Below are 576,716 nucleotides of genomic sequence, written 5' to 3'. Positions count from 1 at the left end.
ACTTGGAATATATCTTCCCACTCTCTCCTAACCTATAGGGTTTCTGATGAGAAGTCTGCTGTGAGTCTAACTGGAGATTTTCTGAAAATAATCTGGTGTTTCTTTCATGCACATATTAGAATCCTTTCTTTATGTTTTACTGTGGAGAGTTTGACTACAATGTGTCATGGTGAAGTTCTTTTCTGGTCATGTTTAGTAGGAGTTCTGTGTGCTTTCTGTACTTGGACGTCCCTTTCATTCACCAAATTAGGGACATCTTCAGTAATTATTTCACCAAAGAGGTCTTCTAATCCACTCTCTTTCCACGCCTTCAGTAACTCTAAGACCCATATGTTGGATCCTTTGATAGCATCCCATAGATCTCCAATACGGGTTTTTAGTTTTCTAATTTCTTGTTCTTTTTTTTTTTGATGTGACTGCAAAATTTCCAGAGATTTGTCTTTTTTTGGCCCCCCCAAAGGAATTTAAGGAATAAGAACTTCATGCATTTCATAAGTGTAGCTTTAGGAATATAGTGATTCTTCCCACCATACCTGCACTCCCACCCTCCTTCCTACCCATACTCTCACCCCTCCCCCTTCTCCCTCTCCCATTCCCACAAGATCCATTTTTAATTAACTTTATTATATGCAGAAGACCAATTCTATACTTAGTAAAGGGTTCAACAATTTGCACCAAAAAATAAAACAACAAAAAAGAAACTGTTTCTCAACCATCCAGACAAGAGCTGTTCATAGTCATTGCATCTCAAAGTTAATTTCACTTCTTTATTTTGAGAACTTAATAAAGAAGTATCCGGGGCCAGCGCTGTGGTGCAGTGGATTAAAGCCCTCGCCTGAAGCACCAGCATCCCATATGGGAGCCAGTTCTAGTCCCGGTTGATCCTCCTCCGATCCAGTTCTCTGCTATGGCCTGGGATAGCAGTAGAGGATGGTGCAAGTCTTGGGACCCTGCACCCATATGGGAGACCCAGAAAAAGCTCCTGGCTCCAGACTTCAGATTGGCACAGCTCTGGCCATTGTGGCCATCTGAGGAGTGAACCAGCGGATGGAAGACCTCTCTGTCTCTGCCTCTCTCTTTAACTCTTTCAAATAAATAAAATAAATCTTTAAAAAAAAGAAGCATCCAAGAATGATATATCTTTTGTGAGCATTTAGATGTAACTTATGAGAAATAAGAATATCCTCCATTTAATACATTATAAGTAAGTCCTTGTGAACACTTTTATCATTAATTAAGGAAGCCCCTAAGAAAACAAGCAAAGGAGTTGGACTCTTAGGCATAACTAAAACTAATGAGACATAAGAATATCCTCCACTTAATACATAAAATGAAATAAATATTTCAGAACAAATTTTACTGTTAACTCATAATACAAGTCTTTGAGGACAGAGGTCTTGCATGGGAAGTTAGTGCACTGGGACTCCTGTTGTTAATTTAACAATTAACTCTCTTATGTATGACATCAGTGATCACCTGAGGCTCTTGACATGAGCTGCTAGGCTATGCAAGCCTTTTGAATCCACAAACTCTGGCAGGATTTAGATAAGACCATAGCAAAGTACAAGTTCTCTTCTCCCTTTAGAGAAAAATATCTCCTTTTTTAATGACCACTTCTTTCCACTGGGGTCTCATCCAAAGTGCTCCTTCACGTAGGGTACTTTTTGCCACAGTGTCTTGGCTTTCCATGCCTGAAATGCTCTTGTGGGCTTTTTAGCCAGACCAGAATGCTTTAAGGGCTGATATTGAGGTCAGAGTACTACTTAAAGCTGATTGTCATTCTATGAGTCTGCTGTATAGACTACTTTCCATGTTGGAATATTCACTCCTTTTTAATTCTATTATTATTACCAGATAGTTAATCCTGTTTATATGATGACTTTAACAAGTGAGATTTGTCTTCCTCACTGATTCTGTTGTTAAGGCTTTCCACCGCATTTTTACTTGTTTTATTGAATTCTTCATTTCCAATATTTTGTTTTGACTTCTCTTTAAAATCTCAATTTCATGGGCAAAGTTTTCATCATGTCCTGTACGGATTTCTTTAGTTCATATATTTGCTTCTGATTACTTGCAAGTAATCCTAAGATAAATTTTTTGAATTCAGTTTCTTACATTTCATCAATCTCTTCATTTTCACCTTCTATTATTGAAGTGTTGCTGTATTATTTTGGGGGCATCATGTTGTCTTCCTTATTGTTTCTTGAAGTGCTGCATTTATTTTTAGGCATTTGTGGATATACTTGTCAGTTTTTTCTTCCTGTGATGTCTCTTATCTTTGGACTATGCCTCTGTGGCTTAGTGGAGTGTCTGTCTTTCAATGAATACCTAGAGGCATGTGCTGGTGTCATTAGGGTGCTCTGTTCAGTGCCCCAGGGTAAGGGGAGTATCCAAGGTGACACACAAGTTGGACATGGTAAATCTCTCTCTCTCTTTTTTTTAATCATGGGTGATATTTGTTCAGCTATGTTGGTGTAATCTCATGCTCACCTGCTCTCCTCCAAGGAGATCAATGCCTGGGCACTAGCTCCGTTGACTATAGTATTAGTTCTGGCTGCCACAAGAACCACACAAAGGATCAATGCAGTCCTTGGTGTGAACACAGATCCTATAGCAATGACCCTTACCAAGGAATTGGGGAGCTCCGATCATGTGGAGCTGCCTACAATGACTGATCAGAGACCCAGCCCTCCCACATACCCACAGTGTTTTCACAAACTGAGCACACAAGGCTCCCATAATCATGAACACCCAGCCCTCTGTCAATTCTCCCAGCCAGACTCAGGCTTCTCTCAGTTGGTTGCTAGGCACGCTGACACAAACTGGTGCAGTTTTTTTCCAAAATGGCACTTGCCTTCTCTTGGCTAGTTACAGGCTGCTGGTGCTAGTGGTTGAGGAAAAAGAAGTGTGCCCCCCTTTTCCCCTGTAGTTTGCCAGGTATACTGCTACCACAGGGTTCTGAGTTAGGCTCTTCCCCCAGCTTTGTTGCCAGTGGCTTGGGCTGCTGCAATCTGGTTTAGCCTCTCTCTCCGAAGCTGGTGCTAAGGCTCTTGGTTGCTGAGTGCCTGAGTTGTGCATGGCCACACCCTCCCTTTAGGTCTACCGTGTCCCTCTGCCATTTTTTTCCTGACTTTCGCCTGAGGTTGTAATCTCACCACCTTTTTTTTTTTTAAACTATCTTCCCCTCTACTGTGATGTTTTAATGTATGTACATACTATGAAAAAATTCACTCAAGCTAATTAGCATGATTATTACCTCATCAATCTTATTTTTGTAGTTGGAATATTAAAAATGCCTTCTAGCACTCTTGAAATAAACAATGAAATAGTATTGACTCTGTTGTCCATGCAGTACAAAAGATCAGTAAATCTTACTCCTCCAAGGGTGGTCATTGTGATACAGTGGGTAAAACTCTTTCTTGTAATACCTGTATCCCACATCAGAGTACCTGAATCAAGTCTCACCTCTGTTTCCTATCCAGCTTCCTTTTAAAGTGCACCCTGGGAGGCAATAGATGATGGCTGAAATAGTTGGGTCCCAGTCACCCTCATGGGAGACCTGCATTGAATTCTGGGCTCCTAACCTAGGTCTGGGTCAGCCCTGGCTATTGTGGGCATTTAGAGCGTGAACCAACAGATAGAAGCTTCCTGTCATCCATACATCTATCTATTATCTGTCTATCTATTCATACATCCATCCATCTCTATCATTTATCTCTATCTATGTTTCACTACTGGTCACTCTGCCTTTTAAATAAATAAATAAAGTAAACATAAAAAAACCCTTATTCCTCTACAACTAAAACTTGGTGCGCATGGATCTTCTCAACAAGGATTTTATGCACAGGTACAAGGTGGTTTCATTGTCAAAGTAAGGAGTGGTTTTAATGAGTTCTTGATTCTGCTTGGACAAAGCCATAAATCAACCATTCTAAAAGCAAAGTTTGCGCTTTGATAGCTGTCCTCAGATTTTACCTGACTGTAGATGTTGTTTCTCATCAATTTTATCCCACCCCATGCCCTCTTTATTCACTTAGTATCAGTCTTCTTTCTGTTCCACAAAATTCCAAAAGCTTTGCTTCTTCTGAGATTTTATACATTACTCCCTCCTTTTTGTCTTTGCCTTCTCATTTAAATATCACCTCCTAAGTGATGCATCACTATCAAATGCATTATCTTGTTATATTTTATGATGAACTTTTCCCTGAATCTCACACTTACTGCAATTTGTCAATTTGATTTTCAACATTCTTGCTTTTGTCTGACATCTTAGAATGTAAATTTCATGAGGCTGAGACTGTGTTTGAATTGTTTTTTTTTTACTGAATCTTTGTCACTTGGATTCAGGTCTGCACATAGTAACTGCTTGACTAATAAATGTGAGTAAATATACAATGGTCTTCATAACAAGACTCATTTAAGTGCTTGCTGTACATTTTTATAGCATAATTATTGTGATTAATAAGTGCATTGCGAATTGTCTTAAACCTCAGGCTAAATTTTCAGGATTTCTGTTCAGTTGAGTAGAACTTTAAAAATAAGTTTTCCAATTCTCTGTTTTAGTGTATAGTTAAATCATTTTATATAAATGCCAGCAATTTTAATATAGATGTCATTCTAATGGTATTAGACATTTACCATAAAGAAACCAGAAGTATGTGAAGAAGCTATAAAGCTACTGACCATTAATTAAAGATAAACTGTTACTTTCCAGGTTTTAGTGTAGATAATAAATATATACACATAATTCATTAAGAAATGAAAGCCTATTAGGCTCTTACATTACGTACTTTTTAAAACTTCCTTCTTTTGCATTGTAAGAAAAAGGGGCACAGAACAGAGAGGAGACAGAATATGAACTTGCAGACAGACTGAATTTATTAAAAAAAAATAAATCTGAAGAGTTGGGTGACCAGCTGCCAGTGTGCACACAGACTGACACATGGCAGAGGGCTCAGACCCCAGCGGCTGGGCTTTTATATATCTTAGGTGGACTACAGGTTGGGGGCAGTAGGCCAAGGTGAATTCCTCCATATAGGTCTTACAAGTTTGGCTTCAGAACCTGGGGAAAAATGCAGGGTGGGGGTGGGGTCAATAGGCTGTAAGACTAAATTGAGATTCAGGAACAAGGGATAAATTCTGATTTTATCTCTCTTTTGGGTAATGAGCTAGAATGACTGAGGCTTATGTCCTTTTTCTATCATGCATTTGTCATGAGCAATTTTGATGACGCGGAATTGCTCAAAAGTATCATGAGTGGCTATATAGAAGTCAGTTCTACAGATATTCCATAATTTATCCACTAATTATTATCCTAGGCCTTGTGACTGGTTGTCAGTTGGAAACTTGACTCATCAACACCAAACAGAATCTTCTTCTAGGAAATTTATGACTATTGCTGAGAGCTAAGAACTCCCTTTTCTTTGGAGTTGGAGTATCTGCTCTAGGAGTTCAGATCCTTGTCTCTTGGACAAAGACAATAAAAGAATGAAAATAATAAGTAAAGAAATGCAGAGCAGGGGGCCAGCGCCCTGGCTCACTTGGTTAATCCTCCACCTGCAGTGCCTGCATCCCATATGGGCACTGGGCTCTAGTCCCGGCTGCTCCTCTTCCAGTCCAGCTCTCTGCTGTGGCCCGGGAAGGCAGTGGAGGATGGCCCAAGTGCTTGGGCCCCTGCACCGGTGTGGGAGACCAGGAGGAGGCACCTGGCTCCTGGCTTCAGATCGGTGCAGCACCAGCCGTAGCAGCCTTGTGGGGAGTGAACCAATGGAAGGAAGACCTTTCTCTCTGTCTCTCTCTCTCACTGTCTATAACTCTACCTGTCAAATAAAAAAAAAAAAAGAAATGCAGGTCAAAGAGATTGAGATGAAGGGAATCGAAGATACACTAATTCTTAGATTCATTTGTACTTGAGGACAATTTACTATTCTTCTAGTTTAAGTGAACTGATAAATTCCCTCTTTGAACTTAATAGGTTGGAGTTGGGTTTCAGTGCCTTGTAACTAAAAGTATCTGGAACAATGTAAATGCCAAGGACTTTGACCTATAGCTTTTTTTAATTATTATTATTTTTATTCTTCCATTGGTTCACTCCCCTAATGGCCGTTATGGCCAGCGCTGCCCCGATCCGAAGCCAGGAGCCGGGTACTTCCACCCGGTTTCCCATGCGGGTGCAGGGACCCAAGCATTTGGGCCATCCTCTACTGCCCTGCTGGGCCACAGCAGAGAGCTGGACTGGAAGAGAAGCAACTGGGACTAGAACCCGGCGCCCAAACCGGGATTAGAACCCAGGGTGCCGGCGCTGCAGGCAGAGGATTAGCCAAGTGAGCCACGGCACTGGCCCTGACCTATAGCTTTGTGATAACTGAAAATCTTGGTTACTAAAAGTGGATAGCATAAAAAATTTGTAGCCCATGTCCTCCTTTAAATAATCTTACTTTTTCCCTTAAGTTCACTAACAGGACAAAGTGATATAATCTTGGATTATTTTACATTGGTCTTTTTTATAATCTAAACTTTGGCATGATATCAGTTCTTAAACTGAGAAATTTTAAGAAAGAGCTTATGGGTAAGTGTTTAGACAAGCAGTTAAGACATATCTCATATTGGAGCACCTACATTCAGTTTCCTATCTAGCTACTGATTCCAGTTTTCTGTTGATGCAGGCAGGTAGATAGGATAAAATTGATTAGATTTGTAAGCTGGAGCACATGTCCCTGCATAATCTCATGTCCCTACCTGATCTCACCTGGACACCCACCTGCCAATCATACTACGGAACCACTCCCTTTCGAGAATAGATAAAAGTCCTGGAGCACAGCGGGCCCCTTCGTTTTTTTGTTGTGCACCCTTGTTGCGCCCTGGTTGCACCATACCTCCATGTGCAAAGCCTTATGGCCTCCACCCTGCCTGTTTCTTTCTAGACTCCCCCCCCCACCCACCCATTAAAGGCTTCATTATCCTGTGCATTTCTCTCACTGAAAAAGCCTTGAAAACGTACCATGTTGTCTGGTCTATTTGAGCCGGTATTCAGAATTCTTCTCTGAATAGATGGCATGAACCCACAGGATTGGTATTGAAAATTATTAATAACGCTGGACGGTACCACTCTGAGTGATGACCTGGGAGGCAGCAGGTGATGTCTCAATCAGTGGGAACCCTACCCATGCGAGAGACCTGGACTGAGTTCTTGGCTCCTGGCTTCAGCCTGGCCCACTCTTGGCCATTGTGAGAATTTGGAAAGTGAACCAGTAGATCAGAGCTCTGTGCATCTCTCTCTACCTCTTGAAGTAATAATACATAAAAAGAAAATAAAAAGAGAGCTACAGAATGCACTGTTGTGTGTGATGAAAATGATAATGACGATAGTGTCTGTTTCATTGCCTAGACTTTAGTAGGTGGAAGCCAAATGGAAATTCTTGTCTTGTCTTAATATAAAGCAGCTGTAGTAGAGGACAGTCAAATATTCCATGTTTTCTGTGTATATGTGAAGATAATTTAACTTGTAAATAGAAACATCTATGATGTTCTCTCATGTTTATTACCTTGAACAGTTTATAATTCATTTTTATGAATTAAGAAAATTATCTGAAGAACTACATTGTTTCAAATTTTATGCGAAAAATGGCAGTTTGCTACTAGTCTTATATCATGCTATTTTAAAGGAAATCACACTCTGCTAAGAGCTTCTCCTGGGAAGTTGTTCTGTTTGTGTCCTGTGAATGCCATGGATCATGTAATTGATCAAGTTTCCCTATTTTTGTTGATAGCTAAGAATAATAGAGATAAATTTATGTCTTTCTTATAGAAAATACATAATTAAAAATGTACCTTCAAATAATGTAACATCATTCCTGTTTCATAATTAATCTCATTTTTTTTAACTTTTATTTAATGAATATAAATTTCCAAAGTACGATTTATGGATTACAATGGCTTCCCCCCCATAACGTCCCTCCCACTCACAACCCTCCCCTTTCCCACTCCCTCTCCCCTTCCATTCACATCAAGATTCATTTTCGCTTCTCTTTATATACAGAAGATTAGTTTAGCATACATTAAGTAAAGATTTCAACAGTTTGCTCCCACACAGAAACATAAAGTGAAAAATACTGTTTGAGTACTAGTTATAGCATTAAATCTCAATGTACAGCACACTATAATCTCATTCTTGGAACTAATCTATGTCCCTCCTTATCTTTGTAGTTACCCACTTGTTATCTGTTTTATCTTTGTTTGGCTCATGAAACTTATAAGTCATTCTAGAATCTTACTGGAAAAAATGGAAAATTAGAATATAAGATATTTTAGGGGTTGCCTCTTTTAAAAAGGCTCTTCTTTGCCTGCTCCTCCCATTAATTTACATGACCTCCGCAGTCTGCGCCGCACGGCTCACTAGACTAATCCTCCGCCTGCAGTGCCGGCACCCAGGGTTCTAGTCCCGGTTGGGGCGCCGGATTCTGTCCCTGTTGTTCCTCTTCCAGTCCAGCTCCCTGCTGTGGCCCTGGAAGGAAGTGGAGGATGGCCCAAGTGCTTGTGTCCCTGCACCCACATGGGAGACCAGGAGGAAGCACCCGGCTCCTGGCTTTGTATCGGCGCAGCACACCAGCTGTGGCAGCCATTTTGGGGGTGAATGAACGGAAGGAAGACCTTTCTCTCTGCTTCTCTCTCTCACTGTCTAACTGCCTGTCAAACAAAAACAAAAACAACAAAAAAATTAATTTACATGACTTGTTAGATGAAAATGAAGTTATTAGTCTGTTTCCCCCTCTCCAAATTCTTTACTTTGGCAAGAGTATATTCCATTGTCAAATAAATGTGGTGACTTAGCCAGCAGTTGCATTTTTCTCCCAAACATTCAATGTAGGCTTTTGTTTTGTCCTCATTTTTTTGGGAAACATCTTCTGAAATCTATTATTGATAAGTGCATTAATTTCTATTTTATAAGTAAGTCTAGTCTTTGACTCTTCTTTGCATAATTCTCTTCTGAGTCTTTTAAAAAAGATTTTAAAAATTTAGTTGGAAAGCAGAGTTACGAGAGAGAGAGAGAGAAATATGTTCTATCCACTGATTCACTCCCCAAGTGGCTGCAGTGGCTGGGGCTGGGTTGGGCCAATGCCAGATGACTGGAACCCTAGCCAGGTCTCCCACATAGGTGGCAAGGTCCCTCATATTTGGGCCATCTTCTGCTGCTTTTCCAGGCTCATTAGCAGGTTCCAGCTCTAGAATCAGCACCCACACGAGATACTGGCATCACAGATAGTGTCTTCATCTACCGCGCCACACCACTGGCCCCCTGAGTTTTTTTAAGGGCCTCAAATTTTGTCTCAGCATTCGAGCAATTTTTATTTATTTATGATGACTCTTTGCTTTTAGCATAAGCATTATCGGATTAAAATCACATGTGTGGCCTTATAAAGATGACACATAAGTGTCCCGAGTCCAAGGCATGCTAGTGTTGCAGGACGTTATGGGGGGGAAGCCATTGTAATCCATAAGCTGTACTTTGGAAATTTATATTCATTAAATAAAAGTTAAAAAAATAATGAGAATCACAATTGGCATTAGAAAGTTTTTGGTCTTTAATTTCACCAAGTAGAATCATTTTACAAATGAAGACCCACAGTTAGCATGGCAGCAGAAGCAGAAAAAATAACTGTCTTATTACTATTACATGGATTTTATTGCATCATATGAGATTGTTTTGAATGTATTTTACTGACCAGCATTACCACTAAAGGTTTTGTTTGTGATATTTGTGTATACTTTAAAACTATTTTGTTTTAGCCTTCTCGTTTTGATGTTTCCATTTATTAAATGCAGTAGTGATCTTTAGGATGCTGTTTAGTTCATAACAAGTTAATTTTTCTGAGAATCATTCCCATCATAGGCATGGCTGTTTGCAGACAATTTTGTGTTGTGTGATTCTGCCCTTTTCCCAAACACCTGATCTCACCATCTAGTCATATTTTCTCCCTGTGAGTCAGCCTGTGTGGGAGCCTTGAAATGAGTTGAAGTCCACTCAGGAAGTTGTAGGGCAGCTGTCATCCACCCACTGTTTTTGCAGGGAAAAGAAAGCGAATGTGAAGAGAGAAGGCAGGATAGAAAAAAAGCATAGCTGGTTTTCTTGGTAACTATTTACTCCTTTTTTTCTTTTCTCTCTCTCTCTTTTTAAAGATTTATTTATTTGTTTGAAAGAGTTACAGAGACAGAGGCATCTTCCATCTGCTGATTCACTCCCCAGATGGTTACAATGGCCACGGCTGAGCCTAGCAGAAGCCGGGGCTTCATCCAGGTCTCTCCCATGGTAGCAGGGCCCCAGACACTTGGGCCATTACCCACTGCTTTTCCCAAGGCATGAGGGAGCTGGATGAGAAGAGCAGCATCCGGGACATGAACTGGTGCCAGTAAGGGATGCCTGGGGTTGCAGTTGGTGGTTTTACCTGCTACATCACAAACACCCGCTCCTATTTACTCTTCCTAATGCCTGCTGAGTCTGGCTATCCTTGGAATCAGTGCATTACTCCATATCCTCTTACTAAGTTTTTGTTTTCCTTTCTTAAGCCAACTTGAATAGCTTTCTGTTACCATTAGGAAAGCAGAGACTAAACCATGTTGTTAACAAGTGAAGAACCTCGGCCGGCGCCGTGGCTCACTAGGCTAATCCTCCGCCTTGCGGTGCCGACACAATGGGTTCTAGTCCCAGTTGCTCCTCTTCCAGGCCAGCTGTTTGCTGTGGCCCGGAGGGCAGTGGAGGATGGCCCAAGTACTTGGGGCCTGCACCCCATGGGAGACCAGGAGAAGTACCTGGCTCCTGCCATCGGATCAGCGCAGTGCGCAGGCTGCAGCGCGCCAGCCGTGGCGGCCGTTGGAGGGTGAACCAACGGCAAAGGAAGACCTTTCTTTCTGTCTCTCTCTCTCACTGTCCACTCTGCCTGTCCAAAAAAAAAAAAAAAAAAAAAAAAAAAAGTGAAGAACCTCCAGTGTAATCTCTCGGGAGCAGTAAATACCCTCTTCATGTTTCATCTTATTTCTGTCACAAAAATTTCATTAGTGTTTTCTTCTGTCAGAGCCCCGTGGACAACATATTGTGTCCCCTGAGTTCCTTTGCTGTTTGGGTTATGTATTCCTGTTTGGAATTGTTTTTCACAAGGTCAGATGATTATTACTCCATCAACACTCCTCTGAGCACTCCTCTCTTGGTGTCTTGCTGTATTTTCCTCCCTTAGGTCCCTTGGACTTGGACTTTTCCCTCTCATTGGCTCTCATTGGCTTTGATCTCCCTGAATTTTCTCCTCTGCATCTCATCTCCCCTTGTCCTTTCTTTCTCCCTGGGTTTTTGAGAAGCTGCACTTACTAATGTGAGAGTGTGTGTTTTTGTTTTCTTCTGCAAGAATAATTCTTTTCCTACAGTTTTCTCCTGGTGTAGGTATCATTCTAGAGTCTTCCTCTTTTCATTTTATCCATTTACCACTCTGGACATCAAATTTCTTTTTATATACATCCAGCATGCCTGGAGCCTTATTTCACACTGCTGCATGAATTTTCCCCACAAACATTCGGGATAAGAGTGAGATTCCTGCTTTTCCAGGTGATGTAGCTAGCCTCCCTTAACGTTGGAGAGTTCCTAGAAAATTTGTGTGATTCTGACCTTTGTAGGCATGGGAGTTAAAAATGAAAAGAACATTTTAATCTGGGTTGTCCAGAGAAACAGAACAAATAGGATCTATATATTTTCATATTAATTTACATAAAACACATGTAAATAATCTCTCTATATATTTCTATTGATTTTATTTTTGCTCTTCTATTAAATATATTCAATATTTTATATGAATTATTATATATATAATTGCACATTTCCCAAAGCTATTAGATATATATGAATATATATTTACATATATTTCTACATGAAAAGAGGACGAAGGGAGAGAGAAAGAGAGAGAGAAAGAGATCATTATAAGAAAGTGGCTCATTGATTATCGAAGCTGATAAGCCCAAGGTCTGTGGTTGCAAGCGGAAGAAGACTCAGGAGAACCAGGAGAGCTGATGGTGTGAGATCCAGTACTAGTCTGAGTCCAAAGGCAGGAGAAGGCAGATGCCCCAGCTTGAGAACAGTCACATTCAGTCAACCCTCTTACTCATTCTACTTGTTCCGGTCAGGCATTTAATAGATTAGATGAGGCCCACTCACTTAGGAAGTACCATCTGCTTACTCAGTCTGTTTGCTCAACTGTTAATCTTATCCAGCAATACACACTTACATGATGCTTTACTAAACATCTGGGTATCTGTGGCCCAGTCAAGATGAAAGATAAAATCCAATGGAGAGTAATAGGAAATTATTCAAGTGCTCATCCACGTCTTGTAGGTGCCCTAGTCCTGATGGATTCCCTCAGGGCTCACCTTCCCTTGGTCTCTTGGGAGCATGAGTTGCTATTCTCAGTAGACTGCTTACCTCCTTGGCACATTTCTCATGGCTTTTCTTTCTCTTTGCTCCTCAGTTTGATCAATGGGGCAATGAATTTGAATTCACAGTGTCTGGCTACACGTGGCATTTGAGGGCAGTATGTACAGAAGCGTTGAGGAAACAGTGCCATCATTTAGGATCATGTAGTAGGCACTTCTACTCATAGAAGATATATCCACAGTCACTCTACCACTGAGCTTTACCTTTGGTTACCTTTCCCCCACCATATGGCTCAGCCATCTGTGTTCACTCTCCTTCTTCCTCTGTCTCCTTTCCCTCCTAAAGCTCCCAATTATTGTGTATTTCATATGGTCAGCAGTTTACCTAGTTCTTTGTTGCAGTGCATCCTTCCAAACTGTAAATTTACAAACTCATTTTTCCTACCTGAAGACAGTTGTCTCCTGAAAAGCTATTAAAATTATAGTTTATTCACTCTGCTCTGCTTATTCATGCAAGTAACCATTCATTCATTAAACTTTAACTAACACTACTTAGCATCTGTTAAATATGAAGATGCAAAAGAGAAGCAAAAGATGCATTGTAACAGTAGTTGAAGTAATACTATTAAGATGTCATGCCATAATTTAGTACTTATGGTGTAAAGAGAGAAGATTTAGAATAAGAAAGAAATGCATTGTCTCTTAGTTTTAGAAATTCCAGCTAGTATAACAGCTGAAAAGGTAAACAAAGTATGAATGATAAAACAAATAACTCAAAAATTTGTGGAAGTTACTACAACATTCTATGCCTAATAGAGTTCTTATACTACTAGAGGAGAGATAAGCCAAGAGGAAATTGTGGGGAGCAATCCGGACTAGACTGAGTTACTGGAATTAAGACTTATTCTATGCATCTGCTCTCCCACAATATGGCGCTGGGAGAGAAGTAAACAGCTTCCGCACAGCTGCCTCCAGTTCAACTAATAAACTGTAGGACTTGCTATTGATTGGAGGAGAGCAGCGTACTCGGCGTGTGGGCAGCTGAGTTAGGATTGGCGGAGGAGGACTATAAAGGAGGAGAGAGACGGCATTCACCAGGAGCATCTATGGGGAACATCTAAGGGAACCCGTGCAGCCCCCGAGAAAGCCGGCCGGCGGTGTGCCGCTCCCCTGCGGAAGTGGGGAATGTGGCCAGGGGGAACTGCCCTTCCACGGAGGTGGAAGGGATAGTAGCCAACCCGGGAAGAACCAGCAGCAAACCCGGGGAGGGCCGAGCAGACGAAAGAACGGCGCAGGGCTTAGTGTCGTTCCTCCACGAAGAGGGGGAGCGACATAATGGTGCCGTGACTCGGATATGAAGCCTAGGCAGGGTTTAGTGTCGTTCCTCCACGAAGAGGGGGAGCGACATAATGGTGCCGTGACTCGGATATGAAGCCTAGGCAGGGTTTAGTGTCGTTCCTCCACGAAGAGGGGGAGCGACATAATGGTGCCGTGACTCGGATAGCAAATTTAGGAGGGAAGAAACGGGAAGAACTGGGAAAATATCGGAGAGAGAGACTAGCAAACAGCCTACGGAAAATATCGGAGAGAGAGACTAGCAAACAGCCTAGGGAAAAGCCGGATAGCAAATTTAGGAGGGAAGAAACGGGAAGAACTGGGAAAATATCGGAGAGAGAGACTAGCAAACAGCCTACGGAAAATATCGGAGAGAGAGACTAGCAAACAGCCTAGGGAAAAGCCGGACGAAAAAGGTGCCGGAAGAAGCTATTGAAAGCCTAGGCATAGACTCAGATACGGACTACGGGGGGAAGCTGGGAGAAGTCTCTAAGGTCGAAAGTGAAAGTGAACGCTAGAACAAACAGACTCGGACGCGGACTGTGGGGAGAGGCCAGGAGAAATGAGGGAGGAGTATTGTTGGAGGAAAGCTTGGGGAAACATACCGGGTAGAGAAAAATGTTAGGGAAATTGAAGCCGCGGGGATAAGAATGAGAGCGGGAAGCTGCGGGGATAAGAGAAACAGAAGTTTAGAAGTAAAAGAGAAATAGGAATGCTGGAAGATAGAAGTAAAATGGGAGAAATAGGAATGCCCGGGGATAGAGAAATAGAGAAATAGAAAGGCCTCCCTACAACACTGCAATGTGAGAGCTTGGATTCGGTCTGCCTGATTAAGTGAGGCGATGAGCACGATGAGCACCTGGGCGGCTAGCAGCTTATGCGCCGCAGGTCACCGAAGACAGGCACGAATTAACATCAGTAAGGCCTCCCCACAAAAAGGCAATGAGAAGGCTTGGATTCGGTTTGCCTGATAGAGCTTGTAAGCCCCTGCAGGCAGAGCAGAGCATGCGCTGCGGGGCACCGAACACAGGCACGCATCAGCGCCTAAAAACCTCCTCATAACATGGCGAAGAGAGGACCCGGATTCGGTTTGCCTGATTGTAAGAACCTGTGGCAACTCTAGCAAGTAGAGCAGAGTGTGTGCTGCGGGACACCGAAGACAGGCGCGTATCAACGCCAAAAATAAAAAGAAAGGGGGATCTGTGGGGAGCAATCCGGACTAGACTGAGTTACTGGAATTAAGACTTATTCTATGCATCTGCTCTCCCACAATATGGCGCTGGGAGAGAAGTAAACAGCTTCCGCACAGCTGCCTCCAGTTCAACTAATAAACTGTAGGACTTGCTATTGATTGGAGGAGAGCAGCGTACTCGGCGTGTGGGCAGCCGAGTTAGGATTGGCGGAGGAGGACTATAAAGGAGGAGAGAGACGGCATTCACCAGGAACATCTATGGGGAACATCTAAGGGAACCCGTGCAGCCCCCGAGAAAGCCGGCCGGCGGTGTGCCGCTCCCCTGCGGAAGTGGGGAATGTGGCCAGGGGGAACTGCCCTTCCACGGAGGTGGAAGGGATAGTAGCCAACCCGGGAAGAACCAGCAGCAAACCCGGGGAGGGCCGAGCAGACGAAAGAACAGCGCAGGGCTTAGTGTCGTTCCTCCATGAAGAGGGGGAGCGACAGAAATTTCAGTACAGTGTGATGCAATATCTCTATCTCATAAAGGTAAATATGGGATGGCATGGATGGGCCGTGGTCACAGTAGAAATGGTGCCACTTAAGGTGTGTCTTAGGGGTTCAGAAGACGTAGATAGGCAATGAAGCATTTGTGTGTGCTTGTGTATTGCAGGGTGGAAGTGGATCAAGATGTTGGAAAAGATTCCACACCTCCATGGGACTGTCTCTCTGAGCTTAACACATTTTAAATGCAGCTCTTCTCTCTTTCCTCTAGTTTTGCCTTTCCACCAGTATTCCCTTATGAGTAGATAACATAAACATTCACCAAGTTGCTCAGACCCAAAGCTGAGCAGCAGTTTTTGTACCTCCTCTTCCTGTATGACAGAGACTTCCAATTGGTTACCAGTTCTGGCCATCACTGCTAGTCGTTCTGAACAACTTTCAGATCCCTAAATATATCAAGTATTCTTTTACTTCTGAACATTTATTACTTATTATTATTTGCCCTGTCTGGAACGTGGTCCCTCTCCTATCTATCACCCACCTTTGCCTGGCTAACTTTTACTCATTCTGCTTTTCCAAGTTTATTTATTTTATTATGATTTATTTTAAAAGAAAGAAGGAAGGGGAGAGGGAGAGGGAGAAAGAGAAGGAGGGAGGGAGGCAGAAAGAGAAAGATGTCTTCCATCTGCTGGTTCACTCCCCAAATACCTCCAATAGCCAGAGCTGGGCCTGACTGAAACCAGGAACCAGGAATTCTACCCAGGTTTCCCACATGGATTGTGGGGACCCAAGTACTTGGACTATCACGTGGTGCCTCCCAAGATGCAGTAGCAGGACGCTATACTGGAAGTAGAGTAGCTGGGATTCTAACATGCCAATATGGAGTGCAAGCATCCCAAATGCAGGCTTAACTCACTATACCACAACACTGGCCCTCCTCCTCAGCCTTAAATCCTCAGTTTAGATGCCAATTGCAACAGGGAGGCTTGCATGACAACCTACATCATAATTAGTTGCTCTTCCTTTGGGGTCCCCAGCATATGCCACAAAACATTTATAACTCTCCATTCTAATTGCCAGTGTGTCTTTTTCCCTCTACTGGTTCATAAGTACCACAACAGAAGGTGCTTTTTTTGTCTGCTTCAATTATATTTTCTTGTGAAATGGCTAGCACAGTGATTGAAAGTAGGTATTCAACAGGTGTTTATGAAATGAGTAAGTAATGAGTAAATGGCACAGGTCTGAGATCCTATTTATGGTAGAAGCCATGGTAGAAAAATAGAACCATGTGGCAATACAGATGTGGAGCTGGAAGCATCAGAAGTGAGAAAGGTGAGAACCTGTCTGCCTTGCATGTGTTGCAAGGAAGCGATGTTGTTCAGGGTGAGAGTCAATCATGAGGAGGATACAGTACCATACACTACAAGTCAGGGTCTCCTGTGATCGTGGTAAACAGAGCAGGAAGTCAACAGCTCATCAGTGAGAAAGAGCACCAGGCACAACCGTCTGGCAGCATCCAAGGAGGAAGGAAGTTCACACAAACGTACTTTTTACAAAAGAAACCTTTTCCCTTGTCCATGCAGAGGTCTTGGATTTCCTGCAAGCACCATCTCTAGCATGTATCTACTGTCCTCAATGCCACTTTAATCTTGAACTCTCAAGTTGACAGTGTCTGGTGACTATTTCCCGTGTTTCCTTTCCATTTTCCATTCCCAGGTTCACATACCAAGTCTGTCACCCCTGTTACTGAGACTGCCAGTCCATCATTATACCCTTTCAAACAGTCACGTTGCCTCCTGCAGCAAGTGTTTATTCCCTGGAGAGGGAAAATTTGCTTTTAACCTTAGCTTTCAAATAATGGTCTCTCATTAGCTCTTTCTTTTTAATACGCTCTGCCAACCCATGTTTTTCTCTTACTCTCTGTCTCACACGGTATGACTTATTTCCAGGCATTTGAATTACAGCAACCAGATCGCCTGAGTCCCTCCCAAGGGAGTCAGTCACCAGCATCCCTTTCATGGAATATCTGGCCGGTATTGCGTATCGCTTTTTATTTAGGTCATCACAGAAAAGCTTTACATCATGGTGCCCTTCTTCTACCCTCCTCTGCCACAATCTTCCTTTCATTCTTCTCTCTCCCTTCCCTCCTCTTCCTCTCCCCTCCCTCGCTTACTTCTCAGCTTCCGGTGGCTGGTAGAAAGCACAAAGGGAAAAGCAGCCGTGTTTGCTTCTTTTGCTCTCATCTTTCTCATTTTGGTCTCTACTTCTCATCTACCTTCTGCCATTCCAATTCTTACTTTTCCTTGCTGGTTACTCTTTTAAAGGTTTCATGTGTGCCTGGGAACTCTCAGGGCCTCTCAAGACACCGTCTCAGTCTGAATGAGACATGGGCCCACACTGAAGGACTTAGAGTGCAGCCCTTGACCCTGACCCCATCGTCAGGGCTGCCTCCCACCTTGCCCTTCCTCACAGCTTCAGCACAGCTTGTGCTCCGTTTATACTCTGCTTTCCCATTTCTGTTCTCCCCTGGGGTCCACTGCGTGTCTGCTGAAGAGCACACATTTCCAGCCCAGAAGCCCATGATTGGAGTCAGATCCCTGAAATTGTTCAGAAGTTAAGGGAAGTAAGCCCCTAAGGATAGCCCTTAGGTATGGTGGAATGAGAAGGCCATGCCAAGGTGGCTGCTGGCAAGCGAGCATCAGTTACTCAGGAATGGCTTTGAAACCCAACTGGCAATGGAGCCTGCCTGACAACGGGCTGTGATTGGATGGATTTGAAACCCACATGGCGAATGGAGCCTACTTGGCAACAGGCTGTGATTGGTTGGGGCATAGACCGCGCCTTGACCAGATTGGCTGGTCTTAGCTATATAAGATGTTGTACCAACTGAAATAAATGAGTTTGTGGGCTGCTTGCCTCAAGCCCGCTTTCACCCGACTCCCGGGGTCTGTGTGGTGACTCCGTACCTCTTGCCCCCCACCACGCTCCTCCTCTCAGAAACGAATCCACTGCAACATTGTTGAGAAATCAACTCCAACACTTAGGAAGCTATTTTCACCGACTTGAGGCCGACTAGCAGAAAATAATGAATAAAATGACATCGTTTCAATTGATGACATGAGTACAGTACAGCATTGATAGATAAGCCATCTTCACATTTTCTTCCTTGACCTAGAAGGCAGCATCACTGGAAAGCATGAGATAGGAGAAAGGAACTAAATTAGCCCACATGACCTATGTAGCCCCTGGGCAACAGATGTCGCAGATGGACCTCACTTACAATCTGAGTAGAATTTCTCCTCACAAAATCAAATGGGAACAGTGATAATATAAATCTTGACCTGCTGCCTGCTGTTTCCTGTAGGCGTTGAAGAAAGGGTCAAGTTGAGAAGAATATACAGAAATCCAGGCGTGGGGGGATTCCTGTGCTGACAGTTCTACCCTGTTACTTAGGCACTCCAGTTTCTGGCTTTTATGTTTTTGTGGTACAGGCCTCTGAAGACCCCCACATTCCCCTTCTCAACCATGCCTCTCTGCGAAACTCTTCTGCAAGAAACATGGAGTTAGATTCCAGATCGTTGTTTGCTGGCTCTCATGCTTTGTGATATGGGAGGAAAGAATCATATGAATAGCTTCTCCAGCTCATGACAAATTCCTGTAGAGCATGCAACAAATCGATGGCCATCATGGGCTCTGGGATGAGGATGTGGGCATCTGCAGCCTGCTTGTGGTCTCAAAATGTGGTGTTCTCTTTATCTACGGTTTTTAAAAACCATGAAGTGGAAAGAGGAACCACCACTAGGAAATCATTTTATTTTACTTTATGGTTTTTGTCTTTAGGTTCTATTTATTTAGTAGCAAGGCAGAATTAGAGAGGGAATGGATTTCCAATCCATTGGTTCCCTCTCTAAGTGGTCACAACATCCAGAGCTGCGCCAGCCTGAAGCCAGGAGCCGGAGCCAGCACTCCAAGTCTTCCGTGTGGGTGGCAGGGGCCCACATACTTAGGCCATCCTCCACTGCTTTCCCAGGCACATTGGTAGGGAATGTTTATGGGCCATCTTGGACTTGAACAGTTGCTCATATGGGATGCCAGCATAACTACCTACACCAAAGTGCCAGCTTCTGTATTTTTTTTTAATTTTCATTTTATTTAAAAGGAAGTGAGACACAGAAACAGAGTGCTCTTCCAGCTACTGGTTCACTCCCCAAATGTTCAGGACAGTTAAGGCTGGGCTAGGACAAAGCCAGAAGCTGGGAACTCAATCTAGTTCTTCCATGTGGGTGGTAGGGACTCCTAAACTTGAACTATAATCTGCTGCCTCATAGGGTGCGCATTAGCAGGGGTTTTCAACTGAAAGTAGGGTAGCTGAGACTTCCACCAGGCACTCCAAGGTGGGATCAGACATCCCAAGAGGTGTCTTAACGTCTGTGCTAACAGCCCTTCCACTAGACCAGTTTTGAAATGAAGACATGGAAGCAAGGCATATTATGTGTCTAACTAGCTATTAGTGAGCTTCTGACAATTTGTCCAGCTTCTTGATGTTGGTGTAAGATACCTCTCCCAAGCATTTATTCTTGGTCAGAAGTCGTATTATTCAGTTGAAAAAAGAAGCTACATTTAAAAAAAAAAAATCCAAGCATGTTTGTCCTTCAGTGTCTGCGTTGATACATTTATCTAATGTGTGCGCACAGAGCTCTGACTTTAATGTGTTTTGCTAGAATCACATTTTAGTGCTTTGTGGTTGATGTTGTGCAATGGCACTTTGCCAGTTTGTGCTCTGCCAATTTTTGTAGCAGGCTTAATTATGCAATACATGTGATAATAGATTATTTCTTTCAGTCATGCCCAATTATTTATTTTTATGCATGGTCCTACTGACTTAGATTGAGCTTAGTAACAGCTCATCTCATATCTAGCAAGGATACATAGGGGAAGACAATTCTGATTCAGATCAACTGCTCTGGGGGCATCACGATGGTTCAGGGAGTTCCATTTGAGGGAAGTTCAAGCATTTCTAGGGGAAATGCAGCCTTTGTCCCCAGACTTAGGGTCCCTTTCACAAGACAGGAAGAGCCATGGCACTTAGAGGATGATAAGACATTGCTTACAATGATGGGTGGGAGGTGGATGGAAAAGAAACCTCTTTGGTTACTTCTATGGACTCCTAACCTGAATTTTTCTGTTTGTGCTACTCCTAGCTTTAGGGGTAATAAAACATGGCTGGGATGGAAAGCAGTAGCGACAAATGGAAAGAGATATGCTCGACTGTTTTTGCCCTTCTTAGAAGAAATAAAACGGAAATCATGCTGTAGTACAGAAATAGAGAGGCCGGCTGTCTTTAACACTTTCTGTTTTCCCACATGTGCCATGATTTTAGTGCCACTAGGTCTTTGTGTATTCTAACTGGATTCCTCTCTGGACTCATCCCATGGCTGTCAATCTAAATATGATTTCTCCCCAAAACTCTTCCATTCCTCTCCATCCTCACTTGGACTTGGGGAGGTTCCTTTGTGTGTCACCTCTTAGAATCAGGTACTTTACTTATGTCATTCATTTCACTTTATGGAATTCCTTGTTCAATTTGTGACTTTTCATCTATGAAAGGGAGACTGCGTCTATGCTGTTCACTGATGCGTGCTAGAATCGAACTCAGGGGGCTTCCATAGCCTTGGCAGCTCATGACAAGAGCCTAAGGTGATTACTGATGCCATAAACAAGAGTGTCAATTTGTTAAGTCAACAACAGGAGTCACTGTGCACTTACTCCTCATGTAGGATCTTTGTCCTTAGTGTGCTGTATGTACATTGAGATTTAATGCTATAACTAGTACTCAAACAGTATTTTTCACTTTATGTTTCTGTGTGGGAGCAAACTGTTGAAATCTTTACTTAATGTATGCTAAACTGATCTTCTGTATATAAAGAGAATTGAAAATGAATCTTGATGTGAATGGAAGGGGAGAGGGAGTGGATAAGGGGAGGGTTGTGGGTTGGAGGGACGTTATGGGGGGGAAGCCATTGTAATCCATATTCTGTACTTTGGAAATTTATATTCATTAAATAAAAGTTAAAAAAAAAGGATGTGATTTAAAAAAAAGAATCTAACTCAGTGCTGGGGAGATGGTGACTGATGAATAAAAGAAAAAAAATAAATGAATGATAGAAAGTTGCGATGGAGGCTCAGTCTTTCCTTTGTTATTTAGTGTCTTACTAAAACACCAAAACAGTAAATGCTCACTTAACTATTATATACTGCTTCTCTCTCTCTCTCTTTCTCTCTCTCTATTTTTTTTTAAAGATTTACTTATTCATTTGAAAGGTAGAGTGCAGGGAGAGATGGAGAGACAGAGGGAGATCTTTCATCTGTTTACTCTCCAAATGGCCACAATGGCCAGGCTGGGCCAGGCTGAGCCAGGAGCTCCTTACAGGTCTACAATGAGCTTGCTTGGCACCAAAAGCACTTGGGCCGTCTGCTGCTGCTTTCCCAGGTGCATTAGCAGGGGGGACATTGTGTGCTCCTCATAAATTTTATATTGGTTATGTTGGGATGGTTAAATTTATGATTTGGCAAGATCATGAGAGAATGTGGGATTAGACATAGCACATGATGTGATTTAGGTTGTCCATTTGGGAAGGGAGGATGTGTTTTCTGTTGTAGATGAGAAGGATGCTGACATTCTCGTAAGCGATCATTTTTAAATTTAGGGCTGGGAAGAACAATCCCTGGTGTGTGCTAGGAAGTCAGGGTGTGGAGCAGAGAGCACTATGGTGGCTACTGTGCTGTCTGTAGAGTTGTGGTAGCATGCTGCTTCCACCCATTTCCCCACTACTTCCCTACCAGGCAGGGGGTTGATCTTGTTACTCACAAGTGTCCAAAATTCTTCACGGGGATTGGGAAAACTCTGGGAATGAGAGTCTTTACTTTCTATTGACTGCACCTGAATAGGAGGATGTGAATCTGAAGATGTCCAGACTCGAGATGGAAAAGAAGGTTGTATTTCCCAGGTTTGAACCCCCTTCTCTGAGGCTCCGGGGCCCTGACCCTGTAGTTGTTTACTCAGTTCCAAGGCCACTCCAGTGTCCTATGCACTTCTTTGGCTCAAGAAAGCCTCTTTCCTGCTTCCTGCAGTTTGATGTGGATTTTTACCACTTTCAACCAAAGGAGTTATGAGCTCGGCTATTGGAGATTCATTTGGTCACTAATTCAGTGCCCTTGCGGCTAGTTGCCATAGGCCAGCTTATTCTCATGGTATATACCACCTATTATTCTCTAAAATGATCTTTTTATGACAATTATCTGAAGTCTTGCTTCATTCTCTCCTAGCTTGCTCCTACAATGTAAGCTCTGTGAGGTAAGAAATTTCATCCATTTCGTCAACTAATTTCCTCAATACCAAGAACAGAACTTAACATGCAGTAGATGCTTTTTAATATCATTAATCGAATCCACCATTAACATTGGTTTAAAAGCTAAGAAGTGCCAAACAAAGGGGTGCTTGACAGAAGAGGTACCCACCTATTTATCTATCCTGATTCTCCTTTTTTTCCTGTTACTCCATGAACTAATGTTACATATTTTTCCCATTTTCATTTGCATCCCCAGTTCTTTCCTTTTCCTAGAGTAACCTCACTACTCCATTTATACCTTTACATTTCATCACGCACCTCTACCCCTTTGCTGCTTCACTGTCCAAAACACCAACCTCAGTCCACACTCAGTGTCATACACGACGTGATTCAGTTAGGAAAAATGCTGCATTCTTTTTGGCTCTCTGCCTGAGGAGCCTACCTCACAAGAGTTATTTAGTTATTTTCTTAACTATGTACAGCACATTATCGTTTTAGAGCATCTTTGAACAAGTTTGTTAATCTCAGTTTTGTTTTTGTTTTTGTTTTTGTTTTTGTTTTTTCCGACAGGCAGAGTTAGACAGTGAGAGAGAGAAAGAGAGAGACAAAGGTCTTCCTTCCATTCATCACCCCCCAAATGGCTGCTATGGCTGGCGCGCTGCGCCGATCTGAAGCCAGGAGCCAGGTGCTTCCTCTCGGTCTCCCATGCAGGTACAGGGCCCAAGGACCTGGGCCAGCCGGGACAGAACTGGCGCCCCAGCCGGGACTAGAACCCTGCATGCTGTTGCTGCAGGCGGAGGATTAGCCTAGTGAGCCACAGCGCCAGCCAATTCAGTTGTTCTATACCACATCCCTTATAAGGTCAACTGAGGTAGGAACTGGCTAAAAAAAAAAAAAAAAAAACTCAGAGGTGAGAAAACCAAGTGAAGAAAAGCAGATGATTCTTCCATGGGTGGTAAAGCTAGAGCCATGATTTGAATCTAGTTTTGGCTTCTGTGTAACATATGAGACTCTGTACAGATTACTGCCTATTGGGATGAGAAGCAGTTGCGATTGTAGTTTATTAGATTCTGTCTCCCTACCCCTCAATGTAGAGAGTCAATTCTGTATCACTAGTCATAGTTTTGATATTAAACAAAGAACTGAAAGCTATCATTTGGATTTTTTTATGGTCCTGTCTAGCAAATCCCAGCCACAAAAGGAGAAAAAATATAATTTTGAATAATTCGCATTTCCCTGTTTTAAGACAAATGCAATACATCATAAGTCCAAGGACATGTTAAGAATTTTAAGCCTGTAATGGCTGTCATGATGTGAATCATTCCAACAGAGGCCACTGTCTTGAGCCATGAGTCAGAGTAAACAGCTTAAAGAGAAAAAAATAATTATTCCCTCTACATGGAGCCATCATTCAAATGAAGTAAACCCACCAAAGCCTTGAATGCTTTGCAGAAGCCTGGCAGCTCCCACTGAGGCCTCAGAAGCAGCATACACTTTAGGAAAGCCCACCTGCACGAGTGGAGGGACTTCTGAGGGCCAATTCCTTTTCCACCACCAATGAGAAGGATAACCCCAGGCAAGTCTTTGCAGTTTTCCTTGCTTCAGTCTCTTCATTAGTAAAATGAGAAAATTAAGTACATGGGGTGAGAGGTTCCAAAATTGTTGATTTGGGTTCATTTTGCTTCTGTGCTGAGGTTGTTACTGACGATTGGATTTTCTTGCCCATTGAGAGAAGGAATGGCACCAAATGAGGACATTACAGAGGACGGCAATGCAAGTGATGAGGGGTAGTATGTGGCTCAGCTACCATTGTGGACAAGAGAGGCAGAAGAACAGAGTTATCAGCAGGTGGCAAGGACTTTAATTTGCACCAGGATTTTTGCATGTCTTAGAGGAAATCACTAGGTTCTTATTTAGCTAGTGTCTTACCAGGAAACAGCTTTTGTAATGGCAAAGGGCAGCACAATAACTGACAGTGCAGATGCATTCTTGTGGTCCCTATTCCTGGATACCTTGTACTTCCCCTATACTAAGACAGGAAAGAGGAGAAATGGAGGTGTGAGAGAGGATATGGTTGTTTTAACTGAGGCAGGGATGTAAGGTTAGCCGCTGGTCTGAGGGGTGAACTTGATCTCTAACTGGTCCTGGTCTGGATGGTTGCAGAGAATTTTCCTGTAGATCCAAGTGCTTAATACCAGTTACTCAAGATATCATTGAAGGGATGTTTTGTTTAGGCCAACGTGTCTCCTTGATGGAGGCTTTTGTTCATTAATGTATAACTTTTTCCATAGGATGAGGTGTTTCTGGGGATGGAGGTTTGGAGGCTTGAGGGGTATACAGAGAGAACAATTTCTTACTGTTTCAAATTCCCATTTTTTCAAGCAATAACATCCATGTGCTTTAAAGGTTTAAATTATTCCATGTGTGCAAATGCTTATACCTTAATTCTTTTATAAGCTAATTAAACACATTAAACTTGAATTGCATCACAATTCTTGCTAATATCCAATTGAAGCCTCCTATCTCCATCTCTTGGGCAGCATCATGGAATTTCCTGTCGGGAATACACCTGTCCTTCTGGGGATTTGCCAGGGCTTCCTGGCAGGCAACTCCAGAGATTCTCAGGTGCCATCAGTGCCTTGGGATTGGATGAGCAAAGGCTAATAGAATCATGCTTTGTACGAGTAAGTGTGTGTCAGAGTCAGGGGTGAGTCTTGCAGTTTCTAGTGCTGTGCTTTTAAATAAATACATAGCAAAATAAGCATAACATGAAGCTTAGCAGTTGATCACTTTAATTTGTGCAAATTTATAGCACTCTGACCTTTCAAAAAAGTTGGAAACAATTACTACCTTCCAATTTCAAACCTTTTTTATTACCCCAAACAGAGCCTCTGTACCATTTAATGCTGACTCCTCACCCCCATCACCTCAGCTGCTGGTGTGCTCTATTCTACTTTGTTCTCATGAATTTTTCTGCTCTAGGTGCATAATAGAACTGGAACTGGCAATGTTTGTCCTCAGTATTATGTTGTTAAGGTCCATCCTTGTGGCAGCACGAATCCAAATTTCATTCCTTGTTTTGACTGAATGATATTGCACTGTAAATATACCAGGGTCTTCAAAAAGTTCAAAGAAATGTGCATACTGAAAATATCATGCATTATTTTTAATTTTAGTTTAATAAACTTTCATTATTAAACTTTGAGTCCATGCTTTCAATTTTTTCAGGTGTATTTCAATACTTTTGGAAGTTGGATTGCCGGACATATGATAATACTATATTTAGCTTTTTGATAGACAATAAAACTCTTTTCTGCAGCACCGTGCCATGTTACATTCCCATTACCCACGCACAAGGGTTCTGCTTTCTCCACATCTTTGCTAACTCTTGCTATTTTCTGTTTTTCTTCTATTTTTTGTCATAGTAACCATCCTAACGGCATCTCATTTTAGTATGCTATATGTTTAGCATAGTAGGGAAAGCATGGCATAGGAAAAAATACACATTTAGAAATTATGACCATTAGCTATACACTAGAAGACAGGTTTTGTGGTATGGTTCTGAGCGCCATTAAGCAAGTTATTTAACTCCTGATTGACTGCTCCTCCTTACTATGTGAGATCATGAAGGTCAAATTAAATAAATCAATAAATCACCCAAGAAATACTGCGTACACTTGCCTAAGTTGTTCAGAACACATGCTCAATGGTGGGCCATGTTTCTTACAAACTTATTTGACTTGAAAATATTAAATAGGTATGGCACAATCTGGTTAGGCATAGAGAATAACATATTCCATTTTAAAAAACGTATATTAAAATCCTTAACTGAAAGCTGTTAGTTAAAAGATATTACATTCACAAGATAGGTCAGTTTGTTTCTTGACCAAGTATAAGCCAACATTTCTAAAGATAGTATATTGTTTTAAATTATTTATGTATTTATTTTATTGTACACAAAAAGAGACAGAGATTTCCCCTCCACTGGTTCAATACCAAAATCAATGGCTAGAACTGGGCCAAGCCAATGTCAGGAACCTGAAACTCAACCTAGACCTCCCATGAAGGTGGTGCTTAGCCATTGCTGTTACATAGATACTCTTTGTTCATAAACCTAAAGTCAGGAATAAGATAAAATTATTGTTTTATTCATTTTCCATTTGATTTGTGAGCAAAAAACTCAATCAATTTGAAATACCTTCCTTTCCCTTCTTCTCAACTCTCAGCTATAATGCCTATATATGCATAAACCATAATACTCCACAAAACTCATAATGAGTAGGCATGACATTTAATCAAATAGGTAAACTTTGCCACTGAGACAAAGCATGTTGGTGTCCCCACTTCTTTCATTTTATAATTAGGTCCTTATCACTTGGTGACACATTGGGATGAATATTCTTTTATATGAAGTTGTTATGTTTTCATGATATCATGTCATAGAATATTCATAATATTCATAATATCATGATATAGAAGAGATCTTAGTGGACAAATTTATATGCCAGCTAATTACTGCAGAAGAGAAACACTATAGATTGAGTAAACTAAAAATAAAAACAATTTTTTACTAAACAATTAATTTTTTAATTCTTATTTAATAATTTCACACAGCAAGCTGGCTCACTCAGTGAAGTTGACACCTGTTTTTCATGAAGGAATAGCAACAAATAGCATATCTCAAAATTAGACATTCTGTGAATGATAATACAGTGAAAAAGTCATTTGCATTCATTTGACTATGAAATATTCTGGGTTAAAGCAAGTTTGGCCAAGCTATTTGGATCCTTTTGGAATATGGAATGCCTTTTTATCCTTTAGGAGTAGGGGATCGAGAAGCAGTTATGAAGATGAATGAGGGTAGATGCATTTGGTCTACTAGTTAAAAAACTAGTTAGGATGTCTGCCTTCCGTATCAGAGTACCTGGGTGAAATCCACAGCTCTGGCTCCTGCTTCCAGCTTCCTGATCATGTGTATTCTGGGAGGCTGCAATGATGGCTCAAATAATTGGGTCTTTGCCACCACTATGGGGGACCTGGATTGAGTTTCCGGCTCCTGGCATCACTGTCAGCACTTGGGTGGGTGAACCAGTATATAGGAGTGCTAAAATTCTTTCTCTTTCCGTCTCTCTCTCTCTGCCTCTAAAATAAATAAACAATTTAAAAAGAGGTGAATGGTAGTTTAGCTTTTTTCATACAGGCTGCCTGAATCCTTCTTTAGAATGGAGGCAAGATACAGATCCGTTAGTCTTCTCCTACTTCACAAAAAGATATCAACTGATCTCCCAGCTCAGCTGCCAGTGAAGACACAGCATTTGAAATTTAAGAGCAAAAGAAAGTGCCTCAAGCCAGGTAATTGTCTGGGGTTACAAATCTGAATTCTCTTATGCTCTATTTAAACTTTTAGTCAAAAAAGAAATTTTTATAGAGAAGTCTATTATGTCTTTCAGATAAGTGCTTCTAAATTTCTCTTAACCAGGAAGATAATAAATTAGTATTTTAAGAATAAAAATCATTTCAGAATTAAAAGTGGCTGCAAACAACCATATTGGTCCTGCCTTTGACAATGAGATTCTTTTCCACACCACAAAATCAGTGTGGAGTACCTCATTCACTGTACTCCATAATGATAATTACACTTTTAGCTTTTGTTGTCAGGTACAGAACCACCATAAATCTTGTATCAAATTTAAAGTACATGTGTTTTATAAGCACAACAGCTGGTTCATGTATTTGAGCACTTTTCATACATTAGTCAGTGAGGTAATTATTTATAGAAAGACTTATGGGCAGTACTTCTAGATCTTTTGCAAAAATTTCAAGTATGTTCATGGACTTATTGTTCACTGTTTAGGAATTGTAGGGATAATCTAAGTCAATCATAGAGTCCAATCACCAGATGAAAATTGCTGTGACTTGAATAAGATTTGGCTTTTAAACCCACACAGACTTTAAATCTCAGTAATTAATTAGTGGTACTAAGAGGAGAAACTTGATCCAGTTGTGATGTTTAGGTGAGCTTGGTAGGGATGTGCTCTGGGAAGGTGGATTTCCTGAGAAAGGAGATTATAAAAGCCGGGCCCAGGCATTCTCTCTGCTTCCTGGTTCACCATGTGATCTCACCTCCTTGCACACTCTACCACCTTTATCAGAGGTCAGAGGTCAAGATCAGAGGCTGCCTGATCTTGACTGTGAACCTCTCTATGAAGTTAGCTTCTCTCTAGTATTTCACTGTAGTAATGAAAAGCTGACTAATACAAACATCAAAAAATATCTCTTGGAAGATGTTGAGGTCCTGATTCATTACATCACAGTATGCTAGGCACCTAACTGAAACTTTTGCCTTTATCAAGACAGTCTGTAATTTTTTTTTCTGGGTACATAGTTTGATCTGAAGGAAAGCTGAAGGAAATGTGCAAACGTGCCACTTTCCTATGCAAACAAATGATCTTCATGAAGCATATTGCCTACAGCCTCATTTCTAGGTTGACTATATTTCCTTATTATTCTGATGCTGCTTCTTACATTTACCCAATACTTCTAATGTTATGTTAATGCATTTTATGCACCCATGAAAGGGAATATAACTGGATATCAATAAATAATATTATATGATTGATGTCAACAGGTTGACAAGCCAACATAAGCAAAAAGAAAGATGTATGTATTTCTTGGTTTCATGTGTAAAATATGTGGCAGTTTGAATATTGCGTCAGGATTTCTCTGAAAATCCTGTAAGGTCCTGATTCACATCAAGGTTGAAAGGAGGTCTTGTGTAGCTGGGAGACTCACTGGCAGCAGAGGAAACCCTGGGCTAAGTTCAGCTTTGTTAGTAACCAGCTGCATTCCCTTGGTCCACACTTTTTTGCATTGGCTTCCTTATTTTAATTATCAAGATTTGCTCCGTTCATCAAGCACTCAGTGCCTTTGGGGACCTGAAGAACCCTGCCGAGAAGTAAGTGGAGGAAGTGCTGGGTGTTAAGACAAAGGCAAGCTAGACATTGGGGTAAAGGAGAGCACCTGCCCCAGCCAAGGCTTCCATCCTCGCCAGTGCTCAGCGCCAGCCGGGAAAGTGGGTCAAACTTTCCTGCGGGCTGCCGGGCTTCACTTTCTCCTGTTTCTCTTTTCTTTGGATTTTAACCCCTAGTCCTGGTGATGCCGCAGGATCCTGATTGCTGTGACAGCCCGAGGCGATAACACCATTGTTCAGTGCACCTCCTCTTCTTTCAGACCCGGCAAGTGTGAAGAATGAAATGACAGCCGGAGCATGAGCTCAAGTGAGGGCATTGCAAGCAAGGAGACGGGGAAACCTTTTAAGAATTCATGGGCAGCTTCCAGCACCGGTGGGGCGCAGCTGCAGACGGCTAGGGAGCAGCAGGGGCTAACAGGCCAACTCAGGAGGCTGCTATCTGAGGTCTAACACTGGCTGACTATGAAGCCAAGATGCAGAATCACTAAGAGGGAGAGGCAATAATAACTAAAGCTTTGTTTCTTGGCTTCCCTCTCTTCCTTTCCCCGGACCCCTAGGCATTCGGCCTACTTTCTGCTCCTTTTACAGCAGCTTTCTCATTATATTCTACCTGTCACTCAAGTGCACTTCCAATGCCAGTTGTTTCTTGAAGCCCTACGCTCTGCTTGGTCGGAGTTCTCTGCGCTCCGTCAGTGTTTGGTGTGGAGTTCCCTGAAAGCCGGCTGCATCTTACCAGGTGCCAGGGTGGTGATGTACAGGTCTGGGTCTCCCTACTGGGAGATAAGCTACTTGAGAGGAGGGGCCACGTATTTGCTTTCTCTTCTCTCTCAGTGCCATGTCCAAAACAGCTGTCAGGAAGTGGTGAAAAGGTAGGGAAGCCTAGCATATATCTTCTGCAGTTAGGAACAGAGGCTCAACCCTGGCAGGTGACTTGGGGCAGATTTTCAGTATCTCTAAGTCTCAGTGTTTAGCCTTTAAGGCTTTTTTTTTTTAAGTTATATGATAAAATCGTGCATGTTCCCAGCACTGAATGAATGGTACCAATGTTGCTTGTATTGAATTATATGCACACTGTAGCCACATCCCTTTCTTCCCTCTGTGAAAAAGAGTTCATGGATATTGCTGCTGAAGAGAACTTTGTGGGTAATGACTATATGATGACAACAAGTGGAAAACAAGGATTCTCTTCCTAGACTTAGAGGGGTATGGGGAGAAGGTGACTGATGTTGGAAACTAGCAATAGCAACAAAATTATGAAGAGAAGGTCTGAAGTAAACAGAACAAATTGAATTAAAAAGAGCAGTTGTAGTGGCTGTCTAGAGTGACATGATTTTTTGAAGGGAAGAGAGAAGACAGAGTGAGTGAGTGCTCTCATATACACTGATCCATTTCTTAAATATCTGTAAGAGCTTAGACTGGGCCAGGCTGAAGTGGGAGCTGGGAACTGAGTCCAGGTCTTCTCGGGGGACAGAAACCCACGTTCCTGAGCCATCCACTGCTGTCTCTCATGCTGTGCATTAGCAGGAAGTGAGAAATCAGAATGGAGCTGAGACTTAAGCACTGGCCCTCTGATATGGGACGTGAGTATCCTAACTGCTGCACTGAACACCTTGCCCATGGTGTTTTGTTTAGTTTTGAGAGGCAGGGAGGGGAGTAGGGGTGGGAGAGATATTAAGCGAAAAGTGACATCAATTCAAAGAGAATCTTTTAAGAGATTTGCTCCAGATTGGTAGGGTGGAGAAGGACCAGGCTGTTCCTATGTGCAGATGCTTGAGGGTTAAGCACCTTCTTAGAGGCATGGGACAGGGGATTTGACAGCAGATCTCATAGGAAGGCCTAGGTCCTCAAAACTAGGGAAGATGGATCCTTAATTCTCTGGGAATGAGAAAACCCCAAACTGTAAATACAGTTCTGTCAAAATATGTCACAAATCAGTTGGTGGCTGAGCTGTGGATAAGAAATGCCCCCTCTTAGGCCGGCATCGCGGCTCAATAGGCTAATCCTCCGCCTGCGGTGCTGGCACACCGGGTTCTAGTCCTGGTCGGGGCACCGGATTCTGTCCTGGTTGCTCCTCTTCCAGGCCAACTCTCTGCTGTCTGGCCCGGGAGTGCAGTGGAAGATGGCCCAAGTGCTTGGGCCCTGCACCCCATGGGAGACCCGGAGAAGTACCTGGCTCCTGCCATCGGATCAGCGCAGTGTGCAGGCCGCAGCACACATGCCGTGGCGGCCATTGGAGAGTGAACCAATGGCAAAGGAAGACCTTTCTCTCTGTCTCTCTCTCTCACTGTCCACTCTGCCTGTCAAAAAAAAAAAAAAAAAAAGAAAATGCCCCCTCTTTATTTATAGCTAGAACTTTTTCTTATGGTTTTGAAAGTTGTTCCTGAATTTTAAAGCACTCATAAAGAATGAATTCATATTGCATTGATGGAAGGATTTGGGAGTAGATGAAGCTTCATATGAAGCCAAATAATTAGCAAATTGCTTTCTAAGCATGAGACTAAATGACCATATTTTTTGCCTACTTTTACATTTTATCACATTTGAAATTATAGCAAATGTTAGACAATTGTGTATTAAAATTGCTGTTGGCCAGATGACAGTTGACACATAGCTTATAAAGGTTTGCATGTACATGAAATCAAAAGCACCCTCATCAAAGCTTGCAAATGAGTCAGCACCTTGGGACAAAATCCCAGAGACAAATGTAGATCACTCTTTTAAGAATCGTAAACTATCCATGGTTGTGATGGCACAGGGGGATGGACTCCAAGTCACAGAATAACTTGGAATAACCAAATTTGTACTGTAAAACTATCTTAGAAATAATTTTTATTTAACTTATTTTTTTATTCATATCACAATTTTATTTAATTTTTTTATTTAATGAATATAAATTTCCAAAGTACAGCTTATGGATTACAATGGCTTCCCCCCCATAATGTCCCTCCCACCCGCAACCCTCCCCCTTCCCACTCCCTCTCCCCTTCCATTCACATCAAGATTCATTTTCGTAGGATCTTTGTCCTTAGTGTGCTGTACACTGAGATTTAATGCTATAACTAGTACTCAAACAGTATTTTTCACTTTATGTTTCTGTGTGGGAGCAAACTGTTGAAATCTTTACTTAATGTATGCTAAACCAATCTTCTGTATATAAAGAGAAACGAAAATGAATCTTAATGTGAATGGAAGGGGAGAGGGAGTGGGAAGGGGGAGGGTTGCGGGTGGGAGGGACATTATGGGGGGGAAGCAATTGTAATCCATAAGCTGTACTTTGGAAATTTATATTCATTAAATAAAAGTTAAAAAAAAAAACAAAAAAACATTCAATTTTGATTCTCTTTATATACAGAAGATCAGTTTAGCATACATTAAGTAGAGATTTCAACAGTTTGCTCCCACACAGAAACATAAAGTGAAAAATACTGTTTGAGTACTAGTTATAGCATTAAATCTCAATGTACAGCACACTAAGGACAGAGATCCTACATGAGGAGTAAGTGCACAGTGACTCCTGTTGTTGACTTAACAAATTGACACTCTTGTTTATGGCATCAGTAATCACCCTAGGCTCTTGTCATGAACTGCCAAGGCTATGGAAGCCCCCTGAGTTCACCGACTCTGATCATATTTAGACAAGGCCATGGTCAAAGTGGAAGTTCTCTCCTCCCTTCAGAGAAAGGTACCTCCTTCTTTGATGACCCGTTCTTTCCACCGGGATCTCACTCACAGAGATCTTTCATTTAATTTTATTTATTTATTTTTTTTCCCCAGAGTGTCTTGGCTTTCCATGCCTGAAATACTCTCATGGGCTTTTCAGCCAGATCCACATGCCTTAAGGGCTGATTCTGAGGCCAGAGTGCTATTTAGGACATCTGCCATTCTATGGGTCTGCTGTGTATCTCACTTCCCATGTTGGATCGTTCTCTCCCTTTTTGATTCTATCAGTTAGTATTAGCAGACACCAGTCTTGTTTATGTGATCCCTTTGGTTCTTAGTCCTATCATTACGATCAATTGTGAACAGAAATTGATCACTGGGACTAGTGAGATGGCGTTGGTACATGCCACCTTGATGGGATTGAATTGGAATCCCCTGGTATGTTTCTAACTCTACCATTTGAGGTAAGTCAGCTTGAGCATGTCCCGAATTGCACATCTCTTCCCTCTCTTATTCCCACTCTTATATTTAACAGCGATCACTTTTCAGTTAAGTTTCAGCACTTAAGAAGAATTGTGTATTGATTACAGTATTCAACCAAAAGTATTAAGTAGAACAAACAAAAAAAATACTAAGAGGGATAACATATTAAGTTGCTCATCAACAGTCAGGGTGAGGACTGATCAAGTCACCATTTCTCAAAGTGTTCATTTCACTTTAACAGGTTTCCTTTTTGGTGCTCAGTTAGTTGTCACCTCTCAGGGAGAACAAGTGGTATTTGTCCCTTTGGGATTGGCTTATTTCACTCAGCATAATGTTTTCCAAATTCCTAACAGGGATCACTTTTCAGTTAAAATTTAAACACCTAAGAATAATTGTGTGTTAATTACAGAGTTCAACCAATGGTACTTGAACAAAAAAAATACTAAAATGGATAAAGTATTACATTGTACATCAACCATCAGGACAAGAGCTGATCAAGTCACTGTTACTACAAGGACTTGTAATCCAGCAAACAGGGAAACCATTCAGAAATGGATAGATTCCTGGACACATGCAACCTACCTAAATTGAACCAGGAAGACATAGAATACCTAAACAGACCCATAACTGAGACAGAAATTGAAACAGTAATAAAGGCCCCCCCAACAAAGAAAAGCCCAGGACCAGATGGATTCACTGCTGAATTCCACCAGACATTTAAAGAAGAACTGACTCCAATTTTTCTCAAACTATTCAGAACAATCGAAAAAGAGGGAGTCCTCCCAAATTCTTTCTATGAAGCCAGCATCACCTTAATTCCTAAGCTGGAAAAAGATGCAGCACTGAAAGAGAATTACGGAACAATATCCATGATGAACATAGATGCAAAAATCCTCAATAAAATTCTCACCAATAGAATGCAACAACACATCAGAAAGATCATCCACCCAGACCAAGTGGGATTTATCCCTGGTATGCAGGGATGATTTAATGTGCGCAAAACAATCAATGTGATACACCACATTAACAGACTGCAGAAGAAAAACCATATGATTATCTCAATAGATGCTGAGAAAGCATTTGATAAAATACAACACCCGTTCATGATGAAAACCCTAAGCAAACTGGGTTTGGAAGGAACATTCCTCAATACAATCAAAGCAATCTATGAAAAACCCACGGCCAACATCCTATTGAATGGGGAAAAGTTGGAAGCATTTCCACTGAGATCTGCTACCAGACAGGGATGCCCACTCTCACCACTGCTATTCTATATGGTTCTGGAAGTTCTAGCCAGAGCTATTAGGCAATAAAAAGAAATTAAAGGGATACAAATTGGGAAGGAAGAACTCAAACTATCCCTCTTTGCAGATGATATGATTCTTTATTTAGGGGACCCAAAGAACTCTACTAAGAGACTATTGCAACTCATAGAAGATTTTGGCAAAGTAGCAGCGTATAAAATCAATGCACAAAAATCAACAGCCTTTGTATCCACAGACAGTGCCATGGCTGAGGAAGAACTTCTAAGATCAATCCCATTTACAATAGCTACAAAAATAATCAAATACCTTGGAATAAATTTAACCAAGGACGTTAAAGATCTCTACGATGAAAATTAGAAAACCTTAAAGAAAGAAATAGAAGAGGATACCAAAAAATGGACAAATCTTCCATGCTCATGGATTGGAAGAATCAATATCATCAAAATGTCCATTCTCCCAAAAGCAATTTATAGATTCAATGCAATACCAATCAAGATACCGAAGACCTTCTTCTCAGATCTGGAAAAAATGATGCTGAAATTCATGTGGAGACACAGGAGACCTCGAATAGCTAAAGGAATATTGTACAACAAAACTAACGCCGGAGGCATCACAATACCAGATTTCAGGACATACTACAGGGCAGTTGTAATCAAAACAGCATGGTACTGGTGCAGAAACAGATGGATAGACCAATGGAACAGAATAGAAACACCAGAAATCAACCCAAACATCTACAGCCAACTCATATTTGATTAAGGATCCAAAACCAATCCCTGGAGTAAGGACAGTCTATTCAATAAATGGTGCTGGGAAAACTGGATTTCCACGTGCAGAATCTTGAAGCAAGACCCCTACCTTTCACCTTACACAAATATTCACTCAACATGGATTCAAGACTTAAATCTACGACTTGACACCATCAAATTATTAGAGAGCATTGGAAAAACCCTGCAAGATATAGGTACCGGCAATGACTTCTTGGAAAACACCCCAGAAGCACAGGCAGTCAAAGCCAAAATTAACATTTGGGATTGCATCAAATTGAGAAGTTTCTGTATTGCAAAAGAAACAGTCAGGAAAGTGAAGAGGCAACCAACAGAATGGGAAAATATATTTGCAAACTATGCAACTGATAAAGGATTGATAACCAGAATCTACAAATAAATCAAGAAACTCCACAAAAACAAAACAAACAACCCACTTAAGAGATGGGCCAAGGACCTCAATAGACATTTTTCAAAAGAGGAAATCCAAATGGCCAACAGACACATGAAAAAATGTTCAAGATCACTAGCCATCAGGGAAATGCAAATCAAAACCACAATGAGGTTTCACCTCACCCCGGTTAGAATGGCTCACATTCAGAAATCTACCAACAATAGATGCTGGAGAGGATGTGGGGAAAAGGGACACTAACTCACTGTTGGTGGGAATGCAAACTGGTTAAGCCATTATGGAAGTCAGTCTGGAGATTCCTCAGAAACCTGAATATAACCCTACCATACAACCCAGCCATCCCACTCCTTGGAATTTACCCAAAGGAAATGAAATTGGCAAACAAAAAAGCTATCTGCACGTTAATGTTTATTGCAGTTCAATTCACAATACCTAAAACCTGGAACCAACCCAAATGCCCATCAACAATAGTCTGGATAAAGAAATTATGGGACATGTACTCTATAGAATACTATAAAGCAGTCAAAAACAACGAAACCCGGTCATTTGCAACAAGATGGAGGAATTTGGAAAACATCATGCTGAGTGAAATAAGCCAGTCCCAAAGGGACAAATATCATAGTTTTTTTATACTATGCTTTTTATGAACTTTTAAGGGACCATTCCTATCTTGATGAAAAGAGCTATATATTTTATTTTATTTTTTTTTTTACTTTTTTAATTTATTTTTTTTTTACTTTTATTTAATGCATATAGATTTCCAATGTACAGCTTATGGACTACATTGGCTTCCCCCACCCCCACCCCCGATTACTTCCCTCCCACACGCAACCCTCCCCTTTCCCCGCTCTCTCTCCCCTTCTATTCATATCAAGATTCATTTTCAATTTTCTATATATACAGAAGATCAGTTTAGTATACATTAAGTAAAGATTTCAACAGTTTGCACCCACATAGAAACACAAAGTGAAATATACTGTTTGAGTACTAGTTATAGCATTAAATCTCAATGTACAGCACATTAAGGACAGAGATTCTACATGAGGAGTAAGTGCACAGTGACTCCTGTTGTTGACTTTACAAATTGACACTCCTTTTTATGGCGTCAGTTATCTCCCTATGCTCCAGTAATGAGTTTCCAAGGCTATGGAAGCCTTTTGAGTTCTCCGACTCTTATCTTAGTTAGACACGGTCATAGTCAAAGTGGAATTTCTCTCCTCCCTTCAGAGAAAGGTACCTCCTTCTTTGATGACCTGTTCTTTCCACTGGGATCTCACTCACAGAGAGCTTTCATTTAGGTCTTTTTTTTTTTTTTTTTTTTTTTTTTTTTTTTTTTTTTTGCCAGAGTGTCTTGGCTTTCCATGCCTGAAATAAGGAGCTATATATTTTAAAAAATAGCAAGTAAACAGCACTGTTTTATCTGTTCACAATTACTTTAATATTTGGCTTCATTGAAAACAACTATGCTCAGATTGTCTTTTTAATTAAAAATTTGGTAAAAAATTGCTTTAGTTGAAGTCTACAAATGAAGTCAAACCTTTTACAGGTACTTATTTAGAGAAGTAAAGAATGTTTTAAATTGCTTTTCAAAGATTCATGTGTATTCTTCTTTTAAAATGCACCAAATACCAGCAAGTACTTTCTTTTTTATTTTAATATATTATCATAAATAATTGTACACATTAATGGGCTACATTATGATTTAATAAACTATTTGCTCAGTTTGCAAATAGTTCCTTTAAAGTTAATGCTATGTGGAATTTGAAATAGTATTGATGCATTTTTTTTCACTTGGTTACATGAAAAGCATTTGGTCCTTCTTGTATGATAAATGTACTCTTAATGTGTTCATCATTTGGAAAGTGTTGGTTTAATGAAGTATGCATATGTTTCAACACATGTGACAATATAAAAAATGACATTTGTTTACTGAATTTTTCAGAAAGTCTAACACATGCTTGAAAACTCAAATTTTATCATTGGCAATAAATGCTGTTATCCTAGAATTTATAGGCACACTTGTGCATTTCTCAGAAAATACCTTCCAAACATAATATTTATGATAGTGTATCTGTTCATCTTCCTTGCAAATAGTGTTCATAAGAAAACTGAGTAGTTCAGTTGCATCTGTTTTTTTATTTAAATTTTTTATTTATATAAATGGAACACATTTCATGTATCTCATACATGCATTTTTAAGAACATAATGACACTTCTCACCCCATCTAGCCTCCTTCCCTCACTCCCCCTCTTCCTCCTGCTTCCTTTCTTATTTTTCTATTAATTTTTGCAATAATGTACTTTTTTTCCCTTTGAGAACAGGTTTTATCATGAATTGAAGAAGCACCTAAGAAAACAGGCAATGGAGTTTCCCACTTAGGCTTATCTCAAGCTTATGAGACATAAGAATATCCTCCAGTTAATCCACTAAAATGAAGTAAATCTTTGAGAATAAGTTTTACTATTAACTCTCATAATACAACTCTTTGAGGACAGAGATCCTGCAAGGGAAGTTAGTGCATAGTGACTTCTGTTGTTAATTTAACAATTTTTTTATTTTTAAAAATTTTTAAAAGATTTATTTTGCTTGAAAGTCACAGTTACACAGAGAGAGAAGGAATGGCAGAGAGAGAGAGAGAGAGAGAGGTCTTCCATCCACCGGTTCACTCCCCAGATGGCCACAATTGCTGGAGCTGCGCCAATCCAAAGCCAAGAGCCAGGAGCTTGGAGCTTCTTCCATGTCTCCCAGGCCATAGGAGAGAGCTAGATCAGAAGTAGAGCAGCCAGGTCTTGAATTGGTGCCCATATGGGATGCCAGCACTGCAGGTGGCAGCCGCGGCGCCGGCAATGCTGGCCCCTATTTTAACAATGAACAGCCAGCACCACGGCTCACTAGGCTAATCCTCCGCCTTGCGGCACTGGCACACTGGGTTCTAGTTCTGGTCGGGGTGCCAGATTCTGTCCCGGTTGCCTCTCTTCCAGGCCAGCTCTCTGCTGTGGCCAGGGAGTGCAGTGGAGGATGGCACAAGTCCTTGGGCCCTGCACCCCATGGGAGACCAGGAGAAGTACCTGGCTCCTGCCATCCGATCAGCGCGGTGTGCCGGCCGCAGCACGCAGGCCGCGGCAGTCGTTGGAGGGTGAACCAACAGCAAAAGGAAGAGCTTTCTCTCTGTCTCTCTCTCTCTCACTGTCTACTCTGCCTGTCAAAAAAAAAAAAAAAAAACACTCTTAGGGTTTCATGTCAGTGATCACCTGAGGCTATTTTTTAAATATTGATTTTATTTATCTGAAAGAGTTACAGAGAGAGGTATAGACAGAGAGAGAAGTCTTCTATCTGCTGGTTCACTCCCCAGATGGCTGCAACGGCTGGAGCTGCGACGATCTGAAGCCAGGAGCTTCCTTCAGGTATTCCATGCGGGTGCGGGGGCCCAAGGACTTGGGCCATCTTCTACTGCTTTCCCAGGCCATAGCAGAGAGCTGGATCAGAAGAGGAGCAGCTGGGATCAGAACCAGTACCTATATGGGATGTCGGTGCTTCAGGACAGGGCATTAACCCGCTGTGCCACAGCGCCGGCCCCCACCTGAGGCTCTTGACATGAGCTGCCTAGCCTATGGAAGCCTTTGAATACACAAACTCCTTCAATATTTAGACAGTTCATAAGAAAAGTGGAAGTTCTCTCTTCCCGCATCCTTCTTTGAAGAACACTTCTTTCCACTGGGTCTCACCCACAGAGGTCCTTCATGTAGGATACTTTTTGACATAGTGTCTTGGCTTACCATGACTGAAATGCTCTCCTAGGCCTATCAGCCAGATCAGAATGCCTTAAAGGATGATTCTGAGGTCAGAGTGATACTTTAAGTGATTGTTTTTCTGTGAGTCTCATGTATGGAATGCTTACCATGTTGGAGCATTCACTCCTTTTTAATTGTATTTATTATTACTACCAAACACTTAATCCTATTTGTATGATCCCTTTAACATTTAATCCTATCTATACGATCACTTTAATGTTTAATCCTATCCCTATGATCACCTTAACACTTAAAATGCATTTTGTTTTACCACCCCACTTATGAGGTTTTGGTGTCTGATAGCAAGTTTTTAAAACTGTACACTTAGAAGTAAGTCTGTAGGAATATGTGCAGAGCTATACAGCTTTACAATTGCAAACTTCATACATTTCATAATTACTACTTTAGGAGCATGGTGATTCTTTTTCACAATGTCCCCCCCACCCATAACCCCACCCCCCTTCCTGCTACCTCTCTTATTCCCACTCTTATTTTTTCACTAAGATCTGTTTTCAATTAACTTTATACAAATTTGATTAACTCTATGTTAAGTAAAGAGTTTGACGAATAGCATGAGGAAAAAAAAACCTGTTCCTCAACAGTCAAGACAGGGGCTGTTCAAAGTCATTGCTTCTCAAAGTGAGACTGACACCTTGACAAGCAGCCATTTTTTGTTTTTGTTTTTTGTTTTCTGACACAGGCATCATACTTTCCTCTTTGGCAGAAGTGTTTTATGCATATTCCCAAATCCTTGCAAGAATGTGAGAAAGTCATGGCGTCAGGCAAATGTTTGGTGCAGTAGTTAAGATGCTGCTTGCAATGTCCTTATTCTATATTATAGTGCTTGGGATCAAGTCCCAGCTCTGGTCCTAATTCCAGCTTCTCGCTTTCCACACCCAGGGAGGCAGCAGTGATGACTCAAATAGTTAGGTCCCTGACACCCTCTGGGCTACCTGGACTAAATTCCTGGCTCTGGGCTTCAGTATGACCTAGCCACAGCTGTTGTAGGCATTTTGGGAGTGGCCTAGTGTATGGGAGATTTCTGTCTATCTGTCTGTCTCTGCCACTCTGCCTTTGAATAAATGAAATATATATATATATATTTTAAAACAGACACACACAGAAAGACTGGCTTCAAAGGTTGAGATTGAATTCAACTGAGAGTGCTTAGCAGGTGAACACAATGACTACTCATAGTTTGGTGGCATTGACTTGCGTTCTAAGGTGACAGCAGTGTCACCATTCTTTACTTTTGCATCATCAGTGCAAATGCCAACATGTTGAAAAATAACGATAATGTCTTATCATAAAAATGGTTTTGACCTTGTGTGCCTCCTGGAAATGTCTCGTGGAGGCTCAAGTGTCTGTGGTTCACACTTTAAGAACTGCTGAGGCAGCTTGTCCAGTCAGTGTTCAGAGACTGAAAATGGTATGGAGAGAAGTGGGAGTAGATATTACAGAGATAATGGATGAAAGGAAGATATGCAAAAAAAAGTTCAAACCACTGCTTTATTTTAATATTTTAAACATCTGTATCATTAGAAGAATATATTGTACTGTATTTACAGCTTGTGTGTTTGCCTTTAATGTGCATCTTTGAATGAACTCAGGTTTTAGGCTGTATGGTCAGAAGAGAAAATCAAAAGAGTCATACATTGGAGTGGGTCTGATGTGGCTCTTTGCATGATAGAGTGGAATTGCCACTGGGACCAGACAGGCCAGGGTCTTTGACAGAGTTCCTATTGCCTGGGTAGAATACTGTGAATAAAAACTCCCTACCTCAAGCAAGAACTTGGTTTTGTACACTTTCATTGCTAATGAAGCTCCACTTTGATAGATGAATTTTATCTTTTAAACTTAAAAATGCACAAAGGTATGGATGAAGGAATAAATATTAATAACCTAGAAGCCATTGTGCCTCCTTCAAGGGAGTTTGCCTATTCACTCTGGTGGGATGATTATTCCATTTTAATATTCATAGGGCAGTTTTACCTTCTTTGTCTGCAAATTCCAGGGTCACTTCACTATCACCCTTGTACTCTTTGCCTTGTATGTTTACAGACTTAATGAGGGAATCAAACTGATCTTTATACCCCAGTGACTTGAGACACTCATCCACCTGTGCCCCACCAGCTTTTTTCTATAGTTGTCACTCAAGAGGGAAGGTTAGTGCCATTAGCAAACTGCAATCAGCTGGGTTTATGCCTCCAAAGGGAATAACCCAGAAGCTATGTTTCACTTGGAGGAGATTAGAGCTTCAGCTGATATTGGACTGTCTTATTTGTTTCTATACATTTTTAACAGCCTGAAATGGCATTAAACTCTGTGAACAGCACAATATAATGCCACTAATCCTGTTGATCTTACATTGCATTACAGAGGCAAGAATAGCAATACATCCTTTTATGTGTAGATCAGGAGAGATGTAAGCCATTTCTCTGCAAGGATGTATCTTATTACTAGAGTTGGATGAACTAAGTTAGAGTTCAAGTATTAAATGTGAAATGTTTTTGTTTTTCTCTCTGCTAGTCCATTGTTCCTATTCCTCCTTCCCTGCCTCTGCCCAAATATTCTTTCTGAAATAATAGCCCACTCTCTCCTCCCCTCCCTCCTTCCCTCCCTCTCTCCTTCCCTCCCCTCCCTCCTTCCTTCCTTCCTCCCTTCCCTCCCTCCTTCCCTCCCTCTCTCCTTCCCTCCCCTCCCTCATTCCTTCCCCTCCCTCCTTCCTTCCTTCCTCCCCTCCCTCCTTCCCTCCTTCCCTCCCCTCCCTCCTTCCTTCCTTCCTTCCCTCCCTCCCCCCTCCTTCCTTCCTTCTCTCTCTCTCTCTCTCTCTCAACATTTGTTTTATTTATTTGAGAGGCAGAGAGAGAGAGAGCAAGAGAGAATCCATCCACGGGTTCATTCCTCAGATGGCCACAATGGCTATGGCTGGGCCAGGCAAAAGTAAGGAGCTGGGATCTTCTTCCCAGTGTCCCACATGAGTTCAGGGGCCTGAGCACTTATGCCATATTCTGCTGCTTTCCCAAGCACATTAGCAGGGATCTGGATTGGAAGTGGAGCAGCTGGGACTTGAACCAGTGCCCATATGTGAATCCAGTGCTATAGGTGGCACCTTTACCCACTTCACCACAATGTTGGCTTCCTTTCTCCCTCCCTCCCTTCTTCCTTCCTTCCTTCCTTCCTTCCTTCCTTCCTTCCTTCCTTCCTTCTTTCCTTCCTCTTTTTCATCTATCTGCTAATCCTCAGTGTCTGGCCATCCTGTTATTTTCAGTTATGGCAGAAAATTGTGACAGATACTTTTGAGGGAATAAAGTCAGACTTGATCTTCAGTTCCCAAGACCTTGCTGCAATATTGCCAAAGGAATGGCTCTGGGGAATGTATGGCAGAAACTTAAGACTGGATTTGATGGGCTTGTGGCTAAAAAACAGGCTCAGCAGTTACTTTGGATTCTATGCTATTTTGTACCACTTATCACCCATACATTCTCAAGTGAATATCTTGGCCTTTCTTTATCTTGGGTTCTTAATTGGTAATACAAATAAATGATGTAGATTTGTTGTGGTGATTCAATGAAGTATACAGTAGTTATCACAATATTATTTTTGCCATAATTAATATTATAATATGATATAAGAATATGATATAAGAGCTATATAAACATTGATCAAATTGACCCTTAAATTAATGTTGACACTAGATTTACCCCACTGCCAACAAAACATAACAGGATTGGTCTTCCTATGTATATACATTAGGATAGCCTGCTTTCAGATATCAGGTATTTGTTATTTCTAAAGAATCCACTCTGTATAATGATACAGAATAAGATGACACAATAAGACACACGAGACACAGTTATGCACACATTGCAGACAGACATACAAACATATGCATGATAGCTCAGCATATGATGAGTTGCAATAAAAAATGTGAATGCCTGCTGTTCTGTACCTCTCAGTTCTAATCAGATCTCTGATTTATCTCCAAGTCCACATTTCATGGGTCATCATCATCTGTAAGAGATTCTGTTCTATCATTTGGAAAATCAATGTAATAGCTATTTCAAAGGTTTTTTTATAGGGTGGTAGGTAACAATTAAAGGAGAAAAATCATGGAGATAAATAGTTCAGTGACTATATATTTATGGTTTTATCTGTTACCCAAACTCATTGTGAGTTGAGCAATGAAGTCCCCCTTTTTCCCTCTTGATCTAGAAGCAAATTAAGGTTCATAGAGTCTGAATCACCTACTGAAGAAGAGAGAATGTCCGGTTTAGTACTATAAAAGTGCACAGAGGATCCCATGTTAATTTCCCAAATTGAAAACTTACCTTTTCTCAGTGGGTAAAGTTTTTTTTTTTTTTTTTTTGACAGGCAGAGTGGATAGTGAGAGAGAGACAGAGAGAAAGGTCTTCCTTTTTGCCGTTGGTTTACCCTCCAATGGCCGCCACGGCTGGTGTGCTGCGGCCGGCGCACCACACTAATCCGAAGGCAGAAGCCAGGTGCTTCTCCTGGTCTCCCATGGGGTGCAGGGCCCAAGCACTTGGGCCATCCTCCACTGCACTCCGGGGCCACAGCAGAGAGCTGGCCTGGAAGAGAGGCAACCAGGACAGAATCCGGCGCCCTGACCGGGACTAGAACCCGGTGTGCCGGCGCTGCTAGGTGGAGGATTAGCCTATTGAGTCACAGTGCCGGCCTCAGTGGGTAAAGTTTTAATCTTCTTAAACAATTGAGTTTTGCCAGAATTAACTAGTCATCAATGTTTTCATCTCCTAATCTGTAACATGTACTGTAGAAAAGATAATTCATGATGATGTCAGTTCCTTGGTGGGTAATGTTCACCTGCCGTCACCAAGGGTGCTGATTAGCAGGAAACTGCATAGAGGAACTAGCACTCAAAGCAGGCATTAAGATACGGAATGTGGTTTTCCCAACAAGGGTCTTAACTACTGCACCAATGCACTTAGATACTTAATCTGAAATATTTATAAAATTACAGTTTAATTTGGTAGAAACTCTCTTGAAGAACAACTCTAAGTTGAAATTGGGGACTGTTATATTTTGAAAATAAATAACTCTTTTGGGCAAAAAGAAAATACTTGAAATATTTTTATGGTTTGGGCATTTGTTTGATGAACGACTCAAGAACTCCGGGACTCCTTAATCCACCTATCTCCTAATCAACTTTTCTCCATGTCTTTCCCTCATCCCGCTTCAGCCTCTGGTAACCACGATACAGCACCGGTCCTTCATATTCACATTCTAATACTGAAGCGTTATTGTGTTCCTTTAAGGGGCTCATGTTGCCTTCCTTATTCTTATTTGTTAAATTTCATCATTTATCTTTAGGCATTTGTGGAAATACTTTTTGATTTTTTTGTCTGATGGCTTTTGGCTTTGGACTCTGCCTCTGTGCCTTAGTGGAGTGTCGGCTCTTTATGCATACCCAGAAGCGTGTTCTGGGTGTGGCCCGGGAGCTCTGGTCAGTGCTCCATAGTGAGCTAGTATCTAGTGACACCCAAGTTGGGGGTGGTAGATCTCTTTTATGAGCAGGGAGTGTTTGGTTACCTCTTTTGGCATAATCATACCATCACCTCCTCTATTCCAAGTTGACCAATGCCTGGGCTTTAGCCCACAGTGGCTGCAGTACTCATCCACGCCGCTGTTAAGAACCACACAAAGGATCTGTGCAGTCCTCAGTGTAGGCACGGATCCTGTTGCAATGACCCACTGCAGTCACTCAGGGAGCTCTGAGCATATGGAACTGCTCACAGTGATTGCCCAGCTACACCCTGTGCTTCTCTTGTAGTCGCTAAGTTCCCACTGTCTCTGCATACAAGGCTCCCACACTCAGGGCTGCAGAGGATCCACTCCCACTAGACTGTCCCATTCACAGAGGCCAAGATGTTCCCAGAGCCAACTTCCTGTGGGTGCCCTGCCACGTTGATTTGAGCCCCAGAGCCTGTGAAATGTTTAGAGTCTGGGGGCACCTCACAGTCTTACGTGTGTGCCCAGCCCCCTGGCAATCCCCGCAGCCAGACTGAAAGTCAGTGGGGCATGCAGATTTTTCTTCATGATAAAATTCCTGGCCACAGCCCTTCCTCATTTCACAATGGTTCTTTTCCCCTACCAGTTGCTGAGTGCATGCACCTGACGCAGCCACAGCTACTGACAATATGGTGTCTTGTCTTGGCCAGTTGCTCTACATATACATAAGAGTTGGCACAGCTGTTACATATGTTCAAAATGGTGCCCACCCTCTCTCAACCAGTTTCTAGGTGCTGTTATGGGGGTGGCGTGGGCAGAGAGAAACATGCCCCTTCCCCCTTGTTTAGGCTCCAGACTGGATTCACATCAGGCTCTCTCTCCCACTACATTGCCAGTGGCATGGGCTGCTTCATTCTGATCTCACCTTATTCTCCAAAGCTGGCACTTTCTCAGGCTGTCAGCTACTGGGGTCATGCGTTGTGTCCATGCTCACGCTCTGTGTTTGCACCCTTCATGTAGATCCATGGTGTCCCTCTTCCTTCTGTAGAATTTCCACTGCAGTTTTCTCTGTAACTCTCCCCTGAGTATGCACTCTCACCCCCAACATTTTATTTATTTATTTTATTTTTTCTGTCTTCTCCTAGCCTAGAGCAGTACACACCCTCCCTATTCCACCATCTTGGAATCCTCTGTATATATTTGTTTTAAAAAGTTATGAAAAACAGAACTGTGGCTGGTCATTCAAAAGACCAAGTTGAAATTAAGTTGACTGGGGGTCAGCATTGTAGAGCAGTGGGTTAAGCTGCTGCCTGTAGCACCAGCATTCATATGGGTGCAGATTCAAGTACTAGCTGCTCCACTTCCAATTCAGCTTCCTAATGCTCTTAAGCAATGCAGTGGAAGATGGCCCAAGTGCTTGGTGTCTGTACCCATGTGGGAGACCCAGATGAAGCTCCTGGTTCCCAGCTTTGGTCTGGTGCATACCCGGCCATTAAGACCATATGAGGAGTGAACCAGAAGATAGGAGATCTCCCTAGTCCCCTACCCCTCCTCCACCCCAAGTGCCTTTCTCTCTGTAACTCTGCCTTTCAGATAAAATAAATCTTAAAAAGAACTTATCAGTGTGCTCAGTACACCTTGGCCTGCTAAAAATGTTAAATTGACTTGCCACATAAGGTTGTGTAGTTTCTTCTGTTCATCTTAGTCCTGGCTCATGTTAGCTGTATCTTTAGGTTGGAATGTAGTTAGGTGAACAACTGCCTCACTGAACAGCCAAGATGGTAGAATCTGTACACCCAGGGTTCAGACACCAAATCTGATCATAACTGAAAGATCATTAAGCCAAAGGAGAGGTGACAAAAATCTCCACCTACAAAATTCACCTCAATTACTTCAAGGCACTTCTATGAGGAAGTGCAACTTGTAAAGCTCATGTTTAAAAATGCGCTGCCATCTCCTGTGTTAGTAGATTCCAAAGAGAACTTGTCCTTATTTGTGCCTGCGGAATGAGATTTTCTTTGGGAGCTTTCCATGGTGTCCTGTTCATGCTTCAAGGTAAAATCCTCTCTTCTTTAATCATTTCCTTTTCTCAGACAGAATTGCCTCCTGTAATTTATCTCTTTTTTTCTGTCAAAAAAAAAATGAAAAAGCAAAAAGAATCCAGTTGGAGACTTCAGCTCAGGTTTTCAGAAGACAATGACTATAATTGGTTGTTAAAAATGGTCCAGCTGTCACCTCCTAGAGAGACTGAAACTTGACTTTTCCTCTCAACATTTTCCTATGTGGCTGGTGAAATTAGCAAATTAATTGATTTTAATGAAATGACCATTTAAACTTGCTCCATTACTGGCCTTGAAGCATCTTTCTCCTGAACCAAATTTTTGCAAATTCTGAGTGGTGTGGTGTGTTAGTGCTGGAAAGACTAAGTTATTCAAACTCTGTTCTCAATATAATTCTTCTCATCAAGAAATCTTCCACATGATGCAGCTTAAATTGTAGCCTCATCTGAGGATGATCAGTAAGTGAAGTGTTCTCATTGTGTTAAACTGACTGGGGCGACCCGAAACAGACTACATGACATCCATAATTCAGGCATGCTATTGAGCTTTTGACCATCCAATAATCTGTCATTACTGATTGGAATATTGTAACAATATAAGTAACATAGTTAGGTTGAGAAAATAGTGTCTGTGAATACAAATAACTACCATACAAAAATGAGCAGTCTCATACTTTGCCGATAGCATACTTCTGTAAGGAAATTTAGCAAAATCTGCAAAGTGTTCCTATTATTTAGCCTTTCAATTCCTTCTAAAAACCTGTCATAATGAAATGTAGAATGTGTGCAAAGATTCACCTACAAGCACATTTGTTGTGGAATTATTTGTGGTAGAGTATAAAGGGAAGAAATCTAAATATACAGCAATAGCTTACTAGTTAAATAAATCATAGTACAAATTCTTATATTGCCACATCATTCAATTTGAAATATAATATTTAGTGAATGGATTCAAATGACTAAAGTAATATATATATATATATATATATTGCAATTAAGGCATATGGAAACATCTAGGAAATACATTTTAGAAATTACTAATGGTTGTCTAATAGGTCATGAGATTACAGCTGTTTTCTTTTTTGTCTTTTTGTTTCTTGACATTCTCTACTTTTTCTACAAGGAACATGTTTGCTTTGTGTAATAAAATAATCAATTGGTCCATACCCCTGAACTTTGGAATGACTCAGGATCCCTAGTGGGCCCTAAAGTGTAAAGCCAGTGCAATATCTTGGCATGGCCAGTGTTAAGAGAGCCTCTTAACACTCTTATTCTAAAATATTTCCTTATCTATCATTTAGACATGTACTTCCTCAAAGCACTATATGATATTTGGTAATTTTTTAGTTAAAAATTTTTATTTAAAATTTATGTATCTCTTGTGATAACCATTTAGATACTTTGGAGCATCCAGAGCTTGAGATCCCTTCTTCATAAAGTAGAATTATTTTACTATCCACTTCATGGATTTTAGCATGATTTTAGCATGGATTTTGAGTAGTGTCCCATAGAATTCTTCTCAATAGACTAGAATTAAGAACCGAATTAGAATCAGAAAAGAAAATCAAGAGACCTTAGTATGGGAAGAGTTCCTCCACCTTCATTCCTATACTTGTATTCCCAATAACTCCAAACTGTCCTTGTGGTCTGTGAATGGGGCCAGTGAACTCTCCCTATCTCTACTTTAATCTAATCATAATATTCCAGATCAAAGAGCAAACAGCTATATCATCCATCATTTAGGTGTGTTTTAAAATAATTTTTCAAAGAGCTTTGTTCTCCAGCATTCTATGCCTGATGCTCCAAGTTGTATACAGATTTCTCTGACATTACTTACTAATGCTTAGCAACTTTAGCCCCATCAGGTTTCACATTCTTGTTACTAAGCCTTCATTATTTTTTGGCTAGACCTTTAGAGGGGAATAAATCTGTAATTACGGTGATGGAGGTATGGAGAAACAGTTTCTAAAGCACTTGGAACAAAGTCTCATCCTTTAGAGTGAACTGAATTAGTAATTTATTTGGTTTGTTTTTATTTTTTTTTTCAGGTTGTGGGTGTTGCTCGTGATAACAAGTACAATCCAGATCTTAATTTCATGCAGAATTATTTAGATTTTGCATTCAGCAATCAACTCGTCTGATTTATTATTTGAATGGATTTTATAAGACCCCAAAATGAGAGTGCATCCAAAATTCCCAATGCAGTAGAGGCAGTTTTTCTGTGCCATCCTGCTCACTATGCCCAGCCCTCTCAATTCTCTATCTCTCCACCCAGGCAAATTGGGCTTTATTCTGCCATGATACCACATAACCTTGTAAAACCTTTATCATGGCACTCATATATGATATGCTAACTATTTATTTTGTTTGTTTTCCATTAGTAGACTTTGAGATTATCAAAGTCCAAAGCTTTTATTTGTTTTATTTGTTCATTTCCATTTCTAATGTCTCCCAGAACATGACAATCAGTGTGCACATGGAATGAATGGAGAAAACTGTAAGACCTCAATATTCTTCCCATGAAGAAGTGCTATAGGATTTATAAGTTCACTGTCAAGAATAACCTTATACCTGGACTGGTAATGATAAAAAGCAAGAAAGGAAAGCAATACTATTTTATAGTGGCCATTTAATGATATATAAGGCTAGAAGCAAAGTAGGAATTTTCTTTCTGTATTGTGAAAGTCAATTTGATAAAGTGGATACTTTACAGCTCTTTGATTGCTGAGGCATTTTTATGCATTTGCAGTTACTGTTCAGTCTTTCCAGATAACTTTTTTTCCAATAAAACTGCAGCTAACTTCTGCAAAAAGCTGATATCATTCTGCCACTCAGAAATCTTGCACTGTATCAGAGTTGCTGTAGCAAATACCAGCCAGCACACTCAAGCTTGTCTGGGGCAGTGAGCAGTCAGTACAGCAGCAGACTCCATTTCAGAACTGCAAGGTAATTGAATAAGCTTTTACTTTCTCAGGTGCTAGATAAAGCACCGCTGCAATGTCTCACCACTAAGAAAAGTGGAGTCTTTTCTGTGTCCCTCCCCCGATTCTTCTCTATCCATATCTGTTTATTTCTACAATCTATGCTCTAGCCAGCACATGATTTAGGAGAAAAATGTCTTAGAATGACAAAATCAGGGAAATTCTGGAAATAGTCTGTGGTTCGAATGCTAAAGCATATTGAGTTAAAATCTTGTATTTTGATCTGCAGCTTAGAGGGTGTAAGCTAGGCACTTCCCCATTCTTACAGCTCAGTGAGATAGTGAAAATAGGGGATGTAGAAATTAAGTGTTGAAACTGTGCTGCATCAGTACCTGCCAACAGACTACAGTTGACATGTCTGGGTTTTGAAGCTGGTCACGTGGCTCACCTGATTACACATTCCTGGGTCCTTCATGTCAGGCTTCCGCTGTCTCTTCATGGACCATCAGTGCAACCCAGTCACAGGATTCTGTGGGCAAGCTACTGAATTCCTCTTCCAGATAAGGACTTGGTTTATTGTTTCAATAGGTCCAAAGATTTATTGTAGGTGTTATGGACACCAAGGAGGCACCTAGTTCTCCTTCTCTAATTGCCATGTTGTGGGGGAAGTAGAGAAAATCAGGTCCAAGGGGATGTAAATTAAATTAAGAAAATGATTTATTTATTCAATAAGAGTTGGTTTATTCAGCACCTTCAGGTGTCCGAATGTGCTGGGATTTGGAAATGCAGAGATATTATCATGTGATTGACAGTCAATTATCATGTGATTGACATGAAACCAAGCAGGTACATTGCAGTGTCATGTGAGCAAAGCAGAGAGACTTTGAGGAACAGAGAAAGGACCAGCACAGTAGGAGAAATATCCACAAAATAGGTAACATTCCATTTGGGTCTTAAAGACAGATACTTCTTTAAGGAGTAAGAGCAGTCTGTCCAAGGCATTTCATTGGGAAAGAAGGCAGCGTGCCTGCATAAAGACTTTAGTGTAGGAAAGAGTGAACAAGACAGTGTGGGGAGCAGCGCTTGTCTCCCGCAACATGGCGGGGCACCCGGGAGACAAATAAGTACTAAGACTGTGGACAAATAAATACTGAGGACAAATACTGAGATTACCGAGACTAGACTAAACTACTGGAACTGCTAAGACTAACTGTATGCATCTGATCTTCCACCATATGGCGCTGAGAGGGAATAAACAACTTCCACACAGCTGCCTCACCAATTCGACTAACAAGCTGCAGGAGCTGATCCTGCCCCTGATTGGAGGAGAGCAGCGTGCTCAGCACGTGGGGAGAGAACGCCAGCAGAGTTGGGATTGGTGGAAGAGGACTATAAAGGAGGAGAGAGACAACATGCAGGAGGAACATCTGAGGAACCCCTGAGAGAGCTGGCCGGCGGTGTGCCACTCCTCTGTGGAAGCGGAGGAAGCAGCGGGGGTGCCGCCCCTCCGCGGAGGTGGAGGGGGGGGCGGCAGCTAATCCAGGGAGGGCTGGGGAAAGAGAACAGCGCAGGGTCTGGTGTCGTTCCTCCGCGAGTCGGGGAGCGACAGACAGGGTCAAGGGATTGCCAGTTTCTGCCTGAGATGTAAGTTGGTGATTCTCCTGCCTGCCCATGTTCTGTATTTCTCTCCTCTTGGTGAAAAAGAATCTCCACTTCTACTCTTCTTGCCAGGGGCCAGAATGTTAATGACTCATTACACTTAAAAAGTTAAATTCAGGCATGTTTTGGGCAAAATCTTCACCTTTTATTTTTATTCTGAACATGGATGTTAAATTGTATTAACTGGTACCCAATGGATCTAGAAGAATTGATACAATTTTTTGAAATTGAAATTTATCTATCAGTTCATATTTTAAAGAGTGATTGAAATATTTGGTGAATCTGAGAGCTAGTTTAATTACCAGATAAGACACAGCGCCCCAGGCTGTATGCACCTACTCTAATAATGTATTTCCCATCCATAAAAATGTCTCAACAGCTTACAACCATTAACAAGACACTTCACATTCTTAAATGGAAATATTTAAGTGATGAGTAAGATGATTCCACTATAAGCATTCATACTTTCATAGTTGGATTATCTCTGAATTAAGATGAACAAATTGACAGCTAATGAACTAAAACAGTGGTTTGTGGGGAGCAACTCGGACTATACTGTTACTGGAATTAAGACTTATTCTATGCATCTGCTCTCCCACAATGTGGCGCTGGGAGAGGAGCATACAGCTTCTACCCAGCTGCCTCTTACCAACTTGATAAGCTGCAAGAGCCGCTCCTGATTGGAGGAGAGCGGCGCGCTCGGCGTGTGGGTAGCAGAGCACGGATTGGTGGAGAGGACTATATAGGAGGAGAGAGATGGCATGGTGGTGTGGGTTGGTTGGAGAGTGCGTTGGAGAGTTCGCGGGGAAGTTCGTTACTTCGTTCTTTCTCACTTCTCTCTACTCATTCTTGCTTTGGGAGTTTGCTGTTTACTTATTCTTACTTTACTATAGAAAGGACTTGTAAAAAAAGGGAACAACAAGCGTCCGGTCCGGTGCGGCTCCTCCGTGTGCGGAGGAGCAGCAGTGGTTCTCAAGCCTCAATTTACATTAGCATTGTCCATGGAACTTGTTAAAATAAAGAAGTGATGAATCTGGAAATTAAAGTTAAAAAAAATTCTACAGATGATTGTGCACAGCAAGCTTGCAAATTTCAGGATTTAACGATTTCTCTGGATACATCCAGTCTTAATGTCTATAAGGCAATTTTCCAAGTAAATAGCTAAATGGTATAATATAATGTACCTATTCAAGATTGGGAATGGGGTATGAAAAGGATTTTTTGGAATAGAATGTACAGTGTTCTTTCTGAATTACAAAGGATTGTTTTGAAAACCACGTGTTGGAAAGTAACCGCTTTATTAACCATTATAATAGAACATGAATCAAGATTTTATCTATTATTCTTTTCCTCTATATGTTAAAAAATAGAAATTATATATTTATGGTTTACAGTGTGATATTTTGATATTTGTATACATCATGAAATGATTTAATCAAATCATTAGTTATCTCTCATCCCTCTTAGTGCCACCTCTGTTGTGTCTGGCTGCTAATTCACAAGTGTCTTCCACCTTAAGCCAATAAAATCTTTTAAAGCTTATGGAAAATAAAAATTAATGAAAGATATAAAATGAAATAAAATACAAACAAGAAGTGAAAGCCTTAGAGGCAGACAGTGCTTTTGGTCTATAATCAGAGACTAATGTAAGACATGAAGATTGAGGCCACTTAAATGGAAAGGGTCACAACCACTGCTAATTGCAAAGCTGAAAGCTATCCTCCTGGACTTTGAAGGCTCCTTTCTGAAATCAAGAAGTGTGAAGGGGGACTCCTCAGGCTTTCAAAAGACCTAGAAATCACCCTGCTTCCTCTCCATTCTTGGATAGCAACTTTAATACAAAGATTCCCAAGGAAGAATGTGGAAGAAACAGGAAACTGAAAATTGACAGTGACACTAGATTTGAACTTGAAAGTGAGGGAAATGGAAAGACATTACAGGTACTGATAATAATACTATTGCTTTGATGCACCTGGAGTTCCATGAGAATAAAATTTTCATTAAAATTATCATGGAGAGAGGTGGACACTATGGGAAATGGTGGCTTGATCAGCATAGCCCTGACTGTTAATGAACAACTAAATACATTATCCCTCTTAGTAGTTTTTTTTATCTGTTCTACTTAATATGACTGGTTTAGATCTGTAATTGATGCACAGTTATTCTTAAGTGTTGAAAATTAACTGAAATGTGATCCCTGTTGAACATGGTGATGGGAATGGGAGAGGGAAGAGATGTATAATTTGGGACATGCTCAGGCTGACTTGCCCCAAGTGGTGGAGTTGGAAGCATACCAGGGGATTCCAATTCAATCCCATCGAGGTGGCATGTACCAATGCCATCTCACTGTTCCAGGTGATCAGTTTCAGTTCACAGTTGGTCATGGTGAAGGGACTGGGAGTCAAAGGGAGCACATAGACAAGTCTAGTACCTGCTAACGCTAACTGATGGAGTAAATAAAGGGGAGAGTGATCCAACATGGGAAGTGAGAATCTCAGCAGACTCATAGAATGGCAGATGTCCTAAATAGCACTCTGGCCTCAGAATCAGCCCTAAAGGCATTCGGAGCTGGCTGAAAAGCTCATGAGAGTATTTCAGGCATGGAAAGCCAAGACACTCTGGCAAAAGATCTCTGCGAGTGAGATCCCAGTGGAAAGAACAGGCCATCAAAGAAGGAGGTACCTTTCTCTGAAGGGAGGAGAGAACCTCCACTTTGACTATGAGCTTGTCTAAACGAGATAAGAATCGGAGAACTCAGAGGGCTTCCATAGCCTTGGAAACTCATGACTGGAGCATAGGGAGATTACTGATGCCATAGACAGGAGTGTCAATTGGTAAAGTCAACAACAGGAGTCACTGTGCACTTACTCCTCATGTAGGATCTCTATCCTTAATGTGCTGTACATTGAGATTTAATGCTATAACGAGTACTCAAACAATATATTTCACTTTGTGTTTCTATGGGGGTGCAAACTGTTGAAATCCTTACTTAATGCATACTAAACTGATCCTCTGTAAAAAAAAAAAAAAGAAAAAAAAAAAAGAAAAGAAATTATCAATTCCCAACTTGACTCTCACTGGGATTAAACATGACAATAGGTCTGCTCTGATTTCATCATCATTTTAAAAAATCATCTATTATTTTTCACTTTATGTTTCTGTGTGGGAGCAAACTGTTGAAATCCATACTTAATGTATACTAAGCTGATCTTCTGTATATTAAGATAATCGAAAATGAATCTTGATGTGAATGGAAGGGGAGAGGGAGTGGGAAAGGGGAGGGTTGTGGGTGGGAGGGACGGTATGGGGGGAAAGCCATTGTAATCCATAAGTCGTACTTTGGAAATTTATATGCATTAAATAAAATTTAAAAAAAAAATTATCATGGAGATTTTAAAGAATCTGTGACGAGAAGGAAATAGCTGTACTTGAATATTCAGTAATTTTGTGAGATCAACCTTTTTTAAAAAAAAAGATAATAGAAGCTGTGAATGTTTTCAGATTCAAACTGGAGTCACCTGTGTCAAATGCTAGCTAGAGAAACTAGGGGAAGGCTGGGAAGAGAGGACTGTCACATGTTTGACTTGCCTGATAATGGGAACAACCACAGAAATTTTTTCAAAACCAGACCTTACTACATAGGTTACACAGCTTGCAAGCAAAGGAAAGCTAGCTGCTTCTACACTCACACAAGATCACTTGTATAATACGTTGTCTTGGAAGCTCAATCCGACCAAATAGCCTTCATGACTTTAAGATTAGTTCCACAGAATAACAGCTCTACCTGGCAGTCAGAATTCACCAGCCTTCAAGATACACTGTTTACCAGTGACCTTCTTTTCAAAACACTTTATTTAGTAGCTTTTGTCTTTTGCCAATCAAATCCCAACCTTTCCATTGTTCTTCAGTCTTACCAAAGGCTGTCCTGGCCTGTGTGTGTTTGTTCAGATTAATCAAGACAGGTTAGGCCATGCTATATTAACAAACAACCCCTAAATATTCTCAATTTAGCCTAAAGTTTTCATTTCTTCTTTTGTTACATGTTCTATTCATCTTGGTCACTCAGAACCCAGGTTGATAGAGAATTTATTTCAATGTGAGCGTCCATGTTTTAGGGCTTTATGAAGGTCCACGTCACTTTCAGTACTAACTTCTGGATTAGTCATGGTAGGCAAAGTTAGGGGTGAGCAGGTGGCACATTTGAGACATTGGTCAGTTGAAATAATTGCATCCTATATCGGAATGTCTGGGCTTGAGTTCTGGCTTTGCCACCAATTCCAGCTTTCTGTTAATGTGCACCCCGGGAGGCAACAAGGGATGGCTGAAGTAGTTATGTCCTTCCTAACCACATAGGAGCTCCAGATTTAGTCCTTAGCTCCTGACTCTGTCTTCTCTCAGCCTTGTCTGTTGAGGTCCTTTGGTGAGTGAACCAATGGATCAGAGCATTCTCTCTCCCCCACTCTCCCTTTCCCTCCGTGAACTCTGGCTTTCAAATAAAGAAATATTTAAAGAAAATAAAGTCAACAAGGCAAGGTTTATTGCTCTGTTTCCAGGCTGAACATGTCTCTATGTTACAGTGATTCAAAGGGACCCTTAGCCAAAGTCATGGACTTCGGAGGTTCAGCTGAAAAAACCCACAGGGAAAAAGTACAGAGAGGAAAACTGCCCTTATGGAGTGGTACATATCGGTTCCCAGTAAGTTAGCTCCACAGAGAAAACTAAGTGAAAATTTGGCTCAAGCTGACAGCAGATCTTTGTCTTCATGTAAGTCGGGGCATGTTTAATGTGACATATTATAAATATTACAGGACGGACCCCAAAGGCCATTTGAGACAGTCCTGTCAGAACATGTGAGAACTCCAGCACAAAGGAGTCAAATGGCCTGTCTGGTAAAACTAGGTAAGATGCTTACCATCCTGTGTATTCTAGGAGTGTGCAGGACTCAGGCTCAGTATTGAAATCTTAGACATGGCTCTGTGGTTTCTATCTGAATGCCTGTGAGACAGACATTTCTTTTCTGCTTGTACTGATGTTGACTAGAGTAATACTACCCTCCCCACTTTTGCTGTTAAGATGAAGTGAAACAATATGTGTAGACCTGATTTTTAAACTACTATATACTATATAGTTAGAAGGGATTATAATTATTATTTTATCTACACCAGCTTGCCTTATTCTTAGCTTTACCCTGTATTTTAAAGTTCCTTTTTCTCTAACTTCCTTACAGTCCCATTATCTGACTTGTCTCTATTTGGGCTGAACCAAGACTTCTATAGTTTTGTTTTTTTTCCCCCAGAAACCTTGTATTTAAGGAACACAAACTTCATGCATTCCATAAATACAACTTAAGGAACATAGTGATTCTTCCCACCATACCTGCCCTCCCACACGTACTCCCACCCTACTTCCTCCTCCCTCTCCTATGGCCATTCCTATTTTTTTTTTTACTATGATCTATTTTCAATTAACTTTATTCTCATAGAATTAGCTCTATACTATGAGTTCAATAAATAATATTAAGAAAAAAACATGTTCCTCAACAGTCAAGAAAAGGGCTGTTCAAAGTCACTGCATCTCAAAGTGTCAATTTCACTTCTATAGATTACCTTTTAGATACTCTATTAATTATCACAGATCAGGGAGAACATATGGTATTTGTCCTTTTGAGATTGGCTTATTTCACCAAGTATCATGTTTTTTAGTTTCATCCATTTTGTTGCAAATGATAGGATTTCATTTTTTTACTGCTGTGTGGTATTCCATGGTGTACATATCCCATAATTTCTTTATCCAGTCTTCAGTTGACAGGCATTTTGGTTGATTCCATATCTTAGCTATTGTGAATTGAGCTGCAATAAACATGAGGGTACAGATAACTCTTTCAAATACTGATTGAATTTCCCTTGATTAAGTTCCCAGGGGTGGAATAACTGGGTCATATTGTTCGTTTATATTCAGATTTCTGAGATATCTCCATACTACCTTCCACAGTAGCTCTATCAGTTTACATTCCCACCAGCAGTGGTTTAGGGTACCTTTTTCCCCACATCCTTGCCAGCATTTATTGTCTGTTGATTTCTGTATGATAGCCATTCTAATGGTGGATGAGGTGAAACTTCATCGTGGTTTTGATTTGCATTTCCCTGATGGCTAGTGATCCTGAGCATTTTTTTCATGTGTCGACCATTTGGATTTCTACTTTTGAAAAATGCCTGTTTAAGTCCTTTGCTCATCTCCTAACTGGGTTGTTTGTTTTTTGTTGTTGCATTTCTTTATCTCTTTATAGATTCTAATTATTAATCCTTTATCAGCTGCATAGTTTGCAAATAATTTCTCCAATTCTTTCAGTTGTTTCTTCACTTTGCTGAATGTTTCTTTTGCAGCCCAGATGCTTCTCAATTTCACATAATCCCATTTGTCAATTTTGGCTTTGATTGCTTGTATCTCTGGGTTTATTTCCCAAAATTCTTGGCCTATGCCAATGTCTTGCTGGGTTTCCCTGATGTTCTTTAATAGTTAGATTATATTGGGTAATAGATTTAGGATTTAATCCATTTGAGCAGATTTTTGTGTAAAGTGTAAGGTAAGGGTTGTGCTTCAAACTTCTGCATGTGGAGATCCTATTTTCTTGGCACCATTTGTTGAAGAGATTGTCTTTGTTCTAGGGATTGATTTTAGCTCCTTTGTCAGAGATAAGTTGGTTGAAGATATGTGGGTTGATTTCTGGCATTTTTGTTCTGTTCCATTGCTCTACCCATCTATTTTGGAATGAGCACCAGACTGTTTAGATTATACTTGTCCTGTAGTGTGTCTTGAAATCTGGTAAGGTGATGCTTCTGGCTTTGTTTTTATTATATGAGGTTGCTTTAGCTCTTTGGGATCTCCTCTGTTTCTATATGAATTTCAGCATCATTTTTTTCTATATTTGTGACAAATGGCCTTGGTATTTTGATTGGTATCACACTGAATCTGTAAATTGTTTTCAGTAGTATGGATATTTTGTTCATATTCATTTTTCCAATCCATGAATATGGATATTTTTTTCTTTCTATTTTTGTGTCATCTCTTTCCTTCATGTTTTGTGTTTCTCATCATACAGATATTTGAAATCTTTCGTTAAATATATTCCAAGGTATTTGATATTTTTGTAGCTATTGTGAATTTGATTGATCTTAGAAGTTCTTTCTCAGCCATGGCTTTGTCTGTGTACACAGAGGCTATTGATTTCTGTGTATTGATTTTATGTACTGCCACTTTACAAAACTCTTCTATGAGTTCCAATAGTCTTAGTGGAGTCTTTTGGATTTCCTATATATAGAATCATGTCTTCTGCAAATAGGGATAGTTTGGCTTCCTTCTTCTCAATTTCTATCTCTTTAATTCCCTTTTCTTGCCTGATGGCTCTGGCTAGAACTTCCAGGACTATATTAAATAGCAGTTGTTCCAGATCTAAGTGTGAATGCTTCCAACTTTTCTCAATTCAGTAGGACACTGACCATGGGTTTGTCATAAATTGCCTTGATTGTGTTGAGGAATATTTCTTCATAACCAATTTCCTTAAAGTTTTAATTATGAAAGGGTGCTGTATTTTATGAAATGCTTTCTCTGCATATATTGAGATAATCATATGGTTTTTGTTTTTCGGTTTGTTAATGGGATGTTTCACGTTGATTTGTGAATGTTGACTCATCCCTGTATATGTGTGTTAAATCCCACTTGGTCCAAATGAATGATCTTTCCGACATGTTGTTGGATTAATTGGATAGTATTTTGTTGAGGATTTTTGCATCTATGTTTATCAGGGAAATTGGTCTATAGTTCTCTTTCTCTGTTTTATCTTTTTCAGGTTTAGGAATTAAGATGATGCTGGCTTCATCAAAGGAGTATGGGTGGATCCCCTCTCTTTCAATTGTTCTGAATAGCTAGAGCAGAATTGGAGTTACTTCTTCCTTAAATGTCTCGTACAATTCAGCAGTGAAGCCATCAGACCCTGTGCTTTGCTTTGTTGGGAGGATCTTTATTACTGATTCGATTTTCTTCTTGGTCACTGGACTGTTTAAGTTTTCTATACCTTAATGGCTCAATTTAGATAAGTTGTATGTTTCTAGCAATCTATCCATTTCTTCTAGGTTTTTCAATTTGTTGGCATATAGCTTTTGTGGTAATTTCTGATGATTCTTTTTATTGCTGTTGTGTCTGTTGTTACATTTTTTCTTCATCTCTAGTTTTATTGATTTGGGTCTTCTGCTTTTTTTTTTTTTGGGTTAGTTGTGCCAGTGCTGTGTCAATTTTGTTTATTTTTTCAATAAAGCAGCTCTTTGTTTCGCTGATCCTTTGTAATTTTTTTGTTTCAATTCTGTTTATTCTTTAATTTTAATTATTTCTTTTTTCCTACTAGTTTTCAGTTTGGTTTGCTGCTGTTTCTCTAGGTCCTTGACATGCATTGTTTTATCATTTATTTGGTATCTTTCCAATTTTTTGATGTGTGCACCAATTGCTATAAGCTTTTTTCTTAACATGGCTTTTGCTGTATTAAATAAGTTTTGATATGTTGTATTGTCATCTTCATTCATTTCCAGAAATTTTGTGATTTCTCTTTTGATATCTTCAATGACCTACCTTTCATTCAGGAGCATGTTGTTCAGTCTCCATGTGTTTGCACGTATTCTAGAGATTCTTGAGTTTTGGAGTTCCAGCTTCATTCCTTCATGGTCAGAGAAAGTGTATGGTATGATTTTGATTTTTTTTTAATCTGCTGAGACTTGCCTTATGGCCTAGAATGTGGTGTGTCCCAGAGAAAGTTCCATGTGCTGATGAGAAGAATGTGTATTCTGCAACTGTAGGATGAATAGTTCTGTGGGTATCTGTTTGGTCTATTTGTTCTATAGTGTCAGTTAATTCTGTTTCTTCCTTCCTGATTTTCTGTCTTCTTGATCTGTCCATTGCTGAACATAGGATATTGAAGTTCCTATTACTATTGTATTGGAGTCTATGTCTCCCTTTAGATCTGTTAACATTTCTTTTAGTCAGGTACCTCTAATTAGATACATATATATTTATAATAGTCACATTTTCATGTTGAATTGATCCCTTAATCATTACCTAGTGCCCTTCTTTGTCTCTTTTAACATTTTTGTGTTAAAATCTATGTTGTCTGATATTAGGATGGCTACACCAGCTCTTTTTTTGGTTCTGTTAGTGTGGGGTATCTTGTTCCATCCTTTCAGTCTGCCTGTATCTTTGTTGATGAGATGTGTTTCTTGTAGGCAGCAAATAGATGGGCTTTATTTTTAATCCATTCAGCCAGTCTGTATCTTTTAAAGGAGAGTTGAGGCCATTTATGTTCAAGGTGATGATTGATAAGTATGACTTGGCCCTGTTGTTTTTCCATAAATATTGTTTACTTTGGATTCCCTTTGTACTCTTTGTGGGAGATTTTATGCCTTCACCTTCTTTCATAGTGCTGACCATGTTTCTGTATTTCTGTGTGTATCACATCCTGAAGCATCTTTTGTAAGGCAGATGAGTGGTGAAAAATTCTTTCAATTTCTATTTGTTATGTTATGGAGGGTCTTTACTTCACTTTCATTCATAAATGAGAGCTTTGCAGGATACAGCATTCAGCATTGACAGTTTTTTTTCTTAAAATTTGGAATGTATCTTGCCATTCTCTCCTACCCTGTAGGGTTTCTTATGAGAATTCTGCATTAGTCTAATTGGAGATCTTCTGAAAGTAATCTGGCATTTCTCTCATGTACATTTTAAAATCTTTTCTTTATGTTTTACTGCATTGAGTTTGACTACTATGTGTTGTGGTGAAGGTCTTTTCTGATCATGTCTATTAAGAGCTGTATGTGCTTCTTGTACTTGGATATCCATTTCTTTCTCCAAATTAGGGAAGTTTTCTGTAATTATTTCACTAAAAAGGCCTTCTAATCCATTCTCTCTTTCCTTTAGGGATTCCTAAGACCCGTATATTGGGTCATTTGACTGTATCTCATAAATCTCCAGTACTGCTTTTTAGTTTTCTAATTTCTTCTTTATTTTTTTGGTCTGACTGTAAAATTTCCAGAGATTTGTCTTCTGATTCAGATATTCTTTCTTCCTCATTGAGTCTGTTGTTTATGCTTTCTATTGCATTTTTATTGTTCTGTTGAATTTCTCATTTCCTCTATTTTGTTTTGATTTCTTTTTATAATCTCAATTCCATGGGTAAAATTTACATTCATGTCTTATATGATTTCATTAATTCCTGGTTTTTTCTCCGATAACTTCTACATAATCCTATGATCAATTTTTGCATTCCACTTCCAGCATTTCTTCAATATCTTCATCTTAACATTCCAGTATTGAAGTGTTGTTGTGTCCTTTTGGGGGCATCATGTTATCTTCCTTATTCTTGTTTCTTGAATTCTCATGTTTATTTTTAGACATTTGTGGAGATACTTGCTGGATTATTTTTCTTACCCCTGTGATAGCTTTATCTTTGGAATATGATTCTGTGCCTAGTGCAGTGTCTGCTTTTACATTGGGTACCCAGAGGTGTGTGCTGGGTGTGGCCAGGGATCTCTGTTCAGTGCTATAGGATGAGGGGGTTGTCCTAGGTGGCACTCATATTGGGTGTGGTAAATCTATTTTTTAATCAAGGGGAGGTTTGATCAACTCTGTTGGCATAGTCTCATTCTCACCTCCTCTCCTCCAAGGAGACCAATGCTTAGTTGCTAGCCCCAGTGAGTACAATATTTGTCTTTGTTTCCACAAGAACTACACAAAGATTATTTGCAGTTCTCAGTGTGAGCATGGATCCCATAGCAATGACCCTCACCAGGGATTCAGGGAGTGCTGAGCATGTAGATCCATCCCCAGTGACTGCCCAGAGACCCAGCCACACCCTGTGCCCTCCCATGCAGGCACAGTGTTTTCACAGTCCCAGCACACAAGGCTCTCGCAGTCATGAGGACCCAGCCCCCTATCAATATCAATTCTCCCATCCAGGATCAGGCATCTCCTCTTGGCTAGTTGCTGGACATGCAGACATGAGCTAGCTCAGATGTTACATAGGTCCAATATGGCGCCTACCTGCTCTCGGCTAGTTATAGGATGCCAGTGCCAGGTGGTTGGTGGTGAGGGAGAGAGAAATGTGCCCCCTGTTTCCCCTCTTTGTTGGCAGATACACTGTCCTCCACAGGTATCCAAGCTGTACTCACACCAGTCTCTTCCTTTAGCTTTATATCCAGTGGCTTGGGCTGCTGCAACCTGGTCTCACCTCACTCTCCAAAGCTGGTGCTGAGGCTCTTGGCTGCTGGAGTTCTGCATTGTGCATGTCCACAACACTCCCCTCCCCTTTTTTTGCTTTTTAAAAATATTGATGTGAATGGAAGGGGAGAGGGAGTGGGAAAGGGGAGGGTTGCGGGTGGGAGGGATGTTATTGGGGGGAAGCCATTGTAATCCATAAGCTGTACTTTGGAAATTTATATTCACTAAATAAAAGTTTGAAAGCAAAAAAAAATTTTTTTATTTGATAAATGTAAATTTACAAAGTGCAACTTTTGCATTGTTGTGGCTCCCCCCGCAACCTCCCTCCCTCCCACAGCTATCCCATCTCCCACTCCCTCTCCCATCTCATTCTTCATCAAGTTTCATTTTCAATTATCTTTATATATAGAAGATCAACTTAGTATATACTAAGCAAAGATTTCAACAGACTGCACCCACACAACCTCACAAGATATAGAGTACTGTTCGACTAGTAGTGTTATTGTTAACTCACATAGAGATTGATCTTAGAAGTTCTTCCTCAGCCATGGCATTATCTGTGTATACAAAGGCTGTTGATTTCTGAGCATTGACTTTGTATCATCTTACTTTACCGAACTCTTTTATGTGTTCCAATAGTCTCTTAAAGGAGTTTATCGGGTCCCCTATATATAGGATCATGTCATATGAAAATAGGGATAGTTTAACTTCCTCCTTTCCCATTTGTATCCCTTTAATTTTTTTTTCTTGCCTGATAGCTCTGGCTAACACTTCTAGGACTATATTGAATAGGAATGGTGTGAGTGGGCATCCCTGTCTGGTGCCAGTTTTCAATGGAAATGCCTCCAACTTTTCCCTCATTCAATATGATGCTGGCCATTGATTTATCATAAATTGCCTTAATTGTGTTGAGGAAAGTTCCTTCTAACCCCAATTTGCTTAGGGTTTTCATCATGAAAGGGTGTTGTATTTTGTCAAATGCTTTCTCTGCATCTATTGAGATAATCATATCATTTTTGTTTCTCAATTTGTTAATGTAATGTATCACATTGATTGACTTTTGAATATTAAACCATCCCTGCATACCAGGGATAAATCCCACTTGGCCCTGGCAAATGATCTTTCTGATGTGCAGTTGGTTTTGGTTTGCCAGAACTTTGTTGAGTTTTTTTGCATCTATGTTCATCAGGGAAATAGGTCTGTAGTTTTCTTTCTCTGTTGTGTCTTTTCCGGGCTTAGGAATTAAGGTGATATTGGCTTCATAGAAAGAATTTTGGAGGATTCCCTCCCTTTTAATTGTTTTGAATAATTTGAGAAGAACTGGAGTTAGTTGTTCTTTAAATATCTGGTAGAATTCAGTGGTGAAGCCATCCAGTCCTGGGCTCTTCTTTTTTGGTAGTGCGTTTATTGCTGATTCAATTTCTTTCATGGTTATGGGTCTGTTTAGGTTTTCTATATCTTCACGGCTCAGTTTAGGAAAGTTGTATGTGTCCAGGAATCTATCCATTTCTTCCAGGTTCCCCAATTTGTTACCATACATCTCTTTGTAGTGGTTTCTGATGATTCTTTTTATTTCTGTTGTGTCTGTTGTTACATTTCCATTACTATTTTTGATTTTACAGATTTGGGTCTTCTCTCTCCTTTTATTGATTAGTTGGGCCAATGTTGTGTCTATTTTGTTTATTTTTTCAAAGAACCAGCTCTTGGTTTTGTTGATCTTTTGTATTGTTTTTTTTTTTTTTTTTGGTTTCAATTCTGTTTATTTCTTCTCTAATCTTTAGTATTTCTTCCCTTCTTCTGGGTTTGGGCTTGATTTGCTGCTGTTTTTCTAAGTCCTTGAGGTGCATGAAGAGGTCATTTGTTTGGTTCCTTTTCAGTTTCTTGATATAGGCACTAATTGCTATAAACTTTCCTCTTAGCACTGCTTTTGATGTATCCCACAGGTTTTGGTAAGTTGTGTTATCATTTTCATTTGTTTCTAGAAATCTTTTGATTTCTCTGTTGATTTCTTCTATGACCCACTGTTCATTCAGAATCATGTTGTCCATTCTCCCAGTGTTTGCATATGGTGTAGAGATTCTTGGGTTGTTGATTTTGAGTTTCACTGTGCTATGGTCTGAGAAGTTGCATGGTATGGTTTCAATTTTTTTGAATTTGTTGAGGCTCCCTTTATGGCCTAGCATATGGTCAATCCTAGAGTATGTTCCATGTACTGAGGAGAAATATGTGAACTCTTTGGCTGTGGGGTGGAAGGTTCTGAAGATATCTACTAGGTCTATTTGGTCTATAGTGTCAATTAGCTCTGTTGTTTCCTTGTTGATTTTCTGTCTGGTTGATCTGTCCATTGGTGAGAGTTGGGTGTTGAAGTCCCCTGTTACTATTGCATTTGAATCTATATCTCCCTTTAAATCCTTTAGTAATTCTTTCAAGTAGCCAGGCGCCCTGTAATTAGGTGCATATACTTTTATAATAGTAATATCTTCATGTTGGATAGATCCTTTAATCATTATATAATGCTCTTCTTTGTCCCTTTTAATTTTTTTTTGTTAAAGTCTATTTTTTTCTGATATTAGGATGGCCACACCAGCTCTTTTTTGATTTCTGTTAGCTTGGAGTATCTTTTTTCATCCTTTCACTTCCAGTCTGTGTGCATCTTTGCTGATAAGATGTGTTTCCTGAAGGCAGCATATAGATGGATTCTCTTTTTTGATCCAATCAGCTACTCTGTGCCTTTTGGTAGTAGAGTTAAGGCCATTCACATTCAATGCGACTACTGTTAAGTACTGTCTTTTCCCAGTCATGTTTAATGAAACGAGCTGTTTATGTATTTTGAGATTTGTTTGTAGCTTTTTCTGCATTCGCTATTTTTTGTAGTGAAGTTCTTGTTTTTGTATTTCTGTGTGCAGCACGTCTTTGAGCCAGTGTTGTAGGGTTGGATGTGAGGATACAAATTCTTTCAGTTTCTGTTTGTCTTGGAAGATCTTTATTTCCCCTTCATTCATAAATGATAGCTTGACAGGGTATAGTATTCTAGGTTGGCATTGTTTGTCTTTTAAAACTTGGAATATATCATGCCATTGTCTCCTTGCCTGTAGTGTTTGTGATGAGAAGTCTGGGGTGAGTCTGATTAACTTACTCCTGAATGTGATTTGTTGTTTCTCTCTGGCACATTTTAGGATTTGTTCTTTGTGTTTCACTGAGCTGAGTGTTGCCACAATGTGTTGTGGTAAATTTCTCTTCTGGTCTGACCTGATGGGGCTCCTGGCTATTTGTTGAATTTGTTTGTTATTATTCATTTGCCTCTGTTGGAAGTTTTCTGATATTATTTATTTTAAAACGCCTTCCAATCCACTCTCTCTTTCCATGCCCTCAGGGACTCCTATTATCTAAACGTTACAATGCTTGATTGAATCTTGTAGGTTTCCAACTGTATTTTTTAATTTTCTAATTTCTTCTTCCTGTGTTTGAAATGAATATTATTTTTGGAAGTTTGTCTTTGAATTCTGATATTCATTCTTCTATTTCATCCGTTCAATTTCTGAGGGATTGCAGGGTGTTTTTTATATGGTCAATTGAGTTTTTCATTTCCAGTATTTCATTCTGGCTTCTCTTTAGGATCTCTAATTCTTGGGCTTGCTTTTTGTTCAGATCTTGAATCTGTTTCCCATTATTTCTAAGTAATCTGATTATTAATTTTCTGAATTCTTTTTCTGGCATGGTTCAAATTCCTCTGCAGCCTCTATTATGGATGGTTTAGCCTGTTCCATTGGTGAGTTCATAGGTTCTTCTGTGTTCTTATTCTGGATTTTTCCTTTGTTCTTTGGCATTTCTGTTTGGCTTAATTTTCAGGTTGATTTCCCTCTGCTATGGGCTGCTGTAGGTCTGTACCAATAGCCAGTGTAAGCAGACAGCTCTACCTTCTAGAGTTTGTTTATTTATTTGTTTGTTTTTTATTTTTATTTTTTTGGTAACTTGAGTGGGATTGAGGTGCCAAGCTCTGCCCCTTGGGGCCGGTTTCCCTGTTCCTTTGTTCACCCGATCGTGCCTGTGCCTGGGCCTCATTGGTCAGCCGCCCTCCCTCACTGCGCCCCCTGCATGAGAAGTGAGGGGTAGCTCCAAACCACCTTTGGTCTCCGCCCCTGAAGTTTCCTCCTTCGGTGTATGAAAGCAGAAGCTGTTCTCCTTTACACCCCAATGTAAACAAACAAGATGGCAGCTTTCTGCCAGCTACAGCTCTGACTGGGGCGGGGGGGGGGGGGGGGGCGGAGACACCAAATGATCCTGGCATGTTCAATCCCTCAGTTCGTCCCCCTGGATCATGCCCTCTTCCCATGGGAACTATTCACTTTGTTTTGATTTCGATTTCCTCCTGTACTCCTGCGTGTCTCATCTGCCTGTCCTAGGGTGGGTTGGGGGCAGTGGTGGCGGCGGCTGCAGTGGCAGTGGTGGTTGCCTTGTCTCACCTCCCTTTCCAGCACTGATGCATAGACTCGGCGGCTGGGGTCCCGAGCCATGGGCACCCGTGCCCTCCTTGCAGGTCCACCGTGTCCTCCCACTAGTTCCGGAAGAGTTTCCTCTGCAGTTTTTTCCCCCTAACTTTTCCCCCAAACTATAAAATCTTCACTTTTATTAAGCTATCTTTTCCCGGACTATCAGTGTGCTCCCTCCATATTCCACGATCTTGGAGCCCCTCTTCATAAAAAAATCCACAATCTCCCTTTAGGTTCATGGTGTCCCCCTAATTTGTGTGGAGTTTCCTCTGCAGTTTTCTCCAAAATCTTCCCTGATATTGCACTCTCTCCACTTTTTTTAAACTCTATCATTTTGATTCGCTCACTGACCTTTCCTTATCTTACCCTCTCCTGGACATCAGCCTGGATTGAAAGAGTCCGCAAAGTGTTAAACTACGCAGTTAAGGATATGTGACCCTGTATGTTTAAATGAGAGAAAATTGTCAATTCTGAGTCCTCACAGCATTCTTCCCTGTCTTTTCAACAAATTGATCATTTTTATCACAGTAGGATGTCAACAGCTTTGTGAGAAGGTTGCAGAACAAGGTTGACTGGTTGTTTCTGTGTACATGAGCATATGCAGTTCAACACATGTATCTCTACACTTAGAGTTGCTATGCACCCCTGTGCACATGATGATCAAGTTTACTACTGTTACAAGTTAAAATTATATGCTTTGACTTAGAGCATTTTAGGAGAGCTGAAAGCTCTGAGAATGAACAGTTTGTTACATTCAGCAAACTATTTGGTTTTTCTGAGGCAGAGTTTCCTTATTTGGAACATGGATACACTATTGTTAGAAACCCTGGTAGGATTTTTGTGAGAATGATGTACTTATGAATGTATACGAAGAGAATATGGTAGTTTTTTATTACATACTTGAAAACTCTGATATTTATTCTTGTCCTTCAAGACATGGAGTATATGCCGCTTCCTCTTGAACTTAGATGGGAATTTCTGGCTTCTTTGATGGACAGATAGTGACACAGTGCTACCACATGGATTCTGAGTCTAGCATCAAAAAGGCCATGTAGCTTCTGCTTGTTTCTTCTGAGACACCCATCTGGGAACCTTCCATTTCCAAGTAAGAAGATTCTTGGAGACATTTTGCAACAGTCGCCACATTAGTAACTTCCCCGTTGTCTCACAAGTCACAAAGACAAAGCTAGAATCTGAACTCAGGCACAGGGCTCTGGGAATACTTGTCACTGCCTTGCCATACTATCTCTGAGTATATGACAGCCATTCTTATCTTTTGGTGAAAAGCACTTTAAAAGACAGGCTGACTTCTACCTATGTTGAAGAACCAAAGACTTGCCCTGTATTTTGGGGCAGATAGTTTGATTCTTGCTTAACTACTTACTAGATATTTGCTCTTGAGAAAATTACTTGAATTCTTTGAATCTCAACTTCCTAATATGAAATATGCCCTTGTAAAAATTAAATAAGATAAATAAGTACATTCACTTTTGCAGTGACATAACAGGTATTTTAAAAAATGAACATGCTCATCAAAATTATACAATTAAAACCATAAGTCCTATGGGGAAAATGAATTCAGAACCACAGCACTATACACTAAAATATCAAAAATGCACATTCAAAAGGGGACGTGTCTGTAATACAAAGGGAAGTGCTGATTTGCACATGTTAAATAGTTAGAAAATACAGAAATACTATGATAACTATGATACTTTCTGTCAAGAATGTCCCAGAGTTAGCTTGTGGATCTGAATGCCAGAAGGGTTGCAGCATTGAAAGTAATCACTGAGTGGTAGATACAGGCTCATCTGAAATTGGCTAAAATGCTGTTGCACTGGATATGGAGGAATGTGGCTCATAACGTATGTGGTGAGCTGAGGCAGCCGGTGGTTCTTTGAAGTATGTACTTCACACTTGTTTATTCATCAGTTTGTTTCAGTTGAGTACAGTTTTCTGCAATTGCTTGGTGTTTCTTGCAGAAAAAAAAGTTGTGCATAAGTAAATATAATTGGCAATACATTCGAATTATTCCTTAATATGTCAATTAATTTGGAACAAGCATTATGGTAGATTTGGTATGGTAGTATGCTTCTATCTCTCATTACTACTCAATCGATATTTGCCCATTACTATTAATAATGAGTCTCTATTGGAAAATAAAGGTGTATTTTATTCAGTGGCATAAATGGATGCATCTGGCAGGGGTTTTAGTAAAAGGAAGGCCAGTGAGCAAGGATTGTTGGTGTGTTCTCAGCGATGGACAGTGAATTCAAGTGCCCCGCCTTCCTGGCAAGTAAATCTCAATGTGGAGATCATTGTGTTAGGCGGAATGATACTGGTTATTATGGTTATTCAACTTCCTCTTCCTGATCCAAGTCCATGTTCACCCAGCAACCTTCTGCTTATGATTTACCTCTTTGTGTCATTACAAGGCTACATCACCTGCTGATAGAAGCATTCTGGATGTCTTGGCAGTTATATTTCTTCATGTAAATTGCTCAATTGGCACACTGCTTTGTACATCAGTCTCTTGTAAATTCCTAGGGATTAATCAACTACAAGCACACTGACACATTCCATTTTGGGGATCTGCAAAGCTGAGCGGCAGATGCTGGAATGCTGTGACCTGCAAAGTGTCTGCGCCCTGCCAGGCCTGGCAGCTGCCGCCCCAGATGTCAGATTTACCCGCTGTCTAACTTTAAGTGCTGGCTCATAACTGCATCAACTTTGGACACACATATTTGATAGTGACAGTGGTGATGGTAGTGTTGTGTGTGTGAGTGTAGGGGGAGGTAAATTCCTTCAGAAGAATTTCTTCCTTCATCAGTAAATGGATTCAATATCTGGATCTGAAGTTCAAGCATAACATCTTCACTTATAACAACGTGGATTTTGGATGGTTGACTCTGGATAGATTTGCACCTGCAAATGCCATTTTTTCTCTTTCTTTAGGGAGTAAATTACCTTAGAAAGAACAAGATTATGACATTCAGCTGAGTTCTATGTTTCCTATTCATCTTGAACCAAGTCTGGACTAACAAAAGCATATATGATTAATGACGCCAAAGAAATAACTTGGAGAGAATTAGATTTTTTTCTTACTTGCTTTATTGCAACACTGTCAGACATCTAATGGCACAGCAAGTCTGAAATGTATCACTTTTGAAAATATTAGCTGTGCAATCTTTTGTCTTACCCTCTGAATGAATATGTAGGCTTTACCTACGGATGCATGCATACCAGCATAAACAAACCAAAGACAATTGAAAATGTAGTTTGAAGGCTAAAAATAATTACTAGTTAGGTAAATTGAAACTGTAAATATAATCTGAAATCTTTCAAAAGGTATGAAGTTCAATATATCATTATCTATTATCTCATAAAATACATTCATGTATAAATTAATTATAGCTCACATATTTCTAAGAAGAAATATCATTTCTTTATGGTTGCATGACTTTTCATTGTCTTTTTTTTAAACTTTTATTTAATAAAAATGAATTTCCAAAGTACAGCTTTTGGATTACAGTGGCTTTTTCCTCCGCATAAATTCCCTCCCACCCACAACCCTCCCATCTCCCACTCCCTCTCCTATTCCATTCATATCAAGATTCATTTTCAATTATCTTTATACACAGAAGATCAATTTAGTATATATTAAGTAAAGATTTCAACAGCTTGCACCCACACAGAAACACAAAGTGTAAAGTACTGTTTGAGTACTAGTTATAACATTAATTCACATAGTACAACACAATAAAGACAGAAATTATACATGGGGAGTAAGTGCACAGTGACTCCTGTTGTTGATTTAACAATTGCCACTCTTGTTTATGGCATCAATAATCACCCTAGGCTCTTGTCATGAGTTGCCAAGGCTTTGGAAGCCTTTTGAGTTTGCCAGTTCCAATCTTATTTAGACAAGGTCATAGTCAAAGTAGAAGTTCTCTCCTCCCTTAAGAAAAAGGTACCTCCTTCTTTGATGGCCTGTTCAAATGGGATCTCACTCACAGAGATCTTTCATTAGGGTCTCTCTCTCTCTCTCTCTTTTTTTTTTTTTTTTTGCCAGAGTGTCTTGGCTTTCTATGCCTAAAATACTTTCATGGGCTCTTCAGCCAGATCCACATGCTTTAAGGGCTGATTCTGAGGCCAGAGTGCTGTTTAGGACATCTGCCATTCTATGAGTCTGCTGTGTATCCCCCTTCCCATGTTGGATCATTCTCTCCTTTTTAATTCTATCAGTTAGTATTAGCAGACACTAGTCTTGTTTATGTGATCCATTTGACTCTTAATCCTATCATTATGATTGATTGTGAACTGAAAGTGATCACTTTGACTAGTGAGATGGCATTGGTACATGCCACCTTTTTGGGATTGAATTGGAACCCCTGGCACATTTCTGATTCTACCATTTGGGACAAGTCCAATTGAGCATGTGCCAAACTGTACATCTCCTCCCTCTTTTATTCTCACTCTTATATTTAAGAGGGATCACTTTTCAGTTAAATTTAAACACCTAAGAATAATTGTGTGTTAATTAAATTATTTCAACCAATAGTATTAAGTAGAACAAAAAAATACTAAAATGGATAAAGTATTAAGTTGTTCCTCGACAGTCAGGACAAGGCTTATCAAGTCACTGTTTCTCACAGTGTCCATTTTACTTCCACAAGTTTCCTTTTAGGTGCTCGGTTAGTTGTCACTGATCAGGGAGAACACATGATATTTGTCCCTTTGGGACTGGCTTATTTCACTCAGCATGATGTTTTCCAGATTCCTCCATTTCATTGCAAATGACGGGATTTCAATGTTTTTGCCTGTTGTATAGTATTCTATAGAGTACCCATAATTTCTTTATCCAGTCTACTGTTGATGGGCATTTTGGTTGATTCCATGTCTTAGCTATTGTGAATTGAGCTGCAATAAACATTAATGTGCAGACAGCTTTTTTGTTTGCCAATTTAATTTCCTCTGGGTAAATCCCAAGGAGTGGGATGGCTGGGTTGTATGGTAGGGTTATATTCAGGTTTCTGAGGAATCTCCAGACTGACTTCCATAATGGCTTTACCAGGTTGCATTCCCACCAACAGTGGGTTAGTGTCCCTTTTTTCTCCACATCCTCTCCAGCATCTGTTGTTGGTAGATTTCTGTATGTGAGCCATTCTAACCGGGGTGAGGTGAAACCTCATTGTGGTTTTGATTTACATTTATGGTTGCATGACTTTTCATTGTCTTTTAAGTATTCACTCAACAACACTCTTCCTAAGAGTCTATTATCTGTTCAACAAACATTAAAAATATAGTAACTGAAGGTTAGACACTGTATTTTGCACTAAGTATAAAAAATTGTATGATTCTTGGTGTCTCAGTGATTGAAGTCTGGTTGAAGCAAAACATGAATAAATGAATACTCATTATAAAGTTATAATTCATTTATTCAAAAAACTGATATGGGCAATCTAAGTTCTAGGAATTATTATAGACTTTAGGAATACAGCTGTGAACCTGAGAGACAAGGTCCTTGCTCTGGTGAACAAAAATAGTGAACAAATAAGTAAACAAATAAATGAGATAATTTCAAATGTTCATGAGTACTATGAATAAAATAAAGCAGATGGACTGACACAGCGTAAGTAATGGGAATAGTCCTAAGCTACTGGTCAGTATTGAAGCTGGGATTTTTAGGGACAGCTTCTGTAAGTAGGTGATATCTGTGCTGAGATCTGAATATCAGAAAATGTCCAGATGTGATGAATTTTGTGTTGAGCAAAACAGAAATTACAGAAACCCTGAGGGAAGGCCAAATTTAGTATATGTGAAGCATCTAAGGTGACCTAAGTGGCTAGAGTAGGAATGTGTAGGACATGGGGTCAAAGACACAGACAAGAGCCTAAAGATAATGATTAAAACATTTGAATCTTATCTTAAATGTGATAGGGGTTTGTAAGCATGGTGTGGAACATTGCAATGACCTGATTCATGTTTCTAGAAGATTTCTCTGGGAGTTCGTACATGGAACTAGGGAGAAATGGTTGACAAAATGGCTTCAAGTATAATTCAGAAAAGAGAGAGGATATATATCTGCAAGTGCACAAAGTATATATCTGAGTAGGATTAATTTCACTGTGAAAAGTTGAAAGTTTGTTACGAGGGGCATGTGGGTTGCTATTTGTGGAACTACAGCAGAGACTGAACAATTTCTTCTGTAACAGCCCAAGAATAAATCTTTCAGTCTCTGAGAGATAGATGGTATCTGTCACAATGATTCAACTCTGTTGCTATAGCTTAAAAGCAGCCATAGCCATTGCACACAGAAATAAGTGTGGCTCTGTTCCAATTAACCTTAACTGGCAGAATCAATCAGTTGGGAGATTTGGCCTGCTGGCCATGGGCTGGGAACCCCTGTGGTTGAAAGATAGCCATTTTAAGCACAAAATTTTCTTCTCCTTATCCCTGTGTCTTATGCCATTTCTCTTCATCCTTCCTCTTGATTTTATCTATGTTAACTTTGAGAACCCAGATATTTTTGTGCCACTATCATTACTTAAATAATTTATAGTCACATCAGCTATAATGTTTCAAAACAAAGAAACAAACAAACTCAATGAGCTCAGAGTTTTGGGCTGAGAACCTGTGGTAGATGTGATATGAATCTTGCTCAAGACTCACACCAATTTCTCAGTGAAGATCCTCCAGCTGCCTTCATTTCTTACTTGTTTCCTGAATTGATTTTCTAGAACTGAAAGTGATTAATTATAGAGATATTGGAGTCATATTTTATTCTTGTCATTACTTCCATATACAGTTAAACAGTTGGTTCTACTGACCCTCCCTAATGTATGTCTTTATCCACTTGTTCCCCTACACATACGTCAGGATCCAATCTGAAAGCAAAATACAGTGAATTGGTGTCACCAGACATGAAGTTAAACAGCAATGTAGGGAGGAGTAAGACCCATCAGAGATTAGCAACAGCAAAAAACTTTTGCTAATCCTAAACAGGGGTTGTTTTGGGACAAAGGAAAAAGTTGAGATTACTGTAGATCAGAGATTAAGCCTCAGTCAAAAAATGGAAGCCTTCTGGGCAGTAGAAGGAACTTTAAAAGATGCAAGGCTATGAGATAGAACCTTGTAGTAGTAGTGGAGTGTAGCAGTATAAGAAAGGAAAATAGAACTTGGGCTTTTTCTTTCTCCCACCCTACAATATCCTTACAGAAGCCAGTGACGCAAGAGCTGTGAGTAAAGAAAAACAGAGTAGCACAGAGGAAGGACAAGAAGTGGATCTGAGGGAAGCAGACCTAGGACCAGTTCATCTTCTTTTCATTTTGCCACCAACCTTGTTCTTTACACATAATTGGCTGTGATATCATCTGCTTATGTTCCTCAATTTCCCAGCCTAATTCATTCTTCAAGTTGTACTTTTCCTTGTGAATCCATTTCAGTCAAATCATTAGCCAACTTGTATGGCTCTACTCAAGGCCCACTTCTCTTCAGAGATGTTGGTCATCCCCCCGCAAACCCAAAGTGAGCTCGAATTGTTTTGAATCCTTACTTCAGGCATTATTTCTAATAAACCCTGAACTCTTACTAGAGTATTTCCTTATATTTGTTCTAATCACTTCCTTCAAATAGAATGTATGTTTCTCAAGTGCAGAGACCATACCTTCTAACTTTCTATTCCTTGGTATCACATATGGGGTCCACCACATGTTTGGGTATAAGTAGGTGTCAAACAAATACTTATTTACTGAGTAGATATTAAAATGATCAATTTTAAGGACAAAAGATGAACCTAGAGATTCTCCAAAAGTTAGGAGTAATTGGATAAAATAGAGAAATATTTTCAGAGAGGTCAAAGCGGGAAAGGGAATTTGAAATATTATCCTAGAAGAAAAGTGAGTGGAAACACATACACACACACTAACACACACTCGACACATTCATAGACTCCCATGGGGTAGGCAGAGCCTACACTTGGATGGTACAGATACAGTGTAAAATGTACCTTTCACACACAGAACAACAAAAAGGTATAGCAGTTGGCTTTACAAATGTTAAGTATTTTCAAATGTTCATAGAGGGATGTTACTGGACAAATCTCTTGTAATCCCTTTAAGGGACCCACGACTGCCCTGAGTTTTCTACTGCTCCTTGGACGGAGGCCTGCCTTAGAGTTAGCTTCCCCAGGCTTGCAGTGTCCTTCTGTGATGTGAATTCATTGGAGGGAAGGAGTTTGGGTTTTATCCAACTGAACACCAGGAACACTGCTTCAGAGGCAGAGGTGATCCAAAACTTCCTTGTCATTCACAGCTGACTGCACAGCCTCAGCTGAACTCATTCTGGATGGACTGGGATATCCTCCTTCAGAGATTCAGTTTCTATACAAATCAGCAGCTTCAGCTTTCACACTATGCAACTTTGTGTAAATATTTCTCTGACACCTCCTGGGAAAGTAACAGGGTGAGGTAACATGTGCTATGCAGGCATTTTCATTCCATAGTGTCCATCAATAGCCCTTCCACAATCTGTGTGGATGTCTCTTACAGTAATGCCAGCAACATATTCTTGCTGGTTTCTTACAGTGATTAATATCCTTTACAACCAGCATCCAGCCCTCTAAGCTCTGGTGTACTTGTGGCATGTGGTCAGAAGGGAGCTGTACACTTCTGGAAGGAGCTCTCAGTAAAATCTCACTGCTCCTCTGACGGAAGCACTCCCAAGGCACTAAGTTGTGTTTCTCCTTACCAGACACAGAGAATAAGCATGTAGTGACATGACAGAGGTCAGCAAGAACGCCAGGTGACACTGGGAATGTGCCAGGAGCATTTGTGGTAATTTGATTTATATGTGTGATAGCCCTGACTCCTCTATGTTGATGACCTGAGGGCATCTAAAGGGAAACTGAACTTATTTAATACCCACAGCTTCTGGGACCTGGGAAATGTTTAGACTATAGGTGTAAGTACTTTGCAGAATTCTCAGAAATATATTGGGAAGGTCGACCTTCCTCTCTATGAGTATTTCCAACTGAGGAGCAATGGGGAGTCTTCAGAGAAGTTTTATGGGATTAATGTAATGGCAGGCACACTCTCAACTGCCTAGAGCACTGGGTTCCATGAAGCAAGGATTCCTAACAGCAAGGAAAGTCTAAACCAGGGACTGTCATTGGTGAAGTGAGTTCTTGGGTGTGTAAATCCTGGACCTGCCTAGTGAAGAAGGATTATTGAGGGGATTTGGGTTTCATTCTCCAGGTGGCTGACATAACACTTGAAGTCCCTTCTCTTCCTTAGAAATCTTTGTAGAACATTCTTATGGGGCAGCCACCTGAATTTTTTCATATCTGTCTTTTTGGTTTGTTTACTATATCAATGGGAAGCTGTGTGCCTGTGTCATGTCAACCTAAGTTCTTATTTTCTTAGACAAGAATATAAGGGACACAAGGACAGAACAAGAAACAGCCTTTGAAAAAGAATCTTCTGTGGGCTTATAGATATTATGGAAATTGAGTTGTACAGTTGCTTCTAGGATGCTGGATGGTTGCCTAAAATCTGTGTAGTAGGATGTGAAGAATTTCAAGTGCAAAGTTATGCTCTCTGTCCTTCCCACTTAACCGTATGGCTACAACTGAGTTATACAACTGAAAAGGATCTTTTATATTCTGTCTTAGAAAGATAACACATTGATCACTGGTGGATTTATTGAGGAAAATGATCAAGTACTCTGTTAATCCTTCCTTACTGGTATGCTGACCTCATTACAAACTGGTTTGAATACCTTGACATGACAGTTCAGAGTGTCAACAGTTCATGATTTGGTGGAGCACATTAAACAGGGAAGAAATTACATTACCCTTGAAATGAGTTGATGAGGTTGAAATATGTAAAGAGCAGTAGCTTTTTCCTTAGAAAAGGCCCACTTTAACATTTGAGTCATTATATAGTGGACTCCTAGATCAGAGAGATTAATGATAATATAGTTGAGCAAAATTAGTCTTTCAGTAAAATGAAAAAATTAGGTCAATTTTATGGATGTAGTTAAGTTAAACATCTCCTGCTTTGCACTATTTGGTGCCTGGGGAAAATGACATTTTGCAAAAGCAAACACATAATCCAAACCAATAACCAATTCAAGATTAATGTGCCACTGGAAAACTGCATTTTTTAAAAAAGATTTATTTATTGATTTGAGAGGCAGAATTACAGACTGAGAGAGGGAGAGACAGAGAGAGAGGGAGATCTTCCATTCACTGGTTCACTGCCCAAATGGCCACAACAGCTGGAGCTGGGCTCATCTGAGCTCTATAAAGATTAGTAGTTACCAAGTATTGTGCTAAACAATATTGTTATCATCTCATCATCTTCCAAGTTTAGGAAAGTTATAAATGTGAAAGCACAGGGCATAGTTAGGATCTGTTTATTACATATCTAAAAAATGTGTACTCAGGACTTGATAATGGAGAAGCTCTTTATTTTCCATAGTGATAATTCAAAGTCCATCCAATAGCCATTGACATCATGGCCATTTCTTCTCACTTCCTTCAGAATAGTGATAATTGCTTTCCTAAGTGGCCTCAGATTCCAGAGAGCTCCTTAAAGATACAAGGCCCTTCTGCCTTGTCCATATTTTGCATCCTGACTCTGTATGATGTTGCCAGCCTTTATAACATCACTCAGCCCTGCTATTTACAAGAGTTGTAAAAGAGTAAGGCTAAGATGGTAAGTTTGGGATGGGTAGAATTTAGGTCATGCCAGGCTATTTCTGACCTGATGTGCAGATTTGAAAATTTGCCTGGAGGGTAGAAAATGATTGAATCAAGACACCCCATTAATTCTGTGTTGTGTGCAAGATTGCGATAAAACAAAAATAATGCCAATTCGCACTTATGATGATTTCTTTTGTGTTCTCTCACTGAAGGCAAAATCACTGAGCCATGCAATTTGGCCTCACAATAATTTTTTTTTTTTGAAATATACATTTTTTCAAAGAGAAACATTATTCCTTTTGTATTAAATATATATGTATATATATATATTTGACAGGCAGAGTTAGACAGTGAGAGAGAGAGACAGAGAGAAAGGTCTTCTTTCCATTGGTTCACCCCCCAAATGGCAGCTACGGCCAGCACGCTGCCCCAGTCCAAAGCCAGTAGCCAGGTGCTTTCTCCTGGTCTCCCATGTGGGTGCAGGGCCCAGGCACTTCGGCCATCCTCCACTGCCTTCCCAGGCCACAGCAGAAAGCTGGACTGGAAGAGGAGAAACCGGGACAGAATCTGGTGCCCCAACCGGGACTAGAACCCGTGGTGCCAGAGCCACAGGCGGAGGATTAGCCAAGTGAGCTGTGGCACCGGCCCCTTTTGTATTAAATATTATCCTGTTTGCATAGACGTTCAAATGAAAGTTTATGCTCATAAACCTTTTTTTCTTTTTTCATGTAGTTTGTCAACAACTGAAAGTAAATAAAAATTACATTTGAACACTGGATACTAAAAAAATTCATAAAGAGGATAGTGTTTATAATAGGCAAAGAAAATCCCACATAATCAAAAAACCTATATTCAAACACATTTTTATTTCAAGGACTGTGACATTTGAAAATTGTTAGGATAAACTGATTGAAATTATATGACATGTGGATATTAGATAATTACTTCTTTGATATTGTCCCTAGCTATTCAAGGAATAAAGGGAAAGACACTTATGCAAATGAGCCTGGGTGACTTGCTAGAGGGTCACAAATCATTGAGTGTTGCTCAGGTGCCCATAATGGATGTGTTTCCTCAAAGAGTAGGACATGGATCTTTTTCCCCACAGAAGGTTCACAGAGTATTTTTCAGCTCTCAGACCTCCAAATTCAGAACACAAGACAAACTGGAACAGAGGAAGGAGTTTTTATTGTTGTGTTTGTTTGCCTGTTTCTTTTTGTTTTGCCATTTTCCATATCAACGGGGAAAGCCAGTGACAGAGTGTCAAGAACTGTATTATTTATTTTTTAAAAATATTTTCTAGCAAACATCATCTGCCTTTCCAGACACATTAGCAGGAAGCTGGATGGTAAGTGGGGCTCATTCTCTGTAATAGTTGTGCATCAGAAACATCCCTTGCTAACTTATGGCTGTGAGATGTGGACTTACAGAGGTGCTCTGTTCACGCAAAATTCAGAGCACACCTTTGCACATCTGTTTGCATTATTACGAGGGCTGAGGGTTGTAGTCACATTTGTGGATCAGTTCTCAGAATATCTGCCCATATAAAGGAAGGAAGTAGAGACATTTATTCATTTTTAAAAATAGATATATTTATTTATTTGAAAGGCAGAGTTAAGAGAGAAGAGGAGACAGGGAGGGAAGGAAAGAGGGAAGGAGGGAGAGAGAGGGAAAGAGAGAAGGAAAGAGAGAGGGAGGGAGAAACAGAAGGAGGCAGAGAGACAGAGGGAGAAAGAGAGAGGAGGAGAGAGAAAGAAGAGAGAGAGAGAGAACACATGTGCAAGAGAGATCTTCCATCTCCTGAATCACTCCACACATGATTGCAACAGCTAGGACTGGGTCAGCTGAAACTTTGAGGCTAGAACTGCATGCAGGTCTCCCACATGGGTGCCAGGGGCCTAAGTACTTGGGCCATCTTCCACCGCTTTTCCCAGGTGCGTTCCCTAGTAGGGAACTAGAACAGAAATGGAGCTGCTGGGACTTGAATTGGCACTCATATGACATGCAGTTGTCATAGGTAGTGGGTTAACCTACTGTGCCACAATGCTACCCTCAAATGATTTTTTTGATAATCAGTACCATTGAAATATGACTTGTGACTTACCACTAATCAAACATGAGGAATCTAAAGTTTCTGTGATTCCAGAAGTGCTTAAGCCTAATTTGCCATCAGTTTCAGAAAAGTAAGAGACATTCCATAGATCAAATACAAGACAACCAAACAAGGATACATTAACATCACACTTAGTCATATTTTTAAAATCATATGTAGTGGCTGGCACCGCAGCTTACTTGGCTAATCCTCTGCCTGTGGTGCCGGCACCCCGAGTTCTAGTCCCATGTGGGGAGCCAGATTCTGTCCCAGTTGCTCCTCTTCCAGTCCACCTCTCTGCTGTGGCCCGGGAAGGCAGTGGAGGATGGCCCAAGTGCTTGGGCCCTGCCCCGCATGGGAGACCAGGAGGAAGTACCTGGCTCCTGACTTCAGATCGGCACAGCCAGCCGGCTGTAGCGGCCATTGAGGGGTGAACCAATGGAAGGAAGACTTTCTCTCTGACTCTCTCTGTCTAATTCTGCCTGTCAAAAAAAAAATCATATGTAGCAATTAATTGCAATAGATTAGTTTGTGGAGAGAAGCTAAGAAATGCTAGATATCTGAAAAGATATTCATCATCACAAATGCAATTTTCTATCAAATAACCATTATAGAACTTACTTGACAAGGGGAAGAAATCTTTCATAAGCATTTTTTAAAAGTTCTAAAATTTTATAAACCTCTTTCTACCTTCAACTGGATAGAGAACTCAATTCTTATTCTTATTTTAAAATCCTTTATTACTCTCCTGTAGATATCACTTCCCATTTGTTGGAATATAGGCCAATTCCACAGGCTTTTCCCCAGGCTATTTTAATGCTTTAAGCCACAAGGCTTTCACAGAAGATTTAGGTATACTGTATTAAATAAGTCACAGAGGCAGAGTCCCTTAGTATAGAGATAATTTGTAATTCAGAAGTATTTTCCTAAAAAGCATGAAAAAGAATGACAATGGTAACATCACATTGTATTATTTTAATATAGCCTTTGAAATGACTTAATTTGAATTTTGGCAAAAGTGGCCTCCATGAAAGACATACTCAACAACCATTTTTTTAAAGATAATATTGAGCAGTTGTTGGCTAAAAGGGATAAAAGAAGTGATCATTATCATCCATCCGGAATATAGACATGATGAGAAATGAACTAGAGCCCAGTAAATCTAGACTTTTCTATGGCCAAGTCATCTCTTCATGCTCTTATTGATCGCTCAAACTTTAGATGAATTTCTGGTCATTTTCACACTTTGAATTTCTAGAACCAACTAGAATATCTGAACTTCAGTCTCTCTCTTAGACTAGCATAATCTCCCCAAATGTATGCTACTATCTTGACTCACTGAGGGCACATATATCAAACATTTCAGATATGTGAAAGGAATGAGTATAGTGAGCTTCTGAAAGGATTTGGAAATAACTCTGAGTCTTATTGGATAAAGAATGAAAAATTATACTCAATGTGCTTTGTTTAAAATGTATTATTAGTTGGGGCCAGCACTATGGCGTAGTGGGTAAAGCGGCCACTTGCAGTGCCGGCATCCCATATGAACACCAGTTCGAGTCTCAGCTGCTCCAATTCTGATCCAGCTCTCTGTTGTGGCTTGGAAAGCAGTATAAAATGGCCCACATCCTTGGGCCTCTGCACCCTCATGGGAGACCCAGAAGAAGCTCCTGGATCCTGGCTTCAGATCGCACAGCTCCAGTAGTTGTGGCCATCTGGGGAGTGAATCAACAGATGGAAGATTTCTCTCTCTCTCTGCGTCTGCCTCTGCCTCTGCCTCTCTGTAACTCTGCCTTTCAAATAAATAAATAAACCTTAAAGAATGCATTAGTGGAGTAGGTACATTAGTTATAACTTATTGTAATCATTGATACCTAAACATAAGAATATTTGTTATTGCTAGATTATCCAATCTGTTTCTAAGCAAAACAGGATAGCTAATTTAAAAAAAGCCTCAATTCCTTCACTGAGTCTTGGGTGTCATGAAGGCAATGAGAAGTCACCCCTTCTCCTATTGTACAGATGTCCAAATAATCCAAGCAGCAGCGCTGGTTTTGATGGGCATGCAGGTTGATAGAGAAAGGCCTGGTGGGGTGCACTGAACCTCGGTTAGGAGTGAGATGCACATAGCGGTTTTTCATGTTTGCACAGATAGTTGAGTTCTCATGTTACTGAGATTAGTTTGTTCTAATATACGTTTGTGGATAGAATTCCATCAGTTGTCTCTAAATTTTAATATGTAGGTAGATCAATATTTTTTTTATCAGTCTACCTACCTACCAATTAACTATTTAGCTTTCTTCTGTAAAGAGAAAGTCAAGACCTTGGAATGGGCAGAAGAGATTACTGCATAGTCCTCAGTAGAATGCTCTGAAGTGGAGTCTCCAGGGATTGTCTGTCCTTCAGGGATGTGTACTTCTGTCTTTGACTAGGCTTTGGAAAAACTCTGCAGAGAAAGACATTAACTTGTAGAATTGATGATAATGAGAACACTTCCTCTTCTTAGCTATGCAAATGAATCCAGCTAAGTATCAAATATAAATCTTTGTAAATTAAATTCTCATCAAAATCTGTTCTAATATCTTATTTGTTCCTTCATTAGCATGCCAATTTTGGGGACCCATTTTATTTTATATCTATATGAGTCATACTTTATATTTTTTTTAAAAAAACTATCTTTTAACAACATTTAGTAGGAGTGTTTTTCCCTTTTTAGAGTTAAAATGATGTGGAGAGTAGAAACTATTCCAGTAGGAGCATAATTATTTGGTACAGGTTGAGAACCCCTAATCTGAAAATCTGAACTCCAAAGTACTCCAAAATCTGAAACTTTTTGAGTACCAACAGGATGCCACAAGTGAAAGATTTCATACCATAAAACTTGGTTAATGCACACAATTATTAAAAATATGTGTATACCGGCCAGCACCGCGGCTCACTAGGCTAATCCTCCACCTTGCGGTGCCGGCACATGGGTTCTAGTCCCGGTCAGGGCGCCAGATTCTGTCCCGGTTGCCCCTCTTCCAGGCCAGCTCTCTGTTGTGGCCTGGGAGGGCAGTGGAGGATGGCCCAAGTCCTTGGACCCTGCACCCCATGGGAGACCAGGAGAAGTACCTGGCTCCTGCCATCTGATCAGCGCAGTGCGCCAGCCACAACACACCAGCCGCAGCGGCCATTGGAGGGTGAACCAACGGCAAAGGAAGACCTTTCTCTCTGTCTCTCTCTCTCTCACTGTCCACTCTGCCTGTCAAAAAAAATATGTGTATACCATTATGTTCAGTCCATGTGCATGTGTTTTACATGGACAAACAAGTAAATTTCATGTCTAAACTTGAGTATCGTCCCTCAATATATCTCATTATGTATATCCAAGTATTTCAACACCTTAATCTAAAATCCAAAAAATTTCCATACCAATCATTTCAGAGAAGGGATATTCATCATACACCACCTGCGTAATTCTTTTTGTAGAATGTGAGAAATGGTTTGTGAGAAGGGATGTGGCAGGACTGAATGTATTGTGACATTGGGAATAAAGAGCCAGTTTGTGTTATATAAATGTTTTCAGGGGACACCACACAAATGCCTTTATGGAGGCAAAATAGAGAAAGAGACAGGAGAAACATATATTCCTAAAATTTTCCACTTACTGTTTATTGTGTTTGCTTCTTGACTAATGTTTGTTGTATATATCATTATTTGTTTTCTTTTTTTCCTAGGAGGCATTTCATAGAATGCCTATGGTTTGTACAGCAGACATTTATTTTAGCATGCTTTCAGTTTCCTTTCTTTCAAAAGAAGAACTTCAAAATTCTTTGTTAGTTAAAATTTTAAAAATCTGGCTTTCTATAATTAAATTATTTTGTGTGCCTGTTCAGAGGTGCCTGTAGTGGCACCCACTATAGCTTTGTCCATTTATTTATTTTCATTTTATTTGTAAGGTAGAGAGAGACAGACACAAAGACAAAGAGAGAATCCGTCTACTGATGCACTCCCTAAATGTCAGTAATAGTGAGAGCAAGGTCAAGCCAAATCCAGGAGCCTAGAACTCCATCCAGGTCACCCCATGGGTGTCAGAAACCCAAGTACTTGAGCCATCACCTGCTGTCTGTCACGATGCATGTTAGCACAGACTCAATGCAGGCATTGCCTTATTCACCCACACCCTACAACTGGACCAAAACATCAACTGATTCTTGAAATTTTTCACTAAATAGTATACCACTTTTCCACAAATCATCAGGATAGATCCTGGGAAGACCTGTGAGTTGCTGATATAGGTGCTACCTATGCTTAGGTGGCAAGGGCAGAAGTTCACCTGAAAGTTCTGGGTATAAGCGATGGAGACCTGCTGGGTGGTACCTGGGTAGCAGACAATGTATACTTAAGACTAGGAGAGGGAACAGGTGCACAGAAAATAGAGTGCGTGTTGAATTAGCCTAGTCAGCTCAACCTATTTAGTTTCCTTCTCTGGAAGACACATTAATTGGTGCTGCATCTGCACAAAAGACCATGAACCTGGTCCAAGCAAGGCCATGGCAAGAGAAATTCATACATTTTTTTTCCTATGGACACAAGAGCCACATGGTTTCATAGGCATCTCCAGAAGACTTGTTGCAAATGTAAAATGTTCAGGAAAAGGGAGTGGTACTTTTCTAGTGAAAGTTCATTTCTACTTTGCTCTTGCCTTAGGCGGAAGGAGAATTCACCTGTGAATGCCTAAGGCTACTCTCAGACCAAGCTGCAAACACAAAGCTTGTAATATTAAAGGAAACCAGGAGAGAGGATCCTCTCTCCTTAGAAGGGAGCCTTCTGTTCTCAGAGGGGGACTCCATGCCTCTGCTTAATTTTCCTATCTTTTTAAACTTTCTGTTCAGATCATTGTGGAATTCTGCTGCACTTGATGGTTCTCTCATTGCTTGTTCTGTAACTCGTGCAGAATTCTTTGACTTGTTATTGTGAAAATCAAGTGGATGCCCGTTTATTTCAGCCACACACACTCAGGGAGGGTGGTTGAGGATGAAAGAAGTATCACATTTGACAGTACAAAAGAGAGTGCAAGAATTAGTATGAGAAAATCAGGTTTAATGTAAAATTGCTCATCTATGGCTAGGATTTTTAAAAATTATTTATTTGAGAGGGAGGGAGAGAGAGAAAAAGAGAAAGATAAAGAGAATGAGGGAGAGAAAGTGAGTTCCCATCTGCGAGTTCACTCCACAATGCCTGCAAGGACCTGGACTGGAAGAGTCCTAAGTGGGGAGCAAGAAATGCAATGCAGGTCTCCCATATCAGGTGGCAGGGCCCTTATTACTTAAGCTATCACTCCTAGGGTTTGCATTGGCAGGAAGTTGCAGTCAGGAGCTGGAGGCACAAATCAAATCCACATTCTTTGATATTGAATGTAGGATTCTTGAGCACTAGGCTAATTGCCCATTCTCTGACAAGAGTTTTTAAAATGCTTTTGATTTAAAAAATTTCAAATACACAGTAAAACGGAATATGCATATATAAGTATATATACATATGTATACATTTGCTGAATCATTTGGCAGATTGTTGAAGTGTTGTAGATGTCACCTGTCATAACTTTTCACTCCTAGAAATCAGAATATCCTTTTACAGAATTGTAATATAACAATCAAACTGAGAAATTTAATATTGATACGGTATTATTCTCAAGTATACTGTCCATATTGAAGTTTTACTTGTCCCAATAATGACCTTTATAACAAGTTGGTTTTTAATTTTTATTGTTAAAATTTTTAATTCTTACACAAAATCACACACATTGAGAGGGAGCCATGTGATGTTTCAAAACATACATGTATTGTGTAGTGTTCAAACCAAGGTAGATATATCTAACCCCTCAGACTTCCCAAAGATTCAGCTACACCCTGTGCCCTCCCACCCAGAAACAGTGTTTTCCCAGTCCCAGCAGACAATGTTCCCACAGTCACAAATGAGCTCCCAGCTCCATGTCAATTCTCCCAGCCAGACTTTGGCATTTCCTCTTGGCTCTTTGCTGGGCATGCAGACATGAGCTTGCACAGCTCTTATGTATGTCCAAAATATCACCCAAACACTCTCTGCTAGTTACAGGACACTGCTGCTGGGTGGTCAGGGAGAGAGAGAAATGTCTCTTTTTTTTTCCCCTGTATGTTGGCAAGTATCCTTGTCACCCACAGAACTCCAAGCTGGACTCATGCCAGGCTCTTCCCATAGTTTTATCACCTGTGGCTTGGGCTGCTGCAGTCTGGTCTCATATCACCTTACTCTCCAAAGGTGGTGCTGAGGCTCTTGGCTGCTGAGGTCCTGAGTGGTGTGCATCCACACCCTCCACGTAGATCCACAGTGTCTCCCTAATTTTCATGAAGTTTCCTCTGCCATTTCATTTTCTCTCTAACTATTCCCTGAGATTGCACTCTCTCTACTTTTTTTTTTAACTATCTTCCTCTAGACTAAAGCAGTAAACTCCCTCCCTATTCTGCCATCTTGTGCCTCTCAAAAGTACCAGGTAGAAATTCTACATTAGTAATTATCTTGAGAGCATCACACCTGGAAGTTCGTGATAATACTTTGTTACATTATTGGTAAATTAAACTTTGATTACATAATTAAAAATAAAAGCAGTGCAGGATCTGGCAGTAGACAAAGAAAGGTAGTACAAAATGTTTGTTTCACTTTAGTAAGCTTCTTATTTTATCTGATAGAAATATGTAAGGAGATACTCTCAGACTATGGGAGTATCTTATTCCCTAGCCAACACTTTAACCAATTGTTTTATTATCCACAGTGATCCTTTCTTGAATCTGTTAATAGTATTGTGGTTAAAAGTGAAGATTTTCTAATCATCTTTCATATATGTTATTTAGAGCTATGCTGTCAAGAAAAGATTTTCTTTGTCTTTTCAAAAAAGATTCATGTATTTTATTTGAAAGGCAGAGTTAGAGAGAAAGAGAGAGGGAGGGAAGGAGGGAGGGAGGGAAAGAGGAAGGAAGGAAGTGAAAGGGAAAGGGAAAGGGAAAGGGAGGGAGGGAGGGAGAGAGAGAGAGAGAGAGAGAGAGAGAATGAATGAATGAGAATATCTTCCATCCACTGGTTGATTCCTCAAACGGTTGCCTCAGCTACAGCTGGGCCAGAGGAAACCAAGAGCTTCTTCTGGGTTTCCCACATAGGTCCAGAAGTTCAAGCACTTGGGCCATTTTCTGCTGTCTTCCCAGGCACATTATCAGAAAGCTGAATCTGAAATGGAGCGACCAGGAATTGAACGAGTACCCATGTGGGATGCTGGCTCTGCAGGCAGTGGCTTTACTCGCTAGGCCTCAGCATTGGCCCCCCAAAATTTTCTTTTCTTCTTGTTTTAAAGATTTGTTTATTTATTTGAAAGGCAGATTTAGAGAGAGAGAGAGAGAGAGAGAGAGGATGCCTTCCATCCAGTGGTTCACTCCCTAGATGACTGCAATGGCCAGAGCTGCACTGATCCAAAGCCAGGAGCCAGGAGCTTCTTCCAGGTCTCCCATGCAGGTGCTGGGACCCAAGGGCTTGGGCTATCTTCCACTGCTTTCCCAGGCCACAGCAGAGAACTGGATCAGAAGTGGAGCAGTCAGGACTTGAATAGGCACCCATATGGGATGCTGGCCTGCAGGCAGTGGCTTTTCCCACTATGCCACAGTGCTGGCCCCCCAAAGATTTTCTTTTCCTTTTCTCCTTCTCTTCCATCATCCTACCCTTCCTCCTGCCTTTGATTGTACACTATCTATATGTGCTACACTATCCTATAAATTTTCACTATGGATTCTTTTAAATGCAATGTATTTTATACAATTACAAGCATTAATTATGTTAATATTCATGTTTGTGTCTAGTTTGGTTAGTAGAGGCAACTTAAGGCTGATTCTCGGGTCCTTTTGACTTGATCTCATTATTTTTGTAAGCAGTTTCTTTAGACATAACATAACATTTCAGCCTTACTTTGTACTTTTCACATCTCCTCCCTATTTCTTCAATGATCCATGGACCCATCGTGTTGGAAATGATATTAACAAATCAGACTGCAAGCATTAGGTATGCTCAGGGCTCAGAAATGACATTTTTTCTAGTCTCTTTCAATAGATAAAACTTGGCTATATATATAAGTTACTTTGTAAATAATGAGTTCATATTAATGACTAATTCTGATCTAGCAAGTCTACATAGTCAAATTCATATGTATTTTGGTCTAAGTATTCATTTTCTCTCTCCCTCTTTCTCAAGCATCAATGTCTCTTTATTTCATTTTCTTCCCTGACCAAAAAGGATATATAAAGAAACATTCAGTAACCAGGCTTTATTAAATGGGGAAAGCTTGATATCCAAGTGTACATATCTGGTTAAGCTGAGTTATAGAACATGGTCTACTCTCAGGTCCAACCTGGAAGCTTCTACCACTTATCTCAAATCTAGAATACTATGCCCTACTTAGAGGAAGAGCTCTGGTAAAATAATTATCCACAGTCATCCCTATTATCTAGTGGAAACTTTGGAGCTCAGAAAGAAATGAATCACTTGATGTCCTATTAATGGAATTTTCTATACCCTTAGGAGCACTACTATTGATTAAATTCTGGCTTATCTTTATAGATTAACATATATATTCAAGCAAATCACTATTGGAGTGGCCATCAGGAACCATGTTAACTTACCTATCAACATCATGAGAAACTTAAGTCTAAGAGTAGAAGATAAGTTCCTAAAAATCTTTTATTTGGGAAAAGAAAATGAAAGCAATACCCTGTGCTCTGATGTGTGGAGTTACCTAGAGAAAAAGGAAAATGATTGAGAATCAGATAGTTGTGACTCAACATCTTTAGTACTGATATATGTTATGGATTGAATTGTGTCTTACTAAAAGATATGTTGATACCCAAACCCCCAGTATCACAGAATATAACCTTATTTTGTAATAGGGTCATTGCTGATGTATTTGTTAAGATGAGGTCATACTGGAGTAACATAGGCTCTTAATTCAGTATGACTCATGTCCTTATATGAGAGGGTAATGCCATATGAAGACACAGTCACACAAAAAGGAAGATGGCTGTGTGAAGATGTGGGCAAGGATTGAAGATATGTATTTTTTTTAATTTTTATTTGTTTTTAACAGATACAATGTTATTTGTAAATACAATTTTAAGAACTTATAATATTCCCTTCGTCCCTCTCTCCCTCCCACTCCCTTCTCTTCTTTTTTTTAGTTTTTGAGATAACATATTTTAAAATTCCATTGTAGTCAAAACACTTATTATGTCACAAATTAAGAAGTTTCAGAAATAAAAAGCAAAAAGACCCTACATTAATTGGAATATAGACAATGCTATAAACAGTTGATTAGAATAATGACCATTTAACCCATATACAGTAAATTTTAAAATAATCACAATAGTCACAAGTCATTAAAACTATAGCAGTGTAACATTTTTTGTAACATGATTTATTTTCAGCATACTTAATGATCATATAGTTAACTCTACTTTAAGTAATGGAACTCAACAAGTAGTATGAAGGAAAAAAAAAACAAACCTGAACACTGTTCCTCCATGGAACAGACAAGGGCTATAAACAGTCATCAAATCTCAAGGTGTCTGTTTCAGTCAAGAACATTACATTTCAGATATTAGTTACATTGGATCAGGGGAACATATGATATCATATGATATCTGTCTATTTGGAATTGGCTTATTTCACTAAGTATAACAGATTCCAGTTGTGACCATCTTGTTGTGAAAGACAGGATTACTTTTTTCTTTCTTTTTTTTAACAGCTGAATAGTACTCCATAGTGTATGAATACCATAATTTCTTCATCTAATCAACAGCTGATGAATTCTGGGTTGGTTCCATATCTTTAAAATTGTAGCTCGTGCTGCAGTGAACGTGGGGTTACATGATAACTCTTTCACATGCTGATTTCTTTTGGTATGGATAAATTCCCAGGATCATATGGTAACTCTATATTCAGATTTCTGAGGTGTCTCTATACTGTCTTCCACAGGGGTTGCACCAGTTTACATTCCTACCAGCAGTGGATCAGGGTACCTTTTCCTCCACACCCTCACCAGTATTTGTCATTCGATGATTTCTGTATGTGAGCCATTCTAACTGGAGTGAAGTGAAATCTTGATGTAGTTTTGATTTGCATTTGCAGTATGGATAGTGATCCTGAGCATTTTCGCAAGTAGCTGTACACCATTTGAATTTCCTCTCTTGAAAAATGCCTCTTTCAGTCTTTTTTTTTTTACCCCCATTTCTTCACTGGGTTGTTTTGTTGTTAGTGAATTTTTTGAGCTCTTTATATATTCTGGATGTTAAGTCTTTTTCAACTGCATAGTTTACAAATAATTTATCCCATTCTGTTGGTTGCCTCTTCACTTTGCTGAGTGTTACTTTTGCAGTGCAGAAGCTTCTCAGCTTGATGTCGTCCCATTTGTCAATTTTGGCTTTGATTGCCTGTGCTTCTGGGGTCTTATCCAAGAAGGCTTTGCCTAAGACAATTGCTTGTAGAGTTTCCCCCATGTTTTATAATGATTTTGTGGTATTGGGTCATAGATTTAGCACTTTGATCTATTTTGAATGGATTTTTATGTAAAGTGTGAGGTAGGGGTCTAGTTTCATACTTCTGCATGTGGAAATCTAGTTCCCTAGTTCATTTATTAAAGACACTGTCCTTGCTCCATGGGTTAATTTTAGCTACTTAATCAAAAATAAGTTGGCTATAGATGAATGGATTAATATCTGGAATTTCTGTTCTGTTCCCTTGGTCTACAAGTCTGTTTTTGTGCTGGTACCAGGCTTTTTTGATTATAACTGCTTTGTAATATGTCTTGAAATCAGGTATTTTGATGCCTTCTGGCTTTGTTTTTGTTTTATGAAATTGATTTACCTCTTCAGGCTCTCCTTTGTTTTCATATGAATTTCAGCATCATTTTTTATATTTGAGAAGAATGTAGTTGGTATTTTGACTAGGATTGCATTGAACCTGAAAATCGCTTTTGGCAGTATAGACATTTTGGTGATCTTGATTCTTCCAAATCATAAACATGGTCGATTTTTCAATTTTGTAGTGTCTTCTTCCATTTCTTTGTTTAGTGTTTTGTATTTTTCATCATAGAGATCTTTGACATCTTTGCTTAAATTTTTTTCCAAGCTGTTTGATTCTTTTTGGAGCTATTGTGAATGGAACTCATCTTAGAAGCTCTTTCTCAGCCATGACATTGTGTATACAAAGGCTATTGATTTTTCTGTGTTGATTTTGTATCCTGCCACTTTACCAAACTCTTTTTTGAGCTCCAATAGTCTCTCAGTGAAGTCTTTTGGATCCCCTATATAAAGGATCATGTCATCTGCAAATAGTGATGTTTGATTTGATTTTTTTCACTGTTTATCCTTAGCTCAGTGAAGCATGTTGCTCCCTAATCCATCACCTTTCTTTCCCTTCGTTCTAAGAAAAAAAATGAAATTATGTATTTATAAGCTAAGAAACTCTAAGGATTGCCAGTAAAAACCAGAATCTAGAAGAAGGATTCTACAACCTAGTAAACAACAGAATCTAGAAGAAGGATTCTACACCCTCTCAGAGGGATCTTGACCTTACCTACAAACTGATTTTTGAATTTCTAGTTTTCAGAATTGTAATATAATTAATTTATGTTTTCTTAAATGCCTAAGTTTGTGGTACTTCATTTGTTGACTAGAACACTAATGGAACATGTAACTTCAAATCAGAAATTGCATCAAATCTTTGTGAAATGAGAATAAGCCACCCAATAATCAATTCACTATTGATATCTAAGCATTTATAGTACCTTACTTTCAGAATTCTTATTACTTATTTCTCTATTGTGTTATCTCCCTCCTCCATTTATTTATTATTAAATTTTTACCCTATATCTGTACTATAGATTCCATGCACAAAATTCTTTGATAGTTCTTTACTTATTACATATGAAATGATATTTTTCACTCCATTGTTTAAGATGGTGATATCCACCAAATAAATTGATTTCACACTCATTACTGAGTAATAATCCATGGTTTTTCTCTATGGTATACATTTTGCCCAAAGTATTTGAACTGTTAGCCTGCAGAGAAGTTTCCACCAAGTTCTACATCATACTTCCCTATTCTCCTATCCACAATATTCATAAATATCACAGTTGTATATGATGCAGCATAAATATGACTGCAAATATAATGGTAAACATTCCTTGAAATTACAACAAATCAAATATGGCCTCTCAAATTGGGATGAAGTGTTTGCCTTATAAAATCAGTTTTCTGTTTTAGCTTTTTTTTTTTGACAGGCAGAGACAGTGAGAGAGAGAGAGACAGAGAGAAAGGTCTTCCTTCCGTTGGTTCACCCCTCAATGGCCGCTATGGCTGGCGTGCTGTACCGATCCAAAGCCAGGAGCCAGGTACTTCCTCCTGGTCTCCCATGCGGGTGCAGGGCCCAAGCACTTGGGCCATCTTCCACTGCCTTCCTGGGCCACAGCAGAAAGCTGGACTGGAAGAGGAGCAACCGGGACAGAATCCGGCACCCCAACCAGGACTGTAACCCAGGGTGCTGGCACTGCAGGTGGAGGATTAGCCAAGTGAGCAGCAGCACCAGCCTGTTTTAGCTTTCTTTAAAAAGATGTATTTATTTATTTATTTTGAAAGGCAGAACTACAAAGAGAGAGACACAAACAGGCAGAGATTCTCCATCTGCTGGTTCACTCCCCAGATGGCCACAACAGCTAGAATTGGGCCATCTGAAGCCTGCAGCCAGGAGCTTCTTCTGGATCTCCCACATGGCTTCAGGGGACCAAGAACTTGGGATATCTTCTGCTGGTTTCCCAGATGCATTAGCAGGGAGTTGGATTAGAAACAGAGCATCTGAGCGCCAGCCGCGGCGGCCATTGGAGGGTGAACCAACGGCAAAAGGAAGACCTTTCTCTCTGTCTCTCTCTCTCACTGCCCACTCTGCCTGTAAAAAAAAAAAAAAAAGAAAAGAAAAGAAATAGAGCATCTGAGACTCAAACTGGAGCCCATTATGGGATGCTGGAGTCTCAGACGGAGGCTTTATCAGCATTGCCACAACACCAGCCCGTATTTTATTTTAAAAGAAATTTCCCTACTATTTTCCGTAGTGGCAACCATTTACAAGCAGGGTTGTAGCTACATTAAATCATTGTTTCCTGGTATTTGCAACAATGAGGCAGTTTTTATTCATACAGCTATTAAATAAGGAGGCCATTTGCAAGGAGGACATCTAGATTATTCATTACCACTTTGTGTCCTAGTCATTTTAAGCAATTATTCATTCCTCTGAGCTTGTTGACTGCTTTTCTTTCTTTCCTGAAATAATTCATTTTTGGAGTGATTTGACCACATAATAGCTTGTGTTCTGGGGACAGTATAAGTACATGCAGACCTGACAGCTGATCTAGAGGAACCCATTTGTTCTGGGTGAATCTTAATGTGGTCTTAAGTAAAACACCTATCAGAAACCATTCCCTGACAGATCAGCTACTGATTTTGAGGAATTTAAGGCAGTTATAATTCAGATATCAATTTTAGTTGTTTCTTATTAATATGAAACCACTGGGGATGTTGCAAACAAATATTCCCATGATGTTGAAAAGTAATATTTGGGGGCCAGTGCTATGCACAGTGGGTTAAAGCATTGGCCTGACATGCTGGCATCCCATATGTTGCCGGTTCTAGTCCCGGCTGCTCTTCTTCTGATCCAGCTCTCTGCTATGGCCAGGGAAAGCAGTGGAGGATGGCCCAAGGACTTGGGCCCCTGCACCCATGTGGGAGACCCGGAAGAAGCTTCTGGCTCCTGGCTTCGGATAGGTACAGCTCCGGCCGTTGCAGCCATCTGGGGAGTGAATCAGTGGATGGAAGATCTCTCTCTCTCTCTCTATGCCTCACCTCTCTCTCTCTGTAACTCTGACTTTCAAATAAATAAAATAAATCTTAAAAAAAGTAATATTTGATTTCAACAAACAAATCCAATCTATTATCTAAAGAAGTTCAACAGAAAGAATCCCTTAGGATCAATTACTGAATTCTGAAATAATCTGTTTGTCATACCCATAAGGTATCATTGAATTACACTAGCAAACTCTCTGTGGCTGATCCACTTGTTATATTTCACAATGCAATTATCCTGGAGTACTTACTAGAGAATATATTCCTCTAAATTAGATAGTTTATGTATCCATCACTAAGCCTTTTCTATGGCAGATCTACAGGAGAATGGTCATTCTCATTTTAAAATTGTTTGGGCTATAATCATCATTGTGACTTTACCCTGTGGCTTGGAGCTGTGAGCCTTACATAGTCATTTATTTTCTCTTGGTGCGAACTTAAGGCTCTGAGTTAGATAACGTTCCTGTCTGAATAACTCCTACCAATCTTGGAAGGTGGAGTGGTATTGACACAAATGGAAGCTGTAGTTGAGTGCCTTGATTTTCAGAAGGTTAGAACCTGCTTCTTTTTATTGTTAAGTGATTTTTTAAACCAAAGGAACTGCCCAGAATTGGCAATACAGCTTACACATACTCTGAACATATTTTATAAGAATAACTTGATTTTATCTAAGGCTCATGTTCTTATCCAAAACCCAGTTATACAAAATTCGTGGAAGATCTCCTGTTCTGTAGTCAATTTATTCTTCAGTTTGTTCTGACTTATATTTGAAAGGTTTTACAAAAAGCATAAAAAGAAATTTATAAAAATTTATAAAACACATTCAAAATAAATCATAATCCATTTCTTTTCTGAAATGTTTTCTTCTTTCTATTTATGAGAGAGAGGCAGAGAGAGAGGGAGGGAGGGAGGGAGGGAGGGAGGGAGGGAGGGAGAGATCTTCACTCCCCAAAAGTCTGCAATAGCAGCCTAGGAAAGCAGCTGATGATGACCCAAATCTTTGGGCCTTCACACCCATGTGGGTGATCTGGAAGAAGCTCTTGGCTCCTGGCTTTGGATGAGGCTTAGGTCTGGCCATTGCAGCCATTTGAGGAGTGAACCAGCAGACCTCTCTCTCTCTGTCTCTACCTTTCCCTGTAACTCTTTCAAATAAATCTTTTTAGAAAAGAATAACTTGTTGCATGAGTAACACTCAACTAGCAAAACCATTTTCCTTAAATACATTCATAAATATCTAGTATACTTTTCTCATTTGAAACTGTAAAATACCATACCATACAATGCAGGCCAGGGGCATTATTTCTTTAAACTTTCCTTTTTTTAAAGACTGAACTAGAGCAGCAGTTTGAATTTGAAAATCAGACATCCTAAAACAGCTAGAAAATTGCATCCCACAAAGTCAGCCATCTCTCCTTGACCTGATTGGTGAATTGTGCAGAAATGATCAAGATCAATTTAAGGATGCGTGAATTTCATCTTCTTCAGCTTCTGAATGTTGTACTAGGCCTGTAATTCTGTCTGCAAGATGAAGTTTTTGGAGAATGAACAAAAAAAGCAATTTGTATTGTATTCTTATCCTAGGAATGAATTTGGCTCATTACCTTCTTCAAAGTACAGTTGAGTGAATATTGATTTCTCCTGCATTGATGTAAATGTGTGTGTGTATATATATATATATATATATGAAAAGCTAAAATTAATGGCATGAAAATGGCCTTTAACTTGCAAAATCATTTTCTTCAAGCTACTAAATGAGGCCAAACTTGAGCAGAGGACTTCAAGCATAAAACAGACTCAACCTTGCTGCTAACTTGGGGTCCAAGAATATAAAGTAAACAAAAACAAATGATAGTGTTAATCTTTCTACCTATGCACATGACTAAGGGAGATTAGTCTGATATCACATCCCTTAAGTTCTTGATATTCAAATTGTGTACTTTGATATTTGGAAAGTGCTAATTTAACTAGGTGGATTGCAAAGTCTCAGTAGCATATGAATCCATCTAAAATATTAGCCAGGTCCACCTACCATGCGTTTTGCATAATCTTCAGGTATACATTTGTGAAATTGGTCTACAGAGCCTGTTCTATTAATGGGTAGGAGAAAATGTTAGTTTGTTTTAACTAGCAAAAATTTTCCTCTCACCCCTCCCCCATGATAAATATTCTTGTTGATTGAACAATGTTATTACAATGTAAATCTATTTTATATAATTCATTTGCAAATGGTTGCCTAACAATAGTTTCACTTCATGAATTGTATTAATTGTATGCATTCTACTCAGCTCACACACACAATGAACTCTCAGGCACAATAGTTAAAGAATTGATCATTCTGGTTAACTAAGAATTAACATTATATCCTTCTGTTTAAAAAGCAATTTAACTTTTTCTTTTGCAGACATGGATAATTTCAGAATCCAGTTGGTCACTGAGCACCAAGCCAAAATTTATCTTTGGAATATATGTGAAATAAGTCCACTTCTCTCCATCTTTAATGCCATTATAGTGGTTCAATTAACATTGTGTTTTGACTCAATTAATTCTACCCATATACCAGACTTGCCTGTTTCTACATCATTCTTGCTTCTGAAATCTGGGTGACTTTCCTCTATTTAAAATACATCAGTGGCTCTCTACAAAGGTATTCCAAAAAGTATATGGAAAATTGAATTAAAAGATAAGTTTATTTTAGCATAAATTTTTTGAAATCTATACATATGAAAAGTCTTCAAAAAACTCTTGGCAAATGTATTATGAAAAGAATATAGACAAATTTCAAATCTTTTTAGTACAAATTTACTTTTTAGAAATTACAAGAAGTTTTTACTTATTGAGAAAGTTAGAGAGAAAGAGAGAGACCAAAGGGCCAAGGCTGGATCCAGGAACCAGGAACACAATTCACGTCTCCTATGTGGGAGGTGGGAGCCCAATTACAAGAGCCATCAGCACTGCCTCCCAGGGTTTGCCTTGGTTGGAAGCTGGAGTCAGGACTCAGGAGCCCAAGTAGAGGAAAGAATCTAAGCACTTGGAAGCGGGATGTGGGAGTCTTAACTGCTCTGCGAAACAGCTGCTCCTAAATTTATCTTATTTTTGTTTTTATTTATTTGAAAGAGTTATGGAGAGGGAGAAAGAGAGAAATCTCCCATCTACTTATTCATTCTGTAGAAGGCAGCAATGGCTAGGACTGGGTGGGCTTCATCCAGGAGCCAGGAGCTTCATTTGGGTCTCCCAGATGGGTGGCAGGGGCCCAGACACTAGGGCTATCCTCTGCTGATTTTTCCCAGGCCATTAGCTGGGAGCTAGATCAGAAACAGAACAGCTGGGACTTGAACCAGCGCCTGTATGGGATGCCAGCGTCCCAGGTGTCACTACTGTCCCTCCTGAATGTATATTTTAATTCAGTTTTTTTCCAGAAACTTTTTGGACTAAAGTTTCTTGCAGGATCAATTTTTAAATCCTCAATATGGTCCAGTCACATTTAGTTTTGACTGTCATACATCATCAGTCTTCTACTTCCCAATTCCACTATCCACCCACACATCTCTACCCCTTCTGTCTATTCCACAATAAAAAATCATGCTATCCAGATCCCAGATCTAGAAGCATGCTTGCCTTCAGGTCTCTGAACCTGCTGCCCCTTTGTCCAGAGCCTTGTCTTGCTGTTGGACATTTCCCATCCCATCACACGACTAATTCGTAGCTATCCTTCAGGTCATAGCACTGCCATGGATTCAAACAGGATCCTGTCTTCTTTCACACCTCTCCAGGCTCCAGCACAGTTGAGCACATCTCCTCTGAGATTCCAAAGCAGCACACACATTCTTTGTCCTAGAACTTACAAGTTAGTCTCTAATTCGTTGCTCACCTAACTCTACTTCCAAGTCTCTAAGGGTCTCATGGTGGTGAGTATGTCTTTCTTATCATTAAATAATATTCTTAATGTATGTACTTAGCAGATCTGTGACATGAACTCAATGTGGGCATAGAAGCCACTCTATACATTTTATTAACTAAATGGATGTACTGTTTTCTTTGACACTAGAAAGTATTAAAACTAATTAGTTTTAACTATCAGTTTATTCTATAGCTGCTAAAAAAGATAGCAAGTAAACTGCTTACACTGGGTTTTTAGTTCTATGAGTTTGTGCCCTGAGGGATACTTTCTATAACTGACATGCAAAATGAACATGTTTCCTGTTCACCTATCGACTTTTGGTAAAATTGTAGTACAGGTTACATAAATGCAGAGCTGGCTATGCCAAAGTTCCTTGGCTGTCCTAAATGAAAATGGATATAAGATTTTTCTTATTTGCATATTTTGACAATTGCAAGAGAAGTTGGATTATAGAAAATATCCTCAGAATTCAGATTTCTAAAATGACAATAGCAGAAAATATGAACAAGGCACAGTGCAGGACACTTAAATAACTTCACAAGGTTTGAAAAATTACAAACTAAATATAGTAACTCATGATAAAACTGAGAATTTAATCAAGCAATTACATAGAGGAAAAGTGTTTAATTGCGAAGTAATCAACAGGATTTCAGATTTGTTAAGGAATAATCACACTTGGCTGATGTCATCATCTTCCATGAAAACATTCTCATAAAGAATTGGCAATGAATTGTTGATTCATAAACTCCAGGATATTGCCCAAGGTGTAAATGCCTGAGAAAGAGCTATCAGCTGGGGCAAAAAGTGAAGCGATTTTCTGGGAGGACTAAGGGCTCCAAAGTCTTAGTGGTTTCCAGGCATAAAAGGCTGTTTCTCGTGCACATTTCATGGTCATTATTGGCCAACCAAAGCTCTGCTTCAACAAGTCTTTACTTGAAGATGGAGACCGCAGGAGAAGGCCTTATCTGAAACAGAATGTCCTCATGGAAAATGATACCGTACCAGAAGCAGTATTTAAACACAAAACTGCTCTTCAGGATTCTCTTCCTATGTCACAACTCCTTGCACATTGTCAGCCGTGGCCAATCGTGTTAAGCTGTACTTAACTGAGGAAGTGTCTCCTATCAACGCAGAAGCTCCACAAGCTTGAACTGGGTAAATGGAGTTGGAAGAGTCAAAATCAGGGACTTAGCAGTGATCTGGAGTTTGTTTGAAAGTGAAATCCTTTTGTGGGATAAGATTTCTGAAACCCGTATCCAGTTCATCAGCTCAAGTAGCTGAAAGTGAGGGACCCACTAGTTTCCTAGTGCAGTCTTTTGGTTCCCCTACATATGGGTCTTGTCATCTGTAACAGAATAATTTGACTTCCTCCTTTCCAATTTGTATTCATTCGATTTCTTTTTCTTACCTATTGACTGTGGCTAAAACTTCCAGAACTATATTGAATAGCAATAGTGAAAATGGGCATCTTTGTCTGGTTCCAGATCTTAGTGAAAATGCTTCCAGCTTTTGCTTGTTCACTATGATGCTAGCTGTAGGTTTGTCATATGTTACCTTGATTGTGTTGAGTTATGTTCCTTCTATACCTGATTTGCTTAAAGTTTTTATCATGAAAGGATGTTGTATTTTATCTAATGTTTTCTCTGCATCTACTGATATAATCATGTGGCTTATATTCACAGTTTGTTAATGTGATTTGTCACACTTATTGATTTGCATATGAACCATTCCTGAAACCTTGGGGTAAAACCCACTTGGTCCAGGTAGATGATCTTTTTAATGTATTGTTGATTCGTGGAACTAGTATCTTGAAGATTCTTGCATCAGTGTTCATCAGGAATATCAGCCTATAGTTCTCTTTCTTTGATGTGTCTTTTCCTTGTTTTAGAGCTATGGTGATGCTGGCCTGGTAGATGGTATCTGAGAGGATTTGCTCCCATTCAATTGTTTTGACTAGCCTGAGAAAAATTTGAATTTGTTCTTTTTTAAAAGTTTGGTAGAATTCAGCCAGAGTTTCTGGTTGTGTTGTGCTCCTTGCTGCATGCCTGCACTGTCCCTCATGCTCCATGGCATCTCAGTAGGTCGGTTCCCTTTTCTGCTATCTTGGCTCCTCCCTGTCTGATCCTTTATCATAGGAGCAGAGTCAGTCTTGAGAGGAATGAGTAAATGTGATATCCTTGAACCATGATTTTGATCTGAGTAGTCATAGCCCAGCTACTAATATAGCTGTCTCCATACACAAAAGTGTGACCAGCTGATGGCCAACTGTCTCAGTATCAGTAGGAATTTTTCTTGCTGAAGAAAAGAGAATAAGACAAAGAGCACTTAGGGGCTAGAAAAACAACATATACTGTCTTGACTTTACATTGAGCTCATGTTTATTTTTCAGTGATTTTAGTACAGCAAGAGATAGAGCGTTAAACATTAGTTGGTTTCTTTCCAATTAAAATAGCAATGTAGTTTACTATAAAAAGAAGCACAAAAATTTGAACAGAAAGAAAAACATACATGGTTTTAATTCAACAAGTAACAACTAATTTTTGTACATTTACATTGTTTATTTTTCTGAGTGTATGTTTTGGATTTTTCACACTGTTAAATTTTCTATTGTTATAATCATATAATAAATTCTGTTATCTGGCACTGTACTTAATTAGGTGACTATCTCAGTTCATATAACCATTCACTTTAACTTGAGACATTAGTTTTTTGTTGTTATAAAAAATGCCCCTACTAGTTTCTCTGTATGATATTTTTTCCAAGTTTTGATTCATTTAGTTAAGACAGATTCATAACATTGGACTCACTGCTTTAATAAAAAAATAATATATTGCCAAACTATCACTTTTGGCAAAAGATGAGAATATTGGTTTATTATTATTATTTTAGTATTTGTTTGAGAGGCAGAGACAAAGACAGATGGAGATCTTCTATCTGCGATTCACTCCCCAAATGTCTGTAACAGCCCCGCTGGGCCAGACTTCAGCTAGGAGGTGAGAACTTAATCTGCATCTCCCACATGGATGTCAGGGACCCAGTCACGTGATGCTGCCCATGATGCCTCCTGTGGTCTATGTTTTTGGGAAATTGGAATCAAGAGCTGATGCCAGGAATTGAATCTAAACACTCCAACATGTGACATGGGTGTCTTAATTATTAGGCCAAATGTCCATCCTCATATCATGTGGCATTTAATTAAAATACTTCCTAAATGTTTAGAAATATCTTCTAATATAAGATATCTATGTATCTATATATAAATATATAAATATATTTAGTTATTTTGTATTTTTAAATGATACAGCTTAATGATGTTTTAGTTTTTTTCTAAAGAATTATTTTATTTATTTGAAAGACAGAGTTACAGAGAGAGGTAGAGCCAAAGAGAGAGGGGTCTTCCATTCCACTGGTTCACTCCCCAAATGACCACAAGGGCCAGAGCTGATCTGATCTGAAGCCAGGAGCTTCTTAGGGATCTCCCACATGGGTGCAGGGCCCAAAGAGTTGGGCCATCTTACACTGTTTTCCCAGGCCATAGCAGAGCTGGATCGGAAAAAGAGCAGCCAGGACTCAAACCAGTGCATGTTATGCCAGCACTGCAGGCTAGGGCTTTATCCCACTGTGCCACGGTGCCGGCCCCTAATTTTTTAGTTTATCATAGGGTGATATATGTGAGTTATCTCTGTGACATTTGTCAGTTTATCTAATATTTTGTTACTCTTTTACATGAATTTTTTACATGAAAGATATTAGACATATTGTGTTATTAACATATTTCATTATCATCAGGAGAAGAAATAAGCTGTCTGTTATGCTCTTCTTAACTCACTTTGAACTACATAGATGATAATCTTTTTAACCTCTTAGATATTCTCATAATTAAACTTCCCATTGACCATAATGAGAATCTCCTTTCTGGGTTGACTCTCAAGCTTAATAGAATTCTTCTTGCCATGACTTTTAGCAAATATGCTTCCTATCTGTTAGTCTCCCAAAATTATGTAGTCTCAAATGCTATTTAAGTATTTCAATCTGTATGTAAAATGTTCCTTCCCAAAAAACTTGGAAACCATCAGAGGGTTACTGAACTGTGGTTGAGTTTCTGTATAAACTGAACCATAGAAATACAGTATCCTTGAAGATGCTCATGACTTACATGCAATGTTATGGTACTCTGACATGATGTACATCATCCCCCTGGTGCTTTAAATCATCTATAGATTACCTATAGTGCCTAATCCAACATAAATACTATGCAAATAGTTGTTATACCATATTGTTTAGGAAATAATGACAAGAAAAAAAGTCTGTGTATGTTGATGTAATTTCCTCAAAATCTTTTATCTGCAGTTGGTTGACTCCTTGAACATGAAAATCATGGATATATGGAAAGCTGACTAGAATTGTCCTGTTCATAAAAATTTGCACGTAGAACCGCAGCTCACATTGCTGTGTATACTTCAAGTATTTTGTAGCACCTCTTCTAAGAACTGGGAATGTTTTCTCAGAATCCTTGGGGGTGCTGATTTCCATGATTGCTATCCTGGGATAAAGCATGGGGAAAACGGCAGACCTTGTAGTCCGAGCTCTCCGTTTCTGTGCATGATTTCTGCGCAGTCTGTTTGTCTTGATGCAGCCAAGTTTCTAAATGCCACAGTGTTATACAGCTAGCATCAAGGCTAGATGTCGGTTTTACTCAATGTAGATTCTTTTTGGACCTCTGTCTTCCTCAATCCCCCACCCCTTCTCATGTTTAGGAGAAAGAATTCCAAAGATACTGGTTGTCGGGATTTCAAAAGCACAAAGATACATGCTGTGTAACACCACAATTGGGTACTACCACAACTGATGTCATCTGGGTCATTGATATTTATTGATTGCCAGGGAAGTAATTATGCCTACACTTGAATTTCAGCTCATCTATTCAACAGCTGTGTGAAATACAATAAGTCAGTTTGTATTTGTCAGTTTTTCTCATTTGAATTATCTTATTTCTGCTGTGATGACTATAACGTAGGCATTTTGCTAGACACAAAGCATATCTTAGTGAATAAAACAAGCACAAACTTTTCATGGGGTTTAGCCATAAGCATGGGACAGTCCTTGGGCTTTTGGGGAAGACAGTAGAGGCTACCAAAATTTGTATTCATCTATCTATTTAGCAAAAATGCATATACTCATAGAATACAAGGAAAGAAATAAAATCTCCCAGAGTTTGAAGTTACATTTTCAGTAGGAAAGACAATGTCAGAAACTTTAGTTTACATGGAAGTAGAAGAACATGTCTAAGACAGCAGAGTCTACTCAGGAATGTCAAGAGCCTGGAAGGAACATGGACTTAAACAGAGGGGTGTAGAATCGAGTGCAGTGTGATATGGATTTCATCAAAGTCCATCTCCTAAGGAACTAGGTCTCACCCTAAATGGAGATATATACATTTTAGTTTCAGAAATCTAGCATAGGGAGATGACTGGCTATTGGGGTATCTGAAGAAAGAGGCTTAGAAAGTGAACAGATCCAAAAATAATGATATGGAGACATGAGACCTAATAAAATATTATTATAAATTATTTTATATGAGACAATGGAATGTGGTAATGTCCTTAAAAAGATGCATGAAGTGCTGTCACATTACTGGTGGATGGGAAAACATGATCTGTCCACTGTAGAAAAGTACAACACAGTTTCTTAGAAATGTTAAAGCACATATTTTTGTTTGTTTGTTTGTTTGTTTTTTAACTTTTATTTAATGAATATAAATTTCCAAAGTACGGCTTATGGATTACAATGGCTTCCCCCCCATAACGTCCCTCCCACCCGCAACCCTCCCCTCTCCCACTCCCTCTCCCCTTCCATTCACATCAAGATTCATTTTTGATTCTCTTTATATACAGAAGATCAGTTTAGCATACATTAAGTAAAGATTTCAACAGTTTGCTCCCACACAGAAACATAAAGTGAAAAATAATAGATGATTTTTTAAATGATGATGAAATCAGATCAGACCTATTGTCATGTTTAATCCCAGTGAGAGTCAAGTTGGGAATTGATAATTTCTTTTTTTTTTTTTTTTTTTTTTTACAGAAGATCAGTTTAGTATACATTAAGTAAAGATTTCAATAGTTTGCACCCCCGTAAAAACACAAAGTGAAATATACTGTTTGAGTACTCGTTATAGCATTAAATCTCAATGTACAGCACATTAAGGACAGAGATCCTACATGAGGAGTAAGTGCACAGTGACTCCTGTTGTTGACTTTACAAATTGACACTCCTGTTTATGGCATCAGTAATCTCCCTATGCTCCAGTCATGAGTTTCCAAGGCTATGGAAGCCTTTTGAGTTCTCCGACTCTTATCTTGTTTAGACAATAAAGCACATATTTTCATAGGTTCTGTCAGTGTTGCTCTTTGCTATTTACCAAGAATCAATGAAAATCATTTTTACACAAAAATATTGGATACAAATATCAATAATGGCTTTCAAAATTTTTCTTGGTAATCACCAAAAACTGGAAAAAATCCAGTCTTACAGCTGGTGAATAGATAAATTGTAAAGCATCCATAAAATGACACCATTCATCAATTCCAAAGAAAAAAAATCATGTGTCCATGAATGGTACTGGGAGAATGGGTGAATGTCACAAGCATTATACTAGGTGAAGCAGCCAGACTCAGAAGTGTACAGTTCTGTTTACATGCAAAATTATAGGAATAGGAAGCTGTTCAGAGGTACTGGAGTAGGAAGAAGATTGGCTCCAAAGACACAGGTTTTGGAAGAGATAAAAATACTCTGTGTCTTAATTTCAATGATGTTTTCATGACTGTATAAACAGAATAAATGTGCAACCATGTATTAAAAAAGGGTGAACTTGGCCGGCGCCGCGGCTCACTAGGCTAATCCTCCGCCTAGCGGCGCCAGCACACCGGGTTCTAGTCCCTGTTGGGGCGCCGGATTCTGTCCCGGTTGCCCCTCTTCCAGGCCAGCTCTCTGCTGTGGCCAGGGAGTGCAGTGGAGGATGGCCCAGGTGCTTGGGCCCTGCACCCCATGGGAGACCAGGAAAAGCACCTGGCTCCTGGCTCCTGGCTCCTGCCATCGGATCAGCGCGGTGCGCCGGCCGCAGCGCGCCGGCCGCGGCGGCCATTGGAGGGTGAACAACGGCAAAGGAAGACCTTTCTCTCTGTCTCTCTCTCTCACTGTCCACTCTGCCTGTCAAAAAATAAAAATAAAAAAAATAAAAAAAATTAAAAAAAAGGGTGAACGCTACTGCATGTGAATTATACCTCAATAAATCTGACGAAGGTTTTAGAAATTCCTACTGAAACTTTTACAGATTAAAATTATAATCTCTAATATTTTCTTCAAAGAAATCTGTTGGTTTGGAGAGAAGAAAATAGTTACATCAAATTAGAGTTGTAATTGTTGAGACTATTATTATTATACTGTATACTGAACTATTCTGTATAGTTGACATTTCTTATAATGGTTTAAATGTACATAGTTATATATAATTGAAAATTAGTCAACAGGGAATTAAAATTCGATCTTACATATCCTTAAGGCAAAGAAGCAAATTTTGGTCTGTTTTGCAGGCAGCTGTTATGTTACCATCACTGGAAAAGGCTACTTTGGAATGCTTGAGTTTGCAAGTTAATTTAGGATTTTATAAAATAGGTCTGTTCTATAGGAATTCCATATTAAAACAAAAGTATAAACAGTAATTACTTTGAGTAGTGCTTTTCCCAAATTTGTTTGCAATGAGAAGCCTCTGTTCTCAAAGAATTTGTTGAAATAGTATTGCACAGAGCCTATGTAGAATTCCATACAATTTGTGAGACTGATAATACACTTAGGGTAGCTTAGGTTGTCCCCCCAAGTCCCTGTATTAGGGGTTTGGTGTCTTTTTTAAAAAAAGATTTTATTTGTTTATTTGAGAGGGATAAAGAGAGGGGAAAAAATAAAGGAAGAAATAGAGAGAAAGGTCTTCCATTGTTGGTTGAACCCCTAAATGGGTGCAACAGCTGGAGCCAGGCCGATCTGAATCTAGGAGCCAGAAGACAATATGGATAAGGAGCCCAAGGACCTGGGGCGTTTTCAGCTGCTTTCCCAGGCCATAGGCAGAGAGCTGGATAGGAAGAGGAGCAGCCGAGACACCAATTAGCGCCCCTGTGGGATGCTGGTGCCACAGGTGGAGGAATAGCCTACTATACCACAGCCCTGAGTTTGGTGCCTAAAAGTCTTATGTTCATGGCTAATGGGCAGGCTGGCACCACGGTTCACTTGGCTAATCCTCTTCCTGCGGCGCCAGCACCCTGGGTTCTAGTCCCAGTTGGGGAGCTGGATTCTGTGCCGGTTGCTCCTCTTCCAGTCCAGCTCTCTGCTGTGGCCTGGGAGGGCAGTGGAGGATGGCCCAAGTGCTTGGGCCCTGCACCCACATGGGAGACCAGGAGGAAGCACCTGGCTCCTGGCTTCAGATCAGCACAGCGCGCAGGCCGTAGCAGCCATTTAGGGGGTGAACCAATGGGGAAAAAAAAGGAAGACCTTTCTCTGTCTCACTCACTGTCTAACTCTGTCAAAAAAAAAAAAAAAAAAGGCTAATGGGTTAAAGGTGGATATCTGATTTAATCATGACATCTGTAAGGTGGGCACAGTGGGAGGTCTTTTGTCATGAGATATACCCTCAGAAGGTAATTCCTTTGAAAGGATTGGTCATAAGAGCTAATTGGTTTATCATGTAATCCTCTCTCCACAGGTGTTCCACATCCATGCCCCTCATCAGATGGCAAGCTAATAGTACCATCAGATCTTGGACTGTGAACCTCCAAGAACGTGAGTGAAAATAAAACTTTTCCTTTATAAATTACTTTCTTTCAGGTATTTTAGTTAAGGTAACAAAAAGCTGAACTAATCTTAAGTGGTAAGAGGCAATTTAACCCTAGGTGGAGAACTTATGCTTCTTATACTAGAGTAAACCTGTTAGAACACATAATTCCCAGGAGTAAAATGGTTTAACACAATATGATTGATTTTTCTCTCACACACATGTCCAGTGAAAGTATTTTAGGTGGGAGATGGCTTTCACTTCTGCTAGTGTTTTAGGAATTGGAGCTTGCTATGGTTTGAATTTATTCATTCAAAAATTCAAGTGTATCTAATGTGAAAGTATTGAAAGGGGGTCCTTGAAGAAATGACTAGTTCATGCAGACTTCTCTTTCTTGAAGGTATTGTGTCATTAGAAAATGTCTTGATCGAGGAACCTCATCGCTCTTGCCCTTCCAACATCTGTGGTGCAAGGGCACAATTTGTCCCCTCTTGAGGATGGAGCGAGACATCTTCCAGCAGTTACTAAATGCCAGTGCTTTGCTCTTGGACTTCCCCTCCTCTAAGACTGCTTTTTATAAAGTACATAGGCTGTTACAGTAGCACAAATGAACTAAGACAGAACTCTCAGCATCTTGTCCCTTGTCCTGAAAGGTTTAGATGTTCCTCATCCAGGCATCCTGGAGGAGGAGTGTGGGGAGATGGCGCACTCTCACTCTCATCATCTTTGCACAAAGTGGCACGCATCATTCCTGCTCCCATTCCATTGATGATGATTAGTCACTTTCGACAGGCTCTGATGAATACAGTTCTTATCTGGGCAGCTGTTTTGAATGAAAGAGAAGTGAGAATTTCTATGGGCAGTTAGTTTGCTCTGCTGTGGGCCACTGGAGTTTTGAATACTGCATAAACATATGTAGGGTATTGAATGAACTCATTGTTTCTATCAGAGGTTATGATTACATGATGTGAAATAGGGCCCTGGAAGCAATATCTTAAAAGCTCACAGATAATTATATTGTTCAGTTTGAGAACCACTGATATAATATAGAAGTTCTGTATTGCCTGTCATGAGCTATTTTTCTGCAGATTTGTTTTTCAGAGAGATTAAGCATCTTGCCTTATAGAAGACAGAGTTCTTCAGGAAGCAGAATGTTAGATGGTTCTTAGTGTGCAGCATTTACTAAGGAGAATCAGCCTTGATGAAAGGAAGTGGGGCGGTAGAAGCAGGATTGATTGAGCAGAGGGAGAGGCTGAGCTGCAGTGCAGGCCCTTCATCAGGCTGTAGAGCAAAAAGAGCTCCTCAGAGCTTTCCTGCTTGAGAAAGAAATGGCTGGGCCTTTGCAGTGCTGCATATTCAGTCACCCAAGTGGATTTACCTGAGCAGGGCAAACCTTTGAGTGGAGTAGTTACTTTAGCCAGTGCAATCCCTGAAAGGCTGATATTGAGGGCTACTTGCCAATAGCATTCCCAGAAACAGAGTATCAGTTCTAGGACATTTTTCAAGGTGGAACTGAGTTGCACATTCCCATGCCTATCAAAAGTTTATTCACCAGTGGGTAGGAGAACTGACTGTAAATTAGAGCAGGTGAGCTGTTGACTCTATTCATTAGGTTGTGATTTTCAGAAAATTATTTAACTCCCACAAACCTCATCTTCCCATCTAAAAAATGGAATATTATCTTTTAGGCAACATCACAATAATTAAAGGTAAGACATATGCAATGCATACATTGATTATTCTTATTCCTTGGTCCAGGTTATTTTTTTTGTTCATGGCATGAAAAGGAAGAACATGTTAGCAGCCTCTGAAACAAGCACTTTCCAATCACATTTGTTCTCTCCTGAGCATTTAAATCATATAAGGTAGGTTTGAATAACTTTTCAGCATGCTAATAGTAATTTTCTCAGAGCTCCAAAATATTCTGCTCGTTGGACTATTGTCCTGAAATTTTGAGACATTTGAGACATTAACGGATCAGATGAAAAAATAAGAGATACTGTTTCCAGGAAACCTGGATGAAATATTCATGTGAAAGCCTGGGACAGCTCTCCAATTCCCTCCCTCTGAAGGCTCAGTGTAGATCAGTTTGTTACATTAATTAGCTAACATTGTAGATTTAGAGCAGCTAAACCGCATGGTAGGAGATTTGCAATGATTGGTGGCAACATAATAATTTAAAATTCTAAATGGATATGTGGCTGCCAGAGGTACTGAGAATAGGCTTCTGTACTACAAGTGGAGAAGATCAGAAGCCAAAGAGAAAGAGGACCACATTTAAGTGAAAACACTAAAGGCACAATAGTTCTAATCATCATCTTTTAGTAAACACTAAAATTTGTTGGTTGTATACATTTATGGAATGGAATGTGACTTTTGTTTTTTTAAAAAAGCATTTATGGGAAGGCAGAATTAGACACACACACTCACACACACTCAGAGAGAGAGAGAGAGAGAGAGAGAGAGAGAATGAACTTTATTAGTTTCCTCCCCAAATACCTACAACAGCTGAGGCTGGGTCACACAGAAACTGAGAGCTGGAATTCAGTCCAAAAGTCTCCAACACTGGTATCAGAAACCCAACCACTTGAGTCTGCAGGTCTGTAAGAAGATGGGATTGGGAACTAGTTCTAGGACTCAAACCCAGGTACTCTGATATGAGACAGGCATGTTCACTGGTCTTAACCTCTAGACCAAATATGTGTGCCTGTAATACATTTTTGACAGTTTGACAATAAATGTAATGGTGAGAATCTTTTCTTGTTATGCCTGTTTGGGGTCTTCTATACCTGAATGTCCATATTTTTCCCAGACTAGGGAATTTTTAACCTTTTATTACATTGGACAGATTTTCTGTACTTTTCCCCTTTTCTGTGCCTAGGGACCTGCATTTTTCAAATATTTGTTCCTTTAATGATGTACCAAAAATCTCAGAGTTTATCTTCAGTCTTTTGTGGTTTTTTTTCTGACTGAAATGTTTCATAAGGTCTATCTTAAAGTTCAGATATTCTTTGTTTTTCTTAATCTAGTCTGTCATTGAAGCTTTCAACCGTATTTTTTAATTTGACTTACTGAGTTCTTCATTTCCAAGCATCTGTTGGGTTTTCTCTTAAGATTTGTATTTATTTGATGAACTTGTCATCTCTATCATGAATTATTTTCCTGATTTCCTTTAACTTTGTGTGTTCCCTTTTATCTTGTTGAGTTTCCCTGTAATTATTCCTTCGAGTGCTTTATCAGATATTTGGTCAATCTCTTTACTTAAAGTCTGTTTCCATAGAGTTATTCAGTTCCATAGGAAACACCATGTGATTTTTTTTTTATTTCTTGTATCCCTACATTGAGATTTGCACATTTGGTGGATCAATTTCCTATAACATTTTTGTAAGAAAGCTCTCATAATAAATTGCTTTCCCTTGAAAATGTGTCTTAAGATATTGGTTTGGTGGCCAACAATGGCTTTAATTCCAGCTGAGTGCTTCAGTGTAGTTTCTTACACCTTCTTTTGATTTAATTAATGGTTTTGACACAGTATGCATGATACCTGGGTCAAGAGTCCTTCTGATTCATGAAGCCATGCTGAGAAGGTGTACTCTAGCAGCCTAGGCACTCTGGAAATGGGATCGATGGCACCAGAAATGTGCAGTAAGGGTGTCAAATGTGGTCTGTGTCTGCTCTCTCCGAGCAGTGGCATGAGCTGTGGGTGAACTGGAAGTTGTGAGGAGGAAGGTAGCATAGAATGCCTGTTCTTTGGCCCAGAAACACCTCAGAGTGACCATGGGTTGGCTGCAGTGGTGGTGTTTGTGTTGGGTGTGGAATGTGGAATGCTTGTCCCTGGTCCTGGCAGTGGGGCAGGCTGACTGCTGCTGTTACTCAGGGGCAGCTCATGACAACCCCTGAGTCGGCCACAGTAGTGGTAGCAGTGCCTGTGTAGCATAGAATGCTGCCTGTTGGCTTATCAGCAGCTGAAGTCAACTCTAGGCTGGTTATGACTGTGCCTGTGGGAGTATGGAGTACAAACCCAACAGTGGCTTGGCTTGCCTCCAAGTTAGCACAATGGCCATTGTAAAGATGGAAAGCAGCTCAGAATGAATGCCCTCAGGTTCCGCATACCTTAGGCCCTGTGACTCTGTCAACAGTGGTTGCAGTTTAAGGTGGCCTGTAGCTTGAGACTTTTGCTCTCCCGCCCAGTAGCAGCATAGGTAATTATTGGCAGGTTGACAACACGGATCTAAACCCAACATGTCAGCATGCTGCAGCAGTCTGAGCTCTGGAGCCTGACTGTAGACAACGCATAAAACTTCTGTGAACCAAAGCTACTTTGCAGACTCCCATTAATACCCCTAGTTGGGCTCCACATCTGTATCATCTGTGGAACTCTCCTGTCAATAATGTTGCTGGCATCCATGCATCCCACTGGAACTTTCCCAGTCACTCTTTTCCCTGCAATGGGAAGTTTTCCCACCAAGAAAAGAAGGATTAGGATCATTGGTTGTGCTTTATTTCACTCTGTACATCTTATAGGGCTTCTGTCTCTCCTATGCTGTGCCCAGTGCCACTCATGTCAAAATGAAATTACATATGTGTTCTTTTTTTTTTTAATTTATTTGACAGGTAGAGTTAGACAGTGAGAGAGAGAGACAGAGAGAAAGATCTTCGTTCCATTGGTTCACTCCCCAAATGGCTGCACAGATCTGAAGCCAAGAGCCAGGTGCTTCTTCCTGGTCTCCCATGCAGGTGCAGGGGCCCAGGCACTTGGGCCATCCTCCACTGCCCTCCCAGTCCACAGCAGAGAGGTGGACTGAAAGAGGAGCAACCAGGACTAGAACCCAGAGCCCACATGGGTTGCCGGCACCACGTGTGAGTTAACCAAGTGAGCCAGGGCGCCTGCCCCCTTATGTGTTCTTTTGATTCTTCATTGTGGAGGAGGTGGTGAGCACTGGGCACTTCTATGCAGCCATATTGTCAATTTCACTTAACCTAATTTAAAATGGAAAGCCTCACCCTCAAATCTGTGAGCATTTTCATTGGATATTTGCAACATGTGACAAACTACAATGCTCTCTATATAAAGATGATAGAATGTTTGAGCTAGTTAAAACTTGAGAAATTGCCTGACCAAGGTCTGTCCCCTTCACTCCCCACATGTCCTACTTGGATTTTGAAAAGAAAGAAGATAATGACATGATGGAATATTTTTCTTCACAGTTTTTTTTTCCACCTTAACTATTTTTTTTGTAAAGGATGACTACATTATTTCAATAATGTATACTTACATTCTTTAAAGATAAAATAATTATGAGTTGGCTCTAAAAGGATTAATTGGGAAAAAATATACTTGACTGGATTGTTTCTGACTCCGTAGACAGTCACAGAAGTGTTCTGGAGTCAGGAGGAACAGGGGATTTATCCTTTCCTGATCTAGAAAGGGTCCCAGGCACACCTGACAAACTTCGCCAATGACACCTGGATGACCTTGGGCAGCTATCCCAGAATAATAGATTTTGTTTTCTTCCCTCCAAAAAATAGAAAATGCATTTTCATCCTGAATACTCCTGTAATATAAATCATCCAGATATCTGTAACTCACTTTTTGATGACATGACAAATCACTGAGTATTAGATCCTTGAAGAGGTGCTATTTTTCAGAAGTTGCCTTAAAACATCACTCACTCTGTCATAACAGATCCACATTTTATAGCCCTACAGCTAGTTTTCTAAATTGACAAAGTCAACATTGAGTAAGATGTACACCAAAAATGATTGAAATACTTTCTTTTTCTAAAAGTAGATTTGAAGTCATTTATTTCATTTATTTTAATGAATTGCTTTAGACAGATTTTAATATGTCACACAAATGTTTACAATTAGTATTTTTCTGCCATGTATCCATGAATTTTCTTTTCTGTTCTTTATGAAGGGATTCATTTTGTTTTAGCAACACAGGTCAAGAGCATCCTTCTCCATTTGTATTTGTGAGTCAGTGTATTTATGTTGCTTTCAATATAGAACATTTTGTTCCCCCAGAACTGAGTCAAGCATAGAAAAATGGATTTTATCTTATAATTTTATTCTTGCTCCTCAACATAATCAACTGATTTCTATGCTCGTCAATTTGGTTTTGTTAGTCACCATATTGGTCAACTACTAAATAAAAATTGATCACCAAGTAGCCTAATACTGTTACCGAAGTAACCCTGCATATTCTCTAGTTATTTTAATCAATTAAATGACTATATTAGATTAGCCAGTTGCCATTTGGTCAGTAACACAGTCACCAGTATGACTACTTAATCTTATTATGCACTTAGGTAAATTCTCAGGGAGAAATATTATTTAACTATCTATGTAGCAAAAATCTAAATATTTACAAATCTAAAGTTTTATATTATAGCTTTTTAAATTTTTCTCATAAAGTGAGAAAAATTCTGGTGTAAAAGTCACTGAAAGTGATACCATATGATTTTTTTCATTCAACACACTTTCAAGAATAAAGTAAGTTCTATGTATTTGATGCTGGAGATATAATGATATATCATTTATAGTCCCTGCCCACAAATAAATCATGAGCTCCTGACAGAGGTATATTGGTAAGGAAATAACTTCAATACAGGTGATAAGTGTGAAAACTGTAAGGCGAATTAAAGGAAAAGTGAATTATTTCTTTGTTATGGTTTGGATATCAGTTTGGGTATCTCCCAGTTACCTATATGTTGGAGGCTCCCAAAGTCTTGTATTAATGATTAATAGATTAATATTAATGACTTAGGGGGAAAGGCTTGACTCAGTTATGCTATTTAAGGAGTGGGCCCAGTGAGAAGTCATTGATGCATACCCTGGGAAGGTCATTCTCATTAGAGAGTTGGTTATATAAGTCAAGTTCAGCCTAGTTTCTCTCTCGGCTTCTGGGCTTGCTATATGATCATTCTTCTGCACATTTACTATATATAGTTATATAATATATAATGTTTTATCTGTTCCATTATAGAAATGCCATAGAAAAATTCTGATTTGTCCATTTGTGAACAAATATCCAATCTCTGAACTAAGCTGATGAGCTAGAAATGATAATTTGCCCAGCCTATGTCATGTGTGAATTTGACAAATAGTGTGAGATTTGTCTCTAAAAGAAAAGGGATAAGGATGTAAGCCAAACTGGAACAGTAGCTAGCAGTCTGCTTCGGCTTGTCGAATGAACTCTGAGAGGTTTACTACAGTGGGAGCATAAATGAGCTCAATGCAAACTTGTATGAATAATTAGGTCAAATTATTAGGTTATAACTCTGTGTACTTTGATTTATTACCCGAGTTCCAACTTTCCAAAATATATATTTATGAGATTTCTGTCAAAAGATGGATGTCATGAAAGATGAGTTCTATTTGCATTGATTTCACTATCTTGTTCTCAGTTTAGGAAATTCAGGAACTGGTCAGTTGTGAGCAAAATCAATTTAGGGAGGCCACAGCCATGAAACTGAATACCACCAAGAAGTGGCTGTGCTTGATTGAGACTCAACTGCAGGTAACAGCCAACTCCATTCAGGAATTCTCAGGCTATCAAAGTAGTGTGAAATTTGGCCATAAAATGTGGATACAAGCCTAAGCTACACTATTTTTAAAATTTAGTTATTTTATCCTGTTCACTTATCACTGTAAGTTGATTTTTCATCATTTGAAATCTATATATTAATTATACAACCCATCCCAGGTAAAAACTGCCATTTTTGAGAGCTTATATGTAAGAAATACCTCATTAGCTTCCAGGAAACCAGTTGCAGAGTGGAAGTCACTGCCTTTGGGATACAAAGTGAAAGTCTAAAATAAGGGAAGCCATAGCAGTCCTGGTGATGTAATACAGACACAAAATCAAGATGAAACCTGCAGTGAGGTGAACTCAATGTAGTGGCATTTAAGTTAGTTAAGGCTCTTGATGTTTTCTTCTGCCAGCAGATGTGATAGGTTGCTGAACCTGTGGGAGCTAGGGAGTCTGGGTATATAGATAGTCTTCAGGTGGAGGTAGTCAGAGAGAGAGAGAGAGAGAGGGAGAGAGAGAGAGAGAGGGAGAGAAGGGAGAGGGGAAGGAGAAGGGAAGGGAAGGGAGGGGAGGGGACAAAGACTGAAATGTCCTTACAAGTATGCTCCCAGTTCTGTCTCTGTAATTCACTATCTCAAATTTCCAATAAATGAGCCTGTGGTAATCTTATTTATTCAGTAGTTCCTTAAAGAAATGGGTTCAAATGAGCTTAGGAATGAAACGTCCAATTAAGATTATCCTTATAATAGCCTCAATTGGCATCTGTTTCCAAAATCTTAGGCTTAGGTCATTGCTGAGCCATAGACCCACACCCATTCCGCAGTGTCTTATCCAATGACGTACCATGTTATTACCAAGAGTCTTTCCAGCCCATCAGTGCTGATTTCCCAGGGCTTCTACAACCACATGTTGTAGACTGGATGGCTTTGAAAAGCAAATTTATTGCCTCATATTTCTGGAGACTACAAGTTTGAGATAAGGTGTTGGCAGGACTGTGCTCACTCTGAAATCTGAAAGGGAATTCTTTCTTGTCAATTTCTAGCCTTGGATGTTGCCAGATGGCTTGCATTTGTGTGACTCTAGTCTCAGCTTTCATCCTCAAATGGCATTCTGCCTGAGTGTCTATGTCTTCAGATGTCTACTTTTTTTTTTTTTTTTTTAATTTGAGAGGTAGAGTTACAGAGAGAGGGAGAGACAGAGAGAAAGGTCTTCTATCTGCTGGTTCACTCCAAGATGGCTGAGACAGCCAGACCTGAGCCAATCAAAGCTAGAGGCCAGGAGCTTTTTCTGGGTCTCCCATGTGGGTGCAGGGCCCAAGCACTTGGGCCATCTTCAACTGCTTTCCTAGACCATAGCAGAGAGCTGGATTGGAAGAAGAGAAGCTGGGATATGAACCAGTGCCCATATGGTCTGCACAGCAGTAGAAAATTTAACATCTAGAGTCCTTAAATTCTTTGCCTGCCCTTTCTGGCAGGCAAAGAACCTGTGTTGCCATATGAATTTCAGCATCATTTTTTCTACATCTGAGAAGAATGTCCTTGGTATTTTTATTGGTATCACATTGAATCGGTAAGTTGGTTTTGGTAGTATGGGCTTTTTGATGATATTAATTCTTTCAATCCATGAACATGGAAGACTTTTCCATGTTCTTGTATATTCTTTTATTTCTTTCTTTAATATTTTGTAATTCTGATCTTAGAGATTGTTGACCTCCTTGGTTAAATTTATTCCAAAGTATTTGATTTGGTCATTTGTAAAATAAAATATATGAATCTAGAAAACAACATACTTAGTGAAATAATCCAATTCCAAGGGACAAATACTATATGTTCTTCCTGACCTGTGATGACTAAAAGGCAATCTGTAGAAGTGAAATTGACTCTTTGATAAGTAATGACTTGAACAGCCCGTCTTTTCTGTTGAGGAACAATTATTTTTAATATACTATTTGTTGAATAGTCTTTGCTTAACATAGAGTTAAACATATGTATATAAAGTTAACTGAAAATAGATCTTGGGAGAAAAATAGAGTGGGAATAAGAGAGGGAGGAGGAAGAGGTGTGGGAGTGTGGGTAGGAGGGTGAGCACAGTGGGAAGAACCACCATGTTCCTAAAGTTGTAATTATGAAGAGTATGAAATTTGTAACTATAAAGCTATATAGTTCTGCATGCATTCCTATGGACTTACTTCTATGGGTACAGTTTAAAAAGTTGCCATGGGATTCCAAATTCCCTTAAGGTGGGTGGTAAAAATACCATCTTAAGTGTTAAAATGATCATATGGATAGGGTTAAGTAATAAGAGTAGATAAAATTAGTAAGGAGTGAATTCTCCAACACTGGAAGCAGTCCACACAGTAGACTCAAAGAATGACAATTGCTTTAAGTAACATTTTGACCTAAGAAGCAGCACTTAAGGCATTCTGGTCTGGCTGAAAAGCCTAAGAGAGCGTTTCAGGTATGGAAAGCCAAGACACTGTGGCAAAAAGTGTCCTCCATGAAGGATCTCAGTGAGATGCCAGTGGAAAAAAGTGGTCATGAAAGAAGGAGGTAGTTTTCTGTGAAGAGAAAAGAGAACTTCCACTTTGCATATGGCTTTGTCTAAATACTGACAGAGTTTGTGGATTCAAAAGGCTTCTGTAGCCTAGGCAGCTTGTGGCAAGAAACTTGGGTGATCACTGACATCATACATAGGAGTGTTAATTGTTAAATTTACAACACACTGTGCACTAACTTCTCATGCAGGACCTCTGTCCTCAAAGAGCTGTATTATAATTAGGGCAAATGCTTGCAAATGATGTATCATTCTTGGGTGCATCTTTACAATTAATTAAGCGTCTAAGAAAAAGAAGAAGAATTGAAATTAACTTCAAGACGCAATGACTTTGAACAGCCCTCATCTTGATTGTTGAGGAAGGTATCTTTTTCGTGCAAATTTTTGAGCTCTTTACTTAGTATAGAGTTGGTCTTCTGTGTATAAAATTAATTGATCTTAGTGGAGAATGAAACTGGGACTGGGAGAGGGATGTGGAGGAGGAGTGGGAGTGTGGGTGGAAAGGTGGGTATGGTGGGAAGAATCACTATATTCCTAAAGTTCTACTGAAATGCATGCAGTTTGTATTTCTTAAATAAAAGATTTCTTTGGGGGAAAAATATTCATTCTACCCTGTCAGAGCAGGTGGTTAGAAATCTTGGTGGTCCTACACCACCAAGAGCATAACTTATTTTGGTTTTCCAGGCCACAGCTCTTAGTGCTTGAGTCCTTCCATCCCAGCAAAACTGTTCCACTGAGGTGCTAGCCACAATGAGCGCTATATTGGAAGTGGCTCAGGCACCTGACTCTGGAGATCTGAAAGCCCACTTCAGTTTTCCTCTTTAGGGAACCAGCTCACAAGGATGGGGCATCTCATCTTGTTTAGACCCTCAAATACCAATAATTCTTAGCACGTGATCTGGACAACAGGAGAACCTTTAATGTTTAGAGAGTTCTAAAATTCCAGTCCATTTTGGCAGGCAAAGAATCCTTGTGTTCCAATGAGAAAAATCACTCCTCAGGATGATAATGCAGAGATATTCTAAGCCCTCTCTCAATCAAGCAGAGAAGAAAGAAAACATATTAAAATTATGTTAAGTGCCCAGTAGGGTCATGCCGCAACATGCATCTGACATAGTGACATAAAGTTGCTTTGTTTTCGAGAAAGCTGCTCACTTGGAATTGTTTAATTTACATCAGAATTTCAGTTCTGCCATGTGTTTTATTTTTTTAAAGGCTTACTTATTTATGTATTTGACAGGTAGAGTCACAGTCAGTGAGAGTGAAAGAGACAGAGAGAAAGATCTTCCTTCCGTTGGTTCACTCCCCAAATGGCCGCCACGTCCAGCGCTGAGCTGATCCGAAGCCAGGAGCCAGGTGCTTCTTCCTGGTCTCCCATGCAGGTGCAGGTACCCAAGCACTTGGGCCATCCTCCAGTGCCCTCCAGGGCCACAGCAGAGAGCTGGACTGGAAGAGGAACAACTGGGAGTAGAACCCAGCACCCATATCTGAATCCTCCGCCACAAGTGAGCCACAGTGCTGGCCTCCTCCATGTATTTTATTTTGACAACTCAGAAAATCAATACAGTTTTCCAATCTTATAGACTACTCCATGTTTTTTAATGTTAGCTACTTTTGTCGAAGTCTAATTTCATCAACACATCATTATCTTTAGATGGAAATAACAATCTATCCTTATGTTCTCAAACCTATCATTAAAAAAAAAAAAAAACTCCCCAGAGAAAATCATATTATTGTTGTAAGGTAATATCTCTTTATCTCCTAGTGTTGTTTCCTTTAACAAAAATAATTATTCTTATAATGTAATTTTAATAAGCATTATACTATCTAGGTAACATCAATCAACAATAATGACTTAAAGCAAAACAGGTAGTATTGATACATATATGAAATTCCAATCAGAACTTTATTCTACCACCTCCTTTTCCTCTTTGTCTCTTACTACCCTGCTCAAGTACACCTTTCAGTATCAAATCATTGCCTTCTGCACAGATGCTTTGAGAGCATTTTGGGTAGTTCTCTCTTTTTTTCACTTGCTACCTTAGTCCATTGCACAGTGACTGAGGTCTCTTCTACAAGGGATTGTGCTAGTACTGTGAAAAGGAGAACATTCTAGCATTCAAGTGAGACTTTCTCACTTAAATATGCTTTTTAATGTGTTAGTAGAGAGTGAGTCTGAGACTAGGTTTTTTTTTTTCTCTGAGTACATAAAGAAGTTGTGATTCCCTGGGGCATCAGTTTGTAGGGGTGGCTTGGTGAAGGACCAAGGAGGAATGATGGGTAAATGGGTATAAGATAAAGAGGTGAAAATTGGGCCGGTGCCATGGCTCACTAGGCTAATCCTCCACCTAGCAGCGCCAGCACACCGGGTTCTAGTCCCGGTTGGGGCGCCGGATTCTGTCCTGGTTGCCCCTCTTCCAGGCCAGCTCTCTGCTGTGGCCAGGGAGTGCAGTGGAGGATGGCCCAGGTGCTTGGGCCCTGCACCCCATGGGAGACCAGGAGAAGCACCTGGCTCCTGGCTCCTGCCATCGGATCAGCGCGGTGCGCCGGCCGCAGTGTGCCGGCCGTGGCGGCCATTGGAGGGTGAACCAACAGCAAAGGAAGACCTTTCTCTCTGTCTCTCTCTCACTGTCCACTCTGCCTGTCAAAAAAAAAAAAAAAAAAAAAAAGAGGTGAAAACTCACTTCTTTTGTAGTTTTGTTTCGGCCTCTCCTAGACTTTAAGTCTGCTTACAACATCACTTAGAATCTTTTATGTAGAAAAAGTCAATTATCTAGGTTTCTTTGAAATTAACTTAAGCAAAATAATGTCTACTCTATTTCTTAGTCCTGACCCATATTCTCCTGTTTATTATTATTATTATTATTATTATTATTATTCAAGACTATTCTTTTAAGACCTTTTATTTATTTGAAAGTCTAAAGTATATATATATATATATGTATATATATATATATAGAGAGAGAGCGGTTTTCTCACCACTGTTTCATTCCTAGATGGCTGCAGTGGTGGGGATGGGATAGGCAGAAGCCAGAAGCCAGGACTTTCTTCAGGGTCTCCCACATAGGTGGCAGGGGCCCAAGCACTTGGGCCACCTTCTGCTGCTTTTTCAGACCATTAGCAGGGAGCTGGATTGGAAGTAAAACAGTTGGGACAGGACCTGGCTTTACCCACTATGCTACAACACCATCCCCAAGACTTTGTTCTTCAAAGTGTCTTAGTCTCATATAAAAATAGAGAGGAAGGGACAGAGATGTCCCATATACTTCCAGCCCAAACGCACACCTACCCTCTTCCATGATGACCACCCCACCAGAATGGCATGTTTGTTACAACTGATGAACCTAAAGGGATGTGACGCTGGAGTTACCTTGCTCCAGACTTTACATTTGGGTTCTCTCTGGGTGATGTGCACTCTGTGGGTGTGGACAAACGTACATCCACCATTATAGTACACAGTAGGTTCATGGCCCTAAAGATCCTCCATGCTCTGCCTTTATCCCTTGTTATCCTGTTCTGGCTGCTTCAAGGCACTTTGAGCTAATTTAGATGTGTGATACGTATGCATACTGTCTCTGCTGACACTGATCTCATCACTTGGAATGTTATTTTTCAGTCCTGGTAAAATCCAATTGTGGTGCTAAGAAAACACCTTGTTCTGATGCTTTCAACTCTATTTCTGTTCATGGATAGCATTTATTTGCTGCTTCTCTTTTCAATCAGGCACATTACAAAGAAAACTAATTGGATAAACACAACACTACTTTGGTGCTCTTCACTGAGTCCAGCGATAATTGAATGCCTATTCTCGGACAAAGACTATTTGACAGAAATCATGACCATGAATCCCAAGTACTAGATGTTTCTTAAACTACATGCATGCATATTTTTCCAAGTAGCAGAACGTTCAGCTATTCCCTTTTGCTGCTATAGCATGTTCTGATAATTAAAAATTTCTGTACCTGGAGAATCCTTCCTATAAAAACAATCCTTATTTAACTTGTATTATTAAAGAATTGAAATTAAACTATCTCTTCATTAAACACCAGCACTAATGAATTTTCATCTCAAGGCAAGATATTCAATGAACAGAATAATAGAAATATTTCCTTTTTTTGACATTTTATGTTACTTTCAATTTTATGACTTCATTGGCATTTCAGTGCTTGACAAGTACAATATTCTAATATATCTTTGGAATAATGCATTCAGGGACATCGATATTTCATGCAATAGAGACATGATTAGAAGAATTACTGGACTCATTGTCAGGGTTAATAAATTCAAAAATAATTTGCTTCAATCTGTGCTGTACATTGGTGTGGGAGCTTGTGGAAGAAGTTTGAAGCAGTTTTAGGAAATACTTTAGGTGATGCCTTTTTATTTGACTATAGCCAGGAATCCACAAACATTTCAGTAGAACACTAGACAGCTTTTTATAATGCTCTCAGAATTGTGGGCATTGTAGTCTCATGAGTTTGGGAAACATCCATGCTTTCTTTCACTCCTAGAAAATAATAATGAACAAAGTGTGTTATGGGCTCTAGGAACCTCATAGATGCAAGGTTTCTAAAGGGTGATAGTTGTGTTTTGGTCTGAATATGTCTCTCAAAATTCATTTGTTAGGGGACTTTCCTTGAAATGTTTATATCATAAGGGCTCCCCCTTTATGAATGGATTATGCTGTTATCAAAAGTGTTTGTGGCAGTGAGTGCACTGTCCCTTGCCCTTCCGCATGCTGTCACATGAGGACGCAGCAAGAGGACCCTCATCAGTTGCCAACAACCTTGATCTTGAACTTCCCAGCTTCCACTCTTTATAAATGAATCAGTTTGGGGCATAATCTCTTAGCAGCACAGTATGAACTAAGACACACTTTGGTAAGTGAAGCACCTTACAACACATTTTGACCAATTATGCGCTTCTTTTACCAACAAAGTGCGAAATCCTGGCCTACTCCTCACAGCAAGGTGAACCTAGCTCATGTACAGCTACTCCAGTCTGCATAACCTTGCTTCAGCCCTCAGATCCAAGAGGTTCAATGTCTCCCCCAGAGCAAATGTTTTGTTATAAAATAACTAGAACTCAGTGTTATAGTCAACAGATTGTAATAGCAGAGCAAATTCTAAACTGATGACACAGAAGAAATTGTTCCGTGTCATTCTATTGCTTCTCGTTTCATTATTTTCCTCTGATTTGTTGTTGATTATTGCTTGATCCAAACAGTGTACTTTTTGAGAAGGATTTGTTAACAGTGAATTCTCCCTTCATACTCATAAGAATATATATTTAAACAAATGCTTCCCATTTGACATTCCTGGCTAAGTACAATTTTAAATCTTCATGGTAGACTTTCCTTCACTATGACTTGCAGAATTTCTGCTAAATATTGTGTAATGTTTTTCTAACATATTGAGAAATTCTTCGGGAATGTTTGCATATCTCTCTAGTACCACTTACAGTAGAAAGTGGAAGTTACTATGACAACTACCTTTAAAATTAAAAACAGAAATTCAAAGTTTTGCATGACTGGGAGGACAGTCTGACACAACATTGTAAATGGTAGGATTTTGACATAAGCTATGTTTACCTGGAGTATGTTCTTATCAAGACATGAATTTAGAGATTACTGGAAGTATTATTCCATTTAGTTTTCTTTCAATGTCAGCAATGCTAAATCAATGACAGAAAACTTTAACAAAAGTTTCTCCAGTCTGCACATTTTATATAGTTTACTTGGTTCACAAATTTATTCTCTGAGCACTAACTACAACATGAGTGATCATTAAGTGCTATGCACTCCACCAGGTAGTTTATAGATGTGTATTGCATATAGGTACAATTTTGTAGGACTACAGTGAGATGGAAACCTAATTGGCTAATTGTGTATGTAAAATATAACAAACAAAAAAAAAGAAAAAGGAAAAAAAAAGAACTTAATACTTTACCCTTTTAGTATTTTTTATGTTCTACTTAAAACTATTGGTTGAACGCTGTAATTAATACACAGTTACTCTTAGGTGTTTAATTAATGCTGTAACTAGTACTCAAATAGTATTTTACACTTTGTGTTTCTGTGTGGGTGCAAACTGTTGAAATCTTTACTTAATATATGCTAAATTGATCTTCTGTATATAAAGATAATTGAAAATTAATCTTGATGTGAATGGAAGGGGACAGGGAGTGGGAGAGGGGAGTGTTGTGGGTGGGAGGGAAGTTTTGGGGGGGGGAAGCTATTGTAATCCATAAGCTGTACTTTGGAAATTTATGTTCATTAAATAAAATAAAATAAAAAAGAAACCTAATTGGCTAATTGTGTATGTAAAATTGTGTAATTTTGTGTTCACAGTTGAATTTCCTTCTCACAGCAATCTTACAAATTCCTATTTTATACAGGAAGAAATGAAGGCTCAGAGAGATTAGATCACTTCTTTCAGGTCCTGAAGCTAGTGGGTGCCAGAGCCAGCATTTAAATCCAAGTTCTTTACTCCAAAATTTGTGCTCCTGGTAATGACATGGTTTTTTCAAAGTTTTTTGGAGTTTATTTTTAAATTTCCCATTCCCTGAAGCGCAGTTGTAAGGGTTGAGATAGTGATAGGGCAGGAGTGATGGGGGGGGACACATCATAAGGTAAAGACTTCTCACATCTCTGGTTTGACCCAGACCCATGCTCCTTTAATGACTTTCTTAGTATAACCAACAATATCTATTTTGGAAGAAGGTAAGCAGGGCCCAGGTCTTCTTGGCTTGCAGATGAGTTTTGGCAAGATGGAACATGGAGGACAACAAAAGAATAAAGTTTTGCTTTTCTCTGCAACTTAACTCGAATTGCACTGTCTAATATGGTGGCTTCTAACCACACGGGGTGTTGGAGTACTCTAATGTGGTTAATTCAGATTAAGATAAATTAAGAGGATAAACCACATACCACCATATTTCATTAAGAATTAACACAGAAACAAAAAAGGGAAGCTCAAATATCTCATTAATGTTTTCAATGACTACATGTTGAAGTATTTTATATAGTAGATTAAATAAAATGTATTTACAAAATTAATTGCTCCTGCTTCTTTTAATTTTTTTAATGTAGGTACTAGAACATGTTAAATTATGTATGCATTCTGCATTTTTTCATTAGATTTCTATTGGATTACCTTTTCCTTTAGGGCAAAGGGAAAAAGGAAAAAGAGAAACAATGATCATAATTTCCCCAATCTCGGGTCCTAAACTTTGAAGACAAATAGTATTAAGCTCCTTCTACTTTCCTGGAACAGACTAAACATATCTAACTATTTGTCATTTCTGGAATATTAAAAAAAATGGCTCACTGACAATTTATTGTGTTTTCAAAACAGCTTTTCTATCCATACCGTATGCAGCCCTGAACAGAGTTCATGTGGTTCGTAGACTATATTTTTGATTACTGGCACCGCTGTGCCTAACTTTATGTTAGGTCCATTCTGTTATATTGTGGAAATTCAAGAGAAGAACTGAGTCTTCACCTGCCTTTGTAATTTCCTAGACAGTGTTCAGCTCTTAGTGGGTTTTCAGGGAACACATCTACCTGAACAGTCATTCAGCCTGCACCCACCAGGAAGGCTTCACACATCTTCACCGTCTACTTATTTGTGTCTTCATATTTATAACCATTTCCTTATATACAGTACATGATTGGGTCTTGACATTTTCTCATTTCATTGATAATTACCACCTCTAAATTGGTGGTAATTATTAATTTCGTTCGTTAAAATGTAATGAATTATTAGTATGATACAATGTGTGCCTTCTTTTTCCTTAAAATATCTTTCTTTACCTTCAGTCTTGCAGGGTGGTTTGGGTGGATATTGAATTGTATGCTCACAGTGCTTTCTGCATTTTAAAGTTATTGCCTCATTATCTTCTGACCTTTGTGATTTCTGATGAGAAATCCATGGTAATTCTAATAGTTGTTCCCCTATATGTAATGTCTTTTTTATTTGGCTGCTCTCAACATTTTATCTTTGCTTTTTAGCAGTTTCACGATAATGAGCCCAGAAGTGGTTTTCTCCATATTCGCTCTGCTATGCCAGTAATTACGTTATTGCTTCTCAGTTACAAATCCTTCTTTGTCTTATTTTGTGATATTAAAGCCAGGCTCTCCAGACAGCTCTCCTTTGCCAGCTAGCATGGTTAAACTTTGCCAGGGAAGGTTCTAAGGGATTCTACAAGGGCCACAACAGAAGGAAGGAGCTCTCCTCCCATCACGGGTTGTGCTGCTTTCCATGCAGCAACAAGCGGGTCAGCACATGGGGTCTGGTAGCATTAAGAGAAGTGGCCCCTGCAGGCCAGCACAGGCCCATCTCTTCCCAGAAGCTGCTCTGGCAGCATAGCAGCAACTTCCAGTTCTTGGTGGCTTTGTCCTGCTGACAGCTTCTCCACCTCCCGGTGTGTTCCACTGTAACCTCCGGAAAGTTCCTCCATCGTCGCCATGGCGGCCTTCATCATCTAACTGAGCCCTGCACCCTCTACCAATTTTCTTACTACACCATTCTGATGAGCTCAAGTTCCCTAGCAAGCGTCTTTGCTCCTGGCAAGCTGCATATTTTTGCAAGAGGCACACCCTCCTCTCAGAGGACTGAATGGCAGCCTTTGGGTGGCCCTCTACCTATTTCCTTTATTCTTTAATAGCTGCTTCCTATATTTGCCCCTTCTATATCTTACAATCCCTTTGCATTCATTTTATATTTAACCCACTTCTTTCAACTCAATAATTCTTCATATTAAGTTTTCTCTGTTAAAATTACTGGTGTTATTTCTATCTCCTGACTAGATCCTAACCGATAAATTTGCATTTGTTGACCTTCCTATATCTGGAACTTTTTATTTTTTCTCCAAATTTGGGAAACTATTTGTCATTACTAAATTCTTCCAATAAACTTTGCCTGACCCGTTCTCTCTTTCCTGCTGTTTCTGAAATACCAGTTTCTTGCAAAGTAGATCTTTGGTATTGTCTCCTTGGTCCCTTTGGCTTTGTTTATTGTATTTTGTTGCTTTCTGTTCTTTATATTAGGTAATTGGTATGGTCAATCCTCAAATTTACTGACTTCATTTTCAGTCAACTCTTTTTTGCTGTTATGCCCTCCCAATGAAATTTTTATTTTTGATGTCAAAATTTCAGCTCTAAAATTCCCATTTGGCTATGTTTTAAATAGTTTACACATCCTTGGTAATATTTCTGATCTTTCCATTCATTATAATTATAATTTCCTTTATGATTGTGCTTAATTTTAAAAGCTACTTCAAAACTTATTTTCATTTTATTTTTGTTTGAAATAGAAAGGGAGACAGGAGAGGGAGAGAACACCCCCATCTGCTGGCTCGTTCCCCAGATGCCTGCATTATCCTGGGCTGGTCCAGACCAAAGCCAAGTCAAGAACTCAACCCAGGTCTTCCACATGGATAGCAGTGACCCAGTCACTTGAGCCTTCGCTCTGTCTCCCCAGGATCTGCATCAACAAGAAGCTGGAGTCAGGAGCTGGAACCAGACATTGAGCCAGGCCTTCCAGTGTGTGGTACAGGAGCTCCAACTGGCATCATAGCTACTAAGCGAAATATTGCCCACTAAAATTCTTACCTGTTTTTTTTTTTTTTTTTTTTTTTTTTTTTTTTTTTTTGACAGGCAGAGTTAGACAGAGAGAGACAGAGAGAAAGAGAGAAAGGTTTTTCTTTTTCAGTTGGTTCACCACCCCCAATGGCCACTCCGCTGGCGCGCTGCTGCCGGCGCACCGCGTTGATCCGAAGCCAGGAGCCAGGTGCTTCTCCTGGTCTCCCATGCAGGTGCAGGGCCCAAGAACTTGGGCCATCCTCCATTGCACGCCCGGGCCACAGCAGAGAGCTGGACTGGAAGAGGAGCAACCAGGACAGAACCTGGAACCCCAACCGGGACTAGAACCCGGTGTGCTGGCGCCGCAGGCGGAGGATTAGCTTAGTGAGCCGTGGCGCCAGCCAAATTCTTACCTGTTAATTCCATCCTTCGTGTTATATAAGGAATGCAAATAGAAGAATGATGGATTCTGTCTGTCTTCTTATGCCATTACACCAATCTTCTTCTGGCCTTTGGTGTCAGAGCTCCCTCATCCCACAGGCCTTTTGCCCTGGACTGGGAGCTTACACCATCCGCTCTCTTGTTTCTAATGATTTTGGGTTCTGACTGAATTATAAAACTGGTTTTGCTAGTTTTTCATCTTGCCAAGGACATACAGAATATTATGGGACTTCTTGGCCGCCATAACTTTGTGAGCCAATTCCCATAATCAGTCAATCTGTGTATCAAATGTCTATTCTATCTGAAGAATCCTAATGAGAAACTAACTCTATCTCTAGTATATTAACTCAAATTTCAGTTAAGATATTTGAAATTAAATCAGGCTTCTTGAAATCTCTCTAGGTATGTGCAACAGAGATCAAATAAAGATATTGATAGAGGTTATACAGAATTTGCGTGTCCTATAGATGAGAAATGACTGAAGCTGCCCTGCCAATAAGCTCTGATTCATTCTGATGGGTACCAACTGTGCTATGTGTAACTCTTGTGAGCCTGAGTGTTTAGTTGAACTTAAGAGAACCCTTTGATAGGTATTATACATTGTTCATCTCTCTTTATTCTTCTAAAAGTTTAGATATTACTAACATAAGGGGCATTTGGGAAGTTTAGTCTTTCTAAATTTCCAAATATCGAATTATTTCAGAGGCAAATTTTTCACAAAGTGCATTTTGCTTTTTAATAGGCTTTGGCTGCACACTTAGGAATAACAGATCTTGGGGGTGTGCTGAGTGTTGGTAGACTTCATAATGTCCTATGTGTGACTGGTTGCTTCATACACAAAACAACAAAACCTAAAATGCACATGCACTACATTTTTATAGTTCCACCTCCTTGTTTTTTAGATAATGACACCAACTGGCTTACTATCGGTCAATATATTTTTGAAGGAAGAGGAAAAATGGTGATGAAAATTCTTAAAACTGGAAAATAATGCTATTTCTATAGGAAGATAAATTCTTTGGTTAATACTGCTGTGTTAGAATTGGAATTGTGGGCATTCCAAGTAGCAGGTGAATCTACTGAACGATATCTGCCCCTCATTTTGCATGATTTTTAATTATATGCTACCTTGATTCACCAAGCACAAATTTGACCACATAACCTTGGTCTTAACAAATCATTGAGGTCTATCCTCCTAGCCACAGAGATTGGTTCATATGTAAGTATATGACTCAAGCCATACCAATCTAAGTTATTCATTGATAGGAAGAGGAAGAGAGAACCTTTCATTTCCTTTTGGGTTATTAATATAAATTGATATAAATTTGGATTGTCTGTTTTCATGTCCCAGTCATATGACTCAGACCTCAATGACAGAGTCCTAAGCCATTTGAGACTCTGATCCAATTGCAATTAGCAATCTTAAGTGGTGGAATCCAATAAATCTCTCTCTCTGTCTTTGTTTTAGCTAGTCAAATTACATAAAATTAATAATATTCAATAACTTGGGTCTATAAATACAGAATTTCATTTGGTTAAATCTAATAGCTTAATTGGATTTCTATTGTTACAGTAAAAATTTTCCAAATGTAATCAAAACAGTGTGGTATTGGAACAAAGATATACATAAACCCTAATGGAATTAAATTAAGAGATCAAAAATAAACCTAACTATCTATGACCAATTAATTAAACAAGGGTGAAGTTCACTCAGTGGGAGAAAAGTTAGTCTCTTTAGCAGGTAGTCCCTAATAGATTATAATCAGTTATAGTCTCTTGACTCTTATTGCACCATTAGTTCTGTATTACCTGGTAGGAAAAAAAACCCAGAAAGATAGAAATCCCATTGTGTAAATAATTATATATCTCTTCATTAAGAACTGGCACTAGATTATATAAAGGCCAAGGTTGTCTCTAAGACTTTTGAAATTGCATGGTATGTGTTGCATTAGGCCAATTCATAACTTAGGTGGTTGATCCTGTACCAGACTATGAAAAAATTGGGAAATCTGAGATAGCTTAACATGACTCAGGTGACCCAGCATACACCATAAGTTTTCTGGAGAGGTGGTGGGACTGGTTTTTCTGTTCTCGGTTGAGGCAGAGTTGGGGAAAGGTATTAGAGTACCTCTTATCATGACTGTTGAGTGCATAAGGTCAGAGGTTCTAGTTTCACACCCTGTGATAAGATGAGGAGAGAAAGGTGAGGTCAGGGTAATAAATGCAATGCAAATATTCAAGGTACCAGGCTATGAAATAGAAACTGAGAGTAAAAGTCTGAAGCAAAATAGATGAAAGAAATAGGTGAGCATGAAAATCGGGCTTAGCCAGCAGAACAGGAACTGTGTAGACTAATTTCAGAGGCAGAGTTTTTGCCTATGCGTATGCTAAGCAGGTTCCTGTAAGGAGGTTTGTGTAAGACATGCTGTGGTGCAGCTGTCTTCCTGCCTTGGTTTTGCTTGTTTGGCTCTGCCATCCGAAACTAACTGGATTCCCTTCACCAGGGCTCTGTGTGTTTCAGCCTGGCACATGGTTACAAGTGTGCTGTCTTGGGAACTTTAGAGGGAGGTTGTAAATATCACAGTGATGCTCAGGTACAACCATGGCTCTGAATTAGAAGAAACCAAAGATGCGTTTATGAGTCACCCTCTCCATCTGCTAGTGGAATTTGATTTGAATTATAGACGATCCCCAACTGATGATGGCTCAACTTAGAAATTTTTTTTTATTTTTTATTTTATTAAACTTTTATTTAATGAATATAAATTTCCAAGGTACGACTTATGGATTACAATGGCTTCCCCCCCATACCGTCCTTCCCACCCACAACCCTCCCCTTTCCCACTCCCTCTCCCCTTCCATTCACATCAAGATTCATTTTCGATTATCTTAATATACAGAAGATCAGCTTAGTATACATCAAGTATGGATTTCAACAGTTTGCTCCCACACAGAAACATAAAGTGAAAAATAATAGATGATTTTTTTTAAATGATGATGAAATCAGATCAGACCTATTGTCATGTTTAATCCCAGTGAGAGTCAAGTTGGGAATTGATAATTTCTTTTTTTTTTTTTTACAGAGGATCAGTTTAGTATGCATTAAGTAAGGATTTCAACAGTTTGCACCCCCATAGAAACACAAAGTGAAATATATTGTTTGAGTACTCGTTATAGCATTAAATCTCAATGTACAGCACATTAAGGATAGAGATCCTACACGAGGAGTAAGTGCACAGTGACTCCTGTTGTTGACTTTACCAATTGACACTCCTGTCTATGGCATCAGTAATCTCCCTATGCTCCAGTCATGAGTTTCCAAGGCTATGGAAGCCCTCTGAGTTCTCCGACTCTTATCTTGTTTAGACAAGGTCATAGTCAAAGTGGAGGTTCTCTCCTCCCTTCAGAGAAAGGTGCCTCCTTCTTTGATGACCTGTTCTTTCCACTGGGATCTCACTCGCAGAGATCTTTTGCCAGAGTGTCTTGGCTTTCCATGCCTGAAATACTCTCATGAGCTTTTCAGCCAGATCCGAATGCCTTTAGGGCTGATTCTGAGGCCAGAGTGCTATTTAGGACATCTGCCATTCTATGAGTCTGCTGAGTATCTCATTTCCCATGTTGGATCACTCTCTCCTTTATTTACTCCATTGGTTAGTGTTAGCAGGTACTAGACTTGTCTATGTGCTCCCTTTGACTCCCAGTCCCTCCACCATGACCAACTGTGAACTGAAACTGATCACCTGGAACAGTGAGATGGCATTGGTACATGCCACCTCGATGGGATTGAATTGGAATCCCCTGGTATGCTTCCAACTCCACCACTTGGGGCAAGTCAGCCTGAGCATGTCCCAAATTATACATCTCTTCCCTCTCCCATTCCCACTCCCATGTTCAACAGGGATCACATTTCAGTTAATTTTCAACACTTAAGAATAACTGTGCATCAATTACAGAACTAAACCAGTCATATTAAGTAGAACAGATAAAAAAACTACTAAGAGGGATAATGTATTAAGTTGTTCATTAACAGGGCTATGCTGATCAAGCCACCGTTTCCCATAGTGTCCACCTCACTCCAACAAGTTTCCCTCTTGGTGTTCAGTCAGTCGTCACCGATCAGGGAAACATATGGTATTTGTCCCTTTGGGACTGGCTTATTTCACTCAGCATGATGTGTTCCAGATTCCTCCATTTTGTTGCAAATGACTGGATTTCGTTGTTTCTTACTGCGGTACTACAGGGCAGTTGTAATCAAAACAGCATGGTATTGGTACAGAAACAGATGGATAGACCAATGGAACAGAATTGAAACACCAGAAATCAACCCAAACATCTACAGCCAACTTATATTTGATCAAGGATCTAAAACTAATTCCTGGAGCAAGGACAGTCTATTCAATAAATGGTGCTGGGAAAATTGGATTTCCACGTGCAGAATCATGAAGCAAGACCCCTACCTTACACCTTACACAAAAATCCACTCAACATGGATTAAAGACCTAAATCTACGACCCGACACCATCAAGTTACTAGAGAACATTGGAGAAACCCTTCAAGATATTGGCACAGGCAAAGAATTTCTGGAAAAGACCCGGGAGGCACAGGCAGTCAAAGCCAAAATCAACTATTGGGATTGCATCAAATTGAGAAGTTTCTGTACTGCAAAAGAAACAGTCAGGAGAGTGAAGAGACAACCAACAGAATGGGAAAAGATATTTGCAAACTATGCAACAGATAAAGGGTTAATAACCAGAATCTACAAAGAGATCAAGAAACTCCACAAAAACAAAACCAACAACCCACTTAAGAGATGGGCCAAGGACCTCAATAGACATTTTGCAAAAGAGGAAATCCAAATGGCCAACAGGCACATGAAAAAATGTTCAAGGTCATTAGCAATCAGGGAAATGCAAATCAAAAGCACAATGAGGTTTCACCTCACCCCGGTTAGAATGGCTCACATGCAGAAATCTACCAACAACAGATGCTGGCGAGGATGTGGGGAAAAAGGGACACTAACCCACTGTTGGTGGGAATGCAAACTGGTCAAGCCACTATGGAAGTCAGTCTGGAGATTCCTCAGAAACCTGAAGATAACCCTACCGCTCGACCCAGCCATCCCACTCCTTGGAATTTACCCAAAGGAATTTAAATTGGCAAACAAAAAAGAGGTCTGCATGCTAATGTTTATTGCAGCTCAATTCACAATAGCTAAGACCTGGAACCAACCTAAATGCTCATCAACAATAGACTGGATAAAGAAATTATGGGATATGTACTCTCAACTTAGAAATTTTGACTTTACAGTGGTGTGAAAGCCACACATATTCATTAAAAACCTTACTTTGATTTTGACCCTTTCTCAGGCTAGTGATGTGTGATATGATATCCATCCTGGCGGCTGGGGGGAGGTGGGCGGGGAATGGGCAGAGGCAGTGAGCTGCAGTTTCCAGTCAGCCAGGCAGTCAGGAGGGTAAGTCCACAACACTCTGCTATGTATTTACATGGACTATGCTGCCAGAACTCTTGGCTTATAAATTACATGTAATATGCAACATTTTACTGCAACATAGGCTTTGTGTTCAACAGATTTCTCCAACTGTAGGCTAATGACATGTTGTGAGCGTAATTAAAGTAGTCTAGACCAAGGGATGTTTGATCAGGTATATGTGCTAAATGCAGTTTCAACTTAAGATATGTTTCACTTAGTAAGGGTTTACTAGAACACAGCCGATTGTCAGTCAAGGAGCACCTGTACTTTTGTTCTTTCTCTCTCAATGATCCATCTAGTTTATCATGGGCCAGGTATTTCAGAAGCATAACCAAAGTTCCTCTAATTCATAGAACTATGTAATTAGAAACGTATTATCCTGAAAATCTTTAACCAGATCAAAGCTGCTTATCAATTTATACATGAGCACCAACAGTCCTTGGAATGTCATTGAAGTGGCTATGCTTTAACATTGACAAATGCTTGAAAGTTTAAACTGCAGCTACACATGCTGCTTGCAATTTCATGTTCTTTGCAAATCGTCATCATGTATGTTTTAGAAATCTGAGGGATCTCAGTTTAGAAGCTCTTTTTTCTTTCTTTCATCTTGCTTTTTTATTCCAAACTTATTCTAAAATAGACTCTATCTTCTAAAGAAAAGATGAAAAGAGATCACACAGATTCAATTTTTTTCCTTTTGGCTACTTCAGAGTGTAAGATTGTATTGCCTTTTAAGTAAGGGTACTGCTCTTTCTAAATTATCTGGGGTTTTGGGAGTAAAAAACAAACAAACAAACAAACAAACAAAAATCCTCTGATCAAAGAATTTGAAAACTGGTTTTTTTCTGTCACTTCAGCTTGGGCAAGTTATTACCTGTCTGAATTTCAGTTGTAATTGATAAAATGGGAATAATATCCTTGCTTGACTCAGATTTCTGGCTTGTTGAAATCATTAAATGAGGTTATTGCATTTTAGTAAGGCTAAGTAAAGAACAAAGCACAACTCTGAGAGTGAATAATACAAATAGCAGCGAGGAGTCCTAGAAACTTAGTTGTCTGGTAAACTGCATTTTCAAACCAAGACCAAGTTGGACTCCTTTTGAGGTGGTGTTTATCCTAACCACTAACTCTCTTATTGAGCAAGCCGGATGTGAGTCATGTGCCTGGGAAGGATGCTGTCTTTGAAGATTAGCAGCTCTGAAAGAAGCCTGAAAGAGGTTGTAGTAACACTCCATCTCAAAACAGAAGAAAGGGACTACAGCAAGGAAGGATGGGGTAGCCGCATCCAAAGGAGAAGTACTTTATTCCAGAATTCATTCCAAGAAAATTAAAAGGATCCCAAACATTTCTGTGTGGTCAGCACTTGCTTTCCTATGAACAAAGCCAAACTTTCTGTCAATTTATACAAATTCCGTCCCATACAATCCTTTTCTTATTTTTATTTTTTTAAATTTGGTTTAAAGTATACAAATTTCATGTATTTCCTATATACAGATTCAGGAACACAGTGATGCTTTCCACCCTGCCCTTTCTCCCACCCATTTCCCCTCCCTCCTCCTCTTCCCTCTCCTATTCCCACTCTTAATTTTTACAAAGATCTATTTTCAGTTTACTTTATACTCAAAAGATTCACCCTACACTAAGTAAAGTGTTCAAAAAATAGTAGGAAGAAAAACAGCACTGTTCCTCAACAGTTGAGACAAGGGCTATAAACAATCATCAAACCATACAGTCCTCATGGGGATGGACAACTACTAGGGAAAAGGATCTACTCAAACACTGAGGAAATCCGCATAGTCTTCTATTCAACTAGTTGCTAAAAGAACTAATGTGCATAAACTAGAAGACTCAGTCACCAGATATTTGAAAGGGGGAAAACAGGATAAAAGGGAGAGGATTTTGTTTAATTAATGGAACTGATACCAGCAGAATACAGATAATTTAGAAATAGAAAGGAATTTAAAAATAATTGTGCTATTTCTCACAGTGAAAATATGTTGTGGCCCTAGTATAAAACTGTAATGTCATGCACAATAAGCTATTGAAGACCTATGTAGCAGTTTCAGAAATTAGAAATAGAGAATTACTGAAGAAGGAATATAAAAGAATTGCATGGGTAGAAGGCTGTGGTCAAAAACTCAGTTCCTACAAGTGAGTAAATTAGGAGATTTTTATGGGGCGTTGACAGGTCTTGTATTGTTAACATTAGCGTGGCTGCTTGTGCAGATGCCAATGAATGGAATGACCCCGAAGTTAGATTCTGCATTGGCAGCTCAGTTACCCAGTATGGTGCCTCAACAGGAGGTAGAACTAAATTCTAAACCAGATGACAGGAACCTCAAAAATTGGAACATGTAAGCAGGAAAGAAACAGATAAAAAGAACAAGGTTCTGTTGTTGCATGATCTTAGAATATGGATATCATAGGCTAATGGCCACTCCCCTAAACATATCTACATCTTAATCCCTGAAACCTGCAAATAGGTGACCTCCCATGGTGAAAGGAACTCTGTTGATATGATAATAATTAAGTTAATTAGTTTGAGATAGAGAAATTTGGATCGTTCTCTTGGGCCCTGGGTTTAATTTGAAGGGTCTGAGGAAGAGGAGGCTGAAAAAAGTCATAGAGACAAAGGGTCGTGACAGAAGTGGAGATCAAAGTGATATGGCATCACGAGACAAGGTAAGTGGGCGGACTCTAAAAGATGGAAAAGGCAAAGAAACAGATTCTCTGATATAACCACCAGAGAGAAAACCATCTTGCTGACACCTGAAATTTAGGACTTCTGACCTCTAAAATTTCAAGATAATAAATCTGTGGGGTGTTTCAAAAAATAATTTTTTATTGATTTGAAAGTCATAGTTACACAGAAAAGGGAGAGAAAGAGAGATCTTCTATCTGCTGGTTTAGTCCCCAGATGACCACACCACAAATGCCAGGGCTGGGCCATGCTGAAGCCAGGAGCCAGGAATTCGTCCAGGCCTCCCATGTGGGTTACAGGGGCCTATGTACTTGGATCATCTTCCACTGCTTTTCACAGGCCATTAGCAAGGAGCTAGACCAGAAGTGGAGCAGTCAGGACACAAACCTGTACCCATATGGGATGGCTGATGTCGTGTCACAGGTGGTGACTTTACCCACTACCCCACAGTGCTGGCTCCATTGTGTTTTAAATCACTGATTTTGTTTTTGTGGTAGCAGTCATAGAAAACTAATAGTATTGACGTTGTTCAACCTCTCACAGGGAATCATGAAAAAAACCTATGCAGGAACCATTGTCACATCCACAGGGTTTAACATGCACGTCAAGATGCTGAAGGGGACACTTCATGGGTGAAGAAACCTATGGGAAGGGGAATTGACTTTGGTCCCCAGCTGAGTATGGCGCATGAGGCTTCCTTGAGTGTAAGACAATCATCTTATGTGACTATTTCAGCTCCAACTTTTGTCTCGATGCTCCAACAATCCCTCTTATGGTGGCTTCTTATAGTCAGCTCTTTATTCAGTTTTCGTGGCCTGTTTAGGTCTGATTTTTCTCTGAGGATCTCCCCTCACTCCAGAAATGCTTGTAATTCTGTACTGAAATGTTCTCTTGGAGACATCTGAATGAATTAGGGTTTTTAGATACCAAAACCAGGAAAACATTTTTTTCTTTTTCTTCCGGACTACTTTTATCACCAGATGCATTGATTATAAAGCTTAGAAGCTTAGAATATGGTTAAATGGGAAATAAGCACAAAAATGTGTTAAGAACCTTGCAATAATAGGTTCAAGAAATCAAGAAATGATTCTGGGCAGAAAGGTGATAGAAACTCAAGACAGGGCATCTGGTTATCAACAGAAAGGTCCATGTAACAGCTATAGGGTATCAAGGGGAGAAGGAGAGAAGGCAGCTTGCTATTTATTGCATTCTGAATTGCCCTGTGTAGGGCACGCACACTGGTCCCATAATGTGAAGCCTGAGTTCAAAGCTTGTGGCAATTGGGTAAATATGATTGTAGTGGGTGGGAGAAAATGGAATCAAGGAACAAGACAGTTTTGACAAGATAATACTTCTCTACATTCCAGCTGATTGAGGCTTAGAGTCATACAAAATTAAGGCTAAAAAAGTCCTTAGAAACATGGAATACTAATAGTGATTCAGCATGATGTGTTAAGTGTTAAGGTTCTGTGTGGAGTGCTTCATATTTGTGTAATCCTAGTAACTATGCCATAAGGAAGGATGACATGAATATGCTCATATGGAAGATAGGAAATCCGAAGCTTAGAGGATTTAAGTGACCTGTCCACAGGCATTCTGATCAAAGATATTCAGTAAATATTTGAGACATAATTTGAACCCCCACATGAAATCCCAAATCCAAAATGCATGCCCTTTTGATTTCTGCTGTATTACTTCCCAGTAGTCGCAGTATGGGTTTCCTATTACTATATAGTACCCGCAACCACCAAAAAGTTCTCATGTATTTTTGTTGTTAGGCTAAGGTGAGAAGCTCATGCAGTATCACAGTTTTAACATTCATTACATTTCTGGGTGATATACACTGATATTTTGTCTTAGAACAATGGCTAAATCTTTTGCCACCTGGAAAAATGTGTCTATAATTTCTGAATTCTGATTATTTCTCCAGCAAGGCACAACCCACATCATGCTGCTTCAGTTTCTAATTTAATGGAACATTAAGCATCCATTTCTGGTACCTAAGTTACACAGTCTCTGTTATTTATAGAGCTTACATGCACACTGTTTAACTGGAAAAAATGGAAATAAAAATAGGAAGTGGAAGGGTACCAGGTATTGAACCTTCTGATTGATCCCTTAATATTATTAAGTCCAGTAGGTAATGAGTGTAAAACCATTGTAGAAATTTTAAAATAAAGACCTAATTACTTCCTTCAGCTTCCAGTTTTTCTTTTGTGCTCTAAGCATGTGCTTTTGGAAGTAGTTAGCTCAGTCACACTCTGTAGAAAAACATTCAGACATCTCTTCTTCTTGATGGTATTATGATAAGACTCCTCCCTCCCTCCCTCCCTCCCTCCCTCCCTCCTTTCCTCACTTCTCAATGAATCAATTCTGCAATGAACCACCAGAAGGGAATTCTAATAGTGGACATGCTTAGTAGGGCAGAATATTGGGAGCCTGTTGAATAATTTTCAATCATAAAGGGAAATAACACATAAACTGAATGTTGCCTTTACTGTGGACATTCTAAATAGATACTTGCTTTGTCTTATCAATTTATAAACATGCTGAAAGCAAAATCTGTCCTCCTGACAGATTCAGAAAACAAACAGGCATTGGGAAGCTTTTGGGTACCTAGGATGTGAAATCTCAAGGTAGGGGAAATAGTCCAGCATTTCACTTCACTAATTATCAAGAAGCATTTGGGAGTGACAGACTCTCTGTCTCCCTTTCCACACTTCATATTGGGTCAGGTGACATCCCATGAGTCCCTGATTCTCCTTTTCCTTGCAACAGCAGCGCTGTGTGTATCCCATGCAGGCAGGCTCTTTTCTCTATCAGGCTATCCTACTGGATTCCATACACGTTCTGTAAATTTACAAGTACCACATGACTTTCTGGAAGTTTGCGGGCATCGAATGATTTATATAACAGGATGCAAATGGTTGGAAGGAATTTTAAGCACTTGGAGTTCTTTCATTCTTCCCACTGCAGATTTCTTAGCCTGGGCTAAGGGGTAGGCTCATGGCTCACTGCCATTTTCATTGGCTTCCCTCTTTTCCTAATCTTCTCTCCCCATATAATCTCCTCATACACTCAGGATAACCAAGCTTAAAAACCTTCATTGTTTATTATATGAAGAAATTCAGTTTCTTTTTCACTCTCTGCCCATCCCTACCACGCCATGAACATTTTCCGCCTATAATCAAAAATTATTTCACTAAAAAAATAAAAAACAAAAACAAAAAAATCCTCTCAAATTCTGCAACCAAAATTATCTATATATTAGAATAAACATTTTCTTCCTTCAAGACACATGTTTCTGATAGAATTTCACCACATATATTCTCTATGAGTTATACAGCATTTAATAACATCTCCACGGTATGGACAAAAATACCCAAATCAGTGTGAGAAACTTGTGGCTGCAGAATGACAGATCTAGAGCTAAAATGCAGACTTTCTTATTCCAGATTGACTGTGTGTATCCTGCACCATATATTGTCACATTTTTAGCAGATATATGGGCCAGCTGGATGCAGGTAAAGCAACATATTGAGATGAGCACAACACAATCACTACTGAGTTTGTGTCTAAGGGACACAACGCATTGCCTAAGCTGTCTCATAATGAACAAAATGTTCTCATAATGGACAAAATGTGGACACTTGGTATGAAAAGAAAAAAGCCAAAAGGATGAAGAAAGTCACACCTTACTAACACTCACAGGTCTGGGAATCAGACAGGTTTGAATATCAACCTTGCTGTGCCACTAACCACTTACAGTCCAGACTGGTCTACCTGTCATATTCCAGCAGGGGACAGGTAGAAAGAGAACATTCCAGGAATAGATTATTTACAAAGCTATAGGAGAATACAAGAAAACTAACAAGGGATATAAACATCCTAGTAACCCAGGGAAGCTGCTACTACCCATAGAGTAATGAGAGACAACAACTTCATGAGCTCTGATAAGAAGTCAGAGGAGCAAATAGTCTAGTTTCTCTTTCCTATGTCTCCGGTCCTTTTCAGGGTTTCTCTTGAACTAAACTCAAAGGCGAGTAAGAAGGTCCAGGAGCCAATTGAGGCAGTCCCTGGATAAAAGCTTCCCAAAGCATGGAACAGAGTGGAGTGGGGTGCAGAGTAGGTCTGGAGGGACAAACAAGAAAATTTTTCACAACTGTTAATAATTGCAATCTCCTGGTAAGAGAGAATAAAATGTCTAACTCTCTTTTATAATATAATTGAATGAGAGATTATGACTGCAAAGGGCTAAAGTAACCTTTACATTTTATTTGTAAAGCAGTGCCCTAAAAAGAGTATTGGCACTACTATGAAGATTGCTTTTATCCATATGGCAGCATTATTTATTTTATTATTTATTTATAATTTTATTATTTATGAGTGCAGTAATGTACCCATTACTGCATAAGCTTTGTGAGTTAAGGTTAAGGAGCTTGGGCTCAGCCACCAACAGGTACCTAGAATGGCTGCAGGGGAGGGGAAGGGAAAGCCCTTCATTATGTGACAGTTATGAGCCCTAGAGGATGGTGAAGTGTTCACTTAGTACCAATGACTATGGCTTATAGGAAAGTTTAAGACTTTATCAGGACCTCTAAAGTCAACTAAATGATTTTGTAATCCAAGCAAGAACAAGACACTTACACCATATAATAGTAATTGAGAAGCCATGGTCCTGTTCCGTGCCTTACCAGGCTGTGAGAACCAGTATCAAAGGGACTCACACATGATTTTATAGCTGGAATGGGGATGCTTTTCATTTTCACACAGACAGAGCCGTATTTTCAGTGAAAAAGAAAGAATTCTCTAAGGTTTGAATTTCATTCCTTTGGATTTGTGGTGATAGAAATTCTGTGACAGGCTTTTAACCAAAGGTCTGAGGAACATTTAAAATAACTCTCATCTAACTCCATGAGTTGCATATTAAAGCTTCCAGTTCACATGATTGATATGGTTACTGTCTCCATTTAAGGGTGCAGGGGAACTGGAAGGGACAGAAGAAAGAGTGCTGGATAGTGTGGAAATATGACAAGAACACTTTTGATAGAAATCTAGAATTGATGCTTCCACATTTAAATGTTCACATGGGAAGAAGAAGCAGAGTGATTAAGGCCAGTCCAAGAAAATATCTAACAAAATACTAACTTTGGGCAACATTGCTTGTTAATCTGCTTTGGTTTGAAAAATCTGTGCCCCTTTAAAAATTCATGTGGAAACTTAATGCCCAATGCAACAGTATAAAGAAGAAGGTCTTTTAGGAAATGACCCTGTGGATGTTTTGTAACTGGGCTGGAGGGAACTAACTCGTCTTCTTTTGCCCTTCTACCTTTTGCCATGTGAGGATACGGTATTCACTATCTTCCAGAACTTTGAGAAATAAATTTCTATTGTCCATGAAGTATAACCGGGTCTATTTTATAGCAGCACAAATGATCTAAGACACTATTCATTCACTAACTCATTCATTCAACATTTACTGTGCAATTACTAAGCGTTCAGGCACTGCTCTAGGTTCTAGTTGCCATGAAGACTTGCATAAGACATTCATATTTTAATCTGTATTTTAATTCATATTTTAATATATAGATCAGATCACATCAATCTATAAATTGTAGAGTGCCCTAACTAAATGTATTTTAAGAAAAGGAAGATATATTTTTCTCACATAATAAATTCCAAAAGTAGGGTAGCTCAAGAAATGGTTATTTCAGAACCTCAATTATGTTCCAAAGACCTAGGTATTGAATATACCCATTTTCTCACCATTAGTGTGTTTTTATTTGCGTGGTTGCAACATGCCTACTTAAATTATATTCTTCAAACTTCAGACTTAAAAATTTCAGAAAATTTTGGAGACAGAATTTGTTGAAAGTAGACATAATGGCAGCAACTGAAATAATCCAAATATAAATGGCTTACAGAGATAGAATTTTTTTTCTGTAGATAGAGGAGTAGAATTAATGTCTATGGTTGTTACAGTGTTTCCTTGAGGTTATCAAGAGGTTTCTTTCAACTCTACCCTGTCATTCCTAGGATGAGAAGCTCATCCTCAAAGATGGGTATGACTGTGTGATATTCTGGTGTTTTATGCACACTTTAAGCAAAAAATAGGCTCAACCCTGTCCTGCAAGGAAAGTTCCAAGAAATACTGAAAATTTCTACTTCCATGTCCTTGGGTAGAGCTACTTGCAGTGCCACATGTGAAACCAATGGAGTCTGTGCTGTGTGGCCTTACAGCAGCACATCAATATATCCAGTGAACAGGTAGGGCTCCCTTAGCAGGGAATAAGGGGAAAATGAATGTTGGAGAGAAACAGGAATCCTTTGCTTTTCCTTAAGCAAGATGCCTTACCTCTCTGGGGTTCAGTTTGCTAGTCTACAAAAAAGGGATTCAAAGTTCATAAGGTTTGGGGGAGTATTAAATAAAATTATGTATTACAACAAACGATGATAGTATTCATTAAAAGGAAGGGGCTAAATTTCACTATTTCTATGATCCTCGTAATTAACATAGTCTTGTCTTTTACTTGCTGATCCTGGTTAGACTTTGTTCGCAGAGGGACATTTGACGCGCCAGATCCTCTTAGGCTATGTGTGCTGGTATTCAAAGTTGCTGTACTTGGATCCTCTTTTCTGTGCCAGTCATTGGTTTTGTCATTGTCACTTTCCATCAAGGACTCTAGGACATTTTAGAATTGTCTTAAATTGAGAACTCACCTGCAAAATGCAAACTTCAAAACATATGGTTTGGAATACAACTAATGCTACAGTTGTAAAAAGAAGATGAAAATCCTAAAGAACTAAAAATGCTTTTTTGAAGCAACCTTTTTCAATGCAGCTGCTTCTTTGTTAAACCAGCTGTTACTAACCCCCAGAGAGGATTTCTCACATGGGGATGCATTTGTTTGTTTGTTTGTGATTTAATTCTTAAAGCCCAAACTGACTTGTGTTTTAAATGTTTTTACATTTCTACCACTGGTAGAAAAAAAAAATAAAAGGCTGAAAGAAGACTGATGAAGAGTTGTATGTATCCAAGCCAACATTTGGATGGGAAAGAGTCAAAGTAGATAACCAAGAAATGAGGATGTGAAAAGTAAGTATATGTCTGATAGAGAACAGCTGCAAATCTGGCAAATTAAGATGTACTCAAACTGCAGAGTATTAAGTAATTTATGTACCATATTGACCAAAACATGGGAAGTATTTGAGTGTGGTAATTAAGATTGGGAGCTCTGGCCAGTGCCGTGGCTCACTTGGCTCATCCTTCACCTGCAGTGCCAGTACCCCGGGTTCTAGTCCCAGTTGCTCCTCTTCCAGTCCAGCTCTGCTGTGGCCTGGGAAGGCAGTGGAGGATGGCCCAAGTGCTTGGGCCCTGCACCTGCATGGGAGACCAGGAGGAAGCACCTGGCTCCTGGCTTGGGATCGGCGCAGCGCACTGGCCGTAGTGGCCATTTGGGGGATGAACCAACAGAAGAAAACCTTTCTCTCTCTCTCTCTCTCTCACTGTCTAACTCTGCCTGTCCAAAAAAAAAAAAAAAAAAAAAAAAAAAAGATTGGGAGCTCTGGAGCACAGTAGATTGCAAGACTTTCAGACTCCCCACTTATTAACTGTGGGATCTTGGCTTCAAGAAAATTATTTAATATGTTAGAACCCCAGTATTCTCATTTCTAAAACTGAACTAATGATAGTAATGCCTATCACATTGTGTGATTATGAGAGTTAATTGGGAGCAATGTGCATTAAGCATTTGGGGCATTTCCTGCACATGTTGAACCTATGATCAATTTAAAATTTACCATTTCTCATGAGAAGTTCAGAAGAAAACCACACAAGCACACACGTGTGCATGCATACATATAAGACAAAAACAGAAAAGAAAAATTTTCTCCTTTCAGCATGGGTATGGTAAAAAAAAAATTTTGTAGTAGTAAGCCTGTCCTCAAATGGGTTAGCATTCTTTTCGTTACTCCAAACTAGTATTGTTCAGCCTTTAAAATATAGGAAACCCTGTCATATTCTAAAAGATAGATGCAAGTGAAGGATGCCAGGCAATGTGAAATAAGCCAGTATCACATATAAACACAAAATTAATGCATGATTCCATTTCTATGAGGCACCCTAAGTAAATAAAGTCTTAAGAACAATAGAATGGTGGTCATTAGGAGTTCAGGAGAAGGGGAAACAAAGTGTTCAACGTGTTCTTCACACATAATGAAAAACTTCTAGAGGTCTGTTGTACAATAATGTGGAATAAATTTCAATATGTAATACAGGTAACAATGCTATAAGGGTCACTTAAAATAATTAAGAAGATAAATTCATGTTTTATATTTTTTGCCATAAGGAAAAAGAAGGAAATTCTCATGCCCATGACAAAGTGAGTGAATTTGAAGACATATGCTAAGTTAAACATGCTAGTCACAAAACTGGTTCCACTTACACAAGGTACCCAGCTTAGAAAAGTTTATAAAGACACAAAGTTGAATGGTGGTTACTGAAGCTTGGTATCAAAGAATGCAGCATTACAGTTTAATGAGTATGCAGTTTCAGTTTGAAAGATGAAACAGTTCTGCAGAAGAATGGTGATGATAATTGCAAAGTAATGTGAATGTACTTGATGTCATTGGACTGGATACTTAAAATAGTTGTAAATTTCTTGTCATTTAACTGCTACATAGTAATTAAAATGACCTTTTCTGTGATGGAATATACTAGTATATCTTCATAATGGAACCAGACTGATAGCAGAATAACCAAGTGCTTAACAGGTACTGTATTCAAGTGTTCATGGAAGAAAAGACCAGGTTCCATGCCTATGCAATGTGTGCAACACTTACTGTGAGAGAAACACGCTTTGTTAAGTCAGAATCTTCTAAAGAGGGTGCCTTGCCTGATACAAAAGCAAAAGAATTAAGGATATCTAATGGGGATTCTGAAACTTGAAGCAAATGGCACAATGATTTCTTAAACATTTTCTTGGACTATAACCAGTTTGTAACTTCACAACAAGGATAAATTCTCAGAAATGCATTATTAAATGATTTTGTCAGTTTGCAAACATCCAAAATGAACCTAGATGATACAGCTTACTACACATTTAGGATTTATGGCATATATGTGGTATAGTCTATCGTATCCATAGTCAAGATGAGCAGAACACCTGTGATTAAGTCAAACATAAGAGAAAATGATGCAACTAAGTGATGTGGTAAACATTAGTGAACATATGACATATTCACATGTGTAACAGAACATGTATGGATTTTTATATAGAGAGTTAGGAGTACACTCTAAAATAAGAATAAAATCATACATAGTAAATACTAAACCAGTAATATGGTTGTTAAATATCGCTACCAATTTTATGTTCTATACATAATAGTATTCTTGTACTTTTATATGACTGGCAGGGCGGCAGGTTTGTTTACACCACCATCACCACAAACACATGAGTACTGTATTGTGCTACGATTTTATAATGGCTCTGACATCGCTGAATGATGGGCTTTTTTTCAGCTCCACTATAATCCTGTAGGACCCTCATTGTGTCTGAGGCCCATATTGACTGAAACATGATGATGCAGCGCATGGCTATAGACAGGGTATATTTTAAAGAATGTACTTGTGGTGCTAACGCTAATTCATATTCTGCCCCAGTAAAGAACTCCGGTCAGTCCTTCAGCAGAGGGGCAAAGGAAATGCTTCTAATCTTGACTTCATTTATCCTCTCCATGCTCCGTGCCATTGTGCTCTGTCCCAGGAAATCTCTTTAGAGGCATTGCTTCTTGCTTCACGGCTATAATCTGTGACTTCTTGGACTTATGTAGGTGCTTGATTAGGATCACCTTTTTCTGAGCCTTTATGAACTAAAGTGTATAGAAGGCTTTGCTTCCTTCAAACACCAGGCTGCCTGTACAAATTTTTCATACCTAGACTTTCATTTCTGTAATCACCAACTATTTCACCATATAAATGGGAAGTGAGGTTTAAACCAATTTTATCAAAAAGGGTCACTTCCTGCTCATATCAAAAGCTTCAAAGAAGTACTCAAGCACACCAACATTCCATCACACACGACAGCAATAATTCAGAGCACTATGGTTTAATAATTTTATGTGTAATGTCATTATTATAAATTTATAATGTGAACGTCTTTTGAAATGGAAGTTCCTGAAAAGGGTTTTTTTTTTTTTTTTTTAAGTACTTGTTTTACACTTAAGTAAATGGAAAGAATGTTCAGGGACTTTTTTCCTCATGCTCTCTCAATTGGCATTTTGATTTATTGAAATTTTATTTGAACATATATTAAGGGTATATAATTTAAGGTATTTAAAGAATAGCCACAGGCAATAAGAGAAAGTGATGGAGATGTTGTATTTTGTATCCTGCTGTTTAGTATGTGTATGTGTATGTTCTAGTGTATCCTAATTTTTCATTTCAGTCAAAGAAAATGTAAATCTGATTTTCCCTATTCTAGGTCAGTTTTAAACTTTAAAGACTTTAATAACATTTTGTTGAGGGCTAAACGTGTGATTAAGGTAGAGATTGATATTATTTTAATTCTAAATGAAAAAATAATGTAAATAATGAACACGGATCTGATTTGAATAAATATTTTAAAATAGTAAAAATAAGTAAATAAATAGAAGCACTTGTATATGAGACAATTAAAATGAACAGCTTAAAAAACTGAATAGCACCAAGAAATGGTAAGAATCATAAATATATCTTAAATTCAAAAGTGAGCTCTCTCAAGAAAGTAAGGGAAATGCCCAGGAGCTTCAAAGTGAGACAAAGATGCACAGTAGAATGTTCACCTAATGTTCATGCTTTGCCTGCCTTATAATTAGCTGGTATTTGTAATCTCTGCAATTAGAGTCTTGGGTTTCAGCATTGATAGGAGATTAGGAGTTGGGCTGCAGTAAAGTAGAAGAATTGTTATTGAGACAGTGGAATAAAATTGAGACCCTAGAAGTACTAAACCACTTGTGAAAATGAGGGGGGAAACCTATACATTAAAAGGCAAAGAACATAAAACTTTTCTATTTCAGCATGAGACTTGCTAGAATTATGTTTTTTGTGCAACCACAGGAAATGGGGATTAAATTTTGTTTTCTCTGTGATCAAAAATACTTTAACTGAAAGTGTCCAGGGTTGATAGCAACCCAAGGACCTTGAAAAAATAAAATGTAAACCATATCAGGTGAGATTTGTCTTCTCAACACAGGTCATGCACAATTCCTGCCAAAAACACTGATTGAGTATAAGGATAAAATTCATAAATAAAAATAGTACAATGTAGGACAAACAGCCATGAATGAGGGACAACAAAAACAAACAACATGGTTAATCTTGGAAGCATATCACATAGATTAAGTTTTGCTTAAAATACAAAAGTGAAATCAAGGTGGGCATTGTGGCACATCGGGCTAAGCTACCGCATGCTACATATCCCATATCACAGCATATCCCATATCACATACCACAGCATATATCCCATATCACAATGCTTGCTCGAATCCCAGCTACTCTGCGTTCAATACCATTTCCTGCTAATGTACCTGGGAAGGTGGCAGACAATGGCTCAGGTAGTTGGGTTCCTGCCACTCACATGGGAGTCCTAGATGGAGTTCCTGGCTCCTGGCTTCAGCCTGGTCCAGCCCTGGCCGTTGCAGTCATTTGCAAAGTAAACCAGCAAAATAAAGATCTCTCTCTCTCTCTCTCTCTCTCTGTCTCTCCTTTTCTATGTCACTTTGTCCTCCAAATAAGTAAGTAAATCTTCTTAAAAATGAATTAAAGATACAGAGATTTCATGTCCAATAATGGCACACTTGTTAGGGTCAGATCAATCATCCTACAGATAATAGCTATAAACTGGACAGAATACCAAAAAAAAAAAAAACCAAACCTGAAGGTACTGAATAATTTCATGAAACAGGCATAAATTAGAAAGGATTCAACCCTTGGAAGATGGGAACAAAATGGTTGGAAGTTTTTATGACACCAAAACTCAAGGTAGATAACAGGAGTCCCTCTTCCCTTTCAATCTTATATTCATCTTTGAAACCATTTCCCTTAGAAATGGATATCAAAAGCTCAAAGCAGATTGAAGTCTTTTGGGTGGAGCATACTCCCAATCACAGGCTCTCCATCGTATTTAAAAGCTCAGTCTGCATTTTAGACATCTTTGTTCTAATCATATTTGTGACCTATCGATACACACATAGAAACGCTAGAAATGCACGTAGATTTTGGAGATTGAACTGTGCACAAGAGGAGCCTTTTATCGCAGGGTGAACACATTTTCTAGTTTCAGAGGACCTATGTTTGATCATGGCTTTTCTGATAATTTCCTGTGCAAATGTGGAAATTTTATCTTAACTCCCTTTGAAACTCAGTTTCCAATTTCATACAAGCGGGAGCTGGATGTTCTCATTTCTAAGGCCCCCTCCAGTTCTAACATTTACAGAGGGTGATTGAAAGGTGCTGTCCTTGAAGGCTCTGAGTGAGTTCACAGCTGAAGTGCAGCTTAAGGAGGTAAGTCTTTGCAAATGAAAATGGGAGAAGGGGCAGGTGGAAGCCCTTTGCTGGATACACTTTGTGACCCAAATGTTCCTGGAGCTAACCTTTCTGGGGTGCAGATGCTGTTGTGGGCCGCTTGCATTTTAACACCAAAGAGTCTTAGCAAGATTTATTGAAAAGCAACTGTGTTCTGAAAGCTAGCTAAAATGTGGCTGAGTGTCCAAATCAATATTTTCTAAATAATCCCACCATCTAAAAATTTGATTTGATTTTTAAGGTAAAATTAAAAGAACAGGAGTAATAGTATGTATCACAAAAGGATATGCTCTTGTTGCATAATTTCTTTTTAGCAATTCCAATAACAACCAAAAATGATTTGCCTCTCAGAAGTTCCATATATAATTGTATATAATTTATAAACGATGAATAAAATTTAACCTCCTGTCTGTGGTGAGTACTGAAGTGTGGCCGTGTCTCTAAGGCACACTGTTTTCGTGACATGCAAAGTTTATGTTAGAATGGTTGAATGCAGTCTGGGGTGATGCTGGGATTCCAGGCTGGGAGGTAGACTCTCCACAGGGCAGAAAATCATTTGTGTTAGAAGAAACCTGACCATATATTTTCTGGGGGTGGGGGATTTTTTATGGTGAATTTATATCTTTCTGTAGGGCACTGGAGCTTCAGGAAAGCTCGTATATATCTGTGTAGGCATCTTGGAGGTCAGTAGACTTGATTTGCAATGGAGGACTTGCTAACTGTCCCACAAAAATTTCAAATTCAGTGCTGTAGTTCTGATGCACCGATCAACCTTAAATGTTAGAATTTAAAAAGCTTAACAGCTTGATTTTCCAATCTATCCTAGATTGGCTGCTGAGAGGAAGAATTTGGGGACTATTAGATGTAAATTTCTATCAGTTTCCAAATGGTTATAACGGTAGAATATTTTCTTTTCCCTGGTGCCTGAATTAAAGACATGGTCTAGCTGAATGTCTCAATCAGTTCAAAATATGCAGAAACGGGTTAAAGCCTGAGTCCCCTCCCTCACCACTTCCTTCGAGAATGGTTGCTGTTTTCTTAAGCTGCTATTTTGTGATTTATTCTCAAGGGTGTATGATGGACAGGTCATAGGGGCTTTCAGGTGGCAAGAGGTAAAAGACTCCTTTTCCAGACTAAAGGGTTAGCCCATTATTGGATACGGAGAGATAGTCACTTTTTTTTTTTTTTTTAACAGGCAGAGTGGACAGTGAGAGAGAGAGACAGAGAGAAAGGTCTTCCTTTTTGCCATTGGTTCACCCTCCAATGGCCACCACGGCTGGCGCGCTGCTGGGACTAGAACCCAGTGTGCCGGCTCCACAGGGCAAAGGATTAGCCCATTGAGCCATGGCGCCAGCCTAAAATAGTCACTCTTGTTGGAGGCCAATGAGGAGCACAAGGAAGACTAGAGCACCTTTAAGTGATGAGTGTTTCCCCTAAATCTTACCTCAGATACAACGTTTCTTAAAGTTACATATTCGTGTTTGTCTACCTTTTAACAAAGAATGCAATTTACTTTAGCCTTTTCCTGTGCCTTCAGGCTGGGCATACATATGAAAATGCCTTCTGTACAAATTGTTTCTGCCTGTTATCCTTTCTCTTTATCCTTCTTTCATTTCGTGTTGATAGATGTCATTTACTCTGCTATCAGTTTTTCTCTCTTTAAATTGTTTCCTCCACTGGTTTTCTGCCGGTTTGTTCTTTCTAGTATAACATTAAAAAATAAACCAACTCAGGAATTATCATTGCATTGTGGAAAGATTAAAGGGTGAACTTTTAAAAAATATATATTCTTATTAATGTTTGTATCTGGATGGAAATACATTTAAATGTAGACAGTAGAAATCTATGGATTGTGAGAGTAATTTTCATTTATTCATTTTTTTAGCTATTAATATGTTCCATGCAGTTCAAAGATACGGTTCTGAAAATATAATGAGAGTAATATTCATTTTATTTATTTGACAGAGAAGTGGGGGGGAGAGAGAGAGAGAAGCGAGAGAGAGAGCATTTTCATCTGCTGATTCCACCAAATGCCCACAACTGTCAGGGCTGGGCCAGGCTGAAGTTAGGAACCTGGGATTCAACCTGAGTCTCCCATGTGAGTGGCAGGAGCTCATTGTACTTGGGCCATCATCTGCTGCCTGCCAGGGCATGCATTAGTAGGAGGCTGGATCAAAAGCGGATCACATAGCCCTACCCAGGCACTCCAGTATGGAATGTGGCTGTTCCAGTCAGTGCCTTGTGCCATATGTCCACTCCAGGGCTGTGAAACTCATTTTATTTTCTTCTGTTCAGTATTTTCCCAAAACTTTCTGCAATGATCATGTGCTTGTTTTCTAATAAAAAATCAAACATTTTGACTTAATATTGCATTTTGTTATTTTTGAATATGAGCTACACCAGTATAAGCTACATGTTACCTTGGTTAAATTCCTGCAAATGACCAGTTTTCTCACTTGTAAAATATTTCCTTCCTATAACTAGGAGAATTAAATGAAATAAACTAAGCAGAATGTTAGACATAAAAAGGAAGATTGAAAAATATCAGTTCCCCTTGTGGGAATTTTAAGAAACTAAAATGCCAAGATTTTAAAAAGAAATCTTGTAAAACTGACAGTTATTTTGGTATTTGTTACTAGCCTCTTGGGGTTTATGTTTCATATTAAGTATCACAAAGCTTAACTTATGAATATAAGGAGTCCCATTGAGTTGTTATCTTTTAGAGCTGGGCCGGGATTTCAGAGGCCACTGAGCCTGAAACATCTGTTTTGTACTGAAAATAGCTGGAGGAAGATTCATTGTTGCATAGTTTGTTTCCAACATGCTCTCTAAGAATGGATCATCACTGAACTTTTAGCACTTGATTGGAGATTATTTTCTATTACCTTAATAGGATTCCTGGACCCCTAGCTGCAGGCTAGTGGTGGAAATGGAGAGGAAACAGCTGGGGAGAAGAGAGAGTGCTGGGGGAAGCCTAGGTTAAGGCATCAACCCAGCAGCAAGTCCACCACCATAACATTTATCTTCAGTGATGGCTAAAAATATGCTTAGAGAAGGAAAGGCTCTGCCATGCAACTTTATAAACTGTGGGACGAAGCAGTGGGAGTTAGCTCCTCACTGGCAGGCTTCAGGTTCCTTAATTCAGAAGAATTTTGCATACCTTGTGTCAGGTCACTGATGATTGTAACTTAGCAGAACTCTTGGGGTAGGCATGGAAAAGAGGCTGTGTTCGAAGAAGAGCAGCTGTTTAGCATGAACCTTTGGGTTGTACCCTTAGGTTACGGTGCTACAGGTAGAGAAGCGTGGTAGTGAGAAAAATGAAGTATCCCTATGCAGTCTTTTGTTCTTCACAAACAGCTTTCTTATTTTGTTTGAGTGTTAGAGCTCATAGACATATTTGTATTTTTTAGACAAATATCAGACTTTTCCCCCATGGCTAACCACTCTCACAAGTGAGTTAATTTTGGGGAGGGGAGTGTGTGCAAGTTCTTTTCCAGCTTAAAAAGCAGTGTTAATTATTCTTTTGACAAGACTCTAACTCTTGGGAACAGCTCTCCCTTTGATGGAACTGCTGCTGTTATCTGAAAGCAGTCACCTGCTTGTCCCCTGGTTGGAAGGGGAAGAGTTTAATTAAGTTTCCTTAATACTAATTTAATTTTGAAAGCCTTCAAAAATACAAACAATATAATTGAGCCTATGATCTACCTGTCTCACTCTCCCACATCCCATATCATTTCCCTCTGCTTCCATATTTTTTGCTAGGTTTCCATGCTTTGGGATTTACCTTGACATTTTTCTACACCTAAAATTGTCCTATAACAGGTACATACAAATTATGGGGAACTATACAATTGTAAAGGTCCTGACACCAGAGGCTCAGTGTGGACAAGTAAACCAGTAATAAGAAAATTACACATTAAAACAGACAACATTTTTGAAGACAAACAGGTAGAAGGAGGGATGGTTCATTCATTAACTTGGGCATTTATTTGTGCCCTCTTTAATATTTGCAAGTCTCCTATAGCCAAGAATCATGCTAACAAGCATTGACAGAATGGCCACAGATACATTCTCTTGCTTTTCCAGATTATCATTGAGCACAGAGAACATTAGAGAGAATTTTTAGGTTTGAACCCTAGGCATGGGTAATGGCTACTCTTCTCCATAGTGGTGTGACCTTGGAATGGTTAGTTGGTCTCTGTGTGCCACAGTGTTTTCATCCCTGAAACAAAGGGACTGGGTGTGACCTTGAAAAATCTTACTTAAGTGTGGTTCAATGTCTAGGCACAGAGAGTTCAGTTCTGGTAAGCTTTATGTATGTATAGAATAAACATAGTGTCTATAGGGTTCTGTGATACCTGTATTTTATGGCACCCATTGGGGGTCTAGGAATGTGTCCGCTCTTATTAAGTGAGGATTACTAAATTAAAAGGTCAGTACACAAACATTTCACACTCATCAATTTCCAGACGTGATGTAACATGAACCTTTTTCTTTTCCCTCAGTACTTATCAACATGCATCCCTGTGCCTGTGCACTGCAGCCAGGCTGGCCCTCCGTGTGGGTGCTCTCCTCACCCTTCTCGGGCTGCAGTTCTGCAGGCCAGCACCTCCGCCTACACAGACACCCTCTGCATCCTCTTACCTGGGCACCAGTATCCTTCTCTGTGTCCCCAGCTCCCCAAGAGCAGAGCACAGACCTCATTAATGGCTTCAGGAAGCAATAGTAAAGAGGCTGAGGAAAGTGGATTTTTGTTTTTGTCATCAGTAGAGACTTTCTACAGTAGTAATTTCCTTTTCTATACAGACAGTGGTTGATTTTTTTCCAATCATAAATGCCCTATATGAATGAGGTTATTACACTTTCAGGTTATTGAATGTCTGCTATGTGTTAGTCATTGCCTATTATTACTCCTTCTTAGCACCAGTCTATAAAATAGATATTACAACTGTTTTATAGGTGAGGAGAGTGTTGAAATGCTTTTCTAAAAATGAGTAAGTAAAGTACAGAGTTTGAATCCAAGTCTACCAGTTTCTTTTGACCCCACTTGTCGTCCCTACACCTCAAACCATTAACATGGCTAAATCTGTGTGAGTTCATGATCAAGAATCTTTTAGAGAGTTGATAGAACTCTTCAGACCCACACTAAAACACTTCAGAAAACACAATCCATAAACTTTGGAGTTTTTTTTAAACTTTTATTTAGTAAATATAATTTTCCAAAGTACAGTTTATGGATTACAATGGCTTTCTCCCCCCATAACTTCCCTGCCACCTGCACCCCTCCCATCTCCCGCTCCCTCTCCCATTCCATTCACATCAAGATTCATTTTCAATTATCTTATATACAGAAGATCAATTTAGTATATATTAAGTAAAGATTTCAACAGTTTGCACCCACACAGAATATAAAGTGTAAAATACTGTGTGAGTACTAGTTATAGCATTAATTCACATTGGACAACACATTAAGGACAGAGATCTCACATGAGGAGTAAGTACACAGTGACTCCTGTTATTGACTTAACAATTTGATACTCTTGTTTATGGTGTCAGAAATCTCCCTAGGCTCTAGTCATGAGTTTCCAAGGCTATGGAAGCCTCTTGAGTTCACTGACTTGGATCTTATTTAGACAAGGTTATAGTCAAAGTGGAAGTTCTCTCCTCCTTTCAGAGAAAGGTACCTCCGTACCTCCTTCTTTGATGGCCTTGTTCTTTCTACTGGAATTTCACTCTCAGAGACCTTTCATTTAGGTGTTTTTTTTTTTTTTTTTTTTTTTTTTTTTTTTTTTTTTTTTTTTTTTTTTTTTTTTTTTTTCGCCAGAGTGTCTTGGCTTTCCATGCCTAAAATACTCTCATGGGCTCTTCAGCCAGATCCGCATGCCCAAAGGCTGATTCTGAGGCCAGAGTGCTGTTTAGGACATCTGCCATTCTATGAGTCTGCTGTGTATCCCACTTCCCATGTTGGATCGTTCTCTCCCTTTTTGATTCTGTCAGTATTAGCAGACACTAGTCTTGTTTGTGTGATCCCTTTGACTCTTAGACCTATCAGTGTGATCAATTGTGAATTGAAATGGATCACTTGGACTAGTGAGATGGCATTGGTACATGCAATCTTGATGGGATTGTATTGGAATCCCCTGGCACATTTCTAACTCCACCATTTGGGGCAAGTCAGCTTGAGCATGTCTCAAATTGTACATCACCTCCCTCTCTTATTCCCATTCTTATATTAACTAAGATAAGGAGAAGAATATCTTCTTTCATGTTTCCTGGAAGCTGTTCCTCGGATATTATGAAATAGCCACTCATATCTTGCATTAACGTTGTTAGTCTATTGAGGTCAGTGAGGCGTATTTCTTTTCTGCAGTTGGAAATGCCTACAATGACTAGATACTAATAGAGGGCCTTTTAAAGAAGAGAGGTCATTTCTGCCACAGGAGTGAAATACGTGTCTACAGAGTAGACACTGGTCACCCATCCCCTGCTGTCCAGGCAGTGCCAATTATCAGCTCCAAGGCATTTAGGCCTCCTAGTGGAAGAAAAATAAATGGGGATTTTTCATACATCCATTGGGGTCTGCTTAAATTTTAACTTTTCACCCCCTCAAAATGTGAGTCCTTCCTCCCCTAAAATGTTATGCACTTTTGGCAGTTAGTATTTAGCTTTTATTCCAGTGGAAGTGAATAAATTGACCCCCTTTGCTTGTTTTTTCAAAGTTTCTAAAGCTAAAACACTCTTAGGTGTGATTTTCTCAGGAATGGAACCCTTCATGATTTCATCTTCTCATTTATACTGTTTCTGTGTTTTCAAAATTTTCTGAAATGAACATTTACTGTTATTTTAATTAGAAAAATGGTTTGCATGTGTGTCATACAATAAAAAAGAATCTCAGACTTGATAGGTAATTCAAACATGAGAGGAAACGCCTTCCTAATGGCTCAAGTACACAAGCTGTGGATATTGAAAATACTTATTAAATCAAACCTGACATTTGGATTCCCTTTTAAGCTTTTTAAAAAGGATGCATTTATTTATTTGAAAGTTACAGAGAGGGAGGAAGAGACATGGAAAGAGAGCCTGTATCTCCTGGTTCACTCCCCAAGTGGCTGCAATGGTCAGTGGGGAGCCAGGTTTGAAGCCAGGACCTAGGAGCTTTTTACTGCTCTCCTATGTGAGTTGCAGGAGCCCAAACACTTGCCTATGTTCTGTTGCTTTCCTGGGCACTTTAGCAGGGAGCTGGATTGGAAGTGGAGCAGTCGGTACCTGAATTGGCACCCATTGGGATACTGGCATTGCAGGTGGTGGTTTTGCCCACAATGCCATGGTGCTGACCCCTGAATTACTTTGAAATTTCTCCTTCAAAGGCAAGTGGTGGAAGCCTTTGTAGTGGCCTGACCCTGCTGACATACCATATTTAAAAGTAACAAAGTGGGATGTTTAATTAAGACTCAGTATGGAGCCATTTCCACCTAGAAGTGGATCCATTGCCTTGGTTTAGCATCACTTCCAGCAGTGATCCCACTTTACCACAGGCAGCCCCATTGCCTTGGTTTGCCATCTTTCTCAAATTGCAGTTTAGCCCACACAGAAGTGGAAATGGGCCGATATTTAATGACCTTGCCCAATGTGGAAATCCAGAGCCAATCAATCCGTGCAAATGAGCTACCCTAGGATGAGATTGTGTGGTTCATCGGATCTCTCTCACTAGAACCTAGATCAGGGCTGTCCAAGTTATAAAGTGTGCATGTGAAAGACCACGCAACATGCCCGGGTAGTCTGGCACTCACTGAATTAACACACCTTTCACACTGAGGCAGGTGGCTTCTCTCCTGAAATGCTAGTTTTTAACCACATTCGAATGACCACAAGCAAGGAACGCTGCTTTCCTGTCCTAGTCAGGCCCTTACCTTTGAGGACTCCTAGCCCATCATTGTCTTTGCCACTGTATGACACTAAACTGGGAAATCAAACTAATCCTTTCTTTTGCTACTAGATTCCCAAGAACTGTATCTGAGAAAGTGCAACTAATAATACCCTGACATTCTGCTCTCTACAAATGGCAAAATAAATCACAAAACTGCCTTTGAATGCTACCTGATAATGGGAAAAGGACTTTGAGGGATTTTAATAGAAGCAGTGACTTCATCCATATGTGAGCCATTCCAAGGAAATGTATTTGAAGCAGGCAACAGCCCATATGCCCTGAGAGGGCTGCTTTATTTAGACACCACATGCCACTTTTCAAGATGGAAAGACACTTACCTCTGGAAAGTCTTCTTGGATAAATACAAAAACTAAATATCATTTGAGTCTTTCTCTTGTGTATACACACTTCTTTGTTATACTACATTGATTGATTAATTGTATTTGTTAGCATTGCTTCTCTCCTACACTATCAGCTCCTTGAGGGCTAGAAGACTTAATCATCTTCATTTGTGGAATAACATTGTTCAGAAAGAATTAGGTTTTCAAACGTGCCTTCAAAAGTACAATACTAGCCATGATTTACTGTGATCTTGTACCATTTAGTATGTCCTAAGGAAAATCTCCTCTAACCTCTATTAGATAGACAATATTGCTGCACAATTTGTACCAGCGGAAACAGAGGATTTAGAATGGTTACACGTGCCATGTCATGTGCTGGCATATAGCAGGACGCGTAGCCCACACACAAGTGGGCTGCCACCGAGACCATCTTCATCACTATGACCTCTTGTACTTACGTGAAAAACAAAGAAAAATCTTGTCTACAACCTAGATTTTTGTGGGGGAGAGTGGTACATTTGCTGCAGTAAAATTTCAGCAGCAGAAATTCCTTACAGATACTTCATTTGAGAAGTCACATAAACAGACCAGGGAATCAACTGAGCCTAAGGTTGAATTCCGGAATGGTCATTCACAAGCTACAAAGTTTAGCTCCTCTAAGCCTCGGCATTGTTAGTGTTCAAAGGGATAATAAATATTTTGCAAGATTATTAAGACTGTTAGAATTGATTGGCTGGTGCTGCAGCTCACAGGGCTAATCCTCCACCTGCGGCGCCAGCACCCCAGGTTCTACTCCTGGTTGGGGCGCCGGATTCTGTCCCGGTTGCTCCTCTTCCAGTCCAGCTCTCTGCTGTGGCCCGGGAAGACAGTGGAGGATGGCCCAAGTGCTTGGGCCCTGTACCCGCATGGGAGACTGGGAGGAAGCACCTGGCTCCTGGCTTCGGATCAGTGTGGTGCGCCAGCCGCAGCGCGCCGCCGGAGTGGCCACTGGGGAGTGAACCAACGGAAGGAAGACCTTTCTCTCTGTCTCTCTCTCTCACTGTCTAACTCTGCCTGTCAAAAAAATAAATAAATTAAAATAAAGTAAAAGAATTGGTTTATGGCATTCTTAGCACAAAACACATGTTCAATAAATGTACCTTTTACTTTTTTTTGGAAAGTCAGACTATAATGACAAAACTTTCATATTTCAGTTTTTCTAGAAGTGGAAACATTTCTAAAATGATACTCGTGTGTTTTTGTCTTTCTGACTAGACCACGAAGCAGATACTATACATTTTTCTTGATGGACTCAATCAATACTTAGGACTTCATTAATGCAATGATGCCTTCAGGCCCTAATTAAATTCTCAGTTGTTTATCTCTTATACTAAATAATCCCAAATTGCTCTATTTTGACGACTCATGTATTTGCTTTTTCCAAGTTTTTTTAAATGTAACTCTTATTTTCATTCTCTCTGCTCATTCTTTGTGCAGGATACTTGCTTAAGGAAGTCCATTTACACTATTCAAATTTGGTATGTTTTAGGCCAGGACAGCAACAACTTTGCAAATTGTATGCAGGGGCCAGCATTGTGGCATAGCTGGTAAAGCCGCTGCTGTGCCAGCATCCCTTATCGGTGCCCGTTCAAGTCCCAGGAGCTCCACTTCCAATCCAGCTCTCCGCTATGGCCTGAGAATGCAGTATATGGCCCAAGTCATTGGGCCCCTGCACCTGCATGGGAGATCCAGAAGAAGTTCCTGGCTTCAGATCAGCACAGCTCTGTCCATTGCAGCCATCTGGGGAGTAAACCAGCGAACGGAAAACTCTATCTGCCTCTGATTCTCTATAACTCTGCCTTTCAAATAAATAAATAAATCTTAAAAAAAGTTACGTGTAAAAAATGAGATGATAGACCCAAAGCTCTTATGAGCAAAATAAATGTCTTAATAAATTTTAAAAAGTGTTATATATTTTTATGTATTTGAAAGGCAGAGAGACAGAATGGCCCACCAAATGCCTGCAACAGCCAGGACTGGGCTAGGTTGAAGCCAGGAGCCAGGGATTCAATCTGGGTCTCCCACAAGGGGGTAGTGCCCTCCCCTGCTGCCTCTCAGGGTACATAGCCCAGGCAGCTAGAATCAGAAGTGGTGCAGGGACTTGGACCCAGACACTCTGATACGGGGTGTGGGCATTTAACTGCCACGCCACTTGCCCCTTAACAAGAGAGCTTTCTCAGATTCCATTTGGACTTTAAGGGGCTCTCCCCTACACCATTCTTCACTGAGTTCTGGCTGCATTCTCATTCCCTGCTTTTGTCAGCTACCTGGCAGCCTAGCCCCTTCTCGGCTGACTCACAGTCAGTCGGTAAGGCCTCCACGTTTTCCATTTCCAGGGTGTTACCTCCCCTAGTTCTGTTTTTCATAATCTAAATCCAGCATTCCGAGTTAGCACTGAATGAACCTTTTATTTTTCACTGCTTTCTTATCAGCTGTTGAAAAAGTAAATGGGAAATGATCGGTCAGTTGCCAAAAACAGCATTAGGCCTGGAAATGCGAGAAGTGACTAGGCCATCTCTCTGAGCTACCGCGTCTGAGAAATCATTCTGGAGACAGAAACTCACTGCATTCAGCATAGGGCCTATGAAAACCATCTGTCGATCTTAATTTCTGTTCCCTCCCACGTGAAGCACGGGAGAGTTAACACCGTTCCATTCATCAGGGAGATAAGAAGACGGCTTCATCATACAGTGGTACAGGGAACACTTCAAAGCTCTGATTAAGGAACAGGCCACAGTTCTACGTCATTCAAAGTGCAGATTTGCTCCTCTGGAGGCTTCGCTGTGGAGGCAGGGTGAGTAATTTATGCACCACTGCCGCCTTCCACTCTCAAGATTACAGTGAGGCCACCAAGCAATCAGCTAGAAACACCCTGTGTCCTGTGTCTGAGCCTCCGGCATGGTCCACAGTCATCAGTCAGTCTCAACATTCCACATCCGGACAGCCAGGATGAAATACAAAATGAGCCCTTTCTCGTTCATCATATTACATTTTATCTCTGAAAATTAAATATCTCAATTATAAGCGTACTTCATGCATCTGTGCATTTGTATCCAAATTTTACAGAAAGTATCTAATAAAGGCTCTATTTTCTTCCCACAGCAGTACCCCTAGCTCTCTTGGAATGTAGCATCTGTTAGCAGTTTCTTGTGTCTGCTTCCAAAAATATTCTCTACCCACACAAGCATATATATTTTTAATTGTACAAATAATATACTGCTTCTCCAGGGGTACTGGTGTCAAAAATGAGTTGGGAAGTATCCATTTTTCTATTTTCTGCAAGATTTGGTGCATGATTGCTCTATTTCTTCACAAGGATGTTTTCTTTCATAAGAGATTGAGTTTCTTTAATAGCTAGGGGACTATTCAATTATTATGTTTCTTTGTCTTCATTTTATCCACATTTTCAAATTATGAGAAGCTGCCTGAGTACTTATCTTTGCAATGATTTTACAACTGGTCGTGATGGTCTCTTAATCTAAATATTTACATCTCCCCTTTTTGTTCTTGCTCAACTTTGCCTTGAGTTGATTAATTTTATGAGCCTAAAGAGGCACCTTCAGCTTTACTCATCTTTTACATTGTATATTTATTTTCTATTTCTTTAATTCCTTTTCTTAATCTTCATTTTGTACTTGCTCTTTCTCGGATTTTGGGATTTTTGTCTACTATCTTTTGTTAGCTATTTTAGAGTTCACGCTTCTATAGTCAGAGCATATCTGACCAAAAACCTGTGTAATTTCAGCATGTGTGACTTTACATCATTTGAATCCTTTGAAATTTATTGAGACTTGCTTTATGCCCTAACAAGTGTGCAGTCTTGGAAGTAGTCTAATTTGTGTGATCTGAGGTTATATGTTAATCAAATCAACTTTTCAGTAATCTACTAAATATCTTTACAGTGCTTCTTAATCTGATTATGTTACCATTTACTGGGAACAGTTTTAAAAGCTATCTCATATTTTCCATTTGTCTATTTTTTCTTTCCTGTCAGTTTTTGTTTCATAGATATTAAGGTCAAATTATTTGGTACAAAAATGTTGATATTGTTTCATTTTCCAGCTTTTTGTCCTTTCATTACTAAACACAACATTCACCTCTAATGCTTCAAAAGGCCTCCAAAAAGTTCATTTCATTTTTGAAGTTGTGCTTTAAATAAATTTATCATATCAGTATAGCTACAGCAACTTCTCTTTGATTAACTTTTGCACACTTTTTCCTTCATGTTGAGCCTTAGTGTATTTTTTAACATTATTTTATTTATTTCAATTACAGAGAGAGAGAGAGAGGGAGAGATATAGCAAGATCCTCCATCCACTGGTTCACTCCCTAAATGGCTGCAGTGGCCAGAGCTGGACCAAGCCAAGGCCAGGATCCAGGAGCTTCATCCTGGTCTCCCACATGAGGGTAGGAGCCCAAGTGCCTGAGCCATTCCCCACTGCCTTCCCAGGTGCATTAGCAGGGAGCTGGGTTAGAAGTGAAGCATCTGGGACATGCACCAGTCCCCTTATGGGATGCTGGCATTGCAGGTTGTGGCTTAACCTGTCATGACACAAAGCTACCCCCCTTAGTGTATTTTTACAATTAAAAAAAATTATTTTTTATGAGAGCTACTAGGCTCCAAACCCCCCCAAAAATAAAGAGAAACAAAGACTGTTGCCTGGTATGGCTGATTGAAGCAATGCAACATTGCATTGTATCCCTTAATATTGTGCATGGGGCCGGCACCATGGCTCTCTTGGTTAATCCTCCACCTGCAGTGCCGGCATCCCATATGGGTACCTGGCTCTAGTTCCAGTTGCTCTTCTTCCAGTCCAGCTCTCTGCTGTGGTCCAGGAGGGCAGTGGAGGATGGCCCGAGTGCTTGGGCCCCTGCACCCACAATGGAGACCAAGAGGAAGCACCTGGCTCCTGGCTTCAGACTGGCATAGCTCTGGCCATAGTGGCCATTTTGGGGGTGAACCAACGGAAGGAAGATCTAATTCTGTCAAAAAATAAAAATAAATAAAATAAGAAATTTTGTGCAAGTGGTACATGTTAATATAAAATTTAAAATAATAATAAAGCATATGTTTGCTTCCTTTGATTCAACTTGAAAGTCATTTTTCAGGAGTATTTATTCCATTTTTGTTGTGATTGGGCTTAAATCTATTACCTTAATATTACTTTGCTGTCTTATATTTTGTCTTTTTTTTTTGGTGTTTTGTTTCCCTAGTGCTCCATTTCTTATAAAATCTTTTACTATTATTTTAGTGACAACCATGGAAACTCTGATGTATGTCCTTGATTAAATAAGATTGAATAAAATTAGCAATTTTATCATCTTCCAGCTGATTTCCATCAGGATAATCCTACTATTGCATGCAATTTAATTGTATCTCACAAGGTGCTTTACTACTCTCATTTTATATAGTCAATATTCATTTTATCTTGCCTGCCTCTTTACCATTTCATTGTTCTCTACCCCTTCTTGCATAACTGCTTAAATTGGAGATAATTTTTCTTAAATTTGAAGAACATTTGAATATTTTCTTCAGTGTTGTATTGTTTATTTAAAAAATCCGAGTTTCCATTTGACTGGAAATTTATTCACATAATTCACTTTGCAAGGATATATTTGCCAATATAGAATTCTAGGTTGGCAGGTGTCGTCATTGTCAGTTTTGAAGACATTCTTTGTCGTCTGGCTCCCATTGTTTCTGTTGATGTCATCGTTCAACTTACTGTTGCTCTTTTGTAGACAATGCATTCCTGACTGCCTTTAAGCGATATTGTATGTCTTTACTCTTCAGCAGGTTCCCTATAATATAGGCAGATATGCACTTTCACATTATTTTCTTACTGGAAAATCTTCTTTGGGTTCATAGCACTTACTAAACCTGCTGATTGCCATTCCTGGCAGTTTTAAAAAGTCATTAGTCAACACTGCTTCAAACAGCTGTTCTGCCTTATAGGCTACTACATGCCTAGGCTCTCTAGTGTATATTTATGGCAGAGTCTGTTGATCTTAAAGCCATGATGAGCATAATAACATGAGATGAAATCAACCACAAGAGAAAATGATGCAATAAAGAGATATGGCAAACAGGAACAAGATATATGATGCTGATTCTGGCAAAATATGGCATTCTGCTTCGGAGTTACTTTTTAAAGTAAGAGAAGTACACTAAAAATGGTGCAAGTGCAGTATAGTTAATACATAAACCAGTAACATTTATTATCATTATCAAATATTGGCACATAATTGTACTTTGTGTACTTTTATGCAATTGGCAGTGCAGTTGTTTGTTTAAAGCAGTCTTATCTCAAACACATGATTAATCACATGACTACAGTGTCACTAGGTGATGGGGATTTTTCAGTTCCAATATAATCCTGAAAGACCACAACAGTATATATATATATGGACCAGCATTGAATGAAAGGTTGTTATACGGCAAAGGGCTGTACTTTCTTTTATCATCTGAGACTTATCTTTTTTCTTATGATATCATGGTACTAGGATGTATCTGTTATTGTGACCAACCGTAATGTAATTAAACTCTTTATTTGTCTATATGCTATTATCTATTTTCCTTTCCATGGATATTTGTGGGGGTTATCAATTCTTTTTAATATACACAGATGGTTGTGGATATTTCTGTACTGATCTTATATTTTTAATAGTCAAGAGACTCTAATATATAAGGTTAGGAGTGGGATGTTTCTGTAATAGAATAGGTACTTTTAAGAACTTTTCTTGATAATATATGGTGGTTTTTCTTAGTTTATATATTAATTTGAGCACTCACAAACGATTGCTCATGAGTTCCCTTTTATTTGTTCACTGATATTCGAAATTAACAGACTTATAAATTTGTACCAATATATTGTATGCAAAATTGTAATATTTTGGTCTTAACTTACATTCCTTGATTACTAATGAGTTCTTTACCTGTACATTGACTAACCATTCTTTCTTCCTTCTTTGTGAAATAAATGTTCTAATTTTTGTCCCATTTTACTCTAAATAATTGGTTTCTTCTATATATCATATGTATACACATATATCCATACATATACAAATATGTATGGATATATGTATATATATGGATATATATATCTATATATATATCTATATATATCCATATATATATGGATATATGTATATATACATATACAAATATGTATGTATATATGTGTGTGTGTATATATATATATATATATATATGGATAGCCAAATAATTGCTAAGGAAGAATTCTCTTTATTGAAGAAACCAAGGAATACATGAAGGCTGAGGTGAAATTTCTAAAAATTACCTTTGTAACCCATATTGAAGTAAAGGATTTAGGTAGCAATCATCAGTGGCTACCAAAATATTTAAGCAAAATGTTATTTGGGAACTGCATAAGGAATGGATCAATAGAAATAACTTGAACCCACAAAGTAATTACCCTGTCACTTAATGTGGAACAACCAGACTCTAGATACCCCTGATATAATGCAATACACATATGGTGAGCACAGCACATCACCTGCAAAGTGAAGTTATTTTTGTCAAGATAAAATTGTACCTGAATACAATTAAGTGTCTAGATCGAACTAACAATCTAAGGGGGGAAAAACTGTGGAGAGGAAAATATGTTTAAAAAATTATGAAGGTGCAGTCAGCCAATGCAAAACATATGTGACATTACAGAACAGATGAACTGGTGCTATTCAACAAAAATATGGCATGGAATAAAGGGGGGCATTATAGATTAAAGGTTAACTAAGAGACATATGCAGTGTGTGAACCTTGTTTGGATATCTGCTTAAATGAAATAGTTGTAAAAAGATATTTTTGACAAAAAGTAGGAAATTTAAAAGTAGGTTGAATATTGAATGATGTAAGAGAAGCACTGCTATTTTTATTAGGTGTATAGTGGCATTATAAATTATTTAAAAATGTGTGTCATTTCTGCTACTAATACTTGTTAAATATTTATAGTAAACCAAGATGATGTGTGTGTGTTTTCTTTTAAAATACTTCATGATTGAGGTAGGGGAGAGAGCAAGTGGGAGATGGACTAAGAAGGATAGCTTTGACAATTGCTGAAAGTAGATGAAGGGTTCATTGGAATTTATTATAATATTCTACTTAGTTCTGAGTATGTTTAAAAATGTCTCTGGTAATAAATTAAACCACAAGAAATAGCCAATAATGCAGTGAGTTGAGAAAGGTAATGTAGTGCTTTAGACAAGGGATGACGGTAGATTGGACTATGGTGGAAGTATCTGAGATAGAAAGAGGGGATAGATTCTGAGTATATGTAAAAGATAAATGAAGGATTTTGCTGTTGGGTTAAATTGGAGTGGAAAGAAATTAAGGATAGCATGTGTGCTTTTAAATTTTATTTTCACCTTTGCTTGAAAGGAAGGCAGGGATGGAGGAAGGGAGGGAGACAGAGAGAGAGATCTTCCATCCATTGGTTCAATCTTGAAATGCCCATAACAGTCAAGGCTGAGACAGTCCAAACTTAGGAGCTGGGAACTTCATCTGAGTCTTCCACAATGGCAGAAATCCAAGTACTTGAACCACCATCTGATACCTCCCAGTTTGCTCATTAGCAGGAAGATGGGTCAGAAGCACAGTAGCTAGGACTTAAACCAGGCACTCTGATATGGTATATAGGCAGCAGTTTAACCGCTATGGTAACAACCTGCCCCAGCACGTGAATTTTTTTTAAGTAAAATCAAACCAAAATGGTGATGGTGATAGTGATATTGTTCCGAATTGGGGAAAGTGAAAAGAGAAGCAGGTTGGAGTCCATGTCCAGAGTTCTGATCATGTCATGTTTGAGATGCCTATAGACATCCAGCAAAACTGTAAGGAGATAATTGGCTGTTCCAATCTGACTGCAGTATTATACTACAACTAGAGGTAAGAATTTTTGAAAGTTTGGGCATAGTTGGTATCTTAACATGATGGATATGCTTAAGACTGTGCAAGGAGACAGATCTAAAAGACAGGGATTCCAGAAGTGGTTTTGGAAAATGCTAACATTCAAGATTTAAGTAGATGTGCTGAGTTACCCAAGAAGTCTAACAAAAAAGTCCTGGAGAGAGTGCATCACCGACTCCAAGAGAAGACACTTCAGAAAGCAGACAGTGACAGAGGACATCAGCTGCTCTTTATGCTGGGAAATATGGCAGTCATTATTAGACTGTGTCAATTGTTCCTTCGATTGGGTAATATTGTAGTCATTCTTAGATAGGAGCAATAAGACAGACACTGGAGGTGATAGGGCAGCCCAAGCATATATGGGAGAGATGCAGGACACACACTCAAGATTCCTTGAGCATTAGGTCATAGTCACTAGCTTTGCTTTAATGGAAATAAGAGCTGTCAAATCTTTAATCAGAGCTTTTAGCCCAGATACTGAATTTTAGAAAGCACAAAAATGGAGAAGATGAGTTGAAAACCAGAGAGGCTGAAAGTATAAGTTCCCATTTTTGTATGAAGGGACTTTTCCCTCATTTCCTTACTATATGCCCATTACATTTACATATCTACTACCTTCATTGCTTGGAAGATGAGGTTTGTAATGGCTATTTGCAAAATTGCTGGTTTGGCTCTAGGACCAAATTGGTTTAAACAGTCTTCTACCATCACATTGTCTTGGTGCAGTTCAATTATGTGACTTACAGAGGCAGCGCTTGACTGCAGGATACCCAGATCAAACATACTTGTAGCTGTTATATTCCTTCAATAACTGGAAACATAAACTTCCAATAAGAAATCAATACCTTTCATAAATGTGTTCATTACAAACACTAGTAAAATAGTTCCATAAACATTTTTCCTGTTAGCCTAAAAAATTGAGGTAAGACATTCAACCATAAGAAAATAGCTTTCATGGCCTTATTAAGAGTTGTAGAAAACTTAAATCTATGACCCAAGGGATGTAAACTAAACATATCATTTAGGGAAGTTAATACTTCGGAAATGTGTGAAGCAAGTTATTCAGTACATTTTTTTGAACAATTCAAAGTAGTGGCTGGTGCTGTGGCTCAGTGTGTAAAGCCGCCTCTTGCAGCATTGGAATTCAACATGGGCAATGGTTCGAATTCTCCCTTCTCCACCTGATCCAGTTCCCTGCTAATGTGCCTGGGAAGGCAGTAGATGATGGCCCAAGTGCTTAGGCCCCGCACCCACATGGCAGGCCTGGATGGAGGTCCTGGCTCCTGGCTTTCGCCTGGCCCAGCCTTGGCCATTGCAGCCATTTGGGGAGTGAACCAGAGAATGAAATATCTCATTTATATTCTCTCTCTCTCTCTCTCCCTGCTTCTCCTCTCTCCATGGCTCTTTCAAATAAATGAATTTTTTTTAAAAGTTGATAACAGCTTTAAAAAATTCAAAATAACAATTTTAAAAGAGACACAAGGAATTGCTATTGACTACAGTTTTTCCCAAGAGTGCTACTAGAGACCAATGGCTAGAGGAACTAGATCACATGTCATTCTTGAAATATCCTAAATCTCATAAAGTCTAACTATGTTCAGTTTTTCCAAAATGAAATAATCAACAAACTAACATCTCAGTTCTCATAAAAAGCTTATAATTGGAGCATGAATTCCCCTCCATGTGATTTTCTATAAATAAAAAGAAAATATTAATGGGTTAAGGAGTGGGAAAAACAAAGCGAGTACCTCAAATAAGAAATTATTGAAAACATTTTGTGCTAGGGTTAACTCTTTGTAGCAAATTAAAAGCTGACTCTTTGCATCAGTTCCCATCAAAAGGTGGAGCTATTTCCCTATCCCTCGGTTCTGGCTTACTTTGTAACTTCTTTTGGCCAATAGAAATGTGATGGAGGTTTTGTGATTTGTTTCAAATTTGATCTTGAAGTCTTTCTCTTGAAAGAAGCCATAAGCCTAGGTAGTCACTCTTGAGGAGAGCTCCTTCTAAGGAAAGTTTTATTTGGGTGTATGTGTCAGGTGAGTGACAGTGAAAAAATGAAATCAAAATGCATGAGACAGAAGAAATTTATTAATCACAGCTCCCAGAGAGCTTAAGAGTGCCTGTGGGAGGCTGACAGAGGATCTGGAGGCAGCAGGGACAACGATCAGGCAGGAGTTGGGGGTGTGTGTTGAGCAGGGGATAGATAGGAGACAGAGATGGGGAAGGGGTAATGGGAGAGAGAGATACTGTGGGGTGATGCCCTTATTAAGATTCATGGCTGCTGAGCCTAGCTTTCCTGAGGTGGGTGTGGATAGACTACAGCAATCACATATGATGGGGATAGCTTGTTTACATGACTGATGTGCACCATTAGGTTTTGTTGTGGTCAGAGGCTGTGTGGTGTACTGGGTCTGGGGTCAGTGGGATGAAGAACCACTAGGCTACATCATAAACAGCCACACAAGGAACAGATGTTTCAAGGAAGCCAAAGGTGTCAGGATACTACTGGTTCACACAATTTATGTTAAGCTAAAAATGAATGCCAAGGTAGCAATTTCATTTACCAAATGTATAAAGAAGTGAGAAAATCACACTGTGGATATTTGGAACCTTGGACAATACTTGGACAAAGCATAGTGTGTGTTGGAAGCCTTGAAGCTTCCATTTTCATTCTCTTGGAATACTGCTGTTACATGAACTGTTCCAAGCTAGGCTGATAGAGAAGTCGTGTAAGGAAGCACTGAGGTGTCCTACAGAGTCTAAATACTGCAAGACTTGTTGAGTGAGACCATTTTAGATGCTGAGACAATACTAAATGTGCCCTATGGGTGAGCCCAGGCAAAACAAAGGTGATCCAGATACTATGAAACAACAAATAATTATTGGTTGACATCACTATATATTGGAGTGATTTGCTACTTGGCAAAGTTTAGCTAATACAGCTGTTTTAATGTTGCCCTGTGCTATTAATCTCTTATTGACAGATGCTACAACTCTCCAATCAGGAAAAAAATCTAGTTCTCATTTTAAGATGTTTCACTTAAATGCTAGAGTTATCATTATTTTTAAACCATCATCAGGCATCAATGGTGGGCAGGTCTCAATCTAAAAATAACCCATTTCTTGTTTCTTTTTTCCAAGATTTTTTATTGTATTTGGAATGTAGTTACAGAGAGAAAGGAAGAGATAGAGGAAGATCTTCTATCTGCTGCTTCAGTCTCTAAATGGCTGAAATGGTCAGGGTTAGGCCTGGTTGAAGCCAGGAGCTTCTGAGTCTCTCACATGGGTGGCAGGAGCCCAAGCACTTGGACCATCTTCCACTGCTTTCCCAGGTGCATTAGCAGGAAGCTGGATCAGAAGTGGAGCAGCTGGGGCTCAAATCAGTGCCCATAAGGGAAGCTGGTATCTATCACAGGTGGTGGCTTAACCCTTTACTGCACAACACCAGCCCCAATAAACCATTTCTATTCATATTCTCTCTCACTCTCTCTCGCTCGCTCTCTCTCCCTCACACACACACACACACACACACACACACACACACACTTTTTTCATTCTTATTTGGAGTGTTGCATGAGAAACTTTGTTAGCAACTTTTATAGGTTGAGAACTTTTGTGAAACCAGAGTAAAACCATCCTTGAGGGTCAGGTGACCCAACACAATTGAGTTTGATTTGTCCTGTTCTTCTCCATAGCTTCCTTCCTGTCAAGAACTGATTTTATTCCTCTTCTCTTTAGTAAGTTGCCTAAAAATTTCACTGATAGATGTCTTTGAATTAACAAGCTTTCTCTTCCAAAAATGCAAATTTATGGAAGTGTGTAAAAGATCAACCATTCAAATCTTTCTGTGAACCGGTTAATCAGCTGCTTTCCGTGGAACTGTTGAATGAACTCAGGTGTACAGAAGACACATGAGTGGGAGTGGGGGTGGGAGTGGGAGTGGGGAGTTAGCACTTTGTGGGTGTCTGAGAATTCAGGCAGACTGGGTTGGGTTATGATTTTGCAGTATCTTAGGACACCAGGAGGGCACAGATTGCTGGAAAATTCAAGGAAAAGGGCTATTACAAGGTAGGAAAAATATGTGAGAGAAAAGCAAGAGGGCATGTAAAGTAGATTTCCTTGCTAAAATTATGTCCTAGGGACAGCCCTTCCCTCTGGAATCAAGAAGACTCTTTACTTGATCATTTCTCTTTTGATAGTTTGATTCTGGGGTTCTGAATTTTAATTAATACTATTTGTGTCATTTTTTCCACCGGCCATATTAAGGTTGTACAAACTTTTGTGGCTTAAAAACAAGGAATGTGTATGGTTTTCCTGACACCCTAACTGCTACAGGGTCAAGAAAAAAGATGCCAGGAGGCAGCCTCCAGGTCATGGCACAGTCCCCATTAATGCAGAGCTTTATGTGGAACCCCTAAATGTGAGTAGCCTTGACTCCAGACTCTCAGATTGAAGCCCTTGATCTGGTGACTTGATTCCTCTTGCCAAAGCCTAGGACACAAGCAGGTCCGGTGGACTCCTCCTGTGCCCTTTGTTGACACCCTAATCTGGGCCCCTAATGTCTAACTGTAGTTCTGTATGAAGAAATGTCCATTTCCCTTTAAATACTAGAGAAGAACTAACATGGATCCGACATACAGTAAAGTTGTTCTGGAGAACAACTGATGTGTTCACTCACTGGTGGCAGAAGAGGAAAACATGCATGAAAGGACCAAGAATATAAGACCACAGATCATGGAGAAGCAGCCAAAAGCAAATAGTCCCAAATAGGATACTTTGCAAAGACAGTCACATTTAGCCATTCGTAGTGCTTTGAGGTTTGCCTGGAACACGCCTACTTTGCATCTCATCTGATTTAGCACTGATTCTGGATTTTTCATTCTTTTGTTTCTTTGTTTTATGACCTTGGCACGCTAAGTTAATAACCACCCCTTACAGCTGCACAGCATTGTTTACATAGGGTAGGTATTATTGTTAGCTTCTGATGAAAAAAACAAGACTCAGAGGTAGAGTCAGATGCCTAAATGTCACCTGAAACCCAATTCCTTCTGCCTTGTATTATGCTGCAATACAGAACTAACATTCTCTCTATTCTTGGAGGGTCAACAAGACCTGTTTTCAAGTTTTGTGCAATCATTTCTAATATGTTATTAAAAATAAACTAAACAAAAACCTGCTTCTTATTTGTGAGTCATTTTCCTTTGGTACAATGCTATTCTCAGACTTAGCAAACCCAAGCTTAAGATAGAAGTCACTTGTGTTTTCAGTTTTGAGGGTCTTTGGAGAAATTCAAATTGTAACTTAACTATTATGTCCATTTGTTCCAGTAAATTCTATAAAAGTTAAAACTAAAATTTACTTAAACATAATTGGTCTGCTTATATTTTTAAAGCTTTATAATCTTTCCCAAAAGATGTTTACATGTGGTTCCTTTGCAAGCATTTAGCAGCAACCATATTTCTAAGTATAGACCATGTAACTGCAAGTCTCATCAGAACAATTTAGTTTTGCTTTTGGCCTTGTAGAAGAGGAATAGCCAAGAAGGTTATCAATAAGAGAGCTTAAGCATAAACGATCAAAGTATATATGTATAAGTTAGAAAGTAAGAAAATATGTCCCACATCAATTTTGCACAGAGACAAGGGCATATTCTAAGGGAATATGTGATGTCTTCTGCATTAAATTTAAAAATACAAAATTTGGGGGGTGGCATTTTGATGCAGTGTTGTAAGTTGCTGCCTGTGTCTCTGGCACCCCACAAGAACTCTGCTTCAAATACCAGCTTATTCTCTTCTAATCCAGCTTCCTGCTAACGTGCCTGAGAAAGCAGTACTTGGGCCCTTGCCACCCATGTGGGAGACCAGGATAGAGTTCCTGGCTCCTGGCTCAGAAATGGCTCAGCCTTTTTGGTTGCAGTGAGTGAACCAGAGGATAGAAAATCAATCAAATTCTTCCTCTCTCTCTCTCTCTCTCTCTCTCTCTCTAACTCTGTCATTCAACTAACTAAATAAATCTTTTGGCCAGCACCATGGCTCACTAGGCTAATTCTCCACCTGTGGCGCCGGTAACCCGGGTTCTAGTCCCGGTTGGGGCACCGGATTCTGTCCCGGTTGCTCCTCTTCCAGTCCAGCTCTCTGCTGTGGCCCAGGAGTGCAGTGGAGGATGGCCCAAGTGCTTGGGCCCTGCACCCGCATGGGAGACCGGGAGGAAGCACCTGGCTCTTGGCTTCGGCTATAGGTGCAGCACGCCGGCCGGCGGCAGCCATTTGGGGGATGAACCAATGGAAGGAAGACCTCTCTGTCTAACTCTGCCTGTCAAAAAAAAATCTTTTAAAAAATACAAAATTGAGTATTGGGTAAGATTGTCTACTTTGAAAAAAGAGTACAGCTAAGTGTATCTGACCTCTAATTATCTGTCCAATATAGCACTAAGTTCTACAGATATAAAAATGTTAAAATCAAAAGTAGCTGGTAACAGAAGGAAAAGAAAGAATAATTTTTAAAAAAAACTTCTACATATAAACAAAAAAAAGCATATGCGGAAAATTAGGCAGATAGCATGGTTTTTTTTTATACATAGAACTATTATGTACCTTTATTGTAGTTTGCGTTATATATAGCCTACCACAAAAGTTTATTCATTTTTAGGAAGTTTTATTTAGTAAATAAAAATTTCATAGGTATAGCTTTTGGATTATAGCAGTTCTTTCCCCCATACCCATCCTCTCACCCCTAAACTGTCCCACTTCCTACTCCCTCTCCCATCCCATTCTTCATTAAGGTTCATTTTTAATCATCTTTATATATAGAAGATCATCTCTATACTAAGTAAAGATTTCAACAGTTTATAGCATGTTTTTAAAACCAATAAAAGGCCACTGGGATGTGTTCTCAGGAAGGGTTTGCCTTTTAATTCCTGTTTGTCTTTCACACTTAAGAGGACTAAGAAGTATCTTGAGCATATCGAGAGAAACAGAAACCAAACAGCTGAAAAGTGGGACTGAGGAAGGAGAATTAGGAAGTGAGTATCCTGGAAAGACAAACAGGCAATGTTAAACACTCAAAAGAGATTTAGGAGTGGGTACTTAGTGGGTAAGACACCTGCGTCCATGTGAGTGTCTGCATTCAATTCCTGGCTCTGCTCCCAATTCCAGTTTCCTGGTAATGCAGACCCTGGGAGGCAGTGGTGATAGTCCAAGTAATTGGATTCCTGCCACCCATGTGGGAGACCTGAACTGTGATCCTGTTCCTGGCTCTAGGTTTGCTCCAGTCCTAGCCATTGGGAACACAAGGGAGTTAACCAGTGAAAGGGAGCTCTGTGTCTGCCTCTCAAATAAACAAATGACAAGTTTTAAAAAAGAGATTTGGAGTCTCTGTAAATAAGACAGTCCAATAAAATATCCCTAAATTGAGAGATGGGTTAAAAAATGTGATGATAAAATGACTGCTTACTTGGCAAAATAAGAGACTGTTTAAATGATGTTAAAATTGTACTGTTAAATATTAGTCATGACCAATGAAACTTATTATTTTTGCTCTTAATTCCAGTAATTTAAACTGGTGAGAGTGTTGCTATTATAAATACATTTTTATTTTTATTAACATGTAATACTTGTACATTTAAATGAGGTATTTACATTGTTAACAATGCACCCTGTGAGTATCCACAGGTTTCCATCCAGTACACTGGGCTCAGTACCAGCTCTTTTCTCTCCCATTACTAGAGGTATTGCAGGCAGGACATGCTCAGATACCTCTAGCTGGGATAGCTGACTCCTTCCAGTACTGTGAGTGGGTGAGAGATGAGGGCTGCAGACTTCCTTGCAGGCCAATTATGATGTTGACATGTGCCAGAGTTGAGAAATGCAAAGGTAGCAGGCCACAGTTGACAAGGTCAATAGGGCACAGAGGAAACACCCTGAGAAGTGTTCGTAGAGTAGTCTGACGTTGCTGTCACCGTTGGTCACTTATTGGATGGTATAAATCTATACCTATTTAATTTTGGCTCACTTATTTTACAATAAACTCATTTTGCAACTAAGTGCCAAGTGAAAATGAGATATCTGCATATGTATATGTAGACATACATTTGATAAAACATTAAGAACTGAGCCTTGTTTTTTTATCCAGAAAGATGGAAATGGTAATATACAATAATTTGTTGATATTCACCCAACGCCATGTGGCCATGTAACTCACTAAGCTAATAAAGATCACGTTTGTGTGTGCAGAAGCTTTAATTTACTTTAATTGTTGGCAGGCATTTTAAGGAGACTGTGCCTAAAGATGGAGATTTCTTTTTTATTTATTTATTTATTTATTTATTTATTTATTTTTGACAGGCAGAGTGGACAGTGAGAGAGAGAGACAGAGAGAAAGGTCTTCCTTTTACCGTTGGTTCACCCTCCAATGGCTGCCGCGGCCAGCGCGCTGCGGCCGGCGCACTGCACTGATCCGATGGCAGGAGCCAGGTGCTTCTCCTGGTCTCCCATGGGGTGCAGGGCCCAAGCACTTGGGCCATCCTCCACTGCACTCCCGGGCCACAGCAGAGAGCTGGCCTGGAAGAGGGGTAACCGAGACAGAATCCGGCTCCCCGACCGGGACTAGAACCCAGTGTGCCGGCGCCGCAAGGCGGAGGATTAGCCTGTTGAGCCATGGCGCCGGCCTAAGATGGAGATTTCTCACTAGTAGATGTCTGCTATGAAACATGATTTTTCACTGAGATTAACTTTTCTTTTAAGCTAATTTTTTAAATGTGATATTTTTTAAGCATTCAATAACATTAAAGGAGTAGTAGATATTACATTGCCTATTTTAGGAGAAAAATTATTTTCTGAATAGTAAAATGGTATCAGTGTTAAATCAGTAGCATCCCACACTCCAAATAAAAAATTTACTTTCTATAAATGTTATACCAGTTTGAATTTTATACCAGTTCTTCAAAATATTTAATTTATTTGAAAGGCAGAAATGTGGAGATAGGGAGAGAAAGAGAGATCTCTCATCTGCTGAGGCAGTTCTCAAATGTCAGTAACAGCCAGGAAAACATGGCGATTTGTAATCCCCAAAGAAAGAGAAGAACCAAACTTTCTAAAAATGAGGACCAAGTGATGCATAAGACTTAATTTCCAGGCATTTTACTTTTGATAACTCATTTCATAGCTTTGCAGCAAGACTATTTTAACGGAGTTTCTATGAAAATAGATAAATTTGTGAATTTTTTTTATTTTGAACTGAAATGTAATTGAGAAAGCATCTAAGTTGGGAAATATCCTCAAGAATTATAAATGAAGATGACTTAGGTAATGAGAATTTTCTTTTAAAAAGTGCCCTGGGAAGAGATAGAAAGTACTGTTACAGCTACAATATTGGGGAGAAAACATTTTCATTCTTCAATAATAAAATACAGAATTAATAGTATTCCTAATTTAGGAGAATGTAGTCTGGGTGTAACAGGTATTATAACCTGCAGAAAGAATATTTTCCCAATTATAAATGTTACAGTTTATTGAGAAAAGTACATTGGCTGTGTGAATAGTTTTAATTTATCAACCATAAAATGTGACTTTAAAGAAAATTACTAGCAATTGACAAAAATGTAAAATAAGAAGATCATGTTAAAAATATTCCTCAGAAAAGCAACCAGTGAAAAGGAATTAGAGAGAGAGAGCTAAGAAATTGATTAAAAATCATGAGTAGGTATCAAGGACAATTATTTTGTTTGTGTTAATTTTTTCATGTTAATTAATCAACATGATAAAGGGGCTTTTGTTGACTTTGATACTGATCTTTAGGGAAATTTTTATTTTTGAAAATACATTTTGAATAGAACTGCTTTTAAAGTTTACCAATCCAATAAGATCAATTAGTCAATAAATATTTCAAAATTTACATGATTTACATTATTTTTGCACCTTCTTTCACTCCTAGAAGTGGGTCTGTTGGGATGACAAAGTATATGGTTACTCCAGCTTTTGATTGTGGGACAAGTCTTTCAACCATGGCTAAACATGACTGAGTCCCAGTAATTTTGAAGATTGGAGTAAAAGTCTGAAATGTTGCGCTCTACTTAGAAGTGTGTGTCACTGACATTTACCTCCTTGTTTTTATGTCGAGATGGAACTGGACACTCCTGGGACTTGTTCCAGGAGTGTGAACAGAAGACAACTCTGCAGAGCAGAGATAGCATTAGATTAAATTTTGATGTAATTAAATCATAGCTCCTTCTACTTGTATCCACTATGTACTAGGCACCCACATGGTGATTTGCATGATTTATTTCAATCCTGAAACTTAGCTATTCTCGTTTTTGTAACTGACAGGAGTGAGGACCCTCAAAGAGGTTACGTCATTGTCTAAGATTTTAAACTGGAAGGTGAATGAGCTAGGCTTAAGAGAAGATCTGTCCTGGCCTGTGCCTGTGGCACAGGCACCCCAGGTTCTAGTCCCGGTCAGGGCACCGGATTCTGTCCCGGTTGCCCCTCTTCCAGGCCAGCTCTCTGCTGTGGCCCGGGAGTGCAGTGGAGGATGGCCCAAGTGCTTGGGCCCTGCACCTGCATGGGAGACCAGGAGAAGCACCTGGCTTCGGATCAGCGCGGTGCGCCAGCCACAGGGCGCAGGCTGCAGCAGCCATTAGGGGGTGAACCAGCAGAAAAGGAAGACCTTTCTCTCTGTTTCTCTCTCACTGTCCACTCTGCCTGTCCAAAAAAAAAAAAAAAAAAAAAGAGAGAGAGAGAGAGAGATGATCTGTCCTGTTTCTCTCTTCTCTCACAGACTTTTTCTCTACTATGAAGGACTTTGAGAGAGCAGTTAGAAATGTCTACATGGAATATGAGTCCCACTATCTGTTTTTTAAAGATTTATTTACTTTATTTGAAAGGCAGAATTATAGAGAAGCAGAGGCAGAGAAAGACAGAGGTCTTCTATCCACTGGCTCACTCCCTAAATGACCAAAATGGCCAGAGCTGCGCCAATCCAAAGCCAGGAACCTGGTGCTTCCTTCAGGTCTCCCACATGAGTGTAGGGGCCCAAGGAATTGGGCCATCTTCTACTGGTTTCCCAGGCCATAGCAGAGAGCTGTACTGGAAGTGGAGCAACTGGGACTTGAACCAGCACCCATATTGGATGCTGGCATCGCAAGTGGTGGCTTTACCCACTAAGTCACAGGGACAGCTCCCCCACTTAATATTTTTAAGTAATACTGAAAGTTCTTTTTATATCAAGTAGGCTGGTAGCACTGCTGAACATGTAAAACAGCTTATAGTTCCCCGAAGCTCCAGGTGCCAGAGGCATGGGACCAAAGGCCATTGCAAATTACAGACTCCTGCATGCCTCAGAGCAGAACACAACAGAGGAAGGAGTACAGAATCCCATCCACGGCTGTGCTCTGCCTGACCTTTTTGTCTGAACCAGCTGTCAGAATTCTCTCCATGTCTTGCCTTAGGTTTTCAGGTAGAGTTGATCCTAGTGCCTGAACCACATGTGGCTCCCTGGATATTATCTGGTTCATTTATGCCATACTCATGGCCAACTTAGATAATTATTATTGTAGAAACATTACCCTAACTTACATCCATGTTTTTCCTACATAGATCAAATAAATGATATGGGTTGAGATCTTTTTATGTGTAATAGAAATTCAGCATCAGATCAGAAACTCAGATCAGATCATTAGCTTCTTTCTCTCGGTAGTAAGTATTATATATGAAGAAAATAAGTAGGTGAATTAAAAATTATTCAGACAGAACTGGTGCTGATTTCTGCAAGCCACAACTCTAGTGTTTAACTGAAGGATTTGAGGCATCAATAGGATTTGCAAATATGATACCTCTGCTAACAACTGTTCTTCCAGGTGTTCACCTAGGATAAACATCACTAGCTGATTAAAGCACTTTTTTTCCCTGCTGTGCTGAGATGTAACCTGAGAAATGAGTTCTTCTCAGATTCTTAACTTAGAATTATCTATATGAATAATTTCTTGAAATGTACATCTTTGTTCAATTTCTAAAGATAATTGATCTAAAGGCCAAATTAGCCTTTCAATATTGTCCATATCTGATCTCAACTCACAAATCTGCCCCCAATTCCCAGAATTTTCTGATGTGGATTCTAATTGCATGTCAGCTAAATGTATTTGCAGTTGTGTTGACATTTATGTTCATTTATATTTTTGAAGATATGGTTTATTTAATTGATTTACAATAAAAATGTCTTATTAATATAAGAGAACAGATTTCATAGGTACAATTCTAAGATAACCATACTTCCTTTTCTCTCTTTTTCCCTTCCTCAATCCCCCTCCATCCTTCCTTTTTTTTAAATTGTTGCAAAAATATAATTTCAGTCCCCTGTATAATCAGTCTACTCTATAATCTTAAACACTAACTATAACATTAAATAAGTAAAAAGTAGAAAGACCACAGTTATAGCATGAAACAGACATCTTGTGATTTGATTATATTGTTTTTAGCTTTTATTTATACTCCTGTAGAACCATGGTCTTTCTACAAATGTTTTTTGACCATGTACCCATATTAAAAGGAAATTTTTGAACAGGTACCCCCAATATATGTGTACCTCTTTACTTATTGATATCATACAAGTACTAGTCTGTGTTAGTATTCTAGAGATATTATAAAATAGTAGAATTTAAAAGAATTAGGTTAAAAATAGAAATAGAAATTCTAATATTTCCACCATGCCACTTTGGAGACTAGTATCCTAAGCATGAATTCATAGTCTCAATGGGAGTTATATTCTAAAGACATAAGTTGAACATCACAGATAGCTGACTTACACTTAGAAAACACTTGAGACACTGGGAGACTGATAATAAATCTCTCCAGTTGATAAATATACAAGTCCAACATAGCTAGTTTATATTTTGGTTTTTTTTTTTAGCTTTTTATCATAATGACTTTAAAAATTTTATTTATGGTATATAAATTTCATATATACAGATTCAGGAATATAGTGATACTTCCCACCCTACCCTCCCTCCCACACCTACTCCTGCCCTTCCACCTCCTTCTTTTATTCTCACTCTTAATTTTTGAAACAACTATTTTCAGTTTACATTCTACTCATAAGAGTTCAACAAATAATATAAAACAAACCAAAACAAAAACACTGTTCCTCAAAAGTTGAGACAAGGGCTGTAAATAGTCATCGAATCTCAAAATGTAGATTTCACTCCTATACATTATCTTTCAGCTACTCTGTTAGTTGCCACAGATCAGGGAAAACATACGGCTTATTTCACTAAGTACAATGATTTCCCGTTTCCTCCACTTTGTTGACAACAATATCATTACATTTTTTTAACTGCTGAGTACTATTCCATGGTGTATACAATAATTTTGGAAAATAGTGTATACCATAATTTCTTTATCCAGTCATCAGTTGATGGACACCTGAGTTGATTCTGTATCTTAGCTTTTGTGAGTTGAGCTGCAATATACACAGTGGTACAGATCACTCTTTCACATGCTGATTTCATTTCATTTTGGAAAATTCCCAGGAGTGGTAGGTCTATATTCATATTCCTGAGTTATCTCCATACTAATTCAACAACAGAAGTACCAGTTTACATTCCCACCAAGGGTGGATCGGAGTGCCTTTTCCCCACATCCATTTGTTATTTGTTGATTTCTGTATGAGAGCCATTCTAACTGGGGTGAGGTGAGGTGAAACCTCATTGTGGTTTTGATTTGCATTTCCCTTTTGACTAAGTGATCCTGAGTATTTTTTCATATGTCTGTTGGCCATTTGAATTTCCTTCCTGAAAAATGTCTGTTCAAGTCCTTTGCCCATTTCTTAACTGGATTGTTTGTTTTGCTGGTATTAAATTTCTTAAACTCTTTGCAGATTCTGAAAATTAATCCTTTATCAGTTTCATAGTTTGCAAATATATTCTCCTGTTCTGTTGTTTGCCTCTTCACATTGCTGAGTGTTTCTTTGCAGTACAGAAGCTTCTCAGCTTGATATAATTCCATTTTTCAATTTTGGCTTTGATTGCCTGTGCTTATGGTTTTTTTTTTTTTTCAAAGAAGTCTTTGCCTATGCCAATGTCTTACAGTTTCCCAAAAGTTCTCTAGTAATTTGATGGTATTGGTTATATATTTAGATCCTTGATCCATTTTGAGTGGATTTTTGTATATGGTGTAAGATATGGGTATTGTTTTATACTTCTGTATGCTGAAATCCAGTTTTCTAAGCACTGTTTATTGAAGAACTGTCCTTTCTCCAAGGATTGATTTTAGCTCCTTTGTCAAAGATAAGTTAGTTGTAGATGCATGCATTGATTTCTGGAGTTTCTGTTCTATTGCATTGGTCTGCATGTTTAATTTTGTGCCAGTCCCAGGCTGTTTTTATTATTACGGCCTTGTAGTATGTCTTGAAGTCTGGTATTGTGATGCCTCTGGCACTATTTTTGTTGTGTAAGATTGCTTTAGATATTTAGGGTCTCTGTGTTTCCATATGAATTTCAACCACATTTTTTCAAGATCTGAGAATTTGGGGTTTCAAAAATGAGTGAGACAACATGGATAGCTTCACCTGAAGAGTGCTCCACAGATTGTTCTGGCCAGCACTTTTTATTCGAGGGTGCCAGCAAATCTACAAGCTAGCAAGCACATAGGCGCAGTTGATGTACAACTTTAGGTGGGAAAGGAATCTGGTCTGGTGATCCATGACAGAGAAGAGAACAGTGGTGTAAATCTTCAAAGACAGGTCCATTCAAATGCTCCTGCAAGTTTACAGATTTCTGAAAACACCCCAGGTACCAATTAATGTCCATTAGACCCTGATACTTCTGCCACCACATTCTTATGGGAGGGTGTGCCCTCATCTAGCATGAATAGGCAGATGCACTACTGTGGCCATGCCTCTTAATTTCGGGCGGTGGCGGGGGGTGTTCTGCCCTGAGAGACACTTAAGCTGCATCACTACAAGAGAATGATATTGGTGTTTTGATTGGGATTGCATTTTTTAATCTGTTAATTGCTTTTGGTAGTATGGACATTTTGATGATATTAATTCTTCCAGTCTACGAACATGGAAGATTTTTATTGTACCTTCTATTTCTTTATTTTACGTTTTGCAATTTTCATTGTAAAGATCTTTAAAATTCTTTGTTAAATTTATTCCAAAGTATTTAATTTTTTGAAGCTATTGTGAATGGAATTGGTCTTAGAAGTTCTTTCTCCAGCATGGCATTGTCTGTATATAAAAAGGGTATTGATTTTTTATGTTAGTTTCATATTATGCTACTTTATAAAACTATTTTATGATTTCAAATATTCTCTGAGTTAAGTCTTTTGGTTTCCCTACTTATAGAATCATGTCATCTGCAAATATGGACAGTTTGACTTTCTCCTTTCCAATTTGCTTGACTTCAATTTCTTTTTCTTGCCTATTGGCTTTGGCTAAATCATCCAGGACTATATTAAATAGCAGTGGTGAGAGTAGGCATCCTTGTCTGATTCCAGATCTCAGTGAGAATGCTTCTAACTTTCCTTTATTCAATAGGATGCTGGCCAAGGGTTTGTCATAAACTGCCTTGATTTTGTTGAAATATGTTCCTTCTATACCCAATCTGCTTAAGGGTTCTTGATTAAGGGGAGGATCTTTATTATTGATTCAATCTCTGTCTTGATTATTGGTCTGTTTAAATTTTCTATGTATTCGTGACTCAATTTTGGATGAATATATGTCCAAGAATCTATCTGTGTCTTCTAGATTTTGCAATGTATCAGCATGTATGTCTTTGTAGTGATTCCTGATGATTCTTTTTATTCTCGGGTATCTGCTATTTCATTTCCTTTTCATCTCTGATTTTATTGATTTAGGTCTTCTGCCTCTTTTTTTAGATTAGTTGTGCCAGTGGTGTATCAATTTTGTTCATTTTTATCAAAAAATAGCTCTTCAGTTCACTGATACTTTTTTTTACTTTCATATTTACTTTATTTTTTTTTCTTATGACATTTTTATTTTTTTTTTACTTTTATTTAATGAATATAAATTTCCAAAGTACAGCTTATGGATTACAATGGCTTCCCCCCCATAACGTCCCTCCCACCCGCAACCCTCCCCTTTCCCACTCCCTCTCCCCTTCCATTCACATCAAGATTCATTTTTGATTATCTTAATATACAGAAGATCAGTTTAGCATACATTAAGTAAAGATTTCAACAGTTTGCTCCCACACAGAAACATAAAGTGAAAAATACTGTTTGAGTACTAGTTATAGCATTAAATCTCAATGTACAGCACACTAAGGACAAAAATCTTACATGAGGAGTAAGTGCACAGTGACTCCTGTTGTTGACTTAACAAATTGACACTCTTGTTTATGGCCTCAGTAATCACCCTAGGCTCTTGTCATGAGCTGCCAAGGCTATGGAAGCCCCCTGAGTTCACTGACTCTGATTATATTTAGACAAGGCCATGGTCAAAGTGGAAGTTCTCTCCTCCTTTCAGAGAAGGGTACCTCCTTCTTTGATGACCCGTTCTTTCCACTGGGATCTCACTCGTGGAGATCTTTCATTTAGGTTCTTTTTTTTTCCCCAGAGTGTCATGGCTTTCCATGCCTGAAATACTCTCATGGGCATTTCAGCCGGATCCACATGCCTTAAGGGCTGATTTTGAGGCCAGAGTGCTGTTTAGGACATCTGCCATGCTATGGGTCTGCTGTGTATCTCACTTCCCATGTTGGATCATTCTCTCCCTTTTTGATTCTATCAGCTAGTATTTGCAGACACTATTCTTGTTTATGTGATCCCTTTGGTTCTTAGTCCTATCATTATGATCAATTGTGAACAGAAATTGATCACTGGGACTAGTGAGATGGCATTGGTACATGCCACCTTGTTGGGATTGAATTGGAATCCCCTGGTATGTTTCTAACTCTACCATTTGAGGTAAGTCAGCTTGAGCATGTCCCGAATTGCACATCTCTTCCCTCTCTTATTCCCACTCTTATATTTAACAGTGATCACTTTTCAGTTAAGTTTCAGCACTTAAGAAGAATTGTGTATTGATTACAGTATTCAACCAAAAGTATTAAGTAGAACAAACAAAAAAATACTAAGAGGAATGACATTAAGTTGCTCATCAACAGTCAGGGTGAGGGCTGATCAAGTCACAGTTTCTCATAGTGTTCATTTCACTTTAACAGGTTTCCTTTTTGGTGCTCAGTTAGTTGTCACCTACCAGGGAGAACAAGTGGTATTTGTCCCTTTGGGATTGGCTTATTTCACTCAGCATAATGTTTCCAAAATTCCTAACAGGGATCACTTTTCAGTTAAAATTTAAACACCTAAGAATAATTGTGTGTTAATTACAGAGTTCAACCAATGGTACTAGAAAAAAAAAATACTAAAATGGATAAAGTATTACATTGTACATCAACCATTAGGACAAGAGCTGATCAAGTCACTGTTTCTCATAGTGTCCATTTCACTTCAACAGGTTTCCCCTTTGGTGCTCAGTTAGTAGTGGCCAATCAGGGAGAACATATGATATTTGTCCCTTTAGGGCTGGCTTAATTCACTCAGCATGATGTTTTCCAAATTCCTCCATCTTGTTGCAAATGACCGGGTTTCGTTGTTTTTGACTGCTGTATAGTATTCGATAGAGTACATGTCCCATAATTTCTTTATCCAGTCCACTGTTGATGGGCATTTGCATTGGTTCCAGGTCTTAGCTATTGTGAATTGAGCTGCAATAAACATTAATGTGCAGACAGCATGTTTGTTTGCCAATTTCATTTCCTTTGGGTAAATTCCAAGGAGTGGGATGGCTGGGTTGAATGGTAGGGTTATCCTCAGGTTTCTGAGGAATCTCCAGACTAACTTCCATAGTGGCTTAACCAATTTGCATTCCCACCAACAGTGGGTTAGTGTCCCTTTTTCCCCACATCCTCTCCAGCATCTATTGTTGGTAGATTTCTGAATGTGAGCCATTCTAACCGGGGTGAGGTGAAACCTCATTGTGGTTTTGATTTTCATTTCCCTGATTGCTAGTGATCTTGAACATTTTTTCATATGTCTGTTGGCCAATTGGATTTCCTCTTTTGAAAAATGCCTACTGAGGTCCTTGGCCCATCTCTTAAGTGGGTTGTTTGTTTTAATGTGTGGAGTTTCTTGATTTCTTTATAGATTCTGGTTATCAACTCTTTATCTGTTGCACAGTTTGCAAATATTTTTTCCCATTTGTTGGTTGCCTCTTCACTTTCCTGTTTCTCTTGAAGTACAGAAACTTCTCAATTTGATGCAATTCCAAATGTTAATTTTGGCTTTGACTGCCTGTGCTTCTGGGGTCTTTTCCAGGAAGTCTTTGCTGGTACCTATATCTTGCAGAGTTTCTCCAATGTTCTCTAATAATTTGATGGTGTCGGGTCATAGATTTAAGTCTTTAATCCATGTTGAGTGAATTTTTGTGTAAGGTGAAAGGTAGGGGTCTTGCTTCATGCTTATGCACATGGAAATCCAATTTTCCCAGCACCATTTATTGAATAGAATGTCCTTACTCCAGGGATTGGTTTTGGATCCTTGATCAAATATAAGTTGGCTGTAGATGTTTGGATTGATTTCTGGTGTTTCTATTCTGTTCCATTGGTCTATCCATCTGTTTCTGTACCAGTACCATGCTGTTTTGATTACAACTGCCCTGTAGTATGTCCTGAAATCTGGTATTGTGATGCCTCCAGCTTCGTTTTTGTTGTTCAAGATTGCTTTAGCTATTCAAGGTCTCCTGTGTCTCCATATGAATTTCAGCATCATTTTTTCCAGATCTAGGAAGAATGTCTTCAGTGTTTTGATTGGTATTGCATTGGATCTATAAATTGCTTTTGGGAGAATGGACATTTTGATGATATTGATTCTTCTAATCCATGAGCATGGAAGATTTTTCCATTTCTTGGTATCCTCTTCTATTTCTTTCTTTAAGGTTTTGTAATTTTCATCGTAGAGATCTTTAGCATCCTTGGTTAAGTTTATTCCAAGGTATTTGATTTTTTTTGTAGCTATTGTGAATGGGATTGATCTTAGAAGTTCTTCCTCAGCCATGGCATTGCCTGTGTATACAAAGGCTGTTAATTTTTGTGCATTAATTTTATATCCTGCTACTTTCCCAAACTCTTCTATGTGTTCCATTAGTCCTTTAGTAGAGTTCTTTGGATCCCCTAAATAAAGAATCATATCATCTGCAAAGAGGGATAGTTTGACTTCATCCTTCCCAATTTGTATCCCTTTAATTTCTTTTTCTTGCCTAATAGCTCTGGCTAAAATTTCCAGAACTACATAGAATAGCAGTGGTGAGAGTGGGCATCCCTGTCTGGTACCAGATCTCAGTGGAAATGCTTCCAACTCTTCCCCATTCAATAGGATGTTGGCTGTGGGTTTTTCATAGATTGCTTTGATTGTATTGAGGAATGTTCCTTCCAAACCCAGTTTGCTTAGAGTTTTCATCATGAACGGGTGTTGTATTTTATCAAATGCTTTCTCGGCATCTATTGAGATAATCATATGGTTTTTCTTCTGCAGTCTGTTAATGTGGTGTATCACATTAATTGTTTTGCACACATTGAACCATCCCTGCATACCAGGAATAAATCCCTCTCGGTCTGGGTGGATGATCTTTCTGATGTGTTGTTGCATTCTATTGGCCAGAGTTTTATTGAGGATTTTTGCATCTATGTTCATCAGGGATATTGGTCTATAATTGTCTTTCAATGCTGCATCTTTTTCCGGCTTAGGGATTAAGGTGATGCTGGCTTCATAGAAAGAATTTGGGAGGATTCCCTTTTTTTTTGACAGCCAGAGTGGACAGTGAGAGAGAGAGACAGAGAGAAAGGTCTTCCTTTGCCGTTGGTTCACCCTGAATGGCCGCCACGGCCAGCGTGCTGCAGCCAGCACACCATGCTGATCCGATGGCAGGAGCCAGGTACTTAGAGGATTCCCTCTTTTTTGATTGTTCTGAATAGTTTGAGAAGAATTGGAGTTAGTTCTTCTTTAAATGTCTGGTAGAATTCAGCAGTGAATCCATCTGGTCCTGGGCTTTTCTTTGTTGGGTGGGCCTTTATTACTGTGTCAATTTCTTTCTCAGTTATGGGTCTGCTTAGGTTTTCTATGTCTTCCTGGTTCAATTTAGGTAGGTTGCATGTGTCCAGGAATCTATCCATTTCTGATAGATTTCGCTGTTTGCTGGCATACAAGTCCTTGTAGTAACTTCTGATGATTCTTTTTCTTTCTGTGGTATCTGTTGTTACATTTCCTTTTTCATCTCTTATTTGATTGATTTGGGTCTTTTCTTTTTTAGGTGTCAATGGGGTGTCAATTTTGTTTAGTTTTTCAAAAAACCAGCTCCTCGTTTGGCTGATTTTTTGTAATTTTTTTTGGATTCAATCCTGTTGATTTCTTCTCTGATTTTAATTATTTCTCTTCTCCTACTAGATTTGGGTCTGGTTTGCTACAGTTTTTCTAGATCCTTGAGATGCACTGAAAGCTCATTTATTTGGTGCATTTCTAATTTCTTGGTGCAGGCACCTATTGCTATAAACTTTCCTCTTAACTCTACTTTTGCAGAATCCCATAAGTTTTGGTATGTTGTGTTGTTGTCCTCATTTACTTCCAGAAAGTTTTTGATTTCTCTTTTGGTTTCTTCTATGACCCATTGTTCATTCAGGAGCATGTTGTTCAATCTCCATGTGTTTGCGTATGCTCTAGGGATTCCTGAGTTGCTAATTTCCAACTTCATTCCTTTATGGTCTGAGAAGCTGCATGGTATGATTCTAATTCTTTTGAATTTGCTGAGACTTGCTTTATGGCCTAGTGTGTGGTCAATCCTAGAGAAGGTTCTATGTACTGCTGAGAAGAATGTAAATTCTTTATGTGTAGGATGAAAAGTTCTGTGTATATCTGTTAGATCCATTTGGGCTATAGTGTCATTTAAATCTGTTGTATCCTTGTTGATCTTCTATCCTGTTGATCTGTCTGTTTCTGAGAGTGGAGTATTGAAGTCCCCCAGTACTATTGTATTGGAGTCTAAGTCTCCCTTTAAGTCCCTTAACATATCTTTTAAATAAAGCAGTGCCCTGTAATTAGGTGCATATACATTGATAATCGTTATATCTTCCTGTTGAATTGATCACTTAATCATTATATAGTGTCCCTCTTTGTCTCTCTTAACAGTTTTTGTGGTAAAGTTTATGTTGTCCGATATTAAGATGGCTACGCCCACTCTTTTTTCATTTCTGTTGGCATGGTATATCTTTTTCCAGCCTTTCACTTTCAGTCTGTATGGATCTTTGTTGGAAAGATGTGTTTCTTGTAAGCAACAAATAGATGGGTTTTGTTCCTTAACCCAATCAGCCAATCTGTGTCTTTTAACTGGATAGTTCAGGCCATTAACATTCAATGTGACTATTGATAAGTAGTGACTTTGCCCTGCCATTTGCCAAATATATTTTCTAATATATGCTTTGTACTTCCTGTGATCTTTTGCTGTGAGGTTTCCTTCCTTTACCTTCTTTCATATTGACGACCTTGTTTCTGTGTTTCTGTGTGCAACATATCTTTAAGCATCTTTTGCAGGGCTGGACGAGTGGCAACAAATTCTTTCAATTTCTATTTGCTATGAAAGGTCTTTATTTCACCTTCATTCACAAATGAGAGCTTTGCAGGATATAATATTCTGGGCTGGCAGTTTTTCTCTCTTAGTACCTGGGCTATGTCTTGCCATTCCCTTCTAGCTTGTAGGGTTTCTGATGAGAATTCTGCTGTGAGTCTAATTGGAAATCCTCTGAGAGTAATCTGACATATCTGTCTTGCACATTTTAGAATCTTTTCTTTATGTTTCACTGTGGTGAGTTTGATTACAACGTGTTATGGTGAGGATCTCTTTTGGTCATGTTTACTAGGAGTTCTGTGAGCTTCCTGTACGAGGATATCTCTGTCCTTCTCCAAACCCGGGAAGTTCTCTGCAAGTATCTCACTAAAAAGGCCTTCTAATCCTTTCTCTCTCTACATGCCTTCAGGAATTCCTAGAACTCGAATGTTAGGTTTTTAATATTATCCTGTAGATTTCCAACAATATTTTTTAGATTTCTAATTTCCTCTTCTTTGGTTTGACTGTAAACTTTCCTGTGCTCTGTCTTCTAAGTCCGATATTCTCACTTCTGTTTCACTGACTCTGTTTTTAAGGCTCTCTTACGTGTTTGTCATTTGAGTTCTTCATTTCGATTTCTCTTCACTATCACAATTTCATGTTCTACTAGTTTCTACGTTTCATTTTGATTCTTCCTTAAGATTTCATTTTCTCAAAGGAGATTTTCTATCCTGTCCAGTAAGGATTTCCATAGCTCAAGCATTTGTTTTTGAAAACTTCTTTTTGTTCTTATCATAAATTTTTTGAAATAAGTATCTTGCATTTCTTCTATCTCATCATCTTCATAATCTTAGCTTGGGGTGTCTTGTTCATTTGGGGGTGTCATAATGTCTTCCTTGTTCTTGTTTCCTTGGTTTCTGCGTTTGTTGCTTGGCATTGTGGAGATATTCTTTGGATTCTTCTTCCCTCGCTGTGGTGTTTTTTCTTGTTATACTATGACTATATTAAGTGGACTGTCTACTTTTGATGTAGCCTTAGAGGCTTGAGATGGGTATGGCCTGAGAGCTCTGTTTGGTTCCTCAGGGTTACAGGTGTGCCAAAGGTGTCACTCCCAGGTTAGGCATGGTAAATCTCTCTTTCTTTCTTTCTTTCTTTCTTTTTTTGATTCAAAAAGGAAGTAATTCTGCACAGCTGAGTGGAATTGGAGGCAGTTAGCAGGCGAATGATATACACACAGGAGCCAGAGATCGGAAGCTTTTTCCCAAGGACCACACAGGGAATCTGTTCTGCCCTCAGTGTGGGCTCAAATTCTCCTGCAGTCTCCCATTGGGTTGCCAAGGTTACTGAATTGTAGCATCTCTGGAGAGTACTCACGTGAATTCCATGAGTTCTCTCACCCACTGTCTCTTTTTCACAGTCTCAGTTCATTCGCACCACACATTCACTAGGTCCTAATCTCCTGTTATTTCACCCCCTCCCCACTCAGAGTCAGGTTTTTCTGCTTGGCTAGGGGCGGGCACAGCCCTGAGGTCACCCCGCTTATGACGTATGTCCAAAATGGTGCCTGCTCTTTGTCTTGCTCCCCTTTGAGAGGTGACCGGAGAGAGAGAAATTCATGTCCATATCAGTCACTTTTTTTTTTCCCTCTCTCTTCTAGATAGCCTGGTGAACTTTTCCCCACAGGGTTTCAAGCCTCGTTCCCTCTAGTCTCCTCTTTCTGCTTGCCCGCTGGTGTCTCGGGCTATTGAGGTTCAGCTCACCTTGGATTCCAGCGCTGGTGCATTGATTCTGCTGCTGGTGTCCCTAACTGTGGGCTCCCATGCTCTGCATGCAGGTCTCCTGTGAATCACTAGTTCTGGAAGAGTTTCCTCTGCTGTTTCTTCCCCTACTCTTCCTTGAACCTGCAGTATCTCCACTTTTATTAAACTGTCTCTTTCCAGACTATCAGTGTGCTCCCTTCCTATTCCGCCATCTTGCTGCTCTCCATCTTGTTGTTGATTTTCAAGAGCCTTGAGATGCACTGATATCTCATTTATTTGGTGCTCTTCCAATCTCTTGATGTAGGCACAATTGCTATAAACTTTCCTCTTATCACTGCTTTTGCTATATACCTTAAGTTTTTTTTTAAAGATTTATTTATTTACTTGAAAGTCAGAGTTACACAGAGAGAGAAGGGGAGGCAGAGAGAGAGAGAGGTCTTCCATCTGCTGGCTCACTCCCCAGTTGGCCACATTGGCCGTTGCTGCACCGATCCAAAGCCAGGAGCCGGGAGCTTCTTCTGGATCTCCCATGTGGGTGCAGGGGCCCAAGAACTTGGGCCATCTTCTACTGCTTTCCCAAGCCATAGTAGAGAGCTGGATCAGAAGTGGAGCAGCCAGGACTTCAACTGGCACCCATATAGGATGCCGGCACTGCAGAAGTGGCCTTACCTGCTACACTACAGCACCGGCCCCATCCCATAAATTTTGTTATGTTGTATTGTCATCTTCATTCATTTCCAGAAATTTTTTTATTTCTCTTTTGATTTTTGCTATGACCCACTGTTCATTCTGGAGCAGGTTTTTTAGTCTCCATGTGTTTTCATGTGTTCTAGAGATTCTTTAGTTGTTAATTTCCAGCTTCATTCCATTGTGTTCAGAAAACACGCATGGTATTTTTTTTTATTTTTTAAATTTCCTGAGATTTGCTCTATGGCCTAGAATATGATCTATTCTAGAGAAAGTTGCATGCACTGATGAGAAGAATGTGTAATCTGTAACTGTAGGGTGAAAGGTTCTGTAGATATGAAAGGTTAGACCATAGTATCAATTAGCTCTGCTGTTTCTTTGTTGATTTTCTGTCTAGTTGATCTGCCCATTGATGAATGTGGGTTGTTCAATTCCCCCATTACTATTCTATTGCAGTCTATGTCTCCTTTTAGATCCATTAGAATTCCATTTAGGCCAGCGCCACGGCTCACTAGGTTAATCCTCTGCCTTGCGGCGCCGGCACACCAGGTTCTAGTTCCCGTCGGGGCACCAGATTCTGTCCCGGTTGCCCCTCTTCCAGGCCAGCTCTCTGCTGTGGCCAGGGAGTGCAGTGGAGGATGGCCCAAGTACTTGGGCCCTGCACCCCATGGGAGACCAGGAGAAGTACCTGGCTCCTGCCAATGGATCAGCACGGTGCGCCGGCCGCAGTGCGCCGGCTGCGGCGGCCATTGGAGGGTGAACCAACGGCAAAGGAAAACCTTTCTCTCTGTCTCTCTCTCTCTCACTGTCCACTCTGCCTGTCAAAAAAAAAAAAAAAAAGAATTCCATTTAAATAGCCAGACACCCTGGCAATGGGTGCATATTTCTTATAGTCACATCTTCCTGTTGAAATGATCCCTTAATCATTACATAGTCCCCTTCTTTGTATCTTTTAACAGTTTTTGTGTTAATGTCTATTTTGTCTGATTTTATGAAGCCTATACCTGCTCTTTTTTGATTTCCATTAGCATGGAATATCTTTTTCCATCTTTTCACTTTCAGTCTGCAAATCTTTGTTGGTGAGATGTGTTTCCTGTAGGCAGTCAGTAGATGTGTCTTGTTTTTTAATCCATTCAGCCAGCCTGCATCATTTAATTGCAGAATTTACACAATTTATATTCAAGGTCAATATCAACAATTAACAACTTGGCTCTGACTTTTTTTCCATAAATATTCCTATTGTTTGCTTTGGATTTCCTTTGTACTTTTACTGGGATATTTTCTGCATTCACATTTTTTCATAATGATGATTATCTTTGTATTTATGTGTAGCACATGCTGAAGCATCTGTGGTGATAAATTCAATTTCTTTTTTTTAGGAAGAGTTTTATTTCACCTTCATTCATAAATGAGAACTTTGCATGATACAGTTATCTGGGTTGACCTTTTTCCTTTTTTTTTTTCTTTTAAACCTTGGTCTGTGTCTTGCCATTCTCTCCTAACCTGTAGGGTCTAATGAGAAGTTAGCTGTGTGTGAGTCTAATTGAGAATCTTCTGAAAGTAATCTGGCATTTGTCTCTTGCACATTTTAGAGTTTTTTCTTTATGTTTTACTTTGGAAAGTTTGACTACAATGTGTCATGGTGAAGATATTTTCTGCTCATGTTCATTAGGAGATCTATGTGCCTCATGTACTTGGATGTCCCTTTCTTTCTTCAAATCAGGGAAGTTTCCTGTAATTATTAGGCCTTCTAATCCATCTGTATTTCCATACCTTCAGGAACTATTATGACCCATATGTTGGATCATTTGATAGTATCCCATAAATTTCCAACACTGTTTATAATTTTTTTAATTTCTTCTTGTTTATTTTTTGGTCTGACTGAAAAATTTCCAAAGATATGTGTACTAGCTCAGAAACTCTTTCTTCTGCCTTACCAAATCTGTTGTTGAGGCTGTATTTTTTATTTCACATATTGAATTCTTCATTTTGAATATTTCATTTTGAAATCTCTTCAATATCTCAATTTCATGGGAAAATTTTCCATTCATATCAAGTATGGATTTCTTTTACTTGTGAATTTGCTTCTCACTGCTTTGAGTAACCCTATGAATAATCTTTTGAATTCCATTTCAGGTATTTCATCAATCTCATCATCTTCACATTCTAATATTAAAGTGTTATTGTGTTCCCTTGAGGGTAGTTATGTTGTCTTCCTTATCCTTGTTTCTTGAAATTCTACATTTATTTTTAGGCATTTGTGAAATACTTGTTTTTTTTTCCCCTCTGGCGGCTTTTATCTTTGAACTATACATCTTTGGCTTAGTAGAGTGTCTTCTTTTTCAGTGCATATCCAAAGGCATGTCCTAAGGGTGTCCATGCTCTGGGATGGGGTGAATTTCCAGAGTGTCATCCAAGTTGGGCCTGGTAGATCTGCCTTATTAATAGAAAGGAAGGTATGATTCCCCCTTTGGGCATAAACACATCCTCCTCTCCTCTCTTCCATGATAATCAATACCCAGGTATTATCCTAGGGAGCAATGCTCATCAGTACTTCTGCATGAGCTGCACAAAGGATCCGTGGAGTCCTCAGTGTGAGTCTGGATCCCTCTGCAATGACCCACTTCAGGCAATGAGGGAGCTCTGAGCATGTGAAGCTGCACCAAGCAATTGTCCAGAGATCCGGCTACATCCTGCACCCTCTCATGCAATCAGAGTTCATACAACATCAGCACCCAGAGCTCCCACAATTACAGGGTGCAATGGATCCACTCCACCCCATTAGTCTTGCCCATCTGTGGAGAGGCTGAGGTGTTCCCAGAGCCAGTTGCCTATGGCGACTCCAGCTAGATGGCTTGAGCCACACAGCCTGTGATATATTAAGAGGCTAGGGGTACCTCTCAATCCTATGTGGGTGCCCAGTCTCCTGTCAATCCTCCCAGCCAGACTCAGAGACAGTGGAGAATGTAGATTTTTCTATCTGGTAAAATCCCTGGATCACATGCATGCACAAGGTCCCCTATTTATTTCACAGTGCTTTCTTCTTTCCGCTGGTTGCAGGCATGCCCAAGAGCCTTTGCAGCTGGTACTGATACCAGAATGGCTCCTTCTCATACCTTGCCTCTCCACCTCCCACCCCTCTCCCCCTGCCATTGCTGGGTGCGTGCACCCTGGCTGCTGCGGCTGCCACTGCTGTCAGGATGGTATTCTTTCCTTGCTGGTTGCTGGGCATGTGCACAAGAGCCACAGCAGCTGCTACGCACGTCCAAATGGCAGCTGCGCTCTCTCAGCCAGTCTCCTGGTGCCACTGTTGGGGGACGGGCAGGCAGAAAGAAACTTGTCCCTTTTTTTCACTGTGTTAGCGGGCACCCTGTCCTTCTCAGGGCTCCAGGCTGGACTCAAAGACAGTGTAATCCCCCAGGCTCTCCCTCTGACTATATCCCCAGCAAGAGCTCCTGCAGTCTGATCTTACCTTGCCCTCCAAAGCTGGTGCTCTCTCCAGCTCTAGGCTTCTGGGGTTGAGTGTTGCATCCATGTTCATTGCTCTGTGTCCACACCCTCCACACAGATCCATGGCTTTCCTCTTCTTTCCATAGAGTCTCCACCATAGTTTTCTCTCCAGTTCTCTCCTGAGAATGCCTAATTTATTCTTCAACTTTGAGAAAAGTACTTGTTGCTTCAGCTGACTGAGTTATGGGTTGGCTTAGGCTGAAGGATCTAACCACATGAATAATATGTGCTAAAAATTATTCCATGGCCAAATTTCCTGTGATGCTCACACCATATGTTTTGATAGGAGGTGACTGAGAAGAAGGGGTTAAAGAACACATTCAAATCTCTCATCTCACATTCCTATCAGGGCCCATGGCCTATTTAGTACAAAGGAGATAAAACTGCTTACCTGTTTAAATTCATTCATATTCACTCTTTCTATCACTCTTCCCTCTCTATTCATCTGTGTCTGTCTCTAGCTCTGTTACTCAATATTTCTCTCTCACATGCCAGATTACTTATAATTAAATCACATAAATGCAAGTTGGTAGTGACTTCTTTGGATAATAATTTTTCTTTACCTTTTTACTAATCCACATCACCTCAACTGCCTTATCACCAGGCTTTCCCCAGACATACTTTCCAAATTTAGCAGTCCTCAAGATCAAGTTGAAATTAAAGTTCCCAGACTTCCTAATTCATACGAGTTCCTGTTATATTTGGATAATGATTATTATGCAATCCACCTACTGTTTTACCAAGTTAAATACTCTTGTCAAAAATATTTACCTTATCATTACAACAGTTTAGGCAGTAATGGTGCTTTGCCCTGTAGCACCAGGCTTTAGCCTTGATATCTCTCTCACAGGTTATGCAAGCTGAATGCTGTTCATGTCATTTTTCTGATTTCCTCCTTCTGAGCACATGATAGGATAATACTTCCCAGCTTGCTTGCAGTTACACATGGTCTGTGATTTGCTTTGGTTGATAAAATGTGAGCCTTTCACTGTGAATTTGATAATTTGCCCTTCTCTGACCTCCACCAGACTCTAGAGAGTGAAGCTTCCATCAACCTGCTTCTGTTTGTGAGAACAGCACGGAGCAGAAGCCCTGACAACTCAAGGTTAACACGAAATGAACTGTTTTCATGAAACACTGATATTTTAAGGTAGCTAACCATAGATTGACCAGACCTATCCTGCATTACATTCAAGGAAATTCCGTCCCTTGCAACATGGAGATAACAACAGCTTGCTTTAAATGTATCATCAAGTTTTTGTGACAGTCAAAACATAGAAATGTATTGTGTGAATATTAAACACTATGAAACTTCAGGGAGGCATTAATAACATGACATCAAAAATGTCTCAAGTATGTTTATTATAATTATTTCTATTGATTCACAGATATTCAATGTCATAACATGAGCTATTTCTTTTTAAAATGCTAGTACTTTTTATTTAATAATTATTTATTAAGTTACTAAATGCTGTGTAAATAACTCAGAGATTTGGTTGATATTTTTCAGAGATTTTTCTCCTTGCGCAAACAACTATATGAAACCAATTAAAAATACTCTGGAGAAACATACATGGACTAGTATTCAGAAACAAGAAATGCCTGTGTAGCAGACTTTCTGCTTAATGAAAGGAGAGTGATATAAAACATCTGCTAACACATCAGCACCATAACTCAAATCCCAGCACGATGAAACCTGTGATATAAACATATGTTTTATTACCCATGCTTTTAAAACAACATACAACCTTATGATCTGCATCGTTAAAGATTTCCATTTAGCAGCATGGTTGCCATGGTAACAACGTGAACATGCTGATTCGCATGTGCTTTCTCATCTAAGGCTGAATGACCAGAGGAGACCAGTTGACGGTTGCTGTTTCCAGATATAACAACATATGCTCACCACAGAGCTTGTAGAGTTGCTGCTCAGTCCATCTGATTCAGTGACTATGGCTCCCAAAATGGATGGCTGACCTTGCTGACGATCCAAACATTGCAGCCATCTCATAGACCAGAGCGGACCAATTTTACCTTGAGATTTTTAAAGTGACAGTGTACTATCCATGCCGATGGGCCTTACATAGTAATTGGCAACATGCATAATTGCATAAAATTGAGTAAACAAACAGGCATCTAGGTAAACAAATTAAAGAACAATTTTTATATGTTTGTTAAGTATTGTATCTCATGTAGACACAAAATAAATTTTTCATTTATAGCAACTTTAAAGAAAGATGATTATTGTTTTTCTTCCTGGCTACTGGCCACATACACCAGTGTATGGATGAGTTTGCATCCTTTCTCTCTCTCTCCCTCCCTCCCGCTCTCTCTCGCTCTCTCTGCCTTTCAAATAAATAAATCTTAAAAAACAATACCAGGAAATGCAGTTTAAGCATGCAATAGAATTGTAGGAAAGTTCCTTGAGAAGTGCATTGACCAAGAAGCAATGGCTTCAGCTGAAGGCCGGCAAATCATATGAATCTTTCAAGGAGCAGGCCAAGGAAAATAAACACCTCACTCCCCTACTTCATTCCAGTCACCCTCCAGGGCTCCCCATTTGCTGAGCCTAACCAGAAGTAGAGGCGTTTGAACCTGTTAACACATTCAAGATGGTAAGACTGCCAGTGCAGGTAGGAGTGTAGAGAAGAGTGGAGAATTTCTGAATGGAGAATCAAAGATATTGCCCCAGAAGTTGTAGTGCTTGACAGCCAAAAGTAAAAAATAAAAATTGACAGATGTCACCTGTAGGTCTTTGTGAAACTATATAAAATGTACATACTTGTGAAAATGACTTAAAAATTTTAAATAGGGAATAAGAATCTTCTTTTACATTCTGATAAAAGTAAGTCCACTATTCAAAACTGTAAATAATTATTTTTAAAAAGTGGGTAAATTATTTTTCATCTGGGAGCATACTTTACCAAACAACATTTTAAAAACAAGATTATAAAAATAAAGCATTTTAGAAATATCAATTTTTTTCTGCTTTGCAAATAGAATACTTTAGGGAGTAGTATTTTAAAAACAATTTCCTAGTAGAGGCAGTATAGACGAGAGAAGTATATTTATTCTCACCACTCTATACAAGTTTTATGTACTATATATGTATTTTTATATACATACAGTTTGCTTTTGACCTTTGCAAGTAATAATCTGAAACCTAAAAGTTCAGTTTATTCACTTGCATATTCTTTTGATTATACTCTTCTGGCACTGAAGAGGCATCTGCACAGCCTGCTTCTCTCTGGATTTAGAAGGTAGTGCATACATTAGTGTTCAGTATTTCCAGCAGTTTTCAAATACATTTGGAAATAGCCTTTATGTCATGAGCCAAGTGAGGTCTTTAAGTTAAGTCAAACTGCTTAAATAGATAAACTTCTTATTAGTGACTCAAAGCAATTCAACAATTCATCTAACATGTTAAGTGTTGAGTGCCTTCTAAATGTTAAGATGTTTGGTTATGTCACTGGGTTATACATATTCTTGTGCCCCTAAGTCTTATAGTCTAATAGTAGAATCAAATAATAATAGTAAATATAATATATATATATATATATATATATATATATAAACTATGTAGTATGTTAGAATTGTTAAATAATTGCTCCAGAGAAAAGAAAATGTTGATTAGGGTAAATGGGGCTGGAATGGGGAAGCTGTTTTGACCTTCATATGTCTCTCTGCTGTTTGTATTCTACCATATCAACTTTGTAGGATCCAACAGCAATCACACACTGTGCTCTTTTTATAAAGCTACATTTAAGAGTCATTTTATGAGTATATTTAATATTCCACAGTACTATTTCTTTTTTTTTACTTTTATTTAATGAATATAAATTTCCAAAGTACAGCTTATGGATTACAATGGCTTTCCCCCCCAAATAACTTCCCTCCCACCCGCAACCCTCCCCTCTCCCACTCCCTCTCCCCTTCCATTCACATCAAGATTCATTTTCAATTTTCTTTATATACAGAAGATCAATTTAGTATATATTAAGTAAAGATTTCAACAGTTTGCACCCACACAGAAACACAAAGTGAAAAATACCGTTTGAGTACTAGTTACAGCATTAAATCACAATGTAGAGCACATTAAGGACAGAGATCCTTCAAGGGGAGTAAGTACACATTGACTCCTGTTGTTGACTTAACAAATTGACATTCTTGTTTACGGCGTCAGTAATCACCCTAGGCCCTTGTCATGAGTTGCCAAGGCTATGGAAGCCTTTTGAGTTCGCTGACTCTGATCATATTTAGACAAGGTCATAGTTAAAGTGGAAGTTCTCTCTTCCCTTCAGAGAAAGGTACCTCCTTCTCTGATTACCTGTTCTTTCCACTGGGATCTCACTTGCGGAGATCTTTCATTTAGGGTTTTTTTTTTTTTGGCCAGAGTGTCTTGGCTTTCCATGCCTAAAATACTCTCATGGGCTTTTCAGCCAGATCCGAATGCCTTAAGGGCTGATTCTGAGGCCAGAGTGCTGTTTAGGACATCTGCCATCCTGTGAGTCTGCTGTATATCCCGCTTCCCATATTGGATCGTTCTCTCCCTTTTTTTTATTCTATCGGATAGTGTTTTCAGACACTAGACTTGTTTATGTGATCCCTTTGACTCTTAGTCCTATCATTATGATCAATTGTGAACAGAAATTGATCACTGGGACTAGTGAGATGGCATTGGTACATGCCACCTTGATGGGATTGAATTGGAATCCCCTGTTATGTTTCTAACTCTACCATTTGGGCAAGTCCAATTGAGCATGTTCCAAATTGTACATCTCTTCCCTCTCTTATTCCCACTCTTATCTTTAACATGGATCCCTTTTTAGTTAAGTAGCTCTGTTTACTTTAATCTAAAATTTATTCTTCAGAGGTTGAATTTGGGAGCTATGTTTCCTGAATTCTTGTATGTTTATAGCAGGTGTGTCATGTATACTTGAAAGTCAGTTTTGTAAGATATGAAAATATATTAATCTTTTGTTCTGACAAAATGTGCTGTTTGCTAGAAGTCTAATAATCTAGTGTTACTTTTCCATTTATTCTTTTTGCTAACACTGAAATAATTTTATTGTTTGTTTTTAATATCTGTACTGAAACATCTTACAGGACTGGTGTTGTAGTGTGGAGACTTAACCTACCACCTGTGATGCCTGCATCCCATATGAACACAGTTCAAATCCAAGCTATTCCACTTCTGGTCCAGCTCCCAGTTAATGTGCCTGGGAAAGCAGCAGCAGATTGCCAAAGTACTTGGGCCTCTGAAAGCTATGCGGGAGACCAGAGGGAGTTCCAGGCTCCTGATTTTGACCTGGCCCAACCCAAGGCTACATAGCCATTTAGGGGGTGAACCAGCAGATGGAAGATCTCTCTCTTTCTCTCTCTCTCTGTATCTCTGCCTTTCAAATAAATATCCCTCAGAGATGGAGAGAGCGAGAAAGAGAAAATGAGCTAGATTCCATCTGCTGGTTCACTCCCCAAGTGGCCTGCCAGAGCTGGGCCAGTTTGAAGCCAGGAGATTCCTCTGGGTCTCCCACATGGATGCAGGGGCCCAAGTAGTTGGGTCATCTTCTGCTGACTTCCCAAAAATCTTTCTTTAAAGCATCTTTTTGTTGATTATTCTAAAACGATGTTCTTATTTACACAACATTTCTGTATAGGTATAGATCTTTTATTTATGATTAGAAAAATGATTGAATTACAGTTTTTTATCATTCTTTTAAAGAAATTTTTAGGGGGTTAGTGCTGTGGTGCAGTGGGTTAACACTCTGACCTGAAGCACCGGCATCCTATATGGGCGCCAATTCAAGACCCGGCTGCTCTACTTCTGATCCAGCTCCCTGCTATGGACTGGGAAAGCAGTAGAAGATGGCCTAAGTACTTGGGGCTCTGCACCCATGTGGGAGAGCTGGAAGAAGCTCCTGGCTCCTGGCTTCGGATAGGCACAGCTGGCCATTGCAACCAATTAGGGAGTGAACCATCAGATGGAAGAGCCCCCTCCCCCCATCTCTCCCCTCTCTGCATAACTCTTTCAAATAAATAAATAAATCTTAAAAAAAATTTAGGATTTATTTTATTGTTTGAAAGAGTGACAGAGAGAGAGAGACACAGTGAAACAAATCTTCCACCCATGGTTTACTCCCCCAATGGCCACAATAGCCACGCCCGGGCCAGCCTGAAGAGAGGAACCTTGAACTCCATGCTGACCTTGCAGTCTGTGGCATTACTTGCTGCATCACAATGGCAGCCCCTTTTATTTATTCTTTTCCATTGCTTTACTGTTTACTTGAGGGATGCCGATTATTTGTAGCTGGATTTTCTTTGTTTAAATTATTGGATTCTTTCTCTCAAAGTCTTTTCATCTTTTTATTTCTTGTCTAATAAATATTCCTTTTTCTGTTAAGATACCAGTTAGAGTATCTACTCATTTTTATGTATTCATAGTTCTGATGTGATTTCTAAAATAATTTTCCTTTTATTCTCTATTTTTATAAACATTTACAAATATTTGGGATACACAGAGAGATTTTATCTTCTGGTTCACTCCCTAAATGCCCACAATGGCCCCAGGCCAGGCCAGGCCAGGCCAAGGTCAAAGCTGGCAGCCAGGAAATCCTTCAAGGTCCCCCTATCAATGGCAAAGATCCAACTACTTGAGCTATCACTGCTATTTCCTAGGGTCTGCGTAAGCAGGGAGCTAGAGCCAGAAGGGGAGCCGAGACTTGATCCAGGCACTCTGAGACTCTGTTAACAGCTGGGTCAAATGCACCCTACACCCCCTCCCATTCTTTTTTATGTTCCCTTATCTCCTTTTTTAGTTTTCCTAGTATTTCTGGTGCTTTTTGAAAGACTAGGTAACAGTTTCAATGTATTTTATGGATATGCCTCTCTTATATTTTATCTATGAAAATATTATTTCACTTTGTATTCTCTTTTTTCTTACAACAGTTTTGTGTAGGGCTTGGTCTCCACACTGTCTATTGGTCATTTCATTTCAGTTAGTTTTCCTGAATTTGTAGGAGGCATAATTGAGGGTAGCTTTCCTAATTCTGTAGAAACCCTTGTTCCATTGTCTCGTAATGTGCAAGTGGGTGGTGATTTGCTTTCTGAAGCTGCCTACCTCTGCTTCTCCCTCAGCTTTTACCTTTCCTTTCCTTTCCTTTCCTTTCCCTTAACTCTGTTCTCCCCATCCTGTTCTATTTTGATTCAACTCCAAGAATTTCTCTTCTATGTTCAGCCCCATCTTTGAAGAACCATGCTCAATGTCAAGAGTTCACAAGGATCAGACTACTTAAACTTCTTAGGACCTTACCATGAGTCTTTTATTCTGCTCTATTCTTGTAGTATTCAAAATCCTTTAAGCTTTGGCTGTCAACCTCACATAGGCACCCTATGCTCTTCAGTGAGTATCTGGGTCTTCTATGATTCTGTGGTCTTAAATCACTCCATTTTTCAGTGTCTCCATTTCTTCCATCAGAGATGATACCACTAGACAGTTCTAGAAATTGTAGGTGTATTTTTTCCATAACCTTATGTGATTAGGTTACAGGGAATATCTGTTGTCGTTAAGTTTTAATTTTGTTATCAGTTTCTCTGCCTGTGAGGATTGGGAAGTTCCTAACACCATACTTCCTCCATTCTCCAACTTTCCTAGAATCCCCTCATTTTGCCTTTCAAGACTGAAATACACCTGCTTAAATTTTCATCTCATAGAAGACTTGAAACCACTATTATTATCTCCATGAAATGGTGGAGTACATTAATTGCCACGAAATTCTCAACACAGATAATTATTGAGAACAAACTAGAACATGACAAGGTGTCCTGCTGACATGATCACCTTCACTCATGTTTATTAGCTGAATGCTTGCTCAGACTCACATGTGCAAGCTCTTTAGGACCTGCAAGCTCAATGCTGATTTCTTTAGTGGGCATCTTTAGTGATAATTTTCCATTATGTACCCAGAATCATCATATTTCTCAAATATTCTGCCTTTTAATATAAAAGCATAATTTCTATTTGTAAAAAAATATGTCCCTCTGAGTAGTATCACTAATCCCATCTGGACCTAGAAAAGCTAGACATTTCAGGAGTTGGCAAGCTTCCACATCTTCTAATAGGCCTTTTTCCAAGATTCATTTTCAAGTTCCCCATAATGAGATGAGAGATGAGAAGATTTTGATATTATTAATATGACATTTTAAAAGTAATCAATGATTCATCATATTCAATTATTCACTTTTATATTACTCCCACAATTTTTACTCATGGTGTTATTATTTCAGGCCAGTAACTCCCAGTGACTGATTTGTGTGAGATGGCCAGTCTTATTCATATGAGTTATTATCTGATACTTTGCATCATTCCAAGAATATCTTGAAACAACAGTTATATCTCCAAATATAGGAAGGTTAAGAGACATTCTTTAAATAAACATAATCAGTCCTATGACACCTAATTAAACAGATTTCTATTAGAAGGTTAAAATGTCATTAACTTGGCTGTGGTGTTCCTGCAATTAGTCACTCAAGTAAGCCTGCCAAAGCAAAGTGGAAGTCTACACACTCATAAGCTTTCTAATAACACATCTCTGCTAGAACCTTTTCCCAGAAATCAGCAGCAGTTTTATTGAGCAGCAGTTTTCAGAATCCATTTCATTCTACTTTTTAACAAACACAGACAACATCAGTACTGCTCCACTAGTCTATCACGTGTCTGGCTAGTTAGGGTTTGTTGGAGAACACCATGGTGGGCCCTTTAAAAGTAATGGGGTTCCTATTCTCAGTCACTTCTCTAGTGAGGGGAAATGTGGCCCTCTTATATGTTGCTGATGTGATATAAATTATTACAAATGTATTTAATTTGAAATTAAGTACCAAAAAAATCTACAAAAGTGCATGCTCTCTGATTCAGCAACTCTACTTCCAGGGATTTACATAGTCTAAAAGAAAAAATGAAAACTGCACTCAAAATGTTATGTGAAAAGAATGTTCATTGCGGTGTCTTTTTTTTAAAGATTTATTTAATTTACTTGAAAGTCAGAGTTACACAGAGAGAGAAGGAGAGGCAGAGAGAGAGAGGGAGAGAGGTCTTCCATCTGCTGGTTCATTCCCCAGATGGCCACAATGGCCGGAGCAGCACTGATTCAAAGTCAGGAGCCAGGAGCTTCTTCCAGGTCTCCCTCTTGGGTGCAGGGGCCCAAGGACTTGAACCATCTTCCACTGCTTTCCCAGGCCATAGCAGAGAGCTGGATCGGGAGTGCAGCAGCTGGGACTTGAACTGGTGCCCATATGGGATGCCGGCGCCGCAGGTGGAGGATTAACCTGTGCCACAGCACTGGCCCTCATTGTGGTGTCTTTATATTGGGGAATTTGGGAAGCAACAATTTTCTACCATCTCTAGGAAAATATCAATCACTAGAAGAATTAGTTGCAGAGCATACAACAGCTACATAGATGGTGGAAAACCACTCAGCCATGAAATACAATGTTTGGGAGCACTTAGCTCTAAGAAATGATCATTATATTTAATTTAAAAATAAAAGTATAAAATTTTCATATAAAATATGAACTTCAGTTTATTTATAATGCTTGTACACTATATACAGACATGTGTATGCATATATATGTGTACACATGTGCACGTGTATGTAGATAAAGAGGCCGAGAAAATAAATTTTAGAAAGTTAGAACACATCAGGGTATGAGAAATGTTATATTTGCATATTTCTCTAATTCTAATTTAATGTCCTATAACCACCCACTCACTGGACCATTAGAAAATTTAATAAGTCACTGTTGGGATGTCTTGCTACCTAAAAGGAACCTAACAATAGTACTGAGTGTGAGTGGTGCTAAAAAAAAAGTAAGAAGAGCATTGTTAATCTACAATTGTTATTTTTCCATTACTCCTAAATTATAGGATATTCATATCAAGTGTGATCCCTACTGTTGGTCTCTCAGACACTGCTGCTTCTGGAAACTTCAAGGATATTTCTCACAGTAGCCCTCCCCATTAAGCATGCACTTGACTTCCTGTATCTATTTCCTGGTCTTGAGATGCCATTCCTCATTGTTCCATAGTCCAGGAGAACGCACTGAACTTCCCCTTGCTCTTTGATTCTGCCTGTTTCTCTCGAGCCTTCAGGGATACTTGCTGAATCCTCAGAAAAGGATTTCAGCCCATAAGCTCTTGACTTTCACGATGTATTAAGAGAAGATAATACAGAAACTGATTTTCTTTCCTATTGGTGGAAGTGAAGAAAAGAGTCATTAGTATCAATTTATTTCTTAATTACTCATCATATTATGAGTAACAAGGATGTAATAATCTAATACATAAAGTAAATATTAAAATCAGAAAAGTATATGATAAAACTATTCATAAGTGTGTGCAAGAATAATCATTGATTTATTTAAAAGTCAGAGTTACACAGAGAAGAGGCAGAGAGAGAGAGAGGTCTTCCATCCACTGGTTCACTCCCCAATTGGCAGCAACAGCTGGAGCTGCTCTGATCTGAAGCCAGGAGCCAGGAGCTTTTTTCAGGTCTATTCTTGGGCTTCAGGGGCCCAAGGACTTGGGCCATCCTCTACTGCTATCCCAGGCCATAGCAGAGAGCTAAATCAGAAGTGGAGCAGCCAGGTCTTGAACTGGCGCCCATATGGGATGCCGGCCCTTCAGGTCAGGGCGTTAATCCACTGCACCACAGCACCGGCCCCAAGAATAACCAATGATTTTAAATTTCTATGTATTTTATCAATTTTTTTTACAATGAGCATATAGAATTTTATAGAAATTATGCTTTACAAACATTTCCTTTTTAATGGAAAAAATTTCTAAGGTAGATTTACAGTTGCAACCACAGAGAAGAATCAACTATATTGGTAAAAGAATATGGAAAATGTTTGTATTATTCAAGAATCATTTCAATAGCCAACGTGACAAGTCAAACCAAATCACTGAATGTAGAATACTATATAGTATAATTAGGGAGAGAAAGTGTGTAGAACCAAGGAAAACAAGAAGTTGAGATTGAAATGAACAAATCTGTGGGGTTGGGATGAAGAGACAAGATTCTTAGAAGTAACTTAACCAGCTGTTGGTCTTTTGTGAAGAGTGAACTGTTAAGATCTTGAAAACAAGAAAGGCACAGAAAGTTGTTCTGAGTTAGGGAAGTGCCTGGCCTTTTGTCCAAAACTATGACCTGGAAAGGGAGAAAATTTCAAATAATACCAGAAAATAGAGCCTGTGCTCCCATGGTTTTTCTCAACCATATTCAATCAGCAATATACCACTCCCTGCAGAGCTCGTCTTCACAATAGTTCCTAGTGAATCAACTTATTTGTCTTTATTCCTCCCTTTCTTTAATATTCATTTCTTTATCCAACAATTTTAAGGGACTACTATGTGCATTACAAAACTCCAAAGAAAAACTAGCAGGGTAAATGAAGAGAGAGTAGAGGATAGAGGGAAATGAATTTAGATATAGTGGGTAGGACAGAATACCTAGAAATGCAGCCTAAGAAACATTGTTTCCTAGTCCTACCAACAATAGTGGCTGTGGTAGGCTTTGAGCAAGCCAATAGCAATATCAAAAATATGGTTTCTAGTAACATTAATTTGCATAAAGGATTGGATATGGAAAATACTGCAGCAAAACTAAAACTAAAGGAAGCAGTGATATGTATATATACACACACACACACACACACACATACATATATATGTAATGGTGCTGATTTCTATGTAAAAGTAGGGACAGAGGCTTCTATCCAACGAACTATTCCCACTCACATTTTGGTGACTATACATTCCACCCCAAATCAGGATTCAACCTTATGTCTAACTATTCCATGTTCTACCACCCACTCATATGGATATATATTAGATTTTATCATGAAAATAAGTGTTACCACTCCATGAGGGTTATCTGTCACTTCATTGTTAGGCAGTAATGATTCAGTTGCTGTGGCTGGAGATGGGGGAGCTTTTCCATATTTCCTCACCCAATTTGTGTGCCCCTTGGAGGTGCAGAAGATAACTGTTCTTGGTGAAGGATGTCCATCCCCTTTCAAAGATCATTGATCAGCTTGCTGCCATAGTAGAAAACATCATATTCTATCAAGGACTCAATTCTTTTCACTGCTTCCTTATTTTGTTCTGCTTTGTTTCTTCCTAAATGAGCTCATGATACAAGTATAGACTTTCACTCACTTTCCATGACTCAACTTTTCTTTGGGATATATAACCAACCATGTTAATTTTGTACTACAAATTCAATGAAAATGAATTCTAGACTAAAATAAGCCTTACAGAAAGCAGTTTTTTGCAATCAGTTCCCCAGAGATAAAAGCTGCATTTTTTGTCGGTGATGAGTAGATCAAAAGACCCTTATTTTAATCACAGTAGAGATAAAGAGGAACTTTCATTCCTGAAATTGTATTGATTGAGTCTTGATCACTCAGAATAAGTAAGGGACATACTGTCACTTCATCCAAGTTTAAAATTCTATATTAGTTCTTAAAATGTTTCTTTTTTTCTATCAATTATATTTTAAAGGATATATTTTGTCATCTGTCAAAAAAGAACATGTCAATAACATCTGTTAATAAAGATTTGTGATGTGTGAAATGCCAAAAAAATTTCTTAGTTAAAAATGATAATTGCAATTCTCTTGGAGAAATTGCAGGGGCTGCTTGAATGTGTGTTTCTTTTCATTTATAGGTAAAATTAATATAAATCTGTCTTAAAGTTGAGGGAAGTTTCCATAGGAAATCACTATTTATTGTGGGAGATGTTGGATACTTCTTTAAAGTGGTTAAGCCAATCCTTCAGCTAAGATCATTAAAGGGTTAGATGACAATCCTCTAGGCGAGTCAGGTAATAGGCAATGCCAGATTCAGGACAGGTTCAGCAAGTCACCCTACTTCACTTTACAGTTTGTATTTACATTGGTATAACAAGCCCTCCAACTTTTATCAGGTTTGGTAAAATTTAATGTCTGATCTATACAATCCACAAATCATTTTATTATTTTATTTTATTAAGCAACTTTTAGTATGCATGTGTCATTTTATTGTAGATAAAACCTTTAGGGCAAGCATCATTTCTCATTGTTCTTAAAAATTTCCTCTAGTTCTTACTATTCCCCTTGGCACATGATAGGTGCTTAATAAATAGTTAATCTTAAAACACAGTTGCTACTGTGTTGAGTTAGTAGTTCCCAAACATGTACATATTAGAATCACCCAGGTAACTTAAAAAAATCCAGCTCCTATCAAAGAAAAAGCATCTGTGAGTAATTTGGCTAAGGAATCAGTAGGTACAGACATAGCCTGTCCATAGTGTTGAACATGGTTCAATGATTTATTAGTTGTTTTATTTAAAAGGTCTCATATTATTAATATCTCTCTAAAGTAAATGTGAACAGCTACATCATACAATTATCATTAGTAATAATAACATAAGACAGTATTTTCTATGTGCTTAATATAGACCACAGTTCTAATTACTTTTCACACATTAACTGCAAAACAAGCTAAGTGACTTGCCTTGAAATCTAAAAAACTAACCCATAGAAGAGCTTGGATTTGAAATCCAATTTTCAACTCCAAAGCTTTTTTTGACTTAACCATGATGTCCTCTAACAAAAACTCATTGTTGACTCATGGCCAACTGGGATTTTCACAATAGGCAAAAATGTCCTGATCAAACCATTCCCATTTTATCAAAGCTTTTTGTCCTCTGGGATTTCCACCAAAGCTTCCTCAACGAATGTGTTAGGTAATTTTAAGGTTAATGTACAAGTGGGAACATGCTCAGAGCTCTTTATTTATTAAACCATTGAGGTCAGTCGCTGGGTTACTGGTGTACACAGGTAAAATGGAAAAGAAAATGTCAGCAGTCTCTTAGAAACAAATAACTAATAAAACGCAACTAAGTAAGAGAAGAAGAACACTATCTTCCGTCATAAAAGCCATCTGACCCCCCCCCCATTTGTAACAACTGATTTGTTTTCTATACTTTCCAGAGTGAATTTTAGAAAAAAGTTATGTCTTTCACAATCTTCCCCATTTTTGTATGGGATCCATTTCAGCCATGTTGTCCAAAACAAATCAAGACTCGCTGTCTCCTCTCAGGTGAAACTGTTGTTTTATATTTCACAACCATTAGGTGGAATCATAATCACCATCTGACCCTCTCCACCAGCTCCTAAAATACCTTGAAACAAAACAAGGATCTCGCTGAAGCTGCATTCATTGACATGCTAAAACATAAAGTGTTTAAATGTTGTGGCCAAAAGAACGCTCCACTGTGTGCTTCCCAGAACACCAGATATAAAACAGTTTGCAGATAAAGCATGTGGTACAAAGGACATAGGGATCTGGAGTGGAAAACCTAGGGTTATGGAATTCTTTCTGGCTTTTACCAGTTGATGTAAAAACTTTAACCATACTGAGGCTTAGTGTCTGTATTTGCAAAATGAGAATAATTAGCTGCCTGGAAAGGTTGTACTGATGATTAATGAGATGACATATACATCTTTCCAACAAGCAACCATTGAGCTCAGCATGCAACATCTCCTTTACCATACTGACGTGCAGTGGGGACAGAAGCCAATGCTGCATTTAACCTTGTACCCACAGTCACTCAGCAATGGGCAGCCTGTACCACTCACAGCCAATAAAAAAAGCTGCACTGGCTTCCTATCAAGTTAACCCAGAGTTCTAAGATGCCAGACACAAGCTAGAAATCCTGCAGAAATGACATAATGCAATGGTGTAGGAAGAGAGAAAAAAATGTGATACTTAATAAATGTTTGTGGTAGAGAGAAAGGGCAGACATCATTGTCTCTTACACAGACAAGGGAGATACTATTATGTTCTCCGTATTGTATAAATGAGACAGCTGTGATATTTGTTCAAAACATTAGGTTATACTGCATAATGAGTCTCAAACTTGGTGTGTTTCAATGAAAAGTGTTTATTTTTCGCTCATGCAAGGAAAGCTGTGAATTACCATTGCCTTTCTTGAATCTCCTACATTGCAGAACCAAGGCTGAAGAAGCAGCCCCATCTCAGATGTGTGGGAGAGACAAAAGAGCAATGGAGGGACAACATGTGACTCTTAAAGTTTTTGCTGAGATTTAGCACACAACACTCTTCATATTTCTTTGACTAAAGAAAGTTGCGCATCTTATTATGCTGTTAGGATTAAGAGGAATATAATCCTCCTACAAGGAAAACAGACAAATTGGAAACAACAACATTCATATAAAGGAAGTATTAGAGTTGGTATTAAAGTTGAGGTCTTGTGTAATCCCTAAATACAGTTCTATTAGACCTAGCACACTCTGGCAGTAAATTGAACATAGTAGGCACATTAAAAATTGGTTTCTAATTTTGAGTTTAGAAAAGATACAGCTAAATATTAATTTTAACAACCATCAGAAGATAAATGCTTTAAAACCATGGGCACAATCATCAAGAGAATTAAAAAAGCAGAGAAGACCAATAATTAGAGGTCAAGAAGAAAAGACGAGACCAAAAAAAGAGGCCAATAAATGCCAGTGAGCAGGCCAGCTGAAAAATGAAGGTTGTAGTATCCTGGAATTCAAGGGGAAAGATATTTCAAGGAAGACAATGCAATCAACTAATGAAATTAAGCTAAAATTAGATTTAGCAATATGAGATCATTGTTGATCTATAGTCTAGACAAGAATAATTTTGGTAAGGTTGGTGGAATGACAATTTTGACTGGAATGAGTTCAATAGGAAATGGAATGGGATTCACTTCGAAGAGGAAGATTAGCTTTATAGGAGCATAGACCATTCACAGACAGTTACTAAAGGAAGATGGCATTAAAAGAAGGGGTAACAAATGTGGAGTGGTGGTAACTTGTACAAATTCTCTTTTTGACATTCATATTTTTAAGCCATATAGAACGCAGTGCTATCCCCCAAGAGTGAGGTTTAAGAATAGAAATGAAGGTGTAAAAGATATCTAGAATAGATTGGGAGAATGAATGAGCCATTATGCATATTGCAACTGATTGCATATTGCTGTTTCTTTAAAGTCCTCATATGACTATAGTTTCATGAAGTGCAAACTACACAAATATATATTTATATAATGTGCAGTTCTGTTCTGTACTGATGCAGAAGAAGGTCTAGAGTTGGACTTAACTAAATTTGTGGTTTTCCCAGGTGAAGATTATCAGAAGGCAGTGGGAGAAAATAGGGGAGAGACCATGAAAAATCAGGAAATTTAATCTGTATGAGAAAGCAAATGAGACTACAGAGGTAGCATTGGACACAGAAAATGTGGAAGTTTTAGTAGATAATTAGTCCCTGACAGTAGTGAAATCAAAGAGTGGTATGCTTAAAATTGAGACTATGTGGTTACAGTTTAAGGTAATAATGAAGTGGAAAGTGTAAACCTGGCAGTAAATCCGGGTTGAGAGACAGATTCTGGGACAGATGGTGTCAAGGAACTTAGGGACTAAGGTATTAAAAGGATTATTTATATGCATTTAAATATTATAGCAGATGATGACAAGAATAAGATTGGTAAGAGTTCAATGAACTAGAAGCTAAAAACTTAAGGCAGTCAGAGGGAATAATCTGGGAATTTAAAGATAACCATAGCAAGCAGGAATAATGAGTATTATTACTTTACAACAGTTTCTCCCAGGACCCTTGGCATGAGGGTTTGGGAGAGAAAATTTCTAACACTTAAAGGAAGAAGTGAATTTAGGGTGACTCAGTTTTTAGTTAGAGCAAGATGGCAGGAAAGGAGCGTTCTGAAGATTTGTGCATGACAGACCTCCAGTTTCAAAATCTTTCAGAAATTGAGTCACCAGGTAGGAGCAAAATGAGTGATATAGGGATGATAATCTAAGACAAAGATGAGCCAAGTGCCCTAAACTGATTTGGCAACTGGAAGCAGAAACACATGGTATGGTGAACGGAGTCCCAGTGGTATTAAGGCAAGTAGTGATGATGAGTTTGTCAGCATCAGCAAAGAGGAAAGGGTAGGTTTCATTTGTGTGTTGATGTGGAAGCAAAGAAGTGGATTATCTGGACTGGCCTTGGTGCAGGTATTTCCCCTCCTCATTCCTAGAGAAGTCATTGGGTGCCCATATTTGTATTTTATCTCCAGTGACAGCCAGTGCACAGAGATGGTGTTCAGTAAACATCTATTGACTAAGAACAGTCCCTCTTTTATGATAAGTGATCGACTAACAAGAGTTATATTGGAAGGCTGCAGATAATGTAGATGAGCCATTTTTAGTAACCTTAAATGTCTGTGGAGTGGTTAATCCTGTGATAGGAGACACTGATCAGCACCCCATTCTGATGCACCCCAGGATGATCTGGGAATGAATCACCACCAACTCATGCATACAGCTTCCTTCATCTGCAGTACTCACTTTAAGTCACAGTGACCTTTTCAGACTACATACAATGGCAGCACAGTTGGCACTGCGGCTCCCGGATAGTGCACCATTAATGGGGTGATTAACCAGGACTGTTTCTTGTCCCTTGGAGTGAAAAAGAAAGTGAAGCAAAGGAACAGGGATTTAGTGCCACAATTTTCTGTTCAGAAATATATCTGAAAAGCACTGTAAAATTTCTGATTTTAACGATGACGTCTTTGAAAGGTAATTTTAGTCTCTTTTGATAGTGAGTGACTTTTTAAAGACATTAAATAATATATTACCTCTACTCACATAGCATAAAAGGTAACACAAAAATGGAGGGATCAAGAAATCCTGAAGTGCCTCCTTTGGAAACATTCTTCTCAGAGGAGTTTCCACTTTTAAGAGAGCAAATTTGACAGGTTCTCTTAAACCTTTTTCAATACAAACTTTGTATTAATGAAAATCTCTATGATTCGAAAGATTTTTGACCAGCTGTCTTACATTGATCCCTTGCTGTGAATTTACTTGTGTGCCTCGAACATCCAAATGACAGTGAAAACCCTAACCCTCCATGTGACGTATCTCAAGGAGGAAATACAATTAAGTTACATCATAATGCTGAGGCCCTAACCCCTTAGGACAATGGCATTTTAAGAGGAAGAAATGTATGCGTTTCTTGTGTTTTTGATGTTAACTGATTATTAGACATACAGTTTGCAAATATTTTCTCATAGGTTACCTTTTCATTTTGTTAATTTCATCCTTTTTATGCAGATTTTTGATTTGCTGTTATCATTTTTTTTTTTTGCTTTTTTGTTTTATTTATGGTATATAAGTTTCCTGTATTTGATACATACAGATTTAGGAACATAGTGATACTTCCTACCTTACCCTCCATCTTGCCCATGCTCTAATCCTTCTTCCGCCTCCCTCTCCTACTATTCCCATTATTAATTTTTACAAAGATCTATTTTGCTTTTGTTGCCTGTGCTTTTGGTGTCACTTTGAAAAAAAATGTTGCCAAGAACAAAGTAATCAACCTCTTTCTCTGTTTGCACCTGGAAGTCTTATACTTTCTTTCTTTTTTTAAGATTTATTTACTTATTTAAAAGGCAGAGTTACAGAGAGGCAGAGGCAGAGAGACAGAAAAGGAGAGAGAGAGAGAGAGGTCTTCCATCCGCTGGCTCACTCCCCAATTGGCTACAATGGACGGAGCTGTGCCAATCCAAAGCCAGGAGCCAGGAGCTTCTTCTGGGTCTCCCATGTGAGTATAGGGGCCCAAGGACTTGGGCCATCTTCCACTGCTTTCCCAGGCCATAGCAGAGAGCTGTATTGGAAATGGAGCATCTGGTTCTTGAACCAGCACCCATATGGGATGCTGGCTCTGCAGGTAGCAGCTTTACCTGTTATGCCACAGCACTGGCCTCTGGAAGTTTTATGTCTTCAAGTCCTATATATGTGGGGGTGTGCAGAACACCAGTAGGTAGTGGTAAAAAAGGTGATAACTTTTACTTACAGGATGTACAAGTTCTGGGCAGACATTGTTGTATAGCAGAAGGTTAAGCTGCCACTTGGGTTGCATGCACCCCACATCTGAAAGGCTGGGGTGGAATCTCCACTGATCACAATCCAGTATCCTGCTACTATACACTCTGGGAGGTAGCAGCTGATGGCTAAAGTACTTGGGGCCCTGCCACCCACCTGGAAGACCCAGATTGAGTTCCTAACTCTTGACTTTAGTCTGGCCCAGTCCCAGCTGTGTAGACTTTTGGGAGTGAGCCAGTAGAAGGAAGATCAGTCAGTCGTGCACTAGTTTGCTCACTCTCTCTTGCTTTCCCTTTCAAATAAAAAAGAAACATTTACCAAAAAATTGCAAAATTTCTGGGGTCTATAATATAGATTATGTTGAGTAGTTTATAATACTATATTATTATTGGTTCCAAGATGGCTGAATAGGGAGGGAGCACACCAATGGTCCGGGAAGGGAAGGTTCAAAGAGGGGTGAGAATTTGTAGTTTCAGGGAAAGGGAAGCTCTTCCAAAATGGGGGAGACAGGTTGGGCCTGCGAGGAGGACGCGGACACCTGAAGAGCAGGACACCAGCAGGAGTGTGTACGTACCAGCGCTGGAAGCCGAGGTGAGACAGGGCGCTCTCCCAGCACTACTGTAGCAGCCACCGCCGCCCCTCCCCCAACCCACCCTGGGATGGACACTGAGACATGCATGACTGAGTGCGGGAGGAAATAGAAAACTGAACAGAGTGAGTAGTGCCTGCGGAAAGAGTGTGCGATTCAGGGGGTCTAATTGAGGGAGTAAACAATCCAGGAACCCTCCCCCAAATCGGAGCTGCAGCAGGCAGGAAGAGCCATCTTGTTTGTTTACATTTGGGCTTAAAGGAGAACTGCCTCTGCCTCCACACTAATCTTTGGAGGCAGAGCCCAAAGGTGTAGTGGAGCGTCTAACCCTAAAACACTTGCTCAAAGATGTACTGCACACAGAAATACAAAAACAAGAACTTCACTACAAAAAAAGCAAATGTAGAGTAACCCACAAACAAAGTTCAAAATACATAAACAGCTTGTTTAGGAAACATGAATGGGAAAAGACAGTACTTAACAGTAATCACACTGAATGCGAATGGTCTTAATTCTACTACCAAAAGACATAGACTAGCTGATTGGATCAAGAAAGAGAATCCATCTATATGCTGCCTTCAGGAGACACACTTTATCAGCAAAGATGCATGCAGACTGAAAGTGAAAGGATGGAAAAAGATACTCCAAGCTAATGGAAATCAAAAAAGAGCTGGTTTGGCCACCCTGATATCAGACAAAATAGACTTTAACATAAAAACTATTAAAAGAGACAGAGAAGGGCACTATATAATGATTAAAGGATCTATCCAGCAGGAAGACATTACTATTATAAATGTATATGCACCTAATTACAGGGCGCCTGGCTACCTGAAAGAATTACTAAAGGATTTAAAGGGAGATATAGATTCAAATACAATAGTAACAGGGGACTTCAACAACCCACTCTCACCAATGGACAGATCAACCAGACAGAAATTCAACAAGGAAACAACAGAGTTAATTGATGCTATAGACCAAATAGACCTAATAGATATCTTCAGAACCTTCCACCCCACAGCCAAAGATTTCACGAATTTCTCCCCAGTACATGGAACATTCTCTAGGATTGACCATATGCTAGGCCATAAAGGGAGCCTCAACAAATTCAAAAAAGTTGAAACTGTACCATGCAGCTTCTCAGACCATAGCGCAGTGAAACTCGAAATCAACAACCCAAGAATCTCTACACCATATGTAAATATATGGAGAATGGACAACATGATCCTAAACGAACAGTGGGTCATCAAAGAAATTAAAAGAGAAATCAAAAGATTTCTAGAAACAAACGAAAATGATAACACAACCTATCAAAACCTGTGGGACACAGCAAAAGCTATGCTAAAGGAAAGTTTATAGCTATTGGTGCCTACATCAAGAAGTTGGAAAGGAACCAAACAAATGAACTCTCCATGCACCTCAAGGATTTAGAAAAACAGCAGCAAATCAAGCCCAAATCCAGAAGGAGGAAAGAAATACTAAAGATCAGAGAAGAAATAAACAGAATTGAAACCAAAAAATACAAAAGATCAACAAAACCAGGAGCTGGTTCTTTGAAAAAAATAAACAAAATCGACACACCATTGGCCCAACCAAAAAAAGGAGAGAGAAGACCCAAATCTGTAAAATCAAAGATAGTAATGGAAATGTAACAACAGACACAACAAAAATAAAAAGGATCATCAGAAACCACTACAAAGAGATGTATGCTAACAAATTGGGGAACCTGGAAGAAATGGATAGATTCCTGGACACATACAACCTTCCTAAACTGAGCTGTGAAGATATAGAAAATCTAAACGGACCCATAACCATGGAAGAAACTGAATCAGTAATAAATGCACTACCGAAAAAGAAGAGCCCAGCACCGGATGGCTTCACTGCCGAATTTTACTAGACATTTAGAGAACAACTAACCCCAGTTCTTCTCAAATTATTCAAAACGATTGAAAGAGAGGGAATCCTCCCAAATTCTTTCTATGAAGCCAATATCACCTTAATTCCTAAGCCCAGAAAAGACACAACAGAGAAAGAAAACTACAGACCTATCTCCCTGATGAACATAGATGCAAAAATACTGCACAAAATTCTGGTAAACTGAATCCATCTACACATCAGAAAGATCATTCACCCGGACCAAGTGGGATTTATCCCTGGTATGCAGGGATGGTTCAATATTCGAAAGTCAATCAATGTAATACATCACATTAATAAATTGAGAAACAAAAATCATATGGTTATCTCAATAGATGCAGAGAAAGCATTTGACAAAATACAACACCCTTTCATGATGAAAACCCTAAGCAAATTGGGGTTAGAAGGAACATTCCTCAACACAATTAAGGCAGTCTATGATAAACCAAAGGCCAGCATCATATTGAATGGGGAAAAGTTGGAGGCATTTCCATTTGAAACTGGCACCAGACAGGGATGGGAGAGGGCATGGGTGAGGGGAGGGCAACGGGAGGGTGGGAGGTTGGGGGGGAAACCACAACAATACAAAAGTTGTACTTTGTAAATTCACATTTATTAAATAAAAAAATAACTATATAACAAAAAAAAGAAAAAAAGAACTTAATACTTTACCCTTTTATTATTTTTTATGTTCTACTTAAAACTATTGGTTGAACACTGTAATTAATACACAATTACTCTTAGGTGTTTTATTAATGCTGTAACTAGTACTAAAATAGTATTTTACACTTTGTATTTCTGTATGGGTGCAAACTGTTGAAATCTTTATTTAATATATGCTAAATTGATCTTCTGTATATAAAGATAATTGAAAATTAATCTTGATGTGTAAGGAAGGGGAGAGGGAGTGGGAGAGGGGAGTGTTGTGGGTGGGAGGGAAGTTATGGGGGGGGAGCTATTGTAATCCATAAGCTGTACTTTGGAAATTTATGTTCATTAAATAAAATAAAATATAAATATAAAAATAAAAAAGAAGATATGGAGACAGTACAAAATAACAATGATGTTATTCAAAAAACTACTTAAGTAAATAAAATATCCTTATTTTCTAAATCTAAAAAAAAATACTATATTACTTACTTGAGATTTGCCAAGAAGGTATATCTTAAGTGTGCTCACCACAAATACACATGTACACATACACAAACAGACACATACACAAAATATAACTGTATGGTACAGGTGTATTGATTACCTTGATGGTGGTACTTGTCATGAGTACATCACATTGTACATCTTGTATATGTAGTTTTTGTTTGCCAATTTCACCTCAATTAAGGTGGTAGAAAGAAGAGGATGAGAAAGATCTCTCTGTTCTCCTTCCCCCTCCATGTGTGAGGACAGGGTGAGAAGGTGGTTCTCTGTAGCCAGGAAGACAGCACTCACCAGACACCAACCGAGTCAGCACCTTAGTACTGGGCTTTAGTCCCCACAATAGTGGGAAAATGCATTTCTGTTGCTTAAGCATATAACTTATGGTGCTTTGTTATAAGATACCAAATACCCACCTTTCTAGAAATCTACAGGAGTGAAATTGATATTTTGAGAATGGATTATTGTTTAGAGTCATTGTCTATACTCCTGAGGAACAGTGCTTATTCTACTCACTACTTGTTGAATCCTTTATTTAATGGAGGATTAAGCTTGTGAGTATACAGTAAATTGGAAGTATGTCATTGAAAAAATTAAAAGAAAAATAAGAAAGGAAGGAGGACAGAGAGTGAGAGCCAGGGAGAAAGGATAGGTTATGAAGTAGCATTATGTTCTTAAAACTGTATGTGTGGCAGGCACTGCAGCTCACTAGGTTAATCCTCTGCCTTGCGGTGCCATCACACCGGGTTCTAGTCCCGGTCAGAGCGCCGGATTCTGTCCCGGTTGCCCCTCTTCCAGGCCAGCTCTCTGCTATGGCCCAGGAGTGCAGTGGAGGATGGCCCAAGTGCTTGGGCCCTGCACCCCATGGGAGACCAGGAGAAGCACCTGGCTCCTGCCATTGGATCAGCGCGGTGTGCTGGCCGCAGTGTGCTGGCTGTGCAGCGGCCATTGGAGGGTGAACCAACGGCAAAGGAAGACCTTTCTCTCTGTCTCTCTCTCTCACTGCCCACTCTGCCTGTCAAAAAAAACAAAAACAAAAACAAAAACAAAAACAAAAAACCACAACTGTATGTGTGAAATACATGAAATTTGTTCCCTTTATATTAGTAGATGAAATAGATTAGAATAAAAACAACAAGAAATATATATTTCCAAAGTACCAATATACCTATCATTCTTGATCAAAAACTGATTTCTGAAACTTCATTCAGCAGCAAAGTATTTGGTATGGAAATATCAATTATTTTAAGAACCGGTAAGCCACACTAAGATCGTCTCCTGACTGCCAGTGTCTCCTGGGTGGGCACCGTGCTTTCTGGTACCACCCCAGCATGCTGAGTAAAGGAAGAAATACACGCAAAGAATCTGTTGAACTGAGAAATTGTAAAAGAAAAAAAAACTTCTTAACCACAGATTGCCTTTCAGAACCACATGAAGTAACAGCCTTCACTGTCTCCAGCACATAGTTTGTGCTACGTATGCATCGGGATTTCAAGGAGCAAAAAACTCATTGGTTCTTTTATTTTTCTAATTTACTGTCAAGAAGCAATGGGCTAAGTCAGTATCAAGACTCTTTCTCTTGGATCAATAAAGGCAATCACATTCTAATGCCACTGTAGACTTAGGTAACTGAGATTTAGCACTACCCTTAAATAGATGTCAGCACATAAAAAAGAAAACAGATTTGATTGCACAAGAGACAATTGAAGTGCATGAAAAAGGACTGATCCTTACCCTTAGCTCTTGCCATATTACTTCAACATTCTTTTATTGAGTTTTTTTTTTTTTAATTTTATTTAGAGGACAGATTACATGTGTTTTATAAGTACAATTCTAAGCAAATAACCATACTTCCCACCTTCCCTCTCTGTCTCCCTCAATGCCCCCTCCTTCCGTTTTTTTCTTTCATTTTTGCAAAAACATAATTTCAGTGCACTCTATAATTATAGGTTTAATGCAGATTTCCCCTGATGTTTTACTCTAGTAATTTGATGGTTTCAGGTCATAGATTTAGATCCTTGATCACTGTGAGTTGAAACTTCTGCCTGCTTAGATCCAATTTTCCCCAAACCATTTGTTGGAGATTCTGTCCTTTCCCCAAGGATTGATTTCAGCTCGTTTATCAAAGTTTATCGGTTGTAGCTGTGTGGATTAATTTATGGGGTTTCTATTCTGTTCCATTGATCCGCATATATATTTTTGTGCCAGTACAAGTCTGTTTGGGGGGCCAGCGCCGTGCCTCACTTGGTTAATCCTCCGCCTGCAGTGCCAGCATCCTGGGTTCTAATCCTGGTTGCTCCTCTTCTAGTCCAGCTCTCTGCTGTGGCCTGGGAAGGCAGTGGAGGATGGCCCAAGTGTTTGGGCTCCTGCACCTGCAATGGGAGACCAAGAAGCAGCACCTGGCTCCTGGCTTCGGATCGGCGCGGCGCTGGCCGTGTCGGCCATTTGGGGAGTGAAACAACGGAAGGAAGACTTTTCTGTCTGTCTGTCTGTCTCACTGTCTGTAACTCTACCTGTCAATTAAAAAAAGGCTGTTTGGATTGTAACTTACCTGTAGTATGTCTTGAAAGCTGATATTGTGATGCCTCTGGCTTTTTTTTTTCTGTTGTTTAAGATTGCTTTACCTATTCAGGATCTCTTGTGTTTTCATATGAATTTTGGAATCACTTTTTCCTAGATCTGAGGAGAATGTCATCAATATTTTAATTGGGATTGCACTGAATCTGTAAATCGCTCTCAGTAGTATGGACACTTTGATATTAATGATTTCAGTCCATAAACATGGAAGACTTTGCCTTTTTTCTATCTTCTTCTATTCCTTTCTTAATGTTTTATAATTTCCATTGTAGAGATCTTTCACATCCTTGGTTAAATTTATTCCAAGGTATTTCATTTTTTGTAGCTATTGTGAATGGGACTGATCTTAGAAGTTCTTTCTCAGCCATGGCATTGTCTGTGTATACAAAGGCTGTTGATTTTTGTGTGTTGATTTTATATCTTGTAACTTTACCAAACTCTCTTATGAGTTCCAGTAGCCTCTTTGTGGAATCTTTTGGTTCTCTTGTATATAGGATCATGTCATCTGCCAATAGAGAAAATTTGATTTCCTCCTTTCCAATTTGTATCCATTTGATTTTTCCTGCATAATGGCTCTAAAACTTCCAGGACTATAATGAATAATAATAGTGAGAGTGGGCATCCTTGTCGGGTTTCAGATCTTAATACTTTCAGTTTTTCCCCATTCAAAATGATGCAAGTTGTGAATTTGTTATATAGTGCCTTAATTGTGTTGAGGAATGTTCCTTCTATACCCAATTTGCTTAGAGTTTTCATCATAAAAAGGTGTTGCATTTTATCAGATGCTTTTTCTGCATCTATTGAGATAATCATATGGATTTTATTCTTCGATTTGCTTATGTAAAGTATCACATTTACTGATTTGCCAATGTTGAATCATCTCTGCATACAAGGGGTAAATCCCAGTTGGTCTGGGTGAATGATTTTTATGATGCACTGTTGGATTCAATAGTATTTTGTTGAAGATTTTTCATCTATGTTCATCAGGGATATTGGTCTGTAGTTCTCTTTCTTTGTTGTATCTTTTTCTGGTTTTGGAATTAAGGTTATGCTGGCTTCATAGAAGAATTTGGAAAAATGCCCTATCAATTGTTTTGAATATTTTGAGAAGAATTAGAATTAGTTTTTATTTAAAAGTTTCTTAGAATTCAGCAGTGAAGCCATCTGGTCCTGGGGTTTTCTTTCTTGGGAACATGTTTATTTCTGATTCAATTTCTGTGTTGGTTAATGAACTATTTAGGTTTTCTCTGTCTTCAGGACTCAATTTTGGTAGATTGTATGTGTCCAAATCTTCTAGATTTTTCCAGCTTGTTGGCACAAGTAATTGTAGTAATTCCTGATGATCCTTTTTTTCATCAGTGTACATTTTAACATATACTTTTTCTCATCTTTGATTATCTTAGTTTGAGTACTCTTCTTTTTTAATTTTTTGGTTAATTGGGACAATGGTGTATCAATTTTATTTTTCAAAAAATCAGCTCTCATTCTATTGGTCTTTGATATCATTTTCTTCATCTCAGTTTTGTATTTTTCTTCTCTAATTTTAATTATTTATTTCTGCCTGCTGATTTGGGGTTTGGTTTATTCTTGTTTTTCTAGGTCCTTGAGATACATTGACAACTCATTTACCTGATGCCTTTCCAATTTCTTGAAATAGGCACTAATTGCTATGAACTTTCCTATCAACACTGCCTCTGCAGTATCCCATATGTTTTAATATGTCGTGTTGTCATCTTCATTGTTTCTAGGAATTTTTAAATTTCCCTTCTCTCTTGTATGACTCACTGTTCATTCAGAAGCTGTTGTTCAGTCTCCATGTGTTTGCATATTTTCTGAAGTTTCTTAAGTTATTAATTTCCAGATTTATTCTATTGTGGTCAGAAAAGATACATGGTATGATTTCAACTTTGTTGAATTTGTTGAGACTTGCTTTATGGCCTAGCATATGATCTATCCTGAAAAAGTTCCATGCATATATGTAAAGAATGTGTATTGTACAGCTGTGGGGTGCAATGACCTATAGGTGTCAATTTGGTCCATGGTGTAGATTAGCTTTGTTGTTTTTTTTTTTTCTTTCATGTGTAGTTGTTTGGGTCCTTGATGAGAGCAGGGTATAGTAGTCCCCCATTATTATTGTACTAGATTCTATGCCTGCCTTTAGATCAATTAACATTTTTTTAAATAGCCAGGCACCCTGGTATTGGGTGCATATACATTTACTATAGTCACATCTTGCTGTTGAATTGGTGCCTTAATCACTACATAACGTCCTTCTTTGTCTCTTTTAAAAGTTTTTGTGTTAAAGTTTATTTTGTTTGACAGTAGAATGACTACTCCTGCTTGGTTTTGCTTTCTTTTAGCATGGAATATCTTTTTCTATCCTTTCACTTTCAGTCTTTGTATATCTTTGTTGGTGAGGTATGTTTCTTTTACATAGCAAATAGATGGGGCTTATTTTTCAATCCATTCAGCCAGCCTGAATCTTTTTTTTTTTTTTTTTTTTTTGACAGGTAGAGTTAGACTGTGAGAGGGAGAGACAGAGAGAAAGGTATTCTTTCCATTGGTTCACTCCCCAAATGGCTGCCACTGCCGGCGCTGCGCCAATCTGAAGCCAGGAGCCAGGTGTTTTTCCTGGTCTCCCGTGCAGGTTCAGGAGCCCAAGCACTTGGGCCTTCCTCCACTGCCCTCCCCAGCCACAGCAGAGAGCTAGACTGGAAGAGGCGCAGCCGGGACTAGGACCCGGTGCTCATATGGGATGCCAGCACCACAGGTGGAGGATTAACCAAGTGAGCCTCAGTGCCGGCCCCAGTCTGAATCTTTTAATTAGAGAATTTCATCTATTTATATTCAAAGTTATTATTGATAAGTAATGAATTGATCTTGCTATTTTTCCATAAATATTCCTATTGCTTGTTTTGGATTTCCTTTGTACTTTTACTGGAAGACTTTCTGCCTTTACATTCTTTCATGATGATGATGATCTCTTTGTTTATTTGTGTAGCATATCATTAAGTATCATTTGTCAGAATGCATGAGTGGTGACAAATTATTTCAATTTATATTTATTATGGTAAGTCTTTATTTCACTGTAATTTATAAGTTAGAGATTTACTGAGTACAGTATTCTGGGTTGGCAGGTTTTTCTTTTAGGACTTGGAGTATTTTCCCCCATTCTCAGCTGGTAGCATTTCTGATGAGAAATCAGCTGTTGGTCTAAAATGGAGATCCTTTGAAGAGAATCTGGCATTTCTTTCATGCACTTCTGTAAATTTGCTTATAATGTGTCATAGTGAAAATCTTTTCTGTTCGTTTCTATTCAGAGTTCTGTGTGCTTTCTGTACTTGAATGTCCCTATCTTTCTCCAAATTAGGTAAGTTTTCTGCTGTTACTTCACTGACTAGGTCTTCTAATCTATCCTCTATTTCCACACCTTCGGGAACTCCTAAGACATATGTTTGGTCATTGAACAATATTCAATTTAATCTTGAGTACTATTTTTGGTTTTTAAAATTTTCTTTGACTGAGATAGTTCAAATATTTGTCTTCTTTCTCAGTTTTTATTCTGCCGTACTGGATGTGTTATTAAGGCTTTCCACTATATATTTTATTTGACATATTGAATTTTTTCATTTCTAATCTTTCAGTTTTATTTCTCTTCAATATCTTTATTTTCTGTGAGAAACTTTTATTCATGTTATGTATGTATTTCTTTAATTTATGTATTGGCCTCTGTGTTTATGAGTAATCTTATGATCATTCTTTTGAATTCCTTTTTAGGCATTTGATCAATATTGAAGTGTTGTATACCTTTTGGGAGTCATATTGTCTTCCTTGTTCATGTTTCTTGTATTTCTACATTTGTTTTTAGGCATTTGTGGAAGCACTTGTTGATATTATCCTCTGACAGCTTTTGTCTTGGAAACATGTCTTTGTAGCTTAGTGGAGTGTCTGTTCCTTCAGTGGATATCCAGAGACATATGATGGGTGGGGCCAGGGAGCCCTGGTCAGTGCTCAAGGATGGGCCAAAAAGTCCAGAGTGATACCCAAGTTGGGTGTGGTAGGTCTCCTCAATTGTCTGCAGGCAGGAGGGGATGGTCACCTTGGCTGGTATGATCAGAATGTCAGCCCCTTTCTGCCAAGGTGAACCAACTACCCAGGGTGAGCCCCAAATGTCTACATACCTCATGCATACAGGTGCATGGACTCCACAAAAAATCTGTATGCTCCTCAATGTGAGCACAGAGCCCCTAGCCTCTGAAGCCAGGCACAGTGATTAGCCCAAGACCAAGCCATATCCTATGTCATACACTACTGTACAGTCACAGAATTCCTACAGCCACAAGACACATGGCTCCCATAGTGACGGGAAGCAGGGAATTAGTCACAAGCCTCCAGCATCCATGGAAACAGCCGTGGTGTTCCCAGAGCAGGGTTACCCAAAGTTACACTTTTCCTTTCAGTCAGCTCCTCCTGTCAGAAAAGTCATAAAATGTTACACCTATTATTACAGGGAAAATAAAAAAGGGATTAAAATATTTGGGTTTGTTCTCCAACCAGTTGGTGGAAGACTTAACTGAAAGCATACCTAGCCCATTCTCTGGAGAGAGGCATTCATGGACTCCCTGTTATGGATTCTAAAGAAATGTGTGTTTTTCCTTTTCTGTGACTCCAAAAGGCACACATTTGCACTATGTTGAAGTTGGCCCAAAAACCTGGGTTCTGTCACTCATATGGGAGAGTCATATTGGGTTTCTGGATCCTGGGTTCAGCATGGCCTAGCCCTTGCTGTTGTGATCATTAGCAGAGTGAACCAAAAGATCGAAGACTATCTATCGCCTACCCCTCCTCCTTCCTTTAACTCCAAATAAAATGAAAAATAAATCAATAGAAATATATCAGCACTAAAAACATCAAGCTAAGTATCCTGGATCATCTAGCTAGAAATCATCTGCAGCACTTGTGCAAGGAATTAGTGGCATCAGCCAAGTTTTCTGTCAGCTCCTCTTTTCTCCTCCTTTCTCATATGAACCTGGAGGTTCTTCAGCATATCATCTACTCAGAACTATTTTCTCCATCTACCATCTATTTTACACTGTGTCCCATTCTCTGGGAAGAGGGTGTATAACCATGGTAGAGGACTGTTTTCCAAGCTCTAGGGTCACAATGTGCTTTGATCTTAGACAAGTAAGTTGTTTCATCTCCCAATGGTTCTGTTTCCTGGTTTTTATTAGAGGAGAAATTGTGGCACCAAACAAAGGGTTGTTAGGTTAATTAAGTTAAATATTATAGCAATATTCCTTGCTTATAGAGAATGGTCAAATTGTGATCCCTTACAATTTCATTATTGCATTTTAATATACTTGTAAAGTAGGCTTACTAATGTACTTTTCTTAGTCTTTCCTCTTTTCCCCATTTCTAGGAACTTCAGAGAGAGAAAAATCAGCCAGCTTTCCCTTCAGAAATTGTGTAACTTTCATTGACTGCTTTCCATTCAGGGAACTCTCTGGCTCACCACACTTCTTACTCTCTTATTGTATCTCAGTTCTGTCTTACCCTGCTGTTTGCATCAATTCCTCCCTCCTAGCTCATTTGTTTTTCATTTCTGTTTCTATGGAAAGTTTGAGCTGTCTAAGTGCTGATTTGTTACCATCTACACATCTCCTCTGTTCATCTAGGGTGATGTTCTTAGCATGGGTTGTTCTTCCTTTTCTTGCCTCCCATGGCCATGCAGCTGGATGCCCTATATTCCCTTTGCTTTAGCAGAAGAGTCTTGGAGAATTTTTGTAACTCTGCATATTTACTATGAAAAGTTAAAGTAAAAATTACATTTATGTATTGAATTTAGAGATGTTATTGCTAAATCTTTATACTTCAACAATTTCACACTCCCTCTTATCTGCTTTTTTTCAGCTTTATTTGAAATAATTCTCTTGTTTGCTCATTGTTTTCTGGCTCTACTTTCTGGAATTAACTGGCACTTCCCTTTAGATGCCAGTCTGTTTGTAGGAGAAGAGTCTCCCTACTTTCATGTCACTTTGACTAGAATTTTTTTTCTGCCCACATGATCAATTTTTGTCTATATTTTAAACTCCAACTTAGATGTTGGGAAACTTCCCATAATCTTTTTGGTTGCACATTTTATGTATTCAGTGTATGCTATGCTTTGTTGAAACACGCTCATAAGATGAAATGACTTAGATACTTATTTATCAAGGAGCTCTATCCTCCACCAGACCGTCGGCTTACATTTGTTCACTGATAGAACTTCAGAACCCAACACAATGCCTGACAGATAGCAGATACTCAGTAAATATTTGTTATATGAAAAATGAATGAGTCATTTACATACCTCTTTTGCATTACCTTTTGTGGTATAATGCTTTTCTCTGACTAGCTCCTCTACCAAAGCACACCATGCTATACTCTTAAGTAAAATATAGCAGTAGTAGAGGTTATCTTCTCTTCATGCCAGAATTTTCCATTTCTATTTCTCAGTCTAAATGTTCCTTACTTGACGGCCGGCACCGCGGCTCACTAGGCTAATCCTCCGCCTAGCGGCGCCGGCACACCGGGTTCTAGTCCCGGTTGGGGCGCCAGATTCTGTCCCGGTTGCCCCTCTTCCAGGCCAGCTCTCTGCTGTGGCCCGGGAGTGCAGTGGAGGATGGCCCAGGTGCTTGGGCCCTGCACCCCATGGGAGACCAGGAAAAGCACCTGGCTCCTGGCTCCTGCCATCGGATCAGCGCGGTGCGCCGGCTGCAGCGCGCCGGCCACAGCGGCCATTGGAGGGTGAACCAACAGCAAAGGAAGACCTTTCTCTCTGTCTCTCTCTCTCACTGTCCACTCTGCCTGTCAAAAAAAAAAAAAAAAAAAAAGTTACTTACTTGAACTCTCAGTGATTCAAAGCATCTCTTTAATCAATTCCTTTATCTTTATTTAGTTCAATAAGACTGTACAGTCGGTGGGTGAGAGTCTCTCCAGTGATGATGTGGGATGAACAGCCTCACAGTGCCTGTGGAACAGATTCCCATGGCCAATCCCCTCTTGACGATGTTCTTAAATAGCCTCTTTTTTCACTACACCTCCACAGTGATTGTTTTTTTTTTCCATTTTCATACTTCTTGTCTTTATGATTGTTGCTTAAAAGAGGGGAGGCAGGCAGAGGTCTCTTTCAGATCTGCTTCTGCTGCATGTTTCCTGTTTGGCTCTAGTAGGTGTTTTGAGATTTAAGTCCAGAGTACTGTCATGGCCTTCCTGCCTTATTTCTTGGGCTGGTTTCCTGCCCAATAGCAGTTTCTTTCTTTCCTTATTTTTGTGAAGCAGCCCTCCATGCATTCCTGTTGCTCTCGTAGACTCCAGGGGAAACACTTTAATCCTCACGATAACCCATGAATCCAGCAAACATCACAATGAAATCTGAGGAAATTAAAGTGGCAGTCTCCTGGAAGCCAGGTGACTCTTAGGTTGGGGGTCACAACTGCTTCTTCTAACATTGAGCCTGGTGTATGAGGGGCTTCCACAAAGGTCATAGACAAAGTGCATTGCTTTTTCAAGATTCTATTTGAAAGTGACACGCAGAAAGTCTGACAGGAAGAGGTCTTCTATCTACTGGTTCACTCCTTACATAGCTATAGCAGCTGGGCCTGCTGGGCCAGGTTGAAGCCAGGAGCTGGAAATTCCATCTGGGTCTCTGACATGAGAGCAGGGGCCGGAGTACTTGGGCCAACTTCTACTGTCTTCCCAGGCACATTAGCAGGAAGCTGGATCTGAAACAGAGCAGTCAGGACTTGAACCAGCCCCCATGGTTCACAAGCGGTGGCTTAACCCACTACGACACACCAGCTCCAACATTATTGTTTAATTCACATTTTCCTGAACTTTTTGAAGTACTTACATAAGTTTTGGTGGACAATTTTATTATCAAAATAGGCTTTATGAAAGTGCCTATGAGAAAAATAGAGCAAGTAGAGATCAAATCTCTCAGGGGTATTTGAGTACATAGGTCATCTAAGAAGGAATTCTTGAGGCCGGCCTCAGTCCATTTGTGATATTATTTTTAAAAATGCCTGAGACTTGTCATTTTTAAAGAATAAAAACTCGTTTTCTCATAGTTCTAGAAGCTATGGAGTTTAAGATCAAGGTACCAGCACACGATGAGGGTCTGCGTACTGCATCCTCACGTGGTGGAAGGCAGAGGGGCAAAAGAACGAGTGCTGCGTCCTCAGAGGACAGAGGAGCGAGCTGGCTAGTTGGCTTTTGTATGAAGTTTCTTTTACTAGAGCATTAGTTCCACTTGTGAGGGTGGAATCCTCATGGCCCACCCACCTCTAATTTTCCCCAAACAGTTGTTCTTGCCAAATGGTTTTTTTGTTTTTCTTGGAAGCTGCTGCCTGCTTTAAAAGTACTTTTCTAAACTCTAGCTTCCTCAGAACTGCAGTTATTTTGTCTTTTTTTAAGATTTATTTATTTTATTTATTTATTTGAAAGGCAGAGTTATACAGAGAGAGAAGGAGAGGCAGAGAAAGAGAGATGTCTTCCATCCGCTGGTTCATTCCCCAGATGACTGTAATGGCCAGAGCTGATCTGAAAGCAGGAGCCAGGAGCTTCCTCCGGGTCTTCCCACACGGGTGCAGGGTCCCAAGGGCTTGGGCCATCTTGTACTGCTTCCCCAGGCCATAGCAGAGAGCTGGATAGGAAGTGGTGCAGCCAGGACTTGAACCAGCACCATATGGGATGCCAGCACTCCACAGCGCTGGCCCCAAGCCTACCTACCTCTTAACACCGTGACATTGGTCATTAAATGTCTATACCTGGGGGACCACACTGTAGTGTAACAGATGAATTCCAATACCTGAATTTTGAAAAAGACACATGCAAACCATAGCAGAGCCCCAAATCTTAGATTTCTTCAGTCATTTTAGTATAGCCTGATGTGACTTTCAGTGGGAATAAGAAGTCTTGATGATCAGCCACATGGGTCAGTTGCTGGTATAGCATTATAACCGGGGAAAGGGCAAAAATAAAAAATCCTAAGATATTAAACCAATATTGGAATGCTCCCTTAATTACATTTGATTATTTGTGTGTGAGTGTGAATGCTGTACACAGATTGGATCCCATGAGATGCCAAGGAACTTTGGTTTTGTTCTTGGTTTTAGGATTTCATTTCCTTCCCGTGGTATTGTACTTAGCTACCATTCTCAGCTATGCTTCCAAATAGCAAGTCAACACAGATCTATGCCAGGATTCATTTTTACCACAAGTGCCTGACCACCAGCTACAGGGTGGAAAGGCGTAAGACTTAATTACATGTGAATCATTATGGTTCTTGGACTATAAGTAAAGTGTCAGTGGGGAGAATGTGTAGCTGAAGACGTGATACTGTGGGAAAACAGACTTGCATGCCATTAACTAAAGCTGTGAACTTGAAAGGAGTGTAGTTCTGAGTTTGAAGTCCATAGCCCCTTGTTTTCATAAGATTTCAGAGTCCTTTTAGGGTGATAAGAGAAAGTTGATGTCAGACCCCTTTGGAATAGGTTTAAGTTACTGCTCTGTTAAACTAGTGGAACAAGAGTCCCCTAAGGACTGGGCCATTATTGTGAAACATGCCTGTAACCCATTGCATAAACTTCACTCCACCAGAAGCTGAGTATATTTTCTGGAAGAAGAAAATCAAATAATAGAGGAAAGAATGTTGAGTCATGGGTTAAATATGCCACTAATATGGTGCTGGGATTTAAATCCTCAGAGGCTAAGAAATGTTCATGCCAAGTTAGAGCCCACAGGCTCAGCCACAGAGACTTGTTTTCCCACCACACAGTCAAGACCTTAGCAGAACATGGGCATGGCAGATAAACAGCATCAGGCCTTTCAAGCCTAATTTATATATGGATAAAAATGGATTTTAATATTTTCCCCTCAAAGGTCTATAACAATTTAGAGGGATAGATCCCCAACAGAGGATTCTCCATCAGAGCTGTAAAATGATGCTTAGAGTGTCAAAATATATAGAAGTGTGCAAGAAACACTGGCGCATACCTTGAATTCATGGTAACCCAGAGACATCCTGGAATTTTCCCTATGAGTGAAGCTAATAAGATCCCAAAGTTGGAAGGAGGATTTCACTCCAGTGCTTTTGGAATCAAGGACAATAATGGGACTCTACTCAGTGATGGCCAAGAAGATTCAAGGAGTTAGGATAACACAGGAAAACCCCCTCCCAAGTAAGGACCAGGGGAGGGAAGTAAGAAAATATAGCTTCTGAGAAAGGTCCCTGAATTAGAATAGGAGGCTGAATTCCAGGACTTGCTTCCAATATGGAAGTGTTGTATAATTCTCCACTTCGTATTTCATCTCCCCATGCAAGACATAACAAGCCAAAGAAAGCATGCCCAGGTTGTCTGCAATTTTATCAGTTGGAGAGAACTCTGCCTTCAGCTGAAATTGTGATAAATCACCAGTAGCCTTCTGTTCACAAGAGGTAGAGAAATTATTCTTCACCTTTTTAGGGTCATAGACCTTTGAAAGGAGAAAATTGAAATCCATTTTTGCCTGCAGAAACTCTCTACTCCATAAATGCAAAGTTTGCAAGAAGGGACTTATCAGAGTATCAGATCTGTGCTTCTCATGGGTTTCCATATGCTTAACCCTGGAAGCAGCAATGGAGGGTCAGGGAAGATGGAGTGGCTGTGATCTCCCACTATTCTCCCATGCTAAACCTCTGTCTGCCAATGATAGCATAAGTAATCAAAATCTGACAGGGTCCAAAAGGAAAGTGGGAAGATGTTTGTGGGAAGTTGAGGCTTCAGCTTGGGCCTGAATTGAGTCTTAAATGATGAGCGATAGTTTTTCAGAAAAAGGATACTATGGTCAAAAGCATGCAGTAAAGTTCAAAACCACAATTGCAAGAGATGAGCATCCAAGGTAAGCAAGGTCACCCTTAGAGGATGTGGAAATTGGGCAAATATATTTGCAGGGCCCTTGAAGTGTATTGATGAAAGCCATATTCTGTGTTATCAAATATACCACTCCTGGCTAATTTCAAATTTCTCACTACAAGAAAAAGGCAGTGACACTGTAGTAACTCCACAACGCTATGCCCAAAGAACCCATCTGTTTGAAATACTACAGATTTTCTTGCCTCTGAAGTCCCTTAATGCCAATGGTTTAATGCTGGTTACATCATTACTCATGATTTCTTGCCATTCTTCATGCTGTCTGTGGAGACTGGCTTCCAATGACTCTCTTAAAAGTTGGTATTTTTTTGACTCTCATGCAAGGAAATGTAGAAAGTCATTTTCTGGCCATAATAGAGTCATAATTCAAGAGGTACCGAGAACAACACATCTTCCTTCCAGGTCTTAACTACTTAGGCCATATTGGCATTCCTAGAATGTGATTTGTCAACATGGATTATACTTTCTTGCTCCATACGCGATCCTAAGCAGGTAAGCTGGAGCCAACACATGGGAGACCTTGTAGTGCCATACTCAGGAACTTAAATTTTATCTGTGAGCTGATGTTTCCAAATTGTTGTATTTTCTGTGTTCTGTGAATATTAGGTATTTTTAATGGTCAGGTAAGTGGGTAATGCTAATGTTCTGATAACCTTTAAATGTATTAATCTGAATTATTAATATTCTATAAAGATATAGATTGACCACATATCCTTCTGTAATTAAACCTTTAAAAACAACATGCAATTTTTTTATGTTATGGATTATGTTTCTTAATTAGTATTCTACAAAACACATTTTTGGGAAAACCTGCAATAGCCATGAGAGTCACTGCAAGGGTTTCACGCAGAATGGATTTTCATTTAGAAAAATCACTATGGTACAGGTGGATGAATGGTTAATGGAGAGGAAAGTGAAAAAGAAAGTTCAAATATAGAGTTTAGGCAGTTATAGTCAAGTGATGATGAGGTCTTGATGTTACTAGTACAGTGAAGTCACAAAATAAACATGTTTCTTAGATAAGCCATACACATGTGACTAAAAATAGTAGAGCCTTTCAATTATTCCAGGCTGTTGAGCTTGAAATGTAGATTGAATCTGAATGTGTATTCAATGATCATTGACCTTAGAATATATGTGAGAATGCTTCCTTGGGATCTTAGTTATCAAGTTCACTTTATTCATGATCAACTAACTCCCTCTGGGTATGATTTTTATATTTAAGATAAACATTGCCTTTAAACAAAAGCCAAGTATTTCATCTGGGACTCAATATGTTCTATTGCTGCAGGGAAAACTAGCCATGTTGGACTTAGTGAGAAACAATCTGTCAAATTCTGATGTGATGACTTCCTAAGGTATTCCCAAGGATAATTTTGAATATATATGGTTGTTTCTGTTTGAAGATGTCTTTTGTACTCAATCCAAGCATAGGTTACAATTTCAGTGACAGATGGGTATTTATTACCTTCTCTCTCTGAACTGAAAGATTTATTCTATAGCCCTCACCAGTCATAAGTATTGTGCATCCTTTTTAAAAGAGTAAGGGTTTACATAATTACTAAACCAAAATGGAAGCATCATGTATATTAGAAGGAGAAAGTGAGTGGAATTTTATTTATTTTTTTCTGGGAAGATCACAAATTCTCAAATTTTGGATAGAGGAACTGTAAGAAACTATGCAGTTTGACCCACTGTAAAAGAACTGAGAGGTACCTAAATTTTTCTAAACTTTTAGAAATTTTAATCCTCAGTGATTATACATATTTCTTAAAATACTTAATACTTAAAATAAAGGCTTTCATTGAAAGATTACACAGGTATTATATTATTTTCTCCTAATTTCAAAAGGCATATAAACTTTAGCTATGCAGAATTACATGATACAGGTTATATAAACTTCATATGTATTTTCTATATTCATGGACAATTCATTGTTAAACACAATAATATTAATAGAAAACAGCTATAGTTTGAGATGTTTTTTTTTAACTTTTATTTAATGAATATAAATTTCCAAAGTACGATTTATGGATTACAATGGCTTCCCCCACATACCGTCCCTCCCACCCACTACCCTCCCCTTTCCCACTCCCTCTCCCCTTCCATTCACATCAAGATTCATTTTTGATTATCTTAATATACAGAAGATCAGCTTAGTATACATTAAGTAAGGATTTCAACAGTTTGCTCACACAAAAACAAAAAGTGAAAAATAATAGATGATTTTTTTAAAATGATGATGAAATCAGATCAGACCTATTGTCATGTTTAATCCCAGTGAGAGTCAAGTTGGGAGTTGACAATTTCTTTTTTTTTTTTTTTTTTTTTTTTACAGAGGATCAGTTTAGTATACATTAAGTAAATATTTCAACAGTTTACACCCCCATAAAAACACAAAGTGAAATATATTGTTTGAATACTCGTTATAGCATTAAATCTCAATACACAGCACATTAAGGACAGAGATCCTACATGAGGAGTAAGTGCACAGTGACTCCTGTTGTTGACTTTACCAATTGACACTCCTGTCTATGGCATCAGTAGTCTCCCTATGCTCCGGTCATGAGTTTCCAAGGCTATGGAAGCCCTCTGAGTTCTCCGACTCTTATCTTGTTTAGACAAGGTCATAGTCAAAGTGGAGGTTCTCTCCTCCCTTCAGAGAAAGGTACCTCCTTCTTTGAAGACCTGTTCTTTCCACTGGGATCTCACTCACAGAGATCTTTTGCCAGAGTGTCTTGGCTTTCCATGCCTGAAATACTCTCATGGGCTTTTCAGCCAGCTCCGAATGCCTTTAGGGCTGATTCTGAGGCCAGAGTGCTATTTAGGACATCTGCCATTCTATGAGTTTGCTGAGTATCTCACTTCCCATGTTGGATCACTCTCCCCTTTATTTATTCCATCGGTTAGTGTTAGCAGGTACTAGACTTGTTTATGTGCTCCCTTTGACTCTTAGGTTTTTAAATGACCTGATTTTCCTAGAAATTTGATACAAATTTATAAATTTGTATCATTTGATTCTATCTCTATTTAAAAAAATACTCCTTACTCCACAAACATACCTGCATAAGTATTTTTCAGAAACTTCATAGAAAAATGTGTATTATGAAAAAACTATACATGGATTTCAAACATTTTGCATTAAAATAAACATATTTTAATTCTGTTTTTCCAGAACTTTCTGAAGTACCTTTGAACATGCCCTACTTCATCACAACAGACCAGGAGCTATGACCTCAATCCTACAGTTCTTTTTTAGCAACTGCTTACCTCAAAGTCAAAGGTATGTGGTCTTTATTTGGCTCCCTAGAATCCTAAGCCTTTCTGAGTATGGACTGATGAGTGCCCAAGCATCTAGTTAAACTCTCAATAAGGCCTGAGAGAAAGTACAGCAAAGTATGTTGGACTGTGGCCAGGTCCCTTTCTGATGATGGTTTGACCACCCAGGTTGACATGGAGGCCTCCACACCACTTCTGAAGACAGGCATTCATAAAATGAGGAACAGTGCAATAGCAGCTGCTATGGCTAGTTTGGGATGGACACAGTGTCATTCAAAGAGTTTTATGATCTTTGAGTGACACGGTGTTACAGAAGAGGCAGTAAAAGGGGTAGGAAGCCAAATCACAGTGCTCAGAAGCTCATGACGACGCTGTGGTAGCCCCAGGAATGCCAAGCATCCTACAATCTGGAGAACAAGATTTGAAAGCCACTGTGAGGCAGGGATGTAAAAAGAACACAGTTCAGCAACCACATTTCTTCTTCTTGCCTAGAAGCTTCAGGGGACAGTGAAAACATGGTGGAGAAAAGGAAGGTAGAGAACAATACAGCATAATCCCACCTGCCTATTTTTTCACTGACTGATAAAATTTCATGTGTTAACTGTATACAGCATGATGTTTTGGAACATATATGTATTACAGAATGACTAAATTAGCTAATTTTTGCTTCACCTCAGATGGTTATCATTTTGTAGTGAGAATACTTTATATTCACCCTTTCAACAATTTTCAAGAATACATTTTATTATTAACTGTAGTCATTCTGTTGTACAATAGATCTATCGAATTTATTCATTCTCCTAACTGAAATGTTACATCCTTTGAATAACATCTCCCCAATCCTTCCCCAACCATCCTAGCACCTACTAACCATAATTCTACTCTTACTTCTATGTAAGCAACATTTTTAGATTCCAGATATGAGAATATGTGGTATCTGTCTTTTTGTGCCTACCTTATTTCACTAAGCATAATTTCATCATCCATGTTGTCACAAATGATAGGCTTTCCTTTCTATGGCTGAATAGTATTATATTTTCTTTATCCATTCATCCATTGATGAGGACAGAAGTTGGCTTCACGTCTTGGGTATTGTGAATAAAACTGCAGTAACATAGAAATGCAGACACGTCTTTGACATACTGATTTCACTTTCTTTAGATATATACTCAGTAGCAGGATTGCTGGATCATATGGCAATTCAATTTTTTAAAGTTTTGGAGAGAACTTTAGACCATACATTTTTACGAATAAATGTATGTATGTGTTTATGTGTTCTCATGTGTTCAACATGGGCTGTGGAAGATGTGCCTGCATGACTGTAGGGAAAACTTTGGAAGCATACTCAAATTGTTTTCTATGGTTATCTGTGGTTGTCAAATAAGACAGTCGGAGCAAGGTGCTCTCCCTTAAGTATACAAACTAAGGTTTGCGATTACAACAGCAGTGAATTTCATTTTCTTTTAGTATTTTTGTCCATACTTCTTTTAAAATGATACTTATTTGAAAAAGTCAAACTCTGTGTCTTCCAGTCCCATTTAGCTGTGGGAAATGAAAAAATATCTCTTCCCATTTGTTATTCTCATTTTGCAACTGTAAAAGGGACATGTCATTCTTACTCTGCAGAGATAAGAAGTTCAAATAACCTCATAATTCCAAGAATACTCAGTAATTAGGAAATCAATGCAATATAAACATGAGATTGTCTTTTTTGTTTTTGTTGAAAAATCAAGAATATACTTGAAACATCCTTGTGGGAAAATTACCATTCCAGAGGCAGAGGGAAGCTTTATTTTTCCATATTTTTCATAAATAAATGCTTTGGATGGTCACTATCCATGACCATCACATAGACTTGGTCATGCCAAAGAATACTCTGGGAATGTTTTCACTATAGGCTGCCTGTTGTCTCTGATTCTATTCTGAATTGAAAGAGAGCTCAGAAGCATAATTAACTGAGAGGTGACCAAAGTTGTTTTATTTTTGCCTTAATTTACTTTCTCTAAATTTTTGCTTCAGACTACAGTCCAGACAAGCAAGGGCATTGAGAATAACATCCCATTAAAAAGATAAAACTGGGTTTCCTTTCTTTTCTCATTTCTTTTTTTTAATTCTTTTTTTTTTTCAATTTTTTTTTTTTTTTTTTTAGAGTTAGACAGTGAGAGAGAGAGACAGAGAGGAAGGTTTTCCTTCTGTTGGTTCACTCCCCAAATGGCCACTACAGAGGGTGTGCTGCACCGATCCGAAGCCAGGAGCCAGGTGCTTCCTTCTGGTCTCCCATGCAGGTGCAGGGGCCCAAGCACTTGGGCCATCCTCCACTGCCTTCTGGGCCACAGCACAGAGCTGCACTGGAAGAGGAGCAACCGGGACTAGAACCTGGTGCCCATATGGGATGCTGGCGCTGGAAGGTGGAGGATTAACCAAGTGAGCCACAGTGCCAGCCCCTCTTTTCTCATTTCTAAGCTTTTTCTCTCATATAACACTAGGTGCACAATAGAAAAAAATCTTTTATCTTCTCAAAGTCATATATGTCATTAAATACCAAAGATTTATTAATGAGACTTTATAGAATTTTATTCCCAACACTTCATTAATTTTTGATAACTAGAAGCCTTAAAATCTGACCCCTAGTAATAACTCCAGTAAAGAACATTACCTTTGAAATTTAGTATGTATAAGAAGCATCTGGAACCCTTGTTTAAAATGTAGATTGCTGAGTCTCAGGCAATCTGATTTAGTTTAAGGCTGGGGTGAGTTCCAGTAATCTGTATCCTAGATGATTCTAGTGTAGGGAACTCCAAAGTTAGGGTTCCACTCTAGTGGTTTAGGGGATCTAGAAAAGGACACAAGTCTTAATACTCTTTTGAAAAAAAAAATAACAGCCTTAGATCCATCTAGCATCCATTTATTTACTGATTTAACAAATATCCATTGAGTGACTTTATGTTCCAAACATGAGGCAAGAAGGACAGTGGCACAAGGTAACCTCTGCCCTCATAGACCTTATCTCTTCTAAAAAATAGGATTAAAGTTTCTTCTGCCATCCTCCCATACCTCCATGACCAACGGTTTTTTTGGCATGTCATGTTTGGGGCAGAAATATTGCCTAAAGGCTATTGGAAGAGCCACAAAATCTAGAAATATCCCATGACACAATTTTTTCTTTTAATTTTGGTGGTAAATAGGAGGACAATGAGAATCATCTATACAACAGCAAAGCACCCTCAACATTAAGTCTTGATGGAAGGCTTAACCGTTTAGATGGTCATGCCATGGACTTTGAAGAATTAATGCCAACATAGAGGGACCTTTAGAGTCCTATTTGCAACAGACATTGTAGACAATGTCTAGCAGCAGTATTAAGGATTCAAATGGATAATATTGGCAATGCCTTTGGCAGCATAATAGACTTTTTCTGGGTATAAGATGATGTCCTACACCCCAACTCACTCTGCAAGACTAGTTATCAGCCTTCTGATTTAGTCTTCCCAATAAACTCATTTTCTGCTTTAGTTGGTCAGGAAAGTTTCTATTGCACACAATGAAGAACTCTGATTTCAAAACTAGTACCAGTCAGTAGATAACAGAAAGCACATTCTAGTAGAACAGGCAGGATGAAAACCCAAGACTGAATATATGAACTACATAGGTCAAAGGTCACAGAGAATTTCATTAGTATGGGTATTTGGAAGGCCTTAGAATATAGTAGCTCAGCGAGTTGTCATCTCTGTTGACTTGGAGTGAAATGCTCATTGAGGACAAGCCATTTTGTGATCAAGTTAGCACTTTCATAGAAAAGTAAAAAGAATTTTAGAAGTGAAATAAAAATTTATCTATTATCTTACTGGATAGCTCACAAAAATAACATAGCCATTCCCAAAACTCTCACATAAAGACACTGACTATAAACCAGCCTGCTTATGACAAAGTTTAAAGAGTGTAGTATAGGGTGGTTCAGAAAATTGTGTAAATTCACTGCCATTCCATTGTTGTGGGGCTGGTGGGCATATATCCTGAGAATATGCAGCACAGGAGCTTTGGAAAAAATCAGAATACTCTGGATCCTCAACTCCACCTTTACCCTTGCTATGAGGCTGTCCTCTATTGATTAAAGGCACTGTCTTTCCTCACTTAAAGGAGTAAACTTTCCAGAGAAATCAATTGTCATACTTCACTATTTTCTCATCTTTGTCTCCAAAATTAAAACCATAGAGAGATTCTAGCATCCTGGAAGAGCAGTTGTAAAATCAAGTCAGGGTAGAGAAGACTTGTACTCCAAACATGTCCAGTACTATACCTATTTCTACCTGCTGGGGTCTTGAGAACATGTATGAAAATGGACTTTGGCCAAGGGTGGCTCAATCTGAATCTATTATATGTGTACCAGAGGTTCTACATCAAGCCTTCTAGTCAAACTGCTCAAAGTAATTTTAATTCTTTGCTCAGCTGGTTTGGGAAATGTTGAACAGTAAATGATGCCAACATAATACTAATGCAATATACCTGTAATTATGTAGACTAAGAGGAAGAAATCCAAGAAACAGAAGATAAAGTTATGGAGTAGCCTTGACTTATACAACCTGATCATTTTATCCTCCAGTTACCACCCCCAAGGCCCAGGGAAATAGAATAACAATATCTGGGCAAGGGAATGCCAGACCTTTGTAGATTATTAGGCTAATTATGATCTAATTTCATGAGATTTGGGATTCTTAGGAAACCAAAGTCAAAATAGAATTTTATGAAGGTCAAATTATGAGTTTTGACTCTCATCTGCCTCATATTAAACCAAAATGAATGCTAAGGCCACCCTGTTGTAATTTTCTCTGTTCTCGTTTGCATTGCTATGACAAAATACAAAAATTGAGTAACTTGGAGAAAACAGAAATTTACTTCTCATAGTTCTTAATGGTGTGAAGGCAATGATCAAGGCAGATTTGGTTTCTGGCAGACTCGTTTCCTGAATTACAGAGGGTACCTTCTCACTGTGTCCTCAGATGTTTGGAAAGGCAGGTCCCTGGGGTTTCTTTTATAATGATGCTAATCCTCACCTCCCAATATAATTCCCTTGAGGGTTAAGATTTCAACGTATGGACTTTAGGGGGATAAAAACCTTCAGATCATATTATCATATAGTTGGAATATATAATCCTCATCAATACAGAATCAACATCTTTGTTTCTCATCTATGGAATTTATTACTTTGGAAATAAAGTACTTTGAATCCTTCTACCTTGACTTTATACTAAATCAAGAATAATTAGGCATTCCTCTGAAGGAGGTCTCAGGAGATTATTACTATTACCACTCAACTGAAAGATGCACTGCTTAGGATTCCTGTTACATCCTCATTCAGCTGTCCAGATTGCCTAATGTGGAGTGTTGATAATCAGAAGCTCAATCAAGGCTGCTCTTACTGAAGTTTATATTCTTTGTGTGATTTCATTATTGGAACCGATTAACCACAGTTCTTGGTACCTAATATGTAGCTATTGATTTGGTGAATATTGTCACTCTACACTAAAACATCACAAGCAGCTTGATTTTGAAATACATCTTAGCATTGTTTCTTGATTATTTCAATGTTTAATTCTGTATTCCAGTTTATCTTAGAGGATATTTTCCCAGGTATAATGTTGAATGCTGGTCTACCACATTGAAGACATCTTCCTTAAGGGATCTGCAAAGCAACAGGCAGCAATACAGTGAATGATATGACATGTGTATAAGCTGGAAACTGAACGCCATGAGTATTTATGTAACCATAACCTTAGGCAATGTTTTGAAATTCCCGTGACCTGAGACATACTGAAATACCATCTCTTAATCCTAAGATGAGTTGCTTTCACCTAGTGAACTGTTTCTCCCACTGTTATACTTCTTTGGATTTTGAATGTAATATATCTCATTTGTTTTTAGTTTTCTGAACAATTTAATTAGTGACCTGAAAACCACCAACTTTGAGACAGAGGCAGAGTAAGATTCTCTACTCATCTAAGTGAGTAGAGTGGCAAGGAAGTAATGCCCTCCATGCTCATGACTCAGCAGATTAAATAGTACTTAATGTATATTTGGCAAACTAGAATGTTATATAGAATTAGTGGAAAGCCTTAGTAGGAGAATCAAAGGAACTGGCTCTTCATCTGTGAACTCTTTGGCAAATAACAATATTCTTTGTGAAAAATAGCTCTTAACTTTTACTAGGCTTATAGAAACTAAATGCCTAGCTGTGAAAATGTAGGTTACTAAGCTGCCCAATATGAACATGCTGTTAACACATTTATTTCATCATGTGGGTTATTTTTATCTAATGGAAAGAGTTTATGAGGATCAAGTCTTGAGAAAGTACTGAAGGCAAAAATCAAAAATAGGAACAGGATGCATTTGTCACACCATCAACCCTTCCCATAATATGCTATGCCTCAAAGGGATCTAATAATTATGACTCTGAATAAGTTGACAAGAACATGGACATGGCTCTGCATGATAACTAAATCCACAGATATGCACTCCTCAAGAAAACAATAAAACTTAGGAATATAAAACTAAATAAAAGGTCTTGGAAAGACCTGTATATGTCAGGTCTTTAATTGATATTAGAATTGTATAGCAGAGTATAAGAGTGGGAATAAGAGAGGGAGGAGATCTAGAATTTGGGACATGCTCAATCAGACTTATCCCAAATGGTGGAGTTAGAAATGTGCCAGGGGATTCCAATACAATCCCATCAAGGTGGCATGTAAATTGCCACCTCACTAGTCCAAGCAATCAATTTCAGTTCACAATTGATCATTCTGATAGGTCTAAGAGTCAAAGGGATCACACAAACAAGACTAGTGTCTGCTAATACTAACTGATAGAATCAAAAAGGGAGAGAACGATCCATCATGGGAAGCGAGATACACAGCAGACCCATAGAATGGCAGATGTCCTAAACAGCACTCTGGCCTCAGAATCAGCCCTTAAGGCATTCGGATATGGCTGAAGAGCCCATGAGAGTATTTGAGGCATGGAAAGCCAAGTCACTCTGGCAAAAAAAAAAAAACAAAAAAAAAAAAAACAAAAAAACAAAAAAACAAAACAAAACAAAAAACTAAATTAAAGATCTCTGCGAGTGAGATCCCAGTGGAAAGAATGGGGTCATCATAGAAGGAGGTACCTTTCTCTAAAGGGAGGAGTGAACTTCCACTTTGACTCTGACCTTGTCTAAATAAGATCCAAGTCAGCGAACTCAAAAGGCTTCCATAGCCTTGGCAACTCATGACTAGAGCCTAGGGAGATTACTGATGCCATAAACAAGAGTGTCAAATTGTTAAGTCAACAACAGGAGTCACTGTGTACTTATTCCTCATGTAGGATCTCTGTCCTTAATGTGTTGTCCAATGTGAATTAATGCTATAACTAGTACTCAAACAGTATTTGACACTTTATGTTCTGTGTGAGTACAAACTGATGAAATCTTTACTTAATATATACTAAATTGATCTTCTGTATATAAAGATAATTTAAAATGAATCTTGATATGAATGGAATGGGAGAGGGAGCAGGAGATGGAAGGGGTGCGGGTGGGAGGGAAGTTGGGGGGGAAATGCCATTGTAATCCATAAACTGTACTTTGGACATTTATATTTACTAAATAAAAGTTAAAAAAAAAACTACTACAAAGAGCTGAGTACCAACAAACTGGGAAAGCTGGAAAAAATGAGTAGATTCCTGGACACATATCCTACCTAAATTGAGCCATGAAGACATAGAAACCTAAGCAGATCCATAACTAAGACAGATAATGAATCAGTAATGAAGACCCTCCCAACAAAGAAAAGCCCAGGACCAGATGGCTTAATTGCTGAATTCTACCAGACATTTAAAGAACTAACTCCAATTCTTCTCAAGTTACTCAAGACAATTGAAAGGGAGGGAATCCTCCTAAATTCTTTCTATAAAGCCAGCATTATCTTAATTCTGAAACCTGGAAAATATACAACACAGAGAACTACAGTCCAATCTCTCTGATGAACACAGACACAAAAATCCCCCAAAAAATTCTGGCCAATCAAATCTAACAACACATCAGAAAGGTCATTCACACAGACCAAGTGGGATTTATCCCTGGTGTGCAAGGATGGTTCAGCATTCAAAATTGTTCAACGTGTTATATCAGATTAACAAATTGAAGGACAAAACCATATGATTATCTCAATAGATGCAGAGAAAGCATTTGACAAAATACAACAGCCTTTCATGGTGAAAACTCTAAGCAAATTGAGTTTAGAAGGAACATTCCTCAACACAATCAAGGCAATTTATGATAAACCTATGGCTAGCATCCTATTGAATGGGAAAAAGTTAGAAGCATCCCAGCTGAGATCCAGGACCAAACATGGATGCCCACTCTCAGCATTGTTATTCAATATAGTCCTGGAAGTATTAGCCAGAGCCATTAGGTGAGAAAGATAAATCAAAGGGATTCAAATTGGGAAAGAAAAAGTCAAAATATCCCTATTTTCAGAAGACATGATCCTATATATCGGGGATGCAAAAGACTCCACGAAGAGAATATTGAACTCATAGAAGAGTTTGGTAAAGTAGCAGGTTATAAAGTCAACACACAAAAATCCATAGCCTTTGTATATACAGAAAATGCCATGGCTCAGACAAATTCTAAGATCAATACCATTCACATAGCTTAAAAAAATCAAATATCTTGGAATAAATTTAACCAAGGATGTAAAAAGTCTCTATGATGAGAATTATAAAACATTAAAAAAAGATTCACAGAAAAATGAAAAATCTTCCATGTTCATTGACTAGAAGAATAATATCACCAAAATCTACATTCTTCCAAAACCAATTTACAGATTCAATCTGATATCAATCAAAATACCAAATACATTCCTCTCATATCTTAAAAAAAGGATGCAGAAATTCATATGGAGGCACAGGAGACCTAGAATAGCTAAAGCAGTCTTATATAACAAACACAAAGCTGGTGGCATCACAACACCAGATTTCAAGACATACTACAAGGCAGTTATAATCAAAACTGGCTGGTACTGGTACAAAAACAGATGGATAGACCAATGGAACAGAATAGAAACACTAGAATTCAATCCACACATCTACAACCAACTTATATTTGACCAAGGGGCTAAAACCGATCCCTGGAGCAAGGATAATCTCTTCAATGAATGGTGCTGGGGAAACAGGATTTCCACATGCAGAACTATGAAGCAAGACCTCTACCTTACACATTACACAAAAATCCTCTCAACATAGATTAAAGATCTAAATCTATGACACAACATCATCAAATTAATTTAATTAAGAACATTTGCACAGACAAAGAATTCTTGGAAAAGACCCCAGAGGCACAGCACTGAAAGACAAAATCAACAAATGGGATTACTTCAAATTGAGAAGCTTCTGTATGGTAAAAGAAAAAAAAAAAAACCACCACACAGCAAGGCAGGGGCCAGTGCTGTGGAGCAGCAGGTTAAATCCCTGCCCTTAAGTGCCAGCATCCCATATATGGGCACTGGTTCTGGTCCTGGCTGCTCCTCTTCCAATCCAGCTTTCTGCTGTGGCTTGGGAAAGCAGTAGAGGATAGCCCAAGTCTTTGGGCCCCTGCATACATGTGGGAGAACCGGAAGAAGTTCCTGGCTTTGGATCAGTGCAGCTCCGGCCATTGTGGCCATCTGGGGATTGAACCAGCGGATGGAAGACCTCTCTCTCTCTCTACCTCTCACTGTAACTCTGTCTTTCAAATAAATCTTTAAAAAAAGGAAAGATACAGCCAGGAAAGTGAAGAAGCACCCAGCAGAATGGGAGAAATTATTTGCAGGCTATGCAACTGAAAAGGATTGACATCCAGATTCTACAAAGAGATCAAGAAACTCCACAACAAGTAAAAAAAAATCCAGTTAAGAGATGGGCAAAGGATTTAAACAGACATTTTTCAAAAGAGGAAATCCAAATGGCCAACAGACACATGAAAAAATGTTTAGGATCACTAGCTGTCAGGGAAATACAAATCAAAACCACAATGAGGTTTCACCTCACCCCAGTTAGAATGGCTGTCATACAGAAATCAGCCAACAACAAGTGCTGGAGATAATGTGGGGAAAAAGGACCATAATCCCCTGTTGGTGTGAATGTAAACTGGTAAAGCCACTATGGAATACAGTATGAAGATACCTCAAATATATCATTATAGACCCACCATATGACCCAGCCTTCCCACTCCTGGGAGTTTACCCAAGTGAAATGAAATCAGTAAACCAAAGAGCTATCTGCACCTCCATGTTTACTGCAGCTCAATTCACAATATCTAAGACATGTATGAAACTTAAATGCCCCTCAACTGAAGACTGGATAAAGAAATTATGGGGTATGTACACTATGGAATACTACACAGCAGTAAAAAAAATGAAATATGGTCATTTGCAACAAAATGGATCAACCTAGAAAACTTCATACTTAGTAAAATAAGCCAGTCCCAAAGGGACAAATACTATATATTCTCCCTGATCTGTGAGAATAGTGCACCTGAAACAAAAGCTGTAGAATGAAATTGACATGTTGAGAAGCAATGACTTGAATAGCCCTTGTCTTGACTGTCAAGGAACAGTTTTTTATTTTTTAAATTTTTTAACTTTTTTTCTTCATGTTACATATTGAACTCTTTACATAACAGAGTTGATTATATGTATATAAAGTAGATTGAAAATAGATCTCAATAAAATATAGGAGGAAGAATAAGAATAATTACAGGAGGAAGAATTTTATAACTTTAAAGGCATATATTTCTGCATACAGTCCTACAGACTTACCTCTAAGGGTACAGTTTAAAAACTTGTCATGGGACTCCAAATCTCATTAAAATTTGTGGTAAAAATGTCATTTTAATTGCTAAAGTTATCATATTAAGTGTTAAGGTGAATATATAGAGAGAATTAAGTGTTAAAGGGATCACATAATTAGCATCAAGTGCCTTGTAATAATAATACACAAAATTAATAATGAGTGAATGTCCAACATGGGAATAGTCCACCCTGCAGACTCATAGAATGACAATCGCTTTAAGTAACACTCTGACCTCAGAATCGGCTCTTAAGGGATTCAGATGTGGCTGATAACCCCATGAGAGTATTTCAGGCACAGAAAGCCAAGACACTGTGGCAGAAAAATATCCTGCATGAAGGATCTCTGTCAGTGAGACCCCAGTAGAAGGAAGGGGCCATAAAAGAAGGATGTACTTTTCTCTGAAGGGAAGAGAGAACTTGTACTTTGCTTATGGCCTTGTCTAAATACTGATGGAGTTTGTGGTCACAAAAGGCTTCCATAGCCTTGGCAGCTCATGGCAAGAGCCTCAGGTGATCACTGAGGTCACAAATAAGTGTTAATTGTTAAATGAATAACAGAAGTCACTATGCACTTACTCCTTATGTAGGAACTCTGTCCTTAATGGGTTGTACTATGAGAATGAACTGCAAAACTTGTTCTCAAACAGTACTTTTTTGTTGGGGGGGCGGGGTGCAAACTGTTGAAACCTTTGCTTTGTATAGAGTTGGTCTTCTGTATATAAAGTTAATTAAAATTAATTTTAATGAAGAATGGGATGAGAGAGGGAGTAGGAGATGAGATGGGAGTGGGCATAAGAGGGTGGGTATGGGTGGGAAAACTGCTATATTCCTGAAGTTGTACCTATAAAATTTGTATTCATTAAATAAAAGCTTAAAGAAGAGTTAGAAGCAGTTATATTCTACTTACTTTCTTTTGCTCTACACATATTATGTTCCTTGTTAAAATTTAATTGATTGAACATGAAGATATCAATAAATAAACCTAGAAACTACTACACAGGTTTGTCAAACCTTAGAGGGTTATAAAAGAATAATATATGTGTATGAAATATATATTGGTTTTCAGACTTTTAACTACATGGATTATAAGAATCTGTAAGGAGATTGAAAAAAAAAAAAAAACTTAAATTCTTCTACCATAGCTGTTCCAAAGTTGTTCTGCTCATATTCCACTAATTTTTGCCAACATCATAGGATCTATATGTTATAGCAATGACATAAATATATGAGATTAATATGTATGAAAATTACATTTATATACATGACTATCCATGTGTGCAGGTACACATCTATCATCTATGTATAGCATATAGAGACACATATAGAGACACATACTTCAAAAGTTCCTGGAAGGCAGAACCAAGAAGATGACTGAATACGAGGCTCCAGACACATCCCCCCTCAGAGAAACACCAAAGTGGACAGTTGTACACATAACAAGTCATCTTCACAAGAGCTATAGAATCCGGGTGGGAGACCACAATGCTTTGCTTATTATAGTCATAAGAAAAGTTGCATTGAAGAAATCAAGAAGAGTTCCTTGCCTGACCCCTCCCTGAGCTCCAAGGAGTACAGCATGGGGCAAGGCCTCCACTTGGGAGAAAAAAATGTAAACTGAATCCCAGTGCCAGGCCCAAAGTGAAAAATTCAATCAGACTGAGTTCCTCTGCCCCTTTCTCCAGGCCCATACATGTAGAAGGAATATTTGGAGCTTCCACAGCCAGGAAGCCTCTGTACCCCTCTACCACCAGCAGACCACAAAACTCTAGCTGTGCTGAATGAGCAGGAGAGGAAAATTAGGAACACACTTCAGACCTGAGTCTACCACCCAAGATCCAGTACTTGATAAAGCCCAGAGGCCTCTGCCCTCCAGCCAGCACTCACAGACTGAGCCTGAAAACTTACTTGGCACCAGGCAGAGACCTGTGCTGTGTTGCACTGTATTCATTTGGTGTGCGTCACTGCCAATCTCAGGTGGGTCTAGGGAAGCCAGGTGACTGGAACACAGCTGGTTATATACCAATAGTGAATCTGAAAAATAAATCAAAAAACAATGCCATTTTTAATAGCTACAAAAATAAAAATATTTATGAATAAATGTAACCAGAGAGATGAAAGATCTCTACAATGAAAACTGTAAATCATTGCTCAAGAAATTGAAGAGGACACAAAGAAAAGGAAAGACCTCCTTTGTTCACAGATTGGAAGGGTCAATGTTGTTAAAATGTGTTTAACACCCAAGGCAATTTACCTTTTCAATACAATCCCTATCAAAATTCCAGTAACGTATTTCACAGAACTACAGAAAACATTGCTAAAATGTGTGTATTTCCATGGGACCACAAAAGACCCTGAGTAGACAAAGCAATCTTCAGCAAAAAGAAGAAGGAGGAGGTACCCCACTGCCAGACTTTAAAATATATTACAAAGCTATAGTAATTAAAACAGATACCACTGGCATAAAAACAGATCCACAGACCAGTGGAACAGAATGGAGAGCCTAGAAGCAAACCGTTGCATGTACAGCCAACTGATTTTTGATAAAAGTGCTAAAAACATGCCTTGAGAAAAGAACAGTCATTTTAATAAATGGTATTGGAAAAATGAATTTTCACATGCAGAACAATATAACTATACCCTTATTTCTCATTATGCAAAAATTCAATTCATAGTAGGCTAGAGATCTAAATGTGAAACACAAAACTCTGAAAATATTAGAAGAAAACATAGGGGGAAACTTAAAGATATGGGGATAGGCAAGGATTTTCTGGATCAGACTTCAAAAGCACAGGAAATAAAAAATAGACAAATGTGATTCCATAAAACTAAAGAGCTGATGCACAGCAAAGGGAAAAAATCAAGAGTAATGAGACAACCTGCAAAATGGAAGAAAAGATTTCCAAGTTATACATATGACAAAGGGTTAATAAATAGAATACAAAAGGAATTCAAACAACTTAATAGCAAAAAAAGCAAAGTAAAACCTCACAGAAAAAAAAAACACACCCACAAATAATCCAATTAAAAATGGACAGTAGGTCTAAACAGACATTTCTCAAGGGAAGATTTACAAATGACTAACAGGCACATGGAAAAATACCCAACATCAATAAACAGGGATGTGCAAATCAAAACCATAGTGAGTTACCATGTCACTCCAATAAGTATGACTATCATAAGAAAGACAAACTAAGCAAGTGTAAGTGTTGTGAAGATATGCAGGAAAGGGAATCCTTGAACAGTATTGGTGGGACTGTAAAACAGTAGAATTCCTCATAGAACTACCATGTGATCCAGAAATCCTACTCCTGAGTACGTATTCAAGGGAAAAGAAATCCATCTGGTGAACAAACATGTGTACTCCATGTTTATTATAGCACTATTCACAATAGCCAAGAAATGGAACAACCTAAGTGTCTATCACTGATGAATGGATAAAGAAAATGTGGTACGTATACACAATGAACATTACTCAGCCATAAAGTGGTGAAATTCTATCATTCACAACAACATGGATGGGACTGGAGATCATTATGTTAAGTGAAATAAGCCAACCATAGAAAGACAAATACCATACAGATTCACTTATATAAAAAGTCTAAAGAAATAGGTGATATCACAAAAGTTAAAAATATAATGCTGGTTACAAGGTTTGGGAGGGAAATGAGGGAGGAATTAGGACAGATTGATTGAAAGTTGCTAGATTATAGCTAAAAAGAATTAAGAAGTTTTGGGGTTCTACTGTGTAGTCTGGTGAAACACAAGAAGTATTTTTACTATGAAGAAATTTTAAATGCTTGTTAGAGTAAATATGTTTAATTATATTTACCTAATTAAATATTGCACAGTGTATATATGTATAAAAACATTATAAAGTACCCCCAAAATATGTACATTTTATATATCTGTTGAACTTTATAATTAAAATCATTTTTAAAAATTCATGGAAATAGCATTAAAAGATAAGTTTATTTTATTTCTTTATTTTTTATTTTATTTTTTTAAACTTTTATTTAATGAATATAAATTTCCAAAGTGCAGCTTATGGATTACAATGGCTTCCCCCCCATAACATCCCTCCCACCCACAACTCTCCCCTTTCCCACTCCCTCTCCCCTTCCATTCACATCAAGATTCATTTTCAATTCTCTTTATATACAGAAGATCAGTTTAGCATACATTAAGTAAAGATTTCAACAGTTTGCTCCCACACAGAAACATAAAGTGAAAAATACTGTTTGAGTACTAGGTATAGCATTAAATCTCAATGTACAGCACACTAAGGACAAAGATCCTACATGAGGAGTAAGTGCACAATGACTCCTGTTGTTGACCTAACAAATTGACACTCTTGTTTATGGCATCAGTAATCACCCTAGGCTCTTGTCATGGGCTGCCAAGGCTATGGAAGCCCCCTGAGTTCACTGACTCTGATAATTTTTAGACAAGGCCATGGTCAAAGTGGAAGTTCTCTCCTCCCTTCAGAGAAAGGTACCTCCTTCTCTGATGACCCGTTCTTTCCACTGGGATCTCACTTGCGGAGATCTTTCATTTAGGTTTTTTTTTTTTTTTTTTTCCAGAGTGTTTTGGCTTTCCATGCCTGAAATACTCTCATGGGCTTTTCAGCCGGATCCACATGCCTTAAGGGCTGATTCTGAGGCCAGAGTGCTATTTAGGACATTTGCCATTCTATGGGTCTGCTGTGTATCTCACTTCCCATGTTGGATCATTCTCTCCCTTTTTGATTCTATCAGCTAGCATTTGCAGACACTATTCTTGTTTATGTGATCCCTTTGGTTCTTAGTCCTATCATTATGATCAATTGTGAACAGAAATTGATCACTTGGACTAGTGAGATGGCATTGGTATATGTCACCTTGATGGGATTGAATTGGAATCCCCTGGTATGTTTCTAACTCTACCGTTTGAGGTAAGTCAGCTTGAGCATGTCCCGAATTGCACATCTCTTACCTCTCTTATTCCCACTCTTATATTTAACAGTGGTCACTTTTCAGTTAAGTTTCAGCACTTAAGAAGAATTGTGTATTGATTACAGTATTCAACCAAAAGTATTAAGTAGAACAAACAAAAAAATACTAAGAGGGATAACATATCAAGTTGCTCATCAACAGTCAGGGTGAGGGCTGATCAAGTCACCGTTTCTCATAGTGTTCATTTCACTTTAACAGGTTTCCTTTTTGGTGCTCAGTTAGTTGTCACCGATCAGGGAGAACAAGTGGTATTTGTCCCTTTGGGATTGGCTTATTTCACTCAGCATAATGTTTTCCAAATTCCTAACAGGGATCACTTTTCAGTTAAAATTTAAACACCTAAGAATAATTATGTGTTAATTACAGAGTTCAACCAACGGTACTAGAACAAAAAAAATACTAAAATGGATAAAGTATTACATTGTACATCAACCATCAGGACAAGGGCTGATCAAGTCACTGTTTCTCATAGTGTTCATTTCATTTCAACAAGTTTCCCCTTTTATTTTAATACAAAAAAATTGAAAATCCTTATTAGCGGTCTTCAAAACATCATGGGAAATGTGTATTATTAAAAGAGTGAGTGTGGCCAGTCTCGTGGCATAGTGGGAGTCTGTGATGTGGCATCATATATGGGCACTGGTTCCAGACCTGGCTGCTCCACTTCCTATCCAGCTCCTGCTAATGTGCGAGGGAAAGAAGTGGAGGATGGCCCAAGTGTTTGGGCTCCTGCCACCATATGGGAGACCTGGAAGAAGCTCCTGACTCCTGGGTTCAGGCTGGCTCAGCCTCAGCTGTTCAGGCCATCTGAGGAGTGAACCATCAGATAGAATATTTCCCCTCCCACTCTCTCTCTCTCCCTCTTCTTTTATTCTCCCTTCAAAATAAATAAATCTCTCTTTTAAAAAGAGTGAGAATTATTTATTATGAGAGAAATATCACTCAAATGAGCAGTTATTGCAGCAAAGCTACTTAGTTTAGTTCTAACCTAAAAATGTTCAGAGGGGACTTGGGTGCTTTAGACAAAGAGCAATGCATGAAGGACAAGGATAAAAGGCTTAACTTTACCAGTGTTCCTGCAATATCTTAACACTGGTAATTCACAGCATCTCCTGATGACTCTGGTCATAGAAGTGAAAAAAAATCAATGAAGGCAGAAAGTGACACTGACTTAACTTCTTGATAAATAGCATTGAAGCCCAAGTGGAATCATGAACAGGGAAAAGGAATTATCTCCCAATCCCATGTCCTACCTATATCAACTGACCTGGACTTGGGGACAATCTATATTGTATTACTTTGCTTTTCACTTCTCCCTGCAACTCTTACCAAACTGGAGTGTGAGCACATTTTTTTTTTTGGTTCTTTGTTCTAACTTGTTATTTTTTTATTTAAGGTAAATAAATTTCATGTAAATCATATATACAGATTTAGGGACATAGTAATACTTCACACTCTACCCTCCATCCCATCCATGCCCCCACCCACTGAGGGATGAATAGTTCTGTAGGTATCAGTTAGGTACATTTTGTCTCAGGGGCCAGCACTGTGGGATTTGGGTTAAGCCACTGCCTGCAATGTCAGCATAACATAGGCTGCTCTGTTTCTTATGCAGCTCCTTGTTCATGTGCCTGAAGAAGCAGTGGAAGATGTCCCAAGTCCCTTGGCCCATGTGGAAGACCCAAATTAATCTTCTGGCTTTGGCCTGACCCAGCCCTAGTTATTTTGGCCATTTGGGAGTATGCCAGTGCCTATCTCTCTCTCTCCCTCTCCCTCTCTTTCTCTCTCAACCTTTCAATATATAAAACTTTTTTTAAAAAAATGCTATCTAAATAGTTTTGGACAGGAATACCTGTGTAAAGATAAGGTAAACATAGTCCAGGTCTTTAAATAAAGGTGAAAAATTTTGTCTTTAGTACAATTTCTGTCTTCTTTAACTTCTGTCTACCTTATGCCATTCCTTCATAACTCCCCATCATTCCTCATATTCCAAATGGCTTTAGGCTATGTTTAGCTACTGAGGGATCCTTACTCCAATTTGAACTCTTTGTCTGTTGCCAAATAATCTTTTTACAATTTGTTTTTATTTTCATTTTCTTTGGGAGTTGGGAGAGAGAGAGAGAGAAAGAGAGCAAAAGGAAGAAAAGTATATCCAAATGCTGGATCATTCCCTAAATGCCTGTGACAGCCAGTCCTGGGCCAGGCTGAATCCAGGAGCCTAGAACTCAATCCATGTCTCCTGTGTGGGTGGCAGGGACCCAAATACTTGAACCATCACTTGTGCCTCCCATAATGCACAGTAGCAGGAAGCTGAAAGCAGAAGTGGAGCTGCAACTGGAATCCAGAGCCTCTGAGATGACATGAGTTTCCCAAGTGGAGACTTACTACTGCACCAAATATTCATGTGTGGTGCCAACTATTCCTGACTTTTCTCCCATATTGCCTCTTTCTTCCAACCTAGTCTCAACAGGAAGTTAATGGAGGGGAAAGATCTACTAAGATGTTCACATATTTTTATCCAAGACTTTAAAACTCCTGAGTAGTCAGTGTATTTTGGAGGACCAAAGAAATATAAGGTGAGCAAGGGATTGAAGAGAGTCCGAGATGCAAAGAACATTTGATTTTGAGACTCCAAGGAGACCAACCACATTAGTGAAGAGTTTCTGTTACAGAGAGGAGGAAAACGCCACTATAAAGGAGAGGATGGACTGGAAGAAAATTTTCCTGCCAGCATTAAGGGCTTGAACTTCATCTCATAGATTAATAAGAGAATGTGAGAGATTTTTAAGCAAGAAAAGTCATGTAGTTAAGAAATTATCAGAAAACCCATCTCAAATCTACATGCAACTTAAAAATATGGAATTATTAGATTTTGTAACTGAAAAGTCCAATGTTAGGTAAAAGTATGACTGGATTTTGGACCTCAAATGATGACGTTAGCACTCATGTCTCTCCATCTCTTGTCTATAGTCTTTCTATGCAGCAGACAAGACAGAAGCCACCATCAAGATCCAGAGGTCACATATAGTCTTTAACTGTATGTCCAGCTAGAAGGGCTTTCAAGATTTAACTCACTTTGGACCCCTTATCTGCTTTCGTGGGAGATGATTCTCTTATGAAGTGGAGAGGTATATGCTAGATAGGAAAAATGACAGATATTCATGTCTACTAGAAGACAATTGATGAAAGAGGTATTAACAAGGTTATAATGTTAGAATGCCAACTAGGTAGAAATGGCAGGAAACGGTATACAGGAAGGCCAGCTGAAAGGAAATTTCCTTGATGTAGTTGTGAGTGATGGAGGTGAATAAGTGATCTAATGCTACATATAATCACTTCACAGATTCTGTGGCCCAAAAATAAAGGATCAGCTTAGCTAGATCTGTCTCAGGGATATGACACTGTAATTAAGGTGGCAGCTGGGGCTGAGGTCTCATTCAAGGTTTGATAGAGAAAGAATCCACTTCCAAATTCATATTGTTGTTTGTAGGATATAGTTTCTGGCTTCAAGCTTACTGTTGCTCATGGATCACCCTCAGTTCCTTGGCACGTGGACCTCTCCCCAGTGTAGCTCATAATAGAATGGCTTGCTTAATCAAACCAGCAAGAGGGAAAATCAACTGAAAATGTCTCTCAGAAAGGCAAGAGATACAATCCCATGTAACATAACCACAGAAGTAATATATCATAATTTGGTGCAAAGGAAGTCACTCAAAGTTAGAGTATAAAACAAGGACATGAATACCTGGATGCTGGGTTAATGGGGTTCCATCTTAAAGTCTACCTACTACAGAGAGATTCCCAAGGGAGAATTAGAGAGAAATCCGCACTGGAAATTCTACAAAAGGCAGAGGAACACTGTGAACCTGTGTGGAAGGTGCGGACATGCAATATGAACATACACGCAACACATGACTGCAGCAGCTGAGAGCCAGAGCAGGTGGCAGCTCAGAGATGGAGGTGAGACCAGACTGCAGCAACCTGTGGTGATAAAGCTGAAGGGAGAGCATGGTGTGAGTCCAGGCTGGAGCCATAGGGGATAGCAGTTAGCTGCGGACCCAGTGGAAGTTTAAGGGGCATTTTGATCTCACCCCACCCTCCCCACAAATGCACCCATTGCCCTGCTGAGAAAGGTCAGGTGCCATTTTTGGCTTGAGTGGGAGCTGCAGAAGCCTTTGTGTGCATGCACAGCAACCAGCTGAGAGAAGGCACAATCTTCTCAGCGGTATGGGAAGCAGTGGCAGGGAGAGGACAACATTCAGCCAGTGGCTCTTGTGTATGCGTGTGATCCAGATATTCTAGTGAAGGGAAAAAAATGCAGTCCCCACTGACTTTGAGCCTGACTGGGAGGATTGAGAGGTGAATGGGCACCCACATAGGACTGTGAGGCACTCCCAGCCTCCTAACATATTACAGTCTCCAAGGCTCAAGCCACCTAGGTGGAGCTGGGTCAGGAAACATCTGCTTCTCTGTGGACTGCACAGGCCGGCAGGGCAGAGCTGAACCTCTGGACCCAGTGACTGTGGGAGCTCTATGTGCTGAAACTGTGGGGATTTGATGACTGCATGATAGAGCGCAGGGTAGAGCTGAGCTTCTGTTCAATCACTGGGTGCGGCTCCACACACTCAGAGCTCCTTGGTTGCCTGGGGCAGGTCACTGCCTAAGGAACTGTGCTCCAAGGGAGGACTGCACAGATGATTTGTGTGATTCATATGATGTTGCGAATGAGTATTGAACCCACTGGGAGATAACACTCAGACATTGCTCAGCTTGGAGGAGAGGAGGTGAGGGGTGGCCATTCCCCAACTCCTGTTATCAAGAGATCAACCATGCCCAACTTGGGTGTTACCTGGATCCTTGCCTGACTCTGGAGCACTGATAAGAAGTCCCTGGACACACCCAGCACACACCTCTTGGTTTTCACTGAAAGTATGGCCATAGCGCTAAGCCACAGAGGAATAAAACCAACAAGTAACCCCACAAATGCCTAAAAATAATGTAGAAAATAATGTAGAAATTCAAGAAATTCAAGAAACAAGAATATGGAAGACATCATGATCCTCTCCCTAAAAGAACAAAATTTCAATATTAGAATATGAAGATGAAGAAAATGATACAGAAAATCATAAAAGACATGAATGAAAAATTTTCCCAAGAAATTGAAATCTTAAAGAGAAATCAAAATGAAATATTAGAAATTAATAATTCAATAGACCAAATAAAAATACAGTGGAAAACCTTAATAACAGACTTGGTGAAGCAGAAGAAAGAATATGTGAGCTAGAAGATAAATCTTTGGAAATCTTTGCCAGATCACAAAAAAAAAAAAAAAAGAAAAGAAAAAATTAGAAACCCTAAGAACAGTGTTGGAGACCTATGGGATACAATCAAATTACCCAGTATACAGGATTTAGCAGTTCCTGAAGTTGTGGAAAGAGGCAATGGACTATAAGGCCTATTTAGTGAAATAATTACAAAAAATTTCCCCAGTTTGGAGGAAGAAAGGGACATCCAAGTACAGGAAGCACATAGAACTCCAAATAAACATGTCTAGAAAAGATCTTCACCAAGATACATTGTGGTGAAACTCTCCACAATAAAATATGAAAGATTCTAAAATTTGCATGAGAGAAACACCAGATTACTTTCAGAGGATCTCCAATTAGACACACAGCTGACTTTTCATCAGAAATAATACAGGCCAGGAGGGAGTAGAGAAACATAGTCCAAGTCTTAAGAGAAAAAAACTTTTAAGTCCAGAATACTGTACCCTGCAAAGCTCTCATTTATGAATGAAGCTGACAAAAAGACCTTCCATAAAAAACAGACATTCAAAGAATTTGTCAGCACCCCTCCAGCCTTAGAAAAGATGCTTAAGGATGTGCTAAACACAGAACGATAGCCATCAATATGAAAGAATGTGAAGGCAGAAAATTTCTCAGTAAAAGTACAAAAGAAATCCAAAGTCAACAATTAGGAATACTTATGAAAAAATGGCAGGGCAAAGTCGTTACTTATCAATAGTCACCTTGAATGTAAATGGCCTCAACTCTCCCATTGAAAGATACAGACTGGCCTGATGGATTAAGAAAGAAGACCCATCTAATTGCTGCCTACAAGAAACACATCTCACCAACAAAGAACATGTAGACTGAAAGTGATATGATGGAAAAAATATTCCATGCTAATGGAAAGCAAAAAAGGGCAGATGTAGCCATTCTAATATCAAACAAAACAGACATTAACACAAAAACTGTTAATAGAAACAAGGGCACTATGTGATGCTTAAGGGATCAATTCAACAGCAAGATGTGACTATAATAAACCTATATGCATCTAATTACAGAACACCTGGCTAATTAAAAAATATTAATGGATCTAAATGGAGACAGACTACACCACAGTAGTAATGGGGGATTGCAATAGACAATCAGACAGAAAATCAGCAAATAAAAAACAGAGCTATGGACCAAATCACTATTAATACTATGGACCAAAAGGATGTAATTGATATCTACAATTTTTTTTTTTGACAGGCAGAGTTAGACAGTGAGAGAGAGACAGAGAGAAAGTCTTCCTTCCATTGGGTTCACCTCCCAAATGGCTGCTATGGCTGGCATGCTGCACTGATCCGACGCCAGGAACCAGGTACCTCCCATACGGGTGCAGGGCCCAAGCACTTGGGCCATTCTCCACTGCCTTCCCAGGCCACAGCAGAGAACTGGACTGGAAGAGGAGCAACTGGGACAGAATCTGGCACCCCGACTGGGACTAGAACCCGGGGTGCTGGTGCTACAAGCGGAGGATTAGCCTAGTGAGCCACAGCACCATCCAACAGAAATTTTCACCCCATGGTTGCAGAATACACATTCTTCTCATCAATGCATAGAACTTTCTTGAGGATAGACCATATGCTAGGCTATAAAACAAGTCTCAGCAAATTCAAAACAAATCGAAATCATAATGTGTATCTTTGACAATGGAATGAAGTTTTAATCAACAACTCAAGAATCTCTAGAACATATGCAAATACATGGAGACTGAACAGCATGTTCCTGAATAAACAGTGGTCATAAAAGAAATCAAAAGAGAAATCAATTTCTGGAAGTGAATTAAGATGACAACACATCGTATCAAAATGCATGGGACAGCAGTATTAACAGGGAAGTTTATAGCAGTTGGTGCATACGTGAAGAGATTAGAAATATACCAAATAATTCAAGTATCAGTGCATCTTAAGGACCCAGAAAAATAACAACAAACCAAACCACCAATTAGTAGGAAGAAATAATTAAAATTAGAGAAGTAATAAGTAAAATTGAAACAAAAATTACAAAAGATCAGTGAAATGAAGAGTATTTTTTTGGAAAAAATAAACAAAATTGATATACCACTAGCCCAACTAACCAAAAAATATAAAAAAGGGAGGAGATTCAAATCAATAAATCAGAGAGGAATAAAAAATGTAAAAACAGATACTACAGAACTAAAGTTAATCATCAAGAATTATTACAAAGAGCTGTATGCCAACAAATTTGGAAACCTAGAAGAAATTGATAGATTCCTAGACACAAACAACCTACCTAAATTGAGTCATGAAAACATAGAAAACCTAAACAGACCAATAACCAAGATGGAGATTGAACTAGTAATAAAGACCCTCCCATCAAAGAAAAGCTCAGGAATGGACTGCTTCTTTCCTGAATTCTACCAGACATTTAAAGAATTAATTCCAATCCTTCTGAAGCTATTCAAGGTAATCGAAAGGGAGGGAATCCTCCCAAAACTCCTTCTATGAAGCCTGAATGACCTTAATTCCTAAATCAGAAAAAAAGGTACAACAGAGAAAGAGAAATATAGGCCAATATTCCTGATGAACATAGATGCTGAAATCCTCAACAAAATATTAGCTAATTGAATTCAACAACACATCAGAAAGATCATTCACCTAGACCAAGTAATTTTTATCCTTATTATTCAGGGTGGTTCAACTTTTGCAAGTCAACAAGTGGGATACATCACATTAACAAACTGATGAATATACACCACATGATTATCTCAATAGATGCAGAGAAAGCATTGGATAAAATGCAACATCTTTCATGATGAAAATCTTAAGAAAATTAGGTATATAAGGAACTTAACTCAACATAATCAAGGGAATTTATGACAAACTCGTGACCAGCATTCTATTGAATGGGGAAAGCTGGAGGCATTCCCTCTAAGGTCTGGAGCCAGACAAGGATGCCCACTCTTACCACTGCTCTTTAATATAGTCTTGAAAGTTTTAGTCAGAGCCATTAGGCAAGAAAAATAAATCAAAGCGATACAAATTGGAAAGGAGGAAGTCAAACTATCCCTGTTTGCAGATGACATATTCTATATATAAGGGATCAAAAAGACCCCACTGAGAGATTACTGGAACTGATAAAAAGAGTTTGGTGCAGTGGCAGGATATAAAATCAACACACAAAAATCAATAGTCTTTGTATACATAGACAATGCCATGGCTGAGAAAGAATTTCTAACATCAATCTCATTCACAATAGCTACAAAAATATTAAGTAGCTTGGATTATGTTTAACCAAGGACATCAAAGAGAGATTGATTAAAAATGTTGTCTGTTGGAAAAGACAAGACACTGACAGGTGGGTGGATGGGTGGATGTTATAGCATAGTGGGTAAAGATGCCACCTATAATGCCAGAATCCTTTATGAGCACCTGTTCAAGTCCCAGATATTCCACTGCCAATCCATCTTCCTGCAATGGCCTGGAAAAAGCAGAAGGTGGTTCAAGTGCTTGGGTCCCTACACACTCATGGGAGACCTGTATGGAGTTTAGGCTCCTGGCTTTGGCCTGTTCCAGCACTGGCTGTTGCAGTCATTTGGGGAATAAACCAGCAGATGGAAGATCTCTTTGTGTCTCTCTAATTCTGTCTTTTAAATAAATAAATAAATAAATGATCTTTTAAAAAGATAGAGATAAGAGACCGGGGAGTGGATAGGCATTTGTGAAAGAAAAAAATGGACCAGTTTTTGTATACTGGGGATACAGGGGTTGAAGAAGTGATGTGAGTTTGAGGGGCTACATTGTTGTATTTATCTTTTCTTGGGATAACATATTGATTATCTTGCCCATATATTGCAATACAAATCTTCTGCCATTAACATTTAAACTGTTTTCCAATTTTATTAAAAGCATTTCAGGAAGATATTTTGTGTTTAACTCTTCAAAACTTGAATACCACCATATAATGTGATAAAATATCTGAAAAATAGTCCTTTTTAAAAGAAGATTTTCATTTCTTAATTTTATTTTTATTTGAAAGAGAGTTAGACAGAGAGAGAGAGGTCTTCCATCCACTGGTTCACTCCCCAAATGTCCACAACGGCCAGCCGGGGCTGAGCCAAGCTAACGCCAGGAGCTACAAGATTCTTCCAGGTTTCCCACGTGGGTGCAGGAGCCCACATGTTTAGGCTGTCCTCTGCCACTTTCCCAGGTACGTAGAAGGAAGCTGGATTGGAGTGGGGCAGCTGGGACTCAAACTGGTCCCAATACGCTTGCTGGCATTGCAGCTGGTGGCTTAACCTGTTTCTCCACAATGCCAGTCCCCAAAATGGCCCTTTTTAAAATCTACTTCATTGTTTACCAGAAATGACCTTGTCTATGACTTACCAATTTTAGAGTTTTATTTTGTGAATGTTGTGGTAGCTTATCCTTAAAGAGTGTTTTCTTCTATTCAAATGCCAGATGAGTCTGCATTGTAATGAGATTTTTACCTGTCTTCTCAAATGGAATCTTTTTCTATTGGATTTAGAGAAAATGTTAATTAACACAACAGGAATGTATTTGGTACATTTGGTTACAAATGTAAACAGTCTAATCTTCTACTCATTAGAGCCCTTTGTCTGAGTCATTCAAGTGAGTAACAGGTTGCATGGAGACATCACCAAAATGATTCAGCTATCCTAAAAGTACTTGCTTTGTTTTTCTGGGAAGACTTATGGATTATGAATTACTCAAATTGCATTTTCATTTTATAACCATGGTAACTACTATGGCAACACTTGAAAGGATGGCCATGTTAATTACTTCACTGAATAAAGGATTCTGGCCAGATTCTCTCTACAAAACCTGGCAGAGAATGCCAACAGGAACTAAACATCATTGGAAATTGTATATTTTAGGGCTTTATATTGATGTTAGAAGAGCACCAGTGAGGAGGGTGAAGTACACTGAGGTATCTAGGCTCTCAGTTTTCTTTTCTTCTCATGATCAATGTTAACCTTTCTTAAAGCAGTTACTCTTTGCTACTAGAGTTCATAAAGGGAGAGACATTCATGAAATACCTACTATGTGCTTACAGCTCTATTTTCTATACGGTAAGCAGTATTGTTTTTCCTTTTCACAATAAGACACGAATCACCCTGTTGCCCTTATAATACATATTGACTGTTTTCTTTAAGCAATGAAGATCAAATTTTACAAATAGAATTTATATACATGATATTTAAAACAAAGTCCATGAAATTATAGAGCCCATGCTTTCTATACTTCAAGCATATGAGTTTTGTCTCTTCTAAGGGGATGGCACCCCCCATTGCCTGACTATAATAGGGAGTGTTGTGTGTGTGGGGGGAGAGTTGGTATGTGTGGATAGATTATTCCATGTTCCTGTTCAGAAAGGTATATTAGAACCTACTCCACAGGAAGAAGAATGCATTGCATAATGTCATGAACTGCGGAAAATCACATCTTCTGAAATAATATTTCTTTCTCTACCTTTCACAAGAAGAAAATTCTGCTCACATGCAATGGAATGGCACCCAAGAGTTAAAATGCAAACAGAAATGCAACTCACAGAGTTAATTTCACATGGAAAATGACTCATAAAAAATATTTTTTCCCATCACTATAGTTCTGCTAATGGAATTTTTTTCTCTTTTTCTATTTTTTTAACTTTTATTTAATGAATATAAATTTCCAAAGTACAGCTTATGGATTACAATGGCGATCCACATTCATAGGGCAGTAAGCACATTGAGATTAAAGTTTAAATCAGAAACTCAGAATGAAAGGCTCAATATCATTTTTCATTTTGTGTTTCCTTGCCACAAAATAGTGCTCAGAGAAAAAGAGGGGAGACACTGCTGTGGTACTGCCCTTCAATTTTCCATATGATGCATTAGGCACTGCGACTCAGTGCTGAGAAGAATCAAACACAACCTCTGCCCTCATGGGTCTGGCAATCCAGATACAGAGAGAGGCCATCAAATAAACAAAGGGATCCCTTCCTAGGTGTAACACCACAACTGTTCTGAGGACTGTGAGACAAAGTGCACTGTGCAAGGAGAAGGGCTAACACCTGTGCCTGTCACAGACTAGGGAGTCCAGGGAGGCTGCCTTCTGACGTGGAGTTGAGATGGAATCTAAACCCGCCACCTTTCCCCAATCCAGCTTTTCAGCATGGGCTCTCCTCTATAAATGGCTCCACAGCCTACCAATTTGCTAAAATGACAGCAAATAGAAAACAACTTTTCTTTCTTACTGCCTCATTCCCTACTCAATCATCAGATCTCGTGCATCACATTCTCCCAATTTGTTTTCTCTTAATCAGGCTGTAAACCCTTGTTAATGCCACCAACCAATATCTTTATTGGTTCTAACTAAGCAATCCTCTAATTAGTCTTTTTCTGTTTCAGCTCTTGCCCTCCTCTTGGACTGGACCATAATAATTCATTCTTCCCCAATGCAGCAAAAGTGATCTATCAAAAATAGAAATATAATGGAGCCATGTTAACTCCCTCAGGACTGTTTCATTGCCTTTAGAATGAATTACAGACACTTGGAAGAACTTTTTTGATGTTCCCTCTCCTTTTCTCTTTCCACTTGCACTGCATCCTCTGGTCATTTTCAATATCATTCAGCTTCTGAAATAAATCCTATTCTTTCCTCCATCCTTCTCTCCATCTCTCTTACACCTAGAAATCTTCTACTAACTCCCCAGGTCTTCACTTTCCAAGGTCAGTTTGTGTAAACCTGATGTCCTAAAAGTGCACTGCATAGCACCTATCATACTGGATCACAACTGCCATTTTTAATTTGTTTGAATCTCTTACTTGACTGTGACTTGTCTGAAGAAGACAGAGTTTTTCTTGTTTCTCACTGTAGCCTCAATACTTGCATTGTCCCAGGCTCAATATAATTGTTCACTAAATATTTGTCAGAAGAAATGGAATAAGGTATAGAGCACGGAGTGGAAGGAGGAAGGAGGGAAGGAAGGAATGAGGAGGAGAAGAAGAAAAGAAAAGGAAAACAAAGAAAAGAGAGAAGACAGAATTCAGAGATGTCTCATTGCTCTCCCCTTATTTAAGTGGGTTTGGAAAGGTTTAAGGGACTTTGTTCATTTGCCTAGAGTAGTATGATATAATAAAGTGTTCTACAACAATAGAAATATTCTATACTTGCTCTAGCCAATATAGTAGTCATCAGCCACATGAGACTATTGAGTGTTTAAAATGTGTCCAGTTTGAGAACAATCTTTAATATTATTTTAAATTGTTTGCTTGGTTAGCAACTATATCTGACATCACAGGCCTGGGGGAGCCCCTGGCAGGGCCAACATCTTATGCACCTGCTGAATGAAAACTATCTCATCATTTCTGCTCCATTGCTGCTCAATGTTGTGTTCTTCATTTCAATTTTTCCAGTGTATTCGAGAATTCCTCTAAATTTCTCCTTTTCTAGCCTGGGCAGCAAAAGTCAAATAAATGCAGCACATAGAATGCTATTTACACTTCATTTTCAGCAGCCTTAATGCGGGTCATTTCGATCTTGCAAATACTGGTGAGCAATTTCTATCTATATTATCACAGGCTGTATTTTTCACAAACACCTCTATAATGGTAAAAGGGTGATATAAGCAAATAGCCTTTCAGGTTATTATACCAAATGCTCCAAAATTGACTAAAAAAGCAAAAATGTTTAATTTGAACATCACTTTTCATTCCTGTAGTATATAGAGAAAAGTACAGGCTGTAGAAGAGCAGGAGGCAGGCAAGGAGAAGAGCAGAGAGAAAAGCCTAAGAAGAAAAATAACTACAGAATCTTAGCCTCTTCATACAAAGCTTAGTGGCCATTTATTGTTATTACAATAATCACTATCGGGAAACCAGCAAGGCAGAGAGGCAAGAGTTAGAAGTCGACTTTCATAGACTTGCCCAACAAGCTCAGTGTTATTCTTCTTGAGATCCAGAAAATATTTCCACTCTCCTTATCTGGTTAGGTTTTTGCAAGTTTCAGATGAGACAATATCTGCCAAAGGATATGCATTATCAGCTAGGAGGAAATTTTAAAATCTTACCACTCTGATTCTCAATAAAAACTGCAGGACAGAAAATCAGTGACAATACTCAGGTATTATTTCCACTGTCATCACAACTACATCAGTTTGATTATGTACCTGCACCCATTGAAATTATTCTGACAATATTTTTCCTAATAAGTATTTTTACAGGAAGACGTTTACTTTCATACTTGTCCTGGAATCTGGAAGTGTCATGTAGCTTCAGACCATGGGCTAGGTTATGCGTTGTCTGGGTTCCAAATAAGGATGGCAGGTAGAAACTCTTTTGAATTGTTTATGGGAATTTAAATTATTACAGCCACTGTGGAAAATAGTATGGATTTCTTTTTTTAAAAGTAGAAACAGGGGGCTGGTGCTGTAGTACAGTAGGTTAAGCCTCCGCCTGTGGCACCGGCATCCCATATGGGTGACAGTTCATGTCCCAGCTCCTCCTCTTCCAATGCAGCTCCCTGCTGATGGCCTAGGAAAGCAGTGGAAGATGGTCCAGGTGCTTGGGCCCCTGCACCCACATGGGTGAGCCAGGAAAACTCCTGGCTCTTCCTTCAGATCAGCCCAGCTCAGGCCATTGTGGCATTTGGGGAGAGAATCAGCGGATGGAAGACCCCTCTCTCCATCTTCCCTCTCTTTCTAGTTCTGCCTCTCAAATAAATAAATAAATAAATATCTTTTTTAAAAAGTAGAAACAGAATTGTCATATATTCCAGTAATCCCACTACTGTATGTGTATCCTAAATAAATGAAATAATTATACAAAGAGATACCTGCTTTCTCATATTTCTTGTGGTACTATTCACACAATTGAAGATGTGCACATCAACAAATGTTTAAATAAAATGTGATATGTATGTGTACACATACTCACACACACACACAGAATGGAACATTGGCTACAAAAAGATGAAATCCTGGCATTTCCAGCAAAATGGGCCAATCTGGAGGACATTATGTTAAGCAACATAAGAGACACAGAAAAACAAATACTACATGTTTTCCCTCCTATGCGGTAGCTAAATATACTCCATTAGAACACAGAACAGTAAATACTAGAGGCTTGGTGGGGTAGGGGAGAGTAGAAGGAGGCTGGATAATGAGTGCAGAGTTAGATACAAGGAACATGTCTCCAGTATCACACAGCATACTGGGATGACTATAGTTCACAAAGACCAGTTATATGGTTTCTAACCAAATATAAGGGGAGCACCAAGGCTGCAGTCATGAAGCAATGACAAAGGGAGGGAAACATTAATTATCCCAATGTGATCACTGCATATTGTTTATATGTATTGAAATGCCACACTGTACCCCATCAATATGTATAATTATTGTTATTCAAAAATTTTTAAACATATGGTGAATACAAAATTTGAAAATAATGTAGTGTTGTCTCAAAGAGAATGGAATCTATCTTTGGATCTCTGCTATCTCCTATTTGTCAACTAAATATTGCATACTGCTAACTTCCCTCTTGGAGCAGGTGCCTACCTACTCTTATTTTCATTTTTGTATTTCTAAAGTCTCTATTGAGCATTAATGTTAGAAACTTGCAATGAAATCTGTGTTTTGTCTGTTTCCAAGTTGTTAATGATTCCATAGGATAAGACACTAATAGTAATTTCAGAACAAGTAATACAGCCATATTTCTTATTCCTCATAAACTGGTATTATTTGAGATCAATAGATGATTACTGTTCTCAAGAAGCTTTATTTTTGAGCATCAGCATTCTCTGGAAGAGTTTTGGAAGACCCAGAAAGCCTCAATGCACAAATTGCCAATATTCGGTAGTCTGATAGATTCAGAGGACTATGCTTTCCACAAAAACGCTAACTGCAAAGCTGCCTTGGCAGGCCTCTTCACAATATCATCTTCTAGTCTGAATGCCTCCTTCCTCTTGCACCAAGTTTCTCCTTACCTTGACAGAGGTCATCCATTCAGTGAGTTCAAGTTTCCAGCACATGACCTCCACAAGATGCTCCACAAAAGGGAAGACAAAGCCCTCAGGCTGTCCATAGTCTACAGGCAAAACTCAAATGCCTGGAGGAGAAACAATGTGCACCCTTGGTGGAGCATTTCAGTCAAAATAGGTTCTGCCTTTATCATTTCAAACTTCCAGACTTCCTAATAGACCCCTTCCCCCAACAGAGCTATAGCTGAAACAGCACAATTTCAGTAGCATTCCTACTTCCTAGTTTGAATAGAATAATATTGGCATTCCATGGGTGAAAATTCTGACCTGTCAATTTTATTTTCAGTATAGACAAAACCACAGAAACTGACAACCTACAAACTAATTATGCATGGAGGATTCTATTAGTTTACATCAGACTAAGTGATTGCTATACTGAAAATATACTTCTAAATTTATTTTAATGAACTTTAGTTACTAGTAGTTTATAATACACTGTGTGGGAAGATCACAAATATTTTCTGAATATAATTCCATTAAAAAAAGATCTGTTAAAACCTTATATACAGGCCGGCGCCACGGCTCACTTAGCTAATCCTTCACCTGCGGCGCCAGCACCCCAGATTCTGTCCCAGTTGCTCCTCTTCCAGTCCAGCTCTCTGCTGTGGCCAAGGAGGGCAGTGGAGGATGGCCCAAGTGCTTGGGCCCTGCACCTGCATGAGAGACCAGGAGGAAGCACCTGGCTCCTGGCTTCGGATCGGCGCAGTGCGCCAGCCACAGCACACTGGCCGTGGCGGCCATTTGGGGGGTGAACCAATGGAAAAGGAAAACCTTTGTCTCTCACTGTCTAACTCTGCCTGTCAAAAATTTTTAAAAAAAAAACCTATATACAAATTATGTCCCAAGGGATTATTTCCAGTTTTCATTGATTTGGGCCAAGATGACATCTACCTAGTCAACTGTGATCCACTGATATGTATACAGTTGCTTACTATGTGCATCTACCCCTCCATCCATCCTAGAAAGACCTGTGCTTGAATTCATACTCCACTGTTTAATAATGGATTCATATCTGGGTCTCAGTTTCCCATTATAGAAGCGAATATTTAGAATACCTAAGCAATAAGCTGCCATATCATCATGGAGTATAATATCTATTGTAGGGGTAGTTCGTTCAGTTACATTTATAATTAGCTCATCTTCGTTGAGTTGAAGGAAGGCAAAGTAGTTATCACCTGGTATTGGAGAATTCATTCTGCTAAACAACAACAAGAGTCATATATCTCCAATTAGAAGAAGAGTCACAAGTCATGTTAATTGTCACAGCTCTATGTGTTTGGGTTTACCACATATTGTGAGTCATAGGTAATTTTAGACTAGTCAGCAGAATCCTGCTAATTAGACTTTCTGATTTCTAGTATACCAAACTATTCCTTGTTAAGTAAATTTATGTAGCTGAAAACTATCCTTATTTTAAAAAAAATAACAACATTTTGGGTACCACTGAGAAGTTAGCCTTACTGTGATTTGCAAAAGCTAGAAGTGGTGGAGGAGCCATGGTATGGAACTAATCTCAATACATGTTTTCTGTTCATCTGATTTTTTTTTTTAGATTTTATTTATTTATTTGAGAGGTAGAGTTACAGACAGGGAGAGGGAGAGACAGAGAGGTCTTCCATCCATTGGTTCACTCCCCAAATGGCCGCAATGGTCGGAGCTGCGCCAATCTGCAGCCTGGAGCCAGGTGCTTCTTTCCGGTCTCCCATATGAGTGCAGGAGCCCAAAATCTTGGGCCATCTTCTACTGCTTTCCTGGGCCACAGCAGAGAGCTGAATTGGAAGAGGAGCATCCAGGACTAGAACCGGTGCCCATATGGGATGCCAATGCCACAGGCTGAAGATTAAGCTACTGCGCCATGGCACTGGCCCCCATCTGATACTTTTAAAACCAATTTGATACATCCAGGATTCTCTTTTTGAGAAGAAGCAAAGCAATGAGAAGACTGGGGCTCAGCAGCAACCAAGTCTTAATCCAAGAGCAATCACTAGCATTTGCTCTGTGACTAGCTCTCTCCACTCTACGGAAGTAAAAAAAAAATCAATTTGATGTGGATAGGCAAGTAGTTCATTTAGGTCTCCTGAGTTGGAACTCACCACACATTCCTATATATATTTATATCTTCCCATTTGCCAATCCAAACATCCCCTTTCCTGGTATTCATCTACTTCATCCAGGCCCCAAGGGTAAGAATAACATGAGAAGGTGGATACTGAGTTCCATGTGGAACTTGTGGAAGTGCCATATAATTCTCAAGTCTTCATGCCTAAAGAGTCACTGCCCCCTACCTAACAAAGGAAGCCAACAGCTAGGAGGGCACTCTCTTCCCTTGCAGACCACAACAGGAGGTATTGTGCAGGTGCCCTCTCTGTCTCTTCCCTCACCAATCCTCTATTCAGGCAATCTTCTGGCCCACAGCCAATTCACAATGGGTATTTCTCTGAGTGGGGCAACCTCTACTCATATGTGCATATGTGTTTTATTTTTTAAAGACTTATTTATTTATTTATTTGAAAGTCAGAATTACACAGAGAGAGGAGAAGGAGAGAGAGAGAGAAAGAGACAGACAGACAGAGAGACAGAGAGGGGGAGAGAGGTCTTACATCTGCTGGTTCACTCCCCAGATGGCTGCAACAGCCAGATCTGTGCCAATCTGAAATCAGGAGCCAGGAGTTTCTTCCAGGTCTCCCACACAGGTGCAGGGGCCCAAGGACTTGGGCCATCTTCTACTGCTTTCTCAGGCCATAGCAGAAAGTGGGATTGGAAGTAGAGCTGCTGGGACTTGAACTGGTGTCCAAATGGGGTGCTGGCACTGCAGGTGGTGGCTTTACCTCTACACCACAGTGCCAGCCCCTGTATGTGTGTTTACTTTCTCAGTTTCTGAATAAAATTTGTTATCACTTTTTGCACCTTAAATATGTTTGTGCCTGGAATGCTTGCCTATGTGCAAAGAAAGAGCCTGGAGTAAAATTTAACACATCCCAGCCCACATCAAATTGATGCCATTTTATCATTTCTTTTGTATACAGAATCCAAATAAATATACCTCTACCTAGGGTTAACATGTATTTAACTCAGTAAAAATGAATGACAGCCCAAGGAGGATTGAAACTGGTATATAGGCATAGTTTATGTTCAATCAGGAGCTATTTTAGAAAAAAAGTAAAATACCTTGCAGGATGCCTGATACTACATAGTAGGAACAAAAACAGATAATTCTTTTCATTCTCCAAACATCAGCTGAGCTTCTGCTGTGTTCCATGTATCATTCACCTTTGGCCAAGGTCTCTGCTCTTGAGGCCCCTACAGTCCAGCCTGGAGGAATTCACTGAATGATATAAATAATGTGAGTTAGATAAGTGTGATAGAGGCACAGAATATTGTGATCTCAAATAGGCAAGAAAAACCCACTTGGCTGACAATCAAGGATAAATTCACTTAAGAGAGTATATTGTCCTCAGAAATGTAGATGACAAGAGGTTTATGAGACTCTACACAGTACTTATCTTGTGCTTAACTCTGAAATACTGTCTAGGTCCCAGGATTTTTTCCTTTAAGTAGAAGAGAGTATGGCAATTAAACAATAACACAAATCCCATTTTCCTACTTTCTAAGCTATTCCCTTTCACTTATTTATTAATTCATTTCTTCTATCTCTTCATCAAATATTTACATAGTTCTTGTGATACACTAGCAATCTGTAAATAGCATCAATAATAAAACAGGTACTTATTCTAGTTTTGTGGAGCATAAGTCTTAGTCCCTTTTCTTTTGCTGTAACTGAATGCCATAGACTGGTAATTTATAAAGAAAAGAAGTTTATTTGGCTCACAATTTTGGAGGTAGGGAAGTCCAAGAGATTGCAACAGCATCTGAGAAGGGCCTTTGTACTGTGCCATAACACAGTAGAGGGTATCACACAGCAAGAGGGCACAAGGCTCATGAGATGGAGCTTGCTCTTCTCACAGAGCTACTCCCATGAGAGCTAGTCTGCTCCTGGGATAATGGCCTGCGTCCACCCCTGAGAGTGGAACTCTCATGACTGAAAGGACTCCCAGCAGGTCTCAGCTGCCAATACTGCAGCATTAGGAATGAAGGCTTCAACACAGGAACTTTTGGGGAACATAATTCTAATCACAGCATTGTGACAGAAACTCAGAAATAATTATTCGGCAGAAATATTTTAACAACAAAAGCCACAAGTTAGCTTTTGCAAATTATAATAAAATCTTTAGAGAAGTAAGGAGGAACACTGGAAGAGAAGACAGAGTAAACTTACCTTAGGCATTAGCAAATGCCTTTCTCAGAGTGCATGCTTACCCTGAGGTGTGAGCAAGAATGAGGAATTAGTGAAGACTGGGGACAGAAACGGCAGGGAGAGCTTTTCAGGGAGAAAAACGAGGGTGTGCTAAGGCCCTGAGGTGGGAAAACAGTTTGGCAAATTCAAGCCACTGAAAGGTGGCCAGTGGGAGTGCAGCTGTGGATTGGTAAGGAGAAGGCAAGGCCAAAATTCTCACACAAAACTCATTTACATGCATCTCCAAATGTTCCCTCTTTAGCTCAAGTGAGAGCAGCACCATGTTACTAAAATAATGTGAATAATGTCGGTAAGCTTATACCCACAGACAGCAACAGGGCAAAAAAAAACCAGGCAAAGTGAATTGCATCCCATTGACTTTCTCTCCCTCCTGACTGCTCTTGAGGCTTCTGGAGCAGTGATCTCAAATCAGCACTCAAGAGTCTGCCCATGTTCTGGTGTCAATGGCAAAACTTCCTGCCCATCTGTTAGGCAAGTACTGTGTGGTGCCACTGTCCATGGTGCCTACATCCTTGGCTCCTGACTGATAGCACACGAGCTAGATTCTGGCTCCGTGCTGTTCCAAGCCCTGAAGGCTTCCTTCAGAGTAAACACTGAAGTCCTTTTGGTGGAATTCGAGGCGCTAGATGAAGGGCCTCCTCTCCAAGATCCCACTACTCTCCTTCGCTCTCTTTGACTATTCTGGCTCCGCTGGACCCTGAACGTCCCAGGCAGGTGGCACGTCAAAGCCTCTGCATCTGCAACTGCTTCTGCTTGAAACATATTCTGCTTAGATGAACTAGAGGTTCAGTCCTTTACATCCTCCAAACCGTTTCATCTAAACTTGCACCTCACCCTGGCCATCCCCATATCTGCTTTATTTTTCTCCATGGCAAGTATCCTCTGCTAGTGAGCTGCAAAATGTTCTTAAGCTCTAGAAGACAAGGATCTATGTCCTGTTCGCTGCTGTATCCCTAGCTTCCAGAAGTGGGCCATAGAAAGGCTTCAGAGATATCTGTTGAAAGAATGTTATTTAATCCGCGCAAGGAAGCATGCCAGGATTAGCTAAGAGTGGTGGTCAATTAGCTCTCATAAAGTCACAGAAATCATTTCACTGACAAGTTAAAATATTGTTTTGGTGAATATAGCAAATATGAAATAAAAGCTAATGTGGTATGAATATGTTTCAACAGTTTTCAATCTCATGAAATGAAATCAGTTGCATAATTTATTAAAGCAAGTAATTTTCCTTCATGATTCACCACATGTTATTTGCATCATGACAATATTATGAGGGTAGTTGAAAAAAATTGAAGAAACTGTAATTAAAATGTTAAGTTCATTTTGGTGCAGATTTTTTGCAATCCATACATAGCTGTCATAATATGTATATTTCATTAATATTTCCCCTACATATCCCTTGATTGCACTTCAATTTGTAATTCAAAAACAGAATATTGAAATAAAAGGTTGTAGATAGGATTCAATTCTCTTCCCAAAACTGGTACTTCTAGTTTCCTAATGTTACATAGACTGTACACTTTAATGTAATATATATTCAGAGTATAACAAGAAATTATGCTGACAAAATGTTTTATATGTACTTGGACTTGATATCTGCAGTCAGAGCCTTTCAGGATGAGGGATGACAAAAATCCTCTGTCACTATATTCTTCCTGGCTCCAGTTGGTTCAGGATGGATCTTGGAAATCCTCTTCCAGAACATGACAGGAGGTGCCAAGGTGGCAATCCAGGGAAAGTGGACATGCCAGAGAGTGCAACTGGGTGGCATCTTGAGTCTGGAGTAAAATACTGACCAACTGTGGGGGGGTCAGAGTGACCAGTCCAGAGAACAAAGTCACACGCCTGTGCCCTTGACCTGTGTCTTGGGCATTCTAGTGTATGGGAGCATATTGGGTAAAGAATTTTCTGGGCTCATTCTAAGTTGCTGACATTCTCTGGACTTAAACATTCCAGGAGAATGAAGCACAATTTTAGAGTAAGCAGAAGAAACACTGTGATCAGATAGGCCTTGAGGGTCCCATCTGCCCTTTCAAAACCTACAGGGCTATATCAAAATGATACAAATTAATCTATAAAATTCTAATCGCACAATTTCCTCACAACTTGATCAAAACCCTAACAACGTGATGTTTCAGTGTGTGCAAAAAGCTCTTTTCCAGGGATTTAAATATTCTGGCAGCTTCAGTAACTCTACCTTGATGCAAATACTTCCCAAGTGATTTACAACACAGTGCCTTGTAAAGTAATCCCTGGATACATGCCTATTGATTCTTGGCTAAATGAACGAATGATCAACAAAGGAGCATCTCTCTGCTCGTCAATATTGATATTTTACTGTGAAAATCAGTAATGAAGCTATTTGAGAACTACATTTTATAAATTGGTTTCCCTAAATTCTTTTGTTTCAAAGGTCCTTGAAGAGATTAAATGTTACAACATAGTTTTAGAAATAAAACAGAATAATTTAAAAGTAATAAAATTACTTTCAGTGGTGCATGAGCAAATATATTTACAACATAATTGCTAATCTTACGTAAAGTGTCAGTTTTAAAACAGAGGAAATTCACTTTTCCAAAGTCATCTGTTTGCTGATTTTAATTTTCTTTGAAATATAGTAGCCTTCATAAAGGTTCTTCATTTTATCTCCTCTTCTGTCTCAAGTATCTCCTTCTATCTCCTCTCCTGCTGAGTCCTCTTCCATAGAAGAGGTGGTGAAGATGGTGGTGAAGTCAGGGAGACATGGTCTTGGACAAGCTGTTTGTGTCTGTTGGTCTTCCAGCAAATACTGAATATCCTTAGGAGGCTTACTCTCGCTCTTGTGAAGTGACAAGAAGGGAATCTGCCCTGCATAGCAAATCACGTAGAAAATACTGAATCAGAACACAATGTAAAATGCTACCGTGGGATCTGGCCCACAGAGTCCCTTTGTGCACCCAGAGTGACTCTGTGACAGCCTCCACCCAACTTCTCACTGGAGGGTGTAGGAATTCCTAGGGAGATGGGCCTCAGCTGGGAATAAATGGCACCAAAGGTCTGACCCTGTATGTTCAGAGACACAACCACTGAGATATTGACCACTCTGGCCAAAAGGGTTTATTCCAGAAAAATTGGTTCTGGAACCCTCGCTCTGTCTAGTATAAACAAAGAATGCTGGGTATCCCCAAGTTGAGATGTTAAAGTCATAACTATCTGTTATGGACTGAATTGTGCCCTCTCCAAAATTCATATTTTGGAGTCCTAGCCCCCTCCCCCATCTACCATATTTTGATTGTTTGGAGATAGGACCTCTAAAGAGATAATGAAGTTAAAAATGAACTAACTACAGTGGGACCTAATTCAGTATGACTGGTGTGCTTATGTGAAGTGGAAATTTGGACACAGAAGGGTGAAGACCACGTGGAGACAAAGGGAGAAGAAGATAACTGCAAACCAAGGAGAGAGGCCTCCAAATTAGTCAATCCTGCTATACATTGATCTTGGATTCTAGTGTCAGGACTGTAAGAAAATCAATTTCTACTGTTCAAGCCACCCAGCCTGTGATACTTTGTTATGACACCCTTAGCAAATTAATACTCACACACCATACTTTCATCTTTCTCACCACAGAACAAGGGAACACACTGGATGGACTATGGGCCCTTTCTTCCTCAATGAGTGCACCCAAATCTTTCCCCTCCTGGGTAGGTCTCAAGTGTCCTATGGATGCTGTACAAATAAATTCCTCCCTAAGAGGGCCCCTCCCTGGAGCAGGAGGTTTAGAAAAGGGGAAGGATTCCCTGTGGCCGGGGAAGAGCAAATACAATAAACAAGACCTTGACAAAATCACACTTGCCAGAAAAAGCACAGGAACATACCCTCACCAGGAGGAAACCCTGCATTCCAGCTTGGAGATGAGAGCTGCACACAGGGAATCCACAGCCAGTCTGGAATAGAGCTTCAGGCAGCAGGAGCAGCAAGTGGAAGCAGATGAGGAACTCGGAATTGCCACCGAATTGGCTGCAACAGTCCATTTGGTGATTCACCAACAAGGAGGCAGTTGCAGGGGCACAGACAGCCTCCCTCATGGGGCCTGCATTGTGGTGTAGCTGGTAGAGTCTCTGCCTGCAACACCTGTGTCCAATGTGGGCACGGATTCAGGTCCCAGCTGCTCCACTTCCAATCCAGCTCCTTGCTAATGATCAGGGAAAGCAGTGGATGATGGAACAAGTGGTTGGGCCCCTGCCAGCCATGTGGGAGACACAGATGAAGGGCCTGGCTCCTGGCTTGGGCCTGGCCCAGCCCTGGCCATTTCGGCCACTTAGGGAATGAACAAGCAGATGGAAGATCTCTCTCTCTCTCTCTCTCTTTCTCTGTCTCTCTCTGTGTGTGTGTGTAACTCTTCCAAATAAACAATAAATCTTAAAACACACACAACCATACTCTTTCCTTCCCTAAGAAGCTTCGTCCTCTAAGTCTGTCTCATGATGAAGGGTAAGTAGAAGATATTTCAATCTCACCTCTGCGATGGACTAGCAGTGTGCTCCTGAGGAAGTCACTCAACTTTTGTGACATTTCCTCATCTGTAAAATGGGGACAGTAACACCAGCTTACACATTTGTAAGGAACAAATGATATAGAGCATTTAATGTCTAGTCATACTGCATACTGATCCAATATGGCTATGATCACTACTATCAACAATGATTAAATTAATGAACTCTATATTCTAGGATCACTAATCTATCAATGCTGCCCAAATGGATACTCACGCCCCCATGCCAGCTAGCCATCTGGTGAAAACATGGTACCACCTGGGACACTTATCCTGAGGTTCTCATCAAAGGCTACCTCCTCTGCAAAACACTTGCAAACTCCACTTTACACCCCCTTCATCCTCTTCCTCACACTGGAGAGGAACTGTTTGCCCCACTGTGTTTTTGTCAATCTGCCAGAAAGTGCTTAGCGTGTTAGTCTCAAGCCAAGCAATGCATTTTAAAGGGCTAGGGCTAAAATGTCCCTGCCGTGTGCCTGTATGAGTAGTATGTGCTTGATACTTATTGCTTTCAATTAGATGGCTGGTTACTGTAGTCTCATCTGCAAACAATCGCTGTGTTCCTAGACTTGTATCTATGAATCATATTGAATCTGTTAAAAATTAATTAAAATAAAAAATGAAAAAAATAGATGCTCTATGGCAATAGTGTCTGAATCTTCTAGGAGCTTGTTAAAATTCAGGTTCTGGCCTCTCCTCTCATTGAGCCTGACTCAACCAGTCAGGATGAAGTCTAGAATTTCTCCACAATCTCTACCCATCTTCACTCCATTACTATGTTAGGGGCCTGCCCCTGGTCCCCTCCTGCTCTGAAGTTCTGTGAAGATGAGAGAAAATTCATACTTGAGTGTGCCCTTCATTTATTTTCCATCTCTACTCTTCAGTTACTTCGATTGTAAGGGAAGAATAAGAGGCTTTATATTTTTCTTTCAATGTAACAATGAATTTTTACTGAGAATCAACTGCCCACAGTTGAGGTAGTATTTCAGCACTCAGATTAGTTCAGTGTTGGGTGAAGCATGTCATGAAATTCTTGGAGGGCCCACAAACTCACCCTTTTTTATGAAGATGCTGTAAAATGGCCTATCAAACATCACCTACAGTACTCCAAGTTCAAAACAGTCTTTGAAGAAGCTTAGGATCTGAGCTCTAGTTTTAAAAACTGGAAGAAACAATTCTGTGGAACTTATGCAGCAGATATCTGAGCCATAAATCCTGTGTATTATGTTTGGTTCCTTCCTTAGTAATAGTACACTCCCTCCTCCAACCTAAGTATCAGTAATAGAAGCTCTATAATATTTAAAAGAGAAATGAAAAATCAATATCAACTGGAAAAGTCATGTAGTAGTAAAATAGCAGGTTTTCAAATAAGACATTGTTCAGCCATTTTGCAGCCTCTGAATCATCCAATATCCTTTTATTCACTCGGCCTATGCAGCCAAAGGGTGTTGACAACACATTAAGCCCTTTGGAGAGGGGTCTTAGACCTGTGGTCACTTGGAAGGGATGAAGCTAACAATGCAGGTGTATGGAACCTGCAAAGTTCTGTTTTGTCCTTGGCAGCTTCTACCTTTCAAGAAGGAAGATTGTTCATATTAACTTTCCCTGTAAAAAGGTGTAGAAGAAATTGGGCACCCTTCCAATCCTCAATTGAATTACTGGCGAACTCTGATTAATTATTCTTAGGAATCCTGGTTAAAAATCCAACATAAAAATGCTGCTTCAGCAAGTGTAATTGGCAAAAATAATCAATTTAATGTATCTGTCACAGGTTTGTTAAGGATGTTCCGGTGCACTATAAACACCAGATAGATTTCTCCTTTCAAACCTGTAAATTATCTCTGCTCCTCCACAATTACTGGAAGACATTCTCCCCTTTGGCCCAGGTATATTCAGGGTTGCCTATCACCAATCTTGCATTTCCAAGTAGATCTGAAAACCATCAAAGCACACTGTGTTTATCCTTAAATATGCTTCCTTCCCCTGGATTATCACTTTTCTGTTTTGATGAGCTAGAAAGGACCACATCAAAAAATGTTAGTCTCTAAATGGTCCATGTACTAACATTTCTCACCTTTATGCCAATAGCATTTTTAAAAATCACTATTTTTTGAAAATTTGAAACATATCACATATACAGAGTAGCATATATAACAATTCATATATGCACAAGCTCTACACAAGTTAAAAATTAAAACATCAATGTACTTCAGAAACTCCTCTCTGATCAGGTGCCACATTTTACTGTTCCAGAGAAAACCATGGTACTGATTTTTCTGATTGTTTTCTTCCTTCTTTTTGTGCATATGTATCTATACTAGAGTCTGAAGATGTGTCCCTCCAAAACTCGTGCTGAAGCCAAACCCCCACAGCCTGTATTAAGAGATGAGCCCTATAGGAGGTGATTGGGTCACCAGGGCTCTGCTCTCATGAATGAGATCTGTTCCCTCATAAAAGGGGTGTCAGAGAACTCCCCAGCCCTTCTGCCATGTGGGAATACAGGTAGAAACCACCAGGTAAGAGGCAGAGAATGAGCCCTTATCTGAAGGGCTCAGAGAGTGAGATGCTAAATCTGTTGTTACCTTGATAGAGGATTCTGTAGATGCCAAAATTTCTAATAATAAACCCTCTTACTTATATTACATATTACACAGTATAAGGTATTTTGTTACAGCAGCAAGAATGGAATAAGTCTCTAAACAACTTAGCTTTGCGTTAACTGTTTTCATTATTTACACAAATGAAAATATGTATATTTTCTTTTTTTTGTTTTTTTTTGTTTTGTTTTATTTTATTTTTTTTTACATTTTTTTAACTTTTATTTAATGAATATAAATTTCCAAGTACTGCTTATGGATTACAATGGCTTCCCCTCCATATCGTCTCTCCCACCCGCATCCCTCCCCTTTCCCACTCCCTCTCCCCTTCCATTCACATCAAGATTCATTTTCGATTCTCTTTATATACAGAAGATCAGTTTAGCATACATTAAGTAAAGATTTCAACAGTTTGCTCCCACACAAACATAAAGTGAAAAATAATAGATGATTTTTTCAATGATGATGAAATCAGATCAGACCTAAAGTCATGTTTAATCCCAGTGAGAGTCAAGTTGGGAATTGATAATTTCTTCTTCTTTTTTTTTTTTTTTTTACAGAAGATCAGTTTAGTATACATTAAGTAAAGATTTCAACAGTTTGCACCCCCATAGAAACACAAAGCAAAATATACTGTTTGAGTACTCATTATAGCATTAAGTCTCAATGCACAGCACATTAAGGATAGAGATCCTACATGAGGAGTAAGTGCACAGTGACTCCTGTTGTTGACTTTACAGATTGACACTCCTGTTTATGGCCTCAGTAATCTCCCTATGCACCAGTCATGAGTTTCCAAGGCTATGGAAGCCTTTTGAGTTCACCGACTCTTATCTTGTTTAGACAAGGTCATATTCAAAGTGGAGGTTCTCTCCTCCCTTCAGAGAAAGGTACCTCTTTGATGACCTGTTCTTTCCACTGGGATCTCACTCACAGAGATCTTTCATTTAGGGTGTTTTTTTTTTTTTTTTTTTTTTTTTTGCCAGAGTGTCTTGGCTTTCCATGCCTGAAATACTCTCATGGGCTTTTCAGCCAGATCCGAATGCCTTTAGGGCTGATTCTGAGGCCAGAGTGCTGTTTAGGACATCTGCCATTCTATGAGTCTGCTGAGTATCTCGCTTCCCATGTTGGATCACTCTTCCCTTTATTTATTCTATCAGTTAGTATTAGCAGGTACTAGACTTGTTTATGTGCTTCCTTTGACTCTTAGTCCTTTCATTATGATCAATTGTGAACTGAAATTGATCACTTGGAATAGTGAGATGGCATTGGTACATGCCACCTTGATGGGATTAAATTGGAGTCCCCTGGTATGTTTCTAACTCTACCATTTGGGGCAAGTCAGCTTGAGCATGTCCCAATATGTATATTTTCTATTAGGATGTTCAATATTATGTCTCAAAATCTTTCAGTTGATGCATGAAGCTAGAATTCATTTATGGTCATTCATTGTGCACTATCCCATCATATAAGTTAACCATAAAGTATGTATTAATTGATGGGTATTTAGGTTGCCTCTAACTTGGGCTATGACTAGTAGTCCTGTTATGAATATTTTTGTTTAGAATTCTTATTCCTGGGACCAGCACTGTGACATGGAATGTTAAGCCTTTGCCTGTGGTGTCAGCATAACATATGGGCACCAGTTAGAGTCCTGGATGCTCCACTTCTGATCCAGCTCCCTGCTAATGTGCCTGGGAAAGCAGCAGAAGATGCCTAAGTGCTTGCACCCTCTGCACCCAGGTGGGAGACCTAGAAGAAGCTCCTGGCTCCTGCCAGCCATTGCAGCCATTTGGGGAGTGAACCAGAAGAAAGGTCTCTCTCTCTCTCTCTCTCTCTCTCTCTCTCTCTCTTCCCCGCCCCCTCCTGTTTCTCTGCCTTTCAAATAAATGAATAAATCGTTAAAAAAAAATCTTTGCCCCCCATTGCAAGTTTTTCTAGGGTATACCATTAATAGTAGACTTGCCAAACCAGAATATATATATGTTTGCTTTATTAGATAACGCCAAACTATTTTCCAAAGCGCTTACATAAGTTGTATTCCCACCAGCAGTGTGGGAGAATTTGACTGCCTTCCATCTTGCCAACACTTTGCAGAAAAGTCCAGGCCTCATAATTCTTGCCAACAATCCCCCTCAAAAATGGCCCTGAGGGCATTACTGCTAATTTCTCAAAGCCAGCATGTGAGGTAAGATTTATTTATCCTCCTCAATACGGAAGCCAACCTTTATTTCCTTTCCATAAAGATTTGAGTATGGAGGAAGCCTGTAGGAAGCCAGCTCCCAACCTCATCTTGAATCTCCATCTTGGCCTCTCAGCTTCCAAGTCCAAGGCACTCACCGAGAGACCTTCCCAGTCTCCAAATACACATCCCAAGGCTTCACAGTGCAAAGATTATGAGACAGCTTATTTTTTTAAAAAGCAAAGTTTTTCAAACTATCCTTTCTATCTTCCAACCAAAATATTTGCTTACCTTGTTTTTTTTTCTAAAAATCTTCATCTCTGCCCAACTTTAAACCTTATCAGTAGGACAATAGTGGAAATAATGAGCATATGGAGATAAAGAGAAAAAAAAACTACATAAAAATTCAACAATTATATTTGCCACATGAAAGCATCTATAATTTTTCAGCTTTATGTTAAGTTTATGTTTAAGGTTATGTTTATGTTTAAGGTATTGAGGATCTTCCTGCTCTGTAAGTTTACCAAAGGGGCTTTAGGGAGCAAATAATACATGAAAGAATTGTACTGGAACAGTGAATGGAAGATTCATTCATTCATTCATTCTCTCTCTCTCTCTTCCTTTCAAATAAATAGGAATCTTACTAAAAGATTAATAAATGAATTATCTATATTCAGCCCACTGAGTGATTGTTTGAGCTGGTCATGTTCTTTCTCTAGTTCAGCGTATGTCTCAGCTAAGTCCCCTAGCCACAGTCACTCACTAATAAATGCGAATGTGCACTCACTAATAAATGCAATTGCTGGTGCCTGGTCATGCTTTCACCCTCTTTGACTGTTACTTTCATATCCCTGTCCTGAATGCTGAAGATGTGATTGACAACCTAATCTAACATGGGCTTTCTATAATTAGTCCTGAAAGCATTTGCTATAGCTCAGTTATGCAGTTGCCAGCATAACCACAGAAACAGGTAGCTTAAGAAAGCATGATTATTGTTGATTTCTTTACCTGACCACTGGTCCCTGCATAGCAACTTTGAGATGGGAAAGGGTTGTAGCAGGTACTCTACACTGGCTCCCAGCAGCCATTGTGTCTTCTTCCTCTTGACAGATCTTCATATTAAAGGGGTTCTTAAATGCATGTAGGAGAATCAGTAATTTCTTTTACCTTCATGACAACTCAGAGTGGCCTGATGACGCCATTCTGGCCAATAAAGCATGAAATGACTGCTGGCCATCTCTGGAGATGGTTTTTCTCTCTGAAGAAAGATGTAAATGTAAGAGATGACTCTTCCTTGCCTCCTCTTCCTTCTTGCTTTTAGACTTTACCCTGTGAGGCTACCATGCTTATAGCAACTGTAGCCAAATATGAAGGTGTGGGGAGCAACTCGGACTAGACTAAGTTACTGGAATTAAGACTTATTCTATGCATCTGCTCTCCCACAATATGGCGCTGAGAAGGGAGAAACAGCTTCTACACAGCTGCCTCCAGTTCAACCAATAAACTGTAGGACCTACTCCTGATTGGAGGAGAGCAGCGTACTCGGCGTGTGGGTAGCAGAGTTGGGATTGGTGGAAGAGGACTATAAAGGAGGAGAGAGACAACATGCACCAGGAACATCTAAGGGGAACATCTATCTGAAGGAACACCTGTGCAGCCCCCGAGAGAGCCGGCCGGCGGTGTGCCGCTCCCCCGCGGAAGTGGGGAAAGTGGCTAGGGGGAACCGCCCTTCCACGGAGGTGGAAGGGTCGGTAGCCAACCCGGGAAGAACCAGCAGTAAACCCGGGGAGGGCCGAGCAGACAAAAGAACAGCGCAGGGTCCTGTGTCGTTCCTCCACGAAGAGGGGGAGCGACATGAAGGTACTTGAAAGTGTTCCTGGAAAAGCAGAATTAAGGGATAAGCTTATTTTGATGGAAAATTTTTGAACTCTGGATCCTGTGTTGTAGTGTGGTGTGTGAAACCACTGCCTGCATCTCATGCCAGCATCTCAAGCCAGCATCTCATGTAAGCACCAGTTTGAATCCCAGCTGGTTAACTTCCAGTCCAGCTCTGTGCTAATGTGCCTGGGAAGCCTCAGATTCTCTGTGTGCTTGGGCCCCTGCGACCCACTTGGGAGACCCTGACCATTGCAGCCATTTGGGGTAAGAATCATCAGATGAAAGATCTCTCTCTCTCCCTGTCTCTGTAACCATGCCTTTCAAAGCAAATAAATCTTAAAAGAAAAAGAAAAACATTTTGAAATCCAAGTGCTGAGTTATTTCTTTTAATCTACATTTCCCATAAAATTTTTGAAGAGCTTTTGTTTGCATGGATTTCAATTATTTGCACCAAAACTAAACTTTTTAGTTCTATTTTCCACAATCTTACTAAAGTTATGTCGTGACACAGAAGGAAAGTTTTCATTGAAATCTTAAAGATAATACTATGGATGAGAGGAAGGGAATCCAATGATGTTACCGAGTAGTTGAGTGAAACCACTGACTCCCAGATATTTTTACTTACATATTTTTTCTTTTGTAAAAAAATATCATGTATTTATTTTTTTTAAAGACACAGAAAAAGAGAGAGAGAAATAAACAGTTTCCATGTGCTGGTTCATTCCCCAGATGCCTACAACAGCTGGGGCTGAGCCAGGCCAAAGCAGAGTTGGGAACCCAACCTGGTTCTCCCAGATGGATGGCAGGGACAGTACTTGAGCTATCCCCTACTGCTTCCAGTAGTCTGGATTTAGGATACAGATCTTGGACTTGAACCCAAGTACTCTAACATGGGATGCAGGCACCCAAGCAGTATCTTAACTGCTATCCCAAATGCCTGTCCCCTCAAGATATTTTATGCAAGATTAATAATTCATATTTTGTGCTTAATATAATTATATATAATTAAAACATCTTACATCAAGATTATAAAACTAGCTATGTTATTTATACAGCCTAAATCATACTTTCTCATGTAACGGTCCAAGATGACACTCTATCACACTGCTCGGAGGATGTGGAGCATTCCAGACCTAGCTTCATGGGTAATGAAAGGAAAACTTCTCTGAGACCTGGATGATTAAGTCTTCTGCCTCCTCCTGGCATGGATCTTAGGGAAACTGCTGAAGTATACGAATCCTCATCCGTATCTCTAACACTCCTCAGTGCCTTCTCCCTAGCTGAGTTACCCAGCAAAAGATCAGGCACATCTTGAACACACACCCCCCCCCCCAGAATATAAAGACATAAGAAAGAAGTTTAGCTTTGATGAATTTATCTAGAATTTTAAAGTCAAAACACGTAAAAATAAGTTATTTTAATATTATATATACACAAGTGCTGTGATTTATGTTAAAATATTGCTTTGAATTTGAGTAAGGGTAGCAGAGAGTTCTAGGGCATATTCTCATCTGGCTCTGCTCTCCTTCCTGTATCTATTAGCAAACTGTACTTCACAGGCTATCACGGTAGTCAAGGTGGTTGACCAAGCTCAGTCAATGAAATATGAGTGAAAATATGCAGAATTTCAGAATTGGATGTGGACTAGCAACTATTAGAATTTCCTGAGCTCTTTTCTGTTCGAAATAAGAGCAACTGTAGATTCCTATCCCTACTGCACTAATGTGTTTTCTTCAGTTCATGCCATGTCTAGACATGATGGAGAAGACTATCCAGGTCACCTATAAGCCTTGAACTATGCAAAGTAAAGTTCCTCAGTTGCATTTTGAAATGATTTCTTAAGGAAGTGATTGGAGAAAGATCCCTACTTATTAGGCATAAGACCTGCTGATTGCCCAGAGACAATTCCTTAGGCACTCCATAAGACTCACTCCCCCTGGCAAATCTGACCAAACCCATGAGCTCTACTTTCCTTACTGATCATCAATATCTTCTTCCTATCAGCAACTCTGTGGTCTTAGAGTTTCTGTGTTGAAGAACTCACATTAAGCATTAACATAGCAATAGCAGACTCAGAAGTTTTTAAGGATGACAGTGCATTTTACGTTTTTTGCTTACTTGAGCCCCTGGTCTCAGAATCAGTATGCAATTACATCTGGATTTCAAACATTTTTGCACCAAGATAAACTTATTTTTGATCCTGTTTTCAAGAACATCTTGACGTCCTTTTGTATAAATCAGTGCCTGCAGGAATGATATTGCTGAGGCTCTTATATGACAATGGATTTATTGAGAATAACTCATGCTCTGTAATGAAATCTATTTAGAGGTTAAAAGGATCTGTGTCTCAAAAAATTTATAAAGAAAATACAGGTGTATCTGATCTTTGTCTCTCCTTTTTATCTCAAGTGGATCAGTGATCACCTCTATCCAGAACTAAGCACGTGCTGCAGATGCTTGACCCTTATTCTGCACCACATGTGTGTCCCTTGGTGTGGCACCACATGCAGTTTTCTGATCTGCACCTAATCTTACCTCCAGCTCCATGTTATTTACACATATACACTTTTCCCAATTATTTACTATTATATATTCACATGAGAGAAAACTCCATTTCAAATGCCATTAAAAATTAAGGGCACTTATTATCTTCATAAGCACAAAGAGGATCCCAGGGATGTTTTGCCCAGTGGTTTGACAAATTCTCCAGGAACCCAGATTATTGTTCTTGACTTCGCTTTCCCACCTTCTGCATTTACTCCTTCACATACTTGGTCCTTTCGTGGTCACCAGACAGCTCTGGCCCTCCCAGAAGTCACTTTCAAATGGGACAATGCCAAGCCAAGGCAGGAAGAGGAAGCTCATTGCTGCTATTTCTCAGAAGCCCAAAGGCTTCCCCCCTTCAGGTCTCTTTAGCTAGAATCATCATGCATCTGCTCAAAAGCTGAAATTGGCAATGAAAAGAACTTAGAATGGCAGTTCTCAACCTGTGGTGGATAGGTGACTGCAGGATCCCTAGGCCCTTTCACCGTATCCATGACATCAAGCCCAAATTTTCTTAATAATGCTGAAGTGTTATTTGCCCTTTTCAGCACGCTGTCATTCCTACAGGTGGCATGAAAACAATGGAGGATGATTGCAGCACTATAACCCCAATCAAAGCGGAGGCAGATGCACCACACTGTGGCAGGAGTCATTACATTCTCCACTGCCAAGCATTTGTCCTGAAAATACCATTTCACAAGAATGTTTTTGACAAAGCCATAAAAGTTAGTAATTCAAGGCCAGCATCGTGCACAGTGAGTTAAGCCTCTGCCTACTATGAGCACCAGTTAGAGTCCCTACTACTCCACTTCTGATCCAACTTCCTGCTAAAGCATGTGGGAAAGCAGTGGAAGATGGCCATATTACTTGGGTCCCTGCTACCCATGGGGGAGATTGGAATGGAGTTCCAGGATCATGGTTTGGGCCTGGGTGAGGCCCAGCCCCAGCCATTATGCCCATTTTTTGGAGTAAACCAGTAGATGGAAGGTCTACCTTTCTCACTTTCTTGCTCTCTCTTTCTCCCTCCCTCCTTCTTGCTCTTGCTCTCTTTCTCCCTTTCTCCAACTCTGCTTTTCGAACAAATAAGTCTTAAAGTGAAAAATTTATTTATTTGAAAGGCAGAGGGAGAGAGAGAGGCAAATTGAAGAAATCTTCCTTCTGGGTCTCCCATGTGGGTGGAAGGTGCTCGAGCATTTGAGCCATCTTCTGCTGCTTTCCCAGGCTCAATAGCAGGGCATCGGATCAGAAGTTGATCAGCTGGGACACAATTCAGCACCCATATGGGATGACAGCATAGCAGGTGGTGCCACAAAGCTGGTCTCAAAATAAGGAAATCATTTTTAAAAGTTAATAATTTAAGCCGGCGCCACGGCTCACTAGGCTAATCCTCCGCCTAGCGGCGCCGACACACCAGGTTCTAGTCCCGGTCGGGGCGCCGGATTCCGTCCCGGTTGCCCCTCTTCCAGGCCAGCTCTCTGCTGTGGCCAGGGAGTGCAGAGGAGGATGGCCCAAGTACTTGGACCCTGCACCCCATGGGAGACCAGGAGAAGCACCTGGCTCCTGCCTTCAGATCAGCGCGGTGTGCCGGCCATGGTGGCCATTGGAGGGTGAACCAACGGCAAAAGGAAGACCTTTCTCTCTGTCCCTCTCTCTCTCACTGTCCACTCTGTCAAAAAAAAAAAAAGTTAATAATTTAATCTTGATCCTTGATTCATGATATTTTTAATATTATGAGTAGTGGAATTAGGAACACGAAGCATTTGTGGTGCATAAAAAATACTACGGTGGTGTCTGAAAGACATGATGTGGGCAATTGAAATGCAAATTGAACTACCCTTTTCCATGAATTTTTTCCCCTTGAACAACAAAAGATTCATGAACAAAATATGGTTATTCAGACATGGGTATTTAGTAAACATTTTCTGAGGAAAGAGAGAAAAAGAAACATGGAGAAAAATGGGAAAGGGAAGCAACCAAAGCTACTATATTTGTTGTCAACAGAAAATTTTGAGCTTTCAGAGGAAAATTAGGATTCAGATTTATCTCTATCACCATGAGAGTGACATGTTCCAAATATATAAATAGTTTTTTTGAGATTATTGGTGATATTAATGAAAGCGATTTTTTAATATTAACATTTGAGGAAGAATTACATAACTCTGTGAACTAACATTCCTCTAACAACTGATGCATGATGTTTTAAAGTTGTATATGGTTACGAGACCCATTTAACGTGTAAGGGAGGCCAGTGGATTTTAATGTGACCTATAAGAAGTCTATTAATATTTTAGCTTAATCAACTAACCTTTGGAGAAACTACTACTTGTCAAGTTTTAGTGTAATGTCAGAGAAATATCTACAATTATTTCAGATTGCAAAATCAGCTGCTAGGTGGTCCTAAGTAAATAATGATATTTAGAAAGTAACATAGGAGAGGTATAGACAATTGCTGTTTCTTTTGGAACTTGAACTAAAGAGAAACTGTAGCATACATCCAGGGAGAAGGAATGCTCTTTTTTTTGGAAGCTTAGCTAAAAGGAAATTTCTGGCTGCTTCCAAGATACAGCCCATTTAATAGAGTGCCGGCATATACTGTAGTGCTGATCACAGAATCAATAACATTCTCAAGACTGCATGCTTGCCTGAGAAAGACTGAGGAACAGAATCTGGGGTAAGGGAAAGACATTATGCTGCTTGAATTTGCCCATGAGTTGTCAATATCAATGTAAAGTCTCTCCCACCTGTTATTTGATACACTTATTATGTGATTCCATTAATTAATTTGTCTACCATAATATCGTTCTGATAGCTCTTTTATGTTTCAAATAGTCCCAAGAGTTTCCTTGGAAGTCACTGGAGAGTGGTACATCAGCCAGCAATATTCTGTGAAATTGATTATCTGAGGAAACTCATTACAAATCTCATGGATGAATAAACTAAAATTTAGTAACATAACAACAATTAGACCTTGATATTTGTGTATGATTTAACTCGTTGTAATCCTCATACCATCTAACATAACACCTGGCATTACCTTGTGTTATCATAAAAATAAACCTATGAACTACTGATTTATCTTTCAATATATGGGGAAATTTAAACTCTTGCAGTTTCAGACAGCATGCCCCAAATCCATGAAGAAGTAGGAGCAGAAACATCATTTACGCTCAGATATTTCAGTATTTTTTTTTAAGTTTTACTCAGTTATTTTCATTTTATTTAAAAGGAAGAGGGAAAAGGAGGGGGGATTGATTTTCTATCTGCTGGTTCACTACCCAAATGTTCACAATGTCCACAGTTTGGCCAAGCCAAAGCCAGGAGCCCAGAATTCACTAAGGGCCTCCCACATGTGTGTCAGGGACCCAAGTGCTTGAGCCATCACCTGTTGCCTCCAAAGATTTGTATTACTAGGAAACTGGAATCAGAAGCAGAGACTCAAACCCAGGCACTCAATATGGGATGAGGATGTCCCAAGTGGCATCTTAACCACCGTGCCAAATAACCACCCCTAAATTCTACTTTTACACTCTTTTCATGACTTTGAAGCTGCCTGCTATTTGCAGACTTGCTTTGTTGTATCTGAAAATAAGAATATAGCTTCCAAAAATGTCTGGACACTTCATGACACTCATTTTGTAACACTGAGATGCTCCCTCTACATGCACACACACTCCCTGTGTCCATGATGCCTGTCTGCTAGCACTTCCTCTGCCTTGTAGTGCTGGTGTTGGGTAACACGCTCTATCTGCAGGTAAACTCCCTGAGATAGAATGGCATTAGCCTCAATCATCTTCATTTTCTCCATAGAACCCAGCTCAATCCCAGTGCATGAGAGGGACTTAATAAATACTTAATAAATACTCTGGTTGATTGAATGCTCATACTGATCTCCGAGTGCTAAACTTTCAGCCACAAGAAATCATTTATTCTATGGAATTTCCTGTTTCAGTTGAACCCAGGATTTGATCCTAAAAAAGAAGCCTGAATTCAGTCAAATTAGCATTGAGTTAGCATTACTGGTCCATGGAACCATTGAGGCCATCTGTACAATCGGCAATGAGATGCACATCCTAAGGATCCCCCTTCAGCAAAGGACTTGATGCTCCATGTCAAGTGCTCTCAAGTCATCCTTAGCTTCACTTCTTCCAGGGACACACACTGTGACTGATCTATACGAGGGTGGGGGTTATGAAGTCCTGGCCATCTCACTTCAACTCAGGACAATCCTGAGGTGCCAGTCTGCCTCCAGAGTTCCCTACGAGATGGCCTAGGATGTCACTGGACCAGCATGACAGCTCAGCCTCTCACTCCACCCATTCCTGTTTTCTCTTCTCCCTTCCGCAGGTGTGGATCCTCCTAACTACCCACCTCAGTTGTACCCTGTACGTGAGTTCCATCTCAGAGGATGCTTCCTGAGTTACTCAATCTGTGATCCCATCAGTCCTTCTCGGATTTGAAACAAATTTTCCTGACGTTCTAGGGGTGGGTGTTTATTGCAGTGGTTAAGAAAATTCATAGGATTCCCCTATCCTTTTTGAAGGGCCTGAGTTCAAGTCCTCAAATGGCTTCTGCCAATGCACACCTGGGAGACAGCAGGTCATGATGTACATGGATGGGTACTTGGCACCCACATATGAGATATGGATTGAGCTCCTGGCTCCTGCTCGGGCCTGGCCTGGCCTCCTCAGCTGTTGTAATTTGGGGAGTAAACCAGTGGATGGAAGATTTCAATATTTCTCTTTCTCCTAGTTTCTCTCATTCTCATTCTCCTTCTCTCTCCCTCTCTGCCAAAGAAATAAAATATAAAAATAAAAATTTAAAGACTATTCCTTATTTCTGTATTCACTCTGGCTTCCTTCTTTTTGTACAATGAAAACAGCTTTTCTCCAATTATGTATATGATACACACTCAATGCAAAATATTTTAACAAAACAAAAATAAACAGAAGTCATCTGAGTTTTATCGTATGTATATCTTTATGTTACGCCTTTATCTTATACATCTCTTTCCATATAACATATTTTCATAAAAATTTGGAATATAAATGTAGGGGTTTTTGGGGAGAAGCTTTGAAAAAGTACATGAAAATGTATGTTATGAAAACTTATACGTGATTTAAAATATTTTGAAAAAAAATTATTGGGACTGGTATTGTGGCACAGTGGGTTAAGTGCCTGCCTGTGATGCCAGCATCTCATATGAGTTCCATTTCAAGTCCTAGCTGCTTCCCTTCCAATCCAGCTCCCTGCTAATGCACCTAGAAAGCAGTGAAAGATGATCCAAGGGCTCAAGCATCTGCTACTCACATAGGACACCCAGATGGAGTTTCAGGCTCCTGGCTTTGGCCTGGCCCAGCTCTGGTCATTGCAGACATGTGGGGAGAAAACCAGCAAGTGGAAGATCTTTCTGTCTCTCTAACTTTGCATTTCAAATAAAAAAGTAAATAAACCTTTAAAAATAAAATAATCTTTCAGTTAAATTTTCCACAAACTTTTTAAAGTACTCTCAATTTTATTCACACTTTTGGTTTTGTCAAATTTTCTCTTCCCATTTTTTCTCTTTTTCTACAACCTCTAGACACATCATAGGTAAATAACTATGCAGTTGGCCTTCTTTTAGCAACTTATCCATAACCATATAAAGATTGAGTACCCCTTATCAGAAATGCTTGGAATATGAAGTGGTCAGATGTTGAAATTTTTGGATTCTGGACTATTTGCATATGCATAAGGTATCTTGGGGATAGAACCCAAGTCTAAAAATGCAATTTATTTATGTTTCATTCATATCTTAAACATAGAGTTGAAGGTATTAAGGTAATTTTATCCAATGAATGCACCTAGGTTTTGATTGTAACCTGTCACCTGAGGTCAAGTATGGAACTTTCCACTTGTATTAGTGCTCATAAAGTTTTGGCTTTTGGACCATTTCTGATTTGACTTTTAGACTAGGTTCAACTTATACTTATTCACATATACAAATGTGCATGAGTACTAGAACTATTTTGGATGCCCTTTGTTCTCTAAAAGTGGAATCATTTTTTTCCTGTATCTGGTTGCTTTTACTTTGCATATTACAGAAAATTCTCCAAGTAGACTGGTATGGATTCAACTTGTTAGTGTATACTTCACCAAATACATGTACTATAAATTGTCGAAATATTTGGAACCTCTATTTTTTTATCAATATTTGCATTGTTTCTAGACTTTCACCATGCCAGTGCTGGGAAACAGTGCTCTTTCACTTCCATTTCTAAGAGACAGATTCCCAAGAATGGCACATGGAACTGCTGTGGTAAAATGTCTGTGTGTGTGAGTGTGTATAATGCATTCTCACACACACCAAAAGAGACAATATTTCTTCCAAAAAAGGATGTTAACCATCCATATACACTTAACTAATACATAAGTATACCCCTTTTCTTGCAAACCCATGAGTAGGTATTATCATTTTCTGTAGAATTTGTCGATTTGATAATCATAACATGACATCTTAATGTATATTTCCAGAGCTACTAAAGAAATAGAGAAAATTCTCATGTATTTACTGGCTGTTGGATTTTTGGATTTTGATCCTTTCCACATTTTCTGGATTTGACCAGGATCCCTACTTAGAAATTATTCATTACTAGCCTTCTTGTTATTTTAAAATCCAAGTTGGAGGACATTCACAAACTACACGTGACTAGTGTGGAGATCAGGGAGGTGGGAGTTGAGGATGGTGTTCTAAGAGCAGAAATTAGAGGGCAAATTAGGGGCAACAAGTAGAGATAGAAATGATTCCTCTGTGAGCTCCTCCTTTGCTCTAGGTGTTTCACCTACATGCACTTACCATTTTGTAATCTCACCTCTGAGAAGTTGCTACGATTATTCCTATTTTTAAATGAAAAGAAACTGAGGCTCAGAGTTCCTCGGAAGCCTCTCAAGGTCATTCAGCTCCTGATTTACAACTGGACCTTTGTGTGCCAGCTTCCATGTTCTGCCACCACTGCACTTGGCTTTCCAGCACACTTGCCATGTTATAGGCATGTGTTAGCACACACCCCACATAATCTCCGGGAGCTCGTTATGTTCCCTAAACAGGGCTTAGGAGAATGGCTCCCAGGTACATGAGAGTGCTAACCGCCAAGGCAAAAGGGATAGTCTGGTGTGTCAATAGATTGGAGGGATATAGCAAATGATTTATCTGCCTATTGCATTAGGGTGCCAGGACTTCAGGTACCTCATTATTGAATGGTCTTTTCTCAGGAAACTATTATATCACCAAAGCTCTTCTTTAAAGAGCAAAAGCATAGGTGTTGGTGTTTTAAAAATTTATTTTTTAGGCTCACTCTATTTTAGTCTTGGATATATCATCCTTCAATTTTGTGCTACCTTGTGATCACTTATTCAAATCTCACAATAGCCATACTGACTGTAATAATAATAATAGCAATAATTACTATAATAGCAGAGTTAACTTTAATTCTATTCATACCAGATTTTACTAGTAGCAATTGTTATTATAGCAGTGCGTCTGTGTGCAAAGGCAATTTTCCATAAGCTTTTACAAGCACCATTTCATTGAAATGTTAGCATAGAGGCTCATGCATTAATCATACCAAATACAAGATAAAGGCAGAGATGTGAAGTATTTAAATTATCCTGTATACTGTCTACCTGAGACTTACACCCCCTACTCCAAGCTTTATGTCCCCCACTGTGCGTCACTGATTGCTGATCTCACGAATGGCTGGTGAGACTTGCCAAGTAGAAAGTAGAAGGAGGTGATGACACTTGAGAAGCCTTGCTACAAGTAGTTTGTTTGCATATCTTATCTCAGAAAACTTCATGTTCTGTTCCTCAATGTCTGTACCATGGGAAAGCTGAGAACTGAAACGTGCTTGGCTCCAACTCCAAGCACTTGCATTAGGAAATGATTGTCTGGCTACTCCAAGTCCATCTTCCACTGGGCATTGCTTCTATTGAGGACCCAGATGCATTGTACAGGAGTTGATTAGGTTTCCACATGGGAAACAGGCTACAGGGAAAAATGACTTTTTGGAGCTCTGATTTTTTTCTCTAGCTGAACTGTGGCACACTGAAAAGAGGATGCACATTTTAGAAAGAACTATTTTTTTAAAGCTCATATATTTCTCCACTGCAATGCAGTTGTAGGTCTTTACATTCTGCTCCCAGGCATTAAGATAGAAAATCAGTGTTGTTAGCAGAAAACTTAGTTTTGTAATTCTTTCATTAGTGTGCTTTTCTAAACTGGGGAGGGCATGGGACAGCATTCTGGGGCTTCTTTTTTAGCCTGACCAGACTGTGTCTATGCACCATTTTGCCCACAGATGGACCGCTCGCCTTGGGAGACAGTGGGAACTAGGAGAGGATTCTTGGGAACTAGGAGAGGATTCTTGGCTGGGGATTATTCTGGCTCCTCTAGTGATTTGCTTTCCAGTTTTCACAAATTGGCTTAATTTTTCTTGAAGCAGAAAGTCATGAATACATTGTAAAATGCTGATAATTTTCAGAAACACCTGCTTAGCTCCTCCATTGATGTAGCAGCTCCACCTTACTTCTTCTATATTTTGTGCCCGGACCCTGGTTACTGATGATGTCCCTTCCAAATCCCTCTCATACAGTAACACTCCTCTCTGCCTCAGCTGGGAGTTCACTCTGCATCTCATGTCTACTAGAGTGTCAGCCTTCAGGGTCTGGCCCTCAGCACATGATAGGAGCAAGTCTGACCCAAACCCTTGCCCTCACTTGCCACTAGCTACCTAGAAATCCCCTTAGGCTCATGGATATCTTGGATGCTTCAGCACTCCTTAAAATACAGACATGAAAAATAGCAGGTGACATCATCAATATGCAGACACAGTTGGTATCTTACTGCAGAGTGGAAGTCTGTCCAGGAACGTTGTTACTAGAAAAACAGTGCCGAGTAGATCTCCCCACCTTGGCACTGTCTGAGCACTGCCACAGTGCTCACTACAACTGCCTGTTTTCCTATTCATAAAGGGGAACACCCGCATCTGACCAGTTGCAGAACTTCCGAGCAATGATGTTCTTGGGTGCCAGGTACTATACAGGCTGAGTCCCAACATATTTCCTAAATCCTGTTTCTCTTTTGAAACCTGTTTCTACCCTGTGTCTTCAAGGATGGGACCCAGATTTCAAAAAGGAAGATTCTGCCTGGGATACAAGATTCCCCATTTTCAGGGAAATTCAAGACACACAAGAGGCTGGGAGTGCAGCTCCGCTGACTCACAGGTGATGCCCACTGCTCTAAGCCACCCACACTATCAAGCAGCTCTATTACTTGGGCCAAACCACGTTTGCCTCTTCAAGAACAGGGACAAACAACCTGCTCTGCCAGATTGTGTTGAGGATGAACTGTGATACTGCTAGGCACTGAGGATGGCCAAAGTGACCTATAAAGGCTTTATAAACAGTAAAACTGTGGTATTGCCATTGTCCTTGTTCTTAGTAATAATTATTTAGTATATTCCTAAATGTACATTTTGATGAGTTGCCCAACGTAATTAATTTCAGAACTATTTGTGAGTGATTATTTGCACTTGTAGAAAGAAATATCTGAAGCATAAAACGGGAATTCTCAGCCAAGTTATATTGAGGGGTTTACTTAACAGAAATTACTGTGTGTGTGTGTGTGTGTGTGTATAACATTGAGTAGATAGCATATAGACATTAGGTTCCTGTTCAGTCTCAGTCTAAAATACCCATTCCCCTCATACCAAATCCTTCTCCTTTCCTTAAATACCTGTTTTGATTTTGTAAAGGGAGCCTTTGCTTCCATCTTTAGCTAAGGATTTTCTACAAAGCTATTAACCACACTGAATTTTAGAAGCAGATGGAAATTAATTCTCTTTCAGCTGGGCCTCTTTCAACATGTTACTTCTCCTGCTGAGCCCACTTCTCCTGCACTCCGGCACCTGCGCCACCATCCATGGTGCAGCCACTTTACTGCCTCCTCCTGTGAGAGTGCTGGCTGCTAGTGCTCATCCACTCCACCTGCCTCGCAAGGCCTGCACATTTTCCAGAGAAAGGGAAATTAGTCCCTTTTTGGATCTTTGCACTTATTTTCCATTTTTTTTTTGCATTACATATTCTGCTTCAATAAAGAATCACTTTCTGTCTCTCGCTGGTCTGAAGTAGCCCTCATGATCCACTGAATCTCCACCCGCTTTAATGTAATTATGTTGCAGAAAAAAACAGTGGGAAGCTTACAGAGTAGGACCTAGAGCTGGAAAAATTTCATGCTGCTTCCTAAAGTTCATGGGTTAATCCCCAAAAGTTCTGTCTGAAGAATCTGACTCATGAGCTATGTGATCCACATAAGCAGAAACATTTCCTAAGAGAAATGATCATACCACAGTTTTATTTTTCCCTGAGACACAAAGCATGAGAAATAATGTAATTTAATACAATGTAATGCAAAGAATAGACCATTACTCACACGAAACAGCACATTGCTTAGCAGCTGACAAGAATTACTAGGGAACTTCCTGCAAAAGCAATCTACATGAGCAATAACTAAAGAACATAGCTCTCTCTCCTTCTCTTACCAGATGGCCAATATACACCATTTCAGCTACATAGGAAAAGTCAGAATCATGGGAGATCATTTAAAACAACCCTTCACCAGTGCTTCTCAGACTTCAGCCTGCATAAAAATTGCTTGTTACAAATTCAGTTTCCTTGTCTCAGAGCTCCTGGGCAAATGGAAGTTCAGAAAGATGTGCACTCCTGGACTGCTGGTGCCACTGCTCCTTAGTCCACACTTTAAGCAACATAACTTCAACATTGCAGATGAAAAAATGGAAATGCAAAAATATAAATCAGGGAGTTTAAGGTCAACACTTATCAGGAGACCCAGGATAAGGATAACAACAACAACATGTTAGACAAATCACCTCCCTTCCATGAGAAAAAGATTTGCACCATTTACCTCTTAGTTTCTTGTTACCTGTCTTCATCATGCAGACATCCACAGAAGATTTGTTGAGCACCTACTGTGGATAGCACAGAAAGAGAGGAATACTTAAAGGGAGAGATCTGGTTTCTTCCCTTATGGACTTTACAGTACAGCAGAGAAACTCTTTACGAGAATATGGAAAAAGGTAGGGGGAAAAAAGGATGAAAGAAATAATTTGGTTCAAGCAAAATGGATCCTTATGGATCCATTTAATAGTCTAAGAGTTAATTTTAAAGAATGAGAGGCTGTGATTCAAATGATCATTTTTCCAACTCTATGCTTTTATTTCACAAATAGTCTGAGTTTTCATTATAGGTCAAGCATTATGCTGGACATTGTGAATACAGTAGAAAATACAAAAAAAAAAAAAAAAAACAAGGTCTCTGTCTTCTTGGATGGTACTTTCTAGTGGGATGACAAGCACAATTACCAATTAAATCACATACCTAAGCAGTAAAATTACATACCAAAAAAGTACTCCAAGGGTAATAAATACAACAATGCACTAGAGTAAGAGGAGGAAGTGGTAGAGTGTGGTTTCAACATGATGCACAGAGAAATACACTTTGGGGAGATGACATTATAGCAGCCACCTAAATACTACCTGGGAACCATGTACAAAGACAGTCAAAGAGATCCCTGGAAAAGAGAACAGAGCGTACAAAGGCCCAGAAACAGGTGTGAGCTTGTCCTGTTAAAGGAACAGAAGGAAGATCAATTTGACATTTGGTAGAAGCATACATTACACATTTATAAAATGTATACTATGCTCTAGGACATTGCAAATATATAAAAATAAATAAATATAAAAGTTATGAACTAATAGTGATAAAGAGAAGGCAACAATAGGCCAGAAATGGCACAAGTCTGGAAGATGGAAATCCCTCAGCTAGTAGTGTAGAGAGAGTAGGAGTTGAAAATAGAGTGAAACGATGTGAAGGCTCAGATATAGTCAGGAGCCAGAGACTATGGAATCTTGTAGACTATAATAAAGAATCTGAATTCCATATCATGTACCATGGTAGGGAGAATAAAAATTTATTTTTATTTTATTTGAAAGGCAGAGAGAGAGAGAGAGGTGCAGACACATAGAGAGATCTCCCATTCTCTGATTCACTCCTCAAATGTGCTCAACAGCCAGGGCTGAGCCAGGCCAACACTGGGAGCCCAAGACTCAATCTGTGTCTCCCTTGTGTGTGCCAGGGACACAGTACTTGAACCATCAACTGCATCATTGCCCCCTCCCCAAGGTGAACATTATCAGGAAGCTAGAATTGGGAACAGAATTGAGACTTAAATTCTGACACTCCAATATGGGACACAGTTGTCTGAAGCAGCATCAAATACCTGTCTCCTAATTTGCTTTTTTTAAATTCATTTGATAATGTGTGAAGAATAAATTGAAGGAGAGAATCGAAATGAGGAAAACAACATAAGAGACTACAAGTGTGGTCAAGAATACCAGTATTTATGGGGGCCAGCGCTGTGGCATAGCAGGTAAAGCCGCCGCCGGCAGTGCCAGCATCCCATATGGGTGCCGGTTCGAGTCTTGGCTGCTCCATTTCCCATCCAGCTCCCTGCTATGGTCTGGGAAAGCCATGGAAGACGGCCCAAGTCCTTGGGTCCCTGAACCCAAGTGGGAGACCTGGAAGAAGCTCCTGGCTCCTGACTCTGGATCAGCAGAACTCTGGCCATTGCATCAAACTGGGGAGTAAACCAGTTGATGGAAGACCTCTCTCTCTCTCTCTCTCTCTCTCTCTGCCTCTCCTCCCTCTGTGTAACTCTGACTTTCAAATAAATAAATAAATCTTTTTAAAAATTAAAGAATACCAGTATGTAGAGTTCCACCTGGAAGAAAGGCTGTTAAATATAAACAAGAGAGATTTGGGTGTCCATTAGGGACATCTACTGTCATTGTAAGTCGGTCTGATTCCACGTGCACGCCTTCCTGGCTACAGAAGCTAGCACAGAATGCTTGGCTCAGCCTTGCCAGCCAGGCAGGCCAGGGCCCTGTCCACTTCAAGGCCCAACGGGCCTGCCTTGTCCAACTGTCCTTTCCATATCCTGCAACATACTTATGCTCCTTTTAGTCCCTTCTCAGTTCTCACCCCGATTCTCTCTAGCTACATTTGAGACCTTTTGCAGATGTTCTTCCTTCATTAAATGATTTCTCTCAGTCAGCCACAACCATTCCCTCCTTGGAGACACATTTCAATTCACATAGTTGCGCCCAGTGTGACTGCCGTTTGTTCTTACAGTTTTCCTTACCCGTTAGGCTGGGAGCTGCTTCAAGAGGGGATGAAGTCTCACTTTTCATTACCCCTAATGCTTTGCACAGGAACTCAGAATGAAGCCGGAGAAATTTTAGAATCTGACCAGACACACTCCAGAGCCCCCCGCCCACACTCAGCCACCTCCAGTACACACACCCTATTGCTTTACAGTTCTATAGGAAAGGTTGTGCAGGGTTCTGGGCCACGGCTTCATCCTTGCTCCACTCTATTTCTGTATGCTCTTTAGCTTCTTGTTTGCCCAGCAAGTAACTCTTCATATTTCAAGTCTTATCCCAGACTTGACCACTTTATCAAGTATTTCATATATTCTTCCCTTTGCCTCTCTTCAGGGACAACTAAGAGATTCCTGTTAGAGATGAACTTCCACACTGTATAAACTCAAATATAACATTCTACACACATTTATAAAATGTACCATATACTGTAGGACATTGCAAATACATGACAGTAAATAAACATAAAAGTTATGAACTGACAATGATAAAGAGAAGATAGCAATAGGCCAGAAATGACACCTGTCTGGAAGATGGAAGTCTCTGAGTTAGTCATGTAGAGAGAGCAGGGTCCCCAGATGACTGGATTTCAGACTGTAATGCCATACTGATGCTGACCAGTTTAAATGGTCTGCATCCACACAGCCATAAACATCACCCCCACCTTTGTATAGGTGCTTCACTCTTAAATACACACATATACACAGACCTGATACTTGTGAAAAGCCTCAGAAAGAAAGGAAATTCAGAAACCATAGCGACAGACAGCAGGGGAAATAACTCCAAAACTATAATTATTTTCTCCAGAGAAAAAAGGAAAATGCTATAAAAAGTAACAATCATACAGTTTCAAAAAGAGCCCTTCAAATATAAAAACACGTGACCATAGGAAAACACACACACACACACACACACACACACACACTGGAAGATGGAACTGAGGATCTCAAAGATCTCGCTCAAAAATAGAAAAAATGGCAAAGAGATGAGAAATAATGTTTTTGTAAAGATAAGAAAGGACAATTGCATAAGTTCAAATTCTGAAGTCTTGGAAAAAATGTAGAGACTAATACCGAGGAAATAAAAAAAATTCTCAGAATATATGATATAAATTGAAGACTTACTTTAGTGATTGAAAAACCTTTACAAAAAGAATTTAGGGTTTAAGGGAAGATGTGTAAAGGTCCCAAATTGGAGACAGATTCAGATCACTTAAAAATAATCAAAAATAAGCACACTTCCAGATGCCTCGCCAGGATTATGTGAAGCGCAAGGAGCATGGAGTCCCACCTGCAGACTGCCAGGAAAATTATGTTTAGCCTGGAATCCCACATCCACTAAAGCCATCATTGAGGCTTAAAAGTAGAATAAGAGGGTTACTTGTGATTATAAAGAAAACTGAAAGTATATCACTGTATGAATTAAAAGAGAAATAAGAAGGAAGAAGGCAGGTTGGAGTGAAGGAGGAAGGGAGTGGTGAAAGCATCATTCTGCTCTTAAACTGTATACATGAAATACAAAAGGGGCCAGCGCTGTGGCACAGTGAGCAGGTTAATCCTCTGCCTGCAGCACCGGCATCCCATATGGGTGCCCGTTCTAGTCGCGGCTGCTCCTCTTCCAATCCAGCTCTCTGCTATGGCCTGGGAAAGCAGTAGAAGATGGCCCAGGCACTTGCAGAAGAAGCTCCTGGCTCCTGGCTTCAGATTGGCCCAGCTTAGGCGATTGCAGCCATTTGGCAGAGTGAACCAGCGGATGGAAGATCTGTCTCTCCCTCTTTCTGTCTGTAACTCTATTTTCAAATAAATAAACAAAATCTTAAAAAATACAAAAAAAGTTATTGCAACAATGAAAGGAAAGGAAGGAAAGAAGAAGGGGGTTAGAGGGAGTAAGGGAGGCAAATATGGTTATCTTAGAATTGTATCTATGAAATACATAAAATCTGTTATCTTTACATTAATAATTTTAAATGAATTGCCAAAGAACCATCCTTGGTTAATCTTATGAGTATAAAGTTAACTGAAAATAGATTTTTGTAAAAAGTAAGACTGGGAATAGGAGAGGGAGGAGGAAAAAGGGTAGGAATGCAGTGGGAAGGAGGGAAGAATCACTGTGTCCCTAAATTTGTATATATGAAATACATGACATTTGTATACTTTAAATAAATTTTTTTTAACTTTTATTTAATGAATATAAATTTCCAAAGTACGGCTTATGGATTACAATGGCTTGCCCCCCATAACGTCCCTCCCACCCGCAACCCTCCCCTTTCCCACTCCTTCTCCCCTTCCATTCACATCAAGATTCATTTTCGATTCTCTTTATATACAGAAGATCAGTTTAGCATACATTAAGTAAAGATTTCAACAGTTTGCTCCCACACAGAAACATAAAGTGAAAAATAATAGATGATTTTTTAAATGATGATGAAATCAGATCAGACCTATTGTCATGTTTAATCCCAGTGAGAGTCAAGTTGGGAATTGCTAATTTCTTCTTTTTTTTTTTTAACAGAAGATCAGTTTAGTATACATTAAGTAAAGATTTCAATAGTTTGCACCCACATAGAAACACAAAGTGAAATATACTGTCTGAGTACTCGTTATAGCATTAAATCTCAATGCACAGCACATTAAGGACAGAGATCCTACACGAGGAGTAAGTGCACAGTGACTCCTGTTGTTGACTTTACAGATTGACACTCCTGTCTATGGCATCAGTAATGTCCCTATGCTCCAGTCATGAGTTTCCAAGGCTATGGAAGCCCCTTGAGTTCTCCGACTCTTATCTTGTTTAGACAAGGTCATAGTCAAAGTGGAGGTTCTCTCCTCCCTTCAGAGAAAGGTAAAATGCAGAAGAAGGGTGTGTCCAGGCATGACAGTTTGCAAAACCACCAGAGACTTGTTCTTCTGGAGCAAGGGTATTGCATCAGGAAGGGACACAACCCAGGTGAGAAAGAAAGAAAGGAGAGAGGTGGTCGTCGGCACTGTGACATAGCTGGTAAATCCACTGCTTGTAGTGCCGGCATCCCATATGGGCACCCATTTGAATTCCAGCTGTTCCACTTCTGATCCAGCTCTCTGCTAATGTACCTGGGAAAGCACCGGAGGATGGACTAAGTGCCTGGGCCCCTGCCCCCACCTGGGAGACCCAGCAAAAGCTCCTGGGTTTGGATCAGCCAAGCTCCAGCCACTGCAGCCATTTGGGGAATGAATTAATCGATTCTCTCTCTCTTCCATTCTCTAACTGGGCCTTTCAAATAAATAAACCTATTTAAAGAACAGGGGTGGGGGTAAGAGCGGTGAAATATTTGCCTAGAAAGATTATAGAGAAGCCCATGGATGAAAACTGTGCAGCTGACCTTGAAATCTAATATTTCAGATTGTATAGAAAAATAGATCGCTGTCAAAATGGAAAAAAATGTACAAAGGAAATGGAGTGTTTGACCACAGTGAGACATTTCCAGATTATCTCATCCACTCTTGATGAATTCATCCTTTATGTTATATTAAAGAAATTTGCATTTCTCCTGAGTTTAGAACTAGCTAATAGAACCAACAAGTGGTGGCTTAACTCACTGTGCCACAACACCAGGCCAGCATTTTGGTTTTGAACCTAACAAGAGGACACAAAAAAGTTGATTCCTGATTCTACTCAGGCAGATTTGGACTGAATGAAGTCATTTTGGGGTCATGATTTTTTTTCCCATGAAAACAGAAAGTTGTTCTTTCAGTTCAGCTGCTTTCTTAGAACTGCAGTGTGTTTCTGTGTATTTCTAATTCTAACTAGGCCCTTTCTGACCTGGCTGAATGTGCAACTCAACTGTATTACCCAAGAATCACAACCACTGCTCAGCTGGCTCCAGCCAGAGCAAACCCAGGCCTCAACCTTGTGAGTGATAAGAATGTATAGATTTCTTTGAGATCCTCATTCAGAAATAGTATATTCTGTAATAAGAAAAATGTAGACTGTATCATCTGTGTGCAGAGTGGAAGGGATAACATTGGAAATGCAATGGATTGGAGCCACTGAAATGCAAAGGATCAATGATGTAGATATACCTGCTGCATCACTCATGGAGTGAGTGGAATTTGAGAAGATATCTGGATATTTTGATCATATTTAGTTCTACTAACTTACATGAAGCAAATGCTTCAAGACAAAACTGAAAGCTGAGTCCCCTTGCCAGCAGCAGACTCTTGCGAAAAGACAGGTGACAAAGTAGTGACAAAGGGGGATAGTAGTGACGTGGTAGAAGGGCAAGAACTCTGGTGAGTCAAACCAGCCAGCACTTGAGATTCCTCTATGAAACAATTGGGGGAAATCTCAGCAAAATAACTAAATATGGTTTTACCTTTTTTTGTAACTAAAAAAAAAAACTGAGTTTTGAAACTATTAGAGGAAGTATTTTTACCTCTCTTATAGTACAAAAAGGAAAACATTAGTTTCCTGAGGGAAAAATCAATGCATTTGAACCAAGCCAGAAATCCAGATTCAGACTCAAGTTGCCTCATTTTTTTCTTTTTTTTTCTCTTTTTTTTAACTTTTATTTAATGAATACAAATTTCCAAAGTACAGCTTATGGATTACAATGGCTTGCCCCCCATAACGGCCCTCCCACCCGCAACTCTCCCCTTTCCCACTCCCTCTCCCCTTCCATTCACATCAAGATTCATTTTTGATTCTCTTTATATACAGAAGATCAGTTTAGCATACATTAAGTAAAGATTTCAACAGTTTATTCCCACACAGAAACATAAAGTGAAAAATACTGTTTGAGTACTAGTTATAGCATTAAATCTCAATGTACATACAGCACACTAAGGACAGAGATCCTACATGAGGAGTAAGTGCACAGTGACTTCTGTTGTTGACTTAACAAATTGACACTCTTGTTTATGGCATCAGTAATCAACCTAGGCTCTTGTCATGAGCTGCCAAGGCTATGGAAGCCTTTTGAGTTTACCGACTCTGGTCATATTTAGACAAGGCCATGGTCAAAGTGGAAGTTCTCTCCTCCCTTCAGAGAAGGGTACCTCCTTCTTTGACGACCCATTCTTTCCACTGGGATCTCACTCGCGGAGATCTTTCATTTAGGTCATTTTTTTTTTTTTTTGCCAGAGTGTCTTCTTGGCTTTCCACGCCTGAAATACTCTCATGGGCATTTCAGCCAGATCCGCATGCCTTAAGGGCTGATTCTGAGGCCAGAGTGCTGTTTAGGACATCTGCCATGCTATGGGTCTGCTGTGTATCTCACTTCCCATGTTGGATCATTCTCTCCCTTTTTGATTCTATCAGCTAGTATTTGCAGACACCATTCTTGTTTATGTGATCCCTTTGGTTCTTAGTCCTTTCATTATGATCAATTGTGAACTGAAATTGATCACTGGGACTAGTGAGATGGCATTGGTACATGCCACCTTGATGGGATTGAATTGGAATCCCCTGGTATGTTTCTAACTCTACCATTTGAGGTAAGTCAGCTTGAGCATGTCCCGAATTGCACATCTCTTCCCTCTCTTATTCCCACTCTTATATTTAACAGTGGTCACTTTTCAGTTAAGTTTCAGCACTTAAGAAGAATTGTGTATTGATTGCAGTATTCAACCAAAAGTATTAAGTAGAACAAACAAACAAAAAAATACTAAGAGGGATAACATATTAAGCTGCTCATCAACAGTCAGGGTGAGGGCTGATCAAGTCACCGTTTCTCATAGTGTTCATTTCACTTTAACAGGTTTCCTTTTTGGTGCTCTGTTAGTTGTCACCTATCAAGGAGAACAAGTGGTAACAATGTAATACTTTATCCATTTTAGTATTTTTTTTTGTTCTAGTACCATTGGTTGAACTCTGTAATTAATACACAATTATTCTTAGGTATTTAAATTTTAACTGAAAAGTTATCCCTGTTAGGAATTTGGAAAACATTATGCTGAGTGAAATAAGCCAATCCCAAAGATGCCTCATTTTTTTCTACTACAAGCAGTAAATGATCATTTATCCACTGCATTCTTTTCACTTTCTCTAATGAACTTGCCTGGACCAAAATAAAGAAATTCTTAGTATTTCCCTTCTCAGTTTCACGTGAATAAGTTCTCCCTCTCCCTGGCTCTCTCTCTCCCTCCGTGTGTGTGTGTGTGTGTGTGTGTCTCCATCCAAAAGAGCTTGTGTGACAAACAGCCTTCCAGCAACTTCCAAAGGGATCATCAAAGAATGAATAGAAAAAATATCTCCCTAGGTGAGGTTAAATAAATAAGAGCAGTTTAACAAGGAGAAATGAAGGAATGCTCTGGTCATTGGAAGAAATTTCATGTCAGTCTTTTCCAGTAGTCAGCCTTACACTTGGCGTGGGTAAGATTCATCTTTTCACAAGATAAAAAGGCAGAACACAAACATCATTGAAACAACGAACTTCATACACAGGTTAGCATTGTCCTAATTTCTTTAAATTTGAGAATGTGCAAGCTCTTATCACATTCGGTTTTTGGGGATTCATTAATACCTGAATGAACTGCAAATATAATCTACTTGGTTTGGGTTCACACACACACACACACGCACACACTTCTTTCTTTCTACATACTGTTCAATATAGTCTTCATATTAGACATTAAAAATAGGCTAGGCACACTTTAGCTACATAAACATTTTCTTAGCATTTCCCATGTTTTATCTATATAAATATATATTCAGCAGTCCTCAGGCATATCTCAAAGAAAACTCATTTTTAATTCCTGAGTAACGATATATCATTTTCTTCCAAACTTTCAGAAATATAGCTCCTTTTTCAAAGAAGCAAACCTGAATATTGAGTCATCTATGAAATGGGTCTTACAAGTAAGGAAATGCCTTTCTGCCTAAATTTTTTTGCTAACTTTCTCATTTCTCTGTATTACAGACCGATGTTCATTACAGATTTGATGAAATTCTATCTGGGATAAGGGAATATGTTCTCATTTCCACACTGCTTCTGGACCAATGTTGAGAAACACTGGTTTTGTAGTATACCTGGGTAAGTAAAATTTATCTATAATTCTGCTCATAATCATTTTAAATTTGGCTTTTCCTTCATAATTATGAGTTTGTGTTCTATATTTCTTATTTCACATTTGGTTGTAAAAACTGTAGCATTTGCCCAAAGGAAAAAAAAACTGTAAATGTTACTTGGTGAAGCACAAGTTAAGATGGTATATTTGCTTGCAGGCATATGGACACAGTCTTGACGATAATAGTTGTAAAATCCATTTGGACATAGCATAGTGTTTGACTACAGGGACTTTTTTTATTCCTTATAAAGTCTCTGCAACTGCCACAATAATATTTAACGATAAACAAATCCCCAAGAGAAAGCATTGTATATTTTCTCTGCTTCACTGTATTGGATAGCTAAGATGGCAGTTGTGAGCCTATTAAAATGGAAATGACACAACAAATCAACCATTTTTTTTCTTTTCAGTTCAGCTTCCTATTACTTTCGTTTAGAATCTCAGCTAATTACAATGCAGATACACATACATAATGTGTGGATGCTTGGGCCTGAACCCAATTACCTAGCTCTGCTACCTATCTACCTAAAACATCCACCTGATCTTGACTCCACATTTCCAAGAACAGAGTGGAGATAAAATGTTTGTATATAGCCAGCTCCGGTTTATATGTCCACTTAAAATTTCATCATCTTGCCCCCACATTAAATTAGAGAAACTTACCTTAAAAGTGAAACTCTGATGGATATTGAAAAAGGAGCCACAGTGTCACTGACACAAGATATAACCAAACTGATTGTGGTATCAGGTGGTCATACATGTGTTATCGGTCAAGACATACTTGAATAGCTAATCAGAGAAAAAAAGTAGAGTGGAAAGCCCACATTAATTACCAAGCACCAACAGAGGTGGTATCTGCTATAATAACCTGTAATTGCTCTCCATTGACCTTGGTGTCAAGGTGTTAGCTGGCATAATGGGGTATAGTTGAGCTGCAGACAATGGTGGGTTCTGTACAACTAATGAAGCCTGCTGCAGAGGCAGGTGAATCCCAAGTGTCTCCCAGACAGGAGACACATGTTGACTCTCTTCATGCATTGCTGATTGACCCTCTATAGAGCTTTGCTAGGAAGCAGCTCATTCCAGGGCTGCTGAGCATAAGCCTTTCAAAGACCATATTCATAACTGTGCTATCCTATCTGATAGGGTAGAGAAGCCAACTAAATTGGCCCCAACCACTTCCTAGTCTTGCTGCATCTCTAAAAGTACACATATGAATAAACAGGATTTTCCTACCAGAAAGTTTCAAAAACTGCATACCAAAAATGAAGCAACCAACATTTAATTTGAGATGCATGATGGGATTAAAAGGAAAACAATTGTAGGGAAGAGCCAGAGTCCATATTTTAATTTCACTTACATTCTTAATCAAAAGCTTATTAAGCTTTTGATTTTGTATGAATTTGAAGGCAAAAAAAGGCATCTTTGTTATTTCTCATAATGAATGTGATTCAGAGCATGCAAGCCATTTTTATCAAACCTAAATGAGCATTGGCTTTTACTGTACCTCTTATACAGAGTACACTTTTACTACTTCTTTCCTAAGGCTTTTTTTTTTTTTTTTTGACAGGCAGAGTTAGACAGTGAGAGAGAGAGAGACAGAGAGAGAAAGGTCTTCCTTTTTCCATTGGTTAACCCTCCAAGTGGGCACTACAGTCGGCGGGTTACAGTTGGTGCGTTGCGGCCGGCGCGCTGCACTGATCCAAAGCCAGGAGCCAGGTGCCTCCTCCTGGTCTCCCATGGGGTGCAGGGCCCAAGGACCTGGGCCATCCTCCACTGCACTGCTGGGCCACAGCAGAGAGCTGGACTGGAAGAGGAGCAACCGGGACAGAATCCGGCGCCCCAATCGGGACTAGAACCCAGTGTGCCGGCGCCGCAGGCAGATGATTAGCCTAGTGAGCCGTGGCACCAGCCCTAAGGCTTTTAATCATTATGAAGCACACCTTTTCCCTGTTCTTCCTCCCACTCTCCTTTGCCTGCTCTCTCCCTCTGATTGTTTTTAATAGAGGGAGAAAGTTGCAACTCTGATGGAGATAATAAAGTCATGAAATCTATGTAATTCCTAAGTCACAAGTTGTAAAAGCTTAAATTATATCTAATTAAAAATTTTCCAGTCAATTAAGGTATGACAACTGTGTATGCTCCATGAACATGAAAAATAATTATTTTGAGACATCTGTATAAAAATAAGCAGTCATGTGAAATGCTGAGGTGAGAGGGCACACATCTTGGGCCTTTCAAGAACACATATATTGTTACAATCCTCTAGCACAATTTACTCGAATGAAACATGGCCCTAAATGGCCTTTTCATAGAATGTTACCTATACCATGGTACTGACTGAACTGGGTCTCATGACTGGACCCTCCAACTGGCCAAAGCAAATACTTGGCTTTGTCAAGGTTAATAATAGAGAATTTATTGTGGTCAATTTTTAAATGTTCCCAAACTAGAGAAACTTGCTCATGGAGGGGAGAAAGAGGGCTGTGTACGGAGGACTTTATTGACAATGCATGACAAGGTAGGGCTCCCTAAACCCCTCCCTTTCCTCAGAGTTTCTGGCATGGAAACTGTGGGAGTAGGAAAGATTCTCAGTGTATTGGGGACTGCATGGCAGCAGGGGATCCCCAGAAGCTGGGGGTATATCTTTTTTTTTTTCAGGCAGAGTTAGATAGTGAGAGAGAGAGACAGAGAGAAAGGTCTTCCTTCCATTGGTTCACCCCCTAGATGGCTGCTACGGTGGGCGCACTGTGCCGATCTGAAGGCAGGAGCCAGGTGCTTCTCCTGGTCTCCCATGCGGGTGCAGGGCTCAAGCACTTGGGCCATCTTCCACTGCCCTCTCAGGCCACAGCAGAGAGCTGGACAGGAAGAGGAGCCCCTGGGACAGAACCAGTGCCCCAACCAGAACTAGAACCTGGGGTGCCAGCGCCACAGGTGGAGGATTAGCCTAGTGAGCCGCAGCACTGGCCAAGGGGGGATATATGTCTTGCTGGTCAGCAATACCTCCTGCATCATTATTGCTTAGCTTCCCTATCCAAGGTCATTCATGACAAATTTGGCATCTTAGACAGACTCAAGACCAGAGTCCAAAACATTATTTCTACCCAAAAGACTGTGTATTTCCCCAATACCCTCTGTCGTGTGAAATGGTGACGTGACAGGTATGGGGTTACCCAGAATAACATCTCTGCATCTACTGGTACTGCCGAGGCCATGGTAAGGTTGTCCCTGAGCTGCATGTGAAGCACATTGGTGCAACCTATGAATCTACACACAATGTGTTGGTAATGAATCTGGCTATCAGAGAGAGCTGATAACCTAAAAGGCATCCTGGGCTACAGTTAGGACCAGTTTGTCTCCTACAACTTGAAATGTTTCCTCTACTCTTCTGCTTATGATTCTAGGGCTAGCATTGCCCTCAACAACCACTTTGCCAGATTCACGGGTGTAACAATTGACCTGGTTACAGCAACAGAGTAGTGGGCCTTGTGGTCCACGTGGCCCCCAAAGGACTAAAAACCTTCCTGGACCAGCAGCCCCAGCAAGATAAACTCAGAATTCACACCAACCACTTAACATAATATCTGCTATCTCCAAGTAATGATGAATTTCTCACCTAAAATACTAATAGATGAATTGTATAGTTCTGTTATACAGGAAAAGGAAGAGATAGGGAAAGGCAGGTCATTAAAATGTTGTGACTATCTTCTGTGTGTCAAATATTGCAGAAAGATTTTCAAATATGTGATCTCATGTATTCCTTACAATTCCACCACAAGGCAGGAGCCATAATCCCAGTTGTACAGATGAGAGAACTGAGACTTCGGGAGACAAATCATTCATCCCAAATAATACTTTGTTCAAAAATATACAATTAATGAGTTAGGCCTGAAATTTTAATTCTATGTGTTTTGTTCCAAAGCCTTTGTCTCTCCTCCTGCTTCTAACTTCTTCTGTGTCACTTACTCTTGCTGTTGATTAATTTGTAAACTGCAGCTTGTCAGTACACAGCCAAGAGGAACAGATTTGACTATGTTCCTACGAAGAATAATGAGATACAGGCAAAAGCTTGGTAGAAATCCCTCAAGTCACAGCATATTAACAAAAAATTGTACATGAAATGATCATCACAATGACAAATTTTCCTTTTGGACCACCTATTACACTGCATATATCTCAGACTATAAATCAAAGAAATGAGTCATTCAAAGTAGATTGAAAACATGTCCTTGCAAAAATTAAAAAAAAAAAAGAAAGGAAAGAGCAGGATTGAAGGAGGGAGCTGAGGAGGAAGGGAAGTATAGTTATCTTCTTGGAACAACATCTCTGAAATACATGAAATATGTTTATATATTAATAAAAATAAGCAACAAGTGAAATAACTTTCACATAGTGTTGACACTATGAAGGGGTCTGTGTTGGCTACATATAAGATGTCTGTTCTCATTGGTGAAATGGCTAATAGATCATCTAAGTAAGGATTTGACAAAGCAAAAAAAAATCAGATCAGAATATATCTACATAGCTTTTAATTCTAGGTAAGCAATAGACTGCACATCATTCAGGGTGGCTTACACAGGGCATTGTAAAAATTTTCCTATAAAGGACCAGACAGCAAATATTATAGGTTCTGTGGGTCATAGGGTCCCTATTGCAACTTATCAGAGCTCTATCACTGTAGGGTGAGAGCAGACACATATGGTACATGAATAAATGAGATGGCTGAATTCCAAAATAATTTTCCTTGCAAAACATAGGCAGTAGGCCAGAATAGATTCCTGGCTTTTGTCCTAGGTTATTTTTTTGCCTAGAGTGGAAGAGGAGGTTTGCTTGAATTAACGGAATATTTTTGGACAACAGATTATTGATGAAGAGGGAAGTAGACACAGGGGGTAGGAAGGAGACCAGAGTCCTGTTGTGATACTCAAGTCAACAGGAAGGTACCTCTCTTTAGAGAAGCAAAAGGGAACAATATAAATCTCGAAACAAATAAATCTGATTCAAGAAGGTGACTCCTTTAAGGTCAGGAATTCTTTCTGTCCATTAACAGCAGTGTAGGTTGAAAATTATGGTAGAGGAATATAAAGGCTTGATCTAATTCTGACATTCTATGACCCTGTGTTTTAGGTCATCTTGGTTCTTGTTCTTAAGGTATAGCTAATACAACACTACCAGCAGTATGAGTTTGAAATGACATTATCTTTGAGGGTGTTTTCAAGAAATCACTAGATTTCCCAAAGAGAAACCCAGTTGGTTTTGATTTAACATGGTGTTACTATTTCTCTCTGTACAACAAACTGATTGCCCATATTTGTTCAATTTGTCTTAATTTTCAAAGTCACAAAATCCAATAAACTTATTCTCATGTGTCCGGTTGAACTTGTTACATCTCATATTTGGCCCATTCTGGATTTTATCTTTGTCTGTTTGGATGCTATAACAAAATATCATAGACTGAGGGTCTTCACAAGAAGTTTGCTTCGTCAGTTTTGGAGACTAGAAATCCAAGATGAAGTTCCAGCTTGGTTGGGTTCTGGTGAGGGCTCTCTTTGTGGCTTATAGAAGGTCATCTTCTCTCTATGTCCTCACATGGCAGGAGAGAGAGGAACTGTAAATTCTCTCTGGTGTCTTTCCTAGGATGGCAGTAATTCCATCATGAGCTCATTGAAACCTAATTACCTCCCCAAGTGGCGCATCTCCACATTCCATCACATTAGGGGTTAGGGTTTCAATATATGAAGTTTCAGGGCACAAAATTCAGATAGCAGATCATAAAGCAGTTACAAGGAAAAGGATTGAGGGTGAAAAAAAAGATGATTTCCTACAAATGGTATTGCTATTTGCTTTACTGCCAAAATATTTTAGAAACCAGCAAACAAAAATTATATTTTACATGTCTCTACTTAGTTTGCCACACTGTAAATAAATTTTGTCATCTTTGTTACTTTTATCAGACACTTTTTTATGGTGAACTGATTTTTTTAAACATTTTATTTATTTAGAGAGGTAGAGTTATAGACAGAGAGATGTAGAGACAGACAGAAAGGTCTTCCATCCAGTGATTCACTCCCTAAATGGCCACAATGTCCAGAGCTGAGCCAATTTGAAACCAGGAGTTTTTCCAGGTCTCCCACGTGGGTGCAGGAGCCCAACCATTTGGGCCACCTTCTACTGGCTTCCCAGGCCATAGCGGAGAGCTGGATTGGAAGAGGAGCAGCCGGGATATGAACCAGCGCCCATGTGGGATGCCAGCACTGCAGGTTGAGTGAGGCCTAGTCTACTACACCACTGTGCCAGCCCCAAACTGATATTTTTGAAGACTTATTTATTTGAAAGGCAGAGTTACAGAGAAATACAAACAAACGGTTAGGTCTTCCATCTGCTGGTTCACTCCCCAAATGTCCACAAAAGCTGGGGCTGGGCCAGGAGCCAGGAGCTTCTTCTAGGTCTCCCAGTTGGGTGCAGAGACCCAAGAACTTAAGCCATCTTCTGGTGCTTTTCGAGGTACATTATCAGGGAGATCATCAGAAGTGGAGTAGCCGGGACTTGAACTGGCACCTATATGAGATGCTGGTGCTGCAAGAGGTGGCTTAAATTGCTATGCCACAATGCTGGACCCAGGCAAAATGACTTTAGATACCATTGTTTGGAAGATGAAAATACAAATTAGATGTTGGAAATTCGTCTGTGCTTGAAATAAATACAATGGGAAGCATTATCTTTAATTTAAAATTTTATTATTGACAAATCATAATTTTCTATTTACTGAGTATGTGATGTTTTTTATATATGCAAAATGGAATAATTATTATGGATATGTTAATTAGCCTGACATAATATTCAATTTTATATGGTTCATTAAATATAAGATTTAATAAAGCAATATTTCCTCCAAGTATTCAGAGTCAAGTACTGGTTGTAATGGATTGCGTCAAGCAACAAGTATCTTGATTATAAAGGGGCTCACAGAAGTTGCCCTTAAATATTACTGGAAATCGAGTTACCTCTGTAAGACTGGTAGAAGGACTGACTGCAGGTTTTTATATGAGGGATACACTGCCCGGGTAGTAACTGAGTTTGGGTTTTCATCAGAAGTGGAAATTGTCCTGCTGATAAGTTTTTATCCTGAGCAAATGCCTTGTTCCAGTTTCTAGCACAACACTGAGTACCAAAAAGGCTTTCAGTATAGGCTTTCAATTGGTTTATTGAGAGGAAGCCTTCTCTGATCTGAGACTCCGGACCACTTGGGAAGATAATACACAGAAACACTGGAGGGGGTTGTTAGAGCAATTACCTTTTGTGAGTAGAGTAAGCTTGTTCCTTCAAGGATAGTTCTAGCTTTTCATAGTGAGATGGGCCATTTTTAACTACATTTTGTTATAGGCAGCTGTGGTATTTTTCACAACAGCTCCCTTTATTTTTCAGTCCTTTTATATAAACAACAAGGAAAGTTTTCTTCTTCTGCATTTATAACTCTCATACATTATGTGTTGTCACTGCAATTATTTCAAGAGGGTGCATGGTCTTGCATTTACCCCATTTTATCACCCACCTGAGGACACCTTGTTTTTTATTAGTGGCGGCAAACTTGATGCCATTATGTGTAATTTCTTCCAGATGAGCTGTAACACTTAACTTTCTGCTTCAAAGTACTGAATTATGCTTAAAGCAAGCCTGCATTGTATAGGGAGATTTCCCAGAAGAGAGAATGCAACTCTAATTAAACACATCACTTCCCCATCAGTGTTTTCTCTATGCCCCAATCATTCTTTAAAAGGTTAGGCAGGTGTCTGATCAGGCCTGGAAATAATTTTTATTTTTTGTGTATACATTAACAAAGACAGTAGCTTACTGAGACATAATAGCCATGAGTGAACTAATAATAATTTATAGAATAACTATTATTTTATTTTATTTTTTAAAGAAACAATTTTTAATTTGTTTTTATATTTTCAATTAACATGTAATACTTGCACATTTTTAAGAGGGACAATGCAACTTTTCAATACATATACAAAGTTTAACCAACCAGATTAGATAACCAGCCTTTCCACTGTCTTATCTCTTCTTTGTGTTTGAAATCTACCAGTTAAACTGAGTGAACAGTGATTATTTTAAAGTTGCAATTTGAGGCTTTTTGCTTCTCTGTACTTCACTGAACACCATGATCCTGAGTTTCTCTCACATGTTAAATGAAGAAATATGAATTTAAGAGGTTATTTAAGTTAAATGCCTACTGGTGTCAAGGTATTAGACAAGATACTTTATTTTCAGTCTTCAGTCCTTTTCAAGTCCAAGAAGGAAAGCATTACAGATATGCAATCTCTTATCCAAACCTTTGGAGAAAGATGTGTTGCAGAATTCAGAACTGCCTGGATTTTAAAAGATAGCAAGATGTATATGCTGCATTTCTGTAACCAAATGGGATCTTAGAATATTTTGGAGGCAAATAAAGTAATGTTTGCAGTGAAATGTGAGTCATCACATGAAGTAGGATTTTAAAAATAAGTAAAGCAAACAAGAAGGGTTTCATACCAGGTTTGGTCATCAGATGAAATTGCCATATATTTCAGAAAAAAAAAAAACTCACAGAAGTTCAGAGGCTTTTACATTTTGTGCATATAAATTGGAAATTTGGTGCTTGTGAACTGGAAATTTAAGAGCTTTAGGCAACTTAGTTACAGAGAGATTAAATAAGTTGTTCAAAGGTATATAGTTAAAATATACCAAGATTAGGTTCAAACCTAGGACTACCTCCCTCCAAAATCTATGTTTTAATAGATGAAAAGGATAAGACATGTCAAAAGGTAGCCTCAGAGAAGTTAAAGCAGAAAAAAAGAGGGTCGATGGGAGGAAGACGATAGTAAAATGACTGTTGGGTGGAGAAAGAGAGCTGTAGCGTGGCTTTCCCAAAGACCGGCAGAAGCAGTGAAAACAGTCATCAGAGAGAGTGAACAGGCCGGGTGCCAACGATCCATGTGATCACATGGAAGTGACTGGACTGTGAGTGTTCTGTACAAGCAACAGCATGAGGCTCTGGGGCTGAGATAAACCTGCTCATGGTTCCCGAATTATCTCCAAACGACATACTCTGGGCTATTTATTAAAATATATTTAAGCACTGCTTACCATATTCCAAGAACTTGAGATGAAATTATTAAAAAATATGAGCGTATCTCTGTACTTTTGGCCCCATGCTTACCAGCTACAGACCTCGCCAAAATTATTCAACTGCTCTCTACAGCAATCAATTCATTTGTAAAATAAGAATGACATCTACTTCATGGACATGATATGGAGAGAATTAAATTATATTGTACTAGAATATGCAAAGAAGTTAATGCCTAGCACAAAATAAGTGATACAATATTAGTCAATATTATTACAGCTACTTTATTTTCCTGAGACCATCAGCTTCTCTCAAGTAAAATTATCCACAATCTGGGAGTATTTGAAGATAGCAAATTAGATTACAAGGTACCAAGTTCTGGTCAAATATAATTGCTATTCAATCAGCAATCCCAGTGAATTGGCTTTATTTATGGTTACAATCCTAACTTGCTGTGCTACCTTGCATAACTCATTTGAAAGCATCTGCTTCCCCTCTGTAAATTGACTTCTGCTCTTTAACTCAAAGGTATTAGAGGAGGCTTTGGGGATAAATGAAGGAGAAATCATTGCTCCAGTTAATGGTCTGCTCCTGAACATGCGTTTAGGGGTTTCTAGACAATTCTCTTAAACTTGTTGATCTGAAGATAGAAAAGGCACACACTGAAAGAAAGCAAGTTTCTCTTACATACTTACACTTGAATGAGTCACATCTGTATGGGTGGGCCAGGTAAGCCAAGGGAGATTCTGAACAAACATTGCTTTTAATAACACTGCTATAATACTCATTCAAAAGTGTGTGCTCATTTGAATACAACTACTATTTTCTCTCAAGTCAGAAAGTGAAGAGCCAATAAGAGAATGGATCTATTTTAGTTGATTTTACACCACAGATTGATAATCCAAAGGATAATCATTTGTTTCGGGCAACTGACAACAGCTTGGGAATCATCAATAATGTATTATTGGCAATCGCTTCCACTGCAAACCAACTGTTGTGCTTTGCCCAATTATGGGACAATGTCATTCAGGGGAAAGAGTCCAGGCCCAGGATAATCCAATGCCTTGGGTACACAATTAGAAAAGAAGCTAATAGGAGATAATTAACTGCAAGTATGGTGTTTACTTATGTATTTTCTCTAAAGGAGATGTGGAGAATCCCTATCTAAACCATAAGCAGAAAGCTGTTCACATGGATTCAAGAAAGAAATATATTTTAAAAGTTTGTATGATTAGATTATGGTACTCTACTATCTATGTGATGTAGTTTCTAAAGTGTTATAGCAGTAATCAAGGGGCACAAATCATTCTCTTTTCTTTGCAAGAGAAAACGAAAATCATGAGATAGTAGCTTAGTGAGTAGACCTAATGATGTAGGCAGGCAGGTAGATTTGTGAGCTGGAAGACCATGCCCTCACCACAGTCCCTGTGTGATCTCATGCCCCTACCTGACCCCACCTGCATGCCTACCTGCCAATCAGGCTATGTAACCACTCCTCTTGGAAGTGGATAAAAGGCGGATCCTCCCTTTTTTCCCCATTATTGCCCTTTCTGTCCATACCTTGGGGCGCTTGGCATTTGGACTGCCCACTCCCTGCTTTCCTGTTTTCCTGTCTGCATGCTTGCTGCATGTGGCTGGCTCCTGGCCTGTTCTCTGCATGGTATGGACCATAACTTAGATTCCAGACTTTTCTTTCTCTTTCGATAAAGCCCTCACTCTTCTATGCATTTCTCTCACTGAATAAAACTTAAAACTGACCATGTTGTCTGGTCTATTTGAGCCAGTATTTAGAATTCTTCTCTGAATACATGACAAGAACCCATGCATCTGATTAGTTTTGGGAAATATTAATAAGAAGACTGGTTTCCCCTCTACACAGAAAAAGTCTCTGTATTTGATAATCTCTTCCACTTGAAGCAAATTGAAGACAGAGACTTTGCCACATTCACAATTTAATTCTCAGAGAGTAGAACAGGGCTGGCCACATGCTAGAGATTTTCTACAGAGTGGTGACCAGATGAATAAATCAAGCTATTTGGATTAAATAAACCAAAGGATTGTAGATTTTTTAGTTGATTGTAACAATGCCCATGCCAATGCAACAAAAACATAGTATATATAGCTTAGGAATTAATTTCAGGTTATCTCCCTCTGAGCAATAGCAATTTCTTCTTAAAAGCAGACATTTTGCATAAATATAATAACCAGGAGCCCATTTTCTTTTATTTTCAATATGAAATGTTTTGTGTTGCATGTCAACTCAAACTACTAAGGGGTCAGGCTTGTGGCACAGAAGGTCAACCTGCTGCTTAGAATGCTTGCATCCTTAATGGAGTGCTGGCTCAAATTCTAACTATTGTACTTCTGATCAAGCTACTTACTAATGCATCTGGGAAGCAGCAGAGGATGGTGCCATGGATGAAAAAGCAGGGGAGAAAATTTTGCTCTGGTTCTTTTCTCACATGAAGGAGGAATTTCCATGAGGACAAGGCAGAGAGAAAGCACTTAAAAGTATTTAAAGGCAGGATTTGTTTAAATCAGAAAGCTCCTGGCCCAGTAGCCAGGAGGGGGCTCCAAGACAGACAGAGCCAAAAAAATCTGGTGGTAGTGGTTTTTTAAGCACAATTTTGGAGAAAAAAAAAAAAAACACCTTGACAATCAGATTGACATTTAGTTACAAAGCGGAACAGAACCCATCAAAGGACCTGATTTGCAATGGTTTTGCCCTTTTTGCTCAGGATGGGACAGGAGAGCCTTCAGAAGGGTAGGATACCTAATTTGTTTTACAGCAAACTGGGAGCTCAGTGGGATGGAGACCCTACTCCCTTGCTATTCTCATGATAAGATGGAAGATGCGAAAGGAAATTGGGCAGGCACTTTTGATCTTGCTAAAGATAGCTTTTAAGGGAAGAAAGCATTTTGCACCCTTAATTTCCACTGGGACCACCCTGACTGCCTCTTAACCAGTCCTCTGACTCCTCACAATGGCACAAGTGCTTGATTTCCTACCACCCAGGTGGGAGACCAAGATGGAGTTCCTGGTTCCTGTCTCAGCCCTGGCTGTTGCAGCCATCTAGGGGAGTGAACCAACAGGTGGATGATTTTGTCTCTCCCTTTTCTCTCCTCTCTCTCACCATTTCAAATAAGTAAATCTTTTTTAAAAAACTAAAAAAAAAATGTTCAGAGCAGTTGTAGCCATCTAAAGAGCTGGCAGCTCTAGGTCACCATGTTCTAATCAATACAGAGTTTAAGGAAAGCTATGGATACAACCTCAGTGACAGTAAAAATGCTTTGGCAGCTCAGTGGTGGGTTTGTTGGTGAGAATGAACAGAATAAGAAATGGAAATCTCATTAAGCTTGAAATTATTTTTAGCCAGAGAACATTGTCATTAGACTGTCAGAAAACCAAATGGAAGGAAATTGTGATGAACAGTAAATATGTTAGAAAAAATGGTCAAATGGGATCATAGTTCAAAGAATTGCCTACTATTTCCACCAAATCATAGCATGGTTGCCCAGCAACCACTCCATATGGGAGTCACACAACATGATGGCACATTAGATCCTGATCTCAGAAGTGGATGGACAATCCAAAACCATTAAGTCTCACAGTGCAACTTGTATTAGTTCTATCAACTTATTAAACCGTGAATAAGCTTCGTCCTCTGCTTATAGAAAGGGTGAGTTCTGTCAAAAGGACAAAGGATCGCCATGGATGCCCTGAGATGACTTGGATATCTTTCAGGTTGCAGGATTCAGGATGTATACGGATTCAATTACCTGTGCTGTCTCAGATCCTCCCCATTGCATTAGTTGGTTTATCAGTTGTGGGAGGTAATAACGCCTAGGCTGGCCCAGCAGAAACATAAAGAAGAGGTCTATCTTCTGTGCCATTCTTCTGACCTTCTACCTTTAGTACCCACTCCAAAATAAAAAGGAAACTAACTGTAAAGCTAGCATATTCAATAACAGGAGAAATAAACACCCTAATAAAAATGGACAAAAAATACATCAACTAACCCATATGCAAAGGAACAAACAAATGAACAAATGAATTAATAAAATCAAACTAGCATTTTTTAAGGAGTACTGTATGCCAAACAATCTTACACAGACTTGGGTTAATATCCTGATTGCTCCCATGATTTAATTTATGACATAGGTATATTACTATTATCTTTGTTTTTTAAGGAAGAAAATTAAACAAGGAGGTTTAATTAATTTGCCACAGGCCATGTATCTGGTAAATGCTAAAATCTAGGTTCAAACCTGGTTGCCTGACTCCAAAGACCAGTTGTAGCTGCTGAGCTACACAGTCTTCTAAGAAGAAACCAAAGAATCAATATGTATTCGGGGCCTGTGCTGTGGAATAGCAGGTAAAGCTACCGCCTGCAGTGCTGGCATCCCATATGGGAGCCAGTTTGAGACCAGGCTGCTCCACTTCCGATCCAGCTCTCTGCTATGGCCTGGTAAAGCAGTAGAAGATGGCCCAAGTCCTTGAGCTCCTGCACCCACGTGGGAGACCTGGAAAAAGCTCCTGGCTCCTGGCTTCACATCGGCACAGCACTGGCCATTGCGGCCAATTGGGGAGTGAACCAGTGAATTGAAGACCTCTCTCTCTGCCTCTCCTTCTCTCTCTGTGTAACTCTTTCAAATAAATAAATATTTAAAAAAAAATAAGTATACCAAAAACTGCTCTTATTGCTAGTGATAAAAAAATTACAAATCAACTCAAACATATGTCAATCTTTTACCAATGCAGCTAGGATTTCAAACATTGATAAAATTAAGTGTAGACAGTGTAGTACAGCATTTAATAGAAGGAGAAGCTGTTTTATCCCCATGTTTTGTTTAGTTGTTAACACGGTGGAATGATAAAAATTAGGATTTTCTATTTTCAGCTAATATGCAGTTTTGTAACGTTTTATATTTTATTTAGTGACTGAATTTTGTCTACTTAAACTATAAAAACTTGAGCTCATAAAAAATTCAGATACTATAAAGTGAAACTGACACTCAAAAACTATTGTTGGAAATATGAATTTTATAAGATTTTTTAGAATTAAACAGGTATTATTCATTAGAAGCCTTTGAAAACCATGAACTCTTGACCTACTCTAAAAAAATCCCAACCTTAAAGAATCAGAGACAATCATAATCATTAAATATTCACTAAAACATCATTTAGATTTTAAGATATTAAAAATTAATCCAAAATTAGCGGACTATTATGTAGATATTAAAGACTATCTAAAATTGATAGTGGCACATAAAAATCTAGGCGAACACAAAGTGGAATTCCATAGTATAAGGCTGTAGGTAGTGAATGACCCCAATTTTATATATCCACAAAGGGAGAGAAAAGGAGGTGGGGGAACAGAGAGAGAAAGAAAAGGAGAGGAAGAAAAAGAAGACTTCAATAAATTTGCTAAGCATTAGTAGCACTTCGTTTAGATAATGCTTATATCTTTTTATTCTACACTGTTTATTTCTCAAATTTTTATGAGCATTTATTCTTGTGAAAGTATTAAAAAATAACTATAATCCAATGTTATCCAGTGGCTCAGTATGTCTACTGTACCCATTTAATGTTTTCATTTAAATATATGTCTTAGAGCAAAGGAAAAAAGTATTGTGCATATTTCAATTTAAAAAATTCTCAGATTAACACTTTACACAGTTCTTTCATGGGAAATCCAAGACTGATTTGGTTCCGAGACAACCTTTGAGAAAAGCCTAAAATGAAATGTGAAGGAGTGGACTTCACTGTTCAGGGCATGAGGACAGGCTTACTTTCTCTATACCCAGCGCTGAACTAGCCAGATGAGACATTTACCAGGCCAGGATCACATGGTGATTACTAATAGAGGCAAGGCCCAGCCCTAGGACCAAGATCCTTAAATTCTAAATCTGGCAGCGTTTCCATTAGAGTATCAGAATACTCATGTAGTCATTCTGTGAGGGACACAGCAGGAAGATGAAGAATTTCCATTTTGCTGAGCTCCCGCTGGAGGAAGCTGTAGAAAAGGCTTTCAAGTAGATAGACCTGGGATAGTAATATGCTTATTATGTGACCTTTGCAAGGCACCTAAATTGTCTAAGTCTTAGTCTTCTCATCTATGAAACAAGAATAGTAATTCTCACATCTGTAAAGCCATGATCAAATACGAGATCCCTAATATGAGCTGTGCCTGGCACATATTGCTGGGTCTCCAAACTGCATTTTCCCTGCACTGGTACATGAGCCCCTGGCTTGGTTTAAGCCTACCAGTACTCCTTATGTATTCAGGAGAGTACAGAGTTAAGCACCATCATGCAAAGAGGCAAAATAGAACACAATAGGTATAAATCTTAAAAATGCCCACTTTCCCCACACGCCATCTAATAACTCTATACATTTGCTGGGAAGAGTATTCAGGCTAATACAGCCCATCAAATCTCTTTTGATGCTAAAAATAAGAAGCTGCTTGGATAATGTAGCATTCAGGCATACGCTGAGCTTAGAGACATGTTGACTAAGTACAATGCAATTGTGTCTGCACGTGACCAAGGCCTTCTTAAATATTCCATTCTTATGATTTTCTTTTTAAGCATGGAAAAATCTGGCTTGAAGATATGCAACAGGAAAATGCACATGCATTTTATCTTGTCGCTCAGAGGGTTTTATCCTAAGTTTAAAAGCTTTTGGCTAAAGTGCAAAAACACTAGAGACCCATTTTGAATAGCAAGAGAAATTGAAAGTATTTCAACTCATCTGTAGTTCCAGAGATTGGCAGGAGATTTCTTTTTTAATTGATTTTTCAAATGCATATAACTCATCAAGCTTACAGATTTTAACATTTCCAATAAAGTATGAGCAAACCTTTTCAAAGTGAGACTTTTGAAAAACCTTAGTCATTTAGATTCTTAACCTGGAAGATGGGGCTCTGGAGGCACTGACTGCACTCTTAACGGAAAGAAGGTCCCCAGGTGAATGTTAGACATGGGGCCAGTTTTCAACCACTTATATGAATGGAGAGAAAGGGCCTCATTTGAACAAACCCTTGACACAAAACAATTGCCCCGAGTTCTAAAATTGGGCACTTTAGGTTTCCTCCTTTCTCCCCACAACTTCTAGCCTTGTAGCGAAAATGATTGAGTTTCTGATGTCCAATAGCTACAGGGCAGGACCCAGACTGATCTATATGTCAAAAGGATGAATCCTTTAATAGCTAGACTGCCACATATCAGAGAACCTGTGGTCAGAATGGTTGGGTAAAGCCCACTGTTGCCCCACCATGGTTCATTCAAACTAAAAAAGTTCCTATACTATAAATTAAGTGTAAAGAAATCCAACAAAACTCTTATTTTATATTCCTCTATTACTTTTTTCCTTTCATGAAAGCTATATAATATTCAATAAGGAATAAATATTTTCTATTTATTTTGGGGTGGCTCTTGCTTTACTGTGCCCTGAGCATAAATTTAATCTACATTTTAGATCATAAAGCATTTGATAACAGCGACAATTTTAAAAAACGCTGGTAGTTATTTAGAACACTAAGCTGTTTATACACTAAGGTAATGAATTCTTATAATTTGTGGACAACTGGTTGTTATTTTTCTTGTTATTATTCTTTGTCTACATCTCAGTTATAGCACTGGGTAACTTTTCTGTGAAATATTAACTATTATATAGAAAACAGAAAACATTGTCTTAACTTTCCATTATAACAAAATATCTAAACTGGGTGATTTATAACAAACAGGAATTTATTGGCTCACATTGTGGAGTCTGGGAAGTCCATTATCAAAGTGCTAGAATCTGGCAGGAGCATTCTTGTGTTGTCATCTCCTGGCAGAGTGGTCAAGAGAGAATAAAAGCAAGCTGAACTTCCCCTTTTATCATGCCAGTCTCAGCTACGAGGTTGGATCCCTCATAGCCTAATCACCCCCCAAGTGTCCTCCCTAATCATACCATTGCAATATCAATTAAACTTCAACATGTATTTTGGAGGGAACATTCAAACCACAGCAAATATTTCACAAATTATGGGTCTTGAAGCATATTCCTTGTCTGTATTCCCTGAAGCCCAACATGCAGTTTCTTCCTTGCAGGTTTTCTGCCTACAATAATGCCTGATATATATAATGGACATTCAATGTCTCATAAATGACCTTACAAGTTCAGGGCCATGCTGGCGCCATGGCTCAATAGGCTAATCCTCTGCCTGGCGGCGCCAGCATACCAGGTTCTAGTCCCGGTTGGGGCACCGGATTCTGTCCTGATTGCCCCTCTTCCAGGCCAGCTCTCTGTTGTGGCCCGGGAGTGCAGTGGAGGATGGCCCAAGTGCTTGGGCCCTGCACTCCATGGGAGACCAGGAGAAGCACCTGGCTCCTGCCTTCGGATCAGCACAGTGCACCAGCCGCAGCGCGCCAGCAGTGGCGGCCATTGGAGGGTGAACCAATGGCAAAGGAAGACCTTTCTCTCTGTCTCTCTCTCTCACTGTCCACTCTGCCTGTCAAAAATAAATAAATAAATAAAAACAAAAAATAAATAAATAAATAAATAAATAAAAGCAAGTTCAGGGCCAGTGCTGTGGCGCAGCGGGTTAACGCCCTGGCCTGAAACGCCAACATCCCATATGGCACCAGTTCAAGACCTGGCTGCTAAACTTCCAATTCAGCTCTCTGCTATGGCCTAGGAAAGCAGTAGAAGATGGCCCAAGTCCTTGGGCCCTGCACCTGCGTGGAAGACCTGGAGGAAGCGCCTGGCTTCAAATTGGTACAGCTCTGGCCATTGCAGATTGGGGAGTGAACCATTGGATGGATGGAAGACCTCTCTCTCTCTCTCTCTGTAACTCTTTCAAATGCTCCCATAGCCTAGGTAGCTCATGTCAAGAGCCTCAGGTGATCACTAACATCATACATACAAGTATTAATTGTAAAATTAACACCAGAAGTCACTGTGCACTAACTTCCCATGTGGGACCTCTGTCCTCAAAGAGTTGTATTATGAGAGTTAATACTAAAATTTGTTCTCAAAGATTTATTTCATTTTATTGTATTCGGTGGAGGATATTCTTATAAGTTTCAGACAAGCCTAAGTCCCAACTCCATTGCCTGTTTTCCTAGATGCTGTTGTACCTGAGCAAGTGCAAACAGAGGAGCACCACACATTCATAAAACTTGACAGTCCTTTATTGCCAGCAGTGGAGAGCAGGCTCATGCCCTAAAGAACTCTTAACCCTGAAGCCCAAATCAACAGGATTTATAAAGGCAAAAACTACAAAAAAAGGGAGGGGGAATACATGGTTTCTAGGAGCAGGAGGAATATACATTACTAGGGTCAAGCTGACCTAAAGCCTGTGAAAAATTAATATCAATTATAATCTTAACAATGCCAGTTATAATTTTGACATTAATGCAGGTATTGGCCTATATCATATGTGAGACACAGAAAATTATAATTTTATTATTAACCTGGGTGTAGTCTATCTGTTTTTAAGCTTGAGCAATCATGCTAAGGGATTTCTATGCTTTGCCAGGTGTGATGCAGGTTGCTAAGTGTGATGTAGTGGACTGCTATTGTCTGAGTGTTTTAGCTGATAGTTTTAGACCAGAGTCTCAGAGTCTCAGGTGTGGCAGAGATTCTTTCTCAAGATGGAGTCTCAGGTGCTCCAAAATGGAGTCCCTACTGTCAAAGTGTTAGTTCAATGCTTCTTCGATTAATGATAAAACTTATTCTCAAAGACACAAAAGTATATTATCACAAAAAATAAAGAAAAATAAGAAAGGAAGCAGGAAGAAGGATGAGAGTGAGGGAGGGAGGGAGGGATGATGGGGTGGGAAGTGTCATTATGTACTTAAAACTATGTATGTTAAATGAAACTTGTTCCATTTAGATGAATAAAAAATTTAAATAAAAAAGAAAGCTCTGATAAGGCATAGGCATTTGGTGAAGTGGTTAAGACACCAGTTAGGATACCCATATTTCATATCTGAGTATCTGAGGTGGGGTCTTGGCACTACTCCCGATTCCAGCTTCCTGATAATGCATACCGTAAGCAGCAGATGATGGCTCAAATGCTTGGGTCCAGCCTTCCATGTTAGAAAACCTGACTGAGTTCAAAGCTCCTGGCTTTGGCCTGGCCCTGGTCTGACCCAACTCTCACTGTTGGCTGTTGTGGGAATTTGGGTGGTAAATCAGTGGAAGGTCTCTTTCTTTCTCTCTGTCTCTCCTCTCCCTCCTTTTCTCCTTCCTTCCCTACAGTAAATGAAATGAACTTGTTAGAAAAGTTTAATAAATAATTCTTGAGCTTTAACAGCTAACAGCAACATTGCAACCTAATGTACGCTGAATTATGTGTTTAAGGAGTTGGTGGTAAGATGAGTTGGAAATTTGGATAATAACTGATTTTGAGGCCAAGATCTAATACTTCCTTGTTCATTCAGGATCTTTTAGGAGTAATGCCCGTAAGTCTCAGTTTTCCTTCAGTAATTTAGAAAGTATAATTTAAATCACGGGATTTAAAGAGATTACATAGTTCTAAAGTATTATGTCCAATGAATGTATAATATTGCAAAATAATGAATGAATAGCTCTGATTAATGTCCTTCAAGACACTTTTTACATGTGATATTCTGTCTGGCCTGTCTCCATGTTACACCAATTCTATTCCCCAATCCTGCCTTCAGGAAAGTATCTGGATTAAAACCAGGCGGGTTCAAGATATTTGCATCACAACAGTGGTCATACATTTCAAGACAATTCTAGATGACATCACTGACCCCTAGTTCTGGGATATAACTGACCATTTCTCTGGGTGATAGACTTTCAGACTAAAGATTTTTAGTTGAGTAATATTGATAGAATATTTCTAAACTTCCAATTGGTTTTTGAATATAAAGTCATCAAAAGTCACAGAAAAAAAAGGTGGTAACAGCACAATCTTAAATTCTCAGACGGAAAATTTGGTCTCAAATTATTTTAAGGGCTTATGTCCTGTCATGTATGTACCCCCCCTTTTTTTCCAGAAACCTTTTATTTCATAAATACAACTTTAGGCACGTGGTGATTCTTCCAACCCTACCTGCCCTCCCAACCTTCCTCCTCCCTCTCCTATTCCCATTCTTATTTTTTGCCAAGATCTATTTTCAATTAACTTTGTACTTTGGATTTACAAAGGCTCTGAAGTCAAATAGAGAGGGTCTGATTTCTTTTGAAATTTTTCTCAATAGTAGTTGTGATGTTAGATTCATTATTAATCTTTAAGAGATAGTGGAGAAAAGGGACATTTCCAGGTGGATAGTGATTTTAAAAGAAAACTAATTTTAAAGGTAAAAAAGGGAGAAGGTGGAGCATATTATAGATTTTGTGAGCTTATAGTTGAACCATAGTAGAATCCTGGCGTTGCTTATGTATTCAGTGGTTTAGAGGCTTAAGAAAGTAATCCTATGTTACTAAAAGTAAGCCCCATTGTGAACATGGAAACGTTTTCAGACTTATTTTTATATGTCTGCTAGAATGAGCAATAATGCTTTCTGTGTATTTAACATTTGATGATTTTAAAGATATTTTCATGTTATTTCCTGAATTCTCACAACAGCTCCATGAACCAGGGATAGGTCTTTGCTCCAGTTTCACACAGGAGGAAACAGACAAAATGTGGTCAAGGTGTGCAAAGGAGCAAATCTAGTGAATGGAAGAACCACAAAGTTACCCAGGATTTGTGATTGTTGATCTAGGATCCTGGCCACAACATGTGCATTTCCTTTTGGGTGGTCAAATTTACAGACATGAAGATATTATAAGGAACATTTATTTTGCAATTGTTTACACCGTTTAACAATGTAATAATTCATTCGACTAGTAAAATATTTCCCTTCAGCAGAAGGGCCAAACTAAGAAGGTTGAGGTATGGGATGGTAATTCTTATACTGGCAACCACTGGGGTCCCTATACCTTTAAATCTTAAATTAGAAATTTCTTTAATTCTTCAATTAACAAAAAGCTTGGATTTATCTGGACAATTGCTACATATTGTAAATTGCTTAATTTTAAGCTATTGTTAAGTGAATTAGCACTGGAATGACTTTAAATAATCATTGATAATTTATATATAAATAATAAGTCTGTTTTCTGCATTTTTTTTCTTTTCTGGTTTTTATTGTGTTAGACTTCATGATTTTAAAGACTGACCTTTACATTCTGGCACATTTTTATGCATCTAATCATGATGCCATAATAGACTATGATCCACTCAAATCACCTATGCCTCTTTGGTGATTATATCACTGCATACTTCAAGAAACCCTTGATGCAAAGCTATCATTTTCTTGATTGCCAGAACTCTTTTTTCTCAAAGCAGTTAACCAATAAGCATGGGAAAAAATCTCTAATTTTTAGAATCTGAAAATTCAGTTACATAGAATTCCTTTTCTGTTATCTTCTACCCAGTCTCAGGCATCCACTACCATGACTCTTCCTCCTTGACACACACATTTACATGTGGATGTACAGGCTCCCGTGTGAGCACACATACACATGCACATACATAGAGCATACCACAACATTTTGGGAAGAAGATTTCTCTAATAACACAGCTAAATTCATAGACGATTTGGTCCTGGAAATTTAAATTAGGCTGAACCCCAGACCAAAAGCCAGTGAAAAACTGGTATTATTTCTGGCTGTTCCACTCCAGTGAGTTTTCTTGGATTTTCCTTTTTTTCTCCCTCCTCACAATATCCCACTATAACACAGGCTCTGAATGCTTCTAGCTTGTTCCCTTATGATAAGAAGTCCGCTTGCTTATTTCAGGATTCCAGTACTCCCTAGGACATGGCTGTTGTTCATCCTCCAACCTTTTCATGTCTAACTACACTGATACCATCAACACTGCCTTTCCAACACCACCACCTCAGAACCTGTGCCTGGCTCACCTCTTTGAAAAGATAAAAGAAGATCAAATGAAGAAGGTGTAGTGATACTCAGAACTGTATTATTTTAAACTCTTTATCTCCAAGGCATACCACAATTCCCACCCCCAGAGGGGTAATACTCCTGTCAGTCTTTAATGATCTGTCATGAGTTCTTGGTTATCATTGTAGAAATTCATCTGGGACAAAGTTTGACACAGGCATTATATTTTTATCATTTTTCAGGTTCTAATTTCCCCTGAGAATGCAAATAAGAAAAGTAGTTACTGTTCAGCTAATACGTCGATTTAATAGGCAGTAAAACACAGTAGTGTCATTTGTATGAGTCAAAAATACTCATTAAAATCGTTATAAGCAATGTTAGTTATAATAATTGGCTAACAAAAAATGAGAATGTTTGAAAAATGATGTTAGAGTGCTATGAAGGAAAAGCTCCCATTTTGGGGACATGTAGAAAGAATATAGGCTTAATTATGAAAAAAGAAGAATATGTTCATATGACACAGCTATTTCACCCACAAGTATAGCTAAAATAGAAGATTATTTAAGTTATCAAAAGAAGATAGCCTGGACCACAAGACCCACATTGACAGATCTGCCATGGGACCACAATTCAAGCACTAAGGCTAATAGATGTGACTTTAGCAAGCTTAACTATTTAAATTAGGTTAGGCCTGAGTTTTGGTAATTAATATTTTAAATTGAGTTAATTTATGAGGTATTGTCTTAAACACAGAGCAACTTCATCGGACTGAAATCTATTGTCTACCCTTAGGAAGATTGAGAATAAAAAGAGGTGAGATACACTGTACTTGAGCACCATCCTTGATAAATCCCTGAAGAAGGCTTAGAGAAAAAAAAATAAGAAATAAGGATTAAGAGCTGTGCTTCCTGAAAGATGGAGTAGCCATATTTTGATGCTTATTGAAATAAGCCAGTCCCCAAAGGACAAGTATCCTGATACGTGGTAGTTAATATAAAATACAAAACAAAGCATAAGAATGAAACTGACCTCCTATGATTTGATTATTGTTTACAGCCCTTGTCTATATCCCTGTGGAATGGTGGTCTTTCTACTTTTTACTTGTTGAGCATTATGGTTAGTGCTGATTATAAAGTAAATTGAAATTATGCTATTATAAAAATTAAAGAAAAAAAAGGAAGGAAGGGGGGACTGAAGGAGGGAAGGACAGGGAAAGTATGGTTATCTTAGAATTGTATTTGTGAAATACGTGAAACCTGTTCTCTTTATATGAATAAAAATTATAAAAGATATTCTTCAAATTAAGTATACATGGTTCTTAATTTATGATTATTCAACTTACAATTTTCAACTTTACGAAGAGATGTGAAAGTCATACACATTAAATAGAAACTGGATTCCAAATCTTGAATGTCAATCTTTTGCTGAGCTAGTTGTAGGCAATGCAATACTTTCTTGCAACGCTGGGCAGCGGCAGAAAGCTGTAGCTTCCCAGCCAGTCATGTGATCAGAAGGATAACAATAGTAACTCTACACTGTACTGTGTTGCTTAGTTATTATGTTCCGTAGGTCAGATGTATGCAAAGCATTTTCAGGTTACAATATTTTAACCTCATTGTCAATCAACATGTAACAACTGTACAGCTTAACATTTACTGACCTCCTTCCTAACACAAACATTAAGAAGCCTCTAAAAGATAGAGTGAAGGTATATTGGCAAGAAATCTAAGAAATGAGTTTCGGTTTCATGGGTACTATGTTTCTTTGATTTTTAGTGTTCCTTTGAGGTCTTACATCACTTTAAATTTTAAGAAGCAGTCACCCCCTCCAATCTCTACTGACTGGAGTCAAAAGAGGCTTTCTCAGACATTTGCTATAGACATGCCTGTCCCTCAACTCCTGTTCCTTCTTTGGGGACGGAAAGTTGGGGGTAGGGGAAGCATTCTGAATATTATAAACCTCCTCTCAATTGTGCAAAGCCATGTTGAGTACTAAAGTCTCCTATTTGTTTTCTATAAGGTGATGCCCCAAAATGTTTGAGTTTGTATTCCTTCTCCCTCTGCTTTCCATGGAATCCAGTTGACTGTCAGTGAGATGCTAGCACTGGCCATCTGCAGGATCATGTTCACGGGGTCAGGAGGAGCAATGAGATGAGGCTGATGGGGAATTTCATGTGCCTAAGGGCCAGTTGAGAAAGGGCATTCATAGAAAGACATCTCAAATGGCTTGTTGGTGGGCTTACTTATATAATCCATGAAGTAGTTACTAAGGACCAAGACTTCATTTCCCTGTCCCTGCCTTTTCCAACCACCTCAGTATTCTGGGTGGGGTCAGAAAGAGTGGACCATTGTAGCAACGTCTTACGTGGCCTGGATACCTGGAGCTCATGCCCCATGCTCTCACTTTCCTCATGGGAGAAATCATCAACCAAGGGATCTTTCTTGGCACTAAGGTTTATGACCTTAGAGAATGAGTACTATGGGTAAAGTGAAACTCTCCTTTTCCTTTTCAGTGCATCTGTTCTCAGATTTTTTTGGGGGGGTGGGAGGCTTCAATGTTGTGCTGTAACTTCTATGCTAGACTTCTGAACTCCTACAATGCTACTCTCTTCCATGAGTGATGGTAAAAATCAAGACTTTTGCAGAGGAAGAGGGGATGGTACAAAGGTCCTATTCCATCATCTTACTGATGTTACTGCCTGCTAATTGCTGTATTTGAAAATGCTTGACTTTATTATGATTAATGATATTTAGAGCTGTCATTTATTTTCTCTGTCATCTCTATTCTATAGTTCTCTGTTTATCTGCTTTCTTGCGGTTTGATCAATTTTAGGTATTCATTAGATTCAAGTTTTTTTTAATCTACTTATTTGTGTAGCTGTTTTGTGGTTGTATTAAGTTGCATATACATTACATACAACAGTCTATTGTGTCAACATTTTTATCAGTTTGAGTGAAATATATTATTTCCACCATTTACAATCTTTTAAAAGATTTATTTATTTATTTATTTGAAAGGCAGAGTTACAGAGAGGAAGAGGCAGAGGCAGAGAGAGACACACACACACTCAGAGAGACAAACAGGAATCTTCCATCTCTGGTTCACTCTCGAAATGGCTGCAATGGCCAGGGCTGAGCCAAGAGCTTCATCCAGGTCTCTCACATGGGTGCAGATAACTAAGTACTTGAGCCACCTTCTGCTGCTTTCCCAGGCACATTAGCAGAGAGTTGGATCAAAGGGGAGCTGCCAGGACTTGAACTGGCACCCATATGGGATACAGTGCTTCAGGCAACATCTATACCTGCTATGCCACAATGCAAGCCCCTCCCCGATTTGCAACTTTTTATCCTTAAGAGTTATACAATAACTAACTTAAATATTTTTTTCTACATACATTGAGAACAACAGCAGGAGAGAATGGGATGATATATTCGAAGTGCTGAAAGGGAAAAAAGACTCTCAAACAGGAACACACTACCAAGCAAAGTTGTCTTTCATAAATGAAGGCAAAATGAAGACTTCTTGGATAAGAAGAAAATGGGAGTTCAATACCACTAGACTTGACTTACAAGAATTTTAAAGGGAGCTCTTTAAGCTGAAATGAAAAGATGTTAATTGCTGCACAAAAGAATAAAACTCACTGGTAAAGTTAAGAATATATCCAAATTCACAACACTCCAAATACTGTAAAAGAATTGTTTGAATCATGTCTAACTATGTTTAAAGTTCAAAAGGGGCCAGATTCATGACACAGAGTTTTCAGCTACCTCCTGGGATGTGTGCATCCCACATTGCAGTGCCAATTAGTCATGGCTACTCTGCTTTCAATCCAACTGCCTGCTATTGTGTTTGGAAATGAAGTACTTGGGCCCCTACCACCCAAATGGAAGATCTGGATGTAGTTTTCATCCATCATACTCCCTATCTACCTCTCTCTCTCTCCCCATCCCACCTGCTTGTCTCCCTCCCTTTCCCTTTGTTCCTCTGCCTCTCAAAAAGTAAGCATCATGTCACTTTCCTAATAGAAGCTAAAGAATCATTTCATATTGTTAATGGCTATGTTTGATTCCTAATAAATACTATCACTGATAAGTTTTAAATGATATTATTCAACATAATTCATATGAACAGATTAAAGAAAAATAATCACATGGTCACAATAATTTATGTATCACGGCTGTAGTCATGCACCACATAACAATGCTTTGGTCAATGACAGGTTACATACCCAAGATAGTCCTCTGAGATTATATTGCCTGCTGACTTCAACATTGCAGCCACACTGATTTGCCTAAGAATGTATTGCCTAATGACATCAGACTCTTCTCGTTTTGTCTAAGTGCACTATATGATTGCACAACAACCAAAAAAATCACCAAATGATGCATTTCTCAGACTATATCCCTGTCCTTAAGTGATGTTATCATATTTGACAAAATTCATGGCATATGCATGATAAAACCATAAAAATTCTCAGAAACTTAAGAATAAAAGGGAATATTATCAATTCAATAAATAGTATCTACAAGGAACCTTCAGCTAACATCAACACTGATGGTAGCAGAATTCTTTCCCTTAAGACAGAATAAATAAGGCAAGGATGTCTACTCTCACCAATGCTTGTGAACCTATTAGTATAAGTTCCAGCAAGGCAAACAGGAAAATCAGGCCCCTAAAAGCGAAAATAAAAGCATGCAGTTCAGAAAGGAGGAAACAAAATGGTCCTTTGTTTATAGATGGTATAATTGTTAATGTAGAAAATTCCAAAGACTATACAAAAAGGAAAAAGTGCCAGAGCTAATAAATGGGTTCAACAAAATCACAAGATATAATGTCAACATACAAAAATCAGTTATATTTCTGTATAAGAGCAATGATCGTATGAAAATGAGACACATTCAATACCACTTATAATCACACCAAATTTAAGCAATTCAGTTTAAAGCTAACAAAACACATACTAGGGCTGGCACTGTTGCTTAGTAGGTTAAGCTTCTGCCTACAGTGCCAGCATTCCACATGGGCGCCAGCTTGTATGCCAGCTGCTCCTCTTCCAATCTAGCTCTCTTCCATGGCCTGGGAAAGCAGCAAAGGACGGCCCAAGTGCTTGGGTCCATGCACCCACATGGGAGACCCCAAAGAAGCTCCTGGCTCCTGGCTTTGGATCCACTCAGTTCTGGCCATTGCAGCCATTCGGGAAGTGAACCAGCAGATGGAAGATCACTCTCCCTATCTCTGTACCTCGACCATTCAAATAAATAAAACACACACACACACACACACACATACTAGATTTTTTTCCTGAGAACTACAAATGCTTCTGAAGGAAATCAATGATCTAAATAAGGGACCAGCATTGTGGCATGGAAGGGTAAAACCAGTGCCTGCAATTCTGGCATCCCATATGGGTGCCAGTTCATTTCCTGGCTGCTCCATTTCCAATCCAGCTCCGTGCTAATGGCCTGGAAAAAGCAGCAGAAGATGGTGCAAGTGATTGAGTCACTGCCACCCATATAGGAGACCTTGATGAAGCTCCTGGCTTTGGCCTGGACAGCCCTGGCCATTGTGGCCATCTGAGGAGTAAACCAGTAGATGGGAGGTATCTCTTTCTCTGACTCTCCCTTTCTCTGTAACTTTGACTTTCAAATAAATCTTTAGAAATTATCTAAATATATACACAATGTTTATGCATGAGAAGACTGAATTTATTAAACATGTTGGTTCTCCCCTAATTGATACTCAGGTTTAACACAATCCATAGCAAAATCCCAGTAAGGTTTTTCTTGATGCAGACATAAACAATTCTAAACTTATATGGGAAGTAAAACAGACAACTTCAAACAATTTGGAAAAGAAGGATGCAACTTGAGGGATCAATTTACCCTAATTCAAGACTTATTATATGGCTTCAGCTTTCGAGATTGTGTGGTCTTGGTGAAAGGACTGACATATAGGCCAATTGAAATGAACAGAGACTCCAGAAATAGCACCACATATGTACTACTTACTGCTCAGAGCACAAAAGTAATTCAATGGAAGAAACAAGCTAAGCTTTCTGTTTGGTAGGCCAGATAGGTTCTTCTGCAGGAACTTAGCGCTGCCATTATACTGCAGCTACCACCATCAGTAATGTATAAAAAGATGAGCATGGCTGGGTTGCAACCAAGCTACTTACAGAACAGATGCAGATGGGCTCTGGCCATAGCCTGTGGTTTGGTGACAGCTGCTATGAAAAGCTCCAAATAAAGCATTATTTTTTGTGTTAGAACCTTCGGCTCACAGATAGCAGAGCAGCAGAAGAAACTGGACTTAGGAGACCTGGCTTCTGGTTATGTCAATGATACCAATGACTGTGTTGTTTTAGAAAAATCTCCTTACTCCCATAGACTTCCTGATTGTGAAAAGAAAGGATAAACATCAAGATATCTTCCAAGATCTGAAGTGATTAAGTATTTTTTTCTCACATTGTGAAACCTGAAAACAATTTTATAATCACAAACCATTAAGGTTTCCATTCAGCATATAGATCATTGGCATGGATCACTGGCCAACAAAAATGAGTGTTACGTCTTTATTAGAAAGCAAAAATATATGCTGAAATAAAGAACTGATAGGACTTTGATGCACAAATTTATTTTTGGCATTTCATATTTTATCAAGCTTGCCTATCAGTTTCCCAAAAAGTACCCAAGTTCTTTAACATGCAATTCTTTAGTTCTAATTTTCTTGACATTTCATTTAAATATATATTTAATACATATATACATATAAATATGTATACACATACACACATATATAATTACTGTGGCATGATGTTTTAAAGTTATCTTACCTAATATAAAATATTATTTTGGAAAAGGAGTTCAAATATATCACTGAAAGTGAACACAGAAATTGTTAAGAAGTAAAATGAGCTACCATCAACTATACATTGTAATAGAGATATTATTAGTGGTCGTTACAATGCTTAAGGAGAGAGGAGCTAATAAAACACATGAATATAAATGTTTGAGGTTTTAATACATATTTAATCATCTTCTTAAAGACAAACAAAAGAAAAATGTTAAATAATGAGCATTCTATCGCTGGAAAAATTTGATAAATATCTGATGAATGCCAAACATGTTATTAAGAAAATGTACACATTACATGAGTTTGAATTTATAAACCCCAAAGATAATTTTCAGTTTCATAAGTTTATAAAGTCAATAAAACTGTGAATTCTACTTTTTTAAAGTGCTAACTGAAGCATTTTTAAATGTTCTTTGCAGGCCAATTACAGTAGGAAAGACTCAACAGATGCTAAGGCATTAATGAGAAAAATAAAAAGATACAGGCCTTGTAAAAGACTGAGAAAACATTTTTACAGATTTTCTCAGTGAGGAAACAAGAAGGTCCAGAGTCCTGACTCACTTCCATCACACAGCTGGCTATGGGCAGAACTTGAACTAAAGCATATACTTGTCAGTTTTTAACTTACTCACTCTGCCACTTTGAGTTTACATCGAGAGGAATAACATAAGCACAATAAAAAAGCAGATAGACAAGGTCTAAAGGTTGTACCATAAGCTGAAAGTCAGGGCTTTCTTCAAGCCATGTACACAACTAGTCAAAGCATGTTGCCTGCGAGAGGTAAAAAGAAGGGAGGTAATGAAAGAAAATGCAAACATTATTTTTTTTCTTTTTTTTTTTACCTTTTATTTAATGAATATAAATTTCCAAAGTACGGCTTATGGATTACAATGGCTTCCCCCCGATAACGTCCCTCCCACCCGCAACCCTCCCCTTTCCCACTCCCTCTCCCCTTCCATTCACATCAAGATTCATTTTCGATTATCTTAATATACAGAAGATCAGCTTAGTATACATTAAGTAAGGATTTCAACAGTTTGCTCCCACACAGAAACATAAAGTGAAAAATAATAGATGATTTTTTTTAAATGATGATGAAATCAGATCAGACCTATTGTCATGTTTAATCCCAGTGAGAGTCAAGTTGGGAATTGATAATTTCAGAAAATGCAAACATTATTAAGCAACAGGAATATGAAGGTACATCAATGAGTTTGTGGAAAAATGGAATTAAAGTATATGTTCATTTCGCCAGGAAAAAAAAATCAATGCATAGTGAGTCTTCAAAAGATTCATTGACAATGTGTATCATGAAAAAGACTATGCAGGGATTTCAAAAATTTTTTCATCAAAATAAACTTATCTTTTCATTTAATTTTTTTTATTTTTATTTTTTATTTTTTGACAGGCAGAGTGGACAGTGAGAGAGAGAGACAGAGAGAAAGGTTTTCCTTTGCCGTTGGTTCACCCTCCAATGGCCGCCACGGCCGCCACGGCCGGTGCGCTGCGGCCGGCGCACCGCGCTGATCCGATGGCAGGAGCCAGGATCCAGGAGCCAGGTGCTTTTCCTGGTCTCCCATGGGGTGCAGGGCCCAAGTACCTGGGCCATCCTCCACTGCATTCCCTGGCCACAGCAGAGAGCTGGCCTGGAAGAGGGGCAACCGGGACAGAATCCGACGCCCCAACCGGGACTAGAACCTGGTGTGCCGGCGCCGCTAGGCAGAGGATTAGCCTAGTGAGCCGCGGCGCCGGCCTCATTTAATTTTCTATGAACTTTTTGAGGTACCCATGCATCTGACATTAAGCCTTTTAAACAACAACAAAAACTAACAGTGCAGAAGGAAAGGACCATTCTATCTAGTCTCTTGACTTGGAGGAAAAGAATAGTGTTAAGAAGGGTCCTGTATTTCATTTTTTATTTAGCAGACATTAGCTGGAGTTTGCTGATGAACCTTGGGAACACAGAGGTAAGCATGAAAACATGGCTGCAGTCCTTTAGGGTAGTTCACAAAGGAGATCAACTTTTCATGTAGTTCGATTTTAGAGAAAGCAGAGGTCTTCAAGAAAAACACACATCATTGAAGAATAGCAAATAAATAAATAAATAACCTTGCAGAAGACAACTGTGTTCATCTGAGGCAAAGGGATGAGATAGAATAAGCCATGCAAAGCGGGAGGAAAGAGTTTTCTAGCTAAGGATACCCTGCTCTGATACTGTCTCTTCTAACTTCTCTGAAGACTGGTGCATCTTCAATCTTCTCAATTTTCATCATCATATTTGGTGATTTTATCTTAATCACTGGCCCATATCCAGGCCCTGTCTCACCACTGAGCTGGAAGCCATTGTGTTTGATCACGTGTTTCCAGTCTCTACTTGTAGCTTAGGAGTCATTTCAAAAACGATGGTTTGGTGAACCAGCCCTCCAATCTTCTGTTGCCTCCGTTGAGTATACAAGCTGTCTTGGCACCCACTAGTGTTAGCAAGTGAAGCCAAAGTGGTAAGGAGAGAAGGGGGAGCCATTTAAGCTAAGACACAAAGGCTTAGTATTTAGCTGTGTGTTAAAGAAGAAAAACAGTATTCAAAACAAATGAAGCTCTTCCCTATTTAGTGTTTTGGGCTCTTAACAATTATCACTGAGAAACAGGTGATTTTTACTCCATTCTTTATACTTTCTTAACCCAATTCTTAAAAAAATAACTATATACACACTTGGTATTAGGGTAATCATTAAAAAGAAGTATTTGCCAACCTGGATCACTGGAAGAATGGGAGTGATATTAGGGAAGGCTATGGTGTAGACATTAGTTTTCCGAGGCTAGAGTTGGTTTCACATCACTCTTCCACTTTGTCTCACTGGATACATGTAGCCAATGAAATCTTGCAATAATTTGAATGAGTCATTATGGAAGCAAAGGACAAGAAACTAATTTGCTCCCTTTTTTGAAATCTTAAGAAAATGATTTTGCCCTTCAGGCAAAATAACCCATTTTTTAACCTAACCACATCCTTCACTGGCAGCTTTTTGTTGCAAATCCAAAATGCAGTAATAAAAACAGTGAATAGTTCAACTCTCAGACTAATTTACAATGACGGTTTTTCTGATACAAGGGAAATGAAGAAGCAAGTAGAATCTTTGAACAGCAAATTCCCAATTATGTTGTTTACTTGTATTAATTAAACAGGTGCCAGGTAGTTCTCATAGTAGCACCTCTGAGGCCACTGTTGTGCATAATTACTTACAGTTGTGAAGTGTTAGCTGTTCTCAGTGAAAGCACCAATACAAGCCCTGATTGAGAATCTAGTAGGCACACAGTACAATTCTACTTGGACTCCCTGAGGAGTTACTAGTTTTGAGGCACCTATTCTATTTCGCGAAGTTTTGCTTGTTAAGAAAAAGTCTATTCTGGAAGACATCAAACATTCTACTGGCAAAATTATTTTCTTTTGAAAGTCTTAGTCCATTGTTCCACTACCATTCTGTATCATTCCCTTCAAAATAATACTGACGTCATGTGTATAAAAGAAATGGCCCAAGCTCATGGCGTAAACTATTCTAAGTTTGTGATTCAAAATCTGCAGCTTTTTTTTAACTTTTATTTAATGAATATAAATTTCCAAAGTACGGCTTATGGATTACAATGGCTTCCCCCCCCATAACGTCCCTCCCACCCGCAACCCTCCCCTTTCCCACTCCCTCTCCCCTTCCATTCACATCAAGATTCATTTTCGATTCTCTTTATATACAGAAGATCAGTTTAGCATACATTAAGTAAAGATTTCAACAGTTTGCTCCCACACAGAAACATAAAGTGAAAAATAATAGATGCTTTTTTTAACTTTTATTTAATGAATATAAATTTCCAAAGTACCGCTTATGGATTACAGTGGCTTCCCCCGCATACCGTCCCTCCCACCCACAACCCTCCCCTTTCCCACTCCCTCTCCCCTTCCATTCACATCAAGATTCATTTTCGATTATCTTAATATACAGAGAAAGGTACCTCCTTCTTTAAAGACCTGTTCTTTCCACTGGGATCTCACTCACAGAGATCTTTCATTTAGGTGTTTGTTTTTTTTGTTTTTTTGTTTTTTTGTTTTTTTGTTTTTTCCAGATTGTCTTGGCTTTCCATGCCTGAAATACTCTCATGGGCTTTTCAGCCAGATCGGAATGCCTTTAAGGCTGATTCTGAGGCCAGAGTGCTGTTTAGGGCATCTGCCATTCTATGAGTCTGCTGAGTATCTCGCTTCCCATGTTGGATCACTCTCCCCTTTATTTATTCTATCTGTTAGTATTAGCAGGTACTAGACTTGTTTATGTGCTCCCTTTGACTCTTAGTCCTTTCATTATGATCAATTGTGAACTGAAATTGATCACTTGGAATAGTGAGATGGCATTGGTACATGCCACCTTGATGGGATTGAATTGGAGTCCCCTGGTTTGTTTCTAACTCTACCATTTGGGGCAAGTCAGCTTGAGCATGTCCCAAATTGTACATCTCTTCCCTCTCTTATTCCCACTCTTATGTTTAACAGGGATCACATTTCAGTTAAATTTCAACACTTAAGAATAACTGTGTATTAATTACATAATTAAACCAGTCATATTAAGTAGAACAGACTAAAAAACTACTAAGAGGGATAATGTATTAAGTTGTATTTGACAATATTTCATTTCTGAGCCCCAGAATCTAATCAAGTTCTTGTCTTGGGTATCATGTGGATACCTCAAAATCAACATATGTAACAGAGAATTTATTATCTTCAATATAACCATTCTTCACTTTGATTCTCTTATTTGAATAAGTCTTTTCCTTATATTTCATATTCAGTTTTACTATCTATCTATATCTAGAACCCTTCCTGCCACCCATTGCCAATTCAATTGCCCCAGTCCAGTCTCTCATCATATCTCATCTGAATAATTTATAATAGTTTCATTAATAGTTGCTTTTTTTTAACTCAAGACCCTTTCTCCATCAGATATCACAGGATTTATGTTTGTAACTCATAGATCTAAGCACATTACTAGCATTCTCATAGTTCTTTAATGGCTCCTCATTCTTGCAGACAAGGTCTAAACTCCTTTGCTGGCTTACACAACCCTTTCTAATCTGGCTTCCCGATTCTTTTCTTACCAGCTAAAATCTCTAATACTTCCATGAAGACTTATTTTCAAATGCCTCCACTCGTTCACATCTCTATGTCCATGCACATTTGGGTTGACATTTATATAACATCATAATCCCTGCCTGTCCATACATAAAATATGGATAAATGAATATATGAAAATATATATGAGGTTTACTTGAAACATTAAGGGGTTATTTTTTACTTCAAAAGCTTTCCAACATCACCACCCATTCATTATTACAGTAGACCAAGTTGCTTTGGAAATTTGATGTTTGACTAATGCTTCCATGTGGGGTTCCTTAAAGGCAGTTTTATGAGATTTTCTATAGAAAGACACAAGGGTAAATGAAGAATATATACAGATAAGCAAAGATAGGCTTAATTTATTTATTTTTTAATTCAATTTATTTGTTTTAATTCATTTATTTATTTGACTTCCTAAACTTTACAATTTCTAAGATGTCACATGTAGATTTTGACACTGTTCATGTTGGAAGAGGCTTCAGATAAACAGTCTGGTGCTTCTAGATGTGGCATGTGAGAGCAACATCCAGGTTTCTTCCAATGCTTCAACTCAAGCAGCAATCTTTTATTTGCTTCATTTATTTGATAATGGAGCTGCATGCAAAATTGCATTTGGTAAAAATATTTTTAAGTCTAAAATAGTAGGATCTACTCTAATTCCTTTGATTTATAGATGAAGAATATCAGGCTCTGAAAGATTAAATAATTCTTTGTAGTTAGCTATCTAGAACCTTCCTAGATCTTCCAGTGCCCATTGAAAGTTAAAGGGGTATACCTAGGTGTGGGTTTTAGAGCTCAATTACCTGAATTCAAACTCTATGACTGACACTTGATTTGGGAAATATAGATCCCTTTTGGCCATCAGTCCCCTTCTCAAAAATGGTTTTTGTATTGGTACATGCCTATTTATTGTGAGAAGAAAATGGATTACATAGGAAATGTCCAGCACATAGTAAACCCTAAAAAATATTACCTACTGTTAGTGTTTCCATAAAACCCTTTTCTAGTTTATTAAACTCAAAAACTTCAGGATTAAGCAGTATGTTAGCTTCCTATCTCTGCCATAACAAATTACTACAAACTCAGTGGTTTAAAACTGGACAAATTCATCATCTTAAAGTTCTCACTGGATTATAAATTCAAGGTGCTTGAAGGCATGCTTTCCTTCGTGAAGAGCCAGGGGAGCCCAGACGTAATTTTTTCCTTAACGTTCCCAGGACTTGCATTCCTTAGCTTGAGGCCCCTTCCTCCATCTTCACAGCCAGCAGGGCAGCACTATTCAACCTTTCTCTCACGGACTCGCCTACTATTCTTTTTTTCCATTCTTATAAATAAGTTTTATCAAAGCATAACTTACAATTACAAATTTATATGTAAAATTTGGTGAGTTTTGACAAATGTGTATCATCACATAACCACCATTCCTGTAATCATGATATAGTGCATTTTCATCAGTTAAAGTTCCCTTTTTTGCTATTTTCAAATTCTCTGTTCTTTATTTTTTATTTCCACTATATATTGACAAATCATACTTGTATATATTTATGGGGAATGGTTAAATCAGGCTAAGTAGCACTACCATCTCTTCAAATATTAAACATTTCTGTATTGAGACTTTGAAATTTACTCAGTGATACTAAAATGCACCATACTCAGTTATTAGCTATATTTTTACACTGTAAAATTGATCTAAAAATCAAATAATTCACCTATCTAACTGAAGTTTTGTACCCTTTAACTAACTTCTCTTCATTCCCCTCACCTCAGCCCCTGGTAACCACCTTCTATGCTTCTATGAGTTCAATTGTTTCGCTACACACATAAGTGAGAACATGAGGTATTTATTTTTTTGTGCCTCAGCTTATTTTTCCAGTTCCACCCATGTCACAGTGACAGCATTTCTTCTTTTTAGAAGATTTACTAGAAAGGCAGAGTAACAAAGAGGAAGAAGGAGGTGGGAAACAGAGAGAGAGAACTTCTATCCACTGATTCATTCCCTAAATGGCTGCAATGGCTGGCCTGGGCCAAGCTGAAAGCAGGATTCAGGATCTCCATCTGGGTCTCCCAACATGGATGGAGGGGCCCTAAGTCTTGGGTCATTTACTGTTGCTTTCCCAGGAGCATTAGCAGGAAGCTAGATCAGAAATGGAGCAGCCAAAACTTGAACTGCACTTATTTGATATGCTGGCATTGCAGGTGGCAGCTTAACCTGTTACACCACAACACCAGTCACCCAGAATTTCTTCCTTTTTAAAGCTGAGTCCATTGGGTATATAAACCACATTTTCTTTAGACACCCATCCTTTAGTGCGCACTGAAGTTGATTGCATTTCTTGGTGATTGTGAAAAGTCCAACAATGAACAAGGGAGCAGAGATTTGTCTTTGACATACTGATTTCAATTAAATACCCATAAGTGGGATAACTGGATCACAAGGCAAGTCTGTTATTCATTTTTTTGAGAAACCTTCATACTGCTGCCCACAATGGCTGTAATAATTTACATTCACACCAACAGTGTGTAAGAGTTCCCATTTCTCCACATCTTCACCAATATTTGTTATATTTTTGTCTTTTTCATTGTAGTCATTCTCATAGGCATTAGGTAATATCTCAGTGTAGTTTCAATATTTAGTGTTGTTAGTCCTTTCTCATGTACCTTAGCCATTCATATTTCTTCTTTTGAGACAGATCTATTTAGGTCCCTTGTACATTTCTTAATTGGATTGTTTGTTTTCTTTCCATAGAGTTGAGTTCCTTACATATTCTGGATATTAACTCCTTGCTAGGGACTGAAAATATTTTCTCCGAATCTGAAGGCAGATCTCTTTTCTACTCTGTTAGTTGTTTTCTGTGTTGTGTTCCACTTTTTTTTTTTTTTTACCTCTTTTACTTGTATGGACTCTTCTGTTTACATTGGGCTCAGAAAATTCAAGATAATCTCCCTATGCCTAGATCCTTGATTTAAGCACATATGCAAGACTTTTTGCATCCAAGGTAATATACTCACATGGACATATCTGGGGAACCTCTGTTCTAGTATTTTGAATATAAGAGTTTCTGTAAAAGGAGGAAATATTTTATACTACATATACCTTACTGAAAGACAATCATAGTTTTAAAAATTACTAGGTTAACCAAACCAAGGCACTCAGACCTGACTTAACTGAAACATCTGGTTAGGAATCTGCCCCTTGGCAATCCATTGTTTGATCAGATCAGGGCTATATGAGAGAAAACAAAGAAGAAAGAGGGTGATTTTCTGATTGTGTGGCATGTAAGCACCCTAGATAATTCAAGATCTTTTTCTAACAGTGAAACAAAATGACAAATGTTCATCCAAATCCATGCAGTCTGCTTCCTACACACTTGTCACGGGCATGGGAAATGCCCCAGTTTTTCTCTCCCTCTGTTGACTGTTTTAAATTAAACTCATTAGCAGCCAACAACAACAGGAGTTGCGCCAACAGGTGCTTCATCCTACACTCCTATTTCACGTCTCTTTTTTAGTCATTACACCTGGTTGCTCTGGAGATCCTCCAGAGAAGGCATCTGTTATCACCATCTCCCTTGAAATGCAGGCCCATGGTTGTTGATCTGCAATTATGGAAGAAAATTCAAACTTCCCTGTCTCTGTTGTCTCATGGCTTTACCACCATATGCCAAATCAAATTACATCTCACAATTGGCAGTTGAAAGAAATGAAGAAATAGTCAGCAGGGAAGTGAAATAGCAAACTTGCCTACTTATCTCCTTGACGTAGTCTGATTTTGACTGTTGCCAACATGGAAAGCAGGTATTTTTAAAGGCTCTTGGAGGCCTCTTCTGAGCTCATGCCTTAGGCACCAAAATGTAGATCCATGTACCTAAGCCAGAGTGAGAAGCATGCAACAGAGCGCCCTTGAGGTTCTGAGAATGAACTAAGCTTGGGAAGAAATAACAAGTAGAGGAGAAAGAGGTGAAAATGGAAAGTAAAGTTATCATCTGTCCATAGGTATGATAAGATGGGTGTGCAGGAAAATAACTAGTGGTGTTTGTTAAGTCTTAGACCTAAGAAGGAAAAGATGAATGTTAGCCCATTTCCAGCTAGTAACTAGATGAAACAGTGCTAATGGTACAAGAGTCTGGCTTGTAGAAGCCATTTCTTCACTAAACTTTAGTTTCTGAGTTCTAATTATCCAATAACTGGAAGGAAACAATGATTTCCATATGCCACACTTTTTAAAAAAAAAAAAAAGATACACAGGTAACGATCGAAGTCTCCCTCCACTGACTCAGATCTTGTATCACTCCAGCATCATCAGTGTGATCCTAAGATCCAACGGGATATGTTCTGGCACAAATGAGGGCTAGGCAGGTTTTGTTTGTTTTTTACCTTCAACACACACATTTTCTATGGCTGTTGTAACAAATTACCACAAACGTAGTACTTACAGCAAGACAAACTCATGATCTCACAGTTCTGGAGGTCGGAAATCTGTCCTGAGTTTTATGGGGATAAAACCACAGTGGCGAGATGCCTTCAGTCCTCCTGGAGGCTCGAGAAGAGAATCTTTCCTTATCTTACCATCTTCTACAGGCCATCACACCTTACATCCTGGTTAGCTCCATCTTTAACGTGTGGGGGAGGCTGAATCCAGAGAGGCCTAGAGGAACTTCCTAAGCCTGCCTCAGTTTGAAAACCTGTCTTTAAGTTTCAAATCCCTGGCAGTAAACAACCCAGCCCCAGGCGCTCTTTGCCTAAAGATCACTGAGGTGGTATAATAGGATTGGCTAAAACCCTTTTTCGTCACATCACCCCACCCCTTGCCCACATCCGCTCTGTACCGCAGCTTGATAAACACCTCCCTTTTACAATAAAGTGAGATCCTGCTTGGACTCCCCACCGCATCTGATTGTCCCCCGAGGTTCAAGGAGGCTGAGTGGCGGGTGGTGCACTTCCCTTTCTCAGCCAAGGCAAGCTGAGGGCAGCCTGCCTAATTCCCTGGCAGTGAGGAGGAAGAGTCACCGCACAAAGCACATCAGTCCAACCCCTGCTTCTGTTATTCTATCTCCTTTTTCTGATATACACCCTCTCGCATCCTCTTTCCTAAGGACCTTTTAATCACATTAGTGCCCACTTGGGTAATCTAGGCTAGCCTTCCCATCTCAACACCCTTGATGAAACCATCTCTACAAAGTCCCCATGCTGGATAACACAACGAGTTCCCTGGTTCTGGGAATTAAGACAGGAACTTTCTCAGCTGACCATTATTCTGTCCAGTACAGATACAATTTTCAATCAAGACTTTATGCTAGAATTTACAAATTCAAAGACCTACCAAAAAGCAGGCAGCTAATATAAATGAGTGTAACAGACCCAGGAATTGTGGACATAGATGTGAGTAGCATCCTGAAGCATTCAAAAACTTAAAACCATATGTAATTACTGCGTGGGTGAAACAAAAGATGTCTGTCTGCTTGCCTATTGGAAAGCTTCGTTCTATACCTAACTTTTGCTGTGTGTGAGCCTCTGCTGTCACGATAAAGGAAGAGACTGTTAAATGGCTACATGCACGCTGCAGTCAATTACACATTGACTTGAATGCATGCAAGGCTAACATACAAGAATACACTAAAAAGAAGGGTGGGATTCAGAGGCTGTGTTACCTGAGACAACCATCGAGGACTATCTGGAAGAAATGGGGCAGGAAGGAAACTAACCATCTTAGGAAATACAGGATAAATTAATAAAACATGGTGAGCCTGTTCTTAGCAGGCCCAGAGTTATCTGAACTAAAGACAGTCATTGACCACTAATGTTTGAAAGTAGTGACAGCAGCTTCCTATCAAGAGTTCCAAGGACTTAGGCAAAAAGAGTAACAATGTCACATTTCTGTTGGACTTCATGTTAAAGGGTTTCTTCCAGCCACTGAGGTTTGGGATGTGTTGTAAGAGAAAGGAATTTGACCCAACTTGTAAACACATGTATTTGGCTTTGGTAAGAACAAATTCATCATTATTTAAGGTGTCCTAGGTTAGTAGACATATTCTGAAGCCTGCTTCGGGAATCAGAAAATCCATCTAAGTTTTATAAAGATTTAGAATGAGGGCCTTGAAGAAATGATTTTAGGAAACCCAGTGTCCATGTCGACATACACAGTATGATAAACATGTGGCAGACAGAAACAAAAGAATTATGAATATTGTTAGTGGGGAAGTCAACTGTGGCATGCATACAGGGAGCATCAGAGTTCAAGGAACATTCTAAAGAGGAGAGGGATGTGCGCTTTCAAAACCAAAGTCAACAAACAAGTCCATGGGATGGATGGGGTAAGGAAAGGGAGAGCTCCATGCTGAGTAGGAGGCAGAAGTTGAGAGGAAGGAAATTTATTTACAACAAATCTAACAGGACCCCGCGTGTGTGTGTGTGTGTGTGCGCGCGCACACACATGCACATTTTATGGAGAGAATAAAGAGACAGGAACTGCTTTATTGAATGTACTCAAAAGGGATGAAAATATAAATTAGCTTTGTTTTGTTATTCTGTGCCAATGCCCTCCAGCAACGTTGTCAATCATATTCTTGCTTCTGGATGAGATCCCAAAGGCATGAATTAGCTTTACCCAGCACCCTCACATGAACAGTCTCTTTTGGTACTGCATGCCCAATTCAGTCCAGACACTTTGATAGCAAAGCCTTATTCTCTTGTATAAGTTAAACCTTATTCTCTGCCACCCAAGGTCTGGCTTTGTTTTGGAGATCTGCAGTAGGGATGATCAGCCTTTGAACTTCACTCTTGCTATCTCCCTATTCTTCTCCCTAAGCTGCATCTGGTTTTGCCAGAACTTAAGAGGATGGTAGAGAAGAGAGATGAGGCAGTCAAGTGTGGACTGATTTGGTTGCCCCTGACGTTGGTGGCCATTGAGAGAGCCCTCTCTTCCACTTCTCTCTCCCCTCTCCATAGAGTATGTGTGCTGAGGTCTTCAGAAACACCTGCTAATGTTGATCTCTCACCTTCTGCCCCCTTTTCAGAGAAGATTCTGCCCCCTGATCCTCTCTCATCACTGTGGACACTCCCCTCAATCTCAAAATCCAGGGACCCACCCCTCACAACTTCCTCAGGGAATGTGCATGCCATCTCAGAAGATCCCTTGGAACAGAATCTTTCAAGATGGCCCAAGTTCAGCTCCTTCATCAGTTTACATTTGGTACATGTCTGGAAGAGCAGGCAATTTTGAATATGACCTTGTGTCTTGGATCTCCTACCACAACTGCTCCCACTTTCCTTTAGCGTGTTTAGGTATAGATGAGGTTCCTAAGTATCAGTGAGCAGGTGCCAAGCTTTACAAGTGCTTTCCGAAAGCATTTCACAGTACTCATGACGTCAGAATTAAACATTTTCTACTCTGCTCTTCCACACTCTCCTGTAGTCATCCATAATCTTAGCACTCTCAGCTCAGACGATATGACAGCTACTACTGCTATCAATGTTGGATACTCTCCTAGAACTCTCTGATGATGAGAAAAGCCATATTTAATGCCCTGCTACAGAAATAGACACAGAAAGATGAACACATAGATACAGATAATAGAAACAGATAAATAGATTCTCTAGATAGATAGATAGATAGATAGATAGATAGATATACAGGTACATAGATACATATTTTTCCATTCTGGTGTGGCAAGGTGGAAATAAGAAACTAGAGCCCTAGAATTCAAGGAAGAGAGGGGGAAAGTAGAACTCTCTGAGAGCTGATTAATAAGAGGAGAGGCAAGAAACTTCTATAACTGGATAACTGATACTTTAAAATATTAGTTGTTTCTGGATATGGGCAGAAATTCCATTATTCTAAAATCTTCATGACAATCCATCACCATGTTAGTACTGAGTTATTATAGCATTGCTTTGGATAAGGAATACGAGTTTTCATTTCCATGGTGGAAAGACGGGATGAGACAAAGTAGAAACAGGTGAGCTGTAGATGTTTAAATTGATTTCTGGTGTTTCTATTCTGTACTATTGGTCTATCCACCTGTTTTTGTACCAGTACCAGGCTGTTTTGATTATAACTGCCCTGTAGTATGTCCTGAAATCTGGTATTGTGATGCCTCCAGCTCTGTTTTTGTTGTACAAGATTGCTTTAGCTATTTGAGGTTTCCTGTGCTTCCATATGAATTTCAGCATCATTTTTTCCAGATCTAAGAATAATGTCTTTGGTATTTTGTTTGGTATCACATTGAATCTGTAAATTGCTTCTGGAAGAATGGACATTTTGATGATATTGATTCTTCCAATCCATGAACATGGCAGATTTTTCCATGTTTTTGTATCTTCTATTTCTTTCTTCAAAATTTTGTAATTCTCATTGTAGAGATCTTTGACATCTTTGGTTAAGGTATTTGATTGCTATTGTATCTATTGTGAGTGGGATTGCTCTTAGAAGTTCTTTCCCAGCCGTGGCATTGCCTGTGTATACAAAGGCTGTTGATTTTTGTGCACTGATTTTATGTCTTGCTACTTTACAAACTTCCATGAGTTCCAATAATCTTAGTGGAGTTCTTTGGATCTCCTCAATAAAGAATCATATCATCTGCAAATAGGGATAGTTTGACTTCTTCCTTCTCAATTTATATCTCTTTGATTTCTTTTGCTGAATTATCTCATGATTTTCAAACAAGACAGACAAATATATAAATTTGTGGAAGAGTTGTCAAGCTTCTAAATATTTCACAATTATTAAAAAGTGGAAGTATGACAACACAGAAATATTTAAAGACTTAAATACACGGAATAATCCAAGCATAAACTACCTACTAGTGTAATTTGCCTATTTAATTAATAGTGGCAGAAGCCTGAGGAATAGATTGGGCAATTTTCCCTCCTAAATCTTTTGAATCTTTGGGATTTTATTGCTTCATTCATTCCCTGACCCAACTTCCATTGCTCCAAGTTGCCTCACTTAGAGCCCATGGTTTCAATTTCACTTTTTATAATCAGACAGAAGTAGATATAAATAAAATGACTTACTTTCCCAATAACATGAAAGACTCTTTCAGAGATCTTTCTTCAAGGTGAAGGACATTGTGCAGAGCCACATTAGGTAGGTCCTTGTCATGATTTCCTGCATTACCATGTTTGGGCAGGCTTTGCAAGATTTGATCCTTGTGGGCCAAGATCTCATTTTTTTTTTTTAAATTTCAGAACTTTGCCAATTGACTCACAAGTGTGTTGTTCAGGTTTACCAAACACTGATTTGTAAACTAGAAAATCAGTTTGTTGATTGACAGTGATTCAGATTCAGCTACCATTTGCTTTGAGCATACTATGTATCAAACATTGAACTTGAGTCTTTCTCACCAACAATCTCATTTAATCCTTCTGTCAGTAGCCAGTGGATGTCCCCAAAGGAAAGCCTTTTCAAGAAAATGACTGTAGTTTAAACAATTTCCTAGAAACAGAAAGAGAAAGAAAATTGGGTGATCTGTGGAGATAAACGTATAATACAATCCTCAGTCCAGACCTACACCTGCTGATGAAACCAGTCCTAATGAGAAAATTCAGCCTCTTCATCATGGGTGTGCTAGACCCTCATTGGCCAAAGGCTTCTCCTACTCTCTTCATTTTTGCATGCTGACACTTTCTGCCCCTCCCTAACATCTTATTCCTTCACTTAAAGCCAGACTGCCTCTGGAGAAAGGATCCAAATGCAGCATGCTTTCCTTAACAAAGCAGAACATTCTCCATCTCTGAAAGAAACACAAAGTCTTTCTGGAATCTGATTAATATCACTTTCTACAGTAGCAGACTTGACAGTTTGCTTCCAAAGGAGATCTCTGGAGCCTTTCCTCTCCGATGCTGAGAGTGAAGTAGAAGACAACACATGTCCTCTTTGCAGCTCCAGGTGAGGCACTTATGCAAGGGCATGTACTAGGTGGGTATATAAAGATTAATAAGGTACATCACCCTCCAAGAACTTGTTGCCCACTGGGGAATACAAACATGTAAGGAAACAATTTCAGTCACTTAGCTAAAGGTTAATTGAAGTTTAAATATGGTACCATGAGAGAATTGAGGTTTGGGAAATTGTGTCTTTATGGCAATAGAAAGTATCCCAACTATAGTGATATTTAAGCAGTTTCAAATTGAGAGCAGATGTTACTACACAAGAACAAAGGGGGCAGCAGAAGGGGAAGCTATTGAAGAATGTTTAAGGAGGGCAGAATGATCAAAAGCATAAAAATGTGCAGGAATTTTAAGAAGGTTTGAGATTCTTGGTATGCCTAAAGCAGTAAGTAGAAATGAGGCTGCAAATCAGGCAGGTTCAAATCAAAACTGACTCCCATTGGTAAGGTTAGAAGTTTCAATTATATTCAGCAGTCAATAGGTATGTAATTTAAGCAATGTAATATCATTAATATATTAGAGTTTTTAAAAGATGGGGTATTAGCTTTTGCTATTACAAGAGAATACCTAGACAAGCTACTTTTAAAAGACAGATTAATTTTGGCTTATGGTTTTGGAGTTTCATAGTCCAAAATCAAGTAGGTCCCAATGAGGGCAATGATTGGCAATCAGAGTTCTTGTGGAGTAAGGATCACGTGGCAAGCCAGATAGCAGAGGGAGAGGCTAGGCCCCTCTCAGGCTTTTATAACCAACTTTCTTGTAAGATCACTTTCCAAGGCAGACCTCCAGTGACCTAAGGGTCTTTCATTAGCTCCATCTCCTAAACACCATAATTGGATTAAACTTCCACCCTCCGATTCCACTAACCTAGGACTTGAGAGTTTAAAGTCTTGCATGAGCTCAAGAGTTAAATCATTTTCTGCTATAACAGATGGATCTGATAGTACTATGACTTATTTGTTGGAGTTATTTTGTTCTGTAACTGCTAAATAAAATTAATATGTAGATGAAACTATTATTTTAGGAAAGTATATTCTATATAAATGTTTTAAAACTATTATTTTGAAAATATTATAATTTTAATTTTATACATTTTTTTTACTTGACAGGTAGAGTTATAGACAGTGAGAGACAGAGAAAGGTCTTCCTTCAGTTGGTTCACTCCCCTAATGGCTGCTACGGGTGGCTCTGCTCCGATCCAAAGCCAGGAGCTGGTTACTTCCTCCTGGTGTCCCATGCGGGTGCAGGGACCCAAGCACCTAGGCCATCCTCCGCTGCCCTCCTTGGCCACAGCAGAGAGCTGGACTGGAAGAGGAGCAACTGGGACTAGTACCCGGCACCCCAAATAAGACTAGAACCCGGGGTGCCGGTGCTGCAGGTGGAGGATTAGCCAAGTGAGCCAAGATGCCCTGGCCATCTTCTTCTCTTATACATAGTCTTTTCTGATATACCAATAGCTTGCTAAATAGTATGTACCTTGGTTATAATGGAAAGAGGGCTGAACCTTAAAACAGAAATTGGCAATGAGTCCCTATTCTTTTTGTTAGCTGTGTATCCTTGGGCAAGCCACTTTTCTTCTGTAAGTCTCAAATGTCTTATCAGCAAAAGGGAGATACTGATACCTTCTGATTTGTTAAAAAACAAGCCGCCTTGGACCTAAAAGGACTTCATAAAAGTATAGAAATGTGTGTATATGGGGCCAGTGCTCTGTGGCGTGGTGGGTAAAGCCACCACCTGCAGGGCCAGCATCCCATGTGGGTGCTGGTTCGAGACCACTTCTGATTCAGCTCTCTGTTATGGCCTGGGAAAGCAGTGGAAGATGGGCCTAAGTCCTTTGGTTCCTGCACCCACATGGGAGACCCTGAGGAAGCTCCTGAATCTTGGTTTCAGATCGGTACAACTCCGGCTATTGTGCCCAATTGGGGAGTGAACCAGGGGATGGAAGACCTCTCTCTCTCTCTGCCTCTCCTTCTCTCTGTGTGGCTCTTTCAAATAAATAAATGAATCTTTTTAAAAAAGCATGTCGGTGTAATATTTTATATATATTATATACACATATACTAAATATATATATATGTACCCATATTAAATGTACATACAAACATTTTTTTCCTTCTTCCTTCAGGATTGACAACCAGGGTTTCCAGCTCATTATATCTAGTGGGATGTGTTCACAATCCCTCAGTCAACTTAGATGACTGCCTTTCTTTTCTAGATGAAAACCACTGATGTTCAGAGAGTGATAATTAGTGGTGGAACTAGAACTGAAGTCTAGATTCCTGGGACTGTGTACTTTTCTAATTCGCAAAGAGTTTCCTAGGATGGCTTCATAACAAGCTGAACCTACATTCAAAACGAAGACTTATATGACAATGTGTATGTATGGAAAGCAATTCTGATCAGGTTCTTTGGTACAAAGGGGATTGGTTTGTTGTTTAAAAAAAAGAGAAAATGTGATGGTTAGGAGAGAGTAAAACATATTCCCACTTCTCCCTCAAAGAAATTAGATCTCGTCCTTATCACAAACTATACTCTAAACTGTAAGATTATTCCTGGTGCCATTTACAGGTTAAATATTGATTGTTTGAAATGGAAGAAGCCATTTAATTGAATGATAATTCAGTTAAACAGAAATATGTGGATTCTGGTGCTGTCTCATATGAACTTGGTGATGGAACTGTCAGTGGCAAGACTAGCTAAATTTGACAAATATAAGACATAAAAACAACTTCTCAAAGAAGTAAACAGAGTCCCATTTATTAAGAATAGATTTTTGCATTTTCTCATTAACATTTCAAGACTAAAGTGAATAGAATAAATGTATTTAAATAGATCATTCAGGTGGAAAGGGGAAATTTATCTGTTAAAAGTATAATTAAAATTCAGACTAAGAAGTATCATTTCAGAAAAAGTGGGGTACAGGTCATCAAACTGATCTCTTGCTTAAAATACCAGAGGTACTGAAAACTACTGAGCTGTAATTTTAAAAATCTCCTCAAGAGAACAGAAGAATCAAACCCAGTGTGATATTAGTAGTTCCAACTCTAAGGAAAAACGTGAAATCTTAAAAGAAAGCATAGCACTGAAACTGCTTTTGCTCCTATGGCATGTTCCAAACCAGGCAAAATTTAAACTCCAAATTTGACAGATTTTTGTAGTAAAAAGAAAGATGCCAAAGCCTAAAACTCTCCCATGATTAAAAAGACCAGAGGGGGAACCTCCTCAAGTGAGGATGGGACCACAGAAGACAAAAATGAACTGGAATTAACCATATGTCCCCACCATAGTTAAGCCCACTCTGAAGAAGGCAGGCATACAGGTTAAAATTGATTGGATTTGTGAACTGGAAGACCACGCCTTCGCCACGCCCCTGTGTGACCTCCTGCCCCTATCAGATGCCTTTGCCTCACCCCTGTGTGGTCTCGTTCACCCACCTGGCCACCTACCAGCCAATCAGGTTAATTAACCACTCCCCTTTGGAAGTGGGTTAAAAGCCAGACAAGGTGGGGCCTGGCCTGGCTCTTCTTCCCTGGCCTCTTGTCAGGAAAGGGCTTATTGTAGCCCCACACCTCCAGGGTGCATGGCCTTTGGGCCATGTGCTCTAGGCTTCCTGGCCCAGATACAGGCCTAGTTGCTCTTCCACGTGGCCCATTCCTGGTGCTTGGTATGAACCCCTATTTACCTCTCTCTCTCTCTTAAATAAAGCTCTCACTCTCCTATGCATCTTTCTCACTAAAAAAATGCTTAAAACGTACCATGCTACCTTGTTTATCTGTGCTGGTATTTAGAATTCTTTTCTAAATATTAGGCAAGAACCCTCTTGGGCTTATTAATATCGGGGATTTAGTAATAAGCCCGTGGTGAAATCGTAAGGCACCCCAAATTCCAGTAGCACATGTGGCACCCTTGATAGCATTCCTAGGCAACTTTAAGGGGCCACATTGCAGTGTAAATTTCAGGGAGTCTTCTCCGATTTCAGCAACCCAAAGGGGATTTCAGGGGAACTTTCACTGCATACAGGAATAAAAACAGATGAAAAAAATGCTGAAAAATAAATAGGCATAAGTCACTTGGTAGGTATATTTTCATATGTAAATCATAAAAAGTTGGACATCAAGTGCAAAAAAAAAACCTCACATTAAAGAGACCCCAGAATAGGATTTGTCCTAAAGATCTGACAGAATGAAAACAAAGCCTTTCTGGAGAAATGAGTCTTCATATCAAGCCTCTGTGTTTCATGACAAATATTGTCAAAGACAAAAAGTAAACTAAAACTGACCACCCATGAAAATGTGCACATGAAGCAAGCATCAACAGAAACAAGAGACAACAGGAACAGATCCACAATGACGCGTGGCGCTGGAATTAAAATACTTGGTTATAAATCAACTATGCTTAAAATGATGCAGAAGTACACACTTGATGATATGTACACAATTATAATCTATAAAAAGTGATGTAGTAGACTTGAGAAAGAGCCAACCAGAGTGTCTAGGCTTTATAAATAAAATAACTAAAATTGAAAACTCGAGGTAGGATTTGACAGCAGATCAGACAGAATTTAAGAGAGGACCAAGGAAGAGGAATTGAGAATAAATAAAAATAATGGAAGTCAGAGACACATGAAATTGGAAAAAAATGACAGCAAGTTTAAGACTCTTTGAAAACTGACTTGGAAGGTGTAATGTAGGTTTAATCAGAGTTCCAAAATGTAAGCAAAGAGTAAACAGGACAAAAGCAATCTTTGAAGAAACAAATGTTGAGAATTCTCCAGCACTGATGAGGAATCCAAACTACAGAATCAAGAAGCCCAAAAAATCCAGAGCAAGACATATTTAAAACCCACCACATTACGCTAGACCCTTTATGATGAAACTGCAGAGACCTAATAAGAAACCAAAAACGTGAAAAAACCAGACTAGATCACTTTGAAAGAGGTATTAGTTAGTTCACAGTCTAACTTCCCAACAGCAACAACAGAAATCAGAAGACAGTTGAGTAATAGTTAAATTGGCTGGAAGTAAATAGGCAACAACCTAAAATTCTAAGCCCATGAACAAATATCTTTTAGGATTGACAAGAAAACAAAGACATTTCTTCAGATGAACAAAATAACTGTTCAGTCCCTCACCAAAAGTAAACATAAAATATGCAAATCAAGTGGAACGGAAGTGATCCCAGATGCAAGGTTTGAGATGCAAGAAGACTTGAAGAGCAAATACAACATCAAATGGTAATTATGCAAACTTGTCATTCCCCTTCTCTATCTTCCATTGTTGCTGTTAAGAAATCTCTACTCCTTTGAAGTCAACCATCTTTGTTCTCTGGATAATTTCAAGACTTCCTTTTGGCTCTGTTGTTCTCCAGTTTCATTATGATGCTAGTGAATGTGGATTCCTATTTTTTCTATTTGCTGCACATCTGGCTTCTTGAATTTGCAGATTAGTGTGTTTCAGCAGTTTTGGAGGAGTTTCAGCTATTATCTTCTTGAAATTTTCCTCTGAATGTATTCATAACACATTAGTGCATGTTGCATAAGAAAATGTACACATATCCAGAATATAAGAAGAACTATAAAAACTATTTAAGAAACCAACCCAATTAAAAATAAGCAAGTGATTGGAGCAGACACTTCAGTGACTAAGATGTGCAAATATCCAATATTTATGTGAAAAATCTCTAGCCATCAGGGAAATTAAAACTCAATTGAATACCACTACTCATGTATCAAAATGACTAAAACTAAAAGACCAAACAGACCATAAAGTTGGTGAGGAGACAGAGGAACTAAAACCCATATAGTCAGTTGGAAGGGATATAAAATATTTTTAAAATTTTTATTTATCTATTTCATTTTATTTGAAAGACAGAGATCTTCTACATGCTAATTTACTCCCCAAATGCCAGCAACAGCTAGGCTGAAGCCGGGGCCAGAAACTTCATGAGGGTCTCTCCTGTGGGTAGCAGAGACCCTGTACTTGAGCCAAATACCTTTTGCCTCCCAGGGTACTCATTAGCAGGAAGCTGGATCAGAAGCATAGTAAATAGAACTCAAACCAGTACCCTGATATGCAGGTGTCCCAAGTGATAACTTACCCGCTGTGCCAAATGTTCACAAAGGAATATAAAATATTAATGTTTTGGAAAACAATGTGACAGTTTCTTTGAAATTAATATAAAACTGCCATATAATACACTCTTTCACAATTATCCAAAAGAAATTAAGGCATATGTCTATATGTCGCTCCCCCTCTTCGCAGAGGAACGACACAGGACCCTGCGCTGTTCTTTTGTCTGCTCGGCCCTCCCCGAGTTTGCTGCTGGTTCTTCCCGGGTTGGCTGCCGTCCCTCCACCTCCGTGGAGGGGCGGGCCCCCCTGCCACTTTCCCCACTTCCGCGGGGGAGCGGCACACCACCGGCCGGCTCTCTCGGGGGCTGCACAGGTGTTCCTTCAGAAAGATGTTCCTTGGTGCATGTTGTCTCTCTCCTCCTTTATAGTCCTCTTCCACCAATCCCAACTCTGCTACCCACACGCCGAGTATGCTGCTCTCCTCCAATCAGGAGCGGGATCAGCTCCTGCAACTTGTTGGTTGAACTGGAGGCAGCTGTGTAGAAGCTGTTTACTCCTCTCCCAGCGCCATATTGTGGGAGAGCAGGTGCATAGAATAAGTCTTAATTCCAGTAACTTAGTCTAGTCTGAGTTGCTCCCTACATCTATACAAATATGTTTGTGATTATTCATATCAGCTTTATTTATAAAAGTGAAAAACTTGGAACAGTTCAAATATCTACACATAGGTAAATAAATAAACAAATTACAGTATGTCAATACAATATTACTTTGTAATAAAATAATAAAGTACTTATACATGTAACAATATAGATGCATTTTAAAATTATGGGGAATAAATCAGATGAGGAGTCCATAGTGTGTGACTCCATTTTTATAGTTTTATAATATGCAAATTAATCAATATTAACTGAAATGAGACAAATAGTCACCTAGAAAAAGAGTGGAGGGAGAAATAGATGGCAAAGTACACTAGGAAACTTTTTGGGGAGATGGCAATGTTTAGATATTTTGATTGTGGTGATAGTTTCATGTGTGAAAATTAATTAATGATACACTTCAACATATGGGATTTTTGTATATCAATTAATTAGGAATTTTAAAAATAACAAAAAGAAAAAGGAGATTTAGAAGTTGAATGGGGTTGGAGGAAAGACAAGATATGGAATTATCTGGTCATACCAGGTTATCCAACAATAGAATGTGAAAGAACAAAGAGAACGAGAGCCTTTCAGTTGGTTAGGAGTTATTTTCAAAAGACTGAACTGAATGACATCTCAATTCTTTCTGGCTCTGATTTAGAACCTATGATCACTATCACTGCAGAGGCTGACACATTCCCAACATTCTGCATACCAGAAGAGATTTCCCATGAGTAGTCATTTTTCAAAACACCAGCTGCCTTAACAGTCTATTACTTGTATTCAATCACACTGACATAAAATTAGTATTCCTTCTGTTCTACTTAATTTCACATGAATTCTTCACTCTTTGAAGCAAAAACAATGATTTAATTGTCCTAGTCATCTACAATTATTTTAGTAAATTTAGATTCTTTTTAATGCTTACTGATGTTATTCAAAAAAAAAAGGAAATGAGATATTTGGTCATGCAAGTGGATCAGTAAATTGGAAAGGCCACTTGTACATTAAAGTGCAATTAATATGTCATTTATTTTCCCTTTTTAATAGGAAGAATAAAAGCACAATGAAAAGTAGTTGTAGTGCTTCCTTTGAGTTTTACATTTTGGTAAAGTTAATAATTAGAATTCTTTTTTTTAAAGTTTTTAAAATTTATTTGAAAGGCAGATTTACAGAGAGGCAGAGGCAAAGAGAGAGAAAGGTCTTCCATCCACTTTTTCACTCCACAGATGGCTGCAACAGCTGGAGCTGTGCTGATCTGAAGCCAGGATCTTCCTCTGGGTCTCCCTCATGGGTGCAGGAGCTCAAGCACTTGGGCCATCATCTACTGCTTTCCCAGGCCATAGCAGAGAGCTGGATTGGAAGTAGAGCAGCCAGGACTCAAACTGGCGCCCATATGAGATACCAACATTGCAGAAGGCAGCTTTATCTGCTATGCCACAGTGCCAGCCCCAATAATTATAATTCAATATTTAAGCTTTAAATTCAATAGACATTAATTTTTTTCATGAAATCTATACTAAAATCATTTAGCCTTTGTTTAAATCTTGGTATTATAATGTAGTGGTACTATATTACTCTGTATATTTTTAAAAGAATATCAGAGCCGGCTTATAGCATAGCAGGTAAAGCTGCCACCTGTGATGCCAACATCTCATACAGGAACCAGTTTGTGTTTCTGGCTGCTCCGCTTCCAATCTGTCTCTCTGCTAATGGTCTGGGGAAAGCAGCAGAAGACGGCCAAGCTCTTGGGCCCTGCCACCAGCATGGAAGACCAGGAAGAAGCTCCTGTTTCCAGGTCCAGCCTTGGCCATTGCAGCCATCTGGGGAGTGAACCAGCAGATGGAAGATTTCTCTCTCTCTCACTCGCGCCCCCCCGCCTTGTCTCTATCCCTCTCTAACTCCAACTTTCAAATAAATATTTAAAAAAAAAATTACAATGTTGTATATGAGCTTACTCCACAAAGTCTACGGAAAATAAGTATTATTTGCAACAAAATTATGGATAGAGTTGGAGATCATTATGCTAAGTGAAATAAACCAGATACAGAAAGACAAATACCACATTTTCTATAATTTTATCTAAATAGTAAAAAAGTAGAGATGCCATATTATTTATTATAAAGATTTTTATAAATATTGTCTTGACTGAACTATAACACTTGCATAATGCTATTTCCTTCTTTCCTCATTATCTTTCATGAATTCTATCATTTAATATTATATCTACCTTTGCTTTCAAAATTAGTATGTGTACATATATATAAGAATATTCACATATGAAATGAACACACAAAATATTAAAACTTACTAAATTTATTGTTCTCATTTAACTCTTACTTTTCTGTATTTGAAATATTTTAAAATAAAATATAAAATGTATATTATAAAAAATTGAACAGATTTCAAAAACCTTTGCACCAAAATAAACATATTTTAATTCCATTTTTCCCATGGACTTTTTGAAGTACTCTTCTACAGATTACATAATCATGTATCTTTTCAATAGTGGGGAAAAAACTGTAAATACATGCACTACTAATTTGAATGCAAACAAAAAATTCCAATGCTTTATTCTCTTATTATATTTTGTTCCTTTAATTAAATTTTAGATCATCTTATTTTGTTCTGTTCCTCTTAACCTTTTTCCCTTAGATTCATTCTTTTCTGTGTGTTGTATTTCTGGTAGTTCCTTCTCACCTATCTTCCACTCTACCAATCTTTTTTAGATTGTATCTAATTTACTGCTGAACCTACACATTGAATTCTCATGCTGGCTAATACAATTTTCATTTGTGAAAGTTCGAGTTGGTTGTTTGAAATTGATTTGATTTTTATTGTTTCCTTTTCCCTGTAGGTGTTTTTCAGAACTTTAATTTAAGCACTGGAACATCAGTGTGTTTAATAGGTGTCTAGTAATTTGAATATCTGAATATTTATAGATTTGTACATTTTTGTTTTTTCTGCTTGTACCTTCTTTTCTGCTTGACTATCTTTGATCAGTGCCACTCAGTGTTCTTGAAACAAATCTTTGTTCTACATCAGTAATTTGAAGCCTAGAGTGGACTTGCATTACATCACAGAAGATTTGCAGATGTGCCCGACTGTAGAAACACTATCAGTGTGTAATCACAATAAACTAAAGTTATAGCTTGAGGATTTACAAACTAATCAGGCAGCGTGGATCTGGCTTGAAAAATCTATGGCAAAGCAGCTCTGTAGCCACAGGGTTTTAAGAATTGTCCGCCTTTCTCTTCCTAATTGCAAGGGACACCTTAGGACTCGGAGTTCAGCAGAAGCCAGGCATACTTCCAACTCAATCATTCTGTGTGTAGCTACTTGACAGCTCCCGTTTAATGGGTAGTCTTTTATTAGACTACACATCTGGGTTCTGGAGTTTGATTCCTGTTCCCTTTCTCTTTTGAGGCTATCTTCATAAAAATTTTCGCTTGCAAATTTCCTCTAGACAAAAGTAACTTTGATGGGCAGATTGCCTTTCTGGGTTTTTACTATTCCTACATTTTAACCAGGGAGATTTTTTGCTTTTTATCACCATTTTGGCGATATTTTAATAATGTTAATTTTTTCCAGCAATTATTCTTTGTGATGTGTGTGACTTGCGCATAATGGCTGGGAATGGGGAGAGCTAACTAGCCTGAAAACCTACCCCATTACTACAGGAAATCAAGGTCTGCAATTTGAACAAATTTCATACTGTGAAATATACACACCCACACCCCACCCACACAGTTAGTTGGTGTATTAATAAAATCACCTGTGTGATACGTTACCTGACCCATCTTGAAGTCTGCTATAAATATTAACAAAACCATGTTCAATCTGCTATTTTTTCTCAAGCATACACATACTGAGAATGAGACCATGTGAAAGTAACATCCAAATACATTCTCTTTTTAAGGTCATCAGCAAATCCTGTCCCCATAGCAACACAGGTACTTCTCTAGACTCCTTCCTCCATGCTTCCTCTTTTGTCTGGCCATGAATTTTGGAAAGCAATGCCTTAGGCATTAATTTTGCAAATAAATCAATTGCTTCATTGTTACCCCAACTTTCACTGTCTTTTCTAAAAATGTCTAAAACAAACCGATAAATAGGAAAATAAAACATTGTTGCAGAACTAGTTATTTGCAAGAAAATAAAATTGGCTGCTTCTAACATGTCAACAATATAATGTACAAATAACCATGTTTCTAAATTTAATTGTTAGCTTTTATAAAATGATGGAAACTTTTTACTGGTAGTAACAACAGTATGATCTGTTATTTATTCTTCCTGAGTCAAATTAAAGGCTGAACACAAATCAGTCTCTTCTGGCTAATAGTCACATTGTATAACAAAGATTAACAATGCCTAGAATTCAGTATTACAAACATGCTCATCCCCAATCACAACATGTTTCTTGTTTTCCCTTCTTGCTAGTCTCTTAAATCCTCCCTCTTTAACCTATGGCTATGAAAAATATTAAAAGCGGGTAACAAATTTTCAAATCATTCTATTTTGTTCCATTGCAGTCATGTATTTTAATACACCCTACACTTCTCCAAATAGACCTGATGAAACTCAAAATGAATAGTCTGCAGGAAAAAAATATATCTAGAACTCAGTAGTGTACACATGCAAAAGCAGGAGAGATTGGGGTTCAAATTCCAATTAACCATAGGAGTTTGGGCAAGTTGCTGGAAATTGTAAGCACTTGGTCAGGAAAACAGCAATTGTATTAAGTAATTCAAAATTAATGAATGTTAATACAGAGATTGGAGAGTTATGAAACAATTAGGATAATTGATAAAGCGGGGTTCAGAGAAGCCACTGCTAGTGGTCACAAAGTCAGGAAGAATAGGAACCACGGGAAATTGTCACTTAAGAGCACAGGTTACCACGAGGAATCTCTCCTCAAAGCTCTCATCTGTCACCCCTAGCAGCTCGTGTGCCCCCGCCACTGAATCAGGAGCAATAGTGGTTTCTTTATTCTTGCAAATGCCCTTGTTGACCGAATATAACACTGTACCTCATGGGTAGGAATTCTGGAGAACATAATACCCAGACTTGCCATCCCTAAAATATGGTGAAGGTGGGTGGAGGTGGGTGTTAATGTTAAAATGCCGTTAGAAATTGTGGTATAATCTATTTGCCTCAGTGTTCTCAAATCTAAGAAAAATACCACCAAGGGTAAATCAAATTTGCAGACTGAGCACTTGCTCCAATGTCAACTTCTGCATTAAGCCATCAAATCCCTTAAAGTGAGAGAGATGGTACATATATGTAAATAGGCACCCACATCTACTCAGATATAAATGATTTAAATAAAGCATAACAGGACAGGAACACAGACACTGTAAAGAATCCATAAAGATTAAAGCACGTGGGAACAAACTGTTGACAGATGTGACAAACACAGCTCAAAAACATTCAGGACAGTATCACTATAAAATCTGGAAAAGTCTTCAATTGGATTGAAGTAAAAGCAAAAAGATAATCAAAAACTCATCATGCTTTCTCTTTTGTCTGGCCATGAATTTTTGAAAGCAATGCCTTAGGCATTAATTTTGCAATTAAATCAATTGCTTCATTGTTATCCCAATTTTCAAGTTTTTTCTAAAAATGTCTAAAACACACTGATAAACAGAAAAATAAAACATTGTTGCAGAACTAGTGGCACAGTTGGTTAAGCAGCCACCACCTGCCCCTCTGGCATCACCGGCTGCTCCATTTTGGATCCAGTTCCCTGCCAATATGCCCCCAACAACTTGAGCCCCTTCCACCTCTGTGGGAGACCCAAGTTGAGCTCCTGGCTCCTGGCTTCAGCCTGGCCCAGCCCTGGCTGCAGAGGCCATCTGGGGAGTGAATGAGCAGATAGACGCACTTGCTCTCTGTCTGCTCCTCCCTCTCTCCCTCTACCTCTCTATCTCTGTTGCTCAGCCTTCCAAATATATAACTAAATAATTTTTAAAAGAAAATGATTAGGGTAATTAAAGAACTGAATTCAGAAATATAATCCCAGAGTTCTTCACCCTTGTAATGTGTGAGAGACTGAAAGCTTTTCATGTATTTTTATTGGAGATATGGTGTTGGTATTTTATTATCACTTTTAAAATAGTCTGTGTAGTTTAATTAATTTTACTTTATTTTTGGCATTGCTATCTAAATTTTTCAAGTAAGCATCTGGTAATAGAATGCTTAAAATTATGAATTTAAAATACACCGTATTGCCTTTTAGAGTGATTATACAATTAAAATCTTCTTTTATCAATCATAAAACTATTTAAAAGCTAAAGAATGGAGGAAGATCCAAGATGGCTGAATAGGGTGTAGTCACACTAACTTCATCTGCTCTGGGATACAGAGAGAACAAAGGAAGGACCAATGCGAATTTTCAGTGAAGAAGTGAGAATAGAAACTGTGCAGATGTCCTGGGACAAGAGGAGAGAAGGCAGACACCACCGTAGCCAGCCACATGGGGCAGCCATCAGACCACCACCAGGTGGAGGAAACAGGCACAGCCCTCTGCTCGTGGTTTTAGCTGAGGGAACTCCACAGTTACCCATCAACTTCTACCTCATCCTGGGGGGCTGACTGGGGTCTGAGCTCCTGCTGGGCTTGGGGTAGGGAAGCCACCTTGCTTCCTTCCTTCCCCCACTCGCGCAGAGCACCATACTCAGCAGGGAAAGTCAGGCAGTGCGCCCCCATTCCACTCCTACAGCATCAGCATCGGCATCAGCATCGGCGTCAGGGGGAGACGCCATCTTCTTAAAAAAAAAAACGAGAGGAGGCTGTGGCAGCCAGTGTCACTGGTGACATCGCTCGAGGGAGAACCTTGCAGACCACAGGGACTTTGAGTTCGGCCTGGAGCGCTCGTGGGTACCAGGGTGCTCACCTAACCCTGTGAAGGGAGAACACACTGCTGGCTTCCCCTCCCCCTGACCACAAGGACTACCTTTATGTAGAAGGAAGGAAGCGCCAATGTGGCAAGTCAGTACAGGCTTCTGTGGCCAGCACATTTGTGGCTAGGGCATTTCATCTGAGGGATAAATCCCATAGCCCCCCATGATTTTGAGTCTTGCCTGGAGGGATGGCAGAGGACAGGGCACCCACTTGGGCCTGTGAGGCACTCCCCTCCCCTCACTGTATTACAGGCACCCAAACTCAAACTGCAAAGGCAGAACACCGACAGGCATCCAGCTCTGAGAACATCGCGCTCTCTCTGTGGACAGAGCAGCCTCACCAAACTGAGAGTGGACCCCCTCCTCCCTGAAACTGTGGGAACCCTGTGTACTATGACTGTGGGAATTCTGTGACCTCATGCTAGGGCCTGGAATGTGGCTGGGTCTCTGGACAATTGCTGTGTCTGGCTTCAGAGGTCTAGAGTTCCCTGAGTGCCTGGGGTGGGTCATTGCACAGGGTTCTGTGCTCATACTGAGGATCACAAAGATCCTTTGTGTGGTTTATGTGCTTGCACGGTGAGGTGTATAGCCCTGTGGGCTAACCCTGGGTATTGATCACCTTCTCAGAGAGGAGGTAAGGCAATGATCACACCAGCCAACATGATCATACCTTCCACCTGCTGACAACAGAGATCAACTAGGCCCAACATGGGTGTGACTCTGGACTTTTGCCCCAGCTGCAGCACTGGCCAGAGTTCCTTGGCCCCACCCAGCACACATCTCTGGATATCCACCGAAGGAGCAGTCACTCCACGAAGCCACAGAGGCTTTTTTTTTTTTTTTTTTTCAGGCAGAGTGGATAGTGAGAGAGACAGAGAGAAAGGTCTTCCTTTTGCTGTTGGTTCACCCTCCAATGGCCGCCACTGCTGGCGCGCTGCAGCCGGTGCACCACGCTGATCCGAAGGCAGGAGCCAGGTGCTTCTCCTGGTCTCCCATGGGGTGCAGAGCCCAAGCACTTGGGCCATCCTCCACTGCCTTCCCGGGCCACAGCAGAGAGCTGGCCTGGAAGAGGGGCAACCGGGACAGAATCTGGTGCCCCAACTGGGACTAGAACCCGGTGTGCCGGCGCCACTAGGTGGAGGATTAGCCTATTGAGCAGCGGCACCGGCCCACAGAGGCATATTTCAAAGCCATCAGAGGAGAAAAGCAACAAGTGTTTCCAGGAAATGCCAAAAATAAATGTAGAAATACAAGAAACATCAACAAGGAAGACAATGACAACCCCAAAGGACATTTGAAAATGAAAAGATGAAAAAACATATTTATGCTAATAGAAAGCAAAAGAGACCAGGAGTAGTCATCCTAATTTCAGAAAAAATAGACTTTAACACAAAAACTGTTATAAGAGACAAAGAAAGTCATTATGTAATGATTAAAAGATTAATTACACAGGAAGATGTGACTATAGTAAAGGTATATACACCCAATGTCAGTGTTCCTGGCTATTTAAAACAAATATTTATAGATCTATAGGGAGACATAGACTCCAATATAATCAAAATGGGAGACTTCAACACCTCACCTTCATCAATGGGAAAATCAATTAGATAAAAACATCAACAAAGAAAAAAACAGATAATCTACACTATGGACCAAACGGATCTAATTGATATCTATAGAACATTACATCCTATGGCTGCAGAATACACATTCTTTTCTCTAGGACAGACCATATGCTAGGCTATAAAGCAAGTCTCAACAAATTAAAAAAAATAATTGAGGCACCGGGTTCTTGTCCTGGTTGCTCCTCTTCCAGAAATTGAAATTACCTTTGAGGGGCCGGCACTGTGGTACAGCTGGTTAATGCCCTGGCCTGGGGCGCTGGCATCCCATATGGGCACCAACTCGAGACCCGGCTATTCCACTTCCAATCCAGCTCTCTGCTGTGGCTTGGGAGGGCAGTGGAGGATGGCCCAAGTGCTTGGGCCCCTGCACCCGCATGGGAGACCAGTTTAGAAGTACCTGGCCATAGCAGCCATTTGGGAAGTGAACCAACGGAAGGAAGACCTTTCTCTCTGTCTCTCTCACTGACTACAACTCTACCTGACCACAATAGAATGAAGCTGTAAATTAACAACTTTAAAAAAAACTCTAGAAAATAAGCAAAATCATGGAGATTGAACATGCTCCAAAATGAACAGTGGATTGTAAAAGAAATCAAAAGGGAAAAGAAAAAATTCCTGGAAATGAATGAAGATGACAATACAGCATATCAACACTCATGGGATACAGCATAAGCAGTGTTGAGAGGGATGTTTATAGCAATTAGAGCCATCAGGCAAGAAAAAGAAATTAAAAGAATACACATTGGAAAGGAGAAAGTCAAATTATCCCTGTTTGCAGATATTATGATTCTATGTACAGGGAAACCAAGTGACTCCACTAAAAGACTGCCAGAACTAATGAGAGAGTTTGCTAAAGTTGTAGGATATAAAATCAACACACACACACAAAATAAATAGCCTTTACACACACAGTCAATAACATCACAGAAAGAATTGTTAAGATCAGGACCATTCACAATAGCTACAAATAAATTTAGATACCTTAAAATAAATTTAACTAAGAATGTGAAAGATCTCTACAATGAAAATGACAAAATATTAAACAAAGAAATATAAGAAGACACAAAAATTGGAAAAAATATTCTATGTTCATGGATTGAAATAATTAATACCCTCAAATATCCATACTACCCAAAACAATTTACAGTTTCAATATAATCCCAATCAAAATATCCAGTACATTCTTCTCATATCTAGAAAAATAAGATGCTAAAATTCATAAGGAAATAGAGGAAACTCAGAGTAGCTAAAGCAATCTTAAACCACAAGAACAAAGATTGAGGTACCACAATAAAAGACTTCAATACATACTACAGGGCAATTATAATCAAAACAGCCTGGTACTAGCACAGAAATAGACATGTAGACCAATGAAACAGAATAGAAACTCCAGAAATTAATCCATACATCTACAATGAACCAATCTTTGACAAATGAGCTAAAATCAATCCCTAGAGAAAGGACAGTCTCTTCAACAAATAGTGCTGGGAAATTTGGATCTATGCATAGAAATGGCCCCTACCGGGTCCGGCAAGATGGCGGAATAGGAAGGGAGCACACTGATAGTCTGGGGAGAGATAGTTTAATAAAAGTGGAGATACTGCAGGTTCAAGGAAGAGTAGGGGAGGAAACAGCAGAAGAAACTCTTCCGGAACGCGTGACTCACAGCGGACCTGCGTGGAGAGCGTGGGAGCCCACAGTTCGGGACATCAGCGGCAGACTCAACACACCAGCGCTGGAACGCGAGGTGAGCAGAACCTCAATAGCCCGAGACACCGGCAGGCAAGCGGAGAGAGGAGACTAGAGGGAACGACCCCCGGGGGGGGAAGTTCACAAGGCTAACTGGAAGAGAGAGAGAGAGAGAAAAAAGGGTGACTAGTACGGACACGGGTTTCTCTCTCTCCGCTCACCTCTCAAGGGCGAGCAAGACAAAGAGCAGGCGCCATCTTGGACATACGTCATAAGCAGAGCGACCTCAGGTCTGCACTGGCCCTGAGCCTAGCAGAAAAACCTGACTCTGGGCGGGGCGAATTAACAGGAGATTAGGAGCTAGTAAATTTGTGGTGCTACTGAACTGAGACTGTGAAAAAAGAGACAGTGGGGGAGAGAACTCACGGAATTCACGTGAGCACTCTCCAGAGACGCTACAATTCCGTAACTTTGGCAACCCAGTGGGAGGCTGAAGGAGAATTTGAGCCCACTCTGAGGGCCGAACAGATTCCCTGTGGGGATCTTGGGAAAGAGCTTCCGATCTCTGGCTCCTGTGGGTATATCATTTGCCTGCTAACTACCTCCAACTTCGTTCAGCTGCGTGGAATTACTTCCCTTTTGAATCAAAAAAAAAAAGAGAGAGAGAGAGAGAGATCTACCATGCCTAACCTGGGAGTGTCACCTTTGGCACACCAAACAGAGCTCTCAGGCCACACCCATCTCAAGCCCTAAGGCTCCATCAAAAACAGATAGTCCACTTAATCTAGAGTCATAGTATAACAAGAAAAAGCACCACAGTGAAGAAACCAAATATCTCCAATATGCCAAATAACAAACGCAAAAACCGAGGTAATAAAAACAAGGAAGTCACCATGACGCCCTCAAATGAAAAAGACACCCCAATTCAAGATTATGAAGATGATGACATAGAAGAAATGCAAGAAGCAGATCTCAAAAAATTGATAAGAACATTAAGAAGTTCTCAAAAACAAATTCTGGAACTACACAAATCCTTACTGGACAAGATAGAAAATCTCTCTCGTGAAAATGAAATATTAAGGAGGAATCAAAATGAAACGAAACAACTAGTACAACAGGAAACTGGGATAGTGACTGAAGTGAAGAATTCAATAGATCAAATGAAAAACACAATAGAGAGCCTTACAAACAGAATGGGTGAAGCAGAAGAGAGAATATCGGACTTAGAAGACAGAGAACAGGAAAGGATACAGTCAGACCAAAGAAAAGAAGAGGAAATTAGAAATCTGAAACATATTGTCGGGAATCTTCAGGATACTATTAAAAAACCCAACATTCGGGTTCTAGGAGTTCCTGAAGGCATGGAGAGGGAGAAAGGATTAGAAGGCCTTTTTAGTGAGATATTAGCAGAAAATTTCCCAGGTTTGGAGAAGGACAGAGAAATCCTAGTACAGGAAGCCCACAGAACCCCTAATAAACACGACCAAAAGAGATCCTCACCACGACACGTTGTAATTAAACTCTCCACAGTGAAACATAAAGAAAAGATCCTAAAATGTGCAAGAGAGAAACGTCAGATTACTCTCAGAGGATCTCCAATCAGACTCACAGCTGACTTCTCATCAGAAACTCTAAAAGCTAGGAGGGAATGGCGAGATATAGCCCAGGTACTAAGAGAGAACAACTGCCAGCCCAGAATATTATATCCCGCAAAGCTATCATTTGTGAATGAAGGTGAAATAAAGACTTTTCATTGCAAACAGAAATTGAAAGAATTTGTTGCCACTCGTCCAGCCCTGCAAAAGATGCTTAAAGATGTGTTACACACAGAAACACAGAAACACGGTCATCAATATGAAAGAAGGTAAAGGAAGGAAACCAAGGAAGGAAACCTCACAGCAAAAGATCACAGGGAATTCAAAGCATATATTAGAACTTATCTTTGGCAAATGGCAGGGCAAAGTTACCACTTATCATTAGTCACTTTGAACGTGAATGGCCTGAACTGTCCAGTTAAAAGACACCGATTGGCTGATTGGGTTAAGGAACAAAACCCATCTATTTGCTGCTTACAAGAAACACATCTTTCCAACAAAGATCCATACAGACTGAAAGTGAAAGGCTGGAAAAAGATATACCATGCCAACAGAAATGAAAAAAGAGCGGGTGTAGCCATCTTAATATCGGACAACATAAACTTTACCACAAAAACTGTTAAGAGAGACAAAGAGGGACACTATATCATGATTAAGGGATCAATTCAACAGGAAGATATAACAATTATCAATGTATATGCACCTAACTACAGGGCACCAGTTTATCTAAAAGATTTATTAACGGACTTAAAGGGAGACTTAGACCCCAATACAGTAGTACTGGGGGACTTCAATACTCCACTCTCAGAAATAGACAGATCATCCGGTCAGAAGATCAACAAGGATACAGTAGATTTAAACGACACTATAGCCCAAATGGATCTAACAGATATATACAGAACTTTCAATCCTACAGCTAAAGATTTTACATTCTTCTCAGCAGTACATGGAAGCTTCTCTAGGATTGACCACATACTAGGCCATAAAGCAAGCCTCAGCAAATTCAAAAGAATTAGAATCATACCATGCAGCTTCTCAGACCATAAAGGAATGAAGTTGGAAATTACCAACTCAGGAATCCCTAGAGCATACGCAAACACATGGAGATTGAACAACATGCTCCTGAATGAACAATGGGTCATAGAAGAAATCAAAAGAGAAATCAAAAACTTTCTGGAAGTAAATGAGGATAACAGCACAACATACCAAAACTTATGGGACACAGCAAAAGCAGTGTTAAGAGGAAAGTTTATATCAATAGGTGCCTACATCAAGAAATTGGAAAGGCACCAAATAGATGAGCTTTCAATTCACCTCAAGGATCTAGAAAACATACAGCAAATCAGACCCAAATCTAGCAGGAGAAGAGAAATAATTAAAATCAGAGAAGAAATTAACAGGATTGAATCAATAAAAACATTACAAAAAATCAGCCAAACGAAGAGCTGGTTTTTTGAAAAAATAAACAAAATTGACACCCCATTGGCCCAACTAACTAAAAAAAGAAGAGAAAAGACCCAAATCAATAAAATCAGAGATGAAAAAGGAAATGTAACAACAGACACCACAGAAATAAAAAGAATCATCAGAAATTACTACAAGGACTTGTATGCCAGCAAACAGGGAAACCTATCAGAAATGGATAGATTCCTGGACACATGCAACCTGCCTAAATTGAACCAGGAAGACATCGAAAACCTAAACAGACCCATAACTGAGACAGAAATTGAAACAGTAATAAAGGCCCTCCCAACAAAGAAAAGCCCAGGACCAGATGGATTCACTGCTGAATTCTACCAGACGTTTAAAGAAGAACTAACTCCAATTCTTCTCAAACTATTCAGAACAATCGAAGAAGAGGGAGTCCTCCCAAATTCTTTCTATGAAGCCAGCATCACTTTAATTCCTAAGCCGGAAAAAGATGCAGAACTGAAAGAGAATTACAGACCAATATCCCTGATGAACATAGATGCAAAAATCCTCAATAAAATTCTCGCCAATAGAATGCAACAACACATCAGAAAGATCATCCACCCAGACCAAGTGGGATTTATCCCTGGTATGCAGGGATGGTTTAATGTGCGCAAGACAATCAATGTGATACACCACATTAACAGACTGCAGAAGAAAAACCATATGATTATCTCAATAGATGCCGAGAAAGCATTTGATAAAATACAACACCCGTTCATGATGAAAACTCTAAGCAAACTGGGTTTGGAAGGAACATTCCTCAATACAATCAAAGCAATCTATGAAAAACCCACAGCCAACATCCTATTGAATGGGGAAAAGTTGGAAGCATTTCCACTGAGATCTGGAACCAGACAGGGATGCCCACTCTCACCACTGCTATTCAATATAGTTCTGGAGGTTCTAGCCAGAGCTATTAGGCAAGAAAAAGAAATTAAAGGGATACAAATTGGGAAGGAAGAACTCAAACTATCCCTCTTTGCAGATGACATGATTCTGTATTTAGGGGACCCAAAGAACTCTACTAAGAGACTATTGGAACTCATAGAAGAGTTTGGCAAAGTAGCAGGGTATAAAATCAATGCACAAAAATCAACAGCCTTTGTATACACAGACAATGCCATGGCTGAGGAAGAACTTCTAAGATCAATCCCATTCACAATAGCTACAAAAACAATCAAATACCTTGGAATAAACTTAACCAAAGACGTTAAAGATCTCTACGATGAAAATTACAAAACCTTAAAGAAAGAAATAGAAGAGGATACCAAGAAATGGAAAAATCTTCCATGCTCATGGATTGGAAGAATCAATATCATCAAAATGTCCATTCTCCCAAAAGCAATTTACAGATTCAATGCAATACCAATCAAGATACCGAAGACCTTCTTCTCAGATCTGGAAAAATTGGTGCTGAAATTTATATGGAGGCACAAGAGACCTCGAATAGCTAAAGCAATCTTGTACAACAAAAACAAAGCCGGAGGCATCACAATACCAGATTTCAGGACATACTACAGGGCAGTTGTAATTAAAACAACATGGTACTGGTACAGAGGCCGGCGCCGCGGCTCACTAGGCTAATCCTCCGCCTAGCGGCGCCGGCACACCGGGTTCTAGTCCCGGTTGGGGCGCCGGATTCTGTCCCGGTTGCCCCTCTTCCAGGCCAGCCCTCTGCTGTGGCCAGGGAGTGCAGTGGAGGATGGCCCAGGTGCTTGGGCCCTGCACCCCATGGGAGACCAGGAAAAGCACCTGGCTCCTGGCTCCTGCCATCGGATCAGCGCGCTGCACCGGCCGCAGCGCGCCGGCCGCGGCGGCCATTGGAGGGTGAACCAACGGCAAAGGAAGACCTTTCTCTCTGTCTCTCTCTCTCACTGTCCACTCTGCCTGTCAAAATAAAATAAAATAAAAAAAAAAAAGAAAAAAAAAAAACAACATGGTACTGGTACAGAAACAGATGGATAGACCAATGGAACAGAATTGAAACACCAGAAATCAACCCAAACATCTACAGCCAACTTATATTTGATCAAGGATCTAAAACTAATTCCTGGAGCAAGGACAGTCTATTCAATAAATGGTGCTGGGAAAATTGGATTTCCACGTGCAGAATCATGAAGCAAGACCCCTACCTTACACCTTACACAAAAATCCACTCCACATGGATTAAAGACCTAAATCTACGACCTGACACCATCAAGTTACTAGAGAACATTGGAGAAACCCTTCAAGATATTGGCACAGGCAAAGAATTTCTGGAAAAGACCCGGGAGGCACAGGCAGTCAAAGCCAAAATCAACTATTGGGATTGCATCAAATTGAGAAGTTTCTGTACTGCAAAAGAAACAGTCAGGAGAGTGAAAAGACAACCGACAGAATGGGAAAAAATATTTGCAAACTATGCAACAGATAAAGGGTTAATAACCAGAATCTACAAAGAGATCAAGAAACTCCACAAAAACAAAACCAACAACCCACTTAAGAGATGGGCCAAGGACCTCAATAGACATTTTTCAAAAGAGGAAATCCAAATGGCCAACAGGCACATGAAAAAATGTTCAAGGTCATTGGCAATCAGGGAAATGCAAATCAAAACCACAATGAGGTTTCACCTCACCCCGGTTAGAATGGCTCACATGCAGAAATCTACCAACAACAGATGCTGGCGAGGATGTGGGGAAAAAGGGACACTAACCCACTGTTGGTGGGAATGCAAACTGGTCAAGCCACTATGGAAGTCAGTCTGGAGATTCCTCAGAAACCTGAAGATAACCCTACCGTTCGACCCAGCCATCCCACTCCTTGGAATTTACCCAAAGGAATTTAAATTGGCAAATAAAAAAGAGGTCTGCACCCTAATGTTTATTGCAGCTCAATTCACAATTGCTAAGACCTGGAACCAACCTAAATGCCCATCAACGATAGACTGGATAAAGAAATTATGGGATATGTACTCTTTAGAATACTATACCGCAGTAAGAAACAACGAAATCCAGTCATTTGCAACAAAATGGAGGAATCTGGAACACATCATGCTGAGTGAAGTAAGCCAGTCCCAAAGGGACAAATACCATATGTTCTCCCTGATCGGTGACGACTGACTGAACACCAAGAGGGAAACCTGTTGGAGTGAGGTGGACACTATGGGAAACGGTGGCTTGATCAGCATAGCCCTGACTGTTAATGAACAACTAAATACATTATCCCTCTTAGTAGTTTTTTTATCTGTTCTACTTAATATGACTGGTTTAGATCTGTAATTGATGCACAGTTATTCTGAAGTGGTGAAAATTAACTGAAATGTGATCCCTGTTGAACATGGTGGTGGGAATGGGAGAGGGAAGAGATGTATAATTTGGGACATGCTCAGGCTGACTTGCCCCAAGTGGTGGAGTTGGAAGCATACCAGGGGATTCCAATTCAATCCCATCGAGGTGGCATGTACCAATGCCATCACACTGTTCCAGGTGATCAGTTTCAGTTCACAGTTGGTCATGGTGAAGGGACTGGGAGTCAAAGGGAGCACATAGACAAGTCTAGTACCTGCTAACGCTAACTGATGGAGTAAATAAAGGGGAGAGTGATCCAACATGGGAAGTGAGATACTCAGCAGACTCATAGAATGGCAGATGTCCTAAATAGCACTCTGGCCTCAGAATCAGCCCTAAAGGCATTCGGAGCTGCTGAAAAGCTCATGAGAGTATTTCAGGCATGGAAAGCCAAGACACTCTGGCAAAAGATCTCTGCGAGTGAGATCCCAGTGGAAAGAACAGGCCATCGAAGAAGGAGGTACCTTTCTCTGAAGGGAGGAGAGAACCTCCACTTTGACTATGACCTTGTCTAAACAAGATAAGAGTCGGAGAACTCAGAGGGCTTCCATAGCCTTGGAAACTCATGACTGGAGCATAGGGAGATTACTGATGCCATAGACAGGAGTGTCAATTGGTAAAGTCAACAACAGGAGTCACTGTGCACTTACTCCTCATGTAGGATCTCTATCCTTAATGTGCTGTACATTGAGATTTAATGCTATAACGAGTACTCAAACAATATATTTCACTTTGTGTTTCTATGGGGGTGCAAACTGTTGAAATCCTTACTTAATGCATACTAAACTGATCCTCTGTAAAAAAAAAAAAAAAAAAAAAAAAAGAAATTATCAATTCCCAACTTGACTCTCACTGGGATTAAACATGACAATAGGTCTGATCTGATTTCATCATCATTTAAAAAAATCATCTATTATTTCTCACTTTATGTTTCTGTGTGGGAGCAAACTGTTGAAATCCATACTTAATGTATACTAAGCTGATCTTCTGTATATTAAGATAATCGAAAATGAATCTTGATGTGAATGGAAGGGGAGAGGGAGTGGGAAAGGGGAGGGTTGTGGGTGGGAGGGACGGTATGGGGGGAAAGCCATTGTAATCCATAAGTCGTACTTTGGAAATTTATATGCATTAAATAAAAGTTTAAAAAAAAAAAAAAAAAGAAATGGCCCCTACCTTACACCTTATACCAGAAGTTAACTCAAAATGAATCAAGGATCTAAATTTATGACCTGATATCATCAAATTACTAGAGGAAAACATCAGGGAAACTCTTCAAGATGTTGGTATAGGCAAAGACTTTTGGAAAAGACCCCAGAAGCACAGTCAATAAAACCAGAAATTGACAAATGGATTACATCAAGTTAAAAGGCTTCTGCACTGCAAAGGGAACACTGAACAATTGAGGAGGTAACTGAAAAATGGGAGAAAATATTTGCAAACTATGCAACTGATAAGGATTAATATCTAGTAACTATAAAGAGCTCAAGAAAACTCAACAACAGTAAAACAATCTAGTTAAGATATGGGCAAAGGACATGAGTAGACATTTTTCAAATGGGAAGTATCATGATGATCTTAAATCTGTCTATATGAAATACATGAAATTTGTTTAGCTTTTAAAATGTTTTATTTATATAAGGTAATCAAGAGCCGGCGCCATGGCTCACTTGGCTAATCCACTGCCTGCGGTGCAGGCACCCCGGGTTCTAGTCTCAGTTGGGGTGCCGGGTTCTGTCCCAGTTGCTCCTCTTCCAGTCCAGCTCTCTGCTGTGGCCTGGGAAGGCAGTGGAGGATGGCCCAAGTGCTTGGGCCCTGTACCCGCATGGGAGACCAGGAGAAGCACCTGGCTCCTGGCTTCAGATCAGCACAGTGTGCCGGCTATAGCGGCCATTTGGGGGGTGAACCAACGGAAAAGGAAGACCTTTCTCTCTGTTTTTCTCTCTCTCTCTCTCTCACTCTCTCTCTCTCTGTCTAACTCTGCCTGTCAAAAAAAAGCTAATCAAGGTAAAGTTTAATGTTTAAATGAAAGGACAGTATCATTTATATATTTGAGGGGACCCCAAAAAGCTTATAAATAAATGGAATTAATTTAAAAGGTTTTTGGCGCAAAAGATTTTTCAATTTATGCATAGCTTTTTCATAGTATGTTTTTTTTTTAAAGATTTATTTACTTATTTGAAAGGGCAGAGTTACAGAGAGGCAGATACACACACACACACACACACACACACACACACAGGGGGTGGGTCTTCCATCCGCTGATTCCCAGGTGGCTGCAACGGCCGGAGCTGCGCCAACCTGAAACCAAGAGCCAGGGACTTCTTCCCAGTCTCCCATGTGGGTGCAGAGACCAAGGACTTGGGCCATCTTCCACTGCTTTCGCAGGTCATAGCAGAGAGCTGAACTGGAAGAGCAGCTGGCACATGAACCGGCACCCACATGGGATGCTGGCACTGCAGGCTGCAGCTTTACCTGCTACACTACAGTGCCAGCCCCATAATATGCAAATATGCATTTTCCTGAATTCTTCCATGATTTCACATGAGCATGTGTATTTCTGATACAAATTTGTGATTTTAAAAAAAATTCAAGTTATTGCCCATGTATAATATTAAAATCAATAAGTTTAATGACAAGTTTAGATCATATAAGATACATATATACTTTAGAATTTGACTTGTTCTTAGCCTTATTTCAAAATTATCTACTATGATAGTTATACACTGTTTTCTTGAATTTAGACAGAGAGGGGAAAATAAAAGAGAAGGCCTCAGGGCATGGTCAAAAAGACAAAAGTTCTGCTTCCTGGAATTGTGGTGGTTAAGCCAAGTCCTTGTAGATAGAAGCACGTGCCAACAAGGATTAAAATATGAAAGTATTTTCACCAGGGGAAAGCCTATCAGAGAAAATGGGAAGGGATCAGAAGAGGCTAGCAAAAGCAACAAACCACAGAGCAAGTCTGGCACCACGTGAACAGGTGGAAATACCGTCAAGTGCCATGCATCTAAGAGAGCTGACAAGGCCACAGGAGACCAACAAGCCTAAAAGCCAGCCCGTGTCCCTTGGGAAAGTGGATGCTTTGGTATCACTGCCCACCTCATTGGTTGTCTGGGAGCCACTCATGAGAAGCAAAGGGCAAATACTGCAATAGAATCCAATGTAGCAGCAGCTGCTCCTTGGTCAGCAAAAGCTCCCAGTAGCCTGAGGTTCACCTCATGTATTCTTAAGCCACCCCACAGCCAAATTCCCTTCTGAAGAGACTTCTTTTTATGGAATTCTGTGGAACCTTTCTTCACATAGTGACCTACTCTGCAGGACAGGAGGTGATTCTGAAGCACTTGGATTTTACATCAAAGAATGAACTCTCCCCATCATTATAGTTCAAGCTTCTGGTTTACATAAGCATTTCTCCCAAGGTTCAAAGAAATTGTCTAAAGAAAGTCTTATGTGGAATAAAAAAGAAACCTGTACCTCTTTCCATCAAAAGTAGATACGTGAGTGAAATAATAAGTTAAACTGTGCTCCCCTAAAATTACTGGAATCCTAACTGCCAGTAGCTCCGAATTTGACAGCACTTGCAAATAGGATTTTACATAGGGAATCTGATTAAGATGAAGTCATCATGGTCAGAATTAATCTAATGTCGCTGAAGTCCTAATAAAAAGGAGAAATTGGGACACAGGGATACGCATGCAATGATGATGTGAAGAGACACAGGGAGAAGCAAGAGGGTTGCAGTGATGCAGCCACAAGCCAAGCATCATTAGCAGACCACCAGAAGCCAGGAGAGAGGCACGGGCCAGATCCCACTTCACACGCCCCAGATAGAACCAACTCTTCTGACAGCTTCATTGCACACCTGTAGCCCCTCAACTTGTGAGACAATAGAGTTTTCTTGCCCTAAAGTCAAGTTAAGGCACTTTGTTACAGCAGCTCTAGCAAACTAATAAAGGGAAACTTCTCCAGGTAAATACAAAACAGAAGAGTAAAATGCCATAAGCAAACTCACAGTGGAAGCACAGAAAGCAGCCTCTGAATAACGCTTCCAAAAACGTAGTTCACACTCCCATTAACACACTGAAAGAACCACCGCATTGCCAGTGAACCACCTGGAAATTCAAGTCCTTGCTCAAGAAAGATGAGCAACATATTCACTTACTTAACACATTAAGCTTACTAAACCATGGTTGATAAATTAGATACTTATAAAATAAAATTAGAGCATGTGAGGATATACTAAGTTCTATATTGGACAGTTTCCTACATTATTGATAAGTTTGTATAGGCAGATTTTTACATTCTTGGAATTTATAGGGAGAAGTATGTTGTTAGCTCATCATGTATCATCCTGTATTAAGTTGGATATGGTTTTCAATTGTTTCTTTTCTTGCACTGATGATTAAATTTGGAGTTAACTCTTCTAATTTTTGAAATTACTGGTCACTGTTTTTTTTTAATATTAGCTTTCCTCCAAATCTTATATTCACTAGCTTCTTTTTCTGCTGGTCTTTGTCAATAGGCTTAAGGGCCTGGGTCTCATCTAAATGTGCCATTGTTTTTTAAATCTGATAACCAATCCCATAGCCCTACCTCTGTCCTTCTCTAGTTCTTTTCTTTTGGTTAATGAGGAAAAATTTTATTACTGTGTGTCTATTTTTGACATGTGAGTGGGTAGTTGACCTCATCTTATAAAAAATATTTGTCTTGTGTTTAATAAATATTTGTTGAGCACTTTTGGGTCAAGAGACTGTGTTGATATTTTGTAATTCAAAAATCTTGGTTAACCCAACAACCAATGGTGAGGATACTACTATTATCTTACTTAACTATCTTACTACTATTATCTTACTGAAATTCAGAAACTTTCAAGAAGTTATCTGATGTCACATTGTTAGAAATGATGATGACATGATCATTGATAAGCTTTCAAAGTTCATTAGCTGTCTCAGTGTTTCTCAAACTGGGCATCCACATATCTCTGGGCCAATTGTCTTTTCTCAAGGACATGCAAGTCTGGGCATTTTTTTATAAAGGAACATTCTGAAGAATGGCAAGATGAGCACCTTCCATCTGACTACTGACAGGTGATGCCAGTGTTCATATTTGCATTAGTATTTACAATCAAGCATGCACCCAGTAAAGGCCAAATGAGGTTGAGCCTTATAGGTGGAAGAGAGTTTATAGCAGTTTGACCAGAAAAAAAAAAACTGGGAGGGCTGAATCACCCCAGGACATGTGTTGGCAGAGCCATGTCAGCTATAAAGAACTTGCATAGTAGCTGTATCTCATGAAAGTTATCTTTAGCTTCTAAAAATCTGTAATTCTAATGGATTGCCATGCCATTCAGTGTTCAAACAGGAAATATACAGCACAATCAAGAAGAGCATGAGAAAAAAATAAAAAGAAGAGCATGAGAGAATTTAACAAAAGTGGGGGTAAAGTTAAGGAAACTCAAGGGGAGTTGGATAGTACCCCCAAGAAATGGAGTAGTGAGAAGTTTGAAGGGGTTGAGGAGGGAGCTATTATTGCAACTTGGAGAGAGTAAGTCAAAAATGCATATCTGGGGGGCTGGTGCTGTGGCTCAGCGGGTTAACGTCCTGGCCTGAAGCGCTGGCATTCTATATGGGCGCCAGTTCAAGTCCAGGCTGCTCCTCTTCCAATCTAGCTCTCTGCTATGTCCTGGGAAAGCAGTGGAAGATGGCCCTATTCCTTGGGCCCCTGCACCCACATGGGAGACCTGGAAGAAGCTTCTGGCTCCTGGCTTCAGATCGACACAGCTCCAGCCATTGCAGCACTCTGGGGAGTGAACCATCGGATGGAAGACTTCTTTCTCTCTCTCTCTGCCTCTCCTCTCTCTGTGTAACTCTTACTTTCAAATAAATAAATAAATAAATATTTTTAAAAAATGAATATCTGCAAAGAGAGTGAGTAAACGATAAATATCTTGTCCTTACATCATCCCTATGGACCATCAATCTCTTGTTAGTGATCCCCAGCCCTTGAACCTAACCAGAAGTCTAAGGATGAACTTCCCTTCATGTGAGTCATACAGGTACACAGATAGCCTTCGTGGAACACACAGATAGGGGAAGGAATATTGAAAAGTGGATCTCATAGGGTGAATGAAGACATCCAGCCTACTTGTAAAACCCATTGATATATTTCCTTGTGCTAATAGTACCATGTATAACGCTTTATTTTCTGCAAAGTATAAATACCTATTAATCATTATTTAGTGAAAACAGGATCTTAGGCAGCTATTTCTTCCCAAAATTTGCAAAGGGGTAAGATAAAACAACTCTACATTGTTTCCTATTGAAACAAAGAATTTGATACTTTGTGTCTCACATTTGCAAGTAACATTCTCATTTTCCTGAATTTCCATTTTTAAATTTTTTTTATTTTCATTCTAGTGGAAAGGCGAAGAGACACACAAAGATAGAGACAAAGAGATAGATACAGTCCAACAACTGGTTCACTCTCCAAATGCCCACTGGCTGGGCCAGTCCAAAGGCAGGATTCTAGAACTCCAGGTCTGAGGCTGGCTTGGAAGTAGAAGTGATTGAAACCAGGCATTCCAATGTCTGATGCAGTCCTTCCAAGAAGTATCTTAACTACTGAATGAAACTCTCATCACTTCAATTTATTTTTATTGGGAAATTAAGAAATTGAGTCAAAGTTAGAAAGGAAGCATTTATACGTACAAGTGTATTTTTCTGGTTGATATTTCAAGGAAGTTAGTAACTTTGTAGAGTTTTACACATATTACATCATGCTAGGAATGTTGAATCCTGTTTAGAAGAATACTGGCAAAAGAGTGACCAGGTGATAAAGGATCTCAAAACTAAGCTATAAAAACAATACAGAGTATTGTTGCATCCCTAGTGATTTAACATCTGCAAAATATTTAGAGAAGATTGATTTTGGAAAAGTCTTTGTTACAAGAAAAATCTGAAGTTTTATGGGTATGACATTATACTAGTCCCAAGTAGCTCCAGGTGGCAATATTAGGATAAACAGGTACAAATGATTGGAAAAAGATCTGACTCAACACAGAGAAACTCAAGATGTCCGTGGTAGAAAGCCCTGTTCCTGAAAGAGGAGGCAGAATAGGAGGGGGAATCTCAAGGAAGTGGAAATGTCCCCTCAATGAAGACACAGTGAGATTGAACAATCTCTAAGTTTCTGTGGTGTATGACTGGATGACCCAAGAGCATACTGAAACTTAGGATAAATCAGAATGGTTCACACTAAGTAAGGAAGAAATTAAGGGGTTTAAGATTTTAAAAGAAACAGAATTGGGAGAGCACCAACCACGAGTGTCTGTGGTGCAGAAAAAAGAAAGGGGTAGAAATGTCCAGAGAGAGAGTGAAGTCAAAAATGTATCCTGAGAAACAGGGAAAATGTAGAGAGAAAATATATACACTTTGTTGGAGCTTCTTTTTCTGAAGATGGACCCACAATATTTATTTATAGCTTTCACTTACTTTGTCAATCACCTTTTATAGTTTTTGATATCAGATAAACCTCAGAGAAAATACAATAGTTTTCCTCTATGTTTCATGCAAAAACACTTGAAACAGCATTCACAAGGGGAAAGAAAACAGGAATAATGCTTTTATCAGTTTCTCATGAATACATGAAAAATTTCCAAGACCTAACCAATGAAGTTAGCATGATTTTCAGTAGAACATGTGATTTATTCAGCATCTCACTCCCTGTCCAACTGTGAAACAGCTGTTACAATAGAACATCTTCAAAACAACCGAAACCTCTCTGTGCTTCAGTAAATTTTTGTGGTATTTTGAATTATGACGACTTTGGACGTTGTTGGCCAGCAGTGAATAATTTTGTTATACATATTGGGACAATATTTAGAATCAAATGAATCAAAAATCTTGAAACATTAAATAACATAGAATTTGAGTAAATTTACATTCTGTAGAAAAAATACTTATCTATTTATTTTTTATCTGGAAAAGCAAAACAGAGACAGGGCTCTTCCCTCCTTTGGTTTTCTCACCAAAAGACTGCAACAGCTTGGGCTGGGAGAAGCTAAAGCCAGGAGCTGGAAGTCAATTCCGGTCTCACATGTGGTAGCAGGGACCCAGGTACTTGAGCCATCTCCTACTGCATGTCAGGGTGTACATTGGCATGAAGTTAGAGGCTGGAGTGAAGCCAGGACTCAAACCCAGGCACTCTGGGATGTGGGCATCTCAAGTGGCATCTTCACTCTGCAGTAATGCTTGGCCCTAATATTAGAAATTATAAAATGTATTTTTAAATAAAGAGCATTAAAGTTGGTTCCTTGTTGTACTCTCATCTTTAAGAATTTGGCCTGAGGTGGTGGCATTTCTTCTCTGGCCCATGAGAAGAAAGTGTCCTCAACAAAAAACTAAAGGACAGGGCTGGCGCTGTGGTGCAGTGGGCTGAGCCTCTGCCTGAGATGTCAGCATCCAATATGGGCACCCGTTTGTGTCCTGCCTGCTCCTTTTCCCATCCAGCTCTCTCCTAATGGCCTGGGAAAGCAGTAGAAGATGGTCCAAGTGCTTGGGTCCCTGTACCTGCATGGGAGACCTGGAAGAAGCTCCTGGCTTCTGGCTTCAGATTGGTTCATCTCTGGCCATTGCAGCCATTTGGGAAGTGAACTAGCAGATGGAAGACCTTTCTCTCTTTTCTCTCTCTCTCTCTCTAACTCTGCCTCTCAAATACAAACTTTTCTAAAGGGGGGGGGGGGCACCATTGTGGTGTAGCAGGTCAAGCAGATGCCTGCAGTCCCAGCATCTCATATGGCTGCCTGTTCAAGTCCCAGCTGATCCACATCTAATCTAGCTACCTGCTAATGCATCTGGGAAAGCATTGAAAGGTGGTCCAAGAGCCACTGCATCCACATGGGAGACCCGGAAGATGCTCCTGGCTGTTGGTTTTGGATCAGCTCAGTTCTAGACATTGTGGCCACTTGGGGAGTGAACCAGTGGATGGAAGATTCTCCCTCTCTCTTCCTCTCTCTCTCTCTTTATCTCTCTCTCCCCCCTCTAATAAATAAATCAAATCTTTTTTTAAAAAAAAGAGTCTTTATCAGTCCTTGGAATGCACTAAAGAAAATAGTAGGACAAAGAAGATGAAGGCAAGCACAAAACAGTTCTGTAACTTTTCAGCAACAAAGACCAGTAGAAAAGTTAATTGAAAAATACAATAGCTGCTTCCTCCTAAATGGGGAGAATCCAGCATACCCAGCCTGTTTTACTTCACAAGTAAGACCAGCAAGGTCAAACAACTTGAATAAATACAGAAATTAATGCAAATTCCTGTAGGAGGAACTATATATAAAGATGAAGTGGACATGATCCTACTTCTCAAGGGATGGGGGGTCTCAGGGCAGAAAAGTGACACTTCTCACACAAGGATGCTATGAGAGGCAGACACAGTACATATGAAACTCAGTGAAATGAGTGGAGTTCATTACAGGAGAATCAAGAAATGAAGTAGCATTCACCCTGAGCCTTGAGTGAAGGGCAGAATTACAGCTGATAGAAACACTGGAAAGAGACAAAGAGAGATGAAAAGATGCAGATACAAGATCTGGTAATGCCTAGTAGACCAGCTAGACCAGCTCAGCACCCCTGGGAATCTCCTACCACCACCATACATACTCCAATTCTATTATTCCTCTACAGATATTCCAATAACATTGTCTGGATTTAAATTAATTTGCCTCCGAAGAAGACACCAGTAAGTTCCTTAGGCCAGCTGACTCAGTAGAAACTTACTCTACCACTGAGTGTGTAAGATCACCAGGAGTTAATTAAGTACTAGGGTCTGACTTGCCAAGATGTTATTTACATGTGTTTCAGGGATCAGGGCACAGAAGGAAGGGCCACAATCTTGCTGGGAATGAAAGCTGAGCAAATAATTAAATAAACTAAAATGACTCTGAGTGGGAAAATTTAGAGTGGCAGAACAAAGAGGTTCACTGAAACAAAAGCAACTATGTCATTGACACAATGGGGGAAAAAGACAAATACATCATCTGTCTCCTTCCATACAAACTTTTCAGGCTCTTGCCAATGCACCTGAATGCACTCATTTAATCAAGCAGGATATGCCAAGTGGTAGCAATCAGTCAAAGAGTTTGGCTATGACAAGTCTCTGGCCTTCAAGGCCAGACTTCAACTTGGACTGTTTTGTTCCCTCAAACAAAATAAGCTCTCTGAACCACCTGCCTGTTGGAGGGGATTGGCAGCACAGATTTCAACAACTTAGACCTTGGCTCTAGCCCCATAGCTAATACAGATGTGCTTGTAATGCATTCTTCATTAGTCTACAGATAGACCAATTCATCTAGAAAAAGAAATCTGCTGATCCAGTCCTAAGAGGACAAGAAATTTAAGGTGGTTTTCCCAAGAATTAGTCAATACTGAACAGAGCAAGTCACATAATCAGAACCCTTCTGTAGGTTTCACCAGGCTGAAGGGACATGGCTACCTGCTGGTATGTGAGTGACCTACAGGCACGGTTAATTATTGAATTCCCACAGTGCTCCAGGAACCATTCTTCATTTATATCATATATCATTCAACCCTCCTAAAATCCTTATGTGGTTCTGTTGATATTCAATAGATGACAAAATTGAGTCAAGGGGGTTTTGCAACCTAGGAAGTAATACATCTGCTAAATTGGAGCTTACAAACTAGTATGAGAAAACAGATAACCAATACACAATGATAGATGTTAAAGAGATAATAAAACATAGAACAGGTAGTAATAAGTGCTAAGAAGAAAATGAAGAAAGAGGTTTTAGAACAGGTGTGTTTGTTTTTTCATGGTATTAACTATTAAGATAACACATGAGTAGTAGACACGGGAATGAGCCTTGCAGATTTCTTGGGAAATATCATTATAGACCAAAGCAATGGCCAATACAGAAGCTTTGAGAAGAGAAGATGGTTGGTGTGCTGAGCAAATAAACTAATATAGCTAGATCCCAGTGAGCAAGGGAGAGGAGCCAAGGGAAATCTAGAGTTAAAACAGGGTTCAGTTAGTTCAGAACCTTGGAAATCACAAGCAAAACTTTGTACTCTACGTTGCATAATTAGAGAGCCCAATGGATGCTTTTCAGTAGCAGATTCTGGTTGATTCTGGATGTTATGTTAGGGACAGATAACAGTGAAAAAACAAGAGCAGGGGGGAAGCTGTTGTACTCTAGGGAGAAATGATGGCAGCTGCTATGGTATCAAGGCCTGCATCCCTCTAGAATTCACAGGCTGAAATTCTCATCTCCAAAGCAAAGCCTTTGGGAGGAGGTTAGGTCATGAGGATGGAACCCTCATGAATGGGATTAAAGCCCTTGTAAAAGAGGCCAAACACAGTTTGTTTTCTCCTTCTACCACACCAAGACTCAAAGAAGGTGCCATGTATCAAGAAAAGATACACACACATTTTCATTAAGAACTGATATGCAACATTGTTCTTTCTCTGAATTTGGACAAGGTGAGGGCCATGAGGAAGAATTGGTGGAGGAGACCGAAAGGGAGCAATTGATAAGTTCAGAGAACTAAGAGTGTGTCTTAAAAGCCAATGGGGACAGGTTTTTAGAAAGGAGAGAGTGGGGGCCAGCAATGTGGCACAGTGGGTTAAAGCCCCAGCCTGCAACACCGGCATCCCATATGGGCACTGGTTCGAGTCCTGGCTGCTCCTCTTCTAATCCAGCTCTCTGCTATGGCCTGGGAAAGCAGTGGAAGATGGCCCAACTCCTCGGGCCCTGCACCCACGTGGGAGACCTGGAAGAGCTCCTGGCTCATGGCTTCAGATCAGCCCAGCTCTGGCTGTTGTGGTCACTTGGGGAGTGAACCAGTGGATGGAAGACCTCTCTCTCTCTCTCTCTCTCTCTCTCTCTCTCTCTTTCTCTCTCTCTGGCTCTACTTTACTCTGTAGTGCCTCTGTCTTTCAAATTAATAAGTCTTTAAATGATTGTGGCATATTATACTCCCACTAAATGATTGTGCCATATAATACTCCCACCAGCAGTCTTTCAGTGATTTCTCATAACTCTTTGCAAAAAAATAAATAAAATATCCTCCCTTTCAGGCATCCATGCATATGGACCCTGAAAAATGGCCACACATGTCCTTCACCTAAAACACAAGCTTTGGCTTCAAGTAAGGTCTTATTCTCCTCCTGTTCTTCAGCTATTAGTTACCTGCACCCAATTACTTCCTAGTGGCAATGAAATCTAAGCCAGGTATCTTACCGGAGTAGGCCTTTTTCTGCCTGCTGATTAATTTTATGTTTCACAATAAACTGCTTCATTATGAGATTATCCATATTAAAAAGTTACTGCTGCATCTTTCCGTCTTGCTTGGTTAGATGTGGTTATATCAGCACAATCATAAACATTTATTTCAAATGAGACTATATTTAATTTTTAGTTTTTCATGGCAAGCAATAATTCTTGATAGTCCTAGCAAGTCACATTCTCAAGGCCAATTGGAATCCCTTACTGCATGTTAGTCTGTTAGATGCCTGATTCTTTTCATAGCAGTCATCCTTCCATAACAGCAAGTAGAATGTGTTGATTTTTTAAAATGTTTTGCTTTCCCATTTCTCTCAAAACTTTATGCCTGGTGGGGTTATTTTCTCCTGCTCACCCAGTGGAGAATGAATAACTAAGATTAGATTACAATCGCTTAGCCCCAACTTCTTCTGCAAAAGAAGAAACTGGGACCCAAATTTTGTAGACTTAAGAGCTTAACTCCGGCCAGCGCCATGGCTCACTAGGCTAATCCTCCACCTTGCAGCGCCGGCACACCGGGTTCTAGTCCCGGTCGGGGCGCCGGATTCTGTCCCGGTTGCCCCTCTTCCAGGCCAGCTCTCTGCTGTGGCCTGGGAGTGCAGTGGAGGATGGCCCAAGTGCTTGGGCCCTGCACCCCATGGGAGACTAGGATAAGTACCTGGCTCCTGCCATCAGATCAGCGTGGTGTGCCCGTTGCGGCTGCCATTGGAGGGTGAACCAATGGGAAAAGGAAGACCTTTCTCTCTCTCTCTCTCTCTCTGTCCACTCTGCCTGAAAAAAAAAAAAAAAGAGCTTAACTCGACACTCAAACTGCCTGAATTAGAAATCTGCCTCCCTCTTCTTTGAGTGACCTGAATCAATTTACCCAGTCATCAATTGGACACAGAAATGCTGCTGAGCTTGCAGAGTTGCAAAATAATAAAATGACAAATGAAAGCCCTCTGTATGGTGCTTGGAACATAATAAGTCCTAAATGAACATGATCTACTTTTTTTATAGATTTATTTTTTTTATTTCAAAGAGTTACAGAGATAGGTCGAGACACAGAGAGAGGTCTTCTATTTGCTGGTTCACTCCTCAGATGGCCTCAATGGCCAGAGCTCTGCCAATCCAAAGCCAGGAGCTTCTTCCAGGTCTCCCACATGGGTGCAGGGGCCCAAGGACTTGGGCCATCTTTTACTGCTTTCCCAGGACATAGCAGAGAGCTGGATTGGAACTGGAGCAGCTGAGACCAGAACCGGCACCCATATGGGATGCCGGCACTTCAGGCCAGGGCTTTAGCCCGCTGTGCCACAGCGCCGGCCCCATATGATCTACTCTTAAGTAGCCTACGTAAAAGCAGACACAGTTTAAAAGACTTTCCTTTGCTGCTCTTTTCTCTGGACAGGGACATCTTTTCCATCTGACACAATAGCAGTTTGTGCCATATTGGTTAAATCACGTAAGAAGGTGAAAGTGGGGGCCAGCGCCGCAGCTCAATAGGCTAATCCTCCACTTGTGGTGCCGGCACACCTGGTTCCAGTCCCAGTTGCCCCTCTTCCAGTCCAGCTCTCTGCTGTGGCCCAGGAGTGCAGTAGAGGATGGCCCAAGTCCTTGGGCCCTGCACCCGCATGGGAGACCAGGATAAGTACCTGGCTTCTGGCTTCAGATCAACGCGATGCGCCGGCCGCAGCGCACTGGCCCCAGCAGCCATTGTAGGGTGAACCAACAGAAAAGGAAGACCTTTCTCTCTGTTTCTCTCTGTGTCCACTCAGCCTGTCAAAAAAAAAAAAAAAATAGAAGGTGAAAGTGGGAATGAGAATGTGTGCACACCCGCTCCATCCGGTGGGGCATTTCTTGCACTCCCAGGTCTTCGACTCCTATAGCAGCTGTGGTAGAACTTTAACAGGGCAAGGAGTGCAGCTGCTTGGAAGGCAGTAGCTGATCCTGCTTGCAGTATTCTTCCTGGATGTAGGGGACATTGGCAACACAGCAGCCATGTCACTGGGAAAAGGGCAGGGTGAAGAATGAGAGCTTACAACCTCATAATTTTTCTTTATCCCTTTGTATATATTTGAAAGGCTGAACAACACATAGACAGACATGCCTTTCATCTGCTAATTCACTCTCAAATGCCTACAAATGCCAGGGCTGAACCAAACTGAAGCCAAGAGTCCAGACCTCAATCCAGGTCTCCCACATGATGGCAGGGATGCAAGTACTTGAGCCACCATCTTCTGCCTCCCAGGATGCATTAGCAAGAAGCTGGATCAGAAGCGGAGGCTGGACTTGGTCTGAGGCTCTCCGATATGGGGTGTGAACCACACATCTGTCCTGACTCAACTTTTCTAATGGGGTCAGCAGCCTCACGTGCTGGCCACTTTGTAACACATCTTCCTTTGGGAATTCTTCCCCACAGAGATCCTCAGACTCACTTTCGCAGAGCTGTGTACTGTTCTTAACTATTTTAAACCCATGCAAAGTACATCCTTTGGGTATGCCAGCCAGATTTGCAAAACTTTACTGTAAATGCTCGTTTCAGCCTCGTGTTATGTAATTTATTTTTGGTTACTTGGTTTTTCACTTTTTATTTGGAAAACAGAAAGACCAGAACAAGGGAAATGGTTTAGAAGAGAGTTTTCCACATAAATATAGAAGGCAAAATACATTTTATGTCTCCCATTATCACTGCATGGGTCAGGCCTCCTTGGAAACAGATGTTCCAGATTTAACTTTGACGGACTCCTATTTGGAGGTAGAAAAAGCAAAGTTGTGCAGTTCCAAAGCTTGCTTCCCTCCGAAGGTCTGCAGAGCCCTGCCTTAGCATAGAGACACTTCTGAGAATTCCTGCAGGAAAAATGCACTTCAACATTTTTTCTTCTCTTTAGAATCTTTAGTAGGCTTGAAAAAATCAATTTGGGATTTACATAACAATTGAGATGATAACATACAGAGTTCCAATTACCGCATATCCAGTTTCCCCCTTTTGGCCATCTGTTGGTAAGGACAAAGGCTGCCCCTTGACCAAGCTTCAGTAGTCAGACTCTGTCAGTCCTCTTCTCAATTAACCTTTGACCTCAGTGTCTATTCTCGTCTGGTCTTCATCTGCCAGTCTCAGCCAAGAGCTCTGTTAAGTCATTTGAAAGAGAGTTCTCTACCCTTGTTATATGATTCACTTCAGTGTTTGTATCCCATACCTCCACCCCTGGGCATCTGATCACCTTGGCCTTTATCAAGTACCATACCAGGTCAGGTCAGCAAGAAACTCCCAGTGTAGGCATTTCACAAAGTGGCTAAGATGCTGGTTGGGGCATTCACATTCCACACTTCCAAGTTCTAGTCCCAGCACAGCTTCCAATTCCAGCTTCTTTATTTTTATTATTTTTTTTTTTATTTTTTGACAGGCAGAGTGGACAGTGAGAGAGAGAGAGAGGGAGAGAGAGAGAGATAAAGGTCTTCCTTTTGCCGTTGCTTCACCCTCCAATGGCCGCTGCGGCTGGTGCACTGAGGCCAGCGCATCACGCTGATCCGAAGCCAGAAGCCAGGTGCTTATCCTGTTCATGAACACTGTGGGAGGCAGAAAGTGGTAACTCATGTACTGGGTCCTTACCATACCACCTGTGTAGGAGACTCAAATTGAGTTCTGGGTTCCTGGCATTTGCCTAGCCCAGCCCTGGCTGTTGTGAGCATTTAGGGAGGGAACCACAACATCTTGTGTGTTTCAAATACATTTAAAATGTTTTTAAAGGAATAACCCCTTGCCTCTGATGTTTTGTCTGAGTAAATTTCTTTCCACTAACTCCATTCTGATCCCTGGCTATAAATCTCCTCAGAATTGAGCCAGTGCTATATTTGAGGTCTCTCTTCCCCTATTGTGATGGTTACTGCTTTACTGCTCAGTTCTGGTTTGTCTTCATAGGAGGCACATGCTTTACAACTAATGAATCACTGTTAGTACCTTGTTATTAACTATAGTCCGTACTTGATTCCGATACCCTTTATTTCTACCTAACATCCTTTTTTGTGCTTCAGGCTTCAGGTTTCCATGAAGTTTACTAGATTCCATTGTCACGTCTCAATAGGCTGTTTTAATATGGTGGTTTCTCACATTTTGTTTCATTGGGCTTTTCCCAACGTGAGAGTTTCTCACATGTGGCTTTTGATTGCATGACAATTCTGAGAAATACATCAGGAATTTTGTAGGGAGCCCTCCTTTTGCTGAATTTTCCTGATCTTGTTCTCCTGATTACATTGGGACTATGTATTTGGGGAAGGAGGGTACCCAAGTCAAATGTTTTTCATCACAGCCCATCAGTGGCTCACACACTCTACATCACTCACCAGCACTGATGGTAACTCTCATTGCTTGGACTGAGCTAATGTTTGTCCGGTTTCTCCATTGTAAATTCATTCCTTTTTTCCCTTTTCCAGATTCTATGGAAGGAATTCACTATGCAAAAGAGTACAAATTATGCACCACCTCCTTAAGGGAAGAAGATCTACATGAATCACTCCTAATTCTTCAAGGGGGATTTGTCTATTCTCTATTTATTCTATAATTTACTCATTTTAATATAGACTCACTCACAGTATTTATTGCCTATGTTAGGTTATAATCATTTTTTCTTGCTTAAAATTTTATAGTGTTAGCCATTGGAAGCTCTTTCACCTGTCACCTGTATCTTCTTCACATTCCTCCACCCAAGGGGATTCTTCTTTTGTTGTTAGGTTTAGTGGAATTTCCTTACTTTCTGGCAACACAAGATAGTCCAGGCTCATCCTGTATAATTCCTGCCCCACTCTTAGCCATTTCTCTAAGGAAACTTGATTCCTTTATTGAACAACTGTATTACAAACAATATCTGAGACACACAGACCAATGAAAATAAATGCATACATATACAATCAGCTGGTCTTCAACAGGGTGCCAACAATAGACATTGGGGAAAGTGCAGTCTCTTTGGCAACTAATTGTGTGTGTGTGTATATATATATATATATATTTGATATCCATGTACAAAATAAAATTAGACCCTTATCATTCACTATAGAAAAGCTAAACTCAAATGGATTATGGATTAAAAACTTAAATATAAAAATTATAAAGATAAAAGTCTTGGAGGAAAACATAGGGGAACAGTTTCATAATAATGATTCTGGCAATGATCTGGATATCACACCAAAAACATAAACAACAAAGGTAAAAATAGAAAAGTGCATCGCCTCAAAAGAAAATTCACTACACAGCATAAGAAACAACCAGCAAAGTGAAAAGGCAGCCTCTGGAAGGGGTGAAGATATTTGCAAATCGCATATCTAGTAAAGGGTTAATATTCACAGTATATAAAGCACTTCTAGGGAAGATGGTGGTTTAACAGCAGGAGGTTCCAATTCGTGCAGGGAAAAATGAATTAGTTAGCTGAGAGGATACAAGCCTGTGGCGGAATCACGGGAAGTTAGCACAGAGCGGCACAGGAGTCCACGAGAGACTGCTCAGGTCCACACGGGGGAGCAAATAGGAAGGAGAGGTGGAGAATGTGCAGCAAAGGAGTGACTCGGGGACCAGATGAGGAGACGGGCGCTGCCCCCAGCAAATCAGGTGAGAGACAGTGAGTCTGCAGGGCTGTGAACAGTGGCGCGTGTGGAAACTTGGAGAACTGCTCTGCATTTGAAACTCCAACAGGATGAAGGAGTAATTGTAGAGGAACCAGCAGACAGGTTGGGCACGCCACAGTCCTTCTATGTCTCAACCCCTCCCCCAAGCTGGACCTACAGCCTGTGGGGAGAAGCCATATTGATTGTTTACATTTTTGAGTGTAAACAGGGGACCACTGCACCTGCCTCCTGCAAACATACCCTTCAATGTGGGGGCAACCTCACAAAACGCCCCACCCAGGAACAAGGATCACAACATTTCAGAGTGGTTTCCTCCCCACCCAGGAACAAGGATCACAACATTTCAGAGTGATTTCATCCCCACCATGCAAGCTGTACAACAAGGAGTAGTCCTAAACTAAAGTAGTGAAAACCCGAGCTCATCTCACACACCACTGAGAAGTGTGCCCAGCCACAGTAGGCAGGGCTTAGTGCACCAAAGCCCTGATACCCACTTCCATCACGATCCAGAAGTAAACAGAGCTCCAGGAGGCAGGGCTGTGTTCTTCCACATGCAACACACAGACACATAGCAGCTCATAGCAGAGGGAAATCATTTTAAAAATAAGATCAACCAGAAAACAACTAGAAATGCCAAAGAACAAAGGAAAAATCCTGAATAAGAATAAGGAAGACTTTATGAATAGCCAGAGGACCAATACAATTTCTCAGTAATGGAGGCTGAAGAAGGATAGAGGACATGCCAGAAAAGGAATTCAGAAATTAATAGATTACTTGGAAGCAATCAGAAACAAATTCACGATCTAAATGAAAAGCACTAATAATAAATTGGGATTTTAAAGAGAAATCAGAATGAAATACTGGAAATGAATAATTCAATAGATCAAGTAAAAATGCAGTGGAATCTCTTAGCAATAGAATAGATGAAACAGAAGAAAGAATATCAGAACTAGAAGACAAACTTCCAGAAATAATACAGACAGACCAAATACAAGAAAGAAGAAATTACAAAATTAAAAATTACAGTTGGAGAGTTATAAGATTCTGTCAAATAACCAAAATTACAAATTCTAGGAATTCTGGAAGGTGTGGAAAGAAAGAAGGTATTAGAAGGCCTTCTTAACAAAGTAACAAAGGAGAATTTTCACAATTTGAAGAAAGAGACATCCAAGTACAAGAAATACACAAAACTCCCAATATACAGGACCAGAAAGAACTTCAACACAACACATTGTAGCAAAACTCAGCTCAATGAAATGTACATGAGAGAAACAACAAATCACATTCAGAGGAAACTCAATTAGACTCACCCGGGCTTCTCATGGCAAACCCTACTGGCAATGAGACAATAGTGAGACAGATTACAAATCCTAAGAAAAAACTGTCAAACCAGATTACTGTACCCTGCAAAATGCTCATTTATGGACAAGGGAAAAATAAAGATCTTCTACAACAAACAGAAATTGAAAGAATTTGTAACTACATGCCCAGCCTTACATAAGATGCTTAAGGATGATGCTGCACACAGACACAGACACAGGAACATCGCTACAAAAAATTAATGCAGAAAAAGACTCAACAAAGGTACAAATGAAATCCAAAATACATAAATAGGACTATTTAAGGAAACATGGCAGCGTAAAAGACGGTACTTAACAATAGTCACAATGAATGTAAATTATCTCAACTCTTCAGTTAAAAGACATAGACTAGCTGAATTGATTAAAACGTAAACTCATCTATTTGCTGCTTACAAGAAACACACCTTACCAACAAAGACACATGCAGACTGAAAGTGAAATGATGGAAAAGATAATCCATGATGACAGAAACCAAAAAAGAGCTATTTTGGACATCCTAGTATCAGACAAAACAAACTTTAACACAAAAACTATTAAAAGAGAAAAAGAATGACACTATATAACGATTAAAAGATCAATTCAACAGGAAGGTGTGACTATTATAAATGTATATGCACTTAATTACAGGGAACCGGATTATTTAAAAGAATTGTTTATGGATTTAAAGGGATATATAGACTCATACAATAGTAATGGGAGACTTCAATACATCATTTACAGCAATAGACAGATAAAACAATAAAGCTAATAGATACCATAGACCAAAAAAACCTAGAAGATACCTACAGAGCCTTTCACCCCAGAACCACAGAGTACACATTATTTTCCTCCAGTGCATCATTCTTTCTCTAGGATTGACCATATGCTAGGTCGTAAAGTGAGTCTCAGCAAATTCAAAAAAAAAAATCAAAATCATACCATGCAGCTTCTCAGAACACAATGCAATGTAGCTGGAAATTAACAACTCAAGAATCTCTACATCATATGGAAACACATTGAGAATGATCAACAAATTTCTGAATGAACAATGGATCATAGAAGAAATCAAAAAGAGAAATCAAAAAATTTCTGGAAACAAATGAAGGTATCCAACATATCAAAATTTGTGGAATATAGTAAAAGCAGTGTTAAGAAGAATGTTTATGGCAATTGGTGTCTACATCAAGAAACTGTAAAGGCACCAAATCAATGAACTATCTGTGTACCTGAAGGATCTAGAAAAACAAACCAAACTCTAAATTAGAAGAAATAATTAAAATTAAAGAAGAAATGTACAAAATTGAAACAAAAAATACAAATATCAGCAAAATGAAGAGCTGATTTTTTGAAAAAATAAACAAAATTGACATACCATTGGTACAACTAACTAGAAAAAGGAAAGAAAAGACACAAATCAACAAAATTAGAGATGAAAATAGAAATGTAACAATAGACACCTAGAAATAAAAAGAACTATCTGAAAGCACTATATAGAGCTGTATGCCAACAAACTGGGAAACCTAGAAGAAATGAATAGGTTCCTGGACACATACAAGCTACCTAAATTGACCCATGAAGACATAGAAAACCTAAACAAACCCATAAACAAAACAGAAATTCAATCAGTAATAAAGACCCTTCCAAGAAAGAAAAGTCCAGGACTGGATGGCTTCAATCTTGAATTCTACCAGACATTTAAAGGAGAACTAACCCAAATTCCTTTCAAATTATTCAAAAATAATTGAAAGGGAGAGAATCCTCCCAAATTCTTTCTATGAAGCCAGCATTACCTTAATTCCTAAACCCAGAAAAAACAAAACAGAGGAAGAGCACTACAGATCAATTTACCTGATGAACATAGACACAAAAATTCTTAACAAAATTCTGGCCAATCAAATCCAACAACACATCAGAAAGATCATTCACCCAGATCAAGTAGGATTTATCCCTGGTATGCAGGGATAGTTCAACATTCAAAAATCAATGTGATACATCACATTAACAAATTGATGAACAAAAGCCCTGATTATCTCAATAGATGCAGAGAAAGCATTTGACAAAATACAACACACTTTCATGATGAAAACTCTAAGCAAATTGGGTTTATAAAGAATATTCCTCAACACAATCAAGGCAATTTAAGACAAACACATGGCCAGCATCATATTGAATGGGAAAAAGTTGGAAGCATTCCCACTGAGATCCAGTACCAGACAGGGATGCCCACTCTCAGCATTGCTATTCAATATGGCCCTGGAAGTTTTAGCCAGAGGCATTATGCAAGAAAAATAAATCAAAGAGGGGCCGGCACTGTGGCTCACTTGGTTAATCCTCTGCCTACAGCACCAGCATCCCATATGGGCACCAGGTTCTAGTCCCGGTTGCTCCTCTTCCAGTCCAGCTCTCTGCTGTGGCACGGGAAGGCAGTGGAGGATGGTCCAAGTGCTTGGGCCCTGCACCCGCATGGGAGACCAGGAGGAAGCATCTGGATTCTGGCTTCAGATCAGCGTAGTTCTTGCTGTAGCAGCCATTTGGGGAGTGAACCAAGAGAAGGAAGACTTTCTCTCTGTCTCTCTCTCTCTCACTGTCTAACTCTGTCAAATAAATAAAAAAGAAAAGAAAAATAAATCAAAGGGATACAAATTGGGAAGGAAGAAGTCAAATTATCCCTATTTACAGATGGCATGATTCTATATATAGGGAATCCAAAAGACTCCACTAAGAAGGAATATATAGAGTTTAGTAAAGTAGCAGGATATAAAGTCAATTGCACAAAAATCAACAGCTTTGTATACAGAGACAATGCCATGGGTGACCTAGAACTTCTGAGATCAATCCAATTCACAATAGCTACAAAAAAAAAATCAAATACCTTAGAATAAATTTAACCAAGGATTAAGTCAAGGATCTCTACAATGAGAATTATTGAACATTAAAGAAAGAAATAGAACAAGACACAAAAAATGGAAAAATTTTCCATGTTCATGGAATGGAAGAATCATTATCATCAAAATGTCCATTCTTCCAAAAGAAAATGTACAGATTCAATGTAATACCAATCAAAATACCAAAAGGACAAATATCATATGTTCTCCCTGATCTGTGATACCTAATAGGGCACCTAAAATGAAATCTGTAGAAATGAAATTGACACTTTGAGAAGCAATGACTTGAACAGCCCTTGTCTTGACTGTCGAGAAACGGGTTTTTTTTTTTTCCTCTTCTCCATACTATTTGTTGAACTCTTTACTTAATATAGAATTAATCATCATGCATAAAGTCAACTGAAAATAGATCTCAGTAAAAAGTAAGAGTGGGAATTAGAGAGAAAGGAGGAAGTTTGTACCTATAAAGCTATATAGTTCTTCAGACATTCCTATAGACTTACTTCTAAGAGTACAGTTTAAAAATTTGCCATGGGACCCCAATTCCCATTAGGCTGGGTGGTAAAAATGCCATCTTAAGTGTTAAAGTGACCATAGTAAGTGTTAGTGATCATATAGATAGGAATAAGTATTAATGGAATCATATAAATAAGATAAAATGTCTGGTAATAATAATAGATAGAATTAAAAAGGAGAGAAAATTTCAACATGGGAAGCAGTCCACATAGCAGACTCATAGAATGACAACCACTTTAAATAGCACTCTGACCTCAGAATCAGCCCCTAAGGCATTCTGGTCTGGCTGAAAAGCAGCAAAAATGTCCTAAATGGCAAAAAAAAAAAAAAAAAAAAAAAAAAAAAAAAAAGTCCTAAAAGGCAAAAAAAAAAAGTCCTATATGAAGGATTTCTGTGAGAGAGATCCCAGTGGAAAGAAGTGGCCACCAGAGAAGGATGTACTTTTCTGGCGTTTGTGGATTCAAAAGGCTGCCATAGCCTTGGCAGCTCATGTCAAGAGCCTTGGGTGATCACTGATGTCACAGATAAAAGTGTTAATTGTTAACAACAGGAATCACTGTGCACTAACTTCCCATGCAGGACCTCTGTCCTCAATAAGTTGTACTATGAGAATTAACTGCAAAATTTGTTCTCAAACAGTACTTTTTACATCATGTGTGTGTATGTGTGTAAACTGTTGAAATCATTACTTAGTATAGAGTTGGTTTTCTGTAAATAAAGTTAATTAAAAATGAATCTTAAAGAAGAATGGGATGGGGAGAAGGAATATGGGTATGGGGGGAAAACCACTATATCCCTAAAGTTGTACCTATAAAAATTGTATTCACTAAATAAAAGTTTAAAAAAAAAACTTCTATACCTCAACAAAAGAATATATAATAGGCTGATTTAAAAATCAGGAAAGCACAAAATAAAAACTGCTAACTAAAAATTGGCAAAGAGGAGCAGATGTTTAGCTTAGCAATTAAGATACCCACATCCCATATCAGAGTCCTTGTATTCAATTCTAGGCCTCAGCTCCTGACTCTTAACTTTCAGCTAATACAGATCCTGGAAGGCAGTGGTGATGGTTCAGGTGATAGGCTTCCTGTCATCAAGACAGGAGACCTGGACCATCTCCTGACCATTGCAGGCATTTGAGGAGTACACCAGCTGATGAGTGTCCTTTGCACCTCTCTCGATTGTATAATTTTTTTTATTCTGAAAAGGACTTGAATAGACTTTTCTTTAAAGAAAATGTACAGATGGCCAATATAGAAAAATATGCTTGCAAGATCAATAATTACAAGGAAAACATAAATCAAAGCCACAACGAGATATCTATGTTAGATGGCTATTATATATTTTGTAAAAGACAAGTGTTGCTGAGGTTATAGAGAAAAAGGAACTGTTGCATACTGGTCGGAATGTATAATGGTGGAGCCACTACAGAAAACACCATGAAGATTCTGCAAAAGATTAGAAAAAAAAAATCACATGATCCAAAAATCTCACTGGTGAATTTATATCCAAGAGAGGTAAAATTAGTTTGTTAAAGAGCAATGTGAAATTCCATATTGATTTCAGCACTATTCATATAGCCAAGACATGAAAACAATTTAACATCCATTGACAAGAGAATGAATTAAAAAGAAGGAAATCCTACTATAAGTGACACCACAGGTGAAACTGGAGAGTGCTATACAAAGTGAAATAAGCCAGTCACAGGACATACACTGAATAATTCCAGTTATGGGAAATATTAAAATAGTCAAAATCACAAAAACAGACAGTACGATGGTAGTTGCCAGGGACTGGCGGAAGGAGGAAAAGAGGAATTGCTGTTCTACAGAACTAAACTTGTGGTCATACAAGATGATTAAGTTCTACAGTTTTGCTGAACAATGCTGCACCTCCGTTTAACAATATTGTATCACATACTAGGTGCACTTATTGCTGCTGCAGCGTCATTGTTTCTAGGACCACTCACCTAACAAAGCAAGTAAATATGAGGCTACTTCAAAGCATTCATGGAAAAATGGCATCCAAAGGAGCTGATTTATGTGCAGAAAACGTTTTGAAATGAATGCACAGTTTTTTCACAATAAATATTTCTGTGAACTATTTGAAAACCTTTCATATGTGTATGTACACTAACTTCTGTGCATATATTTATATCTATATAGACAAGGTAAAACTTCTATGTTCAATTAACTATTTCATACTGATGTCTCTAATCCATTAATGCATAGATCACTCTAAATTTCTCCTCTGACCTTTAAACTCCTACTCCAACAGTGAGAAACTTGTCATTATTCACCACCTGTATTAGTTTCCTATGGCTACTATAGCAAACCTGCTTCTTTTAACAAAAGAAACTTACTCTCTCAAAGCCCATGATGCAAAAGTCCAAATTCAGTTTCACTGGCCCAAAATCAAGGCATCAGCCTTGCCATATTCACTTTGCAAGCTCCAGGGAAGAAACTGTTCCTTGTCTTTTTCAGTTTCTGGAGGCTGACAGGATTCCTTGGCTTTTGGTCACATTCCCTTCTGCCTCTCTAAAGATCTGGCAACGATTACACTGGCTTTCCCTGGATAATCCCCCCACAGCAACATTTAACTTAATCACATCTGCAAAGAGTATTTGCAAACCCTGTAACATTCATAGGTTTTACAAATGAATACCTGGTATATTAGTTGGCCATTATTCTACCTATTATACTATTTGTTTACTTGTTCAGTTCTGGCATACATGTATCAAAAATAAGCAGACGGATGCTGAAGCAGCAATGGCAAGTTTATTCAGTAACAACACTGCAACAGGGCAATGAGACCAGTGTGCACTCAACTTCGAGTGGTGCAGAAGAGACTGTGCACTTTAAAGTGAAAGTGATAGAGGAGGAGAAGTGATGAGGACTCCAGCAGAGTTTGGGAAACAGGAATTCCTAAAAGACAGAAAGGGAGGTTGGTCAATGGGAATAATCCATCAGTTTGCTACCTGCCTTCCCCTGAGACCAGCAGACAGAGGTCCTCTCTTCAAGTGTTGCATGGAGCAAACAATAACTTCTTTTGACAGCTCCGATCCTTCCCAGACAATAACGTAAAAGGCTGGAGTCATCATTCTTGAACATGGCCTTGAGCTTTTTGAAACTCTGCTAGCATTTATTCCAATCTCCTAATGCAGCAGAATGGATAAAATAACTTGTGCCAAGAGTTTGAGACTTTTATTATTAGGCCATGGTTGAGGCCCACTTGAGAAGAGGGCTCACAGGAGTTTGACTAAAACTTCTCTGAAGAAGGAGACAGTCTTTGTCAGCTGTACCAGTATTAAAAAATATTAATCTGGACCCTCGTAGGAAACAACCTGATTAACTCAATTACAGCACGTATGCTTCCAACATCACTTCTGTCAGCTCTTTGCTCTCACCACCTTCAGGGAGGTTGTGTCATGTATTTGTTCATTTCTCTTGCCACAGTCTGAAGTCCTCTCTGGGATCCTCAATCTCCTAAATTATTTCTTTAGCTGAATACAGTAAGGTTCACTCTTTACGCTATAAGTTCTATGGGTTTTTACAAATGTACACTGTGATATGTCTACCATTACAGTAGATTACAGAATAGTTCCACCACTGTAAACATGAACCTATGCTTCACTTACTAACCCCCCCCCTCTTTCTCCCACTGATACCCTGGCAACCAACTGGTATTACTGTCTCTATAGTTTTGGAGAATATCATGTAATTGGAATGATACACTATATAGCCTTTTTCAGATTGGTTACTTTCACTTAGAAATATGGATCTAAAGTCTACCTAAGTCTATGATAGCTAGATAAACCATTTACTTTTTAATCACTCAGTTATATTTGGTTATATGGATTGCTAAGTTTTCTCCATTCATCTAATGAAAGATATCTGGATTGGTTCCAAATTTTGGTGACCATAAATAAAGCTGTTACAAGCATTAACACGTCAGTTTTTGTGTGGATTTACATTTTCAAAGCAGGTAATTGACTGCTGAATTGCTTGATAAAACTACATTTTACTTAGTGAGAAACTACCAAATTATCTTCCAAAGTGGTGCCACCAACGGAGAGTTTCTGCTCGTCTGCATACACCGGCAGTTGTATTCTAGCCCTTCTAACAGGTGTGAGTGGTCACACCAGCAGTACTATATACCTGTGACTGCAGCTTGAAATTCCAAGTAAATAATGCTGACCATCTTGTCGCCCACCATCCTTGTATCTCCAGGCAGGTGGCAGATTTTTTTTTTTTTTACCATTTTTTTTTAACTTTTATTTAATGAATATAAATTTCCAAAGTACGATTTATGGATTACAATGGCTTCCCCCCCATACCATCCCTCCCACCCACTACCCTCCCCTTTCCCACTCCCTCTCGCCTTCCATTCACATCAAGATTCATTTTAGATTATCTTAATATACAGAAGATCAGCTTAGTATACATTAAGTAAGGATTTCAACAGTTTGCTCCCACACAGAAACATAAAGTGAAAAATAATAGATGATTTTTTTAAATGATGATGAAATCAGAACAGACCTATTGTCATGTTTAATCCCAGTGAGAGTCAAGTTGGGAGTTGATAATTTCTTTTTTTTTTTTTTTTTACAGAGGATCAGTTTAGTATGCATTAAGTAAAGATTTCAACAGTTTGCACCCCCATAGAAACACAAAGTGAAATATATTGTTTGAGTACTTGTTATAGCATTAAATCTCAATGCACAGCACATTAAGGACAGAGATCCTACATGAGGAGTAAGTGCACAGGATCACATTTCAGTTAAATTTCAACACTTAAGAATAACCGTGTATTAATTACAGAATTAAACCAGTCATATTAAGTAGAACAGACAAAAAAACTACTAAGAGGGATAATGTATTAAGTTGTTCATTAACAGTCAGGGCTATGCTGATCAAGTCACCGTTTCCCATAGTGTCCATTCCACTTCAACAGGTTTCCTTTTTGGTGTTCAGTCAGTTGTCACCGATCAGGGAGAACATATGGTATTTGTCCCTTTGGGACTGGCTTATTTCACTCAGCATGATGTGTTCCAGATTCCTCCATTTTGTTGCAAATGACTGGATTTCATTGTTTCTTACTGCGGTATAGTATTCTAAAGAGTACATATCCCATAATTTCTTTATCCAGTCTACCGTTGATGGGCATTTAGGTCGGTTCCAGGTCTTAGCTAATGTGAATTGAGCTGCAATAAACATTAGGGTGCAGACCGCTTTTTTGTTTGCCAATTTAAATTCCTTTGGGTAAATTCCAAGGAGTGGGATGGCTGGGTCGAACGGTAGGGTTATCCTCAGGTTTCTGAGGGATCTCCAGACTGACTTCCATAGTGGCTTGACCAGTTTGCATTCCCACCAACAGTGGGTTAGTGTCCCTTTTTCCCCACATCCTTAAACAGCTCGTTTTCTTTATTTTGAATTTCAAGATTTCTTAGTATGTTTTATTTGAAATTTATGTGCAAGTATCCTTTTATAATCCATAACTCGTGGTTTATTTTCCTATCACAGACTCTCATAGAAGATTTCATTTTATGAATTCCAATATCTGTTTTCTGTTTTCTGTGTCATGCTTTTGGTGCTATCTAAATACTCATAGCCTAAGATCACTAGATTAGTGTCTCTAAAAACTCATATCTAAGATAACTAGATGATTCTTATGTTATCTTCTAAAGGTTTTATAATTTTGCAATTAATTTTAGGTATTTGATAACAATTTTTTCAAGGCTCAAGGCTTATGTTCAAATTCAGCTTTTTTGCAGGTGGATTACCAGTTGCTCCAATGCCACTTGATGAAAAGCCCAGCCTTTCTCTGCAGAATTGCCTTTGTTTCTTTGTCTAATATCAGTTCAATATAATTTGTGGATCTGTTTCTATACTATTGATTCATGTGCCTATCCTTTTCTTAATACCACACTATCATGATTACTGTAGCTTGGGAGTAAGTTTTGAAATCAGGTAATATTAGTCCTCTAAATTTATTTTTCTTCTTCATTACTGTGTTAATATTCTGGATCATTTTCCCTTTCTATATAAAATTTTTTTAAATATTTATTTATTTGAAGGCAGAGTTACACAGAGGCAGAGAGAGAGAGAGGGAGGGAGGGAGGGAGGGAGGGAGGGAGGGAGGGAGAGAGAGGTTTTCTATCCGCTGGCTCACTCCCAAGATGGCCATAACAGCTGGAGCTGTACCAATCTGAAGCCAAGAGCCAGGAACTTCTTCCGGGTCTCCCACATAGGTACAAGGGCCCAAGGACTTGGGAAATCCTTGTGCTGCTTTGCCAGACTATAGCAGAGAGCTGGATGGGAAGTGGAGCATTTGGGACTCAAACCCGTGCCCATATGGGATGCCAGCACTGCAGGTGGCAGCTTTTACCCACTACACTACAGTGCTGGCCCCTTTATATAAACTTTTGAATCAATTTGACAATACTTATAAAATCCTTGCTGGGATTTTGACTGCAATTGAAGTAAATTTGTAGGTCAAGTTGGGAAATATTGATATCCTAGTGCTGTCTTTTTTTTAAGATTTATTTATTTCTTTGAAAGTCAGAAAGAGAGAGAGAGAGAATCTTTCATCTATTGGTTCACTCCCCAGATGGCTGCAGTGGCCAGGGATGGACCAGGCTGAAGCCGGAGCCAGGAACCCCATCCAGATCTCCACATGGGTGCAAGGTCCTAAGTATCTGGGCCATCTTCCTCTGCCTTCCCAAGTGCATTAGCAAGGAGCTGGATAGGAAATGTAGCAGCCAGGACTAGAACTTGGGTCCATATGGGATGCCGGTGCTGCAGATGGTAGCTTAATCTGCTGTACCACAGTGCCAGCCATGGTATCATAGAATCTAGCTAATTAATTTAAAACATTAATGTTTTAAACTTCATCAGTAGAGCCGGCGCCGTGGCTCAATAGGCTAATCCTCCACCTTGCGGCGCCGGCACACCGGGTTCGAGTCCCGGTTGGGGCGCCGGATTCTGTCCCGGTTGCCTCTCTTCCAGGCCAGCTCTCTGCTATGGCCAGGGAGTGCAGTGGAGGATGGCCCAGGTGCTTGGGCCCTGCACCCCATGGGAGACCAGGAAAAGCACCTGGCTCCTGGCTCCTGCCAGGATCAGCGCGGTGCACCAGCTGCAGCGGCGGCCATTGGAGGGTGAACCAACGGCAAAAAAGGAAGACCTTTCTCTCTCTGTCTCTCTCTCTCACTGTCCACTCTGCCTGTCAAAAAAAAAAAAAAAAAAAAAAAAAAAAAAAAAAAAAAAACTTCATCAGTAATAATTTTCTGAATATTTACCTTGCACATATTTTGTTTGATTTATACCTGTTTCTTTTGTTCTTTTATTGTAAATAATATTTAACATTTTCCCTCCCAACTGCTCATCACTAGTATTTAAGAAAGCAATTGACTTCTGCATATTAACCTTATCACCTGGGACCTCATTACTCTTATTCACATTTTCCAGATTTTTGTTGGTTGAGTTCTCTGCATAAGCAATCATGCAATTTGTAATCACACAGAATTTTATTTCCCAGTAAAATTCTTACTTTACTTCCTTCCTAGTCTATGTATTCTCATTTTCTTTCATTATCTTAGTACTAGCGAACACTTTGAGCAAAATGTTAAATAAGAATGGTGAGGCATGTGTTGTTCCCATTTCTAGGCTGGAAGCATCCAGTTTCTTAGCATTAAATATAATGTTAGCTGTAGGTATTCTGTAGATCTTCTTCACTTTTTAAATTCTGTTTTCCAAACTTACTTGACCATGAAACCTTTCCAAGTACAACCATTAATACTTCACTGGAACAATGGTGTTCCATGGAACGCAGGAAAAACATCACGATAATCATTCAAGAGCAACAGGCCAAATTTGCCCTTGAGGAGAGGTGAGAATATTTTAGAGAGAGAACAAACACAGGAGTGATGCCAATACTTACTTATCAAAACAAGTGCCCAGATATCTGAGGTCTCGCACCCAGAGTTTCTACCATCAAGTCCACCAGATTCATTAATGCATCCATTCTTAAAATACTGTTTTGTGTAGTCAGCATTAGCATGAGTTAAGGAGATATAAAGATAAATAAGGTCTGACTCATGCAATGGAGGAATCCACGAGCTTGTGGAGAAAAAGAAATTAATTCATCCCTAAGCAGCTTTCCCCTGGTATGGAAAAAAAAAATGCACCTAAAAATGTCCCCTCAGGCAGGCTGCAAAGAGCACTATGAGTCTAGTTCCAGAAACGGGTTTCTTTTTTTTTAAACTGAGGAGTTTTTGATCATGAAAGGCTTAGACATACAAAATTATTTTAAATAATAAAGTATCCATTATCTACCACCTACTTAAGCAATAAAATGTGGTTGGTACTCTTAAAGCCCATGTGTACTCCCACAACTGAAATCAAGTCCTTCTCCCTCACTGCTGGTAACTTTCACAGCAAATTAGGTATTTAAATTTTCCATGAATGTCTCCACACTGCACTACATGACTATGCATTCCTAAATAATGCTTACTATTTTGGAACATTTGGGGATTTTATATAAATTGTAATGGACACAAGTCCCTACAATTTCCTTTCTTCACTCTTTCTTATACATGTGAGCCACAGCTACATTAGACAACCTGGCTCTAATCCATTTTCACCACATAGCAATGGTGTATGGTACAAATACAGCACAATATATGGATTTATTTTCCCCTAGATTACATATAGGTTGTTTCCAATTTATTGATATTTCCCAAATACTCCCATGTGTATTATTACAGGGGTCTCCTGGTCAGTTGTGCCAGAGTTTCACTCAGGTATGCACCTCAGGGAAGTGTTGCCAGGAAAGGGACATGCAACATCATCTCTCCTGGATTTTGGACAAACTGCTCCCTAGAGGGATTACTTTTTTATTTCTTGTAAGCATCAGATAAGAGTCTGTTTTCATACTTTGGCCAACATGTTGGCAATTCAGTTACTGCAAATGTTGTGTTCCTAATTATCAGAGAAGTTAAGAAGCTTTTTGTGTATGTGAACCAGGTGGTCAGGAAACCAGTCACTGTCATGTACAAAAGAGGGGGTTTGATGTAGGAAATGAAACTCAGATAAATCCGAGTGTTGCTAAGGGAGTGGAGGTCTTAAAAGAAGGAACTGAAGCACTAGCACAGATGAAAAGCCAGAAAAGCTTAAATCGCCCATGTATCTATTTACCAAGGTTAGAATGTAATGAAGGAGTGTGTGGAAAGGTTAAATGCCTGAGTGCCCCCAACCCTGTTTGTCTACCATGACCTACAGAGAGTAATTCCTGCTTTACTTCCATCTCCCCATCTCCTATGTATCTCTCTCGTTAAAAGGAGATTCGGGGAAGAACAGTCTCCAGCATTAGACAGGGGGACTGATTTGGGGGACAACAGACAATTCAGCAAAAACACATGACTGATCTTTTCAGAGAAGTGACTTACCAGATTCACTTAACAATATGTGCTCAGTTTCAAAGTGAGCTGTTATTAATAACAGGAATAAACATGTAAGGTGCATAGGAACAAACCCAATAATGAATGCCTTAAGCCTTTCAGAGGAAAGGTCCTAGAGAATACTGAAGGACATTGAAGACAATTCAGACAAAGTGAGTGATACCTGATGTTTATGCATGGGATAGTTAATACAGAATAGACTTCAATTCTCTTTCAAATCAATACGTAAATTCAGCACACTAGCAATAGAACATATACACTATGGGATTAAATAAACTCATTTTACAGTGCATGTGTAATATGTATATAGAAGCAAAACTGAAGCACAGCTAAGTCAACTTTGAAAAAGAAAGAAGACTAGCAATATTAACACATATTGCTAGGCCATGTGTTAAAAGAAATTTAAATTGTTAAAAAGATACAATATTGATAAAAACGGAAAATAGATTTAGACTAGATTAATGAAACACCATTTAAGAAATAGACCCCTGCACATGCAGAAAATTTTATACAACGAAGATAATCCCACAAATCAATGAGGAAGGTTGGCATTGTTTAGTTGATATTATGAAAAACTAGTTCACCATATGGAGGAAAATGGAGTTGAGATTTTACTTTTTGATCACATGCCAACTGAACACTGATTAGATATCCAAATTTAAAGATTAGACCATAATTGTACAAAAGAAAATGTGACAGAATATATATATTTTACCAAGTTTATAGGGAAGTCACTGGAAATAATTTTTCAAAAGACTGTAAGGGGGTAAAATAGATGAGTAAAATAAAATCATGGATTTCCTAAAGGACTCTAAAATAAGAGCATACAGAAAGACTGGCAGCAGATATTTGCAACCTTAAAAAATGATTAGCAAACAATGCTTAGAATTTAAAAAAAAAAAAAAGTCTTGACAATGAAAAAAAAAGAAGTACATTAGAAATTTAGAGGAAGCCCACCTGACTAACAATAACAATGCCAGGTAAGATACTCCAATTCAAATTACAATTACTAGTAAAGTGCTAATTAAAACAACAATGAAAAATCAATGTATACCCATCAGGATGACAAAACTTAGAAAGACGATTAATATCTAATGTCGGGGAACTATGGATCTGAACACTGGTGTGCTGCGTACTGGAACTACAAAGAGCTGATCCAGCCAGGCTGAAATGTAGAACAGCAGTGTTCGGGAAAGTTACACATTTGTGTATTTTATGACTAGGTCATCCCACATTCTTGAATTTCTCTCAGAAATTCAGAAAGGTATGCATCCAAGAATGCTCACAGTGGCATTGTTTATAATGATAGCAAAAAGAGATTTGCTCAATGTCTATTTCTAGAATGAAAAATTAAATGGGGCAGTTGTATAGCATAGAATGCTATGCAGCTCAAAGAAACAACAAACCAGATGCACATATAAATGATGTTAATAGATTTTAAAAACATTGTCAAAACTGACTAAACTGTTAAAGTTGGATTTACAGTATAATACTATCTATGTAAATTAAAAACAAACACAAAGCAAAATAATATATTTTCCAAGGGTATATACACAGTCATGCATCTCTTAACGACAGGGATGTATTTTGAGAAATGTGCTGGTAGGCAATTTTTCCCTTGTGCAGACACAGAATGTACTTACATAATCCTAGAAGGTGTAAGTTTATCACTCCACATGGCTTCTGGATGCAACCAGGAGACAAGGAAAACACAAGATGTATGAGGCCGCTGCTATCAAAGAAAAACAAAGCATTTTTTCTAAGTAGGAGTACTCTCAAACAATAAAAAAAAGTATGGCAAATATACATGAACCAATAGCAATCATTTATCACTATCAAATATTATGTACTGTACATAATTGCATGTGCTATATTTTTATACAACCAGCAGTGAAGGTTTGTTTATATAACCATAAACAAATGAGTAATACAGTATGACAGCAACAATGTCACTGGATGATAGGCATTTTTCAGCTCCCTTTTAATCTTTGAGAACCACCATTGTGTATGAGCCCACCATTCATCAAGACGTTGTCATGTAGAACATGAGTGTATTCAAGAAAATATAACTATGTGTATGCCTCAGAATATAAACAAACCCATTACAAAGGAGGAATAAAAAGCTGTAAAGCCTTCACTAATCAGTTAAGATAATTGGATACATACTGAAGATGATGATGAGCTACACTCTGTCTCATTTCCAATAGTTAAAAGAGCAGAAAATGTTAATAAAAAAACATGCATACACAATTCTTAATCCTGAGGCATTCTGGCACATACCACACAATGACAGAAATAGTTTTGGTGCAAAGTTAAAGACTAGGACTTAGTAATCTAATTTCATTTGGTAACTTTTCTCCTATGTAGGTATGCTTTATCTACAGCAAACCAAGATTTACAGAAATTGCCTATATTTAAGTTTTTAGGATGTTCTAATCTGGTCACAGTTCTTCGCAGCATGACAGAAGCAAAGATCCATTTGCTAACCCAACTTTATTGAATGATACCATTAGCAAAAGTGGTCTCCTGTGGGGTATACAATGATAGCCATCTCATAAGGATGAGGTTACCTAATAAGACATAAATGATGGGTACATTTTTATTCTGATATTTGGTCACATTCTGACAGTATTTTTAACCTCTCACAGCCTTGGTTGACAATGGATGTCTGCTAAAGATCTGAAGGCTGAAATTAGTCTTCTGTACCATAAAGAAAGTCATCCCCCACTTCTCCCTAGCAACCCCTCTTCGCGTAACTGGTAGGGGACTCATAGGCAAAAAATGGCAGAAATTTGTGGTAGATGTCCCTTCAAAGTTAAATTAGCTTTAACATTTTTCTGTTGAATTACGAGGCCCTCTTTAAGCAAATAATTGCCACACAAACTAAAAGGAATGAATACTGGTCAACCAAAGAAAAAGAGAATCGTGAAAATCCCATTTTATCAACAGCTGACCAGAAAACACTGGGAAGAAGTATGTTTAGCTCTGGAAGTCAGTGTTTAATAAGAATGTTAACTGATTCCTGGGCAAAGTAGAATGGACATTGAGCATGAAAAGCACATTTAAACAGGAGCTCAGGACGTAGGTGCCAGAAAAAAAGAAGTGTAGGATCTGGAGACTCATACTTTGGGTTCTGTTTCTATCAGGATCTCAAAAGACCTTCCCTGCTTATAAGTCTGACATTTTTTCAAAAAGAGGGAGTTTGGTTTAGGCATTGTGGTAGACTGCAGAGAAAATTTATGTATCTATTTAGATGGTACACTAAGTGATACTTCATGGACCCCTCTTGCCCTGACTTTCAACGCCACTGTGAATAGGTTTTCAATGTACAAGGGGAATGAAGGTGCTCTTGTTAGTAAAAGCCACATGAATGGAATTTTCAAATCAACTCTTTTGCATGTGGTTCCAGGTGGAATGAAATAAAAAGGAGTTTTCACCACCATTTGGAACTGTTCAATTGCTAGCTCAGCTCTGTCGGACATATAGTACTGAGACTTAATATCTGCAAAACTCCAAGAACACAACCTCAGAACAAGTCACCTTTCTTATTACAGGGTCTGCTGATGAAGGTTCCAACCACAAGTCTTATTTTCAAAATGGTGGCTGAAGTTAGAATAACATACAGTGAATTTCTGAAGTTGTCTGCTTTGCCTTTTTTCTCAAAACAGAGGCTGCATTGCGTTGAGATTGGAGCCTTAGTGCTTTGTATCAAAATCATGAACGCTACTGTAAGCCTAACGGAAAGGCCCTCAGACTTTTAGCTGGCTTATTCATGCCAAATAAACATGAAATGGCAAATGTGAGATTTATGTTGATGACCAAACCACAGAGACAAAAGGGACCCTGATCCCAGATCTTCTCAAGAGGCGGCTGCTCTGGAAAGCAAGGACTCTGTGCTCTTGAGTCCCAGACGCTCCAGGGGTACTTTTCAAACTAGGAGATGGAGCAGAGCTCAGGTGCCGTTCGCTTAAAGCAACGGGTGGGACTCAAGTGGCTGTGCTGAAAGGTTGTGCCAACTGCACCACTGCACAGCAGTGCCAAGCTTTTGACCTGGCTCCTCTGAAAATATATTTCCTTCACTCTCAAGGCTGAATGTATTCAGTTTGTCAGCTTTTACTGGCTACCAACCAAGGAAGCAGCTGCTAGCTTCTTTATATGTGCCAGGCATAACATTCAGGAAAGGTGGTCTCCATCATTTTGCTAATGGTACATCTCTTATTTCTAAAATAAGTCAATATTTTAAAACACGGAAACAGGTAGACCTTTGTTTATCCTTTCATCTGTAGGAAGCAGAGCAAATGGAACAGAGAATTTGCCATTCAGATATTCCTCAAGCCAGAAAATCTTTATTTTCTGTTTTCTTCCCTGCATTAATAGAATGGTGGTTTCTTTCAGAGAGGGCAGTGCCCCCAGGGAACATTTTACAAAATTGTAGGGGAATTTTTTTTTCATATGATAAAGGAACCATAGCAGTGTTTACTAGTTGGGGTATTTGATGAGTTGGATTGTCTCACATCAAGTATTAGATCTCCTTAAACTTTTTAAAGATTTATGTATTTATATGAAAGGCAGAGTGACAGAGAGGGAGAGAGCTCTTCCATCCACTTGTTCACTCCCCAAATGTCTGCAATGGCCAGGGTTCACTCTATGCTGGTCTCCAACATGGTTGCAGGGGTACAAGTACTTGGGCCATTTTCTTCTGCTTTCTCAGGTTCATTAGGAGGGTGCTGGATTCAGAGAACAGCAGCTACGACTGCAACTCAAGTGCTCCAGTATGGGACTGGGAGTCACAAGCAGCTGCGATATCCACTTACCACAATGCTGAGCCAAAGCTGCTCAACTTCTCAATTTATTGTATAGGGCTTTCTTGCAGGTGAAAAATGTTAATAACCCAAGCCAAGAACAAAGCTGTTTTCACAAAAACACAAAGTATATTTTGCATAATTTATTTTATCTTGACTATCTAGAAATTTAACTACCATGGAAACAAACAAAAACAAAAAAAGGAGTCCCTTGTTTTAAAAGCACTACAATGCACCAGCGCAGTGGTGTAGCAGGTAAAGCCGCCACCTGAAATGCTGGTATCCCATATGAGCGCTGGTTTGAGTCCTGGCTGCTCCACTTCTGATCCAGCTCTCTACTATGGCCTAGGAAAGCAGTAGAAGATGGCCCAAGTCCTTGGGCCCCTGCTCCCTCATAGGAAACCCAGAAGCTCCTGGCTTCGGATTGGCACAGCTCTAGCCATTGCGGCCAACTGGGGAGTGAACCAGCAGATGGAAGACCTCTTTCTCTTTGTGTAACTCTGACCTTCAAATAAATAGATCTTTTAAAAAAACAAAAAAGCATTACAGCGACTGATTTCTATTTCATAAAATCATAATCACAGAATTAACTGTCTTCCTGGTGTCATTCTGAATGTTACCACCTGTCCCATGAGAATGATTCTCTGTTAGCTTTTGACCACTTCATTTAGGCACTGTAACACATACTTTACTTGAAACTATTTTATTCTCCTCAAGTTATAATTAAGGTATTGTTTCCAGATACAGATATTGTAGATAATGTGTCCGAGTTTGTGGTTTGCCTTTTTTTTTTTTTTTTTTTTTTTGACAAACAGAGTGAGACAGTGAGAGAGAGAGACAGAGAGAAAGGTCTTCCTTCCGTTGGTTCACTCCCCAAATGGCCACTACAACCAGAGCTGCGCTGATCCGAAGCCAGGAGCCAGGTGCTTCCTCCTGGTCTCCTATGCGGGTGCAGGGCGCAAGCACTTGGACCATCCTCCACTGCCCTCCCAGGCCACAGTGGACTGGAAGAGGAGCAACTGGGACAGAATCTGGCACCCCAACTGGGACTAGAACCTGGAGTAGTGGCGCCACAGGTGGAGGATTAACCAAGTGAGCCAAGGCGCCAGCCGCCTTTTTATTTTCTTAACAGCCCCATTTGAAGAAAGGTGATTTAAATCTTAATAGGCCCAACTTACATCTCTCATTCTTGATGTTCTCCGTATCCTGTGACAAAACATGCCTACAAAAGGATGGAGCTGGATGTTTGGCATAGCAGTTAAGGCACTGCTTGAGACAGCTGTGTCCCATATCCAGCTACTTGGGTTCAGGTCTTGGCTCCAATTTCAGTTATAGCCTCCCACTAATGTACACCCTGACAGGCAGCAAAGACGGTGACCTAGCAGTAACAGTGCCAGTTAGGATGCCTGCTTCCCTTATCAGAGTGCCTGGGTTGAGCCCAACTCTGCTCTAAGACGCAGAAGATGATGACGACTCAAGTACTTGGGTCACTGACACTCTCTTGGGAGACCCAGTTTGAATTCCAGGCTCTTGGTTTCAACCTGACCTAGCACAGTTGTTGTAGCCCTTTGTGGCATAAACCAGCAGATGGAAGAGTTCACTTCTGGATTTTTTTTGTGTTATGGGATTGGTTAATTTCCTCTAGATGAAATTTATTGGCATAAGTATATTAATAATTCTTGTTTAAAATCTGTGAAATCAAGAGTAATGTTTCTCTTTGAAAACTGATATTGTTCATCATTTTTTAATCAAATTTTGTATTAATTATATATTAATTTTTATCTCTTCCAAAAGTTCATGAAAAGGTCTGGCCCCCAAAATTTTAAATCCATGCCTTTGAAGGGTTTTTTAGAGGCCATGAGAAATATACTTTATGGAAAAAAACACACAAATTTTATTTTCAAAGGAATTGATTAATACACTGGAATTTCAGGGTCACAGCAAATGCATAATTACTATTACACAATTCTCAAATTCTCAGGTCAACTTGATATTTATACAATAAGACATACCCAATGTAGTTCATAGATACAATTGTAAAAATGTAATTTTTTCCTTCCAATTTTTGAGATAATATTTTTTGATTGGCATTATAGACAAAGATGTAATGTTCCACTAAATAAAGAGTTCAACACATAAAAAGTAAAAAGACCATAATTCAGCAGGAATAGCAAGGGCTATAAACAATAATCAAATGAAAATACAACCATTTCACTCACATATAGGAAATTTTAAGATAATCACTGATCATTAAAACTATAGTGGTATTGGCCAGTGTCATGGCTCAATAGGCTAATCCTCCGCCTGTGCCACTGGCACACTGCGTTCTAGTCCCAGTCAGGGCAGCAGATTCTGTCCCGGTTGCCCCTCTTCCAGGCCAGCTCTCTGCTCTGGCCCGGGAGTGCAGTGGAGGATGGCCCAAGTCCTTGAGCCCTGCACCCGCTTGGGAGTCCAGGAGAAGCACCTGGCTCCTGGCTTTGTATCAGCGTGATGCACCGGCCACAGCGCGCCGGCCGCGGTGGCCATTGGAGGGTGAACCAATGGTAAAGGAAGACCTTTCTTTCTCTCTCTCACTGTCCACTCTGCCTGTCAAAAAACAAAACAAAACAAAAAACTATAGTGGTATATCATTCTTAACCATTGGTTTCACAAAGATGTAAAACAGTTTGACAAAAATGTATTTTCAGCAATACTGATATAGACATTTCTTCTTTTTTTGTATTTTGGATTTTTTCAAGTTTAGCTCTCATATAAAAGGGAGAACATGCAGTATTTGTCTTCCTGTGTTTGGCTTTTTTCACTCAACATGATGTCTTCAAGTTGTATCTGTTTTGATGCAAATGGCATGATTCAATTCTTTTGTTGTAGTTGAATAGTATTTCAGTGGGGGGGGGGGGCTGTGTATCTCATATTTCCTGTATTCATTCATCTGATGATGGACACTTTGATTCCATATTTGGCTATTGTGAATAGTGCTGCTGTAAACATGGTGCTGCAGGTATTCATAAGGCGTGTCCATATATTTTGAGTGTATACCCAGTAGTGAGATTGCTGGATCATATGACAAATGTAGCTGTAGTTTTTAAGGAAATTTCCATGCAGTTTTCCACAGTGGCTGCACTAACTTATATTCACACCAACACTACATAAGAGTTCCCCTTTTTCCACATCCTCGCCAGCATTTGTTACTCTGTCTCTTGGATAACAGCTATTCTAACAGGGCAGAGGTGGTATCTCATTGTGGTTTTGATTTGCATTTCCCTAATGGTTACTGATGTTTCATTTGTTTGTTGACCATGTTTATTTTGTCTTTTGAGAATTATCTATTTAGGTCCTTTGACCATTTTTTAACTGAATTGCCGAGATTTTCAAAACGTCTTATAACATTCTTTATATACATGGGTACTGGCAATAAATTATCTCAATCATCATTTATGCAACATTTTCTTCTTTTACCTTCATTTTTGAAATGTATTTTTGCTGGAATTAAATTTCTAAGTGAAATTTTCTCTTCTCAGTACTTCAAAGATGTCATTTTGTTATCTTCTGTAATCTATTTCCTTTGAGAAATCAGCTATCATTTATTTCTCATCTATAATTTTTCTACTTTTCTGTGGTCCTTTTTATTCCTTTTGAGTGAGTTTTCAGCAGTTTGACCAGCATAGATATGGTTTTTTTTTTTCATCTTAAGCCTTTGTGGAACATATTAAACTATCTGAACGAAAAATTTGATTTGTAAATTGACTATAGTTTAACTTATTAATTTCAGCAACTTTTAAGTCCCTTGATGAAAAATTTTAATTTAGGTTTTCTATTCATTTTGTTCCATTAAAGTAGAATGGCCTGTTGGGTCAACAGTTTTTTCAATGTTTTTTTTAAATATGTGATATTTTTGTTGTTCCTTTTTTTATTTTACTGGTGGTGATGAAGTTCTTTCACATTCTTCTGAATCTTAACCAGAAGTCGCATTCTACACAAAACTCTTACATTATGTTTTAGATGTATATTATGCATGAACTTCAAGATCATAAAGAAGTTAGCAAAATTTGTCATAAAAGAGGCTTTGGTATTGGAAAATTTAAGGAACCCTAAATTGGGAAGACATGATTTCATAAACATTTTCTGTTCATTTTCATATCTATAATAAAGAAATAATATGAGCCACTTTGTAATTCATGAAATCTAACCTTACTTCATAAACACCAGGCAATTTTTAAATTTTTTATTCCAGGACCTCCTGTCTTGAAGATTCTGATTCATTTAGTCAGTGGTGGGACTCCAAGATACATTGTTTAACTGATTCTGATGTACATTCAGAGCTGGAACCCCTTTCATGGAGATTCCTGAGGCTCAAAAATATAGTGTGTACAAAATTGCTTCATAAACTATATTTTTGTATAGTTTTACCTATATCATTCTTTTAAGTTTTTATTTAAATCACTATTATTATGTCAAATTACCACTATTCATCAGTCTTCCAACTCTAATATTCCTTATGGGATGTTTAGTAAATTTTGGCTAACAATACATGTTGTAAAGAAATTGAGGAGAAATTAGACAATTATTAAGACTTGATAGATGAGTTTGATACCAGGATCAAAGAAGTTATGGCTTTGCTTTAGAAAAAGTTTATCCTTTTCCTAAAGGCAAACAAATTGATCTCAAGACATAGGACAATAGCCATGCCACAGGCAAAGTGTCTATCAATGTAGTAATTGTTGGTTCTTCTTTAGGGAAAAGATTGACACTAAAATGTGACTAAGAGAAGAGACAGAGCCGGTGCCGCGGCTCACTAGGCTAATCCTCTGCCTTGCGGCGCCGGCACAGCAGGTTCTAGTCCCGGTTGGGGCGCCGGATTCTGTCCCAGGTGCTCTTCTTCCAGGCCAGCTCTCTGCTGTGGCCAGGGAGTGCAGTGGAGGATGGCCCAAGTCTTGGGCCCTGCACCCCATGGGAGACCAGGATAAATACCTGGCTCCTGCCATCGGATCAGTGCAGTGCGCCAGCCGCAGCGGCCATTGGAGGGTGAACCAACGGCAAAGGAAGACCTTTCTCTCTGTCTCTCTCTCTCACTGTCCACTCTGCCTGTCATAAATAAAAAAAAAAAAAAAGAGAAGAGACAGAGGATGAATTACATCATCTGACAGGGAAAATGCATTAGACATAGTCATAATTTGTGAATATTTCAGGAATCTCCCCATACAATGTAATATGCAGCAAATAGAAAAATTTCCTGATTCTCTGTACCTTACCTATGCAAAAGACCTTTCTTCTGTTTAATACTTTATTCCCCCTGAATCCCTTATTTTTCACAGCTCTCATTATATTTGAATTTTACATTTGTACATGCAGCTTCAGATTTATGTTGCTCTAAGAATAAATTTATTGAGGTAAGAAACTTCTAATTCTGTACGCACTACAAGATCTGTGACACACTAGGGGCTCAATAAATGTCCACTGAAATGATGAGTGAATGGACCATTATCCAGAATGATTGGAATATATAATATATTGAATAGAATTTTTATATCTTTATGAACTGTTAACTTGTAAAACCAACCACTTAGATCAATTATGTGGATATTTGAGTACAGACGATAATTCTTGGGAAATCTGTCATTAAGTCTGCTTGTATCTCCTATTATCATGGTAACTTTCTATGTCTTCTTTTGATGTCATGGAAGTCTTTGGGAAGAGACTAAGTACATCCTGAGGACCATAGTTCTGGACTCAAGATTCCTAGATTCACATCTCGATTACTGGTTACCTATGTTATCTTGAACATATGTAATTGGGATAATAATTACACACTACACATTCACCAGGATAATCATCAAACCTACCTTGTATGGTCATCGGGAGGAATAAAGGATTTGTACTTAGAACTATTTACAGAAAACCTCTAATTGAATGCATTATAAACATCTCAAATTTGAAAGATATTAATTTTCCTCATCTGTGGGAGATACATTCCAAGGCCTGCAGTTGTCTGAAATCAAGATAGTACCAAACTCTATATATGCTATTGTTCTATACATCCCTTTGATGAAATTTATAAATTAGTAGGATAATTAGTTTTAAAAATAGGAAATTTATAAACATTTATATCTGTGTTCAGCATTCCAACCTGGTGGCTAGCCTGCTGGTGCTCAATATCTAAGTAGTTCAAGTTATAAAATTATTATTACTGCCCGTATTTTTCCTTTGTCATAGAGCTAACTCCTGTATAAAATGAATTTTACTGGATCTTGAGATTTTAGGCAGCAAGATCATCCAGAGCCCATAGACAAACAATAATTTCACAGCCTCTCCCATAAGAGCTCTTTAAAAGCATACTGTTTTGTGAGTTTTGAAAAGCAGGTTATAAATGTCTTTCCTGTTCCACAAACAGTGAATGCTACACAGTAGTACAACACCAAAACTTACCTGAATTTCAGTAGCACATTCATTTACTAACTAGTTTCTATATAATTCTAAGTCATATTACATAATGCAGGCTTCTAGCAGTATTATTTCTCCCATAAAAATGATAGCTTCTTCTATGAAAATAGTTGGAAGAATAATTCTTGCATGTTACTAACGGAGTCCACTTTACATATTAAAAAGAAAATCAAGAGTTTTAAGTTATGCCTGGAGATTCCAAAATGGATAAAATACAGTTATCAATTTCTAAGAATGCAAATCTAGTTCACGGACATTGGTATATAAAAAGCAAATAATAAAAAAACAAGTGCTATAATTCAAGGGCAAAGCTCAAGGTCCGTGGTCACATAGATCAAGGTAGATCAAGGAGTGAACGCAGCTTTATCACTTATTACTGAAGGACCTTAAGCAAGTTACTTAACCTCTACCAGGCTTTAGTTTTCTCATTTACGAACCAGAATTCTTCCCTCCTGAGGTGCTGGGAGGATTAAAGGGGATAACACATGGAGAGGGCTCAGCACATCTCCAGGTGCTTGCACACATTATTATATAGGATGCAAATAAATATTAATAGAAATACAGGCAGTGTGCCATGAAAGAAATTTTTTCTGCTCATTAGACCTCTGCCCTGGGCTACATGAGCCCTTTACAAAAGGGGCACAGATCAAGTGTGTTTACTGAGATATATTTAAGGCATTTTCAGAGCAATACTCATGAGGCCATTACTATTCCAGATCAACATGCAGTGACTATGTAAGAGGTGGCCATTGCTCTGAAGCTGCTATTGCTATGAGGAACTGAAGAGAAGGACCTATCTGTTATGTGCATTGTCAAAAAAAACTGTCTAATAAAAGTAAATCACAGAGAAACCCAATTTACCTCACAGTGAAAATTGGCTTTAAATAACCCTGACGTATGCCCTGGAGAAACATGTTCTGTCAAAATTAAATGGTGTCTTCTAGGAAGAGCCTCATCTGGAAGTCAGCACAAATCTCAAGGGCTGTGTTACACTCCTCTCATCCTGAACTATGATGCGAATTTTTAAAACATAAACTTTATTTTAGAACACTTTCAAATCTTAAACAGAATTGCAAACAGAAAATTCTCATATACTCTATATCAAATTTCCCTGATTATTTACATCTGATAATAATAATGCAATGTTGATAGCCACTCTGAAAAAAACAGAATAGCTCTTCACCCAAAATTTAGTTTAGGTACCCAGGCCAATGATGCCATACATACACAGCAAGAGGTTGTCAAAATGCTTATTACTTGTATAAGTAGATTTTTTAAGTGCAACACAGGCTTCCCAAGGCAGTTCCAAATGGTTCGAGTGGATCAAGAAAGAAGACTGATGGTAAGTTTTAATTATGGTTGCCAGGTACAGACAGGAGCTTATGTGGTTTAAGTCTTCCAGTGATATTAGAGGAGAAGGCACCCTAGCTTTCTTGTTACCTTGCCCAGATTCAGACAAGGAGACCCACACACTGATGAGCTTGTCCAACCCTAATCACTTCCCAAAGCCTTATCTCTAAGTTCCATAAGAAGATGCGTAGATAAGGCTTACACATTGTCCTATATATATCAACATATAGAATCATATTCTTTATTATATATGGTATTTGTATAAATTTTGATGAGCCAATATTAACATATTTTTACCAACTAAAATGAGCATTTTGTTCCAATGTCCTTAGTTTTACCTAATATTCTTTCTCTGTCAAAGGAGTCCATAAAATTATGCCTAGTTGTCAAGTTTTCTTAGGCCCCTCCAGCTTATAACAGTGTCTCACACTTTGTTTTTTATCATCTTAATGATTTTAAAAAATATCAGTCATGAATGTCATCAAATGTCCCACACGTGGCATTTTTCTGGTATTTTTCTCATGATTAGATTGGAATTTAGACTTTGGAGAAGAAAAATCACAAATTCAACATTTTCATGACATGATTTCTCACAAATGATGTTAACCTGGACCACCTTGCCAAAGCAGTGCTTGTTATATTTCTCCTCTGTAAAGTGACTCCATTGTCCCCCTTCCTCTTTGGGAGGAAGCCACTATGTGTAGTGCATTTTTTTTATTATTATTTTAGTGAATATAAATTTCCAAAGTACAGTTTATGGATTACAATGGCTCCCCCCCCCCATAATTTCCCTCCCACTCGCACCCCTCCCATCTCCTGCTCCCTCTCCCATTCCATTCACATCAAGATTCATTTTCAATTCTCTTTATATACAGAAGATCGATTTAGTATATATTAAGTAAAGATTTCATCAGTTTGCACCCACACAGAAACACAAAGTGTAAAATACTGTTTCAGTACTAGCTATAGCATTACTTCACATTTGACAACACATTAAGGACAGATCCCACATGAGAAGTAAGTACACAGTGACTCCTGTTGTTGACTTAACAATTTGACACTCTTGTTTATGGAGTCAGTAATCTCCCTAGGCTCTAGTCATGAGTTGCCAAGGCTATGAAAGCCTTTTGAGTCGCCGACTTTGATCTTATTCTGACAGGGTCATAGTCAAAGTGGAAGTTCTCTCCTCCCTTCAGAGAAAGGTACCTCCTTCTTTGATGACCCGTTCTTTCCACTGGGATCTCACTCACAGAGATCTTTCATTTAGGTCCTTTTTTTTTCCCCAGAGTGTCTTGGCTTTCCATGTCTAAAATACTCTCATGGGCTCTTCAGCCAGATCTGAATGCCTTAAGGGCTGATTCTGAGGCCAGAGTGCTATTTAGGACATCTGCCATTCTATGAGTCTGCTGTGTATCCCACTTCCCATGATGGATCATTCTCTCCCTTTTTGATTCTATCAGTTAGTATTAGCAGACACTAGTCTTGTTTGATCCCTTTGACTCTTAGACCTATCAGTGTGATCAATTGTGAACTGAAATCGATCACTTGGACTAGTGAGATGGCATTGGTACATGCAACTTGATGGGATTGTATTGGAATCCCCTGGCACGTTTCTAACTCCACCATTTGGGGCAAGTCTGATTGAGCATGTCCCAAATTATGCACCCTCCATAAGGATAGAGGATCTGGAACTTTTCCATGGGAGATTTCTCTATTCTCCCCAGTTTGTGTTTTCAATTAGTTGTTTACTATTATCAGTAAATACTTACTTCCTAAATGCTTACCACTATTAGGAGTCATTAATATTTATTTTATATTGTGGATTATAAACTAGTATCAAATTGCTCAAATTGTTTCAGCTTTCACCATCCGGAGCTCTTTCAGTTGGTACCTCGATCTCTTCAAACTACTCTCATCATTATGGCATTTTACTTTGAGTACTTTCTTCATTCCTGGCACTATAAGAAGCTCCTGGATCATCTTGTGTATTTTCTCCAAAGGTTCTTGGGGAATGGAATAGAAACTGAGAGTTGAACATTAGGTGTATTCTTTAGTTCTTGATTCACTGCTTCTAGGTCCCCTCAGGTAATAGAGCACAAGGGTATAGTATAAATACTTTATTCCCAAGACTTTATAAGAGGCAGAAGCAACACAGAGGAGCAGGAGCTGAGTGAAAACATTCATGGCTCTAGCACAGTACTTTTTTCAACCTCAGTCCTATTAGCAGTTTGGGCTGGATAAGTCATTACTGTAAGGACTAGAATTGTGCATTGTAGGATATCTAGCAGCATCCTTGAACTCTACCCAGTAGGGGCAAATAGCACACTCTTTCTCCCAGTTGTGAGAATCAAACACATCTCCAGCTCTTGTCAGATGTTCTCTGGGTGACAAATTTAGCCCCAGTTGTGCATTACTCCTTTAGTCTAAAGTCTGAAGAAAGCCCTTGGTTTGTAGATACTTCATGGAGAATAAAAGACAGCTTTCTTTTTTATAGTAATTTTCAAATTAGATCTGAAACAGATCTCTAGTAGGTCGACAGCCAAAGCCAACCACATCAAAAGATTCTCTCTCCTCTTTTGTTACATGCCTATTTTAAAATTTTATCTTCAATTACTTAGCAAATTCCTTTTTATCTCTAGATTATATTTTCACTGTTAAAATGTGATTTTATGTGCCTTTTTTGAATAATTATATTTGCTAATCAAACACTGATAACCACATTCTGTTGAGTGAACCACAGCTTTCCTAGCAAAGCGTAGGAGGGAAAGTGGTCAATTATGTATGAAGGACATTTTTTCATATAAATTTTACTTATATTGTACGTAAATGTGTCCACTAAAACATTTTGCATTTTGTTTTCCACATGCATTTGGTTATCAGTCAACTCAGACTTCTTGCCATTTCCTGAACACAGACAGCACTTCATTCTGTTTCCTCTATGTGGAATGTCCCTGTCACTTTGTGTGACTTATGAACTAAATCCTTTAAGACTCTGTTCAAGTTTTACCATTTTAGAAAGTATTCTGAAAATCTGCTCCCCAAAAAGAATCAATCATCCCCTGTTACGGACTGAATTACGTTCCCTCCAAATTCATATGTGAAGTCTTAACTCCTATTGTGACTACAAAGAGATAATTATGGCTAAATGAGGGCCTAAGAGTGGAGCTCTAATCCAATGGCTGGCCCTTTTAGGGAAAAAGATGCCAGAGACATGCCTGCACAACAGAAACAGCATGTGAGGACCCAGAAAGGAGGGGGCCATTCGTGAGCCAACACCTTCATTTCAGACTCCTGATCTCCAGAACTGTGCAAAATCATCTTCTGCTATTCAAGCCACCCAGTCTGGGATATTTTGTTATGGCTGCTCTACCAGGCTAGTATATTGTCCTTAATGTTTTTTGTAGTTCCATAAGAGTATTCAGCCTGTGTAGCAGGCTGATCTGCATAGGTAGGCTGCTGAGTTGCCTAAAGACAGAGACTTCATAGCTTTACATGTGTTTGGCGATCATTTGATTTCCTCTATTGCACAGTTGACTGGAAAATAGCATCACAGGGCTTGTCTATCACCCACAAAGCCTAAAATAACAATCAATTAGAAATGATTAGTTCAAATTATTTATTTCCTGATTGTTTGTAAAAACAAAAGCCTCAAGATTCTCAGAACAAAAATAACTGCCCTATTTTCTTGTTAAAACAGAGTTACAGTAACTAGCACTGAGCATTCTCACGTGTCAGACACTGACTGCTATGCTCGGCTATTGGCAAGGACATCTTAAACTGATCTTGCATCCAAGAACAACACCTTTTATCTTGCTATTCAGTAGCTTCCCACTGTTCGCCCCAAAAAATACTTAAGGGGAGATTTTTAAGACAACTGGGATCACAATTTTATCACTTGAAGTCTGAAGTACAGAAGCAAATGGGCTTTCCAAATGGTGAGACCTCAAAATACTGGACTATCAGTTAATACACATTTCAGGCTATAGACAGGAAAAGCCACCCTAAGCAGAGCTGCAGACTTTTTATCTGTGCTTGCTAGCAGGCTCATAGTTAGCTTATCTCTAGCATTTGCTTAAAAATAGCAAGTAACACTTGGTACCTACCAATAGTCTGCCTTTTTCTAATTTATTCTCCATAGCTTTAGCCTCTGTATGTAGGTGCACACCCGTTCTCAAAGATTTGCAGTATTAGTGTTACCAAATATTTGGTATTGCATCTTTGCAGCCTGCAATATCTGCCTGACCACTAAGCCAAAGCAGCTCCCCCTTTTAAGTAATATATCTGATTTAGCATAGAAAAAAGAAACCACACTAGGGATTTTAGATCAGAAGTGATCTGACAAAGGTGTCCTAAACCAAACAATTATGTGACCTAGAGTAGCACTTTCAAGAACTCAGCTGCGTTGGAGAGGGACTTGATTAAAGCAATGTCAAAGTGGCAGTGATAATCACGTCTTTAGTCTACTTACTAGGGCAGTCTGAGAGGCAAAAACCAAAGTGCTGACTCCCCTGGCTGTTCCATTTCACCCCAGAAAGGCACCCTGATGGAGGGTCAATGGATCAGTTTAGACATAGAAGCCATTTAACTTTTGAGGATACCCCCAAATAAAAGTCTGTTAAAATTTTACAGACCCTGGAGCTGGAAGTTGCAGTGGAAGTGGGGGGGCGGGGACTGTGAGTAAAAAAGCAGTGAGTACTGAGAGTTAGCTCAAGTGTCGTCAAGGTTTCCCTAGCACTCCCCTCACACCAGCCCTGACTCCAACACAAGGAAACTCAGCAAGAAGGCCCCCAGGTAAGGATACTGCAGAATGAACGCACTTGGGCAAGACATGCAGATATGCTTAAAAGCAGGAGGGCCATCCAGTCCTGGACTGCATTCCCCCCGAAGTCTCTTATCTAGTCTGAAAAAAGGCAGCTTTCCCTGTGGGGTCTTGCAGGTGACTTGTGATGAGGCCTGAGAAACCACACCTAACAATTTCAGCCAGGAGAGAACTGGTCAGCAGCACCTATGCAGGGCCTGTGAGAATGATTCTCAGAATAACACAAACTGACCCATGGGGAAACTACCACGGCCTAGGCTACCGTGCTTAAGAAGGAATCTTCCAATGCATCTGATAGTTACACCCAGTTCCCAGTGCACTTGGGGGTGCAGCTATCACCACTGCTTTCCCTCTCATAAGCACAACTGTCTCCAGACACTCAGGAAGCTGGAGAATGCTCCCTGGACCATATCATTTCTCCACGGCCTTGCTTCCCACCAATAGCCCGTGAAAGGAAGATGAAAATGGAGTCTGAACAAGACATTCAATAGGTCCTCCTGTAGATCTTAAATGCTGTAAAATTTAATGAGAATCAGTATTAGTCTTTGAAGGATAGAAAATCTCAGGGAAAAACTTCTCTCACTGAGGAAATTGAAAACACAGGTTTAGTCAAAAAATGTATCACTCAAATATGCATGTTATCAGTGGAATATGTGATCTGCCACCTACAGATGAATTCTCTCATTTCTCATCCAAGATTATTTATAGTTTCAAATTCTTCTTCCACTATTATGCAGAAAAGCTTCCAAACTTGACACCAGGAAAATAAAGACGTTTTCATATACCAGAAATATTCCTTTTAATAAAATCAGATTCATAAATGGGATTTTCTCCTTAAGGTAGCACTGTGATTACACACATAACTTTAAGAAAAACTAAGTAACTGAGGACCAGTTTCTGCTACAATAATTATGGGAAACAAAGACTTCTGGCTCAATGAACTCTTCCGAAATGTACTAATAAAATCTGAGGAGTGTTATTTGCCATGCAACAGAAATATTGACTTAAGGCAAATACCAGCTTACAAAAAAAAAAAAAAAAATCAGCAACAGTTCCCACCTTCATTATCCCAGCTTCACCCTCAGTACTTGCTTAACCTTTTATGCCTTTGCTAAACTCCTCATTAGTAAAAAAGGAGACCTGCCTACTAAGCACAACAGTAAGCCTTTAATGGACTTTAAAGATCACTTATGACTCAAAGCACTGAAATGCAAATTATTATTTGAATAGTTGAGAGCACTAATTGAGCACTTTTAATGGAATTCAATTGTCAAGATAAACAATGTTTTCCACAAGAATTTGAATTTTAATAAATATTAAAATCAAGTTAAACAAGAGAAAAAAGGGAGAAAGTATTTTGGTAACATAACTTTTGGTTCACCAAATTAATTTCATGACAAAGTTTTAAAAAGTTGCTTGATTGGCTTTAAAACTAACTTTTGGAATTCTCTTTACTCAAGGAAGTTTTTTTCTGGAAACTCTCTTCTGTTGCCTTTTATATACATCACCTTTATATACATATATATGGGTGTGTATATATGTGTGTGGGTGTGTGTGTGTATATATATATGGCTATGTGTGTGTGTGTGTGCGTGTGTGTATATATATATATATATATATATATGGCTTTGTTTGGTTTCTCTGTTGCTTGAGAAAGACTTGAAGGGAGTCACGGAAGGTAAATATTTTTAGGTGAGCACATTTTAGTCTGATATAAAATTGGATACTGGATAGTTTATATTATCCGCCATAGATGTTTAATCAGAAGCACAAGTCTACCAAATGAAATCCACATATTATCTCTAAGATGATGTTCTCCCACTTCATCTACCTGATGCCTAAAGAACCTTCACCTATAAACCAGATTACACTTTCTGTGAGAAGCTTCCTGGATGTACCAAACCAAGGTCAAAGTCTCTATCTACATACTTTTTTAACTTTTATTTAATGAATATAAATTTCCAAAGTACAGTTTATGGATTACAATGGCTTCCCCCCCATAACGTCCCTCCTACCCGCAACCCTCCCCTTTCCCACTCCCTCTCCCCTTCCTTTACATCAAGATTCATTTTCGATTCTCTTTATATACAGAAGATCAGTTTAGCATACATTAAGTAAAGATTTCAACAGTTTGCTCCCACACAGAAACATAAAGTGAAAAATACTGTTTGAGTACTAGTTATAGCATTAAATCTCAATGTACAGCACACTAAGGACAGAGATCCTACATGAGGAGTAAGTGCACAGTGACTCCTGTTGTTGACTTAACAAATTGACACTCTTGTTTATGGCATCAATAATCACCCTAGGCTCTTGTCATGAGCTGCCAAGGCTATGGAAGCCCCCTGAATTCACTGACTCTGATCATATTTAGACAAGGCCATGGTCAAAGTGGAAGTTTTCTCTTCCCTTCAGAGAAAGATACCTCCTTCTTTGATGACCCATTCTTTCCACTGGGATCTCACTCGTGGAGATCTTTCATTTAGTTTTGTGGGTTTTTTTTGTTTGTTTGGTTTTTTTTTTTTTTTTTTGCCAGAGTGTCTTGGCTTTCCATGCCTGAAATACTCTCATGGGCTTTTCAGCCGGATCCGCATGCCTTAAGGGCTGATTCTGAGGCCAGAGTGCTGTTTAGGACATCTGCCATTCTATGGGTCTGCTGTGTATTGCACTTCCCATGTTGGGTTGTTCTCTCCCTTTTTTATTCTATCAGCTAGTATTTGCAGACACCATTCTTGTTTATGTGATCCCTTTGGTTCTTAGTCCTATCATTATGATCAATTGTGAACAGAAATTGGTCACTGGGACTAGTGAGATGGCATTGGTACATGCCACCTTGATGGGATTGAATTGGAATCCCCTGGTATGTTTCTAACTCTACCGTTTGAGGTAAGTCAGCTTGAGCATGTCCCGAATTGCACATCTCTTCCCTCTATCTACATACTTCTTAAAACTCTGTCCTACTTCCATAACATTTCGTTCATATTTTGCACCTAACATCTTGTCACCTCCACTAGGTTGTGTATTCATTGTTAAGTATCACTATTGCACTGTTTAGTACAGAATAAAAACAATCAGAGGTGCATGTGTTTCCCAGTAGTTAAGATACTGCTCTGGACACCTATAACCCATATCAGAATGCCTTGTTCAAGTTCTGGTTCTCCTGTTCCAACCCAGTTTCCTGCTAATGCATACCCTGGGAAATAGCAGATGATAGTTCAAGTACTTGGGTCCCTTGCCACCCGTGTGGATGGATAGAATCCTCTGCTCCTAGATTCAGTAAATAGAATATAACACACATTCACTCTCTTGTGCTTGCTCTTGCTCACTCTGTTTTGCTCTTTCTTTCTCCCTCTCCATTGTTCTCTCCCCTCCTACCTCCACTTCTCAAATAAAATGAAAACAATTTTAAGACAATCAATGACTATTTAATGGATGGATAAATGAGCCAACCCAAAGTTAACCATTGGTTCACTTACTGGCTATGTTGGCTTCCATTTGAAAATCTCTAGTCCTTGGCATCAATTTGGCTGATTTTGACAGTTGGTGAATCCCAAGATACCCAAGATACACAGATGTCAGTTTTGCAAGAGTCTTGGACCACACAGAGTCAGGGCTTCTTTTGGTCAAGTTAGTTCTAGATTAGGAACACCTTTTAGTGGACACTCATCAGTTGCCTCTTCAATACACATTATCCCTTCCCTTCTTTTTAAGTACTTCAAATTCCAAACCATTCAGGATAGGAAATTTGCACCTAACACCCAACTCCAATTCTACCTATGACTTTGCCACTACCAGTCTTCCTTGGTCAGAGTGAATGACTCAAGGATGGATATATAATCTAAGAACAGTAAGGTGCCTGGAGACTTAATATTGGACATGCTTTAGCTATTGACAAAATGAATGATTTTACTTCAGTGTGAATGAAAAAGCATGCACCCCCAGGAACTGCTAGGGACCCATCTTGAGTTTAGAGAATCTTCCTTAGAATGGAACCAGTAACAAGGAAGCAGTGTCAAATATAGGAAGGATAAGTTCTTACTAATATGATTTGAATTTTTCATAAAGATTCCCTTGAAACTAGAATTGTCTCTGCATCGCTTTATGAACCTTCTCACACATGAACCTGAATGTATTATCTTCCTAAGACTCCCAAAACAGTCTTTCCAAACCTCTCTTAAAAGCAGGCAACATGCTGCGTTGAAATAATTGGTTTATATGCATATTTCCCTCTACTGTGAAACCTTGGAGCATCAGACTTGCCTTGCTATGTAGGGTGGTACACAGCACATATTTAGTGCCCTCTAAACCTTTGTAAAAAAGACAAACGAGTGACTAAGAGTTGAAATTGAGTTAAACCATATTCCCCAATTTTTTCATTTATTTCAGATAAATTTAAGGAATTATGTTCCTGTTTCGTCCATATATATTTCAAAGAAAATTAAGATATTAAAATTTTGTAAGCTTTATTTCTTTAAAGCGTTTACTAAGAAACTAGGTATAGAATACGTACTTATTAAAGAAGGACTCCCACATTGGATAGCCTACCATAGCTATAGGGAAGTAAATATATAGACTAAAATTCCTTAGACCAACTAAATCATTTCATATTTGTTAAGAAACCTCGGCTTACTTTAGATTAAGAAGATTTTATCACCTTTTCTCTCGAGACAATGCCTTCTATGAGCATTCCCTATGGTAATGCATAACTGGAAAATTAATAAGCACATTTAAATGCAACATTATGCTATAAAGATGTTGGCAATGCCCTAGGGTTGACTGTTTATGCTATTAGATATTTCTAAAAGTTTACTTTTCCTGTGCTAAAGGATTTTCAGTAATTCCCTTCTTGGGTAAAATTAGGGCATCAGCAGACAAGTAAACACTTAATACAAGCAGCGAGTTCCCATTTTTTTAGCGTAATATGCACCTAGAAACAATGTTAGAAGGCAAAAGGATTAAAAATAGATTTTTTGCTTTCATATAATTTTTGTTAAGTTTAAAGCTGCAGATACCCACTCACATAAACAAATGACATTTATAACACTAATTAGGTATTGATTATGGTTCACTTCTGAAGCCAAGAGAATAAAACTAGATCACCTAATACGGACTATGCCTCTGAAAAACGCAAATGAAAGTCTATTTCAAAGTAGACTCATGGCACTCTTGTGTAATCAAAGCCTATGGAGAACAGAACTACTTGCTAAAATTATGCTTTTCTCATTTATCCAGATTCAACCTTAGAATCTTTCTTAGTACTGAACTCAGGAGAATCCACCTGGAAATCTTGCCAACAGTACTACCATAGACTTAGGGAGATTTTAGGCCTACAACCAGAGAATCATTCCCTCCCAGTGTCAGCATCTTAACTTGGACCTATAACTTTGAGAAAAACAATCAACACTTTAATCCTAATTCAACAAAGCTAGGTTTAAAAACAACAGCAGACATTAACAGAAGCTATCTTAAAACTGATGACTTGTATTACACTGCTAGAAGCTCCATACCCATGCCAACATGGATATTTTAATAAAAACTAAACTATCATATGGATATGGCATGGCAAATTTTCAGTAAAATTCATTTCCTGTAGCATGTATTTTCTGACTTACTGTGTGGTTAGTTCACCAGTAGATTCTTTAAGAACTTTGTGAAAATCTAATCCTCAAACCTGCGGAGCTGGCACCCTGGGTTCTAGTCCCATTTGGGGAGCCGGATTCTGTCGCTGTTGCTCCTCTTCCAGTCCAGCTCTCTGCTGTGGCCCAGGAAGGCAGTGGAGGATGGCCCAGGTCCTTGTGCCCTGCATCCGCATGGGAGACCAGGAGGAAGCACCTGGTTCCTGGCTTCAGATCGGTGCAGCACGTTGGCTGTAACAGCCATTTGGGGGGTGAACCAACGGAAAAGGAAAACCTTTCTCTCTCTCTCTCTCTCACTGTCTAACTCTGCCCATCACAAAAAAAAAAAAAAAAAAAAAGAAACACCACTTTATACTGTATTAGGGGCCCAAAAGATGTTATGTACAAAATTCTGCTTCCCAGTAAGGGTTGAGTAGCTTGTATTGGACTAAGTTTACCATAGCTTATAATTATAAATCAGGGCAAGTATTAAAATAAAGCAGCTATTTAAATAAATGATTAGGTCAAATGCAGGCAAAAAATGGAGATGTCAACTACAGTAAGTATTTAAGTTTATAGCTTTTCACCAATAAACATTTCCACATTAGTAGGGATCTAGAACTCAGTCAGAAAGCTAAAGTCACAATACCTTTTAAGATAAGAGATGAATTTCAGGGCTTAAAAATCTGTGGAAATTGAGGATTGAGTCTCCACTGGAGAAATCCACGTAAGTTATTTATTAATTATCTCACACACACACACACACACACACACACCCTCTAGCGCTACCACCACAATTCTTGGCTACCTCCTTGACAGCCCATGTGTGAGGGATCCCAGGAAGCCTGGTAGAGAGCCACAGATGGAGATTAAAGAACTTGGGCAGAGATTTCAGATCCTATCTCCCACAGAGATTGCAGAGTATGAGTTTGAGTCCAACCAAGTTAACAGCCAAACGGAACACTCCTCAGAAGATAACAATCAAACTTTCTACAATATAATCACTTGAAATTATTAAACAGATTTTTTTTTTAAGAAAAAATCAGGCAGGAGAAACTAACCTCTAGATAATTCAGAAGTTGGAACTCACAGACAAGGACTTTAAAGTATTTGTTATACATGGGAAGTGAGATACTCAGCAGACTCATAGAATGGCAGATGTCCTAAATAGCACTCTGGCCTCAGAATCAGCCCTAAAGGCATTCGGATCTGGCTGAAAAGCCCATGAGAGTATTTCAAGCATGGAAAGCCAAGACACTCTGGCAAAAGATCTCTGCAAGTGAGATCCCAGTGGAAAGAATAGGTCATCAAAGAAGGAGGTACCTTTCTCTGAAGGGAGGAGAGAACCTCCACTTTGACTATGACCTTGTCTAAACAAGATAAGAGTCGGAGAACTCAGAGGGCTTCCATAGCCTTGGAAACTCATGACTGGAGCATAGGGAGATTACTGATGCCATAGACAGGAGTGTCAATTGGTAAAGTCAACAACAGGAGTCACAGTGCACTTACTCCTCATGTAGGATCTCTGTCCTTAATGTGCTGTGCATTGAGATTTAATGCTATAACGAGTACTCAAACAATATATTTCACTTTGTGTTTCTATGGGGGTGCAAACTGTTGAAATCCTTACTTAATGTATACTAAACTGATCCTCTGTAAAAAAAAAAAAAAAAAAGAAAAAGAAATTATCAACTCCCAACTTGACTCTCACTGGGATTAAACATGACAATAGGTCTGTTCTGATTTCATCATCATTTAAAAAAAATCATCTATTATTTTTCACTTTATGTTTCTGTGTGGGAGCAAACTGTTGAAATCCTTACTTAATGTATACTAAGCTGATCTTCTGTATATTGAGATAATCGAAAATGAATCTTGATGTGAATGGAAGGGGAGAGGGAGTGGGAAAGGGGAGGGTTGTGGGTGGGAGGGACGGTATCGGGGGGGAAGCCATTGTAATCCATAAGTCGTACTTTGGAAATTTATATTCATTAAATAAAAGTTTAAAAAAAAAAGATTTAAAAAAAAAAGTATTTGTTATAAATATATTCAAGAGTTGGAAGGAAACTGATCATAGAAATAAAGAGATATGGAACATCAACAGAAGAATTAAAACTAGTGAATACCAAATCTAAATTTTTGGACTAAAAAGTACAACATATGAAATGAAAAATTCACCAGGTGAATTTAATAGATTGGAGATTTCTGAAAAATATGAAGAATGGCCAAGAATTTCCCCCAAAGTGGTAAAAATAAATTAAATTTTAGATCTTTCATGTTTAGGGTACCAAAATGGAAATAAATTCAAAGAAAACCTCACTTAAGTACAACAGAGTCAAATTAGGGAAAATAAAGGATAAAGAGGAAATTTCAGAGAATCCAAAAAATACATTATATAGAAGAAATGCAAATGTCAGTGATGGCTAATATCACATTCAAAATTATGGAATCCAAAAGGCAATGGAAAGAAAATAGTCCTATCAGCACAGGATTCCTCTAGACAGAGAGGAAATACTATTTTTAAAAAAAGGAAAGAAAGACAACAGAAAAAACTAATAGAGCAGATTATATTGAATTAAATAAATGAAGTCATTCAGCCAAAAGAAATCACAATGTATGGATTCCTACAGATCTGCAAGAATAAAGAGCACCAGAGCTTCAAATAAATGAGTAAATACAAATACACATTTCTGCATTGGACTGAATATTTAAAAAAAGCATTATGTACTATAGCACAGTGGGCTGAGCTTCCAACTGCAGTGCCAGCATCCCTTATGGGTACTGGTTTGAGTCCCAGCTGCTCCTCTTCAATCCCGGTGGAGACCCAGAAAAAGCTCTTGGCTTTGGATCAGCCCAGCTCCGGCCGTTGCAGCCATTTGGGAAATGAACCAATGGAAGGAAGACCTTCTTCTCTGTGTCTCCCTGTCTCTAACTCTACCTCTCAATAAATAAAAATCTTTTTAAAAAATTATGAATTGTATTTGAAGTATATTATATATTTAATTATAAAGTTTATTATATATAATGTGTTAAAATTATATATATGATTCTAAGGTTTGTTATTTATATAGATTATATACACCGCAGCAATAGGACAAAGGATAGAGCAGGAAATTAAATGACACTTTACAGTCTAGATGTTTGTACACTCTATAGAGAAGTGATACGATGTTAACTCCATACAAACTGCAATGAATTTTGGACACATATTATAACCATTGATCAACCAATAAAAGTAAACCCAAACAGGTGTAACTTAAAATAAGTATTGAGGTTTAAGTTTTATCCCTCCAAAATATGTATTTGAAGTGCTAATCCTCAGTACTTCAAAATGTTCTGGGTTGACAAAAGTATTCTGTATCTCAATAGGTACTATGGTGAATGTTGGTGTCTATCCCCCCAAATTCTTAATTTATAATTTAATCCCCAATGTAATACATTCAAAAGTTAATTAAGCTTGAGTACAATGTATTAAGAGGTAGGCGCTTTGCAAGTGATAAGGTAATGACGGCTCCACTCTTATGAATGCATGTTGAAGGTCCGTGGGTCCTTTCCAGCATATGAGGACATAGGAAGAGGAACCAACCACAAAGAAAGAGCGAGGCTTCATTAGATACTGGTTCTGCTAGCACCTTCATGGCAGACTTCCAAGTTTCTAAAACTGTGAGATATAAACTATTATTTTTAAATTATCCACTCTAAAGTATTTTGTTCAAACAATCTGAATGGACTAAGACAGCTGGGTGATGTTTACAGTGTTGTATGTATCTGCAGAAACTCATTGAATTTTACACTTAAGATTTGTGCATTTCCACTATAAATTTAAATAACACTAAAAGCTAAAGCAATGTTGCAAATAAAAGACAGCCTCATAGAAAAGTTTACATGTGCCACAGACATAAAAATAAAACCTAGCAATACCAGAAACAGTAACAAAAAATTCTACCTATAACTAAATCAAATCCCTGCCTCTCATAAGGCAGACTATGTGCCAGTGAATTTCTAATTCTGCTGCATGGAATACTAGGTGGTCTGAGCAACAGTAAGACTGTGTACTAATATATACAATGGGCTTGCCCTGAGTCAAAGAATCAAAATAAGCTGATAGAATTTCTCAAGTGTAGTTTTTACCTCAATATATTTTAAATATCTATGTGCATGCTTTTAATAGCTTGCTCAAAAGTACTACCAAATATCACAATGAAACTAAACTCAAATATTAATGGCAGCATAAATTTCTTAGTTCTATGCCTTAGGTTTTTGGCTATTTGTGTGTGATAATGAGCTATATATTCATATTGCAAATCAAAGTTATAACTATTCTGTTATGATAGAATGAAACAGTGATATTTCCTGGTGTTAACAGAGTGCATCCAAAATTCCACATTGTTAGAACATGACAACTTTGAGATCCACTGTCATTGTAACTCAAGAAAGCAAAAGCATAATGCCTACTGATTTTATTTTTTTAATGACTTATTTTATTTATTAGAAAGACAGAATTACAGACAGAAGTACAGACAGACAGACAGGTTTTCCATTCACTGGTTCACTCCCCAAAGGGCCACAACGGGCAGAGCTACGTCAATCCAAAGCCAGGAGCCAGGAGCTTCTTCCAGGTCTCTCACATCGGTGCAGGGGCCCAAGGACTTGGGCCATCTTCCACTGCTATCCCAGGCCATAACAGAGAGCTGGATCGGAAGAGGAGCAGCCGGGACTAGAACCAGAACCCATATGGAATGCTGGCGCTTCAGACCAGGGCTTTAACCCACTGTGCCACAGCGTCAGCCCCATGCCTACTGATTTTATAGAAAAGAAGTATCTTGAAGAAATCAGGACATTAGCTGAGGCTTAAAGGTGGAATTGTAATAGATGACAAAAGACTAGGCAATTTCTATTTGAAACTGTGTAGCATTGAGGTTAAGAGGACAGGCATAAATGTGAGGTTGACACTAACTCAAGACCTGGCATTGGTACATAAAAGCTATGTGACGGAGCATACTCATTAACTTCAGAAGTTTTACCTTCCTCATACATAAAAAGGGAAATTATACCTATTTTCAGGGTTATTTGGGAAAATAATGTGTATGTATATAATGCCTGGCAAATAAATGAATGAAAATCACTTATTAAGAAGTATGAACCTAACAAAAGATATTATAAATAAGTAAAGCATTGAGGAATCCTTTGAGAGACCAAATTGGTTCTTCCAAAGATGTTTTTCTGAAAATGAGCGAGATAAGGCAATTCTTATATATTCATAATTCATAAAAGGCATTGGAATTTATATATATTATATTCATAATTTTATATTATATATTTTATATATAAACATATAGATATATAGACTATATTTTATAATTTTATATTTATATATTATATGTTCATAATTCTTATATATTCATAATTCATAAAAGGCATTGGAATTTATATATATATGCGGAGAGAGAGAGGAGTAATTCATAAAAGGCATTGGAACTTAAGGTGAAAAATTGTATCTAGATATATAAGTGCCTAAAAATAAGACTGAATGTGGGGAGCAACTGGGAGCAACTCGGACTAGACTAAGTTACTGGAATTAAGACTTATTCTATGCATCTGCTCTCCCACAATATGGCGCTGAGAAGGGAGAAGCAGCTTCTACGCAGCTGCCTCCAGTTCAACCAATAAACTGTAGGACCTGCTCCTGATTGGAGGAGAGCGGCGTACTCGGTGTGTGGGTAGCAGAGTTGGGATTGGTGGAAGAGGACTATAAAGGTGGAGAGAGACAACATGCACCAGGAACATCTAAGGGGAACATCTATCTGAAGGAACACCTGTGCAGCCCCCGAGAGAGCCGGCCGGCCGGCGGTGTGCCGCTCCCCTGCGGAAGTGGGGAAAGTGGCCAGGGGGAACCGCCCTTCCACGGAGGTGGAAGGGACGGTAGCCAACCCGGGAAGAACCAGCAGCAAACCCGGGGAGGGCCGAGCAGACGAAAGAACAGCGCAGGGTCCTGTGTCGTTCCTCCACGAAGAGGGGGAGCGACATAATGGTGCCGTGACTCGGATATGAAGCCTAGGCAGGGTTTAGTGTCATTCCTCCACGAAGAGGGGGAACGACAACTGATATCATTTGTAACTAAAGATCTTGTACTATTTTAATTAGAGAAGCATGTACATATTGAACATCCCTTGTACAAAAATTCAAAATGCTCCATTATCAGAAACCTTTGGAACATTGACATTGGATCATAAGTAGAAAATCTCACACAAGACCTCTTGCGACAGGTTGCTGTCAAAATGAAGATGCACTAAAGGTACTGTATAAATAAACTTTAAGCTAAGTGTATAAAGTCTATGTGAAACAATAAATGAATTTTGTGTTTCAATTTAGGCCCCATCTCCTCATTATATAAATGCAAAGATTCCAAAATCTGAAAAAATCCAAAACACTTCAGGTCCCAAGCATTTTGAATAAGGCATACTCGATCAAAGAAGCTCTAGATATTCACAGATGTGCAGTTCGTTGTACTTAAGATATTCAAAGAAACAATTTATTCCAATTATATCTTGCTAATTAGCCAACAAAAATGACTAATTTTCCAACCTGGGTTTCTCAAGGGAGATCTACCTTGGCTGCAAATTGTAAATTTGCTTTATTATTCCATTGACTGTATGCTCCTGGACTTCATTGTTAAAGGTGTTTGCTTGCAAAGACACTGCAGCCTGAGAAAAATCCAGAGATGGTAGCCTCATATATTTGCACACATTATCTATTATCACAAGAAATAGCATCTGCTTCAGTTATGCTAATGAAATAATTCTGTAACTCATAATGGAGCCTGGTATACTATTTCCTGCATAATGAAATGAAAGCATAGCAAACACATCTACACCCAAAATGTCTCACTTATGAAAAAGAGCAGCTAACTAGCTTGTCCAATGATACCGGCACTATCATTCTGTCTTGGTCTCACCATTTTTTAATATTTTCAGGCTAGGAAAATGATTCAAATGCTACCCAGGAAACAGTCATTAGGATATTGTCATACATAATACATCTTGAATTGGTAAAAATGACCAAAAATGTATTTTTCATTAATTGGATGACCTGTTTCTACATGACCAAACTGCTGCTTCACCTGGTTTTCTGCGTATCAGATGGTCATCTGCATGCTGCTTCCCTCTCCCTGTCCGCCATGGCCATCTGACCACTGAAAATGCTTGCAGCCACTCTCTGCCTGAGGAAATAGGTCAGAACTGTTTCAATGGACCAGCCCTCTCTCAAGGCTGCAGTTAAAATGCTATATATTACATATGGTATTATGTATCTTTTCTGTGAATTTTGGCAAACAGAGATCCAAAATCACAACCACAGCTACCACCATAGATTTTGCATTCCTATGCCAGTTAAGGGCCATTGGGAATAGCATGAAAGATAATACACCTAAATGAGTTCTCTCTTTCTCAGCAAGAGCTATTCTGCCTCTCAGGTAATAGAGCCTCTAGGCCAGTTTTAGTTTAATTCAGTTCAATTACTGAGTCCCCAGCTCCAGGGAGATCTCTGGCTGGCATCAATAACAGGTTTTCTCAGGTCATCTCACATCCAGAGTCCCTACTCTTTGTTCACAATTACATGAGAATTGTTGTATGAAATCATCAACAGCCTTGAGAAAAAAAAAAAAAAAGAGGTATATGCTTGAGACTGGAGAATAATGACCCTTAGAGAGAAGAGAACCAGATGAGGTCATTACTGCCTCAGGTTCTAACTAAACTCTGTTACAGTGCAAGGAGTTCTTCCCAATTTGGGTGCCTGCCTACCTTGGCAAGGTCGTCTTTCTGATTCTCTTTTGATCACATGCAGTTCAAGTGAACAGCTTTGGCTTCTTCTATACCACCCTCTCTCTCATTCTGCACCTGCGTTCACACTACTCTAAGAGCGCTGTCTCCCATGCATGCTCACACAGTCCTCACATATACACCCCCTCACTCCCTATTTCCCCAAACCAGCTCTTACCAATCCTTCAGATCGCAGCTCAGTCATGTTTAGTCAAAGAACCCTTCCTTGGTATACCCAGATTCCTTATAAGTGACATTCTTAGAGGCTACTACAACAAGCTCCGATCCTCCGAGAATTAATAAATTATGCCCTAGGAAGAAAAACTGAGAATGCAGAAATACACATATCTAAGTATGAGATAGGACCAGTTTATAATATTAAAACAGTTTATAGTAATATAATCAATACAGGCTGAATCCATTCCATTAGGTATGATCTACAGAATTTAAAAATCCTGATACACCAAAATACAGTTTCCTGGATTCTCCCTTAAGCATCAGAATATCTGGCAATACTAGGCTTCTGTTTCAACATGACAGCTATGGGCTGGGGCCGGGCCTGGGGTACAGTTAACCCCTCTGAGAGGACCAATGGGCTCCAGTTCACCACTCACTAGCTACTTGCTGCCTGGCACACTTATTTACATTGCCTGCTAGACCCCCATAAGCATGTGAGTGCACAGCCTTAAACAGACCAAGACTGGGATATCACCATGTTTGTGCTGTTAGCATGAGACCAAAGACGAGACAAAGAACACTGATCTAAGATTTTAAAGGTAGAAGCATGGCAAGTATTTCCAACCAGGTTAAGCTGCCATTTTGGACACCAGCATCCCACATCAGAGTGCCTGGTTCAAGTCCCTACTACTCTGTGCTTCCTGCTAACATATTTGGGAGGCAGCAGATGATGGTGTATGTACTTAAATTCCTGCCACACATGTGGGAGAGCTGGATGGAGTTCCTGGGTCCTGGCTTCAGCCTGGCTCACCCTAGCTGTTGTGGATATTTGGAGAGTAAACCACCAAATGGAAGATTCTGTAGGTCACTATGCCTTTCAAATCAACCAATCTTTTTTAAAAATAGAAAAGGTATGGGGATAGACACACACACACACACAGAGTTTTTCTATTTTAGCAGCTTTAGTACAAGTTAGTTTGCATATGACTTTGTCATGATTGGTTAAGAGACTGATTAATTCATTAAATAAAAACTTCCTGTATATTTAGTAGTAGATATGGGATAACACACTAAATTGAAACTCTGCATGTCTAGGTAGCCTGGTACCTGTAAACCAGTGCTAAATCCTTCATGCAAGGATGGTCATCAATTCAATACCCTGCACTGCCCTCCCAACTTAGTAGGTGATTAATTACCATCAGGCACGAGCCCTGGGCAAAAGCCCAAATGAATGGTCTATAAAGAAGCAACTCCTACACTGAACATAGACTGTTCCTTTCCAAAGCCAGGGGATTCTCTAGGGAATGATCTCATCTCTAAAGACCAATAAAAATGTATTATTATTTCTAGGAGATGCAAAGTTTTACTTTAGTATTATGGGGAAATAGTGATACTTTAGACCATAAAATGGCCATAAAATAGGGACACTTGAGACCATTTTATGCTTGGGGGGAGAAAACTTTTTAAACATGTCCTGTCATCCAAAAAATAAATAGCTTCATAAAACTGCCCTAGAGGGAATGAAAAGGCTGTAATTTTAAGAAGAGAATCTTCCGAGACAGTAAATGCCCCACAAAATGTAGTTTTTGACCATAATACTCTGTTCTTCATGGTACTTACAGAACCCCTAAAACGTCCTTCTCCACACAAGGGAAGCTGTTCCATACAGGTGAACCAGGGCTACTACATTGTATTAATTTCCTATTGCTGCTCTAACAAACATCAACTCATGGTTTAAAACACCACAAATGTATCACCTTACAGTTCTGGAAGTCGGAAATTCTGAATCAAGGGGCGGCAGGGCTGTGCTCTTTCTGATGATCCAGAGGAAATTCCATCCTCCATTCCAGGTTCTGGGGACCACTGATCTCCCTTAGCTAATGGCTTCTTCCTCCATCTTCCAATCCAGCAGTGTAGTGTTTATGTCATTCCTATTTCTTACCACAAAGAAATACCTAATAACCAGCTACGGATGAAGGGGTTCACAATCCAAGATCAGGTGGCCCTGAGAGCTCGGCATCTTGCTGGTAGAGTCCTGAGGCAGTGCAGAGCAAAAAGGAAGATACAGTTCTGGCGATGCCTCTTATTCTAAATGGACCATGATTGATCACAGGTGCCCATCCCAATAACCCTAACCAGTCACTTCTCAACGGTCCAACCTCCACCCACAAATAATTGGGTTAAGTTTCCACTCTCTTAGTACCACTAACAAAAGAACTTTGAGAAGGAAGCTTTTATAATACATGGACCTTCAGGGGACACCCACACTGCTACTACCTCTACCATTCTCACTCTACCTTCTAGTGTTTCTGATGGACCTTTTTGATTGTGTTGGGCCCACCCACGTAATCCAGGATTATCTCCATCTCAAGGTTCCTAATTTAGTCTCATTTTAAAGGATGCTTTTGCCTTGTAAGATAACATTATACATAGCTTCTAGGGATCAGAACATGGACATCTTTGGAGAGCTATTATGCTGCATACCAGACACATTGGTGTGAGTTGACAGATACAAATTCTAGTAGCAAGGAAGGTAGTGAGAGTAAACAAAGTAAGTTTCAGCACTTCTCATGGTTGCTTGAGACAAAACTAAATCATGTAAGAAGGGACACTCTATTTTGCTATAGTTTCCTATCTTTTATATACTAATGTATATTTGCAATAACTGCTCTTAGAAACATCTCTTTGACCCTTGCAGATATGAATGAGATAAAATGAAAAGAATGGATATTTACTGAATATTTTCCTAAGATTTTTGATCAATATGATCTCATTAAATTATTTAGTATGGGGGCCCAGGCACTCAGTCTAGCAGTTAAGATTCTGCCTGGGATGCCCAAAACCCGTATCAGAGCGCCGAGATTTAAGTCCCTACTCTGATCCTGTTCCAAGCTTCCTGCTAATGCAGACCCCAGAAGGCAGCAAGTGATAGCTCAAGTAGATGGATTTCTGCCACCCATAGGGGAGATCTGGGTTGAGTTCCAAGCTCTTTACTGGTATAGCCCCAGTCATTCCATTGTGATTATTTGGGGGAGTGAACCAGAGAATGAAAGTTTTCTCTCTAAATACTCTTTGTGTGTGTGTGTGTGTGTCTATCTTTATACCTCTCAAAAAATGTAACAGTAAACATTTAAGTATTTTAGGTAAATGTAAAACATGGAGACTTTGCCCAAGAAAAGGCAATGATTATAGTTAATACGCTGTTTGTAGAATAAGACTAAGACCTCACAGTTCCTGATGAGAGAAGGAGACCTACAATTGTCCTTATTTTTCAGATGAGAAACTGAGGCACAGAAGTGACCTAACACGATTTTTTGAAAATTTATTTAAAAGGCAGAGTTACAGAGAGAGGAGAAAAGACGAAGTGTGAGAGAAATATCTTTCATCTGCTGGTTCATTCCCCAAATGGCTGCAGTGGCTGGGCCTGGACCCAGGCCAAGGCTAGGAACAGCAGCATCTTCTGGGTCTCCCACATTGGTGCAGAGGTCCAACGACTTGGGCCATCTTCCTCTGCTTTCCCAGAGGCATCAGCAGAATTGGATCCGAAACAGGATCTTGAACCAACTCCAATGTGGGATGCCAGCATCACAGGCAGAGGCTTAACCTGCTATGCCACAACACCAGCCCCAATCTAACGGTTTTAAACCTAGTAAGTGATAAGTCAACTACACAAGCCCAGGTGTTTTGCACTCAGAACCCCAAATTAAAAAGATCTAAATGTTTCTTTTATTTGTTTTCAATTTCAGGGAATTATTCTAGATAAGGTATATATCACTAAAATTTCTTTATGTAGATCAATGAGGTATACAGACTTGTACTAACTTTCTTCTTACCAACCCAGAAATACCCAAACAAGCATCATATTCTAAAATTTTACCAGCTCTAATTTGGAACTGATAGTTTGTCACACACAGCTAAAACAGCAATATGCTTGCTATTGAACAGAGGAAGAAGGCATTATCTTAGAGACAACTTCTGCGCCTCTTTCTCCCTCCTCCCTCCCTCCCTCCTTTTCGCCCTCCCTCCCTCTCTCTCTCTCTCTCACACACACACACGCACACACACACATGCACACGCAATCTTGACTGGACCTGAACTTTCCCTTCTCTCATCAGGGACTACAAGGTTAGGTCTCACTCAACCACGTTAAATACAACTCACCCTATTAAATACAATCACTATCTTTTCTTGGACAACAACTTCATGCTTTTATATTACTTACAACATTTAAGTATTTAATGGGACTTTGTGGGTCAAAAAGTTCAGTGAATGTTCAGTAAATGTTGATCAATTCTTTTCATCTTATGAAATCAAACAGAAAGCTGTTTCTAAGAACATTTATGAAACATTTCTGGAAAGAAAAAGAAATATGTTCCACTAAAACATTTGCTTCAAGTATCTCCCTCTTGCCTCAAGGGTCCATGACCCAGATACTCTATGTCTTCCTGAAGATGCAGGTAAAACTTCACAAGATTAAATGGGTGACAAAAGTTAGATGAGGAAGTATCAAGACAGCCAGCAGGCTCCTCCACTTGCTTATCAAAAGACTCCACCCATCAATTCACTGTCTGATACTCTACATCCAAACAATCCTTGTCTCTTTAATTTTGAAATAATAAAGATTTGTTATGCTTCCAATAGGGAGGGTGCTCCAGGAACCTTTTTGTGGTTGGTTATCAATAGCCCCATACTAATAATACCAAGGGGAAAATCAAGAGTCCCAAATTTCAGTAGCATACAACTTATATTATTTAACAAAGTAAAAGGTCATAAAACATTTCTTACATTACATGCAATGTTTGAAGGTGGAAGATGTTCAATGAGCTCTCTTGATTGACCCTTGCATTTTCTTATTGAGGAAATGAAATGAAATGAGTTTCAAAGACAAAGAATGAAAATTTGCAAGAACATCATTAGAACAGGCAGTGTCTGTGCTGGTTAGGAGTCAGGTACCTGACCTCAGATTGTTCACACTTTCATGACAATTTCACAACAGCAGTAATTACAGCTACTGTTTTGTGTGTGTGTGTGTGTGTGTGTGTGTGGTTTTCTATGTGCTAGCTATTTCATGTGCATTAGGTCATTTATATTCACCAAACCCTTTGGAGGTGAGATTTTACCAGCAACCCCTACCTCTCAGGTGGAAGAACTGCAACCCAGAATGTTCAAGTAACTTCACTCAGGATGCCTGTGTAGCAGATGGCAAAACTGGGTTTAGAAAAAACCTGGCCAGGTAAGGTAGGTTCCTAACTACTGTGTTGTTCATGAACACAAGGAGATGCTCATGCCTTCATACTCGCACGTACAGAAATCATTAGTAACAAGTCACTCCGGGGTACTTGTTTTATTTTCAAATTTAGCTCCCTCACAACATCCAGCTTCCATCCCACTTTTAATCCTTGTCTAATAATTTTACCTAACCCTGAGAAACAATCCCTTTCAATAGCTAGAATTACTGCCTTTTTAATTAGCATAGGTAGCAAATCAAATTGTAATACTAGTTTGCAACAGATACATTGTCTTTGCATGGATGTATTTTCATTGTCATTTAGATTTTTTTACTATGTGAAAATTTTTCAGTTAATACTTTTATTTCAATCTTTAGAATTGTAAAGCCCATGTCACTAGGATAAGCAGCTGGAAGTTTTACAACTGATTCACTACTATACAGGGGAGAAACTCAAATTATTTGAGAGTAGATCCCAAATGACAAAACAATTCTCTAGGACAAAATTTCATTGTGATCCTAAAAGAACTGCACACCTTCACATGCATTTGGAGTCACATTTGTTGGAATAAGAAAACCACCATGAGAGAGGCACTTAGTAAAATCATTTATTTTCATTCTTCAAACAGTATAACCAGGTAACTATTGTTATCTATATTTCCAAAGTATTTGAAAGACAAGAGCTCAGAGGGATAAAATAATTTGCTAATTTAGTAAACAGTGAAAACATATTTGAATCCTGGTTTACTCTATCCAAACCCTCAATTGCTCTTACACACCACAGCCAGGAGCAAGTACACTTGAATATGGGTGTTGCAGTTCATGGCTCTTCAAAGGACACTAAACACAGACAGATCACCTCTGCATAAATGCCACGACATCCACATCAATTCTGGAGAAGCTGTTTAACACCAGAAAGCGTACTAAGTGAGGAAGAAGCAAAAGACATCATGAAGAGAACGCCCAGAAACCCCGAATGGAAAGCAACTTCACCTACACACCTCAGACCTTGAAGGCTAACGGCATCTTTAATCTCAAAAGCACTTGCAAAAGATTATTGTTCTGACCAGCATTTCAGTTTTCAAGTGGACTGCGAAATCCTCAGGTATACTTCAGTGATGATCCTGACAAGAAGTTTTGTCTGGACCAAGGGCTCCTGGCCATGCCACTGTTCTTTGGACACCATAGAGTAGAAAGGAGACCTGGACCCACTCCATTGCTGAAAGGCACTCTTACAGGATGGCTTTAGTTTGCATCTTTAAGGACTGTGTGAATTGTCTGTTGTAAACTTTCGAAGCAACTCATTCTTTAAGCTTAATGAAATAAATCCACTCTTTTCTTCATGGCAAAGAAATTCCCAAATAACAAATTACTCTTTTCAAAGACCATAGAGTGGCAGGCACTGCGGCACAAGGAATTATGCTGCCTAGAAAGCCTGCATCTCATACTTGAGTGTCACTTCCAGTCCTAGCAACTCTGCTTCTAATCCAGCTTCCTCCTAATGCATCCATGAGGCCACCCCCTGGGGGAAACCAGTATGGAGTTCCTGGCTTCAACTGGCCCAGTCCTGGCTGTTTCAGGCATGTGGAGAGTTAACCAGTAGGCAAAATATCTTTCCTCTCTCTCCCTCTACTCTACCACTCTGTCTCTTAAATAAATCTTTTTTTAAGGAATCATACAAACAAGACTAGTGTCTGTGAATACTAGCTGATAGAATAAAAGAGGGAGAGAACAACCCAACATGGGAAGTGCAATACACAGCAGACTCATAGAATGGCAGATGTCCTAAACAGCACTCTGGCCTTAGAATCAGCCCTTAAGGCATTCAGATCTGTCTGAAGAGCCCATGAGAGTATTTTAGGCATGGAAAACCAAGACACTCTGGCAAAAAAAAAAAAAACAAAAAAAAAACAAAAAAAAAAAAAAAACAACAACAACAACAACAAAACCTAAATGAAAAGATCTCTGCGAGTGAGATCCCAGTAGAAAGAACGGGCCATCAAAGAAGGAGCCTCTCTCTGAAGGGAGGAGAGAACTTCCACTTTGACTGTGACCTTGTCTAAATAAGATCAAAGTCAGCGAACTCAAGAGGCTTCCATAGCCTTGGCAACTCATGACTAGAGCCTAGGGTGATTACTGACGCCATAAACAGAAGTGTCAATTGTTAAATCAGTAACAGGAGTCACTGTGCACTTACTCCCCATGTAGGATCTCTGTCCTTAATGTGTTGTATAATGTGAATTAATGCTATAACTAGCACTCAAACAGTACTTTACACTTTGTTTCTGTGTGGGTGCAAACTGTTGAAATCTTTACTTAATGTATACTAAATTGATCTTCTGTATATAAAGACAATTGAAAATGAATCTTGATGTGAATGGAATAGGAGAGGGAGTGGGAGATGGGAGGGTTGCGGGTGGGAGGGAGGTTATGGGAGGGGAAAAAGCCAATGTAATCTAAAATCTGTACTTTGGAAATTTATATTTATTAAATAAAAGTAAAAAAAAAAAAAAGCTAATAGGAGACACCACCAATATAGAAGGTATTCTTTCCTAAAGGTTAAGATGCCAGTTGGAATGCCCAAGCCCCGTATTGGAGTGCCCGGATACAACACCCAGCTCCAATCCTGACTCCAGCTTCCTGATAATGCAGATCCTGGGAGGCAGCAGTGGTGGCCCAAGGGCTTGGGTTCCCAACACTCATGTGGGAGGCCTGGGTCGAGTTCCTAGCACCCTATTTGGCCTTAACTGGTGGCAGTTGCAAACACTGAGGGAATGAACTAGAGGATGAAATTCTGTTTCTCCTGTTCCCAGGTAATATTTTTTTAAAGATATGAATGTAAATATATTTGGAAAATATATTTAAGTAATTTAACTCATGATGTGCTTTAACATCAAGATTTTGCCCATGAAGTATATATATATATATATATATATATATATCTGTTTATCAACATGTAAATCAGCTATAATTATCATTGCAGCTACCTATCTCCATTGCTATCTCTCTATCCATTTCTATCTGAATCTATCTCCATTTCCTATAACCTTGAAAAGGACCCTCTTGAAGGTAAACACATCTTGCTCACAGTGAGAAGGTAAGTGGTATGACGAGAGGACAACTTCTCTTGCTAACTCCAGGCATTAGCCTGAGCCTCCTTAGCCAGGTACCTGTGTGCTCTCAGCCTCCAGGCACCCCTCAATTTGGAATGAACACACAGGAGATTCACCTGTATACTCTGGGGTGAAGCCTGTACCTCCTACCACATGTAGCTCTAGCTGTGTTTCTCTGAAATTGCCCCTCAGCACACTTCTCCAGCTCTGGGCTCCTGAATCTCCAGGTAAGCAATTTTAAAATAACTTATCAGTTATTGAAGTATACACACATATATATATGTCTCAACAAGTCTATTCTAGGAAGTTTTGCTAAGAAAATATTTAATGATGAATATATTCAAACAGTTAAAAGATCTGCTCAGAGGGCAATGTTTAATAACCACCCAAGGAGATTTTTAATTTAATCACTCAGGGAGGGTTTGAATATGCCCCTGACATGGCAGTGAAAACTACATTTTCAAGGAGTATAATTAACCCCATTCTTGTGACTATACACAGATGCACACATGCAGGCATATACCAAGGCACATTGTAGGAATATAGATGTTTTCCACCATTTTTGTTATGTGTTTTTCCAGTTCTTCTACAATAAACTTTTGTAATAAGTAACTTTTCAGTTTATATCTAAAAGAAGAAAGGGCATCAGCGCGGTGTGCCGGCCGCAGCGCGCCGGCCGCAGCGGCCATTGGAGGGTGAACCAACGGCAAAGGAAGACCTTTCTCTCTGTCTCTCTCTCCTCACTGTCCACTCTGCCTGTCAAAAAAAAAAAAAAAAAAAAAAAAAAAAAAAAAAAAAAAAAGAAGAAAGGGCAACGAAAAAAAGAATGGAAATAAGATACAAGAGAGGGCCAGCACCGTGGCTCACTTGGTTAATCCTCTGCCTGCGGTGCCCCCATCCCGTATGGGCACCAGGTTCTAGTCCCGGCTGCTCTTCTTCCTGTCCATCTCTCTGCTGTGGCCCGGAAGGGCAGCAGAGGGTGGCCCAGGTACTTGGGCCCCTGCACCCATGTGGCAGACCAGGAGGAAGCACCTAGCTCCTGGCTTTGGATCAGCGCAGCGCCGGCTGTGGCGGCCATTTGGGGAGTGAACCAACGGAAGGAAGACCTTTCTCTCTCTCTCACTGTCTGTAACTCTGCCTGTCGAATAAATAAATAAAATCTTTTAAAAAAAAGATACAAGAAATATTTTACTTCCTCCATGCCATTCTCAAATGTTGCCTAATTAATGCCCTCTGTTTAAAATTGCAACCCCTTATATTTGACACCCTGTGATATGAACAGCCCTTGTGTTGACTGGTGAGGAACAATGGTTTTGTTCATTTGTTTTGTCTTCATACTATTTGTTGAACTCTCTACTTAGTGTAGGCTTAATCCTATGGGTATAAAGTTAACTGAAAATAGATCTTTGTAAAAAATAAAAAGGCAAATGGGAAAAGGAAGAGGAAGAAGGGTGAGAGTTCCGGCAGGAGGGAGGCAGGGTGGGAAGAATCACTATGTTCCTAAATTTGTATATACGAAATGCATGAAGTTTACATTCGTTAAATATTTTTTTTAAAAAATCACAACCTTAGGGGCAGGCAATCAGCCTAGCAGGAAGGCACCAATGAAGCCTCCCTCAGCGAAGCCCTGGGGTCCAGTTCTCAGTTACAGCTCCTGACTCCCAATTCCTGTTTGTGTGGATCCTGAAAGGCAGTCCTGGTTGAGTGGTTGAGTTCTGCCACCCACGCTGCAGCCCTGGATTGGTTCCTGCTGTCAGCCACTGCAGCCATTAGGAGTGAACCAGTGGATAGGAGCAGTCTACGTGTCTCTGTGTCCACCTCTCTCTTCTCCTCTCATAAATAAATTGGAACCCCCACCCTTTTCATTTCTATCTCCCTCCCTACTGTATTTCCCTAGCACTTCCTGCCCTCTATCATTTCACATATTTCCTATGATTTACTTTGTCTTATCTTCTTATAAATTGTCAACTCCTCGAGGGCAGGTAATTGGTTTTTGCTCACTGCTGCATCTGCAGTGGTTCTTAGCTCAGTAACTAGCCCAGCATGGCTGATGCTCGACAAAGATCTGTTAAAGGATCTTAGAGGAAAGCTCACCAGCCCTGGGTTAAGAAGACTACAGCCTCTTATGAGGAAGACTTACTAGCTCCAAACACACACAGAAAACATGAGGACATGCAAAGTTTAGCTGCCTGGCCTTTTCAGTTATGCTGTGCATATGCATTGAAATATCGCCCTGTACCCCATAAAAGCATTCAAACATTACATGTGAATCAAAACTATTGTCACACGTGATTTAATTAAAAATACTGAAACGACTAAAGAATGAGGGACAGAAAGAAGTCTGAGGACAAAAAGCAGAACCAGCCCTGTGATCGAGGACACTGAAGTCTGAAGTAAATGACAAGGACATAAAAGGCCCTCCAGTTGCTCTCTGTGGGGCCCAGCCTGCGTGGCCCTGTGATTGCTTCTAAGAGGACTCAGAATGGCTCCAGTGATTGAGTCCCTAATGCCACAGGCATCTGCAACACCCCGTGCCACCTTGCAGAAACATCATGATTCACAGTCATCAATTACTGCTCAGTTAGCAGGGCAGACCTCTGAGTACAGGCATCACGCTCTGCTCACTGTTGGAGTCCCAATGCCTATCTTAGCACTGAGTCCTTAACAGGTGCTTTATTAATTAATAGCCATGATTAACTGCAAGTCAAGGCACAGAGAAAAACTGCAAATCAGATTATTTATCCACACTGAAACCTTAAAAATTAGAGAATTTAAAAATCAAAAAGGATGGAAAGCAATTGTCTGAACTGACAAAAGTGGAGCAACTCTCCAGCAAATCATTCACTGACATTTTGTTGTTGATTTCAAGCTAAATCCTATACTGAAATACTGAACAGGGACTTTGCGACTGCTTCAAAAAATAAACCTTGATAAACAGAGGCCACGATGGGTTCACCTAGAAATAGTCTTGTGGGCCGGTGCCATGGCTCAATAGGCTAATCCTCCGCCTTGCAGCGCTGGCACACCGGGTTCTAGTCCCGGTCGGGCCACCGGATTCTGTCCCGGTTGCCCCTCTTCCAGGCCAGCTCTCTGCTGTGGCCCGGGAAGTGCAGTGGAGGATGGCCCAAGCATCCCGCATGGGAGACCAGGAGAAGCACCTGGATCTTGGCTTCAGACTGGCGCAGCGCTGGCCATGGTGGCCATTTGGGGAGTGAACCAACAGAAGGAAGACCTTTCTCTGTCTCTCTCACTGTCTTAACTCTGCCTGTCAAATAAAAAAAAAAAAAGCACCATATAACTGTTATGTTAAAGGACTTGAAATTGCCTTTACATAAACTATTTGGCAACATAAAGCTTTATCTATTCATTTTACCTCAAGAAGACCAAGGTGAAGGAAATTTTCAGAGATCTGAAAAATTATTTGCAGAGTTATGACTTTAAGATGTTGACAGTTGAATGTTCTTTCACAATCAGATTTTTACTTCCACAGAAGATGCCAGAAGGTATTTGTATGTAATACTGACAACAAAAGGCATTAGACATTCGTGTGCATTCACACAAATTCACTGCCTCCAACTCTGATATATAAGGATGCTCTGTGAACTGGTCCACACACACACACACACGCACTCACATATATGCAGAAAATTCACAAAATGGTACAGGAAGCTGTGCATGAACTCTCTCTCCCATGTATACTCAGGTAGAAAAGCACTCAAGCGGGAGTGAGGAGGCTTGGATTTTTGTCTTGGTTCTGCCACTTGGTTCTGTATACTTGTGTGCAAATCATTTCTCTCCCTGGACTCTAGTTTCTTCATAAAACAAAAAGGATTATTTCAGAGGGAATTAACTGGTTACAAAATCGTTGGGGCTGGCACCGCGGCTCACTAGGCTAATCCTCCGCCTTGCAGCGCCGGCACACCGGGTTCTAGTCCCAGTTGGGGCACCGGATTCTGTCCCGGTTGCCCCTCTTCCAGGCCAGCTCTCTGCTGTGGCCCGGGAAGTGCAGTGGAGGATGGCCCAAGTGCTTGGGCCCTGCACCCCATGGGAGACCAGGAGAAGCACCTGGCTCTTGCCATCGGATCAGTGCGGTGCGCCGGCCGCAGCATGCTGGCCGCGGCGGCCATTGGAGGGTAAACCAACGGCAAAAGGAAGACCTTTACTCTCTCTCTCTCTCATTGTCCACTCTGCCTGTCAAAAAAAAAAAAAAAAAAAAAAATCGTTGGAAGGGCCAGCGGAGCAGGCTGTAGGCCAGTCTCTCGGAATGTCTCCAGAACAATACAGAGCTGGCCTCCTGTAGAAGACACTACCGATCAGGCCACCACTGTAGTTATGGGAGTGGAGCTATCCAAACCCGGTGAGGAAGCCTATGAACATAGCAAACTGGAAAGCAGACTTTCAAATCAGCAATCCACAGAGAAGAGTCAGGTCAATAAACTGCAGGACAGCCACTAATTATAGGGCTCCCAGAGATTGAAAAGTGAACCCTGTTGGAAACATCACACCCTTGCTGGCTAACACTGGCAACCTGGAGCTGCAGGCAAGAGGCTGCTGCCCCCTTACCCCTTCAAAACTCCTGCAAATGCATGTAATCAGTAACACTTAGATCATATCAGACCTCTAGTTGCAAGAAACCTCGGGAATGTAGTTTTTAGACCAGATCCGAACTGGAGAATCAATGCTGAGAAATAGCACCCAGAAATACCATCCTCTGGAAACGGAACAGAGTGTGTTAGAAGCTCATGAGCTCCCACCACTGGGGATGTGGGGCAGAAACCAGGTAACCTGTTGTCAGGAGAGACGATGTTGACCAGTCATTTGCAGATCCTGCTGCTTATTTCAATCTAACGAACCTATTCCTAAGATTCTGGTTTGGTGGGTATGTATCATGTCCCAGGAATTTGTATTTTTAAAACTCCCTCAAATGATATGAGACATGGCTATATTTAGGAACCACTTGGTCATAATGTTCAAGATTGCCTTTAGCTGTTTACTTAAGACTCCTAAATTCTATGCCTTGAGGACTACACAATCACATATGCCACATGCATTTCTGGTATAAAAGGCAGAATGTAATCTGCAGTTGAACACAAATCTTTGCGAAATCAGAGTATAAATTGGTGCAATTTTCTGTTTAATTACTTTGAAAGGAATCTGTTTAACAACTATCCTGAAGTAAAGGAAATTAGTTCCAAGTATATTCTAGCTGAAAGCATTCTTTCACATGAAGAATTAATGACAACATTATCCTGAGATATTTGTTTATTCCTGGAGAGGAATCCCAATGAAAACAATGGAGACAAGTACATGTGAAAGGCATTTTAAAGTTTTATTTGTAAACTTAACTCATCTTGAAGATGTCCAATTTATCTTCTATACAAATATCTAATCAAATATTCTGATATGCTTATCATGGAAGGCTTGGTAAATGGATTTTTTATTCTGTTCAGCCAAACAAACAGTTTTTTATTATTTGTGTTATAGTCAATTACTCAAAAAGATTATTATGTCCAATTTATTCCTACAATCCAGATTTGTTACACTATGGTAAATGTTAAGATTTTTGCTGGGAATCTGCGTCTTGATATAGAAGATATATAAATAGCTTGTAGGCCCTGGTTACAGACCAAAAAGATTTGTTTTAGGAGGAAAATGAGTTGGTCCCATACTAAGGATTTTTTGGAGGTACCTAGAAATGGAAACTTTGTGGCCTTAAGAGCAAATTCATATTTAGTCTGGGTGGGATACTTGACAGATAAAGGACTACCACTGCATTTTTATAATGTTATTCACTTTTTTCCTAGCAATGTGTACATCAAGGCCAAGGTTTATATTCTGAAAGCAAACTCCAATTCAGATCAAAACAAAAGGCTTGGTTCACTCATTTTTGGTGATAGACATTATAAAGTTGTGTACTCAAATTTATAACCACATCTGAGTCTATGTCAAATTTTTCATATCAAATTTCATGTCTCATTGATCGAGGGTGAAAAAATAAGATTGGAAGAAAAGAGTTTTTCAAAGTAGGAGGCAGAATAATAGCTCTGAAATATGCCCACGCTCTAATCCCTGGAATGAATGAATGAATGAATGCATCTGACACAGCGACGAGCTTGTGGAGATGGGATTAAGGTTATGGACCTGCAAAGGGGAAATCATCCTAAATTATACCGTGGGCTCAATCTCTTTAAATGAGCTTTGAAGACCCTCTAACTTCCCCCGACTGCACTGATTACAGATGAGACGTGTTCAATCTGCCATCTCTTGCTTTGAACAAGGAAGGGAATCATAATGCAAGGAACACAGGCTGCCCCCTGCAAATGTAAAAGGCAAGGAAACAGGTTCTCTCCTAGACTCTCAGGCAAGGACACAGAAAGACAACATCTTGATTTTAACTCAACGAGAACTGTGTTTAACTACTGGGGTACAGAACAAGAAAATTTATTTTGAGCTAATAAATTTATTATAATTTGTTACAGCATTCAAAGTAAACTAAAATATCCAATGTCTTTCTGTCAATGTTTGTTCCTGGTCTCACAGAGTAACAGAGGCTGGTAAATTCCCAATAGTCAAGAAAAGAGTTTAGCCTTTTAAAGGAATGTGGATGGAGCAAGAAGGATAGAAGTTGAAGTTGAAGGAATGACCCAGCCAGTAGGTAGCAATATGACCATGAGTAAAATCCCTCAATTTTTCTAAGGCTTAATTTCATTTTGTATATACTGAATATAATAGACTTTATCTTGCAGAAGTTGAAAGTATCAGATTTTAAAAGGGATATAAACTCACTATATATATTATCACAAATACTGCTTATTACTTCTATTACCGAGGAAATATCAGGATATTTAAGTTAGTGAAAATGTGATTAACAGAAATTTTGGTATAAAAAACTTGAAATTCATGCATAGTTTTCATAGAACACATTTGAAGACCCTTCATATGCATGGATTTCAACATTTTTAGATCAGAGTAATCTTGATTTTTAATTCCATTTTACATAAATTTTTTAAATGTGCTCACATAGATTTCCATTATAAAATTGTCATATTTATGGCAGGAACCATTCATTGTTTCCCAATATTCATTCTTCCTTTTTATTCCTTTGGAAGAATCACCTTTGTTTTATCTGAGAATGTGACAAACCATTCACAGACTCCATGTTCCCTTGTCATCAGGGTTGGCTGTGGGACAAAGCACAAACCAGTTGGGCAGCAGTGGTGACTGAAGTGTGTAAATTCCAGACGGCACCCTTCGAAAGAGGTGGCTGCCCTTTACTTCTTCCTTTTCTGTTCCCTGTTCCCGTGAGCTAGCTGTGGTGGTAGAGTTGGCACTCAACACACCTGAGAGCATCATGCTGAGAGGCTGGATCAACAAGACAGCCACATCTATTTGTTCACATCTATCTATGGGTAATTGTGACATAAACCATGCCACCTTCTAGAACCAACATATTTACTATTAGCAGTTTATTTGCAAAGTTGATTTGCCCCTATCCTGGAAAACTGGAGATCAGCAAAAGAGAGGAGATCTGCGTCCTTGGACAACCTCTTGGAGCAGATGTATTCTTGCCTTCTGACAACCTATTACCCTAGACTTTTTTGCAAGCCAGAAATCAACTTGCTACACTTACTCTGTGCAAGAGAGAACGTGGTCAGAGCCTTCAGCAGAGGCCTCCTCCCAGCTCATCAAACCTGTCAGCTGGGATCGCTCCGAGAAAACACCAAGAGTGCATGCAGCATGTGGGGCTCAAGGAGCAAATAAGATTGAATTAGTGAGTGAGTAAGCTTGAACCCTGAGTTGAATCCAGCTTCATAATGTATGGGCTATGTGGTCTTGGGCAAGTCACTTGAGATGTGAGAACCCATTTCCTCTAGAGACACCAATTGTCAATGATGTTGAGGGGATGAAAGGAGCTAGCCCAACTATAAATAAACAAACTTTCTGTATTGTTTAATGCACTATTATCTTGTCTATTACAATGGGCAAAATAAGGTAGAAATGGTAATGGGAACAATGATTATGGTATCAGCTAACACTTTTAGGGTGCTTACTGTGGTCTAGGACTCTTTCATGGATAGGTAAGATTTTTTAAGGTATAGACACATCTACCAAATATACACATAAATCTAATGTTCATGATAATATTGCAAGTGCTATTCTTTTAAAATTGTATATATTTTGATTAATATAAAAAGAACAGGTTTAATGTAGTTGATAGATATAATTCTAAAAATATAATGGTACTTGCCTCTCTCCCTCTCCCTTTTTCCCATCCCTCCTTTTTCATTTTTCAGATAGCATATTTTTAACTTACAGTCAAAGGCTTAGTGCTCTACTAAAAAGAATTTAGCAAGTGAAAAAAAATACATAGGCAAGGGCTCTAAATAATAGTCAAATGAAGAGATGTCAATTTTAGTCAATCATAGTAAGTTTTAAAATAATCACAGATGATTAAAGCTATACTAGTACATCATTCGTAACCATTTGCTTTACAAAGACCTAAAACAAAGTTTGACAGAACTGTTTTTGCAGCAATACTGATACACATGGGCATTTCATTCCTTTTTTGGTTTATTTTTTTTCTTTAATTTTAGCTCTTACACACAAAGGAGAGCATTTTGTATTTGTCTTTCTGTGTCTGGCTTATTTCACTCAATATGATGACCTCCTGTTGCAACCACTTCAATGCAAATGGTAGAATTTTATTCTTTTATATAACTGAATAATATTCCACGCATTTTATGATGGACACATTGGTTCCATATTTGGGCTACTGTGCTCTAAGAATGATGCTATTTGCTTATTTCCATATGACAGATGAGGAATTGAGGATCAGTGATCAAATAATTTTCCAAAGTGACACCAAATACGAGAGCGCCAAAATTTAATCAGTTGGCATCAACATCTCTACTTTAACCATATATTACATTGCCTCTTAGGGGATCACACAAGAGTCAGCTCTCCTGAACTTTAACAGGAGATCAAATAGAAAAAAAAATACTCTTAAATATCAGCAAATGATAGATTAGGGTGAGAATGCAAGTAGCAGCTTGTTTTCTCTTACATAAAATGTTCTTTTTATTGAATACCTAATCCTATATCTTAGAAATCTTCAAGTTAAATTTTTAAATATAGCAGTCCTCTTTAATTAAGGTAATGAGCTCATCTATTTGGGAATCAAGACAAAATGCCAAGTAGGTAAAAGTTCAAGCTGGTAAAATGAAAGCACAAGAATTCGTGATAAAAGGCAGATAGATGTAGGGACAAGGAATGAGAAATGTGAACTCACTGCAGCCTCAGTAGAGAATGGGCAGAACCTATGACATGTGTTATTTTGCTTAACCTTCATAGCCACCTGCAAAACTTTAAGGTTGGAATTTAAGAACCAGGAACACTGAGCTAGTACTTCAAGGTCAAGAACTAGTCAATAAAATCCAAGTCTTTGTTACACCAAAACAACCTTCTTTATAATCAGAGTATCCCAAACTGAATAAAAAATCAAAATCCCAATCACCCCCGTGATTCCAGGCAAGGCAAAGTTTAAGAATCGCTGGGAGCTTACATAGAGATTTTGAAACTGATTAGGCAAATGTTTCAGAAGGCCATGATATACAAGACTGCTCAAGATCAATCAAATGTCTACAGAGAAGGAAGAATGAAAATGTTGATGCAGAGGGGAAGGTCAGGGCCTCCTAACAGATACCAACTGGATCATGAAAAAGGTCCACTGGGCATGGAAAAAAACAAAAACAAAAACATTGGTGTATCTGTTTCCCACTCCAAAAGCGATTACTTGCAGTAAAGTGTTTACTATTGATTTTTTTTTTTTCTGTTTAAGTCTTCTGAAAAGACTGTATAATTGAATGCATTAACGTTTTTTTTTTTTTTTAATCTTTTATTTAATGAATATAAATTTCCAAAGTACGTCTCATGGGTTACAATGGCTTTCCCCCCCATACCGTCCCTCCCACCCACCACCCTCCCCTTTCCCACTCCCTCTCCCCTTCCATTCACATCAAGATTCATTTTCGATTATCTTAGTATACAGAAGATCAGCTTAGTATACCTTAAGTAAGGATTTCAACAGTTTGTTCCCACACAGAAACATAAAGTGAAAAATAATAGATGATTTTTTTTTAAATGATGATGAAATCAGATCAGACCTATTGTCATGTTTAATCCCAGTGAGTTTACTATTGATTTTTCTGAGCCTGATGTCCTCCTAGAGATGAAGACTATTGATAGGGTAAGCCCCATTACAACTGTTAGGTTAAATACAGGGAATGGAGGTTGTCTCGGTCAATTAGCTCACGATACAATGTTATTCCCTAGTTTTCACATGGCCTAGAATGAAAGAGAAAATATTGTTATCTTTCAAAAAGGAATATGAGTCATGGGCTCCAATTTGGAAAGGTCTTTTGGAAATCATCTATTTTATAGATGAGAAACTGAATTATTCAAGGAAGACATGGGTGACATTATATTATCTTGGTCTTAAGGCATGAAATATTACCAAACACATTTCAAACCTCATGACACAGTTGGATCTGTCTGGAGCTGATTTTGTTCAAGCCATGAATCATTCAAGAGGAAACATTAATGTATAAAATGCGCAAAATAGTCATCTTCCCCATAAGTGAACATAGTGTATATTCTTGGTACCTACTTGATGTAGTCAAAAAATACAAAGAGCAATAGACAGATATGAGGCAGAAATTTATTAAGATGAGTCTAGGAAAAATTATCTATAACCTGATCATGAGGAGCTTTGTAGACTATGACCTAGAGGTTGGATAATTTTTCCCCTAAGTACAGTTCAAGTTACTGGAAGGGTTTGGCAGGAGTATGGCATGGCTTTCACTAGTTTACCCATTCATTTGTTTTTTATGAAGCATAATTCTAAGTCCTGAGCAAACAAGGAGATACAGTGTCAGCCCACAAAAATCCTCACAGTCTACTCCTCTGGGAGTAGACAGAGCTATCAAATGTAATTACAATTGCAATACAAAGTAATAAGTTAAGAGTAGCAAAGTAACAACAAAACTCAGACAGAACCAAGTCTACAGGGAGAGAATGGTACAATATGTTGTTCTTTAGTCAAAGAAATCCTTAGAGTTTTCAAAATGATTCCACGTACAAACCCTCCTTTGATCCTCACAGGAAAACTGGGACACATAGATCTATCTTCCCCACTTATGAAACCAATAGTTGAATGGTTGAGCTCAAGACTGCACATCAACATTCGTGGAGAATTGTAACCTTGATCCCAGACTGACAATAAGCTGTTGTTTCCAGTTGTACATTGAGAATTACTGCAATTCGTTATGGAAACTCAATAGAAAAGAATTCCTTAATTTTTTTAAGATATCTAATATAGGCTGAAACAGAATGACAACTTCATAAGGATTTTATTTATTTATTTGAGAGGTAGAGTTATAGACAGTGAGAGGGAGAGACAGAGAGGTTTTCCCTCCATTGGTGCACTGCCCAGATGACTACAATGGCCGGAGCTGCACTGATCCAATGCCAGGTACTTCTCCTGGTCTCCCATGTTGTTGCAGGGCCCAAGCACTTGGGCCATCCTCCACTGCTCTCCCAGGCCACAGCAGAGAGCTGGACTGGAAGAGGGGCAGCTAGGACTAGAACCAGCACCCATATAGGATGCCAGCACCACTGGCAGGGATTAACTTCCTGCGCCACGGAGCTGGCCCCAGAATGATGACTTTTTTTAGTTCAAATTTCTCCTCAATGAAATTCATATACAAATAAATTAGTAAGGATAAAACTAATTTTTTCTCAGTGTTATTGTTTTAAGGATGAAATAAGTAAACACTCTCCTTTGGCTGGTGCTGCGGCTTACTAGGCTAATCCTCAGCCTGTGGCACCAGCACCCCAGGTTCTATCTAGTCCCTGTTGGGGCGCCGGATTCTGTCCCGGCTGCTCCTCTTCCAGTCCAGCTCTCTCCTGTGGCCTGGGAAGGCAGTGGAAGATGGCCCAAGTGCTTGGGCCCTGCACCCACATGGGAGACCAGGAGAAGCACCTGGCTCCTGGCTTTGGATCGGCACAGTGTGCTGGCAGTAGCGGCCATTTGGGGAGTGAACCAGTGGAAAGAAGACCTTTCTCTCTGTCTAACTCTGCCTATCAAAAAGAAAAAAAGAAAGAAAGAAAGAAAAGAAAAGAAAAGAAAAGAAAAGACAAGACAAGACAAGACAAGACTCTCCTTAGAGTAATGATGAAATTCCAGGAAGTGCAGAGTCTTTAAGAATCCCAGCCACCATCCTAAGATAATTCCAATGGATTGCTTCTCTTGGGGCTGCAGTTGGAAAATGAATACTTAGAAGGAGCTAACAAGACCCGGGTTCCAGACATAAAGACTTGTGTAGCACCTTCCCCACTGAATGCCTCATGACAGCCTGGGCCACAGCAGAAGAGCGATGTGGGGCAATGGACAAGAGTTTCCTAGAGAGAGCTATCCTACAAGAGATAAGGCCTTCAAAGAGGAAGAACAGAGTGAGCCAACATGAAACTCCTCAGAGGACTCTGGTTTCTGTGGCCTTCAGAGCAACTGGATAGAAAAACAAGTTGAGTTCTATATTCCCATAAAGTTGAGAAAATGTATGCTTTTACAGCTGATGAGAAAGGCAACAAAGGACATGTTTCAGAAGCCCCGAGAAGAGACTGGCAGAGTAGCTGCAAGCACAGCCAGCCGAGTCCAGTGTGCAGCCAGCACGGAGATGCAGACCACGGACCCAGCAAACACAGTCAGCGTCATTGACGGATACTCACCTTAGCCGTGGTGAGTTACACAAAGGAAACTGACATAGCTAGGGGACCCAGCCAGAGAGAAGAGTATAGACACAATCCCGAACAAGAAACTACTGAGGAAAATACGACTGAAGGAAGAGATGGAAGACAATTGCTTGAAAAATTTCAAATAAAATTAAGAAGTAAAATAGAATCACAGGACAAATAGAACTTTTTGAGCCTATAAAACTTGATTTTAATCAGATAATAAAAAGTTTAATAGATGAACAAATTGGTGCATGGCATTTTCAGATTATAGTGACAAATCAACATTTATCATCTCATTTATGTAAAATAATGAAGCAATAGAAAGGAGCTAAGAAAAAATCTCTTAATCAAAGTATTAATGATGGTTACCACATGACAACCTGAAAAAGAAATTATGCTTCCATTAATTGCTTGCATGTCACTTTAATGTAACAATTAACAAAATCAGAAATTCTATACAAGGACTTCAAAAAGTTTGGGGGAGAAATGGAAAATGGAATTAAGAGATAAGTTTATCAGGCTGGTGTTTTTGCGCCCTGAGTTACTGGCATTCTGTATTGTTCAAGTCTTGGATGATCCACCTCCAACCCAACTCCCTCCTAATGCTCTTGGAATAGCAGTGGAAGATGGCACAGTACTTAGTCCCCTGTTACCCACATTGGAGATCCACATGGAGCTGTTAGTGTGTGGCTTCTTCCTGGCCCAGCCCTGGCTATTATGGCCATTTGGGGGAGTAAATCAGCACATGGGAGCACTCTTTCCCTCTACCTTTAAAATACACACTAATTTTTAAAAAGATTTATTTATTTGAAAGTCAGAGTTACACAGAGAGAGAAGGAGAGGCAGAAAGAGAAAGAGAGAGAGATCTTCCATCTACTGGTTCACCCCCCAATTGACTGCAATGGCCAGAGCTGTGCCGATCCAAAGCCAGGAGCCAGGAGCCAGGAGCCTCCTCTGGGTCTCCCACATGCGTGCAGGGGCCCAAAGACCTAGGCCATCTTCCACTGACTTCCCAGGCCATAGCAGAGAGCTAGATTGGAAGTGGAGCAGCCAGGACCCAAACTGGCACCCATATGGGATGCTGGCACTGCAGGTGGCAGCCTTACCCATTACGCCACAGCAATGGCCTCAATACAACTTTAAAAAAAAGTTTTAATGAAAAAAAAAATTGAAAATCCTGTATAGTTTTTCATAATATAGTGTTTCCATGAACTTTTTAAAGTCCCTGAACCTAATAAAAATTCTCTTTTCAATGAATAAATCTCCATTATTATTACAAGTGTTATTATAGTTCACAGAAGACATGAAGACATATAAGATCATTGGCAGCTAAGTTAAGAGACCCCAACCATAAAATTAATCTTTTTATCAAAAAAGTCAGATCTTCTACCATGCATGATGAGTGGCTGAACACAGAATCTGTGGTAGCAACAGATAAAGTAGTATTGATACAATTTGTTTGTTTGTTTGTTTTTTGACAGGCAGAGTGGACAGTGAGAGAGAGAGACAGAGAGAAAGGTCTTCCTTTGCCGTTGGTTCACCCTCCAATGGCCGCCACAGCCGGCACATCGCGCTGATCCGATGGCAGGAGCCAGGTGCTTCTCCTGGTCTCCCATGCGGGTGCAGGGCCCAAGCACTTGGGCCATCCTCCTCTGCACTCCCAGGCCATAGCAGAGAGCTGGCCTGGAAGAGGGGCAACCGGGACAGAATCTGGTGCCCCGACCGGGACTAGAACCCAGTATGCTGGCGCCGCTAGGCGGAGGATTAGCCTGTTGAGCCGCGGCGCCTGCCAGTAGTATTGATACAATTTGATCTTACCCTGGACCATTTATCTCAATCCTGAAGTGCTGAATACTTAGCATGAACATGTTTCCATGATTCACAGAAGTTTTGTACATTTGTTTTTTCAGTCCTATTAAAGGAGAAACCACTGTGTTTTTGTTGTGTGTTAAAAATAAGAATCATTATACAAATCATCAAAAGAATTAAATATTATTTCTTCCATAAGAGACTAAAGTTTATAACCTTTGAATGTTTACGACAGAATGTTTAATGACTGGACCAGAGTTCCACATAACCAATCAGACATTAGCAATGTACTCCTTATGTGCCGCTCATGCATGGAGGTGCTTGTTTATGCCGGCTCTCAGAGCTGTAAAACCACACTGTAGTAGGGCTTAATGAGGCACTTTATAAGCAACAGAAATCAATCGAAAAAGTGAATTGCCAGTAATTACTGTGACTAATACTAATTAAAAATTCCTCTAAATGGAAACATGACAAGGGCATAAAATGTAAATCAGATCATGCAAAAAGCCTAACTCAGGCAGTCTGAGAAGATGGCAAATTGCCTCAGGTCAGCTGTTGGCAAAGGGATCATTAGTTCTCAAGTTGTCTCTGCCTTAACTCAACAACCAGAGAATACCTAAGTTACTGAAGCACCAAGCAAATATCAACATCCACAACTGGAGAGAGAGAAAGAGAAGCAAAGTCCATTAGAAGAGAAATGCCCTTAACTTCTATGCAGTCAAGATATATTTATAGAGCTAACATTATGCAAATAAATCAAGATGATATTAATGAAGATAGCATTTAAAATTGGAACCAAGATGCTAAATACTGTACATATTCAATAAGGGCCCTTATGTAAGGGTTGACCTAGAATAGCAGAGCTTGGGACAGAGAATGACGTGTTTTTGCTATTATTTTTTAACCTAGCATGACTTTCTACCTTATTATTAAAATTCTCCAATTGGCTGTGAGGAATATCTTCCTTATAACCTGGGTGGAGTTGACCTTGCCTGCTTCCTGTCTACAGTGATGGCCGTTAGTCCCGCGGTGGACAGAAAGAACACTTCATTCATCTGAATGCAGCAATGAGGTCACAGGGGCCATCAGACCATCTCTAAGGCTTGACATGTGGATAGCTGGAGGGAGCCAAGGGCTCTAAGTACCATCTTCATCTTGAGTTCTGCTCACTATCATTCCTGCCACCCAGGGCCACAGGGGAGGGAAGGAAAGCTCACAGAAATGGAGGCCAAACTAAGAAAAAGGGTCAAGATATGAAAGAGGAAGCAGAGAGAAAAAGAACAGAGAGGGGAAGCAGGGAAGCAAGAAGGAAGTGAAGGGAACATGGAAGGAGCAAGGACCGTTCCCCAACCTGTGTACTCAGGGACTGTCCAACTGCATGAGCTAAAACAGTTCCCTTTTCAACCTGATCTAGTCCAGGTTCCCTTATTTTATTTAAACCTAAGTGACATGGCATGAGGTCCAAACTTGAGCCCTGAATTATACAGCAGAATCTGAAAAAGCAATAGGAAAAAAGAAAAACTCACCACATCAGAAATGAGAAAATCCATTTCCCACACTGCTCTGGTTACATCCATTGATTCAAGGAGTGACTGTAAGTTAGTCTCACATTAGGAATGCATAGAACTACAGTGTATTTTATTTAGATGGCTAGCTCTTACTGCTTATTTAAGTGTACTTGATATAACATGGAATGTTGGATAAGCTCTGCAGCTTTTCTCATAAGATTACTTTAGGATTAGATTAAGTCTCCAATATGCTTTGCTGATAATTCAAAAACAGATCAACCCCCGGGGCAGCAAGGGTTGGAACACACACAGGATTCCTAATCATGTGTGGCCTTAGCCCTTCTAAGACATCTAGTTGCTTTTTCATTACAGCCAGCATCTCCCCAACTGTAAGGCATTCAATTCTTGCTAACCCATCTTTCACTTTGGGCTTATTTTGCTTTCCAGAGAGGACTAAAGTACCAAATGTCTATGGGTTTTTGTTTCATAGAATTATACCAGGCTTTCTTTGTTCTTAAAATTCTGCATCATCAAGCTATGACTCCTCTGAACATCAACATTAGAGACATTCTCCACGTCACTGATTAATGTTTCAGCCTTCCAATTCCCAGGGCCTTGGAAAGTCCATTTACCCTCACCCATGTCATGACTGATTTAATACCCTTTTAATAAGGAGTATGGTCTGAAGGTGAAGATCACAAATCAATTTCTACAAAATATTAATTCTAAAATGAAGTCTCAATGTTCCTCTAATGCTCCTCTATCATTTAGTCATGTAGTTTTAAAGTTTCAAATTAAGAAAGAAATTGCTTCAGATATTTTTTTAAGATGGGCATCTGAAATGCAAACACTTCAAATAATGGTTTCAATTGAGCCTTTGGTTCCAAAAGAAAGCAGACTAATTTTAAAACGCTGCATGTAAAAGATCTTTAGGGGTTTTTTTCCTCTCTTGAAGTCCCCTCCATGCCGCTCTGGCTGGGGGCCTTTGACTCTAATAAATCTATGTAAATCTCTCTGCTGTTTGGAAATTCGTCTTCCATGTGAGACAAAGAACCAAGGTAACAATTTCTCTGCCACCATTTTCCCGTAACAAGTTGGTGCCGTGACTTGGATTGCAACTCCAGTGTGATGCGGATCCAGCGTCACATATTCCCGCTGGACCGGTGAGCATGTGGACTGCTGTCGCTCTTTTCGGAGAGTCTTGCTCTCCTTCATAGTAACTCGCACTTTTCTCAAAACACTGGGTCCCTATCAGCCAGTTAAAAGCAATTAGCATGGCTGCTGGTCTTAAGACTCAGGGGCGAGGCTTGCTGACTAAAGCCAGATCAATGCCCCGGAGCTGGGACTCTATCCTGACACCTGCCCTCCCGCTTGCGTGGATCAGCCCTTCACGTGGACTGGAAAAAGACCTTAGACAACTGATAAATTCCGGCTAGGGCTACACTCCAGCGTGTTCAGAAGGTCTCCTGCGGGGCATCAGGCTCCCACTGCTGGAGTGGTGCTGGGCCAAGAACGCACTTTCCTAGCAGGGAGCCTGTCCTTTTGGAGCCCTCATGAGCTGGAAAGCCAAACTGCACTCTTCTCAGCTCAGCTCCGGGAGTGCTGGTCGGGCCCTACTCAGCTTCCTTTCACAGGGATCGGCCTGACACGTGGGACTGGGAGAAAGGGTTGGAGTAACCTTGAAATTCAGGCCAGGGCCACTCCCTGGCATTTTTCAAGGACTCCCTGACTGGACACCAGATCCCAATGGCCCGTTAGGGTGTCAGCTGAAAACTGCATTCTGTTCTTCCTTGCCGGAGATGAATCTGTTGGTGAGACTGGGCGCAGCCTGAAGTGAGGCTGTGGGCTCCCAGCTCCATGCCTCAGTGAGTTTTTCCCTTACTCCAGTTCTCGACACATCTCCATCGCTCTCTCTCCCTCCCTCTTTCTCTGCTTCTGTAAATGCTTTCTATACCTCGTCAAGTCTCCACAATTCCTACAAACTCGATTTCCTGGTCTCATTAGTGGGTATTTCCTAGATAATTAGCTCGTTAGTTCTGGGTTAAAGTCTAACTATCTCATTTGCAGACAGGCAGTCCCTCGATCTCGACCCCACTAGATGCAGTCCCCACGTGGCATAGACGAGTCTCAGCTCTCAGCACGTCTCTGGTAACCCTCAACTTTCTTGAGTCCACTCTTTTGGGTCCCCACTGTCTGCTTTGTGACTTCACCTGTGTCGTCACCAGCACAAGTGGTAGCCAGGGCTGGCACTCTAGCTTACAGACACCTCTGCTAAGGCTCTCACCGTGAAAGCTCATTGTTGAGATCAGGCCTGTTAGACAAGACTCAAGGAGAGGCATAGAACTATTTTTCCTTCTGTATAAAAACAAAGCAACAGTATATATTTGACCAGGCCGAGGCCCAGTCTAGCACACCACCAGTAAGGGAAGTGATCACTCCCTGTGTGTGCCATTCTGACAAATATATATCCTAGGCTATAGCCTGTAGGCGTGGAAGGCTGAGCAAGTGTGGGAGACACATGCTAATCCCACCCTCACCTTCCTCCCTTCCCTGTGGGCTTCAGTGCACGTCTAGACACCACAGACAGTGAGACAATCTTGAGAGATTTCTCAAACTCAGGAGACCATGGGACCTGAAGTACGCTTCTGTTTTTATGTTCTCATTCCAGCCAGGAGGCAAACCATCTACTTTTATTTCTTTGGCCCGTGAGCTTACAGAAAAATGCCTCGGCATTTTCTGCACCACTACTTGGCCTGCTTATAAGCTAGAGGATGGAGAAGTTTGCTTAAGCGAGTTATAAAAAGTGCCAGCCCCACTACTCTGACTTCCCATCTCAGAACTCTGTCTCGTAACAGACCTCTTCCCTCTGTTACCCTGCAAGTGCTCCGGTATGCATTAAATTGTTTTCCTGAGTGTCAGAGTCCTTGGGTCTGTTCAGTGAGCCACCAGGGTTCTTCTGTTATTGCTTGTGACTGTTGAGGTTTTAATCTCAGAGTTTGTTTTTTTTTTTTTTAAATCAGGTGACAATTGCTCCCACTGTTTTAATTTTGCCTTGGGGTTTCTAAGCAAGAATCTAGGCCCAATAACTTCAGATGCTATTAAATACATGTAGATTAATCCACAGGATGACTTCTTGAGACACCTTCTGACCTGACTCCCCATCCCTGAGACTGGTTTAACTGCCAGCCTCAGTGTTAGACACTTCTGGTATTGGCTTTTGGTTTTGCAGTATAAGGTTACTGTTTCTTCACAGGGCTTCCAGTTTTTCTCTCTAGCCTAGGGGGCAGGAGCCTCCTTGTAGTAACTACCCTCTATTCTATCACCTATCATATTCTCTTTAGGAATCTCTGGAGGGGTGCCCACCTGCTCTGATGGATGCCCTCTCCCATTACAACCTAACAAGGGTGAGCAAGCTCCAGTGGACTTCCTGTCTGGCACATGGTTTCTTAGCTTACAGTAACCCTTGAGACCCATCTCACAGCTGCTAAGCCTTCAGTTTCAGAGGCAGTGCCACATAGCTGACTGTTGACCAGGCATTAATGGCCTAAGGTATTTTTTCTTTGAGTAAGAGAAAAACTAGACTCAAATTTAATTAGAATCTAAAATGATATCTTTGGTAAATAGAATTTAATTCAACTGTAACTGAATACTGGGTTTAAATAAATTTCTCTTGAATCTAGAAAGATCACTGCTTTTAAAAATATTGCTTTGTAACTTGCGAAACTTGTTTTACAACTTGGTTTAATGGGTTCCTGATAGCAATGGGTAATCAATGCCTGTTACAGCCCCCACCCCAGCCCCCGCCGATGCATTTTGCAATCTCTGGTTTAATGTCACTGATTTATACCTAGAGTTTTATAAAACAGTAGAATTTGATATAAATTTAACTTTGACCTTAATTCAGATAGAGGTATGAAATAATATCAGCATCTTCAGTCATTTAGGGGTAATCACTAAATGTAAATTGGGTAAAGCAAATGATAAAAATGTGTCCAAATGTAAACTTAGTTTTTCCACAGAATACAAGGTGCTAAGATTAAATATTTGGGTTTGCTAACATGTTTTCATAAGTTGTCCATATGAAAAATTATTCACTTGGAGTTAACTAAGCTTGAAATTCGATGTGTTATCTTATTTAGAAAATGTTGTCTTAATTTGGAGAATTTAAAGGGACATTTTGAGAAGTGAATCAAAGAAATAAGCAGAAAGCAAAAGCTGTTAGTCTATGTGACATAGCACTAAAATCTGATCCTCTGTTAAACCAATGAGGTTTTTGTAATGCATATGTTGGTAAATATTCTGAAATAGTGTTAAAAATTTGTTTAAAAACTGCGACATCTTTTAGTTTTGTTTAATTGGTAACTTTGCTCAGTTTTCTAGCCACCTGCAGTAAGCTATTTTCTCTTCCCTAGTTCTGACTCTTAAAATTATTCCAAGTTATGGAATAATTCCTTGTGCTAATTTGTTTTTATTATAATTCTTGAGATTACCAAAGAGATTTTGTGTTCTGTTGAAGTTATCTATTGTGTTCTCTTAATGTCTCTGTTAAGATCTAATTGTTTAAAATCAGCTGAACTTCTTATTAAAAGCCATGGGTTGTTGAATATGTGCCTATCTTAAAGCACTGGAGTATCCGTTTGTATCAATGATCAAATCTGGTCTATACCATGTCATAATGTTAAGGGATCCTATTTCAACAAGGTATTTTGAGCATTCTTGGCATCCTTGACAAGCATTAAAAAAAAATCAAATTCCCAATATCTTGGATTTCATATTTCCAGTTGGGCCCCTGGAAATATCAAAGGATCTCTCATCTTGTAAAGATAAATTAATAAAGCTATTTGGATTATATTAGAAGTATTCAAGATGTGAAGCAGTGCAAAATTTTGTTATGTTAATGTAAAATGGTATTGATACAGTCTATAATGATCTTGTGTTGTTACCAGACATCATGATTATCTTCATGAAAGAAGCCGAGAGGCCCAATAGGGTTAAACGCTTTATACAACTCTACAGGTGCTTTCAAAAATACTGAGTGGAATAAGCAAGTGCTTTCTGTTAGTTAATGAGTATAATTTTAGGGGCCGGCGCTGTGACACAGTGGGTTAATGCCCTGGCCTGAGGCGCTGGCATCCCATATGGGTGCCAGTTCGAGTCCCAGCTGCTCTACTTCTGATCTAGCTCTCTGCTATGGCCTGGGAAAGCAGTAGAAGATGGCCCAAGTCCTTGGGACCCTGCACCCGCATGGGAGATCCAGAAGAAGCTCCTGGCTCCTGGCTTCAGATTGGCGCAGCTCCAGCCATTGCAGCCAGTTGGGGAGTGAACCAGCAGATGAAAGACCTCTCTCTCTCTCTCTCTCTCTCTCTCTGCCTCTCTTCTGTGTAACCCTGACTTTCAAATAAATAAATAAATAAATAAATCTTTAAAAAATGAGTATTAGTTTTAAATATGGCTATTTAAATCCTTTGTCATCCACAGATTTGTATTCTCCAAATCCTAAAAATCAATTTACTGCTCATGAAGTAAGAACATTGTTGGTTCTGTATTTAAATGTGTCCTTTCAGGTTCCAAAGGACCTCCTTTTCCTTGACCCCTATTGTGTTCAATACTCTGGGACAGCTCTGTAAGCAGATAAAGCCAATAATGTGCTACAGGTTCCACCTTAGAAAAAGTATGGTTAATTCAGATTACTAAGAGCAGAAAGTAATTCTAAGTGGTTGATGTTAATAAAAAGACAGCTAAATATTTTAAGAAACTATTACTGAAGCTGCATTATTCTATCTTGTATGTTATGTTACACATGTGCACATATTGTATGTCTACATGGGAAAATTTATTCGGAGCTCTGTTTTAACTGGCTTATAGATAATATTGCTCATAAACTTAAACTGCTATGTTAATCAAAGATCCTTTTTATGGTTCATGTGACCTAAATTTCTGTACCAGATTTTTTAAATTTGTTGACACGTTTGTACAAGGGATTGCTGGTCAAACAAGTTATACTGTGTTATTTAAGTAATGTTTCCAAATACGTGTACTCTTGCCTTGAAAATTATAGAAGGCATTGGACCTTCTGGTAAATGTTTCCATAAGTTATTTAACAGTTAAAATTGTTTGCTAAGTCTTCATTTGACATTGTTATTGTCAGTAAGCGCTCTGGGAAGCCTGACTTGTTCCCTCATTTCTCTATTTTCTTCAAGATGGGAAACTAATTCTATTCTGAAGGACTCTCTAGGATATACAATTTGATCTTCAGACCTTATAAAAGAGATTGCTAACACTTTTCTGCATAGCTAAAATGAGAGCTTAAATTATGATTCCACAGCTCGATTTACTTTGCCATAGGCACAGTAAACGGGCAAAACCTTTTTTTCTAAAGCCTAAAAAAAGGAGAGGGTTTTAGTAATGACTTAAAATTTTATCAATAAAGTGGTCATCATTTTAACATAGCTTTCCCTCATGGGCATTGTCTACCTCAAAGAAAAACCACTTTCAGAACATGCCTAAGACTACAGATTTCTAGTTTAGTCCAAAGATTAGGGACAGAGCATCCCCTTCACTTGCATTCTCTTAAAAGATTTCCTCTGGTCTGTTTTAATACAAACCAGAGGGAAGAGGAAGCTAGGCTGCAGAAGCAATGTAAAGGTGGGTGGCAGGCCAATTAACGGCTGCTTTGCACAGTGATCTGCCCTCAAAGAGACCCAACAGCCAGTCCATTGCGTTGGTTCTCAATGTGGAAAGCCAGGGCCTCAGCAGAAGGCAGCTTATGAAGAGCCCTGGCAGCTCTGCCAGCCAAGAGTTGGGTCACTGAAAATGGACCTACCCTGGAGTTGGAGGGCTCCAGGTCAGAGCCACGGAGCCAAGTATGTTCAACAACACTGAAGGAAGAACTGTCCATTAACTAAAAATGTTTTCCTTTTAGAAATGCAACCTGTGTTCTCTTCAAGCCAGCTCTCCTCCCAGGCCAGCTCGGTAATGAAAGTCAACAGGATACCTCCCTTATGATGTACCCCATGTAAACAGGTAAATCTGAGCCTCATACTGGCACGGCCTTAAAGCCCATCTGATTATTTTCAAGCCCTTTCTGTCAGTTTTTACTTGCCTCTCAGAAGCAGCCAATCCAGTGACTGATACCACGTAGATGGCAAATACCATGCGAAAAGTTTCCTAATATCATAGCAAATCAGAAAAATAATCATGAAAATCGGGGCCAGCACTGTGGCATGGCAGGTAAAGCCACCACCTGCAGTACCGGCATCCCATATGGGTGCTGGTTTGAGTCCCGGCTGTTCCTCGTCCAATCCAGCTCTCTTCCATGGCCTGGGATAGCAGTGGAAGATGGCCCAGGTCCTTGAGCCCCTGCATCTGCATGGGAATCCCTGAGGAAGCTCCTGGCTTCAGATCAGCCTGCTCCGGCCCTGGCCGTTGTGGCCATCTGGGGAGAGAACCGGCAGATGGAAGATTCCCCCCCCCCCGCCCCGCTTCCTCTCTGTAACTCTGCCTTTCAAATAAACCTTTAAAACAATAAAAATCAGAGTGATACTATTTCATCCCCTCGTACCCCAGAAATTTTAAAGTCCAACTGTAACAAAAATTGGCAAAATGTGGAGCAAAGGGGAACGTTCTTTTGCACTGCTGCTGGGTGGGTAAATTGATGCGATCAGTCTAGGGAATTGAAGTTGCAGACACATACACTATGACTCAGATAATGTACTCCTACATAAAAATCCTAGAGAATTTCACCCACCTGTAGTGTAGAAAATGTGTACAAAAATATTCATAGAAGTATTTTTGCAACAAAAGAAACCTCTAAAATGCTAATATAAAAATAGGAAAATTGGTAATAAAATAGAGTATATTCATTAAAAGAATTTCTACATATCAAACAATAGGTAAACAAGAACTATGTATGTCAGCATTGGTGAGTCTGACATGTTGAACAAAATATGTAGATTGAATAATATTTGAGACTCTTCATTTGAAATTTAAAAACTAGTCAAGTAGGATAATACATTGCTTTCTGATGTATACATAAGTATTCAGTATAAATAAATGTATGACAAAGAAACTCTAAATCAAGTTTATGGTTACTTTTGGGTAGCAGACAGGCAAGACCATCAGGGGATGATAGAATGGTAATTGAGTTGCCAACATTTTATTTTTGAGTAATAGGTATATTAATACTTGTTATATTTTTCTTCAGACTTTCATGTCTTAAAAATAATAAATTTGATAGTTTAAAAGATGTAAGCAAGCCACGGCAGAGACAATGACTGACGATGGTGATGATACTACAGGGACAGAATCACATCTACCTGGGTGCTTACACACATCCAGAGACCAGATTCAGAAGGTTACCAAGAAATACAAAGGTTTTGGTCAACATGGATGCCAACACAGTAGAGGGATGACCACTTACCACTTACTAGGTCTCCTCCTTCACTGGCATTTCTCTAACAGCACTTGCAACAGAGTCAGTTCTCCCTCCTTGGAGGATAGCACTCCCATCAGACTTCATCCCCTACCTGGCTCCAATCATCTTTAGGTTAAAGTCTTATTCAGAAGACTCTAGAAAGATGACTATATTTCTTTTTTAAAAAGGGGTTTATTTTATCTATTTGAAAGACAAAGTTACAGATAGAGGTAGAGACAGAGAGAGAGGTCTTCCATCCGATGGTTCACTCCCCAGATGGCCGCAATGACTGAAGCTGTGCTGATCCGAAGCCAGGAGCTTCTTCTGGGTCTCCCACGTGGGTGCAGGGGCCCAAGGACTTGGGCCATCTTCCACTGCTTTCCCAGGTCATAGCAGAGAGCTGGACTGGAAGAGGGGCAGCCAGGACTCAAACCAGCGCCCACATGGGATGCCAGCACTTCAGGCCAGGGCTTTAATCTGCTGTGCCACAGCGCCGGCCCCAAAAGATGACTATATTTCTATAGGATTCCTATACAGAGGATTCTAAAAGGCCATGAACTACAGAAATAGGTTTTATAAGAACTCACTTTCAGCTAGGCATTGGTGACATTAAAGGCTGGTATATACTCACAATTAAACTGTATCAGTCTCTTATTGGACATAAATAATTTCACAGAACATCAATATCAGATAGGCTCAATTTATTGTAGGGTTCAAATGAGCCTAACAAGGCTACTTCATACTTTCATTGAGCACAAACACAAGGTCACCACACAACCACAAAATGACAAACAGCCCCTTTCCTGGCTAATACGAGAATGAGTGACTGCTGCCTATTACAGCTCTATCCTTGCTTTATCTGTTCTTCCTAGGGTAACACTGAGATACCCAGTCATGGACTTGCTCTACTTTTGGCATCATCCAATATAGAGCAAACATCTACTTCTTCAGACCCTCCTACCACCACTCAACCCAAGTCTAAACTCTTACCAGGTTCTTCCTATCACCCTTTTACTGAGAGATTCATAGTTCCTTGTGAATGTGTTGTCCCTCTGCAAAAATGAACCCAACTAATTCAACTAGTGATACGTCCCTGTTGATATGTGACTCGAGGGCATTGACACTTGAAACGCTACGTATAAAGGAAGCCAATTACTACTGACCTGTTAGAGTGAAAGCACAATTCTCACATCATTAAAATACTTCTACAATGGCTACTGTGGTATGGAAAAGTTAAAGCAAGCTAAAAGACAGAATGCTACTCCATCTTCAAATTCTAAGTGCTCATCTCGAATTTCACTTAATTTTCTTCTCTTCAATCACGACCCTAAATATACCACTGCAGAACACTGCAGGACTTGTTTCTTGGCAAGTTGTTGAGAATGGTGCAACTTATACAGTCACATAGCTAGAAAGCAGAATACAAACCAGCATTCAAACCCAATGCTCTCTCTAGAGCTCACACTTCATCACTACAACATCTTAAAGATTAGTGGTTGTGATGTATAAAACAGGAGAGTCCAACTAGAAAACAGTATGTGTAAAACCACAGAAGACATTTGCCATGTCCAAATTCGTTGCATGGTAAGTGTTAGAATGGCCAAAAATAAGGCTGTTGTAGGGAAATATTGAGAGTAACAGTATCTGTAAGAAGAATGCTGTAGAAGGTTTGGGATGGTTAGCTGTGGTAGGTTTATCATTTGAGGCTGTATTATTTAGCTCAAAGGACTTTCAAGCTATGAGTGGAGGGAAGCGTAGGAGGAAAATAGGGTCATGTTTTTATTTTATTTGAGACAGACAGGGAGAGAGACAGATTTTGATCTGCTTCTTCCCTCCCCAAATGCCCACAGTAGCTGGGTGGGACTGGCACAGGCTGAAGCCCAAAGCCAGGAATTCAATACCTGTCTCCCAAGTGGGTTGCAGGGATTCAAGATATTTAGCCATTACCTCCTACCTCCAAGGGTGCACATTAACAAGTAGTCTAAATTGGGAACATAGCCACGACTCTAACCCAGGTACTACAATGTGAAATGTGGGTATCCCAAGTGACATCTTAACTGCAAGGCCAGATGCCACCCTCAATGGTCATGTTTTTAAATGGTAACCATGAGAAGAGTGAAAAATGGATTAAAAAGGGAAAATAATTGATAGCATAAGGAAAATCCATTTTATGAAACATTTTTCTGTATTTGTCTCTCATATCCAGGTGAACTGCCTTTGTTATTATCCCAGAATCCATGGGTTTCCAACAACCGTAGCAAGCTTTTCATAGCTCAGGGAGTATTAATGCAGCTCAGTTAAATTACGACTTCTAATTAGGGTTTAATTAGAAACAGAAAGCAGCTTGGTTATACTATGGCTTCCTATAGCTGGTTACAATGCTTCATCTGCATCTTTGTTAAATATTTTTTAAATGCTCTATGTGCTGAATTAGAAAGGATAGTAATTCTGAATATATTCTACAAAACCTATCGGCTCCTGAATCACTGCTAGGAAATAGCAGAAAGAACTATCAGAGGAGGATCCGTGAATGTGTATTCATGCTTTCCTTCCCAACCCTATTTAAATTCTACCCTCAAAGGAACACAGCAATGGGTAACAAATGTAAGCTTCCATGTCAACAATGATCTAAGAAGAGAGGCTGAAAATGTGATTTTTGTGAAGGCATATCTAATTTCAGCTGGGAAAATAAGGAAGGATTTTGGTAAATTTATTATGGGAGGATTTAATAATGGCATATATATCTCCAGTAGTGATAGAACACATTGAAGCAATCTCTTCAATTAGGAAACATACACAAAAAAGGAGACATCAACTTGCACCAATGAAATACAAAGATCATTAAGAACTGTTATGAGCAAATGATAGGTCAACAAACTGGGAAACCTAAAAGAAACGGCATAGGGATGGATGTAGTACAGTGGGTTAAGCTGCTGCTTGGATACCCACATCCCGTATCTAAGTACTTGGGTTCTAGTCTCACCTCTGCTTCAAACCCAACCTCCTGCTTGTGTGCATCCTGAGAAGAAGTTGATGATGTATCAAGAACTTGAGTCTATGCCACTCATCTGGGAGACCAAGACAGAGTTCCTGGCTCCAGGATATGTCCTGGCCCAGCCCTGGTTGTTGGAGGCATTTTGGGAGTAAACCAGTGATGGAAGTTCTCTCTCCTCAATTTCTGTTTCTCACAAAAATAAAAATAAGTAAGATTTTTAGAAAGTAAGGAAATGGATACATTTCTGGAAATATATCATCTACAAAGGAAATCCGAAGCAAATAATAGGAATATTTACAGAAAAAATGGCAGGGCCAAGTCATTACTTATCAATAGTAACCTTCAATGTCAATGGTCTGAATTCTCCAATCATAAAAAACAGAATGACTGAATGTGTTGGGGTCTTAAGCCTGAGGCTAGCCCCTGACCAGCAGGGGCAGTACAGGCACTCCCCGACAAGGCGAATGGGAGAGGTAAGATCGACAGGTGATGAACACACCACAAGTACCCATGAGTTCTGTAGAAGCAGGAACCACTTTATTGAGGAAGTGTGCAGGCTTATAAAGCTTACAAAAGACATGCGCAGTAAGGGAGCTAATCAGTGAAAAGGTCATGCAGGCATGGGTGGACCATGCACAGGGGCATCTTAAGCAAATTATAGGGATCATGCACTGTCCACGTGTCCGGAACCAAAATGGACCTATCCCTGCTGGTGGTCTGATCTTACATAGCTTAACCTCAGCAGCCACAGACATGCCCCTCGAACATCTGCCAGGTGCCATATTGTAATGGAGGCTTTAGGCAATGTCCAACATGAATGGATTAAAAAACAAGACACATCTATTTGTTACCTACAAGAAACAGACCTCACCAACATAGGTACATGCAGACTGAAAATGAAAAGGATAGAAAAAGATATGCCATGCTAATGAAAACAAAAATGAGCAGATATAAACATCCTAATAGCAGACAAAATAAACTTCAACACAAAGAGTGTTAAGGGACAAAGAAGGACATTATGTTAATTATTACAAGGGACCAATTCAACACAAGGATGTGACTATAATAAATATATATGCACCAAATGGCAGGGTGCCTGGCTATTTAAAACAAATGTTGGGGCTGGTGCTGTGGCATAGTAGCTTAGGCATCTGCCTGCAGTGCCAGCATCCCATAAGGGTGCTGGTTCAAGTTTGAGCTGCTCAACTTCTGATCCAGCCCCTTCTGTTGGCCTGGGAAGTCAATGGAGGATGGCCCAAGCACCTGGGCCACTGCACCCACATGGGAGATCCAAAAGAAGCTCCAGGCTCCTGGCTTTAGATCAAAAGGCTATCATTTCAAAGAGGCAAAACATCAATACTCATAAATGAAAATTTGGTATGTATACCCAATGAAATATTATGCAACAAGGGTAAAAGAATGAAATCCTGTCATTGGCAGTAACATAACTAGAGGAACTTATACTGAAAGAAACTGGCCAGGGAAAGGCAATGGCCATATGTTCCCACTCATACTTGGTATCTAAAAAATGTGATTTTCACAAGTAGAGAGAATAGTGGTCACTAAATCTAGGAAGGGGAGATGGATAAAAAGTAGTGGGAGATTGGATACCTATTAAATAGTAAAAATTGTTAGTATCCTACAGCACAGAAGTTTAAGTACTTCACAACATTTATATGAAGAACTAGAAGAAGTGAGTCCAAAGGTTCCCAGCATAAACTTCAATATCCAAGAAATATTTGAAGTTCCTTCATACATTTATAAATCATACTGTACCTAAGTATAATCATCTCCTAAATATGTGCAATCAGAAGTTACAATTCTACCTTGTGAATGATTTATATGGCCCAAAATAATATCAAAATCTTCATTTTCTGATTTTCTTTATAAATCGCTATTCTTAGTGAGCTAACAACTGGAAAATCTAAAAGAAATGAATAGATTTCTGGATGCAATCTGTCAAAATCGAGTCTTGCAGACATAGAAAACCTAAATAGACCAATAACCAAGACAGAGATTAAATCAGTAACCAAGACCACCCAAAGAGGCGCTCAGGGCTGGATGGCTTCACTTCTGTATTCTAGCAAACTTTTAAAGTAGTAAGACAGAAAATTATAGAACAATATCCCTGATGAATACAGGTGCAAAAATCCTCAGCAAAATACTAGTCAATCGAATCCACCAACACATTAGAAAGATCATTCACCTAAAGCAGGATTTATCCTTGGTATCCAGGGATGGTACAACATTTGCAAATCAATAAATGTGGTAAGTCATAATATCTTTTCATGATGAAAACCTTAAGCAAATTGGGTATAGAAGGAACATTTCTCAATACAATCAAGGCAATGTATGACAAACCCACAACCAGCATTATACTGAATGGGGAAAAGCTGGAAGCATTTCCATTAAGATCCACAGATAGACAAGGACCCCCACTTTCACCATTGCTATTCAACATAGTTTTGGAAATTTTAACCAGAGCCATTAGGCAAGACAAAGAAACCAAAAGGATACCAATTGAAAAGGAGGATGTCAAATTATCCCTGTTTGCAAATGGTTAGTGGTGCATTAAGCCCATGATTACAGAGTGGCCTGAAATTATGTTTTTGTAAAAACTGAAGAAAGAAAAGAAAGGAAAAAGGGGGATTGAGGGAGGGAAGAAGAGAGGGAGGGAAGTATCATTATCTTCTCAGAATTGTAACTGCAAGGTACATGAAATCTGTTCTCTTTATATTAAAAATTGTTTAAAAATAAGTCTTTAGGGTAACCACATCACTCACAGCATGAAAAGAAAACCAGTAAATGGGAAGGACTTTTTAACCTCTAAAATAGGTTTTTAAACTAGTGAGAGGAGCAATAGTTCTGAAAGCTTAAAGTTTTCAATTGCAAGAGATAGGCTTTGCTTAAGTAGTAAAGGCTTTGAGAATCAAAAGTGTAACTCTAAAACAGGTGGGCATAACAAAAGATTGGAACATCAGTGGCAGACATAGGCTTCCTTAAGGGAGGGTGGACCTGGGCTGGTACAAATGAGGTAAACTTGGAAGAGTGGTAGGACCAAGAAGAGAGTGGCCTCATGAAGAGCAGCAGATTTGGCAGCCTATAAAGAAACGTATTAATTCCTTAAGAAGTTTATAGGGGTAGCTATGGCAGCACATCATATTGAGCTGCTGCTTGGGATCCCCACATCCCTTATCACAGTGCCAGTTCAAGTCCGGACTCCTCCACTTCTGATGCAGATTCCTGTTACTGCACCCGGGAGGCAGCAGATGATGACTCAAATACTTGTGTCCGTGCTACCCAGGCTTGAGTCCTGGATGGAGTTCCAGGTTCGTGGCTTTGGCCTGGTTCAGCCCAGATATTGTAGGCATTTGGGGAGTGAACCAGAAGATCCAAGATCTCTGCCTCTCCTTTTATGTCACTTTGCCTTCCAAATAGACAAAAATAAACTTTGTATATAAATTTAAGCTTATAAAATTTGGTCTTGTTATTTTATATGCTCAAAAATATGTTGCATGCTATGCTAATGAAAATAAAATATACCAAATTTGTTTTAATAGAGCATTCCAGAGTCACCATGAAGTACGAAGACCTAGAAGAGAAGAGCCTAATGCTGTACTCTGGATTCAGCCAGAGTCACCTGAACAGTCGAGTCAGGCAAAACAGAGGCCCAGAGCCTCCCTCTGGCTTTTTCCTTCTTACATGGTTCCCCTTTCTCAAGCTGATGCCATAATGAGTTTTTTTTAAATTTTTTTTTAATTTTTTTGACAGGCAGAGTGGACAGTGAGAGAGAGAGAGACAGAGAGAAAGGTCTTCCTTTGCCATTGGTTCACCCTCCAATGGCCGCCGTGGCCGGAGTACTGTGCTGAGCCGATGGCAGGAGCCAGGTACTTCTCCTGGTCTCCCACGGGGTGCAGGGCCCAAGTACTTCGGCCATCCTCCACTGCACTCCCTGGCCACAGCAGAGAGCTGGCCTGGAAGAGGGGCAACCGGGACAGAATCCGGTGCCCTGACTGGGACTAGAACCCGGTGTGCCAGCGCTGCAAGGCGGAGGAATAGCCTAGTGAGCCGCGGCGCCGGCCCATAATGAGCTTTTGAAGGAAGAGCATCTGGATAGAGAAAGAGTTAAGAACAATAAAGAAAGAAGTGAACTGCTCATTCCCAGAAAACCGCTGAGACTGCTCCAAGATCATCCTGGACACAAGGCTGCCAATAATTACTCTCTCCAGCCTGGTCACAACCAAGAGAAATTAACCGGTGGTTTTGAATTCTTGTATTCTCTGCCAGCTGTTGGCTTTTCTGCTTGGAAATAAATTATAGAACTGAGATTATACATTATAACTGAACATCACCATGATTTTATGTTTTAAAATGGACATCTAGGGGCCAACGCTGTGGCGCAGTGGGTTAACACCCTGGCCTGAAGCACCGGCATCCCATATGGGTTCAAGACCCGGTTGTTCCATTTCCAATCCAGCTCTCTGCTATGGTCTGGGAAAGCAGTGGAAGATGGTCCAAGTCCTTGGGTCCCTGCACCCACGTGGGAGACCCAGAAGAAGCTCCTGGCTTCGGATCGGCACAGCTCCAGCCGATGCAGCCAATTGGGGAGTGAACCATTGGATGGAAGACCTCTCTCTCTTTCTCTCTCTCTCTCTCTCTCTCTATGCCTCTCCTCTCTGTGTAACTCTTTTAAATAAATAATCTTTTTTTAAAAAATGGATAACTAAGTACACACCAAAAGAAATGAGATAACCTTTGAAATTCAATAAATCATGGCTTTATGAAACTTAACTCTATTAAAGCTCTTTCCCACCCTTTGTCTCTCATTACTAAGAAAGCCATCATATCTTCTGCAGGGAAATTTAGAAATTTTAGGAAATTCTCTAAAGAAATACAGCAATGGAGATGTGAGAAAGAGAAGAGAGACAAAAGGTCAAGCTGATCCCAATACTGTTGCATATGAAACTCATTCAGTCCAGCAGGAAGCCCCAGACCTGAATGCCCCCTCCAATTTTATTGAACAGGCTTGGGGCTGGACCTTTGTGTCCTGCCTCCATCAGTCATTCACCACACACAACTTCCTGGAACAGATATAATCTTGTGTGATGCAGCTCTCCGAAGCTGAGGGTAATTTCATAAAGGGTAGCCTTTGAACCACTGGATGCCAGTATTTCTAGCACTGAGGAATTAGGATGGCAGCCCTGATGAGAGGAACCAGTAAAGGACTACAGTATAGCAGTTTGCACATGAAGTAGCATCAGTCTAACATTAGAAACTACCATCCAGGCAATCCTTCAGTTCTCCGTTTTGCAAATGGTTAATAAACCCAGGCTAGGTCTCCTATCATTTCTCCTCCAGCCTACCAGATTTCAGCTACAACTGCAGTGCTGGACTTGAACTACTTGAAAATCTAGGTATGCCTGGAACCTGATGGATGACTACATTGAGAGAAAATGCTGCATCAATTTGGATAGTAAACAAGCCTTGAGATCATGAAAAGAAATTAGAAAAAAAAAAAAAGGTATACGTTTTTGCTTCCAAATTTACTGTTCCCTAGAATGTAATCTGCAAATAAATGCCATCAACCTATGATGATGACAACTTCCACACAAAGCATCAACACTGAGTTGCTGACTAGTGGCCCTCTGACCCCAAGAAGCAGGACTATTGAATTCAGTAGAGGTGGTGCGTGCTAATGGGCACACCAGTCTTGCATTCTTTTGTCAATGTCAATCAATCTGTAATCTTCCAGTGGTTAATATGGTAGGGGCTTTCTTCAACTTCAAATTATGTGAATGTGAAATTATCTTCGGAGAACTAAAGAGATTAAATTATATATATGTGTTTGTGTGTGTGTGTTTGTGTGTGTGTGTGTGTGTGTGTATTTTTTTTTCTGGGGCCGATGCTGTGGCACAGTAGGTTAAGCCTCTGCCTGAGGTACAAGCATCCCATATGGGCACCAGTTCTAGTCCCAGCCACTCCACTTCTGATCCAGCTCTCTGCTGTGGCCTGGGAAAGCGGTAGAAGATGGCCCAGGTGCTTGGGCCCCTGCACCCACATGGGAGACCCTGAAGAAACTCTTGGCTTCGGATCATCCCAGCTCCAGCCATTGTGGCCAATTGGGAGTGAACCAGTGGGTGCAAGACTTCTATCTCTGCCTCTACCTTTCTGTAACTCTACCTTTCAGGTAAATAAAGTCTTTAAGAATATATATTGTTATATATAAAATTTAAAGTACATTTTTATATATAAAATAAATATTTAAACAAAGTATTAATCTTTAAGTTTTTCTTCATCTGCTTTTCTTAACTTTAAAGGACCTCTGAGGTCTTCTACTAAGGAAATGTGATTTTGAAGTTCAGAAACTGTTTCCATTTCACTTTTCCCTTGGTTCAATTTTTTAAAAATTTAGTACTGTTTTTAAAAAACAGCTGATATAGACTGGTGCCATTTTTGTTAAGTTACTTAGTGGCATTAATCTAGTCATCTCCTTTGCTCTCTGAATACAACCAGAAAAAAAAATATCTAGAGAAACATTCAGCAGTTGTTAATGATGGATACTTCTGTGTTGGAATTTAACATAATTTTTCTTTCCTTCATGAATTTTTCTCCATTACTTTCATTTTTTATAGTAAGCATCTATCATTTTTACAAAGCAGTAAGATAAACGAGTAACATTAAAACTTTAGGTAAAAATAGAGAAAGAACATAGAGCTCCTTCAAACCTTTTTTCAGAACAAGTGGTTCATGCCTTTATTCCCAATTTAATCACTTCAGCCTCACAGTGATAAAGTGAAAACCATACAGAGGTAGCCCTGCCTTTCATACAAGAAAGAATTAGGAAATTGAAATCCTTGGAAGCACTACCCTATGAATTAGGATTCCTTTCACTTCCATTTCTTAGTTTGTATTCTTCTTTTATATACTAACTCAAAATAAGCCATCTGCTAGTAACATAATATATATATTTGGGAAATTTATTTAATCTAAATGAGTCCCCTACTGGGGTCACATATGAAGCTGCAGATGAACAAGTCACAACTAAGGTGGAACACTCTTTAATATATTGGATAAAGGTTGCAGAGTTTCCTTCATGTTTCTTTCTCTGCTTTCAGATTTCTAATTTGTTTTATTACAATGGGAAAAATTGATTATAGAAATTATAGAGGCCGGCGCCGTGGCTCAACAGGCTAATCCTCCACCTTGCGGCACCGGCACACCTGGTTCTAGTCCCGGTTGGGGCGCTGGATTCTGTCCCGGTTGCCCCTCTTCCAGGCCAGCTCTCTGCTGTGGCCAGGGAGTGCAGTGGAGGATGGCCGAAGTACTTGGGCCCTGCACCCCATGGGAGACCAGGAGAAGCACTTGGCTCCTGCCATTGGATCAGCGCGGTGTGCCGGCCGCGGCGGCCATTGGAGGGTGAACCAACGGCAAAAGGAAGACCTCTCTGTCTCTCTCTCTCACTGTCCACTCTGACTGTAAAAAAAAAAAGAAAAGAAAGAAAAAAGAAAAAGAAAAAAGAAAAAAGAAAGAAATTATAGAAAGCAAGGAAAACTATGAACAAAGAGGAAACAGATCATAATTTCATTTCCCAGAGGCAAATACCATTCATAATTTAGTTGAATTACATCATTTTTTCCTAAACATTTTAACCGATACATGGGATCAAGCTGTTTAAGAAAAACTCCTTTCTCTAACATATTGAAGTTTCTTATGAACAGGACTCATTATACATGTAACACATAATCAGAAATTAGAAAATACAAAATAAAATCCATCATTCCACTCCCTAGATATAAACATTTCAGATACACATGCATGTCTCCAAAATGTTTTAAAAGAGTTGCATGTATCTTATAAAACCTTCTGAATAGTTTTTTTCTCTAACAGAAATTCATGAATACCCAGACACCTATACTTATTATTAAACAACCAAAATTAAAAATATTTTAAGGTATATTGTTTATTATACTGAATACTTGTTGCCCAACTCTTTCTTCAGGAGAAATATTTAGAGATAAAATGTTATTACAATATGACTCAGCAATTTAAGTTATTTTGAAAACTTGTGGCAAAAGGGGTGGTTTCCATTATCACCTGTTTAAATAAATTTACAGTTATTTCTTCTGGTACAATTGATTTTCCAAACATTTCAAAGTTAACATAATAAGCGACAGCAAAACCTTTCTTCTAATTCTGATTTAAATGAGAATAAATCTAGTCTTTCCACCATTAAGCCTGTTAGTTTAAGGTTATTTTCTTGTCTTAAATTTCATTCTAAGCCTACTTTATAGAATGTACTTAATTTTTATATGTAATTTTAATTGGTATATAATAATTATACATTTTTATGGAGTACAGTGTGATGTTTTGATGTGTATGTATATATTGCATAATGATCAGTAATCAGCATACCCATCACTTCAAACATTTACTATTGTTTATGGTAAGGACATTCAGAATACTTTATTACAGCTTTTTTCAAATGTGGAAAACATTGTTAACTGGAGTTACCCTACTGAGAAAACACCAAATATTATTCCTAACTACAATACTGTACCCACTGACGACCATCTCCCCTTTCCCTCTCTCCTATAACCCCCATTCAACAGCACTTTTAAAAGATCATTCACCATCATCAAGTAGGATTCACCCCAGGAACACAAGGATGGTTCAACATACTCAAGGCAATAAACGTGATACAACAAGGACAAAAACTGAATGATCATTTCAATGAACATAAAACAAGCGTTTGATAAAAATACCCTTTAATGATGAAAACTTTAAACAAATTAGGTACACAAAAAACATAAATCAACGTAACAAAGGTCACTATGACAAATCCACAGGTAACATACTGAATGGGAAAGAAGATGAAAGCTTTCTAAGATCTGGAACAAGGCAAAGATGCCACTTTGACCACTTCTATTCAACACAGTATTACAAGTTCTAGCCAGAGCAACGAGGCCAAGGAAATCAAGAAATGACATCCATACTGGAAAGGACAAAGTCAAATTACCCCTGTTTGCGAGTGACATGTTATATATGTAGAAAACTCTAAAGATTCCATCCAAAACTATGATAACTAATAAATTCAGTAAAGTTATAGGATACAACATCAATATATACATATCACTATAGTAAAGGCATGCTAAGAATGAACTTTGTGGAAAAGAAATCAAGAAAACAAGTCCATTCATAATAGCTAAAAAGAAAAACTAGTAGTAAATTTAATGAAGAAAAATCTCTACAATGAAAACTATAGAGAAGGAAAAAAGTAGGTATCATAAAAAATAGATATCCAATGATCATCTCCTACACTCAGGACCAAAACAAGTAACTACACTTGATGATGTAGTTAATGATGAATGTCTAAGAAGAACATTAGAATTCAGCCAAAGACAGGAACCCTGCATGGCACAGCAACTTAGATGGCAGGATGGAGAGGGAAGCAAAGAACTCTGCATGTGACCCTGGCTCCTCAGCTCAGATTGGCCTGGAAGAAAGAGGGACTGCCTATTGCAAGGAAGAGGTAAGCACTAACTCCTAGTAGCATCAAGGACATCTACAGATCTAAGCAGGACAGTCTCACAGTCCACACAGTCCCCAAGTCCAGTTTACCTAGCTGCCTGGAGTCCTTGTGGCCTCCATAAAAGGAATTCACATTGTACTCTCTGTGCCACTCCCTGTGACCCAAGCTGATGTGGATTGGTGCCATCTGATATCAGAGTCACTGCTAAAGGACACCCTGTCTTAGGGGCCAGTAGCCACTGCATCTCCCCATCTGAGGCCCCACTGACATTCTACCATTCTAACAAGGCTGCAATGTCATGACTTCAGTTAGACCCAGTACCTCAACTGTTACTCCAGCATCCAAGCCCCTGTGGTACCCTGTACTTTACATACTGTAGAGTGCAGCCTCCAGAATGAAGGTATGGATATCCATACCCTCCAGTCCCCGAGGACCAGTCCAGCAATTGCCACCTAGGACCCGAGGACCATTCACCCAGGAAGCCCCCACCCCCAGCACTGGTGACCCCACTGTGCTTGGTGCATATCACCCAAGACTACTGGGTGGCCTACCTGGTAGTCCACACTGCTAACAAGACAGCACAATTGCCTCCATGAACGTGTACAGTCCAGCATATTGAGGCACTCACAGATACCACGGACACTGATTACAGCTGAAGATATTGCACAGTCTACACTCCAGAGTCTACCCAGAACAAAAGCCAAAGAAGATACTCATCAGTCAACACCCCACAACTTATCTACCAGACAAAGTCTTTCCATACAAAAGCTATTCCATAAAATTGGAAGAGGCAACTGTTCTATCAGATATGTAGATATCAACATAGGGCCACAAAAGAAAAAGAAAACATGACCCCTTCAAGCTAACTATTAATAATCTAGTAATAGACCCCAACGACATGTAAGTTTATGAAATGAAAAGTAAACAAAATAAACATCTGTAGGAAAATCAGCTAGACAAGGGAGTACAGGTAAAAAGTCAGTTAAATCAGGAACACAATCCATCATCGGTATGAAAAATTCAACAAGGGTATTCATATCATTAAAATAGAATCTAACACATCTTGTAACTAAAGAATTCAATCAATGAGACAATAAAATCGAGAAGTTCAACAACCTACAAGATCCAGAATTTATGAAATTGAAGATATATTTTTAAATAATTGTCCGACCAGAAAAAAAAAAAAGAATGAGGGAAGTTTACACAACTTACAGTATAGGATTAAGCAAATGAACATTTGCACTCTGGCCTTTCCAGAAAAAAGAGATGGGCAAAGGCAAAGAAAACATGCTTGACTAAATCAAAGTGAAAAACTTCCCAGGTGTTGGGGAAGGCATGCAATGGATATCAGGTCCCAAGAAACTCAAAGATTCCCAGACAGGCTCAACTCAAAAATGTTTTCTTCAAGACACATTATAGTCAAAATGTCAAAATTCAATGACAAAAAGAACTGTAAAAATAGCAAGAGAAAACTATGAGGTTACATACAAGGCAATCTCCATCATACTAAGAGCAGATATGTAAACAGAAACATTATTTCAGCAGCAAATAGGATGATACACTCAAAGTATTGAAAGAAGCAGTCACATGGGGAAGGGTGCTGTGGCGCAGCGGGTTCAAGCCCTGGCCTGAAGTGCTGGCATCCCATATGGGCACCGGTTCTAATCCCAGCTGCTCCTATTCCAATCCAGCTCTCTACTATTGCCTAGGAAAGCAGTAGAAAACGGGCCAAGTCCTTGGGTCCCTGCACTTGTGTGGGAGACCCAGAAGAAGCTCCTGGCTCCTGGCTTCAGATTGGCGCAGCTCTGGCCATTGTGGCCATCTGGAGAGTGAACCAGCAGATGGACGCCTCTGCCTCTACCTCTAATAAATAAAATAAATCTTTAAAAAAGCAGTCACAGAAGAATATTTAACCAGCAACACTAACATTCAGAGAGGAGGATGAAATACCGTATTCCCAAGCAAAAACAGAAGAAATTTATTTCCTCTATACTGACCTTAAAAAGCAATACTTCAGGGATGGCACTGGAGTAGTGGGTAAAGCCACCACCTGCAGTGCTGGCATTGCCTATGGGTGCCTGTTCAAGTCTCAGCTGCTCCACTTCCTATCCAGCTCTCTGTTTTGGCTTGGGAAAGCAGAAGATGGCCCAAGTCCTTGGGCCCCTGCACCTGCGTGGGAGAACCAGAAGAAGCTCCTGGCTCCTGGCTTTGGATAGGCCCGGCTCCAGCCATTGCAACCATCTAAGGAGTAACCAGCAGATGGAAGACCTCTCTCTCTCTCTCTACCTCTGCCTCTCTGAAACTCTGCTTTTCAAATACATAAGTCAATCTTAAAAATGCTTCAGGGAGTCCAACATCTGGAAGTAATAGCACAGTAACTATTTTCAGGAAACACATGAAAGTATCCGTCTCACTGGTACAGCAGACACAAATAAGAGAAAGGACTCCAGTCTTAACACTACAGAAAACCACTAAAGCAAAGATTAACAACAACAAGAAAGAAAGAAAGGGTATATAAAATAACTGGAAGACAACAAAATGACAGAGTAGGATCTTAGCTATCATTCATACTTCAAATGAAGACAGATTAAATTCCTTGTTTACAGGATGAATGGATCTTTAAAAAATAAAAAACAATCAAGACCTCACTATATGTCACCATACTGCTGTCATCTAAGCTTCTTTAAACCAGATGTTTTCAAGTTTATAAAATATCCCTTTGGCATTTATCAAGATAATGTTTTTCTCCTCTGTTACTAACAACTATATTTAAATTTTTTCCTGATATTGAGTCTCTACAATATTGGAATGCTCCTTGGCAATGAGATGTATGAACCTGTTTAATCTCTTCCATTTTACTACTTTCAAAAATACCAACTAAGTATAAATTGGGCCTCCTTTATTTACCTTTTATATCTATTTTTTGTAATATCTTTAATATTTAATTTAATTTTATGATTTTCCCAAGTCACCCACTCCAATTTTGCCAACTTATTACTTGTTCTACTTCCTGGTGCCTTCATTCTTCAATGTTTCATTCTGCTACTAATTTTGAGATTTTCCAACTTGCTTTCAGATTTCCCTGTTACCACATCATCTTCTCCCAGGGCTTTTCTTATTTCTAGAAATATTGAATTGTCTGTAATTTCTATGAGAATGTGGAAAACTGTTGAACTGAACCCTTCTTATGCTTCTTTGGGGCAATTCATTTAACAATGTATATTGTTCATTTCCTTTTAAGATGTTTACTTCTCTGTTAACAGTCCATCTGCCAAATTCCAGACAAAGAACTACAGTGAGGGTGGACATTATGGAACAATGGGTTAAGCTGTTGCTCGGGGTGCCTGCATCCTTTTTCAGAATGCCTGGCTTGAGCCCCAGCTACTCAGCACTTCTGGCCCAGCATCTTAATACATCTGGGAGGCAGTAGATGATGGCCCAAGGACTTGGGTTCCTGCCACCCATGTGGGAGACCCAGAGGGAGTTTGTCTCCTGGTTTGAGCCTGTTTCTCCCTCTCTATGTCACTTTGCCTCTCAAACAAATAAATCCTTATAAAGGCAATAATAGTTCCTTTGAATGCTGTAATGAAAATTGAGTTAATGTTTAACCAAGAACAGTTTTTTCCACATGCTAATTTAATAAAGATGAACAATTTTATTGGTTATTAATTGCCCTGTGGACTTCCTGTTAAAGTGTGCGGTCTTCCTTCCTTCCCTTGGGTCACTATACCTTACTCCAAGCACCTTCTTTGATTAGGTCATAGACTACAGAAATGACAAAGTGACTTCTTTAACTTTCTGTGTACTTTAGGGAAGTCTGTGCAGGGACATCCTGTGTCTCTCCTGACTGCTCCATTCCTCTAGCTGCAGTCACAAGGTCAATGGGGTCTGTTTCAGCACTATAGTGCTTATTTTAAAAGGAACCTTTTCCCTTAATGTGGTCAAGAGCACCACTTAGCTCTCAGTAAGCTCTCTCAGAAGAGGCAGCACGTTTGCTCAGAGTGCTGCACAGCCAAAGCATTGCCTCTTAGCTAATAGATGGTGGATTATGGATTACCTCCTTTTTTCCTTGATGCTCTAATAGGTTTCAAGAAAAGGAATAAATATGCCTGGACTTGGACAATTTTAACCAGAAATATTGAATAATTTCAATATATGAGTAGTTTGAAAAAACTCATGTGTAAAATGGTCCAGGCTAAAGATTAATCAGTGATAAATATTTAATAAAATATAAAATCCAGTATAGTCATTGGATTATATACATTTCTACTTCATGAAATTTTATTAGTTGGTATTTTCTAAATAACCTATTTTGGCAAGACTTACCATTTTATTAGCATTCTGTTTTCTAAATTGATTTAAAATTCCTAGTTATATATTCTTCATTTTCATTACAAATATTTTGGTTACTTTTTGGCCTTTTTTTTTAAATATGTATTTATTTGAAAGTCAGGAGTTACAGAAAGAGAAGGAGAGAAAAGGAAAGAGGGAGAGAGAGGCAGAGAGAGATACAGAGAAAAAGCTCTTCCATCTGCTTCAGTCCCCAGGTGGCTGCAGTGGCCAGCGCTGGACTAGACAGAAGCCAGGAGCCCTGAGCTTCTCCCATGTCTCCCATGTGGGTGGCAGGGACCCAAGCACTTGGGCCATCCTCCACTTTTCCCAGGCCATTGGCAGGGATCTAGATTGGAAGCAGAGCAGCTAGGACAGGAACTTGTGCCCACATGGGATGCCAGCACCATAGGCAGCAGTTTTTACCTGCTACATCACCATGTAGGCCCCCTTACTGGTCTTTTCACAAAGCCCATTCATGTCTTGACTTTACTTCTATCATTGTTGATTCCAGTTCCTATTTTCCTTAGCCTGATTTTTAATTTTTCTAAAATAGAATTGAATATAATGTGGTTCGTTATTTTTCTGATTAATAAAACCATCTTCAGCTAATCAGTTTGATCTGAATATAGCTTGGTGACATTGTGTTGTTAACCTTGATTGCCTAAGTGCTCAATGACTAAGCATATTTAACTTATTTTTTCTTATAGGTAACATCCATTTTGAAACAGTATATATTATTTAAATTATATAAAATGTCATTTTTCTTAATAGAAAAACTATGTGTATATTACACAACTTGAAAATTTCATAAAAGCTAAACGGATACTTTCTGCTTCAGTCTTCTAAAATCTAGAATACATTTTCATTCATTTTTTCCCCAGTTTCTTGTGGGTTTAAGTTGAACTATTTTTATTTTTCTAACACTGTAATATGTTTCTATTAATTGTCATATAAAAATAGTACATATATTTAACATCAGTAACTTGTAATACTTATGGTGTCTGATGACAGACATAGCCAAGCATGTACTAATGTTAATACTTTCATTTGTTCATTGCCCTAAGATACTGTTGGGTTTCATTTTATTGGAGGGGCTCTCCTCTGTCATCTTCTCAAATCATCCCCATTTTACTTGTAAGTTAGTAAAAGTATATGTGACACCATGTATAATTATATGGGCAAAGAATTTATGTACTTCATAAAATTCCTGTGCAAAAGATGGTGAAATGATTTTAACGTTCAGAAAGCAGACAAGAATCCACTGGCAATATTCAATATCAACTTGGGGGTTATGATAAGGAAACTGAATCTTCCAGGAACAGCACTAAGAACTGTGTACATGCTTGTCAATAATCAAATGACTTTGGGGATAACCCAAAACAGACACTCAAACTGCTTCATCTTCCTCACAACAGTAGCTGTAGGTTCACTTTGACTTTATGCAAATCGTCCTACATTTAACGCTAATATAAAAACATAAAACCTAGGTCAGGCAGTGTGTTAAACTCCATACAGGTAAAATCTCCTTTAATTTTCAAGATAGCACTATAATTATAGTTTTGTTAGGATGATACACTGAATTACTACTCAGATTACAAATGTTTAGAAATTTTGCATAAAACAAAAGCATTTTAAAATACATCTATACTGAGGGATTTAGAAGCAGCAAATGCCCCAGGCATCTGAAACTAAAGGAATGTAAAACACACACACAAAAAATGAACTTCAATGGCCAGAGTTAGTGTGAATAGGTGCAAAGGTGGTACAGAACCCAGGAGATTCAAGTCTCTAGTTGCTATGGTCTTGGGTCTTAATGTCTATCTAGAAAGAAATTACCCATGTAAGTTTAGGGATTCTAATGTAAATCCCAATATAAAGCCACGACCCTTTAAATACTATATCCTCAGAAAACAAGGAGCTAGAAAAGATCTTCCTGCTTTCTTCAGGAAATAGTAAAAAATATTTTATCTTTCTTTGATTCTGGGGAAGAAAATAAAAATTCTAACCTTATATAATCTGAGGTTTGGAGTCTAATTTATAATATTCATAAATGATAGTAATCCAAGCTGATATCACTAAAGTATAAAACAGAAGAAAACGAAAAAGTGATCTGAACCAGTTTTATATATATGTCCCATAAAGTAGAAAGATGACACATAAGAAGTTCCCAAAAGTTACAAAATGTGCCAGAAAATAAGCAAAGGCAACAAGATTAGTAGAGTGCCAAAAAAAAAAAAAAAAAAAAAAAAAAAAAAAAAAAAAGGCAAGTATGAGTAATAAGAAACTTAGAAAATAGAAAATATGTTAAATGCCTGAAGAGGTAAAAGATGGGAAATGAAAGAAAAAGGAAGCCACGAAAATTTATAGGAAATCCAGGGGGAAAAGAGAACTTCTGGAAACAAATTTTTGATTATTTTAAAATCCAATGAATTGGCCAGTGCCGCAGCTCACTAGGCTAATCCTCTGCCTTGCGGCGCCGGCACACCCAGTTCTAGTCCCGGTCGGGGCGCCGGATTCTGTCCCGGTTGCCCCTCTTCCAGGCCAGCTCTCTGCTGTGGCCTGGGAAGGCAGTGGAGGATGGCCCAAGTGCTTGGGTCCTGCACCCCATGGGAGACCAGGAGAAGCACCTGGCTCCTGCCATCGGATCAGCGCGGTGCGCCGGCTGCAGCACACCGGCCGCAGCGGCCATTGGAGGGTGAACCAACGGCAGAGGAAGACCTTTCTCTCTGTCTCTCTCTCTCACTGTCCACTCTGCCTGTCAAAAAAAAAATAAAATAAATAAATAAATAAAATCCAATGAATTAAAAAAAATTCAATGTTGTTAATGGAAGAATCAATTCCCATAGACAGAGTGAAGGAAATGATGCAGCATGTCAGACTGGATGATAGAGTACAGGAAATGGAAGAGAGGTTACCAGATATGAACAAAAGAAGGCCCAAAATGTGCTTATTTGGACTACTAGGAAGTAAGAATGGAGAAGAGCAATTTTCAAAGATGCAATGGATTAATAAAATATGTGACGTATCAGATCATGTAAGCACCACAAGTCCTGAGCAAAATAAAATATCTACAGGTATACTCATCATAAAGAAACAGCAGATTACCAAAGACATTGGAAATAAAGGTAGAAAAAGTTTATGAATCAACGGAATAATTAAAGTTACAGTAGAGTTGTTACTAGAAAAACATCAGGAAAGAGATGGGCAAACTGAGGCACAGAAAGATCACACATACTCCCCAAGGACAGGTAAGCAGTAAACAGCAGAGTCAGAATTGACAGTTTTGCTGACTACGAAGGCCACGTTCAACACTATAGCACCACTTGCTGGACAACATCAAGGCTCACCTTTAGAGAAGCCCACATTCTTTAAAGATTTGTTTATTTGAAAAGCACAGAGACAGATGAGAGGGAGGGTGAGAGAGAAACAGAAACAGAAAATCTTCAATCTGTTAGTTCACTCCCAATCCCCAAGTGGCTCCAACAAGCAGGGCTGGGCCAGGTCAAAGGCAAGAGCTAGGAACTCCATCTTGGCCTTCCGCATGGGTGGCAGGGACCCAAGTACATGGGTCTTCATGCACTGCTATTCCAGGTGCATTAGCAGGAAACTGGATCATGAGTGGAGGACCCAGGACTGGAACCACACCCCCCAGTCTGGGACATGTGCGTCCCGGGCAGCAGCTGAACACACTGTACCACAACACCCACCTAGAAACAGCCCACAGTCTAACACTACAGGAGTCCGTCTCATCTTTATCAAAAGAAAATAAGTTTCATTACTCTCAAAAGTTCAAGAACTGAAATTGTAAGGAAAACCATATGTCTGGCTTTTATCAAATCTGAAACCAAGGTAACACTACTGTTGGTAAAAATTCAAAAGTAGGATCTAGAGGGCAACTAGTAAACATCTGTATACATAGGATGCTTCCACATGGGGTCTAACTAGACTAGACTTAGGCATGCCTGAAGGTTAAATGCTCCTGATAATGTCATCCAAAAATGGAAGAAGGTGGGTGAGTTTTAATGGATAAAAATATTTTCAATTTTTAATTAGGCATGCCATATGTAGAAAATGGAGAAATCTTAATCAAAGGATCTCAATTTCCCACATCATCTCTAAAGCATATGATCTTGAATATAAATGAGCTGGGCAACAGATCTTTCATTTGGTGAATGTTACACATATTTGAAATCCCAATAATAGAAGTAATTATTCTTAAATGGTACAGATTTTCTTTCACAGCATGTTAACTAAGTCTAAAAATAATTCCCAAAGTAAGAGACCAATGACAATATGAGCTGACATAAATATTTGACCTCATATAGTGAATAGTTTGAAGGACAAAACTTTATAAAGTTTAAAAACTGTAAACAGCAATACATTTTTAAATATTTCTACATGTACCTGTATCAACTAGAATGGATGATACAAAATACTGAGTCCTAGAAAACTGCTGATATGAAACTAGTATTTTATTTCCTTCATTAGCAATAGTATTATGTTGGTAACCAAAGAAAAGTCAAAGACTGCAATAGGTTCAACAGTCTAGAAATAAACTAAAATTATCTCCAGCTCAAAGTACAAACTCAACCTCTGCTCAAAGAGAGGACTACTGGAGGGTTGAGTAACATACCTGGAGCTTAAATGACCAAGTTTCTGAGAAGCATCCGTATAGCAAAGGGAACCATCAGAGCAAAGAGACAACTGACAGAAAGGGAGAAAATATTTGGCAACTACGCATTTAATAAAGGAATAATATCTAGAATACATATGGAGCTTAAGACATTCAACATCAATAAGGCAATATGGTTAAGAAATGGGCTAAGGATTTGGATAGAGATGTTCCAAAAAAAAAAAAAATGTACAACTGACCAACAAACACATGAGAAAAAGCTTAGTGACACTGCTCACCAGCAAAATGCAAATAAAAGCCACGATGAGCTTTCATCTCACTCCAGTTAGAATGACTGTTATCAAAACATAACAAATTCCAGCAAACATGTAGAGGAAAAATACACTGTTGCTGGGAATGAAAATTCATATAGCCATTATGGGAAACAAATGGGAAATTCTTTTAAAAAAAAAGGCACCTAGTAGGTCTACTGTAAGATCCAGCTATCCCACTTCTGGGAACATATCCAAAGGAAATGAAGTTAATCTATGAAAGAGATACCTGCATTCTCATGTTTATCACAGAACTACTCATAATAGTGAAGACATGAAATCAGCCCAGATATCCATCATTGGATGAATGAGGAAAATGTGGTATATATACACAAACAGAATATTACTCAACCATGAAAAGAAATTTGGACAGTTGTAACAAGATGGATGAAAATGGGCATTATACTAAATGAAAATGAAATAAACCAGAAAGACAAATATGTTTTCTCTCATATATGGAAGTATAGATAGAAATGTAGATGCCTTATTATTTGGTAGATATTCATAGTCAGCATTGTACTATACCCCTTACATATTATTCCTTTGTTTCCTCATTATATGATCTTTTGTTATACACCCCATGTTATGTGATCTTAATATGTATCTACCTCTTCTTTTTGAAAAATGGCATGTTGGGGCCAGTGTAGTGGCAAAGCAGGTAAAGCCACTGCCCATGACACTGCCAAACCATACAGGTGATAGCTCGTTCCTATCCGGCTCCCTGCTAATGCCCTGCAAACAGCAGAAGATGGCCTGTGCCACCCACATGGGAAACCACAAGAAGCCTCCAGCTCTTGGCTTCCGCCTGGCCTAGTGCTGGCCATCGCAGCCATTCGGGGAATGAACCAGCAGATGGAAGCTCTCAGTATGTCTCTGACTCTTTCTCTGTAAATCTGACTTTCAAAAATAAGTATTTTGTTTAAAATGGCATGTATAGGTCTATTGCATATATTACATATGAAGTGAATATGACAAAATGTTAAAATTGTCTATGCTGATTAAACTCTTATACTTCTTTGTTTTACTTGAAATATTTTAAAAATAAAAAGCAAAATAATTTTAACAAAAACAGTTTATATCTTTCCTACCTTATCCTGGGATAAGCCTCCATTCTTCTACGTGGCTACAAGAGAACACTTCCAGGTTTATTTGATTAAATTGGCTATGTGGTGGTTATTGTATACCTGGAATCATTTTTATCTTCAGTTAAATTGTGCCATCATCTAAATCTGGAATGCCATCAAGTGAAAGTGACATAAGGTGCTCTCTGGGAACTTGGGTTTTGGTGCTATCATGAAAAGCAGGTACTCACACATACCTGAGGAATTCCCTTCAAGGCAATCACGGGAATTGATTTCTTCTGATCCAGATTTCTCCTGCTCCCACTCACTGGAGTGTACTTTAAAGAAAACTCAACCCTTAAAGCCAGAGGGGATGTGTCATACCCCTCAAGTTCATGACAGTTCTTATGTCATTGCATACAGCTCTGTAACTGGAAGCTTTCAAAATGGCTTAAGTAAATGGCAATGCATCAGAATGGAGCGTCAATCTATTCTACTCCACTCCTTGACTTGGGCTGATGACACACAGCCTTCAAGGATAAGAGCGCAAAGGTAGCCCAGTTCAGACTTGAGTAGTCCTCATCTTATCCTAACAGGGTAATGACGTGATCCATCGGGGCACATCAAGACAAATCCTGACACCCATTTCCAATCAGAGTCCCACTCTTCACCTATTGGGAAACGTGTAGGTAGGAGATGAGGGCAGACAGAACTTTGTCCTTTATGTCAGTCCCAGCACCCACAACAGATCTCGTCTCCAGAAGCTTCCATTCATTCAATACGGAGTTACTGAGCACTTGCTGCAGTCACTTGCAATACTAATAGGTCCGGTTTATGAGTGTTCCCTGTGAACTCGGGCACTTCACTTAAGGCTATAATGTCACCTAACATTCCTAGCATACACATGCTTTCCATTTTACATCAAAATAACTCAGGCACAGAGTTAAACAACATGACCAGGATTCAATCTGAAGCCTGATCTGACTCCTCAATGCTTACCACTATTCTAAGCATGTAAGAAAAAAATTAAGACAGAGTCTCTGTCCTCAAAGAGTTTATATCCCAATAAGGGATGATACACATGTATACAACTCACAAAAAAATTAGTTGACCTGAGTTCCAAAGAAAGTCCACACAAACTGTTCTTCTTCAAAATATGAGTCTTTCACGTCAATGTCAGCTGAGGACACTTGATTATGTGGTAGCACGTTTGTGCTGTGCATGAGGCAGGGATGTTGTTCAGGGACGTGCAGTAGTTCTACGTGGGAACCTGAGCCTTGACAGCATCTGCAGTCTCGGGGCTGGCATGGCCATGTCTTCACCTGTACTATAAAGGAGCGACCCTGAGAACACCATGAAGCAGTGAACAGGGCACTGCAGGACATAAGCAAACCTAACTCACCTCAGTCTGAGATGAGCTATGACTGAAAATGCTGTTCCCTAGCAGGTTAGAACTGTGTGAGGAATCCCACAGAGCAAAGTTAACAGAGCCCTCTATTGGTCCCGAGGCCTAAGCTGCCCGAGTTAAGGGATTTTAAAGGGATCACATCAGAAAGACCTTGACATGTGCTCTCATCTGGCTTTACTGGGTCAGTGGTCAATGAAAGTTCAGAGATCTGATCATTGTAGCTACAGGACAAAAGAACAGCCCAAAGTCCCCATCCCAACTTGGCATGCAGTCCGAGTCACCGAGATCAACACATGCTTCTTCCACCCTCACCTCTAGACTGAAGGATTATTCACTTATGGAACTTTCAATAGAGGGACCCGTTAGCCAGAGAGAGAAAGGGCAAGGGCAAGAAGCTAGCAAACTATCAACAAACACAAACCCCCAAATGGAGGGACTCTTACAGCTCAGATGCACTGCCATCAGTCTTCTGACTCAAGTTAGAATCTCTCACTGACATCTCAGTTCTCTTCGAGCACCCCTTCCCTCTGTTTTAGCAATTATTTCATCCCATCATGTAATACAGCCCCTCCAGTTGGACTGGGACCTCCGTGAGGACAGTGAATGGATGAGGTCTATCTTAATAACCACAGCTTCCCATGCACAGGAGGCAGCAGCACACAACCGAGGACGTGACATCAGAGTTGTACCTACCTGGAGGGGACCTCCAACAGGCCAAGAATCATGTGGCCCAGGACAGAGAAGGTGTAAATCTGAGGAGTGCACCCCCTGAGGCTTACAGTTCACAGTGTCATGGCCACCAGCTGCAAGGGTGGAGATGAGACGGTGTTAACCTTAACACCCACACCTAGTTTACACACAAATCCTATCTGAACCACGGCTTACTACTCAAGTGCACCATCATGGCTCAGCTGGTCTGTGGCAATCTGCTAGCCAACATGCCTGCCTCTTCAGCCTCCTATTATAATTTAACAGCCAGAGGGGCTGGCATTGTGGCAAAACAAGTTAAGCTGCTGCTTGTGGTGCTGGCATACTATATGGGTGCTGGTTCGAGTCCCAGATTCAGCTTCTGATTCAGCTCCCAGCTGATCTGCTTGGGAAAGCAGTGAAAGATGTCCCAAGTACTTAGGGCCCTGCACCCACATGGTAGACCTAAATGAAGCTCCTGGCTTTGGCCTAGCCCAGCCCTGGTCTTTGTGGCCATTTGGGGAGAGAACCAGCAGAGGGAAGAGCCATCTCTCTCTCCCTGTCTCTCCTCTGTGTGTGTGTGTGTGTGTGTGTGTGTAACTCTGCCTTTCAAATAAATCTTAAAAATATATAAACAGCCAGAGAGAACCTTACAAAACTAATTTATCACATCCCAGTTTAAAACCCTCCAATGGATTTCAGGAACGCTTAAAACCCAGTGTCCCTACCATAGTCTAAAAAGTCTTACGCCAGTTTCGCCCAGATGCTACCCAATTTCATTTCCTACTCTTTCCTCTCCCCACCCCCCGCAACCAGCCAGAATGGCCTTCCTGCGGCACCTTGATCACATCCTGAGCATTTCTACCTCAGGGCCTTTGTATCACTTGTTGCCTCCAACATTCTCACTTCAAATCCTGAAGACTCATTGATCGCATTATTCAGGTTGAGCCTCAAATGCCACCCCTTCTAAGATGCCTCTGTTCCCCATCCAAAATAGTAAAAAATAGTAACCTTATCATTCAATCAATCTTATACCTTGCTTTGATAGTCTCAAAACTATCATCATTATCTGACTTGAAGTTACTTATTTAATAATTGCCCATTTTCTATGCTAGAAAAAGCTTCACAAGACCAGGGACACTATCTTTTGTTCATTGATTTATGCCCAGTGATCAATTCAAGATTTGCAACTTAAGCATACATGCAGTAAAATTTTGTTAAAAGATTTGGCATAAGCATAGCGTATTGAATGGCTCAAAAGACCATAGGCTCCAGGAGCTGACAACCTCAGGCGCAGCTTTCCATCTAAAAGTGAACAAAACCTGAAAAAGGATCTCAGGTGAATGCCCAGGGGAACCCCATTATCTGCTTCACAAAGGAACAGGACACCCCAAGAGCAGGTTGAGCGTGTGTCTGGCAAATGTGACTTAAGGACTGAGCAGAGGCATTAACCTGGGGACGCTTGGGCTTTAGACCTGAGCAGCCGGTCCCTGGTTGTGGGACTCAAACATGTCAGCCAGCCCCTTTCTTCCACTTTACAAGCAGAACAAAGGGAAACAGACACCTTGCAGGATTGTGTGAGACAATTTTAATCTGAGGCAGGCATGTCTCTAAGCAGATCAAGGGAGCCAGGCGGTTAACACCTTCTGTTGGCTCAAGAGTTACCCAATGCTCTCAGCACTTCAGATTTCTAAAGTCCGTGAGATAGTGAAAAGCAAGTATGGAAGTAAATCTAAAGAACTGGGCTTTGTTTTACAAGTTGTCAGACCTAACATAAGCTGCTGGGTACACTTTGTGAATTCACTGATTGCAACTTTTGCCTCTAATCACGAAAAAATCACCTTTCAATCTCTGATGCTGTGTGTTATAAAAACAGAGGGGCCAGTGCTGTGGCATAGTGGGTAAAGCCACCACCCAAAGCACCAGCATCCCAAATGGGCACCAGTTCTAGTCCCGGCTGCTCCACTTCCAATCCAGCTCTCTGCTGTGCTCTGGGAAAGCAGAAGATGGCCCAAGTCCTTGGGCCCCTGAACCCCCATGGGAGACCCGGAAGAAGCTCCTGCCTTTGGATCAGTGTAGCTCTGTGGGGAGCAAACCGGACTAGACTGAGTTACTGGAATTAAGACTTATTCTATGCATCTGCTCTCCCACAATATGGCGCTGGGAGAGAAGTAAACAGCTTCCGCACAGCTGCCTCCAGTTCAACCAATAAACTGTAGCACTTGCTCCTGATTGGAGAGCAGCGTACTCGGCGTGTGGGCAGCCGAGTTAGGATTGGCGGAGGAGGACTATAAAGGAGGAGAGAGACGGCATGCACCGGGAACATCTAAGGGGAACATCTAAGGGGAACACCTGTGCAGCCCCCGAGACGAGCCGGCCGGCGGTGTGCCGCTCCCCTGCGGAAGTGGGGAATGTGGCCAGGGGGAACTGCCCTTCCACGGAGGTGGAAGGGATAGTAGCCAACCCGGGAAGAACCAGCAGCAAACCCGGGGAGGGCCGAGCAGACGAAAGAACAGCGCAGGGTCCTGTGTCGTTCCTCCACGAAGAGGGGGAGCGACATAATGGTGCCGTGACTCGGATATGAAGCCTAGGCAGGGCTTAGTGTCGTTCCCCCATGAAGACGGGGAGCGACATAGCTCCAGCTGTTGCAACCATCTGGGGAGTCAACCAGTGGATCGAAGACCTCTCTCTCTCTCTGCCTCAACCTCTCTGTAAATATGCCTTTCAAATAAATAAAATAAATTTTAAAAACAAAGCTGGAGGCATCACAATACCAGATTTCAGGACATACTACAGGGCAGTTGTAATCAAAACAGCATGGTATTGGTACAGAAACAGATGGATAGACCAATGGAATAGAATTGAAACACCAGAAATCAATCCAAACAGCTACAGCCAACTCATATTTGATCAAGGATCTAAAACTAATTCCTGGAGCAAGGACAGTCTATTCAATAAATGGTGCTGGGAAAATTGGATTTCCACGTGCAGAATCATGAAGCAAGACCCCTACCTTACACCTTACACAAAAATCCACTCAACATGGATTAAAGACCTAAATCTACGACCTGACACCATCAAGTTACTAGAGAACATTGGAGAAACCCTTCAAGATATTGGCACAGGCAAAGAATTTCTGGAAAAGACCCGGGAGGCACAGGCAGTCAAAGCCAAAATCAACTATTGGGATTGCATCAAATTGAGAAGTTTCTGTACTGCAAAAGAAACAGTGAGGAGAGTGAAGAGACAACTGACAGAATGGGAAAAAATATTTGCAAACTATGCAACAGATAAAGGGTTAATAACCAGAATCTACAAAGAGATCAAGAAACTCCACAAAAACAAAACCAACAACCCACTTAAGAGATGGGCCAAGGACCTCAATAGACATTTTTCAAAAGAGGAAACCCAAATGGCCAACAGGCACATGAAAAAATGTTCAAGGTCATTAGCAATCAGGGAAATGCAAATCAAAACCACAATGAGGTTTCACCTCACCCCGGTTAGAATGGCTCACATGCAGAAATCTAACAACAACAGATGCTGGCGAGGATGTGGGGACAAAGGGACACTAACCCACTGTTGGTGGGAATGCAAACTGGTCAAGCCACTATGGAAGTCAGTCTGGAGATTCCTCAGAAACCTGAAGATAACCCTACCGTTCGACCCAGCCATCCCACTCCTTGGAATTTACCCAAAGGAATTTAAATTGGCAAACAAAAAAGAGGTCTGCACCCTAATGTTTATTGCAGCTCAATTCACAATAGCTAAGACCTGGAACCAACCTAAATGCCCATCAACGATAGACTGGATAAAGAAATTATGGGATATGTACTCTTTAGAATACTATACCGCAGTAAGAAACAAAGAAATCCAGTCATTTGCAACAAAATGGAGGAATCTGGAACACATCATGCTGAGTGAAATAAGCCAGTCCCAAAGGGACAAATACCATATGTTCTCCCTGATCGGTGATGACTGACTGAACACCAAGAGGGAAACCTGTTGGAGTGAGGTGGACACTGTGGGAAACGGTGGCTTGATCAGCATAGCCCTGACTGTTAATGAACAACTTAATACATTATCCCTCTTAGTAGTTTTTTTATCTGTTCTACTTAATATGACTGGTTTAGTTCTGTAATTGATGCACAGTTATTCTTAAGTGTTGAAAATTAACTGAAATGTGATCCCTGTTGAACATGGGAGTGGGAATGGGAGAGGGAAGAGATGTATAATTTGGGACATGCTCAGGCTGACTTGCCCCAAGTAGTGGAGTTGGAAGCATACCAGGGGATTCCAATTCAATCTCATCGAGGTGGCATGTACCAATGCCATCTCACTGTTCCAGGTGATCAGTTTCAGTTCACAGTTGATCATGGTGGAGGGACTGGGAGTCAAAGGGAGCACATAGACAAGTCTAGTACCTGCTAACGCTAACCAATGGAGTAAATAAAGGGGAGAGTGATCCAACATGGGAAGTGAGATACTCAGCAGACTCATAGAATGGCAGATGTCCTAAATAGCACTCTGGCCTCAGAATCAGCCCTAAAGGCATTCAGAGCTGGCTGAAAAGCTCATGAGAGTATTTCAGGCTTGGAAAGCCAAGACACTCTGGCAAAAGATCTCTGCGAGTGAGATCCCAGTGGAAAGAACAGGTCATCAAAGAAGGAGGTACCTTTCTCTGAAGGGAGGAGAGAACCCCCACTTTGACTATGACCTTGTCTAAACAAGATAAGAGTCGGAGAACTCAGAGGGCTTCCATAGCCTTGGAAACTCATGACTGGAGCATAGGGAGATTACTGATGCCATAGACAGGAGTGTCAATTGGTAAAGTCAACAACAGGAGTCTCTGTGCACTTACTCCTCATGTAGGATCTCTATCCTTATTGTGCTGTACATTGAGATTTAATGCTATAACGAGTACTCAAACAATATATTTCACTTTGTGTTTCTATGGGGGTACAAACTGTTGAAATCCTTACTTAATGCATACTAAACTGATCTTCTGTTAAAAAAAAAAAAAAGAAATTATCAATTTCCAACTTGACTCTCACTGGGATTAAACATGACAATAGGTCTGCTCTGATTTCATCATCATTTAAAAAAAATCATCTATTATTTTTCACTTTTTGTTTCTGTGTGGGAGCAAACTGTTGAAATCCATACTTGATGTATACTAAGCTGATCTTCTGTATATTAAGATAATCGAAAATGAATCTTGATGTGAATGGAAGGGGAGAGGGAGTGGGAAAGGGGAGGGTTGAGGGTGGGAAGGACGGTATGGGGGGGAAGCCATTGTAATGCATAAGTCGTACTTTGGAAATTTATATTCATTAAATAAAAGTTTAAAAAAAAAAAAAGAAAAAAGAAAAGAAAAAAAAAGAGAGGCAACAGGAGCGCCAGGATTTCCTAATTCTATTTTTTCTGGACATCGCCCATAATGTAGGTCTAAGGAAAGGAGACAAAAATGCATGGCAAGTGAGGCTACCATGGCCTCCCATGCCAGGCAAAGACATTACAGGTTCATGGGGCAGGCACAGTTAACAGACAGTGAAGCCGAAGATCAACACCAATTTCTCATCACCCTAAGGATTAAGGAGGGTGAACAGCAAACTTCCCATGAAGAATCTCACAGCAGCCGTGCTGTCTGCTCAATACAAGGCCAAGAGAAATCACTCCCTCTTCCCTTGTCCCCACGCCCTGGCATGAGCTCCTCAGACATTGGCTATTCGGAAACTTTTTCAATGTATTCCACGGCACAACTGGCTAGTGAGATACTTGTCTGTTTCTTTAGTCTTCACTTTGAAAGTGTTAATGAAGATGTTCTACTTTACGTTCTTTCCTTTTCCTAAAGGAAAGTACAACCCAATTCCATTAGAGTCAAAAGATTCTTCACCCGTCAAGCTGCCTGTTCACGGGACAAAGCTATTACCTTATTTTATAGATGAAGGGATGGGTTCAGGGAGGTTAAGTGACTTGCTGTATGTCACACAGAGAAGCGACAAAGCTGAGCCCGAAAGCCAGGTCTTCTGAATTTGGGATCAGAACATTTTCCATTCTGCCCATGAGACTTCCTGAGCAACTAAGATGGCTTCAATTCAGAACAATCCATTTCATTGTTGGCAGCTTATCTCACTAAATACTGGGGTAGAGACAAATAACATTTTTGCAAAAGATGTCATATTCTCACCAAGAAAAATCAGTGCACACTGATCCCAGACTCCCCCTATAGAAAAGTTTGACTTTTGTCTTGTTATTATTGTTGTTGCCACAAGAAATTTACTGTATTTACACAAAGAATGAAGGGACCCAGAAAGGGCAAGGAATCAGCGAGCAAGGGGAAAGGTGACTGCAAATGGGGAGGACAGAAGAGCAGAGAGGAAAGGCACACTTCTCTTTTGGGGTGAAAATCTGTCCTCCACATGGTGGAAATGGTATCCTAGATACCAAGAGCTTCCATAAACATTGTTAGGAGCAGAGAACCTGTGCTAGAGGGCCTGCACTGTGTCTTTGTATCCAGCTTATCTAGGCTCCCTATGGCTCAGCTTCCCCTCCCTGCCCTGCACAAGGTGGTGATCACAGCATCTCGGAGTTTGCCAGCACATGTGTGAGAGTTGCGTGAAGTCCTGAGCACAGCTTCTGAGTCGCTCACACACTAAGGTAGCCTTAATCATCACCATCCCCAGTGTGCACTAGCAAGGAGTCGTACAGCCGGACTCTTCTCTCTTCCACGCCTCATCTTAATCTGAGCCTGTGCCAATCACTTTCAGCACTCCAGGAAACCAAGGCGGCAGCAGCTCTACCTATTTCCTCAAGTCCTTAAAAGGATCAATGGGACAAAAGTGTACAAAGCGTTCTGTAAATAGTCAATCACCAGCTCTTTAATCATAGTTTCTTTCATATTCTAAGTGCATATTGAAATGCGGGCTGAGCAAGTGAGGATTTTAGGGAGTAGCCTGCTGGAATCACTTTTAGCTCTGAGCTGGATGAAATGTGCTTATGTTTATGTAGGAAGGAGCATTGCAGTGCTCAGATTTTATTACACATTTACTTTTAAATTTTAATTTAGAGAGACAGAGAAACAGAGATCCAGACGTGGAGACAGAGTGAACAAGGAAGCTCCCATCTGCTGGTTCACTCTCTAAACATCCACAATGGCCAGGGCCAGGGCCAGGGCCCAGAGCCAGGAATGCAATGCCAGTCTCTTATGTAACAGCTGTAACCCAGTTACTTCAGCCATCACTGCAGCCTCCCAGGAAGGTAGAGTCAGGACCTAGCGCTAGGAATCGAACCCAGGTCCTCTAATGTGAGATACAGGCTCCCTCATCAACATCTTACCTTCCAGGCCCCATGCCCACCCCTATTATGCCTTTATTTATTTGTCAGAGTTAATGAGCACTTGGTATGTGCAAGGCACTTGGGTTACAACAGGAATATACAGTGGACCAGACAGGTCGAGACACTGCAGACCAAGTACTTGTATAAACTCTTGGAAGCTGTATGCAAGAAGCCATCACGCACTACCAAGGGACCCAAGCTCAACTGGAAGAGGAAGGAAAGGATACCCGTAGAATGACACTCGAGAGGGCCCAAGTGCAAAGGAGCATTAAAGAGGCAAAAGGGAGTACCAGCATCGGGAGAATGGTACCAAGGCCCTGAGCCTGTCCCTGCCCAGGGCAGCCTAAACACCATCTGTTTCTGCTCGTCCATCAGCTCATCTCACCCACCTTTGAAAAGAGCTAAAGAATAAACGCAAAATGTTCCAGGGAGAAAAGGAGACCAGTGTGAAGAGGGTCTGGAAGGGAAGGCAGGAGGAATTCAATGTTAAACCCGGAGGGCAGGTCAGAGTCAAGTCTAACAGGCCATATCACTGGTTTTGATCTTCACTATAAAAGAAATATTAAGGGCTGGTATCATGGTGCAGTGGGTAAAGTCTCTGCCTGCAACTCTGGCATCCTACATTGGCATAGGTTCGAGTCCCAGCTGCTACACTTCAGATCCAGCTCCCTGATAACATGTATGGGAAAGCAGAAGGGTGCTTGGGCCTCTTCCATCCATGTAGGAAACCCGGATGGAGTTCCAGGCTGCTGGTTTTGGCCTAGCCTAGCCCAACCCATTGCAACTATTTCGGAAGTGTACCAGCAGATGGACGATCTGTTTCTCTCTGTGTGTCTTTTTCTGTAACTCTGCCTTTCAGATAAATGAAATCTTTTTTAAAAATCAATTTTTAAAAACCACAGATGCAAACTAAGTTTAGCATTTCATTAAAAGATTGCTCACAGACAAAATGAGAAGAATGGATGGGAGAGGCACCTGTAGGTGCCGGAAAAGTCATAAGAGAGTGAGTTGCTGTCCCAGTCCAGGTGGATTATAAGGCAAGGTCAAGAGAAGCTGGTATGGGCTGATGTGGTATTGCAGATAAAGCAGCCACCTACGATGCCAGCATCCCATATGGGTGCCAGTTTGCATCCCAGCTGCTCCACTTCTGATCCAGTTCCCTGGTAGTGGTCTGAGAAAAGCAAGAGAGGATGGCCCAACTGTCTGGGCTCCTGGCCGTGACAGAGACCTAGATGAAGCTCCTGGCTTCAGCGGGACCAGCCCTGGCTGTTGTGGCCATCTGGGGAGTGAACAGGTAGAAAGCCGATTTCTCTCTGCCTCTCCCTCTCTGTAATTCTGACTTTCAGATAAATAAATCCTTAAAAAAAAAAGGACAGAGAGAGAGAGAACCTGGTAGCAATGAGGACAGGGAGAAGTAGAATATTGAAGAGATGCGTAAGAGGCTACAGCTATAGAATTCAGGGCTGGACAAGCTATGGGCTGGGAGAGGTGAGAAGCCAAAGTGAGCTCCTGCATTTTTGCTTGGACAGACTGATGAGACGATGCAGGAACAGTCAGTCTGATGCTGAGAACACACAGGCCAGGTGAGGAATCATTGATTCTGAGGCATACAAGCCGAAGTATCCGGGCAGCAGTAGAAAAAGGCAGGTCCGTACTACAGAGAATGGGGACCAAAGCAAAGCTGTATCTGCTTTAGGCTAAACCACACAGAATCCAGGAAAACTGTTCTCTCTGATGAGGAAGAAGACACGGCTAACAGGAAATGAGCTTCTCGACTGCTGGTAAGTCAGACATGCCCAAGATCAGCTCACTCCTCCCCTGTTCACAAGTCCTCACTGCTTAGAGGCAGCGCCCTCCCCACTGCTGCGCTCACAGCCACACCTGGCTGTCTGCAGAGCTCTCCTGATACACAGCGTATTTCCTTATCAGGATGACTCAAGAAGCGACACTTGACAGACAGCAGGAAGAACAGGCATTAACACAGTGAAGCTTTCTAATTTGCTCAAAGATTGTAGGTTTTTACTTCCGAGCAAAACTGGCTGAATTTAGAATTCCCCAGCATTTGTGGCATTGGGAAAGCCTCTGACCACAGTCCTGTCCCAGACCTCTCCCTGCCCAGGCCAGCCTATGGCACCAGCTCACCCCCTGCATCTCCCTTGGAAAAGGACTCATGACGCTGCAGAGGGCTAGTTTGCCCACAGGAAGCATGGGGAAGCTTAGACAAAGGATTTGTGGTCAAAGCTCTCCTTGTCCTTAACGCTGCAAGCAAATACTCCTATATTGTCATCCTTTGCCTTTACCACTTTTGTGTTCTTGAAAAAAATTACCTAACTTCCGTGCCTGGAGTTTCCTTAACCATTAAGTGGGATCGTATTGCTTGCCTCCTAGGAGTGTCATGAGGTTTAAACAAAATAACCTGTTTATCCTGCACAATTAATCCATAAAAAGGAAGTGCATTCTTCTCTCCATTCCATAAAGTTTTTCCATGACCTATATGATTTAGCATCACTTGCAAGGTTTATATAAAATCAGATTCTTGGACTCTCCTTCACCAACACAGTCCAGATTTGTACAGTGCCAAACGGACTCTAACTTACTTCCCCTCAGTTCCCAGAGCCATTTCCGTCTGTATCTTGATAATGCTTGAAACATCCGAAGATAGTTTTGGCCCTCGATCAATTTCTACTGCACGTTAGATTCACCAGGGGAAGGGAACATCCCTACCCAGACTCCTAAATCAGAAGCCATGAGCAAGGGATGCAGGCATCAGTATTTTAATTACCAGGTGACTGCAGTACAGCCACACATGAAAACTAATGTTTTTTTGTTTGTTTTGTTTTATTTGGTAAGCTACCAGAAAAGTATATTATTTCTTTAAAATTCCACTAATATCTAGCTACCTGCCCTCATTTCTCCCTAGCCATCAGCCTACCTCCTCCCATCTTGGACACCTGTCTCCTCTTTGGTGTTAATACTTTTTCTACATAGAACCACTCATCACCCCTTCATGAGAGAGCTACCCAGTATTTACCTATAAACATCACTTCTCTACTGACATCCTACTTAGAAACCCAGAGTGCACAAAGGCCACGGGAGATAGGGCTGGAAGGGAGAGAGCACTGAGGCCACAGCCACAGTAGAAACCGAGTCTCTCCTACAGGCATAGCAGTGGATATGGTGGCAGTCCAAGAGTGGTTAAAGGCAGCTGCTTCCCTGTGGGTTGGCATCTGTGTAAAGGGATTGCCTATACATGCACAGTGGCTTCGATGTAACCTATCAAACTAACTTTGAGCAGTCTGGTTAATTAAACTGTTCAGTTGCAATCTCAAAGGATTTTTTAAAGGTCAACAGGAGCTGGTATTGTGGTATTGAGAATTCAGCCACCAGCTTTGACACTGGCATCCCATATGGGCACTGGTTCAAGTACGGGCTGCTCCACTTCTGATCCAATTCCCTCTGAATGCACCCAAGAAGCAGCACAAGATGGCCCAAATACTTGCAACCCTGCGACCTACGTGGGAGACATGGATGAAACTCCTGGCTTCGGCCTGGCCCAGCCACTGCTGTTGCAGCCATTGGGGAGTGAACTAGTGAATGGAAAAATCTCTCTTCCTCTTTCTCCCACTCCCTCCCTGAATCTCCCCTCTCTGTCTTTCAAATAAAACAAATATTGGGGCCGGTGCTGTGGCACAGTGGGTTAAAGCCCCAGCCCGTAGCACCAGCATCCCATATGGGCACTGGTTCAAGTCCCAGCTGCTCCTCTTCTGATCCAGCTCTCTGCTATGACCTGGGAAAGCAATAGAAGATGGTCTAAGTCCTTGGGCTCCTGTGGGAGACCCAACAGAAGCTCCGGGCTTTGGAGCAGCTCAGCTCTGGCCATTGCAGTCATGTGGGGAGTGAACCAGCAGAATGGAAGACCTCTCTTTCTCTGTCTCAATTCTATTGAGTGGCAAATTCCCTGGAGTGAGGTTAGAGATAAGAGTAAAAGTCTAACAAGTAAAACTTGTTATAATCAAGTTTGTAAATTCCTTTCTCATGTATCAGTTTTGATGGGAATGGGAGCACAGACCTCCAAGAAATTGGGAAAAGAGGTGTAAATGGAGTGAGATATGATAGGTGACCAAGGAAGCACAAAGTGGTATTTTGGAAAGGTGAACTGTTTTGTTTTATACGTTACCTTAGGAAAAGTATGTTATACTTTCCTTTGCCCCACATCAAACGGGCAGACTAGCTCACCATAACGACAGAGAGGAATCAGGGATTCCTGGGAGGAAGGAGACTGGACACATCTGGAAACTCTTCCTTACACCTGCCTATTGGACACTTTCACCTCCTGTTGCCTTCCAGAGCTCTTCTTCCCTCGAGAGTCATCCTGCCCAACTGGAGGTCCTGTTTGGTGTGACATCACACAGCTCTGGTCCATCTTCCCTGCTTGTGAGGCCAAACTGTGTTGCAACAATTCCCTTCAATTTCTGACCCACGCAGCCCAAAATATGTACCCAGTATTGGGCTCCAAAAATTTCCTAACTCAGAGTAACTGCAAAATCATGTCCCCCAACTTGCTTAGGCATAAGGGAACTGACACATGCACTTTGCTCCTCAGGGAATTAACATCTGCTCCTCCCCTTCCCTGATGACATAGACAAGAAAGCATACATGGCTAGCAAGCATGAGCCTCCAAAGAAAGTCTTGACAGCACTAGCTGAGTTGAAATAAGATCTTGATTGCAGTTTATGTATTAATATTTATTGTACGATGTTCTATTCTTAGAACAAATCCACTCCTCTTCAAGTAGGTAGAGAAGTCTAGTCCAGATTGTTTAGGAGAAAAAATAAAGTGGACGTTATATCTGGGTCTTTATTCCTGGAGGGCCAACTATTAGGGAGCTATGTACCCCGGTAAATAGGTAACAAATTGCAGTAGCCATTTATTTTCTCATTCTCTTCAGTTCAGCAGGAGAAGCCCAGGGGTCCCCAACACTAAGAAAGAGAATGGATAAAACTGGCCTGGGTAAATTTTAGTATGAGGAGAGGAACAGAGAGAGCCCTGGGGTAGGCATGAATGATGCCTCTCAGAATTTAATATGTGATACCCCGCAGGACCTAAATGAAGCACAAAGATTCAAAAATAAATTGTTTTAAAGCTACTTCAGAAATATAGAGGTTATAAGAACATTTTGATTAAGATTCACCTGCCCAGATGCAGCAAAGCAATGTTATTCTTATGCCTGCTGCAGTCTTTGAAGCTGTCTCTTTTTATTCACACAACAATGAATCAGTGAAGGCAATACACTTATTTTTCAAAAACCTTTTGACATGGTTTAACTTCTGGAGATAATAGCCAAAGCAAATGTCATAGGATAAAGGATAAGGTAAAGTTTTATGTAGAAAAGTCCTGGGGCCACAAGATTAAAGAGTCCCAGCTAACTCCCAGCATTCCTGTCGCGTGGATGACTGAGCCCATTTCTAATGAGGCCAGGAAGACGACTGTGCGCTTGTCCTTTAAGGAGCAATTACTAACTCCAGGCAGATATCTTTAATTCCACCCAAACTGTCTTCAAATGTGTTTGTTTATAGAGAGTAGAGCAAGATGAAAAGGGGGTGAGCGGCAGCAGTTTAAGACCACGTCATCACCTAAACTGGTACATGAATCCCTGACAAACGTCCGCCAAGTTGTCACCCCAAATTTTTCACATTAACCATCCACAGCCTGACGATCCTACCTGTGAATCTCTAGGACAGTCTCATTCAAAGGCTCCGGTAGAATCGGGTGACAAGTAAGGACAGCTGCAGCTTGAACAGCACAGCAGCTGTTCAAGGTTCCCCTCCTTCCCTGTTCTCCCTCTGTCCAGGTCTCTATCCACCACCTGACATTATACCTCTACGGGGAGATGCCCAGTCCTTGTGGAGACCCAATTTGCTCTCCCTGTGAATGCCCATGCATGGGGATGAACTTCTAGGAGTCGTTTATCTGAACCAGATCTGCAACCCTTTGTGACTGCCCAGAAGTTAGATTCCTGACCAAATGTACACAAGTCACAGAACCATTCGAAGCAATTTGGAAGGGCAAGTCAAGGACAAATGGGTAGTCTCTGACTGCAAGTATCAAAAACTAGGTCACCAAGGGACAACCATGCTCCTACATGTTGGGTAGGATGTAGACAAAGTCAGAAACCAGAGAGAGAAGGGTGAAGTATTTACAAAGGAACAGATACGAGAATGGCTCCACTGAATGATGATCCTTCTATTCTCTGGCCATGGCTATCCATAACACACCCCTGTATCTGTGTCTCAGTTTCTGCTCTGTTCAGAACACCTAGAATAGAATTGTCTCCTTCAGACAGACTCCCCTGGAATGAATGCACTCCCTTCTCCCCTCCTCCCTGCTCCCTTGCTCACTAGGGATACTTTGGTCACCCAGTTCTGTCCAGTTTCCTGGATCCACACCTCTCACCTTCTCAAAATGCTGGCTTGCAGTGCCTCTTCGTTAAAGAGATTGAGCTCAAAATGGAAGCAATATTTTTATCCCCAGGTTTCCAGGGAGCCTTGAGGGCTCAGTTATTGGTGAGATGAGCCAAAGAATAAGGGAAATGGTTGAGGTGCCTTTAAGCATAGCGTGGTTTATCTACCCATCCTGGGGCTGCAAGGATGAACTTCCATGAGAGGATCTGGAAGCCATGTCAATTACGAGGTCCAAACAGGCAACATACAGAAACCGAATGATGCCTCCCCTGCATCCTCCAATGGCCTATGTTCTGGAAAACGTGGATGCTTTCTCCCAAATTCTCAAGGCCCCACTCCCACCTCTACAGAAGTCTGAGGTGTCATGACATGACTTAAGATTCTTCTAATTCCTCAGTAAAAATGGATTATCACCATGAATTCCTAGGAAACTATGAACTATCACAAATCTTCAAGCTCTGGGCCATAAACAAGTCTACTCATTGCTATAAATTAAGATTTTTAGGTATTGGTAGGTAGCCCAGGAGAATATGTTCTAGAAATATGAAGAATTCCAAACTCTAATTCCAGGAGTCTCCAGGCCCCCATCATTTCATGTATTGGAGAAATATTTATTGAGCATCTACTACGTCCCAGTCCCTATCATGTTACACTGACTTAATGAGCAGAGTTGTTCAGAAGTGACCTCTCCACTTACTACTTGAATTATTTATTCAGTGGAAGGTTAAGCTTGTGAGTATAAAGTGAACTTAAAGTATGTCATGATAGAAATTGAAAAATAAGGAAAGAGAGGGAGCAAGGGAGGAAGGGTAGCATGGAAAGCATCATAACGCTCTTAAAACTGTATATGAAATGCCCTCACTGTGGTGGGTGCCAGTTTGAGGCCTGGCTGTTTTACTTCCAAAGCAGTTTTCAGCTAGTGTGTCCCAGAAAGCAATGAAAGGTGTCCCAAGCCTTAGGTGTCTATACCCATGTGAGAGACCTAGATGGAGTTCCTGGCTTTGGCCCAATTTCAAAAGATAAAACAGCAGATGGGGGGCCTGCACTGTAGTGTAGCAGGTTAAAGCTGCCACCTGCAGCACAGGCATCCCATATGAGTGCTGCTTCCTGTCCTGGCTGCCTTACTTCCCATCCAGTTCACTGCTATTGCCTGAGAAAGCATAGAAGATGGCTTAAGTGTTTGGGAGACCTGGAAAAAGCTCCTGGCACCTGTCTTCAGATCGGCTCAGCTTCAGCTGTTGCAGCAGCCATTTCGGGAGCGAACCAGCGGATGGCAGACCTCCGGCCTCTCTCCTCCTCTCTCCCCCCTCTCTCCCATGTGTGTGTGTCTGCCTCTCTGTAACTTTTCCCTTCAAATAGTAATTTTTAAAATATGTAGATTTGTCTAGATACAAGATGACTGAATAGGGAAAATATGTGCTGAATCCAAAAACAGGAAGATTACAGAAGAAAAGAGTAAAAGCACAGAGGACAGTTGGAGAGTAGTTCTCAGTAAAAATTCTACAACATCAGAGGCTCCATGGAGCAGCAGGCACAGTTCAACTGGCAACAGCGGAGCAGGACACCACTAGTGACTCCTGCGGCTGGTGCTGGAGGGCATGCTGTCCTCCTGGAGCAAGGCACCCGCCAACGCCACCTGAGTAACCCAAGTCAAGGATGCTGTGGTTTGCATCCAACTGGGGGATCTTTTAAATTTTTATTTAATGAATGCATTTTTACATAGATAGAACTTTAGGGATATAGTGGTTCTTTCACCCCATCCCACCTCCCTCTCCCTCTCCCATCTCCGTCTTCATTATGGTTCATTTTTAGTAGACTTTATATACAAAGGACCAACTCTATGCTAATAATAGACTTCAATTTGCACCCACGCCCACACACAACATATAGAGTACAGTCCAGGGAAAGAATTTGCAGTCGATTCTCATTACAATCCAATAAGGAGAGAGGTCCTACATGGGGATCAAGTGCACAGTGACTACTGTTCCAACTGGGGGATTTTATCAGAGGGATCAAAATGTGGTCCCCACTGACTCAGTTTGGTCTAGAGGGTTGGTGGCATGCAGGGTGCCCATTTAGTCCCATAAAGCACTCCACCCTCATTGTATTAAGGAGTCCACACTTGGTTTGTGAAGGCAGAGCACCAACTAACGACCAAGTAGGCAGCTGGCTCTGGGAATGCCACAGCTCTTTCAATGGGTGAGAGGTTGGTGGGGCTGACAGCAACTTTGGGAGACCCCACCCTGTGACTGGGAATTCTGTGAAAGGCTATGGCGGTGTCTTTAGGCAATCACTGAGTCTGGATTCAGAGGCTCAGGGTTGCACACCCACACTGAGGAGCACACAGATGCTTTGCACAGTTCATGCACCTGTGTGGGTGAGGTGCCTAAGCACACTGGAATCACCCTGGGTGGTTCATTCACCTTGGCAGTGAGGTGTTGATGCTGTGATCAAGCCAGCAGATTTGATCATATCTTCCCTGCTGCTGAAGACAGAGGAGATCTACCATGCCCAGCTCGGGTGTCACCCTGGACTCCTGCTCCACCATTAGGCACTGGTCAGAGCTCTCTGGTCCCACCTAGCATATACCTGTGGATATCCATTGAAGGAGCACACATCCCACTAAGCAACAGAGGCAAATTTCCAAGATAAAAGACCTCGTAGGAAACCAACATGTGTTTCCACAAATGCCTAAAAGTAAACATAGAATTACAAGACATATGAATTAGGAAGAAAATATGAGTCCACAGAGGAACATAGCACTTCATAATTAGAATGTGAAGGCAAAGAGGTTGATGAAATGCCTGAGAAGGATTTCAAAAGCAAAAATCACAAGATTATTCAAAAACAGAGAACAAAATACATGAGTTTAAGAAATCCACAGATAACATGGATGAAAAATACTGCCAGGAGATAGAGATACTGAGAGAAATCAAATATTAGAAATAAAAGATTCAATAGGTCAAGTGAAAATACAGTAAAAAGCCTTAACAACAGATTCAGTGAGGCAGAAGTAAGAATATCCAAGCTAGAAGACAAATCTTTGGAAATGTATCAGACAAAAGAAAAAAAAAAAGAGACAAACAGAAAATAATATTCAAGATTTATGGGATACTATCAAACAACCAAACATTACATGTCTCAGGAGTTCCTGAAAATATAGAAAAAATGGATTAGGACACCTACTATTCAGTGAAATAGAAAACTTCCCTAATTTGAAGAATGATAGGAACATCCAATTACAGGAATCACTTAGAATCCCTAATAGAGATGATCAGAAAAGATCTTCACCATGGCACATTATAGTTTTATTTTAGAAAATAAAACTTAAAGATTCTAAAATATGCACAAGAGAAATGCCAGATTAATCCCAAAGGATCTTCAATTAGATCAGCAGATTTCCATCAGAAACCCTATAGGCCTGGAGAGAATGGAGAGACCTAGTCCAAATCTTAAAAGAAAAAATTGTCAACCCAAAATACTGTACCCAGCAAAGCTCTTCTCTATAAATGAGGTTGAAATAAAGACCTTTGTCACCTCTCCCAGCCTTAAAAGTGATAATTAAATGTGCTACACACAAAAGTGTAAGATGACAACACATCAAAAGTAATGGGATTTAAAAAAAGCAGCATTAAGAGGAATATTTATAGCAATTAGTGCCTACATAAAGAAATTGGAAAAGTATCAAATAAATGATCCAACAACACATCGAGGAACTTCAAAAACAAAAACAAGCAAAGTCCAAAATTAGCAGGAGCAAAGAAGTAACTAAAATTAAAGAAATATACAAAACTGAAACCATAAAAATCATAAAATATCAGTGAAATGGAGAGCTTGTTATTTGAAAAAATAGAATTGATACATCATTGGCTCAATTAACTAAAAAGAGGAGAAAACACAAATAAAATCAGATTAAAAGGGAGCTGTTATAGCAGATCAAACAGAAATTAAAAAAAAAGAATCATTAGAAATTACTACAAAGAGCTACATGCCTTCAAAGTGGAAAATCTAGAAATTAGATTCCTGGACACATATAACCTACCAAAACTGAGTCATGAAGATGTAGAAAATCTAAACAAATCAATAACCAAGATGGAGATTGAATCAATAATAAAGATTGTCCTAACAAAGCCCAGGGCAGGATAGATTTACTGCTGTATTCTACCAAACTTGTAAAGAAGGATTAATTCCAACTCTTTTCAAACTATTCAAAACAATTCAAAGTGAGTGAGTCTTCCCAAACTCCTTCTATGAGACTAGTATAACCTTAATTCCAAACTCAGAAAAAGATACAACAAAAAGAGAACTATAGACCAATATCCCCGATGAACATAGAAGCAAAAATCCTTCACAAACATATTAGTACATCAAATCCAATACCACAATATAAAGATCATTCACCTGGACCAAGTGGGATTTATCCCTGGGATGCAGGAATGAGTCAACATACACAAATCAATGTGATACATCACATTAACAAACTCAAGAATAAAAACCTTCTGATTATATCAATAGATGCAGAGAAAGCTTTTGATAAAATACAACATGTTTTCATTATAAAAACCTTAAGTAAATTGGGTATAGAAAGAACATTCCTCAACATGATCAAGGCAATATGACAAACCCACAACCATTATCATATTGAATGGGGAAAAGTTGGAAGCATTTCCAACAAGATACAAATAAGGAAGCCCACGTTCAACATTGCTATGCAGCATACTTCTGAAAAATTTAGCCAGGGCCATTAGGTAAGAGAAAGAAATATAAGGGATACAAAAGGGAAAGCAGGAAGAAAAATTATCCCTGTTTACAGATGATATGATCATATATATAGGGAAACCAAAAGATTCCATTCAGAGACTAATGGAACTCATTAAAGAGTTTGATAAAATTGCAGGATATAAGTCAAAACACCAAAGTCAATAGCCTTTGTATATACACACAAAAATAATGCCCTAGCTGACAAAGAACTTCTAAGACCCATTCCATTCATAGCTACAAAAAATTTTAAATACCTTGGAATAAATTTAACCAAGGAGGTTAAAGAATGAAAATTATAAAACATTAGAGAAAAAAAATAGAAGAGATACACACACAAAAAATTAAGATTATACCATGTGTGTGAATTGAAAGAATTAATATCAAAATGTCCTTACTACCCAAAGCAATTTACAAATTCAATGTGATCCAAATAAAAATACCAAAGACAAGGCCAGCACTGTGGCATGGCGGATAAAGCTGCCACCTGCAGCACCAGCATCACATCTAGGCACTCATTCAGGTCCTGGCTGCGTGACTTCCAATCCAGATCTCTGTAATATGCCTGGGAAGGCAGCAGATGGCCCAAATACTTGTGTCCCTGTACCCACATGTGAGACCTAGAAGAAGCTCCTGGCTCCTAGCGTCAGATTGGCTGAACTCCAGCTGTAGTGGCCATTTAGGGAATGAATCTGTAGATGGAAGATCTCTGTATCTATAATTCTGCCTTTCACATAGTTGAGCAAATCTATAAAAAACATCAAGGACATTCTTCTCAGATTTAGAAAAATAATGCTAACAATCATACGGAAACACAAGAAACCAGGAATAGCTACAGCAGTATTTTTAAATATTTTTATTATTTATTATTTGAAACATAGAGAGAGGCAGAGAGAGAGAGAGAGAGAGAGAGAGATCTTCCATCCACTGGTTCAAACTCCCCATATGGCTGCAATGGCCATAGCTGGGCCAGTCTGAAGCCAGGAGCATCTTACAGCTCTCCTGCATGGGTAGCAGGGGCCTAAGCACTTGGGCTGTCTTCCCCTGCTTTTCCCTGGCAGGCACATTAGCAGGAGGCTGGATTGAAAGTGGAGCAGTCAGGAATCAAACCAGATCCCCTATGTTTTAACAGTGCCACAGGCAGCAGCATTACCCGCCTGGCCCCACTAAAGCAATCTTATATCAAATAAATAAAAATTTTAAAAAAATTAAAAGAATCAATACCTAAGATCTGCAAAGAGCTCAAGAAACTTAACAGAAAAACAGTTAAGAAATGGGCAAGAAGAGGACATGAATGGGCACTTTTCAAAGGAGGAAATAAAAATGGCCAATAGACACATGAAAAAAAAAATGTTTGGATCATCATCCTTCAGGGAAATTCAAATAGAAACCTCAAAGAGGTTTCACCTCAATCCAGTTATTTCTGTCATCCAAAAAAAAAAAAATAAAAAATAAAAAATAAATAAATGCTTATGAGGATATAAGGGAAAAGGGAGCCCAAAACACTGTTGGGGGAATGTAGACTAGTATAATCATTATGGAAGACAGTGTGGAAATTCCTCAGATAATTGAAAATGGTCTACCCTGTAACCCTGCCATCCTACTCCTGGGAATTTACCCAAACAAAAATCAAAGCAGTATATGAAATAGTTATTTGTACCCTCTTGTTTATCACAGCTCAATTCACAATAGCTAAGATATGGGATTAACCAAGATGTCTACCAACTAATGGCTGGATAAAGAAAAATGTGGAATGTATATGCTATGAAAAATATTCATCCACAGTAAAGAATGAAATAATATCTTTTGAAACAAAATGGATGCAACTGGAAGCCATTATGCTTAAAAAATAATCCAGTCCCAACACCACAAAAATTGTATGTTTTCTCTTATTTGTAGCAGTTAATATAGAATACAAAAATGTGTAAGAACGAAATGGGTATCTTGTGATTTGATTTTTAGTCCTTGCTTATACTCCTGTGGAACTGTGGTTTTTATACTTTTTACTTGAATAGTAAGGTTAGTTGTGATATTTATTTTATTTGTTGAATATTAAGGTACAGTAAGTCTGCAATTAAAGAGTGGACTGAAATTAAATTTTTGTATAAATCAAAGAAAAAAAAAGAAAAAGAATGAGAGGGGTTGAGGGAGGGAAGGAAGTATGACTATCTTCTTAGGATTATACCCATGAAACACATGAAATCTATTGTCGTTTACCAATAAAATGTTTAAAATATATTGTGTGTATATATGTAGAGAGAGAAGAATATATATATATTCCTCTCCTGTCACGATGTTTGCACACTAACTTGCAACAAGGACGGTGATGATAGTGATGCTGGTGATTATTCCTATTAATCACTAATATTTGTTAATCTCCTATTTCCAGAATATAGATGAAGTATATATATACACATAAATATGACTTAACCTTCACAAGCATATATACCTGTCACAAAACCAGAATTAGGGATACAGGAGATCATCTCTTGGGGAAAAAAAGTTATGAAAAGTCATTTTCTTTCCCATATATTTGTCATAGTGTCATGATGAATTGTGTGCCAAAACATGTTTGCATTACAAAGTCATTGTTTTAGAAATAAATACAGGAATGTTTGGGCATGTCCTTGGACTGGGTTTGCAAATACATGGTTCACAAAGCAAACACATTGATTCCAAGCATTTTCAACAAAGAAATTTAAAATCTGGCAACTGATAAGATCCTTTTTGATGAAATAACTGGAACTCTTAAGGAGAGGTTCTTACAGTCCTCAAGTCTGGAAGGCAGAGCTCAAGCGGTAGTGCTTTCTTCCCTATAAGGAGTATGTAGCAGAAAGGGCTACTTCTTTAGAAACCGCAAGTCTTGGTCCAGCCCAGTGTATTTTCCACATGAAAGCCAGGGCATTTTTTTTCTGAAGTGGAAATATAATCCCTTCCCAATTATCTTTTTAAATTTCTCTATAAAAATAAAATCATCTACCACCCCCTCCCAGGTTCCAGTACCTCCTCATTCCCCAGGCACTGAACTAGAAAGGCAGTTTGAACCACTGAGGGGCACTCTTCTCAAACCACCCCCAAGGCTTTTCTGATGCCCATGCAGCCCCTTCAAACTTCACTGACCACCTCAGCTGCCCTGCTGGACTGATGGTAGAATCCTCTTGGCTCACTTTGCTCTCTTTATCCATGGACTTGTCTCATGCCTTGTTTTTCTACCATAGTTCTGCACCTGCCACATGTTGGTTAACATCCACCTGACTGAGTTAACCTCTAGTGCTTCTTCATGAATACTGGCCTTACCTTTCTGCCCAGTTTACCCAGAAGGGCCAACAGAACACCTGTGAATAATTTATTCCTTGATTTAGTTCAGACTTGAGCTTTAGGAAAACATCTTCAGCATTATCAGTGCAAAAAATCACCTTACTTTTGAGGATAAATGTGATATGATCTACACAGAAGTTGCCAGATCAGTAATGAACAAAAAGTACACCCACATCCAACTTCTTCTAGTTTAATACTTTCTCTTACCTGCATGAAAGAAAATCTTAACCTCTCTCCATCCTACCATTGTCATCATTTAAGCTCTTGAGCCTTTAAAGAAAAAAAAATTACTTCCACATAAATCACTTAATTGCCTTTAATGAATCTGATTATGTCTTAAGAACAGGCGGCAATTCAATGTTTGTCTCTTTTTAATTCAGGAATGGCTAAAGCTTAGAGAGTTGTGAAAAAGTAAAAGGAGGGGCTGGTGTTGTGGCACAGTGGGTTAAGCCACCATCTGCAATGCTGGCATTCTATGTGGGCACTGGTTAGAGTTCCAGATATTCCACTCCTAATCCACATCCTTGCTAATGTGGCTGGGAAAGCAGCAGAAGATCGCCCAAGTCCTTGGGACCCTGCAACCATGTACAAGACCTAGAATGAGTTCTAGACTCCTGGCTTTGGCATAGCCTAACCCTAGCCATTGGGACCATTTGGGGAGTGAACCTGCACATAGAGTGCTGATGGAAGCACACTTTGTCTAATACTTTAAAAAAAAGGCAATAAAATAAAATGAAACGAAGATAACATTTTATAACTTCTTTTGGATATAAGGGCACCTCACTAAGTATGTTATAAAGTGTAACTCCTAAGTCCAAACTACTTTTATATAACTCAAATATTCCTTCAATAAGAGTGTGAAACACTCTGGTTCTCAACGCTGAAATTTCCTTTAACAAAGTGTTCTGCAGTAATGTACCTGAGTGTGTGTATATATGCCTTATTTACCTTGCTGGATACATTTGTAGGTGTTAAGCATTTATCAAATGTTTTGCTGATTGTAAAAATACAAAAATGTAGAGGTGAATATAAATCAGAGTTATATGGCTTAAAAAGTATCAATTTCAAATAAAAACTACCTTCCATCCCACAAGATACGCACTGGTAACAGTATACTGAATTAAATCTTAATTTGCACACTGGCCCCCTTAAACCTCTTACTCTAACAGAAATCTTGTTTTCTCTCTGCCTTACCTGGCTCATACTTTGCTAGTGTGCTTCTGCCTGTAGAGGTTATCTGCCATTTGTGTCTAACACCACCGTTTTCCTTGGTTAGCATTCGTTCTCATGTGAACCATGCATTCTTGGTTGGGGCTGCCAATCACAGAATGCCATTCCCCTAACAAAAAAAAAAAAAAAATGGCCCAAGCTGGTTGGGCTTTCTGGGCCTATCACTGTGGACAGGAGAGTGGTGGCTATAATTGGCCAAAACTATGTTATGGTATAGATACCCACAAGAAAATTCCTGCCCTCAGGTCCCCATTTCTTCAAATAGGGAGTAACTTATTCATTAGACCAGCCTCGCTCTCAATAAAAACCAAACTTAAACTACCTCGAACCTACTGGAAAGAACAAGCAAAGATGCTCAGACTATGGATACAGGAACTATGTTTATTTTGGTATAGAAAATATTGAAAAATCATGCACAGTTTTATAATTTGTACATTCCATAAACCTTTGGAAGATTTCATGTATTATTTAGGTATTCCTATGTTCCCGTAACCTAGGAAATGTTCAGTCAACAGTAGCTGTTAGGAAGATTCCGTAAATAAATTCCTGAGCACTTTGCACAGATGGTAAAGTCACACTCAGAATTCCCCCAGTCCCACAGCAGAGTGCCTGGTTTGAGTGCCAGCTAAGACATGCTTCCAACCCAGCTCCCTGCTAATGCACCTGAGAGGTACCCATTGGTGACCCAAGTGCTTGGGTTCCTGCCAACATATGAAACCCCCAAATGGAGTTCCTGTTTCCTGAATTCAACTTGGACTATCCCAGTCCAGCTGTTGTAGCAGTTGAAGAGTGACCTAGGGATAGAAGCTCTATGTCTCTTTTCTCACTCTGTGGCTCAAGTACATAAATCTTTCTAAAATAAGAAAATTACTAGACACATACACCTAAAAGAGACAAGAGGTTCAATAGATGTTAGTTAGCCATTTCTCCATAGTCTCTTTTCTGTCTGTGCTCTGGCTACTTCTCCCTCTTTAAATTCTGACTTCCTATGATTTCTACATTTAGTTTGCATAAAACTTCTTTCAAGGACACCTTGATTCACCCTGTGGGACTAGAGCAGGGTTTGATTCACAGCCCCCAGTCCAAGGAATAGACCTGTTGTTGTTATAAGCCCTATCACCAGTGTACTCTACTAGCAAGGTGTGAGGAAGGGCCCATCCACACCACACAATTTCTGGAGTTACAGCAATTTGTGTCACAAGCCCCAGAATCACTCAGGCATGCCATGGGGCAAGCAGACAGCTTGCTTTGTCTCCTTCAGCACTAATAAAAAAAGACCTGGCCATCGCAGTCCCCAGTGTGACTGACATTTAACTCCTGTGGACTGAAGATACACACCCTAGAAACCCCCATTTAGCTCAAAGTCACACTTCTAACCCTATGAACTATAGGGGCCTAGACCACTAAATTAAAACAAAATTACTCAGAGGTTACACTTCTGGACTCACCTAGAACCAAAGCCAAAGTAACAGCTCAAGCAATGCCCTGCATTCCACCTAGACCAAGAATTCTTTCCCAAGCAAATCGACTTCATGTAGAGCAGACTATTTTACCTGATGCATAGATACCACTGTGGGAACACAGGAAACATGAAGCAAGATAGCAGGACACCTCCAAAAGAACACAACAGTTCTCCACAATTAGTTTCTGATCTGAAGATGTATGACATGCCAGAAATGGAATCCAAAATGATTGCAAGGAAATTCAATGTGATATGAGAAAATGCAGAAAACAGTGAATGATTAAAGACATAGAAATCATTAAGAACCAAGTAGCATGAATAAAAACCATATAGTCATCAACAGATGCAGAAAAAGAATTTAAGATTTAATAGTCTTTCGTGATAAAAATAAAACCCTCCACACATTAGGAAGAATTTACTCAAGATTATAATGACTAAATATGACAAGCAAATAGCCAATATCAACAGGATGGAGAAAATCGAAAGCATTTCCCCTTTAGACCTGGAACATAAGGATATCCACTTTCACTACTCATTCAATATAGTACTAGAAGTTTAACAAGAATATTTATGGAGGAGAAAGAAATAAATGGCATGTTTGGAAAAATACCCATGTTTTCAGGTGATGTGATGCCATACATGGAAAAACCTACACACACCACCAAAAGCTGTTGGAACTGATAAGCCAATTCAGTAAAGTTACAAGTTAAAAAATAAGCACAAAAAAAGCAGTTATATATGTTAATGATGAAATCACTGAAAGAGAAATCAAGAAAGAAACTCCATTCACAATAGCCACAAAAATAATCAAATATTGAGGCCGGCACCTGTGACACCAGCATCCCATATAGGCACTGGTTCAAATCCTAGCTGCTCCACTTCCATTCCAGCTCCCTTATAGTATGCCTGGGAGAGCAACAGAAGTTAACTCAAGTGCTTGGGCCCTGAACCCACATAGGAGATCTGGAAGTCCTGGCTCCTGGCTTCTGCCTGGCCCAGCCCCAGCCATTGTGGCAATTTGGGGAGTAAACCAGAGAATAGAAGATCAGTCTCTGTCTTTCCCTCTAATTCTTCCTTTCAAATAAAAAAGGGGGAGGAGATATGTCTCTCCCCCTCTCCCTGTGTGTGTGTGTGTATGTGTGTGACGTTGCCCTTAAAAAAAAAAATCAAATATTTAGGAATAAGTTTAACCAAAGAAGTGAAAGATCTGCATAGTGAAATTTTTTAAAAAATTACTGATTGAAGAAATCATGAAAGGCACTGGAAATGGATTGAAAGAATCCATATCATTTAAATGTCTATGCTATCTAAAGCAATCTACAGATTCCATGCAATCCTTATTAAAATACAAATGACATTCTTTACAGAATTAGAAAAAGAATCCAGAAGTCATATGGAACCACGAAATACCTAGAATAGCAAAACAACCCCGAGTTTAAATTAAAAAAAAAAAAAAGCAAAGCAAGCTGCAGGCACCACAATACTTGACTTTAAAGCATACTCCAAGGGTATAGTAATTAAAACATGATACTGGCATAAAAACTAACACATAGAACAATGAACAGAATAGAGATTCCAGAAATGAATCCACAATACACACAGCCAACTAATTTGACAAAATGTCCAGACCACACATTGGAGTAAGAATAATCTCTCCCATGAATTATGCTGACAAAACTGTATGTATATATGTAGAAAACTGAAATTAGATCCATACCTCTCAGTATATACAATCAACTGCAGATGGGTCAAAGACTTAAATTTAAGATGTGAGACTCTGATATTGCTGGAAAAAAGTGTAGAAGTGTAGGTGATAACTTCTTGGATAAGACCCCCAAAGCACAGGCAACAAGAGCCAAACTAAACAAAGGGGATTATATCAAACTCAAACTCTACACAGCAAGCTGAACAATCAGTAGAGGGAAGAGACATCCAACAGAATGGGAAAAATATCCGAGTTACCCATCTCACTCATCTCATAAAAGGATTAATATCCAGAATATATCAAGCAACTGAAAAAACTCAACAAAATCCAGTTGAGAAATGGGCAAAGGGCCTCAGTAGACAGCTCTCCAAAAAATATTAATGGCCAACAAATATGTGAAAAAATCTCAACATCACTAGCCATAAGGGAAATGTAAATTAAAACCACAGGGAGCTATCAACTCATCCCTTCAGAGACATAGCACACTGTATCAATTTTTTTAAAAAAATATATTATTCAGCTCTAAAAAAGAATGAAATTCTATCACTTGCATCAAAATGAATTCAGGAGGACATCATGTTGAGTGAAATAATCCAGCCACAGAAAGACAAACACCAGGGCCAGCACTGTGGCACAGTGTTAAGCTTCCAACCTGCAAAGCCATCAATGCATATGGGCAACGGTACAAGTTCCAGCTACTCTACTTCTGATCCAACTCCCTGCTAATGCACTTGGGAAAACAGCAGAAGATGGCCCAACTGTTAATATTCATGGGCCATATGTGCTTTATATATATAGCCTTATGTCAACTCAAATGAAATACATGATGTGATGCATCATCATTATTTATATATGGTGATAGATACTGTGGTTCATAGAATTAACTTTCTCAAGAAAGCTAGTAGCCAAAAGGTGGTTGACCCAGAACTCAGACACAGGTGTATCTAATTCTAGCTGAGTTCTTTTTTGCCATATTACAACTGCCCCCTATATTGCAAAGATATGACTCAAGGAAAAGACTTTTTCTACCTTGCTCCCCAACTTGGGTATGGAGAGGAAACCTCACCTCATCGCTACCAGTTTCCCTTCCTTTGCGCCTGAGATATTACACAGCCTGAAATTAGAAGTCAAAAGCAGCTCTTCCTTGTCTTCTTCCCTTGTTCCCTCATTGACAGTTTAATATCATGCTATCAGTAAGTCACAAAATAGATTCCTGCAATCAACAATGGAACATCTATTTTTAATCAGAGGAACAAGGTTAAGATATTTTAGCCTCCAAGAATGCTTTTTAGTATAGATGTCAAAGAATCCTATATAAAATAAACTGATAAAATGACATTGCTGCTCATATTTATGTTTTATTCAAAATAATCTGGCCACATATTTCCAATGATGCAGAAGTTAAGAAATTAAGTGAAATAGTTGATTTTATTCTTCAGTCTGGCAGAGAAGCTTTATAATATGTCTATGAAAAAGTCAATTCCTGGACATCATGTAGGATAATATCTCAATCTAGAGAGGCAATGATTATATCATACTCTGAGTTGGACAGTCCACACGGATAAGGCATCCTGGATTCACATGTCACAAGTTACATAGAAAAAAATTTTAAAAGTCAATATTGGAGCACTGAAGATGCTAAGTTTGTCTATAAATCATATTGCTGGTAATAAAAGGGAAACAAGAAAAAGAAGCCTCAGAAGTAGCATGTCGCCAATCCCTCAGTCACTGATGGATCATCATCAGGCATGAGATGAGAGACCAGGCATACACTGTTACTCAAAGAGTAGAGCTAAGAACATAGAGACAAAGGCTCAAGGCAAGCTGAACTCACAGAACTGTCATTTCAGAATAAGAATTCCTCCTGCAGCTTGAGGAAGAATTCTAACTATTGGATCCAATCAAAAGGTAAGCAACTGCCTGCTAAGCAGTGAGCTCCCAAATCGCCAGGACTTCCTAGAAGAGATTCGTTGGACCAGTGGTCCTAAGGTCCCTTCCAACTCACGTAGTTTGCATTCCTTGGGTCAACCCTGGACCCACTTTACTACCTTCTGTCCCGTGCAGCCTCTCTAATGCCCACAAAAGTGACACAGGCTGGTCAAGTGATCAGCGGACAACCAGTTGAGGCAGAGCCTCTCCATACACTTTAGTGGATCTTGACAAAAGTTCTCAGGTTCTTTGTGCTTCCCAAATGCTGTTACCAAGGTAACTGCATGCTTGTCACTGTGAACGCAGAAAGTCCCTACGTGAAGTTTTGTAGGCCACTTTGTTCCAAGAACAAAATGATTTTCATGATCAGAGCTGAGAGCTTATTTTAGATTGAGTGAGACAGCAGCTAAGTGGTTCCTCTCAAGATAAAAAAAAAAAAATGTAACAGTTTGTGTGTATATGAGAAAAAGAGAAAAGATTGAGGGCCAAGAGGGCAAGAGGGAGAAGGAGAATCCATGTGTACAAAAATCTCCAATCTATAGTTCTGCCACTAGAAATTTATTCCACCAGCCATGCTAATGTTTCTATTACCATGAATAAGGCCACTGCTAAGAATAACAAAGTCCCAAACACCAATGAGTGAATTTGTCATCTTTCTCATGTGAGGAAAGTCAAAACTGGGTAATGGTTAACTAAGGATTTTGAAGCAAGACTGCCAGGTTTCAAAGCTGGACTCTGCCACTTACTGGCTATATCTCTGCATGTGGCAAGCTGCCAGACCTCCTTGCCATTAGGATCATCATCTGTAAGGTAAAAATAATAGCTATTTCTGGGTAAGCAGATGAGTTAACACATACACTCACAAGACAAGTGTATCTAGCAACGAGGCACTATATGTATATTAGGTGTTGATATGGTGAAAATGGTGCTGATATTAATAACAAAGGCAAGGAAGCAATGAAGAGATAGCAGAGGCCCTAGTAATTTTTTTATAGAAGGCTTTTATCTAATATAAATTTCCAAAGTACAACTTTTAGATCATAGCGGTTCTCCCTCCCCATACCTGCTCTCCCACCCCCAGACTGCTTCCTGCTTCTTCTCCCATCCCATTCACATCAAGATTCATTTTCAATTATCTTTATATACAGAAGATCAACTTAATATATACTAAAGATTTCGAAGTTTGCACCCACACAGACACACAAAGTATAGAGTACTGTTTGAGTAGCAGTTTTACTGTTAATAGTACAACACATTAGGGACAGAGATCCTACATGGGGATTAAGTGCACAGTGACTCCTGTTGTTGATTTAACAACTGACACTCTTATTTATGATGTCCATGATCACCCAAGGCTCTTGTCATGAGCTGCCAAGGCTATGGAAGCCTCTTGAGTTCACAAACTCCAACCTTATTTAGACAAGGCCATAAAGTGGAAGTTCTCTCCTCCCTTCGGAGAAGGGTACCTCCTTCTTTGATGGCCCCTTCTTTCCACCGGGATCTCACTCAGAGAACTTTCATGTAGGTCAACACAGTGTCTTGGCTTTCCATGCCTGAAATGAGGCCCTAGTAATTCTGCCTGGGTATATAGGCAAGGACGTCAAGGAAGAAGGCACTGGCATTACTGAGCACCTGTGAGCTTGGTGATAATCCATTAGAGATACCAGGGCCTTAATCACCAAGAGGCAATTATCTAGAGGGGACAGAAATTTTGCATTGCAGACTCTTGGGCAATTTCTGAGCCTTCTGACAACACATGATGTCAGCCTCTCACGAAAATACTCCATTTCTCCCAGTTTTCCTGTGTACATTCATTGCCTGGTGCCTCCAAAGGATGTGGCCTGGGCATCTTGTTTCTTGGGGCAAATCCAATTAGACAAATGTAAGCAATTTACTCTGCTCCTACCTGCACACAGCAACGATAGTCAGCCAATGGAGAGTCACTTATCACGGGTAATTCTGATAGAGAAGGAATGCAGAGCACAGGCTGTTCACATTGCTCAGCCCTACAGCAACTTGGCTTTTCAAACCCAGTTGCTTAAGAAAACACCCTTTGGGTTGGGACTGCTCATTCTGGTCTTCCTTCTCCTCCACACAAGGGCCACCGAATCACCCAGTGTTGGGGTCTTAGCATCTCTCTTCTCTCTCCAAGCTTGAGGACAAGCACGGTTCCCAGCTGTCGTAGAAATCCGCACCATGAGTCCGTAGCCTTTCCCCACCAAAGAGGGCAGACACACCCAACACTGCAGCCTCAAGGACCCTGCTCAACGGTACAGCAGCCTTTCAGGGGGCTGCTCCCTTGAGTCCAACAAGGGAACATGAGGAAAATGAACTTGACATTGAGATTTCACCTTGCCAGCGAATGATCCTTCAGGCTTCTCATAGGGGAATAATGCTCTCCTACTTTTCCCCCAATTCTAACTTGTATATACTTCTGTTAACAGACCCGCAGCCTTTTGTCCATTAGGAATATTATTCATCTCTTTATAAGACAATGAACCTTGAGGGAGAAAGAACAGGCAATTTGTCTTATTTGTCTACTGTCCAAAGTATTTACCTCAGTGACACATTACAGGTCCTCAACAAATATTACTTGGACTAAATATAGGTCTGTGTTTATTTGAGAAAGATAACCACTGGTTTATAAAAGTTAACACCTGTACAAAAAAAAAAAAAAAAAAACACAACTTTCTGGGTTTTCATAGACAAGGGGAAATTAAGCATGTAAAATCCGAAGTAAACATGTATTCCCTCTCTTCTTGCCGTCAGTCGGCGACTGTATAGCAACACCTACTGGGGCCAAGTATTATGGGACTCTACCTCCACCTCTTTTCTTAGAGTCTCTCACCGCTCCCAGCCACTGTGAGGATGAGGGAGCTGGGGCTGCACAGGCATCACCTGGAAAAAGCTGGAACAACAATGCTCCAGCCCATCCCCCAGGAAGGACTGTGATTCTCACTTTCAGGCAATCCTGCTGGGGAGAAACTCGCCTGCCAGGGACACCAAAGAAAGGGCTGCTTGGAGTGATTCACGGAAAGGCTCTCAAACTCGGCTGTGCTTTTAAAAATCACCCCGGGGGAGCTTTAGAAAACTGCTTATGCCTGGCTTCCAATTAAGTCAGAACATCTGGGGGTGGAGCCAGGGAATTCATAATTTTTTAAAGCTCCCAAGGTGATTCTAATATGTAGCCAGGGCTGAGAATCCGTGCTTTGCACAAGCCTGCCTTTCAGCACGCAAGCTAGGCTCATGGTTACAATCACTCAGCTGCTCACCTGCCTGCACTAATGTGCGCGGTACAATGCTTTGTCGCCGGGACCAGAAGACAGCAAGGGTCTAAGAGTGCAGTTGATGAGCACCTGGTTCTATTCATTTGTCCAGTCGGTCAGCGGAAACACTGCCTCGTGCAGACATTAATAATCAGCTTTGGCTTGTGACTCAGTGGCTCATGCATCATGGTCTCCTCTTGCTGGAACTATTCCCTCTGGTCTTCAGTCTCACTGCTCTTGTTTCTCCTCAAGAAGAGAAAAAGCTTACCTGCTGTTGCTGGGACCTTGAAGGCGCCTTTTACACTGGGAGGCAGTCACACCCAGAGCCTTTCTGGGCCCCCACCAGCCATTGCTGAGATCAATTCGCAAAGTCTCAGAACTTGCCCAAGTATAGAGCTGAGGGGTTTGGGAATAACCAGGAGGTGCAACAACTCGAGTTTGAATCCCAACTTCGCCGTGTATGACCTTGTCTGACTTTGGGCAATTTATTTAACCTCTCTGCCATTTAATTTTCCTCTCATTAAGCAGATGATGAATATGCTTATTGTTTAGCATAACCAGTACTGTTGCTAACAACAACAAAGCATGTGATGGTTCAACTGCAGCAAGACCCAGGTCTGTTTATCCTGAATCAGTGCTGCTCCATAATCCCATGAGAACTGCGGCAACATCAAGAAGTGACATAATCAGAATTTCACACACCGTATCTATTGACTCCTATAGTGCAGCGTTTTTTAAATGCCTTTCTTTTTGGTCATTTTTCTAGGATGCATGTGGACCTTTCTGTCTACAATCATGAATAACGACAGGTTAGGATGGGTTAGTAAATGGTTTGCTTCTGTCTCACATGAGATAAAACATAAAAACGCTTTTGAAATTAGGCAGTGATCTCCAACGGTTCAGCTGGCAGTTAATGTAACTCCATCTCCCATCATCACACAGTATTTTTTTTTTTGCAATGAAAACTCTCTAGTCACCCAATTTTCAAAGACTAACTCATGCAATATGCTATCTTTTGCTTGGAGATTAATATAATCATATGGAATAAGCACCTCCAGGCCGGCGCCATGGCTCACTTGGTTAATCCTCCACCTGCAGAACCGGCATCCCATATGGGTGCCAGGCTCTGTCCCAGTCACTCCTCTTCCAGTCCAGCTCTCTGCTGTGGCCTGGAAGTGCAGTGGAGGATGGCCCAAGTGCTTGGGCCCTGCACCCGCATGGGAGTCCAGGAAGAAGCACTTGGTTCCTGGCTTCGGATCGCGCCGGCCATGACAGCTATTTGGGGGGTGAACCAACGGAAGGAGGACCTTTCTCTCTCTCTGTCTATAACTGTCAAATAATAAATAAAAAATAACCACCTGCAACACAGCAAGCGCACCTCAGCACATCGCACAGCGGTTTTGTCACATATAAACCCGAGCTGGATCCACATTTCATTCCTGGGAGGATCCTGGGCTTTTAACAGAAAAGAAGTACTCACATTCCCTCTCTCTGTACTCTTATGATGATTTCTTGCAGGTGATTGACAATAAAGATTTCTCAGTATGAAAATTTTAAGGGCTTACCCATGACGGTGCGTCAGATGTGACCAGGCTGGGACCATAATGAACAAACCTCAGGTCATGCTCAGCCCTACTGCAGTCTTAAGCAACCATAATGGACGCCACTTACTGAGTAATGGTGATTACCATGTAGTGGGAACTACTGTAAGCACTCTGCCCGCATTACTTCATATCATCTTCGTAAAGCCTCTATCATCCCCATTTCACATATAGGGAACCCAAAGCTTCAGAAAGTTAAATTCATATCTAAAGTCACAAATCCAGAAGTGGCAGAACTAGGATTTGCACATGCAAAGCACACGGCTAATTACAAATGCTGCGGAGAAAGGGCCAGGCCAATGCCATGCCCTGTTCCAGAGCCCAAACACAAGGTCAGCTCACGCCCTGGCTCATTTCCTTCTAAACACTCACCAGGCCGATGATGCTGATACTTTGAGGGGTTCACAGGACTACTGCCTCCTGGCAGCTCTCCAGGAGGATCTGCTCCTCTGCAATGTCTGCTGCTACAGGCCTCCTGGATGTGACTCCTCCCTCAAACCCCTCCAACTTCACCCCTACTACCAGCTTGGATCCACCTGACCCCACTTTTTAAGGACCCTTGTGAGCACATTGGATCCACTGGGATAGTCTGGGATATTCTCCCCAGGTCAAGATCTTTAACTCAATATACAAATAAAAAGTCTCTTTGGCCATGCAAAGTAACATATTTACAATTTCTGGCATCAAGACATGGGCATCTTTGGAGGCTATTAATTTATCTATCACAGTTACTGACATTTACATTTATAAGAGAAAAATTGCAAATGGATTATCATAGAAAGGAATGTGATCTTTATTGTCATCTCCTGCATGTGATTTCTAATTTGACTGCGTTTTCTTAGGGCTTTTTTTCATGACTAAAAACTACTTGCTTTCTTCTGGCTGGAAACTTTTGGAACAGGTGCACGCAGTGACCAGTGTTGCTTGGGTTACAGAGCAGCTTGGGTGAGCAGCTGTGCGGGCAACACAGTGGTGGATATTTCTTCCAAATGTTCAGAGAAGAAAGTGTCTAGTAAGAAGCAGTCTCAAGTAGACTGAGAAAGATGATGAAGATCATGAAATGTGGAGGCTAAGTTAGGTCAGTGCCCTTACTATTAGCTGTCCACTAAAAACAAGTGAGCAGTCAAAAAGAGGATTTGAGGAGAAATTGTAGCTTCTTGAATGATAACTGAACCAGTAAATCACATTCTGACTGGCAGAATATACAAGAAACGTGGTTCTGTATTCTTGTGAGCTTTCTTTTCTAACCACGAAAAACAAGAAAACAAAAAGTTACAAAGACAAAAGGAAAGAAGAAAAACTTTCGTGAAGAATGAGTGGGGTCTACCCATGCAGAAATGCATTTGCTTTTGCTTTAAGTTCCCCTTAAGTTTGTAATTGGGAACGTCCACTCACTCAGTGCTTTGGGGAGGGATGTACTTTTATCTCCTAACCCGAAAAGAAAAGAACCCTACAGTGAATGCTACCGGGATAGAACTATGCATTCTGAAGGTTCATGTTCCTTTGTCTAAGAGAATAAAGTGAAATTCAAAATATATTTGAAAAGAGATTAACATAGTTCTAACACTAGGAACCCCATTTTATCTAAATATTTCTATTTGTTCACACTTTCATCCAATAACATTTAAATGTGAATATTCATCTCCTTGAAGAGTATTAACTAATACATAATGTTATTTTATTTAGAGCTGTAAGTTTATTTTAAAATATAATCACACATAAACTATATGATTTGAAAAAACTAGCAGTACCTAATAAAATTGTTATCACCATATTAAAATTCTTGAGTATCAATCTTAACTGAAAAATACACAGAGACAATAGCTTTAGGCTAGTAATCCTAAAACTCAAGTAATTACTTCTCCAACTTTAATGCACACACACACATAAGTGTGTATGCAAACATTAATGTACATACCAAACGCCTAGCAATCATGTTAAATACAGATTCCGAATCAGTTGGTACGGACTAGGAATGGCTCACTATTCTTGCATTTCTTACAAACTCCTAAGTGATGTCAGGGCCACTATTCTTGCCCTCTAGCATCTCACAGAGACCTACATAAAATTGCTACCTAGGCCTTCCCACAGATCTTTGATTTTAACAAATCCCATCATATTTATTTTATTTTATTTTATTTTATTTTATTTTATTTTATTTTATTTTATTTTTGACAGGCGGAGTGGACAGTGAGAGAGAGAGACAGAGAGAAACGTCTTCCTTTGCCGCTGGTTCATCCTCCAATGGCCGCCGCAGCCGGTGCACTGCGACCGGCACACCGTGCTGATCCGATGGCAGGAGCCAGGAGCCAGGTGCTTCTCCTGGTCCCATGGGGTGCAGGGCCCAAGCACTTGGGCCATCCTCCACTGCACTCCCGGGCCACAACAGAGAGCTGGCCTAGAAGAGGGGCAACCGGGACAGAATCCGGCGCCCCGACCGGGACTAGAACCCGGTGTGCCGGCGCCGCAAGGAGGAGGATTAGCCTAGTGAGCCGCGGTGCCAGCCACCATCATATTTATTCTATACAAACAGCCTTACACTGATTCAATGAACTGAGTAGGCACAATTTAGTTACAACTCTAATGCCTGCTGTAAGCATATGGTTAAATAAATGCTTAAATTGGATTTATTTTTTAAAAAGGCCTAAGCTGCCTGGACTTCAACCAAGTTTCAGACCAGCTTTTATCACATGATTTTTAACCCACTAATGCCCCTTTCTTGTAGCAGACAAAGTACCTCTGAGCCTAGAGTTGACAGTCTGAACCTTTTGGAGGCCATGACTTCTATGAGAATTTTTTTTTTGCTTTCAAACTTTTATTTAATGAATATAAATTTCCAAAGTACAGCTTATGGATTACAATGGCTTCCCCCCCATAACGTCCCTCCCACCCACAACCCTCCCCTTTCCCACTCCCTCTCCCCTTCCATTCACATCAAGATTCATTTTCGTTTCTCTTTATATACAGATCAATTTAGCATACATTAAGTAAAGATTTCAACAGTTTGCTTCTATGACTTCTATGAGAATTTTGTGTAAATTATGGACTATCTACCAATAGGACAATCTACAAACACACATGCACATATTTTGTAAATAAGTTCCAAAAATTACAAATTCATGCCTATCCAAGCATGCCTGAAATATTCATAAGCCTCTAGCTAAGAAACCATGGTCTAGGTACTATGCCTTGCAAATACCATCTGTTCCCGTGATATAAAACACACTACTGTAGTTTAACATCTTGTTTGGTACCATTTAGACTCCAGTAAACCATCTCCAGGATGTGTGCCTGAAAATGGCACAGTGTCTCTGGCCCAGGGCCTCTCCCCAGCCACAGACAGGTGCTTCCATGGGACTGGCCTCAGCATCTGATTTCAGATTGTCTCTAATTCTTAGCCTGGTTTGGCTTGCTCCTTGATTGAGCTTCCAAAAAAGTCCTCCTCCAATGGCAGTGCTCCCTTCAGAGGCCACGCTTCTGATTTTCAAGGCTTCTTTTCTAATCTCCCAACTTTGACACTGCTTCTTTTAATCAGAAGTTGTTACTTAGAAGACTCTTTAATTACTTACTATTTTACTTTTCTTTTCCATGAATACTCTTAATACACCAAGAAAGCCCTTATGCCTCTTACCCTCAAAGTTTTACCAGCCTAAGAAACCCTCTGCTTAAAGGGACTTTGATTTTCACCCTCTTTGAAAAATAAATTTCTAAAATTGAAAAGTATTTTCAATGGAGCACACCAGTAACTCCAAAAATATACAAAAAAAAAGACTTTTAAAATTAAAATGAAGATATGGAGTCTACTTGGATCGTTAATGTGCCCCCCACCCCAACACACACACATACATAAACAATTTATGGAGTGGGCATTATGTGCTTATTAAGCTTAATTATTTTATGAGCAATTCATGTGAATTCTCTTAGTAATTTGTGTTTCATTATATTTCTTACACTCCAGTGGGCAAAAATGGAGGGTTATAGAATTGATGATTATTAATGAATTGCAATATATGGCATTATATATTAAAGATTTTTATTGTAATTTCTCCTCACTTAAGAGTACAAAAATGGTAACTATGTAGAAATAATAGATGTGCTAATGATCTGGAATGTAATGGTCATTTCACAAGTTATAGCAAAACATCTAGTGGTTCAACTTAAATATATACCATACATCAAAGTTCAAATTGTTGCAAAATAAAAAGATATGGTAGTTTTCTGCTTATAAAGAAAAACCAGTAAATATTTTCAAACATTAGCTTTACCTTCACTTTAAAATGTGTTACCTTGTAACAGTGAAAAACAAAAGATGAGGGATTTGCAGATTTACCCAAATAAACACTTCATGCTGCATTATCTTCATAGACATTATTTAAACAGCTATTCAGTGCCACACTTCCTGTTCTATGTGATGAAGAGAGATTTCACAATTCAATAAATGGTTAGTTCATTTTCATATTAAACATTCTTCTTTATAAATAGCATTGGTGTTGGGGTGGGGGGGACCCAGACAGGGTCCCCATAAAATCAATTGGAAATGGTGGGAAGCTGCTGGCACTCTGAGAGTAATTTTAGTTCAACAGAAAATTAATCCAAAATTATACAAAATCAAGCCAAATTACACAAAATCCAACCTACAAAAGTAAACATAAAAGGTAACACAGTGTCAAAAAATATGCAGGTGAAGGTCATGCATATTCACACCTTATGAGGTTTTACCCAGTGGATTTTGATTATTCGTCTCTATTACTATATGAATGACTCAAACTAACTTAGGCTATGAGTCAAGCTAACTTACTGTGAGTAAGTTTACTCATAGACAAGTGAATGATTCTCCCATTCCCTTGTGTTAGCTGTCCTTGCTGATTTAACAAATCTTCACAAATTAAATCCTTTAACACAAGTTTATTTACTTCCAGTTCTGGAACTCAGAAATAAAAACCAAGACTAAAACCAAAGTGCTAGTAGCAGGGCTGGTTTCTCCTGGAGACTTCAGGTATAGAAACCCATTCTTTGCCTCTTGAAGCTTTGATTGGCTGCCAGCATCCCCTAGTTTGTGACCGCAGCACTCCAACCTTTGCTTCTGTTGTCATGTCACCTTATTCTGATTTGATCTTCTGTCCCCTCTTATAAGGATCCCTGTGATTGCATTAGGCTCACTTGGATTCACTTGGGATTAAAACCTCCCTATGTCAAGACTTTATTATAGCTGAAAAGTTCCTTTCAATATACAAGATGACACAGGTCTGTTATATGAGGATGTGGACATGTTTCAGGTGAATTATTCAGCCTACCACTTCACGGTTATTGATAAATTTTCCAATTATATTTTGATTTCCCCTGTAGACTTTAATATAAAGAAATAAGGAGGTATCCAGGGTGGCTTAAGTTTTTCAATTCCTATATAGTTTATTTCCTCAAAATAAATGAATAAAATAATAGTCTGATCTTAAATATCACGCTTAGAGTTTAGAAATCTGTCCTTTAGCAATAGATCCACTTTCAGGGTACCCTTGTTATCAAGATTCTGAAGGCTGCAGAACTGGGTAAGGTAAATCTGCAACTCCAAAAACAATGCCTTTGATGTGCTGCATTAATTAATAACTCCAGAATCTCAGGGGCTTACAACAATAAATATTACACACAACTGTGTATCAGTGTTGACTCTGTTCCTGCTCTTTCCTTGCTAGGTTCTAGGCTGAAGGGATAGACTTTATTTGGGACATGTGATTCCTGGGGCAAAGAAAAGGACACAGAGTAGTTAGTCAGAATACATAATTCCACTTGAAAAAGGAGTGATATCTGCTCATGTCCTATTGGTCAAAGCAAGTCATATGACCAAGTAACTTCATCAATGTGGGGGAGGTATATATTTTCAAAAGAAGATATGGCAAATCACTTCACAAAGGACATGGGTATATAACTATCTTTCACAGAGAAAGAAGCAAATATTTTGAAAAATAATACAATCTACTACAGATATCTAAATAGCCAATATAGAAATAATTGGCATTATAGACCAATAACTTCATTCATCCTAAAATATCTGTAGACTAAAAGGAGTGATAATCATAAAACAAAATGAGGGAGAATAAATATTAGTACTTTGGAAGTAATAAAAGTAAAAATCTATATTAACTTCATTAAGTCTAAAATGCATACTGTAATTTCTAGGGTAATCTCTAAAAGATATAACTGTAGGAGTGGGCATTTGGTTCAACAAGAAAGAAAGTAGTTGGGCCCACACATCCCATAAAAGAGTGCCTGCCTTTAAGTTGGCTTCAGTCCTGAACTGAGCGCTGATGCAAACTCTGGGCAGCAGCAGGTGATGGTTCAAGTGGCTGAGACCTGGATTGTATTCATAGCTCCTGACTTCAGCCTTCCAGCCCCTGCAGGCATTTGAGGAGTGAACCAGTGGAAAGGAATGCACTCTCTCTCCACCTCTCAAAATAAAAAAAATAATAATAATAAAAGAGGAAAAACCTCAGAGCTAACAAATAAAATAATAGAATGTAATTCAACCATGTCAATAATCACATTAACTATTGTGGCCTAAATAAAACACTCCTATTAAAAGACACAAATTGATGGAGTGGATTTTTTAAAAATAGGACCTTACTATGTGCTGCCAAAACAGAGACACTTTCTATATAAAAGCAAAGAAAGGTGGAAGGGAAGTGGGACAGGGTGTATGCACCAGGCAAGTGTTAAGCATAAAAACGCTGGAATGCCTTGTGCTAACAAAAGAAAAGTCTTCAAATGTCAGAAGAAATAAACTTCAAGACATAGAATATTACGAGAGACTAAGAAGTGTATTTTGTGGTGATAAAAGCTAATCTATTAAGAAGACATAGCAAATTTAAGATTTATATTCATCCAATAACAGAACCTCAAATCACATTAATTAAAAACTAAAGGATGAAAGGACAGATATACCACTGTATAATTACAATGGGAAGCTGTAATCTACATTTTTCAATAATTGATAAACTAAACACAAAATAATCAGAAAGGACATGAGAATCTGAATAATACCTTCAAACATCAATCTAATTAACATTCACAGAATGAAGCATCCAACAAATGCAGAATACACATTTTTTTTTTCAAACTCACATGGTACATTCACCAAGATAGACCAAATATTGAATCATGAAACAAGACACAACATGGGGCACGCATTTGACACAGCAGTTAAGACCCTGCTTGGGCCATCCATATCCCGTGTTGGAGTGTCTGAATTCAAGTCTGGGTTCCACTTTTGATTCCAGCTTCCTACTAACGTGGGAGGTAGCCAGTGATGACTTATGTACTTGGGGTCCTATCATGCATATGGGAGACCCAAACTGAGTCCCAGATTCTTGGCTTCAGATTGACACAGCCCTAGGTTTGCAGGCATTTGTGGAGTAAACCAGACTATGGAGAATCTCAGTCTGTCATTCCCTGTCTCTGTCTCTCCTCTGCCTTTCAAGTAAATGAAATAAATAAATTAAAATTAAGAATTATCCAAGCTATTAATAAACTCTGTATTTTAAAACACAAACTATACAAAGAGAATCCTCTGACCCAATATAATTAAACTAAAATTAATAAAAAATAATATACCTAGGAAAAATATAAATAGGCATAATTTGGATAATACATTTATAAATAACTTGGTAAAAGGAAAAATCATGAAAGAAATTAGAGAAATATTTTAATAGAATGGCAACAAAACATACAGCTACATTAGTCAGGGTTCTCCAGAGAAACAGAACCAGAAGGATATATGTTGAGAAACAGAGACAGACAGAAAGACATAGAGAGAGGAGGGAAAGGAAAGGAAAGATTTTAAGGAATGGCTCACACCGTTGGGAGAGCTACAAGCCTAAAATTTATAGGTCAGGCTAGTGAGCTGGAGACTCAGGGTACAAGCTGTTACTGCATTTTGAGTCTGAAATTCACAGGGCAAGGCATGAGGCTGGAAACAGATTCTGCTGCAGTCTTGGTGCAGATTTCTTTTTTCTGCGGGAAACCTCAGTTTTTACTCGTAATGACTTTCGATTGAATGGATAAAGCTCAGCTGCATTACAGAGAGATTTACACATTTCAAATATACTCATTGTACGTGTTAATTCCACACAAAAATTGCTTCACAGAAGCATCTAGACTAGTGTTTGGCCAAACAACTAGGCACCAAAGCCTGTTAAAATTAGCCATCACAGCGTATCAAAATTTGGGAGACAATTCTAAAGTCCTTAGTGGGGGAATTTATAACTTCAAATGCCTATATTAGAAAAGAAGAAAGATCTAAAATCAATAAAAATACTGTTCTGCTTTAAAAATAAGGTATGAAAAAGGCAAAGTAACTTCAATCTAGGAAGAAGGGGGAAAAAAGAAGCAGAATTTAACGAAGTAAAAAATGGACAAATAACAGAGAAAATATACAATCCAAATACTATCTCAGAATATCAATAAAACTGAGAATGTCCAACTTAACTGGTCAAGAAATAGAAGACAGAGAATACAGATAATCATCAGTAGGAATGAAAAGAGAGTTCTCACCACAGACACGAAAAGGAAACAAATAGAATATTGCAAACAATTTTATACTAACAACTCAAAAACTTAATGGAAATGGATCATTTCTTGAAAAGCACAATTTATCAGGATTGATAAAGAAGAAACAGAAAGCATGAGTAATTGGATGTATGCTTTAAAATATAAATTTATTTTCAAAAACATCTCTCAAAAGAAAACTCCAAGCTCTGAGTGCCTGTCTATAATAATGAATCATATCCAGGAAGAAACAGCAGCAATACTACCCAATTTTTTTTCAAAACATAAGGCAGGGGGCATTACTGCTGTATTCATTTTCTCAGGCCAGCATAACCCTAATACCAAAATACGACAATTATATTAGCAACAAATAAAATTACAGACGAATATTCCTCAAGTAAATATATCTTTAAGAAATACAATGAAATCAAATTCAATGATATTTTAAAAGAATAAAGGGTCATAAACAAATCAAACACAGCAGAAATACAAAGTTACCTTTTTTTAACTTTTATTTAATAAATATAAATTTCCAAAGTACAGCTTTTGGATTACAGTGGCTTTTTTCCCCCATAACTTCCCTCCCTCCTACAACCCTCCCATCTCCCGCTCCCTCTCCCATCCCATTCACATCAAGATTCATTTTCAATTATTTTTATATACAGAAGCTCGATTTAGTATATATTAAGTAAAGATTTCATCAGTTTGCACCCACACAGAACATAAAGTGTCAAATACTGTTTCAGTACTAGTTATAGCATTAATTCACATTGGACAACACATTAAGGACAGAGATCCTACATGAGGAATAAGTACACAGTGACTCCTGTTGTTGACTTAACAATTTGACACTCTTGTTTATGGCATCAGTAATCACCCTAGGCTCTAGTCATGAGTTGCCAAGGCTATGGAAGCCTTTTGAGTTCACCGACTTTGATCTTATTTAGACAAGGATAGTCAAAGTGGAAGTTCTCTCCTCCCTTCAGAGAAAGGTACCTCCTTCTTTGATGGCCCATTCTTTCTACTGGGATCTCACTCACAGAGATCTTTCATTTGGGACATGCTCAATCGGACTTGCCCCAAATGGTGGAGTTAGAAATGTGCCAGGGGATTCCAATACAATCCCATCAAGGTGGCATGTACCAATGCCATCTCACTAGTCCCAGTGATCAATTTCAGTTCACAATTGATCATAATAATAGGTCTAAGAGTCAAAGGGATAACACAAACAATACTAGTGTCTGCTAATACTAACTGATAGAATAAAAAAGGGAGAGAATGATCCAACACGGGAAGCGGGATACACAGCAGACTCATAGAATGGCAGATGTCCCCAACAACACTCTGGCCTCAGAATCAGGCTCTAAGGCATTTGGATCTGGCTGAAGAGCCCATGAGAGTATTTTAGGCATGGAAAGCCAAGACACTCTGGCAAAAAAAAAAAAAAAAAAAAAAAAAACCTAGCTTTACATTTTAAAATCAATTAGTGAAATTCACTATATTTTTAAAAAAGCAGAAAAAACATTTAGTCATTTTCACATATGCAGACAAAATTGAAAATATGTAACACTATTTATGATATTTTAAAAATTCTAAACAAGGAATTTTAGCTGAACACCCTCAAAGCAATCAAGAACACTTCATCATCTGGGGCTGGTGCTGTGGCATAGTAGGTAAAGCCACCGCCTGCAGTGCCAGCATCCCATATGGGCACTGGTTCAAGTCCTGCTGTTCCATTTCCAATCCAGCTCTCTGCTAGGGCCTGGGAAAGCAGTAGAAGATGGCTCAAGTCCTTGAGCCCCTGAACCACGTGGAAGACCCGGAAGAAGAGCCTGACTCCTGGCTCCTGGCTATGGATTGGCACAGCTCCGGCTGTTGCAGCCATCTGGGGGGTGAACTAGCAGATGGAAAACCCCTCTCTACCTCTCTCTCTCTCTCTCTCTCTCTCTCTCTCCATCTGCCTCTCTGTAACTCTGCCTTTCAAATAAATAAATAAATCTTAAAAAAAAAAAACTGCACCTATGAAAAACCTGAAACCAATGTCTTATTTATCAATGAATGCGTGCTTATTTCACCTAGACATCAAAAATAAAGGGAGGATGCTTGCTTTTACCACTTTTCTATATTATTCTAGCAGTATTAGCAATTGCAATAAGATAAGAAATATTGAGAAAACAGCATTAAATGTTAGGAAGGAAAATAGAACCATTTCTATTTGTAAAATATGATTTTTTTACATAGAAAAATCCCCAATCATTTACAAAACAATTATTAGAGCCACTAAAATCATTTATCAAGAATTCAGGACACAAGGTTACTATTTTAAATCTATTATAATCTCATCACTAGCAACAAACAATTACAAAGTAAAATTTTCAAAATTCTGTTTACAGTGCTATCAAAAAATGTAAAATATCTAGGACTAAAATATAACAAGTGACATCCAATATCTTGACCCCTGAAACTATGAAATTGTGAGAGACATTAAAGAAAACATAAATTAATGGAAAGATATAGCATGCTCATACTTAGGAGACTCATATTGTGAAGCTGATAACTCATAAAATTGAAGTATAGACTTCATTTTTAATATAATCTGAGTTAAAATTCCATGAGATTTTGGTAGACATTGGAAGACTTATTCTAAGATTTATTTGGAACTCCAAAGGTCCTTGACTATCAAAAATAATTTTAAAAGAAAAGACAAAAGTTAGAGAGCTTGTTCTGATCTCAGAACTTATTTAAAGCTATTATGATCAAAATGAGTTCATATTGATGAAAAGATAGACATAGTAATCAATGAAACACAACAGAGTCTGGAAGTGGAGCTACACATGCTGGACCAATTTATTTTTGACAAATTTCTAAGGCAGTTTTAAAGAAAAAACTAGCAAACTAGTAAACGGATATCCATGCAGGAAAAAAAAGAAGAAAATTTATCTTTATCTTACATCATAAAAAAATTTACTCAAAATGAATCATAGATGTAAATGTGAAACTAAAACTCCAATACTGTTAAAAAAAAAAAAAAAGAGAGAGAGAGAAAGAGAGTATCTTTGTGACCTTGAAGTAGGCAAAGCTTTCCAATATAGAAAACACAAATAATGAAACACAAAAAATTAAGATTGATGAATTTAGAAAAGGAAAAACCTTTCCTCACTAGTAATAAAATTTTAAAAGCAAGCTGTTCACTGAGCGAAACTCTCAAAATACAAATCAAAGGGTATGTATCCATAAAACAGAGAATTATCACAGCTCAATAATGAAAGTGACCTAATAAGAAAATAGATAATGTGCTTAAATACTTTTTTACCAAGAAAGGTAGACAAATGACAAATGCACACATAATGAGATGCTCAAAATCATTAGCCATTGGAAAAATGCAATTTACACCACAATTTTTACACACATATGGGAATGGGTAAAATTAGAATGATTGGCCATACCAAATATTGATGTGTAGCAACAAAAGTCTCATAGGTTTTTCTTAGGGATGTAAAACAGTATAATCACTTTGAGAAACAGTTCTATCATTTCTTTAGAATATTGCAACTATAAATACCATAAAACCCAGTCATTCTACTTACAGGAATTAATCATATATATGTATATTCTTACACAAACTTGCCCACAAAATGTTCACAATAGCTTAGTTATAATTGACAAAGACTCAAAACAATGTAGATATCCATCAAGAGATGAAGGGAACACAAATCCTGAATTACTCATAAAATGGAATGTTAGCAGCAGTGGAAAAGGAAACAACTATTGAAAGATGCTTCAGTTTGGCTAATCTCAAAAACATTATTCTGAATGAAAGAGGCCAAACCAAAAATGTTTTAAAGGATATATATATATACATATATATATATGACTTCATCTATTTAAAGCAAAAAAAAATATACTGTTAGAAAACATTATTGTGGTTACTTTTGAGAAGTGGTAGTAATTTCGAAGACAGGGACTTCTGTGGTATTTTGTTTTTATTGATAGAGGTATTGCTTATATGGTTGTGTTCATATAAAGAAAATTTATCATGCTAAATATTAATGATATATATACCTGTCATGGTATTATAGTTCAATGAATTCAATTAATTTAAAATACATAAATAAATAAAAGCACATGGCTACAAATTGCATTTTCTACTCCTATAAAAATTAATAGAATTATTTGTATTTGTCATGTCCTGGTGACCTTGTTACATGGCATCAAAATCATGCTTCCTGCTCCTGAACTCTAGAGCTAATAGAGTCCTCCTCATCATTGCCTAACCCCAGCACCTAAAACCCCACCAGAAGCAGACCCAAGAACACTGTAGACCTCTTGGCTGCCATCTGTTGAGAACGAGCTACTCTTAAGTTTCTTCGTTCACACACATTCACATACCCCACCATCACAACACAACTACCACCTCTACTACTGATAAGGAAAAGAGTAAAAACTACATTGTGGCTATCAAAATTCGTATTTTTGCCATATGTTCTTCCATGTTACTCTCCTCTGATAATTATGAAAGACTGTTTTGTCATTATTTTGGGCAGCAATTGCATTTTTGAACAATCCTAACTGACAAATGCATTTGCAAATGTAGGCCATGTCCAGATGGTCACAATTCTATAACAAGTCTATAATAGGCAAATCACTGTATTCCAAATCCAAAACAAATGTTCTCCTCTCCAGGTTAAGTTATGATGGGCCCAGAATCTCTGTTAAAAATTTTATCTTAATTCCAGCAATCCTTTGGGGCGGAAAGAGACGAAGGGGAAAATCTGGTGGCCTGTATGTATGAGTCACCGTTAACCTGCGGGAGAACCTGAATTCTCTTCAGGGGAGACAGACATTTCTCTAGAGAACACAACAGAAACCACTGACAGACACCAATGCAGCTAAAGTTATAAAAACCAACATTAAAAATGACCCCATGGAGCAGATATGCAGCAATGGGTTAAACCATGCCTTGGAATCTCCACATCCCATACAAGAGTGCTTCCAACGTCTGCTTCCAACCCCAGATTCCTGGAAAGAATCAAATGATGGCTCAATACAAGGAGCCCCACCATCTGTGTGGGAGAACCAAGCTGAATACTGAGCTCCTGGCTTCAATCGCATCCAACCTTGGCTGTTGCAAGCACTTGGGGAACAAAACAGCAGGTAAAAGATTCTCTCCCTCCCCCTCTCTCTCTCCCTTCTCCTCTCCCTCCTCTTCTCCCTCTCCCTCCTCTTCTCCCTCTCCCTCCCCCTCCCCCTCTCCCTCCTCCTCTCCCTCCTCCTCTCCCTCCTCCTCTCCTTCTCCCTCTCCCTTTCCCTCTCCCTCCTTTTTCCCACTGCTGTGTGTATGTTGCTCTGCTTTTCAAGTAGATGAAAATAAAAAACCTTGAAAAGATCCCATTTATGTTCTTATTGTATCCATGCTCCTTAAAAAATATAACTTTGCAGCATATCTCATCAAGATGATGAGTTTCTTTTTCCACCCCCTTGAATCTAGCCCAGCTTTGTTATTTGCTTAAATAACAGAATATGTAGAAAGTGATACTGTGCCATTATGAGCCTAGTTTTCAAGGGACATTGTGTGTATCTTCTCTCTCCCTCAGAACCCTGCCTCCACCTTATATACAAACCCCAGCTAGCCTTCAGGAAGACAGTTCAAGTGTATCATTCAAGACCATCCTATATCAGCCTACAGTCAATTATATGCATACATGTAAGTGATTCCTGTCCAAATTAGAACAGTTGCTTATCAAACCCAGAGCTGATCACAAAATAAGCCCACATGACACCAGAACTGCCTAGCTGACCCATAGTCTTATGAACTAAATACATATGTATTTGTAGGTCATTAAGATTCCAGATCATTCATTATACAAATAGGCATACACTATTGAAACAGAAATAGTTAAAGGTATGCACATTGCCTTCATCAGAAGTCTAGATGTCTGTAAAGAATATCTGACCTGATTCCCCATGTTATGAATACAAATAAGAAGAAAACATACAGGACATGAAGCAAGAGCCGGAAGTGGCAGCTCTCTTCTTTACTAGATATGGCTATTACTACATCAACATTTGTTTTAATAATTCTTTCATAAAAACCATATAAGTATTAACATCTAACATGTAAGTAGTTAATATAGGCAAAGAATTATGGAAAACATTTATATCAATCTTTTTTATATAATGCAAGGAAATGAAGAATTGTTCAGAATCACACACGGTACCTGTCAATGAATGACTCTTCTGACACACGTAGCCATGCCCTGCAGTAACATCGTATTCCACTGATTCACCATTGTGAGGCATGGAGCTGCAGCTGACATGGGGCTGAAATGCCAGGCAGTACCCTAAGCAAATAATAACAGAGGTCCAAATTACCTTGAAAATGCCTTTGTCCATAAATTGCAATGCCAGCTGCAGGAAGTCTACTGGAACCAGTTTTTCATCCAATATTGAACAGAACTGGGGCAGGAGAGAAGTCAGTGGAAATATGTGGACTGTCTTAGGGTCCATGTCGAGTCCCAAATAAATTTTAAAGGAATGTGAAATGCATGACCAGCTCCCAAGACGAGATGCTCACAGCATGAGAGCATAAACAAAACCTGAAACCACTGAATGGTCAGCCTGTTTGCCTTTCCCACCTCATATTCCCTTTGACCCCTAAGCCAGAATGACAAATGGAGTCACCTGCAGTATTAAAATTCTGTCCCTTCTCCTGCCTCCTTCCATCGCCAACTGTTTAAACACATTCACAGACAATAAATGGGCTCCGGGGGCAAGTCCACCATAATGTTTCAGGAAAGCATACTATTCCATTGCTTCCAGACCAGATCAAGGAAGTTGGAGCCATGTGGGCTCCTGGAGAGTGTGCTAAGATCTGGCGCTAACCTCATAGGGGTCCTAGCGTTATGGGGCCCTACTCTGTGTCAGACTCCACTTGACATCTCTGGAGCTCCATTGCCCTCACATAGAAAATGGTTTTTGACTGAGAAATGTGCCCTAATCTCCCATATGAAAAGATGTTGCTTCCAGGAAATAATAAAAAGGTGAAAGAGGAGCCGAGTAGATGCTGGGCTCTTGTTCCTCTCTGAGCAATGGCCTGCCTGGAGCCCCTCTGGGTGCTTCCTGAGACCCAGAGTCCCAGTGCCTGCCCTCAGCTGCACCCTGCATTCACGTTTCCAAGATATCACAACCCTGTGCTCCAATCTCAGATCCTTGCCTTGTTGCCAGCATCAACCTCCATCACTTATTGCTGATTGCATTTCCTCCATGTGTTCCTTCCACAGAACTCATAGTACATATCCCATGGTGTTTTTCTGAATATGTAAAATTACAAATAGTAAGTCGAGATATTTCAGACCCCTTATTACCATCTGAACTCTCAGTGGGTAACAGAAGCAGAAAATGACCAACTTATGCAAAAATACATACAGACAAACTATAACGACACTGTAAAAAACTGAAGGGAGCACAAGCCAGCCTTGGGAACATTGGGCCCTGGGCTAGATTCGGGCATCCCCACAGGAAGGCAAGCATCACTGAAGGGGCCTCGGCCTTACCTACCTTCTGTAGTTAGGAGGGAAGTTGCTGGGAGAACCCAGTTGGCCTACCCTGAACCACATCCACCTGTGACCAGAGGTCAGCAGCCCTGTAACCGGATGCTTCATTCAAGCTTCATGGAGTAAAGAAGAGGGGAGCTTCCTAAAGCCAGGAGGTACTGCTGCTAGAACAAGAGGCGAGATGCTAGGCAGACAGAACCCAGGTCCCACACCTAGCCCTGCAGTAATCAACAATGTTAGAGTCATATGAAAATTTTAAAAACGGATAACTTTAATAAAAATTGCCCAATCAATGGTAATAACCCTTAGTTATATATTCTTGACCCATCTCTCCATGCCTACCTGCCTGCCTGCTGGGCCTTTTGTGGTTCTGGTCCTGGCTTTCCATTGAGAGTCTTGTCAAGCTTAATTATCTGTTGGGGCAAAATGCTTTATGCAGGTGCACTGGGCCAAAAAATACCGTGAACCCAGTGGATAGGCCTACGTGCCCTAAATACAAGATTCTTGGTTTTTCTCACTTATAGAATCACATGACCTCCACATAACTGATGACTTAATAAATGCTAGAACTATGACCTTCACCCAGAGACAACACAAAGAAACTCAGAAACCAGAACAGTAACCTAGCCTCACCCTCCAAGAACTCCCTCACTCTGTGAGTTCACGCATGCATTTGAGCAGCTGTCCCAGTCTAGGGCTGATCTCAGACCACTGTGCCATCAGGTCAGACGGGAACATCAACACTGTATTTAGCCAAGAGTGAAATAGAAGAAGAGAGAAGCAAAGTCCAAACAGACCAAGTAGAACAGTTCAGTCTATCCTTCTGTTTGTAATTTTTCTTAGCAAAACAAGGGGATGCCGCTTAGTGTGTATATTTAGACTCAAAAGCCCAGATCCAAGAGAATTTTCTGGATGCTGCCTTATGATTCATTTATTAGCACCATACTCTAACCAACTGAGCTACTCAGGATTCATTTAACCTCTCCATGTCCTCTTCCTATGCAACACAACACAGCTGGATAAAAATTCACACCTGCAGTCCACAAATGAGAAAATAGAATTCAGTCCAATTCAGGTCCAGTTTCACATAACCACAAGACATCAGGATTCCTGGTTTCTATGCTAACTACCAACTGCTGGCTAACTCGGGAGGAGTTGCTTCCTTTCTGTGGGTCTCTGATTTCTCATTCCTTGGATAAGGATGTTGAAAAGCAGGTTTTCTAATGCCTCTGCCTCCCAGTTTGGATGTTCAATGAAGTTAGCTCAGAGAGACTCTTAGGAAGAAATGCTCCCAGTGTCCAGGGGACCAAAGGTTCTCCCGGGGCTAAAACAAGGGTAAATGAGGGGGCACTATTTTCCCAGCTCAATTCAGCTGTCAGTCAGGAACTGAAAAGGGCACCTGCTGACCTTATTCATGAATATCATTCTTTCAGGGCACTGGCTCTGTAGGATGTGGAATGATGACAAAAGTCAGAGTTCAGTAAACCTTTTTCTATAAAGGACTGGATAATAAATATTTGATACTATGCTGGCTTATACTCTGTCACAACTATATAACACTGCCTTTGGTGTGTGAAAACAAAAATAATACTCAAACGGATGAGTTTTTTTGTATTGCATTTAAAATAAAATGATGTAGATTGGCCTCATGGGCTGTCATTGGCTGGCTCCTGATATAAGTGATGGTCTCTGTGGTAAGAAACATGCAACTTTACCACCTACATGTCACAGAGGGACATGAGGCCTGGTGGAGTTTATTATTTTTTTCTTTTCTTTCTTTCTTTTTTTTTTTTTTTTTTTTTGACAGGCAGAGTGGACAGTGAGAGAGAGAGAGAGAGAGAGAGAGAAAGGTCTTCCTTTTTGCCGTTGGTTTACCCTCCAATGGTCGCCGCAGCCGGCGCCCAAAGGCCCGCGCACCGCGCTGATCCGAAGCCAGGAGCCAGCTGCTTCTCCTGGTCTCCCATGGGGTGCAGAGCCCAAGCACTTGAGCCATCCTCCACTGCACTCCCGGGCCACAGCAGAGAGCTGGCCTGGAAGAGGGGCAACCGGGATAGAATCTGGCACCCCGACCGGGACTAGAACCCAGTGTGCCGGCGCCGCAAGGCGGAGGATTAGCCTAGTGAGCCGCGGCGCCAGCCCTGGTGGAGTTTATTATTATCAAGGGAGCCTGGAGAATGTTCCAAAACCATAAAATAATTTGGAATAATAATAACAATGTGAAGATCACTGAACTAGGATGCAGAAGATGTGAGTTGAAGCCAAGTTCTAGTGTTTAACTTAGTTGGCTAAGCACTTAACATGTGTAACTCTAAGTTTCCTCATCTCCAAATTAAAAATAAAAATAAAAATGTCACACAAGTGTACCTAAAAAGAATAAGATACTAGTCATTAACATTTGAGTATTTTCATAAAATATAAAATACTATTTTCATCATCTCCATCATTTATCATCACATTAATTCTCAAAAAAAAAAAAGCCCTTAGGATCTGTCTGAACTGTAGATAATAGTATCTCATTCATAGCATTCTAGCATGTAGACATCATTGTACCATCTTATGCATAAGACACTGAAGGTCATGTGAAAACTAAAAGCAAAATTGAAAGACAGTGCTACATTAAGATAAGGTGCCATAATCATTCAAGAAAAGGAAAACAAATGGGATTTGCTGCTCTGACTTCCCTGCCCATCTGTCCCCAGGCAAACTTTTAGGAGGACCTGTTCCTGAACACATGTTTCTCTCTCTCCCTCTCTCTCTTGATTTCTCTCTGTGTGTCTCTTGATCTCTCTCCCTCATTTTTTCTCTTGATCTTACTCTTATGTTCTCCTTCTCTCTCTTTCTCCTTCATCCCTTCCCTGCAGTCTGTCAGGTTTCCCCCAATAAGCACTTTAAAAAAAAAAAAAAGATAAAGAAAACAGTATTTCCCGAGACTACACTCCTACATGATATTTAAAATCAAATTCAACATGTATGTTCTAAAACCCACTCACTGTGTACAATCAACAGGCATCCCTTTAAGGAGCTTCTCTTCTGCATTAGGGCCCTTATGACATAGTAATGACATACTCTGACCAACTAATGAGCCTGGAAAAGCAGCAGAAAATGGCCTAGGTCCTTGGGCCCCTGCACCCATAAAGGAGACCTGGAAGAACCTCCTTGCTCCTGGCTTCAGCCTGACCTAGCTCTGGTCATTCCAGCCATTATGGGAGTGAACCCGCAGATCAAAGATTTCTCTCTCCATCTCTCCTCTCTCTCTTTCTGTAACTCTGCTTTTCAAATAAATAAATAAATCTTTTCAAAAAATTAATAAAACTAAATAATAGAGGGAAAAGCAAAGTAAATAAACAATTAGAGTCTCAGAGATACACAGGGCTATAACAAAAAACCACATTTATGTCATTGAAGCCCAGGAAAGTGGAGAAAGAAGAGAGGCCAAAGTACTATTCAAAAATGAAAAAATCATAGCTGAAAATTCCCCAACTTTGCCAAAAGACACAATGTACATATAAAAGAAACTAAGAGAAACCCAAACAGATTAAAACCCAAGGAAATCTTCAGGGCACATCATGCTTAAGCTTCTGGAAATTAAAGATAAAGAAAGAACCTTGAAAGCAGCCAGAGAGAAATGATGTATTACCTAAGGGGGTAAACAACTTGAATGTGTCAGACTTCTCATCAGAACCTATAAAGACCAGAGGCAAGTGACACATCATTTTTTAAGTGCTCAAAGACAAGAATCAGAGTTTTATTTCTAACCAAAATACTCTTCAAGGATTAAGAAGAAATTAAGATATTCTCAGATGGAGGGTAACAAAAAAAATTTGTCATCGCAAATCTACTAAATAAGAACAATCAAAGGAAATTCTAAACCCAACCAAAAAAAAAGATACAAGAAGGACTCTTAGAATGTCAGGAAGGAAGCAACCACACAGAAAGATCAGAAATATAGGTTAATACAATTTTTTTAAGTTTTCTGTTACATTTGATGGGTGAAACACAAATTATGACAATATATGATATGGTTTTCAAAAGATGAGGATCTTCAAAAAATTCATAGAAAATGCTGGTTATGGAAAAGTTATGCATTGATATCAATTTTTTTGTACCAAAACATTTTTTTTTCTTTTTTTTTATTTTTTATTTTTATTTTTTGACAGGCAGAGTGGACAGTGAGAGAGAGAGACAGAGAGAAAGGTCTTCCTTTTGCCGTTGGTTCACCCTCCAATGGCCGCTGCGGCCGGCGCGCTGCGGCCTGCGCATCGCGCTGATCCAATGGCAGGAGCCAGGAGCCAGGAGCCAGGTGCTTTTTCCTGGTCTCCCATGGGGTGCAGGGCCCAAGCACTTGGGCCATCCTCCACTGCACTCCCTGGCCACAGCAGAGGGCTGGCCTGGAATGGGGCAACCGGGAGAGAATCCGGCGCCCCGACCGGGACTAGAACCCGGTGTGCCGGCGCCGCTAGGCGGAGGATTAGCCTACTGAGCCACGGCGCCGGCCTGTACCAAAACATTTAAAATTCCATTTTACATGAACTTTTTGAATTACTTCCATACATAGAGGAGATACTTAGGGCACCTATAATGAAGGAGAGTGAAAGAAATAAGATTTCTACACTTCACTCAAACTGGCAAATATTGGCATCAGTAGACAGTAATAAGTTGTGTACGTAAAATATAAAACAGAGCAAAAACAACTCTAAAAAAAGAAACACTTAAAAGCACTGTAAATAAATAAAATTGAATTCAAGTAACTCATAGGAAGGCAAGAAAATAACAGAAAATGAGAAACAGAGAACAGACAACAAAAATTTCTCAATTATAGGGTCTCTAAGCATATTAGGTACATGGTGGCTAAAGCCCAAATCCTGCAGCCAAGTGGCCTGTATTAAATACCTGGCTCCAACCCATTGGACAAATTACCTAATATTCCCGTGCCTCACTTACTGCAGTGGTAAACTGGAGACAATATCCACTTGACAAAATTGTGATGATGTTTAAATAAGTGCTTGTACACTAATAACCATGCATGGCATGCAATTAATAACATACACATATTTTCCAGCTAAGCAAGAGAGTTGACTTTCCAATTCAGGACAGAAAGTGTTCAGTTGTTCCTCTTTCCCTCTTCAATCACATTGTAACAGACATCCTTTTACCTTATGCTTATTCCATATTTCTGATCATTTTACAGTGGATGAATCTGCTGAAATTCGTTCTGATGTTTATATGCAGCTGCACTCCTTTTCCTAAACAGGTTAAGCTGTACAGAATTCTATCAGAGGTGTATTTTTTTTCCACAGATATTGAAGAACTGGAATAGCTGGAGAGTTTATCAAATTTGTTTTGTTTACCCATAGACGTCTTTATGGAGCATTATTTAAAGAGACATTAATTGTTCATGACTTCATACATCATTATAAACTCAAGGCAAGGTACATAAGTTAACAGCATAGACTCTGAAAATAGATAACCTAGGTTCAAATTGCAACTCTATCCTCCATTAACTGTGAAACTTTGGACATAATGTTTATTATTTGTCTTATTATTTATATAAACTGAGCAAATTTCATGTATTTGATATATACAATTTAAGATAATAATGATACTTCCTACCCTACCCTGGCTCCCTCCCTCACTTCCACTCTCCCTCCTCCTTGCTTTCTTTCTTTTAATTTTCACAATGACATACTTTCAATTAACTTTAAATCACAACTTTAACCCTCCACTAAATAAATAATTCAACAAGTAGCAAATAGGAGAACCAATGTTCCTAAAGAACATAGACAAGAGCTTTAAACAATAATCAAATCTCAAATGTCAATTTTATTCATATACATTACATAATCTCTCCATGCTTCGATATATCCATCTGTAGAAAGTTTTCATCTCACAGGAATATTTGAAGGATGAAGTGAGTTAAAGCCCCTAAAGCGATCAGAAGAATGTCTACTAAGCAAACTAGAAAGACTAAGTGAAGTTTCCCTGGATGATGGTCTAAATTCCTACCAAAAGCAGATAAGAAAATGAGTATCAACCTCAATGTGAAATAGTGAGAAAGAAGAGAAAATCTTTCCCTCTCTTATTTTTTAGCAGTGTTAGCTGCCAAGAGTGTTGTAACAAACCAATCAATTCTGTCTCACCACTGTCTGTAGATTGCTGACCATTGCCTTCCCAATAAAAAGGACGAACAAAAATTCACAGTAATGTTGCATAAAGAAGCTTTTCATCTGAGCTGATTCTAGCTGCATGTGCATGTAGGAGCTTAGCACATTGACTTGATGACAATCAGACTGGCCTGTCCCATAAGGGCAACTGAGAGGCCCAACGCATGGTTTGAAATCTCTGTAATTATTAGTTAAAAGGAACTCAATGATCGAAGAGGTTTATTCTTGGATTCCTTGTGGTTATAATCAAAATACTACATCATGCTTTAGGAGATATTGTTTGTTGTGTTTTTAAATGGAGTTTAAAATAAACTGTTCAGATCTCCCTAAAATGCTGGGCTTAGAATGGATTCTATTTTGGGGTATTATTACTCAGGATATAAACAAACTGTACCAAGATAAACTGTATGAGATTCCGTAATTTCTTCTCACTAAAGATCAGCAGCTGGTTGCTGCAAAAACCTCAGCTTCCTCTCTATCTTTAGTTTCTGCTTTTCCTCATTTAGAGTAGCTGATTTCACTCTGGACTCCAGATATGCAGCAGACTATGAATTCATGCCTTCATCTATCTATTTTATCCAACCTTACAGGAGGATATTCAAGATCCAAAGGAACTATTCCAGAATAGTCAGATTTCATGCACCATGAAACAATAGGAAAGATGTTTGGGGTTGATATGTCTTTCCTCAACTCATATATCATTAGTACAATAACAGTATGTCTGCAATTTCCTACCACTCTTCTAATATTAAATATTCTGGCCTATTCTTAATGTAAACTATCAAATTACCCTGGAAATTCTAAGAGCTATTCATTCTCATTACATCTCCCAATCATTCTATGAACTTGAAGAACCATATGTCCTATTTTAAGATATGAAAAATATTGTTTAGACAAGGTCATAGTCAAAGTGGAGGTTCTCTCCTCCCTTCAGAGAAAGGTACCTCCTTCTTTGAAGGCCTGTTCTTTCCACTGGGATCTCACTCACAGAGATCTTTTGCCAGAGTGTCTTGGCTTTCCATTCCTGAAATACTCTCATGGGCTTTTCAGCCAGATCCGAGTGCCTTTAGGGCTGATTCTGAGGCCAGAGTGCTGTTTAGGACATCTGCCATTCTATGAGTCTGCTGAGTATCTCACTTCCCATGTTGGATCACTCTCCCCTTTATTTATTCTATCGGTTAGTGTTAGCAGGTACTAGACTTGTTTATGTGCTCCCTTTGACTCTTAGTCCTTTCATTATGATCAATTGTGAACTGAAATTGATCACTTGGACTAGTGAGATGGCATTGGTACATGCCACCTTGATGGGATTGAATTGGAATCCCCTGGTATGTTTCTAACTCTACCATTTGGGGCAAGTCAGCTTGAGCATGTCCCAAATTATACATCTCTTCCCTCTCTTATTCCCACTCTTATGTTTAACAGGGATCACATTTCAGTTAATTTTCAACACTTAAGAATAACTGTGTATTAATTACAGAATTAAACCAGTCATATTAAGTAGAACAGACAAAAAAACTACTAAGAGGGATAATGTATTAAGTTGTTCATTAACAGTCAGGGCTATGCTGATCAAGTCACCGTTTCCCATAGTGTCCATTTCACTTCAACAGGTTTCCTTTTTGGTGTTTAGTCAGTTGTCACCGATCAGGGAGAACATATGGTATTTGTTTGTGAGAGTATTTCAGGCATGGAAAGCCAAGACACTCTGGCAAAAGATCTCTGTGAGTGAGATCCCAGTGGAAAGAACAGGCCTTCAAAGAAGGAGGTACCTTTCTCTGAAGGGAGGAGAGAACCTCCACTTTGACTATGACCTTGTCTAAACAAGATAAGAGTCGGAGAACTCAGAGGGCTTCCATAGCCTTGGAAACTCATGACTGGAGCATAGGGAGATTACTGATGCCATACACAGGAGTGTCAATTGGTAAAGTCAACAACAGGAGTCACTGTGCACTTACTCCTCATGTAGGATCTCTGTCCTTAATGTGCTGTACATTGAGATCTAATGCTATAACGAGTACTCAAACAATATATTTCACTTTGTGTTTCTATGGGGGTGCAAACTGTTGAAATCTTTACTTAATGCATACTAAACTGATCTTCTGTAAAAAAAAAAAAAAAAAAGAAAAGAAATTATCAATTCCCAACTTGACTCTCACTGGGATTAAACATGACAATAGGTCTGATCTGATTTCATCATCATTTAAAAAAAATCATCTATTATTTTTCACTTTATGTTTCTGTGTGGGAGCAAACTGTTGAAATCCTTACTTAACGTATACTAAGCTGATCTTCTGTATATTAAGATAATCGAAAATGAATCTTGATGTGAATGGAAGGGGAGAGGGAGTGGGAAAGGCGAGGGTTGTGGGTGGGAGGGACGGTATGGGGGGGAAGCCATTGTAATCCATAAGTCGTACTTTGGAAATTTATATTCATTAAATAAAAGTTAAAAAAAAAGATATGAAAAATATTAGGACCATGAGCCTACACAACTCCTCTTGTACATAGCTACAAGTGTGTACTATCATTCCCTTGTCTCTAAGTTCCAGGTTGGTCTCCATAACTTGGGGAACTTGATCAGTGTTCCAAAGAAAGAAGGGAGGTCTCTTAAGATTTCTTAAGAATATTTAAGTCATTGATATGTTTATGCTAGGATTTGTTGGTCAAACAAATTACACTTGTGTTAGATATTTAAGTGATGTTTCCAAATACATGTACTCTTGTCTTGAATTTATAGAAGGCACTGGATATTTTGGTAAATGTTTTCATAAGTTGTTATTTAACAGTTAAAATTATTTGCTAAGTTTTCACTCGATATTAAGCTACTAAGAGTAAGCAATCTGGGAGGACTGACTTGTTCCCTTTTTTCTCCTCTACTCTCCTCAAGATGTGAAACTGACTATTCTAAAGGATTCTCCAGGATGTACAGTTTGATCTTCAGACCTTATAAAAAAGATGGCTAACATTTTTCTGTAATAATAGCCTGGCCACATAGAAGACCAAACAGCACAGCCACAATGAGAGTTTAAGTTATGATTTCATAGCTAGATTTACTTTGCCATGGGCACAGTAAACAAGCAAAACTTCCATTTTCAAATCAAACTAAGGGAGAGATAAAAAGTTTTACTGGGGCCGGCGCTGTGGCTCACTTGTTAATCCTCCGCCTGTGGCGCCAGCATCCCATATGGGTGCCAGGTTCTAGTCCCAATTGCTCCTCTTCCAGTCCAGCTCTCTGCTGTGGCCCGAGAAGGCAGTGGAGGATGGCCCAAGTGCTTGGGCCCCCGCACCCACGTGGGAGACCAGGAATAAGCACTTGGCTCCTGGCTTCGGATCAGCGCAGCGCAGGCTGTAGCGGCCATTTGGGGAGTGAACCAACAGAAGGAAGACCTTTCTCTCTCTCTCTCTCTCTCTCTCTCTCTCTCTCACTGTCTATAGCACTACCTGTCAAATAATAAAAAAAAAAGCTTTACTAATAACTTCAAAATATATAGACAGTTTGCATAAGGTGGTCATCATGTTTGATCTTAAAGTGAGTACATAGTTTTCCTGAGGGGCACTGTCTATCTCACAGAAAAACCACTATCAGAACATGCCTGTGACTATACATTTCTAGCTCAGGCCACCAAAGATTCAGAATGGGACTGAGCGCGCCCCTTGGCTGACAGTAAAGGCTGCCTCCATGGTCTAATTTACCAGAAACTAGGAGGAAGAGGAACAATCTAGGCAGCAGGAGCAATGTAAGGATAGGTGGCACACAAATTTATAACCGCTATACCTAGTTATCATCCACCAAGGAGACCCAACAGGCCAGTCTACCCCAAATGGTATTGGTTTTTCAGTGTGGAAACCCAGGACCTCAGATGGACACAGAAGTCAGCTTCTGAAGAGCCCTAGCAGTTCTGCCAGCCAAGAGCTGAATCAATGGAAACAGTACTGCCCTAGAGTCAAAGGACTCCCAGGTAAGAGCCACAAGACTTTCTTGGCTCTAAGCTAAAAAACCAGCCCAGCTTCCAAAGTAGTCACCACTGTTGAGGAATGGCCAAGTAGGGTCAGTAACATTACAGGCAGAGCTGTAAACTTCCTTTTAGAGATGCTACCTGCCTGCAAGGCCAGCTCTCCTCCCAAGCCAGCTAGGTAATGGAAGTCAACAGGGTTCCTTTCCTAAGGAGGTTTACACTTCCCTTGTGATGGCTCTTCCAGACCTCATGTGAAGAGATAGATAGGTCTGAGCCTCATACCTGGCCAGGCCTTAATGCCCACCTAATTGCTATCAATCCTCTCCTATTTGCCTCTCGATCAGAAAACTTCCTAGTGGTTTGAACAGCACTTTCTTTGGTCCTCTAATAATGACTTTGTCCTTTGTTTTAGACCCTGTGAATTTAATCTGCTTCTTAGATTCATTTTCTCCAGACTTGAAACAGTGAAATTCTAGATGGCCATGCACATGAAACCTCAGAAGGAAGCAGTTTCTGCAAGTTGGCACTGCATCCCCCTCAAGAGGCCACCCCCTACTGGAACATTGTCTTGACTACCCTGCCCCTACTCAGCTTGAAGAAGCCAGAATGGTCATTGTCCCATACCCCTTAACAGAAGCTAGGGTCCATTTCTCATGAGGAGGGAATGTGAGGAGTCAGACGGGTTAACAGGCAGTCAGGATGGTCCCAGTGGAAACTGAGGGTCCAAAATGCTTGCTTCCCTCAAAAGTTATCTTTTGCAAGGTCAAAAGTGCCTGCCCCAATCCTGGAGAGCTTCCAATCTCATCACAAGCATAGCAAGGGAATGGTGATTCCATCCTCTTGAGCTCACAGTTTATTGTGAAAACAAGTTACCTATCCCACCTTCTTGCCATATAACTAATGACTGTGAGGTTTTTTATTTTTCACTTTTTTCAAAATTGTGCTTAAAATCCCCACTACCATCAGCCCCTTCAGGTTTTGCCTCTTTAGGAGCCTCCCTCCTGGCCACCCCACCAGGTCTCTGACTTAAATAAATCTTGCTTTTCTCTCTGCAAAAAAAAAAAAAAAAAAAAAAAAAAAAAGAAATTCTATTCCAGTGTGCCTTGGAAGACTCACACATATAAAGGAGAATTTGGTGCAAATGAGAATTGGCCAAGAGAATCTCCAGCTGTGGATAATTTGTTTATTGCGATCTGTTCTTATTGGGATTAAATTCAGGGCAGCAAGACCAAGGCAATTGAAATAGAAGATCAAATACATACTACAGATTCTATAGCTTTAACAGCATGGGCTCTGGGCTCCACATGGATTTGAAATTTATCTCCACCACTTATTAGTAGGATTATCTTAGATAACATCAAACCCTCTTCAGTGATAATAGTGTCATACTCAGAGTGTTAAGATGAGTATTACTAGAGCCAAAACACCTAGAATAGTGTTTCTAAAACAGTTATTTCCTATTTTGGTATTCCATTATTAAGGTGGTTGTTAGCATCCTTATGCCATATTGAGAGAAATTTACAATGGATACTTAGAAAACAACAACTACTAAAATGTACTAAGTGCCTACCATCCATCCAGTCCCATGCTAGGCATTCAGTATTCAATGATATAAAAACATGCAGGAAAACTGAGAAGAGACAAATCACCTATGCATAACTCCAAATAATTTATGTAAATAGACTGTCTTCAATACATGAGGGTCTCAGCTCTGCTTCTGATTCTAGCTTCTTGCTGATGCACACTGGAAGACAGAAGGCAATGTGGCTCAAGTGATGGTGTCCCTGCCATCCTCATGGGAGACTCAGACCCAGTTCCTGGCCCTCAGCTTTGGCCTGGCCCAACCCCAGCTGTTGTGAGCATTGGAGAGTGAATCAGTGAATGGAAGATCCTCTCTCTTTCTCTCTCCTTCCTCCCTCCCTCTCTGCATTCAAATACATAAAATTAGCATTTTTAAGATAAAGAAATTAATTGGGAGGTAGGGAAGGATGGCCTCCTCACAGAAGGAATGCCTAGGCAAGATTTATAAACTCCTGAGCTATGTGCTGGTGTCAGGGAAATAAGCGTTAAGGAAAAAGAGAGGCAAGACAGGAGACTGAAGAAGAACAAGTAATGAGATCCGAAAGGACCTGGTGGTAGCTGGATTAAGAATTGGATCTCTGTTGATCAGAGGCAGTGCAGCCCTGCAAAGCCATTTATAAAAGAGGGATCTGGTAGAGCAAAGCAGCAGGAAAAGCTGCTAACAGGCATCCCATTTCTTTTCAATTGAAATGCCTGTCATTCCTCCCCTGCTGGAAACAACAGCTGGAACATACTGGATCTGACCTACTTTTAATTCTATTTGACTGCTAATGCCATTGGGTTCAATATATTGATGGCTAATAGGCTCTTTCTAGAAAAAGATTTATGACTAGAGCCAAAGAACTTAACATTATTAGTCAGAAGACATCTCTTGCAATAGACAGAACAAATAGCAGGAGAGCTTGGTCCTTGGGGCTTGGCTTGGATGTCAGCTCCTGGCTGGTCTCCGCCTGTGTGCAATCCATGTGAATTGGTGCCAAGTCAGTGAGGACAGGGAGGTGGCACACACTGGGCTGGGGGAAGGGGGGAAAATGCACTTTTACAATAAGCTAGAATTGCGGGAAATGCCCTGAGGCTCCGGCTGCAAATGAAACACAGGCCAGCAGCCCAGAAAGGCTATTACAATAAAGATATGAATCTCCATCATGCAGAGATAAAAGCATACTGTCACATTAAGGACAGCAGTGTGTGTCACAGGTTTAATGGCACAGATTTAAATACCAATTTATGAAGGGCAGAATTTGTCCAACCAAAATTTTTGATTATCACCAGATGAAAACAGGAAGGAATATAGATGTCCACAACGGCTGAGACAAGTCCCATCCAACCCACAACAGTCTTGCATTCTACACATTTACCCCTAATTATTTCCTTGTGATACAATGCACACAGCATAAAATGTACTATCTTAAATACTTTTAGGTATTTGATTCATGGCAGTAAGTGCATTCAAATTCTTGTCCAACCATTGCCACTATTCATGTCCAGACTCATTTTAGCTAACAAAACCTAACCCTACACCAGTTAAACAATTTGCTCCACTCCCCACCTCCCAGTTCATGGCAACCACCATTCTAGTTTCTGCCTTTATCATTTTGACTACTTTACGTGATTTTGATACTTTACATAAGTGGCAGCATACCATATTTGTCTTTTTACAACTGGCTTACTTCACTTAGCATAATGTACTAAAGTTTTCTCTATCTTGTAGTTCATGTCAGAGTTTCCTACTCTGTTTAAGTCTGAATGATATTCCACTGTCTGTGTATACCATAGTTTGTTTTTTCCATTCATCTTTCATGAACAATAGGTTGCTTTCATTTTAGCTACTGTGAATAATATAGTTATGAAAATGGATGTATAAATATCTCTGCAGGATAATGCTTTCCATTCTTTTGAGCAAATACCCAGAAGTAGAATTGTTGGATCACACAGTAATTATATTTTTAATTTTCAAAGAAACTTCTCTACCATTTTCCAAAGCTGGATGTGCCATTTTGCATTCTTATCAACAATGCACAAGGGTTCCAATTTCCCCATATCCTCTCCAGTTCTTCACATTTTCTGGGTGAGTTTTTAAGTGGTAGCCACCCTAATGGACATCAGCAAGCATCTCATCACAGATTTTTGCTTACAATTTCCTAATCATTGCTGATGGTGAACATTTTTTCATATACTATTTGGCATTTGTACATCTTCTTCGTAGATATGTCTATTCAAGTTCTTCACTCATTGAATTGTTTGATTTTTGTCATTGAGTTTCAGAAGTTCTCTATTTCTGGATATTAATCTCTTCTCAAACACATGGTTTGTAAATACATTCTCTCCTTCTGGGGGTTGCCTTTTTACTTTGTTGATAGTATTCTTTGATGCATCACATTTTTTTAATTTTCATAATTTGATTTATAACTCAAAGAGTTTTTTTTGAAATGTCCAAGAGATTTTCACCATTTAGGATAATATCAGGACTTATCTAATAGCAACAGTGCTGGCAACTTTGGACTTTGTGGATCTGTGCTTGGAGTCTCTGCAATCACAGATGTTAGTTATATGAATATAAATGCAAGCATCTGGCCCCTACACTAGGTCTTCTGCTGTAGTCATATTTGAAAACTCATTTTGAAACATACCCCATTTTATTTTAAATTACTTTCTTCTTATTCTCCTTTATAACTAAGATTTTATAGTAATGTTTTCATTGTGCCAGTAGGTATTTCATTTCAGGATAGTAAAAAGAACCTTACATAATTCTTGGTATAATTAGGTGTAAGGCCTGAAAGCATTGTGCATCACTGTATATTAAATACAAGGTGATTAAGAAATTCGGAGGTAAGCCTCTCTCATCTCTCATCTGCTTGCCTTCTCACTATCAGGAAGGAAATAAATGGCTCCCATGGACCCTATTGTTCCAGGGAACTTCTTGATCCACACTGCAAGGGAAGGTGCTTGAGAAAGTCCTTAGGGATGGGGAAATGTGCAGCCACTCTGAGGCTCAATTAAATGTGGGAAACTCTCCTCCAGAAACAAAGCCCCGAACACGCTTCACATTTGGCAAGGGAAGTCCAGTCCCCCTGGGGCTCGGAAACCAATCCAGGAACAGGCTCCCGCGTTAACAGAGATGGAAGGAAGCTTCATTAAGTTGTTTCCTGTGAGTGGGCAGGGTGACAGCTTAACAGGTTTTCTGTCATTGGGCATCAGCAACTGGACTGGAATCTTTAAATAAGTTTCCCTTGCCCTGGTAAGGTTTTGTATGGCTTTCTTGCCTCACTTCTGTGAGGCTTCCGTGAGGACGGTGACATCAATAAAGACAAGTGTGCTCGGTTTGATGCAAGTTGATACACAGTGAAAGAAGAGACCTGGTGAGTTCTCAGATCCATTGCCAATTCCTCCTCACTAAACAACGTGATGACAGCCTTTACCCAGTGTCCCAGGGGATTAGCTACCACCCAGACAGGGCCTCTGTGCACATTCTGCATTGTTCTTGACCAACACAGCCTCACTTAGGTGTCTGGTTCTTGCATCCGGGTAAGTTCTCAGAAAAGAGGACCTGGACAGCCACTCAAATCAATGATATCCACCATACCTCAACCCCAAGGAAGTACAAGAAGAAGGTTCCTCAGTATTTGATGCTTGGTTTTTTTATTTTTTTTTTTAATTTATTTGACAGAGTTAGACAGTGAGAGAGAGAGAGACAGAGAAAAGTCTTCCTTCCGTTGGTTCACTCCCCAAATGGCCGCTACGGCCGGTGCTGTGTCAATCCAAAGCCAGGAGCCAGGTGCTTCCTCCTGGTCTCCCACGTGGGTACAGGGGCCCAAGCACTTGGGCCATCCTCCACTGCACTCCCAAGCCACAGCAGAGAGAAGGACTGGAAGAGGAGCAACCAGGACTAGAACCGGGTGCCAATATAGGATGCCGGCACCACAGGCGGAGGATTAACCAAGTGATGCCTGTTTTGGAAGATTCAAAACAATAACATTGGATGAGGATCAGAGTTACTGATATAATTTCTCATGGCATTCATTATTTTACTAAGTTGCCGTCCACAATATCATGTTTCACCAACTCCCAGGAGTTTCTCTGGCTCAGATTCTCATTTCTTTGTATTTTCTTCAGAGAAAACCATTAAATGGTCAGTGCTTACACTAGGTAAGAAAACCCATGTAGTAGCTAGCAGTGGCTTACTGAAGCCAGACTGAAGAAAACCTTTCCGTGGCATGCTGTCCCCAGAATCCTCATAGTTCACGGTTCCTGTCAGTACCAGAGGTAGAAAGAGCTTCGATATGATCACTTCTTGAAGGATTTGGAACATTTGTGACAGTTTCAGAGAAATTTCCCCCCACAATAGTATAAGTAACAGCAAAAATAAAATCATCACACACAATAAATGACATTTATTGGATTCCAACTACATTTCAGAGCCTGTGCTAAGGCTGCCTGGCCTATGACATCGCATTGACTCTTCACAATAACTCAGTAATGAAAGTATCATCCTCAGTTTCCAGACAAGCAAGTTGAACTTTGAGTATGTCATCAGCTGTACGTAATTTCACAATGTAAGATAATTTAGTCTCAGGTTTAAATGATATGATTTGGTATAACTACTTCAAAGACTCAATTCAAACTTCAAACTCCCTCTTGGAGCAAACTCCCTCTCTTGCCTCCTTTCCTCACTTTCAAAGTTTTCTCCCACTCCTTCTTTCTTTTCAGGATATTAAACGAGTAGAGGGGAAGTTTCACACACATTGTCTCTTTTTGGGAGAGCTGGGCCACCTGGTTTACCTGCTCCGTACCCTGCATTTCAACAGTGCAGATACAATTGGAATAGACAGGTTTTTGGACACCCTCTACTTGTGTCTGCAGAGTTTTGGCTAATACTGGGGTTTCAGGATGTTATGGTGGCCCCAAAGATTCTGAGTATAGTGGTCAAAAGATTTTAAGAAATAGATGCCTGAGAAAGCATGAGAGAGCATGATGTTAACAACCATCTACAGATACATCATTCAACATAGCTTGTCTCCAGACAAGACTACTCCATAAGCATCTGGCATTTATTGCCAACCACTGCTTCATGTCTCCCCCATGGTGCCTGAAAGGTATCCCAAATGGCATGTGTATTCTACTGCACTCATAGTCTTAACCCCCTATAAATCCAGCCTCCTTTCAGTGTTCCTTAAATCAGTAAGTAGATCCACCATCTACCCAGATGTTCAAGTGAGAAATTTAGAGTTCATCTACAAAAGCTCCTGTCCCTCAGCCTCTCTATAAAGACAATCATCAAGATAAGGCTAATAGTTGGCCGGCGCCGCGGCTCACTAGGCTAATCCTCCGCCTTGCGGCGCCGGCACACCGGGTTCTAGTCCTGGTCGGGGCGCCGGATTCTGTCCCGGTTGCCCCTCTTCCAGGCCAGCCCTCTGCTGTGGCCAGGGAGTGCAGTGGAGGATGGCCCAGGTGCTTGGGCCCTGCACCCCATGGGAGACCAGGAAAAGCTCCTGGCTCCTGGCTCCTGCCATCGGATCAGCGCGGTGTGCCGGCCGCAGCGCGCTGGCCGCGGCGGCCATTGGAGGGTGAACCAACGGCAAAAGGAAGACCTTTCTCTCTGTCTCTCTCTCTCACTGTCCACTCTGCCTGTCAAAAAAAAAAAAAAAAAAGATAAGGCTAATAGTTGTGCCCATGGACACTACTCTATTGACAAAGAGATCACTAATCTCATATTAGATCAGATTTGCAAACTGCCTACCAGTGCAGATACCTATGGGGCGTCTCCATTTTCTAAAGTTTTGGTGAGCAAGCTGGTTCCAGGTTCACCTCCCTGTCAATGGAACATCTTTCTGTTGATAATGGCAAGAAATCCAAGTTGGAGCTTTCCATTTAACCAGTCACACAGATTTCCACAGCTGTATTTGAGCCCTTACAATGCCATCCTCACCACCCGTACCATCCTGGAGGATACTGATTGTGTCTTCATAGTAGACATGAGACCATCTATGACATTTGTCATAGAAGCCTCTAAAGTGAGTACCCAACTTACACTAACCTTAACTGTCTTACTATCCACATCTGTCCTCCATCACTACTTCTCTCAGATTCAATGGAGCTCTGAATGTTGATCTGACAGAATTACAGAGCAGTCTGGTGGTACCTTCTCCCCACGTTCACTTACCTCTAGTCATATATGCTGCCAACATCTCTGCTGAGAAAACCTACTACAAACAGCTTTCTGTAGCACAGATTACCAGTCACTGCTTTGAGTTAGCCAACTAGATGGTGAAGTACTAACCCCAAAGTAAATTTATGTCTTACTGCATGCTTTACCATGGTCTTGTGGTTTCCAAAAATGTCAGGGCTGCCATTGCCACCACCAACATCATGAACAGTATCCAGTTAATGAATTTGCACTCCACAGGTTTCAGGATTGGCATTAATTACCAGATTCCCACCAAGGTACTGAGTGGAGAACTGGTGAGTGAGCTATGTGCATACTGAAATATCAGGAACAAATTGTAAAGAAAAGCCTAATAGATAACAAAAGTTATGATAGCAAAAATTAAGAATTGTGAGTGAAGAAAAATGGAAGCATTCCAAATGTTTGATGATACAAAGGGAGGAAAGAAACATGGAAGGAATTAAAGTACTTTTAATTGTCTCATCCTGCAGAGCAAGGAGGATGAGAGAACTGGAACATCAAATTGATTATATCCTGAGTTAGGGAAATGGGTTGGGTTTATTAATCTGTTTTGAAAACAGCGTGATGGAAGAAAACAATTCATGAAAGGGAAACTATACAAGTACTTGGAAAATAACAGGAAGAAGAAACAGACCAAGTTAATAACAGAAACAAGAAAAAAGAGTAGTTAATGCAAAGATTAAAGAAATAAAGTCATTATATTGAATATGAACATAAAATTCTGCTATTAAAGCAAAGAGGCTGTAATATTATGTTTATAGAAAATGTTTATAGTCTTGTTTGTAGAAAACATTTATGGTGAAGTAACAAAGTTGGAAATCTAAGGAACAGTAAGAAGTAATCAGGAAAATGCCAATGAAAGAAAACAAAAATGTTGTTATTCATAACAGAAAAGGTGTAATTCAAGACTAAAACATTGGATAAGACTGAAAGAATCATTAAGCAATGATTAAAAAGCACAATTTAGGAGTTTAGGTAAATCATTATAAACCATATTGACTAAAAACCTGGCAAATAAATATGTTTAGCAAAAATGCTTAGATTTACAGGACAAGTTTGCAGAAATACAACTCTACTAGAAACAATACAGCTTTCTCAGAATGCAGTAGTCAAAATAAGCAAGAATTGTAATAATACAGCAAATAAACTTGATCCAATATACGCAGTTGTGTGCATTTTGAGAGATGATTTTGTATACATTTTCCTTTCTTCCTACTCAAGGCTATCCCCTTGATGACGATGCTAACTCATTGATGACATGAAGTTAGCCATGTAGGAGTATTTATAACAAGGAAATTGGCAAGTGATACAAATGTTAAAAATCACCATACCCAGAGAGCTAGTTGTTAAATGTCAGCACACCACTGGACCTAGAATAAAAATTGATAATCTTCAAATGAAGAATATAGTTTATAGATCCATGGAACAGTTTGAAAATAATCTTGTCGTTGTTTCAAAGCCTTATTAGATTTTTCAAAATAGAGAACTTTTTCAATATATCTTTCTGATCACATACAAATAAAATCTAAAATTGATAATGTCAAAGTGACAATAATTACTGAGAAACTTAGAACCATATTTCTAGTAAGTTTTAGATTAAAAGAATACAGAGAGGGTGATATAAAAATAATTTAGAGGGGGCCGGCGCTGTGGCGCAGTGGGTTAAAGCCCTGGCCTGCAGCATCAGCATACCATATGGACACTGGTTCTAGTCCCAGCTGCCCCTCTTTCGATCCAGCTCTCTGCTATGGTCTGGGATAGCAATAGAAGATGACTCAAGTCCTTGGGCCCCTGCACCCACGTGGGAGACCCGGAAGAAGCTCTTGGCTCCTGACTTCGGATCAGCGCAGTTCTGGCCGTTGCAGCCATCTGGGGAGTGAACCAGTGGATGGAAGACCTCTCTTTCTATCTCTCCCTCTCTCTCTGTTAATCTGTCTTTCAAATAAATAAAATAAATCTTTGAAAAAAAAAGAATCATTTAGAAAACAATGAAAGAGATAACCACTTGTTCAGAATGCATGGGATAAACAAGGAAATTCATGGGGTAAACTAAGAAAAATGTATAGCTTTAAATGCCTATAGGATTAAAGAAGAGATAGGAAGAATAATGTCAAGGTCTTAAATACTAATCTTAAAAAATGGAAATATTATTCTTCTTGGGAGAGGTGGGGACATGAGCTAGATGGCAGACTAGGAGGTACCCAGCTTTAGTCTCCCCTCACAGAAAGTCTAGCTAGCAACTATTCAGACAAGAATACAAGAATATCTTTGTGAAAATTGTGGGACCCAGAGATGATATCATAGTTATAAAATATGTCATTTAAGTTTCTCAGTAACCACAAAGGAAAAACCTACAGTGCATACACAAAATATCAAGAGAAAGGAATTAAACCATAGCACCACAAAAGCCATCAGTTACAAAGGAAGACAGTAAAAGAAGAAGAGAGGAAAAATGAGACTACAAAACTGTCTGGACACAATTACCAAAATGGAAATACTAACTACTGTCATACCAGTAATTGCTTTAAATATGAGTGGATTAAATTCCCAATCAAAGTCTTAGTGGGTAAATAAATGAAAAAACAATATCCAACCATATGCTGTCTAGACAAAAGTCACGTGAGTTTTAAAAACACACATATGCTCAAAGTGAAGAAATGAAAAAAATGTATTCCATACAAATGGTAACCATAAGAAAGTTGGTATATTTATATAAAATAAAATAGACTAAGCAAAAAATAGACAAAAAAAAAAAGGGTTCAAGATACAAGAATGGCCATTATATAATGATAAAGGGGTTAATCCATTAAGAAGATTATAGTAATTATAATTGCTGATTTGTCAACCATTGGGGAATCTAAATATTTAAAGCAAATACTAAGAAAGTGGGAAGTGTAAAATGAACACTGTTGGAGAATTTAACAACAGAAAGATCATTCAGGCAGAAAATCAATAAGGAAACCTTGGAAAGGAAGAAAAATAAAATATTCCCCTTGATGTAACTTCCATATGGACAGAGGTGTTTATGATTAAATAGCATATAATTAGTATCCAGTCTAGTAAATGACATAAATCAGGCACTTTGTAAACATCTATTTAATGCACAATAGGCCAATTCTCCCCATGAAAACAAATACTACAACTAAAAACAAATTTTAACAAATGGAATCTGATAATCATCAAAATGTTTATATCATGTCAACAAATGCTGAAGAGACACACAATATCCTGATATCATATGGTGTTTTAATTAAAAATAACATATAAATAGAATGATATATAATAGCAATGGTCTTTATTATTATTATAGTCTAGCAAATTTATTAAGATCAAAAAATTAAAACAATGTGTGTAAATATTGAAAAAGAGAAAAGAAAATTCTGCCTTATTACAGACATATGTTCCTATACCAGAAAACAAATTTCCATAGGAAACATTAAGTGATAAAAATTAAAATGCACTAAAGTGGATACAATATCTCATTTTCTAAGCACTGACCAAAAATTCAAATATTCAAGATAGAGAAATACATATTTAAACAATGTAAAGATGTCAATATTTTAGATAGTCATGTAGCAAGGAGCTGAATCAAGAGAATTCCAGAATGAGAATCCAGGTAAGATCCAAACACAGTAATTTGACAGATATAGACACTGGTGTGTATGCAAAATTATATATATATATATATATATACACACATCCACAAAACATACATAAAGTTAAAATAATTGACTTTAATACTAATAAAACATTGTTTTAAAGACTTATTTATTTCCAAAGGACTATGTTGATACATAGCCAAGCACAAAATGAAATCACTAAAAGGTCATCCTTGCAGACTCCTATTCCAGGCAGGTGATTAGCATGAGAGGCAAGAATTGCAAGGCCATCTGCTCCCAAAGTATCCACTGCAGTGCCCCTGGCCTAGCTATGAAACGACATTTTTCAGCAACGTGCTATTGGGAGCACCCTCCAACTATTAGATGGTGTATGAGCCACAGAGAAAACTGACACACCAGCTACACATCTCTCCAGCTGTGGGCCCTATTAGAGGACTGGTTTCACTGTTGCTTAGTCAAATAACTTCATGATTATGATATCTAAATGTTTATTTTCCCTAAGCTCCTTCTAATCTCACAACATGTATATGAAACTAGGAATCATTGAGACTATGTTGAGTCTTGTTTAAGTAGCATCCCTTCTCCCCCATTCGTTGACAATGGCATTCTTACAGAAGAAGCTATGGAACTCACTCAGATGGGCACTCTGGAGCTACAACCCATGGTTGAATGAATATAGTCAGGAAAAGAAACAGAAGTCACTCAGATGCATCAAATGATCCTAGAAACTCTCACCATGTTTAACCCCATAGAGTAATAAAATTAGTATTATTAAAGACATAGATCTTCTTAAGTTAATAAGATTAATATATTTAACATCATATTTTTTGTTTTAAATTTGGGGTTTTAAATACTTTAATACAAGAAGTGAATTTTTTACTCTTGTCACATTATCCTCTGTTAGTTAATATTTCTGATTCTGATGCAGTATCGAGATCATTCCTCCACCGGGTTTTCACTATGTTATTATTTTTTAAATCCCATTTTTTATTTGTTTGTTTCTAATTTTTTATTTATTTGTATATATCTCATAGATACAACATTTGGAACATAGTAATTCTTCCCACTGTACCTGTCCTCCCACCCCTCTTGCTCTTTCCTCTCCTGTTTAGTCTAAAAAAGAGAAAAAAGGGGCTGGCGCCATGGCTCACTTGGTTAATCCTCCACCTGCAGCGCCAGCATCCCATACGGGCGCCGGGTTCTAGTCCTGGTTGCTCCTCTTCCAGTCCAGATCTCTGCTGTGCCCTGGGAGTGCAGTGGAGGATGGCCCATGTGCTTGAGCCCTGAACCCGCATGGGAGACAAGGAAAAGCACCTGGCTCCTGGCTTCGGATCGGCACAGCACCAGCCATAGCAGCCATTTGGGGGGTAAACCAACAGAAGGAAGACCTTTCTCTCTATCTCTCTCTCTCACTGTCTAACTCTGCCTGTCAAATAAAAATTTAAAAAAAAAAAAAGAAAAAGAAAAAGAAAGATAAAGAGAGAAAAAATAAGAAATAAATAAAATGAAAAAACTAAGAGAACTATTCCTCAACAGTGCAGACATGGGCTGTTCAAAGTTGTTGCTTCTCAAAGGTGACTTTACTTTTTTTTCTTTCCCTTCCTCCTTTCCCTTCCTTCCTCCCCCTTCTTTCCTTTTAGAAACTTAATTATCTTTTCTACAAGTCATCGAACAAAAGCTGGAAGCACACAGATTTATGTCTTGTGATATCAATATTCTTAAACTGAACTAATCAAAAAATTATTACTTCATGATACATAACCACCTTTTTCTTTTCTTAAATTTTATTTATTTGAGAGGGAGAGAGAAGGAAAAAAAGTCAGACAGAGGTCTCCCTGATGCTTGTTCACCCTCCAAATCCTGCGATGGCCATGGCTAGATCAGGCCAAAGCCAGAAGCAAGGAACTTAATTTAAGGCTCCTACATGTAAGGAAGAGACCTAATGTGGGCCATCACCTGTTGCAACACAGACTGTGCATTAGCAGGAATCAGGAGAGGAGCTGAGACTCAAACCCAGGCATTCCAAAGTGGAAATTTGCCATGACAGCTGGCATCTTCAGTGCTATGCCAAATACCCATTCCAATCACCACTTTTTTCTCTTTACGGATACAATTCCTCTTGAATTTTAGTCATTCTTTGTGTAATTTATTATTCAATGCAACTCTAAAAACCACAAAATTGTGGGAGTTTTTAATTGAAACTGTTTAATCCATACCTAGATTCATGGGAGTAATTTGTTCAGTGAAAAACAGTTAATATTCAGTAACTCAATAATACTCAGTATCCTCAACCATCTCCTGAGGTCAAGGGAGATTTATATGTAAGATTAGAGAGAAACTGAGGGACTGAGCCCATATTAAAGCGGTAGCATACCCAGCTGACAGGACACGATTTACCACTATGATGCTGCATTGCCTCCTAGAGACCAATATATCCAATCTATATTAAGTGAAGTTTAGTTTCTCTTTTAAAGTGATTTAATTCAATTCCTTATAAAGTGATATGTAAGTCTTTTTATGGGAAAGATGTATTTGTCCTCTTCCTTTTTTACATTAACAAGCAGTAAATAGTTACATCACCAAAACTATCCCTTGTGCCTAAGTTTCTTTTTTGTCTACCACAGTAGGAATTTATTGTTTGTGGAAACAAGAGGAAGGGGAATTGGAGGTGAGGAAGGAAGGAAAAAGGGAATTTAGGGGCTTGGCATTTTGGCACAGCAGGATAAGCCAGCACTTGCAACGCTGCCATCCTATATCATAGTGCCAGTCCCAGTCCCCTCTGCTCTGCCAGGTTCCTGCTAATGTGCCTGGGGAGGTAGCAGAAGATGGAGTTCCTGGCTGCTGGGTTCAGCCCTGTCTACTGCAGCCATCTGAGGAGTAAATCAGCACATGGACAATCTTTCTCCATACCTCTCCCTCTTTCTCTATCTCTTTAAAATAAATCATAAATAAATAAATATATCTTTAAAAAAAACAAAGAAGTTAGGCAGTAAACTGGAAAATAATAATGAATGGTAGCTTATTACTCAACAAATAGTCATATTATTATTGCTTTCAGTACTCTCATTCTATGGCAAAGTAAGCTTTTTAATTTGCATTGACAAAGAATTCATTAACCTTTCAAATGTGTATATGAACCCTAGCCACAGCATAATTGTATTTCCACGTTAGCATCTCTGAAAATAATTTATTACGGTTTTTGTTGTATGTCTAAACTGTAGTATAGTTTGCTCACTTTTTAAAACAAAACAAAAATTTTGCTGAAGATGTCTGAATCAAGAACAGCAAATTCTGTTTCTAAAAGGAAATACATTTCCATTGACTAGCAAACTCATTGTTTCACAGAGTTCAGCAAAGTGGTGTTTGGGCTTTTTTTTTTTTTAACACATTTATATGTTTAAATTTAAGGCTGAAAGTCCAATTCAAGAACGTTTCCTACTATAGAAAGAGTATCTTCATTCAGTTGTGACGAAGGCCAATTTTCATCTACTTTACACTTTTCACTCTCAGTATTTTGTTCTGCTGAGCTAGGGAAACCAGCAATGACATTCCATTAGCCTTTAAAGTTTCTATTGCAGCCTGCATAGTCATCTCAAGTACTGTCATATTTTAGCACATTTTCAGAAAAGTTATTACACTAAAAAATACACCTATTTATCAACCTGCTTTTCCCTCCATAGCAAGGTGAATTTTCTCTTCTATGTCCTTTCTTATCTCCCTTTCTTATTTTTTGAATTCATTTTAAACTGAAGAACTAATTTTCCAACTCTGAAGGCTTTTTCAAAGAATAAACCATGTGTCATGAGTAGCAGCACTTTCTATCTCTCACCCAGGACGGACTTCACTAATTAAATAATCAGACCTAGGGCCTGGATTTGATACCCAAAATCCAAATCAACACAGGCTTCCAGGGAGTCACCTGAAATTAATCAGAGTGTTTATGAAAGATAAAGCTTTTCTGTCTGCACTGGTCTATGAACTACCTCAAAGCAGTTAGCTAATTAATCCATTTCAGCTCTAATGATCATTCTTACTTATAAGGAGTTTATCCCAAGGATTTAGGTGGAACAATTAAAACAATGCTGTATACTCTAGAATAATAAAATATCAACAGTCTTTGTGAAAATGTCAGCAGTCATGGAAGGCGTGGAAGCATAAATCTAAGCCACAGAAATTGTGTGCCCAAGGGAAATATGCTAAACCTCATTTATCTTCCGTAAAATTGAAATCAAAATCCATGATCTGAATCAGTTCTTCCCAAACCAAACCTTTTAGTGGTCAAGACTATAACAGGGTCGCTTTAGGTCTTTTATAAATATAAAACAACAAAAAAGTAAGTAGCTGAGAAGTAGGCAAGAAGTATGTTACAGAAATTGTGAGAGTAAACTTCATCTTAGGCACAGGGAAATGGAAATGAAATGCTAAGAGGAGAGGATAGAAGGACCCCGCCTATCCACAATGACATAACAGGGGACAAGGAAGGAAGGATGGTGTTACAGGTGGAAAACCATGGATGGGAGGAAGTCTGCTTGCATGCCTGGCACCTAGCTATTAGGAACCTTTTTGTTGCCACTGGTGACTAAAGGGATGGGAAGTGGTGACCAACGATATACACCACAATGAAATTCAAAATGGTAGGTATTAAACTTTGGCATCTCTGGAACTTTAGTTGGTTCCATTGTAGATATCAGCTGGAGCAATAAAATAAAACAAGGCACCTCAGGTGCCAATAACACAATACCAACAACAGTCACCCCATTATCAGAAAAATCTCAAAAATAAATCTCAACTACAAAACATTCATATCAGTGACTCTAGAACTGTATGTGCACTGTACGTCTTTCCTACAATATGTGTTCCCATTCAGGTCCTTTCACTTCATTAAGTAGAGACAATATTGGCAGTGACAATGCTCCGTAAGCCCATCTTGGAAAGAAGTACTGGCCTAGACACCATGTGGCTCACTGACACTCCCTCCGGGACATGCTGGTGACTCACATGACACCTGCCAGACCCGCGTTTGCCCTGTAGCCAAAGGACGTGATGACAAGATTTAAATTTCGGGGCAAAAGAGATGACAAATTCTTCCTTTAAAAACACTCCTGAAGAACTGCCAACTTGTGATGACTCCTAAAAGGAGCTAAAAACATAATTTGCAACATATATGACACTCCTCCCAGAGTGTCAAAATTTCTTATATTTTATAGGTCTATGTATTTGGTAAACTGATATGAGGACTGAAACAAAAACCTAATTCATCTAAAACACTTTTGTAAATTATTTCTAAATAAATTATATTGAAAGAATGAATGGCTACGTAGTCAAAATCTGCAATATTTTGGGGCCAGCACTGTGGCATAGTGGGTTAAGCTGCAGCCTGCAGTATCAGCATCCCATGGGTCCCTGTACCCACATGGGAGACCTGGAAGAAGCTCCTGTCCTGCCTGCTGGCTTCTGATTGGCCCAGATCCAGCCATTGCCACTGTTTGGGAAGTGAACCAACAGATGAAAGATGAAAGATTCTCTCTCTCTCTCTCTCTCTCTCTCTCTCTCTCTCTCTCTCTTTCTGCCTCTACATCCCTGTAACTCTGCCTTTCAAATAAATAAATAAATCTTTAAAACAAATCTATGATATTTTACTTTAAAGAGTATGGTGTGTAATTGTGAAATGTATGAAGTTTAAGTGTAAAGCAGTATAGTTCCACATACATTCCTATGGACTTACTTCTAAGGGTACAATTTAAAAACTTGCCATGGGATCCCAAATCTCCTTAAGCTGGGTGGTAAAAACACCAGCTTAAGTGTTATAGAGATCATATGGATAGGATTAAGTGGTAAAGTGATCATATAAATAAGACTAAGTGTTTAGTAATAATAATAGAATTAAAAAGGAGCAAATCCTCCAACATGGGAAGCAGTCCATGGAAAGCCAAGACACTATGGCAAAAACGATTCTACATGAAGGACCTCTGTAGGTGAAATCCCAGTGAAAGAAGTGGCTACCAAAGAAGGATATACTTTTCTCTGAAGGGAGGAGAGAACTTCCACCATGCTTATGGCCTTGTCGAGTTAGTGGATCCAAAAGGCTTCCATAGCCTAAGGAGCTCATGTCAAGAGTCCTGGGTGATCACTGACATCATACATAAGAGTGTTAACTGTTAAATAAACAACGGGAGTCATTGTGCACTAACTTCCCATGCAGGACTTCTGTCCTCAAAGAGTTGCATCATGAGACTTAATAGTAAATTTTTTTCTCAAAGAATTACTTCCTTTTAGTGTATTAAATGGAGGATATTCTTATGTCTCATAAGTTATAGTTACATCTAAGTGCACACAAAAGATGTATCATTATTGGGTTCTTCTTTAAAGATAATTAGTTTCTAAAAGGAAGGAAGGGGGAAAAGGGAAGAAAAAAGAAATTGAAATTACCTTCGAGGGATGGTGCTGTGGTACAGCTGGTTAATGCCCTGGCCTGGGGCGCTGACATCCCATTTGGGCCCCAGTTCGAGACCCGGCTGCTCCACTTCCAATCCAGCTCTCTGCTGTGGTCTAGGAGGGCAGTGGAGGATGGCCTAAGTGTTTGGGCTCCTGCACCCACGTGGGAGACCAGGAAGAGGCTCCTGGCTCCTGGCTTCAGGTCAGCGCAGCTCCGCAGCTCCGGCTGTTGCGGCCAATTGGGGAGTGAACCATCGGATGGAAGACCTCTTTCCCACTTTCTCGGCATAACTCTGACTTTCAAATAAATAAACAAATCTTAAAAAAAAAAAAAGAAAAGAAATTACTTTCGAGATGCAGTAACTTTGAACAGCCCTTGACTGGACTGTTGAGGAACAATTTGCTGTTGCTGTTGTTGTTGTTTCTTTTTTTTTTTTTTTCTTTCTCATACGAAGCATTGAGCTCTTTATCTAGAATAGTTAATCCTGTGTATTTAAAGTTAAATGAAAATAGATCTTAGTAAAAAACAAGTCAGGGAAAAGGAGAGGGAAGAGGAGGAGAGGTGAGAGAGTAGGTGGGAGGGTGGGTACAATGGGAAGAATCACTATGTTCCTAATGTTGGATTTATGAAACGCATGCAAATAGATAAAAAAAAAGTATGGCGCCTGTGGCCCTTTTGGATCTGTTTGTTTTATGTGTTATAATCTATCCAAGTTATCCAACTCCTCATTTGATGGTACAGCTTGTTTTTATAATTAAAGCTGTGGTGTAGAGACATCTTCCTATTACAAAATAAACCAGAAGACAGATCGGGTACTTATTTGGATGAAAAATCTTCAGAACCCAAACTCAAGCAACAACTACATGCCCCCACCATTTTACCCTATAGACTAGAAATAACAAGAATAAATCCTTGGTTAATATTTTTGGCAGCCAAAAGCTTTACCAAGTTAAGATATTTATAACAAATATATTATCTGAATAAGAAAATTACAGTTTATTGAATGACAATTGTTCAGGTAGAAGAAATGAATATATAGCTTCTTTTTGCTTTTCTAGGCACTTTGTTTTTATTTTTTTTAATTTATTTATTTATTTGAAAGGCAGGGTTACAGAGAAAGAGAGAGAAACACAGAGGGAAAAAGAGATCTCCTTCCTGCTGGCCACATTAGCCAAATGACCACAATGGCTGGGACTGAGCCAGGCCAAATCCAGGAGCCTGGAACTTCATCTGATTCTCCCACATGAGTGGCAGGGGTCCAAGCACGTGGGCCATCTGCCGCTGCCCAGCCAGGCAGATCTGGAGGGAGTTGGATTGGAAATGGAATAGCTGGACTTGAACCAGCACTTTTATTAGATACTGACATCACAGATGATTGTTAACCCACTGTTCAACAACCCTGGCCCCCGGTACACCTATCTTTTTTAAATCCCTCAGCATCCATGACCAAGCTGCTATAAGAGGTATAACAACATCTGTTACAAAAAGAGATGGTTTTCCTGACCCAGGATCGATGAAGGACACTTGAGTGCCTTCCACAACAATGAGGTCAGTTAGCCCTGGGCCATCCACATCATTTGCCTGGACTCCATTGCAAGCCTAACCATTATCCCATGCACTTTGAGATCACGGCACCACTTCTAGAACTTTTTACAAAACTGGGAATCACATGTGTGAACTTGATCTCATAAAAACGTCATTTGTTGGAAACTCAGTTGAGATGCATTGTCTTTCTTACTCTCTTTTGGAGACAATCCAGCTTCCAGCTGCTTCTGGCATAATATAAAGTTCCAATTTAAAAACTACCCCGCTATGTTCCACTTCCCAAAATAGCTTCTTGTGTAGCTTCCTAGTTAATACTCAAAGCATAATCTGATTTTCATAAAGATGTGTGTCTAAATAAAGTAATAGTTGCTATTATCAGAAGGAAACTAAAAGAGTTTATAATAGTTCAAAATCTTACCCTTTATTTCTATTTTGCCAAATAGAATGAATTAAATGACAGGTGTCCTCAATTCTGCTCTCCCCAACTTCATGCTATTTTTCGTTTGGGGAAAAGGGATACAGAGAGTGGACCTTGAAGAGTGGGACACTGTTCAGATCTCTCTGGTTCCTCATCAAGCAATAGAAATCTGGAAACATTTGACATTTTCTCTCCCTGGTACATCTAGATTGGAGACACACTTATAGGAGAGAAAAACTAAATGGTTTATATCACCCAGCATTCTTCAGAGAAGAAGACTACACACACATATATGCATATGGAGAAATAAATGTGATATAGACATGTGTGATTGGCTGTGTCTGTATGAGTTTGTGTGTGTTGTGGGGAGGTGTATGTATAAACACCAGTAGGATGATAGATTTCTTTTAAGAAATTGGCTCATGGGATTGTCAGGGCTGACAAATCCATAATCCCTAAGGCAGATGAGCATGTTAGAAATTCAAGCAAGAGTTGATGTTGCAGTCTTGAATCCAAAGTCTGTTGGGCAGGACAAAAGGCTAGAAACATTGGCAAGATTTCATGCTCCAAGGAGATCCAAGATGACTGAACAGTGAGAAGCTGCACTGACCTCAGCCAAAGAAGGATACCAGAAAAATCAAAGGAATGACCATGTTCCCAGGAGGCTGATTGAGAGAAATTTTCAGTGGAGAACAGACACAACAGAACAGAGACCCTCAGGAAACAACAAGGAAAGAGGACAGACCCACTGTAGGCAGACATGTGCTGCCACCAACTCCTGCAAATACACAGCCAGCACCCAGCTTTCCAGGGCAAGGGGAGAGGAGGCTTCCCTGCCACAGGAGCCTTGATTGAGGGTAAGTTCCATGGTCCTCACTGGCTTGGAGTCCAGCCTAGGGAACAGCACTGGTAAGGCCTGAGCAACTATGCTCCTTGAAAAGGAGGAGAGACTGCTTGCCTCTTCTCCCCTCACCAAAGCACCAGACAAAATTTGTTGAGGTGGAGCTGTAGGCAGTCTCTGTCCTGAGTCCAGGAAAGGCAAGTAGTGTGTGCAAGAGACAGGGCAGCTCACAGGGCAGAGAGCACCCACCCACCCCACCCTCCGCGCGCGCACCCACCCTGTGACTGTGGGAGTTCTGGGCTCAGGCCACAGAGCTGAGAGGGTGCAGATTATGACTGCGATCCTGTGCACCATGCAGTCTGACTATAGAATCTAGGAGCTCCCTATGTTGGGGGCAGGTCTTGCAGAGGACTAGGGAGACACTACAGAGAGGGTTGGTGCTATGTGTGGTACGTGTGCCTGTATGAGTGGGTTGCACAGGCACCTGAACTCACTCTAGGCTGTGAATCAGATGGTTCACCTTGGCACAGAGAAAGTCTGGGACTGTGAACATGCTAGTCATCCTCAATATCCCCTCCGCCTACTAACTACAGCCAGAGGTACTACAGCACACCCAACGTGGGTGTCACTCTGGTCTCTTCCCCTAACCACAAATGGTAGCCAGGATCCCTGGACTCACCTAGCACACACCCTGAAACTCCAGGACAAGCTTCAAGCATCCCACCGAGCCACAATGGCACAATTTCAACAATAAAGCCTTCAGTCAAAGAAAAGAACCCTATCTCCCAGAAGAGATATCAAGTGATCCTCCTGCTGCATAAAAAATGACATAAAACACAAAAATATGCTTACTTTTCACTAGGGCATGAAATATTCTCCAATATAGACCATATACTAGGCCATAAAACAAGTCTCAACAAATTTTTAAAAATTGAATTTGTATCATCTATGTTTTCTGACCACAATGGAATGAAACTAGAAATTAACAACAAAAGACAATCTAGAAAATATGCGAACACGTGGAGACTGAACAAGATGCTCCTGAATGAACAGTACGATATAAAAGAAAACAAAAGGGAAATTTTAAAAAATTCCTTGAAACAAAAGAGAATGGAAAAACAACATACCAAAATGTAGGGGCTACAGCAAAACCAGTGTTAACAGGAAATTTTATAGTAACACAGTGCCTATGTCAAAAATTTGGAAAGGTATCAAATAAATGATCTAACAATGCCTCTCAAGGGCCTAGAAAAATAACAACAAAACAAACTCAAAATTAGTAGGAAGAGGGAAAATCTAATATAAATTATAGAAGAAATAAACAAAATATAAAATTTCTTAAAACCCATATGAAAGATTAATGACATGGAGAGCTAGCTTTCTGAAAAGAAAAAAATCAACAAGCCACTGACACAACTAACCAGAAACACAAGGGACAAGACCCAAATTCAGAAAACCAGAGATGAAAACAGAGGTGTTACAACTGATACCACAGAAATACCCTTAATAAATAGGAATTATTACAAAGCTATATATCAAGAAGTTGGAAAATCTAGAAAAAAATGGATATATTTCTGGACACATATAATTTACCAAAATTGAGGCATGATGACATAGAAAACCTGAATAGGTCAATAACCAAGACTGAGATTGAATGAGTAATAAAAAGTCTCCAAAGAAAAATCTAGGACCAGATGGTTTCACTGCTGAATTCTACTAAACTTTTAAGGAATAGAACTAATCCTGATTCTTAAATTATTCAAAACAATTTAAAGGTAAGCCTTCCAAACTCATTCTATGAGGCCAGCATTATCTTAATTCCAAAACCAGAGAAAGATACAACAACCAAAAAAGAGAACTGTAGACTAACATCTATGATGAACACAGGTGCAAAAATCTTTAACAAAATACTAGCACATCAAACCCAACTATATATCAGAAAGATCATTCACCTGGACCAAGCAGGGTTTATCCCATGTATGCAGGGATGCTTCAACACATGCGAATCAAAAATGTAATATATCACATCAACAAAACAGAAAAAAAAAACATATAATTATCTCAATAGCTACAGAGAAAGCATTTGGTAAAATGCAACATACTTTCATGATAAAAAAATAAAATTAAAAAAAAACCTCTTTGGGGGCCAGTGCTGTACATAGCAGGTTAAAGCACCATCATGCCATATTAGTGCTGGTTCGAGTCCCTGCTGCTCCATTTCCCATCCAGCTCCCTGCTAATGAGCCTGGGGAAGCAGTGGATGATGGCCCAAGTCCTTCAGTCCCTGCACCAATGTGGGAGACCTGGAAGAAGTTCTTGGCTCTTGGCATTGGATCAACTCAGCCCCAGCCATTGTGGCCATTCGGGGAATGAACCAGCAGTTGGAAGAACTATTTTTCTCTCTCTCCTTCTCTCTCTCTCTCTCTTTCTCTCTTTCTCTCTACCTCTCTTTGTAATTCTGTCTTTCAAATATAAAAATTCAATTATTAAAAAAACTGAAAAATTGAATATAGAAGGAACATACCTTAACATAACCAAGACAATATGGGACAAACCAATAACCAGAATCATATTTGATGGGGAAAAACTGGAAGCATTTCCACTAAGATCTAGAACCAATAAGGATGTTCGCTCTCATCATTACTACTCAATATAATTCTGGAAGTTTTAGCCAGACCCATTAGACAAGAAAAAGAAATCAATGGGATATAAATTGGAAAGAAGGAAGTCATATTATCCCTGTTTGCAGATGACATGATCCTTTATATAGGAAAATTAAAAGACTTCACTAAGAATCTATTGTCTTTGAAACACATGAAATCTGTTCTCTTTAGATTAATAAAAATATTTTTAAAAACAAAAAATGTTTCCTTTATTAAATTAGTAATAAACTATAATGAAACATTCTCTACAAGACTATATAAGTGAATTTCTGTATCTATTTATGAGTTAGGAGGTTAGCCTTTATATTTTGGAATTAGTAGCAGCCAATTTTTAACTAAATATATCAAAACATAAATTTCATACACAATGAATTTGTTCACAGGGCATTAAATTAATATAAATAAATTTATTAAACTATAATAAATGCATCTATTAGAAAGCAAGAGAATTAAGCAAAATTGCAAGATATAAAATCAATGCACAAAAATCAATAGGATTCTTATCCACCAAAAATGCTCTGGCTGAAAAAGAACCTGTAAGATCAGTCCCATTCACAATAGCTATAAAAAAATTTAAAATCTTGAGATAAATTTATCTGATGATGTGAAAGATCTTTACAATGAAAATTATAAAACATTAATGAAAAAAGGGAAAACATCAACAAAATGGAAAAAGCTTCCATGTTCATGGATTGGAAGGATTAATGTCATCAAAATTTTCATAATCCCAATCAAAATACCAAACACATTCTTCATAGATCTAGAAAACCAATTCTAAAATTCATGGAAACACAAAAAACCCCAAATAGCCAAAGCAATCTTAACCAATAAAAACAAAGCATTATAATACCAGATTCCAAGATATACCTCAGAGCAGTTATAATCAAAACAGCCTGGTACTGTCACACAAATAGACAAGTAGTCACATGGAACAGATTAGAAACCCCAGAAATTAGTTCATGTATTTACAAAAAAAAAAAACCTCTGACAAATAAGCTAAAGTCACTCCCTGGAGAAAGGATGGCCTCTTCAACAACTGGTGCTGGGAAAATTGGATTTCCACATGAAGACATTTGAAACAAGATTCGTATTTCACACCCTATACAAAACTCAACTCACAATGGATCAAGAATCTGAACTTAAGAACTGAAACCATCAAATTACTTGTGGAAAACATACATGAAACACTGCAAGACATGGGCCTAGACTCTTGAATAAGACACCAGAAGCAGGCCATAAAAGCAAAAATACATAAATGGATTACATCAAGCTAAGTTTATACACAGCAAAAAATAAATAAATAAATAAATAAAGCAATCAACAAAGTGAAGAGGCAACAAACAGAATGGGAGAAAATATTTGCAAACTATGCATCTGATAAAGGATGTGTACTCAGAACACAAAAGGAGCTCAAGAAAGGCAACAACAAAACAATCCAATTACGAAATGGGCAAATGTTATTAACAGGCATTTCTCAAAGGAGGAAATACAAATGGCTGACAGAGACATGAAAAAACATTCAGGATCACTAATAATCAGATAAATGCAAATAAAAATTACAATGAGGTTTTACCTCACCCCAGTTAGAATGGTTATCATCCAAAAATCAAAAAATACCATGCTTGCAAGGATGAGACGAAAAAGGTCCCCTTTAGTTTTCCTCGGTAAACTAAAAATAGATCTACCATATGACCCAACTATCCCATTCTTGGTAGTATATACAAAGGAAATGAAATCAGCATATGAAAGAGTTGCCTGCCATCCAATTTTTGGCAGCTCAATTCACAATAGCTAAAATATGGAATGAACCAAGCTGTTCATCAACTTGATAACTGGATAAAGAAAATGTGATATATAAACATGATGGACTATTACCCAGCCATAAAAAAGAATGATTTGCTGACATTTGCAACAAAATGCATGCAACAGATCTTTATGCTAAGTGAAATAAATCAGACTCAAAAAGAAAAACATCATGTTTACTCTTTGTGATAGTTAATATATTGGGAGAGGATAAAAATTTTGTGGCTATCAAGTCATTCAGCATATAGTTATAAACACTGCGTCACTGAATCATACCATGTAAATAACAGTATACTCTTATTTGACACATTTAAAGTAAAGAAATGGAGAGGGAGAATAATGAGAACTTTATTAAATGCTTTGCAATTAATTTGGATTTTGCCTTGAGTGAGATCAGATGACAGATGACTAATTGATCTGTACACTTATATGCATTTCTTGGTATGTGTAGTGTATCTTAATAAAATGTTTTTAAAATGATTTCATATTATAAGCTTAAGGCAAAATTACATCATTTCCCAGAAACTTCAATTTTTGTTCTTAAGATTTTCAGCTGATTAGAAGAACCCCACCAAATTATAATCTCTTTCATGTAAACTCATCCATAACTGTAAATATTAGTCACATCTCAAAAACCTCTTCATAGCAATACCTGGACTAGTGTTTGCTCATACAATTGAATACCAAAGCCTAGTCAAATTAATATATAAAAATTAAATATCACACACTCATATTGATGTCTCAAGTTGCAAAGCTTCCAAAAATTAATTCTTTATATATCATTCTGCCAGGTTAATAAATGTATATTTTTTCTGAAATAAATTACACAAATTTCTTTTTTTTTCACTTTCTTTAACTTTTACTTAATAAATATAAATTTCCAAAGTACAGCTTTTGGATTATAGTGGCTTTTTCCGCCCATAACTTCCCTCCCACCCACAACCCTCCCCTCTCCTGCTCCCTCTCCTATTCTATTCACATCAAGATTCATTTTCAATTATCTTTATATACAGAAGACAAATTTAGTATATATTAAGTAAAGATTTCATCAGTTTGCACCCACACAGAAACACAAAGTGTAAAATACTGTTTCAGTACTAGCTATAGCATTACTTCACATTTGACAACACATTAAGGACAGAGATCCTACATGAGGAGTAAGTGCACAGTGACTCCTGTTGTTGACTTAATAATTGACACTCTTGTTTATGGCATCAGTAATCACCCTAGGCTCTTGTCATGGGTTGCCAAGGCTATGGAAACCTTTTGATTTTGCCAACTCTGATCTTAGTTAGACAAGGTCATAGTCAATGTGGAAGTTCTCTCCTCCCTTCAGAGAAAGGTACCTCCTTTGATGGCCCCGTTGTTTCTACTGGGATCTCACTCGCAGAGATCTTTCATTTAAGCTTTTGGTGTTTTGTTTGTTTGTTTGTTTGTTTGCCAGAGTGTCTTGGCTTTCCATGCCTAAAATATTCTCATGGGCTCTTCAGACAGATCCGAATGCCTTAAGGGCTGATTCTGAGGCCAGAGTGCTGTTTAGGACATCTGCCATTCTATGAGTCTGCTGTGTATCCTGCTTCCCATGTTGGATCATTCTCTCCTTTTTAATTCTATCAGTTAGTATTAGCAGACACTAGAAATTTCAAAAGTTCTGTCTCATACAGACAGCATAAACCCTTTAGAAATAAATGAGGAGGCTGGTATTGTGGTGTAACATGTTAAGCTGCCACCTGCAACATTTGCATCATGTCCCAGCTGCTCAGCTTCCAAGCCAGCTCCCTGCTAATGGCTGGCAAAAGCAGAGGAAGACGACCCAAGTCTTTGGGCCCCTGCTAGCCACATAGGAGACCCAGATGAAGCTCCTGGCTCCTGAGTTCAGCTTGGCTGAGCCCTAGCCATTGCAATCCTCTGGGGAGTGAATCAGAGGATGGAAGCTTTCATTCTCTGTCTCTCCCTCTCTTTCTGTAACTCTGACTTCCAAAATAAATAAGTAAATCTTTTAAAAAATGAGGACATAAGTTTTATAGTTGTTTAATAATAAAATAAAAGCCCTAATATATTTTAAGTTCCTTCTGTACACATACACTAATAAACCAGAATTTGAAAG

At 39.5% G+C, this 576,716-nt stretch overlaps 1 long non-coding RNA gene across 10 annotated transcripts; it reads right to left on the bottom strand.

Moving 5' to 3' along the window:
* Positions 1-225,437: 225,437 nt before the first annotated feature.
* Positions 225,438-523,785, bottom strand: LOC127484148 (uncharacterized). Of its 10 annotated transcripts, none has more exons than XR_016222145.1 (5): positions 523,680-523,785; positions 490,246-490,355; positions 403,047-403,135; positions 245,303-245,428; positions 225,438-226,067 (listed from the first exon to the last, which is right to left on the bottom strand). It is a non-coding gene; the product is annotated as an uncharacterized LOC127484148 (long non-coding RNA). The 10 variants fall into 10 exon arrangements; XR_016222146.1 differs by having other exon boundaries at positions 403,047-403,132; XR_016222142.1 differs by lacking the exon at positions 490,246-490,355.
* Between the last annotated feature and the right edge of the window lie 52,931 nt (positions 523,786-576,716).

This window comes from Oryctolagus cuniculus, chromosome 15 (assembly GCF_051225735.1).
Source record: "Oryctolagus cuniculus isolate XC-2025 breed Fujian yellow rabbit chromosome 15, ASM5122573v1, whole genome shotgun sequence".
NCBI lineage: Eukaryota > Metazoa > Chordata > Mammalia > Lagomorpha > Leporidae > Oryctolagus > Oryctolagus cuniculus.
This window is presented reverse-complemented; position numbering and strand designations above follow the sequence as displayed.